At 37.0% G+C, this 465825-nt stretch overlaps 7 protein-coding genes across 7 annotated transcripts in view; 3 read left to right on the forward strand and 4 right to left on the reverse strand.

Annotated features, from left to right (window-relative positions):
• LOC140158992 (CDGSH iron-sulfur domain-containing protein 1-like) overlaps positions 1-2385 on the reverse strand; it is a 15868-nt gene extending 13483 nt beyond the window's left edge. Inside the window, exon 1 of the mRNA XM_072182293.1 lies at positions 2254-2385. Coding sequence (XP_072038394.1) covers positions 2254-2260 — 7 coding nt within the window. The 5' untranslated portion in view covers positions 2261-2385. The remainder of the gene's footprint in view (positions 1-2253) is intronic.
• Positions 2386-14020: 11635 nt separating this feature from the next.
• Positions 14021-51989, reverse strand: LOC140158993 (5-phosphohydroxy-L-lysine phospho-lyase-like). The gene is made up of 13 exons (XM_072182294.1): positions 51802-51989; positions 49384-49493; positions 34971-35089; positions 32557-32716; positions 31639-31713; positions 29797-29890; positions 24727-24840; positions 23656-23738; positions 22198-22292; positions 21430-21554; positions 20265-20419; positions 16514-16603; positions 14021-15009 (listed from the first exon to the last, which is right to left on the reverse strand). Exons 2-13 carry the CDS (start codon positions 49434-49436, stop codon positions 14589-14591), a joined length of 1584 nt encoding a protein of 527 aa, XP_072038395.1. The 5' UTR covers positions 49437-49493; positions 51802-51989; the 3' UTR covers positions 14021-14588.
• An 8221-nt stretch (positions 51990-60210) lies between these two features.
• LOC140158994 (extracellular matrix organizing protein FRAS1-like) lies at positions 60211-293396 on the forward strand. Its single transcript, XM_072182295.1, has 62 exons — positions 60211-61223; positions 87314-87345; positions 182693-182800; positions 192262-192351; positions 197276-197435; positions 198182-198399; positions 200359-200463; positions 204195-204252; positions 204915-205048; positions 206362-206451; positions 213061-213208; positions 213740-213877; positions 218751-218894; positions 219452-219595; positions 230437-230577; positions 237758-237898; positions 238948-239121; positions 240954-241094; positions 241499-241642; positions 242080-242235; positions 243016-243159; positions 243744-243887; positions 244466-244606; positions 245072-245212; positions 246079-246219; positions 246945-247624; positions 248396-248555; positions 249892-250070; positions 250349-250471; positions 251278-251533; positions 251770-252430; positions 253209-253371; positions 253748-253880; positions 254480-254667; positions 255503-255739; positions 256504-256684; positions 256817-257005; positions 257341-257460; positions 258062-258366; positions 258893-259375; positions 259626-259776; positions 260236-260462; positions 260747-260839; positions 261391-261562; positions 262319-262399; positions 262748-262917; positions 263389-263512; positions 264732-264943; positions 266413-266560; positions 267230-267435; positions 269764-269920; positions 270656-270856; positions 270982-271169; positions 271474-271557; positions 272616-273535; positions 274987-275114; positions 275856-276129; positions 277012-277178; positions 277786-277991; positions 278801-278947; positions 287320-287417; positions 287455-293396. The coding sequence occupies exons 1-62, from the start codon at positions 61133-61135 to the stop codon at positions 287834-287836; spliced, it is 11862 nt and encodes a 3953-aa protein (XP_072038396.1). The 5' UTR covers positions 60211-61132; the 3' UTR covers positions 287837-293396.
• Positions 293397-307234: 13838 nt separating this feature from the next.
• Positions 307235-326708, reverse strand: LOC140158995 (S-adenosylmethionine synthase-like). The gene is given in 9 exon segments (XM_072182296.1): positions 307235-307544; positions 311019-311152; positions 314928-315295; positions 315298-315328; positions 317122-317265; positions 317884-317996; positions 320875-320997; positions 322990-323067; positions 326530-326708. Coding segments are annotated over 9 exon segments (1194 nt in total). The 5' UTR covers positions 326630-326708; the 3' UTR covers positions 307235-307441.
• Positions 326709-327322: 614 nt separating this feature from the next.
• On the forward strand, positions 327323-357312 carry LOC140158997 (UBX domain-containing protein 8-like). The gene is made up of 8 exons (XM_072182297.1): positions 327323-327536; positions 335937-336074; positions 338527-338600; positions 339674-339799; positions 340634-340768; positions 341027-341068; positions 354655-354729; positions 356217-357312. The coding sequence occupies exons 1-8, from the start codon at positions 327443-327445 to the stop codon at positions 356406-356408; spliced, it is 876 nt and encodes a 291-aa protein (XP_072038398.1). The 5' UTR covers positions 327323-327442; the 3' UTR covers positions 356409-357312.
• An 18809-nt stretch (positions 357313-376121) lies between these two features.
• On the reverse strand, positions 376122-407848 carry LOC140158998 (MOB kinase activator 1B). Its single transcript, XM_072182298.1, has 5 exons — positions 407651-407848; positions 389477-389643; positions 386743-386836; positions 380621-380754; positions 376122-377965 (listed from the first exon to the last, which is right to left on the reverse strand). Exons 1-5 carry the CDS (start codon positions 407668-407670, stop codon positions 377724-377726), a joined length of 657 nt encoding a protein of 218 aa, XP_072038399.1. The 5' UTR covers positions 407671-407848; the 3' UTR covers positions 376122-377723.
• A 10676-nt stretch (positions 407849-418524) lies between these two features.
• LOC140158999 (DNA-binding transcriptional regulator BolA-like) lies at positions 418525-421896 on the forward strand. Its single transcript, XM_072182299.1, has 3 exons — positions 418525-418749; positions 419902-420087; positions 420748-421896. The coding sequence occupies exons 1-3, from the start codon at positions 418573-418575 to the stop codon at positions 420850-420852; spliced, it is 468 nt and encodes a 155-aa protein (XP_072038400.1). The 5' UTR covers positions 418525-418572; the 3' UTR covers positions 420853-421896.
• Positions 421897-465825: the final 43929 nt, after the last annotated feature.

Consider the following 465825-nt stretch of genomic DNA (forward strand, 5'->3'; position numbering starts at 1 on the left):
ATTTGGGGAGGGGGCAAAATTCTATTCAATTTTTTTTTATTGGGGCGGAAAGTCTCGGCAACTGTATTGGTTAGATCAAGCATTAAAATGCTTTCAACTTTTGTACTGGATCGTTCTGAAAGCATCAAGTTTTTCAATGAAAGTGCCTCTGGCCCTAGTAGAGTAAAAATGGATACTTCTATGGCCAGAGTTCTAGGGCTAGAAACAGTGCCCAAAGCGTCTGTGCCAAACTCACTTCCCCGAGTTCAGGGGTGGAATTTAAGTAAAGTGCCACAGGAGTCCAAGTGGATTCTCGCAAGAGAGTTTTGCGAGAGTCCATGGATTCCCGTAAATGGATTCTCGTTGTACAATCTTGCGGGAGTCCAAAAGGTATTATATGTAGGCCTACGTAAAATGCATTCAAACAAACAAACTAACAAATAAACTAACAAAGTTAAGTTTTTAATATATGTGTCATCATACTCTCACTTCCATATTATGTCATTGCATCTTTGGCGACTTTTCCTTTATATTTTGCAGGCTTTGAGTTTTAAGGCGTGTTGAACTTAAGCGTAAGTTCGCTGATCCGATCATGTCCAGCGAGAGTCCACATGTACTCTCGCAATAGGATTTTACGGGAGTCTCTGCGAGAGTCGACTCTCAGACTCCTTGAAATTCCACCCCTCAAGAGTTTCAACCCGCTAAAAAATGTTTGCCCTCCCCTTTTGGCCTGCTAAAATGTTCCCCCCGCCTTGCTCGAGAAGTCTAACCAAGAATTTGCTCACCGATAGCTTCACATTCTAGGCTAGAGATCATTGCATTCAAAATCTAGTCGGATTTGCTGAAGCATGACACCGTGTAAAGCAATGGAAGTACAGAAATAAACACAGCCGATCAAGACAGGCGATTGCATCAAAAAAAGCTGCTAAAATTACACTTCAGCAAAATAGGCAAATCTTGCTCAAAAAATACTCATCGAAATAATTTCCATCCAAATTTCAACAAACAGAATGAATAACCTCTGGTGCACAAAACTGCACCGCTGTCCGAATGAAAAACCATAGCAAAGCACTCTAGCACCGTGGCCTCGAATGAGGGCACGGTGGCTCAGTGGTTACGGCCTTGGACTCATAATCTGAGTGAGAGCTTGCTCGACGTGCGTGGGTTCGATTCCCCGTCCCTTGGGCAAGGCGCTTTGCCTCGCTTGCCTCACCCCACCCAGGTGCAATGGGAAGCTGTTAGGGGTAGTCACAGTCATTGTACTAATGAACCCTGCGCCACTTGTAGGCTGCACACATGGTTTCGACATATTCTAATGACGGTGGAATTTAAATGTAAAGCGCTTTGAGCCTCTTTACGGCATAAAGCGCTACATATATATCTACATTTATTTATTTAACTATCGTGTGCAAATTCGAAGCTAGAGTTCTCGAGTAACATGCGGGTGACATCTTCTTACATGATGTAGGTATGCTAGGTGAATTAAAATTTGCCATCAAACTGCATCATTTTACATATCAAATTAAAGCCCTTGAGTAAAGAAAGCCAAAACTGAAAACATTTTTGTCATATTACTTTCCGTAACAAAGTTACATCTTGTCAAAGATTGACTTTCATCAAAAAGATTCTGCTAGCAAAATTCCCAAAAGCGGCATTGAGGGTGTTTCTAGATCTTAGTCTCATGAGCGATAGCAGCTTTTTTTAATGGAACTGCTATCAAAATCCTCTAAAATTCCATGTGCGACTTGATTATCACCATAAAAAGCATATATTTGGGTCAAGTGAAGTATAGAAAACATATTTATGTAGGTTTCCTTCACCGACCTATCCTCGAAAAAAATTCAAATTTCTATGTAAATATGCATTGTGTTTGGGCCCCGGTCTCGGCGAATTTCGCTGACTAGCAAATGTGTTAACTAAGGTTTGCCTGGGATACCTAAATGATGTACCGGTATGCCTGCTGAATTTTGCACCTTTAATTATATAAAAAATATGTGTTGGTACATCCATTCATTCATTCATACATATTTATTCGGCATGTACTATGTAGTATAATAATACCATGATACCTACTTGCAAACAATTTAGTCTTGGTTGTTCAGTCTGTGTTTGATTGTTGATAGTTTGAGTTGGTATTTTGGTAAGCTTACTCAAGTCAAGTCTCAAGACTCAAGTCATGCATGATTGTACATGTTGTAAAATGCACTGCAACTAGCACTGTAAAAATAATCCCCACTAAACTAAATGCTGAACTGCTTTAATGATATACCTTACCTTCCATTTTGTAGTTGTCAGAGTTTATTTTACTCTCGAAATTCAAGAAATTGGCAAGAGTTCGGGACCTTCTCGATTCCGCGATCTCTACACCAAATTTGCGCAGCTAATCAGATTCGGCAAATGGCGTTCAAGACCATGACCATGTCAAGACCCAATCCGGAAATACTATATCCCGTGTATAGCACAAAACAGCTCAAACGGGATATAGAAGTTTACTTTCGGACAGAGTAGCCTGAAAATTGGTGGTGGGGGGGGGCAAAACGTGGGGGACACAAAAAGTTTTGAGTTGCTGAGTTGCACAAAGGGGGGGTCAAAAGTTTTGGTTACTAAAGGAGGGGGGTCAAAAGTTTTAAACAAGAAAATACCAAAAGAACAATAGCATACCAATAAAGCCCTTTTTTTTAGTTTTATAGTGTAAAATACATTTTTTTGCGCGCTACGAGTGCTCATTAGGCCGTATAAAATTAATGTTTTGGTTCTCGTCCAGATGATTTTCATGAATTGATGAGGGAGGGAGGTGTTTTTTTTTTTTTTTTTTTTTTTTTCAATGTAAAATTAGCATTGTCAGTAGTTTTCGGTCTTCTCCAACAGTGCTCGATTAAACGATGAGGCCCTTTTTTTTTTTCAAATGTGAGATTCTGAGGGATAAACCCCTAGAGTACCACAAAAAGACTTGGAAGTGATGCTTGTTCTCTAATAAACTTATTTATATGTATGAAGATTTCATAAATCATTCCAAAGTCTTAAAAATTGAAAAATCTAAAAATCAAAAAAATCTGACAAATCCCAGAAATTGAGGAGGGAGGGACGAGAACCAAAATATTAATTTTACACGGCCTTACCGGTTCCAAAGTCTTTTTGGAAGCCCAAAAACTTTACATGTAGGCTATTGTTTCTATAAGAAATGTTGCTAATGATAAATACCAGGTCAAACTGATATGCAACCAGCAATTTTATTCGTCTTTGCCCTGTTTATATTTTGCCCCCCGGCCCCCTACCAAGAAAGCTGGCTACGTCCCTGATAAACAAGTCTTTAAGCAGGCCCGTACGCAGGGGGGTGCAGCCGCACCCCCCAAATCTGGCAAAGTGTACAAAAAGTCCCAAAATTTCAGAATTTGCGAGAGTAGTGAGCAAAAAATGGGATTTTTACGCTTTTTGGACAAAAAGGTCCAAATTTGGTCCACTTTTCACAAAATCGCCCCCCCTTGGAAAAAGGTCCACTTTTTCAAAATCAGCACCCCCCCAAATGAAATCCTGCGTACGGGCCTGTCTTTAAGTATTACAAATCTTGAGTATATGCCATGCAGATGTTGCGATCTCTACACCAAATTTGCGCAGCTAATCAGATTCGGCAAATGGCGTTCAAGACCATGTCAAGACCCAATCCGGAAATACTATATCCCGTATAGCACAAAACAGCTCAAACGGGATATAGAAGTTTACTTTCGGACAGAGTAGCCTGAAAATTGGTGGGGGAACGTGGGGACACAAAAAAGTTTTGAGTTGCACAAAGGGGGGTCAAAAAGTTTTGGTTACTAAAGGAGGGGGGTCAAAAAGTTTTAAACAAGAAAATACCAAAAGAACAATAGCATACCAATAAAGCCCTTTTTTTATAGTTTTTTACCCCACTTATGGCCAAAAATAGTGTAAAATATATTTTTTTGCGCGCTACGAGTGCTCATTACCGGTTCCAAAGTCTTTTTGGAAGCCCAAAAACTTTACATGTAGGCCTATTGTTTCTATGAGAAATGTTGCTAATGATAATACCAGGTCAAACTGATATGCAACCAGCAATTTTATTCGTCTTTGCCCTGTTTATGTTTTGCCCCCCGGCCCCCCTACCAAGAAAGCTGGCTACGTCCCTGATAAACAAGTCTGTAAGTATTACAAATCTTGAGTATGTGCCATGCAGATGTTGCTCTAGTCAATTTCCAGGTGGGGGCATGTGCCCTGGGCGCCACTCTTATAGGGGGTGCCGAATTGACCAATTCAGCATGAAAGTCCAAATTTTGACTTCGCGTGCTTTCAGCACAAAATCATTTGAAAGACCGATATTCAATTTCATTATAACCAAAATTAATTAGTGGTAGGCCCTATTTGTGCAAATTAATAAAATTTTTTTTTTTTGGAGGTGGGGTCAAAAAAGTTTTAACTCCAAAAATTTCAAAGTGCCCAGAGTAGTTATGAACGGTCCCTAAAGGGGTAGTGCCAGGGGCATAGCCAGCTTTGCCACCCCTGCCACCCCGCTGGCTACCGTGCAATAATTATGTGTACCCCAGTGGTGAATTATAGGGGGGGCAATTTTTGGCAGGCCAAAGGGGGGCAACTTGCAGATTGAAAGGCGGGGGTCAAGGGAGTTGGCAGGTCGAAAGGGGGGGGGGTGTAGGTGTAGGTAAACATTACATTAGAGTGAAAACTAGTGGCAAATGATGGTCATAGACTACAAACCTAGGTGGGGCGTGTTGGTGTTGTGGAGGTATCTGACCCCTGCAAAATGTTCCAAAAATGTTCCCCTGGTCATGACGTTTGTTGTCACCGAGTTTGAGTCCCTTTCTCCTTACGGATGTCCAGAAAATGCAATTTTAAAATTTGACCCCAGATGACCTTTGACCTGACCCCTGCAAAATGTTCAAAAATGTTTCCGTGGTCATTAAGTTTTTTTGTCATCGAGTTTGAGTCCCGTACCTCTTACAGATGTCCAGAAAAGACATTTTAAAATTTGACCTCTATATGACCTTTGACCTGGCCCCTGCAAAATGTTCCCCTGGTCATGAGATTTGTTGTCACTGAATTTGAGCCCCAGACCCCTTACAGGTATCCAGAAAGTGAATTCTAAGATTTAACCCCAGATCACCTTTGACCGACCCCTGCAAAGTGTTCCAAAATGTTCCCCTGATCATTAAAGCAATATTATAACATTATCATACAAAATAGATTAGCATTTCTTTGACATAAAATGTTAGTTTTACTGTCAGATATATCCCCTTTATTTTTGAGCCGAACAACTACGTCAAAGCAAAGAAAATTGGAATTTACTACCAGCGTATGTCGCCAATACGCATTACCACTCCTTCGGTCATGTTATGGTACGACCCTTTGTTGTGTAGATCACCGTCCCGCACTGTGTGTTATGAACATCGTGTATGCGTTCGACTAATAATTCCATCGTAATAATAAGACGCCGGTTCCGCCCTTTATTCAAAATATCGGATTTTGACAAAACTACAGCACCTAGAGTCTTGATTTTTGCAGGGTATATTGGTTTAATAAAGTACAATATAATTGTGTAAAAAAATGAATTTTAAAAAATCAGTGAGGGCGTCCTCAACAGCAAATGTTATAATATGGCTTTAAGTTTGTTGTCACCAAGTTTGAGCCCCGTACTCCTTACAGATGTACAGGAAATGCATTTCTAAAATTTCACCTCTGCCTGACCTTTGACCTGACCCCTGCAAAACGTTCCCCTGGTCATGAGATTTGTCGTCATCCAGATAATACAATTGTAAGATTTTACCCCCTTAATGACCTTTGACCCCAATTCTGTATGCAAGTTATAGGCGTGTGGTATAGCCGATGCATATATGCAAATGACATCATTGTACTATATAATATGTGACAGAAGAAGCATTTTGAAGGTATTTGGTTAAATACCGGAAATGCCCTCTTAATGACCTTTGACCTCATTTCTGTTTAGATCCTATGGCCACTTGATATAGCCGATACATAGCCTATGTGCAAGCACAGACCATAGAACTTTCTAGGGTCTGTGGTGCAAGTGACATAATTGTAGGGTGTAACATGTAGGAGGAGAAGCAATCTGAAGTTATTGTCAGAGAAAGATCGGATAGCAAAACAGTACCTAGCTCGGGGGGTTGTAGGCCTAAAACCCCCAGCTAGGTAAGAAAGATCGGATAGCAAAACAGTACCTAGCTCGGGGGGGGGGGGGGGGTTGTAAATCCCCAGCTAGGTAATCAATATGATCAATGCATCTGCACATTATTATAATACTAGTATCCACAACAACCATGACAACCGCCAGTGAACTTCTGAATGGTGAAATCGGAGTTGTGACTGGGTTGCAGTTGCAGCAAGGGTGGTTTTATTACCCAATTGGGAATCAACTTCCAGCTGCAAGTCTGATTCTACTTTTGATCTCTGTTCTGACCATGCTCACTATATAGTATACTTCCATGATTATATGTGCAAGTGACAAAGCATTTTGAATTTGTTACAGAGTATGAGTTTTTTGTACCCAAATTTGTTAACGGTTATTCAATGAATATACAAATATATTGGGGTTCAAGAACTGTGCCCTGATAGATGAGTCTGTTGCCAGCCGAAGAACAACACAACTGATTCCAATACCTAGGTGGGTGTAAACCCACCTAGGTGGGTGTAAACCCACCTAGGTAAATAAAGACTCCCTAAAAAACTCGATTAGACTAACTTCCCGATTAGGACCATATCCGGTTTAGGGTTTCTGCCGCACCACTACAGTGCAATTGCTATGCTATTTAATAGGCCTAAATGCAAAGTCACGCTGATCATGGGAGTTCTTTTTCATTGGCTGAGGAGGATTTTCAACATGGGGGGGCTGAAAATTGAAAAAAAAAATTGGTGGGCCACCCTGGGGTTTTCCCCCTCGGAGTCAGAAAATGTTGCAAAATACTATAGGTCACAAACACCCATTTCCCTCTATTTTATCACAATGTTTAACTTCACCTAGGTTATAGGCCTCTGCCCCCCCCCCAACTCAACACAAAAGTGACAACCATGAGAGTTACCAAATCTTTCAAAGACCCCCTTTGCAATGATTTTTCATCAAATATACACCCCTTTTACATGTAAAATGGAGGACAAAATTTGCCAAAAAACAACTTTTTTGTGGTTTTCAATGACCAGAATTTCAAACACCCCTTTTCAATGACACTAAATATTGACATAAAATTACCGGATTTTCCTCAGTACCCCTTTTATCCAAATTTCACGAACAGTGCAAATTAAATACCCCCTATTTTGCTGATTTCACGGTCAAACCTCGCTACTGGTATTAAAATTACCCCTTTTCCGCGCTATTTGGTAACTCTCATGGTTGCCAACTTTTGTGTTGAGTTGGGGGGGGCCGGGGTACAGGCCTGGTAGGCCTACAGGCATGAAAAAGATGAAAATTCTGGGAAAAATGGAAAATGCGCGTAATATGCCAAAAATGCTCTGAAAGGTATCCCAGCCCCTGCACCAAAATTATTGAGGGGCTGAGCCCCCCCCCCCCCGATCCTAAGCCTAGATGTAAACCATCTTTACCATCAAATACTTCAGCTAGAAAATCCATTTTGTTGTTTATGCAGTGATTTCAAGTTGTCACCTAATATGCATTGTAAGGCCAAGTAACATAAATAACATGTATATCATCCAAATTTGGTGAGGGAGGCCAATATTATTTGTTATAAATGTGTTAATAAAAATTTACCAATCGTTTCTGTGTATCGTTGCAAAGGCTTTGTCAACACCCCGGGGTCAACACTATCATAAAAATGGGGAGGCCCCTAATATATTTGTTATTTCTCCAAAGCCCTACCCAAGTGTTTGCAATGTGTTTATAAATGATAACCAAGAACCTCTGTACATGGTTTTGCTTCACAAGCATTTCTGAAACAAAGAGAGCAAAAAGGAAAAATAACAAAAATATTTGAAAATTTCAAAAAATTGGTGATGGCGGGGACAATATACTAGTACATGTTATTTATTTTACTTGGCCTAATTGACAAGTGACCTTGGCCATAGGCTATCCATCCAGGGTAATGAGTGTCCAAAGGTCATGCCATCAAGGTAACAAATGCATGTGCTATCATACTTTTAGCTAGCTTGATAAAATAAAGTAAATGATAACTTCTCTTTTATCATGTCCACACATGCTAGATATTGTGTTGCAGCCAAAACTGGACATATCTCTTAGCAATCATTGTTTTCTGCAAGGTCCTCATCTTTGCATTCTTGCTCCATTAGCGGATTCCATAGGAGTTCCATGGTTTGTGGTTCTGTTCCCCATATGCAGATCACATTTTCGATATTTAGATAATCTCACTTTTTGAGAGTCACTTTACATCTTAATGATAACTTAAACTTAAGAATTTTGATGTATAATGCACGGCCAAGATGACTGATGATATGAGTGCAAGATCATGTGATGATCATGAGATGCAATACGAGATGAGATCAGAGAAGACAAGATGGCATTGTAAGAGCAGATGTGAGATAACATGAGCAGGGTTAGGATAGATGTCAACCTGACATTTAAACAATTTCTGACAACTTTTTTTACCCGTACCCAGAGCTGCCAACATTTGAATCTTGAAAAAAAGGGAGATTTCCTGTTGCAATCAGGGAGATTTGTCAAAATGTGTACATCTTTAATGGACGAAACCATTTCCTTTTCAGGGAGATGACCAAAAATTAAGGGTTCTGAAGGGTTAAAATTAGGGTGTCTCCTGCGAAAAGAGGGAGAGTTGGCAGCTCTGCATACCCTTTTGCAAATATTTTTTTAAATGTTGTGTTTGCAGGGTAGCTATTGGAAAAAGAAAACACAAAATCAGTTGATGTTCAGGCACAAATTCAGTTTCATTTCATGTTCAGGCATTCAATCCATTCATTTTAATGTATATCAACATTTAAAAATATCTTCAGACCTGTTACACAGTCAATCTAACAGTTATAAGACAAACTCAAACTAAACATAAGATAAAGGTATCTTTGAAAATGCAACAAAGGAGAGTACAAATAGATACATCATTTACTACTAAAATAGAAATTACTGATTTGTGACTCATGCTTTAACAAAAACAAAATATTGGACAATAAAAGGTTTTTCAGCTACTAAGTCACCACGTACATCAAGTTGTTACTTTTGGATTTATTGAAAATCTTGAGGCATATGCTTTTGCTTGCTAAAATCAAAATGTTTAAATTTGGTGTTGTACACTTTCATTTGTTCTTCGATCTGTATTTGTTTCAAGCCACATTTTATCTTTCAATGAATTTTTGTCGATGAAAAAAGTATTTGCCACTGAATATAATTATAGCATTATATAATAATGGCATTATTTTAGGCCATTTAATATTTTGCATACTATTCAATGGCTGGAAAAGACTGTTTTGCATCGTTATATAAAACAAATATTGCAAGCCTATGTTTGTGCAATGGTATAAATATATCACTCTCTCAAATTTGGACAATTCCATTTTGAGGAAAAGCCAAAATTTGGCAATGTGCTATATTTCTACCATTGCATACTCAGACATTCAATATTTATATGGCATACTGTAGAGTGATAATTTTTTGCACTTTGCCAATTCTGAACTACATCGTTTGTTTTTTAATTTTGTGATTTTGAGTTTTCTTACATAGACCTATACATTAAAAAGAACATATTCATGTGCTATTATTTTCGCGGTAGCTGTGTTGTGCGCGAAAAGCGCAAAAAATGAATGTACCACGAAAATTTCCACTTTTACAGTACACTTTTTACTACCAAATATTCGGTGGTGAATACTCTTTTCATAAACAATTAAGATCAATGTCCCAACCACAAAACATCCCATGAGATGACATGGTAGCTGAAATAATAATAATAAATTAAATCTTTGGTACAAGTCAATTTAAATTATAACAATTTAACATATTTTATATGATTTTTTTAAATTAGTTCACAGATGAAACAATAACAAAGTCATGAACCTGCAACAAGTGAGAACTGTCTGTTATATCAAAACAGTACAAGCAAACATATTTAATCAGAGAGTGTTTGTCAGGAAGGAATCAACTGATATCAATATAGGAGCCATCAATTATATCACTGGCTCATATTTTAAACCTCACTTTATTCATTTAACAAAATATTCATACATGTTAGCTATTCAATGCTAAAACCATTCATTCTCAATTTTCAATATCATGATATATTACTAATTATTACTGTATGTTACATTGCATTGGATTTGAATTACTGAAAATTTACAAAGAAAAACTATTTAATAAAACAATAGTGTGCCACACAACAAGGGTGAAATGCTTCAAGCATGCAAGGTGGAAACAAGAATGCACACTGGCATTGATAACATGCATGCTTTTTCTACTATAATAATGTTATTTAAGTTTCTTAAATTTATCAAACAAAGAGTTCATTGCACAAAGACATCTGAACGCATAGAACAGGGAGTGTGATTTATTTCTCTCTGCACAGCTCACCTCAAGTTCTTCAGGAGAGCAATTCATAGCTCTGTATGGCTGCAACAAGTAAGGCACAATAAGTAACATTTTCATGGCAACTCTTCTCAAACTACCTCCCAAACACTATCTGGAGAACAGCAATATGTTGCTCTCCTGCAATGGATTATTCCTGTTGAAATCATTACACCCCTATGGAAGACACAATCTTAATCTCCCACATAGGGGGTGTAGATTGTTGGCACTTATTGGGTGCCTAAGAGCGTGTTTCTACAGAGCCAAATACCGTTTTGGAAGCGGTATGGAAGCGTTAACCACTCCTGTGGAAACAGCCTCCAACGCCTTTTTTTCAACGCCTTTTCAACGCCAACGGAAACCTCGTTGGAGTAGGTTTTTGCCGATGACGAAGCGGGTAGATTTTCTGTGGAAACAGACCTAAGCGGTAACTTGCCGTTTATTGAGCAAAATCAGGCAAAATGGCTGTTAATCAACAAGACGACATGATAAAATCCTTAATAACAGCCTGGGCAACATTTAACAAGTCCAAACTATTTATGTAAAGCAACAATTTCTCTGTGATACGGAAAAACGGACAAATTCACACAATTCGGGGTTCGCTCATGGAAACTTGTAAATGCCACAAAATAGTGAAAAACTGTATATAAAGTGTCAAACTTTTCTGTTGATTTGCAAATTATAACAAAGAAAAGTGATTATTAAGCAGTAATCAACCATTAAACAATCCATTCTAGCATTAATTCTAGGCCTCACGATGCAAGATTCTGGCCATACAGTAAAAGGTATGACAAAATACACTTTTAAAACATGTTTGTTAGTACGATGCAAATATAACTAAAACCAATATTAGGCATGTTAGGGTAGAGGGACATCACATGACGTCATTCAGCTTAAACGGTATGAACACGCCAACGGCAAAAACCTGACTATGGAAACAGCAGGTTAAACGGTAAGTTAACAGTAAGATACCGTTATCCATTTAGCGATAACTTAGCGGAGCGCCTGTAGAAACACGCTCTAAGCAGTATAAGTACCAAATCCATTGTACTGGATTTGAGTTTAGGCACCATGGATTTATCGAAAGTCTTTGTGAATGAACCCTAAAAGTGCATAGCTATATTAAATATCAAACATGTTGAAGGTTTACATTAGAAAAATATGCGACCAAGATAGACTTGGTCAATAATCAATTTTACAAGAATTTTGCATTATCCTTGTTCACAAGTGTAAGCTTAAATACCTAATAATCAACACAGAGCTAGGTATCAGAGCGAAAAGCTAACCTAAAATCCACATACAAGAGTGATATTAGGTCTCCTTAATGCTATAATCAATATACAAATATTTTCTTCAAATATTTTTTGACCTACAGCCGTTCAAAACATCAGAGGGTCACTTTGTAACCCTTCTGCAATTCTCAACACTCAACAAACCTTATTTAAGTAAAACACAAGATTTCTTTTCAAAATTTATCTTCATTGAAGCACCAACTGAGGCGGACATTTTATAAATGAATTTAGAAGAGCAGTGAAGACATCTACATTATATGCAAAATTTGGCAAAAACGAAACATGTATTTTTTTATTTTAGGGCCGTTTTTCTATAACTGGTGTTCACATAGAGTTATGGAGAGTGTACACGTCGAGGGCACTATAACCTCCATTTTTAGTTATACAGAGGCCGATTTCTGTAAACTGATTATTCTTATTTTACAAACATATTCACAGTATGAACATGTAGAAATATAATCAAATAGTTGCCTTATCTGCTCTTCTCCAAAGAGATAAAAAGTCTTATACCACAATGATAATGAAACGTAGGTGTGTACCAGCGCATATCACTGTGAGTGAGCCCAGATGTCAATCTTTTGATGGCATACTATGCCTAAAAGGAATCTTGCATTTACTTTTGGCACTTTTTATCTACATAGTAGATATCAAGCGGCATTTAAGCTATAGATATCAAGTGATATTTAAGATATTCTACTCTGATCAGCTCTGAACCACTGATCGAAATGATCACAAGCACAAAGCCTATGGCATATCATAATTCGGAACAGGTGTATGAGCCTAGGCTGAACCAGTAACCAATGGATACTAACGTGCACTACGTCAGTGAATAGTTGGGACTCATAACATTGTGAATAGATATAGAAATGGCGTACACACAGCTGGGCGCAGCACCTACACAAACTGCGCATTGTGTGACTTAATTATTGATTTGCGCAGTAACAAAAAATGAATAATTCTTGCCTATTAAGAGCTGATCATAGTATACACTATACACGTATGTACGTTGTAGCAAATGTCCTAAGATTGATGATAATATACCCTAACATGCCATAACAAGATGTAATTTACATGTGTCTATTTACATCAACTGGTCTTCAAAAGGATACCAATTGAGTGCCATATGTGATAACAATAATATAGGCCTATATAAATTATTTATACAAAATAATGTGACCATCCACCACAAAATATCAGCAAGTTAACATTCTTGACATCAAACAATAGCAACATTTGTTACATCTCAGATGTTGCATTATTCGTTTTTTAAGAATAATTATTGAAATTCGAATCTAGATATTATTTATAATATCACAGCAACTTTTGCCATAATTAAAACAAGTCTGACTTATTTGTGAGCATAAGCAATGATAATAGTTGTTTATCATAATTTCAATGCAAATAAATTTCAATCTATATTTGTGGTAACTGGAACTGGGCAACTTCCAACATAAAGTTGAAACTGGGCATACTCATTTCTAAGTCATACTAGGTCAATATTTTTATGCAATATTTAGTAACTTAAAAAAAAAAGTACACCTTTTTTGATATTTTCAGAATACATTCTAGCTACAAGCTACCTGACCTCTGACCTATGACATGACATTTGATGCTTGATTCGAAAAGAACATTCCACAGATGCAAATTAGATATTTTATATCCACATGTTGAAAGCAAAATATAGCAATATATCATTAAAATTTATTATTTATAATTATTTTTAATTTCTTTCTTTGCACCTCCGAATAGGCTCACCTAGAAAGATGGCACATTATAAATGCTTTTTAATAATAATAATAATTGTAATAATACAATAAAATTGACTCAATTTGAAAAAGTTTGCTTGCACACACCAAAGGAGGTCTTTTTACTTCTATATATACAATGGCTACACCTCCCTATACATACTATGATATAATCTATATAAATAGATTGCGTGCTAAGTAGTTTTGAGGTCACACTACACTTTTATTATTATTATCATTATTATTATTACTATAATCATACAACCATTTATTGATTGAGCACCTTTAGACCAAATCGCTGTACATACACAAATAAAAACTTACACTATTTAGGGTCAGAACCATTGCGAGAATCAATCTTGATTATTGCAAAGCAATTACATTGATTTAGCAGCAATCAATTGATTCTAGCATAGGTCTGTAGACTTTGATCATTTACGAATTACGACAATCGCTCAGCCTCGCATAAAATCTTTTGACAATCTTTCTCACTCGCCTCGCTTCACGAGCTCACTCCATTTAATGTTTAATTCACAGTTTTTGCCTACTTGTCTCTCTCTTGTGAGCTCACACTGACATTACATAGTAATGCATACCCTGCTTACTACAAGATATTATTTTTATGCTCGCTTTATACTAAATTTTCACTTTATTCACATTATAAATATCTTTCTCTCTAACAATTCTGATATCATCTCATATCTGACAGCAGGCTTCCATGCCCTAATGTTATCGTGCACTCTTAAAAGAGCAGCATGATCAATTGCTCACAGGAAATGTTATATCAAGAACCCGGGTGGAATAAATGGGCTATTCCAGTTGAAATCCATGCACCCCTACGGAAGACATGACCTTAATCTCCCACACAAGGAGTGTTAACTTCAAATGGGGTTATCTGAACTGGTGACTCCGTTTGAAATCTACACCCCCTGTGTGGGAGATTAAGGTCATATCTTCCACAGGGGGAGTATGGATGTATGGAATATGGAGAGCCCAATGAGCACTCCTGTATCTCGGAAAAGTCAGTGCTTGTTAATGCACACACACACACACACACGTTTAATCCACACCCGCTCCGTCCTCCTCCGCTTCGTCCACAACCACCTTAATTTTTTGCTTCTTTATCTCCTCATCAAATCCTTCATCGCTGTGATTTGGTGACCTTCTTTTCCGTTTCTGCCGTACATCTGCTCCATTGCTGCTTCCACTACTTACATCAGGGAAGTCCATCAATTCCATGTTAGAGACAGCACCTGTGAGGCCATGGTATGGCAGACAATGGCCTGGCTTTACCAGGTTGCCCATGGTTGCCTCGTAATTGGTAGTATTGACTCTCAATACTTCAAGTTCTTTCAGGCAAAGGGCCAGTTTCTCTACCAAGAAACGAGCATCGTCCATAGAGAAACACATTGGAGGCTTGAATTTGAGGATGTTGCCATATGGACCTTCTGTGCTTATCAGTACCATCTTCTCTCGCATACTGTTGGAGAAATTAAAGAAAGATTAATAAATTCGATCTACCTTTCCTGAAACTTCCACTTTATTATACAGTTACATGTCATCGTTGGGCAGGAAAAACCAATGTGTCATTGGCCCCTGAACATGTTTAAAGCAAAACCTATGTAACCTATTGCCAGTTTTGTTTTGAACATGTTCAGGGGCCACTATCACATAAAAGGTTTTTCCTGCCCAACTATCTATATGTTTAAATCAAAAGCGTGGGTATGCCTCTGTATTCAACTTTATCTTATAGTATCTTTTGAGAAGAAACAATGATTTTATGTATGGAGTTCACTTATATGTTGTAGAAAGCATGAACATAGCAGCAATAATGCCAACATTTAATCATAAAGCAGTATCATTAAGCTGTTACTAACAGTAAGCTGTTAGACTGGAAAGAACAAAAGCAAGGTACACCAACTTGACATGGGGAACAAGTAAAATACAGACTAGACAGTACGTAGTGGGGGAACAAAATAGGCATTAGAAGAAAAAGTGTACTAGAACAAATGATGAAAATCACTGAGCACATAAGTAGACAAAAACCAAACAACCAATGTAGGCCTAAAACAGGCAAAGTTCGATGCTGGGTGCCAAAGTTTAATGGCCAAAATTGCCAATTCCAGAACCCACAGAGGTGTCAGGAAAACAGTACAAAAGTACACTGGAGTGATGAAAATCACTGTGTACATAGTAGACAAACAAAACAAAACAAAAAAAAAAAAGTAAGCTGTTAATAAATGAAGTTTGTTTGGCTTATAATAGGAGCTAGTTGACTGACGCGTGACTGACACACACTTATGTGAATTTTGGGGAACGTCTGTTGGGACTTAATAGATGCGTGCAGTAACAAAAACCAAATAATTTTTGCCTATTATAAGCCAAACAAACTTAAACAGTAAGCGTACAGAATTTTCATGCATGTCCCAATTTCATCCAAGTGAAATTTGCTGGACCTTCCCACAATACAATGGGCATGGGCAACTTTTGTTCATGATTTTGTTGGAAATATATCAATTTCCAATAACAAATTTCAGGATGGTAATGAGAAAAAGAGGATCTATTGAATGATAGTAAAATCTCATCAACAATGAGGAAAATCAGGTTGGGGGAGAGGGGAGGGACTGAGGCTGTTGATCACATTGAGAACCTTTATTGGTTATACATGTCTCTGCACCAACTTCCATACAAATAAATCAACGTCTGCATCACATGTAGTATTTCAAAAGGTGTGTGATTTTTATTATCATTGTTGTATTTCATATTGATAATTTATTTCTCAGTATGCTTCCTTTCTTTTACGAATGGACCTCGAGATTGTAATAATATTGTGATAATACCCCAACATTGACATATGAGGTTAATTTTACAGTGTATCTCTATCCAATTAGATGACAATAATAAAAAATCACACAAGGCAGCCTTTTGAGATATGCCAGTATGTGATGCAGACGACGAAATAAGACCTCATAATAATTATGTACCTTGTGACTAGGTAAGCAGCTTCTCCAGTTGCAGGTTCCTTGGTGCTTCTGTTTCTCACTATCTCAATACCAATAAACAAACCACGCCCCCTGTTTTACGAGAAAAGAAATGGTGTTAGGTGACGAAAATAAAAACCCTGTTCTAGGGGCGGACAGACTTTCCAAGTTGGTCAGACAGGATTTTATATAAATTTTGCACAATTTCTGAATATTTTTCAAAAAAATTCAGTCCAAAAAAGGACTACAGCTAAAAAAAATCCCCAAATTTCATTGCCTCAGAATGAATTTATTATCCACAAAGTGTGATGAAGTTAAACACTACCAGTTAGCACATAATCACATCACCAGCGCCGGTTTGGGTGCATCACTTTTAATGCACTCGTTGTTACTTCCATAGCCGAAAGTGTTTCTAGATGTTTTCATCTACAAATCACAGCTGCCATCAGAAACACTCAAGATTTGGTGCTCATTGGTTTCCTGTGGGGGGAAATGCTTTGGAAACATATTTAAGAATATCTAGATGGGGCACCTACGTAATGAATGCATGTGGCAAGCATCCTTGTAGTCTAACCTCTCTTTATCGGGCCATGATGGGACCAAGTAGTGGCCAGATAAGTGAAAAATTTGGATAAGTGAATTACATGCAATTCTGCATTGAATGCCTGAAGTGTTTACATAGAGACAGAAAAAGGTTACTCAAAATGGGGTAATAACCCTGAAAGATAGTATTTGAGTGCTTTATGTAACATCATTATAGCTTTCTAAATGCTTCAGAGAATGAAATCAAGCTCTCAAAGCATTAAAAACATGTTTTTCTATGAAGACCACATGTTTGGATAATAGAGAAAAAGGTTACTCAAAATGGGGGTAATATAACGCTGAAAGATAGTATTTGAGTGAGTGCTTTATGTAACATCGTTATAGCATTCTAAATGCTTCAGAGAATGAAATCAAGCTCTCAAAGCATTAAAACATGTTTTTCTATGAAGACCACATGTTTGGATAATAGAGAAAAAGGTTACTCAAAATGGGGGTAATATAACGCTGAAAGATAGTATTTGAGTGAGTGCTTTATGTAACATCATTATAGCATTCTAAATGCTTCAGAGAATGAAATCAAGCTCTCAAAGCATTAAAAACATAAGCTTAAAAAGTTACCTTTTCAGAGTCTGAGTTGAGCAAAGACGTAGCTTGCGACGCCATCACGGCGTCTTCATTCAGCGTAGTGATTACACTCCTCCGGTCACCTGACCACCCGCTGGGTGGTCAAGTGGCAGCAGATCGTCATAGATGGCAGGCAGGTCGTATCCGGCATCCCTGTTGAGTGTAGGTCTTTGGGTCTTGATCTCTAAGGCTTCTCTGATCTTTCGGTTCCAGAAGTGGTCCTCCCTACCGATAACTTCAACATTGTCCAAACTGATGTCGTGCTGGTGATTAGATTTGTGTTCACCAACCGCTGTCAGAGGAGCTGTGGTTCTAGTGTGTTCTTTAACCCTAGTGGCTAGGGCTCTTGCTGTCTCTCCAACATAGGTGTCCGTGCACTCGGGGCAGCTGATTTTATATATCACTCCACATTTATTGGCGTCCGGGGTTTTGTCCTTGGGATGCACAAGAAAGGATCTTATAGTGTTGACCGGCTTGTGGTAGGCATTGACCCCGTGGTCACGGAAGATGTGGGTCAGCTTTTCCGACAGACCCTTGACATATAGGAGGGGGACATTGATCTTTCTCGTTTGGACGGTAGTGTCTTTGAGATCTTTCTTCTTCTTAGGCTTAGGCGTTTTGAGCATCCAAGTCTCGTATCCATTACGCTTTAAGCGCCAGATTTGATATGGTTTCTTTCTTGCTCTTTGTCGTCCTCGGAGGTAACAAGTTTATCAACTCTGTCCAGTAGCGTTCTCACGACTGACCGTTTATGCTCAAGATGGTGGTTAGAGTCAAAGTTCAAGTACTGGTCAGTGTGTGTGGGCTTTCTGTAGATTGTGACTTTCGTGCTACCATCATCGTTGGCGTGTATACAGGTGTCCAGGAAAGGGAGTTTGCCCTCCTGTTCGGTTCCGTAGTGAACTTGATGTTTGGATCTAAGCTATTGATGTGAGTGGTGAAAACATCAATGTCGTATTCATGAATGAGCACGAATGTGTCGTCAACATAACGAAACCAAACAGAGGGAGGGTGGGGTGCCGTGGCGAGGGCCCTAGTCTCAAAAGTCTCCATATATGGTTCGCAACAATAGGGGAGACTGGCGAACCCATCGCCGCACCGTGGGTTTGTTTGTAAAACTGCCCTTGGTAGACAAAGTACGTGGTGTTGAGACAGAATGTAAGGAGTTCAAGGATGTGATTAATTTTTAACGGCGTGCGGTCTTTGAGAGTGGTATCGCTTTCCAACTTCTCCTTAACGGCTTCAATAGCATCAGGTACCGGGATGCTCGTGAAGAGGGCCGAAACATCATATGAAATAAGTTTTTGGCCAGGGGTACTTCTAAGTTTTGATCTTATCGACAAACTCACCGCTGTTGTGGATGTGGTGCTCCGTTTTCCCACCAGAGGACTTAGGATGTCAGCAATGACTTTTGCAGCATTGTAAGTCAGACTGCCCATGCTGGACACAATAGGGCGAAGAGGAGCATCCGGTTTGTGAATCTTTGGAGAACCGTAGATTTTTGGAACTTCTTCAGTAGTTGGATAAATCTTGTGCTTAATATCCAGAGGTATAGGGTCTTTGTTTTGCCATTTGCGAATAATTCCAACAAGCTCGCGTTTGTAAGTTGCTGTGGGATCCTTATCCAGCTTTTGGTACGTGTTGGTGTCATTAAGCAAAGCTTCCATCTTTTTCTCATAGTCATTGGTGTTGAGTACTACTGTGGCACGACCTTTGTCGGCCGGTAAGATGGTGATATCCGCATCTTTTTTCAGATCAAACAAAGCTTTTTGTTCTCCTTTTTTGATGTTACAAGGTGGTAATTTAGATTTTCGTATGCACTTTACCACTTCACCTCGTAAGCTTTGAGCTTTTGCCGGCGGAAGTTGTCGACACGCTACTTCCGTGTTGACAATGTAGTCTTTGATTGGAATTTCTCGCGGCGTAACCGCATAATTCAAACCTTTTTCCAGGACTGATCTTTCATTGTCGCTAAGTATTCTGTCAGATTTATTTATAACCCATCTGTTCTTATCGATCTCACTATCCTGATCTCGCTTTTTGAGCAATAACTCTTGCTTTGATGACACCAATTTCGCAAATTTATCGCGTTGTTTACCTTTCACACTCTCAAATTCTGTACTGCGCATGCGCGATAAGTGACGATCTGCTGCCACTTGACCACCCAGCGGGTGGTCAGGTGACCGGAGGAGTGTAATCACTACGCTGAATGAAGACGCCGTGATGGCGTCGCAAGCTACGTCTTTGCTCAACTCAGACTCTGAAAAGGTAACTTTTTAAGCTTATGTCAATATGACAGAGTCCAATATCAGTCTACATGCTGCCATTAAAAACATGTTTTTCTATGAAGACCACATGTTTGGATAATAGAGAAAAAGGTTACTCAAAATGGGGGTAATATAACGCTGAAAGATAGTATTTGAGTGCTTTATGTAACATCGTTATAGCATTCTAAATGCTTCAGAGAATGAAATCAAGCTCTCAAAGCATTAAAAACATGTTTTTCTATGAAGATCATATGTTCGGATAATAGAGAGATCTGTATAAAAGAGCAAATACGGGCCTGGCTGTGTGAAACGTTTCTTACCTCACATCACCAATAAGATGGTATCTATTCATCATAGTTTTGAGTTCTGTGATGAGGAAATCACCCACTTGAATAGCATTCTCACGCATCTTCTCTTTCTCTATCACATCAAGCACCTTCATAGCTATAGCACAGGATACTGGATTCCCACCATACTGAAATTTGAACAGAACAAGTCATGTTTAAATTAATTTATACTGATCATTGTGAATTACATTTACATAGACACATCCATGCTTGTATTCGAAGTGTTATCGACACATGATTTCTAATTTGACACTTAGACGTCAGACGTGAACTAGTCTTTTTATCTGCCTTTCATTATACTTCACAATGAAATCATCTGAATCTTGTCTACATGATAAATCCCACTGGAATTGAGATGTTAAGTAAATCTCCACAGGGGTATGGATTTTCACTGGAACAGCCACACAGCGTTATCATCCCTATATCTTTGTGTCAAAAATTGCTGTGATAGTACGCCGAATCCTCTCATTTTTCAAAAGCTACGCATGGCAATTTTGTTCGAGATAGGTCAAGCGACTCAGGCTAAGCATACCATTTACATGATATGAGATACCACAGAGCCTGCCGCAGAGTTTCTATTCTACAATTTGCGCATGATCAGTACCACATATGGTGTTGCCATTATAGAAAATTCGATTTGTTATCAGGTAAAACGCAGGTTTTGTTTCCAATACACTAACTCGAAAAGCAATACACTAATTAGCGGGGCCTTGCTGTTTGCTGTAGATAGATTTTACTGCATTTTATAAGTAAAGATTTTGAAATCAAAAGTAAAAATTGTGATATATTCAACTGTTTGAGAAATGAATTATATAAAGGAACCCGTGTAAGATCCAGGTGCTGTATCTATAATACAATGTACATTATCGACTTTCTTTATCTGTGTCAATAATAGAATATCGATTTCAATCAAATTGAATACATGTCTCCATTTTGAGTTTGTACTACACCACTGAGCGATCAAGCGATCAATTTCTAGCCAATCAGATAGGCCTCCTTTTCTTGCGTTCGGTGAAATACCCATCGCCCGTCGCTCACCAACGGAGTATTAAGTTTATATTTATAACACTGGGTGTCAACACTGTGAGCCACCTTTCAGGTGTTCACACTTGAGATGATAAAAGATCGCTATGCTTACAGTGTTGAAATACTCGTGACCTCCTTCAGAAAATTTGGCAGCAATTTCTTCTGTTGTAATAACAGCAGCTACTGGGTGTCCATTTCCCATCGGCTTCCCCATAGTCACTATATCTGGTATCACATCTACAATTTCAAAGTGGAAGAGATTTGAAAACTTATGCTAGAATGCGTCATTAATTTTCATAAAAATTGTAAAAAAAGAGTATGTGTGTTTCTAACAGCATTTGCATCCGCATTTGTATCCGCAACTATGGAGTTTTGCACATGTCAACTGTGGAGCCTGATCCAACTGTAGAGCTCCATGGTTGAGTTAGCTTCAAAAACAGTGTCTTTCAGCGATATAGGTGGGTAAAACACCCCTCATATTGTGATATCAAGACCTCTACAGCAAGTCGTCTATGTACTTGTTTGTGTAACACTCCACGGTTGGAATGTGTAAACTCCATGGTTAAAAACTCCACACTTGAGGTTTATACAAGATTGGGTTAGGAGGTGTGCTGGTGTGATTGTATGCAGGTGGGGGCGAGCGTGTCACTATCCTACGCAGGACAAACATATTTTATTCACATTACTGTGGACTGTTTAGTCCTCTTAACAGTGGATACTGTTAATCATGTTTTATGCAGTTTTCAATACGGTACCACTATCCTGAAACCGATGACATCCACATTTCCTGTGAACTTACTATTACACATAGATTTCTCATATGTGTGCATCTTCGATCACCAGTGTTTACCAATACACACCCACACAAAACAGTGTTTACCTTGGTGTTGAAATGCCCACCACTCTGTACCACAACGTCCAAATCCAACTTGCACTTCATCAGCAATACAAAGTGCTCCTGCCTCTCTTGCATATCTAGAGTGAAACCAAATATACATAAATCAGTTATTACAGCATTCCTCACTTCTATTACCCATGGAGGGCAAACAAATTTCAAAGATCTGTGTAGGAGGGCCAAGTAAAGCCTTAGATTTTGTTAACTTAATCAAACAGTGTATTGTTGTTGTGCATACGTGTGAATTTGGGTAAAAGATGATTTTGGCCTTGAGTTTTACCGTTCATTTCAGACATGCTCAAAGGCCAACCATCATTGGTCCATGAGGCCAAATCTGGTCCCAGGCTGCCAATTGAGCACCCCAAACTGGGTTACCCGTAGGAAAAGTTGGGGAGCTGATCCTGGCTGTGATGGGATCCTAGCATTACAACTGAACTAATGATTTACCCCATCCTATAGGGCGAATGGGCTATTCAATTGAAACCCATATACCCCTAAGGAAGACATGACCTTAATCACACCAACAGGGTGTAAATTGCAAATGGAATCACCAATTCAGGTAACTCCATTTGAAATTCATACTCCCTGTGTGGGATATTAAGGTCATGCCTTCCATAGAGTGTATAATGGGCTTCAAATGGAAAAGCCCAATTAGGCCAGTCAATTTTGGGTGACTACAAGTATGGACATATTTTTATTCTATCTTTAATTCGATGTCCGATTTTGTCTTCGGATTGCTTCAGACAATATAGACGAATCCAACGAGCCAAGTCATGGTCAGGATTTGGTCAGCCATCTTTGGTTTCCCGCTAGCACCAACCTGGGGTGTTGAGCACCCGATTGTGCAAATAAAAGCCGCCTAACACCTAGAGAAGATGCAAAGACGAGGAGGGTTAATAGAATAATAATATACAATAGAGGTAATCCTGTCGCATCTATTCATACATAGTCCTTTTGTTCATCCATTTGTACATCTATGAATAGATACGACGGGATTACCTGCTGAATTATCTCTATTGCATTATGCTATTAACCCTCCTCGACATTCTCTAGGTGTAAGGCGGCTTTTATTTGCACAACTGTTGGGACTGTATTGTGTTGTAAACTTCTTTTGTCTACCTGTGCTTTCGCGGAAGGTGTAAAACGGGTGATGGAATGCAGTTTAAAATTTCCGCCAAGGCCGAAGCATTTCACATTTTGGATGCATTGTAGCCGACGGGGACCCAACTAAAGGCTGCTAGTCAGGTGTAGGAATGCATGTATTTGGATTCCTCTATATGCTTGTTCCATAAATACAAAAATCTGAATTTTGATGAATTTTAAGGTGTGGGCCTGTAAGTCATGTATTTTAGTTACAGAAATAGAGCAGAGTGAAATGTATGATTTCCTCTGGTTTGTTGGAAAGATAAAGAAGAACTCTCTTTCTGAATTTGCAATACTTACTTGTAAGAACTCTTTAGGTAGTTTGGTGGATAGATTAACTGCCCACCACAACTCTGTAGCGACTCTGATATGAAGGCACAAATCTGAAACAAAAATACAACTTAAGTTATGCTTTCTTGGCAAAGAAAGATGAAGCAGTGATGAGTGTTGGCTAAAACTTGTCTTACAAGTACCATCGTGAATAATTTTAATATCTTGGTGTAGATTAGTCATCCAGTAAATAACATATTACATAATGTTTGCAACTTACATACAGCATTTGCATGCGGTAACTCCGAACTTCCACAGACATCTGATTGGTCACATGACAAGCACCGGGAAAGATTTTGTAAAGCTTTTTTTTGCAAAACAAAAAATGGGGACTCCGCTTTCAACTTCCACACGCCTGGGACGAAGCTTTGCAAAATCATCTCTGTCGCTTGTCACATGACCAAACAGATGCCTGATGAAGTTCGGAGTTACCGGAGGCAAATGTCGCAAATTTTATTTCCAGAATTTGCTTTACAGTATTTGTTCCAATAAGCGCCCATACCCCAATAAGCGCGCACCCAGGGTATTTTCCAATTGCTAAAAGGTACCACTAATGTCAGGGTTTGCTTTAAAGGGGTTTTACATGCACAAATGCATGTAACTTTGGCTCTGTGCATGTAGAATTTTGCCTGTGCATGCAAAATTTTGTGTTATTCAGCCCATTTTGAGGAAAAAACCAGAGTTGTGCATGTAAATTTTATTTTCTAAATCGAACCCTGATTAATGTTGAAGTGACTGATAAACGTTGATACAGTAAAAAGCTTGAGGATTTGAAATCCTGTGTAAACTTGCAATACATTTACTGTATCAGAAAAGCTACTAGAACATTTTGGGACCCTATTATAACGTAGGTAAATTTGTCTCTAATAAACAACCTTTGCAAAAAAATTAGTAATCCAGGTAAAAAATAAGCGCCCACCCAAAATGACTTTGTAAAGCGCCCTGGGCGCTTATTGGAATGAATACGGTAAATGTTTTAATATTAAGACACTTTTTTCTTTTGAAGATGATTTGCCTTTGAATCAACTTTGACTTGCTTACCTTCCTGTCTTTTGTATGTGCATCATCGATGGCTTTCTTGATTTCTGAAGCAAACATCTCTCCTGGATTCTGTGCGTTACAGTGTGTGCCTCTGTACATATCTGGTGGATCAACCTGAATACAGAATATGAATACAGGTATGAATTATTGCGGTACTTTACTCTGAATGAATCAAAATTAATTGTCAACAATTACTCTGCTTCTCAATCATTTCAGAACAAGGGTCAGCGTGAAAACAAAATGCCTTGTAGTAGGACTCTACATACTTGGTATTATTGGGGGTAGGAGAAGAAACCAAAAAATGTTACTAGAAACAAACAAAATTGTCAATGTTAACAGGGTAGATTTTTTCTGGTAGAGCAAGCCAGATGCTAGCATGCTGAACTGCAACTAAATATACTATTGTACATAAAAGTTACATAAAGTTACATAAGCAGATATACTGATACTGACATAAAAATAGAATGGAGGCTCTTACTCATGATAAAAATTAGTCAGAGCAGTTATGCAACAGAAAATTTATGTAACTATCACTTATTATGATTATTCAGTATTTACACTGTATTATTATTGATTTGCTAGAGTATGATTGAAACCATAGAATTGTACATACTATAAATGATACGATAAAGAGAAATTATATAACAACAAACCGCTTAACGCACATAATTACATCAGCACCAACTAAACAGATACTGTGAGGATTTTGATAATATTATTGTACTTACTTCCACATTTGCAAGTACAGTTACTTATAAAACTATGGAAAGTATTATTTGTTTTAAAACAAATACTTTTTATCACATTTTGTTGTAATAGATAAAAAGAAAAATATTAGATCCATAGCAAAATTGAGACTTCTTCAACACTTGGCAAGGTCTTTTTGGGAGAAGTGGGTGTGCGAAACGCACATCATGGGCGCAAAGCGCAAAGTCCTTGTGGCCAGGATCTACAGCCCGCTTAAGGGATCTAGAATGAGCGTTTATGGTGTTTCGACAGTATTTTTTGTGGGACATGAGAGCACCTCAGACGTATCGAATTGCATTCTGAATATGAAGCATGTCTTTCTGATATCAAATAATTTTCATTTTTGAAATTCACGATATAATACAAATTTTATGACAAATTATTAAAATTTGATATTTTTCAAATTTTGATATATAACAGTCCTCAAATAAATTTTATAAATCTAATGATATATTCTTAAAGTGTATGTAGCTGGGAGGAAAAGCCGACGATCAATTGAAAATTTTGACCTTTTATATTGACGATATGGATTTTTTCCCAAAAGACCTATTTTTGGTGTTTTGGGAAAAAAATCCATATCTTCAATACTGAAAAGGTCAAAATTGTCAATTGATCGTCGGCTTTTCATCCCACCTACATACACTTTAAGTATAAAGTTTACTTCAAGTACTGTTAAATATCAAAATATCAATTTTAATGATTTGCCATAAAATGTGTATTACATTGCGAATTTCAAAAAATCAAAATTATTTGATATCAGAAGGACATTCTTCGTATTCAGAATGCAATTCGATATGTCTGATGTGCTCTAATGTCCCACAATAAATACTGTTCAAACGTTCATACCCCTTCCCTTTAGGACCCTTTAAAAATTTTGCTTTTAGATGCTCTCTGGTGCAATGTGAGGCTAAATTCACAACCTACACGGCTGGCTGGCTGGCTGGCTAAGGCTGTGACACTTGGGTTTTAATCCAAGACTAGCATCATCTGCTCATCTGATCATCACAAGATCGATGACTGACTTCTTTTTTTTTTCTCAGTTTTTAACATTAAATTGACCTTAAGTCATGCTTAATAATTAGTCTTATGAAAGTGAGTCAAGATTTTCAAACAAAGGATCTCCTAATGAAGCATCTTTAAATTAATCAACAATACAATACAATAAAGCTATTCCATTTAAAATCCATACTCCCCTATGGAAGATTTTGGAAATATCTACCACAAGGGGAGTATGTTTTTCAAATGTAATTAGTCAGAGTTAATCATTTTGAAACCCATACTCCCACTGTATTATGGCTTTACCTTTATCTTCCACAATATCTTCCACAGTGGGAGTATGTTTTTCAAATGTAATTGGTCAGAGTTAAATCATTTTGAAAACCGTACTCTCCCTATATTATGGCTTTACTTCTATATTCCACAACTGGAGTGAGTATTTCAAATGGAAGTTACCCAATTGTCTAATTGATTCAAAACTTACACTCCCTCTGTAGAAGACATGAGCTAAATCTTCCACAGAGGTAGTAAGCAGCGATCGAATTTGATGGTATCGAGATCGCAAAATGCGATGCAATTTCCATCAACTGCTATGCACTTTTCCAAAATGCATAGCTAAAAGTGCTATACTGCTATGCAAACATGTGTTTTGCATAGCGCAAACTGCGATGCAAAAAAATTGACTGTATTCGAACCCTGGTAGTAAGGATTTTAAATGGAATAGCCCAATATGCTTTCATTAGGACAACCCTTCACAACAACATTCTAAGGTTTCTAACCCACATGATCACCATCATAAAGGCTTCAGGTTTCATAAGAGAGTCCTTTCATAAGGGACAGACAAAGATGTGTCATGTGATAATTGAATAACATGGGGAGTTGCCATGGTTATAAAACTGTAATTAATAATGATCAATGGATATTGACTGCAAAGATGATGCTGAACATCAGACACAAATTGCTACATCATAATACAGCAAAGTCAAACATGCAATTTGCTTGTGTTAAGTGTGACTTTGGCCATTCCATGTAGAAACCCACTTGAGTCCTCTCAGGGAAGACCTGAATCAAACCACTTGCTGATGATGATAAATCCAAGGTTTCTACTATATATGTCAGTGGCTTTGAAGATTGTTTGTCAAGTGATTTTGCTGCTCCTCATAATTTCCACCTATTTGGTAAATGATCAAGTACATTTATGTTGACCACATGTATGTTCAGAAATTGACCCAACTGACCAACTGGTAATGTATACATCAAGGTTTAGGATAAGAAAGTCCTCACTGCATAGTTTTTTAATGTATCTCTAAACAAAGTCTTTGTCAAAGACTACTTGCGATTGAGTCGCAAACCGCGATGGCCAACGAAAAGCGAACAAAGCGTGCATCGAGTGTTGCCACTATGGTTTCCGAAAGTGTGTGGTTCCCAGTAGTTTATCTCCCTATAAGTAATATAGGTACATGGTCTGTAGCACAGACTTTTCTAAACGTAATGATGATTTTATATAAAATTATGCATTTTCAAGCAAAAAATGATGCAACAAGCATAACAGATTCCTGTAAAAATTGATTTTACTTTACTGCCTCGAGGAAGGCGTATGGACATTAATTTAATCCTCAAAATGCAGTGCTTCAGTGAAACAGCTTTGGACCTTATATTGAAATGACAATTTATGGTGAATCATTCCAATCATTGGTTGTTAGTTTCATGACTTCGTATTGTGCAAATGTCATCGAGAATTGTGAGCGAATCTTTCAGTTGGAGCAACCATGGCCTTGTAGGTACAATGTTTCTTCTCGCTGACAATATTTCCCGGTTCAATTCATTTGATACAGCAACAAGTCATAGAGATAGATTAAGGTGATACCATAAGAGCTTTGTCTTTTTATATGAAAAGGGTATTCTTCCAAGTTCAATGTAGTAGTGTACAAAGGGATATAGTTTGCATCTTATTGTGCATAGATGTTTAATTATTTTTCAATTATTTTGAGGGAGTCAATTTACTTTCTAACATTTATATTAACACTTTGACTCTGAGCCAGAAAACCTTCCACATTTGAATAAAAAGTTGTTAGGACCATACTGGCACATTTCCTATCATTTCATGGAAATATTTCAATATTTAACATAACAGGTTCTCAAACAGAATCACCTTTAAGTGACAATAGGATTTTTGCACTCCAGGCACCAAGCCAGTGAAGCTAACCTAGCATGAATCCTGTAACATCCAAATACACCCACACTATTACTGTTCCGAAAACATTACCCAAATCAAAATATTAAAAGTCTGAAATATTATTCTTCACTTAAGATATACTATTAATATCAACAAACAAGTGCATTTAAAGAACTAAGAAATAAATGCAATGTTTCATCATAGTGGCTTGTAAACAAACACACCCCCACACAAAGACCCTGTTACACAGAGAGAATTGTGACATCAAATTCAGATTGCGACTAAGGATTAGCATATTAAAATTATTTATTGACGGGGTGTTGTGAAATTGTGAATTTGACTTATACACCATCACTTGCTCATGCTTCAAATAACCATTAAATGAACTTGACTTCTAATTGCATATTCGTTTACACTGCTAAAGTCGAGTTTAAAGTAGACTTTGAATTTGACAAACACGGCAACCCTGTTTATACACAAATGAAGTTGAGTTCCAATTCGTCTCAAGTCTCTATGTAAATGGGGTCAAAGACACCCACCCAGTGTTCGAATTTAGGTAAAATAAATGGTTGTCCCACGGACAACCAGATTACAATTTCTGGTTGTCCATCTAAGTTTTTGGTTGTCCCTAGGCCTACAAATGTGACTTTTGGCTAGATTGGACAACCGAATCAGTATTTTTGGTTGTCCGGCGACTTTTCTAGTTGTCCCGGGCAACCGGACAACCAAAATTTCGAACGCTGCACCCACCCACATATGATGTAACCACTGTCAGCATACCGGAGATGATCCTGGTTGTCATAAGATCTGTGTTTGGTGTGAAATGCATACACAAATGTCCTCTATAGGCAGGCCCGTAACCAAGGGGCAGACGCCCCAATCCCAGAATGCCCCAAAAGTCCCCTTTTTTGACCCAAAAAGTTGTATTTGCGAGCGTAGCAAGCAAAAACATTGGGGTTTTTTTATGCCTTTTGGGTCAAAAAAGGTCAAAATTTTGGAAAAAAATCCACTTTTTCAAAATCTGCCCCCCAGTCCAAAAATGTCAAAATTTTGAAAAAAAGTCAATTTTTTCAAAATTAGCCCCCCCCCCAAAAAAAAAATCCTGGTTACGTGCCTGTCTATAGGCGGGAAAAACAAACACACATACTTACCACATGCACCCATTCTTTCTTTCCTTCCATTCCTGGTTTGTTATGTTTGTATGGACTGATATCAATAAGCTCTGTAAGGTGGCCATGATATGCACTGTAAAAATAAAGTACAAATCAATGACAGATTCACTTTTTGATTTGAAACAGTTTTATTTCTAACATGTGCTATGTACCACCTCTTCTTCCTTCATAGCACAAATACATTGCAAATGCGACTCTAAAGCCTCCCTGCTCATTTTAAACAAGTTTCCAACCGAGACATTTGTTTTTGCCAATTTGTAGTTATAATCTTGACCAACTGATCACAACACAACAAAACGTTTGACCCTAACGCTACCAAGTATTTTTAAGTTCATGGGGAGAAAAAAGTGAACAAAACAATTATGCATCAGGCTCCAGGCTTAAACCCCTGACGACCCCGGTCCCAAGACCAGTGTTCAAGCAAATCGCGCCAACCGTGGAACTGCCATTTCTAAGATTTACTTGCCTAAATATATTTGTGTGATTGTGCAATCACATGATGTTCACTTATGAGCATGTTTTAAAAGACGTAGACTAGGTGTGTGTGCAAGAAAAACTACCTCTATGTTAACATCACTGACTGCGCTATACTACATTGTATTGTAGTATAGAGTATATTTGAGTAGATCACATAAAATCAAACTGATACAGTTATTGGACATACACAACTCAAGATTCACAATTGTTAAAAGGTACCTTAATTAGTACCTTAAAATAGAAGCTGAACACATCAATTATGTTTATTAATTTGCCTTAACAAACAGTTAAATGATGTGTTTGTAATGGTCCAATGTAATCAATTGGGTTGGGCAGATAATTGACTGATGGACAAAAGTGGCTCTTGCAAAAATACTACTCGAGAGTTTTAAGGGGTACTACACTCTGCCCAAAAATTATAAGCGCATTGGTGACAAGTAAGATATGTATATATAAGGGCAAGGACTACAACTACTGCACTGGAAATTTTATTTCAGCACAGACAACAGTTGTGGAGTTACAGTCAAAAATGAGGGAAAACCAATATTTGATCAATAAATCAATAACTATTTGCCTTGAGTTGCTGAATTTTCAGTGCAGTAGTTGTAGTCCTTGCCCCTATAACATACATATCTTACTCGTCACCAATACGCTACAATTTTTGAGAAAAATGCAAAAATAGGCACAAAATTGGCCAGGGATGTAGTACACGTCCCGTAAGTCCAGTATCTCTTCATTTTTCTTCACTACTTTCATTTAAAGAGATCATTCTCTTTTAAAAAGAACTGGTTCACAGAGGCAAACCCTGGTCAAGGAGAAAACTATTCTGAACAATGAGGACTTAGCCTTGTGTGTACAAAGAAGTCAATCACCCTCTCAACTGATTGACTACAATCATGGTATCTATTTAAAAATAAATATCAAAAATAAAGAAAGGATATTATCAAGTTTGTTAATAAAGAAAGGATATTATCAAGTTTGTTTTAAAGAAAGGATATTATCAAGTTTGTTATTGTGAGTTATGTTCCTCCAGGATGTTACCAAAGTGATGGTCCATTTGGAAGGAATTCACCCCTGTCTATCTAGCTACTGCAGCACCACTTTATATTTTTTTCAGGATAATTAATTTTGTGTATTTCAAGAGTCCAGATTTGCAAGTAATATACACACAAATTTTGCATTCTTTTGACAACTTGGCCAGCAAAACTAAATTTATGGAAGCGCAAAATAAAAAAATTACACAAAACTAATGGTCATTGCACGGGCAATTTATGAAGTAAGTACCCGCGAAATGACGTATTTATATATTATTATATTATATTATATTATGTTTAGCTTACTTACTGATTTAGGCATACTACATCCTTGTTTCCTGTGTATTTCCTTGCTAACCTAAGGGCCAAGTCATTGGCCTCGGACCTGTCAATAAATCATATAATACAAACATAAATCATACTCAACATACAATGACCCACTCTGACAAAACCAGTAACAAGTCGAGGAGTCAGTGACACAAAGACGTAACTCCATTTTTTGTAAGTCATTGGCCTCTGACCTGCCAATAAATCATATAATACAAACATAAATCATACTGCAAGCATAGACACTATGCAGCATACAATGACCCACTCTGACAAAACTAGTAACAAGTCAAGGGGTCAGTGACACAAAGATGTAACTTGCAAAAATCAGATTTTGATATCAAAATTTTCAGAAACATGAGCACTTTCCAATAAACACATGGAAGTAGCTCCATTTAGTGCCCCATTGAATGGCCAGTGAAACATAGACTTAACTACATAAGTCAATTTGGACCATTATCTTTAAACTCATTTTTCTCAGAATGACCAACATGGAGTTACATCTTCGTGTCACTCACCCATCGAAGTCATAATTTGACATTTCATGATTTTAATAAAAATATAAGCACTAGACAATAAGCTTTAATGATACCAAAATCACATTTCATGATTTTAATAAAAATGTAAGCATTAGACAATAAGCTTTAATGATACCAAAATCATAAAAATAACATTAATACTTTTCAAGATATGATTTCGTAAATGATACCTTGATATTTTTGCCTAACTATTCTGTGAAATGGGCCAATTAGTTTTCTGCTTTACACAAGATTGAATAGGGATTATCCTAGTTCAACAACTGTTAATTATTGATTAGTAGTCCTCTTTTTAATAACTAAATAAATACCCCTTTGAACATAACACTAAACATAAAGTTACACAACACGGGGAGTTTTCTTACCCTGAATTGACCATGAACACAACTGATAGTTTCTCTGGTAATGTCTTGGTTAATTTATCTGCATACATCACCAAATTATCATGTAAAAATCTCGAGTTTGTATTCAACACACACATCTGATCAGCTCCTGCCTTAGCCACTTCTGGATGTGAATGACCGACTATATTGAATGGATGAAAAAGAAAACAAGATTGAGCATGGATTTAATAAAAAAGAGGATAAACTCCGATAATTAAGATTGGAATATTGAATATTTTATACTTCTAGTTCAGGCCTATTTTCACAGACATATTGTGAGTCGTCCTATTATTAGTGGCAATAAGTACGACTGTGTGACTGATATTTTTGTTGTTTTTTGCAATTTAAATTTTTTTGTATATTATCTTTATCTGGTATGAAGTTTGAACAGTATTTTTGTAGGACATGAGAGCACATCAGACATATCGAATTGCATTCTGAATACGAAGAATGTCCTTCTGATATCAAATAATTTTGATTTTTTTTTTTAATTCTCGATAAAATACAAATTTTATGACAAATTATTCAAATTAAATATTTTGATATATAATATTCCTCGAAGTAAACTTTATAAATCTAATGATATGTACTTAAAGTATAATGTAGCTGGAATGAAAAGCCGGCGATCAATTGAAAATTTTGACCTTTTATATTGAAGATATTTTACCCCAAAAGACCTAATTTTTTTTGTGTGTTTTGGGAGAAAAATCCATATCTTCATTTGAAAGGTCAAAAATTTCAATTGATTGCCGGCTTTTCATCCCAGCTACATACACTGTCAGTACATATCATTCGATTTATAAAATTTACTTCGAGGACTGTTTTAAAATTGATATTTTTTCATAAATATCAATTTTTAATCGTTTGCCATAAAATGTGCATTATATCACGAATTCCCAAAAAAATCTTAATTGTTTGATACCAGAAGGACATTCTTCGTATTCAGAATACAATTTGATGTCTGATGTCCTCTCATTTCCCACCAAAAATACCGTCCAAATGCTCATAGTACCAGAGCCCTTAAAGAGGAAGCCCGCCAGAGCAGTTCTTCTGGGGTGAACCAAACCCGCCTGGTTATAAAATTAATCAGTGACAAGGTTATCTCTGAATTTGACAGTTGCTAATTGATTTTTTAATGCTATTTCATCAATTAGCAGGTTTGGTTCACCCCAGAAGAACTGCTCTTGCGGGGCATCCTCTTTAATCAAAAATCAGATTTCTACATTTCTACAAACAGGTCATTTTTTTTCAAACACTACTGTTTGCTTACTTTTTGTCAACTTTTCAAAGACCAAGACTAGACATGACCTGCACTTCAAACCTATAACCCTACGATTTAAAATACATTTTAGGGATCACAGAGAGTGCCTGGATGAAATAGATGTGACTGACTTTTGATTTCTGTGTGGGATGATATGGCTATGGGGTCAATAATAATCTGATGACATAAACACACTATTTTATAGCACATGAATTCAACACACATGACACACAAGTTGACACAACACACAAATTTGATTATATATTTTTTTTAATTGTCCAAGAAAGTGAGGCATTTCCAAAATGTTTTCTGTGTGCAGTCAAGTTAAGGATGGATGAACTGATTCAAAATGAATTTATAATTGATGTGATGAAAAAAAGGTTCCACTGTCTCGAGAAAAAAACCCAATAACGCTCCAACATGGCAAGTTGGGGGTAGAAAACGACTCAGCTGATGCGAGTTGAAAGCTACACACTGGTGAATCGGATAATTCTCTAATCAACATTTTATAATGTTCACAAAGTCAGAGTTTCAATTAGAAGATTGTTTCAGACAAATAGTGCCTTTTTGCTAGGCAAATCCAATCATGGATTTGCCTTGCAAAAAAAAAACACTAGTGACATTTTAAAACATTTTGTTGTCAAGCAAACCAAACAAACAAACAAATGAATGAAACATGACTACCCATGCATATTCTTTTCTGCCACCATGACCTGTTTCGATTTTGTTTTCCTGCACACTACTGTTGTTGTTTGTTGTTGTTATTTTCACTATATGGCTCTGAACACACACAATGTAGGGGGGAGGTTTGTGTGGGGAAACGGTCAAGGTGAATACTGAATTCAAACGAAGAACATAATTAAAGTTCCTAAAACATATTGCGTACAGTGGATTAAAATGGACTGGGCCCCCAAATTAACAAAAAGGTTCACTTTTTAGGGGGGAAATGTTAACATGTATAATGAAGGGATCACTTTTTAATGTTCAACTATTTAAAATTAGCATGAAAAAAGTTTTCCGCAGATTTTCCACACATTTTAAAATGATTTATTTGGGGTAAGTCTGCTTTTTGGAAGTTCTTGAGAAAACATTTGTGCATGTTCACATGTTTGTATTCCTGTGGATGTAATCTTACCATGGCAGACATTGTTGATACAGTCCAAGTATTTGGCACCCCTCTCATCATACATATACTGCCCTTTGGCTCTCACAATCTTCAATGGATTCTCCTTAAACCATAGTTTCTGAACGATTCTGTAAAATAAGACAAAAAATAAAGACATTCATTTTGTTAGTTCTTTACTGTGTAGGCATACATAATCATACATACCGGGGGTACCTATGCTAGAGACCATAGTTTTCTGTTTTACCACTAAATTACCAGTAAAGAAAACAAAAATTCAGCATTTTGGTAGAAAACCAGTTTAAGTCATGTAACTTCTTGGAGACTTTGTCAAACTAATTAATGTAATTTTAAGCTTTGCTTTGCCTTTAAGACACTCCAAATTCATGCTAACAATAAATTTGGTCTGTCTATGTTGAGGGTGCAAGTTTGCAAGTTGAAAACTGGTATTGCAATTGATAAAACAGAATTTGTCTTCTAGAAAACAGAACACTTTTGTTTTTAACCTATACTAGGTAAAGCCAGGAGGATGAAGGGTGTATGTCCAATCAGTGGTGTCAATCCAGGAGGGCGACAGGATATCTGGACAAGTCCCACAACTTCTTAGGGAGAGCACAATAGCAAAGCACATGCAGGGGAATAAAAGTGCAATAACGCAAGTTGTTCAGTATAAACACGCTCAATATCATTTTCAAAACTAGATGGACCGCGGTTTTCGGATGTCACGGTTTTCGACGCACAGCGTCGACCGTGATGCCTCCACCAAAGGGTGTGATGTGGCCTAAAAGAGGAGACTGAATTCCGCCCATCCATGCCTGAGATATAGCCTCCGGACGGAAGGACGGATGGACGGAAGCACGGAAGGACGGACATTGCAAAAACAGTATGCCTCGCGGTGGAGGCATAACAAATAGACCTATTAGAGACCAAGTAGGCCAATATCTACATGTATTGTTGACATATACCTTATTATATTGGATATATTTCACTCAGATTATACAGTGACAATATCTATATCATTGTGATCATATACAAATACATTTGATAGATTATACAACAAGGTCAAAATGCAAATTATGGGACACACCTCCAGCACACCCCCATACACTCTATCTATGCCAAAATAAACATGGCAGCGGTAACTGGTCCTTTTCACAGGGTCTCCGACAATAATGGAAGACCCCCATTTGGGAATCATGCTGCAGTTCTTAAGCCTCATCTTCAGTAAAACTCACACAATTGCAGCTCTTTATGTTGGAAAAATTTAGAATTTAAAATTTTGAATTTTGAAGCCCCACATACTATAAATCGCCCAATTTTAGTTCCCTATATCTACCGATGGTGTTGCACAGAAATGGGGTTCTGATTGGCCAATTGAATCACGTCATCATATCGGCACCTCATTCGTCGATCAAATTGTTTTTTAGCTCCCTGCATCATGATCTAAACAAAACAAAATATATACGTACAATGTACATACACATGTATGTATTGTATCACGTATGCATTCAAATGCCATCTGTCAGCTGGATACATATTAGTGTATTATTTAATTACATTATATTTGAAATCGATGTTACTTGCTTCAAACATTACCAGAAAGGTAATAAACAAATTGGTGTGTTCTTCCGAAAAACATTAATAACTAAATCCACAGTGCCTGATGATTTCTTGTGTATACCATAGGGATACATTTAAAGTTTGCCATAAAAACAGGCTTGAGAATATATATTTTAATGAAAAAACAGGAAAATTCTGAAGGAAAAAAAAGAAATAAAATTTGCCCAAAATGCTCAAAAACAGGAATGAGAAATTTCGCAGGAAAGTAATGTAGGCGGATGATCACATTACTGAAACGAACCTGTCTAAACAGTGAGTAGAAATTGGATATGTCTACATAAATTAATGCTAAAAAAACAGGCTAAAAAGAAATGAAAATGCAGACATTTTGGCAAAAAAAAAACACCAAAAAACAGGAATTCCTGTTTAAACAGGAAAATTCTCAATGCTTGTTAAAACTGATAATTGACTTTGGTCAATAACTATTCAAATAATTTCCTATTGTTAATGCCAACAGCTGTGATTGTTATGATTGCCCATATCAAACTTCCTCAATAGTTGAACTATATTTAGGGACCATTCAACACCAGTGTGGGATGGGAGAAATGAAAAAATACATTACACCCCCTTGTTTCTGCTCAAAATATTCAGATTCCCCCATCCTTTTTGTTTTTCCAATTTTCTCAATTTAAAATTTTAAAGTTTATTTGAATAATGAAGTATTATTCAAATAAACAATTCAGGTTCCCTCTTCAAGACCCCCCAAAAGTTGTTGGATTTCCCTCTCAAATACATGTACCTCCCTAGCGTAAATATTGAATGGTCTTATACAAAGGTGACTTTTGGACAGCAAAACTGGTTCCACTTGGATGAAAAATAAAATGGGCTACGTGCAAAAATTCTAATATCACTCATAATCATATAAATTTCACAACATCCAAACAGTATATTGTAGGCCTAACTTTAGATAACTTTAGACAATGATATCTAATCTATATCTGGACAGTTACCAAGTGCTATGCTATTCTCGCAATATCACCAAACTGCTTGTAGAGTAATATGACTCACAAAACATAGCCTATAGTCGTGTTCACATTTTGAGTTACACCCGGCGTAAACTTTCGCTAACATTGATCAAATTCCACAAATATTTTCCCTACTCCTACTGCGTGTCCACTACTAGCCTACTCCTAGCACTCCGCCAATTAGTTCCACCAAGCATTCACTTCTGGTCGGCGTAAACATTGGCTACCACTTCCGGTGTTTCTGTGACCTTTATCAACCGCGCGATATGTAATTTCTTAGTTCCGACTAACAAAAAGTCATACTTACACCGGGTGCCAGGAGTAGCAGCGTTCACATTGCAACTTACGCCTGGCGGAGGTTACACCCAGCTCACTACTCCTGACTTTTGTCAAGAGTAAATCGTCGAACGTACGCCTGGCTGGCGGAACTTACGCTGACCATCGTTCACACTGCACCTACTCCTGGCAGCGCCTACCGCTACGTCCGACAATGTGAACACGACTTATATAATAGATCACTAACATTTGGGTGATATGTTTAGATAACACCAACTTCAGGTTGACAGCAAGAGGGGTGCAGCCAAACACCCCCCTCCCCATTTGCAAAAGTATAAATAAATTCAAAATCCAGAATCTGCAAAAACATGTGTAAAGAACATCTTCATACTCATAGTCTTAACTGGATGGGTGTCCTAACCAAAATCCCTGCATACAATGTAGCCGTAATTGATACTGCTGTGAGCGAAATACGTACGTGTCGTACGTACCCACCCAGGTGTAATGGGAAGCTGTTAGGGGTAGTCACAGTCGTTGTACTGGTGGACCCTGCGCCACTTGTAGGCTGCAAACGTGGTTCCGACTTATTCTAATGACGGAATAAATGTAAAGCGCTTAGAGGCTGTTTACGGCATAAAGCACTATATAAATATCTACATTTATTTATATAAATATCTACATTTATTTTTTACGTCACTACCCACAGCAAGGGAGTATCCCATCATGCATTGCTGTCTATCTGCTTGCTCCATAGCAAATGTATACAAAATATAAGAGCGAGCCGCTTAAATATTGAGAGCTATGGATAGTTTCACTATACTTTAGGAGATCATATTTTATCAAACAAAAGTCTAAGCTCCCCTGATATAAGCGAGTACATGTAATTGAAAGTTGAAGTGAGTGATTTTGTTCACACTTTCTATGGCATGTGCAGTTCTGCTATAGTACCGCAGGGCATGATGGGATAAACCTATCTGATGCTGTGGTCACTACCGAACTTAAAGTGAACCAAATTATCAGCGTTCAAATTTTGGTTGTCCGGTTGCCGGGACAACTAAAAAGTCACCGGACAACCAAAAATATGATTCGGTTGTCCGCCGGACAACTCATAAATCTAGCCAAAAGTCACATTTGTAGGCCTACGGACAACCAAAAACTTAGACGGACAACCAGAAATTGTAATCTGGTTATCCGTGGGACAACCATTTATTTTTCCTAAATTCGAACACTGCAAATTATAGAGGCAGGAATTTGGTGTGAAGGTGGTAGAGCATAAGGGTGGGGACTATAATACACTTCAAATGCATTAACTGAGAATGTTTACCACCTCAGTGGCGTACAGTGGCCGCTCCTACCCCGGGGGGCTGAAGGAAATTCAATTTTGCCGCCCCTTCTTCAACAGCCCGAAAAGGTTGACCCAATTTTTTTTTTGGTCGTTTGAAAAAGTGAAGAGCAAAAAAAAAAAAAAATTATAAGCGCTTAGCGCCCTAATAGCAGCACATTTTCATGTATAGTACAATTTTTTCACAAATTTTTATACTTATCAAAAATTTTCCCGCCTTTTTTACTTTACTAATTTTTTTTGCCGCCCCTTCTTCCGCCGCCCCTTCGTTTTGGCCGCCCCCTGTTTTAACCCGGGGGGGGGGCTGGCACCCCCAAAGCCCCCCCAAAAAAAAAATACACGCATGCACCTGGTATCATTTTATAAAGTTTATTGACACTAAATTAGATACTAACTCTCTTCCTTCAGTGGGTCTTTGAACCTGCTCATTGTTTTTTTTTTTTAATTATAATTTTGAAATGGAGTCTTGGTCTTTGGTTCGAATTTTGTATTTTCTCCTGAATGCTTTTATGCTTTCTCTCCCCACCAGCTCCAAGTACAGTACAAAAAACTGAAAAAGAAAAAAAACACTTCTAACTAGGCCTATATATTTTAATCAACAATAAGACTAATCACTTTAACAAAAAGACTAATCAGGGTGATTAGTCTTAAATATGCCTTAGCATAATAATCACTATCTTTAGATAATTTCAATCAACAATAAGACTAATCAAGGTAATTAGTTTTATAAATGGCCAGGGCCTAGATTTCGTGCCAGTTTGTGACATCAGAGTCGCTTCACTTACTGCATGAATCAATGAAAGAAATTAATTCTTGTAACAAAATGTTAAGGGGGTACTACACCCCTGGCCAATTTTGTGCCTATTTTTGCATTTTTCTCAAAAATTATAGCGTATTGGTGAAAAGTAAGACATGTATATTATAGGGGCAAGGATTACAACTACTGCACTGAAAATTCAGCAACTCAAGACAAGTAGTTATTGATTTATTGATCAAATATTGGTTTTCCCTCATTTTTGACTGTAACTCCACAACTGTTGTCTATAGATCACTTGGCATGTGACGTCTTTGCCCGGCAGTATGCGCGCGCATTGTTCTTTGCCCTGCAGTGTGCGTACGCATCGTAGCCACATTTCATATACTACAAGAAAGCCATTGAACAGGGTAGCGGCTCGTTCAAGCATATCGATAGACGAGTCCCTCGCCTTTGTTGATAAACAGTGATGTCAAGTGGTCTATATGCTGAAATAAAATTTCCAGTGCAGTAGTTGTAGTCCTTGCCCCTATAATATACATATCTTACTTGTCACCAATGCGCTATAATTTTTGAGAAAAATGCAAAAATAGGCACAAAATTGGACAGGGGTGTAGTACCCCCTTAAGAGAATACATTATGAGAATCAATTCAGTGATTCTCGTAGACTGTCCCACAGTCTCGGTTCGGTCCGGCCTGGATAATGGAACGATACATAATTACATAATAGCCTACCAAAATATGCCATAGTCCTTCACCCCCCCATTCTAAATACACAGCCCTAAAACAATTCCTCTCTCTACACAAATTAGCTCAAATTGATGCCACTACACTGATCACACCTCCTATATATTGAACGCTAAAATTCAGTGACCGCTCCCCACGCCGAGACTGTTCCGAAGTGTTAGAGATTTCACTTCCAAAAATTCGTCAACGAAGCCCGGTGATTCTGATGTCAATTACGAAAGCCCCGCCCAGTTTCAATTCAAATATGGTAGCACAAAGCTATGCCGCGGGATGTGACGCAAGATCGGATGGGACACTTGTCATTGCTTGTCAACAACTGAGAGGTATTGAGCTCAAGTGGCACGCGTCTGATATAGACCCATGGTACGCGCAATAATAAAAGGCAACCACTCGACTCGGACTTGGGCCTATTGTCTATATTGCGTATATTATCGCGTGCGGTTTGCAAATGTTTGCACATTATTTAGCTAGGGAAGTCTTTTCAAATATCCCTGCGCTGCCAAGCTGCGTTGATTGGTCGGACGGATACAATATCTTTGTTTTAGTCGCTTACACAAACATTAATGTAGTGAAAACATGGACGTGGTATATAGAAAGATTGCGTGACTCCAAATCCGTAAAAGTGAACTCCCAGCATTTTGTGGGAACTGGAAGTCAAATTGCTTACAGACTGGGAGGGTCCATGTATTGGGTTCAGGGTTGTTAAGTTAGGCGGTCAAAACCTGTTTTGTCCACAAAGCGGTTAAAACCAGGTTAAAACCGGACAAAACCTGGTTTAAACCGGTCAAAAGTGGTCAATACTAAGAAGTACGATTCCACATATGGCATAAATGCTGTGATAGAAAATAAACTTCTTGCAATTACATAGTTTATTAATGACTTCAATGCTAATTGGGTTTTGATCAGTCAAATTAATCAATTAAGGAACATTTTGCTCCAGATCTCATAAATCTTGTAAACTAGCTGTTCTGCTGTCTGCACACACTCTAACAATCCCTGTTAACAATTTACAATACCATGTTCCATTTCATTTGTATTTTAGATTTAAAGCATATATGTTATATTGCTGACTTAATTAATATTAATTAGATTAATTATTTATGTTACCAAATCATACCACTGATCCCTGGGAAATGATCCTAATTCCTAATTATTGATTAACTCTTATCTAATAAAAAGAAGAAAAATTCAAAGTTTATTTTGTATGTTATCTAGGAAGTTGATATCCTAAAAACAATGGTAAACAAGAATAACAATTAATAGGCAAACGTTCTACCTTCTTGCTAGTAATTTGTAAGTAATATTGAAATGTAAAGTTTTACATTACAGGCCTACTGTATTATGTACATCATCATGTTGTACATATACACCTATAGTGTCACTTTAGCATATTCAGAATACTATTAACTCAAATTATGTATTATCAATAAATGTTCCTTTCTGTTACAAATGTAAATAGGCTTGGGTTGTATTAGGAAGTTATTTTGTCTTGAATTACCATGATTACTGCATTAAATGGTGACTTATATTATTCAATCATTCTTTATTCAAAAATAACACACAAAAATAAAGAAAATACATTTACCCCAGGACACGCTACCAAACTCCACATGGAGCGGCAGACAGGCTTGGGAGACAATACACATTACAGTTCAACATGTTCAATATACACCAAAATATTGCACTCTTAAAACATTAAAATACATCAAAATGGAAATCAGAGACCAGGAAGCAGGATGGTGACAGCAGAATGGGAGGCTGAATCAGACCTTCAGATACGGTGCAGAATCCCAATTAGGTTCATTGCGCTTCCAGATGGAGTAACTACAGATGACGGCCAGTTTGCTCAGATCTTTAGCAAGAGTCTTACTGCTATTGGATCTACCACCGATAAATCTGAATACCTCACTCAACCTCTCTGTGTTATCAGCCGTCACCAGTCCTCGGGACCCTATTTCGATACAGTTCAGATGACATTTGAAACCTTCTTGTTTGATGTCAGAATGAAGGTTTTCATAACGAGACATTTTTGTGTCATGGGCTTTCTGGATATTGGTTTCGAAAGGCACCGTAAGTTCAATGACATGGACAGACTTTTTGGTATTGTTGATAATGATGATATCTGGTCTTTGGGCGGTAGGGAGGATATTTGGTGGTAGTGTTCCTCCAGTGATGGTACATCCAGGCAAATCGGCATATATATCAATACTGTCCTTAGCATTTCCTACAAGTACTTTAAAAGAGTTCAACATATGAGTTAATATACTGTTGTGCCTCCATGTATAGCGACCTTGTTGCAAAACAGTCTGGCAATTGTTGAGTACATGGAGAAGAGTTTGAGTATTATTGCACAGTTTGCATTTGTCGTTGACTCGCTTACCCCAGTTCCGCAGGTTGGTGAATGTTGGTAGAAAGTCTATACATGATCTTACAGCTTAAACTTAAAACTTTTCTAGGCAAATTAAAAATAAGCGACCTCCAGGTAAGGTCCGACTTTTTCGCCTCAATTAGTTTTAACACATTGCCTTGGACGAGCAGGGGTTGGACATAGTCTCTCCATTGTTCGTATCTGTCGTTTTGAGAATCTGTTTGATGTTATGTTTAGTTTCATCCCACTTAGGTTTTGGTGAAGTGGCGACCTCAGAAGCATTCTGAAAAACAGTAACCCAGCGTTTGCTACCGTACTTGTTCATCTTTTTCTTCCACTCAGATTCGCGACTGACCTTACATTGGAGAGCATGGACAACCCCGCTGTCCCCTTTAACAAGGCTTCTGGCATAAGATAGAGTATGTGCTTCAAGGTACACATCTGACAGTCTCGGTGTTGATAGACCATCAGGGCTATGTATAAAAGCCGGTGTTGTACCAGTAATTGACAAACCTAGCCATGTCTTAATAGCGTTGGTATGGACATGGTCAAGACCCGTTAATTGGGTATCAGTTAGCTCATGGACAGTGAATAAATACCGTAAGGCCGGTAAAGCGTATTGGGTATAGACCCTCAGTTTGTATTCATCTCTTACCTGGCTCATATTGATATTGTCAATGTGTTCAAGAACTTTGTTCTTAATAATACCAAACGTGTCGGTACCTTTGTACCCATGAGTAATATGTTTGCCCAGAAATTTCTCGGGGGCCTCCTTGACTGTTTTAAGCACATTTTCACCAATATTGAATTGACACGTGTTTGGCTTCCCACTACAAATCGACATTGACTTACATTTAGATGGTTTTAAAGTAAGATTCATGGATTTGGTAATGTGGTCAATCTCATTCATTATCTTTTGATGTTTGCGTTTGTCGGCGGTAATAAGACAGAAGTCATCTGCAAAAGGTAACGTTACATACCGCTCACCTTCCATATTGTAACCACAAGTTCCTCATATTGTTTCAAAACCTGGATGATAGGGTTGAAAACCAAAAGGAAAATTATTGGTGAAAGGGGTCACCTTGGAAAACACCCGCTTAAACTGAAATGATGTACTGTTCCAGGTGGGGCCCCTGACGGAGCCTTCCAAATTATCATAGAGGTTTTCAATATACATACATACATGCTGGGGTATTTGGTTTCTCTGAAGGGTGTAATGAATGAGATTGTGTTCCACTGACCCGAATCGTCAGCTAGATCGAAATAGGTGACATGAATGGTCTTTTTATTGTGCTTAGCATGACTAATAAGTTCCCCCATAACCAGGGTGTGTTCGATGCAGCCGTTGATGCCTTTAATGAAGGCCTTCTGAGTAGCTGGATCCAGCAACTTGCTATCAATCAGATATTCAGAGATTCTGTCGGAGAGGATTTGGTGGAACACTTTACCAACGCATCGAAGTCAGAGATATCATGCGAAAGTTTTCTGGCATATCGGTCAACCCGGCCTTATGGATCAGTGACACGTTGCTTTTAGACCAGCTCTGCGGTGGCTCACCTGATTGAAGGAGCTTTGTAAAGAGCGTAGCGAGAAAGTGGTGGGTGGCGGGTAATTTCTTGAGGATACCATACATCAGCCCATGGGTTTTGGGTTTTGACCCGTTTTGACCACTTTTTAGTGGTCAAAACTGCCCGGTTTAAACCAGGTTTTAACCGGTTTTAACCACCCGGTTAAAACCGAGGCGGTTTTAACCTAACAACCCTGATTGGGTTGATTTTTAATGCTATGTAATCTACATTACCAGTCGTTCTCCATGGACCCGAGGGAGGGTCTATGATTCTCGTCGAATCTGAAGCCCTGATGGCCTTTAACAACATAATAGTATGCTGTTAGTACAATAGAACTTGACATGTATCCGAATAGGATTTTAGCATGTTGCATATAACTCTTTGGCCAGTGGAAACAGCACAACTTTTTAGTGTACATTTGTTTTAACCAAAGTTTTTGATTTAATCGCACATTTCATTTCGCTACACCAAGTTGCCCAATCACTTTGCTGATGTTGTTATTATTACCTCACTTTTTGGGGTTTCGGCTTTCACTTCCTGCAGCTCCATTCCATTTTGTTTTTAACTTATTTCATGCACATACATACATGTATGTACATGTACATGTAAACCGTCTCGCTTGGCCAGCCCTAATAAGGCTTTGGGAAGTATTCAAGTAGAACATTATGTACAATGCATGTTCAACATAAATACCTGGGTACCAACATTTTTCCTTGTGCAATATCACTGTGCTTAGTTTATAATTTCCATGTAGGCCTACATAATTAGTTCAGTATGTAGGCCTATACACTGTAAGGTGCCATTGATATATATAGCGCTTTTTATACACTTCATTACGTTTGCTTCCAATTGGCAATTTGCGGGGCTGTTATATTGTAAATTGTTGGTGCTCTAATATGTTGATGCTCTAATATGTTTATACTGATATAAACATGCTGACATATTAATGATTGCTGTGGACTGGAAGGTGTCCTTGTGAGCATGTTGTAGAGTTGATCATGGCTGATGCCTCCTGTGCCCCCACCTGTGCCTTTACATGCGAGGTTCCGAATTTGTCGGTGAATTATGACAGTGTAGCCACTCAGCATTTCATAACTACATGTAGTGCAATTTAATATAATTGATTCTTTCTTTTGATCTCATTTTTTATTTACTTCCCGGGGGGCCACTCAATACATAGGCCTATGTGTTGTCATCACTGAGCAGAAATCCACAGGAAAGGTTACTTTTTTCACGTATACAGGGTAGCTATTTCATGCTATTTTGGGGAAATGGTATACTTTTGGCGACAGCAAGTCAGCGTTTAGTGTATGAATTTTAAAGGACATGAAGGCTATTTTTTTTCAGCATTTTTACCATTTGTAATAAAAAAAAAAAAAGCAAAATAAACAAGAAAGTAAAAATTTAAAAAGATAATCTAGGGAAAAATAACATTTCTTAGTAGATCAGTGGAAAGGGTACCTTTTTATGGTACAGTGAAAAGGGTGTCAAAACACAACTTGTCAGTGAAAATGGTCCCCATTTCACAAGCTGCTCAGTGATTAGGGTTGGTATTTTCACCTGCTCCAGGTCAGTGTTTAGGGTGTGAAATTTGAGGGCCTGTTTGATGATGTCAACACATAAAAGCATATAAGTAGCCCCCCTCCCCCCTGGATTTACTTTTGTATTATATACATGATTAATTGAGTAATGTGGACTGTATCACATGTCATTTTAATGTAACATTGTCACCGAGATATAAGTGCACTAGTGCGTCACCTTTTCACCATAAGGTCACAGGTTCGAGGCCCGGCAGGACCGGAAGTGACTTGAAGATTGCGCAGGATAATTCAATAAGCGGTTTGTGACAATCTCTCATGCAAATATAACTAAAATATTGAATCAATTTCTGGCTCCTGAAAAGATTACCAAGCTTATAAATATGGGAAAATCCACAGAATAGCCACATAGGCAGTATTAAAAAAACTTTTAAGGCCTCAAAAAAAGAATTCTTTGATTGGCGTATAAACCCGAGTTTCCCGACCGACCCTAAAAGTAGGCCCGACCCTAGACTTTTTTGTTTTGCAAAAAAATTATTAAAAAATAAAGAAATAAAAAAATTTTAAATAAATTAAAAAAGAAAAGAAGAGAAAAAGTTCTAATACCTTTATCGAACGCAATTTATAACAGCTAAATAAGTAAAAAAAGAAAATCCCGACCTACCAACCAGTATTTTTTTTGTGTTACGCCAATAAACAATTTATTTTTTGAAGCCTAATATTACTTAGTACACATCTATATTACTGTCATTGCCATCAATGTCTGCATTGATTTTGCATACTTATACACGTACTTGTTGACTATTGATCAATGATAATGTCATTGTTATAACTCGATCAGATCATCCTTGCATGGTTTTAAACAATAATTTGTTACATTGACACATTTTTTCTCCCTGATTCAATTTTACACATTTTATTTTTAACTTGATCAAAAAACGTTATCTTCTGATGTAGGCCTGTATCTAATGTCTAATGACCTTTAGCATGTTGTGCTATCTGCCAACACAGCCTCCTCTGACAGCTTCTGACCTAGTTTCTGGCTCAACCTATAATCTTATTTCACAATTACATAATAGTGTCAGGTTGCCAAAACATTTCAGCTGAATCGCAGCTCAAGTTAAAGTTGCCCAATTTTTTCCCTTAACCATTAGTTTCTATGGGACAGGAAAGTCACAGGAGACCATGTTTAAATCGCCCAATTTTTTCCTAAACCATTGGTTTCTAAATTATGCTCCTTTAGGGTTTCTCTACCAGATGTCGATTTGTACCTAACTTCCCAGTGCACAAGATAGTCATATTGCATAACAACAAATCCTCTGAACTGCAGTAAACAATGGATACACTGAACTGTATCTATTGTTATGCAATATGCCTATTACCTTGTGGGTAGGAATTTAGGTACAAATCGACATCCGGTAGAGAAACCGTAAAGCTGTATATTGTCCAAAGTTGCCGGGGAAATCTTCAAATGTCGCGCAATTGGGCAACCAAGTCTTGGGTTCGGCAACCCTGAATAGTGTATGTATATACACAAAGCAATTGTACCGTGTAGATTGTAAGAGATAAGTGCAGCGATAGTACATGCAACATTTTGAATTGTCAATTTGTCATGTATAAAAATATATCGAACTTGCATTGCATTTTCCAGGAAATTAATAACTGGCAACATCTGTTGATTCAACTCACATGTCCATTTAGCAATACTTTCAGGCTCTATTACTATCCAGAGAGGTTGCTACCGACCTCGGCTGCTCTGTTCTTCTTGACTTGCACTCGCTAAGTTCATGAGGACCAGACTGTGGCTAACATCCATTCTTCCTTAAAGGAAATCTGTACCATAAACTAATCAATGGCTATATAGTTGCAGTAATAATAAAAACGACAAACTGTAAAAGTCCCAAGCTTATATACGTCCAAATAAAGGAGAAATTCTTAATTCCTTACGACAATCAGCGACATGTAATCCATGGTGGCGGCCATATTGATACCCGATGTATTTTATTACGCTGTAATGGTACCCCGATTTTGAAACCAGCGAAATCCGTGCCACGAGCCACGTCCCTCGTGAACTTTGGTGACACGAAGCGAATACCACCAAAGTTCAGATTCAACATTCGTTCAAAAGAAAACAATTTTTACCCATAAAACTACAGAAAAACAAAAAAAAATGTATTTTAAGTAATATTTATGATCAACAATGTCTTTTGAGAACGAAAACTAAAAACAGCACTAAAACCAAAATTCGCTGTGGGGTCGCGAATGCCATAGCAATACTACGCTCCGCAGGGTCTGTGTGAAAGGTTACACTATACCGCTTGTGGCAGAAAGGACTCATGAAACAGCTATCATGGCGGCTTCCATGAATCGCAGAAACGAAGGATTAAAAGTGCTTTTTCTTTGTTAGGAATATTCCGAAATTCATATAGACCGTCTGGTATGTTTAATTTAGGGGTATATAACTATATTAGCCATTGATTAGTTTATGGTACAGATTTCCTTTAACATTTATATCTCAGATAATGTCGTAAAACTGTAACTTCTGAAAAACTACACATCTACTAATTGATTTGTTCAGGTTTACTGGAGAACTTAAGAAAGCCTCTTGTTGAAACAATTAGAATATAAGGACAGTTTAGGACAGTCTGGAGTTCACACTGTACTCTTATCAAAACCGACTGTGAGCTACACCTACCTGGGTATGGCTCTTCTGTATATGGGACCAACAACTTAATGCCCCTGTCCCCCCCCCCCCTCCCCTAATGGAATTCTCTCATGGATTATTTATTCAATACACCATGGGAAGAGCAGCAGTCTGAATTTAATAGATGTTGTCAATCAGGGCTGTCAACTCTCACGAATTGGCTGTGAGTCTCACGCATTGGGTCACTTTCTCACGTCAAGGTAGTATAATCTCACGCCTAGGTAGTAAATCTCACGCAAAAAGCTGGAAAATGAGTAAAATCTCACGCATCGTCCAAATAATTTGTTGTCCCCCCGCTTCTCAGATTCTCGAGGACCGTGGTTCAAATAATCATGGGTCAAAATGAACATAATAGTCGGCAAATCCCGGTACGCCTCTGTCTCACGCCAAGCAATTCACAAAAGTTGACAGCCCTGTTGTCTATTAAACTCAGACTTTTTCCCCCCCAAGTTAATACCCCAGTAAATTTTCCACTGCCAGGAATTGAACCCAGAAGCGAAACTTTTTTAAATGAGCCAAGCTCTCCACTGACTACGTACTTACCCTATGTGTTTGTTGCGAAGTGTAAGAGTCTGTTCTTTCGGTAAAGATTCCATAGTGATATATGGCAGATAATATGCTGTAAAATGATATTATAAAGCTTCCTTTCAAGCCTGAAAAATACAAACAAGAGCAGATATTTATTATTCACAATTGAATTTACATTGAATTGAATGGATGTTGTGCTCCAAGAGTTTACATGGGATTGACATTGGAAACCAGACAATAATTTCCCAGTTCAGAGCGATTTCCTTTTTTAAATTAAGAGGTGACGTTGGTGCTCAGGGAGATCACCTGATAAAAAGGATTTCTGATATATGATGGTTTTAGGAGCAACACTACTAGCACATTCCTTAAGGATCTTTGGTGTTTAACCACCGGGTCCGGGTGTTTTTTGAACTATTTCTTTTTAAAGCTTTTCTACACCTGGGGTACCGTAGTTATAAATGTGAATAGGTACAGTATTTATTCTGGGTGGGTGCTACTACAGGTGCAAGTACCGGAACACTGCTGCAGTCCTTACTTGTGAACACAGATTGAAATTGTTAATTTAACATGTCAGCTCTTTAAGTAGCTGACGTAGCGATGCCCTTCACAAGTTCACAGTGACAGTAGGGCAGGCCTACCGTATTCATCGAAGTGACACCTGAAAAATTCTGGTGTTTATAAAACGCCAGAATGGCAGAAAGGTTTTGTAGATCGTGAGATTACCCGATCCCAAATATTCACCCACTTCAAATAAGTACTCAGCTTACGGATACTGCGGTTTGAGGTTCTACGGAAGTCTTTTGAAATGGTTCCAACAAAAAGCACTTCCTACAACTTGAGTAGTACGAATAATCAGTCCCAGAACAAAATATTTATTTACTGACATGATCCTGATGATCGTGTTCTCGAGCATCAACCCCAGCCCCAGTGCCGTACTACAATGGGTTTCAGAGGAGAATGGCAGTCCCTTGCACAGACTGACACGAGCGCCCAGTTAATGAGCGACATTTCACATACACTGCCAGCTTTGTTTTCCTTCAAGGCGCCGACCAAGGATTTGATTCACAATCGGCCAATCAGATTATCAGTCTGTTGATTGTCAGATGATTGAATTGATTCCGCCAATCAGCACCCCACTTCTGTGTTTATGCTCTGCACACGCTCTCAAAATGTAAACAAGTGCCGTTTTCATTGACAAAAACTGTAACGCTGTTACTTTGACAATTTTGACATCCTTCTCTGTTTACAAACAGAAAGGTAGACACATGACAAAAGACCTGTCAAAACTGTTCCGGTTGTCCAAATATTCAAATATCTCAAAAGGATGGTCCACAAGCAACATGAATCTATACTAAGGATTAAAAGACTGTGAAATGGTACCATGTGCTTCTTTCTCTCTCCCTTTTAATAGTGCTGACTTCATGTAAACGAAGATAACTCGCACTGGCTTTATGTGCACAGTAGTTGTACCTATATCACGATCCTGGAACCTAGGATTGATTGCAGATATCAGAACTGGGGATGGTCCCCCTTCTCTTTTCGAATAGCTCTGACACTTTAACGTGCACAGGGTTTGACTCTTCCTGTACATGGGACCAACGGCTTTATGTGACTTCCGAATCATGGACGTCGCACATACACTAGCTATATCTGCATGTGCTAAGCAGTGTATGGGGCGAGAAGAAATTCTAAAATTAAATTCTGTGATGAAACTGGACTTTATTGAAGGATTTCTGACCATATAGGAACTTTTTGGGAGGGAAGAGAATTTTCACCTAAGGCAAGCCCAAGGCTCGCACCCTCGCCGATCGTATCTCCCGGCTGACAGCGCAACACCTTAACCGCTCGGCCATCTCGCCCTCGCCTTCTATTGTCCAATATGAATTTGCCGTCAAGATTTTGAATGCAATAACAGTTCAGACCCAGAACACGATCATGTCAGTAAATGTCCACCAGTTAAAACTCTCTTCTGAGTATTTTGGAGGAACACCAACCAAGTACCAAGAATAAAATTTTATTCTGTGACTGATTATTCGGACCCCAGCCCAATCACGCCGATCACTTTACTACATGTAGTCCAAATAATCCCGGGGAATAATTAGTGCCGTACTATTACGCTGACTTTCCTATTCGGCGAGGATGACAATTTTGACCTCCTCGTCTGTTTTATACAAACAGAGAGGTAGACAAAGACCGTTCCGCTTGTCCATACACTCAAGTATCAAAAGATGGTCCACAATAGCGTGATTCACGTAACAATGAAGCTGTCAAGTAGAACCATGATGTGCTTCTTTTGCCCAATTTGCCATCAAGATTTCATATGGAAACAGTTCAGACCCAGAACACGGTCATGTCAGAAATGAATATAGGAATAATCAGTCCGGGAATCAGTCCCAGAACAAGACAATTTACCATGTTTACAGTGCAACCTACCTTTTTTCTAAACCAAGCAAAGAGCGTCTAACTTTTGCAGAGCTTTTCAGTGAAGCAGGACATCCTTTGGAAAGCAGATCAGCTGGTCATTTGCCGTTGTCAGACGGCTTTTAGAGATGGCTAAATGAACAGAAGTTTGTGTCAGTGCTTGTGTTGAGCAGCTCCGTCAAATTTGTTGATGTTACAAAATACGATGTTAAAATGGATACATTTTATGGAGATTGACTTCACGTCACATGTGAATCACGTGAACTGCTGAATTGTTAGGGGCGCACCATTTATATCTGCAAGGGGCTGGTAGTTTTTTGATTTAAAAAAATGTCTCGCAAAAAAAATGCTCCAACTCAGAACAGACCAAAAAAAATCTTCCACCTCATAACAGAAAAAAAAGAAGATTTGGTGTCAAGGGTATAGTCCCGGGGGTATAGTGAATAAAAATTAACCTCATCGGCCTTTGACCCATTCAGTGATCCCAGCGAAAGTGTAAAAAAAATTAAAATTGTTTATAAATTGCTTAAACTTAAAGTGAATAAGTCAGGGGTGGTGCAATAATTATGTGTACCCCGGGGTGAATTCTCAAAATGGTCTGCCAAAATCGCTTGCCCCCCTTGGCCGTGCCAAAAACCCTTTGCCCCCCCCCTTTCGACGTGCCAAAAACCTTTGCCCCCCCCTTTGTCGTGCCAAAAATCTTTGCCCCCCTTACACATGCAAGATTTTGGGGAACCTGAATTTAAAAACTTAAATTGGAAATTTTGCATATTTGAACGTGTTCGTAACGTTTTCCTACGCCTTTTTAGGGCGTAATATAGAAACAGTGCCCAAAATATCTGTGCCAAAATTGCTTGCCCCCCCCCTTTCGACCTGCCAAAATCGCTTGACCCCCCCTTTCGACCTGCCAAAAATGCTTGCCCCCCCTTTTGGCCTGCCAAAAATCTTTGCCCCCCTATAATTCACCCCCGGGGTACACATAATTATTGCACCACCCCTCATTCAAATTGTCATTTGGTATTTTTGAAATGAAAAATTTGGCAAAAAACAAAGAAAACAGCAGTATTAACGAAGTTGAAGCCCAGTACATGTAGCTAATTTAGATACTGTCAGTATCTGAATTACAGATTCATGTAAACTCCTTATTTTTGTCTTAAATACACGGCTTTCGTTTTCATCGTATTTTGGCTTCGAACTGGTAAGTGTTTTGCGCACATTTGTTTGTGAAAAGTTATATGTGAGCCAAAAACACTACTTTCACCCGGGACTTTCATTTAAGTCCACCCCAATAAGGGACCGTTCATTATTTAAAGGGGAGGGGCTGGGAGGATTTTAAAATCGGAGTTCTTAAAGTTACAACCCCCCCCCCCTTATATTAGCAGCATCTAAAATTACACAACCCCCTATTGCCACAAAATACGCACCCCCCCCGCACCACATAAATAAAATTCAAGGTAGGCCTAAACTTAATGACCTACATAGCAAATACCATGGGAATGCTTAGGCCTACCCTCCCAAGCACCACTGTTAAAAGTGTTATGAGTTGTCCTCAAAAAGAAGGCAGGCACTATAATAGACCCGGGTGTTCATTTGGGATTAGTCCCGGTCCCAGCCGATTTGTGCTCCTTCGTCACTAAACTTTGGGATATCATTTGGTACGCATGCTCGCAAAAAAACATCGAAAAACTTCAAAAAGTGTCGAATTTTGACCTGGGGTAGACGCCATCTTTTGGAAAAGAGGTGCCTTTTTAAGGGTTGGCCTCGACGTTTAGGGTTGTCATTTCAACCCATCTTCGACGTTAAGGGTCATTTATTTGCAGAGATGGTTCCGGAGATGGCTGGCACACCGACATCGCCTGGCTAATAATTACTTGGTACACCAGAGATACTAAAATCAATACCCGGGATCGATACACGTGAATGTGCTATGCACGATTTTGATATTCAGACGAAAATATTTGGATACCGGGGTAGAAAATAATGAATATCTCCCGTAAATGATTTCGTCTAAAGAAACCAGATGTGGTTCCTTGCACTTGAATATATGTGTTGAACAGATATGATAGTCGTTAGCTTGCGTCTGGAGAAGGAAGCTTGCGCCTTGAACTCAAAAACTGACAATAATTCTGATTTTATATGTGCCGAATTATATAGCGCAGTGTATAGGCCAATCGTGGGTAGTCTAAAAGCATATGACCTATGGCGTACCATGCTCGACTTACACACAGCGAGGTCAGTCACCAGGCAATTGTCAGTAGCCTTAGTCAGATGTCCTTCGGTCCATTATGCGTCTCAAAACTATTAAACAGGTCGGAACAAAATGGCCATGCGTGGCGGTGGATTCAACCTACCATGGCGATTTCTGCCATGACGATATCGGGACGATGGCACTGTGGCTGGCCTATCAGGTACACAACGGGCTCACAACGTAATTAATAAACCCAAACAAAGAAAAATAGAAAATGAATATAATTAGGCTATATGTATACGGCTCCAGTTTATTCTCTTTATTAGTAGGCCTACTCATATTAAGTGAGAAAATTGTCGGCACATTAAGGGGGTACTACACCCTTGCCCAATTTTGTGCATATTTTTGCATTTTTCTCACAAATTATAGCGCATTGGTGACAAGTAAGATATGTATTATAGGGGCAAGGACTACAACTACTGCACTGGAAATTTTATTTCAGCACAGACAACAGTTGTGGAGTTACAGTCAAAAATGAGGGAAAACCAATATTTCATCAATAAATCAATAACTACTTGTCTTGGGTTGCTGAATTTTAAGTGCAGTAGTTGTAGTCCTTGCCCCTATATTATACATAGGCCCTATCTTACTTGTCACCAATGCGCTATAATTTTTGAGAAAAATGCAAAAATAGGCACAAAATTTGCCAGAGGTGTAGTACCCCCTTAAGTCATTTAGGGGACCGTTTTAGGGGGTTAAATTTCTGATATCTTATAAGGGGTGAAATTTGCAACCCCTGAATACGCCAATTAGGGAGTGTTGCAGAAATACCTTGGTGGGGGCTGGAAAATATGTAGGGGTCATACAATTTTTGGAGTTTTGAATGGGGGGGGGGGTTAAAAAGTTTTGGATGTATGAACAGGGGGTGTTAAAAAATTTTGGTACGTAGGGGGGTGTAAAAAACTTAACAAAATAGCCTGAAAAAACCCAGATCAAAGTGACATGGCAGATAAGGGTATATGATCAGCTACTTTATGTTTTTTTACTAAATCATTCAAAAATCATTCAATCCTGTCAGAGATATAAACTGGGCTCAAAAAGAAACTTATAATTTTTCACAGGGTCATATCTTATAATCCTTTCCATAAAAATGAACCAAAATTACACACACAGGATTACTTTAATACTCTACTCTAAACACTGGTCAGTAACCAAGCAGTTGTACAACTGACACAACAGCAAAATACACTGACATGCCAGACATGGAGCAGATTCCTGGACCACATTTCACAGCCCAATAATTGGCACCCAAAGAAAAAATAAAGCAATAATTGTCCTGAGCATCTTCTTTTTTTAGCGCGTCGAAAAGCACTGCGGGTTTTGGGCCCATAATAGGGCAAAATTGCACAATTTTGCGCTTCGCGCGAATTGGCCCATCAAATAGCAAAATACACCTTTATTGTGGACTAAAACAGTCGAAAATTGAAGTCCCAGTAAAAGCAGAACAGAATATACTCGTCTCGACCATCCCGCAAAATGTTCAATTTACTTCCACTGTCACCATGGTCACTGATTCAAATCATAAATGGATCGTTTATTAACGTCTGCATAAACGTCTTTACAAAATAACAAAACATTTCCACAATTCCACTTTTTTATATTCCACAAGTTTTAGTATCATTAATATGTTTCCTCTATCCTTTGAGGTAGAACGGGGGTAAGGGTCAATTTTTTAGACCAATTGTTTTAAATTAGTATATACTATAACATACCCCATACCCCCCCTCTAGCGGCAGCCCTGTATGCCAGTGAACACCCACCCCCGGGGGCACAAGAATACAAAAAAGAAAGGTGTTGCAGCCGCAAATGTCACAGCAGTAATAGAATTTCTAAAAGAGCTTTATGCATGGCAGCAGAAGTGTTAAAATTTAGGTTGGTTGGGGACGAGCATATTTTTTTTTTTTTTTTTTTTTTTGCGGGCGCGAAAAAATTTCGCCTCAAACTATTTTAGCCCCAAATGAAGGTGTGTTTTGCCATGTTATGGGCCAGTGCGCGCAAGCGCCCAAAATTTTGCAATGTTACCAGTATTTGGGCCAAAAACTTTTTTTTCGTGCTAAAAAGGAACATGCACAGGGCGATTCTATTATGATTTTATGAAATGGAATATTAGTGATATTTATGGGTTACGGCTCTTAGAAATTCCTGTTTAATGAAGAATAGTACTTTTAATTGGTTGGAAATATAAATAGACATTATATATATAAGGGGTTTTTTTTGTTGCAAAAATGGGCAAAATGTGACTATTTTAAGGTATAAAAGTATTTCCGAAAATCACTGTCCAATTATGCCATGTGTCCCATTTTACCCAAGTCTACCCTACACTTGTTTGCCGATTTATTGCTTGGATGAAATTCGGTTTGGGGTACGTACATATATGTGCATGAGTAGGTAGGCCTATATTAATGCCTTAATATACGATTTCCGTCAAATTTTGATTTTGTTATTATTTATTCAAAATGTTGAAATAATATATTAACTGACGGGGAGGGTTGCTGTCCATTTTAGGTTGAAATAACAAGGTGATGTGAACAAAAACCCCACTGGTTATTTTGGCCATTTAACACGCAGTTCTATGGGATATAATTTTTGAATTATGATAATATGTCTAACTTTGCTCTGTTGACCTACAAAGACAACAAATTTGGCCGATTCCTTTTAGGTGCAAGTTGGGACATGTGTAAACATTACAAATATGCAAAAAAAATCAGGTTTGAAAAAATTAACCAATTTCATATTATAAGATCGTACATTATGGCTTTAAAGCTGAATATAAAGATAGATTGCTGTTGGATGATCATGATATGCAGTAAGCCTACCCAGGGCTACGGCCCAACTTCGGTTTGTATATTGTGGGATGTGCGGCTGTGACTTCGAAAAACTAAACGTCTTTTAAACCAAATTTGACGAAAAACGGACATTATACCATTTTTTGTTGAAAATTTCCCCAAATGTTGCCAAACCAAACGATGAAAAATTGGCACTTTTAGAGAAAATTTTGGGGAAAAAAACATGACCTCTTAACAATTTTCATGAAATTGAGGGCCGTCAATAAACCGAGTCTAAACTAAATGGCGACAAATGCACTCTCGAATCTGCCGCACATCCCCGTAGGCCCGGCCCTCAACTCAACACAAAAGGTGACAACCATGAGAGTTACCAAATCTGTCAAAATCCCCCTTTTGCAATGATTTTTCATCAAATTTACCCCCTTTTTCATGCAAAATCGAGGACAAAATATGGCCAAAAACAACCCCTTTTTTACGGTTTTCAATGACTAGAATTTCAAACACCCGCTTTCAATGATTATAATTTCAAACACCCCTTATCAATGACACTAAATATTTTCTCAATTACCCCCTTTATCCAAATTTCGCGGACAGTGCAAATTAAATACCCTTATTTTGCTAATTTCACTGTCAAATTTCACAGTGCAAATTAAATACCCCCTATTTTGCCAATTTCAAAGTCCTTGTTACTGGTAAAAAATAACCCCTTTTCCGCGCAATTTGGTAACTCTCATGGTTGTCAACTTTCGTGTTGAGTTGGGGGGCCGGGCCGTAGGCCTACCCGTCATTTCCACTAAGACACCCATCCCCCGACGTCCGACGACGACATTGCATTTCACAAACATGACAAATCGCCTCATTCTTTTTAGAAGACATTTCTTGTTCCACATCAAAATGATGATCGATTTGTGCCGGTATAATGTATCCATTCTAAATTCCACTCAACTCTGCGGAAGAGTAAGAGCGCCCTCATTGCATACATATATCAAGGGCGCACACCACCAAATGTGAAGAAAACCGAGATACTTTTTTAATAAGATCATTTATAACTCGGTGGAGCTATTCAGTATCGAAGTTACGTAATGTTACTATGTCAACGGGATCACGCGCTAGAGTAATGAACCACGATCGAAATGATCACCACATAAAGTATATGGCACTCGAAGGCATACCAAAGTAGCGTGATCCGGTAACCAAGAGAATTACGTAACCACTTCGATGCTGAATTACAACTGAAAAAAATAATCTATTTACTTGAACTATTAAGTTGGGTTAATTCATTTTTGGTTTTTTTTGGAAGCTCAAAGACCGCAATTTACATGTATTTCTTAGCTATTTTTAACATAGATTTTCCTTTCTTAGTTTAATATCAGATTTTAAATATTTTTTTGCCTTTTATGGTAATTTTGGGCCGCCTTATATCGTCCCCTGATGATAACAGGACAGAGAAGATGTGACATCCCAAAAATCACCCATCATGGCATAATTCATGCAGCTGCATAATTTATTCGAACTATAGGTTAATTTTATGTGCTTTCCAGTACGTTCATTTGGTGGTGCCTCTGGCTTCAGCCTGCTCAGGCCTGAGCCTGCTTATTGTATTGAATAGCGCCGCAGGATATTGCTATCACAGAAATAGAGAAATAGGGCAAACAAGGAAACAAAGTGTTGCAGAGGGCAGTATTACTGCGATATCTTGTTGTAGGCAGATGCCTTTTGCCATTTCTTTTCCCTTTCGTGTAATGTTGCGTATGACTAACATTTTCTTGATAAAAGATGATGCCTACATGTAACATGCTGAGAGGTCAAAAATGACAGGTGCCCAGTGGGGTCAAAGGTTATACAGGGGTCGCTCAACTGCTCTGATATTAGTTAAAACATCTTCCAGGGTCTATCAGCGAAAAGGTCAAAGGTTGAAATTTGGGCTCAAAAGGGCTCAAACACATGAAGTTTATCCGATTTTGATCAAAATGGCATCAAAATGTTTCTCTTCTTATAATGATTATGATGAAATTACAGTTTTTACTAGACTTATATAGCGCATAAGCAAAGGCTTCTATGCGCGTACAGCAGGCAAGATAAAAAAAAGCCTAAAAACAGGCATACGATAAAACACTGATAGTAATTACAAAAGAAAACTAGCTAAAAAGTACAATTTAAAGCAATTTACAATCTACAGTAAACACTAGAGAGAATATTAAAAACAACCACCGATCCCGCCACCGATAATATAATACAAAGTTATATCCTTATTCAATACAACTCAAATGTCAATATTAAAGCAAAACATGTTAGTCAATACCGGTAGTCATTTCCAACTTATAAGCAAGTTCTATCCGACTATTTCGTACATCATATTTGTACATTTTTTCGTTTTTCACACGGAATAAAGCAAAACTCCATAAAAAAGACAAGATTTTCTGAAAAATTAACTGATCATTTTTACTACATGCGTTACAATTAATGACTACACGAAAACATTTTCGCAGCCTGAAACAGTGCGCTGACTGCGCTCCTGGTAAGCGATCAAATTTTAGTAGTGTTTAATTTAAAATAATCTTCTAATCTTTTTCCCCTTCTTTCTTTTTCTATTTGACTCTTTTTGTTTCTTCTTTTAAGGCCTACAGCTTTTTTGGCTTTCCTCCTTCTAAGGCCACATAAAATTAAAAATTCGTTTCACGTCCACACCTTTTTGGAAAGTGAGGAGGGAGGGAGTTTTTTTTTCTTTTCTTTTTTTTTTCCTAAATTGACAAAATACAGCAGTTTTCACGTAAAATTGACATTGCTATCAGCAGCTTTCAGCATCTGCCAGGGAAACGATGAGGCCCTTTTTATTTTAAGATTATGAGGGGTTAGACCCCTTAGAGTTCCACAAAAACACTTGCAAGTGAATCATGCTGACTAATAAACTTGTTTATCAGCATTAGCATTATACTAAAGTATTAAAAACTTACAATTTAATATGAAAATTGAAAAATAAAACAAATATGGACTGATCCAAGAAAGTGAGGAGGGAGGTGGACGCGAAACGAATTAATTTTTTTATTTGGCCTAACATGTTCTTGGCTTTTATAGCATTCTTTCTCACAATTCCTTGTTTTTTCTTTTTTTTTTCGTTCATTAATTAATTAATTAATTAATCAATCCATTAACGCATTGTTGTTCCTTCAATTCTGTTGATCCTTACTTTTCAATATAACTACATATAAATCATGACTTGTACAACAACCAAGTATTATGCCACCAAGTTGCAAAAGTTTTTGTAAACTTTTAACCTCTGTCACAGTTTCATGTCATTCGTATCGAACGCAAACCCATAAATCTTTCTCAAGTCTGGTAGAGAGACTAACTCCGGCACCAGTGGCTGACAGTCCATTCATTGTGTAAGCAGTGTGTGTTGTGTGTCTGACCCGGGGTGAAACACACATCAACAGAACAGAATTTGGCAGAGTTCTTCGGGTTTGGACTTATATTTGAGATCTGATCTGAATAAAGAAGCTCCAAATAGACTCACTTGTGCCTCTGTGTTCTTATAATCACCCTGGAACCATCCTGAAGACGAAACTGTGGATGTCAATATAGTTTGGCTACCGTACAACGACATACACCGACTGCACTGTAGCTGTTCACCATTCGGCAACGCACCTGTGCTGTGACTGTGTACATTTTGCTTTGAGCTCGAGCTGTAATACATTTGCTTTTGTATTGATCCAAGGAGAGCGGAATATATTCGAGAGAAGTGTTTATAAGAGTTTCTGGAAATTATATATTTCTTTCCTCCTGAGGAATATACTTTTGATGACATTAAATTGTGTATTTTTCACTATGTAGTCTTCGAAAGTTTCTCCAGTTTTAGGAACGAACAACACTGCACAGTGATCAAATTGGTAAACAACATTTTTGTCGTATAGTTTTAGTGCTTCAGAATGGAACTAAAAACGCGGTGAAATTTACTGGAAAGTATACTGGATTCTGTTAATTATAATCTTCAACACCTTGGAAATTATATTATTGGATTTTATGGTTCTAGCAAATATTGACAGTGTCTAAAAGCTACAAGTTTATACCGGAAGTTTGGAAATCATACTGATTGGAAAAACATACACTGTGTATGTACGTGTGTCATAAAAATGGACTGTATTTTTGGTTAAATTTTGACATATTCTGTTCATTAAAGGAATACGAGTTTGCCAGTTCTACTTAAAGGAGAACTCGTGGAATTACTAGCGATCTTAAAGCACTACCAAAATGCAGGAATAAATATATTAAGAAGAGGATTGTGGAATATTCAACTCGCCAGACGTCGGCCATGATGGCTTGGATTTCTGTGTGCAGAACTTTAGGGCCACTTGGGCTCTGTTGTGCCGTTGGGGTGTTGTGCTTGGTTTCACTCGCACAAGGTGTGTATTCATTTATTGAATTCTAATATAGATGCAAATTATGTGGTAGATGGTTGTGGGTAACCAGACAAGGACATCAAATCCTAGGAAACTTATTAAAAAAATTAAAGAATGGATTAAAAATAAAGGTCACTCTAATAATATAAAATTACTGACCCACATTTATGAATTCAACAAAATGTGTGATTCTGAAAATTATAAAATAATTGATCATTTTACATTAAATTCCTATAGGCCTATTATAAAATGTAAGCAGCATAGTTTGGGCAACGAAAAAAAATATTATTTACACTTTTAAACAAATCTCAATTGACAAGTGCAAGTGCTGGACTACAAAAATATGTATGTAGGCCTATTCTTCAGTCAGGAATTTCCCATGACATTAAGATAATAATATACAATGTAGGGCCTAGAAAGTAGATGTACATAAACTTTATAGGCCCATGTAGTGGTATAAATAGTGTTTATTTTTTTTCTGCTTGTTGCTGTTTTGTTGTCATCATGATTTATGATTTGTGAGTTTCTTGTTTTTACAGCAATATATTTCAGTAAATATTGTAATGAATTGCTGGTTAGAACTTTCTAGAAGTATTAAGGTGGTAGTATACCCCATGATAAATTTGTGACTATTTTCACATTTTTCTCAAATAATAATAACACACTAACAAAAGTTATTATAGGGGCAAGGAATCCAGTTACTACACTGGAATTTCTGTGACTCAAAACAAGCGGTATGTTTTTTATGATATAAAAGAAGATGTATCGCTAGATTGTTCCTCATTTCTTTTATGGACCACTTGTCTTGAATCACTGAAATTTCAGTGAAGTAATTGGATTCCTTATCCCTATAATATAACTTTTGTTACAGTGTGTAGTTTGTGAGAAAAATGCAAAATTAGTCACAAAATTTATCAGGGGGTGTTTACCACCTTAAAATATCCCAATTTTGTAATATGTTAATTGTTTTGTCCATTGGCCAAAATTGTTCCATTAGCAGTTTGAAGGGTCATTGATCAGGGAAGTGTTCCTGTCTGGCCCCAACAGGCCTCATTGGACATTGAAGAGACCATTTCTTTAGTCTCTGTTGGCAAATGACATAATTTCTCTGTCAACAACAAGACTGCTTCAACTTCAAGTGAAAACTCAAAACCTCAAGAAAGGCTATGATTATAATTATTGCTCTGGTCTCAAATTGAATGCCATGCATGGAATTGGAACAGGGAACAGAAGTCTTTTAAGTCTTTCAAACAAGCATTCACAATGGCCGACCACACATCCTGTGGAGATATTGATCATTTCTTGAAAGTAAACTAATAAAGAATCAATACAAAATGATCTTAAAAAATGTATTGATTTATACAGCAGAAGTTATGTGAATACAAACCATGATGAAGGTATTACTAGATTGGAACAATCCACCTGGATGAATACTTACATGTATTTTTGAGAGCTAGCTATTAAAAGGAGCAACACTCGGGGAGGGGGGGGGAGCTAAAGTTTTGGTTTTAGTTTGGGTAGGGATGAATTTGAAAGTGGACCCATCAAATTGAAAAATTTGGACCCATCGATATACCAAAATTCAAAATTTTCTACCAAATTTAACACAAATTGTCTTTAAAAGTTTTTCAACTTTTTCCTCCAAATTCTGGGGAAATTTCAAAAAGTTTGGCTACGGTGAGGCAAAATTGGGCCATTTTCTGAACAAAATTGAGAAAATTGTGAAACATGATGGACCCATCCATATACCGTACGGTACGTACGTCCCTGTATGGTCATATTGTACCGAGTACCCCCACCCCTGCAACAACACTATCACAAATTCATGATCATGAAAATTATGTAAAATTTTTAGCACCACCTGGCCTGCACTCACCAAATTGATAATGAATTTCATGAAAACATTACCTTTAGAACCAGGACCTGAAGCGATGAGAGTATCTTTTAAATGTTCATTCATGTCTGTCTATCTGTCTACATTGTAGGTCTCTGTAGGATGTGTCTGTTTTAGCATTTTAAAGGTTTTGATATCAATGCTAAATACAATTTACGTAGGTTGTGGTTCACCAAGTTCCTGATATGCCATCATTGTTGTGGCGCAAACTCTTAGCCATGATCTACCAGGTTCTAGGCCTGGTGTTATTTTGGAGCCAAGTTATGGATCACTTAAAGTAGCATTACATGACAGCAGTGACCCGACAAAATACCCTGAAAACTTTTGTTTCATCAAAAAGTCAGGAAATTCAGACATTTTATTTTAGATTTCAAGGAACAACCACTGTTGACCCAACCAAACTTTATTTTAAACTTACAAAAAAAAGGACTTGAAAATATTTATATTTTTAAGTGCAGTTAATTTTGATAAATTGACCCATGGATCCAAGATAAAGCATGAAAGCCAATTTATTCTATGCAAGTAATTTATTGTGTGCATCAAGTCATTCATATCAGTCAAACTTGTACAAAAATGAATTGTAGGACACATGCAAAGTATTTGGTAAAAGTACATTTTTGTTATTTTTTTACAACAATTCTAAATAAAAAAATATTTGGCACTGCAAAATACATTGTGATCTAATTGCCTAAAACAAATTTATATCCCCATTTTTAACCATTTAGTTGTAGCATTCAAATTCAATGGATTTTTAAACTGAGAACTTGAAAGCACAATTATTTTATTTTAAATGTGCATGATTCATGCTTTTATTCCCCTGCATTTTAGTCAAATTCATTTGTGTGTAAAAATGGTCACCATGTTTTGAACTCGACTTCATAAGTCAACTTCTAATGATGACATGGAGCAACTTTTGTCAACTTCAAAGCCGAATTTTGCAGTTTAAACGCATGCGCAATTAGAAGTCGAGTTCATGATTATTTGAAGTATGGCGTGAAGTCAAATTCACAATTTGTTTTGAAGTTGACTACTGACCATGTAAACATCCTGTCAACAAATAATTTATGCAATCTGAAGTCGATATTACAATTGAAGTTGACTTCTCTCTGGTCTCAGTCACACAGACTAATGATGAACTGGTCATGAACATTGTACCATACATGTACACATCTAAGTTGAACCAGGATCGATCTGGTTGAACATTGGTACCATTATTTTGATAGAATCATTGAATTCAAATATTGTGGTTCACTTCTCATCATTATTCAAATTTGTTTTTAAAACCAAGGGTTCATAGAGTATGATGGCCTACATTTAACCCGACACGAAGTTCAACACTTTTGGCAAATAATTAATTTGTTCATTTATTACGGAATGTGACTTGAGGAGTAAATTTGCATTTTGTAAGATGATGAAAAAGATGAAGTTGTCAATTAGATTATGAGATACCACCATGGAATCGTGGACTCCCAACATTCCCAGCCCGGTGTACTTCATAATTATGAATTTTCTCGCTTTGGGTTGATTTTCCACCGAACACACGTTCTGGATGCAACTGTTGCCAATAGCAACTGGTAGGTTTGATCATATTGACCAAGAGGTTTTGATGTCATACTGTGTCAAAACCAAAACTCACCTGGTGAAATTATATGGCAAGGCCAAGACCAATATGGCTGAATGTGTTCTGTACAGTATACCTTAAATCATGATAATGTACTTGAATACAATCCTAGCACTGGCTTCTGAGCTTTAGGCTTACTCTCATACCTGTATGATGATTTTCCAACTGTTTTTTCGCTGTTCGAGAGGCGTCACGGTTTGAGAACGGGGCTAGTTCTATACAATCCAATCTTAAAAGGGCATTTCGTGATCCACAGCATCATCACCCACTTTTCTCAAAAGCAAGTTGAGATTTTTATACCACTGGGAACCTCTGGGTACATAATGTTTATTACAAAAAGTTTCTTGCAGATTAATTCGTTTAGCAAAGAAATCATGAAATTTTAATTTCGTTCTGGTATACCAGAACTAAATTACAACACATTGTCTATGGAGCACTCACAGGAGCAGTGTAATACACATAATCATGCATAACTCGAAAATGCAAAATCGGAATCAACTGAAATTTTGGGAATAAGCTTTTTGCGTGGATATCTACTGAAAAATGTCATAAAAAGAGGATGCTAGGATCACGAAATCTCCTTTAACAGACCCTACATGTAGAAATGTAGCACTTTCTATGGTCTGTGCATATTACATGTAATTTGTACTGTAGGTTCTTAGTTGGCCTGTACATTTTAGCACAGATCCTGATTTTATAGTGATATTGAACTGCCTTTGTCAGTATGTCAAGCAAAAATAGATGTCCCGTATCCTGTATTGGGAATGGCTAAAACCACAGTGCCAAAACAGTCCAGGACTCTGAAAAATCCGATTATTGACATTTTGGACCCTACTTGTACAGTACGGTACACAAGTCATATATAGGCCTACGTACAATGTACAAGTACATGTAGGCCCTTACATGTGCATGTACATGTACATCATGTAAAAGTAGGCCTATGTAGCACAAAATTTCTGGGTACTGAATTTGGTCTTTGGGTGACAAAAAAAAATCTATGATAAAAATGATGATGAAAATAGATACATTGTATTGGAAATGTGTAATAAAGACTGTTGATTTGATTTTACAAGATTTAAGGTCTGGTACTCTGGTGGTGAGAATGTCCAAATTGTTGACCATTCAAATAGGCCCACAAAAGTCAATTTTTAAGGGGAAAAGTCCACTTGATGTACATGTAGCGACAGGGAAATGTCACACCCTCACAAAAAATGCTGAGTCACCTATATATCATGAGCTTTTTGCCTGTAATGCACTAAAAAAGTTTCACAAAAAAATAAACCAAAAAAAACAAAAAATATAAGTATTTAAAAAGTGTGTACTGTACACCACTAACGTATTGTTCAGGCGTGATATTCCCGAATATTGTAACATTGGATGTAGTAGCCATAATTAATTTGCTGACTTTCAACTTGAGGTCATAATCTGAAAATTACAGAAAACACTGCCCTTGATAGTTTGCACCTGGTATAAAAATAGCCTCGTCCTTGTCTGTAAGTAAGATGGTATTAAAGGACTCCATGGTCTGGTAACAATTACACATTATTGTGCCCACTGGTCATTATCAAACCTGATGATTTGATTGTCTTATGTGATTATAGAGCTGCTCATCATAGGTCGTTAGAGACAATGCCAATTAGCAGCAGCTGGCGTAGTGGGAGTTCATCTTTTTACTGGTAGGGCACCAACCGAGGGCGCTTCTTGCTTGAAGGATGGTGTACAAGGTTAATTATATTACCCATGATGATAATTCGCAGTATTTTTGCTTCGGATACGAGCTAAAACATTTTATAAAGTGTAACCCCTGGTCTTCAAGTGTTGCAACCAAAATTTGACATTGACAACAAATTATATCCCAGTACCATACTTTGTGGGCATCAAAATGAAAGATTTGTTTTCTTTAAACATGTTAACAATTGGCATATTGCACCTCCTGTATAAAAAGTATGCTTCCCCCCCCCCCCACACACATAAAAAAGCCTCCCCACACCATCCTACAGTCAACATGCATTCAAGATCTGTAAGACTGTAACCCTGACTGTAACCTTACCTGTACAAGTCCAAAATGGGATATTTTAATGTATAAATGTGTAATTGTGTGTTATGGTTTGGGCTCCATATAGTAAGGATACTGTAGGCCTGTCTGTAATTAACACTTGCTTTAGTTTGTGTTTTTCGGCTTATATTAGGTAACAATTTTTGATTTTTGTTACTGCGTGCATCAATTTAAGTCCTAACTCACACTTACATTAAATTCATATAAGTTTGCGCCTGTCATGCATTACGCAACACGCAACTAGCATAATAAGTGCTGAGCCCATCTGCGTGCAGTGTGCATGCCATTCTATATCAAAATACACAGATATTATGAGTCTTTATTATTTTCACCTATAACTTTGTATAAGCCGAACAAACTTTAGTGGCAGCTTGCCCAAAGGAAACTCCTGGCAGTGATTCATCCAAGCCAAGATACTAATTATACATTTTGATTGAATACTAACCTGCAAGCTATGTGATGACCAGCCCATGGGCATTACTAAAAACATGTCAAAAATCTGACAGAAATCTATGAAAATATGCTAAAAGCTTTGGAGTTAAGCCGAAAGTAAGGTGCAGCCGATATGTGCAGAAAGTGTTGGGACTTTGAACGTAGTGAAACTAAAAGTGAATGCATGCTCTGTCTTGAGATGCTGAAATTATGGTTCGAAAGTTAGCAGCTCAACCAGCAAATTTTGCCCTGTTTCACCAGGTAAATCCAATGCTAATTGAAACCAGTGGTGGCGCCAGGAATTTTTTTTCTGGGAGGGGGGGGGGGCATTGAGGGGGCAAAGTGAATTTCAGGGGGCAAAATTACCACAAAAAGGTGAAATTTTTGTAATTTTGGGTTTTTACTGGGGGCAACAGGGGGGGGGGCAAGAGTTGTGACCCCCCATGGCCATGCCACTGATTGAAACATCAATTGATTTATTGAATCCTGCTTGTTTTTGTAAGTTTTGAATTGAAAAAATATTGTTATTGGTGTGGAAACCCTGGTTAAACCATAGACTTTAAATTCCAATCGGAGCTGTTGTCAGTTGATGGTGAATGATTTTAGAATAAAAATTTAGCAATTGAGCAATTTAACAATTTAGCAATTTAGCAATTAAACAATTTAGCAATTAAACAATCAATTCAATATGTAATTGAGCAATTAAGCAATTTAACAATTTGGGTTACGGTACCTTGACTTTCACTTTTAACTTCTCTTTAACTTTTAATCATTAAGGGCTAATATTGTTAATATTATCATGGACCAATAATGCTAATTTGCCTAAAAAATGCTAAATGTCTAATTTTGATTTAAATGGGTAACAAACTCCCAGCATTTGCCAATATCAGCAATGAAAATTGACCCGCCAGTGTGTAGGCTGTTAAAATTTCTTGCAAAGTTTCAACTTTGCGATAAAGTATGACAGATTGAAGCATCTTGGGTAATACTTAACACCAAGGGTGTCATTTTCTTCATAAATTTTGACCAGTTACCAGCCAGGATGGGCCAAGTACAGTAACAGTAAATAAATTACCCAGCTGTATGGTTAAAATTGATCAGCAAGTTAATGGAATTTTCAGGGAAATGTATCCAAGCTGCACCTGTTGTAGGCCTTTGCAGAAACAGAAACCCGAACTTGGCCTTATAAGGTCATTTTTGACAGAATTGTAAATAATTGTGCTTTCAATTGCTTTTCATGCAATACTTGTAATATTGCATATTATTTTTGTAAACAGGCCGGAAGTGTATCAGGAAGCACCTGGCTCTGACCTTTGCTCTGACCATTCTGAATTATTTTTATCAAAGGTGATACTCAGGATAATTTCAGATTTTATAAAATTGGTAAAACACTGATTAGATTTTTTGTTACCATGGTTATCAGTATCATTACCATTTTATAACTACTTTTGATGGTTTCACCACATATGGTTTAGCCTATTTACTCTGCATGCTTACATTTCATATCCCTGCTTTCATGTAGCAGGTTTGTGGTTCTGCAGACATGAGAGATTAAATGCATAGAGCTTTCTTAAAAGCTTATCTGACATCTCCGACATCTCCAGTATCTCTGTAAAAGTGTGGTACATAGCCCTCCTTAACCCTAACACCCTGTGAAGGGGGCAAAGGTGTTGCCGAACCCCACTACTTCGCTGAAGGGTTAGTGCTAATAAATGGGCACCACTACAGGTAGACTGTAGGGCTTGTAGTAGACCTACATTGTACTTGTACATGGTATGTAAGGTGTATGTACTAGCCTATCACTATGGACCACAATGGCCTCATCCAAATGGCATAGTTCAATAACCTCAATTAAACAATCATAGTGCAAAAAATTGACCTCAAGTTACAGAGTATGAGTTTTTGTACCCAAATTTTCAAAGGTCATGCAATGAATGTACAAATGTATTGGGGTTAAAGAACTGTGCCCTGATAGATGAGCATGTTGTGGCTCCTAGTGTATGTGTATGTAGCTCTCCTGCAATTGTCAAAATCAAGAGTCCATCTGTAGAACAATTATTGACTACATGTATTAGAAGCAGGTTGGTAATTATTGCTCAAGTTTAAAGCTGTTTGCATACAATAATGTATGAAAATATCAACTTTGTTTCTTTTGAACTTATAAAATGATTTGTTAAGAAAACATGAAGGTATACAATAGTTGATTGTACTCCCTGAACTTTTGATGCACTGCTATGGTTCATATAGGGGCTTAATGCAAATGTTGGTATTCAGCTTACACCATGAACTCAAACACTAGCAGACCCACTTCAGAAAACATTGTTTGATAACCTCTTGTTCTTGGTTTAAATGTTTCCATAGCCAAATATGTTTTCCCTTCACTGAAAGTTTATCATGTTTACAGAAGCAGCAGTAGCAAGGGTAGTAACTAGGAATTTCTGAAATCCTTTAGAATATTGTGCTTCTGTAGGTTTTCAATGCAGGTCTTTTTAAAGAACGGTGCATACACAGTAAAAGGAATATTAAATGGTAATGTATTCTAATGGATAACTGGACTTTCAAACGGTAGTTTACATAACCTTAATAGCAGTTAGCATAATTATTTCTGATAGAAATTCTAGTGATGGTGTTGGAATAATTCATGAGCTGTATAGACTGTGTTTCTTGTTTGGAAACTTTCCCAGGCATGCATTAAATAAGTAGTAAAATAGAATGAAAAGAAATAGAATTGCCTACTGAATAGGTAGTTGACCCTTCTGCAGCTCTGATACAACCAGACAACATAAATGCAAGTTTTGGTATAGTATTTACATTAAAATCTGTAGTAATTTAGATCAAAGCATTTTATACAGCCGAACTGTGTGGCAATCCCTCCAAAATGCTACATGTATACCCCGAGAAGTGCTCAAACCCAATGACCGCTCCCCTTCGGCCCAACAGTAGGGCTAGCGTTTTCAAAAGTGTTAAAATCAAGAAAAAGAGTCGCCATTCTTGCAGATTGTCCTGAATAGATCTATAGATTGCGGGTAAGGTGCAAAAGCAATTGCCATACAAAATGCCTGCTCATGAAAAATTATCTGGCTCGCTTGGCTCCAAATTTGACAGCAAATCAGATTGTACCTACTACATGCAATTATACATAAAGTACTACATGTACATGATTGTATTCATCTTCCATGAGTGGACAGCTCGCTACATGTAGATAACTTGATGTACGAAGCAACTTCAAAAAATGTAGGCCACACAACGCAAATACTACAAATATAAGGAAATAATAAGAAAAATACTGCAGACAATCAGACATGATAATAGACAGAAAAGGAAGGACCCAAAGAACCATGCGTGTCCGATAGGAAACTATTTAGCACAATGATGTCATTAAACAAGCCAAACACAATGCATTGCAGCTATTTCTACTTGAAATGTGGGATTTGTGGAAGTTTAGCTCAAGAAACCACATGTAGGAATGAAAATAATGGTAAAAGTCAAGAAGATCATTGGACAAGCAAGGTAATTTCAGCATAGAAAGAACAAAACAAAAATACATGTACACCTTAAATGTACACCAAAAATAGTCTTAAATTGCTTCCTAAAAATACACCTGTACATATTCCTGCAATAGTCTTTCCCAGACGAGCCCCCATAAATGCTGAATGCCCCACACAATCATTTGGCCACCTTGGCATGGTCAATCTTCAAGTACTAACAGCCCTTGTTGTGAAAGAGTATTTTCCTGAAGTGTACAAATGTACAACACTGTCAATTTTAATTAAGTTAAAACCAATTTTATATAATAAATCCCTATAAAAAGCTATATAAAAAAACTGACATGTATGAAACATTTCTCACAGTTTATCATACCAACTGTCAAGAAGTTGAAATTGTTGTTGATCTCATCAGGGTCTATATCAGACACATGGCTAGCGAGCTCAATAGATAATTGTCATTAATAATCACAAATGACATGCTCATCCTTCTATTTGCAACACAGTCAGACCTTAGGGTTTCCCACTAGGAAACTTGTTGGTAAACTGTGAAACAAAACAGCGCAATAAAACAACACAGTGGTTTTACATTTTTGCTCATCATGATCAGCTCTGTATCTTGTCATGCAACTGAGAGAATAAAATGGTAAGAGTCATCAAGAGTATCAGTTGGTATGGCGTCTGTTTGGTTTTCTATGTTTCTTGATAATGATATTCTAGTACATGTTTGTTTGTCTAAATCAAATCAAATCACTAACATCATATGATTTTGCAATTCTCACGATGTAAATAATTGAAATAAAAACAACAAAAAAGTTTGTTAACAGACTTTAAATCAATTCAAATCGAATGATTCAAATCACAAATTTTGCAATTCTCACAATGATATCAAATTGGATTGATTGAAATAAAAACAACAAAAAAGTTTGTTAACAGACTTTAAATCAATTCAAATCGAATGATTCAAATCACAAATTTTGCAATTCTCACAATGATATCAAATTGGATTGATTGAGCCCATATTTATTGATCGAGCTACAAAATGTACAAGTTTTAAAATATTTGACAAGAGGTAGTCAAGTCCAATGTATTTTAAAACTCATTCTCATAGCGAAAAAAAAAGTTGAGATTTTTATACCACTGAAAACCTGCTCTGGCTACATAATGTACAAAAAACTTCTTGCAGATTCATTTGTTTAGCCAAAATATCGCCAAATTTTGGGAATGCGCTTTTTTTCGGGGATATCTACTGAAAAGTGTCATAAAAAGAGGATGCCAGGATCATGAAATACTCCTTCAGAACAGTATGGGTGAATGGGGGAGGCTAGGGTGTTTGTATCTCTGAGAAGTATCAATAAATATAAGGCCAGGGGTCGCGCTAACTTACGTTTCTGCGCGTACAGCGCATATTTTTAAGTTTGGGCGCATATATTCATTTTTGCATACCAGTTCAGGGGTTTTCATGCGCGCAGAAAAATGAAAACATGTGAAAGAAAAATAAAAGCTTCGATCTCCAATATTTACGGCCCGTCCAGAAATTATGTAACATAAAATGCAATGTAACATAAATGTTGGATTGAAGTCGCCGTAGCATTGTAACATAATTTAAAAATAGAAATTAAATACACACCACCGGCATAATTACACAGATTGCGATATTGTCTAGAATCACTGCTGATAAATTATTGCAGTACTGAATGATGACACACGTACGTGAGTTGGTAATTTCTAATTCTAGGGATCGGAAAGAAATGCTTTGTGGGTGGTGTGTAGAGATATGCCATCAGTGAAATACGACACAATGATCGGCCGTAGAAGAAAAAAATGACAAAAATTAATGCCTTGAATTATGTTTTATAGTCATAATTACTCTAGTAATCCAATAAATATCATAATATTTGGCCTAAACTTGAACTCATTTGCAATGAAATGTCATTTTTTATTGAGTAAAGCATTGCTTCCATGTGGTGCCAATGGTGTTGAATTCTGCACTTTGCCGAAGTTGAACTGCATTTTGTGGAATTCTGCGAACTTTTATGGCATAAAGCAACACTTTTATAGTAAGTTAACTGCTCGGGAACTTTCTTAAAAAGCGAGATAGTTGGTTACAGGCGAGAATCGTGCCGTGAAAAGCGAGATCACATTTTTTGCTGGGCTAAACAACTATTATACCAATGGTACCGGTAACACATCATTATAAACAAAATCACAAAATCTGATACTGATACATATAAAAATGGTACATTCAATACTTGACAGATTAGAGAACCCCTCATTTTAGGATTTGAGCGCATATTTTTAACACTTTCAGGGGGTTCAGGGGTTCTGAGAACCCCTGGTTTTAAAACCTAGTGCTACCCCTGTATAAGGCCTACATTTATTTAGAGAAACTTGATCCTGAGATGAACATACAGGTCAGTCCTGCATCTCTAATGTGGGTGTGTGGGGTGTGTGTGTGGGAGAAGAATCTCCCTTATTTCCTTTGGTGTCAGCTCTACATGTACAGCTAGTAAGAAATTGATCACAGGCAGAAGCATTTTCTTCCTGGTGGTAATGTATGTTGATGTCTGCTTGTCCAGAGTATGTAGTTTAATACCCTTAGGTATATCATGTCTGTATATGGATTTGTCAATATTGAAGAGGTTCCATTGTAATATTACCATATAGATCAATTTCAGTTCAATATCTGAGGATTAGGAGTAATGTACACATGAAATGATATAGAACTTTTGGATACATGGATCATGCATATATTTTATGAAGTATTATTTCTGGGACTGCCCATTTTTTCTTGGTCTGATGATTTTGTATGAATGATTTGTGTCGGTGTTTTTGGAAAAAATGTCTATATCCGTTCCCTTTAATGAAACAAATGGGATGCGATCAAGCAAAACACATCTATTTTCCTGTTTGCTTTTCATGCAGAATAATACCATGTGAAAAATGCCAATGTTGTTATAAAACGTGTATGTAAATTGTGTTTGAATGAACATTAATCCCAGCATTTCTACTTTTTTGTGAATGGATTTAGCACTCAAATATTTTGACTGAAAATGCTGTTATATCCTTGAAAAAATGCGGTAAGATCCTTTGTATTTACAACAAAAGGAGGATTTTAGCTTCAAATAAACAAATGCAAATCCGTGATTGAAATGGAAATGTTTGGATTGATTTAACACATCATGATTTTTATGCCTGATAGGTCTTCATACATAGGCATTCAGCAAGAATCTGCTTTTGATGGAGGTGATTCAAGTCATGCATTTTCAAGATGGATACTTACATCACTTACACCTTATGTATACAACATTGTTTGCACAGTTGGCCACTTATTTTGTCCCGTAAATTGAAATGAAATCCAGTCTCCTATTTTATGAGAACCTGTACATTATCTCTGAGTATTAAAATCCATCAAATTCTTTAAAATCCATTCATGATCTTAACAACTTGGCTTGAAAAGTAAGAATATGCCTGCCCGCATTAAAATGTAGATAAGCATGTAGCAGCAATTGTGGGCCTGGTTAATGTACCCAATTTGGGCAAATTTGGCGCTTTTTGTGAAAAATTGGTATAGGCCCTACTAATTACTATGGAAGCACAGCGGCCGAGCGGAATAGGTCCCAACTCTTTATTGGAAGGTTGCGGGTTCGATCATGTTGTGTCCTTGAGTAAGGCACTTTATCTTAATTACCGTACTCTTCTCCATCCAGGTGTATAAAGCAGGCCTTGTTTTTTGAAAATTGCTGGCGAGTGACAAATCACTCTCCTCAAAACTTGCCAGGTGAGCTGTAGGCAAGTGATTTTAATCACTTGTATTAGTATTACACCAAATGTAGGTGAGTGATAAAATGCTCTCCTCAGCTTCATTTTAGGCGAGTGATGGTGAGTGATCGCTCTCACTTGCCTCAAAAGACAAGGCTTGATAAATTGGTACTGGCATTCTTAAATGTTGGGAAGGTAACAGACTCGCTGTGGAGGAGGTGTGGTGATACCCCACAACAACATTTCATGGTGGAGTCTGGCGAAAGAGAAATGGGCACTCTGTCCTGTACAAAATGCAAGTTTGACACCTTAACATTGCTAGGGGTTGTAAAAACAGCAAAAAGTAGGTATAGAGCAAGTTTCCATTGAATCGAAAGTATGTGTAGCACATTCAAAACTTTTTGAAGAACCGGGGGGAGGGGGCACTCCATATGAGCAATAAATCTGCATCAATGTGTACTTCTGAGTTTACACTTCGCAGATGTTACACACCTTACGCTTCAGTAAAAGTTACGCTGACAAATTGAGATAGTGTTGCTTTTAAATATTGTTTCACAGTGCACTTGTTTCTAAGCAATTAAGGCCAAATCGGTATCTCTGAAGTACTGTATGATTTACAGATTTAGTGCCTCTGTGGCTTCGCCCATTAACCTCAAACCTCAAGCTCAAATCAAATACCTATCTGCCTACAGGTATGTGTGTGTGATAAAAAAGCACATTTGTGATTATTAAAGTTCAGCACCATCTTTGACACTTTGTATTGTAATTTTAACCACTTGACCTGCGTTGCATTGTTAAAAAATATTTTTGAAAATAACATGAATTGTGCCCTATACATGATTAGATGATTAAAGTGGTGTGAAATCATATACAAAATTTATCTTAAGGGTATTGTGGACTGTATCATTGACTAAGTAAAGTGTGAAGTCCTTCTTCCAAGACGATTGAAGTTTGAAAAGGATTGACATTGCTTGAAGTGTTTTTATAAAGGGCTGACATTGAAGGTCTCAATTGTCTACTTTAGCATGTAGGGATCATTGACCTGCCATGAAAATCAACATCACATTTGCATAACTTGGAAGCATCTTTTCAGGCTTGCTAAACCCGGGGCCAAACCTGCGGTTTGGTAGCCCATTTGGGCAACTTTTGATGATTTGATGATTTCTGTCCCATAGAAACTAATGGTTAAAAAAGAAATTAGGCGACTTTTCAACATTGGCTCCCGCGACTTTCAGTAGTTTCCTGCCCCATAGAAATCAATGGTTAGGAGAAAAATTGGGTGACTTCGTTTATTTGACCCGCGATTTGGGTCAAAATATTTGGGCAATCCTGAGTCTTTTGCAATTTTGTAGTAGCAAATTTTATATTCATCAACATGATGAATTGGCTAGCTGCAATCCCGGGCTGCAATCAGGGTCATCACTTGAGCAGGTTGATTGGGTGTGACACCACCCACTCATAGATTTTGTTGGGAAATTCATGTATCTTGTCATAAAATTCATGTGCCCTTTGGTATTAAATGCAGTGCAAGGTAGAATTGATAAATGTAAGCTATGTTGCTTGTTTGCTCAAAACATTGTATTGCTTGGTTTAATTAGTTAATTTTGAAGAAACAAATGTGTCTCTATCCTAACCTCCTCCTCTCCGTTTGTTTGCCAGATTTGCGGCCGAAAAAAGTGGGGTAAGCAATTTCACAATTTTCGTAAGGAGTAAATTGCTGACTCAGTACACCGGTCGATCTTACCGTTTCCGATGTTGATTAAGATACTTCTTGCATCGATCCCGAGATGCGGAAAAAACCAATAGTCATTTTGTCCCACATAAATGAATAAATAACAAAACCCCCGATCCCCGAGTGGACTCACCCATTCGGTGACGTCACCACGATAATCACCCTTATCCTCCTTGGTTTCTAGATGAGATAGGCGTGTGGATTTTTCGTTACCAACGCTAAGTATCATTACGAACCAAAGGACGAGATATACAGTTTGTTTGTTACACTGAGGTAAAAACCAACCAGTATAGTCGCTAGGGAGATAGTTTTGACGACATTTTTCGGCTAGAAAAGTGACAAAAACGATCTAAAAACTTAGCTTGTATGTGTGTTTCCGTTCATATACGGGACACACGTTTTCAAAATAGCCGCCCTTAGGGCGCCATTTTATTTTTGTTCTCACGTAAAACAACTATAACAGACTAGTAAGTTACAATAGATGTTTGTACAGTACTGTGTATACATGTATGGTGAGTGATTATCGCTATGTTTATGGTGTGCTCTATCGTTATATCTTTCAGTATGCTGCGTCTGATGGCCTTGAGTTACTGCTAAGAGTTCGTGGGTTTCGAAGGACCAGCCTGACAAATCTTCCCCAAAAGGTTTTCAGTTTTTCATCCCTTTGTATATATATTTTTATATCATACCACTACATCAGCGTCAGCCACTGTGCGTGTGGGTCTGTTTATTGGGCTTGAGCTTGTGTTCGGGGGGGGGGGTAGTGCTGTACGCTCCCCGATTACTACAATGTCTAGGCCTTGTCAATCATGCCCTTCCCTTGTACCAGAGTGGGACCGCATCCACTCTGCTACTCCCACAGGGATTGCTCTAAATCAAATAAGTGTGCTTCCTTTTGCATAGGCTTATCGGACATCCACTTGAGGATTTAGAAAGTAGCGCTTCGTTTAGGTCTTCGACACAGACAGAAGACGAAGACTAAGAAACAGAGGCCTACAGGTAAGATTGATATGGTAGGTACTAGCGAGGCAGGCAAGGGCCACGCTAAGGTAACCTCTGGGGCTCGGTCCCGGGCAAGCAGGCGGACCCTCCGGGGACTGCTAGCGAGCCCGAAGGCCTAGCAGCCAGCGAAAGCACTGACTTTACGTCTAAGCTAGTAGCAGGCAGCAGGGCGGTACTTGCCCTAACAGGCGAGTACCAGTCTACCAGTGAGATCTCTAGCGAGCTTCTTGCAGGTGGACACCCGTCTATTGCTGGCTGAACGAGCGGGTCTAGCACCCGCGAAGTAGCCGGCGACGGACAGTATGCCAAGGGTACCCGGGCTTGCCTGGGTTGAATCCTAGCATACAGCGTGCAGCGGACTTGCCTCGGCCGGTCTGTAGCACGCAGCGTGCCAGTGGAACCCGGGCTTGCCTGGGTTGATCCACGACACGCAGCACGCTTCTTCGTTCCCCGCAAGGGTCGAATGAAAACGTGCATGGGTTTAGCAGAGACGATACCGGGGCTAACGCTTCAGGTGTAGTCTTAGCAGAACCAACTGGGGTTGTCACACGGCAGCGTTCCATGGTGGGACCGCCGAGTGATTCCCTGGGCCTTGGAATGGCTGCCGGCTGTCCTCCGGGACTGGCTAGCGGCTATACGGGTTGGGCTCGCAGTCTCTCACGGGACAGCGACCCAAGTGCAAACAGTGGCAGCTACCGAGACGAGCTACGGCTTGACTTCAGTGGTAGCCACTATGCACGCGCCCATAGCTGCCGTGAGTGGTCCGCCACACACAGCGACCTTGGGCGAGGCTCAAGAGGTTAGGGTAGGTAGTTTGAACAGCCTGGCTGATCAACAACCCACTTATGTCCTCGAGAGCCAGCAGAGCGTGGGTGATCCATTACAGTCAATGGGTCAATTACCTCTTATGATCGATCACTATCTATTCAGCGGAGCATGGCTCCATTGATTGATACTGCCTATTCAGGTAGCGAGGTGACTGATCGAGGGTATACACGCTCAGCTACCCGTGATACTAGGCAAGCTCCTTTTAGTTTTAGCCAAGGGACAGCCAGTATGGCGGAGTACCCATACACACGGCTGATCCTCTAGCGGGGAACGCTGTGAGGCATGGGTACAGTGGTGCGCAGCCGGGAGCCCTACCGGGCACCTCACGCTACAACCACGCAGGTACCGCAGTACTTGTCCTGGTTACCACAGTCTCTGTGGCAACAGGGGGGGGCGGTACTGGTACTACCGTTCCATGGGGTTTCCCTGGTGGCGGATCCTTTCAGGGTCAGCTACCAACAGGGTATGCCCGTGGTATCCGCCGCAGGGTGGTTTCTTCCACGGTCTTCCACCGTGGCAAGTGCCGCCTAGCGTTGGGCAAGCAGTACCACCAGTTGTTACCCAACCGGCGGCGAGTGGCTAACCCTGATACAGCTCAGGGTAGGCCGCACACTGCTATGGCTAGGGCGACAGCAGCGAGAGCGTCATGGATCCCGGGTGCTATAGCTAGCATCTCGGGGTCTAGCGGGAGTACTCCCTCTTCTGCTGGTGTTCAGTTGGCTAGCCACACGGTGGCGACACCTCCTGTCCACCTTCAGATGCCCGTCGTCAGACCTCTTCCTCAGCAGAGAGTGAGTCAGAGTCTGAAGGCGAGGGAAAGGAGTCGGAAGATGAAACCAGTAGCGACTCACAGTCTGTTGAGACTGTGCAGCTAGCTGCAGGTATCCTTCCCCCGCGTCCCCGTGAGGGACTCGCTAGCAATGGTCTGCCTGCGGACACCGCTGAGGTGATGAGCCGTGTGGCCCAAGGTTTGGGCCTGGCTTTCTCTCAGGAGGAGTCCGTTCAGGAGGACCAGGGCATCTTTTCAGTAGGATGCCCAGCTAGCGGCGTCCACACAAGGGTCGCCCGCACTTGCATTCCCCGGGCGGACCTCAAGGGTAGGTTTCAGTGGGGCTGTCAGGCTCGCTGGAGCTTCGACGCCCGCGTGCTTGCACGCTTCCACTGCGTGTTTCGCAGGAGGACTCTGAAACCTACCTCAGGGTCCCTGACATGGATCCAGAGCGTTGCCAGCGCCTGCCGCTGCGGCTAAGGCGCACGGGTCGTTCTCCCCCAGTGGGAGGAGGAAAAGCTCATCGATAGCGAGCACGCCGCTTATCAGAGTCTCTAAGCGTCGCTACCACGCTTGCCGAGCACCTCGGTAGGAAGGTAGCGAACGACCGCGGGGCAACGGCGGAACTCTTCCGCGAGGTTAATCTGTTAGCGGTGCTAACAGCTAACCTCAACGAGAGTTCTATGGGCCTAGCCCATAGGATGTCATCTCGCCGCCGGAGAATGCCTGTCTGTCCCTCCAGTCAACTTACGGCTCCGACTTTGCTGATGCAATGAAGAAGTCAGACTCGGTGGGACAGGGGCTACTCTTTGGACAGGCCTTTGCGCTACGGTTGAGGACCGGGCAAAGAAGGCCACCAATGAGAGCACTCTGAAGAAGTCGGAGGCTGCCCTGACCAAGGGAAGGGCAGTAAAAGCGAAGAAGAAGCACAAGAAGAAGAAGTCTTCTAAGCGTTCTTCAGCGCCAGCTCCGGCTTCAGCAGGACGCCTTTCACCACAGACTACACCCGAGCCCGAGGCTACTCCAGCACCTCCCAAAAGACTGGGAAGCGCAAAGAGTAGTGCTGGACCAGTATGGCAAGCCCCCTAAGAAGAGCCGTTCTTCTAAGGGTGGCAAACCAGATCGGTCCTGAGGGCACGGCGGTCGACAGTCCATGCCGGCAGGCCTTGGACTTCCACAGGGATTCCCCTGTGGGCGGCCGCTGTGCATTACGCCCAGAGATGGCATGCCATCTCACCGGGCGCCTGGGTATTGTCAGTGGTCAGTGGGGTTACAGGCTGGAATTTACCAGCCACCCCTCGTGCGCCTGCACAATTCAGAGGTCCACGGTAGTGCCGCCAGACGGCCCCCAGCGTCGGGCACTACTGTCAGAGGTCACTCAGCTTCTCACGAAGCAAGCGATTGTCCCGGTCTACCCCCTTTCACCAAGGGTTTTTGGAGCACGTTTTTCTGGCTCCAAAGAAGACCGGCGACTGAGGCCCATTCTGAACCTCAAGCCGTTGAACGAGTTCATCAGGCCCAAGAGGTTCAGAATGGAGTCTCTCGCTTCGGTGCTCGCCTGCCCCATCAAGGGTATGTGGGCGGCATCGCTAGATCTCGCGGACGCATATCTGCATGTTCCGATCGCACCTCAAGATCAGAGGTTTCTACGCTTCAAGGTACAGGGTCAAACTTACCAGTTTCGATGCCTGCCATTCGGCTTGTCCACCTCCCCCAGAGTGTTTACACTCCTGGTCAGGGCGGTGGCAGCGTACCTGAAGCGCAGGGGAGTCAACATGTGTTGCTACCTGGACGATTGGTTCATTTACGGACGCACCCCACTGGAGACACAGTGTCTCGTGGAGTTAGTAGTCCGTGCGGTGCGGGACCTGGGATTTCTGATCAACGTCAAGAAATCCAATTTGGTCCCGCACGCAGAACACCACTATTCTTAGGGGCCCAGATCAACCTCAAGGAGGGGATCGCGCCCTCACCCGAGAGGGTGACGAACATGGCGAGGTGTGCCCGACTCTTGGCCGAGTCAGGGGGAGCACCCGCTGTGGCATGGATGAAGGTTTTGGGCCTTATGGCCAGTATGGTAGACCTCGTGCCGTGCTGCCGCTTTCACATGAGGCCTATACAACTACACCTTCTAGCCTTTTACAGGCCCAGTCGTCACCAATATCCCTCGCGGTTCGATGTCGGAGATCGCGCGAGAGGAACTCTGGTGGTGGACCCATCAGCCCAATTTGACTCAAGGTGTCAGGTTCCCTGCACCAGCGGTGCGGCCACGTAGTGACGACCGGCGCCAAAACTGGGCTGGGGGCCACATCCACGAGACTCAGTCTCGGGCCTATGGTCGGCCACGGAGACGGAGTTCCATATCAACCTTCTCGAACTTTGGGCAGTGGAGAGAACTCTCCAGCATTTCGAGAAGGTGATCGTGGATCTCATATCGTTGTCCAAGCGGACAACACAACCGTGGTGGCCTACCTCAACAGACAAGGGGGCACAAGGTCACCACGGTTGTGCCTGCACGCACTGCGCCTGATAGGGTGGTGCAAGGCCAGGCAGATTACGTTGAGAGCGATGCACATAGCGGGAGTCACCAACATCCTCGCGGACGATCTGTCACGAGGAAAGGTGTCGGGACCTACAGAATGGTCCCTTGCTCCGCAGGTCGCCCAGACGATCTCCGAGGTGATGTACCACCCCTCGATAGATTTGTTCGCATCTCATCGCAATCATCAGCTGCCGGTGTACTGCTCGAGGGTCGCAGACCCACAGGCATTCGCCGTGGGCGCTCTGTCCGTGAGACTGGGGAGGAATGACTGCTTACGCTTTCCCCGATCTCGCTACTCGCAAGGGTGGTGACCAAGATCGGGAGGAGGATTGCAACGCATTCTGATAGCACCGTTCTGGCGAAACACCTGTGGTTTCGACCGATGGTGGATCTACTAGCGGCACAGCCGCGAGTACTCCCCGAGTTACCAAATCTACTCCGGATGCCGGGGAGAGGTACCAAGTCTACCACTAGAGCACCTGCAGTTAGCTGCATGGCCCGTATCAGGCAACGGGCGGCGGAGGGAGGCGTTTCATCAGAAGCTGCTTCTCTCATCGCCGGGGTAGACGAGTCTACCCTCCGTGCGTATAGTCAGCGTTTGGCTCCCTACTACGCATGGTGCGATGAGAGAAATACATCTCCCACTAGAGCCTCTGTGCCTCTAGTGGCAGATTTTCTGACAGAAAAGTTCAGGTCAGGACTTCAGCAGGCAACGATAGCCAACTATAAGTCAGCCATTCTCTCGATTCATCGAGGATTCAAGATTCGACTATCAATTCAGATGGGTCCCTAAGTCTTCTTCTCGACGGTATGTTCAACGAGCGCCGCCGAAAGGAAGGTGGTCCCTCCATGGGACCTCAACACAGTCTTGGAGTATATTAAGGTCCCCTTTGAGCCCCTGTCAAAAGCGACCCTTAAATACGCCACTCTTAAAGCGCGCCTTTCTTCTGGCGTTGGCTTCGGGACGGCGCTGCTCAGAGTTGCACGCAGTCTCGAAGTCAGCCTCCGTATTTACTAACAACGGGCGACGCTGTTTCTTCGCCTCGGATTTCCTTGCAAAAATGAGCGAAGTACATTCCGACACTCGCCCTCTTCCTCCCCAGTATTGGGCAGGGTTAAATCAATAGCCAAGACAGGTTGTGGTGCCCGGTGAGGGCGCTACAGCACTACCTTGGCCGAACACAAACCTTAAGAGGGGCTCATGACCGCTTATTTATCACCCCCGCAGAACCGCACGGTCCAGCCGCTAAACAGACTCTGGCACGGTGGCTGGTCCAGGTGTTGGTGGACTCGGGCTGACAAAGACGCCGCCCCAAGGCCCACTCAACCAGATCTATCTCATCTTCGTGGGTCTACCATAGGGGGGTCCCCATAGAAGAGATTTGTCAGGCTGTGTCTTGGAAGAACCCGTCGTCCTTTTCCACGGTTTACTACAAAAGCGTAAACCAACGACCAGGCGATAAGTTCTCCAGGGCCATTCTGCGGAGATAATATGGTGGTTGGGTATCAGGTGTTTTATGGACAATCAGAATTCCAACATGGTAAGAACCAGTGTTTCTATTCTTAACCACTGAACTTTCAGTTCAGGGTTTTAATCTGTTCACGTAGTCTTTCTGTTTCCGGCCGTGAGGGGGGAAATAGTTTGACCTCGCGATTACCATGCTACCCACTCTCCCGATCCTTATCAGATGCTGGCCAATCTTGTACCTCCATCCGTCGGTTACTTGCTAGATCGATCTTTCAGATGTTGATGCAAGAAGTATCTTAATCAACATCGAAGCGGTAAGATCGACCGGTGTACTGAGTCTAGTCCCAAACAAAAATGTTTGGTAGACTCATAACCGGTGCGATCTTACCTTTCCGATGTTGATTATCCGACCCCGCCGCCCCTACAAGTTTGGCGAGTAGGGGCTGCCCAAGTCGGATAAGGGGTGATTATCGTGTGACGTCACCGAATGGGTGAGTCCACTCGGGATCGGGGGTTTTGTTATTTATTCATTTATGTGGGACAAAATGACTATTGGTTTTTTCCGCATCTCGGGATCGATGCAAGAAGTATCTTAATCAACATCGGAAAGGTAAGATCGCACCGGTTATGAGTCTACCAAACATTTTTGTTTGGGACTAATACATATCCTCATTCTGACAATGTTGGAACGAGACTTTTGGTGCCCGTTCTGGTGCCTCTTTTGTAATTTAAAAGCTTTAATCTTCCAAAGCATACTTCCCAAGTTCTCCATTCTGCCGTCATTGATGGTGCTTACTTACTTGCCTTAGGTGCTGTTACTTGTAGTTTGAGTAATGACCCATGTATGAATTAAAAGCTTTCTGTTTCAAACTTTGCTCTTAAGGGTGTGAATTATCACATATTATGTTAAATTTCTGTAGCAGAAAATTGACCAGGATAGATGTAGAATTGCCTCGAGATTATTTTCATTTTGTGAGTGACCTTACCTTTGAGGGTCTTATAATTATTGTAGTCAATACTGTTAACAAAATAAAGTTTGTTTTAACAATACACGGTGATTGTTTAATTAAAACCAAAAACACTTCCTGCTAACTTAAGTAGTCTTTATTGCGGAATTGATGCCATTGTCTTTCTGTGAAATTTTTTCAGCCGATGGGTAATCCTAAAGGCTAATGTATGATGACAAGTGTCTTGGAACGTGATTGACTTTATTTCTTGATGTTATGTCAACACAAAGTTCCCCTTTGCATAAAATAAAATAAGTATAAAAATAATAACCCAACGGAAAAATATATGACATATCCACTGCGCATGCATGCATCACACATTCACACGTGATGCGATGATGCAATTACCATAAGTGATATATTTTTATGCATGGTTTTGTTGGCCGGGCCAGCGAAACACCAGTGGCTACCGGCTGCTGACCTAGTGCTTGGTACACGAGGGGTCTTTGGTTAGAATCCTCACTTCTTTGTTCATTTTCTCTCTTTATTCTTTCCTTCTTTCCCTTCCAATCGCCAAAAAGCACCTAGACTTAAGGTTAAATGGGTGGCAGCATCAGGAATTTTTTTTGTGGAGGGGGCATCAATTGCCGTTTTTTGCCCAATATAGTAGGATTTGATACTTTGTTTTGACTGGGAGGGGCACAATTCATGCTCCTGTGGTGCTGCCACTAAATTCAATGAACATACTGCCACTATAAATGTTGTTCTGATTAGATTGTAGTTCAAAAAGTTCGATGATATCATTTAGGCCTGTAAATTTATATGCCGAACATTTGGTAAACATAAACAAACAGCAGCCATTATTACACCAGACATGAACTTTATGAACAGCAAACATCAATAAATGGTAACAAGTTGATAAAAATGAGTCATTTGTACATGATACCTTGTATGACACCCGGTTACACTTTCAGAAAAATCAGTTCTAAAATAGACCTTAAAATTGTTATTGAGCTGTTCTGTATGTGGAACCTTAAGGTGGTTATGGAGGCATTATAAAAGTGCTCTAAGCATGTTTTAAACAGATTAATTGAGTAGAGCAAAGTACACTGATCAATATGCCTTTTGTTTGGAGTCAATCGGACATGCGGTTTTCAAAATATATCATTTTATATTTTCTTTGTATCTTATTGTTTTTATCAATAATCAATAAAGTTAATGAGCTAAAATGACCGGAGAAGCTCATTAGTCATTAACATATAATTTTTGCCAATATTTTGCTAAAAATCCATGCATAAATGTTCAGGGTACTTTTATTTTGCATACTTTGCCCTGAAACTTGGTCAAAGTGTTTCTAATATGTTCTAATGTATTATAGAGTGAAGCCGCCCTCTAATTTGCATATTTGCATAATTAATGAGCTAATTTGCATAAATGCTAATTAATTATGCAAATATGCAAATTAGGGGGCGGCTTCACTCTATAATACATTAGAACATATTAGAAACACTTTGACCAAGTTTCAGGGCAAAAGTATGCAAAATAAAAGTACCCTGAACATTTATGCATTGATTTTTAGCAAAATATTGGCAAAAATTACATATTAATGAGCTTTTCCAGTCCTTTTAGCTCATTAACTATATTGATTATTGACAAAAACAATAGGATACAAAGAAAATATAAATTGATGCATTATGGAAACCGTATGTCCGATTTGTCAAACAAAAGGCATATTGATCAGTGTACTTTACCCTACTCAATTAATCTGTTTAAAGCATGCTCAAAGCATTTTCTAATTTCTAGAAAATGCATCCAATACCACCTTAAATGGTTCTCAGAAAAGGGTTCTGGAAAGGCTCAAAAGTCAAAAGCACCATTTTAGACATGAAAAGGGTTCTGGAAAGTCCAGAGAGGAGCACAAGGAAAGAACCATTTTGGGGTTCTTTCAGTTTTCAAGAACCCTTTTCTATTGAGGTTTCTACGTACAGGACAACCAAGAACTATTTTTTTCTGTCACTTGATCACATCAACTATATTGTAATACATGTATACCAAATTACATGTATGTAGGCTTTAGCTCGATGTATACTCCACTTCAAAATTTGAGCTGAAATTTCTGCGCTTCGCGGAAAGTTGGATTTGGTTCAACTTTAGGGGGTGCGGGAAGTGGCGAAGTGGAGTGTACATCAAGCTTTACCATGTTTACACATAATGAAATAGATGGAATCTGTGATCAAAATTATCTTTGCAATGTTTTGCACTGATTTGAATATTTAGACAATTTAGACAATTTAGGCCATTTAGACAATTCTGTTGCACAGCCTTGTTCAAAGTGTTCAGGACAAGAAGAAGCTGGAAATGGACACATTTAACTTGATGTTATCTGTCATATAAGCTGCCTGAAGTGGAGGCAAATGTCAAAAATACACAGATGATTCCCCAACTAATATGTCACACGATCCCAGAGCATGGGCATTGTATGATTACATTATTTTGCATACAGACAGGTCTTAAGACTATTTCTTGAATAAACCTAACAATGCTTGATGGATTTCAAAGGGAATTGTCAATGATTTGTGACAATTTATAGGGAAATGCTCTATCATGCACATAGTATGATTCATATGAAGCGTAACAGATGGTGAAAGTGGGATTTGTCCAAACTTTTATTCATGTATGCAGGAGTAAGTTTCAGGGACTGCCTTTTGAGAGGAAGGAGAGCAATCGCTCCTCTACAGCTCCTCTTAAGTTGCATTTGCAAGAGCGATTTATAGCTACTCTTGATGATTTGCTAAATTCTTGATGGTTTAATGGCCATAGACAATCATAGATGGAAAAAGCTCTGCTAAAGCTTTTTTTGAAAAGACAAGAAGAACATTCTACAGCTCTTAACCTCATTTTCAAAAGACAGTCCCTAAAGTTTCCTCTACATGTATATTCAAACAAGTGAGTGAAACTATGAAACAATACACATTTGAGGCATGTATGCTTTCTATGATGAATTCAATGTTTCAGTGAAAATAAGAAATTGAAAGTTGTAACACTTTTCGAAAAATTCACGAAATTATCCAGTCGTCCATACAAAATGTAGGTTAGGGCTCATTATGTTTTGATTATTAAAAATGGATGGAGTGACAAAGATGAATTGTAAGATTTTTTATATTGTATAGTAGGCATGTTTGTACTCATTGTTACTGTTTGTTCTATTTCTTTCCTTCAATTGAATCTGACGTCTGCTGTCAACAACATTATATTCGGGTACTGACAGTTTTACAAATGAGTTTCAAGGGGATTTTGACAAGGGTAACCCATGTTGAACCTCCTCTTAAGTTGACTGTTTATGCACTTGACATTCTTAAAGATTACATAGTTTGTAACATACTTTGTGGAGTGTTGAAGTTTCCAAGATTCTAAGCTTTCATTTACTTACTAAGTACATTTGTGAAATGTCAATAATGGCCTGCAGTTCTGAGAAGATTGACACCTTTCTGACAGTTGAGAAATTTATGATATTATTAACATTTTCTCTTCTTTTTCTATCTTCCGCATCTGCAGGGGCTTGTTACTACAAAGGCATGCAATATTCGGTAAGTAGATCATACTTTTTGTCATACTTTTGCATAAATTGTGTACAGTTTTGGTTGGTACCCGAAAAGTATAAGAACAAGGAACCTGTTTGGACATAATGTGATTCACTGAACCTGCATGCATACCGTATTCTATCTAAATTAATACCTCCAGAGGCATAACATTGTCAAAAAAAGGGGGTGTTTATTAGAAGTGAAATTTCAATGAAAAAACTATAAGACTTTTGGAACCACACATTATCGGAAAATGATAAAAAATTAGATATGAAAGTGCCTTTTACCCTTACGATGTTTACATTCATGTACTATGGCAATTTCGGCATAACTTTTTCAATGAAAAATGATGTCTTTTAGATTCAGTGTGGTGTTCCTTATTGAAAAGTTGCTCCCACAATGCAATCTGATATAGCTGCAGTGAAATTGTGACAGAAATGATAACATTAAATATGTTAAATCAACTCATTTTGGACCCTGTTTCTCCTCCATCCTAGACAAATGGGGATAACTATTTGGCTAGTTAGCATTTGGCTAGTTAAATTCAAAATCAATAGAGGGCGTCCTATTTTGGCTAGTTAAATGTTGGTCACCCAGGCTAGTTAAAATTTTGTCCCTTAGGCTAGTTAAATATTTGTCCCTCAGGCTAGTTAAAATTTTGTCCCTCAGGCTAGTTAAATTTTTGTCCCTTAGGCTAGTTAAAATTTTGTTGCTCAGGCTAGTTAAATTTTTGTCCCTCAAGCTAGTTAAATTTTGGTCTCTCAAGCTAGTTAAATTTTGGTCTCTCAAGCTAGTTAAATTTTGGCCCCCAGGCTGTTAATTTTGTGTCCATCAATGCCAAAGATTCTCAGGCTAAAATGAGTAAATTATGTAGAGCTCCCAAGATTGAGGAGTTGCACTGCATTTTTATGCCTATACTTCCAATGTCATGGTGTAGACTTGTTTTCTTTGATAAGCGGTAGACTTGTTTCAAGTCTTTGGAAGCAAACCAGCCTCATTTTTAATGGCATAGTTCAATAGCCTCATACAACAGTAATTGCTTAAAATGCAAACTCAAGTTGTGGAGTATGAGTTTCTGTATACCAAAGGACGCTCAGTGCTCAAAGTCTCTAACACTAAAAATAAACCCAAAATGGTCTTAAACGCATAGTTTGATAACCTGCATGTAACAAACATAAGCACATAACTCACAATTTGACCTCAAGTTTTGAGGTAATGAGTTTTACACCTAAACACATTAAAAGGTCACTAAAAGAACTTACAAACATTATGAATAGAGACATGTGTTCTATAGATGAGCATGTTTGAAAATTTGCAAGGTCTTATCACCCTCACTAGAAGTAGTACCTCACAGGATTTGTGTTGTTTCAAATTGGGTTTTTTGTGGATTATTGGCAATGGAAAGTTTAAATCATGGACACAGAAAAGCTAATCCATATTTCAATTTCTTTTGTTTTAGTGGACATATAAAGAAAACGTAATATAATCTTACTCTGTTTCTTCTTCATCATCTCCCTCCTCCACCTCTTAGATACTTTTATTAGGCCTATTAAGTGATATTGTTATTGGCCTACCAAATTATATAATGCAAATTTGATGAAATTATGCATTTCAGTTTATTACTATAGTATTCGGAGGAGGGTCTCTGAAAAAGTTCCTACTCCATTTTTTTTTAAAACTCAGACAAGAAAAATGTTTTTATTTTTCTTAGCCCAAGCGTGTCTGTACTGTTTTCATAAGCTGCTTAGAGCATTTTTATTTAAAAGGTGTCCCATGAAAGTGTGCTAAAATTGTTTCCTCTCTACTCCTTCGGCTTGCCAAAAATTGCTTCCCCCATTATTATTATTATTAACGGCATTTATAAAGCACCTTTACTAAAGGACGAAGCGCTGTACAAAACAAATCAACCTTAAGAAGTACAAAAACAATCAAAACCTTTAAAATACACACATAGCATTATTTAGCATAAATAAAGAAATAGTTAAAAACATTATACATGTACAAAGCAATGATTTCCATCCTAAAATAAACGGGAAAATAAATACCAAAATGAAAACAGAAATAATGTACAGAAGGAAAACACTATTATGAAACATAACTGATAATGATATACGCTAAAAACCATTAAAAAATTAGGCAAATACACAAAAACACTTAAAAACCAGGAAAATCAGTTTGCCACCCCCTTTAAACTCTCCCGGGCTTTAATTATTGCACAGCCCCTAACATTTTGTGTAAAAGAAATATATATATCAGACTAATAATTTACACATCTGCAATTTCATGTCTAATTGACGTCCGCGGTCCATAATTGACTAACTCCAAAATTTTCTGTTCACCGTTACCATGGTTACAGATCCAACATTCAACACAATACCCCTCCACTTTATTAAAGTATCAGAAATCTCCTGTCTTGAGACATAATATGACAAGCTGAAATGATAAATATAAACACAGACATCCTTGGGACAAGGGTTTAGCAGCCAGGGCTGTTAAAACAATTAATACCACAAATATATAGATGAGGTGACATGTGTTTACATTTGATACGCCCTCTGTTGGTCTGTGATCAAAACTGTCAGGCACAAAACACTATAGTTTACATGGAAGAAGTTGGTTTTTATTCATTAACTTTGGTTTCAAAGCAAATAATACAAAAATGGTATCAATCTTGTTTATAAATGCATCAAGCTATATACATAATATCACACAAAACTTCAAGGTTTTTAAAAGTTGAGTTTTAAAGAGATTTATGTGGTCTGTCATAGACACTTCTGTGTTATTTTGCCTGCTTTGAAACAACAGAGGGCGGTCTGAATGTAAACATGTGACATCAGAGGGCGTATCAAATGTAAACACATGTCATCCTATGAGCTAGTCAAACCATGGAAGTACTAGAGTACTTCCATGGTCAAACCAGGGATGCATGCTCTGTTCTTTAACCCCAATATACTTGTACAGCATACAATGACCTTTGAGTCTGTTGGGTAAAAAATCCCATACTCTTCAACTTGAGGTCAACTTTGAGCTATATTTAATGAATGGGGATTAATGAATTTGCCACAGGAGATGAGATCATTTTGACAGACACTGTAACTCCTAGTAATGAATAACTCCCCAAGTCCTCCCTCCTTTTTAGTCCGCAAATCCCATCATCATGGTGACAAGACCATGCTGGCCTCACCATGCTCACCTCAGCTTTTGCATACTCAATTCTATATGGATGGTACAAAGCAATTTTATAAATGTTCATCTGATTTAACTAGCCTGAGAGACTAAAATTTAACTAGCCCGAGGGACAAAATTTTAACTAGCCCGAGGGACTAAATTTTAACTAGCCTAAGGGAAAAAATTTAACTAGCCTAAGCGAAAAATTTTAACTAGCCTAGGGGACAAAATTTTAACTAGCCTAAGGGAAATTTTTAACTAGCCTAGGGGACAAAATTTTAACTAGCCTAAGGGAAAAATTTTAACTAGCCTAGGGGACAAAATTTTAACTAGCCTAAGGGACAAAATTTTAACTAGCCTGGGCGACCAACATTTAACTAGCCAAAATAGGACGCCCTCTATTGATTTTGAATTTAACTAGCCAAATGCTAACTAGCCAAATAACAAATCCCTAGACAAATGCCTCATCAAACAGGCTTACCCATGACCATGGTGGTTATGTGCCTGTTCATGTGCACAACTGAAGTCCTGTAAGCTTTCTGACAATGCAGCATTTGATTTGATGACCTCTGTGTTAATCATCAGAGATTTATTCACATTTTAGTTTCATATTAATGTTACACATATAACCATGACATGTTCTGGCAAACTCCATATCATCATATTCATGTTTAAAAATAAACTCAAACTGCAAAATGCAAAAGGGGTTAGCTCAACAATGTGGGAACTTTAAACAGAACTAGAACTTTGATGGAATGTGTTTAATGTGTTAATAATGTACGTCCAGCTGAACTTGGTCGGCACAATTTGCTTGGAGTGGTGGTACAATGTAGGCGCATCCATTTGTAGTTGCAGTGTAAACAATGGCCAGCCCAAGTTCCACCAGGTGTAACTAAAAATGTGAACATGACTAGTGACGAGACTTGCATTTTAAGTAAATGCGTTCCACAAACACTACCACAAGCCAGCAACAGATATTATCGTTGTTGGCATAAAGCTTTAGATAGCAATCATAGCATCATTAGGGAGGTGAACAGACTGACTAGAAGATGCAAACATTGATATTGTGACTCCAAGAACTGAGACCATCAACGGAATCTCATCAGTAGGGATCAGGCCCGTACACAGGATTTTTTGGGGGGGGGTGCTGATTTTGAAAAAGTGGACTTTTTTCGAAGGGGGAGCAATTTTGTGAAAAGTGGACTTTCTTCCCGAAATGTGGACCTTTTTTGTCCAAAAAAGCGTAAAAACCTGATTTTTTTGCTCGCTACGCTCCCAAATTCTGAAATTTTGGGACTTTTTGTACACTTTTGCAAATTTGGGGAGGTGCGGTCGCAGGGATGAAAGGCTTCAATGCACTGATTGCATCCAAGGAGTAGCACAAATGCCTATTTATCATAAGATTTTAAGTAGGAAAATATCAGCATGTAGTCCTGTGTACTTGTAAAATAGGCCTACATGTAGTTTTAAGGAACTTACATGAAAAGCGCTTTCATAACAAAAGGCTGGTACATTCACTGAGAGTACTTGAGGTTCTCTGATCACTTCCATGCTTCAGCACCAGAAGATATCTTATTTACACTTCCCATAATGCATTTTTCCATTTTAAGTTTCTGTACTGATTCTCTATCTAGTGCAACATGGGTCGATTCACTCGGTCGGACATCCGGGAACTTTGTCCCCTTCGTCCCCTTTGCACAAGCGCGCGCATAGCAACCAGCTCGAGAAAGGGGAACTGCACATGCGCACACTGGTTTTACAAGGCTATTTCCCCTTTGTGACGTCAGCCGGACCATGAGAATAGTGACGAAATGCAGGCCTCCAAAAAACTTTCCAAAGTTTTCGGCGACCTTGGAGAACCACTGGACCTATTATGAAATTTCAGGATCATTCACAGTTAATTTAAAAAAAGAAAAAAACAAATCAGAAAAAAAATTACAGTTTGTTATCCTGTATATATGCAAACCATTAACTAATGTTTATTTCTTCATCTATCACATATATTATAGATGCATTGGTTTTCCATGCATTTATAATATGTGATAGATGAAGAGGTAAGTTTACAAAGTTAATGGTTTGCATATTAGGCCTAAGGATAACAAACTGTAATTTTTTCGTAATTTTTTCCATTTTTTTTTCAAATTATCTGTGAATAATCCTTCTAAAAAAATGTTAAAAAAAAAAAAAAAAATTGTTTTTTGAATTTTTTACCGACATCCAATAATCGGTTGAGCCCTAGATGTGATTATACCCGGTATCAATCATATACTATATATATATGTACTATGACTTACGACAAAAAAAAAATGACAACATTGTTGGAAATTTGTGAGTTTTGACAGTAGGCCTAATACTTTGAAATTTTAAGTTGTGTTTTTTTGTGAAAAAGGATGTAAATTTTTATAGAAAACTGTTCCAAAATAAGGCTCAGATTGCACGAGAGAGCATCTAAACCCTGAGAGCTTCCAGGGCCCTTAAGCGGGCCCTGCACCCCCGCATCTAGGACTTCGCGCCTGCGCCCTCGTGATGTCCGCTCCGCGCATTCGCACATAGGCCTATTTCAGTTATTTCACAGAAAATTTCCAGCACTTGTCATTAAGTTCCCAGACAGCAGAAAATTTTCTGGAGGCCTGACGAAATGTACCTCAGTAAACAGAGCACATCCAGATCTTGCAAAAAATGTTTATTTCTTCACTGTCGACCCAACTTTTGCCAGTCTTTGCTCAAAATGAAAACAAAGGTAACCTGTACAAAGTAATGGGTGTGTCATTTGATGAAATGAGGGATGTATCATGTTGCAAAGGATTCTGGGAAGGGTAAAATATCTTCTCTGCTTCAGCACTGAACTAGCTGAACATTCTGGTTTATTGATGATGAAGAGTTAACAACATACAAGAAAAAAGTTTTGCAGAGGTAGCACGTACGGCCCAGTGGTCGGCACATTGGTCGCGAAGTATTCATACTTGGTTGAAAACACACATCTCAAGGGGCGCTAGTACAAATAAACCAATGTAAGGAACAGCAGGTAAACACATGCACTAGGTCATTGCAGAGTTTAGATAGGGATTTAGGAAGTGAACGGCATAGAATAGCATAAATCCTTACGATTCAGATTGTATGTTCGCATGTGTGTGGATTTATTCATTCTTTGATCACAGAAATACTGTGTTTTGTTTCGTAAGAGATCAGTAGAATGTCCCTTTGTTCAGGTGTGCAATTTTGGCATATTTGACTTTGGTGAACTTGAATTTGGTGGTCAGGAAAGGTAACAAAAATATTTAGTGTACACAGTGTGAAGGAGAGGGTTAAGAAGAAAGGGTATTTTGGAACTAAAGTAAATGTGCATTTTACAGTTTGCTGACACTTTTATTTTACAATAGAAGTGATTTTCACTTTCCAAAACTAACATAGGTAACAATGCCTCTACTGATATGTAAGGTGTGCTATGTACTGGTAGATTTAATTTTAAAGCATATGCCATAGGCTTTCAACAACCTATGCTGTAACTTTGTTAAAGGAACTGTATGGTGTACACACATCAAAGAATCTATTTGTAAAGAGGATCTAACGTCATGAATAGGGTTGAGGGGGCCTACTTCTTAAGTCACATACATACGATCCCCTTCTGACTAGAAATACACCCTCTACAGTCAGGATTTGGCAAACCGGAAGTGCGCATCAACCATCGTCATTCTGAATATGTCTATCGATCATAATTAACTAAACCGTCAATCATAAGTAAAAATCTAGGTTTGTTCCAAAAAAGTTAATTCAGTCTGTGTCTACGTCTGAGGTTTGTCACAAATTGAAATGGAGGCCAACATCATACATGTTAATGTACATAATGGGCTCATTCAATTTGCAAATTGTATTTTCTCTTTGATTTAAAAGATGCTTTTCATCTAGAGTTGGATTATAAATTCAAATCCATCTAGGCTATAAACTCTCCCTAGTATCCATTCTAATAATTTCCCAGATTGAAAAGTTTCTACGGTCTTTTCAGATATGGTTGGTACCCCTGATAAATTAGAGGGCGTGTGTTGGGGGATGTGGGACAGTTTGCGATGATAAAATGTATATTTCATATCTGATCAGATTAACGCCTTATCTCACCCATAATTAAACCAGCGATTATAGTTTCAGCTTCATTAATTGTCAAGTTTAGGACCACCAAGTACTGTATATTTTTGTCACCCAAGATGTGTGGTTTCAGATCTGAATTTTGAAGCAAGTACTGACCTAATTTGGTAAAACTATCCATGGTAGTATCAAACCTAATTGTAAGTGAGTGTTGGGAGGATATTACGCTGGAAGGGAAGAAATTGAGGAAATCGTTGTAGGTAATTCAGGACTATTCTAGCAGAGCTGCAGAGATCTGAAGCCTGGACTGATGTAGCCCATGTATATTATGCAATATATTTGTATACGTCTAGTTTTACAATAATATTAGTATAGATTTTTAAAATATTCGTATTTAAATTAAATATTAGTATTAATTAGTTTAGGTTGCGATTTATTGATTTTTGCCCAATATAAGTAATATTTACCATATAAAATTAAAAAAAGTTAAATCTGTCTTTCTTCCTATCTAAAATGCCAAACAGGATCTCCTGTTCTGAAAATGATATATCGAGATTCAAAATAAATATTTCAACATTGTTCCAAAATTGATAACAAAGTACAATTTAAAAAAAGATGATGAAAAAGGATTTTCAAAAGGAACGCAGATTTGACTGAGTAATATACAAGACAATAGTCCATTTACGGATATCTATATAAAATTGAAAATATCTGAACTTAATTAATTTCAATAATGACATAATAATCAATTGAATATCATTCATATAATGTTATTTCTTGTGATTCACAGAAATTTCCTTTCAGAGGTTTAATGTTCAATGCATGAAATGGCATGTCCATGTCAAGATACTGAAAGATTTCAAAATATGAATATGTGTATGGTAATTTATTGGAACCATGTCAAATGTCAGAAATATAATTGGATGAATAAAGGTAAACTTTGATGAAACTGGCTATAATTGAAAGTTGTCTTAGCACCAGTTGTGAGAGGTCATTGGTATGTTTTAACTAGTTATCAACACATAAAGTATGGCGATAAAACATGATGAGAGGTGAAGGAAGGTCAAGCTTGACATGAGCACTTGGAATGATAACAGTGTGCTGGATGATCTTGAATTAGCTCATCCTTTATCACTTGGCATCCATCTTGTTGATAAAAGCAGCCAAAGCTGCCTCATGAAGAACAGAGTACATACCAGATGACAGTTCTATTGTTGGATCATTTGAAACTTCAGAACAGTGTGTCATCTAAAATGAACATTGGACAAATGTCCATTTATAAATCTTCAGTTGGGTTTTGTATCTCTCGGAAGAGGATCTACTGGAGAAAGAGTTTGCTCTACAAATGGGTATGGCCCTTCCTGTGAATTGAGAAGTTGGCAAATGAACTATACATGTAGAATTACTAGTACTCCATGTTGATGAAGCTGCAAGTTGTCCTATTCTCAGAGAGTCATTACCACACCTGCAGTAGGCCTATGTAGCTCTCACAGTCAGTTTTGTAAAGAGTAGGGTAAGGCCAATTACAATTGATCCTTAGTTTCCTGTTTCCCTCGCGCGTCCAAAATCAAGAATGGAAAAATATTTAATTATTTTATTTTTATTTAGGTATTTTCATCTTTTAATTGACTTTTTAATTACTTTTATTTGCTAATTATCTGTTTTTGATCATCTCAACTTTGATTATGAATATAAAACAAGAACATTGTAGGGTCCCTTACTAATATTAATGTAAAAAATCAATTATAAAGGTAAAATAATTAAATCCGTAGTCTTAGTCAAAATGACCAAATGGACTGTTGATAATAGTCACGACCACATTTTCAAAATAAAGAAAGTAATAGGTAATTAATAATTAATAGATAATTAATAATTAATAATTAAAAGTCACCTCTTCCTTTATTTTTAAACTTGAAACAGGAAACTAAGAATTAATTGTGAAGGGCCTAAAATACACTGACCGTCCCAATTTGTCTATGTATAAGTTCCTATTTGAGTACAGATCAGTGCACAAGAGCATTTTTGAAGAATTTTAGACGTACAATGGTTTAGAACCAGAAAGCCATATGGTTTTCATTGTGAGTTACAGCTTTCTGGTTCTCAACCCTCGAAGTAATATTTTGAGCTGCTACGATATGTGGCAGCTATAATTATAGAAGTGTTGCATGAATCTTTTGGTGTCAATTAATCATCTCAGGTCTGGTTTACACTGTTGTTTTAAATATTCATTCAAACAATTTTCTGTGATGTGAAACCGTATTGAGTGATGAAAATTATTGGCAAGCTGATTGAATTGAAACGTGAAATATGTTTAATCATGACATTATATCCATGCGTGAAATAGCAAGTCTGCATACATGTAGGCCGAATAATATTAGTAGTTTAACAAGCCAGTGAAGAATTATACTGAAGATGGTAGAAAATAATTGGGATGGTGTGATTGAAAGATAGCCGCCAGATGAACAAATAAATAGAAACTGGCTATCAACTCCACAAGCTCATTGTCGAAAGATAAAAAAAAACTCTACAAGCTCATGTAAATTAATGCATGTATCCATGTAATTAACAAACAAACATACGCAAGGAAGTGTTACTGTTAATTTTAGGCTGAATTCCATTCTTGGTCCATCTACAATTTTGACCTGGTCATCATTACATTGTTCCATTTCTTCAGTAGTCTTTGTCAAAGACTACTCACAATTTGGGGGGGCGGTCGCACTGTGATGCAGTGAGTTTGTGACACCCCTGGTTTCCAAGAGTGTGTGGTTCTAAGTAGTTTATCTCCCTATAGGTACACTTCTTCTTCATGCACATGTATTGATATTGTTTGGTTTCATCTACTAGTATACAGTTTATTTCACATATCCTTGGGTGGTGCACTACATGTACCTAAAATTTGTACTTGATTCAAAATGCAAAACCGTAAGAATTCAATGAATATTAATATTCTTGGATTGTACTGAAAATTTTATGATGGCAAAAAGAAAATTACCCCTATATTTCAAGAAAACATGTATGAAATATGCATCACCTTTTCAAGAGAAAACATGTGTGGGGTATATGAATAATATATTTCAGGAAAGCTTAATCCTGCATTTGAATTGTGGATAATGTTTATCAAATCATTAGAAAATATCATAGCAAGAATACACAATAGGTTCTACAGCAGTAGTAGAATTGACAAAAAATATAATTATAAAATCTCTTGACATGATGTATTGAAATTATCCTGGCATCAGGGGTTGACTTGCTTCATAATTTTAATGACCATTAGTTTGTATCATGGTCCTTCTTCACTCTACGTTTTTATGGGAATTGACACTCTGAAATTGTGAAATTTCATGATGATTTTTCTTCAATGCTATGTGGACTATTGCAAACTTGTTTTTAAGCTTATATGCTTACTGATGGCCATAGATTCTCACTTATTGATCAATAATCAATCCATGATAACACTTGAGAACACCCACTTGAGTTCTACCATGGGTGATCCAGTTCTACATCATTGGCCAAACTCAATTCAGTCACCTACCATTAATGGCTCTCAACCACTTACCAGTGATACATCATGTACAATTCATTATACCAGGAAGCAACTACTGTCTTTGCGTAGTGGTTCTAATGCATCGCTTACCCACCATGTTTACACATCTATAAAGAACCTTGGAATTTTTCGCAACCGAAGTAGACGCGCAGGTACCCACATGAGACGGAAAAATGTAACAACTGATCTAAACCTGCACAACCAAGAACTGAGTAGTTCTTCTTCTGTTACCATCACCCCACCTGCTCCGTCCCTTACGGACTCTCTTTCCTCATCTAGGACAGATATTGGTGCTTCCATCAATATCTGTCATTGGAATGCTCGCTCCATTCGTAATAAGACAATCACATGCTCTGATTATACGTTAGAGCATGATGTAGACGTCATGTTTCTTACTGAAACATGGCTAACAACCACTGACAATGTTGTAATTGCCGAATTAACACTACCGGGCTACAATTTCCTGACCATCCCCAGAGGTTCGTGTAATTTTGGCGGTGGTCTGGGAGTATTATATAAAGTGGCTCTGAAATTGCAGCTTTTGTCTTCAGATTTTTGTTCTTCTACATTTGAGCATGCCATTATCAGTGATAAGCAAAATAAAGTGATGTATGTGTTGATTTATAGGCCATACCCATCACCAACAAATGGCCTAAAGTTCTTAAAGGAGTTTGATGTCTTTTTGACACATATCAACTGTTATGGCACAAAAACTATAATGCTCGGTGATTTCAATATTCATGTGAACACCCCAGATAAATCTGATGCCAGACATTTCATGTCATCTTTTGATGAAGCAGGTTTTTGTCAACACATCATTGGCCCCACGCACATATCAGGAAACACTTTAGACTTAATTCTGTCCCATCCTGAGGACCGTCTAGTTATGAGTACTAGTGTTGGTGTTCGTCTGTCTGATCATAATGTGACCCATTGTACTCTAAATCTCCAAAAACCTGAAACAACCAATGAAACCCGGTCATTTCGCAATTTCAGGAAGATCGACCATGCTTCATTTCACAGTGATCTTGCCCAATCATTTAATTCAAATATGACTTCCAGTAATGATGTCAATGAACTGACTGTTCTTTATAATGATACTGTTACCAACTGTCTAAACAAACATGCCCCAATTACAAGTAGAAAGTGCAACGCAAGGAAACGACAGCCGTGGTACAATGAGGACATACATGTGGCTCGTCAGTAGGAGAAGAAAGCTTGAGAAGAAATGGCGGAAAACCAAGTCTGAGGTTTACCACCAACAGTATATTGAACAGAATAAACTGGTTAATTCCAAGATCAATGAGTCTAAACAAACATATTACAGAGAACAATTTGATAATGCTGACATTAAATCTACATTCCGCATTGTTAATTCATTATTGGACAATGACAAAAAGATCTTGCCTAACCATGACTCTGAAAAGAAATTGGCTTGTGACTTTGCTTCATTTTTCACAGACAAAGTTTCAAATATTCATTCAAAACTTAAAACAGAACAATGTAAAGTAGATTCAAGAAGTAAAAGTAGTGTAGATAGTACAGTTAAGAGTAATGTAAGTAGTACACCTAAGAATGACTCATATGACCAATCTGTTTCATGTAAACTCTCAAGGTTCAAAGCTCTGAGGGAGGAAGATGTTGTTGATTTGGTGAGTAACTCTAATGCCAAAAGTTGTTTGCTTGACCCTCTGCCAACATGGTACCTTAAGCAACACACTTCTGTTTTTATACCTGCCTTAACACATGTGATAAATATGTCTTTGTCTACAGGTATATTTCCAAATATTCTCAAACATGCCATCATCAATCCCATCATAAAGAAACAGTCTCTTGATCCTAATGATCTAAAAATTATCGTCCTGTTGCTAACATCCCATTCTTGTCAAAACTAATTGAAAACATGTTTTCAGGTGCATTAATGAACATATGGAAGAGCACAATCTAGGTGAGGAGCTTCAATCAGCTTACCGATCAGCACACAGTACCGAAACAGCACTCCTACAAGTTAAAACTGATATTATGTCATGTCTGTATAATCAGCAAGGTGTGTTCCTGGTCCTTTTGGACCTATCTTCCGCTTTTGATACGGTTGAGCATAGCGTACTCGTTAGAAGAATGGCAAATGAGATCGGCCTCTCTGGGACTGCACTAACGTGGTACAAGTCATATTTTGCTGAAAGATCTTCTAAAGTGTGCATTAACGGTACCTTCTCAGACTCACAAGACATGAATTATGGACTACCACAGGGCTCCATTGTTGGACCGGGCTCATTTAAGATCTATACCATACCTATTGGCCGTATCATCAGAAAACATCAAATGTCATTTCACATGTATGCTGACGACATTCAACTTTATACCAGTTTTAATCCTGCGGACACATCTTCCATTCAAATTGCTCTTTCACAGCTAGCTACTTGTATCTCCGAGATCAAACTGTGGATGACAATGAACATGCTCATGTTAAATGACACCAAAACTGAGTTTTTTGTTGCCGTGTCGAGAAATAATAAGCTCAAGATGCCTCCAGTTCACCTTGATCTTGGAACTGATATCATCCATCCTTCCGATACTGTACGGAATTTGGGCATTTTATTTGACACGCACATGCTTATGTCACCGCATATATCCGGACTTTGTAAATCTATTACTTTTCAGCTCCATAACATATCTCGTATTCGCGGTTCCTGGACACAGACTCATGTCATCACATTGTTAGATCTCTGGTACTTTCTCGCTTAGACTACGGCAATGCTCTTCTGTTAGGATCCAACAAAACAGATATTGCCAAACTTCAACGGTTGCAAAATTGGGCTGTCAAACTTATTCATCGCGCTGGCAAGCAAGACCATGCCACACCATATATGGAACAGTTACATTGGCTTCCGATTCATGAGCGTATTGTTTTTAAGATATTGCTCCTTGTTTTTAAGTGTGTGAATAACATTGCTCCTCCATATCTGGGTTCCAACTTACTTAATTACACACCTTCCCGCACTGGACTGCGCTTTCGTCTGCAGATACTACCCGGTTAGTTGAACATACCATTCACTCCAGGAAACTTCAATCCGCTGCTGACCGATCTTTTTACTTCGCTGCTCCAAAGCTATGGAACCAACTTCCAGCAGCCCTTCGTTCTGCAACATCTCCTCATATATTTAAGAAGAATTTGAAAACATACATGTTCCCATATTGACTTGTCTTTGTTCATTCTTTGCTCTATAGTGTTTTATTTTATTATGTATCATCACACCCGCTGTGGTCTTCATGAAATGGCGGGCTACAAAAGCCTTATTGTATGTATGTATGACTTTATAATTTGCTGACAATAAAACTTAAATTTGATTACTTGCTTGAATACACTTTGGGAAAATTAGAAAAATTAACTTGATCCAAACCTCTTTTTACAGCCAATTTAAGTTTTGATTGAACTGAAATGAAATCAACATATGAGATAAATTGCGTGGAAAACATGAATGAATTACATATGAAATTGGTAAAGACAGCCGCAGCACGCTCTGTTCATGTGGGCAGTTTTATGCTTACAACATTTATTTCAATCAAGAAAGTGATATTTTATTCTGTGGGATCAAAGTAAAGCTAAAAGTTTTTTCAAGTTTTATTAAAACTTCAAAAAAACACAAGACCGCAAGGCAAGACCGTATGACCCTAGTTAATTGTCTAACACAGCCCAAGTTTTGTGTCGGCTTCAAGCTTGACAAAAGCTATTAAGACATCACAATTTAGTTCAGTAAATTCAAACTCGCTAGTGATTGATTGATAAAATTATCAAATTGGTGGTGGTGTATTGAATTGTGAGGGGTCTGACCCGTTCAATAGAAAGCCAGGAAGTAAAGTTCAAACTGAAGTTCACCGATTTTTTTTTAAAGACAGAGAACATTTTGTTTGCACACTGTCAGTTATTATCAAATGTAAAGGAATTGTTCTTTGATTATTACAAGTAATTAAGCTTAATTTAATTTCTTGTTTGGGAAATTTACTGAGGCGTTGCTAAAATGGAGTATGGAGGTCGAGGGCAGTGTTGTTTTAAGGGCTTTTGTTGTTTTGTGGCAATGGCTATGTTTGAGCAAATTTTACATTATGTCAAGTGTAATGGGATTACAAGCTGATGGCTTAAGATAAAATTTTTTGATCCTTTCAACAAAAGTTTGCGTTATTGTTTGAGGGAGATAATATATATAGCAAATGTAGGGTATATACCTATTTTAGGGAAAAGGATTTTGATGCAGATTGCAGGCTAAAGTGTGATGTAAATGAAATATTGGGAACAGTTTATACAGGTATTATGGAGCCAAATACTGATATTGACCTGGATTAAGATTTATCCAACCAGTTGGTCAAAAGCTGGTTAATTAAGAAACCAGGCATACAAAACAATATTGTACAATTATTTTGATTTGTCAGATTTTAATATTCAACAGGTGAAATAGAATATCATTTGGAATGCTGATTGCAGAAAATCTTACAAAATAAACCAGATGACTATGCAATCACTGCAATAATGCAATGAATTAGGGCCTACTGCAATTTTCAAAACAAACTTTTGTAAAATTGGTTTTAATGCATATATGCCAGAAAAGCTTGTCCTGCTTTATAATTATGCAGATGAAACTTGCAGAAAATTTCTGAAACTTGGTCAGATCATGTGGGCACTGTGTATACATGTAGTTCTAAAAAGACAACATTATTTCTACATGACCTGCAAGTCAGCTGAGGAGCCTACATCAGGCATTGAGTTTTGAAAATACTAGGCGTGCAATTAATAGCACTCCTTGAAATGTTAAGGTGAGCAATCAGGTGTGCTATAAACCGCACTTGTGAAGAAGCTAAGGCTCTGGCAGATTTTACAAGGTGAGCTATAAATCACACTCGGATGAACAACTTAAGGTGAGCCATCCGCGAGCGTTGCACTCGCTCACCTTAAAATTCAAAGCCTGCTACATGTATGTTCTAACATTCCGTCATTGAAAACCTGTAGAAAACCTGTTTTTACAAAAAGCTTGGAGTCATTTGCTTTTACTAGATCTTCTAGCTCAAACTAGTATACATTGTATGTATCTCTCCACACTGAAAATATACTTTAGTCAATTGACAAATAAAAAATTGTCATACGGCATGTCTAAAACGACAAACTATAATTTGTCATGCAATTTGTCATTCATATGCACGACAAACTATAATTTGTCATGAACATGAACCGTATGACTAATTTTGATTTGTCATGCAAAAAGTGTCTAAAACGACAAATTTCTGAAATAATTTGTCATGCAAGAAAATTAATTTGTCATGCATGAAAATTAATTTGTCATGCTGAAAAAATAACTTGTCATGCTTGCTTGTTTAATTTGTCACTTAACAAATTAGTGACAGTGATTTGCCACCACGCCGCCATTATCAGCATAATGATAGGCCTACATGCAATAAGCATGCAGATGATTATTCATGAATCCGTTCGTGAAATTAGTCATCTGATCTATAGCTAGGACAGGAAAGAATTTGTTTTTTTGCCATGTTTCAACTGTAATAATTTGCACAGTGACTTTTGTGCACGGTAAGCTTAAGTGCAGTACGGTGTGCATGTGTGGTGCCGTACATCAATCATCGTGTCAATGTTTTCATGGTTTGGTCCAAAATTTCAGCCTTAGTTGTCACATTTACAGTGCACAAAAGTCACTGTGCAAAATATTACAATTGAAACATGGCAAAAAACAAATTCTTACCTGTCCAATAGATCAGATGACAAATTTCACGAACCTGGCTTCACGTATATCGTCTGTATGCTCATGTATGCTGGTAATGGCGACGCGGTGTCTTGCACGTAGGCTCGGAAACCTGTTGCTTCTAGCTAATTCGTCAATGGAACTTGTCAGCTATAAAATTTAATTAGTCGTGTTCAACAAAGTTTGTCGGCACGATTCGTCATACGTGTATTAACTTGTCAATTCTTCATCTCCTGACGAACTGGATTCGTCATGACCAATACATATTGTTCACGCAGATTTGTCAATCATTAAAATTTGTCAATCACTAATTTTGATTCGTCATGCGAATGAAATGATTTGTCTGGTAGTTTGTACAATTTGTCGAATAGATGTGATTATAGTCAAACGACAAATTACCTTGAATGACAAATTTATATCCCCTGTTTGACAAATTTTTCATCGAATTTGACTAATTGTAATTTTCAGTGCATAGATACATATAGTGAAGGAGGGTCGGTCTTTGATATTGAGAAGCATCATCTGTCACCCCTTGTTGTTGGTCATTGTCCACTTTGTGACAGGAAATCGTTCAAGTTCACTGCCCATCCTAAATGCCAATCACCAAGATCAAAGTGACCAGCTATTCCCCTGGTCAACATCAAACTTAAACTAAGTAAATTAAAATTTAGGGATCGGTAATGAGTCTATTATGAGGTTGCAATGGTTGGTAAAACATAAATTATTCAGTTTGGTTTCTGGAAGAGGTCAGAAAGTGTAGGCCTGTTTGGATGAAAAAGTTATTAACTTAATAACAATTGCAAGCTTCCTTGGCATCAATTACTTAATCATTTCTCTGATAATTTCATTACATTTCTATTAGTTGGGTAAATTGTTTGACACATATTTTAATTGAAGTGAACTCTGTAGCATGATTTGGACAAAGCATTTGGACAGAATCCACCATATGCCCTCTGTCAAGGTACACTGTCACTGACTTTGCCCCATACCTTTTGGACCTCTTCTCATCTTGTCCACGGTATTTGTTAGAGCTATCACCCCCGGAATGGTTCCACCATTGGGTAGAGCCTCAAACTGGCAATAGATAGGAAGAGAAGAATTACCGGTTCATGACTTTGTATAATGTTATAGTGGTTCAATTCCCAGCTATGTACATTGTATGTTGACAATTCAAGGGGTTCTAGGCAGCCTCCAAGTTAATGATCATACAAGAAGCGAACAGGATTATGAATTTGTAGTTAGCATTGATATCATTAAAGTGTGCATGCATCGCACATTATGTGATGATGCAATGACATGTAGGCATTGGCCGGGCCAGCGAAACCAGCTGTGGCTACAGGTCTGTGATCGTCAGCTTCGATTGCGAGGGGTCCAAGCGACTTCTTTGTTCCCCGCTTTGTTCATCTTCGCTCCTTTTTTGTTTATTCTCTCCCTCCTGGTAGAAAAAACCCTGGGTGTTAGGGTTAAAGAGTTGCAGCTTCTCCATAGTAAGTTCCCGAGTAAGTTAGAGAACACATACAGAATATAAAATGTTAGGGATTTCATCCAAATTCATTCCCAACACTATGGGCTCCAAGTTCGTATAATTTCAACCCAAATGTCTTTCTTTGTTTATTATGACTCTCTTATGAGATGATTCCATGTGCTACCTCTCCCTTATGAACTCCTAACCTACATCATGTAACATGAGGATCTAACATGATCTGTGGTTAATGTATAAGGGTTACAATCCCACCAGAGCCAATTTGAAACAGTCAAATTGATTGTTTTGTCCCGATTTGTTGCATTTAAAACCTGCTGTGGGAGATGGGGAGATCTGGGTCTTGAAAGCAGGAAAGCTTTACTGACCTATTTTGTTTGTGAGAAAATTTGAATAGAAAGCACAAAATGAGACCAATATAATGTGTGATACCAGTTTATAAATTAATTTGAACAAGATCATACATGTATGATAAAGGGGACTACATGTATAGGCTACAATTTATAGGCAGTAGCAGGCAATAAAATGGCATTTTAAAAATGCTTCTGAAAAATAAATCCATCAAAAAATGCTTCTGAAAAAGAATGCTTCTGAAAAAGAATGCTTTTGAAAAATAATGCTTTTGAAAAATAATGCTTTTGAAAAATAATGCTTTTGAAAAATAATGCTTTTGAAAAGTAATGCTTCTGAAAAATAATGCTTCAAAAAAATAATGCTTCTGAAAAATAATGCTTCTGAAAAATAATGCTTCTGAAAAATGATGCTTTTGAAAAATAATGCTTTTGAAAAATAATGCTTCTGAAAAATAATGCTTCTGAAAAATAATGCTTCTGAAAAATAATTCCATCAACATGGGAGAGAATGTATTGCAAGCCTGTAAAACATTACATATTCACGTGCATTATCCATTGATTATCACAGTCTTTCATCTTCAGTGGTTTTATTGAACTTCATTGAGGAGATTTCTTCCCTGTTGTTAGCTTTTTATTGGACCACCAACATTATATTGTTGATGCAAATATTCTATTGCAATTCATCTTTATGATTTTACTTACTTTATAGATTTATCTCTTCTGTGGATATTTTATGACCATTGAAGGAGTGAAGTGTTAAATGGAAATTTGTAGTGAACGCTTGAAATTTGAGTACTGAAAACCCAAAACTGAAAAGCACAATATCTCTACCCAAACTTTATTATCAAGAGTTATCATGGCCAAATCAATCCGCTAACAACTACATTATGTGGATAGTTTCTTTCAGTTGTGAAATTCCTTTTCATTTTGGTGCACTAACATTTATAAGAAAGTTTGCTACCTACATTTAATTTGAAATGACTATTTGACAGTCTCATGAAAAGGGGGAAAAGCAAAAATAACTGAAGTACAACTAAGAAAATTTAAAGTAAGATACATGACCTAAGAAATAACTACATGTAAGATAAGAAAGATACATGTAAAGGATTAGGGCTAAGTAAAAGTGTAGTGCTTCACACTGTAAGTGTTAGTATTATTATACTCTCAGCAAATTGCTTAATTATTTAAAAGATGTGGCATACTGTATGGAAGCATGAAATGACTGCCACAATCAATGCCTTGATGTCACTGAAGAATCCTCAGTTTATAACCAGCAAGTAATTTCAATTTTAACGCTCAAGTTATTTGATGGCTTAGGTCAAAGTGTGGCAATTAACCCTCCTGAAGTCATAACACTGTATAGGGTCTGTTACACAAGATTTACAAGTTTTTCAAACAAATCATAAATTTTTAACTTGTATTGACTATTGTAAGTTCAGTTGTGGTACATCTTCTTATGGTGTCTTCTTTGTGTTCAGCTGGTCTTGTTATTATAGCGAACAGATCCACAAATAATGTCATCATCTACCACTTGTTAGCTAATCTGTGATTTTATAGCGCCCCCACGCAAAGGCCAATCTAAACTTGTCGCGATCAATACGATAGCGTCGATAAGGTTTGTAGTTTTCGACACACACAGAGGGCCGGGACTTTGATCAAGTTAACACCATGAACACCTCTAGTGTCTCATATTCTCACTTGTATATTGAAATGGTTGCAATGGCTACCATAAAGCCAAGAGGTCTAGCCTATGTAGACCCAAAAGATTTGTTGTAGGCATTTGTGTAAAGATTAAATGTTCCTTTAAAAGGTAATTATCTTTAATTTGTTTATACATTGATTTGTACAATTTAGTATTTACTCTATCTTTGTCTGAATAAGAGGTTAATGATTAGAAGTTCCAATATTGGAGACAAGCTATAATGAGTTTTGAAGTTTTGTGAACAGTTCTTTGTGGTCTGTTGTGGGCCGATGAGCACCATCAATGTCTAGTCTAAAAGCTTTGAATGTAGGCATTGCTGGGTCAACAGGCAACAAAAGCCATTCAAACATGTTGGTCAAGTGTTATTATGAGGGCAGATCATACATTAGGCTGCGTTCACATAGAAGTATACTATTCGGGTATACGGTGCACGTTTTACAGCCTGCACGCGTATAGCTTAAATCGAGCAAGGCTATTTCATAGTACCGGGTCACATAAGGCTACGATCGCATAGAAGTATACTATTCGGGTATACGATGCACGTTTTGTAGGTGCACGCGTATAGCTTAAATCGAGCAAGGTAATTTCATAGTACCTGCGTATAGTATAGTATAGTGGGAATCGTGCGTGTTCAATTTTAGTGCAGCGTATACCGTCCTAATTTTAAAAACCTAATCCATATGTGGGTAAATTCATTTTTTTAATAGATGCACTATCTAATTCTGCACATTATGACACCTCATTGATGCAATGTGACCTCAAGAAGTAAAGTTACAAGCATTTGATAAGACGAAGAAAATGGGTAAACTGACATACTAAGCTATTAAGCTATACTGAAATACGCTCATTCGATCAGGCTGAGTTCACATAGTATACTCCTATATGAACTCAGCCTGATCGAATGAGCGTATTTCATATAGCTAATACCAGATACCGTATACTTCTATGTGAACTCAGCCTTACAGAGCACTGTAGACATAGTAGACCTACATATTAGCATGTTTAAAGGGTGGTTCTATGCCTAATCATGGGAGCCAAATTAGCTATAAAATGTAGCAAGCTTCTGCCCTCTTAAAAAATTCAAATGAGTTAATTTACAAAAAGGGGTCATCGGATGAGAAGACCCCTAAAAAAAGGGGGGGTGAGGTCTTTGAGACTGGGGATACAGTTACCAAAAAAGGGGTATTTCCATGAGAGTGGGGACCATTTTGGGTTAAAATATTAATTATTGTGGCATACAATAGGCCTACATGCACATCACAATAGAAAAGTTGTGACACACCCTTATAAATAATCATTGGTAATGGAAAAGATGTGATGCACCCTTTAAGCTCCTTTAGATCTTTAGGTCCTTTATGATGATGTGCCTGACTCATACTGATAAGTGCCTAGAAAGATTGAATCAGAAGTATAGGTCAGGCACAAATATTGGATTGGCTCGCAAGGCCTAATCCGATCCGTTTAGTTTGATCCTATTAATCCATGTAAACCATCAGATCATAACAGACTTTGTTTTTAGTATGCTGATGTACACACATTCTAAATGGGGTGGGGTACATGGCTTAGGGACTGATGGGTTTGCATAGGGTCACAGTAAAATCTGTGGTTGGGTATACCACCATACCACTGTGCACCAATGCTAGCATGTGCAGTACACCTGGTCAAGCCTGGGGACTACAACTTGCTCAGCATAGTTCATGTTCAGGGTGATTCTTGGCATGCTGCTACTACCAGTTCAATTGAATGCTGACTGATATGTTTTAGCGAGGTCAGGGTCAGCATGGCTAAATATGGACCAGAATTCAATGTTTACATTTGTGTGTCAATAGTAAAGAATGGTGATGAAATATGATCCGAAAATGTTCTTGGGAACATGTTTAATTAGATCATGTCTAATTTGACTTTTTGAACTCAATTTATACCATGTATTGTAATTTAAATGGTACTTAATGTGTTTATATGGGCAAATACAGATAAAAATTTCTTTAAAAAGGAATAGGCCAAGCAAAAGAAATACAGGCCTACATGTATGAATGGTTATTTCTATAACGCTTCATGGCATTACGGTTTCAGAAAAGGTACATAATGTTATTTCAAAGGTGACAAAACATTTTTGATAAGGCAGAAAATGTTTTACAATAACATTTTATATACAACATTGTTATTAATATCTTGTTGTAAATAGTTTATTCTAAAACGTTTTTGTATATCATAGAGTCGAAACCAGGAATAACAGTTTCACACAAAGTTAGGTGCCCAAGATAGGCTTTAAATAACTTGAAAACACCACAGATCCTAGAGAGGAAGTCCTTCCACAGTTTGCTAGAACTTGATCAGTTCCCTCAGAACTGTGAGTGCTAGGCTGAAATGCCAAGTTGAGAAGAGGCGGTAAATTACCGACATCGAGGTGCGTTACAAGTGCAGACATGGAGGCGCTTCAGCTGTCTTCCCGGGCTGTCTTATATGGATAGAGCTACAGTTTGTCCGATTGTCGTGGCCTGCATTTTAATGTCCTTGTGGTACATTAGCTTACATTTTAAGTTGAGATAGGATGCTAAAATGGACTGATCATAATATTTGCCTTGTGATATTATGAATGATGATATGACATCATTGACAGCTATTATTACATTAATATCTTTATGAACAGAATCATACCAACTTGGGTGTATACCATAAAGGCCAACATAGTGAAACTTTGCCTAAAATCTCTTTTGTGTAGGTAGAGCGCCCATATGTGTTCACTCACTGTAAAACCCACAAAATCTCTCAGGAGAATTTGATAATGGTTTTAATACTACCATTATACATAAAATTTGAAAACCACATTCATGATGCATTTCCAAATTGAATTATTCATGCCACTAAACTCCTAAATCACCCACTATAGACACTAGACAGCTACATAATATTAGGCCAAATTCCCATTACCATGGTCCTCATGTAAGTGTATACATGATGTAGGCCTAATTATTATTATTATAAGCAAGGCGTATGATTTAAGACACAGTGTCAAGAAACATACCTTCTAACATGTTCAACCTGTATATTTTAATGTTCTGATGTTAATATGACCTCAGTTCAACTCCCTCAAGTTCAATTTTCACCGAGTTGTACCAGGTCAAATGTATAAATCACATTGAAATCATACCATTGGGGAAGGCTTGAATGAATGTAGGTCTTTGTTTCACCTGTTTATCATTGCAATTGACCATAAATAAATGATAGTGGCTGACAGAAATGATATTGTACAATGTACACCTGTAATTTAAAACAGGTAGGCCCAACATGTTAGGGTCAAGTACCTGATAGATACAAGCATCATCCTGGGTCTTGCTCTGCCATGATTGGAAATTGCTGTGTACTCTGGTTTTGGTCCAAGGTTCAACTGTGATGTATATTCAAGTACCAAGACAAATTATGGGTTAATTAGCCGACAAAGCAATTAATTATTTGAGTTTTGATATATAGGACTGAGATTGTAGTTTGTGATGGGTTAGTCAATCATAGATGAAGAAATGTGCTTGTCCTATATGTTACTACTTACTAGTGTAGCATTTGATAGTGCAGAGCAGGCCCGTGCACGCAGGATTTTGTTTGGGGGGGTGCTGATTTTGAAAAAGTGGACCTTTTTCCCAAGGGGGGGCAATTTTGTGAAAAGTGGACTTTCTTTCCAAAATTTGGACATTTTTTGACGAAAAACCCGTAAATAACCTGACTTTTTTTGCTAGCTACGCTCGCAAATTCAAAAATTTTGGGACTTTTTGTACACTTTGGCAAATTTTGGGGGGTGCGACGCACCCCCTGCACCCCCCTGCATACGGGCCTGGTGCAGAGGCTCTGTTAGCATTTTGCACAGGGGTATTTAGCCTTCTTGCAGAGCAGTTGCCAAGGGGGTGTACCCCTATTTAAATGCCAATCTGGAAAACAGGTCAACTTTCTTCTGTAAAAAAATACTGAAAATCATCCCTTTTTGAAGGAAAAATTCACATAAGGTCCACTTTTTAGCTTTGACCCCCATAAAGCTGGGTGTGGCCCGCCTTCACACACCCATCTTCAGATTCAGAATGCCTAATACTACATGAACTTAGATATCATGCGCTCATACTTTATTCATGTTATTGTCATGTGTAATGTATTCGAGTGAATGTTCCTACTGTTTAAAGTTACTTTGCTATGTGTAATGTATCTCATGTGAAAACGTTCTGGAACAAATCACATGGACATTGACCCAGTCCTGTGGCATAATGGTTCATAAAAGGCCTTTATGTTTCAATTAACTTGAAATTAAAGTTGAACGCTAATTGAGGAAACCTGCAGTTTCTTAGGTGACAACTGACTCCCAAGTTTTTACCATTAGAGCAATTTTGAACAAAGTCTTGACTTGAGAGCATCGACAACATTTCCTGTTGTTCTTCAAAACACAATCTTTATGTGAAATAATGCCATCTGTTTTTCCTTTGTTTGTATTTTTGGATCCTCGTTATTTTGTTCTAAGCGTTAGTGTAACTGTTCTGACACAAATCTACATGCACATTTCGAGACAATTTTTTCTCTTATAGTTTATTTCTACGGTGAAAAGTTCAATACTTCCATCTCTTAGAAAGAGTGTGAAAATGTTGTCATCCATCAAGTTTGTTGAGAGGAGAGTCGCCATGGTTGAAACCCACAACCAAACTCATGGGCCTAATTGCTGAGGTCATGAACCTACCTAACGTAACATAGCCTAGGGCACTATGTTCTCAAATGGAAACATACAAAGTTATGTGTGGCTCTGAATGTTCTGATGAAGTGTAGTAATCTTTGAATTTGACAACTTGGACAGAATGGTGGCATAAAATTAACCATTCCATTGTAGTAGATCTAAAGTATTATAGAATACGGTAGATCCAACAATTCTTTTATGCCTATTTTATTTCCAATTTATTTTATTTCCGGTCGTACATTAAGTTTATCTAAAGCAGCGTGAAGAACTCGATGATTGGAATGGATCCACTAAAACATAGATCTAATTTTTAGAAAGAAATAGATAAGTGAAAATAAGTTTGGTTGGCTTCAAAACAAATAAGAGCCCTTTCTGAACTTTCTTTTCAATAACTTTATAAAGTTAATTGGAAATCTACAAGAATTATTAAAGGCTTCATATCATACAGTCTGTGTAACCTGTGTGTTTTAAAGCATCAACCATTTCCCAGATTATCTTGCATGTTTGGACAATTACATTTTGCGGAACTGGTGAGGATTCCTGAATGTGGATTAGAAAATGCCATCAGCGTATATAAAACAAAAAGCTTCACACATAAGGATTGAACATAAACTTTCACATTTTGAAGTCCTAAAATTAATTCCAAAACTGCAATGCTTCCTCTTTCCTGAGAGTAGGTGTCAAAATGTTGAAATAATATTTCCGGATAACTTGCCAGCAACTTAACCAGCTCAGAGAACTGGAAATGACAAGGGACTTTGAAAATTGAAAATGTGATTTGTTAGTAAATCTTGTAAATCTGAGTTGGGTTTATGTTATGCTTGTTTGGATTTTGAAATGTAAATTTTACTCAAGATTGGTTGAGTAGAGTTGCATTTTCACAAATGAATTTCCAACAGAAAAGGGGAAATATATCTCAGGACATTTTGGTGCAGAAGGGAGAAACATGTAAACTGGTTAAGCTCTTTGCCTTTGGTGCGAGAGGTCCCTTGCCCAAAATCTCCATGACCAAAATTGGGCTAGTATTGATATGTTGCCTCAAGATATTTGCGATATTAAGTTCACAAAGTTTCGGAAATAAAAATGACTCGCATTTGTGCCAAATCTCTCTCTATATACTAAGTACTACTGTCATTGTCATGGCCGCCGGGCGTGAAGCCTTCCCATCCATCACCGTAACAACACATGTCAGAATGCACAAACCACTATTATCTACATGACTAAAATAAATTGGATAGGTTGAGGTAGAGATTATTATTTGTTGCAAGATCCCATTTAGAAAAGTTACCAAATTTCTCATCATGGAAACTTTGGGGAGTAATTAGTGAAAATTGTTGGCATGTGCACTAAGTCATGTCTAGAGATTGCTATAACAGGGCAACAAAGTACATGTTATGCCTTGATGAACAACAAAAGTCACTCTCGATCAAGTTCAAATTTTGTGATACATTAGCCCTATATATGGTGTAGACTCTGGTGACTTCTAGCCCTATATTCTTTTGACTATACCCAAAGAAATGCTAAAACCACCCAGTGACTGCTGTGAGTGCACACTGGAATCTATGGTTTTAGCCATTCTTGCGATGTTTAAAAGGTCCTATAGTAGGGCTAGTGACTTCAGAGAGTTGCCATAAACCACCCAGTCATCATCACTGCAAGTAGTTCTTGCAGTATAGCATGTTTGAAAGGCGCTATGCTATAGTAGGGCTAGTGACTTCAGAGTGTATAGCCATGCATAGGTCAAAGCTTATGGTATTATTTATACATGTAGGCCTAAGCCTATTAAAACAACTTTGTCAATGATTTGGTTTGTATCAAGAAAGACATTGTATAAAATTGTAATTAACAACTCTAGTCCTAGAGATTCACAATTTTCTGCCAATTTGCATTTATTTTGAAATGTCTGAAGTTATTAATAATATATATATAATATCTACTCATAATCCAAGGACATTGGCCCTTTTCCATTGTGTACAGCATATCATCAATCTTTTGTTGTTTTATTTGAGATTTCCAGTGAAAAAGGTTATTGTGTTTGTGCTCTGATCTGTTGTTAGACTGCATACCACTTTTGTGCTTTGTATTTTGGTTTTGGGTAGGCGAAATTTACAGATCGTTGGTTGCAGATAGATGTTAGTTAGCTGTACATGTAGACCGACATGTAATAAATTTGAAACGTGCTGGCAAATATAATGATACTTGAATCCAAGAGCATATTCTGCCAAGTTTGAAAGTATCAGAACATTACTCTCTGATCAAAACAATGTTGTTGTCATGTCATGCCTTATAAAACATGGACTCTTGATGGAAATTCTGATGTATTTTGAACCATATTACGTGTGAATGTAATTTGGTGATCTCAGATTTTTCAACACTTCCACAAGAAGCTTACTTTGCATTACATTTGGCATATTTTCACATATTGTATGGCATTCATAATAGAACATTGAATAGAATAATCTTATTTCAGTATTACTGTTAGCTTTGGTTAAACATCACCTAAACTATAAAATACCCAAATGATATGTCAGTGTCACAGTATAGTATGAAGTTTAGCTGTCGGAAGCGGGCGTTCGCTTTGATTGTGTCAATTTTTTAGCTTCATCATTAATCACAATTTTTATTCAACTAAGGATGAATAGAGTGGTAGGATTTTTAGAGGCAGTAGTTAATCTTTTCATTGTGAACTGATAGGAAGAGGTTCATTCTGACAAATTTCAGCGACCTCCCTGTTTGACCTATAATTACTTAGCAGGTATACATTCCATTATTTTGCCAAAAATAACCATAATAGGTCTTTGAATCTTACTTGGCAGCATTATCAATTCAGTCTCCCTTTTTCGGTTTGAACAAGATATGAATATCGTAATAAATGAACTTGAATGTGAGTTTTGTTATCGATGCATTGGATTGATTTTTATGGACTTCATGGCACCATTTCTAGTAAAGTTTTAACAAAATGAGACTTGGACTAGGAATCCAAATTCATTTAGCTCTTTATAATCAGAGCTCTTGTAACATTGTGTAAGATAACACAAGTCCAGAAGAGATCACTAAAGTACGATAACATACAATTACTGAAGTCCTACATGTAAATAACTGCTCCTTAATGTCACCGGTGGCACAAATCCACTGATTGCAAAGTCCAGCGACCTCCATCCAGCAGATTCACTGACTTGTTGAGTATATCTCAGAGAGGGTAGGTCATGGTTATAACAGATTTATTGAGGACTGATGGACTCGAGGCTGAGCAAAACTCCTTTGAATAATGCTTGCTTATTGTTCAGGTGTGTAGTACAGGCTGCAGAAGGAAGCTGCAAAGTGTCCAAGTCCCCTTGAACATGTCTGCAGCAGCCCTCTCTTTGGCAACTTAGCCAACAGCTAGGAACTGGGTTTATTCACCACTTGCAAAGTTCTACATTGACTAGAGCATCGAACTGACAACAGACATGAAAAGAAGAATGATCTAACTTTAAGCAATTTATACCAGGTCCTCATTCTTATTCACATGTGCTGCCAGTTCGACCCTCAAATTTGATGACTGTGTAAGGAGGAATAGCCGGTGCTGTGGTGTTATAATGTTACAAGCAAAATGATGAAAGAGCAAAGCATTTTGATTCTGTTATAATATCCTAGGGGTAATATGTTTTTATACAAAGTAACCATTCAAGCTGACATCTCTGCCTTTCTTTTTTTATATAAAGACATTTTAGGAAAGGAAAGTTAATCTAAAGATCTCATCCATCTATGATTTTGTCCATGTGGTTCTGATGACGTGTTTGACTTCTTGTCGTACCAGAAGATCACCAAAATATGTCTTTAGCAAACCACAATGTCAATCTGCTGATGTTCTCCACACTCATTTGTGTGTATTCCTGCTAATTGATTCTTTTATAAATAGATGCCTTATCAGGACCATGCATCTTAACTGGATGATATTGGATATACTGAAAAGTTCCTGTTAGACCTTCTGTGTAGAGTCAAAGACATTAGACTTGGAAATGTTGTCAGTCACGTCAGAGTGAAGTGAAATGTGATGGACTGATTCTTGAAAAGAACAAACAACAAACCATTATAAAGACAGTCAATGGCAGGATTTAAAAAAACTCGATAGTGGCCACTCAATAAATATAAAAGTCAATTAAATCTTTCCTCCCAATTTTACTCATATCTTCTACATTCATCCATAAATTTTTAATATCTATGGTAACAGGATGCATCATGCCATTTGGACTCACAAATGCACCAGCTACATTCCAGTGACTTATGGAGCGCTATGCCATTTGGACTCACAAATGCATCAGCCACATTCCAGTGACTTATGGAGCGCTATGCCATTTGGACTCACAAATGCATCAGCCACATTCCAGTGACTTATGGAGCGCTATGCCATTTGGACTCACAAATGCACCAGCCACCTTCCAGCTACTTATGGAGCGCTATGCCAATTGGAATCACAAATGCGCAAGCCACCTTCCAGCAACTCGTGGAGCTCAATTTCAGTCCTTTTTTCATGATATTTCAATACTTTTTTTCATTATTGGTAACTTGGATACATTGATTTAATTCAGAAAGTGATTTATCTGGGATAATCGATATTATTGGATAGTCAATTTATTGATTATTATATCGATGGTCCTTAGTTACCCTGCTCTGGGTTTATTTTCTGTCTTCAAAGTTTAAATATTTGACTTTTTGAAAACTCAGCATATGCATGATATCTGCATAGCTGTGGAATTCCGAAACAAATGTTACCAAGTAAGCTTAAATCCAAATCAAAACAAAATTGAAAGGTATAAAAAAACACCTTTTGCAGTGTGACAAACAATGTTACAATGTTACTAACTTTTCTAAAATGAAAAGGGCAGACGACTGAACACACAGGAGGGAGTAACTTCCGAGTATTAAAGTGAATACATGGGCTGCAAGTCTGGATCTTTTAATCCTAATCACTAACTTGCTAAAGTTAAGGTTGCCAAGCGAACCTTGGAAAATAAGTGTAATTATGTTTCAGACACGGACATGGCATGATTCCTGAGATCAGGGAGATCAAGTTTGGCGACTTGGTGATTATTAGTGGGTGCTGTGGTTGGAGGGATTTGATTGGTTGAATTGTCTAAAGGATTGTTGTTATTCTTAGTAATAGTAGGCCTACCCTGAAGGTAATGAGATGAGTGAATTTGCTAAGATAACTTTCTAAGTTGTGTATGCCCAACATGTAATTGTCATGTCAGAAGTTTTGAGAAGGGCTTTGTATCTTTGTATCCTTGTAAATATGGATAATAATATTTTGCTATTCTGTAGCCCTGTCTATAGAGTGTAGACATTTTTTTATCATTAACCCCCTGAGCACTACCTGCCGATCTAACTTTGCCTCTGATTGGTCAATTACATGATATTTTCACAAATTTTTTTGTGTGGTGAAATTATTCTAACACTGATGTTGCTGATTGGGCCAATTGATAATGAAAACTTCTCTTTGGCCAATCAGCAGGTAGTTACATTTGTGACATTTGCTGCTTAGAAGATATTTCTTTTTGCTTAAAATGCTAGAGTAATGGAAATGAATAAACAAATAAAACACTTAACTTGCTGTATCAGTATGTGTACATGTCCTGCCTTGGAACTTCATTATGAAAGACAGTAAATGACAATTTTCTTTATACCGTGGCACCAGATCTTGGAAAGCGTGGAGGTTCATGGTGGTTGCTCAGTGTCATACTGCAATTCTAATAATTAGTACCAAAAGGTTCTTTTTTATCCAGGTGTTTTTATTTCAAGTATAAAACAATATTAAACACTGCATGTGGTTGTACAACTAAGGTCTGCTACAATAGAGCAGTTTGATCTAAAAGCATAGGAATCCTGCTGAAAAGACAAAAATTCTTGTCCATTAGCTCAGTTGGTTTTTGGGCACAAATTAAGCACACACCAAGGTGTTTAAGTTTCAGCTTTCTCCTCACATTTTCTCACAAGGGTATTAGTTGTGTCCACTTTGAAATTAAGACGCTTTTACTCTTTACCGATTTGCTTATGCCGCCATTGTATTATTAAGCGACAAAATTACTGCAACTGTTGTTCTATATTATGGTCACTGTTACCCCACCTGTAGCCTGGAGGTGTTTTTAAAATAAGATAAACATTACAGTCTATTGTATGAGGTAATTTTTGACCTAGTGTAGGTTTTCAGCTATGAAAATATTGGATTAAATTTGATTGAATTTGTGTAAATTCAGATATCAGTCCACAGACATGTGTATGTAATGGAAATTGACTGCTTATTTGAGGAATGGCACTGTGTATCAGGGAAACATTTGGGATAAATACAAATTCCCTTTAAAAGGGAAGGCCAGCCTCAATGCAGAAGAGGTCTTGTAAATAGTTTGGGTCACCGTGAAAGGCATTTTTAGGATCACGCTTACATCCATGTTACATGACAGTTCACCAAACCATCAATGGTGAGAACATGCACACTGAAACAGCAAAAAACATTAACTCCTATAACTCCTGTCAACTCTTTAATATTACTCCAAATTGTTCTGTATTTTTGTCTTTACTGCTTTTTACCCATGCTTATTATTAAAATAAAAAATACACTGCAGTTGTTAGTTAATTCGCTATGTAAACTCAACTTACATGCACATTTTATTTTAAAATGATTTTATATTATTTCGCAATGTATAGTTTACTATAAAGTAGATAGTGGCAAGCACATGATAAAGGACTGATCATTCACTACAATCTTCACTTTTAAACTGTATTTTTTGAATGTGTTGATTGTTAGTCCGAAACTCCTGCAAAGCTATGGACATGGCATCTTACCTACTCCATTCTGTAATAGTCTGCATTGTGTGTTTTCTGTTAAAGATAACAATAATATCATCAATAACATTTTGAGTCAATTTTATCCATAAAACGATACAGGATAGGATAGATAATTACTTTGACTTCAATGTGGTCTATATAATGAAGATTTTGATTCTACAACATTATTAGATCTGTTATCAACATATCAATTATGCACTCACAGGCAACCAAACATCATGCTATGCTCAGTAGTCCACTGATATGACCTTGTTCCAGTGATCATTCCCGCTAATTACTAATTGTTGACCATGTCATTTTTGGATATGCTGATTGCTGAACAAGTTTATGTTTATATGTGTAGGCTTAACCTATGATAACTTTTTAAGTCATAATTAATTCAAACATAACTTTGGCATTACTCAATCGTTTTAGTTCGTTGAAACGGCAAAACATACTTTCTTTTCCTTGCAAATCGAATTAGCAGACATCAAAAACATTTCCACCACAAGAAGTAAAAAAAATAATTCATACCAATAGAAGAAGACTATAATCTTAGCTAATCTTTAGTGTACACAAATCCCATCTCAGAATTAGATACCAGCCCTATGGGCTGGCGAAAACTGATAATCTGGAATTCAGTTTTGATCAGAATTGATTTGTAGACCGGCGGGTGAGTTTTGAATTTGAAGCCTTCACTAAAGGTTTGATCATGCTGAGCCATTTATTGTGGCTCCAATTACTAAGATTGCAGCATCATTGGAGTCATCTTGCAGTCATCTGCTCTGCAGCAGCAAATGCACTTGCAGATGTTGATTTACCATCTGACATCTTGACCAATGTTCTATTTGAAAACATTGGGTGGGGAGCACGAGCAGCCTCCATTCAAATGATGGGAAAAGGTGCTGTTTGGATGGGGTAGGGGCATTGACCAACTTTTCAGTAAAGGTGACACACTGTCAACTATGTATGTTTTCTTTACTACTAGTAGTAAAATAAGCTTCATGATCTAACAATAATGGTTGGTTTGTCTTATACTGGAACACATTGTAGTGCATTGACCTATTTGGCTTGTCACAGATGCCCTCAAGTGCCTTCACACACAAACCCTAGAAATCCTAGGGTCTGTGCTTCACATTTGCCCCCTTTCATTTAGTTATGGCACCCTTAGGCCTATTATGATAAACTTGTAAAAGGAACTGAAAGTAGCCTATATCTACCCCACATTGAGTATTTATAGAGCATTCATTTAGTTAATTTGCTAGTGTAATTAGGATGTCACACAGCTGGTATTGATTTGAAGACATTTTCTGTAGCATGTCACAATTTTTAAGGGCAAAGTGAAGTTGAATTTTTGTTTTGTACACCGATAAAATCAAAGGAAGTTGTAAGGCAGGCTCAAGGTGTGGGCTGAGAATTTCATCATTGTATTGAAGTGACACAGTGACAACTTCTGAACTCCGTGACCTTAATGTGTATGGCCTAGGGATGCTTAGGGACTGATCAATAACCAATAACTATGTCAGGTGGATGCTTAGGGACTGATCAATAATCAATAAGTATGTCAGGTGGATGCTTAGGGACTGATCAATAATCAATAATTATGTCAGGTGGGTTGAAATGGAGAATGCAACAATTTTTGAACAAACAATTTTATGTTTTCCCTTATTTACTCACAAATTCTGTGTTTCTGTTTTCATAACATTTCAACATTTACCATATTCCCCTTTTCTATCCCGATATATATTTTAGGTTTCACTTAAACCCCATTTCCTCTTGATATAAATATTGATTAGTCCCTTAACCACATAGCACTATTGCCTTTCTTAAAGTGCTCCTGATTGGTTAATTACATGATATAATCATCTGAGTAATCAATTGAAATAGAGCTTTTACATCTCCTAGCAATTTCAAGCTTAATCCCTTCAACCCAACTGACTATTCTTACCGCATCTCTGATTGGTTCAATACATGATATAAACCTCTTTGTAACCAATCAAAATACCTAGAGATCAGAAATTTGGCTGGCATTGCCCATGGGCATGATGGGGTTGAAAGTGTTGAAATTAGGCCTACTTAGTAAATCAAATATACATGGGATTTACATGTATGTTCAGTTTCAGTAGCGATTGTAGAAAGGCCTAAATTTATTTTGAAATTTTGGCTGGCTAATGGTGAGTTGACAAAAACAAAAATGTTACTTGAATTTCAGGAAAAGTAATGATCGCTCGCCTAACATGAATGGTACTAATTTAAGCACAATGTTGTTGCAGGTTATCTACACTACCTGTAGGCAAGATGAAATGAACTTTACATGATGGGATGTGGCAATTTGAGTAAAGAATGTAATTCAACATTTTGTCTGCAGTCAGTACTCATGAGAGATTCAGCCCCGGATTCAGCTCCTGGAGTTTTTTTTTAAACTGATGACATAAAATTTACGATAGACATCCTCTCATGAGGCATGTCTGTCACTGCATTTCATTTCCCATAATTCCTGTAAACCAGGGTTAGACAAAAAATGCAATTTTGAAGGCCAAAAATTGGTCCTTGATTTTTGAAAAATGTTCGCTAATATTTCTCTGGATTAAAAACAAGTAAATCTTTTTTTTCTTCTTCTTTTTGCGGATTCAGAGGTTAATTTATGTTGGTACATTTTTTTTCAGATATTTTTAAAGGTTTTTCCCCAAATAGTGTTGTTCTACTAAAGTTGAAAAATGTGTTTGGCACCATTCCCTCTACCCTACTGTAAACATGGTAATGGCAGACGTAGACAAAATAGGAAGTGGAATGGTATTTCTTTCCTCCAGTAATTCTTTAAATTTCTGATTTCCATAATTTTCAAAGGTAACCTACAGTGCACATTTCTGCCTGAAGTGTGAAGTTTTTGAAATAGTCTGAAAAAATTCATGCACGCTTGTAAAAAGATTAAAATATTCAGATGTGTTTATAGCCCATGTGTATTATGCATTTCATGAAAGTCTTTTAAATTAAGAAAAGAGTATGTATAGGCCTATTCTTCCAGCTTTAATCAAAGAAAACAACAAACTTTTTTTGACAAAGTCAAGGTGTCCAACACCACCTTAATTTGACACCCCTGGAATTTGGAAATCATGATATTTAACAGGTTTGCAATGAGAAAATGTTTTTCAAATACAGATGTAAAGGGTGTTGTAGGATTTATTTGAAAGGAAAAAGGGCTACGCCAAGGAAGTTCCATACACCTTGTGCCGGATTTGGAAAAGGAGTGTTAAATGTGGGAAATTGAATTGAAATTAAACTGACATTTGAGTTAGATTTGGGATTTGGTTTTATATTTATAGAAAAATGTCTCAGGTCCTGTTTCTTGTGTTAAGAAATGTGTGAAAATTATAACAAAAATGATATTAAATATGTTGAAAGTGTATCAAACTAACAAATAGCATTAGCAATCATTACACGAACGGACAGGTAGAAAAAAGAATTTTACATAATTTAATCATCCTAACTTTATTTTTATTCTATTTCTAATTTTCCAATTTCTTGTTTGTTCATATTTCATGCTTTTGTCTGCTGGCCATTGTTAATCTGGAATTGAAAAATGCAGGTAAGTCTAAATAGATTTGTATACTAACATCATTTCTTGTATATAAAAATATGAAGTCTCATTTGAGACAAATTATTTGGGTTGTGACAACATCAATTCCCTAGAAATCATAGTAAGTTGATGCTCGTTGCACAGTGTTTTGTTTTGTCAGACAACATCATTATTGTGTTGGGTTGTGTTCTACAATCACACATGCCTAACTTAGCTCAACTTTAACCCCATTAGGCTTAACACTGAAAGCTATAAGGCCTAAAATAAAACTGTAATAACATCAGTAAGTTAACATCAGTAAGTTGTGGTAGTGAGAAAAATGTGATCATAGATAATTTTGAGATCTGTTGGAATCCTATCACAACTTCAAAACACAATTTGTTCAATTAAGATTGTATAGGCAGAATACATGTACTTGAGAAAATTTTATCATTTATAAGGTTTCAGTTCAATCCATAGTTTTGACTCCTTCACAAAGAAATGGAACAGGGAGAATGCTGAATAGCCATATCCACCATGTTGGATTGTTACTCATTGACAATAAACTAGTGTAACTCCAGCATTTTTTGGCAAAATGACCAACTTGAATGATAATTGGCATTGACTCATACATTTAGCACATTACACTACAAATAGATTGCGACTAAATGTGTAGTTAAATTTGATGGATGTATTGCAAAACAATCTGAAGATACACCACTCTCCCCTTCATAAAAGGGGACACATAAACATGGCAGTTCTCCCACTCAAATTCAATGTTCCTCCTACTTAGACCAAAGCAGAATAAAACTAAAATGGTACAATATGATAAATGGTCTTAGTATCATTCAAGAATTACTCAGATATGCCTTACTTTTTGAATCAGTAGTAGCATAGTCAATAACAATTTATTGTTTATGTCGACCAAATGTTTCCAAGACCATTTCTATTTATTGAAAACATGTTGCGCATGCTGCCGACGAACTTCCACAACTTGCAATAGTAAATGCCATGTCGTTCACAGAGCGTGAAAGCACCGTAACTTGTTGGGAGGTGATGAAACGATCTCTTGGCCCAAAGGTGCATCATTCCTGCTATCTTCATGATTCCTGAGGAGCTTTGCATCTCTGCCTGCATTCCAACTTAGGATACTGAAAAGTATCAATTAGAAGGTGACAGCTTAAAGGGGTATCCCCAGGGAGGAAATGTCCTCATTGTGACCTTGTTGTAAGGTCACATCCTCTCTTTGACACCTTCTGAAAACAAAACATAAACTCAAGGCCTTTATTATTATCATGATTGTGGTCATTGGCATGAGAACATGAGCATGTCCTTTTGGGCTGCCACTGCTGAGAGGAAGTGTGATGTGGGCATGAACATGTTGAATGAGTGTGGCCATAGACTGTGTTTGAAGGTTGGTGTTAGCCGCAGTCTATGGCCCTCACGGACTCAGTGAGCGCGTAGCGCGAGGAACCGAGCATTCAATCAAGCGCGTCAGCGCTGACGCGACCTCTCTGGATAGTATACTAAATAGCAACAGTCAACAGAGCCCGAAAGTAGTGCTAGGTTGGTGTATGAACACAGGGAATGAGGGAGGCAGTGTTTGAAGGTTTGTTTGTTTAAATGGTCGCTCCATGTGGAGACACACTTGGGTCCTGGTGGGACCAGGCTCAAAATGCTCAAGCCAGGCTGGTGTAGGAGATTATAGTAGGTTGCTAAAAATGGTGATTACTACTTAGAGTTTTATAGTCCTCCCATCTCTAGCTCTAGGTACTCCTTACTAATGTATCCTTTTGGAATGTTGTGGTCAACAATTTATTGTTGAATTAAAGCTGCATGAAGATGTACACTTTGCCAGTTTGGATGGAGCCATGCCTGCGGCAAGCAGGAAGGCTGGGTCAGCAATGGCCACCCCACTTTTTGAGCCAATTTTTATGTATTCTGATCTTTAAAAGTATGATGCAAATTTTGAGTCATACCTGTGCTTTGGCCTCTCCAACACCTTGATGGCTGCCCCACAATTTTCCACCTTTGGGTCAAATCATGTGTGATTTAAAAAAATCAATAGATGTAGCCCTACTATAGGGCCTTTTAAGCACACTATATCCGAGAACCACTAAATCTGGGGAATAGCAGTCGCAGGGTTGAGCAGTTCTCTGGATATAGTCAGGTTTTATGATATAGCATACTATACTGGTAGGGCTAAATATTATGTGGTATAAATAATAGACACAACATGCTAAATACTGCATCAAGATTGGCAAGTCTCAAATTGGGGTAATTTAATAGTGATCTGATGGCAATATTTGAGAGAAAACAATCCCACACCATTTGGTACTGTGTTGTGTTTCAATCTGGAAACACTTGTTTCCTAAATGATACATAGGGAAATCTAGTTGCCACGGTTTCTCACCACAGGAAAAACAACCAAATTGTTGTAATTTTGTTTTTTGATGCAAATTGAATAGTTGTTGCAGGGCATCCAGATGCCTTCATCATAATTCAAAGTACAATGACAGGGTGAACACAATTTAGCAAAGAACGAGCAAAGACACTGGGAACTTCGCTGAAGTGGCCTAATACTACTGCCAGTGCTGGGCAACATTATGGTGGCACGTAATGGACCAGGCAAAAAGACATTGACACAGTCCAGCCATTGAAAGTGATACTTTAACTGGATCATATGAGTGGGCCATCAGCAATGGGCCACATCAAGCCACTTAAAGATAAAGTGAGCGCCAGCACTGGGCAACACATAAGTCCGGCCAGAACTGGGCCAGCTCTGGTGGCTGCAATCATCTATGCTGCAATAGGAAGTCCATAAGTGCCACATCATATTGGACCAATTGTGGCCAACTTTGTCCATTGCTAGCGCTCACTTCATCTGGCCCATCCCTGGTCCAGCACTGGGCCAGTATATGCCTCTTTGTTTGGTCCAGTACTGGTGATATGCTTATGTACTATCAGCACTAGCAATTGATGCTCAAGTCTCAAATCTGCTGTTGCTATATCATTTGTTTTTGCCTTTTATTGTGAGAAAATTTGCACATTTTAAGGAAACCAAGGGAAACATAATTTATAGCTTCATACTTTGACGCAATATCAAACATACAAGTAGCTAGCTAGATAGGCCATTGTACTATGTTTCTATTTTACACTAGTTAGTTGGCAACAGAGCATTGTGATGTCACTGACAATAATCATGTTGATATGATAAGCTTTTTGGTGTGTGAGCAATGAGAGCGTGGAATGAATGACTATGAAACCATTTTTAGGAGCAGCTTATAATAATGATGTATAAAAAAGTTGATGAATCTGAAGTTGCTAGTTAGTCTGCTTGACCTATTAATGCCCCAAAGTTTAAAAACCAAATGGCTTTATGAGCCTTTGCACTTTATCAAAAGTCCATTGCTGACATCAGGGACTTAAAAATAATGATGGAGATACTTGATTGCTATGTTTAAATAATATGTAATTCCATATTTGGACAATGACTTGACTAGGCTCCAAACATGAAAAAAAGGTTGTTAACGGGGTCATTAAGTTAATGTACCTGCCAGAGGAGGCCAGAGGCGGACCAGAGCCGTTGTAAGTCCTTTGCTACATTTTTTCAAACAAAAAAAGGAACTTAACATTATTTTGTTTTCTTCAGTACATTGTAATTGGTACATACGTGTTGATATTGATCTTTACCTGTTGTTTTATTTTGCAGTTTATGCCAGGCCCGTAGACACATTTTTTTGGGGGGCAGGGGTGCAGAATTTTCAAAATGTGGACCCCCCCCCCAAATATAGTGGACTTCACCATCCAAAAATTGTCCCTTTGAATAAATTTTCTTTCTAATTTCCTTGTAATTTTTACCCTGTGGAGCATTTTTGCCCTGAAAAGTGGACATTATTTTATTTAGAGGGACCATATTTTTTGTGCTGCACATCAATACCCTCTGCATACGGGCCTGTTATATGCCAACGTTTTGTTGGTTTTTTGATGAATCGCAATTAAAATTCTTGAAATCGCTCATTTTCTTCTTAAGGGATCTAAAATGAGCGTTTATTATGCTTCGACAGTATTTTTTGTGGACATGAGAGCACCTCAGACCTATCGAATTGCATTCTGAATACTGAAGCATGTCTTTCTGATATCAAATAATTTTCATTTTTGAAAATCACAATATAATACAAATTTTATGACAAATTATAAAAATTTGATATTTTCAAATGTTTGATATATGACAGTCCTCGAAGTAAATTATATAAATCTAATGATATATTCTTAAAGTGTATGTAGCAGGAGGAAAAGTCGACGGTCAATTGAAAATGTTGACCTTTCATATTGAAGATATGGATTTTTTTCCCAAAAGACCTAATTTTTTTGGTGTTTTGTGGAAAAAAATCCATATCTTCAATAAGAAAGGTCAAAATTTTCAATTGATCGTCGGCTTTTCATCCTACCTACATACACTTTAAGTATAAATCATCAGATTTATAAAGTTTACTTCAAGTACTGTTAAATATCAAAAATATCAATTTTAATGATTTGCCATAAAATGTGTATTAAATTGCAATTTCAAAAATCAAAATTATTTGATATCAGAATGACATTCTTCGTATTCAGAATGCAATTGATATGTCTGATGTGCTCTAATGTCCCAAAATAAATACTGTCCAAACGTTCATACCCCAGCCCTTAACGTATGAATTTGTGTGGGAGAAACAATTTTTAGTTGCTTAATAAGCATTAAAGGTTGATGCCACAAGTGGCCAATTTCACACTGTACAAAGGATTGGAAGTGGAATTAAGTAAGCTGAGTTACTGTAGGTCAAGTTCTTGTTGGTTTAAAGAAAACCGCAAATTAATGCCAAACAGCTCAGGCTGAAAGTTAACACAACTTTGTGTATTTGGAGACCAAATTTGGGTATGAATATCAGACGTATTTAACTGCATCAAAAGGACCGCCTTAAGAAAATGCTAAGAAGTTGAAACAGTTGCTTCAAGAAGCTGGAACCTTTGCCAGTAGATCAGTCAATGTCAACTGAATTACCAATAGTGAACTGTTAAAAAGTGAGAAATAATCTATTTATACATTTACACAAGAGTAACAATGTGTTAGCGTAAAGATAGGCCAAGTGTGGGGCAATAGTCGCCAATAGCTTCCCCCTCCAAAACAGTATTTCTACCAAAGTTGACATTGGCCAACTAGAAAAAGGCTACCCAACATCCCAACCATTTCTATAACTCGCAGCTCGCACTAAATAAAGCAGTTGAAGTTCTTGTCAGGTCTTGAAATTGTATGCTACTTCCAGTAAACATAGGTGTCAGTCCTGGGGTATGAGTAGGGGACATTTCCCCCACTTTTTGTTCTTTTCAGCCACTTTTTGACAATTTTGGCCAAATGTCCCCACTTTTCAAGAAAACTATTTTCCTAGTAAACAAGGAGTGGGCCATATGGATGATAAGTGGAACATGTCTGTAGTCTAGGGAATGGGTTGCAGTGCTCTTGAAATGGGAAGGATGGGGAAGTGTGTTGCCCATAGCCAGACCTACTTGGCATAGCTGTATCTCAGTAATGACCTGATTACACCCACTTCTCATGCACACACCCACTCTAAACATTTATAAAATTATAGGTATACATGTATAACAGTGCTCCTGATACATATGCTAGTGGTATTCATCATCATCAGTCGGCTGCAGGACTGGAGGGGATTTTGGTAAACCAGTTGTCATGGTAGTTACGAGCACTGGAGTTAGGCAAGAAATAAAGGAAGGGTTTGGCTAAAACCATCGCAGGACTGTAGCAAGGTTAAAATTGAGGGGTGGCTATTAAAATGTGGTATCATGACATCAAGTTGAAGTCAAGTCCATCTAAATTTGATGGTAGACAAGGTTGACATAAAATTTTTATTTTATACAGCTCCATTCTTCACTTAACGGTTTTGAATTTTTCTATAAAATTATCATCATCCATCACTGCAATCTAGGCTGCTGACACAAACTCTTGATAAAGCCAAGTCCAGTAGCTCCTGCATGCTGCTGGGAGAAAATAGGGAAGCGAAACTGCTGATAAGTCCGAAGTGTTTGTGTTAGGAGTTAAGATAAGGCCCTTTACAATTAATTCTTAGTTTCCTGTTTCCCTCGCGCGTCCAAAGTAGAGAATTGCAAAATATTTAATTATTTTATTTTTATTTTGGATTTTCTCTTTTAAAATAACTTTTAATGACTTCCATTTGCTACTTTCTGACTTTGCCTTATATCAACTATAATGATGCATAAACAAAGAACATAACTGTACCATTACTTATGTATAAAATCAAACATAGTTGTAAAATAATTAAATGCATGTTCCTAGTCCAAACGGGTTGATGTAGGTTGCGACCACTTGTTTTAAAATAAAGAAAATAATAGATAATTAATAATTAATAATTAAAAGTCGCCTCATCCCTAGTTTTCAACCATGAAACAGGAAACTAAGACTCAATTGTGAAGGGCCTAAAGAGAAACATGTTATTAATGTAAAATTAACCATTGACAATCATGGCCTGAACAAATTGTGACCATATCAAGTGTGTTTGAAATGTTTAACTCGAACCGAAACCATGGTTATTATGCTATCGGAAGGGAAAGAAAAATTGAAAAAGGATAGACGATGAATAAAAAGTCACTTGGTACCCCCGGGATTTGAACCTAGGACCCCTCACATGCCAAACAGAAGACCCTGATCAGTCCGTGGGAATGTGACTTAGGCTGATTGCATCATGGCAGCACGTATGCAGACTATAGTGTCCCCTAAAAGACTAAATTAGCCCAGGATATATATAATAAAATATATAATAGTAGCCTGGAAGATTTTGAGACAAAAGTATGATAACCAATTTCAGATTTTTTATTATTCACTAGGTGCAATTTTCATCACCTGGGTTTTTGTGACAGAAATTGGAAGATATTATGATTGTTGTGTTGAAGTGGCATGGCATACCTGCTATTCTATCCACAGTATTTATATGCTGATAAATGTAGCCTAAATGCCAAGGAAAATGGGATGAGTACTTCAGACTGACAAAGGCTGTCAGCATAACCTTTACTTTAAAGAGTTATTTTCCTGTGATACTGGAGAAGGAAATAGGGAGTATTTATCCTGAATCTGTTGATATGATGGGTAGGGATTCACTCAGGTGGGATGGGTTATCGTGGGTAGGTGAGATGCTGTGATAAGCAGGAGAAAACTTCCCAATAAAACCAAATAAATTGACTTTGTAATTCATATTGAAAGAGTTGATAAAAATTAATATCAGCCACAGCCCAATATTGAAGCAGATGCTTGCACATGGTATGTGTTGCCAAGAAACGGTGTATGGCTCCAAGCAACTGAAATATGGTGTATAGATCAGAAGATGTTATGAGTCCACATTGAGGCATTTAGCAAAATATTTAGACCTATAATTTCATATTTATACAACAAATTATAATATAATAACCTTTTAATTCTTCTCATGGTATCATATTAGACATATGGCCTACATGGAAATGTTGTGTTAAGGTAGGTCGGAAGGGGTGCATGACCTAGGTTTGTTTGCTGTCAAACATTGAGGCAAATAAAGCAGACACAAGAGGAATGGTATGGGTTCTATAGTATAAAGTAGATTCCAAGGCTTGATTTCCGTACTATGAGCCTAATTTTTCGCCAGAGGGAAAAAACGACCAAAGTGTTGAATTTGAATTTGATATATCATTGGCCTTTATAGCTCCCCTGCTTAACTCAAGAACTGCAAGACAAAAAATGTGACAATGAAATAATGGCTTCTGCCATCCCACATGCCTTAAACAGCCTAAGTGTGTTTTAATGTGACCATGAAAAAGGTAGTGAGAATAAATTAGCAGTACCTTTAATCTATGGTAGCTCCAAGAGGAAACGAAATCTGTCTTCATCATGTTCATCAACCCTATAAAATGATGTCCAGCTGTAAGATGTCCCTAATAAGGACATGGTCATCCTACCTGGTATTATCATTAGGATGATGGGATTATCATTAACAGCAGGTCTGGTCATTTTATAGCACACATGTACTATACTGAAGTGCATACATGTCATTAGGTTTACCATAATATTGTCCTTAGTTGACCTTGTCAGACCTGTAGGAAGTTGTCAATAATGTCATGGATTGGCATCCTGCTGTCATATGTAGTATGACATCAGAGCATGAAGGTAGTACCATAAAACAAATGGTAGTACCATGCTTACATGACTTAATGTAGTCTGCGCTACAGACCATGTACCTATATTATCCATAGGGAGATAAACTACTGGGAACCACACACTCTTGGAAACCACAGTGTGTACACGCTCCGCTCGCTATTCGTGGGGCATCACGGTTTGTGACTCGTGGCTTGTGTCACCCTAAATTGCGAGTAGTCTTTAACAAAGACTACTAAATGTGACTTATTTGTGAAGAAATGTGAAAGTTATTTGCCTGGATTTTCAATCTGCATGAATGGCCATGGCAAAATCATGTGGTGTGGTTCCACATTTTATTCAATTCTGAAGAGCCGTATGCCATATATGCCTACACAAACTTCCTTCAGCTTTACACTCAGAAAAACAAAACACCCAAAACACACAATTTTGCATTGGACTACTTTTCAACATTAAATTGACATCACCAAAGAGGTTCATTGACATTGTCGCTAATTACTCTGAAGTGATTCAATTACCTGCTGTCCTTATTTGTGCTGATTAAAGATAGTGTTAAACCATCCCTGTGTTGACAATCTATGATCAAAGTCATCATAAATTGGGCATAATGATCAATGATCACCTGTATCACTTTGTCTTTCCTAATGCGGTGGTCAGTTGCAATCCCTGCTGACCACCGCATTAAGCTAAGTCCCGGCATAGTGTACATCCCGTCCTCACCCCTTACCCTCAACTTTCAGAAAGATCATATCATAAACATGCATGACATAAAAGAACCTGGTAAATTTATTAGAGGTCATTTTAACAATGATAATTTGTGGAAAAATTGTTAGGTAAACTTAAAAATCACGCTGTAATGACGAACTATGAACTTGGGATCAGTAACTTTGGTTCACTTCCGGGTGTACGATGTAATTTTCACCAATATCAACACCCTTGCCGATCGTGTGTGGACTGGTAAGCTTACTTTCACAAGATAGCATGGAAATAAATGTTTGTTTCAGGGGGGGTTAGGGGGACGTTTTTTTAATTAAATTTTTCAAAAATACTGGAGGGGCGTTTATTGGAGGAGAGGCGTTTATTTAAGGATATTTGGTACAGAGTGTTCATCATGGTCATTTACACTCATTCACACATGAAGCATTTCCAAGCTACTCCCTCCTGACCAGGCCAGCAATCTCAGTGTTTATACAATATCCTTTCTTTGTCGGCCATGTTTATTTTCATGAACTATTACTTGTGCCATTCTATTTCCCTATCTCATTGCCAATTAATAACACCAAATGTAGGCCTAAACATGCTGAAGGGTATCATAACAAGTGTAGGGCCTATATTGGCCATGAATCTGGAAAGATATCAATCGTGAAATTGGGCCAACAGCTAGATGTATTTGCTGGGATGAGATTTATTTGCTTCTCAAATGTGGACCCCATCCGTTGGAGAAAATTATGTGTGCTATAATATATGAGGTGGACCTTACTGAGTAGCTAGGGTAGGGGCCTGCATGAACTAGACCTGGGCAGATATGTAAAAAAACAATGATATTGACAATCCCATCCATTTATTTTACAAAGATCTCTGTTATTTTCAGTTTGTATGTAAATGCCTTCCACTGTAAATAATTAATAGTACATTCAGAAAGCCACATGAATATTAAAACATCATTTTGTGGCATTTTGAATTTCATGAACTAAAGTTTGCCATAAAATTGACAGAAATTGTCACAAAAGAATAAGTTGTTTCACAGTGTACCAGTTTTGAATAGCGAATTGTCTATTGGGCTCTGTATTGGAATGAGCATCTTCCAATAGGTTCATCCAGTTGGAAGATTTGACTTTGCACATGACTGATACAAAGCATCATGGATGAATGAATAACCTAAACATGGCGCAGGGTTATGGAACGGTCAAGATTCTTTTGAAACTCACTAGTGATTTGTCATGTTGGGTGAGATATTTAGCGGTGACCCATGACCTGTGACTAGTGCAGTCAATGATAAATTCCTTTGATCTAATTGGGAGCAAGGAATCATAGATAGATACTAATTGGTTGCGGTTGATAATTGGTTGAAGCTGATAATTCAGTTAGGCTATTTATTTTGTATAATTGTTATGGATGCATGATAAGGAATAATGTAATATCTGTTATTTTTACTTTGGTTTTATTTCAAATATTGTAACATTGAAATTATGTAGATCTGGAGTGAAAAAAAACCCCTATTTGATATTAGTTCATGTCACGGATTAATAATTATTATTCCTTCCAAAATGATAAATGTACACCAGCTTTCAGAAAAACATTTTAAAGGTCCAACTTGATTTTAAGAAAGGTCACTTTTTCAAAATCTGCCCAGTCCACTTTTTCAAAATCAGCCCCCAAATAAATTCTGGTTACGGGCCTGTTAGGATGATTGAATCAGCGAACCAGAATCCCACTTCAGTGTTTACACTCATTACGGACAAGAGAGAGATGTTCTTCTCTGAAAGCTAGTGAATAGGCCTTATACTTTGTAGGCTGTCCTGATAATCATATTGGTCTTGGTAATTTAATTGATCTGATATAATGACGCATTAACATTGCATGGGGTTCTTTCTGTGGAGTCTTTTTGCTTTAGAATTAGATAGCATTTAGATTATTATATGCATATGTGTCATTATTCTGCAATTATGAGGAGACACTGAGACAGTTGGCCTGCACAATTATGGTTTTATCGATTAGATAATACAGTACCCCGGTAGGCAGTTGACACACCTTCTTTCTTTGCATGATTGCAAGTTAGGCCTGGAAGGGGTTTGGGAAACCTAGATGTAAAAATCATAGGTAGGGGCAAAATATCAGTTTCAGGGAGGTATTCTAAGTTCTTCTGCAACTTTTATATGGATTCAGTATGTTATGACAATGTATTATGGAATAAGGTGGCATAATATAATAAGTAGGAAGTTAAGATTTGTATAGATATGCGAGTGTTTACTCAAACCTTATCCTGATTAATATCTCAATGTATACTGAGGATTTCCTTAATATGTAAACATAGGTGTATGGTAGGCCTAGATCAAAGAAGCCTGGACTTTGCAGTGTCAATAGTTAATTAAGTGCTGTGTATGATCAGATAGGCAAATATGAAATATTCATCATCCAAACCACGGTCCATCTTGGTAGTGATTTAAACTACAGGTAACCCATATGGCCTATTATGTACTCCATGATCAGCAAACAAAGATCAAGAGAGTCTGTCACTTCAAGCGGACAGGAACTCCCTGTTTGGATTCCATGTCTGTGCATTTTTAAGAAGTGTTGTAGTCCTAAAGAAACTTTTGTATGTTTCTTTTGTATTATTTGATTCTGCACAAAACCCCATTGGGTGTAAATCTTGAAACTTCTGAAAATGCAATGAATTCAAATTAAGTTATGCATGTAAGTGTGTCTTGTTTGTTATGTGGCCTCACTGTTTGAGAAGTGTTGAGGAAAATTTTATATCAATGTTGTGCCAGCTGGCCTAAACCGTTTGAGCTCTCCCGCAGAAGATGTAGCCCAAATTATTCATTCTCTGAAAAAAGAAGTTATTTTGGTAAGGATTGACTCCAATAATAATTTGCGATTTTGCATGTGTGCTTTCTGAATGCTAGCGTGTTATGACAGTTATATTATTTTATTAACTATTCATCAATTAAAATGCAAAGGCACTTATGTTTTTGGGAGAATAGCATGTTTCAAGGAAAATTTACCCAAGGTAGGCCTTATGTGTGGAAACTAGTTAGCATTCTCATATCAGTGCTTTAGGTACCATTCAATATTTATGCCGGGAGATGGGAGTTTTGAGCAAGAATCCAGAAAATATTTGGGAGTCTTGAGGGGGGAATCTGAATTTTTAAATATATGAACCATGAGGGGGTGGAGTTTTAGGTGGAAAAAAATTGGGAAATCCAAGCTGGAATATGAAAATTCTAGCAGATGCAAGGGGAGAGCACGAAATGATTTGTTGATTTTGTTTCAAAACTCCCATTCACCCCCTGGCGTAAATATTAAATGTTCCCTCAACAGTAAAAGTGTGTAAAGGTGGGTATATACTGCAAAACAGAAAAATATATAAATACTGTTTAGGTTAGATAAATTCTTGTTCAAGTACAGGTCAGATTCAACATAAAAATTACAAACAAATTTCATCCATCAGCCATCCCACACCACCCAGTTGACAGTCTGTGATAATATTTTGTCAAATAATAACAAGTTCTTTTGTCAACACATGAAGAACAGGTTCAGGTAGAACTAATGTGGCATAAATTTGACAAAAATCAATGGATGGGTAGACAATGCAAACTGTGACGGGGTGAGGATGCGGTCAAGATTGAATTAACGCTAAATTGGGAGAGATATGAATTCATCGTTTGCTGTTTTGCTTTGTTAGATCTTTGATATTTGGTCATGCCGGAAATATTTTAAATGGGAGGCAAATATTGAATATAATGAGATTATGAGGAGTTGATTGCTAATATTTGTAGTAGTAGAGGGGGGATGCTGGGATTTTGATTGACAGGAAAATCATACAAAGGGTGCATGAATATGGTAAATAGTACATGTGTGTTGGAGGGGAGCATGATCTAGTGGTGTGTGCACTCAAATATTGAGACAAATAAAACTGACACACAAGAGGAAAGGAGGACCCAAGGCTTAATATAAGATGGGTGTGATTTCCACCCCATGTGCATGATTTTTCACAATTTGAGGTGGGCAATATGTAACTGGACAAATATGTTCAAAGGAAATAATAAAGAAATATGTGCTACTTGATTTATATAGTTCCAAAAAATTATTTTATAGAAGTTGGGTGTCAAGCTAGACATAGCATAGGGCAGATAGATGTTAGTGGTCTTGACTCAAAAAGTTTGAAAATGATGTTTATTGGCATATAAAACTCTTGAAATGATCACTAGATATCTCTAACCATTCAAATAGGCAGTTCTATTTTGTTTCATAGACATACTTTACTATCGACTGATGATATTAGTGTAATCCTTACACATCAAGTAAAAAATGATAGTCAGTCCGTTATATGCAATGTCATCAAGACTTAGGAAACAGGATTAGAAGAAAGGCATGATATACCGTTCACAACTTATCACCTAACGCTTAAAATAGTTTGCTTCAGTGTATGGTAGTCTGCAGAAATCATTTGTAAGGACCAAATACTAGGTCAAGTTTACAAACTACTATCTGGTTGTTTTGCTCTATGATGCAAAAGTATCAGGCATATAATCCTGAAATCCTTTCGGTAGATAGTTAGATAGCTTTTAAGTTCCAGAACAGAAACTCGCAGAAGATCTGTGGTTCCAGTGAGTAGAGCTGGGATCATAGGTTTTACTTTTAGCCTATGGGGTTTGTAGTCAGGCTTGGACAGTTGTATATGTTTCAGTTTATAGCTTTCAGGCACACCAATTGACAAGAAATAATTTCCTTCCTGGGGAATTTCCCAATCCAGGCACCGAAACGGTTTTCTAAATTTGCCGTAGTATTATATAAGGACTTTACATAACTCTTAGCATTCCTTACAGGTAGCAGTTTTAAGGAAACAAAAGTATTCCATGAAAATTGCAAACTCACTGACATGAACTTCAATATAGGACAAGTTGTGACCTGAAGGATGAAGCTTAAAGACTTTGTTGCCATGGAATTTCAAACATCAGACCCAGATTACTTAAGGTGGTATATATCAACACATGAACTTGTATTCCAATTGTATATTCATGTGGGAGGAATATGTATACTGTTAATTAATGTGTAAAATTATATTTTTGACATTATTCATGTCAGATTTGTGAAAATCTGAGATCTGAAAAATGCTGATTTGTCATGAGAGAAGCTTTTTAATGTTTTGCAAGGTTAAGGCCAGAGTAATGGAAGACTCATTCGTCCACGCCCGAATTTGAGATTTCTTGATATTTATCAACACTAAGATGTATTCTTTCACTTGAAACTGATTAAATACAACTGGTTAATATTTACACGTATTTTTGCTTGATTTATTTCACTCTTTTCAACTCTAAAAAGTCGCATGGCTCAAGACAGCTTAGTAAATTGGCGGGAAATAATGAGTCAGAAATGCGCTTGAATCTGCGAAATATTGTGATTACATCGCGATTCGCGTCAGCGTGACGCCGGCGCAACTCTGCTTGGCGTATGTCCAACGCAGTCAAAGGCGCATTCGGTATGTTGTTAACGCCGACAAATGCGGTATAAACAAAACAAAATTTGCAGTCAAAATGCCACTTAGATTTTTTAATTATTTTGAATTTTGGCGCATTAAAAGCAGACATTATAAATTCATTGGTGCAAAAAGATGCATATTTAGACCATGCACCATATACAGCTTTTACAAGCGTGAAAGTCTTGCCGTTTTAAAATATAAGGACATTTTGTGCATAATTTTGACATTTTTTTACTAAAACGTCGATTTCTCACAGTTCACTTTTGACAATATTGCACGATTTTTGTGACAAGATAACTCGAAAAATATGCAAGCAAAAGGTAAACTTTTTGCACTATCGTTTAGAGTACATCAAAGTCTAGGGAAGGTTTTCTCATTTTTTCAAAATATTTGTTTTAAACAAAAATATACACCATTATGTGCAATTTTTAGCTGAATAAAGTGACAAAATTGCCTTTTTCACATGTTTTTTTCAATATTTCAAAAAAAGAGACAAATAACAAAAAAATAAAAAAACCTTCCCTAAGTTCATGTCTCTTCTTCATAAAAAGCTAACTGAATTTTTTTATTCGAGCGGATTTTTTTTAAGTTGTCACAAAAAATTGGGGTAAAAAGTGATTTTTGTGATTTTTTCAAAACTCGAGATTTTTGAAAAATCTGACGTCACCATGGGATTCCTGGACTCATTTCCTTTCCAAAAATGTATACTTTTATATACTTTGGACATACAATTCAGAAATAATGATGCTCGAAAAGGTCCATGTTCGCTCCCATTACACTGCCCTTAATCCTAACCGAACGGGGTCTCACTATTAAAGCTCACTATATATAATAACTCTGCGTGCATCCATTCCATGTGACTTGATGATGCAATCAGCCCAAGTCATTTTATACTTAGGGAATCACCTGCCCGGGGCAGCATAACCTCCTTGGCTACAGGTCGGTGATCTTTTGCGTGGCATGGGAGGGGTCCGAGGTTCGAATCTCGGGAATTACCAATGACTTCTTTGTTCACCTTCTCTCCTTTTTCGTTTCTCCTTTCCCTTCTGAATAGCAAAAAAAACCAGGTTCTATAGGGTTAAAAGTTGTAGGCTGTTTGAAGCATCATGAATCAGTGAAAGTTGCAGGTGCAGGAAATATTTGAAATACAGATGTCGCATTGATATCACATTATTGAGAAATCCCAATTTATCAAAACAAATCTAATTTACAAATTCTAAGAGATATGGATGAAAATGCATTCTATTAATTTGTCAAAATTAAATCTCCTTTTAATAAACTGACACTAAGTCAACAAAACCCAGTATGAGTGGTTTCACCTGTGCATTTGAAAGTTTAATTGATGATATGCAGACAAAATGCGGGAAAACATTTTGACTTAAATGAGTCAACACTATAATCATGATTGATTCGTTGAAGGGAAAGCTACATTATTTTTTTTCCTTAGTGAAATAAGTTATTTTGTCATCATTTTACTAATTTTAAATACTTTGTGAGGAAATTAATTTAATTTGGGCATATTTAAAAAAAAAATTCTGTGTATGTTTCGGTTTGTGGCAAATGATGTTCAAATGTTAAGAGTGTAATAGTGCTCCTAGAAAGTAACATAAATATTTTTCAATTACGTGAAAAAAGTGAAGTGAACAATTGTTGGACAGTTTTTAGTTCTATAATATTTGCAACTTTGTGATAAGGGTTCTATCCAAAATTCAAAGGATAGAACCTTGAGCTGTCTAGTGCATTTTTGTTTGATGTGTAGGAATGGAATCCTTATTTGAAATCATTGAAACATAGAATGATTAATTACTGGACTTATGCCTTACAATGGGTTAGGATATCATGCAGACATGTACCTTAAATTGTAGAAAAGAGTTTCCTTTGTATGATTCTCTGCAATAGGAAAATATTGAAAGTGTTTTTGTGTGATAAAAGCATTGGAAGAGGCAAAAATATGATTTGTAAACATGAATTTCAATGTGTATGATGTAGTATAGAAAATACACTTTTTAACTGATTTGTTTTGTAGCTTTGATAATTGGTATGTTCTAAATGTTGTTCTTTTGTGTGTTTTTTTCATGTTCTACATGACCATGTCAACTACTAACTCCTTCTCATCCAACAGGTAAGTGTTTCTAGATAATTTCATGCCAGGTGTTACCATAGTGATATAATACACTTTATTTAAAATTCAATATGTTTTGAGAAAAAAACAAATGTATCTCATAGTATTTAGATGTGGTATGCAAAGATCTTGTCAAGACAAGATGTAACAAGTCATGCATGAGTGGAGACTCAAAAATGAAATGACTGGACTTGGATTTTCAAATTTTCCTCAGAGAGATTGTACACTGTCTTAAGTCATTTGACTGGACTCAAGATATTGATAGCAATTATGACTCAACCATAAAGTGACTCGGCTTCTTAAAACTCTGCAAGACAATGGAACCTACAGTGGTACATTATACCTTAAATTCAATCCAAGAACCATTTTCTTCTTACAGTCACTTACAATCATACTTTTGGTATAAATCCTTCACTTTAGTTCAAAGTGAAAAATATAGAATTTTAAAAGAACCAAATTAATTGGTTCTCACCATTTATAGGATATTACCACTGCTAGATAAAGATCAGTGCTAAAATTGCCTGATTTGCCATATTATATTGACCTGACACAACCTTAATATTTCTATATAAAAGTACCTTTCTTATATTAGGACTCTTTGCAGTTATGGATTAACATACCCTTTTCCTTGCACGGATATCTGACTTCAATTTGTACTTTGCGCTGCTGAGAGATCCAAACTTCCAAAACTACTGTTATTTAGCCACTGATTTATAATAGTGCAATACATGATAGACTTTATAGAAAGTCTCTGAAGAACACTACTACATTACTAAATGGAATTGTTAGAAATTTTGTGGAAAAAGGATGTGTGTTATATTTTTGTCTCTGGATTTATGTCATGGATTTTCCACTAGGAATTTCCCAGGAGGTCCCAGGTTCAAATCCTGGTTGAGGATGAATTGTTTTCGTAGAATATTTACGGTGAAATTTGCCCCTTCTCCGTCGACACCTGTAGGGCTAGAGGTATAGAGACCTCAGAGGCGTGAGTTTGTCTGATGCCACTTCTATCAATCTGTGCTTCACCATATCAGTGCCAGATTGACAAATTGTAAACGATTCAATGTATGACCAAAGCATGACCAAAGTGATGTACATTCAGTAGAACTTGGTGAGAGAATTTCAACATCTAGGAGCTCTAGGGTAAACATGATCTGAAGAGATTCCAGTCATTAATAGACAACACGTTGATATAATTGTTGTGAGAAAGTCATTTCAATTGTAATCCACATTTGTTTTGTATTTAAAAGTAGTATTGAAGCAATTTATCAACAGAAGCATGAAAAGGCTTTAGGTTATAATGATGTTGTTAGTTAAGAGATGTGTCATCATATAACATGTCACATTGATACAATTATAGTAGAACCCTTTCTTGATTGATACCGATTTTAGCATAGACTCTTTACGTTACTTGATATGATTTTATATGACAGCTTTTTGGGAGTAAAACTGCTGTTGATTTTTAAAAGCGATGCCAAGTTCTCAAATTTGCAGAATAGACCATATCAAATAAACTCAAATGGAATGGTATAACAATTGAAATGGCAGACAATAGACATTTTGGTAATAAGTTCTAAGTAACAGATGGGCAGATCTCTAGTTCGATTCCACAACCATTCATACATATCTCCTGTTTTATTATATTATCATGTGAATTGCCCTGTGGTACCTTACGGAGGACAGAAGTTTATTTAAATGAGGACGAGTGACGTAGTATTCGATAGGGTCTGTAATACAGTCAGTCTACTCTGAAGTACAAAGTACAGACGTGGACGCACACATTGTGCCGACTTTGTAGGCATGCATACCTCAGCAGAGACGCAGCACTGCGCAATGTTTACTCGCTGTATACACGAGCATTGTCATATCAAGAAAACCACATGATAACTCAGTTGAAGCTCTATGACAAATCACGTAAATTGTATTGTAGTTTACATATTTTGGATCATTGATAGGGCAATCAATGCCCACCAGTTCTCATAATCTCTTTCACTCCGTTTTTGGTTCTAATTGCCCTGAAAGCGAGCGTGAAATGAACAAAATATGTCGAATGTGATTTACGTGAAATGAACAAAAGATGTAAAATGTGACTTACATGAATTGGCTGTAACTGTGGCTAACAAATATCAATGTCATTAAATATGCACACTTTCATGTTCACATTTAAAGTTACACCCGGCATAAACTTACGCTAACATTAATAAAAATTCCACAAATATTTTCGATACTCCTACCGCGTGTCCACACCTAGCCTACTCCTAGCACTACGCCGTAGTTCCACCAAGCATTCACTTGTGGTCGGCGTAAACATCGACTACCACTTACGATGTTTCTGTGACCCTTTTACAACCATGCGATATGTAATGGCTTAGTTTCGACCAACAAAAGGTCAAACTTACACCGGGTGCCAGGAGTAGCACATAATTGCAACTTACGCCTGGCGGAGGTTACACCCAGCTCACTACTCCCGACTTTTGTCAGGAGTAAATTGCCGGACGTATGCCTGGCGGGACTTACGCTGACCATCGTTCACACTGCCACTACTCCTGGCAGCGCCTACCGCTACTCCTAGCAACTTGCGCCGACCAAGTTCCGCCGGGCGTATGTCCGACAATGTGAACACAACTATAGCTGTATAGAACTTGATTGGCACTGTGAAAGAAGTAAATCTTTTTTGCAACCTATGTCATGTTTTCCTACCTTCTGAAGTGAACCATGAATTGTATTTATTTATTTCTTATTTGGATCATCATTACATCTGATTGTGAATTGGTGCATTAAGTCGAGACTGAGAACAAACATACAGTCATGTTACAATAATTGAAATGTTGTTTGTAACCTGTTACTGTACACACCATTATTTTGGAGGGGTTTAATTTTCACGGAATTTCGCGAGTAAAGGTGCAGGTGCGAAAATAGCAACTCGTGAAAATACAGGCCCTCAAACAAAGGCAATGAAAGAAAACAATACAACAAAGCAAAGAAACAAATTCAGAGGAAAAAGAGTAAACGGTTCTTCACATTCAAACAGTTAGAAACAACCAAAACAGGTATACAGACTGAATGATGCATAATTTGTTGTCATTTCTCAGGGTAAACAACCCATTAGTAAAGAAATATCGTAATGGATAAATGTGTCAAAATCAGCACCTGGGAATGAATTATAAGAACAGACAAGCAGTTTCCTACTTGCAATCCTTTTGTTGTTGTCTATTATATCGATGACTAAAATCACAGATCATGTGAGCTTCACTTTATGCTTTTGAGTACAATCCAGTGTTTTAGTGATACTTTACTTAGTGACCTGATACAATCAGACCAAAGTCGGCAATAATGAAATTAAGATTTAGGCAGAAAATAATGAAAAACATAAGAAAATTGACATAACTTTTATATAACCAAGTATGCCAAGGGCTCAGGAATTTCAGGAAGCATAACAAGTTAGGGATGCCAATAACGTAATTGCAAAATTTTAGACTTTTAGACCTCTACACCGAAAAAAAAAAGACACAGTGTGTGTGTTAAATAAAGTAGGCAAGTATCAGACTTAAGTAGTTAAGGTAGACTTTTTTCGAGTTGAGGTCAAAGGTCACGATGACGTCACTTCCGGGTCAAAGGTCAAGCGAGGTCAAAGGTCATGGGTCAAAGGTCACGATGACGTCACTTCCATGTCAAAAGTCATCAGGGAGTCAAAGGTCGATTTACATATTCATGAGCTGGGCGTGGCTAATTTGAATATTCATGATGTGGGCGTGGCAAATTAGCATATATGAATATTCACGAGATGGGCGTGGCTAATTAGCATATATGAATAAAATTTTGAAAAAAGTTGAAAAAAAAAATGAAAAAAATTTCAAAATAAAATTTAAAAAAAAAATTTCAAATAAAATTTCAAAAAAAAATTTCAAAAAAATTTCAAAAAAAAATTTCAAAAGAAAATTTCAAAAAAAAATTTCAAAAAATTTCAAGAAAAATTTCAAAAAAAATTTCAAAAAAACATTTCAAAAAAATATAAAAACATTTTGAAAAAAAAATAGAAAAATAATTTTTTTTAGAGTGACCCTTGACCCTGAAGTGACCTTTGACCCGAAATGACCCGTTTTGTTCTAGAAACACCGAAATTTTAAAAATAAGGAAAAATTTGCCTAAAATAACGCGTCAGTATCGGCCATTATTCGGAAGGTAAGGGCGTCAAATTCGTATATATCTGGTAAGGGTCGAATTACGAGCTACCAGCGGTGGTCTAGGGTCGAAAGGTCAATGCGCTTAAAAATTTATTTTGTCTAGGAAATATCGTATTTTTTAGTTCTATAGCACGTGTCGAGGTAAAACTTAAAGCCCTGATCATGCTACACGGCGACCCTCGACCGGAAGTGACGCCGATTGCACGATAAAATGCTTCAAAATGAGTCAAAGAGCTGGGTAATGTAGTGCATTTTGACCATGAATATTTCTCTTCGTGACCCGTGTGGAGTATTCAGTATTCCGATTGTGAAGGGGAATCGCGATATGGAACCGGATAAAACCTGTTCTCCTATCCCCTCCCACCACCACATACAACAAAATGAATCAATGCGTCGATTGCGTAACAAATTGCGTCAGTTACGCAACAAAATGCGTCGATCGCGTAATGAAATGCGTCAAAGCGTAACAAAATGCGTCAAAGCGTAACAAAATGCGTCAATTGCGTATTGAAATGCGTCACAGCGTAATAAATTGCTTAAAAATGCGTTAATTGTGCAACTATGTGCGTAAATTGCGTAATGATTAGCGTAACGCAAAAGTTTAGTATATAAGTCAGTCATTTTAAACCTTTCGATCATTTCGAAACTTCCGAAGAGACATGAATACTTTTAAATCTTATCCTTGCTCCGTGTGCAGCAGGACATTCTCGCGCAAGTACGATCTTGAGAGACACAAGCGACACGTACACCTTGAAGAAGAGGATGATGATGAAGACGAGGAGGAGGATTCCGACTCGGAAATTGAGGATGAGGTTGTCTCGGACCGAGAGAGCGATGAACTGGAAGACAACGAGGCTTATCGGGAATGGTACGCGGGAGCTAAAGAAGCCACGGAAGATATGAGGAGGGAAAAATCGAAAAAATGCGTCGGCGACGGCATGGATCCGGAGATGGCGAGGAAAAGGCCCATTTGAAAGCGGTATGGGCCGTAAAAGCGCGACTTTTTCGAGCGGTACAGCACGTTTCTCTGAAGCCACACGCTTCTCAAAGGCGAGCGGAGTTTACACGGAGATTGCGGATGATCTCGAGGAGAAAATGAAGAATGGCGTTGAGGTGGATAAAGCCGTGAAGAGAACGATGGCTAAACATCGCTCTAAATTTGATGGGCTGTTCCATTATGATGAAGATGTTGAGGAATCCACCATGGGCGAAGGCGATGAAGATTAACCCATGCGAATATTTTTAAAGATAATAAAAAGTAGAGAAACAAAATATCGCCTCTTTTAGTCGTTATTACCCCAATTTTAAACCTCTAACATCCCTTTTCGCGTTCGCATTTTGTCTCGCCATGGATGTAATTTGGCGCAATTTGTTACGTAAAGACGCAATTAAGGGGTCAAGTGTCACTTCGAGTCAAAGGTCAACCGAAGTGCATTTTGAAATGTTCCACCATTTTGTATCGGAAGTCGCCATTTTGTACGGAAACAATGTCAGATTTAAATTACGTAAAGAGTCACTCTATTTTTGGCGCATTTTGAAATAATTTGTTACATAATTTAAGCAATTTGTTACGCTTTGACACATTTTAGGAAGCAATGATGCATTTTTACGCAATTTGTTACTACGCAATTTAAGCAATTTATTACGATTTGGCGTATTTTAGGGCGCAATGATGCATTGTTGGCGCAATTTATTACGCTTTGACGCATTTCGTTCTGCTGATCGACACATTTTGCGCAATTTGTTACGCTTTGACGCGCTTTTATTACATAATCGATGTACTTTGACCCTATTCAATACGCAATTGATGCAATTAGTTACGCTTTGGCGCATTTGATTACGCAATCGGCGCATTTTGACACATTGGTGTATTTTGCTGTATGTGGTGGTGGGAGGGGATAGGAGAACAGGTTCTATCTGGTTCTATCCGGTTTGATCCGGTTCCATATCGCGATTCCCCTTCACTTTCGGAATACGAATACTCCACACGGGTCTACGAAAGAGAAATATTTGATATTTATGGTCAAAATGCACTACATTACCCAGCTCTTGGACTCATTTTGAAGCATTTTATCGTGCAACTGATACGCGTTTCGTTACGCAAATGACGCATTTTGTTACGCCAATCGGCGTCACTTCGGGTCGAGGGTCGCTTCCGTGTAGCATGATCAGGGCTTTAAGTTTTACCTCGATCGTGCTATAGAACGAAAAAATACGATATTTCCTAGACAAAATAAATTTTTAAGCGCATTGACCTTTCGACCCTAGACCACCAAGGGTAGCTCGTAATTCGACCCTTACCGTATATACCGAATTTGACGCCTTACCTTCCGTACTGACCGATCGACGCGTTATTTTAGGCAAATTTTTCCCTTATTTTTAAAATTTCGGTGTTTCTAGAACAAAAACGGGTCTTTTTGGGTCAAAGGTCACTTCAGGGTCAAGGGTCACTCTAAAAAAATTATTTTTTCTATTTTTTTTTCAAAAATGTTTTTATATTTTTTTTTGAAATGTTTTTTTGAAATTTTTTTTTTGAAATTTTTTCTTGAAATTTTTTTTTGAAATTTTTTTTTTGAAATTTTTTTTTGAAATTTTTTTTTGGAAATTTTTGTTTGATTTTTTTTTTTTATTTGAAATTTTTTTTTTTAAATTTTATTTTGAAATTTTTTTCATTTTTTTTTTTTCAACTTTTTTCAAAATTTTATTCATATATGCTAATTAGCCACGCCCATCTCGTGAATATTCATATATGCTAATTTGCCACGCCCACATCATGAATATTCAAATTAGCCACGCCCAGCTCATGAATATGTAAATCGACCTTTGACTCCCTGATGACTTTTGACATGGAAGTGACGTCATCGTGACCTTTGACCCATGACCTTTGACCTCGCTTGACCTTTGACCTGGAAGTGACGTCATCGTGACCTTTGACCTCAACTCGAAAAAAGTCTACCTTAACTACTGACTTAAGTTAAATAATTTGTGATACTTCTGATGAGTTAAAACTAGAGCGGTTTATAATAAATTGCTTGGTCATTGGTTGGTCTGAATTATGCCTTAAAATACCATTTGAAAGTGCATCTAAACTTGAGCAATTTGTAACCCCTCAACCTGAACTAGCTACCTGCGATATCCGTGGCTTAACTTATAAGCACTGACTTAACAATATTTAAGTCCACCAAGTGAGTAATGATGATTGCTGACTTCCACAGACTGCTTAATAATAATTATAATTTCAATATTTTTGTCATGGCAATGTGTAATAGATTCTTATGTGATTTAAAATGTTGTTTTTATTGAGAATTTGCACTAAATGTACATGTAGTATTTACAAATAGAAACTATAATGCTTTATGTGACACAATCTGGTCCATGGAGGCCAAAGGGGGCAAATTGGAAATTGAGATAAAGGCAAAAATATGGTGTAAAAAATGATAAAATATATAAGAAAATACACATCACAAAGCTTCAGAACTAATCAATCATGCTGGGCCCTTCTTGTTTTCAATACTAAAATTCCCGCCACATCACAATAAGGCTATTGAACAGCACAGTGGCTGTATGCAGTTCGCTTAAGCATATCAACATACCAGTCCCTTGCTTAATAAACATTGAGGTCAACTCATTTATAGGGTACGGTAATAATTTAGTAACTCAATTCTCAAAAATGGCTCCTTAATTTGGACCCCATGGAGCAGATCGTGTCACATATAAAGAAGTTATTAAAACATTTGACTGATTTGTTGTGCTCCTAACCCAAGTTAATTGATATATGATACATCTGTCACACATCTTCATACAATTATGCATAGACCTTCCCCGACCGGGCAACACACACTCTAGGACTCCACTTGCATGTTTCTGACTAAAAACGCGCCTAAGATCCTTGCCTTTTAGAATGATTAATATAGAGCGCCCATCACGTCATCAAATGACATGCATATAATAAGCATGTTTTTATAGGAGTCTATTAAACATTGATAGGCTTTCCCTCACTTACTGCAAAGGGAAGTGGGCACTGAGTCACTGTTTAAATCTAGCAAGTTCAACATTATACGACCCCAAACATTTCACAGAAGAAAATGGGGAGATATTCCCAAGTTGTACAAACAAATGCAGTAAATTTAGCTCCCCAAAATCAGGTAAACTGGTAGGGTGTTTAATTTGTAAATATTGATGTCTTTTTATATTGATGTCTTTTTATTGTTGTCCATGTCGTTTTACCATGGACTGTAGAAATAACAGTCCATGGTTTTACCTCATCAAACCATTGATCAAATAAATCCTGGAAGTCAAACCCCATTAAAGCATGTCATAATAATGATATTGCATTTTGAACATGTCAAGCTAAAGACTTTATAAAAGTCTAATAAGTTTTGATCATTGATGTTGTGTGTTAATGCGACTGTAGACTTGACTGAAGTCTTGCAATATAATAGTAATGCTCATAGGATACATTGGCAGTTAGCATGGTTAGTGGCGTGTAGTAAATGTATGATGCCTGAAGCTTTTTAATGGATGGGTCATGTAGAAGCTGTCGTAGTGTGATGTCAAAATTGGTTGTTGCTAGTTCAATTCTTTCACACAACCTTGTTCGGAACCACAATCAAAATGATCACAACACAAAGTCAATGGGTTGCTAACGGGTAGTGCAAACCAATGTGAACCAGTGTGACTTATCGAATAGTAAATGTGTAGTAGATGTTAACTTTTGCATTGGATGGTCAAAAAAGGATGTGAAAAATAAAAATTTGTCAGCAGGTAAAATGTCACTTCTAGTTTTACCCTCTCCAAAATCTAAAAAAAAATCAGTAGAAACTTTGTTGTTATAAGCCTCACAATATTATTGGGACTTTCCCCCTTTGAATGCTCTAATGTAGAGTACAATTCTAACCTTATGACACAATACCACAAGTGTTGGTTCAATGAATCAGTAAGTTTGTTATTACAGATAGACCTATGATGTCAAGATCTTCATCAAAAGTACTGCCTATTGGGGTGGCATTAAACTTGGGGTTACAGACATTGACTTTGATCATGAAGGTTTTCTGTGTGCTCAGTTTAAGAAGCGTAGGTTTTTATGTTCCACGGCGTGTCCAGGATCTTTTCCTGCAGGGGGCTCAGAGGGCCTTTCAGAGTTATGCGGGGGGGGGCTTAATGGCTAAAATCACCAAAAATTGGCCGATTTTACATGATTTTTAACAAAGTGCGGGGGGCTTCAGCACCCAAAGCCCCCCCTTGGACACGCTGTGTTCTACCATTCATCAGGACTGAAGCAAGGCCAGTAGGGCAACCATCAAGATGTGGAGCAACCTAAACATAATTATACAGCAAAATTTGCATCACATTTTAAAGAAAAACTTAAGAATTGGCATATAAATTGGGGTAACTATGGTCGACCTGGTGGCACTGCTTCCTATGGTTGTGCCATTCATTCTGTCAAGTAGCAGTAATCCTGATCTAAACCATGTTTGATTGGCTAACACTTGTAATGTTCAAAGTGTGCTATAGCACAATAGAGTGGGTATGTCCTCAAATATTTCCTCAGCACCTGGGTAAACTCAGAGGACTATGACCCATAATTGCTCAACTGCATTGTGGAAATGAGAATTCTGGATTTAGATGGAACTTGGAAGTTGATTGAAACATGTCGCAGACAATCATACAATTTTTGGTTTCAAATTGATTATGAAGGGTAATGTTATGTTGAAATTTGGTGTTCTCAAACAATGCAATCTCTGGTTTTGATTTGTTTGATTAAAATTAAGCAAAACGATTATGTGCGGAATTATGCCATTTTACAAATATGAGCAAGCTGATAATAGACACACCTATGAACTTGGGTAGTAAATATTGATAGTTTTCTTTGGAAATTTGTTTTAGGGATTTGACTATGAAGTTCGCAATGTCAGCATGTCAGGGAAATCAAAGATCTTGAAACTGATTTTTGTATTTCAGCCAAACTTACCTGTTACACGATATGATTGGATTTGTTCATAGGCCTAATTTCTTGTTGAGTTACTCATGCTTAAGCCTAATGGCGCCACTGCGACCACTAAGCGTGCTGTGTACTTTTGAAATCCCCTAACTGATGTTTAAATTAATTTGTGTTTGCATGCACGTGCTATTTTCAATACACAAGAGTGGCTTTACTTTTCAACCAGAATTGATTTTATTCACAATTTTCCTCATGAGAAAGGGCCATTAGCATTATTACATTTTAAAACAATTTGTTGTATTGTTTAGTGATTTGATCTTGTTGTAGCCGTCATGCGTGCTTCATGGACTTTTATGTAAATTTATTGAGATATTTACAATTGATTTGATCAGACTTTACAGTAAACACTCACCTTGTGTAAAGGAAAATAATGGTTGTATATACATGTATGCTATCCCAGAGAGAAAAAAAGGGGGGTGGGGTAATGCATTTCAAGGTGGATATGCTTGTCATCAAAAACAAGACACCGTCCCATAACAAGACACTGTCTTTTTCAATATTAAATAGCGGAAGAGATGTATTTGTTTTTATTAGTAGGTGCCCAATATGCCAAAATGGGAAAAAAAGGGTTCTTTTTCTAATTTCAAAAAGCTTACATGGTATGATGTAGGATATGATAAATAGTAATTAAATAATTTTGATAATTGTATAATAATTCAATTTGATAATGATATCTTTTGTAATTACTACCAAAGTCTAGTCTATGGTGCAGGGCCGTAGCAAGGTTGAAAAATGTGGGGCGGCCATCATAAATGTGGAGCGGCCAAAATACAAAATGCCCAAATTGAAATAAAGATATAAAGAAGAACATAACACATTTCTCAAAAAGTGGGGCAGCCATGGCATTCAAGCCGCCCGCTTGCTATATGCTACGGCCTTGCTATGGTGTATTTCATTTTCCACAAGAGGAGTACTTGCATTGGGTGTGTTGGGATGAGTCAGTACAATGTACATAAACATTCTGCTTTCAATAATACCAGTGCCCCCCCCCCTCCTGTGTCATTTACGGAGGTAATATTATTGTGCAAACTTAAATTTGTATGGATATGAAATATATATGAAATTGTAATATCAACATCACCCTCTCATGAACTTGTTCTACCTCACTTGTTTGTCAATAAGGTAATTATTACTTTAGAATACACACAAGGGATGGGCCCACAGGAAACTTTACCTTGTGCAAAAAGACCAAAGATCAGAACCTTTCTATCATAATTTCCAACTTGGTTCTCAAGAAAGGTCAGTTTTATTTTGATTTTGACTGTCAGGGAAAGTTGTTCAGTCATGGTTGATTTGTGAGCTCAATTCCATATTGCCTGATGATTTGCATGGCTGATATTCAAGTTGATGAACCCAACCTGACCTGTGGAGTTATTTCCAAGTGATGCAAGGGCAGCTTTAAATGCAACATTTCAAAATGTTAAATGTTTACTGAGACATTTGGGAATAGGGCAATTTGTAATGTACATATTTCCATATTTCAGCATTCTGACACTGTTGTCAAAGAATGGCGATCCTGTGGATAAAAGTTCCTCTAGTTATGTCAGCCTTCTGCCAAATACTTTATGGTTGAGTTGCAACTGTTCCCTCGAATGGCATGTTAATATTGAATGTAGTTGGTAGCAGAGCTGTAGCCAAGGGGCTGCAATGCACCCCCTTTGACAATCTGAATAAAGAGGTCCATTTTTTGAAGTCAAAAGGTTAAAAATCAGCCCTTTTGTAAGGAAAAAGTCACGAAAGGTCTTCTATTTGGCCTCCCACCCTAAATCCTGCATGGCTATTGGCACAGTTGGAAGAATGTATGATCAAGTATCAAGAAGGAGGTTCTAGCAATGGCTTCATGTATAGTCTTTGAGTTGGGTCATCTGAGATAGATGTTTTGCTTTCCCTGGACCATTTGCTTATTTATTATACCACAGATTTTAGCAGCTAGATGCCCAAATACATGTCGGCCATAACCAAAATTGACTAGTACTGCCAGGATTGTTAACAATTTTTAGCCTGTACCACAGGTAAAATCATTGAAAAGTCACCAAATTATTCTCTTAACCATTGATTTCTACTCTACCAAATCACAGGTTTATTTGCCAGTCACTGTTTGCAAACGGCCGGATCCAGTGCGAAAGCACTCATGTGGATCTCTACAAAATTAGTAGTACTGATCATTAACAATTTCTACTTCAAAGATTGCACCTACTCCTTTGTGGTAGACGTTAATGGTACTTGATTAAAAAGTCATAATATATACTTCAAGTACTTATTTAGGGTCAAAATTACATCGCAAAGGTCAATTTGTTTAAGATAGGCTTATTACAACTTGACCTTTTAGTCAATAGGTTTATAATGAGTAGGACCAATACAGGTATGACATTTCTATTTGATACTGTGATGGTTATCGATAAGTGGACAGGTTATGTGTGAAATACGTGTTATATCGTAATCAAGGGTTTGATGAGGTAATCGGAATGCAATCAAGTTGGTCATTGATGCATGTCATCATTTTTTTAGTGATAATTTTTTTTAGTGATCATTACATGGATAAATAAAACAAAAGAAGTCTGTGGCAAGTTAAATTGCCACATGTCCTTAATCATATACGTTCTTAGTCTACGTTGCTATAGTAAAGAGCCTCTACACGATCCACAAGCAATGATCTACTGCTACTGCCTCTGCTGCGGCGCTGGCTTCTGCCTTTGGCTATGATGTTGGCGCATCGAATCAGCGCCACATGCCTCCAGCTGCTTTCGAAAACGCACTCGCTGTTTGAATATCGCGATCCAAGGGAAATTATCAAGTTCTCCAAGCTCTACATGAGGGCCCAAATTTCTGGGAGGCCACCAAGGCCATTGCCTGCCCCTTTTCAGTTTTGGCCTTGGTGCCTGCCAGATTCAACTTCAAAGCATTCTTTATCACTTCACTTGTTGGCCTGGGCAAAGACAAAGAAGGGCTTGTTTAATCCAGGATCTGTGGTTTAATAAAGAAGAAGGGCACCAGCCCTTCTTTGTCTATGCCCAGTGGTCTTAAAATGGGTGCCCCCCCCCCAAAAAAAAATTGAGGCCTGCATCTTCATGTACTAGCTGATATAGAGCCCGGACAAAATCCCAACCATTCAAGCATCAGAAGCCAGTTGTACTATACCAGCTGTAGGTTTCATGCTAGCGCTCAATGCTCATATTTTGAATGTCGAGTTCAAAGGGAACTCGGTTGCCAATTGCAACAGATATAGCCTACCTGGTTTCTCTTCTGTTTCTTTACTTTTGCATGTCCCTTTAAATAACATTTACATGCAGACTTTGCACTGGTCTTTGGTATGTTGCAATGAATAGAATCATGAACAGGGAGAACAAAAAATTCTTTTCATGCCTGAAAAGTGGTATTGCTATGGTCTAGAACACAAAAATGCATCTGTAAAAAAAGTTAATAAGCATTCTGCAAAAAGTGAACTTCATCAGCGTTTGAATAACACCATGTTTGCTTTCAATAATGATAATGATCATTGCCATGGTTGCAAGCACAGGAGATGTTCTGCTTGATCAGTGTAGCTTGTTGGTATGTCTGCAATATATCAAGGGTTTGGTGCAAGAAGACTCTATCTGCAATAGCTGCCAGGTGTTGTATTGTACAAGATAGAATGCAGAAATGGTCAAATGTCTATAGGGCAGCTATTGCAGGTAGGGCCTTCTTGCTGTCACCCCAAGATATACAGGTGAGGTTTGCTTGCATTGGTTGTCATGATACCGAAAAGTGCATCTGAAACACAGACGGCACCAATCAAACAATTCTGACATATCCCACTTGAAAATGTCATGTTTTTATCAATAGACATCTTTAATTTGTTGTTGACACGATTGTAGATAACGAAGATATAGGTGCAAGTATATGTCATGTTTTCAAGTAGTATTTGGCTATAGTCATGTTCACATTTTGAGTTACATCCGGTGTAAACTTACGCTAACATTGATAAAAATTCCACAAATTTCTTGCTTACTTCTACTGCGTGTCCACACCTAGCCTATTCTTAGCAGTACGCTGACCAGTTCCTGAGTTCCACCAAGCATTCACTTTTGGTCAGCGTAAACATCGGCTACCACTTCCGGTGTTTCTGTGACCTTTTTTCAAACAAGCGATATGTAACTCCTTAGTTCCGACCAAAAAAAAGTGTAACTTATACCATGTGCATGGTGTAGCAGCGTTCACATGCAACATACACCTGGCGGAGATTATGCCTAGCTCGCTCTCCTGACTTTTGTCAGGAGTAAATCATCAGACGTGCGCCTGGTGGAACTCACACTCACCATTATTCATACTGCCACTACTCTTGGCAGCACCTACTGCTACTCCTAGCAACTTGTGCCAACCAAGTTCCGCCAGGCTATGTTCGACAATGTGAACACAGCTTATATCTTAATTTAACGACATGGGATGTAAATTTTATGCGATTAGATAATAGATGTTCGTCTTAGTTTTACATGGTTAAATGTGACACTAATGATAGCAGGAAACACAATAATACAGGGTGTGTGCAACGTGAAGTGATTTTCTTATACCCTTCACTTAACATTGAATACATTACATCATGCTTATCACAGACCTATTTGATTTTTAAGGTAGTTAGGTATTCAATCAATTCCAGTCATATCTCACGGTGGCGAAGCGGAACAGGCTCAGACTCATAATCGGAAGGTTGCTTGTTCAAGCCCGGCGATGCCATCGTGTTGTGCCCTTGAGTAATGCACTTTATCTCGATTATACTCTTCTCCACCCAGGTGTATATAAATGGATACCGGCATTGTTAAATGCTGGGAAGGTAACAGACTCGCTGTGGAGGAGGTATGGCAACCCCCCCCCCCCAGCAGCATTTCATGATAGAGCCTGGCCTATTCGCTAACAAAAGAGAGATGCACACTCTGTCCTGTAAAATACTGGTTCAACTCATTTCAAGGCATTAAAGTTGATTTAATGGTATAATTTTGGGGAAAAAAATGGAATAAAATAAACATCACTATCCTTCTGAAAATAACTGATAAAACATGTTGTTATAACCTATCAAAGTCCTTCTAGATTTCATGTGTGGGAAATGACTAGCAGTATATTAGTCTAAATATTGTTATAAAATGACAAAACAGAAGTTTATAAACAAATCCATTATTTGCCCGGAACTTTAAAGTATTTTGCTGAATTGTTAATATGCGCAGTTATTAGCATTCTAAATGACAGACTGTGATCATTTTGAATCCAGGTGTTATACTTTCAAGGTTTTATTATTTCTTTTAAAAGGACGTTCAGTGATTTTATGAGAATTGTCAACCCAATATTAGAATGATTCTGTTTAGAGAATGTGATTAGTTCCCATGCATACGGCTCCACATAGTGTAACAGCCCATCCCTGAACATCCCTTTAATGATTTTGGTGGTTTGCATGGTTGACACATTTTCCACGCATTTGCACAGCTATGTTTTTGAAGATGGCCAACAATGGGCTTGTTATGATACACCACCAGTGGAGTGTAGTAGACCAAATTGCAACACTTGAAAGCATTTTTTCACACTTTTTAGGCTACATAACATGGTAAAGACTAGTGAGCATGCATAAATGATGCAGATTAGCAAATTATGTGAACCATCAGGTGACACTTTATTCCAGCAGGTTGATGGTGATTTGAACCGATTGAGATAGTTTGATCAACATTGTCATATTATGATGAATGGTGATTCATCATCATCATTCTTCGGCTGCGGAGCAGGCGAATACAAGTTTCCTCCAGCTACATAGATCCTGAGCCATTGCTGATAGTTGACCTTGACTCAGCATGCTGTCCATATCCCCCAGAATCGTCATACTATCTTATCCGATGAATGGTGATTTCCCTGGCCAGAATTGGATTGATCAGAAGACTTGAATCTAATTGAAAGCTTGCATTTATTTTGATATGCACACAGGATAAAAAATTATTGAAAATTAATTTTAAATTCAAAGCAAATGGCTTGTTGGATCTGCATGAGAAGTAGTGACCTAATTTCCTATTGGTCGACAAACAACAAACTTACTTTTCATTTTAGATGCAAAGATATTTTAAGTACACTGAGGCTGTCTGTCCAAGAATCTAATTAAAATATTTGCCAGGTTCAAGTCCAGAGCTGGACAAATGGTAAAAGCATTAGTTGCCTGTTAACATGGTTAATGTATTAAAATATAAAGCTAAACTTCTGAATCCTGGTTCATGGTATTCGGAGTATGTAAATTCTTCCCTGTAAGAACACTGATAGTTACATAAAAGGTGTTATTTTTAGCCACAGGTTTATTTATCAACTTCACTTGTACAATGTTAATTAAATGTGTCAAACAAGTGTAGTTCTTGTATCCTTTGGTTCACATTGAGGTCGGGAGGGGGGGGGGGACCTCATTCAGAGGCTCCGGAAGATGTTAAATATTGGGGGGGGGGCAATGGTGCCTGGCCAAAATTATTGGGGGCCAATGGTACATTTCCATAGGTTTCCAAATTATGGCAGGGACTGTCTTTTGGAATTTACAGGAGAGCATTAAATAGCTCTTCTGGAGCCTTCAAGGAGAGCTGCTTAGTGCATTTGCAATAGAATGTAAGGAGAGAATGGTCAACTAAGGAGAGTTTAAGGAGAGCAGTAGAGAGTGATTGCTCTTGCTCTCCTCAAAATACAGTCCCTGTTATGGACCCCTCCGGTTCCAGAGCCACTGTCATTGTTTTTTTTTGCTGTTACATTGCAGTACTCAAGTACTGTGTGATTAACTTTATGCATTTGATTTGATACTGCAGCTCCATGATGAGAATTGTCACACATTTGATGAATGGGCGTGCTGACAAACCCAGTGCAACATATATATCTTTCAGGATTGATTTACATATTTGACCCAGATTACAATGTTCCTGCTCTCTTTTGTTTTACCTGTGGGACAAAAGGGTTACTCACCTTTCCTATCATGTTAATGTATCAACTTCCGATGTCATCAAAATACGGATGACATTTGATGTGGTTGGGTGGCACAAAAGAAACACAATTGATTGGAAAAATGACATTGTGACACAAGACTTCTGGGTCTTCATGTCAAAGTAAAATATGTGGCATTGTCTGACATTTGATGTGGTTGGGTAGCTCAGGTGGCTAATGTAGTGAAAGAAAAATGAAACATGGATATAAAAACAGGAATAAAAGAAAACAATAACAGAACTATGTCACATGCTCAAACAGAATATCGGGCAAGGTTGAGTAGCATATTGCCATAGTCTATGTCAAAATGAAATATGGCAGATAAAAATTCCCTTTAAAAGGGAAAGCCAGCCTCAATGTAGAAGAGGTCTTGTAATTAGTTTTGGTCAATGTGAAAGGCATTTTTAGGATCACGCTTACATCTACATGACAGTCCACCAAACCATCAACGATGAGAACATGCACACTGAAACAGCAGAAAACATTAATTCCTAATCTCATGTCAACTCTTTTAATTCATTACATGTACTCCAAATTGTTCTGGTCTGTTTGTTTTGTTGTTGTTGTTGTTGTTGTTGTCGTTGGGTTTTTTGTCTTTTCAGCTTTTTACCCACGATATCTCAATTTCCAATTTTGTAATACCAGAACTTACGAACTCAATATCTTCGCTTAGGAATGTCCGATTTCACTGCTTTATATATACACTGCGGTTTGAGTTAACTTACATGTACATTTTATTTTAAAATAACTTAATTAATTCGCAATTTATAGTTTAAGCCTACTATATTATATAATAGATAGTGGCCAGCACATTTATAAAGGACTGGTTACTCACTACAATCTTCACTCTTCGCAATGTATAGTTTAAGCCTACTATATTATAATAGATAGTGGCCAGCACATTTATAAAGGACTGGTTACTCACTACAATCTTCACTCTTAAACTGTGTTTTTCTGAATGTGCTGATCATGTTGATTGCTAGTCGGAAACTCCTCATGAAGCTATGGACATGGCATCTTACATACTCCATTCTATAACAGTCTGCCTAGTGCCTTGTGTGTTTTCTCTTCAATCATTTTGTTGAATGTAATTTTATGAATCAAATAGTTATGTGTCATTTTATTTATAATAAAGAAGTTATTAAATTAATAAAGTAAGACAATTTATTTATCTATAAGTGCATGTCAAATGGGGTACATTGTTCAATACTATATGCATAAATTATGCCCATATTATAGCTAGGCCCTAAAAACTTTATTTTGCATCGGATTTTTCCCGTTGAAAAGACAAAACTGATGTTTATGATAGCAACCATTTCAGCAATAACATTTTGAGTCAATTTTATCCATAAAACGACACAGGATATGATAGATAACTACTTTCACATCAATATGGTCCATATGATCACAGATTGTTGAGAATCTGTGATATGATCCAGGGATATGATGAAGATTTTGATTCTATAGATCTGTTATCAACATGATATCACGCTGTTCAGTGGTCAAGGAGTAAGGACCCCGGTCAAGGACACTGATATGACATCATAGGTGATGTCAGATTTTCTTCTGCTGACCATATGATGCTATATATATTAACTATTATTGTTACATTTAGGCCTTTAAACTTTTAAAGTCATAATTAATTAGTTCAAACATAACTTTGGTAATACTCACTTTCGTTTTAGCTCGTTGAAACGGCAAAACATACTTACTTTTCCTAACAAATCAATTAAAATATTTAAAAAAATTTAACCACAAAAAGTAAAAAAAAAAAATCATTCCAATACCACTAAAATATAATCTCTTGAGTAAACTGACCCCAAACCTGAAACAGGTACCAGCCCCGAATGGGCTGGCGAAAAACAATTCTAAAACTTTTTGCAAACTATACTGTAAAAGTGTGGTAATTTTTCTGTGTGTCATTTTGTGCGATTTGCACATTTTTGGACTACGCTTGTTCTTAAATTTGTGATTTTTATTTTTGTACATAGATCTATTCATAAAAGAACATTTTTGCACGCTTTTATTTTCACTGTAGCTATGTTGAGCATGTAGTGAAAATGTTCACTGTTTACAGTACTGCAATATACCAGACACAAAGTGTCATCACCTGTTTTGGAATAACTACGGACGAACAGGGAATAACACATACTTTCTTTCATGAATAAAGGTTCATAAGTACAAATTGGTATGCTCCTTTGTTCTTTTTCAAAATGGAACAAGTCAGGACTCAGAGTGTTTCATGTACCAAAATACTGAACTGAATTGTAATTTGAGTGTCTCATGTCTGCCTTTATTTCCTATTAGAAATTTGATTCAAAATCACCACACCTGATCCTGGGCCAAACTTACAATATGATTCACATATTGACAAAGGCATGGCAATGGAGAAATTTTTTCATTCAAAAAACGAAGTTTTGACATGAGCGCACGCACATCTCTTTGTTTGACAGAATTAAAATTGCTTCATTTGATGAGATTCTTTGAATTATTTAACAAAGTAAATTTATAATGCGAACGCATAATTTGTCAGGATTTTTAAAAACCAATTTTCCTCCCAATTTTCCTCTTATCTTCTACATTCATCCATAAATTAAACATACACCTATGTAACAGGATGCATCATGCCATTTGGACTCACAAATGCGCCAGCCACCTTCAAGTGTCTTATGGAGCACTAATCACTATGCCATTTGGACTCACAAATGCACCAGCCACCTTCCGGCGAGTTATGGAGCACTATGCCATTTGGACTCATGAATGCACCAGCCACCTTTCGGCAAGTTATGGAGTACTATGCCAATTGGACTTACAAATGCGCCAGCCACCTTCCATCGACTTATGGAGCACTATGCCATTCGGACTCACAAATGCACCAACCACCTTCCAGCAACATTCAATTTCAGTACTATTATTATAAATCGCCATCATGGAGTGTCTGATTAATGCAAGTAGTTGCCATATATATGGTTTATCCAGAATTATATTATTAGTGTGAAAGCCAGGATTTTATTTTTGGACTTCAATGTTTGCTGGCACCCATCCAATGGGACCTGGACAACATCACTGTTCAGCTCACTGGACAAGTAGACTATGAAAATCAGATACATAGGAAGTTTTTATATAGAACAGGAAAAGGTCATCTGGGGACAGAGGATCTCTCAGTGGCCAATCAGTCAGAGGTCTTTCCCCAAGGCTTACAGCATACCCTATAGACGTTATGGTGCCCCTATCTAACCAACCAAAAACAAGCTTTCTGTCACATAATAAGCAAGATCTTCACTTGCTTCATATTTTCACAAAATTTTAAACTTGTACAGATTGGTAAAAATACACACTTTATGTCGCTTTGTCTTTCATTAATTTATTTGAAAATGGAAATTTTGAATATATTTACCTCTACACTTAAATATGAAAAATTACACGCTACGTATGTTATTTCGCGGTAATTTGTCAAATTTTACAGCAGCAAAAATTGTTTGATTTTCTGCATTTTTTTCTAACATCCCTCCTCTGATGGAACTTAAATTTGTGTTGTTGTAACAAGCAAGTTTAGCCCTACATGTTATGTTTGCTTCATTATAGGCTTTACCACCAGATTGGATGTCAACGTCTCATGGGAGACTATTTTTTTGGAAAAATGGGAAAAAATAAAGATGCAAGTACTCTTTGCAGCTTTGAAATTATCCTGTTGACATGACAAAGGCTTTCTTTGTTTATTTTGTGAATATAAAGTGGCAAGGTGTTGAGATTCTTCTAACCATATCCTTATGGTTTCCAATCCAAAACCCTTCCTGGATAGGCCCTAATGGTCAATACCTTCCTGCCATACTTTGTTCATCATCTTGAACAGGCAAGGGGCAGACCGCCAGTCTGAAAATTCTTTGCAGGCAAAATGGGGGTGGACAAATTGAAGAATGTTTTAAATTATCCCTGTTTGGATGGTCTTTCCTTCTCTAATTGGGACCAAATTCTCAGTGATAGGGGTTTTCACCCTTGAAATGCTGTAGCTGGTTAGGCACCTGCTATTTATTCACTTCAAGCATTCCAATTCCAATTGTATGGAATATTAGTATTTTCATCTGTTACCCATCTTTCAAGAAGCATCTGAAAACTGCACACCATATGATAATATTAACACTCACATTGATTTTTTATGCCTTTCATTGACTTTCTAATCATTTGCTCCCATTTAATGTTTCTCACTTGCCTTTGGTGCAGTTTTGGGTGCAGCTTATAAAAATGACAAACTTATTTCTGTCATTGAATTTTCTATGAAAGAGTAGAACCAGCTCATCTGCTCCTGAATCACTATGGACCACAACCACAAGAGTCTCATCCCATGGCATAGTCCAATAACCTCAATTACATAATCATAGTGCAAAATTTGACCTCAAGTTGCATCAGTATGAGTTTTTGTACCCAAATCTTCAAAGGTCATTCAATGAATGTACAAATGTATTGGGGTTTAAGAACCGTTCCCCTGATAGATGAGCATGTTGTGGATCCTAATGAATGTTGATTTCCATGTTCATCTTAGCTGAAAGTTCATCCATGTGAAAGAGTATCATTGTATCATCTATCTTAATTTATGGGCAAGATGCCTAATGATGTTATGGTATGTTGGGAGGCAGAAAAGTGGTACAGGAATGATGGATGTAACTCAGCTGTATTTCAAAACTACATTGTGAGTCTGTAATGATTTGAAATGATCACATTCAAAATTCCGCAGAAGTCATGCCCACTATTCTGAGACATAGTCCTATACATGAACTGCACATTTGCTGATAAACCATCAATGTCATAAACATTTAGATTTGTGATTTATACCGATTTGGTGAACATGTTCATACCTACAAAAATTGGCCTAGATATGATGTGGTGCAAATTAAGCTGGCGCTGGCTCTACCAACACTCAAAATGGGTAGAAATTTTGAAGGCAGCTATGAGTTGTTAGAACTGACTCCTTTTGTCACATACGAATCTTAGATTTTTACACCATTTTCTATTCATTTTAATAGGAGGGGATTTAGACTAAGTCCTCTGCCCCTACTTTAGGCTAAATCCTCTGCTCCTACCCCCTTCCACCCTTGTGAAATCGTGGGCTTGAATCTGTTGTACCACAGATATTGGAACTCTGTAGTTGTACACCCAGGGTTGATATGTTTCTCTTTGTCAGAGTCTGTCCTGATGAGGTCAGTTGTTGCACATTTATAGATTAAAAATTGATTTATCCAGACAGAGAGACATATTAATCATGCTAATTAGGATCAGACAGTTGTGTCTTGCTTTATGCTGACCTTTTCTGATCCTGCTGATGAAAGAAACAGCCTACACAGTATCCTTGATTCTTTGGGATGGGCAAAGTATTAATAGGGCCTACATGCAAGATCATGAAAATTGTACAGCTGATTTGAACTAGCAGATATTTGAGTGATGATTTCTATCGAAATAATGTTTTCTTTGTCCAATTTGTTGAAATAAGCTTATTGCAACAGGAAATGTGTCAAGTGAATGCCTTTTTGATGTGGAAATTTGTATCTTTTGACTTCAATTTCCTGTATTGACAGCCCGTCTCATAGATAACATCATGTCATGGCAGAAGATCTAGGCTTTGGGTTTTTATCTTGGGGGAAACTGATGCTGATTCTCTCAACTGCAGCTAAAAGCCATACATTTGTATGTCTAAATTCACCATTTCATGTTCAATTTGCCTTATGGAAGTGCCAAAATGAAAACCTTCAGAATATCCTGTAGATCAGTAGGATGAGTCAGGATATTGATTCCATGGAGATAGAGGAGAATTCCCAATCCTCTGTCAATCTTGAAAGTTTACCAAACTTTTAATATCTTATCCCCTTCCCACTAGTAATTTCTGTATCTAGGCTAGACGACTTTGTCCTATTGGTAGACCATGCTGATGACAGGAGACATCAAGTATTATACATCTGGATTTTCTGTAAATGTTTCTTTTAAATGTCACATTCTGATTCAGATGAAACTTAGACCTGAATGGAACCAAACTTGCTAACAGATTATATATAGGCTATATTTCAACTGTTATGGCTAATGTAATACTGTTACTATTGTGCAGTTGGTGACGTTAGTGCAAATTGGTTCAAATCCAGTATGCCTAAAGCATGGATGTGTCCTACACATACGTTCAAACTTAAGACTTAAAGATCTAGCAAATTTAATCTAAACATACATCCTCTCTATAAAGTCCAACTTAACATTGGAAGTTATTCGTTCTAAATATTACCTAAGTGGTCCATTTTGTCTAGCCCTTCTAGGTAGGTCCCTTTCACTATACTAGGGGGGAGTTCTCAATAGGCAATCTGTGGGCCAAATCCATCATATAACTGGTTCCAATTCCTTACGCCCAGGAGGGGGGGGGGGCATGCAAAGCAGCATTTGAGCACCCAGCATGTATTTGGCCTTCAAGCAGGTACCTTTGAAATAATATGTTGGGCCCTTCATGCCCCTTGAACATTTGTAATTGAGAATTCCTATAAAACCAATATCACCCTGGGCTACATTTCAAGTCATTTTGTCATCAAACCCATTCATGAAGACAATGCAACTCCTTATTCAACACCCAAGATTCCGAACTTTGTGGCAAAATGTGTCCAAATCTAATTTCTTATTCAATTTGAGCTTGTTTGGCAGTTAAAATTGACAACCAATTTGACTTTGTTGTCAGAATAATCTGAAAGGTTAATACTGCAGAGTATGTGGAAATTAAACTTTACTTGATTCTGAGCATTTGAAGAGAACAAGACCATTTCTATGTGTGGGGTTAATCTTTGATTTGATCCTAAAATGTTCTGGCACACCCAATGGGAGCCTTTGATACAGTTTAAAATGAACTTTTAAACAAGTTTTTGACCTAGGATTATCTATAGATACAACATGACATGATAAGTATAGGATGATGGATGAGGAGTCATTGCGAACATTGTGTTCTAGACCATGAATGACAAAGCCTTCATTAATATTCTGATTTGAAATGTTTACTACATGTTAACATGTAGGCTATCCATTTTAACTTGGCACAGATGCTATACATTTATTCATGTACATTATGTCTATGCAGCAAGGTACAGAAACCCTGAGATGAAAGTGAACATGTTGGAGATACTAGAATTTCTTTGAACCATTGTCACTAGCAATGTATAAACCTTAACCATCCCGCATACTACAATGCCAAGTCACAGGACATGTTTGCATCCCACGTGATGCGATGATGCAATCACCCTAAGTCATATATATGCACAGTTTCATTAGCCAGGGCAGCAAAACACCCATGGCTACCAGTCACCGACCAAGTGCTGAGCACACAAGGGGTATCGAGGTCGAATCCCAACCAAAATGAATACTTTGTTCATTTTCTCTCTAAATTCCTTCCTTCTTTCCAGACCATTTGGCAAAAGGCACTTCCAGAGTCAGGGTCAAAGCTACTGACCTGTACATGTAAACTGCACAAAAATGTATTGTTGCACTTAAAATAAGGTGCAATTTCTTGCAGATAGTAAACTCATTAAGAAGATCAAAGGGTTTTACAGATGGGCCAATTTGTTCCACACATTTTGTCACAATGGTACATAATTTCTTCAATTAATATCCAGTTGAATGGAGTGCCGGAAAGAGCATTTTGTCACGTTTAAAATCATACCTTTATACATGTAAGTGTCGGGATACTTTTGTGTAGATTATCTTTGAAACTTTATTTAAGTTGAAGCTCTTTGTTAGATGCAAGTTCATTAAATCTTTGAGATCAGTGCAGTACATGACTGATTTTTCCTGGTAGATATGGCACGCGAGACAAGACAAAAAATGGCGAGACTTAAAAAATGACGTCCAGTTTAAAAAATGACGCCGAGAATAAAAAAAATTAACGTCGAGAATAAAAAACAACGTCGAGAATGAAATGATAACGTCGAGAATGAAATAATAACGTGGAGTTTTAAAATACAACGTTGAGTTCAAAACGATGACGTTGAGATTGTAAAACCAACGCCGAGTTTGTAACGGGCCGAGTTTTTTCGCGTCCAGATTTTTTTTTTCGCGTCCAGATTTTTTTTCGCCGAGAAGCGTCCTCTATAGTCTTTCTGTATATATTATATCTCAATACTAGTAATTATTATAAACCATGCAATTTATTGATTATTTACTAATATTATTCATATTTGAAAGAAACAACAATGATAAAGATAGCACTTGAGCTATGATTATTGGCAGTATATTGTTCATGTTTCATTGTAGTGCTATGCGTGTCTGTTTTAGTCATCTATGGTTGAATCCAGCATGGTCTTGACTTGGTGGAGGTCAGTGCAGAACTGCCTAGCACATGAAAAAGCACATAGTATGGGGTGGGTTACCATGGTTATCAGGTCAAATTGCAAGGATAGGACAGGAAATGGGCAAGGTCAGTGATGTAATGTTAGGTATGGGTAGCAGGTAGGGTCAAAATGGGTTAACAAAGACACATTGGGTATGGAGGCAACATAAGACAAAACATGAAATTTATAGGCCTACCTGTTACAATAATTTGAGTTGTAATTCATGTTTGACCAATTGGCTCTGGGGAGTGTACAGGGTGTCCCAGAAAAATAAACAACTGGACCTTGAGAAATAGGCATCAGAATCCAAATATTTAAAAAACAGCGTATAGCCCATTATAATACGATGATTTTACTTGAATCGGTTGAATGATTGCGAATAAATTAGCGATTACATAACGCATGAATCAATCACTTCATTTCAAGTTTGAAAGAAAGTTAATTCAGAATCAGAATCAGCATTTTATAGACAATCACCCAAACAAAGCAGGTATAAGTCAAACTAGACATTAAATGAAAATACAGGATCGAACACAGAGAATACAACATATTATTATGAACATGAGAAATTAACTATCATTATTTAACATGTTTAAAGAACGTTTTTTAAGCAGAATGAATGAAATTAGCAAGAGCAGTGATGGCATCATTCTCATTATCGCTCATAATGAATATAAACTTATTATTATCATTAAGGTTGCCAATATCAAAAATTCAAACAAAGTACATGCCAATGGGCTTTATATTTTGGTAAAATTATTTTCGTTCTTTAAATAATCTGTTAATAAGTTTAATCTGTTCAATAAGTTTGTTGCAGAAATCAAAGTTTTCCCGGACAAAATGTTACTTTAAATATTGTCCTGAGTAATGAATGCAAAAGTTTTAAACAAAACATTGCACAGTATCAACAATTACACTGTAAATTGGCTAGAACACATTGAACACGTCCCCCTAAAAATCATAATAGAAGAAACAAAGTAATAATTCCCATGTGCATCTTCCTTTTTAGCACCTTTTTTGGGCCCAAATGGGTAAAATTACACAATTATGCAGCGCTTCATGCGCGATGACCCATCAAATAGCAAAACGCACGTTCATCTAGGGCTAAAATAGTCCAAAATATGGGGTCATTGGGTGAGAGCATACATATTGGCATTTGGTGAGATCAAAAGGCACAAAATATGGGGTCATTGGGTGACAGACGGACCGTTTGGATCTAAATTAGTCGGGGCATTGGGTAAGAATGACCTTTTTTAAAATAGGGTCTTTGGACGAGACCCTCCAAAATTGAATTTCTAGTTCTAAATGGCTTCAAATGGCTTTGTTATTTCAAAATAAGTAACAAAATCAGTGATAGGTGACTCGTTGCTGTTCAAATGGATATACATGTACAGGGTGTCCCAGAATGATTTGTACCGTGTTTGCAAAAATAACTAAAAATAGAAGACGGGCAGTGTATCTATTTTTGATACCAGCATTATAATGTTGGACATGTCTCCTACTTATTCTGTTAATTTCAGCACGCTACCTTTATTTGTTTTGGCGTGGCATGCAATAATGTAAAATCGATGAAAAACGACTCGCATACCTTTGAAAAATGGCACGATACGATTAAATGAAGAACGTGGGATGTTTGGCACAGCATTTCGACAACAACTACTGTTGGGGTTGCGCCTTAAAGCTTGCAGGACAGCTGCAATGTTCGCTCTAGTTCTTACAGTCTTACGAGCACCTGAAGCTTCACTCTGCCGATTCCTGACAGTTCCGTGTTCGTCAAACTTCTTTACGTTATACACTATCGTCTAATGAATCTTATTTGCGTCTCAACATAGCTGCCGGTTTGCCAGTAAGTTTTTAAAAGAAATCCACGCTGCTGTACAGTAAATTGAGGAGCTGTCTTTTCTCTTTTCTGTACCTGTCTTTTCTCTTTTCTGTACCACAACCAGTTCGATCTCTGCAAGCATTTCAAATGACATGGACCTCACACCACAATAACTATATTTAAAACTACCGCCAAAGAGAGAATGAATGGATTAGGCCACAAATCCTTAATTCCATATAATGATTGCTTCGTAACGTCATAAATAATAGATAGATATCCGCTATTTAGTGGAAATATGAATAGGGCACAACTAAAATACCTGCATAACTTTTTCCAAATAACTTTGTGCTGAACGGTTAGTAATGTTACAGATTTTCAAAATAGGTTGCGTTGTCAAAACTTAGAATTCGCCATTTTTACGCAATCTTCTACAACTTCTACTAGAAACGTCCAATTTTTAAAATCTAAAAAATCTGAGAAAGCTAAATATATGTAGAACTTAAAATGCAAAACAATATGACCATTCAACATGCCCTTCATACCTAAAAAATTCCATCTTTTCCGGTATAGATCATTCTGGGACACCCTGTATAAGGGTCTTTGGGTGACAGATCAAAAGGAAAATATAAGGAGTATTTGGGTGACAGAGCATGTGATAATAAAAAAATATGGAGTCTTTGGGTGACTGCGGTGCTGATAAAGGGAGTCTTAATGGCCCTACATACGTGTCACTTCCCTGCTGAAATTGCATTGATGCGGGCATTATCATGATTATGTAGGCCCTAATCGCTCATTTCTTCACAAACAGTCAACCGAATCAAATGTAATTTGCGTACATAATAATATTATAATAATATGATGCACAATACAATGAGCTAAACGCCGCTTTTTACATTTTTTCCGATGCCTATTTCTTGACTTATGTCCAAATTCATTCACCAGGGTATTTCTGGTACACCTTGTATATCATGTTATGCTGGTTATTTAAATTTCACACGACTTAAGAGTCATTCCATTGAACTGACTATGGCAAGTATACAGCTAGAAAGGTCGTAAGATAATTACACAAATGCTCTTCTACCATATTCTTCCTAGTCCTTCCACGGAATTAACCTCGGAATCAATGTCTGTCATCTGAATCTCACTCATAAGATTTGCCACACTCACCATATTCTTTTATTTCCGCCATTGCAGATACGGTATTGAAAAAGACTAGCTATTTGGACCATGTCAACATGGCCAATCAGAAATTATAGAGGGCGCTTCTCGACGAAAAAATCTGGACGCTTGAAAAAAATCTGGGCGCTTGAAGAAACTCGGCGTTACAAACTCGGCGTTGGTTTTACAATCTCAACGTCATCGTTTTGAACTCAACGTCGCATTTTAAAACTCGACGTTATCATTTCATTCTCGACGTAATTTTTTTCATTCTCGGCGTCATTTTTTAAACTGGACGTCATTTTTTAAGTCTCGCCGTTTTTTGTCTGGTGTGGCGTGCCATAGGTAGAAACTGACTCAAATTTGTTACATCTCAAAGAAAGTTGACAAGTGTGAGCCATGGATGACAGCTTGGAAGACCACCTCTTATGAAAATGGGGTATCCTGGGAGGTGGCAAACTTTGCTCCAATAACCAAGTGGATTAAAAATGTCACTTGCATCTGGACTTATTGGAAAATGTATCAATTTGCTAATGCTTACTGATGCATGGTGAAATTGGACAATGATTTTGACTGGGTGAGGGCTCTGCTCATGGTTCTGCCCACTGCACTAGTCTCTGCAACTGATATTTTCTGTTCTTGTCTCGACACAAAGTGTTCCAAGACTTTTTTTCTATGATAAAATATCTCCTGGCCTGATGCTGTATAAAACCGTTATTTAGCAGATCTATGTATATGCAAAAAATGCGGACCTGACGTAAAAGAAACTCACTGCATTGAAACTGACATTAACTTTACATTAGCAGGTTAAGAGTTTCGATAGGTTGCAAATCCTGTGGAAATTAAACCTATATACAAGTCGCCTCAACAAAGTACCATCAGCTATAACAACATGGCATGGGTCATCAAATTCTGTGTTATCATGTCATGTGTAACAGTATGTTCTACATCATGTTCTTCCCCTCCAGTCATCATGTGGGTCCATAATGGCTGAACGAACATTTAAGTCTAGACAATGCCAGGCCATGGACTCAACATCACTTGACATCACTTTAAACGTTTATCTGATATCACTATGGATGAAAGTATGCATGAAATCTGTATTCTAGAGTAGAACTAGATTTAGTTCCTCAAGAGGGTGTGCGCGCGAAGTACGCATGGCTGCGAAGCGGCCAGTGAGGCACGCCAGGACTGGTGGATTTTGTCAGAGAGGGGTTGTCATGGTCCCATATACTGATATACTAGGTACTGAACAAGTGATATTCTAGAGATGATGAAACTGACAAAGATTTTTTGATCACAGACTGGTAAATGTTTTCGCTGGCTTAACATCTTGACAGGACAGTCAGGTGAATGTTATCAAACTAGTTTGTGTCACAGTCAGAGATGCTCAGGCTGGTAGCCAGAATTTATTTTTGGGAAAGTTTAGGACTTTCAAAAGTGGACTTTTTCAGGGGAAAATGGGTGGAATATAAAATGTGGACTTAACCCCCGAAAGTACCCTTTTTGGGCCTGCTTTGGACATTGTCTTTTAAAAAGTGGACCCAATATGAATTTTTCTTCCAAAGTAGAACGATTTGGGCAAATTTTAACATGTGCTATTTTTCGATCATGACCATGCTATGGCCATGAGCAAAGTAAGCTTAGGAACTTTGCCTGTATATGCTCCACTTGCTCCCCTCTTGCCCCCTGTTCTTTTCAGAATCTTTCATGAAAAACAAAAAAATGCAATTTACTTCAGTTTTCTGGATGAATTGGTCTGTAAAATGGGATAGACAGTTGACTGCAAGTTTAATTTCTTCTGGGGGTACAGGGAAGTTTGTAGGATTTGTTCCAATCAGGAAACTGTTTCCTCCTGTCTTCAAGTTGGATTCTGTCAATATACTGGAACTTCAGTATTTCTGTATGCAATGCATTCCATTTATACCACTACTGGTAGGGGGATGAGGGGAGAGGTTGGTGGTAGATGGGGTGAAACCTCTCTTCCATCAGGTGTGATCTGTCCAGTTTTTGCCCAGATTCATTTAAAATAGATGAATCAAAGTTGGTTGATTGTAAACTTTGACAATTTTGCAAGAATCGCTCCTGTAAAATTACTTCGACAGAATCAAGATTGACTCTTGCACTATGTGAAGAGGGAAGTGCCCTTCCATATCTGCATCAGAAGTTCCTTTACAATGGCTGGGCATGGACAGAGGTTTGTAATAGCTCTTGGCTTTTGTACTTTTTTTTATAAAGTACAATGTGTATTATGTTTTGACCTACATCTTACCATGGTTTAGAATAATCTTTTCAAAACTGTTAAAATATCCATGGACCATAAAAACATGTTGTTAAATACAGATTAGGGTGTAATGTTGATCCTCCTTTAATAGCTGTGTTCACATTGTCGGACTTACGCCTGGTGGAACTTGGTGGGTGCAAGTTGCTAGGAATAGTGGTAGGTGCTGCTAGGAGTAGTGGTAGGTGCTGCTAGGAGTAGTGGCAGTGTGAACGATGGTCAGCGTAAGTTCTGCCAGGCAATATGTCAGATGATTTATTCCTGGCAAAGTCAGGAGTAGCAAGTTAGGTGCAATGTGAACGCTGCTATGCCTGGCACCCGGTGCAGTGTAAGTATGACCTTTTTTGGGAGAAATTACATATCGCGTGGATGAAAAAGGTCACAGAAACACCTGAAGTAGTAGTTTATGCCAACCAGAAGGAACGGTGGAACGGGGCAGTGGAACCGGTCAGCGTAGTGCTATGAGTAGGCTAGGTGTGGACATGCAGTTAGGAGTAGGGAAAGGATTTATGGAATTGTTATCAATGTAAGCGTAAGTTTATGCCGGGTGGAACTCAAAATGTGAACACAGCTTTTGATTTGAATCTAATACACTTTGAGCATAATCCCAGCTTACATAGAGGCAAATTCTTGATGGTATTAGCTGCAAATATCTTGTTCATGTACTGTAAAAGTGGTCAATTTCTCATGTGTATTTTTGTGTGCTTTGCCGGTTTTGAATTACTTTGCTTGTTTTTAAATTCTCAATTTGAGGTTTTTGTAAATAGACCATTAGACCTATCATAAAATAAACATATTCGCACAATTTTATTTTCGCAGGAGCTGTGTTTAGCATGAAAAGCACACAAATTCTGTGAAAATGTCCACTTTTACAGCATGCCAATAAAAAACAGAAAGATTTAAATTTTAGAAGCAAATTTTGATCCTTTTTAAGGCCAAATGTCAGCGATGTAGTTTTGATCCAGCTTTATTCCCACACTAAAGGCTATTCATGTTTGTCTGCATGGTACAGGTTTTAAAGGATTTGGTATGTCCCTTCTGGAAATAATATCTTTGGAAGTTTTGAGGTAAAACAGGTGAATTTTTGTAATGATAGGCTGTTGTTATTTCTCACCTCATTCTGTATCTAAAGCAGAATATTGCAATGCCCAAGTCTTGGCTAGGTAGTTGAAGTTTTCTTACACTAGGATCTACAACATGCTCATCTTTTAGGGCAGAGTTCTTCAACTCCAATACATTTGTACATTCATTGAATGACCTTTGAAAATTTGAGTACAAAAACTCATACTCTGAAACTTGAGGTCAAATTTTGCACCATCATTGTTTAATTCAGGTTATTGAACTATGCCATTAGGATGAGGTTATTGTGATCCATAGTGTTACTTGGCATCATTTTCTCAGGTCATGTGATAGAAACTAGCCTTATCAAACTTAAACTTGATTGATGTTTCTCTAATGCTCTGATACATAACATTTTGTTGATTAGTTGTGACATGCAAGTGTCTGTTATTAAAGAAGGAAATTGTAAGGTTGAAGTTGTGCAAGTTTGTAGGCCCTACATGTAGGCCTATAGGCCTAGTAATACCCCGGGCCTAATACTATCTATTTTCAGTCCCCTGCCAAAAATTGGTGAAAGGGGCTATAGAAATGCTAGGCGTCCATCGGTCCGTTCGTCATTCTTCCATCTCGTTTTGAAATATAATTTATAATGGAAAGAAGTCCAGATCAGGAATGAAGTTGGAGCATGATTTGTCTTTGATATATTTCAAATTAGTGATGTCACATTAGTCTCTGTAAAAGACTTGTGGGCGTGGTTGGCCTACCATTTGTCATCAGGTTTTAAGGGTTTGGGTAGAAACTACATGTAGCCTTGCCAAATAGAATCTGATGTTTCTGTGATATTTGAAGACATTTCTTTAATCAGATTAGATTAGTTATGGCATATTAGGTCAAACTTGGATGCAGACATGTATTCACCTAGAGGTCATTGCCATTGGATTTAGCCTGTTGCCATGGTGATGGCTTGTGTTCTCATGGTGGCCAGTCCTCTTTCTTTCTCAGCAGTGTTTTCTTCTTTCTCTAAATGCTAAAGGTACCCCATTTTAGTTGGACTAGCTTCCCACCATGATAACATTTGGTATCATTCTACATGTCCTACCCTTGAATTTGACAAACCCACTTGACCAAATGTTTATTTGACAAAGTCTAAACAAATGGTACTGATGTTTAGGTTAATTTTGTGGTATTGAGTTGAGCTCATGAAATTCAATGCAACTATTGTGTCAATGGATGGGATGGCACAGCCTATAGATCAAGTCACATGGAAGCTGATGAACACTTGCATAGGCAACTGATAAAAGAAGCCTTTTAAATTAACAGTGGGTAATTCCTCATTTTAGTAGGAGCATCTCTAAAATTATTGTCTGAATAACTAGAAAATGAATTATGACCTCACACTGAAAAAGAAGTGATGGATTAAACACTTTTCAAACACTTCAATATGGTTTTTTTTTCAATTCTTTACACATAAAAGTATGGGAGATGTTGCATCAGATTAAAATATTATCACTATAACACATTTATCAAGGTATTTTGTGTTATGTTTACTCCCTCACATCTTAAAATCGATCATGTGAACATGTTGAAGTGTTTATAATTTTAAGATAGGCCCAAATTATGAAAGCATCCTCATCCATCCAAATCTGATCCATGAAAACAGGTTAATTCCGCATGAAAAAAAAAAAACCCAAATGTTTATGTTTGATTGTGTACTTGTTTGTTTGATGAATGAAAGCTGATGAAATCAATCCTTCCTCTTAAGTTTCAATGGGAATTCTCCAACTCGTGGCAAAGACTTGCAGAGTTTGGCTTTGTATGATACAGGCATAGTCTAGGCAGGATATGGTGGGCTAGGGAAGGGCTAAGCTTATGCATCCTCTTCCAAGAATAATTGTTACAAAAATTCTTGCAACTGGCTTGGCACGCTAATACTAAATAGTAATAATAAATTTCAAATAATTATATCATTTTCATTCTGTTCCTCTGAGAGAGGATATCTTAATTAAATTAGCCACATTAATACAGAAAAGGTGGAGCAAAAGTTCAAATATAGCAATAAAACTTCATTAATTTTAGAACAGGAAATCGTTGAATGAAATGAATAAAAGGGTCTCCCAGTTATTTGCAGGTCATTTGATATTGTTCCAAAAAAATGGTGAAAATTGTCAACAAGAATGGAAGTGTCAAGTAATGCTTTGATTGTGATTAAGTATATCATGCTGGAATGAAAAAGTAAAATTATATTTGCTGAATAGCACACAAGTCAAACTTTATACAAATACTTTGACTTATATTTTTAAATTATTCTGTGCCACAGGGTTCAAGTGAAAAATGGTATTGTTGGAGCTTGTGCAAGCAGAAAATGGTAGATCATTCATGCTTGCCAGGCTTCAATGGTAAATTCATTGTAAAAAGAATTCACACTTTTTTTTGAGAAAAATGAATAAGAAAAGATTGTGATATTTCATAGCAAATAACTGTTTTTAATGAAGGTGAAGGAGAGGAAGAGAGAAAAGAACATAAATGCATGTCTGGTAATTTCTATCAAACAAGGACAAAAGTGTATTCCCACACCTGTTCTGCAGACTGCATTTAGCCGACCAGATTCAAGATTGTTTTTTTTAGGAATTCGGAAATTGCAGTACAGATTTTAGTTGAGCCGACCCATTCCATGTCAACTCCAGGGATGTGCACGCAGCACCTCTTCAATTTTTTCTTTTTTGTGTGGTGGTAGATATTGATATTGATGAGAAAGTAAAATTCGAAAATTTGAGCTTCATACTCTATTTACGTTTTCCGTGGCATCAATTTGAAATTTAGGGGTCAGCGTAAAAAATGTATGTTGAAGATATCCATAGCCTTGAAAGACAACGTTGGAGGTCCATAAATGTATAATGAACCATGTATAAACTTTGAAAAGTATTGCATTCTGGGGTACTGATTTGTTGAATTCAAATCTGGCATCCCAAAGCCAATATCTTGAAACTCCTTTACTCCAAAGATATATTTCAAATGCAACCTGAAGTTGATGGTGGATCAACTGCCTGACATTGGTTTTCAAAACTCAAAAGTAAAAATAATGTTTCTGTCCATTTTTTGGGGCCCTTTGGTAGGACAGCTAAAAATATTCTAATAGGCTCAATATTGGTTAAGAATAATGTCCTACCAAAAGGCTCTGACTAGCAAAAAAATGGACAATAAAATTATTTTTACTTTTGGAGTTTTGACCCCCAAAGTTGGTCCCGATGGACGGTTGCATTTTGAGGGCCCTATATCTTTTAAAGTAAAGGAGTATGTTTTCTGATGCCAGATTTGAATTTTGCACAAATAAGTACCCCAGGATACATACTTTTCAAAGTTGTAAATGGTTCCCTTTATACATTCATTGACCTCCAAACATCGCTCATAGAGTATGTACACATTTTTTTACGCTGACCCTCTAAATTTCAAATTGATGCCACGGAAAACTAAATGGAGCATGAAGCTCAAATTTTCGGATTTTACTTTCTCATCAATATCTACCACCACACAGAAAAAGAAAAAATTGAAGAGGTGCTGCGTGCACATCCCTGAGTTGACATGGAATGGGCCAGCCCTATTTTCCGAATGGATAGTATCATACACCCGGATCATACAGGTCTACACTGCTAAGTAAGATTAACCCTAACTGTACCAAACATAAAAAACCTCAATTCAGAAAGCGTATGTACAAGCAGGTATCCCATGTGATGCGATTGCGTCGTCATGCAAACAGTGATATGACGGCGGAAATGTGAACAGTGATATGGTGATGGAAAGGCAAGCTACACCCCCATGGCAAGGTAGGCCCGTGTACCTCTGTGGCACCCGAGGGTCAGTGGTTCAAAACCGTACCCGGGAAAAAAAGTTTTCTCTTCTTCTTTCTTTCTTCCTTTCCCTTCTCTCCTTCCCTCTCTCCAAAAAGCAACTGGGGCGTTAGGGGTAATAACACCTTGATTTCCTTCCTATATATTTGTCAGGAATTCTTAGATGTTAAATTAGGGGTGTGAAGGAATCCCTGGTTAGAGGTTATAATTAGCAAAAAAATAACATTGTGAATTGATATAGAATAGTGTGCATGCAGTTGGGCACAGCAATGTGTGACTGACTTGGACTTACGTGAATCAAGCATAAGTTGGGAATTTATTGATGTGCGCAGTAACAAAAACCGAATAGTTTTCGCCATTAAGCTGAACAAACTATAAATGTAGGGTACATTTCTCTTGTCGCTGTTGAACTTGAGTAGTTTACCATGTCAAGTTAAGTTAGTTCCACACCATTAAATATCAAATTGATAAAAATGTGTCACATTGAAGCATAAATTACCTGGTATTCTCATCCTTTATTTACCGTTTTGTCAACTTCACCTGCTGTTATTTGCCATTTGGCAATGAAGATATCCGCACTATGTTGTTTGATCCAGATCAAGTCGGATTAGATCAGATAAACTGTAAATCTGTAATGCTATGTTGGATTTCGCAGTGGCAGATTCGTTTATGTGGTTGCGTCACCAGCGTACAGTCAAATCACCCTTTTAGTGTGTGTATAGGGATTAGTTTAGCGCATGCGAATTGAATCTGCAAATGCGAAATCCAACATGGGGTTACTCTCAAGAGATGGGACAAGATTATACATATTTGTGATGTGTCATGTCAAAAATAAACACTTTTGGTCAAGTTATCAATTTTGAGGTTTTTACATATCTTCAATATATAAATATTTTGCTCCACAACGCTATTTTCCCCAATGAAATTGGACATTCCTAAGGGAAGATATTGAGTTCGTAAGTTATGGTATTATAAAATTGGAAATTGAGATATTGGCTTTTAAAAATATTTTTGACAATGTTGAGAGTAGGAATTACCTTGAAAAATGTCTCAAAAATACAAGATGTCAGTTGTATTCCAGTCTGAAATTATCAGACAATATTTTAAACATTAATAACATCACAAATTCGCAACAAACCCAAATTGTGAAAAAAGTTACCCCGGGCAGATTTTTGGCTATTGCTCCATTTACTCCCAAAAGTGTCTGCTTTTGATATACCACATCATATTTTGTCCTAGTTTCGCAGTGCAACAACTTGAATCTGGAGCAATCTGGACTTAAAATCATACTATGCATACTTCCTAATCCCAATGTATTGATGAATAGAAATCAATTACAGTGGTCACTGAAGAGTGGTAATCCTAATTGGAAGTTTTGTATTGAACATGTGTAGCCTAAGTTTTAGACCGAGTCTCTGGAACAATGCTCTGTGGTTCATTATTAGGGAAGTAACCAGGTAATTGAGGGCCACATCCGCTGTGGTATTTGTAGAGCTTTTGTTTTGAGGATGTGTGTCTGTATAAATGGATCTGTATCAGGTTTAATGAGTTGATCCAGTAACCTTTAATGGAAATTATGTAAATTGTAAAAGTACATGTAATTGTACATGTAAAACACTTTCTTTCAGCAATGTCAATGATATTACCATCAAAACTAAATTATAGGCATTCTATGTGTAATCAAATTACTAATTGCCCAAACCAAGTACATGGAATCGGACTTTGTGTACAAACAAAATACACTATTCTTTAGTCGTGTTCACATTTTGAGTTACACCTGGTGTAAACTTACGCTAACATTGATAAAAAATTCCCTAAACATTTTTCCAACTCCTACCACGTGTTCACACTTAGCCTACCTCTACCATTACGCCGACCAGTTCCACCAAGCATTCACTTCCGGTCGACCAAGCAATGTGTAATTTTTTAGTTCCAACCAAACAAATGTCAAACTTACACCGGGTGCCAGACGTAGCAGTCTTCATATTGCAACTTACACCTTGCGGAGATTCCACCCAGCTCGCTACTCCTGACTTTTGTCTGATAAAACTTACACTGACCATCGGTCACACTGTCACTACTCCTAGCAACTTGCGCCGACCAAGTTTCGCCGAGCGTATGTCCGACAATGTGAACACAGCTTCTATGGTGTTCTTATTGTGTCCTGTTGATTGCTGTGAGGTCATGTTAAATGAATTGAAAACCGTTTTGGTATTGAATTACAGGTGTAAAATCTAAAAATGATGAGTTGTTTCTCTAATTATGTAAATTAGTTTATTTCTGTGCCACTGAAATTGACCAAACAGAGAAGATGAGACTATATAAAGGTTGCGATTTCTAAACGTACGTACCGTACACCCGTATATCTATTCAAAATCACTCTGATATGACAGGATTTTGAATGGATACGGGCGCCCCATACGTATGTTTGGAAATCGCAACCTCTCAATTTTAGGCATACAATAGACAGGATGGAAATGCCAAAGAGCCATGTACAGACTTGTACCTGAATGACCGTCCCAGGCATTTGTAGCATCACAGGCGCTTAATATGCCAGTTACCCTCAAAAACATTACAAATACAGTGTATCTGAAATCCTATAATACAGTGTATCTGAAATCCTATAAATCCTGAAACGTGAACCAATCAAGACTTGTGACACAAAACGGGAGGAAATTTGCAAAGATGGGTGCTTGCTAGTTATTTACAACATAATGAATGGGTGTGGTTTGACTACCCCAATTCCTTCAATTAATCAAAGAAAATGTTATTATCACCAATGATAGGACTCCTATAAACTATTAGGACGGTACCTATTACCACAAGCACCTAAGGCATTTCAGGGATGACACCCTTGATTAGAGTTAATCTTAGTAGTAGTGAACTTGCTATTTACATAGACAATATCCATAGCAAGATTTGTTCCTCTTCTGTAAGGCCCAAATTTCCGTAAATTTCTGAGGGACTTCAGGAAGGGGCAGGATTAGTATGGCACATAATCCTGAAAATGAGGATAGATTATTATAGCTGTAGGCCTATCTTGAGCCATCAATGCATGAACCATGAATACATGTAGGCAGATTGCAAGCAACAGTAATATAAAACATCCGCAATGGCTAGGTTCGAATAGCAGTAAAGTGAGTGAGTTCGATGCTTCGGGATTCAATTTAATAGAATGGTAGCTTCTGCTAATGAATTTTAACCTAATTTCTACAATTATATTTCCTGGAAAATGGTTATTTTTGATGCTGGGATGAAATAAAAATATTCATGTTTCTATGCTTACAGTTTTGTCACACACAGGGGTGTGAGAGAACAGATTTTAATCTGTTTCTAGATACTTTTTTTTTCAACTTCCAGATTATTTTCTACACTTGTTGTGTACAAAAGTATGTATGGTTTAAATAATTTCAAGATTTTTTTAGCTGTTCCAGACCCTCCGTTTGCCAAAAACAGATATTTTTTCAAAGACGCACTCTCAGGCTTGGTCACATAGATCAGCACAAATACTTTGCTTTCACTTGTATCCCTATTTTAAACATTTTAAGCAGGTTTAAACCACTGGACAATATTTAAAATCAAATATCAATTCTATTGCAAGCTATTTTAATTTTGATCTTTTAAAAGGATGGATTAAAGTGATACACTATAATTCTTGGGTTTTAACCAAACATTAAAAAGGCTCAAATCTACATGTATTATTATGCAATTGGTGATTTCATTGTTATGATGGAGATTGTAAAAAATGTTATTGTAAGGAGCTTTGTTAAAGAATGTACTAAAATATTACTAAATAGCATCTGAGTAATCGTGGTATAAATTTACAATTTGATAGCCTGTCTTAAAAAGTGTCTTTATATTTGTAAAAATTGTATTTTTATAGAAGGAAAATTATGGGTAGTGTTTGACAAGGGATTAATACATTTTTTACCAATTATAAAATGTTATTAAGCATTGATACTGTTAAAATCCTCTTCATAAGTCCATAGATAGTGATATGCTCATTCACTATATGTGATTAATCTTAAGTGCTTTGGATAATGTTTGAGAAATGATGATTTATATCAAATTATTGACAATCGATAGTGATCATATTTAGATGAAGATGTGGTTGTTTGTGCAGTTGCAATATATAGCCAAAGTCCATTCATGATTGGTCGAGGGAACTTATCCACACAGTGCATCCACATCTTGGCTAAACATTGTTCTGTGTTCTGTGTGCTTGTGCATTTGTGATATAATGCATTTCCTCGAATAGTTGCCCCTGTGGTGTTGAATTTTCCAAGGGGGGGGGGGCGTTTATTAGAGGTCATTTTTAGAATGATAATTCCCGTTAAAATCATTAGATAAGCTTAAAACTCACGCTAAAATGACAAACTATGAACTTAGGAACGATGACTTTCAGTTCACTTCCGGGTTTACGATCAGATTTTCGCCAATTACCGACACCACTAGCGACCATGGTAAGCTTACAAGATAGCATTGAAATGTCAGCATTTTTTAAACATCTTGGTTGAAAAAAGTGGTGGTGGGGGAATTTAATTGAAGAGGCGACTATTCGAGGAAATATGGTATGTGTTGTATTTGCATACAACATCTCAGCAACAGGTGATCAAGTTTTGCTCATGGGTATCATCTGAGCAGCTATCCCAATGAGACAGTCAGGAACATTTTGGCCTGTTTATTTGTCAATATTTCTTATTTTCCCCTTAGTCGCAAGTCCGTAGTTATGTCATAACAAACAGGAAAGTGGACAGACAGACACCCTGGCTCGCTGACTCAGTAGATGGTGTTCTTTTGCCTTCAGCTTCATTCACAGCTTTCAACCCAGAACTGTCAGATTCAGAAATCCCTTTAAGGTGACTGTACTGTGCAGCATTCAGTGTGACCATACTTTGACAATTTAGTGGTGAGGAGGGGTTATGCAATGTTCTAGGGGCAATCTAAGCATATTAACTGGGCTTCCTCCACCAATATCTATGTAGTTATTGGCTTTGCTTAGACTCATCCTCAACCCCCATCAACACAGATTTGATCTGTGTGTGTGGGGAGGGAGATTGGGGCATTGGAAAAGGTCCTGACTTGTGACTTGTACTGTATATGCACTCTCTGCTGTAAGTTGCTTAATAATTTAATATGTGCCATTGAGTCAAACAAAACAAATGTTGTTACATTTTTTTAAATAAAATAATATTACCAATGAACTCCAAACAAACAAGTAAATAAACAAACAAACAAGCAAGTATAGACTTTTTTTTGCTATGAAACCAGTAATGTCACTTCTCACTAACTAAAGACCTGTGGAATATCCAAAATAGTTTTGAAAGCTGCAGGTGGAAAAAGTTAAGAGTCTTCTGAATATAGATGATGCACTATTTTTAGACAAACTACTGGTGTGACTTGTTAAGAGCATATTGAAATTGTCATTTTCATGGTCAATGTGAGGGTAAATTGTCAATTCATAAAAGGAGTGAGGATGTAGCTGTAGATATTTATAAACATTCTGGAGGGATTCAACTTGAGATATTGGTCAAGTTTGGATGTTGGATTCAACTGCAGACTCAAGAGTGTGTTGTTACAGCTTGTTACTCGGTGATGACACTAGGAATATTTTTTTTTTTTTTTTGTTAAAGGGAGAGGCGCAAATAAAAAAATGTGCCGAAAATTGGGCATTTTATGTTAATTTTATCAATTTTTTATTTTAACAAGGGGGAAAGTAAGGAGAGGAGAGTGATCCTGCCACTGCATGCGCTCAGATGAGTAAATTTGAAACTCATTTTGGCAATGATATCTTTATGGCATACTCAAACTAATCATGTTATTGATCTGTTCCAACTCCAGCGACACCTCATACATATTTTCTTCAGTAGGATTAGGCCAGTGTTCACAGGAGTGGCATGAAAGCTAGCACTGCTGTCAGTCCGGTTATATTGATTTTTCCAAGTAAAATACTACCTATTTCAATGCATCCAAAGGCCCATGGAAATTAATGAGGTGTCACCAGAGCTGGAATAGATACTAACTGGAACTCAAATTGACCTCAGACTAATATCAAGTTGTTTTATGTTATAGTTCAAGTTCATTTTACTGGATACAGGCCTTTATATAATCAGGAAACTATAAGTGTTGAATCCTCTGCTAATTAAGTTGGCTTACAACCAAGATCTTGTAATCAAAAATGCTTTCCTGAAATAGATGGGATGAGTGAGTGTATGTTCGTTAGCAGGTATTGAATGTGTCGTTGAGGTCAGTGCCAGGGATGACGACAAAGAGTCAAACTAAGTCGGTTTTGAGCAGGGAAGTTGCGGTTATTAGCATGCTTAAGTTTGCAGCGCATGCCACAAAGTCGCTAGAGTTTAAAATCAGATTAGCAACTTCTGTGGAAATTTCTTTTGCAATTTGTTGAACCAGAAATCCATGTATAAGGAAAATTGATATTGTACATGTGTGTAGTAGAAAAAGAACCTTGGAGAATTTGGAAAATAAAAGGCAAAATTGTTTCCATTGTAGCACAAGCTTCTTTTTTTGGCCATAGAATAAAGAGACATTTTCTATCCTTGACTCCAATTATTATTATGAATGATTTCAGGAATCAGATTTGATCATAGACCCTGGACGTGATATTAAGTTGGCATAAATATGTTCAGTTTCTGAAGACAGGGTGACACTTTTACTTAAAGTAGTTTGGTTAGCTCTGCAGCAAGAACCCAAAAATTTAATTCAAATCCACCATTGGTGCACTTCAACAGCACAGCCCCCAGTAACTCGATCAGAGATTTTTCATGGGTTTGTTGGGACAAAATGTGATGATTAGCAGCGTTTGAAATTTTGGTTGTCCGGTTGCCCGGGACAACTAAAAAAGTCGCCGGACAACCAAAAATACTGATTTGGTTGTCCGCCGGACAACCATAAATCTAGCCAAAAGTCACATTTGGAGGCCTACGGACAACCAAAAAATTAGACGGACAACCAGAAATTGTAATCTGGTTGTCCGTGGGACAACCATTTATTTTTCCTAAATTCGAACACTGATGATTAGCTATTTAAAATATCTCAGCAGACTTATATTGAATATCTAAATCTGGTTTTTTTTTCTTCTTTTTTTGACCCTGAAATGAATTGAAAAAGGTTATAAATCTCCCTCAATTCATACCAGGCAATTCAATTCATACAGGACTGTATTGTGTATTGATTAATAACTAAGCAGGTCTCTATTTTGCCACATCTGAAAAAAATAATACAATAAAAAAAATCAAAGAATTTTGTGAAAAGCAAGATTATGACACCTCTGCCAATGTAAGCTCAGAAGTACACAATCCTTCCACACCTTACCCCAGGACACCTTACATAAAAGGGGAATGTTTTGGACAGCTTTTGAGGAGTAACCTTAGGGGCCTTTTTATGAAGTAATTTGTAATGCACCCAGAAACATTTTGAATAGTAAAAGTACCATTGCATGTAGGATTATGTCACCTTTACAGTTTTGAATTGTAGTTTGTGAAGGAGAATTATTTGTAAACAACCTTGACTTTTTGTTACAACAAATCCAGACTTGTGTTGTCCTTTTGTGGAAGTACAGATGCTATCACATATTTTTGTGAGAAATTTCGAGAAGTATGAATGAGTTTGATAATTTAGTTGGTGCCAGCAAATTTGACAAAAAACGAACTTGGACTTTTCCTAAACTTTTGACAATTTGACTGTATTGTGTAACCATTAAACCATCAATGATTACAATGACCTTGACCAGTAAGGGACAGACTACTTATGTATTTATTAAATACACAGCCCTTTTCAGAGCCATCACATCATGGGCTATGCATTCTGTGTAGGCTTATTGTTGCTCCTAATTTGTATTCGTCTTGAAAATGTCAAGATGCTCAATTGTACTTTAAAACAGAAAATTGCACAATTTTATGTTTGTTTCATTGAGAATAAAAATATTTAACATTTCATATGCCATTATAATCAATCCGATAACATGTTGTATCCGTGAAATGTAATATTATCAACTAAACTATTATTTTCGTTGCTTTTATCTTTTCAGAATAACACAGTATGGGAAACAGATGCGTGTACAACATGTTCTTGTCTAGGAGATATGGTAGTCTGCCAACATAAACAATGCCAAAATCCAAATTGTAATTTTGATAGGGTAAGTAACTCAGTATTTTTCAACTTTTGTTAAAAGGCTTTGTCCAACTTTGCTAATACATGGTCCTTCAAGAAGAGACTCGGCTGATGTTCAAGAAGAGACTCAAGGTTCAAGAAGAGACTCGGCTGAGGTTCAATAAGAGACTTAAGGTTCAAGAAGAGATTCAGCCGAGGTTAAAAATTAGGTTGTGAAGCCAGTGGTAGCCTTGCAACCATGGCTTTGCCCAAGCCTTGGTCTACATGGTCTAGCAACCTCAAAGCTTGGATTTTGCTGAGTTGCCCAGGTTTTGCCCTCCCCTTAGCTGAAGTCCTTCCCTGTACTACTAGTACAGTCCAACTCACTTATCCGGACTTCTTTTATACATATCTCTCTATTATCCGGACATGTGATCTTGATAGAAAAACTCATTTACAATGTGCTGAGAACTTGATTTCATGCTCTGTTGCATTTAGAAGTCCATGTGTGGTATAAAGCACTCGAATACCATCTTTTGGTGTTATTACCCCATTTTGACTAATTATTTTGCTGTCTCAATGTTAGTGCTTTCAACAGTTAACATAAAATTGCATATAATTCACTTAACCAGATTTTTCACTGATCCAACAAAAATGCTTGGTCCCATCATGGCTGGATTGGCCTGTATAGGAGTAAAAGTTTAAGGTAAACATGAGCATAGAGCCACTGTGGTCCATTTCTGTGTCACGTATGAACACAGGTCATACACACATAAATTGGTAAGAATAAACAAAAATGCATAGTTCTAATTATTGCAAATGTCACCCATTACTCATTCAGTACATCTGGGTAAACTCTATGTATGTGTGTTGCATTTTCTTCATTAATTTGTAAACAAACTGTGACATATATGTATGACTGAGCAAATTAAACTGGATTGAAAATGTTACCTGAATTACCTAATGGGGATTAAATGAAATCAGATTATGATTCTGAATGTTACTTTTAATAAATCATCTTTCAAGTGAAAGAATTCAAACAAATTTAAGGCAGAAATATTCTCTTTTGAGTATATGTACAGAGATAGCCCAAAATGTTAACCAATTTTCCTGGCCTATGAGAATCAGATGTTGCTACTGTGTAGTGCCGTCGTCGGGACCGTTTTTTAATGTCGACATGTCGATATAATTCGTATACCGACGTCGACAGTGTGTCGACATGAAAAAAATTCTAATTTTTTTTAATTTTCAAAAAATATTTTTGGCCAGAAAAGCAAGTTATAGGCCCAAAATGACTTGTTATTCAAGGTTGGAAACCAGAGAAATACTGCTACTCAAAAAAAAATTTTTTTAAATGCCAATTTTTTTACAAAGTTGGATACATTTGTATATTTTAATTACTTTTGCTTCTATTGAACAGCTAGCAATGCATACTAATTCAATGTGTCCCTGACTGTTCAATAGAAGCAAAGGTAATGAAAATAAACAAATTATCCAACTTTGTAAAAAAACATTTTTTTTTTTTTTTTAGTAGCAGTATTTCTCTGGTTTCCAACCTTGAATAACAAGTAATTTTGGGCCTATAACTTACTTTTCTGGCCAAAAATATTTTTTTGAAAATTTAAAAAAAAAAAAAAAAAAAATTTAGTTTTTTTTTGATGTCGACATGTCGGGATACGTGCGGCGACGTCGACATTATGTCGACATAAGGCATGTCGACGACGGCACTACTACTGTGTAGAACTTTGAAAAGAAAAGTTTAAAAATAGTATGTGTTTGTGTGTATGCGACTTATGCTCTTATATGTAACCCAATCGTGCAAAATTAATAGTCTGTTGGTAAGATTGTCTTTTACTAAGGCATGGCCAAACAAGGTTTGCATACCTTCAGGAGTATTTCGTTATTTTCAGCAATTGATAACCGTGCACATTAATCTAATCCTGTGCAGTGTATAGACCACTTGACATCACTGTTTATCAACAACGGCGAGGGACTCTTCCACTGTTCAATGGCTTTCTTTTACTATATGAAATCTGGCGGGCGATTTAAAATGCACATGCCCTTAGCAAACTATGATGCGTACACACACTGCAGGGCAAAGAACAATGGAAATTGCCAAAATTTGTACGCATACTGCCGGGCAATGCCGTCACATGCCAAGTGGTCTATACACATGCGTAGAAGAGCAATTTATCCACATTGCGTGGCAATGCAATAAATGGACTGATTGCACTCTCAACAGCTCTCAACTCGAGAAGAGACAAACCACAGACCCAAGTTCTTTCTGGGGTCGGGTCTGTGGACAGACTATCCACAATGGACAAAATTTCTTGCAGCAACAAGGTTCAGCAACACCCATTTGAAGATGTAAAAGAATATAACCCAAGTTCAGTGTTTGCTCAAAATTAACACCAATTTACTGTGTTATGAAAGAAAAACATTGTCATGCCTTTGGGTTGTCAGCAAGTCAAGTTGATGGGAAAGTGTTGTTCTAGCTGCATGCTTGTTGAAGGCAGAGTTATGTTTCTGTGTCCTCTACCTGTGCTATTTGTCTGTCCATACTAAATAATGCATTTTAAAATCAAACTGAGCGACAAAAATTTGAGGGGATATCAAAAACTTTCCCTTCGTATATTGCATTTCATTTTGTGGGAAATTTTGTTAAATTTGAGCATCTTATTATTGTTTCCATTACTTTTCCTCAACTGTTACAATAAAAATCAAGTAGTTTTGATAGATTTCTTCATGCGAAGCCCAAAGGTTCGCTTACCCTCTCTCATTTTGCTGTTATTATAAAATTTCCTGAATTTCCTGACAATTGTAAATATTTATTCCTTTGGGTGAAGCTTACCCTGTTTCCATCTAGAAACACCTTGATTTGGTCCAACCCTTACTGCAATGACATGACATTTTGGTAATTTTGACATTTTAGGCTGTAAATTGGACATAAATTGGACATAATTGCCTCCTGATATAAACTGAACATCAACACTTGATTATGCCAAATTTGGCAACACCCACTTGGGATCAAGATGGTGACAAATGAGCGATTTTAAATTTAAGTTTATAACTATTTTAACTACTAAGTATTATTCCCTAAAATCATCAGCAGGTTGATAAGGTTTGAGGAGGAAATTTGGAAGGTATCGATTGTAACATGGTAACTCACCAAGGTTAGAGAACTTGAGACTAAACAATGTTATTAAAAAGGAATTTGGCAAAGTAGTTATTTCATATATTAAACATGTATCATGCAAACCCAAATTGAAAGCCTGTTCATATTTGCCATTGTAGTGTGACATCACAATCGATTGATTCCAGGTCAACTGGTTCACGCAATCTGTGTTCAGAACCACAATCAAAATGATCACAACACAAAGTCATTATGTTTTTAGTCAGGTGTGCAAATCAAGGGTGAACCAAGTAACTAAGATATGAAGTATTCACTAAAGACAACAAATATAGGACTGTGACATCATCCAATTTGAGAAAAGATGTCTTATTATTATACATACATAAAAGACTTGTATGTTTTAAGGCATGAAATTATCAGAAATTTATAATACATTCTGTGCATTTTGATAAGTAAATTATATTATAAATACAGTCACTAAATCATAATATTCTTGAAGAAAAACAGCAGGTTCTATAAAATGTAAGCTACTTATAAGCTCAGTAACAAGTTAATTTGCTACAACTCTGATTAATTTACAATTTCACTGGGTGTGTAACAGTCCTAATTTTTCACCAAAAAGTAGAACGCTATGGTAACCAATTAGCCAATTTATAAAATGCTGAGTAAGGTTAACCACTCAGCGCATCATGGATTGGTTGGACGAGGGAGGTCTAACATCCTAGCGATTCTCTCTGCTGGACACGAGAAGTTAAAAGTTCACGTCATATGTAGGTTATGATGATGAAGAAGAACTGTTATCAAAGTCTGGCTTAAGTTAGCAAGAACTTTCTGAATATACCTTTATTTTTTTCAAAACCGATTTTTTGGCATATTTGTAATACTTACACATATTCCAACTTAAATCTATGAGCAAACTGTGGAGCGTAACCAAACTCGCTGCGTAGGAGACTAACTCTGAGGCCGCACTCGCCGTCCTAATCCAAATAGTGCGAGATATTTCGAGTGATAGAGGTGAAGTTTATGATGTTGTTTCTTTGCAAATTCCCAATGTTTTTTGCATCCAAATGTATTGGGAACTTTCATAATGATTGCATATTATCATTTTGGAAGAAAATAAGAAAAATTTAAAAAGATCGTACATTAAGGCTTTAAGAAAAAGATGCTTCTAAGCTTTAAAAACTTTTATGAAAAGTGTTCCTTGATGTTGGTGTAGAAGGCTGGTTTACATATTTTTAAAAAACCATGTCTGATGGACTTAGACACAGGAACACCTGACTGCTAAGATTTAGGATTAAGGGCGTACTACACCCATATATTGGTTTGATTGGTCTAAATAAATATTTTTTTTTTTTTTTTAGGCGATATATGCACGGATCATGTGAAATATAAAAAAAATGAAAAAAAGAAGAAAAAAAGTCCTTTTAAACAATTGTAGTAAGTCATTTTAGCCCTATATATATTTTGTTTACTGTATCCTAGTTACTCAGATGCGTGTTTCATAACAAACCATGATTTATTCTATTCAGCATGTTCAAGTAGGGTACATGAATAGAATACATTAAATCCTTTGTTATACTCTCTATAGAAAATCTAGTGGTGCATGCAAAATATATAAACACTTACACAATGGATGTATAGTCATTAGTCAATAATATTATAATGTGTTGTTAGGAGAAGAAAAGGCTATTAGGTCACCGTATGTCAGGTTATAGGTCAATTGGTTCAGGTCAAATTTAAGCATCAATTTTGAATACACATGTGAGAGTTTGTGATATCATAATGAGGAATAATTTTGATATTCTGTCTTTAACTGGATATATATCGAGAAGTGCAAGGTGGATATACTAATATACCTTGGGATGTAAATGGTGAGTACAATTTAGAATGCCTAGTTGCGATGGATTTCACAAATAAATATAAAATAGTTACCAAAATCACAAACGTTAAGCTTACGGAAAACTACCCAATATGGTGGTATAGGTGACAAGAAATACAATTTTTTTCAACATTGCTGTAGTATGGTTGTGGTAACCTGTTACCTGTGGCTTAATTAAGTTTCAGTGAAATAATGTCGCAAGTTAAAAAATACAAAATATAGCTCAACATTGAAAATAGAAGCATTTTAACCAGTTCCTTTTTTGATAGTTGTGGAGCATCAAGTTCATGAAGTCATAAAAGAAATCAGGAACCACTTATTCCCATTTTACATATCAACTTTATTTCCCTAACGTGTTAGCAACACATATCCAAAATTTTAACGAACCGTTGATAGTAAGCTTTCCAAAATGAAGTGAATTTAAATCATCAGTGATGTACCACCTTTTGGCTTCTACTTTTAAAAGCATGTAAGCTACGTTGATACCGATGCCACCAATAAAACGAGAAGATTTGCCCTTCATTTTGCATACCACTTTGTCCATTTTTTTTGTGTAATTTCTTCACAAAATGCAAAAAAATGCAAAAAAAAATCAATGGGTGTAGTACCCCCTTAAGTGAAATCAAATCTATGACATGTATAATTTGTTTTTCCCAATGCCAAGTCGGATATATCATGTGAATATGTTTTGGCAGACAATTTTGTGAGAAAAATTGATCTCGCTTTTCAGGTGTTTGTTTATATAATATTCAGATATTAAGTCTATTAAATATCTAGATATGAGGGTAATAGTGCCAATATTTCGACTGCATTCAAAGATGAACTGGGAAAGGTTGGATTAAATTCAAAATACTGTCTTCATTATTTTGATATGTTGCATAAAATGTTGCCTATTCTTGACATAATATTTCCAGTAATTTCCAGATATTAGATATAAATATTTAATGAAAGACAAATTTGAGATAAATGTGATGATCTAATGTTTAAAAATAGTGCTAGGATATTTCATCATGGCTTTTGATTAGCAAGATGTTGGTCTCTGCTCCAACATTTTGAGAAAGTTGAGTAAAATATTGTTTCAGAGACATAGCATCATATAGGGGCACCGGGCATTAGTGCATCAGCATCAATCTGTCTTGAAAAGTAGGGGGAAGCATTTGGCCCAAATTGTCAAAAAGTGGCTGAAAGAGAAGTGAGGGGGGAATACATCCTCATGTCACCCAGAAGAAGTATGGCAAGCCTACATCTGGTACTAGTAATTAAACAAAACATGTCTTGGGAAAAGCATGGACACCAGGAAGCTCATTACAGCCAGGAAAATTTTGGTATTTTGATGGAAATTGTGCTTACCCAAACAATGAAAGGCATCATAAATTTGGGAAATGTTGCTATTTGTGTAGGCATTTGGCTGATCTTCTCAAGAAATTAATTTTGTTTCTACAGTAATGCATGCATCTTGTCTGGTAGTGATACTGGTAGAATTTGAAACCATTGATGGACATGTTCCCCCATATTTCAAATACCCGCTAGGCTGTTCAAACTCCATGCAAGATTTGCATCATCATTATTAAATTATTTCCATTTAGTATCTTGTGAAGGGGGTAATTGTGGGACCAGATTCACAGGAATCTGCCTGGGAATCATCTTTCAAATTATCACTCCCTCCTCCAGTAGACAGGTCTTGTGTTAAAATAGCTGTTATTTCCATTCTCACTGTGAGGTGCCAATTGAAGACTTACATGTAAAGAGTGAAGAGTCCCGTTCTTTTTTATTTAGTAAGAAGGGTCCACCTTAGAGTCACCCTTGCACTCCCCATACTCTTGCAACAGGTGTAAGGCTTTAGAGCATCCATGTCTAATACCCAATTAGATCCTTTAAGCCACCTGATGAGACATTGTTTGAATGCACATTGAACAGCATTATGCCTATCACTGGTATCGAAACTCAACGTCATGGTGGGAACAACATCCCACCAAGAACATTAATGATATAAAACAACATTCAATTGACTATGTTGTTAATGCTATTTGACATAGACAATATAACGACCTACTTCTGTTCTTTCCAAACAATTTGACATCGATTTTCAACCCAATTTTGCCTCTTTTCAAATGTTTTGTCATATTTTTTTATTCAATCTCAAACTGTTTTAGGTTTTATTGTCATTGTTAGTTTGTTTATTGTTGTTGTTATTATTGGTTAATTTCTAATTTGTTCCAGCTTACATTGTAGTAAAGTGCTGGTTATAACCACTTAGCACTTGCTCAGTTCCTTCACAAGTTGAGGTACAAAGTGCCATTGGCATCAATCTGGGGGGGGGCAGGGTGCGTGTCAGTTCCAGTGGTGTAGCCAAGGGGGTGCAGCTGCCCCCTCTGTGAGAAGTCTTGCCCACCCCTCCTCCCTTTTGGATGCTGGGGGCAAGGGAATGTGTCAGTTCCAGTGGTGTAGCCAAGGGGGTGCAGCTGCCCCCTCTGTGAGAAGTCTTCTCCCTCTTTTCCCCCCTCCACTTTGTGATGCTGGCTGCCCTGATATTTAAGGTTGTTTGTTAGGTCTTTTTGTACTTTTTGCCCATTTTTGACCATTTTCGTCAAATATTGCCCCTTGAAAGCTGTCTTGCTCCCCTTTACCCCTCCCCTCCGAAGAAGTCCTTACTACGCCACTGGACAGTTTTGTGTTCAATGTGTGTTTGTTTATAAAATGCACTCAAGCTGAGGTTTTGACACAAGTCAGTCTTTTGTCATTTCCCTTTCCTTTTCCAAATGGCTAATGACTAAATGTAAATTTGAGTTGCTATGTGCATTTTGTACTAAAAGTGTATTAAATCTCAGGTTTGAAGGTATGAAAACAAATGAAAGTTGTGACAAGCATAAATAATATTTAGTTCTTCATGATAATGCAGATGTGGGAAAATAAAACTTGTCAAATCACAAAATTTGGAAGCCCCAAATTATGAGAGTTTGAGAGACGTTTCCATCAATAGGGCTGTATAATAGTGAGTGTTTGTTGCAAACAGAAAATAGTTAACTTTGATTTTACATTGATACATGATCTATGGGATTACAAGTAGGAACTGTTGAACCTGTTGTGGTTTTCATGTCTGTATAAACACAACAAAGTCAACTTCACACTATTAAAACCACTTCCACATTGGAGGCGGGAAGTTGCAGATAAATTCAGAGGTTCAAATCATGTGAAAAGTGAGAAAGGTTTTTAACACAAGTCAAAACCTTTCTCATATTTAATTTACCACATAGTTTGACTTTATTTCTCCATGTGAAAAGTGTTTTAGGGCCACTGTTTCAAGCCATGGAAAAGCACTTCAGGTCTTCCCCAAATCAGTTTTCCCCTGGCTGAATCACCAAAGATCCTGATCCCAAGGATCCTGATCGTCTCAGTTTCCCTCTGAGGTTCAGCCTTCCACATGGATAAAGGAGAGGGCCAATATCACCCAAATTTCCTATGAATGTAGTGAGTTCAGCCACTGGGTTACAGCTACTGGTTCAGCTAGTGAATAAGCCTGATAGTGAACCCAGAAGAAACTAAAGAGATTCATCCCATGCTAACATGCTCAGAGCTTGCATGTCATATAAATATTGGTCAGAGTTTGCATATCATGTAAATATTGGTCATAAGCTATTTTTGGAGTCGCATGACATAATAATGAGGATGGTTGGTTAGAATAGTGTACAGCATAGGAATTACATTTTGTTACTTTCAGGTTTAATCACTTGGGGAAGTTTTTAGGCTTGGGCTACTAAGTCGCCAATAGTCGTTAGTCCCGACTATTACTGGTAGTCGCGACTACGACTATTGAAAACCCAAAGTCGACTGACACAACTATATTTTTATGTTAAAAATTGTGTTAAAAGTGCCAGATATCCGCACCAAAACCAACCAAATACTAACATATAAACTGCGAAAATGTGATAAAAACGTTAATCATTGTCTTACCAATAGTAACATTAACCAAGAAATACTCATAAAATCCATAAATCATCATTGAATTGGTGTTGTTAACTTGTTATCGTAAATTTGCACCAATCTTTCACCTGATTTTTCAGTCCACAGATAGTCGCGACTATAGTTGTAGTCGTGACTATTTGCTGTCGACTAGGAAAAAAGTGATAGTCGCCCAACTCTAAGAGGTTTTACACCTGTCTGAATAGGGCGACTAAACCCAACTGTTTGGGTTTTCAGAAAGGAATTAGTGCTGGTGGTTGGATAACAGGAAGATAAACAACAAAAACAATGGAACAATATGATACATAAATAGAAATTGGTGACAGACAGAAATGAGAATAGTAGTAATAGTATTATTCTTACAGTGTTAGACATGTTTTCAAGTTCCAGAGGTGATTGAGGTTGAGAAAGACCTTGAATTGAACCTACTAGCCTCACTTTCAAATCTTTTATGTACTATGTCATATTGTGTAAATTATTTTTGTATTATAATCATTGTAGATTATCGCTTTTGTTTTTCGTTTTTGTTTTGCAGGGGGAAAAATTAAGAATAGCACCAAATAAATGTTGTCCAGACTGTGCAACCAGTGTGGGATCATGTGAATATGAAGGAGAAATTGTAGGGGTAAGTTGGTTTGTATATATGAATACAATTCTGGTCCTAGAATTGATCCTTGGGGGACAGTTTCACTCCTTACAACTGGGTCAGTTGAATCAAGGGCCTTAATTCACAAAACTTTGCTATCCACATTCATCTAAATCCGGCATTGTAGGTCTCATTGCCCCATCAAAAAGTTGCAAAGAGTTCACAAACATAATGCAATTTTATGTTGTTTATCATATAAAGTTATAGTATGGTGGTCCTTGAATTGACCCTTGAGGCACACCACATCTTACTTTTCTCTCCTTTGAATTGTAATGTAGAGGTATATACAGGTTAGTACCCAGATATGTTAAACTTCAACTTGATTACCTTTAGGAGAGATGACAAGAAGCATGGATTATTTTTCACATGCCAATAGATACGTAAATTAAAAGTTGTTCTAACAAGTTTCACAACCACTGTTTGTTATTATTAAATTATAGTCATATTGCACTTGTATTTGAACATCTGCAAAAACCCAATTACTAGGTGACAGTCTCTATTTGTAGCTCTCATCATCAGAATAATAAGGTTTAATTTCCAAAGTTAACAGTATCATATCATGCCGTAGGCCGCATAAGGCCACTGACACCTAGATCTACACAGGGGAGGGATGTAACTTTCAGTCAACATGACTGACCATACCGCCGGAACCTTCCCCTAAAGCAAAATAAACTAGATCATGGCCATTGACACCTAGAATAGCAGACGACTTTTGTGTCATTATTAAAACTCTTCTTCGATTTGGAGCAGACAGACTTTACAGTTGTCACCAAATTTTGGCCAATGTTTTACTGCAATTTACTTTTCCTCAGGCTTTTGTTTGTCTAATTATAGACCCTATGTCTATGGTCTAATTCAAATTGCCTTGACTACTTCCCTTTCAACCTGAAGCAAACTAGTGAAATAATAATATAGCATGGCCATGTGCCTTCGGCTTCAAATTTGTGAAGTAGTATGGCAATTTGCATAAAGAAAATCCACTTTACAACATATATACCATTTGATGTGAGAAGAATGCATCTTTGTGTATAAAGGGGGGGTCAAAAACCATGAAATTTCCACTAAATTGACATGAAAATCATCAGACCTGTATGCAGGGGGTGCACCACCCCCCCCCAAAAAAAATTGGAAAAGTATACAAAAATACAGGTTTTTTATGCTTTTTTGAACAAAAACGTTCGAATTTTGGGAAAAAAGTCAGCACCCCCAAATGAAATCTTGTGTACGGGCCTGAAAATCATATATTGTCAGATGCTTTTTTGTGTTTATAAAGGGCAGCTGGAGGGGGGAGATCTGACTGGGGGAATTTTCCCCCTGCCCTATGTCCCCATGGCGCTGCTGTTGATGCAAATGGGACAATTTGATCTTTCAAATGGTTCATTCATTTGGTATTAAATATAAGATACATGCTCTTTTATAGTAATGAAGCATCCCATAGCTTTAACTTGAGCTTAGTCATGTGCAAGTTGAGTCGCTTAACTTATAAATCAAATTGCAAGTGTATAGCATTTGCAGAGTACCAGTACCACAGGCAATATACAACTGTAATCTATGTAATTCTAGCTAACACCCAACTTGCATTTCCTAAATTGGTTAAGTGAACCAGAATATTGCAGTTTCAATGAAGCTTCCTAGAGATTTTCTTAGTTCAGTGTACATTGTTTCTTGTGACTGTATAGAAAATACAATATAAGCCTGCCTTGACCCATTTAGTTAATTTACTCAATTTTGACCCAAATTAGACCAAATTTGGTATGGTCAATTGAGCCATTGTTACAGGTGTGTAATGTCCACCATTCATGACAAAGATTCATACCTCGGGATGAGAAAGAAAATAACAGAATATTCAGCTAAAAAGGCCAACTTTGGGACTATTGGCTTTGTGTAGAACCTGCGGATATAGAAACAGTATCATTTTCATGGTTCCAGAGCAAGGATGTCAGAGGAAATTAAAAGTAAACTTGAACAAATCGTGTAGGTGTTCAGTAACCTCTAGGCTAAATTAGTCTCATAACAATGGCAAAGTTTGTAACAACAGTAGCCAGTTGCTGCAAATCTTGGCGTTGATTTTAGGTATTGGGGAATGAATTTGATACCCAAAACACACAGTATCAGTTGACAACTTGTGGATTCCTATACAAATCACTGAACTATGCCGTAGACAAGAGATTGGCTTGCTTTAAAGAAGCATGGAGCCAAGAGGTATATTGTTGTGTGAATGGGTAAACTTGTAAGGTGTCTTGTAAGAGGTGGTAGTATGACACCAGCGTTCGAAATTTTGGTTGTCCGGTTGCCCGGGACAACTAAAAAAGTCACCGGACAACCAAAAATACTGATTCGGTTGTCCGCCGGACAACCATAAATCTAGCCAAAAGTCACATTTGTAGGCCTACGGACAACCAAAAACTTAGACAGACAACCAGAAATTGTAATCTGGTTGTCCGTGGGACAACCATTTATTTTTCCTAAATTCGAACACTGTATGACACAAATCAAGGCAAAGATCGCATCCTTACAACACTGTACAAGGCTTATAGGTTGTACTTGACAAAAATGGTACCATAGTCCTCAAGGCTTCGTATGGTTCATTGTTATCCATGTCACTTATTTCAAGTTCTTTTGTGTTGAAGAATACTTATTTCAAGTTCTTTTGTGTTGAAGCAGGCCCTATACAAAAATTATATTATTGCATACCAGCATTGTGAGTATTTGGCTTCCAATGTTCAAACTTTTAGGAGCTTTATTCCAATTCCAAAGAGAATCACTCCACACCAACTCAAAGGAGTTGATTATAATTTATGAAATAAACATGTTGTCATAATGTATAGAATGCGTGGCAAAAATGTTGAATGCCATTTTGAAAGCAATTTGGCTGTGACTTTGGATTTAAATGACCATTAACCTTTGTGAGGAAAGACATGATATGTAGAGAAAGTAAAATGATAAGGTTCATGTTATTATAAATATTGATCTGAGATTTGCAATTCCCATTGAGGAGAAGTGACATATATTTTGCTTCTGCCCACTGCAACCATTTGAAATACTTCATGGATGAAACACATAACAAAATCAATCATGACATGCCTTGCAAGAACCTGTAACTTCCTGGGAATATAATCCAAATTATGCAATATTTCTTGCAATTTTGTAGGCTTTTGTTTATTTAGTAAGGAAAAAATTCCCTCCAAATGCTAAAATTTCTTCCAAGTAGTGTGTTTCTGGATAAACCACTACTTCCAGACCTATTGCAAGCTGTACAGAAGAGTTACAGGACCTTGTCCAGACTACAGAAGAGTTCCCAGGGACAGCCACATGGTGGAGATTAGATAAGATCCTAAAGCTTGAAGAATATTACATTTTAAAAAGTGCTTAAAGACTAGGAAGATGGGTTTTGTTAGGCGAGCTGTTATCTGGATCCAGGACATGGTTGAGTGTTGATCTTGATCAGTAGTGTAAGAAGGTTCCAGGTTGCAGATTCACGTTTTGTGCAATCTTTGAAGTTTTTTCTCTTACTTCAAATAGTCAGCAAGCTGAATAAATTGGGGTTAACAATGGCCATTTTTTGTTCAATGAAGTGGAGGATTTCACATTTAGCTTAGCAAGATAGATGTGTATCCATGCGCGTACGCAGGAATATTTCAAGGGGGTGTGATGATAAAAATACTAAAATAAAGAAATGGCACAGAAGCGTGTCATCCCGTCAAGCGCCTTCTTGCCGACGCAGGGGAGTCTGAGGGGGGATGTGCCCCTCAGAATTAGAAACTTTTGGAAAATGAAGACCTAATTGAAGCGATTTGGTGGACAATTTTGACACTATTAGTGTGTAAAATTTTAAATTGAAAAAGCCGAAAATTTGTGAAATGACGGTCCATGAAGCCTTTCGTGAACAAGTTTTTCTTCAGTTGTAGGCCTATAAATTGTGTTAAACACAAATTGGTAAATATCTAAAGCACTGAGAATCAAAAATGGCTGCTTGTTTATCCACTGTGCAGGGGGTGTCTGAGGGGGATGTGCCCCCTCTGAATTAAAAACCTTTGCAAAATGAAGACCTAATTGAAGCGATTTGGTGGATCATTTTGGGACTATTAGCATGATTAGTGTGTAAAATTTTAGTTTGAAAAAGCCGAAAATTGGTGAAATAACGGTACATGAAGCCTTTCGTGAACATGAGTTTTGCCTCCTGCAGAAGTTCGAAAATTTTGCAAAATGAAGGTCCGATTGAAGCCATTTGGTGCATAATTTTTACACTATTTAAATCATTGCTTCAAACAGAAAAAAGGGCCCGAACTCAATTTGCACAATTAAAACCTTTACGTATGTTGCTGCCGGGGTAGGGTCCGGGGGTAGAGTGTGGGGTGTGATGTGGAGAGGTGTTGGTTTTAACATCATAAGGCCCTATATCCATGTCAATTAACAATTAAAACCTTTACGTACGTAAGTTACCAGGGTAAAGGTGTAATGATGTGGGGGGGGTGTTAACACTGATGTATTGACACATTTACGCACAGCTACGTCGCTTTCCGGTCAATACCGGGTATAGGCCTAGGGGTGAGATAAATTTGTGTGGGCGGGTAGTTATGTAATAATATGTCCTATATGCCTTGCTCATCTCCTCCTCTTCCCATTCCCCCCTCTCTCTCTCTCTCTCCCTCTCTCTATCTCTCTCTCTCTCTCTGTCTCTCTCTCTTTCTTTGCCTTTTCTCCCCCCATTTTAATTTTTTTTTGACAGATCCAAGGGGGGTGTTTCCCACCCGTAACCCCCCCCCCCCTGCGTACGCCAATGTGTGTATCAATTTTGTTAATTACCAATCACTCATTTGCTGGCCATTAAAGTAAAGTGCAACCATAATAAAGTTTTCTATTTTAACTTTATTTCAATGTTGTTGTTTTTTGTACTTTACAGCATAACACAGCATGGAATTCATCACCTTGTACACATTGCTATTGTAATAATGCCATCATCACTTGTAGAAATGAAACCTGTCCAATTATTAGATGTCAATCCGGGGAATACCAGCAACAACTGGAAGGGGAATGCTGTCCATCTTGTATACGTGGTGGACGTGAGTATACCATGTGAACTCCTTAGTTAGAAAATAAAAGTACTGTTTTGAGACCCAGTTGTGGTGTCTGAATTGTCTGATATAACTGGAGATTATTTTTGTGTGGAAAAACTCAGCAGCACACACACCTGTACTCTTATTGTCTCAAATAACATGGGCAAGAACCAATGAAATTAAAGGAAAAACGACAGCTGTTTAAGAAGTGATGTTAAAGCTATCATGGTGGAGTTCTGTTTTTATCTCCAATTTCTAGAACATTTAATACTATGTGGTCCACATCAGTTTAACTAACATCACCAACATGATGAATTAAGCAGCTCTTTTCAACATTTTACTTTTAATAATGTATGTGAATAGAAATAATACAAGATGTATAGTGTGATCAGCTGCTAATCGACAGGCCTTATAACATTGCGAATTAGGCCTATATTTTATTTGGAGAATTGTCTTGTGACATCTTACAAATTATTAATTGAAGTCATATACTTTGTATATTTTCTTGAACACAAAAAAAAATAGACCAGAGAGGTTAACATCTGTCTACTTTTCGGTGTAGTGGTAAAAGCCTAACAATTCCCACCGATTACAAGCTGATCAAACTATATGTTAGTTGGATCAACCAACGATAAAATGCCCTTGTTTGTCATTCTGATTTGATCAATGTTTTATATGTCTACCCTATTATCATGATATAGTGAGTCAAAATGTCGACTAACATTTGCTACATTTCTCGTTTCCACTGACAGGGTCATGTATATATCATGGCACAACATACAAAGATGGTGAAGAATGGTCACCAGTCAAATGTACCAAATGTCTCTGCGAGGACGGCACAACACAGTGTTATGTGGCGGACTGTCCTGCATTATTCTGTGGACAACATGAAGAAGTAGCGGTACTCCCTGGTCAATGCTGTCCTCACTGCGTAGGCAGGTCCTGTGAGGTGGATGGTAATTTGTATCCTGTAAGTGTTAGAACCAACTAATTGGGTATATGAACAGAATATATACATTGGTTTGCTTTAAGTTTGGTAGTGACGTCAGTGCTTTTTCGCAGTTGCACCACAAGCATGCTGACAAACGCGTGCGTGTACTCTCTATGTGATTAACTTTGTGTGCGATTCAATACTGCAGCTTGTGAAATACGCACGTATGTCACTACCGAACTTGAGGTATTATTGTCCATTTGACTTCCTTGAGAGAGTGATCTCAGAGTTACTTTGCATGTGTACAGACGTACCTTTTTGGTTGTGCGTGTAAGCACGCCAGTTCTTCGAGACAATGTGCATGATTTAATATTGTGCGCATTGGAGCACATACTGACGTCACTCTCTCCCCAGGGAGCCAAATGCACTATTACAGGTACAGACAGACAGGTAGACAGATCAGCAGAAATAGAATGGAGACAGAGCTGCAATTATGACAGCAAAGCTCAAATAATGAGCTATTTTCCAGCAGAAGGGTATGCGGTTATGGAAGGTATACTGCAGTACCCCAACTACCCGATATGTTTTTGTAACACATTGGAAATAATATACCTAGCAAAACTACAGTATGCCTTCCATACCTTCATACCCTCCTGTTGGAAAATAGGTCATTATTTGAGCTTTGCTGTCATAATTATTTTCCAACTGGACTTGTGACTTTTGTTGATGCCTTCCACCTTCCAAGGGAATATGGAATTCATTTCGAATAGCCCAATTCTGCAGTTGTGTCAATACATGAATATTTAAACATGAGAAGGCAACATAAGGCTGGAAAGTATCACTGGAAAGTGTCACATGTTCCCAACATTAGTTTTAAAACAAACAAAATTGAAGAGTAGTAGGAGAAATGGTAGCTGTATATATGTCTAATTTCCTTGAAACCTTATCCACACGGAGTATCTAGCATCTTGAAATGAAAAAGGAGATTAAATGGAGTTTACAATTATTGTGACACTTTCAAACAAAAATGGCCAGTCATGCCAGAAAAAGAAGTGATACAGCTCATCTTGTAACATTTCCCATTAATGATGACATCATACGCGTGATTAATGTGACATGATTTGACATTGATACAGACAAGGGGAGGGTAGGGACCAGGGAGAGTGTTCCAATGTTTTAGTAATGTCATAATCTTGATAGATTCCCAATGCTAAAGGGACTGTATCATACTCGTAGCCAAGTCATACATTCATCATCACTAGAGAGGATATGTTACACAGATAAACAGCTGATATGCCAAGTGAATGTTGCATGATAATATGGGATGGTTATACATATCTGTTTTCATGTAAAGGGTATCCTGGTGTTGATTCAGAAGCTTGTATTCAAGCAGTTATTTTCAAGGTTATGCATATTTTTGCAATAGCCTCACATGAATGTAAATATTACACTAAAAATACTAACATATATGTACATTGAGAACTCAATAGTCCTTCTTGGAAAATCCTAAAAGCCTTTGCAGTTAACACCCAGAATGCACCATGCCAATGCACACATTGTTGCTGCCAGTTACATGCAATTTGCATCAATTGCAAAGGATTCTGGGATGTGTAAAAAATGTCAATATGTGGATTCTTGGTGTCGCTATCTGAAGTCAGGTTGACCAAAATTCCTTCCCACAATACAATTATGTGGGGTGCTAGCTTTGTGTCCATTAGCATCCACGCACATTATCAGCAGAGTATACAGTATGTGTTCCTGTGCGGTGCACGCTACGGGTTGATTCAGGATATGCAGTGACAGAAATTTTGGTCAAACTGACTTAAACCAGTAGAGGAACTCGGGATGCACTTTATTGCAAATCTCTCTACTGAAAGCTCGTGTATTTTGCATAAGTTTACATTGTAGCATTCATTCATAATCTTTGTTGAGTAAATATAATGACACTCGACAGATATGCTCTTATTTCTATACTCTTTTCATCCTTATTTTTACTAGAATGGTCACCAGTGGCAGCAAGATCCCTGTACTTATTGTAAATGCTATAGTGGCATAGTGGAATGCACGCAAGAACGATGTCTAGATAATTTAGTTTGCCAACAGGTGAGTGTCATGTGACCAGTGTCATCCAGTTTTGTCCTTGTTTTATCCATCAACCACAGACTACTAGAGACTGTTCGCAACAAGTAAAGTCCCAGCATCATCCTATAATAAGGGCCGATCGTTCCTTGAACTTGAAGTGCGAGAAAAGAACTGCTACACACATGCCGCATATTTTTATGGTCTTTCACACACATAAATAAAAAGACACACAATGCTCTAACGCATATATGCGAAGTGCACAACGTTGGCATGATTGTTAGACACACACGAGCGAATGATCTGCTCTCATGAATATGTGAGAATTCACAGCATACAAAGCATGGTGACTTTGGCTGTTCGCAAATAGTCTGTAATAGTCTGTACCACTAACTTTTAAGTCCAAGACTAACCCTTAACCCTCACTGTAATACTAACTTTATTAATTTACCTAATCTGGCCCATACCACAAACCCTAAACCCCCAAATCAGAGCATAACCTGTACCATTCACTCTGAAATCTTCCCTTAATAAAAGTAACCATACAATTTGCAGAAGAAAAGAATTGACACAAGGAATTACCATATGGCCAATTAATGGGAAGCCAAGATATGGAACATGATTGCTTCCTTTCAACCCATATGATTCAGTATTACAGCTTCCAAAGTTATGCAATGATGTCATTTGTGGATTTTGAGAGGAAACATCCGAAATAAAAATATGTGATGAAAGTATTTGACATCTGGATAAGCAGGGCTGGAAAAAACTCTTGAAGATCAGCACACACGAAGATAGCAATATTCCCCACACTTTTATATGTATAATTCTTTATTTGGAAATGCAAAATTCCTCTTCAAATGCCAAAACAACTTAACAGGTTCCTGGACTCCCCATGATTTTTTATCCCCCAAAATATGAGTCACTAGCTACTGGTTTGGGTCTGCTTTCATAATCATTATACCATTGTTATCAAAAGTACAAATATTCAAGTGGTCAAATTTGTCACAAGTTTGTTTCGTAAAGAGCACACCTGTCCCCTGCAGTAGACATCAGAGTAATTGGTGTTAATGGACACTTGTAAGACAAAAGTTTTCATTAAATGACTTAAGGATGACTCAAGACTTACAGAAGCTTAAGGATGGCTTATCTTGATGGCTAGCCAGAACTGACCATCAGTGCCCCTGTTTACAATGACATGTAACTCATACATTGAGTAGGCATTTAGTATTAGGTAGGATTTCTTGAAGATTTTGCTTGCCATCGTTGATTCCCAAGCTCCTTACAAGTCGTCAAATTCAATGCAAGGATATATTGCTTTTGATTCCTAAGATGGAGTGACAAGTGAAATGCATTCAGCTGTAAAGTAAATAAGACATGCTTTACGTACATTTCCATGTTTATCCACTTCAACCAAAGACTTTAAGGACTCTCTAGATCCCTATGTGTAACATACTGGATGAAAACACTATGTTGGATTGTCACCTATGTGCCCATGCGCTTAAATGGAATGAAATTTGACATGTCTGAGTCACAAAGATTTGTACATAATAGTCTTGACACAATGCATCTATATTTAACATTAATTTTTATACAGAAATTGAACAGAGGAATTTCCCCTCTGTATGTGGGTGCTCAAACTTGGGAAGATCTCCCAAATGATTTACACTTCAGCGTACCCAGCTTACATAAATCCAAACCCACTACCTTGAAATCACTCTTGTAATCAATAGTCATCTCGGAAAAGAATTAAGATCTTTTATTAACCTTAAAAGAAGCTCATAAGATACAGAGATTGTATCACATATCATGACTTGCAGTTCTCAATCCTTTGAGAACAGGGTTCTTCAGTGTATTGACTAGCCCTCATTTATGCCCTGTAGAAGAATGTTCTGATACCACAGAGAAAAGGGTATTTTTAGGCGAAGACTAATTGGAATGGAGTCACTTGTTTCCAATGACCTGGTGGAAAATCCTAGACTTGCTGCCAGGCATTTAAACTTCTGTTACTCTGTGGAGGAAAACGATAGGCAAACATGACATGGAAAAGTTCTTGAGATTTAGTGTAATTTTATGTGTACGCTTACTGACTTATAAAATCTTTATATTGGATGGATTATATCACACTTTTGCATAGTCACTACAATAACCAAAAAAATAAGTAGATTTTACAGTATTATTGCACTGAAAACTAATTCGTCAGACCTTTGGCAATATTTAGCCTACTTGTAAGCAGGTCTCCTCTGTGTTGGATGATGAGAGTTGCATTAAAGGTGGGTAACCTGATTGACAGCCTCATCGCCCACCTTACCCCATCAAAATGCAGATTTTGGTATCAGGTGAAAGCTCATATATTTCTAAGGAATTAGTCACATTTACAAAAAACATTTACATATTCTTGTTGCATGAACGCTTCAAAGGGATAACATTTTATGTTAAAGAATTTGATTTTCCACATATATCAGGTCACCTTCCTTTAAATGCTGCCAAATAGTACACTGTTTATGTGTAATTTACAGTAAGCTTACCAGCAAATTGGTTGTAGTAGCATAGCCTGCAAGATTGCTTATAACCAAGCTTACCATTGATCCCATAACCTTTCCCTTACAATCAAAGCAAATTACTACAAGTCTAGAAGAAATTGCATGTTTACCTGTTTTTACAGTCAAGATGGTTATCAAGATTAACACAGTTTATATATTACTGTAAAACTAGCAATTTACATGTGCCAGGATCGTAATCAGAAAGCTTTACTATTTTATTCCGCAGTGATTGATTTATAGGAGGGTATCGCTTAATCAAAATTGTACTAAATAAATCACTTCCCTATTTTGACTGTTTTGAATGCATTTTATACTGAATCAGTTATATAGCGAAAATGATTACGTTTAAATTCATTTTATGGGGTGTTTTCAGTGTTTACTCATCAATATGGCTTTGTAACTAATCAATTGGTTTCTTCCTTCCTATGGTGTTATGATTCAATCAATTCAATCAAGTTTTGTTTATTTGTACCTGCTGTACTGTCATGCACAGGCCTATGAATTTGCATTATTTGTTGTTGTTTTTTATAACATGTATTATTATATTACCTGGTTTTGATTTGAGCTTGATACTTGCAGTATGACATCAATAATATTTAGTAGCCTCTGAGCACTATTGGGCTTTGCCTGGCTTAAACCACTTGTTATAAGTATGAATAAATAAATAACAGAATAAAATTTTGATGAAAAATCTCTTTAATTCTTCAAAAATATTGTACTGACTCTTTCCAGAAATTTAAAGAATTATTGAAAGTTTGTCAAATTTTACACACAAAGAAAAGGAGAGCATCTAAATGAATTAGGGTAACTTTATGCAAAGAAAGAAAGAACAAAAATATTGGGTAAAAGAAGGAATTCTTATGATGTTTACTGTAAAGAAAATGTTTGCAAAAATAGCCTTAGCTTCTGCTTTTGATATTGGATTTTAAAAAGACTGGGATGAACAGGTACAAATCACCTCTAAGACCATCCCATCGATCCTAAAGGGAGGGGAAAACTTATATAAGCCTACAATTTTTATATAGAACTTTCATGCTAATACTTACAAATTCTGCTGTTGGATCTTGCTTCTACCAGGGATGATGGCTAGCAGAGCTGCCGTATGTCTTTGTAAATGTGATTTTCTTGATGAGTCTACATCGCTTGCCAACATTTTCCTTTTAATGTGACCATGATTGTTTCATTGATATTTATTATTTTATTTTATTTTTGCAGAATGAAAGGCCAATAGCAAGAGAAGGCAATTGCTGTCCTGAATGTATATCAGTTCAAGGTAAAAACCAAAGACATCTCATTCTTGCATATGACACAGCAGGTTGAACAAACACCCTGCAAAATGATAACTTCACAAATATCACCAAACATGTTAGAAGCATGTTTCATGGCTTCCTAAGATCATTACTGGCCATGAAGTGGACTACATGCATCAATATCTACAATATTTTACTAACCTCTACACCGTAAAGATTCACCTAATGGTGCACCTGGGCTCCTTTGTCTTAGGGTAAATTCATGTACAAATAGAGAGCTCCTTCTGAAAATCCCAACAAGAATTAAGGGTCCATGCCTTATTTGCTGGTAGGAATTTTATGGAAGGGCACTTTTAGTTTGTGTCTAAAATTCCAGTTATGTCAAGGGAGCCCCATATCACCATTAGGCGAACCTTAACAGTATTATACTTCAAATGAAAAAAATCTCAGCTCTACATGCGGACAAATAAGAAAGTTTATTTATACTAAAAAGATCGCATCAACATGTTACTTGTGGATTGCATTGTATGATTCATTGACACATCATATTTCATAGTTCATGGTAAAATAATCATTTTGCTAAATAATCATTTTGCTGATTAATTCAAGGAAGGGTTTAGTCAAAAGAATCCATTTATGTACCCTATTGTTTTATTCACTTGAATTCCGCTTTTTTCCTACCCAGCGCCCTGCATTGACCAAGGTAGAACGAGATTTCACGGCGACGTCTGGAACGCCTCTGCCTGTGAATTTTGTATGTGTCTTGAAGGCAGTGTGCAGTGCTATACAGCTGAGTGCGACAGACTAACCTGCAGAGAGGTAATTATTACAAATGATCAGAATAAACAAACATACACACAAACAAATATGTGAACAAACAAATTGTAATACAGATCAAAATTTGATGTGCCAAATGTTAACAGGCTGTTAAGCGTAAAGCATAGACCAGCCTGTTAATGTGTAAAGCAGAAATCATTCTGGAATTAAGCTCAATCAATACAAACCTTAAATACGGAAATAAATGTGCACTTTGAAATACATCAAGCTAACAGGATGCCACATCTTTTTCAATTTGACTGAATGTAATAAAGGAGACACATAAAACTCAGGAAACAAGAGGAAATGCGTAGAATATGACCAGGATGGCTGGGATAAGCCACCTGTAACACCCCTCAACCTGGTCTTATGCTGGTTTCATACTTTATGCCGCTTGCTGCGTGCGGCGTGACGCTTCATCATGCCGCTTGAACTTGACTCTGAAAGCCATTCTTGCCGCTCAGCACCGCTCCAAAATCGTATTTTGTTCTCATATGTCAGAGCGACACCGCTCCGAGTTGATTTGAATTCAACTCCCAGCGGTGCTGCCACCGCGGCAAAGCGGTGGATTGATCGATATATCGGCTTGCCGCTGGTCACCGCTAGCGATTCTGGTGCAACTGCGCAGTTAAGTAAAATCATCTTCAGAGTGGCAAAGCGGCAAGCGGCAGGAAAGTATGAAACCAGCATAAGAGAAATATTCCATTTATATCAAACCTGATGGCTCATATGTAATGGGTGAGAGCACATTTGACAGGAAAGAAGTCCTGGTGACCCTGACATCATTTTTCCAAAATAAATTGCCAATTTATTTCTCGCATATACGGCCCTAGCTACTATGGGCTATTTGCGGGGGAGATAAGTTTTAGTGACCACTTATACATTCAAATTTCAACCAGCCTAATCATGAAGCTCTTGTGGCCAAGTGGTTAGAGGCACATGTCTTGTAAACCTGAGGTCCTGGGTGCGATTCCCGGGCAGGTCACTTTTTCTGCTTGTCTCCTTTATTATTTGCGACGGCAAACCTGGTGAAAATTTTTGTTTATTTATATAATTCCTGTCAATGAAATGGAAAGTCAACAATTTCGTGAATGATGACATAAGCGCTAAAATAAATGATGACTTTTCTCTTTCAAATTTTGAGAAGATATGACAAAATGAAAGATTTGTTAACATGCTGAATTATTAGAACATTAGTATCGAGTTCTATAGGTCAACTCCAGGCACATTGGACTCTTGCATTGGTGAATGAATGTTTTATTCTGTCATTTATGCCATAGTTTACTATTGATTTCATTTCTCAACTCTTTTTCTAGGGTGAAACATTGATACATAAAGAAGGTCGATGTTGTCCGGAATGTAGTCAACCATCTGGTTACTGTATACAAAACAGAATCACGTACACGGTAAGTCATAACTTACACAAACGATTAAAATATCATAAAATATCTCTAATGTAATCAGTCTCAGGAAATCAAGCATGGATCTCCCTATTGGTTTGATTAGAAACAGACGCTACAGACAGAGAAAATCATGGACTGAATTTGTATCATTGTAGGTTGACTTTATAGATATGTGAACATAACCCTATTAACCCTATGAAAACGACCTGCCGATTGGCCAAAAAGAAGTTACCATTATCAATTGGACCAATCAGCAACATTGTTAGAATAATTTCACCATACAAAAAAATTGGGGTGAATCATTTGCAAAACTCCATTCTGATTGGTGATTAAATATATTAATATAATATATTAAGATATCATGTAATTAACCAATCAGAGGCAATGTTAGATCGGCAGGTAGTGCTCAGGGGGTTAATATCATTAGATCGTTTCAGAAGGAAATGACATTTTCAGAAAGATTTATCCGTCATCTTTCATCTATCCTGTCTGAATAGATAAGGGAAGTCGTAATTTCTTACGGCAGAAGCACAATTCAACTCATTTTTCTTGCACAAATTTTGTAGATAAAGTTCTGTAGTTTTTTTTACTAGTCTATCCCGCAGTAAAGTTTTAGCATTTAACACATGATGTGATCTGATGCATGCATGCAGCTAAGAAATTTCAAGATTTTGACTAAAAGAATGCATATTAAAAAAATTTTGAAGACGTTTTTTAAATAATTTGACTTAAAAGAGTTACCTTTGCAAATTCTTCCGAAATTGAACATTTTGTAGGAGAAGATTGGACCACATTGTGCAGTTTGGATTACCAGAGAAGATATCTTAGACTTCCCATAATGCATTTCTCCCATTTTTAATTTCCTGTACTGATTTGCTATCTAGTGCAACATGGGTTGATAGTGACAAAATGTGCCTCAATGAACAGAGCACATCCAGATCTGGCAAAATATGTTTATTTCTTGACTATCGACCCATGTTTGACCACTCGATTCTCAAAATGAAAACAAAGGGAACCTGTACAAAGTAATAGGAGTGTCACTTGATGAAATGAGGTGATGCATCATGTTGCAAAGGATTATGGGAAGGGTAAGATACATTCTCTGGGGTGTCACCTGCAATCACAATTTGTTTTTACTAATGAAGTCATGTGTTAAATGTAATTACTTCAGTAGCTAGATCTGCATTGTTTTCAATTCAAGTAGATAGTTGATACTTCTCAATCTTAAACTATTTTTTCCTATGAAATGTCATGTAATACAGAAATCAATGTACAGTAAACCATTTTAGTTCATTTTCTGTTGTAATTTGATAACTGTAGTATAACCCCATGAGAACTACCTGCCGATTGGCCAAAAAGAAGTTTTCATTATCAATTGGCCCAATCAGCAACATTGTTAGAATAATTTCCCCACACAAAAAAATTAGGGTGAATTATTTGCAAAGCTCCATTCTGATTGGTGATTAAAGTGAAAATATCTTGTAATTGACCAATCAGAGGCAATGTTAAATCGGCAAGTAGTGCTCAGGGGGATAAATATCATTCATAGTAGTTTTTGTATTAACTACAGTGGAACCTTGTTAACAGAGAATTGTCAGAGCCTCGGATTTTAGTTAGTGTTACCAAGAATATTATAATAATGTATAAAGGTTTATGCCTGCGACCTTAGAACATTTTATGTTAGCAAGTTTTTTTATGTTTACAGATTATTTTGTTAACAAGTTTCTACTGTAGAGATAGCTTAGTAGTTCTAGCAATACATTCAGAGTAGAGGTAAATGTATGGTACCACTTGAGCTAAAACCAATTCAGTTGAATGCTATTCCAAACTGCTGAATTTGCAGCAGTTTCTTCGCAAATTTGAGTTGGTATCAAGTAAATAAATGAAATGCTTTTGATATTTAAAATCAATCATGTACAACTCTGATTAATCCAATTTTTGAACGATAAATATGTGATCCATTGACATTCTAGGAACGATACTCGTTCTTGTTTGAGGATATTCCAAATTTAGTGTCTACCTGGACTGGAAAGGTATTGTCACTGTCAAATTAGTCGCTTCTGACAGCTTCTGGGTCGACTCATATCATGAGATTCAGTACCCAATAACGCAGTATACACAATGCACTCGACCCTAGTGTTAGGGTCACACACTCTGGGAATGAGGTTATGGTGGGCTTAGGTAGCCTGATATATACTATATTGCATGGCTTATTAAAAATACTGAATTAATTGTTAAAATATTGTAGCATTTCTAACCTTAAATTTGACTTTTATGACTGTGCATGTTTTTCCTCACTTCCTGACCCCCGTTACGTTGACAGTTGCCATGCATCTTGTTTCCGAGTCACGATTGCCAGGTTTATAGCGTGAGTTCCCCCCATTCAATTGAACCAAAAATCCCCACTCCTACGTGTGGGTAATTGAGCTATAGGTGGCTTTGTGGTGTTGGGTTTGTAGTAGTAGTGTTGGTGATAGAGTATATAGTATATATGTTGGTATGAATGCATTACAGATTTCCACATTTTGAATTACAAGACAGAAAACCTTCTGTGGTACAAAATAGTATTTTGATTGGTATATTAAGTAAATGGGCCTGATCTGGTTACCAAGTCTTACTGTTTTTGCACAGAAAAGAAATTGTATATAGGCAGAAAAATGGCGAACAAAATCGTTTTGCGGTTGAAATCAGTCTTATGTTCAGAATTTGGAAGTTTGTAGTGTATAAGGTAGACTAACATTTAGCTGTATTTATATTAGAATCTGCAATTTGGATTTGGTTTGTCATCCATCATCTTTAGTTTATTTGAATGATTATTGTTTTTGTGGTTTTTTTTGCATATCATATGTTACCAATTTTGAATTACATTTCAGATCTTCCGTAAGCAAAATAAAAACTTCCCATTATATTAAAAAAATGTTTTCCATGTGCCGGCTAAATATAGAAAGCAATTACTTGATCTGATTGGGAGTAAAACATGTGACCTCCAAATAGATGTAACTACTACTATATAACAAGGCATTGAAGCTTTGTTGCATTGATATGTTACAACTTTGCTTTAAACTTGTTACAATCGGACACTAGGATCCATGACATGCCCATCTATCAGGGCTCAGTTATTGAACCCCAATACATTTGTATATTTATTGAATGACCTCTGAAAATTTGGGTACAAAAACTCATACCCTGCAACTTGAGGTCAAATTTTGCACTATGATTATGTAATTGAGGTTATTGGACTACGCCATTGGGGTGAGGCTATTGTGGTCCATAGTGAAGGCACATGTTATTCATGAGTTCACTTCCAACTTGTGAAATTGAGAATCCTAAACATTAGATGTTTGTAACATGCACTTCCTGCAAGAACATTAAAATATCGCAGAGTTCCGCATGGTACTACCATATCATATTCTCTCCATGCTGGGTATGTTTAATTATCGCATTGAATTTACTGTCATATTGCAATCCTGTGTAAATATACCGTGGTTCATGCAATCATTTCATCAGGTTCATTTAAGTATTTGTTACCTCATATTTCCCCTATAAATGGCTCATAAAAGTATAATTATTGCTGCAGCGGCTGACTATATCTATATGGGGCAGCTCTTAATAATTGTCTAATTACTTCATATATTCAGTCAAATTAACCTAACAAACAAACATACAAACAAACAACCAAGCAAGTAAACAAACAGTTTAGAATGTGTTACAATTAGAGTGTTAAACAGTGTTTGTATGATCTCCTTTGATAATAAACCTATATTGTAAAAAGATAATTGCTATTTCTTTTGGCATTTTTAAAACACAGATTATATAGCAAGTTATTACTTCTTTTGCACAACACAACATTTGCGCACAAACTAACAATTCTTTACAAATTTTGAAGATGTAATTTTCTTGTTTCGCACAACACAACACTTGTGTACAAACTAAAATTCTCCACACAAGTTTTGAAGATTGAATTTCTTATCTTGCATATTGACTTCAACACTATGTATTTTATTTCAATTTTCTGTTAAAATTGCACAAGTGAGTTCACTTCCCACATGATACTCTTTATCCACCCTGTACATTATGGTTTTATAATCTGATTGTTGGCAATGAATGGCTTGAAATTGACCAATAAGGTTGACTGTCTCTTTTAAGAAGCAAAAATGTAATCTATTTGATTGGTCAAAACTTGTGCATTCATTGCTGATGACAGAACATTAAATCAGTACCTTTTAGCTGTTTTCCTAATAGCACCATTTTTGTAATCTATAAAATGACTACAGACCCATTCCATGTCAACTCCAGGGATGTGCAAAGGGAACCATTTACAACTTTGAAAAGTAGCACCTCTTCAATTTTTAACTCCTCTTTTTCTGTGTGGTGGTAGATATTGATGAAAGTAAAATTCCGAAAATGTGAGCTTCATACTCCATTTTGTACACATTTTGATTTCGCATGTGGACATCAATTTGAAATGCAAACCTTAGATGTGGGCCATCAGCGTAAAAATGTTGTCCAAGGACATATTTTCAACATACCTGAAGTTGATGTTGGAGGTCAAAATGCCTGATATTGGTTTTCAGGGGGTCACAACTGTACAAAAATATGTATTCAATTGGGGTTTATTTGGTAGAATTCAAATCTGTCAGCTAGAAATATTCTAATAGGCTCCTTTATTTAAAAGATATAGAGTCAAAATGTCCTCCATCCAGGACCACTTTGGCAAAAAACTGTAAAGTAAAAATAATTTTACTGTCCATTTTTTGACTTCAAAGTTGAGTCCTTTGGACGGTTGACATTTTGAGGGCTCTTATTTTTAAAGTAAAGGAGTTAGAATATTTTCTGATGCTGATTTGAATTCTACACAAATAAACCCCAGATTGTACATTTTTACATTTGACCCCCCTAAAACCAATGTCATACATTTATGGACCTCCAACATCAACTTCAGGTATGTTGAAGATATTTACGCTTGACAACATTTCAAATTAATGCTTTGGGACTCGATGGCTTCAAACACATCAGTAATGTTTGCATTCTCCATGAGTTGCTCAAATTTTCGATTTACTTTCTATCAATATCTACCACCACACAGAAAAAGAAAAAATTGAAGAGGTTTCTGCGTGCACATCCCTGGAGTTGACATGGAATGGGCCTACACACATTTGGTTTGCTTAATTTGCACATGAAATATCGGATTTGCACACAATCACTGGAAATATATATGTCACTCACTTACACTTGGGTATATAACCGCATCATTGCACACATCCTATTTACGGGGTATTTTGAAGCCATTTGGTGTATTATAATTAAGGATATCACCAATATTGAAATGGTTATGTGAAGTATATCGAGATTTTTGGTTTGTGTATTTGTGTTATCCTGTTTAGAATTTTGAAGAAAATCTCAATTATTTGATGAGAATTATCACAAATAAAATGTTGAGGATCCACAACATGCTCATCTAATCAGGGCACAGTTCTTTAACCCCAATATATTTGTGTATTCATTGAATGACCTCTGAAAATTTGGGTACAAAAACTCATATCCTGCAACCAGGGACAGACTTAGGTTTCAGTTTTCTACTGGCCCTCTGGGCCAGTGAAATGGCAGATCTAGTGGCCCTGCAATAAATTTACTGGCCCAGCTTTTTCAATATATTCTACTGCAAAAAAAAAACCCTAATTTTTTTCTTGGTGTTTTAGGGAAAAATCTATATCAATTTTAATCATATGCCATAAAAATGTGTATTATATCACGAAATTGGCGCCCCTACCCCCACCCCCCACCCACCCAAGGATATCTTAGACGCGGCAGTGGCGTAGCACAGGGGCTAAGGATACATAGTGCTCCCCCATTCTTGAAACAATTGCGTGCGGAGCGCGTGCAAATTTGGACAATAAGGTCTATACACTAATTATATTAATTTTGGTTACTAGATGTTGAATATCGGTCTTAAAATGTTCTTTGAATTGATTTTGTCCTGAAATGCATCCGAAGCGCGCGAAAATTTTGACTGTCATCGCTTGGGGCAGATGCAATGCTGAATTGGTCAATTTGGCGCCTCCTAATTAAGGGTGGCGCCCGGGGTAGTTACGCCACTGGTCCTGCCTTTTTTAGTTCCAAATATGCGGTATTTGTGGTATCGCTATCATCATCAGATAAAGCACGAAAGAGCTTAGAAGTAGTAGGCTACGTAGGCCTACTATCGGCGTAAAAAGCGGTATATTTCCAACTTGCTAGCAATGCAATAATAAGAATATAAATATAGGCCTATGAAAAATCATTGAATAAAGATATAAATTACAGGTGACAGGCGGAGCAGAAACTGTGTAAATAATGTCCATGACTGATTACATCTTGTCTCATAATGTGTTGGCTCAAAAATCTAGTGGCCCGCCGGGCCAGTGTTGTTGGAAGTTTACTGGCCCGAAGCAAAATCCACTGGCCCCGGGCCACCGGGCCACTGCTTAAATCCGTCCCTGCCTGCAACTTGAGTCAAATTTTGCACTATGATTGTTTAATTGAGGTTATTGAACTATGTCATTTGGATGAGGCCATTGTGGTCCATAGTGATTGCTTCTTTAATCATTTTGAATGTTGAATCTTTATCTGTAGGATGGGGAAGATTGGGAGCCAGACCAATGTACAACATGTTCCTGCAAATCAGGGGACATAGACTGTTATAGGGTCAATTGTCCACCTTGTTCTGTAGGGACAGTTCCTGTAGCTATAGGAGGACAGTGTTGTCCAGACTGTATTGCAGGTAGGGATACATGCAACCAACAATGGGTCAATATATTTATTTATATATCTATCTATATATATATGTACCGATACCAAAAATATTGACATGTTTGTGCAATATTTATTTTTGTGCTTATTGCATTCCCAGCAGCTAAAACGGATATAAGAACACATGATTATGTTCCCTTTGTGTACTGGTAGATGTAAGGTACCTGAAAAAACATGAAATTTAATAAATTATTTGTGTGGAAATTTCCATGCACTTTTACAGTTTTAGGTATATTATTAGGTATATGGCTTAGATATTTTCTTATTGGGAAGCAAGTGATCTATGAACATAAAGAAGGGAAGAAAGAAACATGATTAAAGACAATGTGACTTTCAAACAATAGAATGCGCAATATATTGTTGAACATATTACCCTGTGATCCACTTTTGAGACAAAGTTTGCTAGGGCAACATTTGTAAATCTAGTATATCCCAGTTTAAATACACTGTGCTCTTAAGTGTTCAATGAATAATGATGATCTGTTTGTTGTTAAATTTTCAGTGCAATGTCCTCCTGAATGTAAGTCATGTGATGGTCAGGGATGCACATCTTGTCGACAGGGTAAACTACTAGAGCAGAGTCGATGTGTGGAATACTGCAGTGAAGGATTCTTCCAGGAGTCGGATACTCATTGCCAAGGTAATGGATCTATGTCTGTTAAATTGAGAAAACAAGTTTTAAAGGCAAATTCACAGATTTTGTGTGGTTGTCAACTGAATGTTAAATGACAATATGATTCATATGACATCCAAAATCATATTTCGGAACTCTAAACTCCATACAACAAAAATTTACACAAACATTTTTGAACTCAAAATTTCTGAATGTCCTTATTAGGCATACTAAAGGTCTGTTCATACTACGCCGCAATTGCTTTGCGATGCGTTGTGTTGCCGCACTGCATCATACTGCAAAATACTGCATTGTGTTATCGCAATAAAGTTAAATACCTTTTAACTTGAAATGCGACGAGTTGCAGTAAAAAGTAATCAATATATCGGCAATGCACCACAAAGCAATTGCGGCGTAGTATGAACGGACCTTGATAGATATGGCTATAGCAAGGTTGGAAATGGAGGCACCCACAATATTTGCGGTGGCTAAAATAAATGTGTCAAAATGAGATCTTGGTTTTTAAAAAAAAGTTAAGTTAATTTAAAAAAATTGACAATGGCAGCTCTGACCACCTCACTTCCTATCACAAGCAAGGTTTAAGTATTTGGTGGATGCAGTAAATTTTACACTCCATGGGAGCCAAAAGAAAATGAAAACTGCTCTAATTTTAATTGGTTTCAAATAATTCATGATGTAAAAATAAGTCAAATAATGAATGGTTTACACGCTCGAAGTTGCTAAGTGGGAAACACCACAAAATAGGTTTTAATCAATAGAGTTCAATTGGGTTTTAGCTTTCAGTAATGAAGCATTCTAGACAATAAAAACCATTCCTTGTTTGGTTTATATTTTAAATTGAGACCAGTTTTGTTGAAATAATATTTTATTATTCTTATAAAGCGCATTACATTAAAATCAGACCCTTTTCCAGGTTTTGGTCATGCAGAGCCTAAAATTTACCACCACATGCACTTCCACTATGCATGGAAAACTTAATTTTGTATCTATCACTATGCTTGTTTAAGTTAACCACAGTTTGTACAAAAAATCTGTGAAATACTGACCTTTTTTGCACAGGCTATAGACTCACTAGATACTATTTTGAAAGGCTAGCACAATGGTATTTTCATCCGAGATGAAAAGATTATACCGTTAAATATGCAATATCACACAAAAAAGAGAGCAAAAGTTCATCATAGTACAGTGATTTTGATAAGTTGCTAGGGTCCACCAGATTGACATCGAACTAGCGGATCCATGTCCAAGTCAATACAATTAGTAGTAAGTACTTCATGGCTTTAAATTTGCGTGAGTCAAAAACCCTTATGAATTGCGTTCATTAAAATGGAACTTCTGTGCAACAATGCTCGTGCTGCTGCAGGTTTATGTCAGAGAAAATATCTTGCAACTCCCACAATGCATTGCTTCCATTACAATGTTCTGTACTGATTTACGACCCAGTTCAAAATTGGTAGATGGCGACGAAAGGTACCTCAATGAAGAGAGCACATCCAGATCTTGCAAATCATGTTTATTTCATGACTATCAACCCATGTTTAGCTAGTCTGTACTCAACTTGATAACAAATTGAACCTGTACAAAGTAATAGGAGTGTCATTTTAATAATGAAATGAGCAATGTATTATATTACAAAGGATTCTGGGAAGGGTAAGATCCTCTCTGGGTTTATGTATATGGATTCCGTTTGGTGAACAGATTTTAAAGGTCTTTATTCTTTAAACAACAAGATTAAAATGTGTTTTATTTAATTTTCTCCCAAATTTGTAAATGTGTAACTGACATTAATTTTTAGTAGCATTTTCTGTTTAGGTCCAATATGTGTTATTTTGTGCGAAAAGTTTGAAATAAGATTATGCAGTTTTTCTTTATAGCCTTTAGTGCATTTAATTTTGTTTTTTTTGGCTAAAGGATGTGGTAAAAGATAAATGGTCATAAAAGTTGTTTATGGCCTTTGATGTCAAAAAATAGGATATATTCTTTTTGTTGTCTTTATGTTATATCCCTGATTTTAATGTAATAAGATTAAGGAAGGTCATACCTATAATAAATGTCAGCCTCATAGCAGATGTAAATCATTGTATAATAAGTTATATGAACATTAATGTGATACATTCATACAACATACAAAAGAATATTATTTGCTTTCCCACCCTGCTTTCTGTTGATACTAAGTAGGTGATTTAAAATGTCCAACATATTTAATAAAAAGTACATACAGATTTAACGACTCTTCTTGAAAAACAACCCACATTGTGAGCATACTTATTTGAAATCTGTTGTAAAACTTTTGTTATGGCAATAATTTGATTACCTCGGATATTATTTCTTTTTTAAAGTTGTGCAAATTTTGAGGGATTTCACAAGGATGCTGCTATGGTCTAGTGCATTGAAATCCACCCATGGAAGATACTGCTACTGCAATTTCAGTTTAATTATAGGGTCAAGTCAATTGGAAGATTTTGTGCATTTATATTAAAATCCATTTGGATGTAGGGAACATTTTGAAATCAGTTAGAGTTTACATATTTTGACCCTTATTTTGGAACTTTCGTTTGTTTGGAATTCCAAATTTTTTTCCATTGATATTGGATAAAAATGTTTGGATATCAGACCTGAAACATTTCTTCTTTTTAGTGGATTTCAGCTTTTGATGTTGATTAAATTTACATGTTTTTTTTTTATTTTAAGCCCAATTTGAGCCATTTTACCCCAATGTTATGCTGTTTTTCAGATTTTTTTGAGCATTTTCAGCTTTTTTCACTAAAGGTTAGTTTCAGGTCTGGGATATGGAAAGGCTAAAACTGGGTCAGAATTTCAAAATCTTTCTCAAGAGAGGTGTGATTTTAGAATGGAATAGCCCAACTATTCTGTCCTTGATACTGCTCTTAGGCAGACAATTTCTTGCTTTTACCCAAATTTGCAAGAATTACAAATGAAATGTATTTGAATCAATACAAACATAACTAGTATTGGTTTAATAAGTTGGTGTCATTTTTATTGAAAAAGCTGGTGTCAATTTGGAAAGAGATTCAAAATGCCTTTCAATTATGATAATTGATTGACTTTGTGTCTCAAAATTAGATATTCAACCATGAATTCAACATACTAAACAGTTAATTGGTAGTAATAGGTTTGGTCATTTTGAATGTACATAACTCAAAATCTTTTTCAAAATTCTTGCCAGGGTATATTATATTTGTTACTGTGCTAATCAGTTGACTTCTGCATATAATCCGATAATAGCATGTAAATAATGCAACCAAGTGTACAACAGTTATCCTTCGGGGCTGCCATAGTCATCTAATTAATCAGTTGTAAAAAACTTTTTGTCGTGGCATTAAATTGACCCAGGATATTTCTTTTGAAAATAAAGGTGTTACTAGCCAAAGGTCAACCTTCTTTGTGTGCAGAAATTTGTTCACAGATTTTCACCAGTGATACGATTATTGGCGCAGTCTTTTTAGGAGACTTATCACCCTTGTTGAGTTGGGTCCTTTTTCTTTTTAAAGAGTGTGTGAAAGTCATGTCTATGCTGGTGTTATTAGTGAGTGGATGGTTGACTGGAAGTCAAGTGGAAAGTCAAAAAAATACTTTGAATAAATATTCAAGTTGTAATATTATAGAATGAAGTTCATCATGCAAAATAATAAGCAGTCGTAACCTTCGGATTAGATAGTAAAGAAAACTTTAAAGGTGTCAAAATTGGTCAAGCTTAGAGTTTATGAAAAGTTAAAAGCATACCGCTCTTTTCAATATATATATATGATATATGTATATATATATTAATGATTTTGGGCAGCTTATTTCAGGAATATGCTGACTAATTAAAATACCAGGGCTGAAGATATAGATCTAGAGAAAATTGCTACTGTTGTTATTTTAAATTCTCGGACAAATGTGTACATTCCTTTCCGCGCGTGCGTAGTGACTGCGTACTTCACAGAAGCTCTGACCTTCGTGATCAGCTGCTTCACATGGTTTAGTAACAACATTGAGTGGCATGATTGGTTTAATTTTGTTCAAGTTGTACGTACGTCCCAACATACAGTTCTGGGATGCACTCGGTGCTTTCAAATGTATGTTGTGTCCGAGAATTAAATGTGGGAACAGTAGTGTTGGTAAGCTGTGTTACAAAAATACATAATTTGTGGGGAAAGTGGATACATGTTACCTAACCATTGGGTTTTCTTTGTTTATTTATTTGTGAATGTAGGTCCCCTATGTATAGAAATGTTTTGTGAAGAGTGATGAGCAAAATGATTTTTGTTTCTCTTTTTGTTTTTGTTCAAACTGAACTTATATATGTTGTTCATGTGCATATCCAGTGTTGTTGTTGTATAAGCCCCCATCTGGATAATGCCACTCAAAAAATGAGGGTGGGCTTACACACAGGGAGTGGCTAGTTGAAAATTGAATTTAAAAAATCTGCCCAATTTGTATATAAAATCATCATCGTCAGTGTTAAAATATGTCTTAGTGAAGCCATAAATATCAAAATAAACATTGATTTGATTTTACAACTTGGCCAAAATTACTACTAGGCATTTACCCAAGTGCACCCTAGTTTCTAGAATATTTTGAATAATGGGGGCAGCCTTATACCCACATCGTAATGGGAGTACTGATTAGATTGTGTTGAAAGTTGACATATAAGAGAGCATAGGCTGCAAGATTTATACTGATAGGTTGGAGTCAATCTTTTACCGAGTTTTGAAAATTTCTAGCTCATGACTGAGATTTTTCATGTAATTCTTTGCAGTAGTGAGCTTATTCAAAGAAAGGTTGTTAGAAAGGTGAAAAATAAAAAAAAAAAATAAACAATTTCTATGATTATGATCAATCTTATTAAATTTTTGTATTGTTTTTTTTTTTGTAGCTTGCCATTACACTCCATGCGTAGCATGTACAGCTAGTACAGAACACCACTGCACTTCATGTCGACCTGGTGAGTTGCGCAAATGGGGGCGCTGTGTCAGAGAATGCGGTCTTGGATTTTTTCAATTTAATGGAGTATGTGAAGGTAAGGATGTATGTGAATGTTTGCACAAATTTTTGTGTATGCATAATCTAAAAGTTTAGTAGTTTTTAGTAAATCTCACAAGTTTATTTTGAGAAATAGTTCATTCATCCAGAAAATGTTTTTCTGTTCATTATACCTTTTTGTAAAGTTCAATCTCACCCTATTTTAACTTAAAAAACAGTTAGAAATAGGGTTCAGCCACATATTTAAAACCACAATAACAGGTGCCCAACATCATGGAGCTTATTTTGAAAATCATCCAGAATTGAATAGATTTTGATATACCAGTATGTGATCAAATATAGAATTCTTTGGCTAAGAAACCTGTTCCGTAAGGGAAGAGGCTTACTCATCATACACTGGAACATGGATACATTCAAACATTACAAATTAGATAAGACATATATTACATATGATAAGACTTTTTTTTCATGATATCTTACAAATATGATCACATTTTCAACAAATAAACAATGGACAACTTTGTATCCATGTTTAATTGAATGAATAATAGAAGATGTTCTCTGAAGACCTGTTTTATGTTTTCCCCCTCACAGAATGTCACGAGAGCTGTCTAGAATGCACTGGCCCAAGGAAATCCGACTGTGTCTCCTGCTCAAACTCAACCAATGTCATCCTACGTAGTCGCTGTGTGATGGAATGTGGTCAGGGATACTATCTCAGAGAGAATATCTGTTACCGTAAGTTTAGGCCTGTCATGAAAATGTCCATATTCTTGTATATATCAGTTTTACTGGTTGTACTTGTGCCCAACTCTTCTTACAGACCTCAGGTGGACACATGGAAGCCAGCCGTGATCTATTACAAATATATCGAAGCAGTGTTCCTCCTAAAGTCATTTGATGCTCAACTGGTCTTAGCAACGTCAGAAATTTGCCCAAAAGAATTTAAGGAAGAGAAAATATTAGAATAATTTTGATTTCTGTGGCTGATTGGGTCAATTTTAGGGTAAAATTACCACATCTGTCCAAGCTGAAAATCCTTAGAAGGAGCTCTTCTTCCAAGCATGTATCTTTAAAACAATGACTTTGACAGTATTCTATTACTCTACTTGCTGAAAGTGCAATTTTATTTTATTTTTGCAACATATTTTATATTTTAATACAAAGGAAATGTCTAGCATGCCATTTGTCGTGTAAGATATAGACAGATGTGTCAGGAAACGCCATCAGCCTGTACACAACACAATTTATATATAGATATATATATAGATTATAGGTGCATGGATGTGTGTCATTGTTATAAATGATATAAAATATAATTATTGTTATTAATCATAGTTAAATTACATTGATTTCTGTGATGTCGGGTGACTTTGTGATTGAACAAATTATGGTAAACGTTAATCCGAGCATGTGACATGATTAACCTGTCATCTGTCGTGGAATAACAATAGTTATACAAACATATCGTCGTCTGCAACACATATCTCAAAAGGCTGCCTTGTGGGATTTCTTTTTATTATTGTCATCCAATTGTGATCAAATACACTGTAAAATTAACTTGATATATTAATTTTGAATTAATATCACACTATTACAATCCATGTTCATTTATAAAAGAAAGGACCATGCTGTAATATAAACTAACAATATAAAAATACAATCAAGGATAATAAAAATCACACGGCAGCCTTTTAAGATACAACAGTATATGATGCGGACAAAAATATATGTCGAGTGTTTTCATGTATTTAGCCTAATTGATTAAACACATCCTACATGGTATGTGGCATTCCCATGAATTTGCATCATATTCTATGTCAGAATATGGGAGAAATTTTAATGAGAAGATGTACTTTTGCTTGTACTTTTGAAATTAAAAGTGAAATAATCTAGGGAACACAGGACGCCATAAATAAGTAGGTTGCAGACATTGTCATTGTGGCTGCAGCGTTGTATTGCGCTATTCCAGTTGAACGCCACACTATCCCTGTGGAAGATTTTGGAAATATCTTCCACAGAGGGAGTATGTTTTTCAAATGTAACTGGTCAGGGTTAATCATTTTGAAATCCATACTCCCCTTATTATGGCTTTACCTATATCTTCCACAACTGGAGTGAATGTTTCAAATGGAAGTTACCTTATTGTTTATTGTATTCAAATTTTATACTCCCTCTGTGGAAGACTTTAGCTAAATCTTCCGCAGAGGTAGTGTGGATTTTAAATGGAATAGCCCAATTTGAAGCTTAAGACTTCATATACATTCCCTGGGAAAATTGGAACAGACCAAGATTATGCTTTAGCAGCTACTAATAATGATTTTTTAATTAACATTGGTACACATATCAGCTGAAGAAAGACATTATAGCAACTTGAAAGGCATGCATTTCAAAAAGTATATTGCTGTGAAAACATTACGACAGTTATTGCATCGCGAAATAGCAAACCATAATACAAAACTTGATCAAGAGCATTGCCTTGATCCCAGACATTTGGTTCAAAAATATTTCCTGAGAAAGCAAGACATGAATAAACAGAGACAATGAAGTGATTACAATGGGATTGAAGTCACAGACATTTCAAGGTATTAATGACAAATGTTGGTATTGAACTATTTCCAATTCAAAACATCCTCGTCCAATAGTTTGCCGATTTGGTCAGAGTTGTTTATTTCACATCAAAAGTGAGACATGGAAAAAATGGGAGACAAGGTTATGATTTCTGTAAGATTTTAGTCACGGTCATTTCAAGATGTCCATCGTTCACCACCACTCATCTGCTCTCTTCTTTATTTAACACGGAGCAAACAGGAACTGTGGTCTGCTGACAATGTAACAAGTTCTTGCCGGAAATGTCTGAGATTTTGACAAATCTTGTGAGTCACAAAAAATGTGAAAATCCTTGGTTTTGTCTATATTTAGGCTAAGAAAGTTGCTCCATCAAAATAAAATGTCTGGTGTACCTTGCTCATGTTCTGTGCTTGGATACAGGTAATCTGTACCCTGCTGGGTGCAGGTGACTAGCAAAAATTGTGTTTTCTCAAAGAAGTTGACAAAAAATACATTTGGAATGAATATAAATACGTATCTGAGACTTGATTACAAGCATACATAGGATTTGGTCACTTGTGTTTAATTTCTTCAAATAGGACGAGCATTGCACAATGGTGAAGAGTACTCTTCTCCAAGGGTTCTCAAGTTCAGCTCCACATAGGGATGTTTGCTAGGGTGTTGGTGATTATAATTGATTTGACAGTGCCTGTAGATTGAAGTCAGATTTTAGCTCTACCAAGCTTGACCAAATGAACTGTGAGAATGAGCCATCCACTGGAAAGGATACCATGCTGATGGTCAAACATTCAGAGAGTCACATGTGTATAATCATAGTCTATTCTTGAAGGAGTATGGCTTTCTGAATGTCCAGATGGCTTTCAAATGGACTAACCTGTGAGACAATACTACACTACCAGCTTCCTATTGTTGCCACCCCAGAGGTACACTGCTGCTAAGCTACTTTGTGGTTACTCTGAGTACCAATCCAGTACTAGTGTTTGTGCAGTACATGTGATTCCGATTATGTGTACTAGAGTACCCTCACAGGTACTTTTGTACCAGTGAAGTAGCTGAGCACCAGTGTACCTGTGAGGGTGACATCAATAAGAATCTGCTAGTGTAATCATAATCCATGGTTTATAAGTGTACAGTCATGCTTTGAAAATCAAAACTCATTCCCGAAAATGTGTTTTATGATACATGTGTTACAAATCACTTCTCATAATTCATTGTAAATGTGTAGCCATTCAACATGCTATGCATTATTAGTACAGCATTTCATAGCTCTCCTTGTCAAGTTGATTTCCTGGCCAGTCTAGACTGAGGTTTCCAAAGGAAAATAGAAGAGGCAAATTACAGAGTTAGGTGGTCGTGCATATCAATATTTGACCATTGCACAGAAATAGACTAATCATCAGGATACACCTGTAATTTGCATACTAAAATATCTCAATTTCCTCATGATGAAATTGAGTTATAGATTTGACAAAGATTTCTTGTTGATGATGAAGGTCATTTCTGGTTCTTCTTTTACGTCAATGTGAGTCGTTTCTGACGTTTCAAGTCCAGATACTTTGATTTTCTGATTTGATTTTTTTGTTGAAATTTTTGCATTGATTTCGTATTGATGAAATTGAGTTTTAGTTTTAAAAATGATTTCTTGTTGATGATGAAGGTCATTAAGTTCTTCTTTGACGTCAATATGAGTCGTTTCAAGTCCAGATACTTTGATTTTCTGATTGTGACATGAGTGATTTTTTGTAATTTTTGCATTGTTATCCTTGTAAGTTATAGTTTTAAAATGAATTTCTTGTTGATGATGAAGGTCATTTCTGGTTCTTCTTTTACGTCAATGTAAGCCTTTTCGAGTCCAGATACTTTGATATTCTGATTGTGACATGAGTGATTTTTGTAATTTTTGCATCAATTTCCTAGTAGTTTTGGAAAGGATTTCTTGTTGATGATGAAGGTCATTTCTGGTTCTTCTTTTACATCAATGTGAGTCGTTTCAAGTCCAGATACTTTGATTTTCTGATTGTGAAATGAGTGTTTTTGTTGTTGTAATTTTTGCATTTTTGATTTCCTAACAATAAAATTAAGATATAGTTTTAAAAATGATTTCTTGTTGATGATGTATGGTCGTTTTGGGTTTCTTCTGTAATGTCATTATAAGCCATTCAAATCCAGATAATTTGATTTCCTGTTAGTGAATTGAGTGAATTTTTAAGTTGTTGAATCGTCAAGTTTGTCTCTTGCTTGCATCTTCTCTTCAATCTATATTTATTGTTGTGTAGTTGTGTAGAGGTCAGAGTAAAGTATAGGTACATATTTCAAAATAGATTGAAGGATTTTTGGGAGTGTTGACCTGAGCTTTTGTCTCAAGGTTTGTCTTGAAGTTGTCTGGGTCATGTATCACACATTTTCGATATCTCTTTCTTAGCATCTTCTGTCTCAAACGTGATGTTTATTTATTACTCATTGAAATACACAAGGAAAAGGTTAAGAAATTATAAAACTATTTGGGTCACTTTATTGAGTTGATCTAAAAAATCAGAACCCCAGGGCATACCCAGCAAATGGTTTAGCTCACCCAGGTATGTTCAAGGGGCCTTGTGTGCCGGATTCAAAGTACTGCTCTCCAATAAGTGGAAGAAGTTAATTTGCATTATTAATGGTCAGTTAATGAAATAGGTGTTACCAGAGTTGGTAAGAGGTCAGAAATCAAGCATAAGTCTTGATAGAGTGCCAAAGTGATCATTTAGGATTTAAGGCTTATGCGAAAGATTAAGTAAGCATTAGGCTCATCTGATAGGATTAAAGCATCATATCTAGGTTAAGATGTGTGCTGTACTAGTGCAAAGTTTGGTGCTCATTAAAATGGTGCTCATTAAAATTAATCTCTTGATGGGGATAACACGCGGTAGTCCACATTTGGTGGGTAACTCTTGTCTTTGGCTTAGAACAGTGAGTTTTGCAGGTATAGTTTTGGATTAAGCAAGAGTTAGTCTCAAAGTCGTCTTGCAGAACTAGGGCACAGTGCACTTCTTCAGGGTTCAATCTGCGACATGGATAATGCATTTGCAGTCTAAAAAGTAAATGGATATTGTATTTGAAACATAACAATAAATATGACAGGTTTATTTTGGTAATCAATTCCGTTCAGTCACTTAATTGTCTAGTACTAATTGAATGTGATTGATATTACCCTTTGTGTGAACAGTGTTGCCAAAACTTTTCAGCGTCAAGGCGCGGCGCATTGAGTCGCCATGCCACGGTAAAGGATTCTCAAGTAGCCCAATTTCTTAAGCTTCCAAAAAAGCCACTGGATATTTGGGCAGATTTACCCAAATTTAGAACGCAAAACACCCAATTGGGTGGAAAAGCACTTGACTTTAAAACTTCCGGTACTTACTGGGAAGTTACTGACTGATTAATAAATGGTCACAAAACCCATTGTACTTGAAAGTTGGAGCTTCAGAGACTCAAAATCTTTATAAATCGGCTAAATTGAAAGGAAAATACATCAAATTACTGCCGCGGCCTGAGACTGGCAAAAGTAGCCCAATTTTAGGCAAGTAGCGGCATACTTTTTTGAGTAGCGGCAAGTGATCGCCAAGTAGCCCAATTGTGCGCCTAAGGCGCAACGTTGGCATTACTGTGTGTGAGTTTAGCATACCTTTTGTTTCTGTCGATACACCTCGTTTCAGACAGGATTAGGGATATTTCCTTTCAACAGGATTAATTCCGGGGGTTGCCTGGATGGATGGGTGCGATGCCATCTGGAAAGCGCTGACTTTTTAAAATGCCCTATCATTGTGTTAAGTGTGATTTCCGTTGTCCAATTTTTCTGATTTTTATAACTGACAAATGGGTGTGGAATGATATGGTTAGACAATTTTGCATTTGTATGTAGGTGATAAACATAACTACCGTCTGGAGTTTTCTAGGCCCTGTTCCAGGTATGTGTTTTACAAAGGTGGTACAGGCTTATTGACAACTCCAAGTTAGGCTTTCAGAATTTAAAATCCCCTGAGCACTACCTGCCGATCTAACATGGCCTCTGATTGGTCAATTACATGATATCTTCATTTTAATCACCAATCAGAATGGAGCTTTGCAAATAATTCACCCAATTTTTTTGTGTGATGAAATTATTCTAACAATGTTGCTGATTGGTCCAATTGATAATGAAAACTTCTTTTTGACCAATCGGCAAGTAGTTCTCATGTGGTTAAGGGCACATCTGTGGTTGTATTATCATCCATCAGAATTCAGAAGCATGTTAATCAACACTTTTGTTTCAACTAATGTGCTATTCCAGTTGAAAACCATATGCCCCCTGTGAAAGACATGGCCTTAATCTTCCACACAAGGAGTATGAATTTTAAATCAACTCCCTGTGTGGGAGATTAAGGTCATGTCTTCCTTAGGGAGTGCCCAACTTTTTCTTGAAATCAATACCGGCAATAATAACGATTTCGCTTGATTAGATTTCTATTTGATGGTGTGGAATCTACATTAAGTTGACTTAAGTTGACCTGGCTCTGGATTTGTAACCACATCTTATTCACATCATCATTTATATTTGCATTATTCTAAATCATATAACCAAAACTAAAATGACAGAAACTGATAGCTTCAGAGAAATAAAAAAGGAAGAGAGGAATGAAAGGTCATAAGCACATTACTTATATCCATAAAGCAGTTTGGGAAGAGCATTTTAAATCATACTCTATGAGAATGAGTAAGGAAGTGCATTCAGCAAGAATATAAATATAATCCTCAAGTTGGCTTTGGTGGTTAAAAATATAGGTCAAAATCACTCAATTTTAACATCAAGAAATATGCAAATTGAAATGATAATCTATCCTGTGCAAATTATTTCAAAATTGTGCCAAATATGTCATGAATTTTCATGAGATGTTATGTCAAGGAAGTGGCAAATGTTTCGGAAGTGACGCTGTGTTCACGTAATCTGTACTGCTGCTGGGAATACAACTGATTGGTGGAGCTATGTGTGTTTGTACCATGTTTATGACAACATCCATAATGAGAGATTTCCCACAAAATTGTAGGATGCGTCTTGAGAACCACCAATTCATACTAATTGCTATGCATCTTTGTACTCATTCATTTTATTAACCCCATGAGCGCTACCTGCCGATCTAACGTTGCCTCTGATTGGTCAATTACATGATATTTTCACTTCAATCACCAATCAGAATGGAGCTTTGCAAATAATTCACCCTAATTATTTTGTGTGGCAAAATTATTCTAACAATGTTGCCGATTGGGCCAATTGATAATGAAAACTTCTTTTTGGCCAATGGGGTTAACACTACAAAAGTGCTCATGAAAAAGTGAAATAGTATTTTTTGGAGGGGTGTATGATTTTTAAGGCTGGGTTGTTGACTTCACAATATAGTCCATGAGAGAGAAGGCTATCACATTAGGCCACACATTTGATGATGTAATATTGGGTGATACTGATTACTTGCACATAAAGAGTAAAATAATGTCTCATTGCACATGTTGAGGAAGCAATTAGTTTTGAATCCAGGAATTTAATGAATCAGATTTGTCAGTCATCTCTTCATTTGTTCATATTATTATTTGTCTTTGACACATGCCTCACATGCATTCACAAACACATTACTGTAAGTGCAATTCAATTATGAGGAATTGTGGAATAGGCTTTTACACGAGCAGATAAATGAGGGCTGCTTGTTTACAAGGAGTAGTCTTCAGTGAATGGCTCTTTTCAGAGCCACCAAAACTTTTACATTAGCAGATAGGCAAGATCTGCTTGTTCTCTGTAGACAAGTGACAGTCTTCAGTGTACGGCTCTGTTCAGAGCCATCAGACAGAAGCAAGGGGCAGCCTACATGTCTCATTCTTAGGTACTTTGTCCTTTAGAAGATCAGAGCTACTCCTGACAAAAGCTTGACAGTTCCAAACTTTTCCAACGGCGAACACGCTAAAAACTTACTAACAATTTTGAGGTTCAGTTATGAGATGCAGTCATACACTATGTGGGTGACATCACAAGATTGTACTGCATGGACTTTGGACTTGCATCCTCAACTTATACTGACAGAATATGACTAGCAGCTCATCTGCTTATTGCATCCACTCCGCATCATAACTAAAACTTGTAAATGATATACATTGCCCCTTGTAATGATATTGAGGAAGCAAATTAGACTAGGAGCTTGAGATAATCTGTTGTACATGATACCCTGACACATCAGACAGGTCTCTAAACCTACCATAGACAATATGGTGTCATGTAATCGTCTAGACAATCCATGTACCATTCCTATTGTTAATGTCTATTTTGATAGCATCAAAAAACAATCTGTCAATGAAAAGATGCAGATTCATGTCCTAGTATTATTCTTTTGGTTGGCTGGCCTGTGCCTGATACATTTTCAGAGTTATTCAACCTATGTATTTGAAGAAATCTTGTCTAGATGGAGAAGTAGAAAAATCCTTTTGATGTCATGATAGTATCTGCAGCTGGAGAGGGAGTGTTTCCGTGGACCAAAGCGTTCAACTCACCGCCGCCCGTCCCAAGTCGGGGGCAGTTGCAGTAGACTGAAAGAACTGACAACAGGATGTAGTATAACCTGGGCTTGATAATCCTAACACCCATCAAGACTGTGCACGTCCTAAAAAAACATTGATGCAGTTCAAGCCAGGTAGCAAACACACCCAGCCATAGTTTTCAATCCTTAAGAAATGTGCTTCAACAGATTGAGCATTGTAATAATGTAAGAAATTGGTTTGATCACATTGGTTCTGATTTTTGTCTCTCATTTTCAATCCATTTACTTGAACTGTTTTGTTTTTCACTTGCAGTGAAGTTTTATTTCGTTAATATGTCTTATTAAAGTCAGCTGCAGAGAGAAACTCGGAATGTTGCGTCTGATGTCTTGCCAATTGGACGAAATATGCAGGACTGGGCAGGTCAGCAGACAATCATGGCACGCCTCTGATGATGTCAGATGCAACATTCTGAGTTCATATCTGCCGGTGATTGTAGGGATGCACAGGTACGAGATGCAGAATTATACCAAGTGTTGAACTGAATGTTATAAATCTGTCTCCCGATCTGGCTCTGTGATTGTAATACTTCCATTTGGTCACCTGAAATCTGTGTGATGACTTCAATGTGTTTCGGGATTATCTAATTATTGGACTGCTCTCTTGGTACAGGCTGTACCCACTTGAGTCTTATTTACAGCATTTTGTTGCTTGACTGAAAGAAAACTTAAAATTTGATGAGAATTGCATGGCATGCTAAAATTTTTGGAAAGAATTAGGAAGCTCCTTTGAAGTCAAAAATCTTTTTTAATGAGCTCAAAAGTCACTACAATGTTGACATTGCCAAGATGACATCACAGGGACGCTGTCATTAATTATGATGGAGGAAATTGCATTGACTTTGACACTGATTTACAACACCATATCAAAACACTGGCTACCTTAAATCCTTGGACAGGATTGACCAGCTAAGGTCATGTAGAAATCCATTCAGGCAATCTGCAGTTTCCTCAAAGTTAATTTACATTATAGGAAGCAGATCTATTTCAATACGATTATGCTGATCAAAAAAGTTCTGCGCGTTATGTGTAGCTAGGTTTTATAGTAAGGTACGCCACCCATGAGTTACGCTTTATTCAGTGAGTATGCACCGTTCTCAAAATAATCAGACAGTGTATGACAGGAGTGACGTATGTAACTGAAAGGTAAAAAAATGGCTAAATTGGTACCGTTGGATTACAATTTGAATACACCCCCCACACACCCCTACCCACCCACAGACAAACAAACACATTTTTAGTTTGTATAGATGAGTTGACTTCTGACGTCAATGCCTGGCAGTATGCGCACGTATCATCACAATTTCCATTGTTTTTTGCCTGGCAGTATGCGCGCGCATCATATTTTGTTCAGGGCTCATGTTTTTAAAACTCCCGCCACATCATAATAAGGCTATTGAGCAGTGTAGTGGTCGCATGGGGTTCACTCAAGCATATTGATATACCAGTCTCTTGCCTTTGTTGATAAACATTGAGGTCAACTTATCTATATTGACATTACATGAATTTGAAGGCATACCATTACTTATCCAAGATAGAAGCCATTCTGTTTTGTAAGCCTTTGTCAGATTATCAACTGTCTTGACACGTTGTGATGGTGTTATTTTTGACATAATTTACTTTTTATTTGCAGACAAATTAAGACTAGGATTGACAAATATTTATGGATTGCTAGAGGGGTCCTGTAACAATATGTCACCTTTAGGTTAAACAATATTGATTTAGTGAGTGTTGTAAGTGGTTGTATCCTACACTGGTAGTCATTGTTGCAATCAAATTATTTGGGGTAAAACTTGATACTTTATAGAATAAATTGTACAATGATACTTGTTAGAATAATAATGTAATTTGATTATTCTGTTATTATTGTCACATTAGTTTAGAATTGTAAACATGTACGTACTTCATATACTGTTTGGGTAGGTGTAAGTTGCTTCTTTATAAACTTCCTTGCATACATTTATTTCACATTATTGCAGGAGAAATAGCATTTACAACGTGAGCATATTCAGAGGACTTAGTCTAGAGACTAGTGGTTAAATATGGGTGAATGCTTTAGTCCATTCTGTATAGACCTGCATACATCTATACCATTTTTCACCCTGATGTGGCAGTGATGTGAATGCGTTGAAGCAGATATTTCGCTCACAAATCTATGTTGTGTTTTTAAGAGTGTTTTTGTATGCCAGTGCTTTGAGCGAACATTAGCGATTTGAGGCTGCACCAATGAAATGCGCACCAATATCACTGCCATATCAGGGTGAAAAATGGTATAGTATACCATGTAAAGTTTCATCGAGATTGCTGTTGTTTATTCTTTTAAAATGCGTATGTGTATGACACTTCAAGGTACTGATATGATTGTTTTCTTAAAGTATAATTCAACACAATATTTGTCTGTCTTTTTTTATGAAACAACAGAATGTGACCAGTCCTGTGAAACCTGTCACCATGACAACCCACGATGTGTGACTTGTCCTGCCAGACATTTACTACAAGATGGCCGCTGTGTTCAAAGATGTGGAGCTGGGTTCTACCAGGTTAGCAGTACACAATGTGAAGGTATGTATTGATATCATGCATGCGCAAGAAAGTCATATCTGCAATGACTCTGTTGAATAATTACTTTGTTCTATGATGAGTATATGCTTAGACCAATATGCTTGGGCCAATTATATTGATTAACAAAAACACATACAAACAATATTCATTGATTAAACTTCAAAGTTATAAATTGGTTCACCTTAAGTTCGGTACTGCGGCGAGCAAAATATGCACGTATGTCACTACGGAACTTGAGGTGGATCAGATTATAGCGATAATTTCCACCACACATGTTTTTGAAACTACCCACAAATTATGCAAATGGTGCTACAAATGCTTGCTTCATTGTGGTTCAAAATGGTGGTCAAATTTCCTGTATAACTTCCCTTTACCTTTACACACTAACACACATACACAACCCCTAAAAAGCACTATTTACACAAGGGGCCAATATGGAACCCTACTAATATTTTGACTATGACTCAGACCGTCGTCTGCAACCTTAAATAAAAATGTGCTGTCCTGGTCCGTATTACCCCGAAGTAGATGCCGCAGAGGAGAGATTAGGCAGCAATATCAGGCTACCATATGGTGTTACCTGAGGTGGTCTCAAAGGATACCGGCATTAAACATGTACACTGTGTGCTCATCTCCTTCCTCCTGTTGTCGTCTGCTCAAATTGTCGTCGTCTGCTACGGAGGTATTTTCTTTCTTGATTTATATGAATCATTGTGTATGTTCGACTATAAAAGTCTGAAAGTGGACAATTTGGTGGATGGTGGATTACCATGTGCCCATTTCTGAGGACTCAGTCTAGAAAATAGTCTGTTTGGGTAGCAAGATTTGGTCAAAATAGGTATTTTCTGTCATTTATGTTGAAGTTTCTCAACCTTAGCTGTCCAGTATGTACTTTGGGAGATTACGTGATTCATGTTGTATGTTGTTCTGAAGATCATGTCCTTTCGTCTGGTGGATTACTACGTGCCTCCATTTGATACATTATAGGCTTAAACAAATTTCAAATTTGGTAAAAATCAACATTTTGTGTGGTATATGTAAACATTAAATAAAGAGTTTCTGTCTGCTGTAAAAGACGAAAAGATATAATTTAATCGTCCGGGCATCATCACTGGTGCCCTTAAGATCTCCCGAGGTCATGAGGCAATTGGTAGAAGTTGAAACAAAGTCCAGCTAGGTTGTACAATCAGGTATGCCACACATGAGCCATACTTTCTCAAAGTGTATTGCTCTGAAAAGACTCAAGAGAATGTTGGGCAGGCGTGAAGTACCATACACATAATACAAGTTCTCCCAAAGTTCTAATGATGCCTTAAGATTTGTTAGTGTTTAATACTGGCTGTTAAATCACTCTCAAAGGTGTTTTTTCTTTGCTTGGTTAGTGATTAGTTGGATTTCTTTTTTGCTAAAATAATTTCAGGTTTGTGGTACGTATTGCTGTTTTGTTTTCAAATAATATCTCAGACTTTCTCACTTCTTACACACATAGCACGATTTTGATGCAAACCATGCCAAGTTCCACTTTCCCGTATTTTGATTAAGTAGTCATTAATACATAGACACTTTAACTAGCACCAAATGTCGTCTGCTGAAATTGAAAGAGACTGCCCTCATTTGGAAGTTGTTAATATCACAATATTTCCTTTCTACTGTTTTTACACTGTCCGTTCATGTTGCGGAGGATATTTACATGGTTAAAAATGGGTTCTGTGGATGTTCTTTAATTGACCGTGACTGACTCAAAAATGTTATTAGTTGAACTAGCGATAATTTATGTTGATGACAACTCAAAAATTCTTAGTCAGTGGTAGAGTGGTTTAACTTGCAATCGCAGGGTAGACTTCAATGTCCATGTTGACACTGATCACCCTTGTTGAGGTGGGCACTAGCTTCACATATGTAGCGCATTGTAAGTGTAGTGTGTTATATGCCACGGAGTATGTCCAACTGAATTTGTCAACAAGTTTCATTCATTCTAGAACAAGGGTAATTTTATGCTATATCAGATGCAGTTTAACATGGTATAGTGGATTTACTGTCAGCATGTGGTTCATGGTTAAGTGATTGTTGTAACAAGTATACACCCACTATTTTAAGACTTTGTTGTGTCTAAAAGAATCAGCCAAATGTGTGTGCTTTCTTCTGAAATAAGTCTTTTTCCTGGAATACAGTCTTATGTTGAAGTTAGATGTCTGGTTTGCTTCTTTTTGACTAACGCTTAGCCTTAGAGTAGTCATCTTGAATATCCTTACTATTCTTATCAGCTCAGTAGGATGCGTCCTAAGAATTGGAGCAATTCCATTTAAGTTGTCCCATCTCCCCCCCCCCATCTTATCCATCTGAACGGTAACAGAGCACAACTTCATCATTAACTACTACCAAAAAGTATCACTGAATTATACATACCCTTGAAATTATACATACTTCTGCAACCACACTTCCATTGATATCAATTTTTTTTTAATTTTCATTAATTCAACCCACGCAAGACTTGGTTTTGCCGCAACAAGTTGCATACACCCATGGACATTACACAACTGAGTTTGCACAGCCCGTTAGATCTTTATCTGAACTCAAATTTTTCCTTAGGAAATTGGCAATCTCTTTCTGTCTTTTTTCTTGGCAAGTTAGGACGATTGGGTCATGCTCTTCTTTGATTCAGTGAGCGAATCTTGCTCAAATGTCAAAAGTTTGATGTGTATTGGTCGCAGGGAGTTATGTAGAGTTGTCAAGTTGTACTGGTAAGATATTGAAATGTGTGGTGTGAAATACATGCATTTGATGCACATGTGCAGAATTTGACAAGACAAGAATGACCATTTTTGGTTTTAGACATTTTGCAAATATATGCGGAATCACAGTTGTCAACACTTGGTCTGTTTGTTCCTAGCATGATGAATGGGTGTGAATTTTTTTATTTATGAAAGAAAGGCAAATCATATGAAAGGTGGACATGCAGTGTATATGGGATAGCAACAGCAGCAAGCAAACCTGTGGAAGCACCTGTGCACATATTCCCACACATTTCATTTAAATTTTTCACTCAGCATTTTACACATTCATGAGAGATTTTTGTTTCTAAGGATATCAGATAAGGAATTACATGTTGTGAATTTCCCCTGCAGGAAATACATATCACTTTCTGTAGAGCAATTGCAAAGACCTGTTATCAACATTAATGTTCATTTTGTAACGAACATCATAGGATTCAAGATGGTTTGTATTACTGTAAATACGCATCATCATTTAAACTTATCACAACATTTGGAGATATCCTGTTTTTACAGTTTGTTTTATCTTTTGTCACTTTAGCTCTCAAATGTTGCCAATATTCCTGTATGGTCTGGAGTCATACCTTTTCACCTTTACTCTGAACTATTATACTCGTACCTTTGGCTAATCTGCCCCTCTTTACTCTAACCCTAATCTTAACTATTTGACCCTACATCCCATCCTTATCCTCAAAACCTAGTCCAAAATCATATGATGGACTGAGCCAAATGACAAGGGGGTGAAATTACACAGAACAAAGGGGCAATAGGTAAACAAAGTAAAATTTATATATTACAATACATATTTGTTATGAGAGTTCATGACGATGCATGAAGTGATAAGGAAAATAACCGGTTTGTATTTTTAGCAAATGAACCTAAAACAATAACAAAAATCTTTTAGAAATCAACATTATTGTGCATTTTGCTCTGCTCACTTATAGAGTCAAAATCAAGAGTTAAAATCAATCCACTTTCACAAAAAATCCAGCTGATTTTACATGCATACAGCCAAAACATGGTGTTTTCCCTGTTGCCTGAGTACCAATAAAAAAGATCCAAGCATTTATGATAGTCTTATATTCAGCATATAATGCACAACCAAATATGAAATGGCTACTAAAGTTAATTGGGAAAATACCACTTTACATTAGCGCAGCATTTCTCAGTAGCCAGAAGGGTGTTTGTCGTATTAAGGGTGATGACATTTCTTTTCCCTTTCAATTAATTGAGTGGATAAACCTGACCCTTACTCAGAGCATTATAGTGATTTTGTTATGCACTTATTGTGTCAAATTTGTTCATTACATGATTTCCAACATGATTTCATTTCAAAAGGACACATTTCCTGATTTAAAAACATTTTCTGCCGCGTTGAATAAGAGTCAGTCACCGGAGGACAACGCCATAGTTTAGGCCCTATTGGCCTATTTTACAAATGGCACATTGATTTATTCTTGAAGTGTATAGATTTTACCTGGTGCAGTTATAAATAACCCGGCATAATATGAAGTCGGGAAATAGAAGGATATCTGCGATTAGATGTGACTGTCTTGTGTAACTTTCCTTGTCTACATTGGGAGAGTGTAATAAAGGGATTTTTGAATTGAAAACTACTAGGGTGTGGACAATGAGGTCAATTTTAGGAGCACGTCTTGAAGATTTATAGTATATCAAATTTCTTTGGATGGTCACACATTTTAACATACTGATTTCAAATTGATATTGATTTAAAAATAATATGGGTAACTCTGATGTTTTTTGGGTGCACGAAATTTGGGAAGTCAAAGAAAGTAGCGGACAAGTAAGTTCAATACTATACCATTTTCAATTTTTGTGGCAGTGATGTCAGTGCACATTCGCTGGGCACAGCTTCAAATCACAAGAGTTAGCTTAAAGTGCTAGCATACACACGCATTTAAAGGTGCCGGTGAAAAAGCTGCATCAACGCACTGACGTCATTGCCACGCAAAGGTGAAAAATGGTATAATGAACGTGTTAGTGTGTAAATGAGTATCATGTTGATTCTGAGAATGTTTGCTGATATTATTTAATGGTCTTATTTGTTATTGAATCAATTAAGCCAGGTTTTGTAAGAAAGTCTTATAAAATCAAAATAGTTTGACAAAATACTGATTTTCAGTTGGAATGATTCCAATAGATACAGAAAGCATCAACAGTTTGGAATTTCACTTGGTGTGAAATGTAGAAAGTTGATTTAAGAAAGAAAAGTAGAGCAGACAATCCTGTGAAGGATATGATGCAAAAGATTCTTAATCCTCTAGGTGTGCTGATCTAGCCAAGCATAACAACCTTATCATGACTGCCATGTCAGATTTGCACAATTAAGAGATACATATGGTTGACAACTTGAATTCAGACTTTCATTAACCTAATAATTTGAGTCTGAAAGATCTCATCAGCTTGCTATACAAGATTTTTTTTAAACTCCACTAAGAAGGTTTAAAACAACAATTGCACATTGTTTTGAACATTGACAAGTAAAAGGTTCTAAGATTGAATATTTGTGACAGAAAATTGAATGTACTTAAGTCATAATCATGACCACATGATCATGTGTGTGTCGTCTGTATAATTGTGTTATTTTAGGTTCTGTACAATTTGTGACTCAATGCGAAAAGGAACCACAGATATTAATTGAAATTTTCAACAAAGCTGTCTATTTAATTGAACTCAAAAAGTGCAGTCACTCAACATGTTTGGAAGTGATGGGTCCCGAGTTCCAAACTGATCAAATCAGGTTCATCCTTCGTTCCTTCCACCTCATGAATTAAACTGGATTTAATGCCATCCAAGAAAGGTGATTTTCAATTTCCTTAATTCAAAAGCGAAAATTGTTATAAATTTGAGTGAGTAATCCTTGTCAGTTGTTATGCTTGCTGCGGGCAATCACAGTCCAATGCAGTTGTCTAGTCGGTGTCTAACACCCCTTGAGGGAGAGATAGTAGACCATAGCGTTGTCATGGTTACATTGTCTAGTCATACTGATTGACAGGCGGTGGTTTGGCAACAGGAAGTGGATTAGTGGGGTTGTCTAGGTTTGATTTCACTTCTTGTCATTGTTTCAGTTTAAGAGCTTAATGAGTAACATTTATATAACATTTTTACTGTGGGTTTGCAGACAGGTTATAATAAATAGTTCTAAATTTTCAGTGTCCTTTTACACAAAAAAACATACATAAGCAAAAAACAAATTGGGTCATAAAATATTAAAGTATTTCTTTACTTAGATGTTTTTTAAAAGCATTCTTATAGTGCAAGTCAATGTTATTACTACTCAAGAAGTGTATAACACAAGTGTTTCGGAGGAAGAAGGGACATCGAAGCAAACACACACCTCTACTCTTACAGACAGGAAAACAAGGACCTCAACAAGGCCGTAACTTTATCCTATCTAACCGATTGACACACACATCCATTTCTAATCGCCATTTCGTGGACCTAACACATAACACACATGTTTTGTACTATCAAACTATGACCCTACTTATACTCCTCACCCCGTGGACCTTCGACATACAATGTATTTATGTTATTTGCGATCTTCTGAATATAGTCATTTCACCGGGGACGTCTTCAGTTATTGTGTGTCCATGTTTATTCTGCATTTTTGTTTCCTGTGTGAGCACACACACATATATCCTGCTCCGTTTTGTCGTAAGAATGCAATAAAGTTGTGCCGCATATTATGCGTTGTTATGCCAAAATGGGCATCTATATGCATGTTGCACTTTGTAATAATAAACATGCATGTTACATTACAAAATACCACTGTTACATCAAACTTGACATGCTTGAAGTTGAGTTGAAATTCAAAGTCAGACTTGGGCATGTTTACCAGGCCATATGGGAGGTGGGTGGCAGGCAGGAAGGCAGATAAAAGTAGGTTGTATGGTTTATATTTAGAAATTTGGTTAATCTGGATTAAACCTCTATATCTGTCTCCTCCTACGTGATCGGAATAATGGCAAATTATGTAAACATCTTGAAAAAGTCATTGAAATCTGTAAACCACCTATGGAAGACACAACCTTAATCTTCCATACAAGGAGTGTGAATTTCAAATGAGGCAATCGGACTGTCTGACTCCATTTGAAATCTACACCCCTGTGTGGGAGGTTAAGGTCATGTCTATAGGGGGTGTATGGATTTCAAACTGGAATACCTCATTGCAGATAATCTGTGTGAGTCAGAACTTTACCTTTTTATGTATACCAATTAATTTCTTTTACAGCTTGAAGAAAATACAAGTTTACATACTAGAACTTGAAAACAATGTTTTATTTCCTTTAAATGAGTACTTAATTAGCAGTGCCAATTGATTGAAATTCATATTTTAATGATTTCTAACCAATAGTTGTCTCTTTCTTGCCATATTCTTTCTGCAGCTTGTCATGAGTCATGTCTGTATTGCAGAGGTCCCAGCATAACAGAATGTACATCTTGTGAAGCTCCTACTTTACTTCAAGATGGCCGCTGTATGTCCAATTGTTCCTCAGGTTACTACGATAACAGTGGTGTATGCCGGTGTAAGTTAAACATTACCCTCTATTTATGAAAAATACCATCTTTTACTTTCATTGCGTCTTCAAGCTTCGTATACTGCCCATCGACTTGCATGTCTGTTAGACTTCTTGGTCCGTGTTTTAAGATGAGTAAAAAAAATTAGATGCGATAACAGGCTGATACGGGTTCCACTTGGCAAAATAAAATGTCTGAGAACTACCACATGCATTTGTTTTATTTCTGAGAATTTTTAAATTTTGATAGTTTTATTTTGACTGTGTTTAGTCTGGGGGAAACAGGTGGAATGGAAGGAAAAAACGCATTCACACTTTTTTGTCTTATTTGTTGCTTCTGTATTTTTTGAATTGTACCAAAACATTTATTTGATATAGAAAGATTGATACTTTCCTAAATTTGAAATCCTTCATCTTTGCTACCAATGTTGGGTATTTTTGAAAGGACATTGCCAAAATTGTATACTTTAACATTGGTCAGGGGAAGGGAAAGGTTACAGTATTGATTACTAGTGAGAGTGTTTCCAACAATTTTACTAATATTGTATTTGCTTAAGTTGGCCAGATTGCATGTTTGATAATTCTCACTCAAATAACCAAGAACTACATACAAAATGTGTTTTCAAATGTACTGCTGAATGTTAATTCAGTGCGTTCAAATTTGAATTGAATTGAAATTAATTTTGGGTGCTTTTCATTTGAATTGAATTGGAATGAAAATTATTTGGCTTGGGCATGAATTGATTTGATTTGAAATTGAAATAAATATGAGCAATGAAGAATTGAATTGGATTCAAATTGAAATCATTTCATGATTAACCCTATGAGAACTACCTGCCGATTGGCCAAAATGAATATTGTGTCCAATTTTGAACCAATCATGGAGGGTATTAATTACATCTTCTGCAAATGCAAGTTTGACCATAAATTGCTTAAAGCGTAGTCATAATTGGTAATTGAAATGAGCATTTCAAGTTATCGACCAATCAAAAATGATTTTAGATGACCAGTAGTGTCCAGGGGATTAAATAACCGTTGTACATCTCTTATCTCTTCAGCTTGTCACCGAAACTGTCGTACATGCAAAGGTCCATCAGAAGGAGAGTGCACATCATGTAGAACTGTTGCTCATCTTGTGCAAGGCAAACCACCATTTGGTGATGAGATCCATGGAACCTGCGTCACAACATGCTTAGATGGTTACTTTCCTAATTCATTCGGAGTATGTATGGGTAAGTACGGATCAAGATTTTTGTTGACGGTGGCATATACTTACACAAAATGGTATTGACTTGAGTTATGGACTACTATAATAGAATTTTGGTCATACATAATGGACCTTATTCTCAAAAAATTCTCCAAAAAGTTGTTGAAAACTCATTTTCATCATCAGATCGATATGTGATGTCTTCAGAAGTACCTAATCAATAATTTTGTAAAAAGTAATTTTAATCAAAGTGGATATTCAATCCAATTTAGTCACATTTGGTAATTTACAGTGCAGATGAGAAGTCAAATGTATGAATTTAAAAGGTTATCATTTTTGCATCAAAAGATCGTGAGGAAGAACTGGACTATAGTTTTTGGCAAGGTCCTTTAGAAGTGTCCATTTGCTCTTCCTGATTATCACATAAAATGAACTAGGTCCCGCCTGGGTCACGCGATGCTACGCAGCTTGATCAGCGAATGAGGTGCCGATGTGATGGTGACATGATTCAATTAGCCAATCAGAACCCATCTGTGTTTACAAACAGCACCAAATCGGCAGACCACTGAAAAACCTTGTTAAAAACTATAGATCCCATTTTAAATCTGAACACAGATCCACAAATTTTAAGTTAGGACTTCAAAATGTGAGTGGTTCGGCTTATTATTATCTTAAAAATAAAAAGAATATTAATATTTTGTAAAGCTTACTATAAATATACTTTGAAATCAGACAATTGCAAGCGAGCTGATATCGCTACAAATCAGTCCTTTGCAATGTGTATCTATAATGTTTGTCTGATAAGCGATAGCACTTGTAGCTGTCTGCAGAAGCAAATGTGCTAAGTGAAAATGAAATATGGATTTGTGAGTTAAGGGGTGAATCATATGTTATATAGTGACAATTATTTCCTGCACGGAGCCAGATTTAGGGACCACAATTTTATTTGGGTATTTAATGGTTCATAACATGTATCAGGTTACAGGCAAATTTGGATGAATTTATTTGTTTACTAGAAATAATTCTAGATGGGATAGTTGGATGTGGTCAATAAAATTTGATCTATAAATACACTGCCTGCTTTCTTCTTTTTATGGGTTCTCAAATTTGATTGAGCTTCAGGCAAAGTTATCAATGTCTTCAATCGGAGTGAATTTATGCCAGCCATCATTTCACACCATACAATATATTTACATAAAGTCCAAGGTAGAGGGTTTGAATTTCAGTCCAAAACAAAAAATCAGAACACAGATAGTGTGAAGCTGTCAACCAGTTGGCCTTTCAACGATCTATTTTGACTTCGCACTACGATGATGATTATGCAACAGATACAAATGAATATGCAACAGATAAAATAAATATACAACAAGATGCAAATGATATGCAAATGATCTGTGTTTCTATTATTAACACTGGCTTCTTTTGTTATTTTCTCGTAAATACTTTGATGGATTTCAATGGGACTTGGACACAATGGCCCTTAGGTACATTGACATGTGTGATGTCAAATGCCATCTAGGAGTCACTTAATGAGGTCATTTTGCAATTATATTTATTTATTTATTTTTTCCTTTTTTATTTTTTTTACGAACCATGCAAGCCTAAAAGTTTGTTTGGGTTATATTAGGCCAAAAAAATGAGACTCATAACAATGTGTATTGATATAGAATGGCATGCACGTAGTTGGTGCAAGACTGGTGCTTCTGTAAAGTAGCATAAGTGGTGACTTTATTGATGAGCACAGTAACAAAAATCAAATAATTTTCGCCTGTCATAAGCCGAACAAACTTTAGCAGAGACACATTTTACGCACTATGTAATTTACTAATCTACTTGTTTTTGATTACTTGTTAACAGCTTGCAACCCAACTTGCCTGGAATGTTCAGGTACTGGTATAGATGAGTGCACATCATGCAGGTCACCTCTAGTACTCAGAAGAGGTTATTGTGTCAGGCAATGTGGGGAAGCACAGTATGAATCCAATCTCATTTGTTCAGGTAAGAATTATTAGTATAATCTTTTTGTCATAAGATTTATTTTTCATCAACATTGCCTCTTTGGAAAAACTAATTACTGGCATACAGTTTGATATTGTACATATAAGTATTAAACACTCTTCATGGGTACGACTGCAAATGACAAGTTCTAAATTTTCTTTTAAAGTTCAAAAATTTCAGATTTGTCAATTTTTGTGACCATATTTAGAATCAGCATGAAAAATGCATTCAAATGAGTACAAACAAGCCTAGTATTGGTTCAGTGGTTCTTGAGATAGCTCTTGGTATTTTGAGAAAATATCTTAAGACTTTTCATGTTGAAGCCTACATAGGGCTAGCACGAAATGTATAATTGCTACAAAGTAGTCTCAATCTCATCAATATTTTGCTTTCTTTGATTCCAGATTGTCATCCAAGTTGTTCCATGTGTAGCGGACCCGGAGAGAGTGACTGTACATCTTGTGTGGGAGGATATTTTCCACAGGAAGGAAGATGTCCATCAAGCTGTCCATTTGCTCAATTCAACAATGGACTTGGTACTTGCGAATGTAAGTTTTATTTTATAGATTGTCTAGGATTTAAAACAATTACAAGGAAGGAACCAAGTTTTGTCCCAACTTCCATTTTTGTAGCCTGCCCCTTTTAAGGGTTATAAAATTGTCCTTGACAATGTCGAACTTGGTTCTTGTGAATGAAAGTTATATTTCACAAATATTCTAGGATATAAAACAATTATAAGATAGGAATACTGTTTTGTCACAACTTATTTTTGAGGGTTTTAAATTTGTTTTTGATCTGTAACTTCAGTTTGATATTTCAAGTGAGCAGTTATAATTAAGCTCCATAATGAGCTTTAATAAGATTGATCATAATATTGATGAATGAATAAGCCTTATAGCAATTCCTTACATGAAATTAAATTGATGCCATATTGTTTGATGCATTTTATTTCTAATTTTAACCAATTGTGCTTTTTTCCTTGTAGCTTGCGATTCCCAGTGTGGCGCTTGTTTCCCTGATAGAGCTGGTCGTGGTAGTCTATGTACGCAGTGTCTTGATGGTGCTGTCTATCCACTAGGCGACACCTGTGTACCTGACTGTGGTATTGGATATTATCTAGATATCTTTTCTGCTTGTGGCGGTAAGGTTAACTTTGATTAATGTTACTGTTGGGTTTGTGGGTTCTTTTAAAGTAATCACACAGAACAAACATGTGCTACTGTCATAATATTATTTGGTGGAATGAAATCATTAGTGATGGGCGCATTGATCTCACTATCAACTTAAGGGCACATCACACTATATTGGTGGTTGACTATCACATGCATCACAGTTACTCTTCTGAATGTTTTCATTCTGTAAGTCAATGGAGTCAGTGTGCAATTCAAATATTACAATGATATGTATAGTTCTTCTGCTTCTTTATCTTCTTCATTCTTTTTTGTTTTTATTCCTTTTTTATTATCTTCTTTGTTCTTCTTCTTCATGGCTCTTCCTCTTGCTTCTTGGTTCTGAAAAATTACAATACATCGTTGATGGGCACCTATGTGCTTGTGGCCCCTGAACATGTTTAAAACAAAACTTCCAACAGGTAACATAGGTTTTGTTTTAAACATGTTCAGGGGCCAATAACACATAGTAGGTTTTTCCTACCCAACGACGACATGCTGGTGTTTGAATGTGCTATCTCTTCAGGTCACATTACTATTAAACTGTTAACTGCTTATTCAGCTGACACTGATATATATTGAAATAATGCGCTTCAATAGGATTCACAACAGATCTTTTCAGCATCCCCATATCAATTCCTTGGATTGGATGGTTTAAAACTTTGCTACTTAATTTGCATAATTTACAAGTGTTAAAAGATACAAAATTGTGATATTTGAAGTTTCTTGTTTTTCGTATTTTGCTTTTACAGAGTGTCATTCATCATGCCGCACCTGTGATGGACCAGGCGTGTATGAATGTTCATCATGCTATGCAGGTCATGTACTAACACACAATGGTATGTGTGGTGACAGATGCTATGAAGGTTTCTTTGAAGAGAATGGAGTTTGCAAAGGTAATGTAGTTGCACCGTTGCTTTTTATGTATGTTGCAAAGTGTAAATTATTGTTGTTGCTTATCATATTAGCAGTTTTTGATTTTATGATTAGAGGTTAATGACTGTGCATCTTGAGGGTATTGTTAAAACTTTGGAACTGAGGTGTATTCTGAGGTACAAGCAAAATGTTTAAAATTTTCACAAAATCTGAAAAATAACTGATGCAAAGTCATTAACCTCATTCATAACGTGTCACTTTTAACTTTTCATCTTCCTCACATTTTCTTCTTTTATGTTTGAATACAAAATACAATTTTAACTTTGTCTTTCATTTTCACTGTAAAAAACGAATAGCCAATAGAGGCATACCACCAGTGACCAATCACACTAGCATGCAATCTTGCAACGTCCAAATTGTTTGATCGCATAACATGTCACATTGTCACATAGATTAGATTAGATATTCAGATTGGGTTAGGTGGCAACTTGTAGTATCTCCTTTTGAGGTTTTAGATTCAGATTAGCTTATGAACCGCAAGTTGTACTTCAATTATGAGAATAATTCCTTGCTCTAACCTGTTTTTGTGTGTTATTTATTACAGCCTGCCAGGAAGGTTGCCTACAGTGCACCAACCCACATGATTGTCTAGTTTGTCGTAGTCCAAATGATGTGGTGCAGTTTGGAGAGTGTTCTCCCACTTGTGCAGAACAGTACTTCTTAGACCCAGCAACTCGAATGTGTAGAGGTAAACAATTTGTTTGCAGTAATTAAACTATAGTCCAACTTCTTTTATTCTGCCATAATGGGAGTAAGCATTGGCTGGTTGAGTGACACATACAAAAAAGTGAACAGGGCATCCTATGATCTGTTGCGTTCAGAAATTTCAGTCATCGCGATAAATCGTAAGCAAACCGTAACTGAGTTTGATTGGCAGTTGATGTCAGATGGGAAATAGTTTCTTTATTTCTGACTCCGATTATAAATGCTTCAGAACATGAAATTAAGGTGTGAAAGTATGAAAAAAAATTTCTATGAACATCACATAATGGATAAAAGAGAGATCCATATAAAGAGGTCGGGATAAGAGAGGTTGGACTGAATACCTTTTTACCTCTCCTTGTCAATACTGTTAAACGTCCACAACCAAAAAAGAAGAAGAAGAAAAAAACCATAACTCTCCTAAACCAAAAACAAGTCGATACCTTACAACCTGGGTACCACCCAAGCCACCTGTAGTAGGTTGTTAAATGCAAATAAAACAGATAAGTCAGTCTTAATATATTTTACATAGTATCGTACATTTTGTTTCACTTTGCCGTATAGAATGTGATTGGAGTTGCAATTCTTGCAGTGGACCTACTGAGAATGATTGTCTACAGTGTATGAATAGACTGAGACTAAGAGATGGAGCTTGTGTGTCCAACTGTGATCAGGGATACTATGAGTTAAATGGCATGTGTAAAGGTAGGTGTAAACAACATTGCAGTAGAGTCAGGAGGAGTGGAATTTTGTGCTTGGTTTTAACATGCATATGGCAGCCAAAGTGACACTTCATTTCGCCTGAATAGGGTCAAATGTATGGTACATGAATTGTACAAAGATGTTATCTAAATTGTATGGATTTTGCCCAAAAATATGTCCGTATCCATCAAAATGAGGTAGGAATATATTGCCAGAAACTGCCATATCAATGTATAAATGTGGCATTCTGTGATCATCTGCACATAATAGAAAACATAACCGTCACATGGCCGAGTTTACATCACTGGAAAAGGTCTATAGTCTGTTTCCTGTGAAAAGTACACATTGGGCTTTTAGCCACACCTTGGGTGTTTATCTTATTTCAAATGTGGCAACTGATTTTAAGTTTTCCTTAACAATTTCAATACTCATTTAAAAAATAAATAATTTTTTTTTATAATCCTGCAGAATGTGGTGCTGAATGTGCAACCTGCTCCTCTCAGGGGGTATGCAGGTCATGTAACCCTCCACGACTGTTGCTAGGTGATGAGTGTGTGATGAACTGCCCACCAGGATATGTGAGCGACTATTCAACCCATGTGTGCAGAGGTAAGTTGATGTTTTGCCTATGACTTTGACCAATACGATGATGTGGTAATGATATGGGGATGCTGATAGTGATGATGATGATGATGATAATGGTGATATTAATGGTGTTGTTAAGGTTATTATTAACTATTTTAAACTGTTGTGATTTGGTAGTTCACAGCATCTTACGAATGGTAGTGAGCTTTGGCAAAAACTGCATTGCTCATTTCATAGCGAGCGTGTAGAAGAATTAAAATATCACAGATATACTTTTGTAGGTGATGCGGTTCTTGAGTTACATTGTAAAGAGGGCTGAAACAACAACACTTTTGTAAAACGTACATAACTCATTATTAACAATAAATTAAGCAAGTTTGCAAAGTATACGATTTGTAGAATGAACTTTTGCTAAACATCAAGGTGTTATTTTTCAATAATATATTGACCTAGATAATGAAAATCGATTTTTTAGGTTGCTTCGACCAACAATATCTCGTCTACCCTTAAGACCTGTTAATTGATGATGATGGTGATGATATTAATGATGTTTTAAGACCTGTTAAATGATGATGATGGTGGTGATATTAATGATGTTGTAAAACCTTGTTAAATGATGTCCTTTGGCCACGGTAGGGTGTGTAAACAGCCAGGTATTACCCTTATCAGAGCATGCTGTGAGATCTTTGTCATCACCAGCATCTACCCCAGAATTCAAATGAAGAAAGCAGATAATTGAATATGATCGAGCCACCACCTGGGATCGAGGTGGGGGCATCAGAATTGAAGACATTAACCACTGGACCATGCCGCTCTCTCACACAAAGACATATTTGTATATTATTTGTAACATTACTTAATTTCAATCCATTTGTTTTTATATTTTTTAGAATGTCCTCCAAGTTGTATAGAATGTGACACTCCAGACCAGTGTAGTAGCTGCATTGGAGGAACCTTCCTATTACGAGGCCAGTGTGTGACACAGTGTGGCAACCACTATTTCTCAGATATCATCAAAAATGTGTGTGAATGTGAGTATACATTCAGACAAAGATTATTTACTTTTATATGTGTAAATTCTGTTTTTGACTTAAATGGTGGACTACAGTATACTGAGTGGGCCTCTAGGCACTTTCTTGCCACTGTTAGTGCATAAGCGGTGTTCTGATCGGCCAATTTACTCACGTCATGGCAGCATCTTGTTTTCTTAATAAGGTGCATAGTATATATTACCCCGGGATATATTAATGAAGGATAATACCGCATAGTCCTGGGATGACCAGTTCCTTTTACTTGATACACAGGGTGTGCGTGACACAGTACAATGTTCAAAAGTAATTATTATTTTAATTTTGCAGTACTTCATATATTATTGTAGTTGCAATGTTCAATGTGAAGGTTGTAAAAAGCAATTCAAAAGGGGCATATTCTGAAGTCACTGATGCTTGCTGCATCTAGGCTTGGCCCAGTGAGTGGAGTAGCTCATTCAGTATGCATTAAAAAGTGACAGATTATCCAAGCATCATAAATGATGAATAAATTAATTTGTTTTACTCCAGTTAAGGGGAGACTGAACATGAGAAATAGCCAAATAGTGCAAATATCATCATTTTGAGTTATTTTCGGATTAAAATACTTTAGAAATAAAGCTATTATTTGCTTTTATATTTGAGCTCAATCAGCCATTTGGTTCTCGAGCAATAACAAATCAAAGCGAGATACAAACTTACAACATATCGTGTATTTTTTTTTACAGTGAATGTGTATCCACCCGAGATCTATGTGAACGGTTCCATCACAAGTGACATCGGAGGAACCACCATCATTGACACGTCATTCCTCACTGCATATGATCCCGACACAGATACAGAAAATCTCTATTTCATCGTTCTAAACCCACCTACAAATGGCGAACTCATCAAAATTGTACGGGGACAGGACGTCATCATGCAAGCTAGGGATAGCTTCACCTTCGAACAACTGGACGATGATAGTATCCGCTTTATCCACAACCCAAAAAGTGAACTTTTAGGATTCATGACTCTGAAGGTCAACGATCGACAGTATGATTCGGAGGTTCACGACATAGGAATACTTGTGGTGTCACCCGAGGCACCGTATGTGACACGGAATGAGCCCCTTGTGGTCGAAGAAGGGGATTATGGGACAATCGCATCAGGCATTAATCTTCAAATTCAAGATAAGGATAATCCGGAAACTGTTACCATTACCAGTATAGAAGGACCAAATCATGGTAGACTGTTGAAATTCCCAGAGAGGACAAGATCTATTGAATTCACTCTGGATGATCTAAGGACTGGTAATATACGATATGCTCACGATGGTAGTGAAACGCAACACGATGCCGTCTTGTTTCAAGTGACGGATGGACATAATGTTATCAATGTGCTCTTCACTATTCATATCATACCACAGGTAGGTGGTAATTTCTTTGTAAAATCAATCTTTGCTGATGTGAATATTGCAAAGCTACTTTTATATTTTCATTAAGGAGGGTAATCCCATCAATGAAACACTAATCTCCCTGGGCCCATACAAGAGCTGTGCATGTATTTGTAAATAGAATTATTGAATTGGCCTTCAAAATTTACATCTACATGTAACTGACAATTTTTTTTGTTCAAACTGCAATCTCGTTAATCCATTTGAGGACCTTCTTAAATTTTTAAATATCTGCTACATACATTTATTGGGTTTTACAAAAATTGTTTACAGTTCAACCTGTTTTATCAGGTCATATTGGGATCAAGCATTGGCCGGATATGTGAAATGTCTGGATAAGTGAATTATATGTAATTTTGCATATGATGTCCAAAGTGTTAAATTTGACATCAAAATATTACTAAATATGGGGTAAAACACAAAGAGTTGGTATTTGAGTACTGTATGCAACATAGATATGACAACCTTCAAAATACTTCAGAGTTGATGGGTGTCAAGTATTAAAAAAATGTTTTCTTATGACGACCAAAGAGCCAGATAACAGAAAGATTTGTATAAAAGAGGGCTGGGTAAAGGAGCTTGTACTGTACTGAGATTGCTATTATTAGTACTATGAAGAATTTGGTACCCTAATCTATAGTGTTTTGATAATCTAGACTTCTGTATGCCAAGAAGATGTATGCTATCCTTAGACATTGTGGTTCATGTAATTTCAAATCATCTATTCCATGCATTTACCAACAGGACAATCAGGGTCCCATTTTGGTGAACAACATCATGGCTCGTGTAAGAGAAGGTGATATGGTGCCCATAACTAACAACCTACTGAAGGCAAAGGATGCTGACACGGCTGACTCGGATTTGATTTATACCCTCACTCCACCACTAAGTAACCCTAGAAATGGTAAGTTGGTAACAATTACTACGTGGGTTTGAGGACATACTGTATAGCAGGATATTTTTGCATGTTTTTTATTTTCACATTTTTCACATTTAATTTCAGAACCGTAAATTTAAAAAAGCCTGTGAAAATATATTGTGAACCTGTAGGCTTTAATATGTAACTGTTTGTAATTGCGAATTTAAGATACCACAAAACTGAACCAAACAGTTCAAATTGTGAAAAATTAATACCGCAAAAGGATCACACTTTACAGTATGTCTACCGGAATTAAATGAATAAAACAATGCCACACATTAAAAGGTCTTTGTAAGTTACCAACATTTATAAGGCAAGGATACTTTTATTCATAATTTGTGTCCCAATTTTGATCATGAATGAGGTAGAGTAGATTAAAATAGATCAGATATTGCCAAATGTTTATTGTACAATTCATAACCTCATTAATAAACGCGATGCGTGCGATCCAATCATATTTTATTATTTGCGAAAACGCAAACGCAAACCGAGGTCATTAATATCTCACAATTGACCGCAAAATGCGTAATTGTTCCAATGTCGCACACAATTGACTTCTGCGTCGCCGTGTTAATGCGTCCAACAAACTGCTTGTGGCGCTGGCTGCAGATTTGGATTGCGCGCTGCCATATTTGCACAGATTCTGATACGTACTTTTGTTATTGTTCGTCTTGTTTTAGCCTGATCGATTTTGGGAAAGGGAAGAAAAAAAAATTGTTTATTTTTACAAACTTTTGAGGAAAATTTTGTGTTATTTTGTAAAGTTAAAAGATCAAGGTGACGAAAGATGAATGAGGTTAATAACTTTGCATCGGTAATATAGGGCATTGTGAAAAATCTAAACATTTTGCTTTGGACCTCGGAATATTCCTCGGTTCCAAAGGCAAAATGTTTAGATTTTTCACAATGCCCTCCAAATTACCGATGCGCAGTTATTAACCTCTAATTGATAAAGTGGCAAGCCCTGTATATTTTGGTTGAAAAGTTGACATCGCTGAAGTTTTCCATGTGCCACTGAAACACAATATAAACCATACTTATCCTACAGTGAGGACTATAATGTCATTATCAGTGGATGAAGAATATTATGCTACTGCCTTCAGTGGTGATCATGTGCATTCCTTAATTATGCTATTGGCTGTTGAAACTCTCCACAACCAAGTCCATTAAAGATTTTCAGCTAGAGATAGTCAAGTGGTGGTACAAACTTGTAAAGCAAGACAACCACCTATGGAAGAAATACTTTGTGATCTTTGCGGTAGATTGATTATGACTTTGGAATGTGGATTTGATCACATGTTTCTAATTACTCTTGTTCTAGGTGATGTGTTAATGGTGGTTGCAATTCCCGAAGGAGGGCTACCAGAAGGATGGGAGGACCTTGACAATGGTCTGATGAGCAAGCGTCTCATGAGATTCAAGCAACAAGATATTGATGAAGGCAGGGTCTACTACAAACATTTTGGCATGGAGAGCACTTCAGATTATTTTATGTTTGAGGTGAGAAATGCATATAGAGTTACCTTCTACAGGGGCAACTCCACAAGAAATGGGTTGTAGTATTATTATCATAATACTGAAAGTATACTGAAATTTGTGATAAGTTAATTTTAACATGATCTGAAAATTGGCTGTAGATATAACAGTATTATGCAGAAAGTGGACTGCGGTTATGATTATATTATTCATGCTAAAATCATGTGAATAAGTATTTTGATACTGTCATGGTCATTAGAAAGTAACATCTTGGAACGCCCATTTTGGTATTTTCTTTTCAGATTGCTGATACTGCTAACCCACCTAATGTTCTGAGTGATCAAGCCTTTAATTTTGAAGTGTTTCCTAGCAATGATGAACCACCAAGACCAGTACAAGGCATCTCTCAACCCATCACTATGACTGTAAGTATCAGACAGCGCTGTGAGTGCGTGGGGTGGGGGGGAGGGGTGGTGTTCATATATTTTACCTTCAACCATGGGCTGTATACATTATTATTGAATAATTATGACAACAGGGACTGTGGATGGTCTTGGTCTGAGACCCTGCTCGGTAGATTCCTAACATTGTAAAAATACACATACCGTAAACATTCACCTAATGGCGCACCTGGGCTCCTTTGCCTTGGGGTAAATTTCATGTACAAATAGAGAGCGCCTTCCTCTAAAAATCCCAACAAGAATTGAGGGTATGTGCTCTTATTTGCTGGTAGAATTTTTTATGGGAGGGCACTTTTAGTTTGTGTCTAAAATTCAAGTTATGTCAAGTGAGCCCATAGTGCCATTAGACAAACGTTTATGGTATTAAAGAGCAAGTTCTCAGTGGACAAGACATGTCCTTGGTCTATTGTGACATGTTAAACGTGTGCATAAAGGTTCACAGTTCAAATGTGTGCATGTCCTCGACTGTGCAGTGTAAACTTCAGGAGGCAATTATGTCCACAGATGTAGGTGAATACATATATGTATGTTTGTGGGGAGGAGAGACGGGGGGGATTTTATAAGTATACAGGTGTGGGTGTTTCTATAATCACATCAATTCATAAGAGATGTGACACTATGCACAACATAACTGTGGACAAACCTCTCACTCAGTGATGCATTAATGTCTTAATGTATTTCTTGCCTTGACAAGAATTTTTAATAGCAATTATTTTTTAAAGAATTTACAATCATTAATGACACCCTTACAATCTTGTTACCCTCGCCAGGTTCTTGAAGGACAGATATCGCCCATCACTCGCTCACACCTTGCCTTCACTGATCCTGATAGTCCAGATCCAGAGCTTGTCTACAACATCACCCAGCCATTGTTGTCAGGTCAAGGTACCATAGAACATCTGGAGAGGCCATATAATCCACTGCTTCTCTTCACACAAGCAGACTTGAATGCTGAGAAGGTGGTGTACAGGCCTCCTCCAACAGAGATTGGTAGCAGTGCTCAGCAGTACCAGTTTTATTTTACTGGTAGGTACCACTGTATAAACATCTTTGTGCCATTTATGACAAATTGAAGATGTGAATACTTGTATTGGCTATATCTCAAATAAAAAATTAGCGACAATCGACTGGTTTAGCTTGATCATATCACATAATATTTGCTCTATTTGTTAATGATCCTTGAAGCATCGAAGCATTCAAACCTACATGAAAAATACACTAAATAAGAGCGAAAACATTCTCTCTTTTCATTCTTAATCCAGTATCTGACAGCGTACCAGGAGGCAACATGATCGGACCTCTACCATTCGTCATCAGCATCGTTCCTATCAACAACGCAGCCCCTACCTTCAGCAATCCTAATCCTCAGCTCCAGGGCGAAAGAGGCAAGCTTATCAACATCCGGCCATACCTTACAGACGTAGTCGACCTGGACACTCCTCTTCAAGACCTGACCTACTCCATCTTAAGCGAGCCCAGTAGTGGATACATCGTCAAGAACGGTTATCTGTATTTAGTAAGAGGGGATGAATTCACGCACCAAGAATTACTGAGAGATTCTTTCCATTATATTCACGATGGCTCATTATCTGAGCAAGATAGCTTCAAAGTTTCTGTTAGTGATGGGTCCCATACCAACAGCATCACCCTCAGCATCTCTACAATCTTCCCCGATACCAGCAGCCCTACCGTTGATACCACTGCATCGTTATCTCTCTTCATCCCGGAGGCTAGCATAGCAACCATCAGTAGGGAGCACCTCTCTTTTATGGATGATGATTCTATCGATAGTGAGATTATCATCAAGCTTCATTCGGTACCAAAGCGAGGTGTGATTCAGAAACAAGTAACAGGGGACCAGTATGTAGATCTCGCTGTTGGGGATACGTTTACTCAGCAAGATATTGAGTCTTACAATATCAGGTGAGTACAGTTTGTGTCTTATTAACAAGGATATTAAAATTAGAATTCCAAAGCTAAACATAATTCATGGTAGTGTGGTTGGATTCATGCAGAAAGTGTGGTTTCTGGAGCATTTAAAAAAATTCCTTTCAAATACCCTCCCACTATAGGTTTTCAATACGAGTCTCTTAAAGAGAATGGTACATGCGCAGTAGACATGCAAAGGAAACTGTTAGCAATGTTTTTATAAAGAACACTTTAATATAGTAAATGACCAGTCTCACCCCCTTTGTCTGGTAACTGGTCTAGGGGTGAATGTGTATATGTGACCCATCACATCAAAACCACTTCACAGTAGAAATGAATGGAGATTTAAACACTAGGATAAACTGCTGTTTTTTAGCTTCAAAATGACACCTTACTTGTTGAAATCAGATATAGTAAAAAACGTTTTTATGAGGCAAAAGAAGCTCAAATTTCCTTTTTCCTTTATATTTTCTCATCTTCTTTCATTGTTATCTGCTATTAAAGCCAACTGCGAAGTGGTCAGTTTTGATGGGTCACATATCATAGAACAAAAGCAGAAAATAGTGATGTTTGCCAGATGTGAATACAAATATGCACATACACATCAAAATAAAGGCAACAAGTCTTGATAATTAATTGGTGGAGAGATATATGTAAACATGATTGTAAACATCCCACTTTGTTAGAATATACATGTACAGTATTTAAAAGCTAAACAAGTTATTTTCTTTCACATACTTATAATCTTAATGTAATTTTTTGTCCATGCCAGGTATATTGCTGATGAGGAGATAGGCAGTCAACCACTAGGAGATCTCATCTATTTCAATGTGACAGATGCTAATGGGAATACACTAGATAAACAAGTGTTCAGTATCACTATAACACCAGTAAACAACCAGCCACCACAGGTCACTGTGTTGTATAATATATTGGTAAGTTATTACAATTATTATTTATTTATTTCAACTTTCTTTATACAGGGTAGCTCCTTCAGTGTAAGAGTACTGTTATTCTTGGAGGCCCTGTGACATACAGGGTGTAATTTAATTAAATATTACACAATATTATAAGAAAACATACAAAACCATTATAAAGAAATTACAAGAATCAAGAAAAAATATTGTTTCTACCATAGGTAAATTATAATGATACCAGTATTTCAAATCCGCAGTGTGCAGTGTAGAAGCTCTACATTTTTACAGCCCTCTACATGTAGCTATGTTACTAAGCTAACTCTTATCGACATAAAGAATAGGTATATGATGTAGTATTAATCTTTATGTGACATATTTTGATACTTTTTGATAGGCTGTTGAAGGTACCAGAGAACCCATCTCATCATTCCATATCCGAGCCTCAGATATCGACACCAGAATTACTCAGCTTACTGTAGTCATTGATGCACCACCTAGCTTTGGACATCTGGAAAACATCAAATCACGTAAGTAATTAAAGTCATATCATAATTTTTTTTAGCTGTAGTCTGTGTATGTGTGTGTAGCGCAGTGGTATAAAAAACGTGATCTATTGTGTATGTAGATTGAATCACATCAGTATTGAATTGATTGCAACTGCTGGTGACCATCGACTCAACAGACACTGGCAGCCACATGCATATACCAAATTTGCAATACCCAGCAATTTGTCTTCATTCAGGCTCTATAGTGTGTAACTTTTAATTAAAGGTCCTTGACCCAATCGATAGCTCATCCCCCATTTTTCTTCATCAACAAACAGATTTGGTATATTGTTCTCATTACCACCGTAAAATTTGACACTCGAGATATGTTTCGTTTAGATGGTGTGAACAAAAGCATGCGATGGTGTGAACAAAAGCATGGATCGGGTAACCATGCCGGAAGTGTAACATATTTTTTTAATGGTAGGCCTCAATGTAAGTTTAAAACAAAACATGAAAAGAAATTGGACCATGCCCCTTTAATCAAGACCCACTGGAATCTTAACTAACATTAACAAGCATGTATGTACTCATGATATATTTCAATATTTCTGTATTTCCCTCCATCTACATTTATATAGCACAAGGTTCTGAGTTACAGCAAGGAATCCCCATCACATCTTTCCGAGTTCAGGATCTGATAGACAATGTGATCTACTATGTACAAGATATCCATAAGAATATTGAACCAGTCCAAGATGGCTTCTTATTTCATGTCAATGATGGTGACAATGATTCACCACAGTATCAGTTCAATGTCACAATACAGGTAATGATCATGGAACTCCTAGTACCCTCGTCAGACTTGAGAGAATGCCTTATATTATTCTTGCAAAGTCATTAAGTATGAGTCATTCAGGAAAGGAAATAAAACAGCAAATCACACTGTTCATAGTGTAGTTTCAGTTGTAAATAAAGTTAAATTTATTTTCAGTGAAAAGCTGGTCATTCATCAGGTGTTTCCTTTTACAAAATAATTATTATAGGGAGGTAAATTTGTCACAAATTTCACCAAACTTACTGACAGTGTCTTAGCTAGCCACTTGCCTGGCCGTTATTTTAGATGGGGAGTTTGCTCCTGGGACGGGCAAAATTAATGCCTTTGACAGATGATATATTATAAATTGTATGTGTTGAGAAGCTAATTGACCTTTATATTAGACCAGATTTGTAGAACAAGGCCATATCAGCACATGTTCTCTTTGAACCCAATAGACTATAGACGTCTGGTAAATGTTTTAAAGGTCAAATTAGGACAGGCAATTTTATTCAAATGATGGGCAACCCTCAATTTCTTGCTAAGACCCTGCTTACTGATTGAACTATTTTCATGGAATACTGAAACCATACCGCGGAAACATGGCATGTTGCCTCAGGGGATCGACGCTAAGTCAGGGACCGCGTGAGCAAACTGAAAAATAGCGCAAACAGCGCGAGCGTACACAAAAGAAACTTCTCGCGTAAGATCAGCAATGTTGCCAGGTCTGAACGCTGTACCGGCGTCAGCTGAATTCGAGTACGCTTAGAGGGCACAGACATGGAAAATTCCAATCTGTGTATTAATAATCTAAGACTGAAACATACTCACTTATGCTCTTTCACAGCTAGCCAATGATGAGGAGCCTGAACTAATCACCACTCAGCTCTTCTTACCTGAAGGGGAAGGAGTAGTCATCTCAAATGTCTCCCTCTATGTCAGCGATCTTGATACACCAAATGAAGACCTCATGATCACCATCACACAGTACCCTAGCTATGGGAATCTGAGAAGGAGAGATCATCTGGAGTCAGTTATGCACACGGGGCGGATCCTGAGACCACAAGACCAGTTTACATATGATGTAAGGTTACTGATATGTGATACGAACAAATGTAAATGCAAAAGAGGCATAAAAGTTTCAGAAGATAGAGTAATGGAAATAAGATTGATAAGGAAGTTACCAATGTAAAAGTGTTCTTTATGTATAGGAAATAAGTGAACGAATAACAAATATGTGACATGGTCAAGGGGAATGAGTCACATGTCGACCCTGGTCGAAAATTAGTTTATATTTCTAAAGAGGATATTTAGAGCTTTCAGAAACTGAAAACCCCATGCTGATTTGACTTATTTTGCTAAGTTACGTCAATTTATCAATCGCTGAAAACAATATAAAACAAAAGAATTTTGACACCTTCTTTGCCAATATCTCAAAATCAATATTAGCGACATTCGACTCATTTCCCTTGATCGTGTCACATATAGTCATTTCATCCACTTCAAAAATACGATGTTAAATACATCTTAGCACTAATTTCACCCCAAGCGCACTCAACCACTTATAAAATATTCTGTAACCATTTCGAATCATTTTGCTTTCAATGACTTGTATTCAACCATTTTGCCCAAGAAAGCAATACTACACTGATGAGACTTGAACCACTCACCTTAAAACCTCAGGTGCATGGCATCAACTACAAACATACCTGCCCTCATTATTTTAAGGCAACGGAAAATGTGTTTAAAATATTTTGAGTTTATAGTGATAATATTGTAATCATATAATAATGCTTATGTGTGTTGATTTTAAACTACTAACAAACACATGTTGTTGGTTTCTTTCAGGACATCCTAGAAGAGCTTATAGTATACATCCATGATGGCTCTGATGTGGAGCATGATTCATTCACAGTCTCTGTCACAGATGGAGTATTCACAGCTGTCAATTCACTGAACATAATTATTGGTTTAATGAATGATGAGACACCAAGAATGACAGTCAATAGAGGATTACGTGTGCAAATGGGTAAGTTGCAGACTTCTAGTCTTGCTAAACAATAAATAATTGCTCATTTTCTAAACAGAATAAAAGTTGACACATTTTGTGTATCAAAATAATTGATAAGTGATTTTGTAAACCTTTTCTGTACATTTTCAGGTACCTCAACACCAATTACGCAAGAGGACCTTCTTGCTACGGATGTTGATTCAGATAACAAGCAGCTTATCTACACAGTGACTTCTGACCCCAATGTCGGCCATCTTACGTATCGTAAAAATGGTGTAGGATTTGATATCACGAGTGAGGGTCCAAAGAGTACATTCACACAGACGGATGTCAATAATGGTAAGTTGTAGTTTATTGTGATTTTTGATCCAATGTCAGCCATCAAACAGGATTTTAAAATAGTTCAAGATTAGGATTTTGTATCACAAGCAGTGAACCAGAGAGAGTGCCTTGAGCTGTTCCGGTTGGCATTCATACACCCCTATGGAAGACTTTACTTGAATCTCCCACGCAGGGAGTGTGAATTTCAAATGGGATTACCTGAATGGGTGATTCCATTTTAAACCTACACCCCATTGTACTTAAATAATATTTCACAAATAACCCGATTTGATTTTTTTTTCTCCAAAAATTTGCTTAACGACATGTCTTTTTTTTGTTTTGTTTTTATACAGAATTTGTCAAATATGTGCACGGTCAGCAAGATTCAGCCGGAACAGTAGTGTTCAAATTTACGTTATCAGATCCTGAAGGAAACCAACTTATTGATCAGTCTTTCCTCATCACTGTAATCGGTAAGTCTTGTTTAACCCATGAGAACTACCTGCAGATTGGCCAATAAGAGGTTTTCATTATCAATTGGACCAATCAGCAACATTGTTAGAATAATTTCACCACACCAAAAAATTGGGGTGAATTGACCAATCAGAGGCAATGTTAGATAGGCAGGTAGTGCTCAGGGAAGATTTCAAATGCTCTCTTCATCAATCATTGTGCGATTTAAAACACTCTATATCCTAATCATATGAACATGATTCTCACCAGGAAAAACATAAATGATCTAAAGTCCTGTGTTTATGAAAAGCTCACCATATGATGACAAAGCACTCGTAATTTGTTGGCAAAACTGAATCCTGCTCTGAAGTCGTGCGTGGTAGAATTGTACCTGTACCAGATGTTTATCGGAACCTTTTGAAATGAAATATCATAATCAGTTCACTATTAACAATAAGTATTGTTTTCTCTTTAGATAAAATTATAAATTGATTTTTAAACATGTAGATCTCTTCTGTATTAAACAGATAGAAGTAATTTGTAAACACTCTGAGCGCTATGCATAATTTGAAGGAAGCTTAAATTCCATACTTATGCCGATATTTGTGTATCATCTTACAGAGGATCGAGTTCCACCAAGGGTTGTAGAAAACAACGCCCTCACCTTAGACGAAGGTGCCGCCAAGATCCTCACCACAGAGTTCCTATCAGCTACAGACGTTGACAGCCAACCTGGAGACCTGCAGTACTTTGTTAGCAATCCACCAGAGCAAGGTCGACTGGAGCGTGCTGGTGCACCTGGTGTACCAGTGAATCAGTTCACTCAGGCTGATTTGGCTGCCAGGGCTATTAGTTATGTACATACAAGTGAATCAGAAGGAACAATGGATAGGTTTACATTCTCGGTTAATGACGGTACAAATCAGGTAAGGTCAAAGGTCAAATTATTTGAGCTGATCTTAGTTGAATTGTCAAAGTTGTGTATTCATTTTTGCGACATGAATTTGATATATTTTTAAGCACTCATTACCTGTTGAAAACTTGCCGTGTATTTTTCTTTTTGGAGGCAATATAGCTGTTTAAAATTGATGTGGTTTGCATTTTTATTTTAGTCTGAATTTAACAAGACAGTGTAGTTGCCACTATGTTAGTTGGAGTTACAACATTTTTGTTCTGTGTCCAATGTACCATCAATAACTGGCCTGATTTTTTTTTAAATTTCCACCTGGGAAGATAAGCTAAATTGCCCACAATTTCTCCATTTTGGAAGATTTTCCCCAGCTTAATGAAGCAGTGGATAATATATGTTGTGGCTATCTTATGAAATTAATTAATGTGTCATTTTTTTGCTGTTACTACCAAAATATTTCAACCTAAAATTTGATAGTTTTCCCTCCATAAAAGAGTAAGGCAAACAAAACAAATTATCAATACTATATTTATAATTTGCAGGTTACTCAAACATTCTACATCAACATAAGCCCAGTTGATGATTCCCTACCACTGGTAACAAACCTCGGTATGCGTGTCCAAGAAGGGATCCGTAAAACCATCACAGAATTTGAGCTGAAAGCTATCGACGAAGATACACCAGAAGACCAAGTCATGTTCACGATCCTCAGAGAGCCTCGTCACGGTACCATTGACTTCACGGCTGACGGAAGACGCCATGCGCCCACCGTGGCCTTCACCATGGCCGACTTGTATGAGAATCGCATCAGTTATAATCATGATGGTAGCAACACACTGGAAGATACATTTACATTCACCGTGTCTGATGGTACTAATCCTGTGTTTCTAGTGGAGGAGAATACAGATTTGGTGACGACGAGTACACCGCAAGAGTTCTTTATCAACGTGTTGCCAGTTGATGACGGGACGCCGAGAATTGTTTCTAACCTGGGTCTTTATTATCTGGAATATGTGGAGGATAGGGTGAGTGTAGTACTAAGTAATCAATAGGATCTTTGCCTAAATTTGGTCAGTGCCATCAGTGCTAGCACTCACAGTGTATTTTCAAAAGAAGTTGCATTGGGTGAGATAATCTGAATGTATTGTTTCCGTCACATTTTATTAATAGGCTTATAAAAATCACTACTGTAGAAAGCAAAATATCTGTGAAAATCAAGAAAGACCTGAACAAAAACTAATATAGTGAATGAATGACAAATATTTTCCCCTACAGGCAATGAGACCCATTACAGACCGCAGCCTACAGACAGTAGACCAGGACACACCAGATAATTTGTTGGTTTACACAATCACTTCTCCAGCCAACCATGGTCATCTAGAAGCAACTGCCACACCTGGAGTGCCACTTACTCAATTCACTCAAGGTAAATAGACTACCATAGTCTGACATGGTGTCAATCCTGGAAGGGGCATGGGGCGTCCCCCCCCCTCATCTTTTGGTTTGGCAAAATAGCCTGTTTTTGTTCATTTCAGCCACTTTTTGACAATTCAGGCCAAATATTGCCCCCCCCTAATTTCAAGATGAATTGACTCTAATCACCTTGGTAGGTAAGATCACTAAGATCCTGAATTTGTATTTTATGTGAAAATGCAGGTAAATGTGAAAATGCGGCAGATTTGCAGATATCTACTTTTCACTCATTTTTTTTATGATGAAATCTTGGAAACTATTTGTTGCCACTAACCCTAATATCTTAATCCTAACTCTAATTCTAACCTTAAAACCAAACAATAACCCTAATCCAAACCTTAAACCCAACCTTAATCCTAATCTATTGTTTAGGCAACAATCATTCTAAATTCTTTCCCATATCTCTTCACAGAGGATATCAACAATGGCGTCATCAAGTATGTCCTAAACCAGGGTGCTGAGATGCAGGAGAGTGATCGCTTTGTGTTTGATGTCGCTGACAGCAAACCTAATGTGGTGTCTGGTAATGTGTTCCGCATCAGCTGGCCGTTGGTGCACTTTGACAGTGTCCATTATAACGTCAGTGAAACGGTTGGATATGTCAGTGTAAATGTCAAGAGGACCGGAAATCTAAACCAGGTAAGTAGTTTGTGGATTCAAATCTAAGATTCAGGTTAAATTGGCAAATCTTTTGAATAAAATTGTTTGTCTTAAACATAACGTTACAACACAAACCTGATTTCAGCAACCTGTAAGTCCATTGAGTCCATATGTATTGGCAATTTTTTGCCATAGCCTGATTTTTTTTAATGTGGTCTGTAGTGAACTGTTGCAGTGTATCAAGAAGTTGGTTTCTGAGTGTTTTGTAACGACTAAGTATTTTGCCATTCTAAATTCAATTTATATTATGTATTCATTTTCAGAATGTATTTGTGATGTGCCATACTAGGGCTGCTACTGCTACATCAAGTGGGCTGAGACCAGGACAACATGATTTTGTGGAACATGCTGGACAGGTATGCACAATGTACTTGTTAACAAGTTTGTGGTATCAACATGGATTTATGCCCATATCATACAAGGAGTCACAGTGACAGACAATCACTATACCAGCATTTCATCCCTGGCTAAAGTTTGTTCGGATTATATAAGGCAGAAAAAATAAGACTCATAATATTGTGTATTGATATAGACTGGCATGCACGCTGTTGGGTGCAGAACTTACGCTGGTTGTGCATTGCGTAATGCATCACAAGTGAATTATGTGAATTTACACAAGCATGAGTTTTGACTTTATTGATGTGCGCAGTAACAAAAGTTAATAATTTCCGCCTTCTACAAGCCGATTAAACTTTAACAATGTTGTTAGAAAGTGGTCTTGGAAGTCAGCTGGTTGTGATTTGATGCTAGGCCATCGAAGTGACTTCTGTTTGATATATTGGCAATCACTTTTGCGATCAAGCAACAGATGTAGACACAAAAAAATGTCATAAAATATCATACTATGCTCGTTGTGACAGTTTAGTATGATGCAGGCCTTAAATAATGATCCCTTTTTTTATTGCAGGTTCAATTTGAAGAGAGAGAAGACTCCAAAACTTGTACAGTAATCATCAATAACGATGGCATCTTTGAAGGTCCCATAGGAGAAGATTTCCTGCTGGAGCTTAGTATGCCTACATTTGCTTTACTTGGAGATCCTTCATTGACTGTGGTCACCATACTGGATGCTGAGGATGGTAAGTGGAATATTTGCTGTGAAGGTAATGGGTCTGTGTCAGGGTGTTAACTTTTTGGACAGGCAGTTTTGCTCCTGGTACAGGCAAAATTAATGCTTGTGACATGCTAAATTCTTAAAAGAATAATGCTTGAATAAGTTATGTGAACCAATACAAGACCAGCAATCTAAATCAAGGCTGTAACAATAGTTGTTTGAACTGGCTGAACTCCCAGAAGGGACAGAGGTCTGGTTTTTTTTTGGTGTCAAATTTTAGACAGGCAGAAAGTTGACTGAAGCTATGGTGAAAGTAAGTAACATGTTAGTTACACAAAGATACAAATTTTCACCATGTATAGGCCGACTGTGTTGGTCTTGTGAGAAGTGGGACAAGGAGTACTGTGGTGGAACTTGGAAAGGATATCCATTATCCAGGGGTCCATTTTACAAAAACTTACAATAAATCTTACGATTAACTTAATAGGTGCTTATGTGTTGGAAGTCAATTGTAAGATCGATTGTAAGGCTTAATGAAATGGGCTCGTCTGTGGAGGTGATGGCATCAAATAAGGGAATGTGGGTGGGTGCAATTGGGATCATAGAAGATCATAGATGTGACATTTCTTCTGTGTAAATTATGTACAATATGAAGTGGGTTTTGGGTCTGATTATTTTATGAACAGTTTCAATTTTTTTGATACCTTAATGTATATGAATATGTCACTGTTTTAAATGTTTCATAACCTTGATCTTCCTGTTGTTTATTTTTTATTTTCAGAACCAAGTGTTGAGTTTGAGAATGATCTGTTCCATGTGAATGAAAGTTCTGGGTTTATTTTTGTTCCTGTCATCAGAACAGGTGAGCTTAAGTGTTGATTTTTGTTCTTAAAAAGTGATTTGAGTAAACATATTTCAGCATTCTTGGTGATGAACCACAGCTGGCATTAACTCCCCAAGCGGGTGTCGACTGCAGACAACAAGTTTCATATTTAATTTTTTTTTAATTTCATAATTGTAAATTTACATGACCATATTTGGAATCAGCATGAAAAATGCATTCAAATGAGTACAAACAAGCCTAGTATTGCTTCAGTGGTTCTTGAGATAGCTCTTGGTAATTTGAGAAAATATCTCAAAACTTGTGACTTTTTATGTTGAAGCCTATGGCTAGCATGCAGAGCATTAATTTTGTTATTTCTTCCCATAGGTGACACTAGTGGCAGTGTGTCAGCTGTATGCTTTACCATCCCTGGTACAGCTCGTGGCAGTAGCCTGAGGGGATTAGAGTCTGGTTCTGACTTCAAGACTCGCGGAATGGATATGGAGAACACAGTAGTCTTCCCACCTGGGGTATTAAAAGCATCATGTGATATCAAGGTATGTCACATGACCAATGGTTTGTGTAGGATGACACAATGTAATTAACAAGAATGCTTGATAAGTTTAGAAACTGTTTTGTCCAGAAATAAATGTGAATCACAACATGATTAAGCTTATGATTTTACACAAGTGTGTAAATGTGTATACGTATATAAGAGCTTAAAACACAAGATTTATGACATTGGGTTTCATAATGCAGAGTTTTTCAACCAGTGCATCACAACCCATTTGAGGACAAAGTTGTGTGTTGCAAGGTTTGAATGAAAAACGTTGACAATGGGTGTATTTTGATTCTTTGGGAAATCAAGCGTATTATTAAACTTATATTTGTACATTCAATCAACAAATGAGAAGGTATTTAAGACTAAAACATTCTGTTCATGGAATATATAGAGTCATTAATATGCAGTGACAATATCTAAAAATGAGAAAGTTTTCATTGACTATTTAAAATTTTTGTTCTGACAGATTATTGATGATGCCATCTTTGAGCAGGAGGAAGAGTTTGAAATCTCACTAGCCATGCCATCTATGATGACTAAAATAGGGCAGATCTCAAAGGCTACTGTGGTTATTGATGGGCCTAATGATGGTAAGTGTGTGGGATTTGTCAGGTTTACATCATATGAAATAGTTCATGCTTATGTGAAAAGTAGTGAGGGCAGTTGATGTGTGATACAGACTTTCAAATTGTTACTTTTTATTTTTCATATCATTATGCATTTAACCCGGTTGATCTTGTTTTCTTCCTGAAATTGCTCAATGGGGTAACTTGTGACAAATAAATTGGATGAAACAATAATATCTGTATATTAAAACTGCAAACATGAACGAAAAATATTTAAAAAAATCAACATTCTTGTGGTACAGACATCAGACTGGCACAAAACTATGAAGCTCATCAACAGATCAGTGATCATTTCCTCAAAGAATTTAACTCTAGAATAACAAATGTTATTTCGTATCATTTATTGAAAAGAAAGAACAAGGTATACCAAGTTGATGTGGGGAAACAACTAAAACACAGTAACATGCAGAGAGGGACAAGAAACAACAAATGTAGGCATATGAGTAGCTTAAGTTTGGTGGCCAAATATTACCAATTCCAAATCCCTCAGAAGTGTAAAACCTGCAAAGACAACACTGACCAACAAGAATTAAGTAATTGAAAAGTGCACTCAAATAAATGATGAAAATCACTTGACACATAAGCAGACAAACTAAATCAAACAACAAATATAGGCACAGAAGTAGGTAAAGTTTGATGGCTAAAATGACCAATTTTAGAGCCCACAGATCAGAAATGTAAAACTTGCAAAGATAACAGGGACAAACAAGAATCACATAAAAAAGTGCACTCGAATAGGTGATAAATATCACTTTGCACATAATAAAGCAGATAACTTAAATTAAACAGACATGAAACAACAAGACGTAACATGTCAAGCAGATAAACTGTCTTCCTCAGGAACAAACAACAAAATCAAATAAACATCATAATCAAAGTTCAATGTCAAATATTCAAGTTAAAACTGGAATTAGCACACAAAATAGCAGCTCAGAGCTAAATAAGTGACATGTCTTCAAAAAGTACAATCTAGCCCACCAGTTGGTATACTTTGTTCTTTCTTTTCATTTATTTGCATATTCAAGGTATCCTCTTGTATCGTTTATTGATCCTTGATGTGTTTTGTGTCCTCGTCCGTTGGAATCACCATTACCTACTGTTTCATATCTTTTACTTAAATTTGTGCTACAGTACTTGACATTAACACTATAGTGCATAATTTCATCTCAAATTTATTTGACAGAATCCTTAATTCACCTTGCCAAGCCCAGCTACACGTTCAATGAGAATGCGGGTACTGTTGATATAGAGGTCATCCGAACAGGAAGTGATTTGGCCCATACATCTATGGTGTGGTGTGCTCCTAAACCTCTACAGCCGCCATCAGCCTATCCGGGTGTGGACTTTGTACCCAGTGCGAGTCAGTTGACATTTGCTCCTCAACAGACGGTGGAGGTAAGCAAGTCAGCAATTTTGTTTTGTTTGTCTATTTTTTTATATACTTTAAATATGATATTACAAAGGTTAACTTTGATTGACAATTTCTACTGCATGTGATGATTATTTGTAATGTGGGGGTAAATATTTGTGTCTGTTTGTTTTCATGTACTTCAGATATAATATTTCAAAGGTTATCTTGTTAGGCAACCAAAAAAACCAACATAATATTTCTATGTGCCCGACTGACCCAGATTTTGTGTTTTAGGGAATTCTTTGTTAGCTGCATGCAATCAAAAACAGGTATTTTTTCAACGTAGTGGATTGATTTTTTTTCACTGAAATTTTTTGAAAAAAAAAAAGAAGAAAATTGATGTGTGCAAAAAGTTTAAAAGGCTTGGGTTTTCAAACTGTCTGTGATTTTTTAGGGTAATTTAACCTCTTTCTTAAAAAAACTCTGGACGGATTAACCCTACTTGGCAAGTCTGTCCACCCATAGAACAGGATTTTTTTTTGGCTTATGAACTAGGCCTAGGACGGATTAACCCTACTTGGCAAGTCTGTCCACCCATAGAACAGGATTTTTTTGGCTTATGAACTAGGCCTAAGACGGATTAACCCTACTTGGCAAGACTGTCCACCCATAGAACAGGATTTTTTGGCTTATGAACTAGGCCTAGGACGGATTAACCCTACTTGGCAAGACTGTCCACCCATAGAACAGGATTTTTTTGGCTTATGAACTAGGCCTAGGATGGATTAACCCTACTTGGCAAGACTGTCCACCCATAGAACAGGATTTTTTTTTTGGCTTATGAACTAGGCCTAGGACGGATTAACCCTACTTGGCAAGTCTGTCCACCCATAGAACAGGATTTTTTTTTGGCTTATGAACTAGGCCTAAGACGGATTAACCCTACTTGGCAAGACTGTCCACCCATAGAACAGGATTTTTTTGGCTTATGAACTAGGCCTATTTGTTATTGTATGTGATGATCATTTGTAACAATTATTTTAATTATGTCTTATCAAAGTGTTAATGTTTAAAGTTTAAAGTAAATTTGATCAATATATATGGCACCATATGATTTGTATATCAATAACAAAATATGTTGCGAAACTGTGATAGTAGCGCCACAAATGGCACAATTTACTTTGATAACTATGGTGCTGAGAATTACTTTCATTTTAAATGGCAATTTTTTTTATTAATGGGTAAAACTCTTATGGCTAAAAACAAAAACAAGAGATAGGAACTTGTTAATTTGATTACTTCACCATTTAAATCTCTTATAAATAATAAATTTATGACAATTTTAATTTGTCAAAAACAAAATTTCTAACAAAATTAATATAAGTAATTATGCAGTATTGTTTAGCAAGATGTCACAAATTTAATTACAACAAAAGTAACTAAATATATAATATAGAATATATACCTTTAATCATAAAATAAATTGTCTTTTTTTTGGTAATATCTGTAACAGATGTGTAGAATTACTATCATAGATGACACAGCTAGTCCACAAGTAGAAGGCAATGAGACATTCGCTGTGTACCTTAGCTCAGCTATGGGATCAAGTCTAGCGGCACCCAGTGAAGCATTGATAACCATCAACGACACTGATGATGATGGTAAGTACTCCTAGTTTACATATCATTTGATAATATATCATCTTTTAACACGATTCTTTGTGTACTTAACTTTATTCTTCTAATATGTGATCAGCATATGCTGAGCAGCTCGAAAATAATGTTTTTATGCCAGTCTCCTGACACCAATAATGGAATCATAGATGCATGTTCATTTGCTTTTCTAAACTCAATGTAAAAATGTAATCAATATGATGTTATCTTAAAAAAAACTTGATAGTTAGCATATGTGCTTACTATCAAGCACTTTTAAGATATGCAAACATGAAGAGCCCCATCCACAAAAGTGTAAAGGGTTTTGAGCAAATCATTGATACACATAGCTATGTACGAACAAGTAAACCTGCAAATGTGTGTCTCATCCCCATTAGCTCAGATGGTAAAGCGTCAGACTTTGGTACAATTTCATGTTTTCAAAAGCACTCGATAGTAAGCACATATGCTAACTATCAAGTTTTTACGGTATGTAATCAAATTTAATTACTGAAAATTCTGTTGCTCTTACACATTCTAACAATTTCAAAGTTTTTGATAGCTTTTACTGAGGAGGTGATGGGTTTCTCTCCAATCAGATACCTTCAATTATCATTGTATAGAATATGGTTGCAAATGTAACAATGTGTAATATACCCAATTCTCCTTTTATTACAGTACCCACAATGCAGTTTGCATACACTGAAGCCAAAGTTGAAGAGAAGGCTGGTCTGGTACATATCCCCATCATTCGCAGCGGAGACTTGTCCTTTGAATCGTCTGTCATATGCTACACAAGACAACGTAGTGCTCAAGTCATGATGGACTTTGATGAGAGAAGAAACATTGATGTTTCAAGGGTGGTGTTCCTTCCTGGAGATAAGGTGAGGTTTGATGCAAGAAGCAAGTTGAAGAGAGAGAGAGGGCGTGGAAGGAGGGAGGGGAAGGAGAAGACAAGGAGATCATATGATAAGTATGGGGTAATGGAGTAGGGAGAAAGTTGGGTTAGGTCACATTGGATATGACAAGGAACTGTGATGATTACAAATAGATTTGGCTGAAGACATGGTAAATGTTGGTGTATGCACCAAATGGAATGGAAAGAAAGAGTAAAAGATGGAAGAAATGAATCTGTAAAATAATAAAGAAGTGGGAAGTCAAAGATAATCCCACTTTGGTACTGCCTAGTGACAAAGTAAGGGGTGTCAAGTTAATCATATGTGAGTGATGGAAGTCCTGGGAGATACTGAAAGGATGCTACAGCCAAACAAAATTGTTTTGCTTGCCCAAGATCGCATTACTGTCTGTTCAATTAGCTTAGATTCTTGAATTTTTAAGATATTTGAAAAAATAGAAAATTGTGGTCAAAGATATCAAAAAAAAGTGTTAGCACAGCCTTAGACCTAACGTGATTTATACTTTTCAAATTCTAAAGTTCAGTTTAGAACCCCATTTCTTTTCAATTTTGGTCTTTTCCGCGATATTTTTTATAAAAAGCCGTAGAACATCGGGTACCATAAACTTTTTTGAATTAATCCATTTAGAGCAATGGGGACGAATGTCATAATGCGCTGATTCGACCATCCGTATCAGGAAGTATTGTCCATCAAAATAGCTATATTTGCCAGTATGCCTAATTTGTGTTGAAACCCTACTGTTGAAACATTACGTTATTATTTATGAACTAAGCTGTTCTAAAATATGCCCAGCTTATATATATAAATACATTTCTTGTGTATTTATTTATTTGTTTGTTTGTTTGTTTGTGTTTGTTTGTTTGTTTATTTATTTATTTATTTATTTAACGAATTGGTCTGAGAAGATGTAGGCCTATAGGCCTACTATAAAATTGCACATTTTTTATCAATTTGTTATTTCGTTTTGTTTGTATGAGAAGGACATTTGGAAACAAAAGAATTTTTGTACCAGAAAATATTATTTAAAACAATCAGGTTACAGAAAACAATTCTTGTAAAGTCACTGCATCTGAAAATGTCAAGCGAAAGCTGATATTCTTGGGAAGGAATGATGGTATTAAACAAAACTCAAGTTACATTGTAAACCAGTTGAAATAAGAACGAAATCCATAATTTTAATGACATTGTTTAGGAAAAAATAATGCTCAGAATAATGTTATGCATAAAACGTAATCGCGCAATATAGTTTCGTGTAACAAAAACCGGTGGACCATCATCACCTATAGAACCTATCCAATAACCGGAACGATATAACATTATTGGAATGGCAGGACAGATTGGTGGACAGATTGTTTTGCCAAATTGGATAGGGTCTATGCCCTAAGTTGAGAATGGACCGTCCCACTCGATTTGTAAAAAGGTCGCGAACCCTTATGGTGGACCCAAGTAACTGCCTAAAATGAGGCAAAATTGAAAAGAATTGGGGTTTTAAATTGAACTTTGGAATTTGAAAAGTATAAACCACGTTAGGTCTAAAGCTGTGCTAACAGTTTTCTTTGATGACTTTGGCCACAATCATTTATTTTTTCAAATATCTTAAAAATTCAAGAATCTAAGCTAATTGAACAGACAGTAGTTGGAGAAAGCTTGTAGTCGCCTGCTCCGCAGCCGACTGATGATGATGATGATGGAAGGAGAAGAATGGTAGGCAGGGATGTAGCTACTCAGATTTAGAGCCCACCACTCAGGCCCAAATTGCACCATTTTATTGAATTAGTCAAGAATTTGGTCTATTTTGGCAGAAAATTGCCAAATATGCAAGATTTTCATCAAATGCCACTCAGCACTAAAATTATCCTAGCTACAACCCTGATGGTAGGTGATGAAGGCAGGGAAAGAAAAGAAGAAAAAAATTTATGAAGAAATTATAATACTTTCTTTTTTACTGGTGTACAGGACTGGAATTTGCTTTCAATTGATGTAAAAGTATCCAAAATTAATTTACAGTTTAAAAAGACCGTCAAAAGCCACTTCTTATCTTGATTTGAATCTGTTTTATCATAATTATGCAGTTTTATCATATGCAGTTGTTTCACCAAAATCTCGAGAGGTTTTTAAAGATATTACATGATGTGATAAATAAGAGTCACGCAAGTGCAACTTAAATAGTAAACTCCAATATTAAACTACCACTGTCACTGTTGGTACTCCATAGCTACAAACATTACAGGATGTGTATTATAGTAATTGCAAACTGATGCCTTACTGTTATTTTATGATGGATTCATTCTACAGGTGAAAAACTGTACCGTTGGCATAGTTGAAGACAACACGTATGAAGTGGATGAAATATTCCATGTGAAATTAGGTGATCCACATGGCAATGAAATCTGTCCAGCGAAAGTAGGCAAGAATAAGACGGCAACGGTAACCATAGTAGACAAAGAAGATGGTAAGTACAGGGTGTACATCCTAAAACTGGGTACCATTTAATCAGTGCCGCCGACAAGGTGGTTAAGAGGGTGCGTTACCCCCAGGCCGGGGGTCCTAGGGGCCCATGAAAATAAAGAAAACATACCAGGGGCCCATAAGAGCAAAGAAAAGAGACCTCGGGCTGTATTAAAGGGGGCCCTGACGTTCATTTTACCCCTGGGCCCGTAATAGCTCTCAGCGGCACTGCATTTAATCTGTTGACACAAGTAAAGGTAGGGTAATTCAGAAGACTTGTTTAACGGATATATGCAAGCTGATTGCATTATGATATGCCAAAAGACACATTCAGAAGGTGTAATTTGAGTCATTTATGAAAGTGTATGAGCAGAGATGTAAGAAAAAAAAAATTCTGGAAATGTAAAAAAAAGAAAATAATATTTTTTTACATTTTCGTGAGGGTGAACCCCTGCCAGGGGACCCCTGTTGCACGCCTTTCCTTCAGCTTTCGGCTGCTCGCCTTCGGCTCGCATGATTTTCAGGAAGTGGATCACTACCTCACTTACATCTCTGTATGAGCTATTGTGATCTTTAGTTGACTTACCGTATGTATGCTTATTGGTCAATTCGTGAAGAAGTGGGACAAATTTATTTTGTACAGAATATCTGTGTGTGTTTTGAAATGGACGAAATAGGTGATCAAAACATGTAGTATTAAATGGAAATTAACTTCTGACTACTTTTCTTTCACATTTAGCACCCACATTGAATTTTGAGCGTATGGCATACAGTGTACGGGAACCTAGTGGTCCTATAGAGCCAGTCATAGTCACAATCACAGTGGTGAGAACCGGTGATCAAAATCGTACCTCCAAAGTACGCGTCAGTACCAGGGATGGATCAGCCAAGTCGGGAGCAGATTATGAGCCGTACTCAAAAATGCTGAAATTTTTGCCTGGTAAGTTAAATCAATTTGTTTCATCTTTTAATACAAATTTATAAGTAAATAATTTGAATGTAGTTACTGATTTTAACAGCCATCTTATAAAATGTGTCCTTAATCATTCTTTCATATTTGTCTAGGTGTACAACGTATGGATTTGCAGGTGGAGATATTATACAACAAAGATTTGGAGTGGCATGAGACATTCACTGTGGTGCTTGGACCTGATGAGCCTTATAATGCTTTGCTTGGGGAGAGTACCATTGCCACAGTAACTATCATAGACGAGGAAGCGTCTGGAAGTGTGGTGTTACCTGCGCCCCCAATGGTAAGTAATGGATTCATGACAACAGTATATATGAGAAAGTAATGATTGTATCCCCAAAACGAAAATGTTAATTGAAGAATACTATTTGACCTCAACCTTAGTTCTACCAAAGTTGGTGATAGTATATGACTGTTTCTAGCTGAATGTGTTGACTTAATAGTATCCAGAGGCAGTTATTAGGTATTAGGTATAAAGCTTATGGAAAATTTGTAGTAATACTTTACTGTTGGAGCTGCTGTATGAAGTTTCAATATTTCTAATTGTCGCTATTTCATATCTAAATAACTGCATGGTATCATTACAGGTTATATCATTGATGGATTATGATGATATACAGGGTGGTCTTGACAATGATCCATCACCAGGGTATCCACTAGTCTGTGTTACAGTAAGTACCAATAAATACTAGAATTGGAGCTGATTATCAACTAAAATGTAATATGTTCATCTCAAGGCTAGAAAGTACAATGTTTACAGGTTGATTATTAATCTTCAAGCCAATTTTGTTGTTATATGATTTGTAACTTGCATAATAAATTGATTAAAACTAAATCAATTGACCTTTTTAGTAAATTCTACAAGCTGTTGTTAGTACACCTCAGATGTCGTCATTTGATATCACGCCGATCTGCATCGATGCGCACATCGTTGAGAGAACATCATTACTGCGCATTGCACATCTAAGGTGTACTCGTAAAGGCTTATGGGATTTGCCGAAAAGGTCAATGTGATTATTTGTATTGGGCTATTCCATTTGATAACCACACTCCTTTTGAAGATCTGGAATTTTAACCAAATTCAACAGTTTTTGTCATTCCAGATCCAGCAGTGTTCATCCAAAAACAGTGGAACAGTGTGAAAGATTTGGAAATTCCAAACCAATTTCTTAAATAAAACCCAATTCTGTAAAATCCAACAACTGGATTCATACTTTTCACTGTTTTCAGCTGGATTTTAGCATAAACTGTAGAAAACAATGAATACAATGAATAACGGAATTTACCATAGAGTTCCACTGGAATTGAGTATTGAGGTAGATCTTCCATAGGGGAGTGCAGATTCTAAATGGAATGGCCCATTTCATCATGAAAATAACTACTAATCATAAATATCTTTCTCAATTTTCTGCAAATGCTACTTACATACATGCAGATTGTGAAAGGTAATATTTGTATAAATTTATAACATAGTTGAAGCAGAAAATTTTTAATTTCTTTTTTAATATTGCATGGTTCATTTCATGTTTTTGTCCATTTTGGTGAAAAGGTTATATTTTTCATGTTCACCTGCATGGATTATCATTGGGTGCATGCACTGCATACCACCATATGTTGGTCAAACTGTTAGTGACAAATATATAATCATTAAATATTGAATGTTAAAGAAGTTCTTAACATTGTATTGATAAAACAATTGAATATATTTCTTGTTTCATTCGTTTTGCAGCCCTGTGATCCTCGCTATCCCAAGTACACGTTGACACGTGCCATGTGCGCTGATTCCGGTATCAACATGACAAACATCAAATACAACTGGGAAGTTGCCATGCCAACTGACAACGAAGGATCACGTGCACCATTTGAACGAGTTGTTGACACCACACCATACACCAGCAGTAACCGCTTTGTCCTGGACAGCGTATATTTTAGCAGGCGATTCCACGTCAGATGTATTGCGCAACCTCACGACAGGAGCAACCGACCCGGCGTGCCATTACGTAGCAACATCGTAACCATTGGTACAGATAACGGCATATGTCATACTCCAGTTACATCCGGTTCAATGCGTGGATTGCAAGCGCAGTCTTTCATCACCAACATGAAGTACCTTGACCCAACGGACTTACACCATCCCAACACCATACACATACAAGTGCAGATCCCCCACGAAGACGGCATGTTGCCACTTATATCCACCATGCCTATACACAACATCAGGCTTCTCCTTACCGAACCAGTTTACCGTCACCAGCATATCTGTTCGAACATGATTTCAAACTCGACCCTAGGAGGACTAGCGGACTACAGCTTCTTAGAGCCAATCGTATACGAGGATGTTATCATAGGTCCTGGGTTTGACTTCCCTTATCAGTTTGATCCGTCTGTTAGAGAAGATAGAAGTCTTGATCTTTACAAACATCTGAATCTCAAGAGCTGCACGTGGGAATTTGATGCATACTATCACATGACTGAACTGATTGATCTGTGCGGTGGTGAGGTGACGGCAGACTTTGAGGTTCGCAATGCAGGACAGAGTTACCTGACTGTAACAGTGCCTCTGTATGTGTCGTATATTTATGCAACAGCACCTACAGGATGGGCTGCACTTGATCATAGAACAGAAATGGAATTCTCATTCTTTTACAGGTAAGGGAGTTGCATACACAAAAGTGAACAAATAAACAAATTGTTGTTGGCCCCTAAACATGTTTAAATCAAAACTGCCAACAGATTATATAGGAGGCTTTGCTTTAAACATGTTCAAGGGCCAAAGTGAAAAAAAAGGCAAATCGTCTTTGGGCAGGGGAAACCTACTTTCTGCTTGTGGCCCCTGAACATGTTTAAAACAAAACTGCCAACAGATTACATGGTGGCTTTGCTTTAAGCATTCAAGGGCCAATGACACAGGAGCTTTTTCCTGCCCAATGACGAAATAAGGAATTAAATGGAGAGTATATTGCACAATATCAACAAGCAACACAATTGGGCTATTCCAGCTGATATCCATACACCCCAGTATGGACGACTTGACCTTAATCTGCCACACAGGAAGTGTGAATTTCAAATGGGGTTACTTGAATGGGTGACTCTATTTGAATTACCCCCTGTGTGGAAAATTAAGGTTGTGTTTTCAGGGGTGTATGGATTTCAACTGAAATTGCCCATTTTATTTTTTGGCAATGAATGATTGACAGGTAATAGTATATCACCCACCCATTACAGACAAATTTACACAAGTTATCAGGTTACAGATAACCTGTTTTAATGAACATTATCTTCACACATGAGATAAGACATAAAAATGTAATAATTTTAATTGTTATTAAATCACTGGGCTATTCTAGTTGAAATCCATACACCCTTTATGGAAGACATGACCTTACTATACTATACTATACTATGCAAGCATTTATATAGCGCTCTTACAAAGAAAACCATGTATCACAGCGCTTTACAAGAGAAAATAAAGAAGAAAAAACATACAAGAACAAACAACAAATCAAATATCAAATTGAAGACAATAAGTGGCCTATAAACCACTAAAAACACAAGTGCTCAGGAGCACAAAAAGAGAGTGGCAGCAGCTCAGTCAGCGCCCAGATAAGGCCAGTGTAATGGGAGAGAACATGGACCTTTTCGAGCATCATTATTTCTGAATTGTGTGTCAAAAGTATATAAAACTATACATTTTGGAAAGGAAATGAGTCAAGGAATCCCATGGTGACGTCAGATTTGTTCAAAAATCACGAGTTTTGGAAAAAATCACAAAAATTCACTTGAAATGTATGGATTTCAACTGGAATTGCCCAGTAATTCTGTGCTTCCAATCCTCATCAAGAAGGTATACGATGAAAGTGGAAATTTTACAATACATCTCTTTTTACTAATTTTGCCTTCTAAGCAGAAAGAACAACACACAAATATATTCCTTTTGGGTATAGGTCAATGTATGGAAGCTAAGTATCACAAATTTAAAAATAAGTGAACAGTTCAAAATTGACAAATAATACAATAATATCAGTTTTGACAGTATTATATTAGATATATTGATGCGTTGCAATGATGACACTTGGATATTCCCCTCTTTTTGTTTTCAGTACAATTTTATGGCGTACAGGGTTAGAAACAGACAGCGTATTAAGTGGCAGACTACAGGTGCTGAGAGTCAGGATAGATGAGAAAGGCAGTCTGGTCATAGATTTCAAGACAACTACAAAATTCAGAGGTAAGTTAAACATTAAAGAAAAAATTTGGTAGGAATCAAGACAAGTAGGTAGTGGCAGTGGCGTAGCTAGGGGGGCAAGGGCACGTGCCATGGGTGCCATCTTAGGAGGGTGCTTAATCGACCAATTCAGCACCACCTATATCGATTATGCAGCCACTCCAAGTGGTGAAAGTCAAATCTTGCACACGCTTCTCACACATTTCAACACAGATTTCAACATAGATAGTCATTTGAAATACCAAAATTCAACTTGATTATAAACAAATATAATAATAACTGGTATTTCTGTGAATTTTCTCAGGCATATCATTGCCCTGGTGCACCACAACCCCTACATGTAGCTACGCCACTGGGTAGTGGTGATTGTACATTTTATATAGCAACAAATTGTAACAATTATCTATTCCCTTTGCCACTGGAATACACTATTAACAACTAGGTCTTCTCTGCACTTCTGATCATTAACAGCTTCCTATTACACTTTGGTGCTGTAAGGCAAGCTAGGTAAAATAATTTGCGTAATGAGTTACAAAGTTATGTCAAGCGTTAAACCCACATTCTCCTAGTTATGGTTGCATGTATAGGTTTCTCCTCAACTATATACTAACCTATTTGAAAATAATACTCAAATTAGAGCACATATTGGACTGTACTTGACCAAACATATGATATTGTAAACTGGTTATATGTTAACATGCTTTAACTGGTTACCATTTTTTTGCTTTTTCTCAAATTTTCTAGGTTTGTTTGTGCCAGACCACCATACTTTACCAGACTACCAGTCTCGGGTCCTCCCTCCATCTGTCCTGGGAGTCGATTTTGATCTCGAGCTTTTGTGGAGTGAGAATACCTTTGACAGTCCACAACAGTTGTGGAGGGCTACAAGTTCCTATAACTTGAAAGATTATTCTGGTGATTATGTAATAGAACTACTACCATGTACAGCCACTCCAACTCAGTCATACAATAGAGAACCAAATTCACCAGTAGTGTGTACAGCTCATCCTCCAGAAAAGTGAGTTATGAAGTGTCCATTTGTTATATTATTGCACATATTCTGTAATCATCCTTTATCTGATGCAAATCTCTAAAGTCTGTTGTGATATAATGTAGATTTTTTGAAATTGATTCACAAAAAATAAAAATGTGTAGATACTGTAATTATCTTAAGATCAATATGAACAAAAGTTATGAAAATCAGTAGAGTGTACCCTGAAGATTTTTAATATATTATATTGCGCATATAGTGCTATGCAAAATGTTCAGGGTGCGATAGAAAGAACCATCAGTACCTATTGGGGCACTGCTAGCATTACAGAACCAAACTATGCATTGAGTAATATTAGTAGGTAAAATTCAGCACCTGCAGATGCACACATATTTTGAAGCTATCATAAGCAGACTGCACAGTATAAATTTCTTGCTTGATATTTTTGTCCGGTAGATGTCCAAACTATAATCATATATTTTATAAGATATCTGCAAAATACATACATACACAATATACATACGTAAGGCTTTTATAAAGGTTTTTATAAAGTGCCATTTCATAGAGACTGCAGGCCACTCATAACTCATACAGAAAAGAGTCCCATAAACAACAAATGCAAATTCAATGAAAACTGAAAGACAAGCAAACCAGGTTATTTTTGTTTATAGTTGGGTTTTCACTGTGTCCTAGTGAAAGCTGGAAAGTTTTGTACTTTATCTGGCAGCACACCCATGAATATATCCATTATAAAAGCCTGTCCATAATTTGGATGCAAATGTGGGAACAAAGCTTTCTTGTTGGAACAAAGCCTACTTGTAAATGTGGGAAGAATGCCTACTTATAAGTTAACAGAGTAACCAAACCCAAACAATTAATGTAATATTTGATCTCCTTTTTCGTTTTCAGGTTTGTGGTTCCATTGGCTTTCCAACAGACCAACAGACCAGTGCCAGTGGTGTACTCCTTGAATACAGAATTCCATCTTATGAATAATGAGAAAGTGTTTACTATGAATCCTAATGAAGCTACCATGGCACTGCAAGAGATGGATTACAAGGGTGCTTTCTCTAAAGGTTAGTTCATGCAGTCATTGGCAGAAGTTGATTTCTTGTGGCTTTAGTCTCTCTTCATCTCTGAAGATAAAGGTTTCTGTGTTAAACATCTGAAGCTCGTTGGACAATGCTGTGGATTTGAATTCCCCATAAGCACGTCATAGTATAAGCAAGCTGCAAATGCATATACTGCATGGGTGGAACCTGCACAGACAATCAAATTTACAATGTTTCAATTCTATCATTGAACATGTTTATAAGCGATTTGTACTAGAGGATGTCAATGTGGTAGGTTACTGCATGATCAGGAGTTTGACTAATTATGATCTGCTCAGACTTGATTCCTTGGTGTGTGGGTTCATGGCAATGAGCTTAGGTGCTGTAATTCAATATAGTGATTGATCATGTAATGTTAGTATGTGTATATTTGGTTATTTGGATCACAGTTGATGCCTCTCCAGAAGTTCAATCAAATCCCTCATGCAAGAAATACTCAACTTTCTAGACTGCCATACTATATCTTTATATGAAAGTTTAGAAACCCAAAAGCAAGTGATGTTAAGGTTGTGGTAAATGTGACCATGATAGTTTTTTATTACTCAAAATTGTGCTTATATTTTCCACACAGGACAAACCATCTTTGGGCGAGTGTTATGGAATCCAGACCAAGACTTGGATGAAGCATACAAACTACAGATAGAGAAACTCTACATCTGCACAGGAGCGGATGGCTTTGTTCCCTATTATGACCCGACTGGCACGCTATACAATGAGGGACCACAGTTAGGCTGTATGCAACACAGCAAAAATATGAAACACAGATTTTTAGTACTGGTAAGTGATAACAATTAGTAAGTTTTAGCGGGTTCGCCGTCAGGCAGTTACTCAAAAATGTCTGTTATACGAAAAAGACATACGCTGTTCAATATATCAAAATATTTTGAAATATGAAAGACAAATGTGATGCAGCACATCAAAATGGTGGATTTTGCTGCTGAAGTCAATTTTGAGTTCAGTATTTCTGCTTTGAAATCATTTTGCAAACTTTAAAATGACACCTCATTTACTCAAATTGATCAAGGCATTCATATTTGTGAAAAAGCATCCCAAATTCTTAAATTATTTTCCTTATTGTTCTTTTTCTTTTCAAATCTGTATCTTGAAAATCATTTGCTGCAAAATCCCTATTTTTGATGTACTGCATCACAAAATGTTTCACTTCTCTGGGTTTGTTGATTATTATTACCGTATTCATTCCAATAAGCGCCCAGTGCGCTTAACAAAGTCATTTTGAGTGGTAACTTATTTTTTACCTAACTTTTTACGTAAACATTGTTTATTAGAGACAAATTTATGTACGTTATAAATGCAGAAAATGTAACTAAATATTGCAAGTTTACACAGGACTTCTAATCTCCCAGCTATTTCACTGCATCAATGTCTATCTGTCACTTCAACATTAATGGTACCCTTTAGCAAATTGACAATACCTTGGGTGGGCACTTATTGGGGCATGGGTGCTTATTGGAATGAATACGGTACTTGCATTATTTACTTCACTTGTTTTTCCCTAAGAAGTAGTAAAAGTTTTATAAAATAGTTGTGTTGAATTCTAAGACATTGTTACTTTCTTGCTTCCACAGGATCGTGAAGACCCAACCGCCATTAGCCCAGCATTTAATTCTGTACCATTTGGAGCTGAATTTGCTGCCAACTCTGATAATTACAACATCATCAATAACATGCCTGGTGTGGATGGATTCACTATGAATGTTGATCCATTGTATAAGGTAAGCTTAAGGGCTGGGGTATGAACGTTTGGACAGTATTTATTGTGGGACATTAGAGCACATCAGACATATCGAATTGCATTCTGAATACGAAGAATGTCCTTCTGATATCAAATAATTTTGATTTTTTGAAATTAGCAATGTAATACACATTTTATGGCAAATCATTAAAAATTGATATTTTTGATATTTAACAGTACTTGAAGTAAACTTTATAAATCTGATGATTTATACTGGAAGTGTATGTAGGTGGGATGAAAAGCCGACGATCAAAATAGGTCTTTTTGGGAAAAAAATCCATATCTTCAATATAAAAGGTCAAAATTTTCAATTGATCGTCGGCTTTTCCTCCCAGCTACATACACTTTAAGAATATATTGTTACGAGTCGTACTTGACTCAAGGCCAAAATCACCTTTTACCCGAACTCACACGAATGCACAACACAAATACACTGTTTGTTTAAGCTAACAAAATCTAAGTCTTTAATTGAAAACGGAGTATGATTGGTACATATAATAACAATATCGCATATACAATAAAATCACACAATGACAGTTTTACTATATCAGTACTTAACCAGCTGTCTCCTTGTTGGTGATCCTAGAGTTCTTGCAATGTTCTGGACGACTGATGTAATATATCCTTATTCACTTGTCCTGCGAAAATCAGCGAAGTCCATCGTACACTTGCATTTATAAATCCTTGCACATAAAATCCTCACACGAAAATGATGCTGCTTTCTTCTATTGCTTATCTTCTTGCGCTGCTCTCTCCGCAATATATCTCTTTGCGCTGCTTTCTCCAAAAATGGTGTTTCTTTCACCAATCACTCTTTTTCCAGGGAACAGGTTTCGTTAACACAGCTCCGCTGTTCTTTGACAGATGCGTGGCCTTCACAAACCCAGCAAACTCCAGCAATTTGACAGAAGAACTTTTAATCCTTTTATGCGGAAGCACACTGTTATGTGCTCGCTGTCTTCTTCGTTGCTGTATTAAAATTAGCTCAATTATTGGCTATATAAACTGGTTAAAATGTACTTCTTTTTGAAGCACAAAGACCATCACACACATGTGGAATATCTCAATCTCCCATGGCATTCTGTAAAGTCCCAACAAAAACCTCCAGCTTTTTATAGCAGTACTCATGCAAAAACCCATCATCTATTAATAAACCATTACTTCAATCACATTTTCACAACATTGCTGCAATCTTGGGATTTCCCAAGATTAATTATACACATTCACATTACATCACTTCCTGGGGGTTTTCCTGATGGTGCAACAATGAACTGGGGCTTTCCAAGTTCCAAACATAGATCTGACTTTGTTTACAATAATTTGGGGGAATTCCAAAACGACTTTCCACATCATTATCTTGCACGTACAAGGGGTTTTCCCATCTCATGACATACTTTTAGCTTGTAAACAAAGTTAAATAATTAAATTAAATTAAATTACTCAGGGCACATCACACCTCCCCTTAAAAGAAGAAAGTTCAATGTAATGAAAACTTTCTTAAATGTTTTCTTCTTTTACATCAACTTCAACATATTATCAACTTTGAGTATTTAACTCATCATACACAGTGACTACTTGTCACTCACAACTTCCCTTTTAAAGGAAATTTTTGTTTGTCAAGTTTTATGCAATTCTGGACAGGGCATCAGCCATTACATTGTCTTTTCCCTTAATATGTTTGATGTCCAGATTGTACTCTTGCAAGGTCAAACTCCACCTCACCAGTCTTTGGTTTTGTTCTTCATCCTGTTGATGAAGGTGAGGGATTGTGATCTGTGAAAACAAGCACAGGGTATACTGTGGTACCCAAATACACATCAAAATGTAGCAATGCTAATAGCAGTGCTAGACACTCCTTCTCAATTGTGGAGTAATTTCTCTGGTGCTTGTTGAATTTCCTTGAAAAGTAACAAATGGGGTGATCTATTTGATCTTCACCCTCTTGCATCACAACACCTCCACAGCCTATGTCACTGGCATCAACAGTCAACTTGAACTGCTTCTGAAAATCAGGTGCAGTAAGCACTGGTGAACTCATGAGTATAGATTTGACTTTGTGAAAAGCATTTTCACACTGTTCTGACCAAATGAATTTTGCATCTTTCTTTAACAAATCAGTCAAAGGACTTGCTATCTCTGAAAAGTTTGGACAGAACTTTCTATAATAGCCAACCATTCCTAGAAATCTCATGAGTGCCTTCTTGTTTACAGGTGTGGGGTATTGCTCAATTGCTTCAACTTTGGCTTTGATAGGTTTCACCTGACCTTGACCTACAACATATCCTAAGTATGTGACTGTGGCATGGCAAAACTCACTTTTTACCAGATTGACTGTCAATTGTACTTCAGACAGCTTCTCAAACAATTGATGGAGTTGTTCCATGTGTTGTTCCCAAGTTTGACTGTAAACAATCAAATCATCTACATACGCTTCACATCCCTCTATGTCTGACACAATTTGGTTCACCATTCTCTGAAATGTTGCTGGGGGGTTTTTCAAACCGAATGGCATAACTTTGTACTGGTAAAGACCAAATGGTGTACAAAAAGCAGAAATCTCTTTGGCACGGTCTGTGAGTGGAACCTGCCAGTACCCTTTCAAAAGATCAAATTTGCTAACAAATTTTGCATTCCCAATTTTGTCTATGCAATCATCAATTCTTGGAATTGGGTGCGAGTCTGTCTTTGAATGAACATTTGCAGCTGTCATGTCTGCGACCAGTCGGTATGAACCATCAGGCTTGGGAACAAGAATACATGGTGAACTCCACTCACTACTACTTGGTTCTATGATATCATTGTCTAGCATATAATTGATCTCATTTTTGAGATGTTCCATTTTCAATGGATTGACTCTGTAAGGATGCTGCTTGATTGGTTTTGTATCACCAACATCTACATCATGAAATGCAGCATTTGTTCTACTTGGCGTATCAGGAAATATATTGTCAAATTTGTGAATCAAATTTGCAATTTGACTTTGTTGATCTTGAGAAAGATGAGCTAACTTTGAGTCCAAATTAGTGAGCATATCAGAATTGTTCAATTTTACATTATACTCTTTGTGCTCCAGCTCTTTATCCTGGTCAAATGTGACATCAGAATTGTCATCTTTACTCTTGTCTACATTGGCGATTTTGTCTACATCGGCATGTTTGTCTACATTATCAGCATGTTTTACTGTACACACAGGTTTTGGAATGCCACTGTCACTTCTTTCAACATACTCTTTGAGCATATTTATGTGGCATAACTGCCTGCTCTTGCGTCTACCAGGAGTCTTGATAATATAATCTACTTCACCTACTTTTGACTCTACTTCACATGGGCCATGATATCTGGCTTGTAATGGGTGTCCTGGAATTGGAAACAGTACTAGAACTTTGTCACCTGGTTTGAACACTCTCTCTTTGGCATGTTTATCATACCATTGTTTCATTTTGGCCTGACCCTGTTTCAAGTTTTCTTTGGCAATATCAGTTACTCTGTTAAGCCTATGCTTAAAATTGGAGACATAATCCAACAAATTGATATCTGATTTCTCATTGAGCCACTTTTCTTTCAACAACTTTAAGGGCCCGCGCACTGTGTGTCCAAACACTAACTCAAAAGGACTAAATCCCAAAGTTTCCTGAACAGCTTCCCTAGCAGCAAACAACAACAAGTGTACTCCCTCATCCCAGTCCCTCTGAAATTCCAAACAGTATGTCCTGATCATGTTTTTCAATGTTTGGTGGAACCTTTCTAGTGCACCTTGTGATTCTGGATGGTAAGCACTTGAGGTATACTGTTCTATACCTAATTGATACATGACCTGCTGAAATACTCCAGAAGTAAAGTTTGATCCTTGGTCTGACTGTATGGACTTGGGGAGCCCCACAAATGTGAAGAACTTGGTTAAAGCTTTCACTATAGTCACTGCTTTAATATTTCTCAAGGGTATGGCTTCAGGAAAGCGTGTTGACGCGCACATAATTGTCAGAAGGTATTGATTACCTGACTTAGTCTTTGGTAGGGGCCTACACAATCAATAATAACCCTACTAAATGGTTCATCAAAGGCTGGAATTGGCTTCAATGGAGCAGGAGGTATTTTCTGATTTGGCTTCCCTACTACTTGGCATATGTGACATGTTTTGCAATATTCAGAAACATCTTTTCTGAGAGTGGGCCACCAGAAATGTCTCAGAATTCTTTCATGAGTTTTCTTAACACCCAAATGCCCTGCCATTGGACTGTCATGTGCTATGTTAATTACTTCAGTGTGGTATACTTTTGGTACCACAATTTGGTGCACTACCTTCCACTCTTCATCGGCAGGTGCATCAAGGGGGCGCCATTTTCTCATTAGCACACCATCTTGTTTGTAAAAACAGACAGAATTTTGTTCTGCTTCTTCTAGGGTCAATGCCCTTTGATTGATCTCTTTGAGTTCTGGGTCATTTTGTTGCTCCAGAATCAGCTTGTCATGACTTAATGGGTCTTTCATGGTTTCCCCAATTTGTTCATGCTCAGAGGCTGTGTCATTTTTAGGGTATTTTTATCCCCAGGAGAAGGGAGTTTATCTTCTTTCTCATTCCACTTTGACACAAATGTGTCTTCCAAATTGTAGCCTAAGTCATCAATTTGGTTGTCCTCAATTGTTTCTAATGAGGCTCTTTTACTCATTGCCCGTGTCACTGCACATGCAGGAAATATCTCCTCTTCCTCACTATTATCATCCTGTATACAGGGCTTATCTGTGACTATTGGGTCAGGAAAAACCTTCCCCCCTGCCAAGTCATTTCCTAGCAACATAGACACTCCTTTGACTGGTAATTCATGTCTAACTCCTATGGTTACAGGACCAGAAACTAAGTCAGATTTCAAGTTAATTTTGTGGAGAGGTACACTAATTATTTCCATCCCAATACCCTGGATCAAAGCATTACCAGCTGAACTATCCTCATTAAAGGGCAAAGTTCCTTCCAGAATCATAGACCGTGCACAACACGTATCTCGCACAATCTTAATGGGCTTTGGACTACCATTATCACCAAGTGATACTACTCCCTCTAACACAAATGGTTCAAATTCTTCACACACCTTGTCTGTCTCACCTCCCTTTTGTGGGAATTCTTGTTTCTTGATTTGACTGACTTGTTTCTTTGACTCAAGTGACACTGCACATCCCACAGTATTACTAGCAGTTTGCTGCTGTTTTTGTGCATCTTGTCTGCCTTTTAAGAAATAACACTGGGTCATCGTATGCCCTGGTCTCTTACAATGACTACAAGTTACTTTGGCTTTAAATTCAGTTCCAAATTTTGCTCTGTTACCTGAACTCCTGGGGTCCTCTACCACCAGCACTATGCTGTGAATTAGACTGAGGTTTCACTTCTTGTGTACCACCCTGATTTGCTCTAGGTTGATTATGGCTGAACCTGTTTGAATAACTTCTGTTATGACTAAATTTACTCCCATTCAATTTGTGAGTTAAGCCATAGTCGTCCGCCATTGTCGCCGCTTAGTTTAGCGTCTTAATTTTGCTAGCTTTCATCCAAATGGGTTTTAATGTCAACGTGGACACATTTCTTGAACTCTTCTATAAGAACTAATTGCTTAAGTTGGCGAAATCATCTTTGACTTCTTTTGACCCAAGCCATCTGTCAAACATTTGTTCTTTTACTCTAGCAAATTCTACATGGGTTTGATCTGCTTGCTTTCTTGAATCTCTGAACTTTTGTCTGTATGCTTCAGGCACCAGCTCATAGGCCTTAAGAACTGCCTGTTTGACTTCTTCATAATTATTACACTTCTCTATTGGTAGAGCTGAGTAAGTCTCCCTGGCCTTCCCCACAAAACTACTTTGTAAAAGTAGGGTCCAATGCTCTGGAGGCCATTTCAAATTTGTAGCTACCTTTTCAAAATGTTGAAAGTACTCGTCAACTTCTTTCTCTTTGAATTTAGGCACAAGCTTTACATACTTTGTAACATCAAACCCTGACTTTGAGGAGAAACTTGATGAGTATTTGTCACCTAGCTTTGCCAACTTCTCTTGTTCAAACTTGTACTTTTCTTCAATTTCTTTTTGTTTCACATTTTCTTCCATTTCCAACTTTTGTTTTTCAAGTTCCAATTTTGCTACCTTTTCCTTTTCTTCTGTTTCTAATTTGTGGTGCTCAAGCGCCATCTTTTCTTAAGGCGTGCTTTTTCTTCCATTTCTAATTCTTTATTTTGCATATCTAGCTTTTGCATGTCCAACTGCAATTGCATTTTCATTTTTTCCATTTCCACCTGAACTTCTAGTTCTTTCAACTTAACTGCATCCCCGATTTCAGTTTTGACCTCTTTTCTCTTCTCCAAAATGGATTCCTCAAAATACTCTTCATCAACCAAAACTTCAATCAAGGCATTTTTGATTATTTGTTTTCTGTTGGCTTGCTTTACATCCAATTCATAGTATTTTGCAAATGCTAATAAATCAGGTTTCTTCAACTTATCAAACTTCTCCCAATCTATAGTTTCAAGAAACTCTTCTGCTTTGAACTCCATACTGTACTTTCACTTTTAAGACTCAGTAAATTAATGTCAACTTTTTTACAGTGTATTTTCCCGGACGAGAGCCCCCAATTTTTGTTACGAGTCGTACTTGACTCAAGGCCAAAATCACCTTTTACCCGAACTCACACGAATGCACAACACAAATACACTGTTTGTTTAAGCTAACAAAATCTAAGTCTTTAATTGAAAACGGAGTATGATTGGTACATATAATAACAATATCGCATATACAATAAAATCACACAATGACAGTTTTACTATATCAGTACTTAACCAGCTGTCTTGTTGTTGGTGATCCTAGAGTTCTTGCAATGTTCTGGACGACTGATGTAATATATCCTTATTCACTTGTTCTGCGAAAATCAGCGAAGTCCATCGTACACTTGCATTTATAAATCCTTGCACATAAAATCCTCACACGAAAATGATGCTGCTTTCTTCTATTGCTTATCTTCTTGCGCTGCTCTCTCCGCAATATATCTCTTTGCGCTGCTTTCTCCAAAAATGGTGTTTCTTTCACCAATCACTCTTTTCCAGGAACAGGTTTCGTTAACACAGCTCCGCTGTTCTTTGACAGATGCGTGGCCTTCACAAACCCAGCAAACTCCAGCAATTTGACAGAAGAACTTTTAATCCTTTGATGAGGAAGAGCACTTTTGTGTGCTCGCTGTCTTCTTCGTTGTTGTATTAAAATTAGCTCAATTATTGGCTATATAAACTGGTTAAAATGTACTTCTTTTTTGAAGCACAAAGACCATCACACACATGTGGAATATCTCAATCTCCCATGGCATTCTGTAAAGTCCCAACAAAAACCTCCAGCTTTTTATAGCAGTACTCATGCAAAAAACCCATCATCTATTAATAAACCATTACTTCAATCACATTTTCACAACATTGCTGCAATCTTGGGATTTCCCAAGATTAATTATACACATTCACATTACATCACTTCCTGGGGGTTTTCCTGATGGTGCAACAATGAACTGGGGCTTTCCAAGTTCCAAACATAGATCTGACTTTGTTTACAATAATTTGGGGAATTCCAAAACGACTTTCCACATCATTATCTTGCACGTACAAGGGGTTTTCCCATCTCATGACATACTTTTAGCTTGTAAACAAAGTTAAATAATTAAATTAAATTAAATTACTCAGGGCACATCACAATATCATTAGATTTATAAAATTTATTTCGAGGACTGTTATATATCAAAAATTTGAAAAATATCAAATTTTAATAATTTGTCATAAAATTTGTATTATATCGTGAATTGCAAAAAATGAAAATTATTTGATATCAGAAAGACATGCTTCAGATTCAGAATGCAATTCGATCGCCTGAGGTGCTCTCATGTCCCACAAAAAATACTGTCGAAACGCCATAAACGCTCATTCTAGATCCCTTAACATTTTGTTGTAAAAAAATGAGATGCTTTAGTGCTCCCCATTCTCTCCCAAATGTGATTATTTGTGGGGACAATATTATTCTTTGGGGATATTATAGTTATTCTAGTCAGACCCCTTCTGAAATTTATGTATGTGGTGAGTGCCCATTCAATTCCTGTATAGTGTTTTCTTATAATTTGCCCCTTCATGCCATTGATGGCGTGGATTGACCTCTCTATGCTGTTGATGGTATGGATTGGTCCCTTCATGCTGTGGATAGGATAGGCGTCACAATCGCCCACGCTTTCATATTTCTGCGTTGCTAATTCCAGCCTGATTGGAGTTAGCCGAGCCACTGGCTACACAATCGTGTGTGAAATAACATTCATTACATTTTTGTCAATTTGTTTCTTTTCTACAGGTCAACTCAGGTCATCAGTGGTTCATGCAAGTCATCTACACCATCGGTCCAGCTGATGCGACGCCAAGGTATCGCAGATCACTCATGGCCGATGTACCGCTTTGGAGCTCATAGCATTAATTCACGAGAAGGAAGTAATAACGGCACAAATATGAGGGCGCTGATGCTAAACAAAACACAACTAGGCCGTGATGATGGTCTAACTATAATAGCATCGGCTGTTGTCAGCGTTCTGTTTGCAATTATAATTCTAGCTGTATTTATTATTGTTATAGGAAAGCGAAGACGTAGAAGACAGGACCAATTACAATCAGAAAAATACAATAATGACTTACAAAGTCCGAATAATAAAGACAGTGAAATAGAAGTTAATTTACATAAGACTGTCAAAGTTAGCACTGTAAATATTAATAAACCAGATAATGTGAATTCAAGTAAGGGTAAAAATGTCAAAGTTAAACAGGTCAATTTAGAGGTCAAAGTGCATAGTAATACACAAGGTGGAACAGAGGTTTGACCTTCATGTAAAAAGCAATACAAATTTTAACCTATTTTTTAAAAATTGAAAAAAAACGTTATTTAATCGGTGCTTTTGTCATATGTCAATGTTTTACTGAGTTATTTATATTGGATTTCATGAAACTTTGCAGATGAATAGCAGATATTAGGTTATTCTTTCTGCTTGTAACTTATTCAACATCTGTATTTATGTTAAAATTCAACCACATGAAAAATGCTGTCGTCTGCAAAGTTTCATGATGGCTGTTAGAGGAATACCATATCTGACTTTACCTAATGAGTCCCAGTGCTTAGACTAATGAATCATTGACTATAAACTTAATAAGTAGACTTTGAGTAGCAATACTAGGTCGTTGAGTAGCCTATGTATCTATGAAGCCATTCTACATATGAAAGTATTATAGGCCTACTATTGTTTATCTCACACTACAGAAAGGTGCACAACTTATTACGTTCTTGCCAAATTGTGTCATTTCACACATTTATTAAGTCATTCAATGTTAGTCTTGCCACTTTTACTGGACCAGTTCATATTCCGGGCATGACTTTTTTCAGTAAATCCCACCATTCTTTGCGGTTAGACCCGAGATGTCATGATTTGATGTTACGCCGATGTGCAAATCATTTAGCGAACATCGTTACTGTGCACTTACCCAGTAACGATGTGCCCGTTGGCATGAAGACAGCACAGGTCTACCCGCAAAGGCTTATGGGATTTACCAGAAAAGGTCAATTGTCTGAAGAAAAAACAAAATGGCACCCTGACACTGAAGCATTGTGGGTAATATTCTAATTCATTACAACCCATTTTCTACACCATTAAAACATGGGCTCTACCTCAGTTTCACCTGTTATTACCATAGTATGATCTTCTTTATTTGTTTCACTCGTTATGTTTTGTAAAGCTTGCAAAAAAAAATGAATATTTATTATGAATGTAAAGTAGTTGTATCTGTATTTTGTTTTTAACTCAGTCTTGAGCTATGTGTACAAATATTTTGCTATTATTTTGTTACAAACTTCTACTATCTAGTCTTTAATATGCTAGCAGTTTTTTCTCTGTAATATTTATGTACTGTACTATGCTAAGGGTTTTAATACTTTTTACCATGTAAATAATTGTATTCCTACAAGTAGGTTTCAACAAGCACACACATTGCCATGTAAAATTAATATGACTGCTATTGCTGCTCCTACAATTGTCTTATTCAATAAAATGATAAGCTAATTGCTAATAATTCAGATATTGTGGGTTCCATGTTTGTACTCAGGCAAATGAGGACACACCAGATGCACATGAACAGCAGATGTCCATGGCTCCCTTACAGTGTGACTATCCCATATACAACATAGAAACACATAAACAATGTCCACAATTGGTGGTGTATGGTCAGGTCACACTTGGATACTGAAAAATTACAGGGTCTTCAGTGAGACAAATTCAAATTCAAACATGTTTGCGCATTTGGATAGTTAAAACTCCCAAGTGGTACATCGCTGTCTAGATTTGGCAGTGGTGCACATGCGTCGGTGTTTGCCTGCAAATGAGGACATGCAAGATTTTTCACTCTAAACTGCAGACTTACCTGCAACCGAGGACAGTCCTCAGTCTCAAACTGCTGCAATAGACTTCAAATGCATGCTAAATGCATTTGAGCGATACTTGTGTATAAAATCCATCAGCAGTTGATGGCTAAAATTCTGTTTTGTATCATACACCAAAAAAATCTGCCATTTTAGTCCACGGTTAGGTGATGAAAACATGATACACGCGTCCGCAGTTAGACTGCAATACACACTGTCCTCGTTTGGTAGCAAACACACACAAGGGTGTGTATGTGCAGGGGTAAAGGAGCAAAATTGTCAAGTCATCATGCTGACCCTGTCCTGAAAACATGTACTATGCCTGACTCCAAAGACTCTCAATGGGTTTTAATTTGATTCCCAACTTCTGAATATGGTATTATATATAATTTTTACTATGCTTTCAAAACTTTCATAACTAATTTTCCCTGTGAACTGACATTAAAAACTAAGAAATATTTTCTGGGTTAATATATTAATATATGCTTGCGGAACTTTAGATTTGTCTGAAAATTATGACCATTGTCGATTGACATATAGATACTGCCAGCCTGCATTTGTATTGCTATGTTATGATATTAATATTGAGAATTTTATTTTTGTGACAATAAATTAATAGTTGGCTTTATAAAAAAAAGTAGATGCATTTTTAAATGATTTTAGATTAATTATTTTTTAATTGCATTAATAAATTAAGTGGTAGATTGAAAAATATCATGAGCATGCTGTACAGTTGTATGAGTGAGGAAGAAATTCATTTTTAAATCTTCAGCTACAGATTTTGACAAATTATGAAAAATTAAATTCAACTTTATATTAATTATTCAAATTTGAATTCCACTTATATTAATATATAGTAAGACTATTTTTACAGTATACTAAGAAATATGAGTATCAATATTCCATATGGTAATAAATACATATTTTCAGGTAATAATTATATACTTATTTTCAGCTTAATATTAATTAATTTTGAGCAGGTGTTATTTTATTACCCAATTGAGGCACCAACTTGCTTAGGTTGTGCAAAAATATATAGATGAGGTTCAAGTATCATTCATTGAGAAGCTTGGTAAGGTCGCTTGGGTCGCATGATTATTTATTTTTGAAGAAAACTTTTACCTGCTTCACTAGCAAAGGTGAAAATAAACAGGCTATGGACTTGTTTCAGGCCTGTTTCTTGCTTATTGTAGCCTGTTTGGATTAAAAATCACAAATACCAGGCTACACGTTTTGTCCACAGCCATACTGGCTTGCGAGTATGGAACCTTTGATTTATTTGTGCACAGCCTTCTTTTTTGATTTTTGATGACATGATCCTGTAGAAATTACACATATTACTTTAATCAGTCTCATCCTAGAATGGACAGTTCATCAGTGTACATTGCTACAGTATAGTTATGATACTTAGCCATTTAGTATGATGATGCTAGTGTTCCCCCAGAGCTTTCTTGAGTGTATGTATGTATTATTATTATTGCTATATTGTATTTACATTTTATGTATAAGAGTTTGTATGCTGTAGTTTGTGTACTTAGTGTAGCGCATTCAAGAGCATTAGCATCATTGTATCTTCACATCAGGGATAAAGTACGCTTTGGTTCACCTCTAGTTTTGTAGTGACGTTGGTGCATTTTTGGGTTGCGTCGCAAGCGTGCCAACATATCGCCCTTGTATGCATATGTCTATGCCCTGTACTCATGATTCTCTAATGTGACAACTGAAGTACATGCCTACATTACTACTGAACTTGAGGCGAACCAAAGCTTAGTCATTTTGTGTTTTAACATGGCCAAATTGAAAAAAATATTTGTTGGTCATATTTTACAATACAGTAATTTAATACCAAAAGAATTAAATAGAAAAGAAGCAGATAAAAATATGACCCACAAATATATTTTGTTCTGGTCAGAATACATAACATGCTGCAAAAAACTGTATTACATTTTTTAACCCACTTGACTTGGCCACCCATTGTACTCTCAGTCAGTCAGTCTGTCTTACTTGTTTGAAAAAAAAGTGGCCATTTTTTTATTATTTTTATATAGATGTATATTATTATTTTTGTGTGTAAATACCACATTGAAAGAAGTAACAATAACTGATATCATAAGTATTAAACTAAAGTTGACCTTGTGAATTTGACTAAACCCAATATGAGGTAAGTTTACTAATACATTGCATACACAAAATGGAAAGAGGTATCGTCATCTTGCAATAATTTATGATGTGATCAAAGCAAAGTGAGCCATATGCACAGAAAAAGAGATGGAGATTCCGGACTCCTTATACTGGGTATTTGGGTCCTTGCTCATGGAATTATCGCATTAACCAAACAAACAAATAAACAAACAAAGTCCCCAATAAGTTTGAAACAGTTGAAAGATGATATCTGTTTGCAAAGCATGCATTGAAATTTGTACTTTAAAAACAGGCTCTCAACAAAAAGGTAAATTTGCTGTGAATAAAATGGGTTGTTCTGTGACCCACGCAGGTCATATTAGGTAGACAGCAACAGGCTATATTATGTAAATTTATGGAGTGGCCTGACTGACCAGACCAGCATTAATAAGTGAATTTGCTTCACCATCTCGCACAAGTCTATTTAGATGATTTAGGATTATATGATAAGTTCTAGTTTGCAACATATGTTTGTTTCTGCGCTTTGAAGCATGCACACATTTCCCCTATCGGTATGCAATATGACGTCACTCATGATATGGGGGGAATTTTCCATGGTAATACAATAAAACTAAGTGGCCGGTATGAATGGGTGTGAAATCAATCTAGGGACCTGTTTCTCTGTCACCTAAGAACTGTCTTCCAACATGGCTGCCATTTCAACTGTCTTCCAACATGGCTGCCATTTCAATTGTCTTCCAACATGGCTGCCATTTCAATTGTATTACCGTTCTGGTTGATTTATTGTCTAGGGTCTATATATTCTTGGTTTTTAACATGACATAGGCAAACTATTAAACACACGATTCTCATGGCTGCATATGCTTCAAGGTGTTAACTGTTTTATGGTGCTACCAGCTGTTTGTACATGGCGGGAAGAATTGTCATAGAAACAAAATCTTGCATAAAAAATACAGACTTGAATATATTTCAGGTTATCAAATTATTTATGTTATTTTATTGAAGTTTGACAGGTTTGTATGTATTTCTAAAATCTTTTGAGATTTGCTTTTCTGCAATTGGTAATATTCGTTTTAAAGTTTTATGCACTTGGTGTGGTCATAATGAAGAAATATTAAATTCTTGACTTACAAACCTGGCTCTCTCACAGTATTTCAAGAGTCACTGCCTAAGTTGTCAGTGTACTGTAGAGGTAAAGTATTGAACTTTAGCTTCTAGTGTTGAGGTGGTTCAATTTGAATAATTTTATTGGATCTCATCTCATAAAAGTTATTCAAATTGGGAAGTTTTCTAAGCATCTTTATGAAAAATAACTGAAATTAATATTGTGTTTTAGTTTACACTATGTAATTTTAGACTAGACTTAAGTTCAGGAATGTAAAACAACTAGCTTTTTAATATATAATAATTATATATTGTTAACAATAAAAGTGTTGTAGTAACTATGGTTACCTATGGATTTAGTGCTTCCAAATTTCCTTACATGCTTTTGGCTGAATTTAAAGCACTGCCAACCAACTAAGTTGATATTTGTATAAATGTTTTATGTGTGAATACTTGTTAAAAACATCACTGAACCAGCATCAAATGAAGTGTATAATTTATTGGCAACATTAATTAGGTAGTCATATTTTTTTGCCTGGGTATTATTTTCTATTTAAGTGATATTTTTTTCTAAACAATACCTTCTAGATATACATTTTTTAAATTATCATAGGTGTTATCAACAGAAGTATGCTGTTTAAGTGTTTATGTTGGCATATATGTTTTTTGTATGCTTGTTGCATTGGATGAGAATAATGCAAATGAATAAATACGGGCAGGAAAAGGGACACATTTTGTGTTGTTGTTGTCTTTTTTTTTGTCATGACTACTGACTACTGAGGTATTTTGTTATTTTCTTAAATCTTACCAATAATTGACATCTTACACAACTTAAGTTGACATTTTTAATTTGTCTAAACCCAGCAAGTTTACCTTAATCTCCCATACAGGGGGTGTGAATTGCAAATGGGGATACCTGAATGGGTGACTCCATTTGAAATTTACACTCCCTGTCTGGGAGATTAAGGTTGTGTTTGTCATAGGGTGTGTATGGATTTCAACTGAAATAACCCATTATACCCCTTCAGGTGTTCCCTTAATAGCTACAAATTAATAATGTATCATTGAAATACAAGCTTGGCTCCCCGGCTTTGCTACCAAAATCATTGGGCTATTCCAGTTGCAATCCTTACACCTCCTATAGAAGACATGATCTTAATCTCCCACACAGGGAGTGTTGATTTCAAATGGGAGTCGCCCATTCAGGTAATCCTAATTTGAAATTCACACTCCCTGTGTGATACTAGTCTCAGGATAGATTAAGGTCATGTCTTCCATAGGGGGTGTAATGATTTCAACCAGAATAGTCCAATGAACCCCAAGGTGATTATCACATAAATGACACCAATCCTGGCCTTGTCAGCCTTTGAACAGACATACATTGATGATTCATTGTGCAAAGTGGCAAACTCAATAGGGCTGTGTAATAATCATGTGCAATGGAGGGGAATTCTCGTAATTGTCTGCCAAAAGTTCCTTGGCCCTCCATATCCATGTGCCAGAAAATCTTTGTACCCTCTTTACACATGTCAGCTCATCATGGCCATTGTTTTTGTGTTATCAATTATCTAAATGATAACCAGTCGATAACTTTATTTCATTCATCCACGATTAAGTTTATTTTTATCTTATCGGTCCTGAATACACATGAATTATTTAACAAGTAGCAACGAACTGATAAGATACTGTTATTTGCTTGGAAACCACATTGTCAGCTACATGTACCAGCTTATTACTGTCAAAACAATAGCTATCAAATACACATGTTTCAACATATGACCTTCGATACAAACAAGTTTCACCTAGTATATACGTGATCGTCCAATGTGATACTAATTTGTTAAGACAAGACAAGCTGTTTCAGATAAATCCGTTTCCTGCTATACCAGGAAAAATAGAGATATTTATGAGGCAATAAACAATAGTGATGAATCAAGTAAATTTTATTAACAATTTAATACAAATTTGAGTTCCAATCACACAATCAGCTGCACAGTTCACTATGTTGTCAATAATAAAAACCTTAGTTAGAAAGTTGTCAGTGCAACAATCAAATATCTTGTTTGTCATGATTACACCTCCCAGTTTTCCCTTTGCATTTTACATTACTATTCAGTATTATCGCACAAAGATGGAATGCATGTTTGACTCCGCACAGTCAACTGCATTTGTTTACCTCTATTGTAGTCTTCCGCAACATGTCTATAGTTTGATCAACTCGTAATAGGCGGAAAATGTTAGGCTTTTACCACTACGCCGGAAAGTAGACCTACGCTAAGAGTCAAGCAGCGAGTGGCATGCATGATAGAGCCGGCAACTTGTGAAACCGCCGTATGGCATTTTCCATATACTCGGATAGTTATCGAACCCCAACCGTTTTAGCTTGTATTTATATTGTTTATTAACATAGGCCTATTTGTTTGTGATATTTCAACCGTTTTAAAATTTCAAAATAATCCCATTCAATTACACAGTTGACGATGAAAATTTACTGAATTTAGAGAATGCACAGCGACCACCACCTGCTAAGAGTGGTAGCCTATTAGTTGACCTGTCATGAATTGTGTGTGTTTGACTTGAATTAATGCGAGATGTCACAAGAACATTAAAATAAAATAATTTGATATCAATCCACTATGCTTCAACCAATAATTTTAATTAAGCAATTCACTCAGACCTTTAGTCACCAACTTCTATTGTTATGCATAGTCGCGCTAACAGCCAATCGATACATGTTGAAATCAGCACAATTCAGAAATGTCAGTTAAAAACATAGTGCTTGGATACACATTAAACAAAATCCGGGTCTTAACATTAGGCATGAAATGTGTAAGATTTTTTATTTTTATAGGCCTTAATGGGAACAAGTGAACACAGGTCACATGGGAACAAGTGAACACGGAACAAGGGCACACACCACAAGGGAACAGCCTATGGATACAGGGCCTATAGCACATCGTGTGGGTCTATACAAATTTATTATAGTTTGGTCACAATTTCCGTTTTGATTTCACCTTTTGTGTCAGTTCCTGCACCTTCTAATACAGGTTTGACGATCACATGACAAATCGAATCTGTGGCGTCAATATTGATATCAATATCAATTTAAGGCTGTTCCAGTTAAATTACATACCCATTGACATTTTGGCTGTTCCATTTAATTTACATACTCCCTCTGAAATAATGTCCCCAAAATAGCTGTTCCATTTAATTTACATACTCTCTCTGAAAATGGCCGTTCCATTTAATTTACATACCCTCTGGAATAGCTTTCCCTAATCAAATTGCATTGTAATTTCAATTTATCAAATTGCATAGCTTCACTGTGAATAAGAGAGAGACAGGTTTGACGATCATGTGACAAATCGAATCTGACGTCAATATTGATATTGATATCAATTATGCTGTTCCAGTTAAATTACATACCCATTGGCCATTGTCTGTTCCATTTAATTTACATACTCCCTCTGAAATAATGGCCCCAAAATAGCGGTTCCATTTAATTTACATACTCCCTCTGAAGTGGCTGTTCCATTTAATTTACATACTCTGGAATAGATTTCCCCTAACTTGTGAACTTCAATCTATCAAATTCAGGTTTGACGATCATGTGACAAATCGAATCTATGACGGGCCATATTGATATCGATATCAATTATGCTGTTCCAGTTAAATTACATACCCATTGGCCATTGCCTGTTCCATTTAATTAACATACTCCCTCTGAAATAATGGCCCCAAATAGCTGTTCTATTTAATTTACATACTCCCTCTGAAATGGCTGTTCCATTTAATTTACATACTCCCTCTGGAATAGATTTCCTCTAATTAAATTGCATATCAGGGCTGTCAACTCTCACGCATTGGCCGTGAATCCCACGCATTGGGTCACTTTCTCACGGTCTCACGCCAAGGTAGTAAAATTTACTCCTAGGTAGTAAATCTCACGCAAAACGCTGGAAAATAAGTAAAATCTCACGCGTCATCAAAATAATTTGTTGCTCCTACCCCCCCCCCTTTGCCTAAACGGCAGTTTTGACATTAAAGCCATATTATAACATTTGCTGAGGAGAACGCCCTCAAAAAAAAAATTTTATTCTGTTTTTACACAATTGTAATGTGCTTTTAGTCAATAAAGATACTCTGCAAAAATCAAGACTTTAGGTGCTGTAGTTTTGTCAAAATCCGAGATTTAGAATAAAACGATGGAACCGGCGTTTTATTATTACGATGGAAATATTAGTCGAACACGTATGCACAGTGTATACACAGCGTGCGGGATACACATACACACACAGCCCGAGGATCGTACCGTATTACAACCGCGGGAGTAACATGCATGGGCGCTATTAGTAAATTCAAATTTTCTATGCTTTGCCTCGCGTGTTCGGCTCAAAATTAAAAGGGGACATATCTGACAGTAAAAGCTAACATTTTATGGAAAATAAATGCTAATCTATTTTTACAGAAATGTTATAATACGGTATGGCTTTAACCTCAAAGTGCGTTGAGAATAGGCATGGTCCTTCAACTCCAATATCAATTTTCATTGTCTAGATTAGGGGATTAACCCCAACCCTACCCGTGGTATTTTTGCTATCTGAAGGGAAAGAAGAAAAGGAGAGGAGGTGAGAAGGCGCCTGTATAAGCTTTCTTCAGTAGATAGCATGGTGCCTATATAAGCTATCTTCAGTAGATAGCAAGGTGCCTGTATAAGCTATCTTCAGTAGATAGCAAGGTGCCTGTATAAGCTATCTTCAGTAGATGAGGGTGCCTGTATAAGCTGTCTTCAGTATCTTTCAGCAAGGTGCCTGTAGTTATCCTCAGTAGATAGAAAGGTGCCTGTATAAGCTATCTTCATGTAGATAGTATAGGGTATGTATAAGCTGTCTTCGGTAGATAGCAAGGTGCATCTATACGCTATCTTCAGTAGATAGCAAGGTGCCTGTATAAGCTATCTTCAGTAGATAGCTAGGTGCCTGTATAAGCTATCTTCAGTAGATAGCAAGCTGCCTGCATAATCTATCTTCAGAAGATAGCTAGGCAGTGATGCCAACGCCGCGCCTTAGGCGCACAATTGGGCTACTTGGCGATCACTTGCCGCTACTCAAAAAAGCATGCCGCTACTTGTCTAAAATTGGGCTACTTTTGCCAGTCTAAGGCCGCGGCACTAATTTGATGTATTTTCCTTTCACTTTAGCCGATTTATAAAGGTTTTGAGTCTTTGAAGCTCAAAATTAAAATTACAATGGGTTTTGTGACCATTTATTGATCGGTCAGTAACTTCCCAGTAAGTACCGGAAGTTTCAAAGTCAAGTGCTTTTCCGCCCAATTGGGTGTTTTGAGGTCTAAATTCGGGTAAATCCGCCCAATTATCCGGTATTGGGCGCTTTTTTGGAAGTTAAAAAAATTGGGCTACTTGAGAATCCTTTATCGCGGCCTGGTGAGTCAATGCGCCGCGCCTTGACGCTGAAAAGTTTTGGCAACACTGTAGCTAGGTACCTGTATAAGCTATCTTCAGTAGATAGCAAGGTGCCTGTATAAGCTGTCTTCAGTAGATAGCAAGGTGACTGCATAAGCTATCTTCAGTGGATAGCAAGTTGCCTGTATAAGCTGTCTTCAGTGGATAGCAAGGTGCCTGATAAGCTATCTTCAGTAGATAGCAAGGTGCCTGTATAGGCTATCTTCAGTAGATAGCAAGGTGCCTGTAGGCCTATAAGCTATCTTCAGTGGATAGCAAGGTGCCTGTATAAGTTATCTTCAGTAGATAGCAAGGTGCCTGTATAAGCTGTCTTCAGTAGATAGCAAGGTGCCTGTATAAGCTATCTTCAGTAGATAGCAAGGTGCCTGTATAAGCTATTTTCAGTAGATAGCAAGGTGCCTGCAGAGTGAGTATAAGCTGTCTTCAGTGGATAGCAAGGTGCCTGTATAAGCTATTTTCAGTAGCAAGGTGCCTGTATAAGCTGTCTTCAGTAGACAACAAGGTGCCTGTATAAGCTGTCTTCAGTAGACAGCAAGGTGCCTGTATAAGCTGTCTTCAGTAGACAGCAAGGTGCCTGTATAAGCTGTCTTCAGTAGACAACAAGGTGCCTGTATAAGCTGTCTTCGGTTGATATCAAGGTGCCCGGTATAAGCAATCTTCGGTAGATAATACGGGGTATGTATAAACTATCTTCAGTAGATAGTAAGGTGTCTGATATGATGGACAGCACATTCCCAGGAAATGTTAGTGTTTGGAGGGAAATTGTGTATAAAAACATGCTATAAATTGTGGGAAATTTAGCTTGCTTGCCGGGAAATTAACATTTTTTCGAGCCGTAAGCTATCTTCAGAGCTAGCAAGGTGCATGTAGGCCTAAGCTATCTTCAGTAGATAGGCGCCTATCCCCTAAAAAAAAATTCTGTCCCCCAGTAAAAACCCAAAATTACGAAAATGTCCACTTTTGGCTGTAATTTTAGAAAAATTTGTTGATTTTGCCTCCCTAAAATTCACCTTGCCCCCTGAAAATCCTGGTGATGCCACTAGTTTTCATAGGGTTTTGACGTATAAAATATCGTACGTGAAAGCGCTTGAACACGGGCGAGTGCCCTAACCCCAAAATTTTTTAATAGATATGGAATCTGGTCAGCGGTACGATACTACGGCATTACATACGTTTTTGGCGTATAAAATGTCGTACGTGGGAGTGATTTAACACGGGAAAGTACCAAAACCCTCAAAATCAGGACCATTTGTGCACTTTTGACATTTTGACCGACGACGTTGAGGGCACTACAGCACATGTTTTCTTGAATGAAATAGGCCTACTATAATGTCTACAGTAGATAGCAAGGTGCCTGTATAAGCTATCTTCAGAAGATAGCAAGGTGTCCGTATAAGCAATCTTAAGTAAATAGCAACGTGCCTTGAAGACAGCTTATAGGCCTACAGGCATCTTGCTATCTACTGAAAATAGCTTATCATACAGGCACCTTGCTATCTACTGAAGATAGCTTATATACAGGCACCTTGCTATCCACTGAAGACAGCTTATACTCACTCTGCAGGCACCTTGCTATCTACTGAAAATAGCTTATAGGCCTACAGGCACCTTGCTATCTACTGAAGATAGCTTATACAGGCACCTTGCTATCTACTGAAGACAGCTTATACAGGCACCTAGTACCTTGCTATCTACTGAAGATAGCTTATACAGGCACCTTGCTATCCACTGAAGACAGCTTATACAGGCACCTTGCTATCCACTGAAGATAGCTTATACAGGCACCTTGCTATCTACTGAAGACAGCTTATACAGGCACCTTGCTATCTACTGAAGATAGCTTATACAGGCACCTAGCTATCTTCTGAAGATATATTATGCAGGCACCTTGCTATCTACTGAAGATAGCTTATACAGGCACCTAGCTATCTACTGTAGATAGCTTATACAGGCACCTTGCTATCTACTGAAGATAACTTATACAGGCACCTTGCTATCTACTAAAGACAGCTTATACAGGCACCTTGCTATCTACTGAAGATAACTTATACAGGCACCTTGCTATCCACTGAAGACAGCGTATAGAGGCACCTTGCTATCTACCGAAGACAGCTTATACATACCCCATACTATCTACTGAAGATAGCTTATACAGGCACCTTTCTATCTACTGAGGATAACTTATACAGGCACCTTGCTATCTACTGAAAGCTACTGAAGACAGCTTATACAGGCACCTTGCTATCTACTGAAGATAGCTATCTACTGAAGATAGCTTTAGCTTCTAGGCGCCATGCTATCTACTGAAGAATGCTTATACAGGCGCCTTCTCACCTCCTCTCCTTTCCCTTCAGATAGCAAAAATACCACGGGTAGGGTTGGGGTTAATCCCCTAATCTAGACAATGAAAATTGATATTGGAGTTGAAGGACCATGCCTATTCTCAACAAAATTGGTAGTCGGAATTGAAAAATGGTGCAATCAAAACCGAAATTCTGACAAAACTATGACATGTAGCTTTATATGATGTGCTTTAGAAAGTTGGAAAATCTTTTGTTAGCGAATTATGTTACTTTGAAAAGCAAAAACATTGACCCCAAAAAAGCTCGCTGGGCAAGTTTGAAAATCGAAAATCTTACACTTATAGAAGCCTATATTCAGTACCAACCATTATTATATACAACAGGGTGTCCCTAAAAGAACTGCATTGTTGGGAACTGAACTTCTTGGGTATTTTAACGCATAGAGCAAACATTTTTATAACTAAATAACCGATGTGGTTGAGGAATATATTAGCTATCACATACTTTTTGAATTTTGAAAATTGACGGCTCCTTTTTTTGAAATAAAAGAATCTTTTGAAACTACCTCAGTTTCAGCATGGTTTCAGCCCATCCACGGAGCACAGCCGGCCAGAGGGTAACATGAGTAGGTTTGTTTCACCTTGAAGGCAAGGATAGTCTTGCAAATATGGGCTAACTTTCCCCTAGGCCATCCAATATGCCAGATACAGTAGGACTACAACTGGTATCTATGGTCAGTTTATACTCGTATTTTCCACATCTGTTATTTTAATATGCTCCTTTAAGGGATCTAGAATGAGCGTTTATTGCGTTTCGACAGTATTTTTTGTGGGACATGAGAGCACCACAGACCTATCGAATTGCATTCTGAATACGAAGCATGTCTTTCTGATATCAAATAATTTTCATTTTTGAAAATTACAATATATATACTAAATTTTATGACAAATTATAAAATTTGATATTTTTCAAATTTTTGATATATAACAGTCCTCAAGTAAATTATATAAATCTAATGATATATTCTTAAAATATATGTAGCTGGGAGGAAAAGCCGACGGTCAATTGAAAATTTTGACCTTTCATATTGAAGATATGGATTTTTTTCCCAAAAAGACCTAATTTTTTTTGGTGTTTTGGGAAAAATAATCCATATCTCCAATACGAAAGTTCAAAATGTTCGATTGATCGTCGTCTTTTCATCCCACCTACATAAACTTCAAGTATAAATCATCAGATTTGTAAAGTTTACTTGAGTACTGTTAAATATCAAAAATATCAATTTTAATGATTTGTCATAAAATGTATTATTATATTGCGAATTTCAAAAAATCAAAATTATTTGATATCAGAAGGACATTCTTCATATTCAGAATGCAATTCGATATGTCTGATGTGCTCTAATGTCCCAAAATAAATACTGTCCAAACGTTCATACCCCAGCCCTTAAGGGGCACCCTGTAGTTTTCTTGACATTTGCTTTTCATTGGCCGAGAAAATTAATTTTACATTGAAAAGGTGTAACTCAACATTTTGCTCATTTCGACACCAAATTTGATAGTTTGTATTGCCTCATTAAATGACTGAATAGCCAGCGGTTGACTAACATTGTTGTCGGTTACCGTAATCTCCTGTAGAGGGGGGGGGGGTTGAAATGAGGGCAAGGGGCTGCAGATTTGGGGTGTATTTTCAGCCATTTAGTTTAGATTCTGGTGTATTTTCAGTCATTTTGGTTTGATGGCCCTCAATTTCATCATGAAAATTTGGTAAAGAAAGGGTGTTTTTTCAAAGTTTTCTCGAAAATGTGCCATTTCATATTTTTTAGCAAAATTTGCAAAAACTTTCCCAAAATTGATGTAATGTTGGTTGTTTTTCATCGAATTTTCTTTTGGGCGCTATTTTTAGCGTCCCGGCCACACACCCCCACTTAAACCAAAGCTGTAATGTTGTTATAAGAATAATAATAACTATGGTCCTCATGCAGAGGGTGCATGTGCACCCTGGGTGGGATCCATACATGCAAAATCAGCCTGTTTTGTTGGAGACTATTCTTGCTGCTGTGTACCATGTGGTTGTCATTGCACACTCCAGGGTCTAAGGTTTCTGGGTACACACTTGTGGGTGTTCAGATTTCTGACTTTCTATTGTTGGCAGGTATGCATTTTCGTGCATGTATGAAAAGTGAAATTCCTATACCTATACCACAATGCACCGATAGCATGGGAATGGTGCCAATGTGATAACCACAGAATTATGGGCATTTTTTTCCAATAACATCAATTTGTAAGTCAAATTTCATGATGGTAATGAGAAAAATATGATTATATGATACCAAAAACTTGACAGCGAAAAACAGGGGGAGGCTGTCGATCGGGTTACAGACCTTTAAACTAAATCAAAGTACAATAATGATGCAATAACACAATCAAAGATATTCAGTATTTCCCAGATTCCATTTATTATTGTTACCCTGGTCCTGCAACTTTGTAAGAAACAAACATAATTTATATTAATTATTACATGGTTGAATTCTGACAATTGATAATCATAGAAGGCACTTTACAATCAAGGAATTTCAGATAAAATGAGAATCCTACATAATTTAATTTGGTTTTTAAAATTAAAATTTTGTCTTTTTTGTTGAACAACACAGGACAACATGAAGCTATATGGATGTGACAACTCTGAATATGCCTTTATTTGGTACTTCTAAGGTGTCCGGTCTTTCCAGAAATCAGACAAAATGTACTTATTTGGTTAATAAAATAGTGAAATCGCAAAAACCTGAATGTATAAAAATGCAAAATGATTCTTTCTCCACCTAATTGTTGATGTAAAATGCTTTCTGTGAGAAATACAGTAGTCCGACAAAGTCAGTGATGATGGTTCCAACTGACATGATAACAAATACAGTTAACTATTTACAAGTAGGTGTAGCTTGCAACACAACACATATCCAGGATTTAAATCTGTGTATAGTACATGTATTTGCAATAAGACGTCTACAAGCATAGTGTTTTTGATGAAAGCTTAATTAATACGATAAAAGCGTAAATATACCAATACAATAGATTGGTCTTACAATAATACTTGTTTGTATATGCTTGGATTTGTAATTTATTTGCTCAAACTCCATAATAATGGCACCTGAAATAATTTGGCTTTCATCAGAAGCACTATATGCTTGTAGACGAGGTTTTATGGTACATGTAGTTTGCAACACGACATATCTAGGATATTGATTTAATTCATTGGCATTTTGATGCTTAGGGAATAGGCTCTGAACAGGCAGTTCTGCAAATACACCACTCAACTTGCAACTTACACAGGTAGCTGGGTGATACAACTTGCTGTGTGTGAAATGCACTCTTCCATTTGAAATCAATACAACCCCTATGGAAGACATGACCCTTAATCTCCCACACAGGGGTGTAACTTCCAACGGAGTCGCCCAATCAGGCAACCCTATATGAAATTCACACTCACTGCATTGTAGTTCATGATTACATCTTTTATAGGGGTTGTATGGATTACAAATCAAATAGCGCAAATTCACTTCCGGAAGTGACAAGCGAGTCGTGGATTGACAACCAAAACCACCTTTGTTGATCATTTTTGAATCCTTATTTTGTTACTAATGGACTGAAAACGAAATTGTCAAAACTCCATTTTTGTTGATAGAGATCCCATCGCAAACTTGCTGTGTATTAAAATATTTTTATTCAACCGTGAATATACATTGCATGGAACTCTTAATAAGTAGACAATATACGATAACTTAACATAATAACAGTTGACCGAAACCAAAACATGGGCACTTCATTGTTAAGCTTCTATTGTTGGTATTACTTAATTCCCAGATCAAGCCACCGTTCAATTGTGTGTGCGTACTTAGCAAAAGCTCCTATCTTAGCGATTGTCTGTTTAGCAACAACATAACATAAGATTGGCTTTTTCCCCAAGCTGTGCATAGTTTACACATCAAATGCTTGTTGGACGCACTTGTTACTTTTCAAATGTACATGTGTCCGAGAATTAAATAAAGTAACTATAGTACTTTGTTTATTACAACTTTCTTTCTGAACCCTTGCGACAAAAATCAGGGCACATAGTTCAGTTTGAAGTCAACTGTTCAAGCCATTTACAAGCATTTGGTGTTATCCTCAACATTGCTGGAATGAAGATGAAACAGTTGAATCTGTAATATTATCAAAATACACTGAAATAAAACTGGTTGGGTTGTGGCATGTGTTACTGGAAAGACGCTTCTTGACTTGACGTAATTAAAAGTGACATTTCCAAAGCAGCCAGTTTAAAACTGGTAACATAATCAGTGCCCCTACTTGTACTACAGGAAAGGTAAAATCAAAGAAATCCGTACATTTTTTTTACAGAAAGGTAAAATCAAAAGAAATCCGTAAAATTACATATACCACATAGGCAAATTTCAGTTCTATAAAACTTTTTACTTTAATTCGATTTAAAGAAAGTTCATCAATTAACTTAATAAAAATAAAAAGCTTGAGATATACGTTATTACGAAAAAAGTAATATCTCTTGCACTAATTTTGAAAGGGGAAAAAAAAATTTAGCTGGGGACATACGTGTAAACATTTACCAAGTCTCAAAACTCAGGTCCCGAGAAATAAGCTACTAGTACCAAATGAATCTGTATAAAAAAGAATTAGTTGCAAATTTCTCGGGGCTCATTCTTTTTCGAGGCAATGTATATGCATACACGAAAAAAGTAATATCTCCAACTCGTAGTCGAAACAGCTGGGGACATACGTGTATATGTGCACAGTGCGTCTAATAAAAATAGGGTAAACAAGAAATAAGCAGCACAAGTAGTTTCAATGCAAAAATTCAGCATTACAATTAATTAAAACATTGAATTCAAAGACTGAAAATAATAAAAATGAGCTGCTGAAAAATTGTGTCAAATATGTCTGCAGATTTCTTGGCTACCGCTTTTTTTCAAGACATAATATATAAATAATACACGAAAAAAGTAATATCTCCAACTGATATGAATGAATTAATACGCATTTTTGTAAACATTATATACAGTCTTGTTAGTTATGCCCAAATCATCCAAGAAAAAGAGGCTTGGATAGGTATCTTCTTAAGCTTTCATTTTAAATAAACACCATTTTTGTGCTTAATTAAATAATATAAACTCAACGTAAATCTATGTGCACAAGTACTCCCGCACTATTGTGTGTTTTTGGAATTTCGTATAATATATTTACACAATATCACAAATCTAATATTATAATTTCACCACTTACAATAATTATAAGAGAAATGAAAAAATACTAAGTGTTAAAGTAGCAAAGTAATTGGTGTGTGACCATATAATAGGTTATTTTGAATACATTCAATATTTCACCTTGGCAACTGGCGCCAACATTTAAATCATAGTGTCAAAGTGCTTCAAAGATGAAGCGCAAATTTGTTACTTTTACGTTTTCAACATTAATATTTCAAAACGATACTTTTTACCAGAAGAGGTTGGTATCTATTCCAGCTCCAGTGATACCTCGTGCATATTGTTCTGGGTTTACATAGGATATGTTGTGTTGGAAATATCAAGCACTACTGTAGCGCTATATTGATTTTCCAAAGTGAAACGCAAATACCCATTACAATACACTTCAAAGGAAATGTGAGGTGCTACCGGAGCTGGAAGAGAATTTGTATCATTATAGTATTCAATAAAATAGGAGTGGTTCTTTTCAATTTGTCAATTCCAACTCCTAGAATTTTGTGAACGAAGATATCTGGGTGATTCAAGCCTATCTCATGTGAAAAAAACATCCTCACTATGCTCTCTTTAAGCTGTTTTATAAAAACAAAAAAGTTCATGGAGAGGATGTTTTTAAATACCACACAATTTTCCCAGTTGGTGTACTGGAAAGGTTATGACTAGGCCATAAGATAATGGACACAATGAATGATAATTATCAGATGTCATTCCACTTTTGGTTCATCTTGCCAAATATTAATGTGATTTGCACAAAAAGCAAATATAACTCAACACATTTCAAAGGTGAAATAGTACTACGCAAGATTTTTTACATTATCATAACTTCTGTACTTGTGCATTTTCTTCTTATTAAATCAAATCCTGATTAATGTTCTCCTTTTTAAAGAGCGCCCTCTGATTTCCACCCAGCAAGATGAACCAATCAGAATATGAATCCAAAAGCTAATACCTGCTTGGTCAATTTACGCCTTGAAAAAACATTTATACCCGTCATTAAAAATAAAGTTCAATAAAACGTACAACCAATTACAACAAACACACGGAGGCACAAGACGTCGCAAAGTATTAACTGATAAAGGCATCACTCACTGTATCCATAATTTTCTGGAAAAAAGAGCTTCTGGTTTCACAGCAGGCCTATACATTAGAAGGGTTTAAGGGGTACTACACCCATGTGGTAAATTTGTGACTATTTTTGAATTTAAAAAAAAAAATAATAAAACACAGGTAATAAAAGTTATGTATAATATTGGGGCAAGGAATCCAATTACTACACTGAAATTTCAGTGACTCAAGCCAAGCGGTTCAGTATATATGATAAGAAATGAGGTACATCATAGCGGTACCTTATTTCTTATCATAAATAACGAACCGCTTGTCTTGGGTCACTGAAATTCCAGTGTAGTAACTGGATTCCTTGCCCCTATAATATACATAACTTTTGTTACCACTGTGTTATTAGTTTTTGAGAAAAATGAAAAGTAGGCACAAATTTATCGAGGGGTGTAGTACCCCTTAAAGGTATAAAGAATGAACTAATCTGTCACACAACACATCACTAGCGAAGATATTCTACTACCACAAAAGCCCCTAGCCTAGTCATAGTCTTGATCCCAAGATGATTTGATAGTGTCTAAATGCATTGAATATTGCAGCACATTAGTGATGCACATCACATGATTGAGAGCCACCATCTATTGAGTGGCAAAAATAGTCTTATTATAGTTCAAGCTTCTTGGGGGTTTCCCAGCTGAAGCCGGGGCGTCCAAAGTGACCGTATGCGGCCGTCTTGTGGTAGATTGGTTTGCGAAGATCCAGCTCCCTGTACGCAAATGAAATGAATTGAGAATTTTGATGGTTAATTAAGTCGTCATGAAAGTAATTAAAAATATCAACGCTATCATTATAGTATATTAAAACAATCCTCAAACAAAACTTCCATGGTGGCTTTGTACTAGAATTCAAGACCGAACTAAAAGACTAGTTTGCATATGATGTCCTGTCAAATACACAGAAAATGAAGTACTGCGCAGGTCAGCCAATCACAGCGTGCTTTTTCCCTGAAGTCAGATGCAAACCAAGTCTTTAATTTGGTCTTTGATTATACCATGAATAAGTAATAACATAACTGACAAGAAGTGAGCTCAAAGTATTGATATGGTTACTATTTTTGACAGCCTAAACTTTTTTCCTTCTTTTTTTAATCTAGACATTTTGGAAAATATTTTGACAATTTGACAAATGAACAAAATTTTGAAAATAAATACTATACAATTTACACAGGTACACTGACATGCTTATCTTTATGTGACCATGTGTCTTTTGCCTGGACAAATAGATGCAATGCATCATTTGCCTGGACAACAAATAGACACAAGGACTACGGGCCCCTAGATAATTTATAAGATTATATAACCAAGGTACTGTTTCTCTGCTCTCCTTTATTTCTTATCTCAGTTACTATTACCACGATTACTTTATCTCTGTAATCATTCCTGATTATTTGCGATTATGGGTTAAAGAAATTAAGTCAATAGAATGAATTATGCAACTTCTAGATCTGCAATTCTTGTGATGCGAGATGGGTACAGTAGTATTGTTTTTACAGTCGTGAGTGAAACGTGTTACTTGGCCAAAATCTTCATAGCATAGCCAACAACATTCAAAGAATGGAACATCTGGCACACACACTTCAGTTCATAGGTCCATCCCAGTCAGTAGTAATTTGATTCGGATGCCAAAATATCAAATAGGAATAGCATGCACATTTTTTGTTGCCGTTTATTCGCTGTTGGCTTTGCTTTGATGTACAGTGGAAACTCGTTAATACAAGCTCTGATAATACAAAAACCTGATAAGACTAGTTTGATTTTCAGGTCCCTGGCACTGAATCCCTTATGTAATATGTGATGGATAAGACAAAATCCTGATACGTTAAACTAAATTTTGTGGCCCCACAAATTTTGTATTAAAGAGTTTCTACTGTAATTGGACGCTGTTTAAAATTGCCTGGGGTTGGCCATCCTTTCAAATTCTTCAGTCAATGACTATATAGTCATGTGACGGCTCCATGACTGAGAGTGTGTTTTGAAAGTATAAAATGTAGCAGTTTGCATCACACGTGCAACTCACCATCCTGTGACAGCTACTTAATACTAGCTCCTGGACTACCAACTTGCACACAATATCAAACATATCCCCAAAGTTAAACTCCTTAATACGAAATTTGTGGAGCCACAGAATTTAGTTTGTCTTATCAGGATTTTGTCTTATCCATCACATATTACAAAGGGATTCAGTGCCAGGGACCTGAAAATCAAGCTGGTCTTATCAGGTTTTTTGTATTATCAGAGCTTGTATTAACGAGTTTCCACCGTACAAGTTCTTCCAATTGGCAGTGTGAAGTAATCACATGTCTTTTAAGTACCGTAAGCACCCCGGTATAGGCCCACCTTCGGCTATAAGCCCACCCCCTATTTTTCAAAACATTCTGGGAACAAGGGTGCACTCAGGTATAAGCCCAGTACTAAATTTTAGCCAAGTTCTTAAATCAAATCAATGCTTTGCTCTCATATTTAAGAACAAATATTAAAAAAATATCCGTTGATAATTAACATTCCACTCCACACTTATAATTTTAAGAAATTGACAGATGACAGAAATTACTGGTACATTGGGCTGGGCATATACAAATACACCGAAAATGAAGTACTGTGCAGGTCAAATGGGGGATAATTGTTCTCACTCAAGCCCTTCCCCGGTTATAAGCCCACCCCCATTTTGGAAGTGAAATCTGCCATCTAGGGGGTGGGCTTATACCAGAGTGGTTACGGTAATTATATTGCCTGTTAATATGCAGTCTACAATTTACTGAAAATTTTGAATGGTTTAAAATGTCAAATTGTACAAGTGAAAATTAATTCCTGGTCTTCTACTCAAGTTCATTATTTTATCTCATATTACAAATGGTTTTATTTGATACATTTTTTTAAAAATCAGGATGAAAGCAATTAAATCCAGTCAACTGTTTTGAACATCACCTTGTGATTGTCACTTCCTGTGCAATGTCACCAGAGATTTACCATCAGGGTTGCCAAAAGATTTCAGCCCGAATCGTGGGTCAAATAATTGAAAAGTCGCCCAATTTTTCTCTCAAGTTACCATTGGTTTCTATGGGGTATGAAACTATTGTAAGTCGCAGGAGCCAATGTTGAAAAGTCACTCACATTTTTTTTCTTTTTTTATTGGTTTCTATGGGACAGAAAATTGTCAAAAGTCACGGGGAAAAATCTTCAAAAGTCGCCCAATTGGGCTACCAAATTGCGGGTTTAGCAAACCTGTTTACCATACTTTGCAAAGTAATCATTACATCATAAATATACCAAGATGTGTGAACACACAGTCACAGATACAAAGTTAGTACTTCACCAACACCAAAGGATAGTTTGAAAGCCATATTGTAACATTTGCTGAGGACACCCTCAATATTTTTTTTAATTCGTTTTTTTTTACACAATTGTAATGTACTTTAGTAAACAAAGATACTGTTTAGTTTAGTCAAAATCAGAGATTTTGAATAAACCTATAAATAGATTAGTATTTCTTTTCCATAAAATTTTGAGCCCAACTGAGGTAAAGCAAAGAAAATTGGAATTTTCTACATCACCAGCGCCAAGGTGTGTTACTCTGGCGGTCGTAATACGGTACGATCCTTCGAGTGTATGATCGTCCCATACGCCTTTGTAACGTACTGTGTTATGAAAATAGCTTACATGTTCAACTAATATTTCCATCGTAATCTATTTTTATGGAAATGTTACAATATGGCTTTAACCTGGTGTGTTGTTCTGTAGAACTTTAGGCCAAGACACCACCACCACCATAAAAGTAAATGGCTTCAATCTAGAGTGCATCTCTGTAGAAATTATACTAAGACGTGTAAAACACACCTATTGCAAGTTAGTGCTTCACCAACACCAAAGTAAATTGCTTTAACCTCGAATGTAGCTCAGTAGAACTTTACTATAACTTTACTAGAACTATACTACGACGCATGAACACATCTAGTACTTTAAGTTAGTGCTTCCCCAACACCAAAGGAAACAGTTTAAACCCCGTCTGTAGCGCTGTATAACTTGGCAACCATCTTTCATAGGCTAGCTACTGATTTTTCGGAATCCACCAATGAAAGCACTACCAACATGAGGAACCATGGCAGAGATGCCACACTGGCGTTGGTCAACTGAAGCGATAGAACTCCACCACCACCTCAAAAGTATGTTTTCTCATTACTCACCTTACGATGGCACCCGGTCTAAGATCAAAGTTTTTGTTTATAACTGCAAGAAGTTCCCTTTCTGTCAGCTTTGAGGACCCATAGTGGAATGCTGTTATTGACAGCGGTTCTGCTACACCAATAGCATACGCAACCTAACATGCAAGTTTCAATATTAAACAAAACACAGGGGAGGAAAAAAAATGGGAAGAACAAAAATATGAAGTCTCCTTTAGTATACTTACTTTACAATGACCCCTGGGTGTAGATCAAAGTTGGCGTTAATGATTTGCAGTAACTCCTGCTCACTCTTCTGGGATGTGCCGTAGTGAAATACTGAGAGGGATATAGGATGTGCGATGCCGATGGCATAGGACACCTGCCGCACCATTCAGAAGGGGGAGAAAAGCAACATTTGATTGAGGCATATTGAAAATATACAATATAGAACAATTTGAATTTGGCAAATAGAATACCCTGCTTGGGTGGAAATTAGGGGAGGATTGGATGGAAATTGGCCTCGACACACCCTGAATGAGCATAAGCCTAGCCTATTTCAGATATTTTTTTATTATTGAGAAGTGCCCGCAAAACTTCCCTCACTGAAACTTCTCCAGTAATTTCATTCTAGTAAACGTTTTTAATGGCTGTGCTTGACATATTTCAGAATTGATGTATGCATAGCAACTTGGGATATTCCTACTTACAGGCGAGTCAAAACAAATTGCACAATGGGAATTGTTTTTGCTCGAAACTACTCTGTATTCAGTTTCAATTCTAATATTAATTTCAAAATGCTTTCTGCATTGGTGCAGTACTACAGTGACTTGATTTGGTTTAACTCCAGCAAGTCATTCTCTGGTCATTTTCAACTTGCACCTATCAACATGAGAGCCGAGTATCTATTAACTCAGAATATCACCCCAATGCTCTTCAGAACATGTCATTACATTTAAATTGTACACAGGGTTGTAACTACTTTCAATGCTGGAGTGCACCAAACTCAAAAGAACACTTGCATCTTACCGAATTTATCATAAAAAAGTGTCCAGTATTAGTAAATGTTTCTAGAATTGTTAAATATTTGGTATTTTCACAGGTTTTCAAGCAGGGATGCAAGTGGATAATTGCTAAATTTCTTGTATCACTCCCTCCCTAAAATATTTATGCTCTTTTTATGACAAAATAGCATCACCCAAATAAATAAATTTAAAATCAAATTAGGGAAATGTTTTTTAAAAAAGGATTTTTTTTTTACATTTCCATTTTTTTTTTAAATGGCCAAGGATTAATTTCCGAAATTTCTGGAAAACGTGCATCCCTGTACACAATAGATTAGATGCAATGAAAGGATTAGGGAAGGCATGTCAAGGAAGGAAGCAAGGTATTCTATTTGTTTTATATCAAGAAAATAATTTTAAAACATGTTAATTTGTTCATAACAATTAGTTGTAGGTCAACATGTTAAAATCAAAACACACTGAACATGGGCCAATCAATCATTTACAACATTTGGTAATCACAGAATTTGATTCAAATTATATGCCAATAATTTAGCGACTATAACAATGCATACACATTTCAAAATGTACAAAACAAGGGTAACCAAGACCCCTCTGAACAAAATTTGATGGCCCGAAATTTGTATACATGCTGACCTATTACAATAACTCAAAATTCACTGAAAAGCCAAAATTCAGTCATGAAACAAAGAGTTAATTGAATACTGATTAGCAGAATATGGTACAAAATGAATTGTCTTAAACTCAACTTGTTGCATATAAATAATGATGCTCAGCAATGAATAGCAATGGGCAGTGGGAGGGAATCAAAAGCAAAATGGAACAGCGTGGCACATTCTGGCATGGGTATCAAACAGTCATGCATTACAACTGGTGATGGCGATGAGCAAAAGCTACTGCAATGATGGCACTATTCATGCCAAAGTACTAAAATGACACTGTAAAACATAAATCATCATGCACGATATGATCAAACAATATGAAACTACTGTCACTTCCAAATGATTGAGATTTGTTTACAAGCACATACTACTACAGACTAAGCACAAACAGTCCAAGTCCCAGCATCAACAGAATTCACAGCATACAAAGCACAGGGACTGTTTGTGGTTAGTCTGTGGTTGTGTTTACAATGCTTACAGATTGTATTAAACCATTTTTATTGCAACATGAAAATTGCAATAAAAATGAAATCTCAATATCGGCATCTCATTTTGCTTGATCGCAATACTTGTCTTAATACAAAGGATTGTAGTTGGAATGTGTTAGTTTTAACAAACAAATTGCGGGTTTTAAAACAAAACAAACAAGTCAAAACAAGGTCTTTAGATGTAGCACTCTCTTGGGGGAATATTGGGAAATAAAAATTTTGTTTGCCTTAAAGTTTACCATGAAGTTTGTTCGAGTCAATTAGCCGTAGGCTGTCAAGATTTTACACCTGGTTTGTGGTGGACAGTCACAAATGTCTTCCTTTCCTTCTAGTCGGGGAAGATCAGGGAAGATATTTGGGGCTATATTTATGGCAAACAAATCTTATACTTCATTCCTAAGTTGTTTTAAATAATGATGGGGATGATTGCTATGTACATGATTCAACATCCATCGCTTCACACATTTTGAATATCACGTTGGTGGACAAGATAACAAACCAATCAGAGAGCAAACTCAAATCAGTTCTTCTGTGCTCACTTTTGTTAATTGCTTGATGGTGGCCACTTTACTCTTGTGTAGCTAAAGTGAATCCATTTCAAGTACAAGGGTCTGTAATACTGCCACCAGGTGCTTTTCCTTCACACAAATAGCACCTGATGATCAAAGTTCAAAATGTGATCGATGGATGCCGATTCATGGAGCTATGTTTGCAGTCTATATTCTATATTTACTGGGGATACGATTTGGAACAAAACTGCACATGTATATCTAGTTTGCTATTTTTATGACGCAAATAATGTGGTGCTATATATATTTAACTCTTTATGCCGTGCCTCAAGCACCTAATTGGGCTGCTCGGCAATCACTTGCCACTACTCTGAATACATGCCGCTACTTGTCCAAAATTGGGCAGCTTATGCAAGTGTCAGGCCTCGACAGTAATTTTGATGTACTTTCCATTCAATCTAACCAAATTATAAAAGGAATTATAAGGAGTCTCTGAAGCTCCCAATAGCACTAATAATAGGTCTTGATCCGGTTTATAAGTCAAGTGCTTTTTTGCCCAATTGGGCGACTTACGTTTTAAATTTGAGTAAAACCACTCAAAAATCCAATATTGGGCAGTTATTTGGAGTTAGTAGAGAGCTTGCGAAATGGCGTTACTTTAACTTTAACGTCTAGAGGATTAAAGAGGATTATGTATTCAAAACCACGGTGGTTTTGAATACATAATCCTCTATAATCCTCTAGGCGTTAAAGTTAAAGTTAAAGTAACGCCATTTCGCAAGCTCTCTATTAAAAAATGAGTTACTTGAGAGTCATTCACCACGGCCTGGCAACTTGTGGCAAGCCAATTTGCAGCGCTTGGCACTGAAAAGCAATTTGCACTCACTACAAATAAACTTTAACAGGAAGTTTCATCGCATCTTCTTGACATCCAAGATATTTTTTTTGGATTGCCAAATTGGTAAGCTAAACCGGACACATGAATTGCTAGATGCAGTCAAAAACAGCAAACAGAATGGGGCACATTGGCCTTGACCAATGCACACATTTGCCTAAAAGTGACAGATGTCGCTAATTATACTCTTTATAGCGGAGGGTGGAATAAGCAGTTGCATGTATGCATATGCTAGCACCATCTATCATAGGACACTTGCACGTATGTTTGATAAATCGGACACACATGTGTATCCTTGGATTGGTGATGCAAGTATGTATAGGGCGCTGCATATCACAAAACGATTTGTTATACCTGTACTAGAACACGCCTGCAGAGTCCAGCTTTGACCAATGACTTGGCTACCCAGCGGGCAGCATAGGCAGCAGACCTGTCCACTTTGCTAAAGTCTTTGCCAGAGAAGGCGCCACCACCATGGGCTCCCCATCCGCCATAGGTATCTACGATAATCTTTCTTCCTGTGAGACCAGCATCACCTTTGGGGCCACCCATGAGGAAGCTACCAGATGGATTCAAATGGTAGACGGTGTTGGCATCCATGTATCGTGCTGGGATGACGGCATCAATCACTTTTTCTTTCAGCATTTTTTTCAACTTTTCCTGGGTCACATCTTCGCTGTGTTGTGTTGAGATGACGACTGTGTGTACACGGATTGGTATGAGGCGCCTTGATCGAGTCTGTACTGAGCGGTAACCTGTTTGGAGACAGTAGGAATGAACAGTCAATGTACTGGTCATTTTATCTGCTGCAGAAGTAAAACAAGTCAATTTGTAATATCTCTAAAAAAGACATTTTCAGCAGCTGATTGAAAAGCTTAGGAAATTAGTTCAGGAACATATGTCAGACACATCTTTCAGGTAAAACACCACAACTTATCACATTTAAGCATGTGGTATGGTTTAATTGTTGACACCAATCTTCTACTGCATTACTCTTACTAAACACAGCGTATATTGAATGTTGTGTCACTCGTTCTGTACTTATTTTTTGAATATCATTGCTGTTTAATTATATCCACAAAGTTTCATTGAACATTAAAAAAAATATTTAAAGTTATTTAACCCCAGATGGCCCCTGAAATGACCTTCAAATTTTGTCACACATATTGACATTTACTCTCACAAAATTTCGTTATTCATAAGCCAAATCTAGTTCAGTTCAAATTTAACTTGTTAAGTGGCCCCTTGTCATTACCCAATGTCATTGCCCAGGTTGTAAATTGACAGTTTGAATGAGCTTCTGTTACTCAATACAAACCCTTGATAAGCTTATCTCAAGGTGTAAAGTCCAATGGTTTATGATGCAACAAAAAAGATATATCCATTTAGCAAATAACAACAAGTAATGTCAAGTCATTTTGGAAGATAAGAAATTGTTGCCTGTCATTTCGTGGATAATTTTGACATGCAAATTTAAAAATGTAACGCATGCCCAAAAAAATTACAGATTGTTCCTTTGTCAAAGGTCTCAACATAAATCTATCTCCAGTGATACATTAAATTACGCATGATGTGTCACTGGAGTTGAAACAGATACTAATTACAGTGTCTCAAAATATATTGCTTTGCATTTACACAATTACAGAATATAAAGGCTCAAGAATTCCAGATTTTAGATCCTGACCATTCAACAACAACCATGGAAATATCTACGGTTTTCCGTGGTCAACTTGATGGAACAAGTACCAGTAATGGGCATTTTTTCGCAGAACACAAGTTTTTGTGTTTTTCCTGCCCAATACAACTGCTGCAAAAATCACAATGGTGTCAATCAGTGTTTACTCTCTCTGGAATTTGGGTGCACCAAATGAAGCATTTTCCCCCAAATTGGCCCAATTTTGGCTCAGTAATTCCTCAAATTGAATAATTGTAACACAGCATTGCAAATTTGTGTGCGCCAAATATTTTCACTGGGCCAAAATTGCGCCATACAGCCTCTGAGTAAACACTGGTGTCAATATGTTATTTTATGCATAGATCTGTGTTACGTACAAAAAAAATTGCAAATTTAGGAACAGGTGAAGTAGATCGAAATCAGCAAAGCATGAAAAATTACACGAGCAAAAATTACCACTTTTACGGTACCTTGCCACTGATCATGGGATATTTCGTCATTATAAAATTTATGCAGCTCCAGTGCACAGGGGTTGACCTAGTTGTGTATTGAATTTTTGTTTGTTGGTCATTGTCTGTGATACCTACGTGTGATTTACACAGGGATTGACCTTGGTTTGCCCGTCTATTGTATGATGTTTTTGTTTGTTGGTCAACATAGCATTAACACTAGGATCTACAACATGCTCATCCATCAGGGCACAATTCTTTAACCCTAATACATCTGTACATTCATTGAACAACCTTTGAAAATTTGGGTACAGAACCTCGTACTCCGCAACGTGATGTCAAATTTTTCACTATGATTGTTTGAGGTTATTGAACTATGCCATTGGGATGAGGCCATTGTGGTCACTCCATAGTGATTACCAACCTGTGATTTGCAATCTGGTCTGAGGTATGTGACTTCTCCACTCTTGCGCAGTTCACTAAGCTTCTGGGTGATACCATGAGCCAATGTCATTGTCAGTGGCATGCATTCTTCTGTTTCATCTGTAGCATAGCCAAACATAAGACCCTGCAAAAGCAAATATAAGATATTATTTGACTGTATTGAAACCGGGGAATTAAAGCCACATTTGCAAAAATCACGGTCACATTTGGCGAGAATCCGAGCATCCCTTCTCGTCAACAAAATTCCAAGAGTCTAAATGGATTCTCGTAAATATTTCAATTTATTCAATTTATCATAGAATCCATGGATTCTTGCAAAATATCACTGAGAGAATCCAAAAGGATTCTCGCATTTGGTTGCGAATTTCTGACATTGAAAAATGTAACAGTGATACCATTTACAAGGCTATAATGAACTATGCATCATGCACTGGACACTAGGAAACATGACACCAGTGTTGATATACAATAGATCGAATGAAAACAATATTGATGATGATGATGATGATAATAATTATTACTAATAATACCTTCAAGTTATAGGCCTATATGAGTATACGTTACACCTAAGCTTACTACAAGATCACAAAGTTTCAACTGGTTTGTACATTTGGATCCTCATGATTGAAAATAACATCTCCAGTCCGCCAACACGCCATCGTTTAGTGATACCCAACAGCTGTAACTGACTTGCATCCCTACATTGCATCATCATTATATCATAATAAATCCTCTTGCCTACCTGGTCTCCGGCACCAATGTCATCTTCTGCTCGGTTCACATGCACACCCTGTGCAATCTCGGGTGCTTGCTGCTCAATGGCTACCAGTACGTTGCAAGTCTTGTAGTCAAAGCCTGGGGGCAAGTTGAAAAGGTGAACAGTCATGAGGGTTAGTAACACACATATTACACATATTAAATGCTGTCCGTCTGTGACATACATGACATTTATCCACATCAAGCCAAACAGTAACACTAATTAGAATACAGGCCTATTTATTTCAATATTTTTCCAACCTTTGCTCATTTTCTAGGCCAAAAATAAAAATGGTTTGTTGTGATGAGGCGACTCTTTCATTACGGTATTCAATACTTGCCTGCATTTCATTACAGGTATTGTTGATGTTACACCAGGTCAAAAACAGACATTTTGCAAAAGATTTCAAGAGAAAATATTTTCAGATCTGCTTTTACTTTTTTTTTAAATGGGATTATTTTTGATAGCAATTTTTGTAAGCACCAATAACATATGGGAATCCATAAATTTTCATTATTGACTACACCCTCTAACCCTACTGAACTACGAACAACTGCTGAAATCATCAGCAGAGTAAGGAATATCAATAATAATCAATAAATGGACTGTCCAATGTCGACAGGGTAAACATTGGTAATGCCCACACTTAATTTAAACACATATTCCCCCCATCTAACACAAAATTGTTGCAACAAAGCTTCAAATTTGGTTGCCTTCTACAAATCAAAACACACATTTGGCATATATAAATTTCCACTTTTTAAAATCTATATTGTCATAGCTTCCTTTAACTTATAGTCACTGTACTTTAACCTGTGTAGGCCTACATCCACACTACCCTTGACCGTAGCAATACTATGAATGGCATACTGCAGGGAAAATTGTTGAGTGTTTTCATTGATTTCACTTGGAACACCTCCAAAATCTACCAACAGCGGCAAGGCAGCTGGTGTTTCAAGCATGTGACTTAAATTGGCTGGTGTTCATAATTGGTCAAAAGTTTGGCAAACATTTACAGTTAGTTGCAACCAGTTGTAACTTGCTACTACCACACACAGATTATTCCTGAACATCATCCAAGGACAGGCTTCAGATATACACATCATTATCACCATTGAATATACTGAGATTATGTAATGCAGATAGAAAACTAATAAAATTATCATTTTATCATTTTAAGGGGGTAGGCCTACTACACCCTTGTAGTAAATTTGTGTCTATTTTTGCATTTTCCTCAAAAACTAATAACACACTGGTTACAAACATATTACTGGGCAAGGAATCCAATTACTACACTGAAATTTTAGTGACTCAAGACAAGCGGTTCAGTATATACGATAGGAAATGAGGTACATTCAAGCGGTACCTCTTTTATCGAGGGGTGTAGTACCCCCTTAAAGCTTAAATTACCTACATTGTAAGTTGCCTCATACTAGATAAATGCCCTTTTTGTATATTTATTTCAGTTCAAAGGGTACGAAAAGTGGGTCGAGGAAGTGGGGTTGATAACAGATCATGGTTTTCAAGATAACTTTATTGAGGACTCTTCAATCTAGAACAGGGTAGGTCATGGTTTTAACAATGTTTGGTTTTTATTAACAACTCTATTGAGGCCTCATCACAGCTACTTCTGGCTGTGACTTAATGCAAAACTTCTAATCAAAGTCTGGTGATATTTTGGAGTAAAATTGACTTGTTCAGTACATAGGTTTACTTTTCAGAACACACTGCAAGGAAAATGATTGGGAGTCCTCCTTGTATCAATTATACAAAATTGTAACTTGGCAACTCGTATATATCTCGACCTTTCAACATCTCATAATCAGCCGATTATTAGTGCAAACACGTGCATCGGTACTGTGCATGAGCAAACGTGACAGTGATTTCTATTTTCAGATTGTTAAATTGAACAAACCCAGAACGACAGGTCTGCAGATAATATCCCTGGTTTAAACCGGTAAGATCTATTACCCATTGTCAGCTTTATTTCAATCCATTTGTCAACATGTTTTTCTCTTTCACAAATATCTCTTTTGGTACCTGGAGCCTAAGTTCCAATCAGCAATCAAATTACTTGCAAAGATCCACACATTTTGTTTTTGATCTACTAACAAACATGCCTGTAAAAATAGGGAATTTCAGAAGCTCATTCCTGTGAAATTTTGGTACTGTATCCCGAGGGAAATAGTACTTCTCTAAATAATAAAGAAATATTTAAGAAATGGTAAGATAAGAAAACTTCGTTTGCTCTCCCAGGAAACCTGCAAACAGAGTGTTAACAAACTCAAAAGAACCAGTTAGAACTGGCGAGGAGGAACTGCTGCCATCAAGTAATTTCAATCTCAACAAGTTTATACATCTCTTTTTCTCGTTTGATATTACCTGGGGCAGATATTGCACCATGTGACAACAAATGGCCTTGGTGACTATTATTTGGCCCCACCCACTTCTAAATTCCCAGTCATTATATTGTTGGCAAAAGACCAGAGTGATGTCACTTTACCTGCATGTAACAGCAGTGCAGAAAGTTGAGGGCAATCAACCTTTTTCATTACATTTATTTTTTATTTATAAAAGTAAGGAATAAAAACACCATTTGGATTCATTTAGATTTAAGATCGATCCAACACCTATGTACATCCGTACATGTACCGTATTTCGTCAATTTTCCCAAAGGGGGGGGGCGTTTATTCAAGGTCAATTTTAGAACGATAATTCCCATAAAAATTATTAGGAAAACTTAAACCTCGCGCTAAAATGACGAACTATGAACTAGAAACACTGACTTCTGGTTCACTTCCGGGTTTCCAATCCCGATTTCCGCCAATTATTGACGCAATTTACGACTATATATGTGGACAACTTGGTAAGCTAGCATGGAAATATCGGCATTTTTGAAACATCTTGGTTGACAAAAGTGATGTGGGGGCGTTTATTTGAGGGGGGGGCAACTATTTGATGAAATATGGCACTTACCTTTGGAGCTGTCGTCATAGCCAATTTCTTTGATGGCATCCCTTACAACGGTCTGATAATCCACCACAGCGGAGGAGGTTATCTCACCAAACACCATTATCATACCAGTTTTGGCAGCAGTTTCTGAAATGAATTATTAAAAAAAACTAAATGAAAGGGGGTTTACGCACTTTAATCATTTGATCAAATGACCTCTAGAAAATTTACCCCCAGGCTTAAATCCCAAGGTCGGCGACATTTATCCATATGTCAAGTGTGTCTACATTGTACATCAGAATGAGATGCATGCACGTGCCGTGAAATTTTCTTTAGGCATAATGTATGTCACTGCACTGGTGAGCGCTTATATTTTGCTAGCTTATGACCACACACCGGGTGCACATGTCGAAAAATGGTCTATTCCTTAATTTCCATCAACATCCACTGCTTCCACTTTTAAGAATAGACATTTAATAATCGAAGTCTTATTTTTTCAAGCATATCAAATGTCACTACCTTATAAAAGACAAAAAAAATCCTTTCTTCCTGTCAGTGACTTGCATGTTTTTATCACACTAATTTTAAGTTGGTGTATACTCCGAAGTCAGGACTTTTTACGATTCAAAATAAAATGATTTTTATTTTACTGAAATATCATGTCTAAATCAAATATGGCTGGGACATAACTCTAATACACCCCAAAAATACAACAAAGAATATTATTGCTAAGTCATGGTCAAAAATTCCACAAATTTGCTAAGTCACAGTACATATACACTCAACAAGAGTTGGATGCTAGCCTGACATCCAATTATTCAACCATTACCACAATTTTGAGAAATGTGTATATCTTCCTTGGCTTCATAAATTGAAATTTCAACCATCCAAAAAAGCAGCGCTGCTATTCCACAACATGACCTTGGAATTGCTCAGCTTTGTTTACAATTATTGTAATTTGTGCAAACCTAATTTTTCATGGGAAATCTGTACCATTTTTGGTGCTATCCAAAAACTAAAGAGTCAAAGATGATATCCACTTCATGCTTCAGTCCCTAATTTAGCATAAATATACATCTTCCCAATTTTAAGTTTACACTGGTACATATAGTAGCCAACTATTATTGAAAATTATCCTCTGTAAAAATATTCACATAACCAAGCAGTCCAGCACAGCATGGGAGATGTGACCAATCATCATCTGCCATACTGTGCGCCAGCTCGTGCCCTGATTAGCGGAATGGACGGAGTGCCACGCTAGACATATGGTTTTCACATTATTTTTGCCCATTCATAATTTCCCCATCCTATAGCCACAACCATCAAAATAAAATTGCAGCTTAGAAACACATGTGCTAAATCAATAATGAAATGTGAAAACCAATAGCACCAGTGGCAATTGCAACCATCAGCAATCATTAATTCATAATAGGCTACATCAGTACATGTTTGGTACATCATTTTTGTCCATTCTCTCAGCTTTTAACATCAGGTGGTAGTGCAACCTACGTCATATGTTTCGTAGGATCAAAAATGTTGCTAAAATTACACTTTGATGAACAGCAAAATTTTAGACTGCCCAAAATAGGCAAATCTTGCTCAAAAGATACAGTCGACTCATCGAAATAACTTTCATCCAAATTTCAACATTTACCGAAAAACCATAGCAAAGCACTCTAGCTTCGAATGCATAACTATTGTGTGCAAATTCGAAGCTTGAGTTCTCAAGTAACAGGAGAGGGGCTAGTAGTAGTTAAATTAACAATCTTATCTTCCCTATTTGTATGTCAAATAGGCTACAGTAATTTCTATCATCAGTCAATTAAAAAAAAAAAAAATTATCTGATATTTTTTATTTGTTTTTAAAAATGTGAAAGAAAAGCATCGATATGATTTTTAAAGAACTTGGTTAAACTACAACTGGGCTTATACTCGAGTGCACCCGTGTTCTCAGAACGGTTTGAAAAATAGGGGGTGGGCTTACCGCGGAAGGTGGGGTTATACCCGAGTGGTTACAGTAATAATGAATTTCTTTTCCATAAATTTTTTCTAGCAATATTATGTGCAAGTTCAGTTCCTATGTTTTTCACAAAATGTTAGTTTTTAACGATCACGTAAAGACTTCAAATTCAAACTTACCACAGGCTACTTTTGCATTGGGATCCTGTTTTAAGTGAGCATCCAAGATGGCATCACTTACTTGATCACAGATTTTATCTGAAACAAATAACAAAAAAAAAGATAATTAATAATCAGTGTCCGTTTTAAGGAAAAAAATCTGGTCATCCGCCGGATGACCATGCCATGAAATCTGGTCATCCGCCAAAATTTTTGGTCATCCGTATATTATCCCCCAAATTCCGAATTGAAACTTGCTTCGCCATTTTTTTCTGTATTCACGTGCGAAGCGACGTTGAAACAACGTTTTTGCTGTCAAACTGTCACGACCTCAAAGGCACAGTTCCAAACAAGCATAATTGCGTGGAAGCGATGTTCAGTGTAGTGTATCATTTACAGATTCCTTCTAACAGGCCAAAGGTCAACGAAATAATAACACAATCACAAAGACACAGTACGAGTACGGAGTAAAAGAAATCTGCACAGTGCACACTAATTATAATCGAGCCCAAACTAGGTATGTGGGGATGCGGCGGTGTGAAAGCGAAATACGAAGACTTCCGGGATGGATGTTATCATGTTCCATACACGACCGTGCGTAAGCTTAATGATTTTAAATTGACTTCATCGAACAATTACTATTTCAATTAGTTGGCGATTTTAGCTTTAAAATCATGGAAAACTGATTGGGAAAACTGAGATATAATTACGTTTCAAATTAATTTTGATGAGGAATCGTAGGACATCGTTTCAGACACTGTAATGGTGAAAAATATGTGGACGTCAGTGAATTTCTGGTAATCCGACGGCAATTTTGGCCGTCAGGACGCCCGGATTACCACTTAAAACGAACACTGTTAATAATTAAAAGTTACCTCATGCCTTTTTAAAAATCTTAAACAGTAAATTGTGAAGAGCCTTATGCTGCCATTTCAATTGTTTATTGCATACAAATTCTAGAGTGCATACAGTACACACAAAATCGGAGAGGCCCCCAAATGGCAGCATAAGCCCCCCTAATATCTGAATATTTTTGTTATTTCTCCAAAGCCCTACCCCTAGCTTGAAGCTTGTTGCAAAATAAAGAAAATAATTGATAATTAAAAGTTACCCTGTGCCTTAAAATCTTAAACAGTAAACTAAGAATTGCGCTATGCTGCCATTTCAATTGTGTTCATGTGTATTGCATACGGTCACGTGTCATATGGTGGGGCACATTTGCGTTACAAACACTGATTTTGATCATTTGTCTTCATTTTCACCTAAATTGATACATGTCTAAAACTATACATCTCACACCAACAAAACTATACATTTTTGGAAAGCTAATGTTCCAAGGAATCCAACAATGCAAAATTGATGTTGGTATACAGGGCGTGTAAGAAAATATATAGGGTGATATCATGAAAAAAAATAATTTTACTAGAAAATTGATAATTTATTGCATTTGCTAAAAATATGGAATACCTCTAATGTAATCTAATTTTGTGGCAGGCAACACTATGAGCTTTAATAAAATGTGTACTTTTACTATGTTATGATTGGCCAAAGTGGTGATACAGGGTGTGAAAATGTACGTAACTTTACGCACCAAATGTTGATTACATTTTTGAAAATATTTTCTTTAGAGTGTATCCTACATTCATTTTAACTGCATATTTGGATTCCCTGGGTAAAATGCTTTCCAAAAATGTATACTTTTCCTATCTTAGGGTGTATAATTCTCAAGTAACAACAATTTAAAGCCAAAACGCATGTTGTGACTGAAAATCTTGGCATTTGTGTGTAGTGAATAGGGAAAAATTGTGGGTCTTGTGACTTGCAGTTCTCAGTGAGTACTTGAAAACATGAAATAGATCAAACTAATAGTTGAATATGAATAATGAATGAACAAGCTTTGATTTGAGATATGATTTGCATGTATAGCACAGAATTTGGCAATGATAAAATTTAAAATTCAAAAAGATATCATGTTTCCACAACATTTCTCATAGAGATTTGCACATACTCCTCTACCGCTTATCCTCTACCGCTTATCCTCCAGGTTTATCCTCGTTAACATTTTAATATTTTTCACTAATTAAACAAATGATAATTTCAAATTGTGAAACATATTTGAAAAGTAGAATAATCAAGCTGTATAATGAGCCCAAACTTTATGCAATTGGACAAAGAATAGCTCTGTACCAACAAGTTAAATCTGGAAGAGGAGAGAAAAATGTAACGCCTCCCACTATTTTGGGGTCCCACCATATGACACATGACCATACAATCTATTCTAGAGTGTAGTGCACACAAAATCCCTAAATAAAATCAGAGAGAGCTATTAAATATCTGAATATTTTTGTTATTTCTCCAAAGCCCTACCCCTAGCTTGAAGAAAATGTTTGCAATTATAAATAATTATAAATGATAAACCAAGAACTTCTTAAAAATAACATGTCTTTTTAATTTTATCACAACAATTTTAACTAAGTAAGTAAATAGGAAAAATAACAAAAATAAAAATATTTGAAAATCTCCAAAAAACAGTGAGGGCGGGGACGATGTATACATGTTATTTATTTTATTTGGCCTAATTAATGTCATGATACTGTCATATGACTAACATTACTATTTTACAAATGATTAACATTTAAGGGGGTACTACACCCCTGCCCAATGTTTTGCCTATTTTTGCATTTTTCTCAAAAATTATAGCGCATTGGAGACAAGTAAGATATGTATATTATAGGGGCAAGGACTACAACTACTGCACTGGAAATTTTATTTCAGCACAGACAACAGTTGTGGCGTTACAGTCAAAAATGAGGGGAAACCAATATTTGATCAATAAATCAATAACTACTTGCTTTGAGTTGCTGAATTTTCAGCACAGTAGTTGTAGTCCTTGCCCCTATAATATGCATATCCTACTTGTCACCAATGTGCTATAATTTTTTAGAAAAATGCAAAAATAGGCCAAAAATTGGGCAGGGGTGTAGCTGTAGTACCCCCTTAAGATTACAATAAAGTAACATGACTAAATAAAAAAAAATTTACTGTACATTATTTTTTAATTTAACTCTGGGTCTACTGTGTACTGTGTGTAGTGTACACTACCCAGGCCTATTCATACAACACCACTTTCACTCGGCTCAGTCAGCAGACCGGTTTGACAACATAAACATTGATTGATGCAATTGCATCATCAAAACAAACGCCAGCCGCGCACGTGGGATACAAACAACTCCACTGTCATACATAGTGCGTGCACGAAGGTCGTGCCTGAGCTAGTGGCTAGCGAGCTTGTTGCATTCCCGGGATTGCATTAAGTTTTATAAATTGTACACAAAAAGTCCAATCGAATTACAACTGAAATATCACTCACTGGAAACATGTAAATAATAAAATAAACAAAACAAAACTGAATTACTCGCACTGTCGCACAAGAACATGAGAAGAATCAAGATACACGCACGCAAGCACGGTACGTACGAGCACACACACCCCGGTGCAGAGCAGTGGCTCAACAGCTTGCGATGCATGGATTTAAGTTTTAAAAAGCAGAAATTCTCCTACCTGGATGGCCTTCTCCGACAGATTCCGAAGTAAAGAGGAAAGTGTCTTCATCGCCGTTTATTGCGTTGAGATGATTGTCTTCAGCCATTGGTCCAGGCATATTTTTTCAAGTTTTAATACAAGAGACGTAAAAGTGTGTCCTTCCTCTGCGGATTATAATTGTCAAAGAGATCGAGCAACGACGCAGCTCGTGCATATAAAGAAATTATTTTCCATCATAGATTGTCACGTGACTTGTATTAGGCATGTGATTGGCTAGTCTGATAAAATTGAACAAAATGTTTTTTAATAAACTACAATAAAGCATTTTAAATTAAATGATTTACATATTTGAGTTAAATATAAATAAATAATAATAAAACGTAAAGATTTATATGCATTTTAGTATTTATATTTAAAATCTATATTAATTCAATATGTTAGATTTGTATTATTGTGATAGAGCCTGCAGACTATCCTACTTTTTAAAGGTAAATCAAAATTTACAGAAACAGTTTAAAAAAATTAATTAAATTATAATTAAACTAAACGAGAAATTTTGCAGTAATATATGAATTTCTATATTTTCTTAATCATTTTCAGATTATTTAAATTTTAAATAAGGTTATATTATCTTACTATTACTTTATCTTTTACCCATTTATGAATATTTGAGTCCATTCTCACAACACGGAAGTCTATGTCAGATAATCTCAACCCCTTGAACGGTCAATTATTAGCAGGTGCCTTGATAAACTGAATGAAAACAGTGTCATTGAATTTAGGCCTCTATGGATGCAGGTATGCGGTTGTTAAGGACACATCATGAATGCTGATATTCCGAGATAGATTGCATGATTCGGTGGAGATGATTCTAGTAAAAGTCATGTAATTAGTTATTTATTTACTTATTTGTACACTTTTTGATACAATTATGGCTACCCATCAAGGTCTGCCAAAGGACAGTGGCTGGTATCTGTTGTTCACGTTTATAGGAACTTTTGTTGTGCTCATTTCCTTCGATTTAGGTAAGCTTACAAAATAGTCCTGACAAAGATTACCACATAGGGGATAGACTCAAGTCATACTAGTACAATTATTATACATGTACATGACATACCTACATGTATGTTCTTCTTCTTCTTCTTCTCGGATACTGCTTAACGTCCCCCAAGCATGCCAAGTGGTTGTTTATTTGTTTAAACGGTCACTCCGTGTGGAGACACGGTTGGGTCCTGAATCTGATGGGACCATAAAATGTGCACGTCATAACAATAAAATAAGTTTAATAAGAACAGATGTCACAGACCCAGTATAGTATCGCGTATCGTCAGCACACGCATGACACGTCCGGAATACTACTCCCTAAAAGTGGGAAATATATACCAGTCATGAAAGATGTAATGAAAGATTGTGATGGTCCCTATAGTTTTATCCCACAATGACAATATCATGAATATGCCCGCCAGTGGCACCGATATCTCTCTCTCTCTCTCTCTGTAAGGTAGCGCTGTGTAGTGCTGCTGTGGCGCCGATATATGTTGATTAAAAACCTTGTCCTTGTCGAGCCTTGTCGTTAGCTTCAATAAACAGAAATTAAATTTTTCAATCGAATCACAACTTTTGAAGATATCTTTTAAGAAATGTACCCATTTTTCACTCTGTCCATGGACACGTACCATGCATAAGGTGGTTTTGAATACATAATCCTCTATAATCCTCTAGACGTTAAAGTTAAAGTAACGTCATTTCGTAAGCTCTCTAATATCAAACATTCCTCAATCAATGATAAATTTATAAAATATCTTTATTTAGGTACTGGTATGGGCTTTACCAGTGGGCTTATGGCTATGGAATGGATCTATGTCATTAATTTGTGGGTGTGGGATGACTTCTTTTGCCATACGGTACTTGCAATTACTTATCGTAAATTGGGGTGGCTTTAGACAAATTTGCTGTATTGTGACTGTCGTAAATATTTTTATAATGATCAGTAGAATTCTGAGTTTCATGTTGGGATTGGCAAGTACCAATAGAGGACAGTTCATGCTTATATGGTTAACTCAAGTTTATTTTATTTTCTGATAATTTTTAGAGGGCAAAGTTTGTCCAAAGTTACCCCTGGGTTTGGGGTGAACCCAGAGGTGACTTTGGACACAGGTATTCAATTGTGTGTCCAAAGTCACCCCAAACTGAAAAGTAGGACAATGGAGAGGGTGGAAGTAGGTGTGAGGTGGGTAGGAGCACAGAGGTCGCTGTTGGGGTAGGGTATGGTCACTGGTGTATTTTAAACAAAGTGTCAAATTTATGGCATTCGTTTATTATGTCCAAAGTCACCCCGGAAAGGAAGCCAAACCCTGGGGTGACATTGGACACAGCCTGCTTTTAACATCTAAAGAGTGGGTAGATATCATGAGTATTGAGTACCCAGGTAGGTTCTTGATTCATCAGGTGTTCACTGTCTATTGTCCAACCAACGGACTTTTTTCCATTGTTATGTTCCGGTGGAGTACTGCAAGTTTGAACACCACAAAAATCCTGTATTTTATGGGCCCAGCTAATAAGTTATGAAAAACATACAAGATAACACATTATACTGGGAAACTTCAGTTATTTGTAATGTCCATACATTACCACATATATAAAAATATTCTCTGAAATATTAAAAGGTTCAGCCAACATGAAATAATAGTTTTTCCTATGGGTGTCCAAAGTCACCCCGGTATTCTAGGTTATTTATGCCTTTTTGTTTTGTTATGTTTCTTACTTTCTAAAGGGGTACTACACCCCTGGCCAATTTTGAGCCTATTTTTCTCACAAATTATTGCACATTGGTGCAGGCCCGTAAGCAGGGGGGGGTGCGGGGGGTGCGACCGCACCTCCCCAAATTTGCCAAAGTATACAAAAAGTCCCAAAATTAAAGAATTTGCGAGCAAAAAAACAGTTTATTAGTAAAAAAAGGTCCAAATTTTGGGGAAAAGTCCACTTTCCACAAAATTGCCCCCCCCTTTGGAAAAAAAGTCCACTTTTTCAAAATCAGCACCCCCAAAAAAAATCCTGCGTCACGGGCCTGCATTGGTGACAAGTAAGATATAGGGGCAAGGACTACAACTACTGCACTGAAAATTCAGCAACTCAAGGCATGTAGTTCTTGATTTATTGATCAAATATTGGTTTTCCATCATTTTGACTGTAACTCCACAACTGTTGTCTGTGCTGAAATAAAATTTCCAGTGCAGTAGTTGTAGTCCTTGCCCTTATAATATCTTACTTGTCACCAATGCACTATAATTTTTGAGAAAAATGCAAAAATAGGCACAAAATTGGCCAGGGGTGTAGTACCCCCTTAATTTGATTGTTTCTTGCTTTTCTTTTTTATTTACAAGATAAGTCATTATTCCTATTGGGATAAAAGGTAGCCCTGAAAAGAGTTGTTTGGTTTGTCTTTGGTTCTTCTGAAGTGAGTTTACTGTGTTGCTCTGCCCTCTACCTGGTTGCCACCTTGGCAAATACAGGTTTCAGCCCAGGTTCTTATTCTTGCATCAATTATGTTGCGTGCCATCCATGTGTGCCGGATAACTTGTGAATGCAGCATTTTTACATTTGAAAAGATCTTGAAGGCTAGCTGATGGTCCTCGCTCATAGATATTGCATGACGCATCCCAACCACTTCGTTTGCTATCCTTCCGTGGACAGTGTGAAAAACAGGTACATACATTTATTAAAAAGAGCATATCTTCAAAAGTTGTAAGCTGATTGAAATTATTGTTTTGGTTTGTTAAAGCTAACAATTGGAAGGTTTCTTTACATATCAAAATATATTTGATCAACTTTTCAGAAATAGGAGAAAAAGAGGGCACAATGAGGGTTCTGGTTTTTTTTGGGGGGGGGAGGTGATGCCTATGTATCTAAACCAACAATGCAACAATCAACATGAAGTTCATTAGCTCAGTTAGTTTCCAGATCCTGTAGCCTTTTTCTCTCCGTACAAAATCTAAAAATCCAGGTACAATTACCGAATTTGTGCAACTAGCTAGACTTGAGTCCAGTCCTTGTTTACAGAGTTTAAGGTTAGGGTTTAGGTTAGGGTAGGGCAGTCTTGTAATAAGACTAGTAGAGTTGTACCCTATTCGGCAATCGCTCCAAAATCCTGGCTCCGCTACTTCATTGCACTCTGCGGCACTCAATAAATGACAAAAACATCCTAATAACATTCCCTTACCAGTAATTTATTTTTATACCTTTTTCCATATCAGTTCACCAATAGTGATTAATTTCAATTTATCAATAGAAGAGTGAGAGTATCTTATTCCGTCAAATATTCCATACCAATATATTCAGTAAATAAATATCTAGCTGGAAGAGAAGAGTTACCGTACAAATCAAATATAAGTAACTAACATTTCACTAATGCCACCAGTATTTGAATAAAGTCAGTAAACATGTTTTTCAGTGTCACTGTTGTGTGTGCAGAATACCTGGGGCAGGATTATATTATCGGGCCATCTCATTACGGCAGTAGAGTATACAGCCCTTTTTAAACGGGCGCGCGCGCCCTGTTCCCGGGTATCAAAATAAAGAAAAGAGAAACGCCTGTATTCATGCAATTTTGACGAAATTAATCTCATATTTCACCATTTCAGCAAATTTCGGCACGCTTTGCACGAATTTGTTCCTGTTTAAACCATATTTGAGCATTTAAGGGGGTACTATACCCCTGGCCAATTTTGTGCCTATTTTTGCATTTTTCTCAAAAATCATAGCGCATTGGTGACAAGTAAGATATGTATATTATAGGGGCAAGGACTACAACTACGGTACTGCACTGAAAATTCAGCAACTCAAGGTTAGTAGTTATTGATTTATTGATCAAATATTTGTTTTCCCTCATTTTTCCCTGACTGTAACTCCACAGCTGTTGTCTGTGCTGAAATAAAATTTCCAGTGCAGTAGTTGTAGTCCTTGCAGGGCTGAGGCCTGGGCTGGGGCACCAACGACAACTTCATTAGAGGGCACGGCAAGTGACTGCCTTGGGTAAAGGACATATTTTGAGGGCATTACGGCAGTGGGGATGGGCACCCACAGCAAAATGCCATGGGTGCCGTGGGTTAATTCGAGGGCTGAGTAGGCCACATTTAAGGTTTGGGTGTTAAGGTCTGATAGGTCTCTGCACTCATCTTCACTATCTATGCTGCACTAGTGTGCATTTTTGGCACAACGTGTTGCATGCAGAAAGCAAACAAATGACAAAAACAAACAAAACATAATAATGGCATGATAGCAAGAATTTTAAATGATTAAAATTTGTTTCTTTTTGAACTGCTGGAGTATACCAAGGGGTATGGCGGAACTAAACTACAATGTGCAGTTCCAAAGACCAGGCCAGTATGCTGGATTTTTTGGGAGTGCAGATATTGAGGGTGGGATTGTGAAGTGGACCTTCTTCCCAAAATTTGGACATTTTTTGACCTAATTTTTTTATCAATTTGTGACATCTGTAAATTATGTAAAATTTGGCATTTCAAAAAATCGCAAAAAAAAATATGAGGGCGACATGTTTAAAAACTAATCAGTTATTCCCATGATACAGTACTACAGGGATATAGTACCAAACAGGGCGGATCCAGGAATTTTCAATAGAGGCGCCGAGCCACTGCCGCTGACTCGGCGCCCACACAAAGTCAGGCGCCGCTCTGCAAAATACACAGAGTCAGGCGCCGATCTGCAAAAAATAGAGGCGGGCCCCTCTAAATCCGCCCTGCCAAACTTGTGCTAAAATGCATACTTTTTGAGTTCTAATTTTTTTATCAAATTGACTCGCCACCCCATTTTTGAGCAATATCGGGAACAATTAGTACCTGTAATATTGCGCAATCATGTGACCTATATTCAATGTGTGTGCAATAGAGTTCAAACAATGACAGATTTTGCATTTCTGACTTCAGAAATGAATTCTGCACAAAATTGCGGTTTAGAAAACATATTTAAAACAATATTTTTTGAAACTTTATATTTTTCCATTTTTTTATCAAATTGACTCTCCACCCAATTTTTGAGCAAAATCGGGAACAATTAGTACCTGTAATATTGCGCAATCATGTGACCTATATTCAATATGTGTGCACCAATCAGATGTCAGACTTGCACTACAACATGATGTGAGCCTTGCAGAGCCTTTATAAGTGTGCCAATAGAGTTCAAATATATATGTTGTGATGATGTTGTCACTTATGGATCTCATATTTTTATTTCCGTCATAAGCATATGCCTCTACTGTAATGCGCATATCAGGAAAACAATGACAGATTTTGCATTTCTGACTTCAGAAATGAATTCTGCACAAAATTTCAGTCTAGAAAACATATTTAAAACAATATTTTTTGAAACTTTATATTTTTCCATTTTTGGCAGTCAAACCTGCTTCAAATCTGAAACCGTGTCATATGGGGTCATAGTATTGATCAATAAAATGCATTTTCCTTTGAAGATCACTGGCCTGGATAACAGAAAAGAAGAGAGAGCTGCATAAAAGAAGCCCAAATAAAGTAGATTGAACTATACTTTATAGCCTACATGTACATGTACACAAATAGTATTTAACAGTAATGCCCAAATATCCATAATTCAGTGCCTTTGCAGTATCCTTTATAGGGATATTCCAAGACCAGTCTATTTGGAATGGCACAGAACCAAAATTGCCCTACATGTTCTGAGTTTTGCATTGTCTGCAAAGCTTACCAACTAAGGTAACAAGTTAACTTCTGAAATGAACAAGCTTTAAACTGTTTTTATGTTACAAATAAAAAAAATTTCAATCCGGATTGAGAAAATTCAACCTATAGGGAGGTTTCATGTACGCCACGGGTCACTAGCCCTGGAGGGACAACAACGATATTGGAGCACGTAAAAATGAAATATCACCAACAGAGTGCTAATATTCCTTTCAAAGCATGGGTTTCAATAACGGCGCCAAAGATTCAGAGGATGATAATAGTTTTGTTTGTCCTCCACCACACTTGACTGACTCTCAATGCAGGTCATTTTTATCAACCTTTTAACCTTTTGTGCAAGCGCCCTATGGGACCTGATATACAAAAAGTTCGTAAATTTTCCGAATCAACTGGAATTTTCAGCATGGGTTTATTTTGTAGACTTTCTCTGTAAAACTAGGAACAAAAAATGATATGCTATGATCACTACGGATCTCTGAATAATGCTAAAGATGTTAATGTCTCATTGAGACTTGTAACAACAAAACGCAAATAAACTCGACTCAACAATTTAAATATTAGGACTTGAGACTTGACTTGAGTTTTAGATCAAAATGACTTGGGACTTGTATTTTGCTACTCAAGTCTTAAGACCAGACTTCAATGACTCAACTTGACTCGAGACTCTGATGACTCACTAAACGGTTTGACTCAACTTGTATTTTGACTCAAATTCAGATTAAGGTGCATTTGAGATATTAATAACATCAATTTCCGGAATATTACATGTATAGCCATTCCCTGAAATTGAGAGTGTTTTCTTGGGGTGCAAAATTGCACCTCACTTTGCATGTCCTCGAAGCTTGAAATACATTTTTGATTGGGGAGTTATCATTAAAAAATTAATCTAAGTTATTGATTTTGGGGGCTACTTTTGATTTAACAACCATTTTATCAATTACTGTGATCTTCTGTCCCTAAATCACAGCAAAGAAAAATCCCCCAAAATCTCATTTTGTTGCCATGTTTTAGTAAACGCAGCATGTCATGACAAGTACAGCAGTGTGAACAGTGTTTAACCATACTTTCAATACTATCAACTTGATTTCATAAGAGGGAATTCCCATATATCATGAAATAGTTTTAATATGTAAACAGACGTAAGACATTAATGATCGAATTAAATTGAAATATGATATATTTTTGCAGGGCTGCCTAATCGCTATTTGGTGCTAGAAGGGGCAGCAGATTAGGTGAAAAAGAAGTATCGCAATTTTGTACCTCATTAGACTCTCATTTTCAAGTGGGATGCAAGAGGCTTATTTTGAGGTGCAAATTTGATGCGATAGGGCTTAATTCCAGGTCTGTTTACATCATGTGTTGAAAATCACTGCATTCAAAACTGCATGTGGAAATATGCATGATTTTACACAAATGCACACTTGCACAGATCCACCCACCAATTTTACCCTACCTGATGGAAGTAATAAACATTATTGTTAAAAATTATGTGAGGTAACTTCACACTCATTGTCATTATATTTTCAGTACCTCTCTGCTAACAATAGTGCTCAATCCACATGTTGGCTATTAGTCCCCAAGTTCTCAAAACCACCAGGTATACTTGCAATTGGCCCATACCTCAGAAACTCCCTTTCCTTGTCTATCAGGGAAGCTTCTTCATTGGATTGTTTTAAATGCTGATAAAGAGGTGGGGGCACTAGGGGGGCATTGTAGTGGCAAGGGGGTATCAGATGCATCCATGGACTCACAAAAAGCATTCTAAACAAGTATTTCTGAGACTGAAATTTGCACCCCTAAACAAGTATAAGTCACACGATTTGCTACCCTAAACAAGTAGTTGTCTTTTCCCCAACCCTAAACAAGTAAATCCCTCTCCCCCAATATTTTGTCGGGGATGGTCCATACACTCATCCCCAATGTTGACGCCTGTATGTGGGTTTCTGACCAAAATAACCTCATATTTGACCATTTTAGCCCCCAAAGGGCCAAAATTTGTGCGCTTCGTACGAATTTATTCCACTCTTGAACAATATTTCATCAGTTTTGCTTCAATATGGCAAAATTTGTACCATCAATTTATTTTGTCGCCAAAGTTGCTGGATTCACATTACTTCAAGAAAAATTTTCCAACCCCATCCCCCCAATGTCAACAAGAGATATACATTTGTAGGGGACAGGCATTGGCGCCAATCCGGCTTAAAATGTGGGGGGGACACCCGGCCAAAATTGTTAAAAAGTGGCTGAAAAGAACAAAAAATGGGTCATTTTGCCAAAAGTGGGAGGGACACATCCACCCTGCCCCCGGTTGACACCCATGGGGACAGGTAAGAGAGGTTATCCGTGTTCTATAAGCTGCGTATCTTATCAGCGAAAGAAGTACCTGCATGTGCAACCATGACTGTTTCAAAATAGCCCGCCAAAGTCATGCAAGTAACTCCGAGGTTGTGCATTGAATTGTTTTGAATGAGGAATACTACAGGAATCAGCACGTTTTGTTAGAAGTCACACATGAGTAAAGTGGATAACCTCTATGCTGTAAATTGGCATTATCGTATATTATTTTGTTTATTGAAAATTATAATTTGATTTTATTGTAATAATTGAATGTTGATCTAAAACTGTTTTAAAAACACAAGTTATTGATTGTATGATGAAACTCACTGCTCACACCTCATTTTGTTTCTCCCAATATAGATCTACAGTTGTTACTGCGATGGGGAATGTTTGGTCTACTGGGACTAGCCACTTTCACATTTGTGTTGAACTCTCTGGGACCAAAAGTATCAGCATGGTGGTATAGCATCTTTCCTAAAACCGAAGCAGAAGAAAAAGGTACAAATAGGCTGCCTTGAAAATGCACTACTATAGGCCTAAAAAATAAATTGTTTGATTGGCGTAACATAAAAAAAATTAGGGTACGTACTACGTAGGTAGGTTTTTTTTGTTTTTGGGTTTTTTATTTTTTATTTTTAAAGCTGTAAATTGCTTTTGATAAAGGCCTTGGAACTTTTTTTTTAAATTAAATTAAATTTTCTTTGCCCCCCCCCCCCCAAAAAAGTCGAGGTTGGGCCTACTTTAAACAATTTTTTAAAGGCCTAAGGCATAGGTTTGGTAATATGAAAATTGAAAATGTGCAATTTGTTAAGAGAAAATCAAAGTGGAGCTTTTAAAGCTAGCACACATACAAGGTGTCCTCTTCCATGGCTCGAAAAAGTGGGGAATTTGGGAAGCTCCTTCCCAGGAAATGTTGGTTTTTGGAGGGAATCTCTAGTATTGGAGGGAAATTGTGCCTTTAATTTGTATATACATTTGTAAAAACATGCTATAAATTGTGGGAAATTTAGCTTGGTTCCAGGGAAATTAAAATGTTTTTTTTCAAGCCCTGTCCCCTTCCCCGACCCCAAAAAAGTTTGAACCAATAATATGGTATCATCGAAAACATGCTTTATTTTGAATGAATATCTACTGTTTATGAACAAACTGTAAAATCATTTTGCTATGGTTTGCAAAGGATTGAAGTTCATTTGATGAATAGTTTGTGTGATAGAACTACAAACATGAACTTTATATACATATATATACTCGGTCGATTTCAAATCCCGTCGGTTTGCTGCACACACATACTAGGCCTACATCACACAATATTGAAAACATGATTGTGGGAGTTATTTTTGCTGAACCATGAAATGGTATCAGCCTATAACTGTGTATGTTACTAGGTTACTAGCTTACTAGGTCCCTAACTAACCATTTGGTCTGAAATGGACATATCTCTAAATGTTACGAAGGTATGACACCATGAGTGGTGTCATATGAAAGAGAAAAACATAAAGAATATAATAAAAATATTTCCAAACATCAGAGGTCATCCAGGGGTCACAGGGGTCAAAAAGGTCATTTTAACCACAAATGTCTGATTGGGCTTAAATTTAAATGCAATGATCCTTATGACATTCTAAACATGTTTAAAACATTTTAAAATTTATTTAAGGTCATTAAGGGGTCCTAAAGGGGTCAAAGGTCAAGTTGTTCAAAATGCTCCAATTGAGCTGACATTTATGCAATGATCCTTATGACATGCTAAACATTTTAAAAACATTTTAAGATTCATTTAAGGTCATTAAGGGGCAATAAAGGGGTCAAAGGTCAAGTTTTCAAAATGCTTCAATTGAGCTGAAATTTAAGGGCTGGGGTATGAACGTTTGGACAGTATTTATTGTGGGACATTAGAGCACATCAGACATATCGAATTGCATTCTGAATATGAAGAATGTCATTCTGATATCAAATAATTTTGATTTTTGAAATTAGCAATTTAATACACATTTTATGGCAAATCATTAAAATTGATATTTTTGATATTTAACAGTACTTGAAGTAAACTTTATAAATCTGATGATTTATACTTAAAGTGTATGTAGGTGGGATGAAAAGCCGACGATCAATTTAAAATTTTGACCTTTCGTATTGAAGATATGGATTTTTGTTCCCAAAACACAAAAAAAAATTAGGTCTTTTTGGGAAAAAATCCATATCTTCAATATGAAAGGTCAAAATTTTCAATTGACCGTCGGCTTTTCCTCCTGCTACATACACTTTAAGAATATGTCATTAGATTTATATAATTTACTTCGAGGACTGTTATATATCAAAATTTGAAAAATATCAAATTTTATAATTTGTCATAAAATTTGTATTATATTGTGATTTTCAAAAATGAAAATTATTTGATATCAGAAAGACATGCTTCAGTATTCAGAATGCAATTGATAGGTCTGAGGTGCTCATGCCCCACAAAAAATACTGTCGAAACGCAATAAACGCTCATTTTAGATCCCTTAAATGCAATGATCCTTATGACATTCTTAACATGTTTTAAATATTTTAAAATTCATTTAATGTCAGAGGTCAAAATTCAAGTTTTCAAAATACCAGCTTTCCACGACCAAGGTATATTAAAACGGCAATGAATCGGCCAGTCATACCTTCGTAGCATTTCGAGATTATGTCCATTACAGACTCCGGGTGACAGTGGTATAGGCCTACCACAATATACTGCCGAAGCCACATGGTTCAGCTATGGTGCGGTTATCGCTCTAGTTTCATTACAGCATTAGAGATTAAAATGTTGGTTGGGTGTTTATTAAAATAAAGTGGAAATTTGACAAATTTATTTAAAAAAAACTGCAATAATGTTTAAAGTCCTATCTTCAAAACTATTTCTTTCATTGTTTCCCTTTTTCCCCTTCTATTTACTGTTTTAATGTTTTTATTTTATACAAAGGTTTACCTGAAGAAGAATTGGCATCACAAAGACAGAGTCATAGAGAGAGAATACAAGAAGATTATAAGGAAAAGGTATCTAATATTCTCAGGGTTCGGTTTTTGCCTGGTTTAAACCGGCAAAAATGGCAGAAACTGGCAAAAACTCGGATATAGTCATTCAAATATTAAAAAGTAACACAGAAAGCTCATAAAGAGTAACACAAAACTTTTAATGAACCATTCAACATATTTTATGTCTCAAATCCTTAAAATGAAAAAGTTTTGAATTTGATATAATTATGCCACATTTAGGTTTTAATGCATTTGAGCAATGAAAACGCATGCCTTTAATTTCTTAATAATTCATGTTACTTATAACAACAAAGTCTGTCCTTGTTACACTCAGGAAATTATTTTTGCAATTTAATAATTTGTTTTATTAGTTGCCGGCAAAACTGGCAAAAACTGTTTTTGCCAAGTGGTTAAAACCATGGTTAAAACCGTGGTTTTTCCACCTGCGAACCCTGAATATTCAATTATAATCTGGAGGGAAATTTAAATGTATTTGACTTAATTAGGGCCCCTCCTCTTATAAACAATGAACAGCAAAAAATGCAAAAAGGAAAGGACATTAAACCGAAAAAGGGTTCGTTCCATAACCAGACTCCAATGTTCACCTTTATACACATGCAAAATAAACAAGAGGTCAAAAGTATGTGAAATGCAGCCAAAATGAGTTACTTAAAGGTATTCATGACTATGGATTGAGCTCAACATTTTTTTTAAAAGGCAATATGTATCTACAATAGTTTCACAGTATTTCTATTTGCTTTGAAACTTGGCCAACGTGTCCCTATTTTGCTCTGGAGTCTTTGAATAAAATTTTACAAAGCTTAACTTTTGCAAATATGTAAATTAGTATTGTGTGTGAAGGCTCCTGGTGACATTAGGAACATGTGGACAAAGTTTCAGAACAAAATAAATATACCGAGAACCTTTAAATGCATTGTTTTTAAATTAAATTGAATATTGCGCTTGTACTAATACCTGAAACTAAGACAACAATAGTCTGGAAACTTCTTTCAAGTATCAATGTGGTTGACAACTTCATTTTCGGTGTTTATTTTCATATATAATGGCTTGAGTATTGTTTTGTACATTTACAGGCAAGCAAATACCAGGAAGAAATCTTAAACCCCAGGGAAGAGGCTAAACAAGAACAATCAGAGAAAGAGTTTTACCACTTTACAGGGCCAGCATGGAAAGGGAAAGCAGAACGACTTGGAGATCCAGTAAGTGGGCATGAGGAGGATTCTTCAACGTTATCTCTGATTTTTGCTGCTAATTCATTTTGAGGGACTGTCCCTCATTTGGGGTTTACCAAAGTGAAAAAGAGGGACAGTCCTGCTTTCTGAAAATTTCAGTGATGGCAAATTTAAATGTAAGAACAGCAGAAAATGATGCAAATTTCACTTTAAAATTTTGCTATAGCATTCTCTTTAGTCTATCGTGCTAAATTTAGACCTGTAAAATCTTCTTTGAATTCTGAAAGTATTGCACACCTCAAGTCTTTGAATTTGTCGGTACCTGGTGTGTGTACATGTACAAGGTCTTAGTCTCAATGTCCCTCTTTCTGACTTCAGTAGGTTGACAGATCTGCTAATTCCTATACCATTTATCACCTAGATGAGGCAGTGACATTAGTGCTCATTATGTTGGGCACAGCTTCAATCTTAAGTGTTTGCTCAATTTGATGACATACAAAATGCACCTGGTTAAAGAGGACACACAAATGCGTACACAAATTAGCTGCCTCAACATGTTGGCATCACTGCCTCATCAAGATGAAAGATGGTATAGATAAAATCCAGAAGAAAAATTATCTTCCTGCATATTCTATTTTTATTTTATGTTTCTCATCTAGAATTTTCTAATTTTCACATTAACTTATTTGACCATTAATATTTTGGATTTGAAGTCTACATGCCTGTGTGTTTGTATTAGTTTCAAACTGGAATTGGCATAGATATAAAATGTGTGAAGTATTTTCTTTCCTTAGTCACAGTTTTTTGTTGTTGTCAAATTAAACTTTTCATTATCAATATTTTGTGTTGTTTTGTTTACAGGATGAAGACCCCAATGTCAGACAAAGGAAACGAGCACAAGGATCTAGCAAAGATGCGGTATCAGCCAGGAAACTGCCAGAATCGGTTACAACACCACCACCACAACCAGAACCAGAACCAGAAAAACCTAAAAGAGTAGGTGCTGTGTTATTTTAAAGGAGAGAGAGAGAGGGGAGGGACAGGGGGATTGAGGGACAGAGAGAGAGAGAGAGCGGGAGGGAGATAGAGAAGAATTGGAAAATATTTAAGCCCTGCTTTCAGTCATAGTACAAAAATTGTAATAATGAAGGTATAAATATTATTGTAAGAGAAATGGAGCCGTAATTGAAAGGAATAAGGCATCAAATACTGAAATTGAACAATAAATTATGTTTACTTGTTTGTTTGTTGTAGATTATTACCTTACCTGATGAGCCAGATGAACATACATCACAGGTAAGAATCTATCCAACAGTTATGACTAGAAATTAAGTCAATTTGGGCAATTTCCCCTCACAAATGGCCAAATGTTATAGAAATATATGTGTCTTCACAAACTCATACCTTCTTTTTTTTTTTTTGGGGGGGGGCAAAATGATTTTCTGGGTGAAATTTAAACCAATTTTGGGTAGATTTGCCCCAAGAAGTGTAAATTTTCATAATTTTGCGTTTACTGGGGGGCAAGATTTCTGACTGGGGGGAATTTTCCCCAATCCCCCGTGGTGCTGCCACTGCTTCTTACATACACACACACACATTTTATTGCATTTGTATGTCATCCGTTGGGAGACCTATGTCAGCAAGTATCCATATCATGACTTATGACAATGATCTTTTACTTCACTATGTAAACACCTTTTGTCCTGGTGTGCATTATGGAAGTGTGTGAACCCTGGGTGTAAATTGCTAACGACTTATTGTAGCAGAGTAACACCACATGAGAAACTGTATGTTCTTGGTATGGATACAAATCCACAACGCGAATCGACAGTTTAAAGTGTATTCTCCGACTGAAACCATTGCTTAATACTAACATTAGTAACAACAGGCCTATAAAACTGGATTTTTACATCTGCGAATGTTACTATTGATTTAAAATGTTTGTTGCACAAATTGAATAAACGTTAATTAGTAGTCTGTTTACATGTATGTAGTTCCAAACTTCAGTAGCATTATAACATTTAATTATTGGACTAGACCTACAGATTGATACAAGTAAATATTCTATATTTAATTGTTTACACAATAATATCAATATGTATGAGTATACACTTTTGTACTTTACAGAGAAACAACAGAATGCACCTTTTTTCAATTGTTTGATGTAGGTAGTCAACATGGTGCTAGGTCCTCACAATTTATTAATATGCATGGTTGTGCAGTGTATGTTGCATTTCATGTGACCAGCTGTTTCATAATAATTATCACCATTAATATGCATGTGTTTTAAGGGGGTACTACACCCATTGATTTTTTTTTTTTTTTTTTTTTTTTTTGTGAAGAAATTACAAAAAAAAAATGGACAAAGTGGTATGCAAAATGTAGGGGCAAATCTTCTCGTTTTATTGATGGCATCGGTATCAACGTAGCTTACATGCTTTTAAATATAGAAGCCAAAAGGTGGTACATCACTGATGATTTAAATTCGCTTCATTTTGGAAAGCTTACTATCAACGGATTTCATTAAAATTTTGGATATGTGTTGCTAACACATTAGGGAAATAAAGTTGATATGTAAAATGGGAATAAGTGGTTCCTGATTTCTTTTATGACTTCATGAACTTGGTGCTCCACAACTATCAAAAAAGGAACTGGTTAAAATGCTTCTATTTTCAATGTTGAGCTATATTTTGTATTTTTAACTTGCGACATTATTTCACTGAAACTTAATTAAGCCATAGGTAACAGGTTACCACACAACCATACTGCAGCAATGTTGAAAAAAAATTGCATTTCTTGTCACCTATACCACCATATTGGGTAGTTTTCCGTAAGCTTAACTTTTGTGATTTTGGTAACTATTTTATATTTATTTGTGAAATCCATCTCAACTAGGCATTCTAAATTGTACTCACCATTTACATCCCAAGGTATATTAGTATATCCACCTTGCACTTCTCGATATATATCCAGTTGAAGACAGAATATCAAAATTATGCCTCATTATGATATCACAGACTCTCACATGTGTATTCAAAATTGATGCTTAAATTTGACCTGAACCAATTGACCTATAACCTGACATACGGTGACCTAATAGCCTTTTCTTCTCCTAACAACACATTATAGTATTAAATTGACTAATGACTATGCATCCATTGTGTAAGTGTTTATTTAATTTATTCAGTGTTATATTTTGTTATATTATAGATTTTCTATAGAGAGTATAACAAAGGATTTAATGTATTCTATTCATGTACTCTGCTTGAAAATGTTCAATAGAATAAATTATGGTTTGTTATGAAACACACATCTAAGTTACTAGGATACAGTAAACAAAAAATATATAGGGCTAAAATGACTTACTAAAATGGTTTAAAAACACTTTGTATGTAGATATATTTTATAAGTTCATGACATGAGGTGATGAACATATTTATATACTTTATAAATTTGCATGAAAAAAAAGAAGAGGGGTACTGATGAAAATCAGGGTATTATTCCCCCTTAAAGTGACATATTGTCATCAATTATTATTTAATAATTGATAATGATAACTGTCTCTGATTTTGAAACTGACCAATGTATTTCAAAATTACTAAAATGAATTGTTGTAGCGTTAGCACAAACGAAGAGAGCAAGGGACATATTTTCTTCACAAAACAAATATGTGTATGCATATGCAAATAAGAAACTTGCCTTTCTATCAAACAAAGTGCACAAAAATACACATCAAATAAAGCAACAATCAAGTTATTGAGCAAACAACATATAAAACACAAAATAACAAAAAATGCTAATTATATAGAAATTAGTTTCCAGCATCTTCTTCACTTTCTGAATACCCTGTGTCTCCCTTAAGGTTATTAATTATTTTAAACTGTTGTGATTTGGTAGTTCACAGCATCTTACGAATGGTAGTGAGCTTTGGCAAAACTGCATTGCTCACTTCATAGCGGCGTGTAGAAGAATTAAAATATCACAGATATACTTTTATAGGTGCTGCGGTTCTTGAGTTACGTTGTAAAGAGGGCTGAAACAACAACACTTTTGTAAAACATACATAACTCATTAACAAAAATAAATTAAGCAAGTTTGCAAAGTATACCATTTGTAGAATGAACTTTTGCAAACCATCAAGGTGTTAATTTTCAATAATATATTGATCTAGATAATGAAAATCGATTTTTAGGTTGCTTCGACCAACAATACCTCGTCTACCCTTAAATGATATACCGCATTTACTTTATTAATTGCCCTGAGGGCGGTGCATTATTAAAAAGGGAGGTGTTTATTAGAAAAATTTGTAAGTGCATTTTTATGCAAGAACATGCTTTATTTAGTTAAATTTATGAACATTGTACTATAATGTGGCAATGGAAATGGAATAGGATTTGTCCATGCAATTTCAGGATCATGACATGGTGGTTTAAGCTTATTTACCATGCTTGCACGGTTCTGCCGTATGTGAGGAGAGCCTCGATCTGGCAGCATGCATGAATGGGAATTGAACCAGTCATAAAACATTCTGTAAAGTTATGTAATTCTTATGTGATGCCAGTTCGAGGCTCTCCTTGCATCATGGTGGAACTGTGCGATAGGTGAATGGCATGGAAATTTCTGCATTTCGGCAGGCATTTTGGTCACTTTTTCTGTGAATAATAGAAGGGTTGTTAAATAGAATAAATATGGTGAAAAGTTTTCCAAAACGTGGGACCTGCAATTGTGAATGACTAGTCACCAGCCCTCTTTTTGGAGAGTGGGATGTGAAGAAAGGTATGATCATGATCATCAACAGAGAAAGTAGTTGGTTCACTTGTTAATGGTTTGAAATTCAAGATGTTGGTCCTTTACCGTATTAAAAGGCACTTGCAAACATATACACAAATTTTGAATTTAACACAGAATTCAATTGGTAGCCAGTGAAGTGAGAGCTATCATAATCTTGTGGCAGAAAAAAATTTGGCTGTGCTTCATGTTCAAAGCTATTGTAAGCCCCATTTCTATGAATATTTCGCAACATTGTTGGGAAAATCCCCATGTTGCACAACAGTGTTGGGTAAATCCCCATTGTATATCATGCGCTTATTGCATGATGCATGTATTTGTGTGAAGTAAGTTCTAGAGTGGTCCGGGCTATGATATCTCGTGACGGAAACAAGTGCCTGTGGATGATTCCACAGTAACTTGCATGACACTTTTTTGCATCCTCTTTTAGTCACCTGTGGTTTTTATTCCCTGGACTTTGCAAAAGCAAAAGTTGATATTTTGATTGTGTATTCCCAGAAAAGATGAGAATCTTCTCTGATATTCCTTAGGTGTGTATGTGTATGTTTGTTCCAGTTTGGTTATTTTTTTTATTTTTTCCCATTGTCTGGGCTCCATATGGGGTACAGAGATGTAACTTAGTTGGGGGTAGCAGGGCCAGAGGTTCTCAACCTGATCAGAATTTCAGAACAATATATGACCATTATGTTGGTGATTTGCATAATAATAATTATTATATTATCATCATCATCATCATCATCATCATCATCATCATCATCATCATCTCATCATCATCATCATCATCATCATGTCATTGTCATTTAATTTTATTTATTTATTTAGTTAGTTTTAGTTTTAACCTTTAGATAAAGCGCAACAGCCAGGGACCCTGTAGTTACAGACTGCTGTCCGCTGTATTTTTTGTGTTGACAAACACAACATTCATGACCTGATGGTACTGTTAAGAGCTAAATGTGCTCTTCTTTGAGCATGACACTGAGGAGAAAATCGGTAACTCACATTACACAAAAAGTGGCAAAAGTGGGCATGATTTCAATTCAAAAACTTCTTCAAAGATACGAAAAGCTTACAAATTGAGATAATCAAATATATAAGAAAAACAAAAGTCCTGAAAAGCATCACAGAATGAAAAAATGTCAACCCTCATCAATAATAAAATCTTAATGAGGATGTGTAAATTTAGCACACAAATTTGGCTTTTTTAAAAAGAAATTTGAGAGTAAACATACATCAGTTAAACTGGAAGATGGCTCAATTCAAAGATCACATTGACCTTTTCATCAAATAAGCCATTGCCTAGATTTAAGTAATGAATTTTAGGATTGGTTTTGGTCACATGGTTTCCAAGTGTCCTAGTTATTTCCGATGCTTTTGTCTGTACCCTTTGTTACAAACCAAAAACTTGTAGAAAGCAGTTTGGGTTTTCATTGAAGATTCTTATATAATAATGTGACCCCAGAATTTCTTGGTTTTAAGTGATCTGATAAAAATAGACAAAAGAAGTCTTAAATTTCACAGTGTAATATTCATCGACCAGGTACATCTACATTTGAAAGTGTGGTTTAGATATCCAAATAATCCTAAAGGGATTATTTCTCTGTGAAAGAATGAGACAAATGGAATATTTCCTCCCTAGAAAACAAAAGCATTCTAACACAGACACTCTAGTGATGATATGGAGGAATCACTTGCATTGGCAAAGTGAAAGTATATGATTTCTGATAATCGTATACATAAAACTATACATGTAGTTCAACTTTTATTCAAGTTGGTTGAACAAAAGAAATGAGCAAGGGGGAGAGAGAGTGCATGTGGGGGGGGGTAGAGGGGAGAAAGAGAGGGGGACAAAGGATTGAAAGAGGGAAGAGGGGATTGGAGAGTAGAATGGAGGAGAGTATATGGGGATATGTGAGTGGAGGGGTGAGGAGAGAAGGAAGAGACTGGGGAAGTGATTAGGGGAAAATGAGGGAGGTAATAAGGAGGGGAGAGAGGGAGCCTTGGGGAGAGGAAGAGGTTGTGCTTTTCAGGAACAAGAAAGTAATTTATTATAATCAAATCACCTCCATCATCGCTTATTTTGCATACAAACAAACCAAAAGTTTTATGATGCTTATGGTTCAGACTTAATTGAAAACACCCCACCACCCGTGCAGATGTGATTGACATATTCTTTTGTATACTTCCAAAATTAACACCAAGGTATTATGATCGTAGGCAATTCTATAGATTTCACAACAACATGGGTAAATGCCCATGCTACATTATGTGCCTGTTGCATGATATGTCCTATTTCCGTTAATGATGCAATAATATCCCCTAATTTATTGCGCAAGTCACCAGAGAAACTGTCATGTGAGGAAAGTGATCAGCATATCTCTGCATGTACAATCATAGACCCTGCTATTTCCAGGGTCTATGGTACAATCAGCATCACGCGATGTCGCATATTTTTGGTGGGCGTATGCAAGTTGTTACTTTTTTGAAATTGGGCTTTGGCATTTATATTGATTGAATTTAGTCTTGAATGTCTGGTTTCACTGCATGTGTTTTGATAGAGGAGGTTCCATTCAGGAGTTGTCTTAGGGGATAGAGTGAGTGATGGGAACAGTCCTTATTTGTTGAATGAGATGACATTGCATTTTGAAAAGTTCTGATTGCTAGTCTTTGGCTAGTTGGAAGTATAGGATCCATATCTTCTTAAGTTCCTGTTAATGCATTTTGAAATAAATTGAACAAATATTCTACAAATGTAAAAATCTGTAGCCAAGTTAGTTGTACATATCTCTTTTAGCTGCATAGTTGTTTACATAACTGAAAATATGTCTCAAATAAGGAGGTGCAAGATAATTTAATGGGAATATAATGGTGTTTCTGGAATTAGGAAATGCTCTGAGCATGCTTTAAACAGATTAATTGAGTAGATCAAAGTATACTGATCAATATACCTTTTTTTTAAACAAATGGGACTTATGTTTTTCATAATATCTTATTGTTTGTATCAATCAATGTAGTTAAGGTAATACACTATTTTAAAGTGTTGCGATTTGGTAGTTCACAACATCTTGCGAATGGTAATGAGCTTTGGCAAAAATTACATTGCTCATTTCCTTGCGAGTGTAGAAGAATTCAAATATCACATAAATAATTTTGTAGGTCCTGTGGTTCTTGAGTTATGTTGTAAAGAGGGCTGAAACAACAACACTTTTGTAAAATGTACATAACTCATTAACAACAATAAATTAAGCAAGTTTTCAAATTATATAGTTTGTAGAATAAACTTTTGCAAAACATCAATGTGTTATTTGCCAATAATTTATTGATCTAGAGACTGAAAATCGATTTTTATGGTTGCTTCGACCAACAACACCTCGTCTACCCTTAATGAGCTAAAATGACTGAAAAGGTTCATTAGTATGTAATTTTTGCCAATATTTTAAAAATTATAAACATCCATACATAATTTGTTCAGGGTACTTTTATTTTGCATACTTTTGCCTTGAAACTAGGTCAACATGTTTCTAACATGGCTTAATATATTTTATAGTCTAGCTGCCCTCTAATTATACAAGAAATAATAATAACTAGGATTGAGATAGATCTATAATTGCTTGGACAATTTGGGTCACCAGCTTTAATGCAGGAATCACCTTCACCGTTGCTCTTTTCCAGCATGTAGGAAAAGTACAAGATGTAAACAAATTATTTATTAAATAAGTTACCATGGGTGTAATTACTGGCGATGCTACTTTCAGTGGTCGAGATGTGATGTTATTAATAGAGTTGGTGGCCTACATCCTATCTGCTGTGCCCTAGCAGGACATTGGTCAATGTTAAACATTAAATATTAAATATTAAATGCCAGGATCACAGAGGGTATACATACCTGAGAAAATGTATAATAAATAAAGAAATGGAGCACAGACAAACTGGTACTGTTCTGATTTTTACTCTAGTTTATAATGCCAGTTTGCCTGAGCTCCATTTCTTTATTTATTAAGTTGATATAATCCATAATCGTTTGTTACATTCACACATTCAGAATGTGAATATTTTGAATATTGTCAAGCTTGTCCACATCTAATTTATACTTAATATTGCATTTAACTGAAAAATGCATTTTAAAATTGTAAAACAAAATTCATGAAAATATAAAAGCAAGAGATTTATTTGCTTTACAAAATCAATGCATCTATAGCTGTGTGTCCTGTTCTAAATTTAAACTCCCCAGGTGAACATATCATGGGTTGTGAACACACCATGTTTTGTGATGTTGCAATAATACCCTCCCCCTACATAGAACAGGATAGAGCAATCTATTGCGAAGTGAAATTAACTAGAAAAATGGCCACCAGTTAAAGCCTTAATGTACGATTTCCTTCAAATTTTAAATTTGTTATTATATACTCAAAATGCTGAAATAATGCTAGTAATAATTATCGGGAAGGGTTTCTGTCCATTTTGAGCTGAAATAACAAGTTAAGTGAAAGAAACCCAGCTGGTTATTTTGGCCGCAGTTCTATGGGTGGACATATAATGTCATAATTCTTGAATCAGACATTATGTCGAACTTTGCTCTGTTGACCTAGAAACACAACAAATCTGGCTGATTAGGTGCAAGTTGGGACATGTGTAAAAAAAAAAAGGAAAAAAAAAAATTAGGTTTGAAAAGAATTAACCAATTTCATATTATAAGATCGTACATTATGACTTTAATATATAATATATATAATATATGACCCATTGCAGCAACAGCAGGCCCGTCACCATGGGGGGGGGGGTGGGGGTAGGGTGCGACACCCCCCTGGCCAGCAAAAGGTAAATCCGCCATCAGCAAACATTTATTTCCCGACACCCCTCCTGAGGAAATGGTCTAGCGACGGTCCTGAGCAAAAGGTACATTCCCACATAGAGCAATTGATTGCGCAGTTAATTTATGACCCATTACAGCAGAAGGTACATCCCCACATAGAGCAATCGATTGCGCAGTTAATATGCAGCTCGTTGCAGCAGCAAAATGTACTTTAATTCAGCCAGACAATTTCTATAGATATTGGAAATTAACTCTCTCCCGCAGGTGTCAACTGCAGATACGAGTTTTTCAAAACATTTAGAATTATTAATGTTCATGACCATATTTGGAAACATCATGGAAAAAAAAATGCATTAAAATTAGTACAAACAAGCCTGGTAATCTTTTAGTGGTTCTTAAGAGAGCTCTTTACATTTTGAGAAAACATCTCAAAACATGGTACTTTTTATATTGAATCGTTCTATGTGTACTAGTATTAATCATTAAAATGCCAAATAATGTCAAATATGATTACATGCTGTCTACTGATGATAGCACAATATTATGTTACATGCAATTCGAAATTGATCGCTATTCATACACTTTCGCGGTAAAATTGTTTTGAATCCTTTTGTTAATTAGCTTTGTTTTGATCATTATTTTTCCTCTCCTGATCCTTTGTATTATTGTTGGCCTATTAGTAAAACTTCACCCTATTAATTGGCCAACATCCTTCCCACTCCCCTATTGCAATGTTTATTTGCACAACATCGTCATCATTTCTACATTACAGTCTCCCAAAATTAAAAAATGGGGAGGGGGGAGGGGAGTGTGTGAGTTAAATATGTATTTACAACTATTAAACAGTAAAATACTTAGCTTTAGCGATTGCATGCATGTGCTATTGTGGCAAACAAATTCCAACAGGATTGTAATTCTGAGATATTGGAAATTAACATAATTTGCAAAATATGAAGGAAATAGATTTTATACATATCTTCACTCTGGAAACCACAGTTGGTAACAAGTGAAACAAGTAGTCACAAGTATCATTTCTTGTGGTAGGAACAAAATTGGCTTTATGTCCTTTTAATACAAAACTAAATTTTGTAACCCATTTCTGTGAAATACTTCACAACAGTGGTAGGATGAAAGGGAAATCCCCATATCACATGACTCATGTATATTGCATGATATGCCATGAACATGTCTAGCTTCATGATTGGCTGAGTGCCACACATCTAGCTTCATCATTGGATATGAGTGCCACACGTCTTGCTTCATCATTGGATGAGGCCCAATCATTCCATCACATGTGCATTAATTATACAACCTTGTTTCTGAGAATGTTGCGCAATATTATTCTGTCCCCAGGTACTAAATTTCTGTGATTGTTGTGCAATAAATATCCCCGCCCAGGTTAATGCAATCTTATTTGGCACCAAACCTAAACAAATGTTTGATGCGATAGAAGTGAAATATTTCTAGACTGCTGTCATTAACTTGGTTAATGTATTACAGATTTGATTATGTGGGCATGTCCAGGCCCGTATGCAGGATTTTTTTTTTTGGGGGGTGCTGATTTTGAAAAAGTGGACTTTCTTCCAAGGGGGGTGCGATTTTGTGAAAAGTGGACTATCTTCCCAAAATTTGGACATTTTTTGTCCAAAAAGCGTAAAATTCTGAAATTTTGGGACTTTTTGTATACTTTTGCAAATTTAGGGGGGTGCGACCACACCCTCCTGTGTATGGGCCTGGGGATATATAAGATAATTTTTCCATCAAACAAACAACAAGGGACAAGAAAATATACATAAAAAAGCCAGATGTTAAAGGTGCAACTAAAACAAAAAAAAGACAGAACCAATGGTACAGATGATACAAGATACAAGAACTCCGGGCCCATAAGGTGCGGAGGGTGTGATGCATCCCTGACCCCTCCCCCTCCTCAACAAAAAGGTCCACTTTTTTATGGTTAAAATGTATTCAAGAAGGATAATCAACAATTAAACTGTCCAAAATAGCACCAACATATCTTATTTTAGAGATTGACGTCCAAATCCATGTAAGGATTTTTAGGGGAGCTCCACATTTTGGAAATTCTGCACCTCTCCACCCCCCCCCCCCCCGCCACACCACACAAAATCCAGAGAATTGTCAAACATTTATTTTTATGTTTCAATGTTTATTCATTTTTATTCATTTCAAAAGACAAAAACAAATAAAGTCAATCAAGAACAAATCACAAAAAGGCAGCAAAGAAATTGGTTACATAAAGTTATGCAGTCGCTGTTGCTGTGTACTTATAAAGCAGGAAATCTTCTTTGATTCTTTATAATAATTATGGTTTGCTGGATGATCAATAAAATTAGAAATTGCCATAATAAATAATGAAAATGCAGAGGTATTTTTAATTAATTTTTATTTTAATTAAAATTAATGACTGATAACTGATACTTTCAAAAAATTGAGAAAATTTGGAAAAAAAGTACCCATCCATATAACATTGTATTTTTTGGACACCTATATTCTTGTACATAATTTACAAACAAAAAAGTAAGTTGTTATGTAGTTAAAGGAGGATTTCGTGATCCTAGCATCCTTTTTTTATGACATTTTTCAGTAGATATCCACGAAAAAAGCTTATTTCCAACATTTCAGTTGATTCCGATTTTGCGTTTGTGAGTTATGCATGATCAGATTTGGCGATATTTTTGCTAAGCGAATTAATCTGCAAGAAATATTTGGTACATAAACATTATGTAGCCAGAGGTATCCAGTGGTGTAAAATCTCAACTTTTTTGGGAAAAGTGGGGGATGAGGCTGTGGATCACGAAATGCCCTTTAAATCAGAAGCAATTTAAAAACAATACTTATTTAAAAGGGCATTTCGTGATCCACAGCCTCTGTATCCCCACACTTTTCTGAAAAAAAGTTGAGATTTTTATGCCACTGGAAATCTCTGGCTACATGCTTATGTGCCAAAAATTTCTTGCAGATTAATTAGTTCTGGTATACCAAAACAAAATTACAACAGTGGCCTATGGAGCAGTGCAATATACATCATGCATAACTCGCAAACGCAAAATCGAAATCAACTGAAATTTTGCGAATACGCTTTTTTCGTGGATATCTACTGAAAAATGTCGTAAAAAGAGGATGCTAGGATCACAAAATCCTCCTTTAGGCGGTGAGCTACATAGTAATGGCAATAATTCTATTCTCAAAATGTCCTACTTTGCACTGTTTGGATTAGATTGTGCGACATATAGGACAACAATGAACATTCATCCATATATAACTCTGTGCATCTCAGCCATCTCTGATGACTCAGGAAATTTGACATTGAACTGCCATGGCATCAAATTGATTGACTTTTGTTGTACCATATGGGTGACTTAGCACCATATTGTAACATTTCCATATAAAATAGATTAGTATTTATTCTCCATAAAATGTTAACTTTTACTGTCAGATATGTCCCCATTTAATTTTGAGCCAAACAACAAGGTACAGCAAAGAAAATGGGAATTTACTACCAGGGCCAATGTGGCCAATACAGGTCACTCCATCGGTTGTGTACGGCATGATCCTTTGATGTCTGTATGACCGTCCTACTGTTGTTTTTTATATATATTTATATATATATTTATATATAGGAAGCAAAGAAGCGAAGAATAATTAAAATGTCGTAATTGAATATTTTATTACACGAATTTTCGGGCCTCGCCCTTCGTCAGGTGACAAAAATAGTGTTGTGAGGCCTACACAAGAGAAACATTTAAAACATGATTAAAACGCGAAAGCAGGTGAATGGTGGGAGCGACACATGAGCGACAAGCGGTAAAGCGTATACAAATACAGCGCGTTAAACATGTTTAAGTTGGAAAACAAACTTCGCAAGAAGACGGAAAAAATAATTATAAAATGCATAAACGCTGCAAAGTAGTACAAAAAAAAAATTATAGGCGTCGCAAGCACAAGCGTAAGCCTAGGTAAAAAGCGTAAAGCGTATACAAAAAAGAGCGTTAAACATGTTTAATTTTAAAAATGCACGCAAAACGGAGAATACAAAAAATATATAAAAACGGGGCGCACGCGAGCGTAACAACCGAGGCCTAAAGGTTGAAACGCGTGGAGTGAAAAGGGGAAACCGCGCGAAAAAGTATAAGAAAAAGGGAGCGCTGAAGAAAATTATGATTAAAATTTAAAACTGTTGAAACTAGCATTGAGTCCATTGGGTTGAAGGGTGCCGAGTCTGAAGATTAATTTGTATACGCTTTACCCGCTTGTCGCTCATGTGTCGCTTGCGTGTCGCTCCCACCATTCACCTGCGCTCGCGTTTTAATCATGTTTTAAATGTTTCTCTTGTGTAGGCCTCACAACACTATTTTTGTCACCTGACGAAGGGCGAGGCCCGAAAATTCGTGTAATAAAATATTCAATTACGACATTTTAATTATTCTTCGCTTCTTTGCTTCCTTCATCAAATGTCGACGCAGTTAATTTTCTATATTTATATATACATGTATTGAATTTATTAAATTCAACAACTTGCAGCCATATGCTGAATTATTTATCAATTATGATGAAATATTTAAAAATATTAGTATCACACAACTGCACAGTATTGCACTCAAAAAATTAGAAATGGCCATGATAAATAAAGAAAACAAAATTAATATATGCATAACACATAATTACACAGAAGCTGAGAAAAATGTCATGGCCAATGGGGGGTGGAATTAATTTTCTTTTAAAATTAAAAAAGGCAGCAGGCTATTTTTGTATCTGTGTGTTCTGAATTTGAATGAGCCCAAAATGAGCGTAAAAAAACAATAGTGTTCATAAACAATATTGTTTAAGGTTGAAGGTTGTAGTTTTTAGCCCCCGATAGAGAGTCTATAGAGAATGGGGAAGAATTAAATTATGTTGTAAATATTAAAAAAAGTAAAAGAATGAAATTGGTGGTAACAGGCACCCAGCCCAGCAGGACTTGAAAAATATAAAGGTAACAAGCCCAGTAGGGCTGAGGATGCTGGTTTCCATAGCAAAAACTTGCAACTAAATCGAGTTCAAATAAAGCTTAACAGCATTTGACTGCATTCAATACTAGAGGGCACAATACTAATCTACAACTATACACATAGAACATGTAGAATAAGCTCTTGTGTATAATATTGTTGGTGAATTTTTGTAGAATGAGACTGGGCTAGCCTGTTTCAAGTTACGAATCATACACAGTTTATTTTGACTTGTTTTACTCCTTAATAACAATGGATATTTTCCTGATGTTTGATTTCAGTGTATCACAGTAGCCATGAGAGGTGTAACAGGAAAAGTCAAAAAGAGAAGATTTTTATATACAAACCAAGTGCAGGTGAGACAAAAAATGCATGTTGAGGTCCAGGACAGATTAAAGCACAGTTGTTGCATGCTTCTAAATCACCCGGGGGGTTGTTATAAGTGCCAATTTATCATTATTTTTTAGCAAAATTTGCAAAACTGTTTCAAAAATTGGTTTAAAAGCAGGTCTGTTTTTTGTTCAATTTGGTTTAAAGTTGGGGTAGTTTTTCCCATCCAAACCAAAGTTGAGACCCCCTGGAAAATCACATGGATGGGATCATAACGATCATAACTTTAATTGAGAGAAACTTTTTTTTACTTCATCAAACAACAGTTTTAATCTTTGTGTAATTAAAAACGACAATGCCTATACATGCTACTGAACAGTTCATCCATCTGTATGTGGAATATCAATTACTCTGCAATACTGCCCTCTATGACTGGAATAAATTTGTTTTGTCCACTAGCTAGAGGGCTCACAGCTACAACAGCCAGGGCAGGACAACATGCATGGGGGATCAGTCATGAGTTTATCTTGTATCTGCTTGACTTTTTTTCCCTGATGGAAATTACCAGGGGTTTGATTTCGGCATGGGCCTGGTAAATTTTAATTTGGCGGGTGTGCTTTTATGTGTTTTGCATTTTACAGATGATACGCCTGTGCTACACATGCAAACCTGTGTAACACTTAAAGACACAATTTGTAGTCCGGGCTTTTGCCTACAAATACCACTATTTTGCTTTGGTGACACCAATATTGGGGATTTACCACAGCATTAAGCACGGGTCAGTTATGAGTCTTACCTCTTTTATGATGCAATGTTATCAGTTTCGCCGTCGAGCAATGATTGAAGGAGGAAATAGGAAAAGTGATCCGGCCCAGGAATTGAACCCAGGACCTCTAGTCACTGTTTTTCATGCTAACCTCTTTTCTTAAGACATCCTCACGAGTTCACTGTTCTTATTCCATTATTAGAGAGGTTAGTGTACCATCATAAAGTTCCAGAAAGTTATTTTGCTTTTTCATCCTTAGGCCTATATGAAAGCATGTGCAATCATGGCAGAGCAATTGAGTGTTGCCTTATCAAATACTTAGAGAATAAACGATAGGAATTTTTGTTTTTACTATCCTCTACCGTTCTTACTATCCTCTACAGGCAGGTCCAATATAAGAGTAGTGGATTCTCATTCTTAGTTAAATATTATTTTAATAAATGCAAACTATTTTTTTTACGCAAAACTAAGTTACCGTCATAAAAACTCCCCTTATTATAAAATGAATACAACTTCATGTATTCTATTGCGCATACTGCTAACACGTGCGCATATTCCGCACTAGTCTACGCACACAACACGATACATATGCGCACCTCTACAAGCGTGTTACGCGTTATCAACACTCATGATGACGTGGGGTCGTCTACGGCCTGATAGACGGCACCCAAAATCATGCGATTGTCCGATGTGTCTACGAACTAGACCACTCCCACTGACTAAGAATTGTTCTTATTAACCACACAGGTGCTAATAGACTGGATGACAAAACAGGGATATCACCCTCAGATATATACATTATGTACCACATACCCTAAGAAGGACTTATACCAGCATGCATTGCAATCTTTAGAAGAAATGGGTATTGTCAGAGACACTTTAGTTGTAGTGGAAGAAAGAGAGGAAAGATTACCGGATGAAGATATGCTTGGATTATGATTGCACACTGCAATGCACAGACTGAGAAGGTTATGGCAGAGTTCTGACTGTAAAACTTGGCTGGTTATTATCGTTGGTATGTTATGGATCCTGAAAACAAAAGGTTGGGTATTGCAAGTATGTCACATTTGCGGTCTGCCAACAGGTGGTTATAGCAACTCTCTACTTACCTGTCGCCAGCACCACTGATAGTATCCCATACTACGCGATCAGCATCACATACACTGTGTGTTATCAGGACATACCCAACCTAGTTGTGTTCCAATTACGCTATAGCAATGTGATGGCAGCTGACATGCTTACACTGCTCAGGCAACTGCCATCTCCCGTATTCTGTACTCCCTGGTTATATCTGGACATTTGCTGCAGCTGGAGGATTCTCAAAATGTAGGTCGGAGTCCAAGAACTCAAAAAACCCCACAAATAACTGACAATAATATGTATTCCACAATAATCATCTCAATACTTGGTAGTAGGTAGATGTAAGGTAGGGGTGCTAGTAAGGGGAACAGAGGGGTGTTTATTAGGTCAGAAACTGTACTTTCTTAGTATTTACAGGTGAATTACTAAGGTATTGATCAACATGCATATTTTAAGGGTTGATTTTTATGATTTATTCATAATTGGGAAAAGTGGCGTTGATATAATTATGACTTTTTTGGTTATTTCTATTTTGTGATCAATATTTCACCAAGTTAACCAGTATATTTTCATATAATATGTATTTTTTCATATAATATGTGACACGATCTGGTCCATGGGAGCTAAAGGCGGCAAATTTGAAACTGAGATAAAGGCAAAAATATGGAGTAAAAAACCATAAAATAAATAAGAAAATACACATCACAAAACCTCATAACTTTAGAACCAAGTATGCTAGACCTTTGGTGTTTCAGTATATGATAGCCTACAAGGTAATAATTATAGTAACTCAATTTTCAGAATTGCCTCCTTTGGCCCCCACTGAACAGATCGTGTCACATATATATAATATGTAACCATCGGTTACATCGAGGTGAAACAAATGGTTGCAAAATAAATCACAATTTTATGTTGTAATAAGCTCTGCAAATGATGCATCAAGCACTTTTTCCTGCAACTGAAATAACTCTTGTATTATTAATAAATTCATAAATATATTATTTCAAAGAATATAATTGAATATATTATATTAGATAAATATATAAAATATTTCATTAAAAGTATCTTGAAAGGATATTATTGCCAGCAATGTAGTTATGGTTCATGCTTTATTTCTGTTACTATCTAACTGAATCAGATCAGATTCTTGCTTACAAATGGAATAAATCTAATTCACTTCATGATGAATGCATACATTTTATTACATTCATGTTGAAAAAAAACACCCGCAGTGATTTATAGTGTGCTTCGCACAGGCACAACGCCTAAACGTTGATCCACAAGCCTCAGCACACTTTACAGGTTGTCGCTGACCATTAGTTAAAACAACAAATCAGGGATTTCAACTCAATTTTCCACGAGAGCATACTAGGCACCGCCAGGGTTCGAACCCGCACCATAGTCGAACGCCCTTAACATTGAACTAACTTGACTGCTAACTTGAAAGAGATCAAACTTTTTAAACAGAAATATACATACACTTTCTTGCCCAAAATCTTGTAAGTGCCTTTTGTATTGGGTTATTCCAGTTGAAATCCATACACCCTGTATGGAACATATGACTTAATCCTTCACACAGGGAGTGTGAATTTCAAAATGTGTTACCTGAATGAGTGATGCCATTTGAAATTCACACTCCCTCTGTAGAAGATTAAGGTCACGTCTTCCACAGGGTGTTATGAATTTCAACGGGTATAACCCATTTACAACTCAGTTTATAATTGTGTTATTAAATTGTACTAAGTTGAGCATCTAAAGCATTGTATGATAAAATGTGATATGCTCAAGAGAAATGAGTCTAATGTTGACATTTAACAATTACAAAAAAATATTTTTGTTCATTATTGTCATAGAGTCCAAACTCCAATTACATTATGAGTGATTCTCTAACTTTAAAACGAAGTAAAAAAGATTCATCACCTGTTTTCAACAACCTTACCTCTCTACAGGACAGGAGCCAACCGTTGTTAATCCATGATGAATCCACACTTTCAGAAAGCGTATATACGAATGAAAGTTAACGGAAGCATGCATACATGTTATGCATGAACATGTATGGGTATACACGGTTACAAGTTGAATTCAGTATTTTAGAGGTAGCGGCCAAATGTTGCCATTTTATTCTGTAGTTTTATTGCGGATATCAACAGAGAATCGCCAGTCTTTTTATTAGGCTGAATGGCAATGATTAACTGACATTCCTTATGAAATAATTTTATGAATTGGACAATCTTTCACTTGTTTTTGAAAGGAATTCAATCATGTTTCACCGCTGTTCATCACTGTTTAACAACTTGCGTCTGGCGTCCGCGTCATCTGCATGGTTTACTTTGCCAAGCAAGGTCAACCATACAGATGACGTGGATGCATCATTGTTACACTGTTATGAATAGCGGTGAAACATAATTGAATCCTAACTCAAAATCAATATAAGCGACATTAGACTCATTCAGATTGACCATGTAAATAAGTTATTTGTAATTATAATAGATTATAATATAAAAATATGGAGATATTTTATTCAATAGCCATAGATGAACAAAGAAGCAGATGCAAAGCAAATTTGCAACAAAAAAAACAAACACCTTTATACTGTGATCAGCTCGTAATAGGTGGGACTCATAATATTGTGGATTGATACAGATTGGTGTACACACAGCTGGGCGCAGCACCTACACAAACTGCGCTTTGCGTATTGCGTGACTGACACACGCTTTTGTGAATTTATGTGTGTGTAAGTTAGGACTTTATTGAATCGCACATTAACAAAAACTGAATAATTCTCACCTATTGCGGGTTGATCATAGTATATTACTCCGATTGTACAACATCACAGGTGGTATAATACAAGATTGCCACAGATGCAGAGTTAGCATAGCAAGTTTGTCTCGCACACTTCATGGAGTGATTGGCCCTTGAACAATATTGCACATTTGATGTACAGGATGTATCATACGTATCAATATGACAATATGTTAGTATATACAATAAGCATGACCAAGACTGCCACATCAAAATGCAGTATAACATCCACCTAATTGGTAGATTTATGTAATAATAGGTCATAAAACTATAAATTTTACAACAAATCTGATGGGTATCAATAATTTTTTGATACAGCCTGTATGCATGTATATCTGCTTATATCTGCTGCTTTGCTCATCCACAACAATAGCTACTTTTAGTAAAAACATCCATTTGAATGACCACAGCTGCCAACAGCGTGAGGATTGTTCACATACACTGTGTGATGAACGCCAGCGTGTGCTAACATGGAAGAGAAACAACTCACTCGTGATTGGTTAGTATTTTCATTAATTATGCAAGGTCATGCGTTCAAGTTGTATTTTGATGTTATGATCGTGGTCAGATCATGTACAGCTGTTGGCAGCTGTGTTCATTCATATGAAATTTTTACTATAGTGTGTCTTTGTTGAAAAATATGAATATAGAAGAGTTAATAAAGTTATATCAGAATGAAAAGTTGCTTTGTATGAAACCATTGATTTCTTTAGGTATTAGTTTAGGCTAAAAAAATAATGCTATGTCTCAAAGCCCATGGCAGTTTCAAAAACAAGTGTGGAATGAGGCTTTTTTTAAAGATTTTTATGTTTTTTAAAGATTTTTTTGAAACTTTTTGATGTCATTTTCGAGTGTCCAAAAGTACACTGCATAAAATTGTGTTTAATTTACACAAATATCAATTGTTTTATACCTAAATAAATGCAAGTACCGAATCAAGTAACTTTTCTTCCAAATTTTTCACACAATTTCATGATTTTACGGCAAAAACTAAATAAAAAAAGGAAATAAAAATGAATTTGCTGCTTCAGCTGACATGGACGGGCTTAGAAAAAACGAATGCACACAGCGGCTTTGAGACATAACATTTTTTTTAGCCTTATCCTGGTTCAAGTTATTTATTTAGAGATGGTGGCAATATAGATAGCTGAAGGAGCACAAGCATTTTATCCCTACATTGTGCAGGAGGAAAAGCTAAATATTGGCTGAGGAATAATAGCATGTTCTTGTCAAAGAGATTAGACCCTGTCCGTATGCACAAAACAAGTTATACCAGGTCAAACGTTATCTGATCTAACTATGGTGGTTCGACTAAGGGAGGGATCCTTTTACTTTTTATTTCCTCCTCCACTCCTAACAAAGTCCAAAAGTTAAACTGCAGCCATCTAATGTTAAACTACAATGTATTTACTATTAACAGGTTCTACAATAATAATAGAGGATAAGGTATGTTTTTGTCTCGCCTGAATGTTCAGGGAGAGACTTAGTAATCACTATGGTGTGTGTGTGTCCGTGTGTGGGGGTGTGTGTGCGTGTGTGTGTTCGGAAAAAGCTTGTGAACGCGTTATCTTGAGAACCGTAAGTGCTATGATGATGAAACTTTATAGGGGGTAGCATGACCAGAGGGTGTCGACCTGATTAGATTTTGAGCGCAAAATATGGTAATTAAGTACCTAATTTGCATAATTTATGCGTAATAAGCAAAATACCTTGTGAACAGATTATCTGGAGATCCGTATGGGGTACAGTGACGTAACTTGGTGGGGAGTAAGCGTGGCCAGATGTTCTCGACCTGATTAGACTTTCAGCGCAAAATATGCTAAATAAATACCTAAATTACATAATTTATGCGTATATGATGCGTATCAAGCAAAAAAAACCTTGTGAACAGCTTATCTGGAGATCCGTATGGGGTACAGTGACGTAACTTGGTGGGGAGTAAGCGTGGCCAGATGTTCTCGACCTGATTAGATTTTCAGCGCAAAATATGCTAATTAAGTACCTAATTTGCATAATTTATGCGTATTTGATGCGTATCAAGCAAAAAACCCTTGTGAACAGCTTATCTGGAGATCCATATGGGGTACAGTGACGTAACTTGGTGAGGAGTAAGCGGGCCAGAGGTTCTCGACCTGATTAGATTTTGAGCGTAAAATATGGTAATTAAGTACCTAATTTGCATAATATATGCGTAATAAGCAAAATACCTTGTGAACAGATTATCTGGAGATCCGTTATGGGGTACAGTGACGTAACTTGGTGGGGAGTTATGGCCAGAGGTACTCGACCTGATTAGATTTTCATGAGGTCAAAGGTCACATACAAGGTCAAAGGTCAACTGAGGTCACCAAATCTTTTAATAATTAATTTTCAACTGTGCATCACATATCCCAATAACAGCTTGATCGGTCATGTAATTAAGGAAATATGACGACTTTAAGATAGTCGCTTTCTTTGTAAAGTATAGCAAAGTAGCACTTTCAATGAGTGATAACTCGTAAAGGAAGCATCTTTCTGTTTTGATTTATTTGATGAAATAGTTCTTTGGTATTGCCAAATATGATTTTTCAGCGCAACATACTTTTTCCAATTTCGTGAGGTCAAAGGTCACATACAAGGTCAAAGGTCAACTGAGGTCACCAAATCTTTTAATAATTAATTTTCAACTGTGCATCACATATCCCAATAACAGCTTGATCGGTCATGTAATTAAGGAAATATGACAACTTTAAGATAGTCGCTTTCCATGTAAAGTATAGCAAAGTAGCACTTTCAATGAGTGATAACTCGTAAAGGAAGCATCTTTCTGTTTTGATTTATTACTTTGATGAAATAGTTCTTTGGTTTTGCCAAATTTTTGGAAGGTCATTACGGGGTCATCCGAGGTCACTCAGGGGTCATCTGAGGTCAAGTTATTAAAAACTGTCGTATGGGCATGAAACTTGGTGGGTACAGTCATCATTTAAAGCCAAATTTTGGAAGGTCATTTTGGGGTCACCAGGGTCATCTGAGGTCAAATTAGTAAAAACTGTCGTATGGACATGGAACTTGGTGGGTACAGTCAACATTTAAAGCCAAATTTTTGGAAGGTCATTTCGAGGCCACCAGGGGTCATCTGAGGTCAAATTAGTAAAAACTGTCGTATGGGCATGAAACTTAGCACGAGGGGTACAGTCAACATTTAGAGCCAAAATTTTAGAAGGTCATTTCAGGGCCACCAGGGTTCATCTGAGGTCATATTAGTAAAAACTGTTGCATGGGCATGAAACTTGGTGGGTACAGTTACCATCGGCCAGATAATCGTGCCCAGCCGATAACCGCCAAATTCATTTACCTCTCTACCAACAGTTATCGCAAAAGCAGGCGGTCACAAAAGCAGGCGAGACTCGTGGTTCGAGAACCGCCTTGTATTATGTTTATACCAAAAGATTATTCCTTCTAAGTGGGTCTAATCTCCATAGTTAGACAAGGTCTAAAGTTAGACAAGGTCAAACTTGTTTTGTGCATACGAACCAAATAGTCCAATAAATTCCCATAACAATCATGCAAATCATGTTAAATTTGCTTATAGCGTTAATCATTATAGGCTATGGAGGCATTTCAACAGCACCCTTATTTGGTGGGAAAAGGTCGTTGAACTTTTACACAGACGTCAAGTTTAAGATTGCTTGGACTTGGTTAAAAACACAAGCAATGTATTCCTCTAAAGCAAATATAAAAATATTTAGAAGACTACCAGTGGAAGCTAGTTGTCGAACACATATGCGTACTAAACTCGGCCACTGACATGAAGTTGCCCCAACAAGGTTTGTCCCCCCCCCCCCATAACTGGGCACTGGCTCCCTTGTGGTTACACCACTCTAGCCAACAGCTCACAATTCTTAAAAGATAAAAACCTGTCCAATTTATCTTATGTTTTATCCCAATTCTTTCCCCATGTGTAAACACTTATACTTTCAATAACAATCCATAGGTAGTTACTGATCATCTGTATCCCATCTATTTGACAGTTGCTTGACCAGGCCAGGATTTGATTATAATTTAAAAGGAAAGCAAATTTCCTATTACAATTAGTCTGGCCGGCCACTGCAAATTAATGTGCAGGTTATATCTTGCATGTTTGTAAATAAGTTTGGATCATCAAAACAACAGGATGGTTAGATTGACATTTTATGAATAAACTGTCACATTTTATTTGTTCGTTCATTTGCCAGGCCAATTTTAATTTTGTTTTTCAAAAAGGGGAAAATTGGATACAAGACCAAATGAGGCTCTATGAAGAAATTAAAGTTCCAATTAAAGTTGATATTAGGTCAGAAAACATGCAGGTGAAGAAAAACAAAATCGAAGGCAGACACGGAAGTGGACGTCCACCAACATCTTGGACTAATGATGTGAAGCTGATTTCTAACCAAGGAATGCAAGGTGCAACGCACTTGGCATCAGATCGAGTAAGATGGCGTACTCTTGTGAAGCAGCGCTACAGAGTGTCACCTGACACAGAGAGAAATTAGGCCTAAATACTAATGAAGTAATCTGCATTCTATCATGAAGAACACTGAATTAAAAAAAAAACTGCATCAATTTCAAAGGTTAGTTTGTTGCACTTTTTTAAAGTGAGTCTTGGGCATTATTGACTTGTTTATGTGTGTTTATATTTGCAAGAGTTTTTATTTGAGACAAGAAATAATGTTACACAAGTAAAAGTTTTTTCTTTATATTTCATTTTATTGCTACCCTCTCCATCACAAATATAAATATAATGGTAAGAATTGTTTGAATATCCCCCGACTTGCTTCCAACCTCATTCCAGAAGCTTAGTTCAATGACATATCTAAATGCAAAGGCAAATAACATTAACAATGAATTTGATCTTGTCTTTGGGGATTAGAATACTGTATGCTTCATAAGCTTGGATATTTTATTTTTATGGGAGTTTCTGTTCATAAATACTCATGTCCCTTAGTAAGACACTCACATATATTTTCTAAACATAGCACAAAATTGAATTAGTGAATGGAGAAACCATTCCATTTTTCGAAGTTCTTCCATAATTATTTTTCAAAACAATTACATTTTATATCATAATATTGTGACATACTGATGAATGACTTTCATGTCAAACAGCAAGCATTTTGGTTTACATGTCTTAGCCTCACATGTCCTACAATTCACACATCGGGCTATTCTAGTTGAAATCCACACACCCCCTGGAAGACATAACCAAATCTCTCACACAGGGGGTGTAGATTATAAATGGAGTCCCCATTCAAGTAAAATTGAAATTCATACTCCCTGTGCAAAAGATTAAAGACATGTCTTCAATAGGGAGTGTATGGATTACAACTGGATGAACCAATTATAGGCAAATCATAGCATTTATGATACCTGTACAATACCAAATTATTTTAATTGTCTTCATATATAGAAATGGTTGGATAATCAACCACATGATATAATAATGAAACACTAAAATGTCTGATTTTCTTATATAATATTAATATATGACATTATTTTGAGCATTTATGTAAATTTATTGTTTCGTTAAGTTAATATTACTATACTAGTGATATTTCACCACTTATGAAGCACTTAGTCACACAACTGACATCTGAATGAATGTATCTGGGTCATTACAATCACTTGTTTAAATTTGACTTTCACTACAGGTCTTTCAATTCATTTTGTATCCATCATGGAACGCTCAGCACACTACACTACACTGCAGCGTAGCTGGAACCTTTCCTGACCAATCGCACTTCTGGATAACATTAACGAGTACATTGCGTCTTGCATGTATGTGATGGCTATGTTCCATGATGGCCATGTTCCATGATGGCCACAAATTAGGCTATTCCAGATAAAATCCATACACCCCCTATGCAAGACATGACCTTAATCTTCCACACAGGGAGTGTCAATTTCAAATGAGATTACCTGAATGGGTGGCTCCATTTGAAATCTACACCCCGGTAGATGTCTTCCATAGGAGCATCTGGATTCCAACTGAAATAGTCCATTATTTGAAAGACCTATAATAGTTGACGAATGATGCAATGAGTACAAAAAAATCACTTGCCTATATGTACCATACAAGGTGAAATATTTTTTGAATTCTTTCAAAACACAAAATTACACATTTGATTTCAACCCAGACTGACCCATACACAACAATAGACCCACATCAAATCAATTAAGAAATACTCTTAGCAAACATTTTCCAATCATAGTTACCATATTATGATGATAATAGCAAAAGAAACTGTATAAATCAATTTATTCTTGTGTAGTTTTTCAAATTTGAAATCTGCAACTACAATTCATTTCACCCCAAGTTTGGTAGTTGTTGTAACATCAGTACTATAACGTGGTTGTGCTACACGCATGCTGACAAACCGCTCTTATATGCAATTTTGCATTTGTATAAGCTATGCGGTATTATGTTAACACACTATTTGATACTATGACCAGTGAAATACATACCAAATTTGATGCGAAACAAAGTGCAATTTATTAATTAAATGAACCATAAAAGTTCATTTTTTATTTCTTCCGTGGTCCAGGTATGTGCTCGGCGATCGCGTAAAAGTGGCAAGGTCTCCTCCCCTTCTACATGCTGACTACCAATGGGTCAACTGTCTTGTTGTCAAGACCACTGTTCAGCCAATCAGCGTGCCTGTTTAACATTTGTGTGTTAATGCTTGTGTACGCCTGGCGCACACCCCAGACCATGGAAGAAATAACAAATTAACTTTAGTTGCTGTGAAATCAAAGTGAACTTATCAGAAAATATACAGTACAAAATTAACATAATTTAAACAAAGCTTGGCATTTTTTTCATAAATTTTATTTACAAAATAAAAAAATCTGAATCTAGTAACAATGTTACAACTTTCCAGATTATGAATATATTAAGATTTTTCACTACACAATTGACTTAAAAGTGACTACATCTGCTACCCATTCACAAATTTACACCTTGACAGAACCTTAGAACTGTCGTATGATTTGTGTTTTAACCTCGTATATAAAAGGAAAAGGTGTCTTGATGTCAGGGGATTAATATACATACCAGTATACAAAATTATGTGTACCACTTTAACACATATAATTTGGCAATACAATTACATCAATTAGCAAAATGTCCAATTGATAACACACATGGTTTTTGAAAAGTTACGTAGTTCCAAGTCAGGAAAGGTGTGGGAGAGCTCTTCATAAATACAATGATTTTTTTTTAAAGTTTTAATTTTTTTTGATTGATCTATAATAATTTGTTTATGATTTATACCTCGATGTTGGGGTGAAGTTACATTTCATCTCTTGTCATTTTGCCATCAATTAAAATATAGAAATACTTACATAATCACAGCCCATCAAATATTAAACAAGTTCCGCATCCAACAACATTTGAACAGAAACTCTTTCTGTAAGTTTGCCTACCAATTTGAACAAACAGGTCAGCATATAAAACCAATCAAATTTGACATGAATGAGGGCTAAGCTATCTCTCACAAATGTCAAACTCGTAAGTGCACTTTTTATGTAATCTGCACTAAAAATAAGTAAAATGTGTATATCCATATCAAAACGCACTTGTCGGCAGCTACATTGACTCCTTTTGTTAGTAACAGCCAAGTAAATTTTAATCAAATAAAACATAACTAGGTATGTATCAGCCATATATTAACAATGAGAGAGCATTCCTAAAGCACATGACTCTGAGATTATTCGAATTGATCGCCACTTGAGATGAGTTTGGTATTTATGCCTAGTTATATGTAAAAAGATACAAATAGACACATGTACAGTCAGTCTACTCTGAAATACAAAGTACCGATGGGGATGCACACATTGTGCAGACTTTGAAGGCACGCATACCTGCAGCAGAGACGCAGCACTACGTACTGTATACGCGCATGTTGTCACTTTGTACTTCAGAGTGGACAAACTGTATCAGCCGACAAGGGCATCCTTTTGATACGGATGTACACAAAGAAGGTTTGAATATCACCATCACAAACATATTTAAATCATTTTGATGCTTGTCACTATCTATTTCTATGCTATATTCCTGGTTGAGAAGCCTTATGGCATATTCTGAGTAAAAAGACTACATACGAGGGGGTATCAAAAAGTTTTAGAAATCGCCCAGAATTGAAAGAGCTATATCAATGAAATTTTGTCAGTGCAATCACTGGTACTTATGTACACTATGATGCAAAAATGGTCTCATAAGAATGTTTACTTTTTTACAGGCGCTAGATGTCAGTACCTGCCTATGTAACCCATAACTAGCAAAATTGAGAAAATTGACGATGTAGCATGATTAAGTTCCATTTTAAGGGTTACAGTGCCCAAAAAATTTGTGATGAAATAAAAATTCATTTTCCAAAAAGCAACAGTGACAATATCGCAATCACCACCGAAGATAACTTTCATTTCATCATCGATTTTCTAGGCACTGCAACCCTTCAAATGCAGGATCTTAATAACCCTGCTTGCCTCAATTTTCTCAATCTTGCAGTTTATGCGCAGTAACTGGGGCAGCAGGTTATTAGCATCTAGCGTCGCCCGTAAAAAAAGTAAACATACTTATGAGACCATTTTTGCACCATAGTGTACATAAGGACCAGTGATTGCACTGACAAAATTTCATTGATATAGCTCTTTCACTTCTGGGCGATTTCTAAAACTTTTTGATACCCCCTCGTACATCAATGATATAGAAACAGGTGCAAGATTGTCAGCAGTTTTTAATATTTTACTTTATTTAGTCATTTCGCTTGTGTTTCTAGAAATAAATGTTATCTAGCCCACTGAAACAAGGCAGCATTCATATACAGTGGAGGGATAATGGATCTAATCTAACAAAAAACATCTTTTCAATGATGTTATCAACAAAGAAACTTAAATAGTAGTAAATCCAATGTTTTGAGTGGGGCATAATTTGTTTTTATGAAATTGATAAATAAATATTTACATCAAATTACACTAACACAAAAGTGTGATCAACTTCTCTCAATTCAGGAACTGAATAGTTAATTTTTGCTTTAAACCAGCCAATATTTTATAATTTTTGCATATCTTGTAAACATACTATAGATTCTTGTACATGATCCAAAATGACATAATTCTGACCATCTTGTAGTGATCTGCTCTGTTGCACTTAATTTAGTAAGTGTGAAAGTCACCGACAATATGGCCATTCCAGTTAAATCCATACACCACCTATGGAAGACACAACCTTAAAACCCACACAGGGAGTGTAGATTTCGAATGGAGTTGCCCATTCAGGTAATCCCATTTTGAAATTCACACTCCCTGGGAAATTAAGGTCATGTCTTCCATTGGGGGTGTATGGATTTTAACTGGAGCAGCCTATTGTGTGTCAAGACAAAGAAGGGCACCAAGGCAAACAAGTAATGAAGAATACTTTAAAGTTGACCAAAGACTGGGGAACCAAGGCCCAAACTGAAAAAGGGCAGGCAATGGCCTTAGTGGCTTCCTTAAAATTCAAGGCAAATTATTTCCATGGCTCTTTACAGATGAACAGATTGTCCATACAGCCTCAGAATTGAGAATCAAGAATCCAAGTTATGAGATCTGAAGCACAGGTGCACAACATCACCTTGGCGAGTCAGTGTCGTCAATACGCATTTCATAAGGTACAGCTTGAAAACTCGCTAAAAGCACTGGTGTACATACATTACATATATGTTCAAAGATGCTGCATACGTGTAGATGTACATGCAAAACAGCTGCCTCAATGCGTGATGTCACCAAATCGCCAAGACGAGAAATAGTGTGGATCTAGCCTTCAATTTAAATAATCAAAGTCCCCATGTATATTACATGCTATGCCCTATGGTAATACCTTACTAAAGCACCCTGAATTTCTGTTTTTGCTTTCAAGACATTCATGTAATTCTATCTTTGAAATGGCTGGCCTATTGCAGCTTGCCAACTGATTCAATCTAACCCAATGGCCAATAGATGAGTTGACTTCTGATGTCAATGCCTGGCAGTATGCGCACGCATCATCACAATTTCCATTGTTTTTTGCCTGGCAGTATGCGCGCGCATCATATTTTGTTCAGGGCTTGTGTTTTTAAAACTCCTGCCACATCACAAGGCTATTGAACAGTGTAGTGGTTGCATGGGGTTCAGTCAAGCATATCGATATACCAGTCCCTTGCCTTTGATGATAAACATTGAGGTCAACCCATCTATAGAGCATTCAGCGATAGAGCCTTCCATGTTTGCCTTTGATTGTCTGTGCATACTTTTCTCAGCTGACAGCCTGTTGTACTTTCAAATATATCAGCGTAATGTCGCATGTTTGGAGTTTTAAGACGTTCCAACTTCTGAGTTGATGTTCTTTTCTTGAAGACACCTGTATTGGCATGTCCTTTGCGAATGGGGACAGAAATGAATACAGAATACAGCACATTATGTCCCCATTCAAAAAGGACATACCACTGACTATACAAGTGTCTTCAAACAAAGAACAGTAACTCAAAATTGGAATGTCTTGCAACTTTACGTTCATTATGTGGAAACAGGTCACATGCATATTATACTAAATAAATAAAGTAGCTAATATAGAGGAAAGGATATGGAAATATGAATAATTACGTCAATCTAAATCCAATAATGATTGGTTCTAGATGGAAAATTAACATTTTAAAAATAAAAATATGAACAAATTTAGATCAGAACTTACAATATGAAAACAAAAGAGAAATATTACATTAGAATACATCAGAATTAACACAAATATATTTTAAACCTGAATAATATTTTGGTGTGCAACATAATAGTCGAATACCTAAAAACAAATAGTGGCGAATAGTATGATGAAAAGCAAAATACATTTCTGCTGATAATGCTGAAAGCCAATAAATTGACCTTTTCGGTAAATCCCATAATCCAAAGTTGCGGGTAGACCTGAGATGCCGTCATTTGACGTCAGGCTAATGTGCACATCATTTAACGAACATTGCTATTGTGCATTTTAAAGCTGTAAAGTGTGCACTGCGCAGCAACGATTTGCACATCGATGTGACATCACAGGTCTACCCGCAAAGGTTTATGGGATTTACCGAAAAGGTCAATAAAGATCCATATACCGGTAGTTATTTCATTTTCATTTAGCGCACCCTGAATCATAGGACAGTGTAAATGTGGCCTGAATGCCACTATCCTATCCTACACCTCAATAAACAATATTTTTGCAACTTTAAGCAAGATACCGCAGTCTAAAATGCATTGATTAACCAGTCCAAATCAGCTACATGTACTATACCCCAAGACTCATCATACAGAGATGCTACTTGGTATTGTCAACACTCGCAATACAGACTGTACTTCAACACCTGTTCACATGCCAGTGGCAGGAATATCATACAGGTAAAATACCCACTCATCTGACTCAGTGAGAGTAATCCACATGTTTGACAAATACTTCTGTCTCAGTTAGGCGGATACCTTGCAGCAATATCCGACTGGACTGGCTTTTTAACAACAGCAACCAACAGTTATTGAACAGCCCTGGATTCCCCTGAACTTAATGAGAATTTAATGAAAATGTAAGATATCGGGTAAGCAATGAAATTTAATCTACTTATTTTTTTTCTTTATGAATATTATTCTTGACAATAAAATTAACTTTTCATATGTTTTTTGCGCTACCATAACACACACATACTTCATGAACATACATTTACATCACACATTTTAATATAATAACATTCAATGGAAATTGATGAATATGATTTCATTTGATTTATCAATATGATGTCAATGGGCTATTCCATTTAAATTCCACACTACCCCTGTGGAAGATTTAGCTAAACTCTTCCACAGAGGGAGTATGTGTTTCAAATAGAATAGACAATTGGGTAACTTCCATTTAAAATACTCCAGTTGTGGAAGATATAAGTAAAGCCATAATACAGGGGGAGTATGGGTTTCAAAATGATTAACTCTGACAAATTACATTTGAAAAATATACTCCCTCTGTGGAAGATATTTCCAAAATCTTCCACAGGGGTAGTATGGATTTCAACTGGAATAGCCCATTATTTATTACCGTACATGGTTTGATGATAATACAATGCTGGTGTCATATATTTATAGTGATTCAAGTTGGAAGAATAAATTGACATGAGAAAGAAGACTTGTACAATAAATATTTGCAGTAAACCTTACAGGAAGAAAGTGAGAATAATAAATATTTAGTTTAATTTTGTAAGGTGTATAATGTTGTGTGATCGGCAAGATAACTTTAAGTGTTCCACCCAACCAATTTAGTATTCTTTATCGTAACTTCAAAATGCTCATTCAAACTGAACTTCAGATTACTGAAATACAATATTGATGATAAATAAAATACAAAACATATTAAACCCTTTTATTAAACACCTTACGGTCGATACTCTTCGTAAGTAATAGGGATTTACTACAGGGACCCTTTGTAAAGTCACATCTAGTAAAAAGGTATTTGTAACTTAAGAATGGTTACCGAGTTAAGGAGAGTTTAAGTTAAAAGTTTAGTGAAATGGACCCCTGGTGTGGGTAATGTTTTTTTTCTTTTTTTTCTGAATACTATACACTTTATCACTTTGATTTATATCTATATTCGAGACATTTTTTACCAAACATCAGATATTTTTTCGTATATACATCTAGGCTTCAAAGGATGATCTTAAGAACACTTGAACAACTACTAGGCATATTGATACTCATTTGTTGAATGCTGGGATAAAATATGACACTTTGGGTAACTGTCAAAAAATTTTTAATTAAATTTTTGAAATTCTCACACCTGCACTGATATTTGCTAATCTATGATTGCAAAATTACAGTCTCTCATAGAATACTGCCTTTTCCTGTACTCATATTTTTATGTCATGCCTCGACCCAAATATACAATTTATGTTCATCTTCAAACTGATATTGGAAAATTCAGCATTTTCATCTTTAAATTGATATTTGATAAGACATCATATAAGTTGATATTATTGACATAATTTGATCAAAGACAATATGTTTCTTTTTCTACAGTACAAATGTTTAATGTACACACTTTGTACACCACAGGTGGACATGATACAATAGCATTATTTTATATACTCAGACGATATATAGACAATGTTCTGCCAAAACCTTGTACAAAACCTTGTATGTGATTTTTCACTACCTCATGAAAAACGACCCATTCCCTTTATCCACTGATTATATGGACACAAATGTGATGCGATCAAGCAAAATCAGTCGGAACTCGGAAATATTAATTTTGAGATATAGCCAAACAAAGGAAATATTTCCTTATGTTTTCTGTTGTTTTGTAAATTGCTCTTATCTTTGGAATTGATTGTTCAATTTCAATGGGGGTTTTCTGCAAAATGCAGCTTTGTAAAAGCATTTTACTATCATATAAGAAACTGAAAATTTAATATTTCTGAGTTCCGAATGATTTTGCTTGATCGCATCACATATTAGAAATAACAAGATGATGCAGTTTTCTGTTCAAAGGAAGTAAAAAAAATCACATATATTTTGATAGAACAATAACACTATTCAACTTACGAAGAGGAGTTGAATGTATCATTGCTCATTTTGTTGTCAACACACAAGATAGTGGCTTTTAGGTGGAATAGCTGCCTCACATGACATATCTTCTAATAAAAGGTAGCTATGAATGGGTGCAAAAGGTTTGGTAGCCTTTAATTCTTGTTAAGAGAGTGCCTACTGCATTTTTTGGCCTCAAATGACCATAGTGTGGTGAATATTCACAATTACCTTTGACCAAACTATATGACATAATGTATACAATAAAGTAGCCTATGAGTATCTACACCTATACAGGCCCTGTATGAGTCCATATAATAGCCATACCAAGAACATTGTAAGTGACTGCGTAATACAAAGGCACAAAATATGATGTTCTGGCATCCTCCCAGTCTGACAAATTTATGATGATAACTTACAATTGGTTTGATACACATCCACACAATTTCTTTCATCTCACAAAACCATACTAATTTCACATAATTATAATATCACACACATAGAAGCAATAGGGTGGGTTAAATTACAGCTGAAAACAATGAAATATTGATCAGAATTCAAAAAGAACCTCATCAAATAAGATGTACAGTTACTTTGAGATAAAAATGTATCCCCTGGACCAGGGTGGGCCAATTTCACAAAGACTACAGCGCATCGCATGTGCCCAAACCTGTTGTAAGCCCCAGAAACCATTGCGACTTTGTGTTGCTTGCAATATGAGACTTTGGGCACTTTTGATGCATAAGATGTGTTTGTGAATTTAGCCCAAGATGTAATAGAGCAAATTAACTTTCAAAAATATTTGATACAATAACAATAAGTACATAGTTTTTCTTTCTACCTTAACTTTCATAACATAAACTTTGAAATGCATATGAATACAGAGCTCTAGATACCCGGTGCAAATTGCAATCAAGTATGCTAAAATGAAATAAAAACCGATTCAAAGTATTGAAAAAAAAAACGATTCAAAGTATTACCATGGTAGCTCAAGGACAAGTAGAGAGTTAAGAAACCCAATATTTATCAGTTAAAACTGACACAGCCACTTAGACATAAAGCAAACAACAAAACATAATTCAACTTTTTTTGCATGATAAAACTTGTCTCCTCTGAAACTCAAAATTAAACAAGATTCCTGGTTTCAGAAAATAACCGTGCAAATTGGTATTATATGGTTTAAAAACCCAAATAAATGGGGCTTTTTGGCAAATAGCCACAACCAGACGACACTAAAATGCAACTTATGCAAGTAATCCCACAAACTCATTAAAACCAACATCCTCAAGGCATCCACATTTCTTTTTAACCTCTTTCATGTTTTAATGAGGTAGCCCTATCAAGAGGTATACTACATGTGCATCATTTCCGTGATCATTTATTAACAAGCCTGTGCAGCCAGAATTTAAAATTCAAAAGAGAAAGCGATGCTTAAATTACAGCTTGTACTTGTTTCCCCATAGTATCACTTAACAGTAATACCACTAATTCCAATTGTTTACATTTAAGATATCTCATCAGGTGAGTGCAAGCAAGTCAAGCGTCATAAATTCATAATAGCTGCTTCATGGAACTTGCATAGTCCTGGTTGTGCATTTCTGACTGTCCATTTTTTGCAATTATCTACCTAAAAGACAAGTGGATGGATCACTAGCGATTGCCATAATCAAGTATTGACTAAACCATTTTTCGCCCTGATATGGCAGTGACGTCAACACATTGCGGCAGCTGTTTTGCCGTCTATAAGCGTGTCCATGTAAATGCCAGCGTTTAGACCAAAACTGATTTGATAATCAGGCCAAGAGGTTGCTGGAAATATTATACAGAGCAGCCATTTGTTTTGCAGATACTATTAATTGCATCCAAAAGACAATCAATTATGCGAATGCACAAGAAGCCAATTAAACTCACTAACCAAGATGCCACATCTGTCTGGGATGTGGCTCTTTATGTAGCCTTTGGATCTGAACACCCATCTTACGAATCATAGATGCAGGAGACATAGGGCAGCCATTGTATGTGACTTTGTTGCTCTGTTGCAGCCAATCTATTCATTCCATAGGGACCAACTGCAAAGACTTAGTGTAATCCATCCATTATTAAACACTGAGTTAGTAATTAGTACAGGCTCTCACTAGCATTGTTATGCAAGTACTATGATATAATGAGGCTTTCGGTTTCACTATCAAAACATTTCGCAAATAGGAAACCTAAACTATGCAAAGCTTGGTACACCAGTGTTGTTGACAAGTCATGGTATCGCTCTACATTAGTTACCTCTGCTTGGGTTACATTCACTCACTAGTACTTCGGTATTATCATCAAGCCTCAGTCCAATATCACTATGTACATTGAAATGCAGGTTTCATAAATGTTTCTCATTGTATCATGTGGTACCATTTACAACTAATTCAGACCCAATGGGTATTGCCCATTAACATACACTGATTGACAATTAGTAGAGATTGTACAATGTACTATGTGTGATCGTAGTCATATACAGTAATATCAAATTTTCTGATACAACAGCAATATTTTATTTGAGCTGCAATCACAAATGATTTGCTTTCTTTCCTTTTACAAAACAATTTGAACTTTGGTGGCTATATCTGTTTTAAAGTCTTTTTAAGAAACATTCATGCTTTTGCAACTAAAAGTTAACCCCATGGGCACTACCTGCCAAATTATCTGCTTCTAAGAACTATTTTGATTGGTTACAAAGAGAGCTATATCATGTATTGTGCCAATCAGAGATGTCATGTGGTAAGAATATTTAGTATGGCTGCAAGATTTAAAAGCTCCCATTTTGATTGGTTACTCAGATGCTTATATCATGGTAATTAACCAATCAGGGGCTCTGTATGAAACACAGTAGGCCCAAGGAGTCAATAGCATTCACATTTGCTTTCAAAGCTACACTTTGAACCTAAAATTATTGACAATAACTCATGCATTGTTTTCAAAGTTTAATACAGTAATTAAGGTAAAATTCAAATTAAGGTAATTAAGATAAAGGAATAATATTTGTAACATTATTCAAGATTCAATATTAGCATTATTAACTTTATATTCAAATATTTGAATAATGTTACATGTACATACATTGTATGTAAAACTTTTCTACAGAGTCTTTTTGTTTCACAATAAATTGTTAATTTAATACTTCTGAAAGTATGATTTAATTTAAAATACCAATACCAAGTACCCAATGCGAGTCTGCATGCAATCTACATCAGGTATATTGATGTATGCGTTTTGCAGCTACCACATGTATTAGACTTGCACCAAGTCTCGTATGGAGTGCTACAGTTAATTTATTTATTTCGTGGTCAAGGTACACGCTGGTGATCGATAAAAGTAGCGAGGTCTCCTCCCCTTATACGGGCCGACCACCAATGGATAAACCGTCTTGTTGTCAAGACTATTGAACACCCAATCAGCACAGCTCCGACCACAGAAGAAATAAAAAATTAATTGTAGTAGGCCTATCAGTAATTTTTTGCAACTTACATCCATTGATGCAACATTGGATTATTCCACTTGAAATCCATACCCCTTATGTAAGACATGACATTCACAGGGAGTGTGAATTTCAAATGGAGTTACCTGAATGGGTGACTCCATTTGATATCTACTGGAATAGCGCATTTCACCATTGGAATTGCAGACAACAGCTGTACAACACGACAGCTTACTGCACATCCAACTCTCTGATAACACACATAAAAATTCTCTGTACAAATACTTATACACTGTAGTCATGTTCCCAAGGTATATATTTATACAGCACAACAAGCAAGTTGTTTTTTACAAGTGTTACCTATTTTTGTTTTGGACACACTATAATGAAGCTTAAGATGAGGTCTCAGATTACACCTACAGTAGATAGTAATGATACCGGTAATATATAGATTGATGGATAAATATGCACTTGGCAGATACTTGTGAGCTTCAACACGTGTACCACAAGTTTGGGTTAATCTCTTAAATCCACTGCGACATAATTTGTTCCGATTCCAGTGATGCAATTAGCAACTCTAATCCTCAACTTTTTGTCCAAAATATGCTGATGTATCACCTATAGCAGACTTCTTCATGGTGAACTAACACCAATGACTCCTGATGTGGTCTGTTGGCATTTTGAATGGTCATCTCAAAATGAGGTTCTACCCCAAGTGCGTGTTATATGTGCGTACACCTTACATATGCATACTGAATTACCACATACGCTTTGCAAAAGCCTTCTTGGGCAATGCTAAAAAAGCTTTTAGCATGTATGCGTTGCAGGCAGAACCTCGTTTTGGGACCAAGATGGCAGACCAGTGCAAAGGGCCACCTGTATTAGAATGTAAGGTTTAAGACAGGTGTTGGGTCTAATGACTCTATACCCTTTGAACCAGTTGCCAAACAGAAACACATACAAACTATTAATTCAAGGCTTGTATAACCTTTCAACCCGATTCCGCAAATGTCGGCTGGGATACCCGCTGCACAAAATGCTCTGACAGTCCAACACTACATGACGATTAGCTGAATCGAATCAGGTGAAGGAAAGCTCTAGATAGCACAGGTAAAGCTTGGAAGTTACTCCTTCAACTGTGATGATTAGTTCACAGATGTAAACAAAAAACTGTTGAAAACAAAGATATCTCCACTGCCGCATATATTCCAGGCACGGCCTGTTGCAATAATTTGTGCATTCACAATCATTCATTCTCCCTACTCCTCAGCTACATGTCATAATAATATTAAAATCATATGAATACATTAAACCGACTAGCGCCAATCATATGGTCCTTATTTGCCAGTGTGCGTTAATCTGTCTATGAGTTCCTGCAATGGTGCCAGTTCTTTCCTGTCTATTAGATTGAATTCTTGCACAAAGAAGATGAAATGTTTGAACGATGTGTTGAGATGCGCTTCCTCCTGGAGTTTGACAATTTCCGAGAAGTGCTGGTGATATATGTGTGCGTAGACCCTGAATAAACGCTTGAGTATTGTTTTCGCCATTGTGGAGAAGTTCTTTGGGAATGGCACACCTGAACAAGAGTGGGAGAGATGGAGAACAAAAATAAGTTATAGTCAATTTTTAAGTTAAATTTTCAGCATTATAAATATAATGGTATACAGCTACATAAAGACTAATAATAACACTTTAGGTCGGTTTCAATGTGTAAATGTTTTCAAAAGGGAATGATTCAAATGAAAAACTGCATGAAAATAAAAATCAAGGCTCCCACTATGGCACGTCAGTGAGGCGATTTTCTATTTTTGGACGCACTGTTCAGCAAGCTGCATCAATGCTCTCCCACTAAAAAGTCTCAATATCACATATTTGCATGCTACATTACATCAGAGACCTAAGCTATCTTACACTTCCCACAATGCATTTCTTTCATTTCAATTTTCTATACTGATTTACTATCCAGTGCAACATGGGTCGATATGGATAGTGACAAAAAATACCTTAATGAACAGAGCACATCCAGATCTTGCAAATTATGTTTATTTCATGACTATCGATCCATGTTTAGCCAGTTTATTCTCAACATGAAAACAAAGGGAATCTGTACAAAGTAATAGGAGTGTCATTTGATGCAATGAGGTTATGCATCATGTTGCAAAGGATTCTGGGAAGGGTAAGATATCTTCTCTGAGATCACATATAGCTGTGTGTTGTAACTCTTGGTTGGTTACAAGTAGCTCCAGGTTCACATAAAATCCACCCCAACCAGGATATACTTTTTTTACAAAAGTAGAGCCATGTTCCAACCCTGCTATTTTTCCCCAACTTTGAGTTTGTTCTATATGATATAATCACTTTAATAGTGATTATATAATAGTGATATATTTCGCCTCGTTACATACAACACATGCCTTGTACAAACTCAGAATTCCTTCCTGTTTTGTTCTTTAATAACTTACAGATAAATTACAGATTTCACGATAAAACCTCAAAACAGGAAGAAAAGGCAATTATTAAAATTAACCAAGATAAATATAGAGAAATATTTCGTAGTCTGCATCACATACTGACACATCTGAAAAGGCTGCCAGGTGTGACTTTTTTATTTTATAAGCATGCTGAAATATTAAATATTAATATGAAATAAAACAATGATAATAAAAATCCCACAAGGCAGCCTTCTGAGATACAACAGTATGTGATGCAGACGACAATTTCTCTAATCTACATTTGTGGTAAGTACATGTAATCCCTTACAATTTACAAGATGTAATATATGCCCCGATATTGTAACATTTTATTTTAATGTATGTTTCCTACACTCTTAGATATCAAAAACCGATCAAAGCAAAACACACTTCACATACTGCTTTCGGACATATTCATTTTTCTTATAGGATCTGATGATGCATTTATATTTGCTTTATTTCCAACATTTTTAATGACCTTTTGAAAAATAGCAAAAATAGGGACAACTGTCCCAGATAGGTCGTCTGAAGATATAGTGAACACCATGCATATTACATATTCATGTGAAACCTTTTTTTCACCACCAATCATTGAGGGTTTCCATATCTATTGGTCGAGCTATGAGTTTTGAAATATTGGATGAGACGTAGTTGAGTCCAATATTTTAAAACTCAAAGCGAGACCAATAAATATTGGACATAAAGCATCAAATTTTATCATTATTATGTTTTGGATCCAATATTTTCACACACACTTGGATTCATCAAAACATAATATGGTTGCAATAGGATTTGAACTGTTCATATGAGGCCAAATTGTTGACCGACACAGGGACATCCAGACTGACACAGTCACTGACGGCCACACAACTTGTGATGCATTAAGGTCTTTTCCTTCAGATGACCTACAAATCAGAGTTAGATTAATTCCGCAGTCCATGAGATACACGCACAGTCTGTGAGCTGTTTGTAAAAGCAAGTTCTGTAACGCCTGTTCCAATACCTTGTGTCTTTGTATCATATATTGCCTATGTGACGTCATTCAATCTTAAACAAATCTTACACATCTTGATTTGAGCATTTGGGGGGTTAAAGTGACCTAGACTTTTTATTCAAATTTTGACCTCCAAATAGTCGTCAATAGTCATGACTATTTGATGCCGACTAGTTGAGTTCTAAAAATGCTGAAGTTGTACAACCCAAAACCACTCCCTTTAAAAATATCTACTAACGGCCTATTCCAACTGAAATCCATATACCCCCTATGGAAAACACAATTTTAATCTTCCACACAGGGAGAATAGATTTCAAATGGAGTCACCAATTCAGGCAGTCCCATTTGAAATTCACACTCCCTGTGCGGGAGATTAAGGTCATGTCTTCCATAGGGGTGTATGGATTTCCAACTGGAATAGCCCAATGGCTCTTCTGTAGCTCTCTTGTGAAAATAAAGGTCTTATTTTCAAAATATGTGACCATCCACCACGAAGTGGTAGTGAAGTCGGCTCTAGACCATTTTCTGTTTATTGCAGATTTTGTAACGATGTACTTTCAGCTTTAGTATGACACCTCAACCAGCTTCATCTGACATCTGGAAGTGAAGTTATGGTTCATCAAAGGTCAAATTTCTTATATATTTTACATAGAAATCCATCTATTGTTTTTGATTGTATCTCAAAATAGTAAATGCCGACTTTACGACCAGTTTGTGATGGATGGGCACATATGTGAAAAACCAGGGACAGTTGTGCAAAACTTACCTATTTTTGAAGGAAACACTGTTTCATCATCTAATTGATCCTGTACCCACGTCATTAAATAATCTATGTATTTAGGTGCTGAACATTTGATAGGCTTTTTCACAGTCTGTCCATCTGCCCAATGATACTCGTATCTAAAAGCAAAACAGAATAGAAAGTTGAATGCAAACACACATGTGTGAAAGTCTAAACGTTATTTTTGTAGAATGAATGCATGCTGGTTATGTCTGCAACTCACATAAATATTTTTAAAACAGAATGATGTGTTATGTTTTGCATGTAACTGTAAGTGGAGATAACAAAAAGTGTTTCTCACATATGGGAAGGTTGCCTTTTGCTATATTCCCATAATTTCATTATTGTTTTGAACCTTACATTTAACATGCATTCCCATTTCTTCAAACTCAATGCTCAAAAGGCACCATTTATAAAAGAAGTGGTTATAGTAAGATTAGCAATCCATCTCATAACAACTTGGTAAATTATGTTTTACAAGTCCATTCATTTAATCACATTTTAAATGTTTCGTCTTCCGATTGAATGATTTCATCAGTAATGTGCCGATCAAGTGCTCAGCTGCGTCCCTACTCTGGTAAAACTCCCAACTCTCATTCCCAAAGTGTACTGTTCATTGCAAGATCATATTATACATGACTTAGTGAACATCACACTCTGGGGATGAGAGTAGGAGTATATAGCCAGTGGAGGTGCAGTGTTTAGATCAGCGCATTATTGATGAAATATTCTGATCAGAAATTGAAATGTCTAAAACGCTGACTAAATTTACTTGTGAAACATCATTTACCAAGATATTTTTAAAGAAACACTAGGATAAACTAGGATCTACAACATGCTCATCTATCAGGGCACAATTCATTGACCACAATACATTTGTACATTCATTGAATGGCCTTTGAAAATTTGGGTACAAAAACTCATACTCTGCAACTTGAGGTCAAATTTTGCACTCTGCTTGTTTAATTGAGGTTATTGAACTATGCCATTGGGATGAGGCCATTGTGGTCCATAGTAATATAGCAGTCCTGGTGAACTTATTCACAGAATCTATTTCAGATACTAACTTTCAACAATAATTCAGCAACTAGAAACTATGAATGAATATATCTGCAAAATTCATTACAAGTATCTGATGTAAAAGCAATTGCAGAATTGACCTACACCTTCAAAAAGTGCAACTTTTATGCCGTCTTCATATTCTAGGATCAAGAAGGGTACATGACCTTTGAACTAAACAATTCTAAACAGCATGCTTCATCAAATATTACTATTTTTCTGCATTTTAAAACTGTTTCCCTGACTTTCCCTTTTATACTACTCAGGGAATTTGTACTGAATAGGTACATGAATCCATGTAATTGTTCCCAGTAGGCCTACATGCATGTAATCAAGCATGATACATTAAATGCACATGCCGAACGAGAACATCTTTCACTATCAAAGGTTAATGCATGAATGCAAGCAGGGTGACAAATACAAAATGCCCCTTTTAACATGGAAGGTTTTACATTAGACACAAACACTTTCCAGGATCTGTGGTCTCAATGAGGGGAACAAACTTTCATTCTTTCCTCTTTTGTTCCCAAAACAGGATATTAGCAATCTTGCTGTTAAATTTCCCAGCAATTTCAAATTAACTATTTTTTCCTATGGCTAAAAAAATGAAAATAATTAGGGACCTGTTGCACCATATTCTAATTTCAATTTTAAATACATATCCAAACCACCTCACACCCTAAAAGCAAATAGCTTATGGACACCCTCTTAAAACATCTGCAGAACTCCCTTGTTGCTAAGGTTATAGTTTTACAACACTGTAGATTCTTGTAAACAAGCAGTAATTCCCCTCCTACATGTCAAATTAAATTGCAATTCAGCAAGCAAATTGAATCAAAGGGTCCTATTCTTCTGTGTAATACCATACCAACTTCTTGCTGAAACAGAAGTCAAAAGTATCAAGGTCATATTATCTCATGCATAGACAGTGAATTTTGAGAATTGTTATTAAAGATCATTTACAGGAGCAGTCAGGCATGTCAAGCGCACAATAACATATTGTTAACGGAATGTCAAAAGTTAACTTGAAAGTGCATCTCTACTATGACTGGCTGTGTTGATATTGTTATGAATAAACAATATCACTGATATGAGGTGATATGTAATGTCATACCACTACATGTGGCTGGCAGTGGTCTCATTCTTTTATTGAAGTCACATGCTTTTAAAGCTCGGTTCGAATTAGACCCTCAAGCATATGGATAGGCCCTATACCAATCCCTTTGCTTTTAATTAAATGGTGCCACCTCATCTACATGTTCAAGGAGCCTATAGTATAGGCCTACTGTATAAGTGGTAATTTTCATGAGGATTTTATTTTCGCGTACTTCGCTATTACAGCTCCAATATGCAATAACGTATTACAAGCAAGGGTAGCGCTAGGTCCAAAAGAAAATGCAAAAATGGGGGGTCCCTAAAGAAATATCGGGGGTCCCAACTATTCATAATTGTCTAGCCAATTCAATCTATTTGTGTAAGGCCAAGTAAAAAATAAAACATGTTTCACGTCCGGGTTTTCGAAAATAAGGAGGAGGAGGGGGCTTTTTATTTTCTATTTTTTATCGCAAAATTGGTGTAAATACTCATACTTAGAGCTGTTTTAGCGTATACAATAATGCCTGGAAAAAGGAGGAGGCCCTTTTTTATTTGTTGTTCTGAGAGTTACACCCCCTCTAATGATCACAAAACCTTCCTAAAGTGTTTCTTGTATCTTAACAAGGCTATAGAATGCATCCCAACTTCCTAGACATTTTTTGAAAAGTTATAACTGAATTTCAAAAAATAAAAATATATTTGAGGAAACCTCCTACAAGGAAGCGGGAGGGGACGTGAAACATGTTTATTTTTTTATTTGGCCTAATACCATACTATTTTTTTTTTTTTGGGTGGGGGGCAGGGGTTTATTAAATATTATTGTATTTTTTTGTTTTTCTTTCATTCTTTTCTCTTTCTTTACTTTCTTTTCTTTTCTTTTCTTCCTTTTTTTCTTCTTTTCTTTCTTTTTTTTTTTTTTTTTTTTTTTTTTTTTTTTTCTTTTTTTTTTTTTCTTTTTTTTTTTTTCTTTCTTTTTTTTTCTTTCTTTTTTTTTTTTTTTTTTTTTTTTTTTTTCTTTCTTTTCTTCTTTCTTTCTTTTTTTTCTTTTTTCTTTCTTTTTTTTTTTTTTTTCCTTTTTTTTTTATTTCAATCAAATTAGTATAATTACCTAATATTTACCGCCCGCCACTGGCGGCCCAATAATACTTTTTATACTGCCCTCTATTTTCTGTAGTTACCAGTAAACATACAATGGCTGTAAGAGATCTCACCGTATTTTTCGCTGAGCGATATCACAGCTGTTTTGCTGTCAAAATTTTCACTCATAAAGCAGTATTACTGTGCATAATATTAATTATTGTAGTACAATAAGGCCATAATTTGGTATTTCAGGGGTTCAGTTGCTTCGAAAATGATGTGCATAATGCAAGTTGAGGAAACTTTTGAGCCTAGTTTTATTAAACCTGGATATAGAAAACAACATGTGGGAATTTTTGTTGCGTCTGACGGACGCAATAACTCACTGCTTTTGCAATATTCATGCGTGAGATTCGGGTTTTGGTGGGTCCGGGACGCAAAAACGCAGCCTAGCGCGACCCTTGATTACAAGTATAGGGAAGGACTGGGCAATCGCGAAAATAACATTAGCGAATATGTGTCTCTCACTGCAAATCGCGAAAATAACTGCACACGAAAATTACCACTTATACAGTACTTAAAAAATGTACTGTCATTTGCGCAACCTATGTGATACACATCACTATTGAGGGAATACTAGTACAACTACGAGATCAAAGCAACAAACAAGTTCATTTAGACAAAGGGCAATTAAGTCTAATCCATCATTATGACAGGTGAATGTGCCACAGATGTCTTAATTGATCACCTGTCCTCATTAGTGATCCTATCTCTTACTAGCAACAATCAAACAATGCCAACAAGTGCCTAGTAATAACACACATGTAAGCTGCTTCCATACATGTAATGAGCATGTTTTCAGTGGCAATGAATTTTCCCTAATTTAAACTGCACACCAATGGAAACCATCAAACTCTGTTTATTAAATAGTAGTGCTCAAACTATTTTGTGGTCAGCCTACTATTGGTATGAGTCATAATCTCCAATTTTGCAAAGGTACATATACACAAGTCTGTATACATGTATTTTCATAACCAGCCTGAAGATGGGTAGGTTCAACAGTGTTAGAAAGAGTCCAGACTTTGCCACGTTTGTGTGTCACCCATGGAAGGCAAAATAGTGAACCTGAACCTCCGGATTACTTTGCCATGGGCCCGGTTTGATTTAAAGTGTACAGTGCTTATGTGTTGTACTGATAGATGGAGATGTGCCCTCCCTGGTGCCCTCCCACACTTTTTGGGTAAAAGACCAATTTTTCATTTTTTATTGTTTTTAGCCACTTTTTGATCATTCAAGTCAAATGCCACCACCCCCCCCACCCCACACACACACACTTTTCCAGACTGATTGACATCACTGTGCACACTGTCATTTGATGTCGGGTTTTGGTCGATAAATGCTGGATGTACACTATTTATGTCTCCTTATGCTTGACAAATCAATAATGGTGGCCTATAAACATAGCATTATGCAAAGGGCTATTCCTTGCACTACTTTTGGGCTCTGTTACTTTAGTAAACTATCCAGAGAGGTTGCGTTGCACGCTCGGCTGATCGTTTCCTTGGTTACTCGCTCTACATGCTCGCTAAATCCACAAGGGCCCCAGACCGCGGCTTTAGTCTAATATATTCGGTAGGACCCGACAGCCAGTTTAAATATTCTAATGAACATGTCGGTATCTTCCAAAATGGATCAAATGTAATATTCTGTTATTTTAGTATTTAAAATCATCCACACTATCTAATACGAAACTGCATACTATGAGTATATTTGTACTCCATTTATATTCGCAGAAGCAAAAGAGGCACACCTATTAAGCAAAGCTTGAGCCTTGTACATGTGTCATCCCCACCCAAGATTTGAAAGTAAATCACTTCTACAGATATTTCTTAATTGCTCTTGAATCACTTAGCATCCTCTCTACTATAACGTGACAAAATTTGACACGAGACGTGCTAAAATCATCATCATCCTCACTCTCTGCAAACAGGGAGACCGATAACGAGCACACCTCGTTACACCTCGTTAGCAAACCAATACACACCCTCAGTGCAATTAATTTTGAATTGTCTCTTAAGATGATTTTAACAGAGCCTTGCCATGACACATATAATGCTAGTAATTTGACTGGGAGTTAGTATTTTATATTTGCACGGTTTTAAATTGATGTACAGCTGTACTTGACATATACATATGCTGCAATACAACTGTGATGCATCGTAAAAAACCAGACACACCCAGATATAATGGGGTTGGCTTTCAAATCAAATAATTTTAATACTATTTTCGGATGTTGTTAGTGTCCTCTATTCCAAAATGTTACACGTCTTTGTAGTTGGGATTAACGTGTACAACCCAGTCCTAACTACTTCCCATGACAGACAGTGTATTCAAAATCCTCAATAATAAGCGATAATAATTGTGAGTGTATCACTGGCAGTGTTAAGTAATAATCTCTGCGGCCTACTTTCATCAGCTTTTGAAAATCTGTGCATCAGCAATAGAAGAAAGTGCTTCTTAATCACTCCAGCTGTCAACAATTAGGCTGTTACAGTTGAAATCCATACACCCCCTTTGGAAGGCATAACCTGAATCTTCCACACCGGGTGTGTCAATTTCAAATGTAGTCAACCATTCAGGCAACCCATTATTTGAAATATATACAATCCCTGTGCAGAAGAGTAAGGTCATGTCTTCCATGGGGTGTATGGATATCAACTGGAATAGCCCTTATTTCACTGTCTGCAACAAAAAGTGATCTGAATGTGATGAAAATGAGATTTTCTGTCAACCTTCGACTGTGTGTGCAAACACCCACATTCAGCCAGCCCTTATAGATCATGTTGTTCATTTGTTGCTGAATAAAATATGCTTACCTTGGGCCTGCAGACATAATAGGGCATACTTCAGGTGTGCAGAATTCTGTGATGGTACCATACAACATATTTATTTGATTGAAGAAATCAACAGCTGAGAAAGAAGTAAACAAAAACAAAATATACTCAGTGTTTTAGATAATGCAAACAGTTGATACACACAAATAGACATAGGGTGCTGTTATCTAAAGAATATACACTGCTTCACTTACCGCCCCACATATTTGGCATTTTTAAAAAAGGGTGTGTTTTTTTTGGGGGGAGGGAGCTATCATATCCAAGCTTTCATTACTATGATATTGCATTTAGGTAAAGATTAGGGTTATAGTCAATTATAAGAATATACACTGCTTCACTTACCGACCCACATATTTGGCATTTTTAAAAAGGTGTTTTTTTTTTGGGGGAGCTATCATATCTAAGCTTTCATTACTATGATATTGCATTTAGGTAAAGATTAGGGTTATAGTCAATTATAAGAATATACACTGCTTCACTTACCGACCCACATATTTGGCATTTTTTAAAAAGGTGGTTTTTTTTTGGGGGGGGAGCTATCATATCTAAGCTTTCATTACTATGATATTGCATTTAGGTAAAGATTAGGGTTATAGTCAATCATAACGATCAGGAAAGAAGTATTTTGAAACTGGAATTAGTATTATATTACATTTTAGGATAATGTGGAGGAGGAATCCATTTATCTCTTATAAGTATCAAAATCAGATAATTATCTACTATCAGGAATGCACAATTTGAAATTTATTCTTTTGTATTTCTATACATTTAGTTTGACCAGCAGATGACCTGATAACACTATGGGTAAGTAATCCAAGTGTGACTTAAAAGTTTCAGAAACCTTGTCTTTTGTTTTCCTTATGTCTGGCACACTACATGGGTGCTATTATTATCGTATGTTGCTATGCTACACTCCTTCAAGGTGTAATGGTAAACCAAAATTTAAAACAATTAGTTTAGGTGAATAATTGACCATTAAATAAGAAACAGAAATCATTTTATCCCTAAAATGTTCACTTTGTTGACTGGTTACTACACTTGAAGTAATTTACTGTTAAAACTTCATTGCATTGGAAATAACGTTTATATGTATCAACTGAATCAAGTATTTAGTTATAGGTGCAGGTATAGCCAAGGTAACCACACTGGGCAAAGGTGTGATATAAAATTGGATGAAGAGCCAATACAGGGTCTATGATTGAGCACAATACACCAATTTATTGGTCGAGCTATGAATTTTTAATGGACACAGCACTCAAAATAAATGGGAGCCAAGGGCAATTTGCCCCAAAAATGCCAAAATAGCCCTCAAGAATTTAATTACAGGGCAATTTTTAATAGAAAGTGGCCCATGAAAGGATTCTATTTTGAGGCTTGTGGCTCCAAGTAAATGGGGATTTAGGTATTTAGAACACAAAACCCTTAAAGTAGCCCATAAAAGTTAAATTACATTTTTAAAAGTAGCCCCCAATATTTGAAATCTAATTGGGCAAGAAGAAGTCCAGTACAATATTCAAAAAACACACAGTGAGACCAATACATTTGTGTATTTGTGTCAAACAAAATCCATACAAATTTAGTATCATCATTTCAGAATAGCCTTTCTGAGTATGCAAATGAGGCTACATTACAAGTGGTTAAATAATTGGACAGGTAGGTATATGCATAAAGGTATCTGATGTAAGATTCTGAAAGCATAATAATGCTAAATATTGTCCTTCAAATGCCTCTGAAGTCTGATGAATTAATCTATTCAGTAGGCTGGTTTCAGTGTGTCTTTAAGTGCTCTCACTTCCTTTTCATAATGCATTTAAAGAATGATTACTTTAAAATGCTTGCTTGTCACAAAAAAGATTTTTAAGTCACAAAAAAGGAAATGCATTTAAAGCTGTCTATTGTGGCAACAATGGTTTTTCAGCGAATACTATCCATCTCCTGTTTACTACTATTCAAAGCTTGGGAAAGCACACACTTCAACCAATTCTACAGCTTTTGACAATTTGTTAAAATACAAAATTTAATGTTTTTCCTGTGAAATACTGACAAAAATCACTTTAAAAGAATGCTATCTGACATACCCACAGAATTAGAGAAGGAGAACCAAGACTCGATCACCATCTTGATACAGGCATAGCATGGAGCAAAAACTGGGGGTAATCGGTTTCCCTCAGAATGCGCACGAGGCAGTCGTTGTCATGTAAGCGCAACATGGATGATGGGCATATTTTCTTGGTACTTGCGTGCAGGTCGTATCTTGATGCGACCTGCACGCAAGTACCAAGATGAATCAGATGAGATGCAAAGTTGTTTTTGTTCGTCTTCGCGCACCATCGGCAAGGACCGAATACCCCCCAATTTTCTACCCATAACTGATGGCGCGATTGTATGTGGCGGTATAAGGAGTCCCGGTTCTCTTTCTCTAATTCTATAGACATACCTCTTTAAATACAATATATGAAATTTGTTTTCTTTGCTCAATTCAACACAAACCTGAATTAGTAAAATATCTTAATTTCAGTTGAACATGATCCTTTTATAACACAGAATGAGACAAGATGACCCAACAATGTAGTTGGACAACTAAGGAAAGAATGGGGCAAGTTTTTATAAGCCTCCTGTCACCCGGATACCTCACAAACTTGCAAGACACATCCACGATAAATATCAGATGAAACCGACCGTAGGATAAAACATTTCCATACATTAGATGACTTACTATTTACAGCTACCCATTCATTGAGATCTTCTCCATCTGGTAATGACACGGCTTGTCTCAAGTTACCACTACCTAATGTTGCTTCTGCATGTTTCATCAGCTCATATTGGTGTGTCCCTTCAGGAATGTTCTTCTTTGGTCTAAAGGTCTTCGCTGACCTTCCACCACTACAAGATAATAAAAAGAAATATAATATACTATTATTTTAAGATGTTCATTTACATTAGTGAACAAGGAATTGCCACTACAAGATAATCAAAAGAATTATAATCATATTATTTTAAGATGTTCATAAATATTAATGATCAATGAATTGCATTTTCAACTCACATTTGCCACACATAATGCCTCTGTGGCAGATGATCTTTCTTTACCCAAAGAATTACAGTAAAATTATACACATGATTTGTTGGGAGTGGCTTTCTTTTCCTTGATCTTCATCTGCAATGTTTCTTTATATAGGCCAGCTTTTTGGTCCTTTCAGGACCCAAGTGTACTTCCACACAGAGCGACCCTTTAAATTACAAACTTATATGGTCTCACTCACCCAAAGACCAGGATAAAGGTCCCATATTTTGCCATAGATGAGTTGTCACAAAAATTTCCATGTTGAAGACACTTTGACAAATCAATCTTCATTTGTTGGATACTCAAGGGGGGAGGGGAGGGGGGAGGGGGCCGACCAAATGGTTCAAGTTCCTGTGCCCCTTCTCCCAAGCCTTTCCTGTAGGCCTGTTGGTTATTTCCCCATGAAAAACATTGTTATCTTCAGTATAAATTAAATACCCAGTAGTTTAAAGAGTGCTGCCACAACTCTGTTGCGCCTTCAGCACTCCATCGCAGCTTCATCCATCCCCTCTCGGTAAGGATTGTGAGTTGTCTTTGATCCCTGCTTTGACAAAGACTACTATTGGGGACAGAATTTAGAATTCTCTGTGCAAAAAAGACAATATTTTGCTACAGGATGTGGAGGACATCAACAAGGTCAATGTCACTTACAAGCACCCTTTACATATATTTAAATATTGCTCATGTATTTAAGACACTTAAATGAGCCAGGTCTAGGTCAAATCTAATAATATCGCTAGAGCCAAAGTGCCTGTTAAGCTGTGATTTTATAGATTTTCAAATAAGAGATCACAATCATAAGATTGAAATCAATCAACTGTCAAATCATGCAAACTATCTTCAATATATATACCATACCTTGCATAAATCAAAGACCCTAAATGAATGGAAAGATGACTTGAAATTTTGTTGATGAAAAATATTGGAGTGTTTGAAGCTTGAATTATATTACTTGTCTTTAATTAAAGGGACAATTTTATTTTGTCCCCTCGCGGAAATCAAATGGTGCGCCTTTAAATTACCGTGATTCGTCCGAGTATAGTCCCACGCTCGAGTATAATCCCACCCCCATTTTTCGAAAAATTTCAGAAATTGTTTTTAAAAAAAAATTTTTTTTTTTTTTTTAATTTTTTTTTTTCGTTTTGGAATATCCCTGGACCTAGACCTAGAAAATTAAAAAAAAAATTATAAAAAAAAAAATTTAAAAAAAAAAAAAATTTCAAGATATTTTGTATTTTTAATATGAAAATTGATAATTTGTCTTCATGTCATACACTATTAATGATTTCAAAATGCATTGAATTTGAATGCATTTTGAAATCATTAATAGAGTATGACATGAAAAACAAAGTATCAATTTTCATATTAAAAATACAAAATATCTTGAATTTTTTTTTTTTTTTTTTTTTTTAGGTCAACCATGAATGATCCTAGCATCTAGGTCTAGGTCCAGGGACACTCCAAAACCGGAAAAAATAAACTTTTTTTGATATTCGAGTATAATCCCACCCCCAATTGTGAAAAATTTTCACATAAAAAACGGGTGGAACTATACTCGGACCAATACGGTAATATGATCAAATTTTCTATAAATACTTGCTTGTATTGTAAAATTTAAATAAACTTTCAAAAGATTCATTTTGGCAATATTACATAAAGCCAAATATACTGTATATTTACATAATGATAAATAAACACAACTAATAATATTCCTATAGACTATAGTCATCATTATGTGGGTGCAATATTTATAGAACTTGACCTTACCTTTACATAGTTATCTGTATATTACTTAAAATATACCTAATCCAACCTATAAATAACATCCCAAGTCAATTACTATGCAATCATTTAACGATAAAATAGTTTACAACGCAAATAACAACATCTGTAGAAAACAAAGGGGAGGATGTTTGCTCAAAATTGTGAGGAAATTAAAATCTATTAACGCTGAGTACAAAACCAGTTAAAAACCTTTATTTGTTTAGCTGTACAAAAATGCAAATAAATTGAAAGAGCTATAAAAATTGGCTAACAAAGGATGCAAGCATGTGACCTTTGAATTGTGCTAAAGTAAAGTCCAGTATTTTTTTACCATGGGGTGACCAGCTGTATATGATATGGATTTGATAATTAGGATAATTATATTTATGATAAACACAATAGGCAGAACGAAATTTAACTACAATTAGTCAGGATAATAATGATCCATCATTGATCAGCACCCATTCCATCATCTTGTATTGTGTCCAAGATATACAATATGCTTGTATTTACAAAATTTTACAGTCCATGTCTGATTTCATATAAGGCCGAGTAAAAAAAACAACATGTTTCTCGTCCGCGCCCTCCTCATTTTTGAAGATTTTTCAAATTTCTTTTTATTTTGAAAACTTTCAGTTATAACTTAGAAAAAGATGTTTCAGAAGTTGAAACTTATTTTACGGCTTTGTAAATGCATAATACATCATTTAAGAAGAGTTTTGTGATCACTAGAGGGGTCTACCTCTCAAAACAATAAAATAAAAAGGGCCTCCTCCTTTTTCTCAGATATCAATCTGTATGTCGAATACCCGAAACATGGTGCCAAATACAGGTATTTAGCGTTGTTTTCCAATAAAAAATAAAAAGCCCCTCATTCTCCTATTTTTAAAAATCCGGACGAGAAACATGTTTTTATTTTTACTTGGCCTAAATCATATTTTTATATGCGAGTGTAGGTCTAGTTTAGTGTATTTTTTGTTACATTGTATGTTACATCTAGATCAAAATAATGGTTTCCAGGCTTTGCTCCGTAAAAAAGTTTTAAAAATAGAATAATTAGTATTGTTTACTGTTGATGCTGTTCTTCTTCTTGTTAGGCCAAATAAAAAAATAAACATGTTTCACGTCCCCTCCCGCTTCCTTTTTTGAGGTTTCTTCAAATATATTTTTATTTTTTGAAATTCAGTTATAACTTTTTGTAAAAATATGTCTAGGAAGTTGGGATGCTTTCTATAGCCTTGTTAAGATACAAGAAACATTTTAGGAATGTTTTGTGATCATGAGAGGGGTGTAACTCTCAGAATAACAAATAAAAAAGGGCCTCCTCCTTTTTCCAGGCATTATTGTATACGCTAAAACAGCTCTAATTATGGGTATTTACACCAATTTTGCGATAAAAAATAGAAAATAAAAAGCCCCTCTTCCTCCTTTTTTTTTTTTAAACCTGACGTGAAACATGTTTTATTTTTTACTTTGCCTTATAATATTACAATCATCATGACCAATGCATGGTAAAATTATTCCTTGAATCCCCACAAGTAGCCAAGACACAAAAAATTATTTAAAAGTTGCATAAATTGCATTCTTTTCTTTTCATGTCACAAGCAAACAAAATAATTTGGGGAGATATTTTAAAAATCAAGACCTATTGGCATGGGATCATAATTAGATAAATTAAAATGTGCTTATATATTGCTCTCAAATAAATGCTTGCCCATGTTTTAGTACAGGTAAATGGGAGAGTGTACATGGAATTGTATGCATGTCTATACCGAATATGTAGCCCCTTTCAACACACACATTGGAAATCAAATCCCTGTATAAATGCATATTTATTTCACCCACGGCCACCTGTAGAAAATTAATGGAAAACAGGATATTTTTTTGGAAATTAACCCCATAATCCTGAAAATACAATTTATATCTGGAATACCAAGATCCCTTAAAGGATCTGGAATGAGCGTTTTGAGTGTTACGACAGTATTTTTTTGGGACATGAGAGCACATCAGACATATCAATTGCATTCTGAATACGAAGAATGTCTTTCTGATATCAAATAATTTTCATTTTTGAAATTCACGATATAATACAAATTTTATGACAAATTTAATATAAAAACATATTTTTCACATTTTTTTATAACAATCTTTGAAGTAAATTTTATAAATCTAATAATATATTTTTTAAGTGAATGTAGCTGGGAGGAAAAGCCGACGATCAATTGAAAATTTTGACCTTTCATATTGAAGATATGGATTTTTTTCCCAAAAAGACCTAATTTTTTTTGGTGTTTTGGGAAAAAAATCCATATCTTCAATACGAAAGGTCAAAATTTTCAATTGATAGTCGGCTTTTCATCCCACCTACATACACTTTAAGTATAAACCATCAGATTTATAAAGTTTACTTCGAGTACTGTTAAATATCAAAAATATAAAATTTTAATCATTTGCCATAAAATGTGTATTACATTGCGAATTTCAAAAAATCAAAATTATTTGATATCAGAAGGATATTCTTCGTATTCATAATGCAATTCGATATGTCTGATGTGCTCTAATGTTCCACAATAAATACTGTCCAAACGTTCATACCCCATCCCTTAACTTCAAACAAGCTTTAATATAGTGGAGATAAAAAGGTCAGTTTCTCTTTACTTTCTGTAAAATATTCATATAGGAAGTCATAGTAACCATACGAAAATTACCATGTGATATTTTCTTCTCGGAAATAAGTCAACCTGGCCTAGCTGCTTTCTCTGTGTGTGTTTTTCATGGTCTGCTGCCATTGCAAGCAGTGAAACTGTGAGTCTGACTGAGTCATGCTGGGTGGACGACTAAAAATACAAGCAACCGGCTTACTCCCTACACTCTGACCTACACGTGACATTCAAGGTGTTCTCAAACGTGACAAACGTTGCCTTTCTTCTATTCCGGTGGCATGGAATGTTGTTATGGCCTACATTTTTTAATGTACTGAAGCTTGATTGATGTCAAGTCAACCTACTGAATATTTAGGTTTGATCTATCAACATGAAGCTTATTAAACTGGTCAGCTTTCACAGAAAACAAAAGACCCCACAGCAATGAACTGAGCCTGAAAACACCTAGAGCTTTGTTTCTACTTGTTCAAAATTGTAGGCCTATGATTTGCAGGTATAAACACTGGCATTTGAAATCTATGCTGATGTGCAAAGTTGTACAATCACCCACAAGCTGTGCTTGGATGTAGACTGAAGACCCTGAAGATCTAAGACCCCATTTACCATACGAATTGCTAGCACCTGGAAAACTAAGACCTAAGACCTGGAATATTAAGACCCACGACCTGAAAAACTAAGAACTAAAACCTGGAAAACTACTCCCAAGACCTGAAAAACTAAGACCTAACACCTGGAAAACTAAGACTAAGACCTGGAAAATTAAGATCTAAAACCTGGACAAATAAAACCTGGACTCTATGACCTACGTGTAAGACCTGTAAAACTAAGATCTAAGACCTGACAAATTAAGATCTAAGACCTGGAAAACTAAGAACTAAGACCTGGAAAACTACAATCTACGACCTGGAAAATTAAGACCTAAGACCTGGAAAATTAAGACCTAAGACCTGGAAAACTATAACCTAAGACCTGGAAAATTAAGATCTAAGACCTGGAAAACTAAGACCTAATACCTGGAAAACTAAGATCTCTAGAAACCTAATGACCTGGAAAAAAACTAAGACCTAAAAGACCTAAGACCTGGAAAAGTAAGACCTGGAAAACTTAAGACCCAAAAAGGTGAGACTAAAAACATAAGACATGGATTAATTAACATTAAAATTTCCCCTTTGAATTTATAATAGTGTCACTTATAGTAAGGATGACGTCCTAATAATGCAGGGATGGGGACAAGGTTTATGGATCGAGATGCGCATTATTCGGGACTGTTTCACATTTGTGACGTGTCATGTCAAAAGGAGACACTTTTGGGCAGGATCGTAAATGGAGAAATAGCCAAAAATCTGCCTGGGGCCGATTTTTTCACAATTTGGGTTTGTTGTGAATTTGTGATGTTATAAATGTTTAAAATATTGTCTGATAGTTTCAGACCAGAATATACCGGGCATCTTGTATATTTTGAGACATTTTTCAAGGTAATTCCTACTCTCAACATTGTCAATAATATTTTTAAAGGCCGATATCTCAATTTCCAATTTTATAATACCATAACTTACGAACTCAATATCTTCGCTTAGGAATATCCGATTTCATTGGGGAAAACGGCGTTGTGGAGCAAAATATCTCTATATTTAAGATATGTAAAAGCCTCAAAATTGATAACCTGCCCAAAAGTGTCTCCTTTTGACATGACACGTCACATTTGTATTCCTTGTTTGGAATTTCCAAAATAAGGGTCTATAATCTTTTGTACAGTAAAACAAACAACAAAGACTTATTTCTGGATTTTTCAGATTGACATGGATGTGAGAAAAAACAATTTTTTTATACATGTGCATGCAATTCTTTCCAACATATGGCAAGCATCTTTTCTTGAGAAGGCTCAATTTGGATAATCCTATTTCAGTTTTAACATCAACTGATGGCTGATGCTCATCAGAAAATCAAAAGTCATTTTTTCAACTGGAACATAATTTGATGGCTTGGTACCCATAGCAGGGGTCAAAATTCACAAGAGCGAAGGACGATTCACCCCCAATTTTCCCAAAATAGCCCCCATGAAAAAACAATTGTCAATGGCAAAATATACACAAGGGCTATTTTTCATGGAATTTGTTAAAAATAGCCCTCCTAATCAAAAAAGTATTTTGAGGCCTGAACCATAGACCATCTAAAAACAAGAAATCACATGCTCGTCATCAGTGAGTCATTGTCATTGATCATGTAACTTTTTGAAAATGTAATTAATTATCAGTATATGTTTGCACTACATGTCTGCTGGTAAAAATGATATTAATCACATATTTAAATTTCATTTAGAATATTACCCAGTATGAACAGTCTTTATGACAGCATTTCTCTTTTGGCAAAACCAATTCAATCAGTTAACTTCCGACTCAGTTTCTCTATTCAAAGATGCCACTACGAACTACTCAAAAAGTCTGAAAAACCTGAAATAGCGCGTAAATTTAGAATAAAAAGTCCCAAAATGGGCTAAAAATAAATAAAAGTGCGGAAATTTTGACTTTATAAAAGTAAGAATTCAGACAAGTAGGAAAAGTGGCATCTCTGTCTATTTCAGGCAAAACCTGTAAAATACATATCTGTGCAATTTGCACACTGGTTAATATTTTTCTACTCGGGACTATAAAAAAATTTGCTGATCTGGAATTATTTGGTAACATATAATTTTATGCATTTATATACAGTCACATTTATATTTTGTTTGAGCACCAAGAAAAGTTTACAAAAACATTTGTAACTGACAGACACATTGAGATATTTTTTGAATATTTATATTATTTTCTTTCAAGCTCCACTAGATCCTAGGGGGAATCTTTGGTCCAAAAGAATTTCAGAAAATAACAATTCTTTTTAAAAAGTATAATGATAGCATACATCATGAGTGGGTAATCTACCAGTATTTTATGACAGAAATGAGATATTTTCATGATATGATATGGGTATGTGTGAACCCAATTAGTAACAAGAGCTGCTAATTAGCCACCACAGCTCTCATTAGGTGAACACTGAACATCATCATTATGTGGTTGTCTGCTAGCTAACACCAGCTGGTATTCAGAATTGGTGACAAAGGGTGGCATGATGTTAGCCCCCCAAAAAAAACCCAACAGTGACAGAAACTAATCATAGGTAGGCCTATATACATGTATATTCTCTGTTTATTTTATTTTTCATGGAGGCCTTCCAAGTAATACATTCGTGAGCAGGTTGGTGCTCAGCACAGATCATGGAAAGAGGATTGAGCTGTGTGCTCAGTACTAAATATACATACTATATAGAGGAAAAGAGTGGACTGGAAGAGAATAGAAACTAGTTACCATGGTTACCAAAGGTAAAGTTAAGGGCTCAAGTCTTTGTTAATATTTAAAGAGGATTAAAAAAATTTTAAACAAAATTTCTACTTTTCACAGCTTTACAATTCCTAGAAACCACACTCACCACAGCAACAGGAAGTCACCCTGATGACCATAATGAATTCTTTGAAGTATGCTGGTGAACTTGAAATTGAATCTTTTTGAAAGGAATTTTTAAGCATAACATAAACAATAGTTGTTACCACATAGATCTAGGAGTAGGATTTCAGCACCTGTAAGTTGGTGGGTTGCTTCTTCCCTATTTTCATATTGCTCAATTTGGAGCTGCTGGTCGAAATAATGTAAGGGAGAACTGTTACAACTCATTTCACTTACATGTAGACCTACTTACACTTGTTATGCTGATGATTTATAGAATGCCATACTACATACATGATATCATTTAATTTGAAACCACACCCTAGTACATACACCTACATTTAACCAAAACTGGGACCAAAACATATTCAGTCTGTTCCAATTCCATTCAAAATGTTGATTAGATATTGAACATTTAAATGAGGCTGAAAAGTACAATTTGTTAATTCATCGACTGGAATAGCAGATGACATTTCGAATAAAAATAGTAAGAAATTAGTCTTTATCCAGCACATGTGTTTTCAACATGATGTGTCTATGAAAAGCAAACATAATGACATTTTAATTAACTTATATGTGCATTACAATCACACCTAATACATTGAACATACAGGCTTTTGTTTCTCAGAAGCTTGTAGTACATGTGCATTGTGAATATTAACAGTGAATCATAATGACTATTATTTTTCATATCCAGACATTTCAGCATTAAACACACAGGTGGTATATTTTGCACAGACCAATATATTTTTAATTTCACTGCAAATATTACATATCTGTAGTTACAATGAACTAGGTTTCTAACAACTTTGTTTATTGATGAATTTCAAAATTATGGCATTGGGCGATTAATAAAATCAATTTCTTTGTTATTATTCATTCGTTTAGTGGATTCAGTATGATATTTTAAAATTCATAAACACATAAAAAATTTATGAAATGAAACTAAAAGAATTTCTGCAAATTTGTACCAGTTGCTAAAACTTTTATTTTGGCTTTTTGGGTTATGGGGAAAGGGTTGTTGCAATGTTGTTGTTTACACCCAATAAAACATTTTTTTTTTTTAATTCAGTACCCGTAGGTCTAATTATAAAGTTTCCAGAGCACTGGCATCCTGTGCAGCCTAAATATGTGTATTTTCACTTCATGATAACATACATGTAGATATGGGGCTCTTGTTGACATCCCAGTCTCAAAATAATGTTGACCATAAAATAAATTTAGTCGGTACAAATTTGCCGGGCAAATTTGCTGAACGCCTTAATTTATCATAGATCCTCAGGTGTGAGGTGCTCCAGTCTGTCCATCTAGTAAACACTACATAATCATGTTCATCCCAATTATATTCTACATAACAATAACATAACATTTCTTGCTTTTAATTAAAATCCGCTATAACTTAGGCCTATATAACAACAGGAACCTAACATTTTAATGTTATGAAAGATCAAATCAGATTCCCATCTCTTGTGGTCCCCCAATTTCATACATTGGTGTGAGCACTATATTAGCTAGAGTGCCAAATATACCGCATTTCATCCTCTACTATGCAGGCAGATGACACCAAAATTTCCTACCTCTGACTAGAGCTCTATAAGTAGTTCTACCTACATGTACTCTGCATTACTTGTTTTATTCCACACATTAGTGTCAATATAATCACATTATGGACGCGTTCCAGCATTACATTTTATATTCAGTCTGTTGGCAAAGGTTAGCTTTGCTATTTATAGAGATCTGAGTCATTGTATCAAAGTGGGCCATTTCTAATGGTCGGGAGTTTTCCATTCTATAGGTAGTCATGTAAAACATCTAGTAAACAAAAACATCTTTAAAAAGAGCAACATACATGTAGTTTTAAATACTACAGTTGTCCATGTGCCTGCAACCTGAAGCCTGCTTTGTGTCCTGGTGAAGGGTGCATCACTGATCACTCATGCAGGTACATGTCCATATGTGACTCCTCGCCACAACTGAGCCCGGATGTCGCCAATCATCATTTTTGAGATATTCAACCAAAATATTCTGCTTGAAATTAGCTTTAAAATGATGTATATCATGTCTATAGTACTTGACATTTAAGTAGTGAAAAATCAATAAAACAGTCAATAAATCCTTTCTTTCCTATTGTTTATTGTTAAGTTCGATGGAGCATATCTCAATAGTGGCACTGGCGACATCCGGGCTCAGTTGTGGTGAGGAGTCACATATGTCAAGGATTGTATAAAGCCACAAAGCCAGTTTACCCTTTTTGACAGTTTTTAAGATTATAGACCACTTGACATCAATGTTTATCAACAAAGGCAAGGGACTGGTCTATCAATATGCTTGAACGAACCGCTACACTGTACAATGACATTTTTGTATTATATGAAATGTGGTGGGCGATTTAAAATGCACATGCTCTGAGACAACTAAGATGCGTACACACACTGCACGGCAAAGAACAATGGAAATTGCCATTATAATTTGCACGCATACTGCCGGGCAATGACATCACATGTCAAATGGTCTATAAAAACAAATTTCAGATTTTTTAGCAAAGCCCTATCAAAGTAGTTAGTTTCAATAATTCCATAGCTGACCCCCTCCCACATGTTTGTGGCGATGCCTAAAATTGAAGTGGCATTTTAACATGTATTTATCCATCTGTGCATTCATTGGTTTTTGCATCAGAACTCAGTATATGGTAAGTATGTAGCATTTACAGGGGTAGCGCTAGAACTAAACACTCCAGTGTCCGCGGGGACCCCCGAACTTGCAGAAAATTAAAAAGTAGGGGGTCCGGAGTAGAGTTTGGTGAGTCTGAGTTGCACAAATGCAGGTTAAATAGTATGTCTGCAATAGAGCTAGATTGAAAAACTGGGGGTCTGCAGGGACCCCTGAAGTTGCAGAAAATGTAAAAACAGGGGGTCCGAACTCTATTTTGGTGGGTCCGGGACCCCAAAAAGCAACTTAGCGCTACCCTAGTGTAGCAAAATATAGGACAATTTCCAGACCATCCCTACATACATGAAAACCCATAAAATTTATTAAAGTCACATGTCCAGCCCTGTTTTTCATTACAATGTCCATCAATATTGTGCAAGTTCATTGACATGACAGTTAATAAAGTAATCAAAGCTATATGCAAATTTACATTTTCTGTAGTGTATATCTCTCAAGTCAAGCAGTACTAATCATACTTGGTAATATCAGCTTTCATTTTGTCACAGCTTTAATATAATATCTGTACGTTTTGAACACCTTTCATGCAATAGAGGGTTTTTTTTCAATGTGTTTTCGTATCATTTTCAGTAGATTTTTGTTGGATTATGTACATATAGTACTAGTTTCCATCATAACCACTGCTTATTTGCTCACACAGTTTCATCATGTGACTTCTTCTTATCCAACATGCCACAAATGCTCTTACAGCTCTAAAGCTGCATACAACACTCAAATAACAGCATCTTATTTTTACCTACAGGAGGATTTTGTGATCCTAGACTCCCCTTTTTATAACATTTTTCATTAGATATCAACAATAAATGCTTATTTCCAAAATTTTAGTTGATTCACATTTTGCGTAAGTTATATTGCAGTATTACATTGCTACATAGGCCACTGTTGTTTTCATTCTGGTACACCAGAATTTTTTATACATAAACATTATGTAGTCAGGTTTCCAGTGGTATCAAAATCTCAGGATTTTTGAGAAAAGTGGGGGATGAGGCTGTGGATCACGAAATGCCCTTAATTATCCTTTGTTGTCCCAATTTTAGACTATAGGTAACAAGCATAAATTTGCAATTCATTTTCAAAGAATTTTATTCAAACCACCATTACTCTAACTTTACACCATATTTTGTGGCAAATTGATAATGGTACTTTACAAAAGCAAGGCTAAATGAATGAAATGAGAATAATTTTTGTGACTTGCCCCTGGTTTGAAAGGGCAGGTTGTATTGTAAAGGAACAGGAAATAAGTCTCTTGCCTTCAAGGATTCTGTGAATGAAAATTGCTTATAAATAAGGTCATTAAATGCATGCAATAAAGAATACAAATATCTAAATTGCTGCCTCATGGTGGATTTATCAAGTTCAATCAAAGAATCAAGAAATTTTACATATTTGTCCTCGAGTCATTTGCAGATGTTCAGAAGATTTAACAGAACTCATCTCAAGACCCAAACAGTTAGCTTATTAGAGTTGGGCGACTAAATCACCAATACTCGTTAGTCGTGACTATTACTTGTAGTCGCGACTACGACTATTGAAAACCAAAAGTCGACTGACACAACTACCGTATTGGTCCGAGTATAGTCCCACCCGTTTTTTATGTGAAAATTTTTCACAATTGGGGGTGGGATTATACTCAATTTCAAAAAAAAAAAAAAAATTTCAAATTCAATGCATTTCAAATCATTAATAGAGTATGACATGAATACAAATTATCAATTTTCATATTAAAAATACAAAATATCTTGAAATTTTTTTTTTTTTTTTTTTTTTAGGTCAACCATGAATGATCCTAGCATCTAGGTCTAGGTCCAGGGACACCAAAACCGAAAAAAAAAAACTTAAAAAAAAAAAAAAAAATTTATTATACTCGAGCATGGGACTATACTCGGACTAATCACGGTATATTTAAATGTTACAAAATCACAGTAAAAGCGCCAGATTTCTGCACCAAAACCAACCAAATACTTGCATATAAACTGTGAAAATGTGATAAAAACGTTAGTCATTGTCTTACCAATAGTAACACTATCAAATAAGTAATCATAAAGTCCATAAAATCATCATTAAATTGGTCTTGTTGACTTGTTAATTGTAAATTTGCTCCAAACATTCACCCCATTTTTGGGTCCAATTCTGACCACAGATAGTCGTGACTATAGTCGTAGTCGTGACTATTTGCTGCCGATTAGTCGACTAGGAAAAAAGTGATAGTCGCCCAACTCTACTTCTAGTTCTTATACCCTGTTCTCAACAGTGTACATGTGGATCTACATTGTAGAGCAGTCAGAGGGGCAGCCAATTTGAACAAATTTGGAATACATGTGCTGGCCGCTGGGTATGTACAAAATGGCGAAGCTTTGCACAAGTGAGAAACTTTTGGGCCTACTCAATTACTCAAGTAAAAATTAATGTATTCTCTTCCCTTTTTCTCACTTTTCTCTCCTTTCACCTTCTCTTTTTTTGGGGGGGGGGGGGAGATTCCTATATCCACACCAGAGTGACAATAAAAGAGACATTACACTAAATTACATGACATTTAGAAGAGTTTGTAATTCAAAAGTCAGCCATTGTAGAAATTACGTAGCTGCGGTGCTGTACTGATTAGATGCAGGGAATCGGACTGAATACCCTATTGATAAAAGGTAGGCTGCTGCCTACAAAATGTACTATTCTTCTTTGTCCACCTTTGAAGATGGTATACAAATGGCCATCACCATAAATTGTACATTACAATTTTCTTTTTGGAAGGTTTTTATTTCAAACTCTAATGGTGACCCGCAGGTCAAATTGCTAGAATTTTACATTACACACACCTGAACAGATACAATGCAATTTGCAGACAGCAGCTTAATCAGTGCCAATATTGCAAAATACAACTATACAAACATCCAACCCCCACCCGTACCTGCACTGTCCAGTAGGCAATGAGGATAAAGTGCCTTGCCCAAGGACACGACACGTTGGCACAAGCAGGGTTTGAACTCGCAACCTATGGATTATGAGTCGGGTGCCTTATCCACTCAGCCACACATGCTCCAGAACCCCCCGCCTAATGGTCTAACAGTAACTCGCCTAATGGTCTAACCGTAACTCGCCCAATGGTCTAACCGTAACTCGCCCAATGGTCTAACCGTAACTCGCCCAATGGTCTACCCATAACTCGCCCTTAACTTACCACCACATAACTCGCCAACTAACCATTCCCAAATTTGTGTTCATGTACATACTACATGTACATTTTGTAGGGGTGTAAATTATAGCAGTTTTTCTTTGGTCCCAACCATTTATTTATACAGTCCATGTTCCAACCTTGAATAACATGCACCACGCAATCGAATAGCAGACCGGCACTGCACAGTACCGGCTTTGGCTGGTTACCAGTTGTACTCGTCTATGAAATCGGCAATCGGAGCCTACAAAACGTGGCACATATGTGACATGATCAAGGGGAATGAGTCGGATGTTGCTAATATTGTTTTTGAGATTTTGGCCAATTTCAGTACTCAGATTCTTTTGTTTTATATTGTTTTCAGCCATTGATAAATTGTTCATAACTCAGTAACCAGATGTCCTATTTTAGTGGGGCTTGCATCAAAATGTAACATTTGTTAACTGCCAGAAAATGATGCAAAAAACTTGAAAATTGCTGACATGTGACTCATTCCCCTTGATCATGTCACATATCATGACATCGGGAATTGACGCAAATTTTACTGTACAATCAGTAATACATATACCGGTACCTAGAAAGAATAAAATTCAAATTGAGAAAATATTCTGGGTATGACTTGAAATCATAGAGTATGACATGAAAACAAATTATAACTTTGCATAGTTTTTTTTATATTAAAACACTTGGATTATTTTTCTCGTTTCTTTTTTTTTTAATGTCAACCTCAACCATTAATATTGTTCAATACTAGCATTTAGCTCTTAGGTCCAGGGACACTCCAAAAGCGAAAAAAAAATAACATTATGAATCTGAACATTTTATGAATTTCTAATGTCATAACAATAACATAAATCCAAAACATGTTTTTCCATCATTTTTGCTACCCCATGATCGCACATCTGGGCCACCAAGCATTAGCGTGTTTATACCCGGCTCTCGATCAATTATGCGAGCTTTAAGATAGCAAGGCCAAGGGTACCCTGAGTAAAGATAACCACTTGTGCTGAACGTCAAATTGGTCACTTATCGCTCACTGTTCAAAATGTGACATCTACACCAATTACAGTCCCCGAAACTGTCTATTTTTTAGCCGACCTCAATTCCGAAACATTTAGTGATAGTTAAAATGCGATCCCCAACCCTTTGGTTACCTTTGGACGAATTTGTAGAAATCTCTGCGGAGTCTCCGTGTCTGAAATTCCCCGGTACAAACATCGAAAATGTCGCATTTCTCAGTCCCGGTGATCCGCATCGCTGTTTTCATACATGAATATGCATATCTCTGACCCCTGTAAGGTCAAAAACGTGGCATTGATTTCAACCAATCCACCGATTGTGGCCTTTTCATGAATATTTAATAAGCAGCTTGATACCAGTCAATGAATTTTGAAAAAAGCAGGTGTGCTACAAATCGCACTCCTGGAAATAGTCAGGCGAGCTACATGTGTGCTGTTAATTGCACTCGGTAAGGATTTTAGGTGTGCTATCATTTGCACTCGGTAAGAAGTTTAGGTGGGCTATTTTAATTATTGCACTTGATATTCAGATTTAAGAAGCATTTTATGCAAATTTCCCAGCACTGCCCCACGCACCCACTGCATGACATCACGTGCACAGAACTGACGAATCGTGGTGCGAGGGATCGGTGAAATTTTTGTAAATTTTGGTAAGAAACACCTCGTGCATATTGTCTGTCTCCGTTGAAAAACTGGATCCTCCGCAGTAAAATCCACCATGACCACTTGAAATAAGCTTCCAGCAAAGTCAGAAAAAAATATACCATGTCCAACAAAAAATTATAACTAGGCCGGCAAAAAACGCAATTTTTTGAAGTAAAAAACGAGATCCTAAATTTTGAAAAGCGAGATTTCCCCCGAAAAATGGCACACAAAGCTTTTAAAAACGCCCGAAAATACGAAAATGCAAAAAAAAATCCAAAATGTTGCCTGCCCTCTGTTGTTCAAATTAGGTCAGTTTAAATATATTACAAGACTCACTGAACTGCCGGGCGTGAGTCAAAGAAAAAGTGACCAAAATTTGACCTTGAATTATGTTTTATAGCCAAAATATTACAGTAATTCGATAAATATAATGATATTTGGCCTAAACTTGAACTCATTTGAAATGAAATGTCAGTTTTATTGAGTAAAGTATGACTTTTCCACTCGTCCATTAAAGCTTGCAATGCTGCTGAATTCTGCACTTTGGCGAAAATGGACGAACTTGTATGGCATAAAGCAACATTTTTACAGTAAGTGCACTGCTTGGAAACAAGGTGCGCTATAAATCGCACTCAGTAAAGTGATTTAAGGTGAGCTCTATGCGCGCGAGTGCGATTTAAAATGCATTGACTGTGATACTGACGTCATATCTGAGGTGACAGGAGGCAGCAGATACCATTTTGGTCAACTGAACTCGTGCATTCTTTTGGTTGACATAAATCGAACAAAATTTTCAATAACGGGTAATAGTAGGATTTCAATTTTTTATTAATGAAGTTACTTGTAGTTTTGAGGAATGACAAAGTTGTTTTTGGAAACTTAGATGTTTGTTTCAACCCGGTTTCAACTGATGATGTAGGATCGCAAGGTGAGTGAATTCGTGAAGAGATTTGCTTGTTTGAGTGATAGTAGGATATGGGATGTAGGCTAGTCCTCTGTGTTTGACCGGCTCCGACGTCTCAATTCACACGGAATTATTCGTACCTGCTAACCAGATAGCGTATTGCTTATATGGAACCAGACATAGGCCAAGGGGTTCATTCATATATTTTCAGGACTAGACAGTTGATTATGCCCAAGAGGGGTCGCAAGCGGTCCAGGGCAATGGGCATAAACAATTTAGTCATGAAAATATATGAATGAACCCCGTTCATACATGTACATACCAGAACATGTTGTGATTATTCTTATTTCATCAAATAATAACACAACTTACAACTAACCTACAAGTAACATTATTAAAATAAAAAACATAATTTTCCTTCATTTTCCCTACCCGACGACGATCTCGCAGCAGGGACACCGGTTATGCCCAGCTCTCGACCAACCATGTGCGGCTTGTGCGCTGTTACAATGGGTGTATATGTATGAACAACACTCAACATGCATGCTGGAATACTGACAATCACAATGACTGGCTCAGTGAGTTGTAGTATTAGTAACTACAAATTTCGAACGTTATAGAGGACTTGTTCTCAAGTTGCAGCAGGTGCCATATAATGTTAATTGTTTTCATTATAAATGTCACAAAATTATTGACAATAATTAACAACCTGTTTGACCTCTCCATATATTCATATTTTGTGATGAAAAATGATTATGTGTAATTTGCCATCATTTTTGGAGCAACGATTTTGCCGTACCGACGGCTATAGCCAAAATAACAAATTCTCGATCATTAGAGGATGTACCTTCTGCGTCAGCGTACTTTTCATAGAATAACACGATCGCACAACCTGCATGACCGAACCTTGACCTTGCCTAGAGCAACGAACGTGTGATTGGTCAATTCTCAAAAGCTGTGCATGCGCCGTAAGCGCCGGTATTTGCGTAGACCGGCGTAGTACGCTCGACGCAAATAACTGTGCGTACTCAAGTTGGCTCTCATGATCGAGAATTAATTATTTTGGCTATACACATGTATGTGAATGCACATTAAAAACATAACATACACAGCACCTGTTGGAACTCCAGGTCGGAGCCGGGAGTTACATTACAATTATTGGAACTGCCAGGTAGTGGCCATATCATCATCATCATCATGCATCATTCATGATTCATGAAGGTAGGCGTGATTTTCTTCTTGCAACTTCAAGTCCAAATCATTTAAATATAATAAGAACTGAGGCATATGTTTTTGTACTTTCTGACAGGATAGCTGAGCTGTTCAAAATGGTTATTATTGATGGTGCTCATGTGCTGGTGCATGGGTGACAAAAAATAACCAGGCCTAAAATAAAAATTGACACCCATCATGCATCGATCTAACTCAAGTTTTCAACAAGAAATCTGGATTGTATACTTACAAAATGCTTGTAAAACTCATCCTTTTGACACCTGCAACCGCCAGCTTTCACAAGGATTGCTATGAAACGAATTATTCCAAAGATAAAGTCGTATTCAGTCAAGAAAACAACCTGACTATGCGGTCAATTCCGGCATGAATCAGAAAATTTTGATCTCCTCGCTCCGGTGATTCTGCGGAGAAATGTCGTAAATTTCAACTGCTGAATGACCGCAAAGGAATTTCATATCGAGCAGCTATTCTTTAGAGTTCTTTCTTGTAAGAACCTCGGCAATCAATTATCAAAGCTGCTTTATGTAAAATTGTTTGCCGTCATAGTAATTGAAGGCTAGAAACACTACATTTTCCTATAGCACTTTTAATTTTTCAAAAATTAAAAGATTACCGTTTACAATTTCAAAAAAGCAATGAATTACAATGGTTTCAGTTTCATTAAAATGTTGTATTTTCAATTATTGTATAAAAGCTTCAAATAAATGTAATTTTTCATGTTTTAATAGATGTCAAAGTTTTGACCACAACCCGGAAGTAAAGTTGCTAGAATGTTTGCACTGTTATGCCTATGCAATCCCTAGTAATGCATCTGGAAAATCCCGATTTGTGCTGTGGAGTTTATTTTTCATCCATACGGTCCACACCCGCTCCCTTTTTAGGTATAGTGAAATTTTATTTTTATTTTCTTTATTTCAGAGATAACTTTTTTGTAAAAACGTTTCATAAGTTGCTTCTGTCCTCTGTCTAATGAGCATTTAAGCTATTTCAAAGCAGGTTTTGGTTTTATCTGGAACGAATATAGGCCTACCATAAAACCAACCCACCAGAACCATCAAATAAAAAGAGTACCTCTTCCTCCTCTTCATAGAAACAAGTGATACAACGAATACCGATCTAATGGCAAATCCCAAAAATAAATAAAAAGGCCCTGCCCCTCCTTCTCTTTTTGAACAAATCCGGATTAACTCACTGGTATTTTTTTTACTTACCTGGTAGCCTTATAATTAGGCCTACTTGTGCTTGATATTTTTATTTTTTGTGGTAATAAACCCAGCATTTAAGCCTTTAGCCTAATGCTGTTGAAAGAGTTGATGAAGTATCTTGATAAAGTCACTTATTTGCTTTACGCAAGGACATCATGCCAAGAAATGCGAATAACTTTTAAGTTTGGCTTGAGCATTTTGCTTGAGCCTGGTCCCATCATGATCCAAGTGTGTGTCCTCCACCAGGACCGACTGGTTAAAGAGACAAACAAACAAACAAACAAACAAACAAACAAACAAACAAACAAACAAACAAACAAACATACAAACAAACAAACAAACAAACAAACAAACAAACAAACAAACAAGCAAGCAAGCAAGCAAGCAAGCAAACAAACAAACAAACAAACAAACAAACAAACAAAGGATAGCGTTTTTTTATCATTATTATGTTAAGTGGAAGAGAACATGGACAGTGGCGGCGCCCCGGGGCGGCGCCACGGGGGAGGGGGGACTGAGGGGACAAATGCCCCAGTCAGAACTCTTGCCCCCAGTAAAATTTCACCTTTTTGCGGTAATTTTGCGCAAAATTTGTTGCTTTTGCTCCCGGCGTAACTACGGGGGGGGTCCCCAGGCCGGCCGGTGACCAATTCAACATCGATTCTGTGCCCCTCCAACTTGGTAATCTAGTGGTAGGCCATAGTGACATTATACATTACATGCCTATGAGTGTGATAGTACAAAATATATCATGAGGTCAAATTTTGACTTTTCTATTTCACGAGGCGCAGCCGAGTGAAATAGGTCAGTCAAAATTTGACCAAATGATATATTTTTACTATTACACGAATATTGGCATGTAATATTTGTTTTATATCATGATATCACATGGTTTCTTTTCATGCCATGTGATAGTAAAAACTATCACACGGCTAAAGTCACTGTAATCATGATATAATAGTTTATGGCGAATTACGTGATTGGTGTATTTTATTTGACACGACTTGCTCTTCGTGTATGATGATGGGGGCTTCAGGAAATGGTGCAGGGCCACACCACTCCACGCCATACATAAATTCTCCCAGTCACATTTCCCCAATATGAAATTTAAAAAAAAAGTAAAATTAAATTTGGCGGAGGCGGGGTTCGAACTCACGGCGCACCGCTTTGGACACACTATGAACCCAGCGCCTTAGACCACTCGGCCACTTGTCTAGTTGGTATTAATTTGAAACTTATTTGAAAATATAATCGCAACTTCAACATAGGCCAACCACGTGACAAGCAAAGGCAGAAAACGTACCATATTTTGGAATTTTATTTGCCTAAAAACATTAATGTGTATTAATAGCGCTCAATTGTTGTTAACTGCGTGTTCTATACAAAAAAATCCAACAATAAACATGATAAATGGGCGTCTATATGGACAATACATTATATCGATTTTGACACGTGCTCGTGTCTCAGTACATTTCCATGGTCAGTAAAATACTATAGAGGAACCTACCATTTTTCTTGTATACACGTTGGATGTTTTGATCAAGTATGTAAATAATCGACATTAGACCCCAAATGTTTTTTCAGGAAATAAAAGATTAGATTACCATAAAAACGAAACAGTAATCTTTGGCGGGGTCTAATGTAATATTCACATAGAATTTTCAACGTTTTTCCTACCCTTATTCTTGCTCAATTTAAAAATTTTTTGGCGTATATAAAATTGAAATAAAATTCTCTGCCTCTTAAACGACATCAAATGTGCCACAATTGGGTATCACGAATCGTTATATATGATGTGCAGTTAATATTCATATTTTCTTTTATACAGAGGATACTTCAGTTTTGACAGGAAAAATATTTTCTTCAAAACCCTCTCACTCGGTTATTTTAAAAATGCAAGGGGCTATTCCGTGAATTCAACGAGTTTGCACTATTAAAAACGAAACAACATGCAAGTTTTACAAACTGACCAGTGTCCTTATTGAAACTTTTAGGGGCCTTACCAAATATAGGGTGTCTTTTGTGTGTGTGTAACTTGATTTAGAGGATAGGAGCAAACTCTAGACTTGCCAGATTACAATTCGTCGCTGTTTTGTGTTTTGACATACTAAAGTTTTTCCCATTTTTGAAGACCCACTAATATCCACTGGAGAGCACCAAAGTAAAATACGTTTATTATTATTAAAGAATATAATCAATAATATATCTGTCTTTGTTCTCAACATAATACAAACTGTTTATTCATTCACTAATTAGTAGTAATTAATCTGCAAACTCATACGACAGTATGTCAAAATATGCACAATTTGAAAACCTATATATTAATAATGATACGACATTGTGATACGACAGTATGTCGAAACAATAGGCAACTACGGTTACACGGTGGCCTATGGCGACGTATCATGATGATACGACTCGACTGTATGTCAAAATACAGAATGACGTGGGTTTTTTTTTGGGGGGGTTACATAAAAACCATGTCGTAAATCACACTAATTAGTGCCATATCTCATTAACTAATTACATTTATAGGTCTCAAAACTTTGTGAATATATAGAGTTTCATTCACAGATTTTGAAAGTTTATATAACTCATTTTGCCCAAAAATCGTCATACGACAGTAGGCCTATGTCAAAACCTGAGACAGCGACGAATTTTATCATCCCTAAAAATATAATGGCATGTCTTTTATAACTTGGACAGATCTTTCGAGTTACGTAATGGCCCGATAGTGACATTCATGATCTGCCAAACCAGATTTTATATATGTAATCTTTCAACACGGACTTATTTTTGCAAGTAGGCCTAACTAATATTGTTTATCACTACATGTGAACGTTATATTTTTCCACCAAATAAAATCATACGAAGTACAATTTCTGTGTTCAAGTGCTTTACAAAAAAGTGTTCTTACAGTATATAGCTTAACTTCCACTTCAAGCAGTGTTTATTACCCAACATTTCGTATAAACATACACTGTAAATCCAAGTGTTTAGGGTTAGTAACACTTTTTAAACACTGCAATGTGTTTAATTTTTCACTTACACAGTAAAGGTATAGGACACTTAAACACCTAAACACCAAACAAAGTAAACACATAAACATAAAGAGTAAACATGTGAGAGTATTTAAATTCTAACCATTCAACATGTTTACTTTCAAAATTGTTTAGAAAGTAGGCCTAAACACATCAAATGTTTACAAAGTAAACACATGTGCATTTACTTTCCAAACAATGATGAAAGTAAACATGTTGAATGTTTAGAATCTAAATGCTCTCATATGTTTACTCTATGTGTTTATGTGTTTTCTTTGCATTTGGTGTTAGGTGTCCTATACCTTTACTGTGTAAATGAAAAATTAAATACCTTGCAGTGTTTAAAAAGTGTTACAGAAACCCTAAACACTTGGATTTACCGTGAGTGAACGTAATTAAACCAAACTTAAAATTCACGTTATTGCTTTAGTTTGTATAGGCCTACCTCATTAAGTTAATCCCCCCCAATTGAATCGTCACAGTTTCCAACATTTCAAAGATAATCCCTTGACGCTGCTTAACCCTTTTAATAGACTGCGCTGCATAGAGGCCTTGCACGAAATTATCGATTGGCTCCAAACAAAGGATTTGAACCGGTGTCCTTCACCGTAATTATGGCGGAGTGCAGTCCATTCAATCAAATGTTGTCATCAACCTATTTGATCGTAGTGCAGGGTTATGTGTGTGAGACGAACTGTCACGGTAGATTGCAATCATGCTTTTGTTGAATGCATTTGAGTAGTCCGCCATATTTACGGGATGATACGTCACATGCAAGGCCCTTTTTTTTTCTGATAAACAATTCATACGTTTCCGTGCATGAAACCATTTAAAATCTATGACGAAACACATCACATCTCCAGTGACTGCCCTGCCCAGAGAAAAAACAGTTTTCTCATGGATATCTGAGCTGTTGAATCAGAACAGGAATGATGAGTTTTCCATGGTCAGGTCAGAGACATTAATTTAGGGAATGATAAATTAAACTGGTCTACTACAGTAGACTACCCTTTTAAAGGTTTTTTTTTTTTATTAAAAGACAGTTCTTGTTTTCACCTAAATTTAGTAATATTTCTGAGCTGTTGAATCTGGCAACCGCTCGCTTCAAGATCGTAAACACGAGGTCATTTCATCCATGTCACTTGCTGCTGCTGTGTGTGTGCGTGCAAACTTCAAACTTTTGGGATGTCAACTTAAATTTTCACTGTTTTGCAGCTTCCTCAATGTTTTAAGCTGTGATTACATGGTGAGAAATTTAATTTTGTATTCCTGTTTTTTGTGTGGAATATTTAAGCATTCAAATTCCCATACAGTATTCCCCAATTTTATGATGATCTCAAATTTCAATGCACTGACTGTATAATTATAAATCATTTATTAAATGTTTTCCAGGAATCCAGATTTCCTTTTACAAAATTAAGCGTACTGCTATCCGTCCAGCGCATATCATTTTGCACAAGGTCCAATGCACATGCTTGATGTTGGCATGTTGCGCGCGTATACGCGATGGTTAACGTTGAAAAGGAATCTTGGAAAAATTAAATTTTTAATGTGTATTTTTCATGTGATTTTTATATTATATGTTGTATATCATTCATGTATATTTCTTAATAATGATGTAGGTATCCCAGGCAAACCTTAGTTAACACATTTACTAGTCAGCGAAATTCGCCGAGACCGGGGCCCAAACACAATGCATATTTACATAGAAATTTGAATTTTTTTTTAGAATAGGTCGGTGAAGGAAACCTACATAAATATGTTTTCTATACTTCACTTGACCCAAATATATGATTTTTATGGTGATAATCAAGTCAGCACATGGAATTTTAGAGGATTTTGATAGCAGTTCCATTAAAAAAAAGCTGCTATCGCCATGAGACTAAGATCTAGAAACACCCCTAAATGCCGCTTTTGGGGAATTTTGCTAGCAGAATCTTTTTGATGAAAGTCAATCTTTGACAAGATGTAACTTTGTTACGGAAAGTGCTATGACAAAAATGTTTTCAGTTTTGGCTTTCTTTACTCAAGGGCTTTAATTTGATATGTAAAATGATGCAGTTTGATGGCAAATTTGAATTCACCCAGCATACCTAAATTATGTACTTTTTAAGATATAGTTTGATGTATATTCTTGTATCTGCATTTTAATGTTTTTTATTGTAAAGCGCTTTGACAATTTTAATATAGCGCTCTATAGTGTCGTTTAATAATAATAATAAATTCAATTGGTCGGGGCCACGTCACATCCATTCATGCATTGGAGTGAAAACAACTTATCGCATATTTTTATTTGCAGAGAGTCGAACCTGGCACAATACTAGTGTATATAGCTTGTGATACACTCCAGAGTTCAGTGAATGCGAATGTTGTTTTCACTCCAGTGCTATTGTCAGCCGGTTCATACCTGGATGTCCGACCGACAGAATAGAAGTAAATTATACAGATCGGGGCCCGAAAGTGAACACAAAGCAAGCTCCGTGTATGTCGCTAACACTCCAGGTGCTTGCGTCAATCTGAGGGACTGCCTTTCTTCTCTGAAACCCAGTTTAGATGTATAGTTCAATATAAACACATTTGGTATAGTTTTCAGCAGAAAACTTCAGCGGTCTGTCCAATTTGGCGCAGTTAATGGCGTATACAGAAGTGTGGTTCTGATTGGCTAATTGAATCATGTCATCATCACATCGTCAGAGTTAAAAAAGGTTGTTGACCTATGAACATGTTTCATTATAGCGCCCTCCTGAAAGGTCTGACACATAACAAACTATACATTTTGGAATCCTCATGACCATACAAGTATTTTGATATATTACTTGACATAATTGGAGCATTCTGAAAATTTGACCCCCATGTGACCTTGATTGACTCCTCCCCGGAATGCCCGGAAGTTTCAGGAGGTGAGCCCAAGCTAAATTTATTCAGAATCAATCAAAGATCCCAAAATGACTCTCAAACTTTTGTTCTATGATTCTACAGGCTGGTCCTGTACTAAGAGGCCTATTACACAGATGTTTGGACAGGGATCTCATCTAACAAAGAGAGTTTAACCCAGCTTGTTCTGGGCTATACTAATTTTTCAGAGCTTCCGCACCCTCCAACAGATGATATATTTTTTGTACCATCAAGGAAATCGAGTAATGCAGCAGAAGGATGTGCTATGCCCTCCATCAACAAAGGAGTAGACTCATTGCCCATGGATCTCTGCAATGACTTTGCCTATTCTATGCCTTTTGTCTTCTGCATACTGCTCAACTTACCGTACTTTGCCTAACCAGACAGTCCATATCAAAATTGTTACTACACCTTTACATTTCATCAAATCTCTTTTTGATGTCTGTCATTTTGAACATCATACTTGAAAGATGTATGCTATGTAGAAACTTTATTTAGCAATTTCATAATTTGCATATTATTAGCATATTTGCAAGAAAAAACATGAAAATCAATAAATACCTATATTTTTCACAATTTCAATATTTTATTAGAAATTAAGCATGTAGGCCATTTGTTATGACTTGATGATTGAAACTGTTAGACAGATTTTGATATTTTTGCTTATTTTTCCTTTTTTGTCCCAAAATGTGTAAAAATCACAATTTTTTGGATGACATATATTTTCTTTGAATATTTATCAAATTTCTTAATTTAGGTATAATACAGTGCAGAAAAAGATGTCAAAAAAATCTGTTAAAACAGATTTCCAATAAATTGTTCCATTTTCATTTTTGGGTTAAATACTCAATGTTCATGCGCGGGATATTTGAAACATAAAATGAAAACATGTCCATTGCACTTTTTCCTCGAGATGTACTATAATATCAAGGTTACGGATATATTATAATCCCTTTTCTTCACTGATCCATCGGATACCTATTGTTATGAATGATCAATGAAAAGGTTCAGAACTGGGCTAATAATGGTCTTGTCAAGTATCTATAGTTATTTTCATGACTGTGTCAACTAAAAAATCATGCAAGGTCGAATGTAGGAAAAGTATGATCAGTTGAGCTGTATAAAGGCACTTTTGTGTAGTCTAGTTTAAGGGGGTACTACACCCCTCGATAAATTTGCGACTATTTTTGCATTTTTATCAAAAACTATTAACACAGTGGTAACAAAAGTTATGTATATTGTAACGGCGATCCAAGGACCCCCGTATTTTTTAAGCTTTTCTATTTCAGTATTTTTATTTGGTTTGTTTCCACCTTCGCGATTAATTTTCCCTGCCAAATTTCAGCTCACCTTTTAATTAAATATCTCATTCAAAGTCCCCTATCCTTTATTTTTCCATTTTAGTAGTATTTTGCCTTCAGAACTCAAGTTAAAACTATATAAATTCTTCCGATGTCCCGCTATGAAGGTCGCCATTTTTGTTATGCACACATGAGGATACTGCCAGCTGAAACGAAACTCCCAGTAGACCTAAAATATTGAAAAGCTTCCTGCATTATTCCATGATTACCGTCGGCAGCGTTCAGCATATTTTGATTAGTTTATCTTTTATTTCACCCTTTATTTTAGATTTGCTTTTGCGTGGTTGCTTTGTAGGCGTCATGGGACTCAAAAATATATGTACTGCGTAGCTATCGCCACAAATCGCGAGACCCAAATTTGCTTGCGCGATTCAGGAAAGAATACGCGGACGGACGGTAATGTTTGGAACATGCAGGAAAAGATTCTAAAACAATTCACTTCTTGCTTTGGGACCAAAGAGGACGGTCATATTCTTCAGACTTTATCACATATGGAAGTGCACGACTTGACTCAGTTGATTTTGGACCAATGATTTAGGTATGACTATATGATCGGTTAATTTTAAATTGACCAAGCCGCTTGGTGGGAATTCCCACCAAGGAGGCTATTTTGCTATTTTTATGGCAAAATGACTTATTTTTATTTTAACCGGTGATCGGATCGTCATCTCGTATTTTCAAATTGATTTGCTAATTTGTAAGCACTTTCATTTGTTTTAATTAACTCAACTTTCGGCTTGATCGTCGCCGGCGATTTGCTGTTTATGATGATCACAATTTTTTTAAGCTTCCATAAAATACGAGATGAAATGCCATCACCGGTATTATTATTTTGTATGTCCCTTCCTATGCTTAGATTTTGCATCCATGATATATCGTTAATGTAAAATAGGTCTTTTAATGAATATGCATGCAATTAACATTGCCGTATTTTTGTGTTAGAAACTCCGTCAGATGACCTTCAGCCAAGTTTGTATTGCATGCATGCTTAAGGTGAAAGCACCTATATTTAATCACTTTAAGGTGATGATTCCCAAAAATTCTTAGTTTCAAAATTATATTATAAAATGTGCACTTTGGATTCATTCCCATTTTGTAGGACTATGGATTCGCGTTTGGACTTTTATATTTTGGATTCCAACTTTGGATAAATTTAGATTCATTCCCAATTGGTAAATAGATTTCTGATTATCGGCATTAAAAAGTAGGCCTGGATTTTCGGCAAGAAATCACTTTTAATTTGCTGTAAAATTTAGTTCCAAATTTCTGTGAGTACAGAAATTTCTTTGTATATTTTAAACCCTTGGGATTTATGTAAAGGAGTAATTCTTGTATTTTATTGCCACTCTTCTCAGTCACAATTCAAGACTTTCTTAAACAAGAAATTCCCTTAAAAAGGAGCCTGGGTTGAAATCCTGATTAAATATTTATAGGCTCAACTTCTCCATTTATATTTCATGTCACACTCTCATCAATATTTGTATTTACCATTTTTAAATATATACGCCTTATAATATAACAAATCTCACGACAATCAAACTTCAATTTGTATTTCAGTTGTCATTTTATTTTACCATTTCAAAGTCTCAGTCTGAATTATTGTTTATTAATATATGAAATGAATGATGATGATTTTGAGGTCGAAGTTTTCCAATCATTTCATTTACCGTTTCATACGTAAATGGTTGATTTTATATGAGAGATTGCGACTTGACATCCAATCATCATCACGCATGGATGATCTTCCCTGTTCCCAATTTATAGGCCTTTCTTTCATGACGTCCTTATCATATTATTTGATCATTAGAAATATGTCCTTTTATTTGCTCTTCAGTTTAGATATTAAATAGTCCTTCACAGTCTTTATTCTCCATCTTCATATTATGATATGTGCAGCGCCCTCGTGAGGCTCGCGTCATCCTTGCAATATTATTGGGGCAAGGAATCCAATTACTACACTGGAATTTCAGTGACCCAAGACAAGCGGTTCATTATTTATGATAAGAAAAGAGGTACTGCTAGAATGTACCTCGCTTCCTATCATATATACTGAACCGCTTGTCTTGAGTCACTGAAATTTCAGTGTAGTAATTGGATTCCTTGCCCCAATAATATACATAACTTTTTGTTACCAGTGTGTTACCATTTTGCAAAAATGCCAAAATTGTCACAAATTTACCACAGGTGTGTAGTACCCCCTTATTAAAGTGGGTAATGGTGAATCCAATGGACAAGGACACAAAACACATCAAGGATCAATAAATGATACAAGAGGATACCTTGAATATATGAACAACTGAAAAGAAAGAGAGCAAGGTATACCAACATGATGTGGGGAATCAAAATACAATTTTGTATTTTGTTTCCCCACATCAAGTTGGTACAAATGTATACCTCACTCTCTTTTTAGTCTAGTTTAGTTTCATTTTGGATGGTGGTGGTGGTGGTTGTATGTATGTGTGGTTGTGTTTCTTCTTAAACTATGGTGGTGCCGTTCATTGTGTGGAATCTGTATAGTTATTTTTTGTTTCAACTCGACAAAGCTTTATGTGAAACGTAATGCAAAATAAAGTGTAAAACTTTTCTTTCACCCACTTCCAGACAATATCGCAATCCACAAACACTGTATTGAGTGAGTGATCAATAGTAATGCTGGCTTTAAGATTGACGAGTAGTCTTCTCCACAGAACAGCAACTGTACCTGTCGCCCAACAGTTACTGCACAAGACCTGTAAGAGGTCATTTGCTGACAATATGGCAAACAGTGGAACAGTGGAGAAACCTGTGGAGAAAGCTTTGATTGCTAAGCTAACAGAGACATTTAGGGTGAGTGTTTGGGTGTTGGTTTCGGGGTGTTTTAGGGTGAGTGTTTGGGTGTTGGTGGCGGGGTGTTTGGGTGTTGGTGGCGGGGGGCATAATTAGGCAATGAAATGGATGGAAGTGTGAGTCATAATAGGTTTGTCCATGCAATTTACCGATCGTCCCTGACAAGACTGACTGACTGATGCCAGTTTTAAGCTTACTCACATGATATAGCATGGAATTTTTATCAATTTTTCACAGAAAAATTGAATACCTGAGTGGAAGAAGGGCCCAACTCCAATTTTTTACAAAAATGAGTTAGACCCAGCATTTTATTGCCAACAGACTGATCTTCCTTGTGTGAAGGATGAGCCAAAATCCACTCTCCAAATAGTCTTCCACGTACACTTAATCATGGTTTTCATGGAAGAAAGGCCCAACTCCATGGAGTTGGGCCCTTCTTCCACAAATATAGTGTTAAAGAGGAATTTTATTCATCCATGAAATCTGCTTTCCACTACAATAAATTTTCTTGCCAACCTATCACATGAGTTCTACTTGTGCAATTAATGGTGATTATCTAATTTCTGTAGCTATTTATAACACAGAACTGGTACTTGTGGTATATTAGTGGAAGAAGGGCCCAACTCCAGCTCGTATTAAGACCTATACCGTTGCCATGGAAACATCATATTTAATTTTGAATGTATGTACTATTGTATGTTCATGTATTAAAGGTCCCCTGAAGATAAAAACGTTCTGCCTATAAAACTTTTCCAAATATTAAGTTTTTTCTTAATATCTCAAAAACAGTTTTGATGGAGTTGGGCCCTTCTTCCACTCAGGTATTCAATTGGAGGGGGGGCATTTATTAGAGGGGGAGCGTTTATTACAAACAATACGGTAGGCATTTTGAAATGAATTGCCTGATATGATAGTTTACAGATACAGAGAAACAGTGGATGTTTCATTATTACAATAGGCCTACCTCTCTACTGTATTATTCTAGTACAGGTGCCAACTGTTAAACTCAGTTGCAATCATGTACCTTCATTTCCAATTGACTTCTAAGATGCAGTGCTATTGATATTGAGTAAGTGGTGTGACACAAATACTTTACTGTTGATTTTGTTTTCAAACTTTATTTAAAATATTTTCCTTGCACTTGTTTTGCAGCCTACCTATCTTGAGGTCATCAATGAGAGTCACATGCACAACGTTCCAGAAGGTTCTGAGAGTCATTTCAAAGTTGTAGTGGTATCCGATAAGTTTGATGAGCAGAATCTCATCACCAGACACCGCATGGTTCATGAAACCCTCAAAAATGAGTTGTGTAGTGCAATACATGCATTGTCAATACAGGTAAGCTATGGACAGATATGTTTGGTTGTTAGTAGAGCTGGTTATTGCAAGATATTTGCAGACACCATTGGATTTACCTGTCAGAGTAGCGGAGCAAAATGCTCTCCATTTTGGACAACCTGCTACACAAATTTCAGTATGTATAGAATAGATATTTTGGTTCCCACACATACCATACATATGTATGTGGGGCTTCCAAATGGTTGTCTGACTGTTTGGCTGGCTGTTTGTTTGGCTGGCAGGTGATCCACTGTGTAGCTCACTCAAACGCAATAACGGATCAACTTCAAACTTGGTATGGTGATAGGATATGGTGGCCTGATGTGCTGTTTAGTTTAGTGTCTCAAGAGTTGCAAAAAAAAATCAAGACAGAAAAGCAACTAAAATGCAAATAACAGTGCTGCTGCAAAGTCGTCATTCTCATTTTTTTTTTCATGAAAAAGCTTCACTGCATCAAACCCAGTGGTTTTTCCCCTGAAACCCATGGGTCCACCCCCTCCTATTAAGGCTTGTGCTATGCGCACACAGAAAATATTCCAAACAGAAAGAGTTCAAGTTCCCAGAAAGGAAATTATTTTTCACTGCCCTGCATGTCACCTGAGAATCACTCAATATATAATACAGTGGTCATAAAGTTCTTGAATTTGTGTTGCTTTTCAGGCTAGAACACCAGTGCAATGGGAAAATGACCCGTCCTTATCCAAGTCACCACCGTGTGCGGGAGGGATGGCTTATGAAGCAAAGAAGAATCAAGACTCAACATGACGAAGAGAGCCTTAAGTTCCTGAAAGCTTGAAGGTAAAATGCAGTCATGGATTACCAAACCAATTGAAACACATAGGTGTGTGTATGTCAGATTTCGGCCTGTTAATTTGCTATGCATCTGTGTATCATTGTGTGTTGACAGTAACGATAAGATTTTGTAACAACCAAGATGATGTTCAGCAGAAAGCAGATACGGAAAGGAGGATAGGCTGAGTTCCCTGGCAATTATCTATACTTTTCCCCATTTAAATGGGAAATTTGAGTGCAACAGAACAAATTATATATATAAATCAATAAAAAAAAGAGAAAATTGTCAAATGTCTATATATATGAAGTCAGCTATTGTAGTTTGGGCCTTTTTGCCTCAAACCTTCAAAATGTAAATATTTGTCAGCATTGGTTCAAGTTTGTACCAACCAAAGAGAAATTGGATTCTGGCTAATGAATTTAACAAATATTATTGGATTCTGATCAGTTATATTTTAATGAGATGCAAAATTGATTCCAGCAAACCTTCAATTTTGCGTACATATCTTTGCCAGAATCAAATTGCTTCTGGTTTGAATAGAGCCATGTAAAGTCAGCTAATGTCAACGTTAATTATGACTCTTGCCTTCATGACATAGTAATGTTATGTCATGCAACTCCTGAATATAAATACCGTATTTCCTTGAATAGTCGCCCCTTCAAATAAACCCCCCACCACTTTTTTCAACCAAGATGTTTCAAAAATGCTGATAGTTCCATGCTATCTTGTGTAGTAAGCTTACCAAGTTGCTCACATGGTCGATAATAGCAGCAATAATTGGCGAAAATCTGCATCGGAAACCCGGAAGTGAACCAAAAGTTAGTGTTTCTAGTTCATAGTTCGTCATCTTATCGTGAGTTTTAAGCTTACCTAATGGTTTTAACAGGAATTGTCATGCTAAAAACGACCTCTAATAAACGCCCTTGTTTGGAAAATACAATGCCCCCGGGGCGTTTATTCAAGGAAATACTGTAATGGTATTGTATGTTGTGAATTAAAATTTCATGTGACATTTATTGAGGTTGTTTGTTAAATCTTTTTAACATATTGAGGTAATTTGTTATATTTTAAACCAAACCTGTGGGGGAAAAATTGATTAAAGCTGAATTTATACTCGATCGCCAAGCGATTGCGATGCACCGCTTTTGGAAAGTGATGGGCAATCGCCAAATATTCTGAATGCCACAAAATACATTTTTAGAACATCCATTGCTGTCAATAATTATTGGTTTGAATTAATTCATCACCGAAAGTTAATAATAGAGAAAAGTAAATTAATTATTATTAAAAATAATAGATCCAGTTGGTTGGAAATGATTTTTTGATGCATTAACGTGTCAAGCGATATTGCTCAGAAGTTGAGATTTCTTCAACAGGCAAAAGCGACATCGTTTTTGCCTCCGCGATTTGTATCGATTGATCGGCTTGACGTTCTGAAAACGGTTCAAGTAAACACTGAGCATGCGTGAGAATTGCTTTTGTGCAAAAGTGATCAAGTATAAATTCAGTTTAAGAAAATTTTTATAGAAATAAATGTTATCAAAGTAAAGAAATAATATTTCACTTCTATTTTAATCTCTTCTGTAAGATACATTAATATTGTAACACGGTTCGAGGTCACGACTGGAAAGAATAAGAGGAATTTGTAAAGATCAAGAGGCTGGACAACACCATTATATTTTTTAAGAGCCATTTTCTTTTTGGAAGTAAAATCAATCAAATGATTGTTTTGGAAAACTCCTCTTCATCTTCATCTTCATCTTCATTGTGTTACACGGCTACAGAACATTTTGGTTCCATGACGCCGTGGGGTGCAGATAAGCAAATTAATTGCTTAATAAAAGGGACGCTTTAAATTTCTCCAAGGTTGGTTGCGTTGTGGAAGCAAGGGGTAGTCTATTCCAATCACGAATAGTTCTAGGAAGGAAGGAGTTCTGATATCTGACAGTTCTTGTTTCAATAACTTTGTATGCATCTGCGGTAAAGTGCCTACTGGAATGATTGGTATCCCTCTGTTGAAGTTTGGTGAATGTGTTGGGAGACTCTCCGTTGTAGACGAAGTAAAATTGACACAGTCTGGCAGTTTTTCTTCTCTCAACCAAACTTTCCCACTCCAGCTCTTGAATCATTTTGGTTACACTGGACTTGCGACGAAAGTCGCCAACAACAAATCTAGAGTCTTTGGACTCTATCTAACATCTGAATATATTTGGACTGGTATGGGTCGGTGACTGCCGCCACATATTCAAGGTGAGGTCGAACCAACGCCTTGTATGCTTTACCTTTAGTTTCTTTGCTGCACTGGTAAATATTTCTTTGAAGAAGCCCAAGAATTTTGTTGGCTTTGCTAACGGTGCACCGGTAATTTGAGTTCCAGGTGAGGTCTTCAACTATTGTGACGCCAAGATATTTGTGTTCTTGAACTTGAGCAAGGGTTTCACCAAGCATGGTATAATCATGGTGAGATTTGGTCCTCTTTAACCCAACAGACATGGTGTTCCCTCTTGCTCCCTCTGCCGTGCCTCAAGCAGGGCCTCAAGACTCCAAGTGTTCGATGAAGGCCAGTAAAAAAAAAGGTCGTTGAACTTTTGGTAGCATGTCTGACCTCTGGCCTCACAGTACTCTTCAAGAAACACGAAGAGAGAGCTTGGACTAAAATTGATCAAATTTACTTCTTTTTGATTGGAGTTATTCACCAAAATATGATGAGACGAGTTGAAAAGGTTTCGTTGCACTTATCGCCTCAATTTTAAATGCAAGTCTAGCCAATAAAGTGTCAAAGTAGATAATTTATTCTTCTGCTTATTATTGAAATGTAATAGGCCGTGTGTTTTGAACTCGCCACCCTTAGCGTTACATCACAAATATTATGAATTTTTGCACCAATCAAGTTTCAAATTAGAATATCTCCACAACTATCAACCCTAAACTAGCAAAAGTATACATTTTTGGAAAGCTGAAGGCAAAAGCAATTTAAATATACACATTTCAACTCATTGTACAGGGTGACCTTGAAGCTATACAGGGTGGAATAAAATAATTCCAAATAAAAACTGGGTCACTTAATGCATTGCTTATTACTAACTTGCAGTTATAAACTGAAAGTAAACAACATTGATTTGGTTAGAGATTAGGGGGAGCCTACTGACTTAGGAAGAAAAAAAATCACAGCAGTTTGGTAATCTCGGAATACAGGGTGTCCCAAAATATGTTCAATTTTTTTTACAATTCAACATATTTTGAACTGAAACATTTTACCCCTAAAAAAAAAAGAAAAAGTAAGTCCATATTTAGATTCCTCATCAAATTTCCTCTCAGAAAATGTATATTTTGACTATGATAGGGTAAGTAATTAAAAATTTACAGCAACTTTTAGATTTTGAAGACATCCGCATCATTTACTACAGTGTTTAATATGAAAATGGGTAGTTTTGTACGTAAAAGTTTGTATTTTATAGACTAAACCAATCATAAAGTGTTCAAAATGATTAAAAACAATTAGCAGAATTAATAATCTTTCAAAAGAGCTCTTAACCATGTCTGTAGCTCATATGAATGCAAAGATATGATCAGTTGATTCAATGCGCACACACAAAATCTTTATTTCCCATAGACTTTGCACATACCGCCACCGCCTCAACCGCCACCGCCTCAACAACCACCTCGGCCATTCTGAACTCAAACAACTATAACTCCACTATCTTAGCTGATAAACAATTCTCCTTTGGAGGTCTGTTAGGGCACTCAATTAGCTACAAAATGACACCAAACACACTACAATACCTTTTGTTTAAGCAGAGATATAACAATTTGAACGAGTCTCGATTTGGAAAAGCGTAACAAAACCACCATTTTTGGGTGGCGAGTTCAAAACGTGTGGCCAATAACATGTGTATTACAGAAGGTGTATCCAAAAGTGAAAGTAATAACTTTGTAGAGTTGGATGCCAAGATTCCTCAGTGGTTTGGTATTTCATCATCGGTAGTGAGCTGAAGGAGATTACTTTCATCTTGGATACAAAATAAGTATGCAAAGGACAAAGCTGCCATTTTTGTGGCTCAACTGTTGGTTCTTTTCTTGTGAAAATATTTGTAAACAACAGTACAAGACAGGCAATTTCAACCGTAGACAGCATTTTGTAGTGACTTATCATAGTTTGACGAGACTTTGGAGTAGAGCTCAATTTAGTTAATCGAAATAAAATAATAAATATAAAATGTCGTAAAAGACTGTCTCGATTCGAGACATAAATATTGATACAAAAATTATTGTATCGGAATTAATTCTGGAATGCATTTCCAGAGACATTGAATATAAAAGTTAATGCAAAAGTGCCATAAAAATTATAGTCAAAATTGACTATTAAAATTCAATTAAATATTGAATTAATTCTGGCAAGTTTATCTCGCCCAAACCTTCCATAAACTTTAAATTTATACAGTAAAACCTCATTATAACGAAATCGGATACAAGAAAAACCCTGTTATAAAGAAGTATTTTTGCCAGAACCAAGATACAAAATTCTTTTGTTATTTATTGTTTTTACAACCCTGATATAACGAAATTTGGATATAAAGAACTAATTTCTCTGTCCCTGACAACTTCGTTATAATGAGTTTCCACTGTAGCTCCTTCAAATACAACAGGGATAAAACTTTCAATAGATTTCCATAACCATTTCAATTTAAATCAGGACCTAAAAATTGCCAGGGGATTTTTAAAGCTAAAAACCTTAGCGCATTAATGTTTGTAAACATTCATGTACACATGCACAGTACATGCTCCCCTATTAATGTACCTGTCAACACAGTACGCGTATGTACAGTATGTATACGCGATGTCACACACTCACATAGGGTCATGTTTGATTGACAGGTCACATTCAAATTAACATTCATGTTAAAATGAAACAGGACGAAAAAGGATGAAATCTACATGAAAAATATCTTGTTGTTCTACAATCTGTTGGAATTTCTGTTGCTAAAGTTCTAAAGATGGATGTGGCTGATGTCCCAGACAAGTGAACTGAATTTTAGCCGTCTTTTTGGGCTGAAAAACGTCAAGGAACCATACATCGAGAAGCAGTCGCCATGACCACACAAGATCGTCATACTCATTCACTCAGTCACTCGTCTGAAACCCACGGAAAATACAGAAATTGCCGGACACACAAGCCATGAAATTTAAAGGTGCCCGGATGAGTAAACCAATGACACTTTGTTTGTCTATTAGATCATTTGATGTGAAGATGCGAAGCCTCAAAGAGGAATCACAGCCCTGAAAAGGGCTCTAAAATCAAATCATTAAGATGCACTCTGTCGGCGAATTGTAGGAATAGACTGGACTATGCAGCAGAAGTACAAGGTGAGGATGTAGGCCTAAAACTTTGCCAAATCATTTGCAATTCGGCTTTCCATGCACAGATTTCATACTGGCCAACAATTAAACTGTAACGCAACAAATAGGCCTTCTATTTACACTTTCAAAATTTATATACAAGATAAAACGGCCGATTGAAAATTCATTCTGTACTTCTGATGCACGCCACAGCCACCCATACTGTGGATACCCAGTCCTGCGGTAATTGCTGATTATCTCTTATGCCGATCACCGCCGGACCAAATATCCACCCAAAATGTCATGGAATACCCATCCGTGCTGAAAACTCAATAGAGTTTGTCTTTGGTGAAGCGTAAGTCATGGTGATTTATTTAGAGATGGAAGGTTCGGAGAAATATGATAAATTCTACTTTATTAGCGGACAACCCTGCCAGCAGTACTTGCCGTACCAAGCTAATTTGACAAAATGTTAACAGACGATGAGCACAAGCTCTTTTATAGCGAGCAATTTCTCGCAAGATCACAGGAAAAACGGGACTTCAGTGAGCAGAAACATGACTTTTCTTGCTTGTGAGCAATTTATCGTGAAATCTCGGGCAAAAACGAGACTTCAGCGAGCAGAAACATGACTTTTCTTGCTCGCGAGCAATTTATCGTGAAATCTCAGGCAAAAACGAGACTTCAGCGAGCAGAAAACTCAGCTCGCCAACTCGCGTGCAATTTATCGCCAAATCCTGTGATATGCGTGAATAGAATGTTTTTCCTTGCTCTATCGCGATTGGTCCAAAGTTCGTCCAAATATGGTCACTACGCTGTGTCGACAATCAAAATCGCCCTGTCACGATCAGTGATGGAAAAATATATAAAATATACCCAGAGTTGGGGATTTTCTGTCACATATGATAAGAATAGAAAATGGACAAACTGGCAATTGTCAACAAAACACACATGGGCAATGGGAGTTCCCTCGATGTTGCATGTAAACATTGTCTAAACTGTTGTGACATGCATAATTTTGATGAAGCCTTTTGTGTATTGGCCAAAATGTGAAATAAATACATGAAACTACAATCGGAAGTGAATAAAAATGTGGGAAAGACTGAGAAGTAGTGAGATCTAACTCATTTAATTTGGTAAGCTTAAATTTGTATTTTCAATGTGCCAGTTTCGAGGACTTGATTTCTGAATAGCCAAAATCGAAAAGTATTGCTATAAAATTGTCATATGAAAGGTGGGTACATGTAACTTTGTATATATAAAAACCATAAGCATCTCACGCTCGCAAATTACGTCATCTATAAGGGAGGCACCAAAATCCATTTTCGTTACACTACCCCCACCTTTCCGAAAAATTTTGTCCTCGAAATTAAGTGCCAACATGTGACTTACAGTTTTTGAAAGGGTATAAAAATATAACTATGCATGTATTAATTTATTTCCTTTTTTTGAATTTTTGAGTTTCACAGGTTTTAGGGACTGACCGTGACTGTCTTCAAGATCTTGGGGTATTCCCATTTGTTGGTGAGACCACTTTTTAAAATTTTTGTTTTTGACATTTGAACAATTGAAACTTTTGAAACAACAACAAGCAAAATAATTTGGAATATCCAAAATTTGACACTCCGGGTGTCCTTAAAAACACCACAGACCACAAAATGCACCAACAATGGGTCCACCCTACAATTTATGTACAATATAATAATTTATTAAATTTCAGGTGCTGAGAGTGGTAAACTGAGTAGCTTTTAATTTCATTTCTACTTTTAATATATTTATAACTATCAGTTCCTTTATTTTTCAGCTCTCCAATTCCTTACTACTTTGCTTTTTGATTTCCAGATGTTTAATAAGGTTAAAGTAATTTACTTTATTTATATAGGTATCCATTTATCATGCACGCTACATGGATAGCTAATATTTCTCAAATTTTGTATTATTCTCCAATAAGTTATACATCATTTTATTTACATGTTTGTTTGTTTTTTTTGTTTGTTTTTTAAAGATGGAGATTAGCCAAAAAGATTTCCGAAAAGATAATTAGGGACACCTGCCCTATAGTAAAAAACTTTTCCATCCAAGTAAATTTTTATAAATTTTGGTACACTCTCAGCTCTAACAGATTTAAGGGGGATTCAATAATGTTAAATAAGAAATTTTTGTAAAATTGATTAGACCTGGGAATTGACAATTATTATTTTAATCCATTCTTCTTTCTTCTTTTAGTACTCTGTCATCCGGGGAGGCAACACCGCTGGGGGGACGTGTAGTTGTTCCTCTCCGGTGTTTTGGTCCGTATCCCAACGTCCATCTCCAGGCAACTTCCAACAACGTGTTGTCTGTCCGTACCTGGTGCCAGACGGGAACTCTACCCACTCAAATATCGTCTCCTAAACTAGACTCTCCTCGCATCTGCGCATCTGGTACTGGGCGGGGTCTTCCTTGCCAAAGAGCGGAATGTGGCGAGTGTTTTCGCCATTTCACTCTTGGCCTCAGTGCTGTTAAACGCGCTGAAACGCCTTGGATCAGGACCTGAAGATGTAGTCACCGTCACCGCTGGTATTGCTTGGGGTGGGGTTGTTACAGGTGCTCTCTGGATGACAGGTTGAAGGCCGGTGTTGAAGGTAGGTACGACTGGTGTGGGTATCGTTGGGTTGTCAAAGGTGACCTTCACCGCTGCCTCCTCACCGTCTGTTGCCTTCTGCACTATTCTCCGCATCCTCTTGGCCACTGGGTCAGTGCCATCTGTCTTGGTTGGTGACTCAAACAACCCAGTGCCAGGGGATGCTGTGAGACTAAGGGTGAGTGATGTTGATGTCGCACTCGGATTAGCAGCTGTGGTCTGGACTATGGTCGCAGCACTGGCACCATGTTTCTCTCTGCAGCACTGGCACCATGTTTCTCTCTGCAGCACTGGCACCATGTTTCTCTCTGCAGTGCCTGTTGAAGGCAATGGTGGAATTATCAGTGAATTTACAATGTTGACAAGCATACCTTGGAAAGGAACATATTTCCAAATGTCGTTTGAAGTTTGACGACCTTTCGTTGCTGTACTTACAGCCAATGTGGCTGCACTTGAAAGGCTCTGGCTTATAGGCTTAACTGCCTTTTTATGGTGCTGGCTGGCCAAGTGTTCTCTCAGCTTCTTGAGTGAGTTGCAGCAGAATTCGCAGTGCGCACATCGTAACTCGATGATACTCGACATGTTGACCAACTTCTGTAATTTGGAAAGTGGTACAAAAAAAATACAGAAGAGGTCTTTAATCTCTTCTGTAAGATACATTAATATCTCTCACAATAACTGCTAATTTTACGAAATGATGAAAATGTTGATTGAGAACCTGAGCTTTGTTGAAGATAATGCATCCTATTTGTACAGGTTGGGTCAAAATAATTGGTACCCATCAGTTTTTGGTGATTATGGACAAGACTAACATCAAAAGGCGAGTTTGTTGGACGATGTCACCTGTCCGCGTGCCTGCCGGAGGCATCTCCCGAAGAGTGGGGGGGATTGGTGCGCGAAGGATTGGTTGAATACCGTTTGCGTTGGCGTTTGACGTGCTTGGTGTTTCTGTAAAGCCTACCGGGGCCGGAGCTGGTACAATCTCAGCAGCAGGTGTGATGGGCCACGGTTCTGTCTGATATCCCTCATAATACGATGCACTAGTTTGCTGCGATACGCTGGTGAAATTCTCTTCAGGAAACACCGCCGCTATGTCAGGTAGTTGCTCTAAATTATTAACCAGATTATATGTCAAATTTACCATATGTGCGTGTTGTTCTTTCTTGTGTCTTCTAACTCGTTGCTCTCTGGTATGAGTGAAATGTGGGCAATATGAGCATCGGTAATTCACCTTATGACTCTTTGTATGTGCCCTTAAAGCCTTCCTGTCGGTAGTCTCAAACTGGTTGCACTTGAAACATTTCAAGTATTCTATAGCACCATTCACCACCGTCTTCTAGTTTTTTTCCATTGGTTGACCAGTTGCAATCTCTTGGACCACTTCACTGAAATCTTTCCTTCTTTAGACCTCTTGGCATTTTTTATGAGCCTCGTTTTGCATGTGTCTTATAAAGTTCAGTTTCAACATGTGGTGCTGTCCCTATTTGTAATTATTTAAAATTTCAGTGCATGAAGAATGGATGTGTTGGAAATTGTTTAAAATTGTACCGATAACCAAAAATTAAAGTAAACCAAATCAAGCTTTGATTTCACAAATTTGATGTTCAAACAGTCATAGCCATTATACTCCCTCAAGCAGATCATGCATTAGGTCAGGGGCCAGGTTAAATATAACATGGAAGTAACTTAAATCATTGGAGAAGCTACAGTGAGAAATACCGATCTGAGATAGATCATTAACATAAAAAAACAGTGGCATGATCGACGGGAATTAGTCTTTTAAATTTTTTTTTTTTTTAGATCATTAAGTTAAACAGCACAAGCATGTTTTTCCTCATCTCGCAATAGAGCTTTATCCTCCTCCTTTAGCTCTTGACATTGGTCCCTATGCTCCATGCCCCACCTACAGGGATAATTTGCAGTAAATCCCCATGCAAATCCCAGCATGCTATGCATTCCAAGGTTGTCTCCAACAATTTGAAATAATTTGGGTTGCACATATCCTGTAAACTCCGGAGTTATGACGAAAACTGTCATTGTCATAAATTTTTTGCAATTCTTCAACAAGTACCTCTTGAATACTGTCCATACCATGTTCAGACAGCAGGTGTGGTTTCACCAAAACTACTAACAATATGTTAGTCATTAGTCAAGCAGCTTTGCAAGTGTCCAGGCAAACATAACAATGACATATAAAATGCACATAATTTATGCACACCTCTACGAGAACTCAAAGGATTGGCCGGCTCCCAATCGTCAAACAGGAATTACAATGGATTCATTCTGTAACCTCTCACTAAGCATTTCCTTGAAAATTCTACCGTCTTGGTACGATTTCAATATTCCAGCTTCGGCATCTGCGTTTCTTTAATGGTTTTTGGCATGATTATTGTTGAACTAGATTTAAAAAAAATTGATATTTCAAATAGTACCTGAAAACAGTAATTGCGAATACTGCTGTAAAACATTTTGCTGTTCTTTGTGAACAAGATATTGGCCCATCACCATTACTCGGGAGGAGTAGTATACTACATTGACTAGCTTTTTGTGTTCATGGATATAATCCTGGTCTCCGGGGCCTCCAATAGAGTAAGAACCATCTTCATTTTCTTGCTTTTTAGTTGAATATATCAAGCATTGTGCAGCTGGGATGGGGTAAAAGTGAGACCCCTAAGAAGTAGACATTGTGGCCAGCATTAGCTTTCTCCTTCTTGAATGAAATCCTTCCTGCTGACCTGTTACCAGCTTGTGGGCCACAGCTTTCACGTCTCCTCTTACATTGAATTCTTTCAGTGTTTATTCAGAGATCTTTTGCTCTGTAGAAGCCCAATTCTTCTTGTTTTGTAGAAAAAAAACCAGGGACTCTGGATAGCTGATGCTTTTTCATTGTAGATTTATAAATAAATACAGGCTGCATTTTTTTGTGCTTTTGCCGTTCTTCTTTGGTGGTGTGAACAGCCTTCCTTGAACCGCTTCACTGGCTGAAATTTGACCACGATTTTCCTTCTTCGACCCTTCTTATTTAAGTGTTTTCTTTATCTTACCCCCTCGCTTTGTATAAACTCATCAACTTCATTCAGGACTGCGTTTGCGACTTCGCGTACCCTTATCTCAGAGGGCATCAAGCAGAATTTCTTGTTTCATTAGGTAATCCATAATGATTGCTGCGTTCTTGACTGCTGTTTCATCTATTTCAAACTCCCAGTTCTCAAACTGTACTTCCTCATTTTTGTCTCGCCTGATAAGGCAGGAGACTATATAATCACTTTTCCGTATGTATGTATGTGTGTAGGGGTGTATGTGTGTGTGTATGTGACAAATTTGGTTAAAGTTTTGGTTAAAGTTTGCCTTCCGCCTATTTTCTCGGAGACTAGGAGTCGCACGTTCCTCAAACTTGGTGGGTGGGTGCATCTTGACCCAAGACAGAACCGGTTTGTATTGGTTAGTGGGTCAAGGTCACTAAGGTCATGTAGGGGTCATCTGAGGTCAAATGAGTAAAAACTGTCATATGGGCATGAAACTCGGTTGGTACAGTCAACATTTAAAGCCAAATTTTTGGAAGGTCATTTCAAGGTCACCAGGGGTCATCTGAGGTCAAATTAGTAAAAACTGTTGTATGGGCATGAAACTTGGTGGGTACAGTCAACATTTAAAGCCAAATTTTTGGAAGGTCATTTCGAGGTCACCAGGGGTCATCTGAGGTCAAATTAGTAAAAACTGTTGTACGGGCATGCAACTTGGTGGGTACAGTCAACATTTAAAGCCAAATTTTTGGAAGGTCATTTCAAGGTCACCAGGGGTCATCTGAGGTCAAATTAGTAAAAACTGTTGTATGTGCATGAAACTTGGTGGGTACAGTCAACATTTAAAGCCAAATTTTTGGAAGGTCATTTCGAGGTCACCAGGGGTCATCTGAGGTCAAATTAGTAAAAACTGTTGTACGGGCATGAAACTTGGTGGGTACAGTCAACATTTAAAGCCAAATTTTTGGAAGGTCATTTCAAGGTCACCAGGGGTCATCTGAGGTCAAATTTAGTAAAAACTGTTGTACGGGCATGAAACTTGGTGGGTACAGTCAACCTTTTAAAGCCAAATTTTTGGAAGGTCATTTCAAGGTCACCAGGGGTCATCTGAGGTCAAATTTAGTACAAACTGTTGTACGGGCATGAATCTTGGTGGGTACAGTCAACATTTAAAGCCAAATTTTTGGAAGGTCATTTCGAGGTCACCAGGGGTCATCTGAGGTCAAATTAGTAAAAAATTTCAGATAGGCATGAAATTTGTTGGGTACAGTCAACATTTAGAGCCAAATTTTTGGAAGGTCATTTCAGGGTCACCAGGGGTCATCTGAGGTCAAATTAGTAAAAACTGTTGCATGGGCATGAAACTTGGTGGGTACAGTCACCATCAGCCAGATAATCGTGCCCAGCCGATAACCGTGCCCAGCCGATAACCGCCAAATTCATTTACCTCTACCAAAAGTAATTGCAAAAGCAGGTTCAACTTCATTTAGGAATATGTTTGCGACTTCTCGTACCCTTATTTCTGGTGGCATCAAGCAGAATTCCTGTTTCATTAGGTAATCCATAATGATTGACGTGTTCTTGACTGCTGTTTCATCTATTTCAAACTCCCAGTTCTCAATCTCTACTTCCTCATTTTCTTCCGCGACTTGAAACGCTTGTTCAAGAGCAAACAAAATGCCTGACAAGTGGGCCAATTGCCTTTGTAATTACCCCTCTTCTCTGCTCATCATTTTCAAATTCTTTCCTCATATCCATGTACTTATCATGCTCTGTTACAAAAACTTTCACTGCATCATCGCTTAAACTATAATCGGATGGTGGTAGATTCTTTGACTCATCATCGTCTTCCCTGCTATGGACCGCTACGAGTATTCTATTTCATAAATAATTCGAAACGAAGGCACATCTTCTCTCATTGGCACTACCAAATCTTCAAACTTGTAGTTCGCCTGTAACAATGATATTATGGTATGTTTCATTTTTCTATTTCAATATTAATTCTGACCTTAACTACCCACCGTTTGGAAAAAAATTCTCGTAAACCAGAGGTTCAGGGTTCAATTCGCGGGCGGGATCACTTTTCCTATTTCCTCCATTGCTTGACGGCAAAACTGATAAAATTTCATCATAGTTTGATAGTACATTGACTAGCTTTTTGTGCACATGGATATAATCCTGGTCTCCCGGGCCTCCAATAGAGTAAGAACCATCTTCATTTTCTTGCCTTTTAGTTGAGTATATGAAGCATTTTGCAGCTGGGATGGGGTGAAAGCAAGACCCCGTAGAAGTAGACATTGTGGCCAGCATTAGCTTTCTCCTTCTTGTATCCCCATACCATTCCCCACCAAATCACCCAGAATTGGGGGAGATGTTTGTTAGTTTTCTGAAATCTCATCTCACTCGTCTTCATGGGTAAACGTGTTACAAGTTGGCATAACCAATACAGAGAGAGATGGTAGGTTTTTGTGTAGAGGATCAATAAGGATTACCTGAGCACATGATCCGATGGTAAGGTTCTCAAAGGCATCTACAAAATAGTGTTGTACCCTTCTTCACCATTTCCAACTTTCACAGTAGCATTGGTGAGGCACCTACGGTGAGCATCAGTAGCCTTTGCTCCACAAAAACCAATGAGTTCATCTGCATCCTGATGGTAGGTGACCTCCCATTTAAGTGCTGTCTCATCTTCTGCCAAGTAAACAGGGACTCTGGATAGCTGATGCTTTTCCATTGTAGCTTTATAGATTGTGGCCAAATTGGTCATGTGAGTGCTGCTTCCATGAGGTATTACTGGAACACTGTTCTTTTTTCTCCAGTTAAGCACAGTATCAAGATGGGGACCATCCAGTGCAGAAGATAGCCCTTACCAAAGTGTCAGGCCTGAATTAAACCTGAATTTCAGCTAGAAATCAGGCCTGAAATAATGACTGAATTCAGGCCTGATTCTAACCTGAAAAAGGGCCGAAATATTTAAATGAGATAAGCCAGAAATGTTAATTTCAGGCCTGAAATTTTAGCCAGAAAAATTTAACCAGAAATAATAAGCCAGAATTTTAGCTAGAATTATTAAACAGAAATATTAGCCAGAAATATTAACCAGAAATGAAATCAGGCCTGATTCTAACCTGAAAAAGGGCCGAAATATTTAAATGAGATTAGCCAGAAATGTTACGGCTGAAATTTTAGCCAGAAAGATCGATTTATACAGAAAAAATTAGCCAGAGTTTTTAAACAGAATATTAACCAGAAATATTAATATTTAAATTAAGTAAGCTTGAAATGTTAAATTTAGACCTTAAATATTAACCAGAATTCAAACCAGAAAAAGTCAAAAATATAGAAAATTAGCTTGTACGTATTCATCCGAAATCAAACCTTTATAATTTTGTGTTAATCTAAATTATATTCATGGAATTGCATGCTGTATCTAGTAAGTCAGTCACAGTGTGACTTCACTCGTCTCAACTAGCTTCATATAGATGGGAAATTCCCTCAATGGCCATGATCTGGATGACTTCACTCGTCTCAACTCTAGCTTCATATAGATGGGAAATTCCCTCAATGGCGATGATCTGGATGTGTTATCAGAACTTGCTGGATAACATCAGTTTATTAGAACTCCAATCCTGAAAAAAAGTTTGCTATTCCTACTGTACATTTGACCCTCTTTACAAATTAATGCTCTCCTTTCTGCAATTGGTTCAAAATACTGCCGCTCGCCTCATCACTCTCACAAAGAAACGTTCGCACATCAATTCTAATTGACTTGCACTGGCTGCCTGTTGAACAACGCATTGTATTTAAGATCCTCACTTTTGTTTTCAAATCACAAAACGGACTTGCACCATCATACATCGCCGATCTTCTGCACACTTATATACCTGGGCGCACTGGACTTCGTTCAGCCAATCTTCATCTTCTTCAGGAACCACGATCTAGCAACTCTTTTGGCGACCGTTCTTTTGTCATTTGTGCTCCTAAATTTTGGAACAATCTTCCAACTCACATTAAAAACTGTACTACTTTGGACTCTTTTAAATCTTTGTTAAAAACACATCTGTTTAATATCGCTTTTGCTGATGACTTGTAGTGTAGAATGTTTTTCTTATTATGGTTTGTTGTATATTATCTGTATTTGCTCTGTTCATCATATTCCCCTTTGTGGTCATATTCCTGTTATTGCGCAGTGAGCGGCTCTGACGGATACTTGCGCATTATAAATTTCCATATTATTATTATTATTATTTCTCTAATGTTGGTCACAATCATGTCTTCAGTTTTGCCTGTTTATCCAACAATGGAGACGGAAAAGGGAAGAGGGATGTAGCATCCAACAATATATTCAGGGGTTAGTGCAAGATTAACCTTTGTGCAAAAGTTGCAACATGAATATTTGACAATTACACTTTCTTGCACTAACCATCCTTTGCAACACACAGGTCACCTTTATGTGCTTCAGTTTAATTGAGAACCTTAGGGCAAGATATAAGCCAAATTTTGACACATTAAAGTTATACTGGTGATTTGAAGTTGTTTTGGATCAGAGAATAATATGGATTAACATATACCACATTTTAAAACTGAACATGCCTGTTACTTGAACTTGTGTATTTCATTCTTGCCCTCAGATTTTCAATTCCAAGTATATTTCACTTTGGAAAACTCAAATGGGCAATACATACCTTTCTTCCACTTTAAACATCTCTTGCTAAAATACATTGAATTCAATATTATACAAGTCTTTTTCTGAAATTTGTTCAGGCAAGACAAAAACTACAAGAAGTTGGCAAACTTCAAAACATCACTATTATTATCATTACATGTTTAGAGAATAAAGATATTGCTTTTTGGCATCTGTTGTGTTGGAGAACGAGCCTGTATAGGGCGAGTTAAATTGTTCCAGGCAGAATAATGATGTTGCCCATTTTATATCAGCCGATATAGACATGACTGAAGCTATAAAACAAATCTTTATTCTCATTCTTAAACACTTACGTCACTCCCATGCACAAAATTGGCAAATCCAGTTAGCATTCATTGGTTCAAAAATACAAGCAGATCGACACATGCGCTAATTGCCGCTTACTGCTACATGAGATCCCACACATATTTCCCATGTTGTCCTACGGCATGTACGCTACCTGCGTCTATACCAGTAAATCAAAAACAGTAAATATTCATCCATTCCAAAGCACAATGTTTAGATATTTCACAATACCCTCAAAACAACTGATGCGCAGTCATTAACCTCTAATTAAATCAGGGACTTTGCAGCTTCAAGAGCGCACACCTGAGACAATCCACAAATAATCATTGCAACCAGGATCAGCTCCCCGAATTTTGTATGGGTTACAGGGGAATTTCAAGCCATCTCAATTTGTCCACAAGAGCGTACTAGGCACCTTCAGGGTTCAAACCCACAACCTATCGCACCATAGTCGAACACCTTATCAATTGAGCTAACTTGACTGCTAAATCCATAGCACCCTACACTATTTTTTGGATCGATCAAAAATGTATGTTTTCCCATAGTTACAGTAAAGCTAAAGTGACTTGCCCTTATTAAGTACTAATGTTACGCTGGTGAAATTAAGGAAACACAGAAATTGGGTCACAATTTGTGAGTAATTGACCATTTTATGCGTTTATAGTATAAATTACCGCAATTAAACATAAATAAAACACAAATTTAGAATATTATGAACCAAAACATACCATTTTCAGGTTTTTGAGCTGGTCGCAAAGGGCAAGTCAATTTTTTTTCAGCCTATAATCTTGACTTGGAGAATAAAGTTATTGTTTTTTTTTTACACCAAAAATAATGTTGTGTTATATGAGACGATAGATGCACAACAGCAATTAAAAACAATACCTTTATTCTCATTCTTAAACAAATAAAAATATTAATCATAATAGGCCTATACCAAATTGTAATGAAATTAAATCTCATTACATTTTTCAAGGAATTATCTATAACTGTAAAAAAAGTACCTTGTATTGGACAAACCACCACGTTTCGAATTCCTTGTAACAAGGAGGAATTATCTTTTGTCTCTCCACTTCAAAACAAGTAGCAATTAAAGACAAGCTCTTGACATTCCACATCAAAATGAGTGCTCATACAAGTACTAATTCCAGATCTTCTGTCCACTATTTGTATGGAGCATTGTCTTGTTTATTTGTGATAGGTGGCAAAATACTTCACATTGGGTGGAATAAGTACTTGTTTTGTATTGCAAGGATAACAAAGCTAATCCACCATTGTAAGGGACTGCCTTTTGAGGAAAGTGATTTTTCTGTTGTAAATACCCTAAACAGCTCTCCTTGAAGGCTCCAAAAGAGCTATTTAATACTCTCCTGCAAATTCCAAAAGACAGTCCCTGCATTGTTCAGGGGAGCTTTAAAACGAAGTAGTTTATCCAATACAAGGTACGTACTTCCTTAATGCATCTCCGATTGGTTCAAATAGTGCGTGGGAGTATCGCGTCGACTCGCACATGCTGAAACGTATTATATCGTGTCATATCACACGGCTAAGAACCAATTAGATTGCGGGAACTTTCTCCAAGTGTTTAAAGGTCTAACATCATTGGCCAGGCCAACTGGCCAGGTTTGTGCAGTAACCATGGTAACTAAATACCAGCAATTACTAAATGTTTAAACTAGGATTTGGGCAGGTAAGTCTTTACATACCACAATGTTCTCAGGGTTCCTGCACCTTCAAGCCTTGAAAATTCAAGGACTTAAGGTTCATAAGCATGATTTTCAAGGACTTACAACAACACAAAAATCATGATGCGGCTCTCCAGCAATAAGTAATATAATGTGCATATATTAACCTATTTCATACACAAGAAGAAAAAAAAGCAGTGATTTTTGCTAATTTTAAAACAAAATTGTCACTAAAAATGTTGGAAAATACAAGCAAATATAAATGCATCAACCCGCCAGGAAAATGAATCAATCCTACGCGATGCGAACGCACTGCGCGTAGTACGCAGACTGCGCGCCTGTGCAATTATACAATATTAATGCACTAAGCGTATTTTTCTAATGGCTTTTCTGATTGGCTATGTGGTTCTAAGAGTGTATGAACAATGTTTAAGAAATGTTTTTTATACTTATCGCTAATTTGGACTGTGAAATCTAAAAGTCTAAAATCAAGAACTACAGTCATCAAAATGTTCACTGATTTCTGATTCATCTTATTGCACGCAATAGGTTGCACACATTTTATGAATAAGACAATACCGGGCCCCTCAAATCATAATTAACCAGTACAAAAGTGGCAATGCATTTGGAATAGGGAATAGTTTATATGGATATGTGTGTCATCTTTTCTTTTTGTCCCTATTTTGGGATAATTGGCCATTATCGAATATCAATTCTGGAATAAACTTTTGATAATTCACCAAGTTCAAAATCGGTGAAAATAAACTGGCATATTTTCCCTTCAACATTAATCACAAACATTTGAGCCAACAATTTTTCAATTTGAAGTTGAATTCTTTAAGGCTCACATTGACAACATACCTTTAACAGCGGTGACCTGCATCATCGCTTTTCCCCTTCATTCGATATCCCAGGCCCACAGCCCCTGCCAATTCATCTTGTGTGAATACAATACTGATGAGTTCGTTAACCAGCACTAAAGGTGGCTTCCTTTTTTCGGTGGCTTCCTTTTTTCAGTGGTAGATTGAGCTTTCCTTTCAGCCAATGCCAACTTCATTTGGTCAACCATGACGCTCCTGAACAGGTTTGGTTGTTTAGGATCCGAAATTAGCTGAATCTGCATGAAAAAAGTTTTATCACAAAGTTTTAACACAAGACAGTTTTATCTGAAGGATAAAACATACATTTTATGCCCAGTACTTTTACATCCAATCAGGAGGAATGTGCCTGATGTTGCTAATACTAGCAGATTTTGAATTACTGTGATTTCAGAAATTACGAATAGATCTTCATCTTATTTGAGGCATGGTCAATTTTGAACTATTGTTTATTTTATCAAAAACAGAATTTGTACAGTAAATTTGGCAGTTTTCCCCCCGATCCCCCCTTTTCATTTTGTTATAAGTTTATACCGACAGGCTCCTATTTCCCTACCCTGGTAGGCACATACCAGTCACTTCCAAAGTTGAATGCCCCTCCTGGGATAAACTTAGCTCCTTTGCAGAATGATCATCCATGAAAATAAAGTTTGAAAAAGCGTGTGAAATGAATCTTAAAATGGAAAAAAAAATAGGCTGAAATTAAAAGAAAGTGCGAAATTTGGACCACAAAAAGCAGGAAATCCTGCAAAAGCAGGAAAATTCTCATACCTGTCCTTTGCCATTTGTTTTCATGCCGCTGACTCCTTCAAAGCTCAACTCACCATACGACTACCTGAAGCACTGGGTGGTGTGCCAACAGCTGCAGCTGATGGATTGGGCTGACCTCCACTCTTGCTTGGATTGGGCTGACCTCCACTCTTGCTTGGATTGGGACCTGAACCTCCAGACTTGCTCACTTGCTCAACAGCTGAGGCATCCTGAAATAGATTTTTTTAAGTACTGTAAAAGTGGACACTCCAATATATTCTGTTTTGTGTATGAAGGAAATTTAGAATCGCAAATTTAAAAACAAGGGAAACAATTCAAAATTGGCACCTTTACATAGGGCCGGTGTCGGCACCGTTTTTTTATGTCGACATATTTCGTATCTTGACGTCGACAGTGTGTCGACATACATTTGAGTTCCGAAAAAATGCCAGGACTTTTTTTTCATGATTTTAGGAATATTAAAAAAATTTTAACCTAAAAATATGTAGAAACAGCCGTCGGCAATTTCCAAGATGGCCGTCTTCATAGCCAGCATGTAGCGCTAAAATGTACAATTTACACCGGAAAACAAGGCGAAATACTGCCAAAAGTATGACCCCTGAAGGCAAATACAGTGGAAACTCGTTATACGAGATCGCTTAATGCGAGAAACCGCTTACTACGAACAGAAACTCGTGGTCCCGATTTTCCCCTATTTAACTGTACAAAATAAACTGTCTAATATGAGGTAAATAACACGAAATCCGCATAATACGAGCACTTGCTGTCAGTCAAAGCTTTTGTTTTCTATTGTTTTTATGATGGATAAAACGAGCTAATTTACCAAGGTAAATTTATGATGCAAATCATGTGAGAACTGAGAAGTTGACAAAATACTCGCTCAAGACATCACTTTAGCGGCAAATGAGGATTCCCTTTCCTATTTTTAAATGTTAAAATCAAGTCATCACGAAATTTGCCATATAAGGCCAATTATTGCTGACGACATATCAGACTAGCGAATCGCAAACGCGGAAGGCCGCCCTTGGATCGAAAGTGGGAAACCCTTCAAGGCATGTTTACTAGCTGCTGGAAGTAGGGGAAATCCCGATATCGCAGTATAATTGTTTTATTAGTTTACGATAATCAGCTTGAGAAAATCATCTGAATTTCATCAGAAAGCTGTGAGAAAAATGCCTCTTACCGAAAATCAAAAACAATTATTAGCCTATCATACCGATTGAGGGAATTTCGAACTGTGACATTGCTCGGAGGCTGCAAATCTAGTATAAAATAATGAAGATGGCTATGCAGACTCAACCAGTGAAGTTTTGCTTGTAGGCCTACAGCCCACTGAGCCGACTTTAGGCTTAAACACATGCAGTCTTCCGACACATATTTTGTACCTGACTTTTAAAACGAACTCCGCTTAATACGAGCTAAACATGCCGACCACGGTGATCTCGTATTAACGAGTTTCCACTGTAACATGAAAAATTGGTGAAATAGTAGGTAAAAGATAGAGAAAAATAGTTTTCTCTGAAGTCCGTCATCTAAAAATGAATTTAAAAGACTTATCATGCACGCTATAAGATGATGTTAACATGTTTAAGGAAAAATGTAGTCTACCTTCTTCCCACTTGCGCTTAGAAAATATCTGACTGCTTCTTCACCCCTTCATCTCCTCAAAGATAATGCCAAACTCTGTGTCACACAGTTTCTGGAAGAAGGGCATAGCATTACAGGGTGTATTTTCTGCTTTGCTATTCTTCTTTGGTGGTGTGAACAGCCTTCCTTGAACCGCTTCACTGGCCGAAATTTGACCACGATTTCCCTTCTTCGACCCTTCATATTTTAGCGTTTTCTTTATTTTAACTCCCTCACTTTGTATAAACTCATCAACATCATTCAGGACTCTGTTCCAAAAACTTACATCATCGCATCATCGCTTAAATTATAAACGGCTGGTGGTAGATTCTTTGACTCCTTGTCGTCATGTCCATGGACCATATCATTAATGTCTCTTCAATATCTTTATCAAGTGTACTTTAGACTGGGAGTTGAAGCCCTTTTGGCAGACCATGCAGACTGCGGCCGAGAATATGGCGGTGACAGGACCTGTCTTCGTGCATGTCGTGAGGCACTGTCTTCCGACGCTGCTGGCGGTGAAGACTATACTTGTGTCGGTACGGTATATCGCAGAGTCTTGAACCTCCCAGGGTTAGCAATATTTCATACAAGTACTTAATTAAGGGTTTGTACCTTTTACCTTTCTTTTCAACATGCAGGTTGTTTGACACTGTTTCCAGTTGTTCATAAAGAGTTTTTCTTGTCTTGATGAAATCCTTCCTGCTGACCTGTTACCAGCTTATGGGCCACAGCTTTCATGTCTCCTATAACACTGAATTCTATCAGCTGCTTATTCAGAGATCTTTTGCTCTGTAGAAGCCTGATTCTTTTTGTTTTGTAGAAAAAAAACCAGGGACTCTGGATAGCTGATGCTTTTTCATTATCGATTTATAAATAAATACAGGCTGCATTTTTTTTTGCTTTTGCCGTTCTTCTTTGATGGTGTGAACAGCCTTCCTTGAACCACTTCACTGGCCGAAATTTGACCACAATTTCCTTTCTTCGACCATTCATATTCCATCGTTTTCTTTATCTTAACCCCCTCGCTTTGTATAAACTCATCAACCTCATTCAGGACTGCGTTTGCGACTTCGCGTACCCTTATCTCAGGGGGCATCAAGCAGAATTTCTGATCCATTAGGTAATCCATAATGATTGCCGCTTGCTTGGCTGCTGTTTTATCTATTACAAACTATTTCATAAATACTTCAGAACGAACGCACATCTTCTCTCATTGGCAGTACTACCAAATCTTCAAACTTACAGTTTTTCCTGTAACAATGATATTATGGTATGTTCCCAATGGGGCTCAGGCTTGACAAACATAAATAGAGCCGTCCTCACTGTAGAGGAGCATAACATGAAAAATAGTGTTTTCATTCACAGAATCTTACAAAAAGCTAGTCGATACGTAATCCAAACATTTCCATAAGTAACAAAGGTTGATATGACTAGTTATTCGCATCTGGATGCTCTGACTTCTTCAGGACTTTGTGTGATCTATGCCAGCTTGAGTAGCTAATTGATGTACCCCCTTCAATTGGCCCTTCATGTCCATGCTGTCATCTCGGCTCCTTTATTACAGCTGCGAGGAATTTTCTTCCGCGACTTGAAACGCTTGTTCAGGAGCAATCAAAATGCCTGACAAGCGGGCCAATTGCCCAATTGCCTTTGTAATTACCCCTCTTCTCTGCTCATCATTTTCAAATTCTTTCCTCATGTCCATGTACTTAATTATCATGCTCTGTTCCAAAAACTTTCACCGCATCATCACTTAAACTATAAATGGTTAGAGAAAAATAGTTTTCTCTGAAGTCCATCATCAAAAAATGAATTTAAAAGACTTATCATGCACGCTATAAGATGCAATTACCCCCCCTTTTCTGCTCATCATTTTCAAATTCTTTCCTCATATCCATGTACTTATCATGCTCTGTTCCAAAAACTTTCACCGCATCATCGCTTAAACTATAAACGGCTGGTGGTCGATTCTTCGACTCCTCGTTTTCCCTGCTATGGACCGCTATGAGTATTTCATAAATACTTCGGAATGAAGGCACATCTTCTCTCATTGGCACTACCAAATCTTCAGACTTGTAGTTCGCCTGTAACAATAATGATATTACGGTATGTTCCATTTTTCTATTTCAACATTAACTCTGACATTAACTACCCACCGTTTTGAAAAAAATTCTTGTAAACCAGAGGTTCTGGGTTCAATTCGCGGGCTGGATCACTTTTCCTATTTCCTCCTTTAATCATTGCTTGACGGTAAAACTGATAAAATTTCATCATAGTTTGATAGTAAATTGACTTGCTTTTTGTGTACATGGATATAATCCTGGTCTCCCGGGCCTCCAATAGAGTAAGAATCATCTTCATTTTCATGCTTTTTAGTTGAGTATATTAAGCATTGTGCAGCTGGGATGGGGTAAGAGTGAGACCCCGTAGAAGTAGACATTGTGGCCAGCATTAGCTTTCTCCTTCTTGAATCCCCATCAGAACCATTCCTCACCAAATCACCCAGAATTGGGGAGAGATGATTGACTTGTAGTTTTCTGTAATCTCATCCCACTCGTCTTCATGGGTAAACATGTTACAAGTTGGCATAACCAGTACAGGGAGACATGGTAGGTTTTTGTGTAGAGGATTTATAAGGATTACCCGAGCACATTATCCAATGGTAAGGTTCTCAAAGGCATCTACAATGGTGGTGTACCCTTCTTCACCATTTCCAACTTTCACAGTAGGGTTGGTCAGGCACCTATGGTGAGCATCATTAGTAGCCTTTGCTCCACAAAAACCAATGAGTTTTGCATGCATCCTGATGGTAGGTGACCTCACATTTAACTGCTGTCTCATCTTCAGCTTAGGAAACAGGGACTCTACTGATGCTTTTCCATTGTTGCTTTGTAGATGGTGGCCAAATTGGTCATGTTAGTGCTGCTTCCATCAGGCATTACTTTAACACTGTGCTTTTTTCTCCAGTTAAGCACAGTATTAAGATGGGGACCATCCAGTGCAGAAGATAGTATATCACAGAGTCTTGAACCTCCCAGGGTTAGCAATATTTCATACAAGTACTTAATTAAGGGTGTGTACCTTTTACCTTTCTTCTCAACATGCAGATTGTTTGACACTGTTTCCAGTAGTTCACAAAGAGCGTTTTTGTCTTGAAGAAGTCCTTCCTGCTGACCTGTTACCAGCTTATGGGCCACAGCTTTCATGTCTCCTCTTACACTGAATTCCTTCAGCTACTCATTTAGAGATCTCTTTCTCTGTAGAAGCCTGATGCTTCCTGTTCTGGAGAAGAAAAGCTGAGACTTAAGTTCCTGTTTCTTTTGTCTTCTGCCGTAACAATTTGACTTGAGTTCAGATACTTGTCGTATCTTATACAAATGTCTCTCTTAATATCAGACTGAAGAATTATGCCTTGCTTGAAGCCTACTCATTGTATCTAATACAAATGTCTCTCTTATCAGACTGTGAAGAATAATGCCTTGCTTGAAGCCTGTGCCAAAATGAGCCAAGGTTTGGGATTTTTTGGCACATTTGACATATCTACATGTATGTGCTATGTGCAGAAGATAGTATCTTGCAGAGTCTTTGACCTCCCAGGGTTAGCACCATTTCATACAAGTACTTGACTGAGGGTTTGTACCTTTTACCTTTCTTCTCAACATGCAGCTTGTTTGACACTGTTTCCAGTTGTTCACAAAGAGCTTTCTTGTCTTGATGAAGTCCTTCCTGCTGACCTGTTACCAGCATGTGGGCCACAGCTTCTATGTCTCCTCTTACACTGAATTCCTTCAGCTGCTCATTAAGAGATCTTTTGCTCTGTAGAAGCCTGATGCTTCTTGTTTTGGAGGAAAAAAAACAGGGACTCTGGATAGCTGATGCTTTTTCATTGTAGATTTATAAATAAATACAGGGTGCATTTTTTTATGCTTTGCCGTTCATCTTTGGTGGTGTGAACGGCCTTCCTTGAACCGCTTCACTGGCCGAAATTTGACCACGATTTCCCTTCTTCGACCCTTCATATTCCAGCGTTTTCTTTATCTTAACCCCTCGCTTTGTATAAACTCATCAACTTCAGTCAGGACTGCATTTGCGACTTCGCGTACCCTTATCTCAGAGGGAAGCATCAAGCAGAATTTCTGTTTCATTAGGTAATCCATAATGATTGCTGTGTTCTTGACTGCTGTTTCATCTATTTCGAACTCCCAGTTCTCAATCTCTACTTCCTAATTTTCTAATCTCTAACCCCCTCGCTTTGTATAAACTCATCAACTTCATTCAGGACTGCATTTGCGACTTCGCGTACCCTTATCTCAGGGGGCATCAAGCAGAATTTCTGCTTCATTAGGTAATCCATAATGATTGCTGCGTTCTTGACTGATGTTTAACCTATTTCAAACTCCCAGTTCTCAATCTCTACTTCCTCATTTTCTTCAGCGACTTAAAACGCTTGTTCAAGAGCAAACAAAAGGCCTGACAAGCGGGCCAATTGCCCAATTAATTGCCTTTGCAATTTCCCCTCTTCTCTTCTCATCATTTGCAAATTCTTTCCTCATATCCATGTACATATCATGCTCTGTTCCAAAAACTTTCACCGCATCATCACTTAAACTATAAACGGCTAGAGAAAAATAGTTTTCTCTGAAGTCCGTCATCAAAAAATGAATTAAAAAGACTTATCATGCACGCTATAAGATGATGTTAACATGTTTAAGGAAAAATGTAGTCTACCTTCTTCCCACTTGCGCTTAGAAAATATCTGACTGCTTCTTCCCCCTTCGTCTCCTCAACGATAATGCCAAACCCTGCATCACACATTTTCTAGAAGAAGGGCACAGCGTTACAGGGTGTATTTTCTGCTTTGCCATTCTTCTTTGGTGGTGTGAACAGCCTTCCTTGAACCGCTTCACTGGCTGAATTTTGACCACAATTTCCCTTCTTCGACCCTTCATATTTTAGCTTTTTCTTTATCTTAACTCCCTCACTTTGTATAAACTCATCAACATCATTCAGGACTCTGTTCCAAAAACTTACATCGCATCATCGCTTAAATAAAAACGGCTGGTGGTAGATTCTTTGACTCCTCGTCGTCCTGTCCATGGACCACATCATTAATGTCTCTTCAATATCTTTATCAAGTGTACTTTAGACTGGGAGTTGAAGCCCTGTTGGCAGACCATGCAGACTGCAGCCGAGAATCTGGCGGTGCCGGTGACAGGACCTGTCTTCGTGCATGTCGTGAGGCACTGTCTTCCGATGCTGCTGGCGGTGAAGACTATACTTGTTTCAGTACGGTATATCGCAGAGTCTTGAACCTCCCAGGGTTAGCAATATTTTATACAAGTACGTAATTAAGGGTTTGTACCTTTTACCCTTCTCAAAATTCAGATTGTTTGACACTGTTTCCAGTTGTTCATAAAGAGTTTTTCTTGTCTTGATGAAATCCTTCCTGCTGACCTGTTACCAGCTTATGGGCCACAGCTTTCATGTCTCCTCTTACACTGAATTCCTTCAGCTGCTTATTTAGAGATCTCTTTCTCTGTAGAAGCCTGATGCTTCTTGTTTTGTAAAAAAAACCAGGGACTCTGGATAGCTGATGCTTTTCCATTGTAGATTTATAAATGGTGGCCAAATTGGTCATGTGCTGCTTCCAATAGTAATTACTGGAACACTGTTCTGTTTTCTCCAGTTTAGCACAGTATCAAGATGGGGACCATCCAGTGCAGAAGATCTCACAGAGTCTTCGGCCTCCCAGGGTTAGCACCATTTCATACAAGTACTTGACTGAAGGTTTGTACCTTTTACCTTTCTTCTCAACATGCAGGTTGTTTGACACTGTTTCCAGTTGTTCATAAAGAGTTTTTCTTGTCTTGAAGAAATCCTTCCTGCTGACCTGTTACCAGCTTATGGGCCACAGCTTTCATGTCTCCTCTTACACTGAATTCCTTCAGCTACTCATTTAAAGATCTCTTTCACTGTAGAAGCCTGATGCTTCTTGTTTTGCAACAGGGACTCTGGATAGCTGATGCTTTTCCATTGTAGATTTATAAATGGTGGGCAAATTGGTCATGTGAGTGCTGCTTCCAAAAGTTATTACTTTAACACTGTTCTTTTTTCTCCAGTTAAGCACAGTATCAAGATGGGGACCATCCAGTGAAGAAGATAGTATCTCTTGACCTCCCAGGGTTAGCACCATTTCATGCAAGTACTTGACTGGAGGTCAGTACCTTTTACCTTTCTTCTCAACATGCAGGTTGTTTGACATTGTTTCCAGTAGTTCACAAAAACTTTCTTGTTTTGAAGAAGTCCTTCCTGCTGACCTGTTACCAGCTTATGGGCCACAGCTTTTATGTCTCCTCCAACACTGAATTCCTTCAGCTACTCATTTAGAGATCTCTTTCTCTGTAGAAGCCTGATGCTTCTTGTTTTGGAGAAGAAAAGTTGAGACTTAAGTTTCTGTTTATACTGCCAAAATTTGACTTGCTCTTTCGAGTTCAGATACTTGTATCTAACACAAATGTCTCTCTTACCAGACTGAAGAATTATGCCTTGATTTGAAGCCTGTGTCGAAATGAGCCCAAGGGTTGAGATTTGTTGGCACATTTATGCCCAAAGTCAATGATGCTACATGTAGTACTGGAGATATCATCAGCCAGCCTAGCCGTGTTCAGACGGTTTATTCCCCAGAATGGCCCCAAACTCGTAATAATTGGGGCATATGTCCAACACATTGGTCCCCGCCCCCTACCTGCTGAGGGTGTCATGTGCTATTCGTACTGCTTTTTAAGCGTTTTCATCTTTCCTCTGATCTGTAGAACACTGCGACTGGGAAACCCAATCGTGTACAATTCTGCTTGTATTTGTTCGTATACCATCTTCTTTTTAGTACCCCCCCCCCCCTGCACAGCCCGCTGCACTCCCGGATCCTTCCAAATCTCAATGAGGGCTTTCTCTTCCTCTGACCAATTTTCTCCTTTTTCCCTTCCTTTGAAGCCATGTTTTGATTGATAAAAGTGAGTCATTTGAGCCTCGCTTGCTATTTTGGGATGCAGCGACCGGAGTGATAAGGCGATAAACTCGCCAAATATGTCAAAATCATCACGTTGTACAGATCCTAAGGCATTAATGGCATCATTGACCTACTCCTCTAAAGAAGCTGCAGATAAAAGAGATTAGAATTTATATATTATTATTAACTGTACATGGAAATTATAAAGTAGAAAACAATTCTAGAAATAGTTTTATTTACCCGCAATCATGGTGAATTAAAGCATTTTATCCATTGCTGTACACACAGAAATCATCAAAAACAATTACAAACAACAAATAAAAGATCACAATTATTATGTAACAGTGTAACAGTAACATACATATTTGTATATGTACAATGTAGCACAATTAACTCACAAGCGGGTCCTTAGGAAATTTCATATATATTTCAATGTCTTTCTGCAGACGAATCCTTGGCGATGTGCCTGCAGATGTTGGAGCGTCGGTCAGTTCATCCTGCAAGACCGTCAGTTCCGCCAAGGTCATCTTCACCTTCTTCTTACGCGCGAAGCGGCGTATCATCCACATGGTTTCCTCCCAGTCTCCATCAACAAGTTTCAAGTTGTAAGCCTCATTCAGAATAGGTTGCCCTCCTGTGGAGCACAGAAGCTCAGCGTTCACGGTTGATGCTGCTACAAAAGATATGTACCCAGTAGCCACATGGGAGGCACATTTGCTTTCACAGCCCTACCACATCCACTCTTATTTCTTCAGTCGCTTTAACTCTATGTCCTTTGGACGTAAGTACAGTACTTTGCAGACCTGGCACCTAACACTTTCCTGGGATGGAGGAATAATGGCAGTGTTAACTTTGTATTTTTGCCTGGCAAACCTGCAGCTTCTGCTGCGTGGGCAGCTAGCACAGCCATTGGGAGCGCCTTTCTTTTTGTTGGTGTGTTATTTTGAGATAACTCAATTGCGCTTGTAGAAGTTGTAGAGCCCAAGCACTCTGTTGGCGAGTAAGTACACTTTCACCTGTTTGAAACCTAATAGGCCTATAGGCCCTATGCCAGCAAATATTCAAAAATGTTTTTGAATGTTATTAACAGTTTGATTACCTTCATAGTCATTTAGCTCGATATCTAAACATTTTCTGTTAAACACTTCGTGTTTGCTGGGAACATGATAAAGCTATTTAAGGCATATTAATATTTTGACCTACCCAAAAGAAGCATGTGAGTGCTATTAACTGCACTTACAATCCCTGGAAATTGGGCAATATTGTGAAAACCTTCCTGTACTCTCTGATATGTTCAGGATTTGTTGGGAACTTTATATACCGGTCTCTGCACCGGACAACGTTGTCAGTGACCCTGTGGAGTATTCTGCTTACAGAACCATTACTTACACCAACATTTAGACCAGTGAATATCTGGTACACAGCACCGATGCTATGACTGTGTCCTGTGTCGGGCTCCAAACCCGGACCAAAGGTGTCGAGTAATGTAGTTATCCCTCTTCTTGTAAACTGATATATACGGTACATTTGCCTATCCTTAATGTGTCGAGGGGATTTGACCGGTCTCTAAAAACCCTCTCCCGAGCCAAAGCCCGACACAACCGGGCATCTTGCAGTAAAATGTAGACTGCCATGTTTACATGACAGGATGGAAATGGCGCCAATTAATTAACTCGTGCAAATAAAAAAAGCTAAACAGTACTTAAGCTAAACAGCACCCTAGGGGTGATCATAAAGTTACGATTCGTTTATACTAGAGTGGCAAGTTTTCTGTGTCACGGAAAAACGGACAAATTCACTGAATTTAAGAAAAAAACGGAAAACACAGGTTAAAATAATGAAAATGAAGTCCGTCTTCATAGAAATCAGGCTTAAAACAACTAAAAAGATAATGCAAGTATATAACTTCTTTTTACCCCGAATGTGAATACGGAATTGAAATTACATCACGGAAAATCACGGAATTTTAATAGTTTTTAAAACCACGCACGCAAAATTGCGGAATTTGGTGTTTTAAATCACGGAAAACTTGCCACTCTAGTTTATACCATAACGCGCCAACTTACGTGATGTTTACATGTCGCAGTCTGTTTGTGAAACAAGTTTACGTACAGTTTGTTTTATTGTAACTTACGTACGGTTCACAGAGTTTACGTACGGTTGATACCACTTACGACAAGTCGTAATGCTTAGTGAAATAAGCCACAGGTACCCTGATGTATTATGGTATTCACATGCTTCATGTCAACTGTCATACCAAAGGCTACTGTGGTGCATGGTGAATGGAAATTGTTTGTCACTTTTCTTCCAGTTCAGCCCTTGGTAGAATATGGCATACAAGTCTGTAGATAAGATAGATAGATAGATAGATAACATTAACAATCTTTATTCGGGGTATTTCATTCAGTTTACAAAAAACTGGTCTCCCATGAGACCCTGATATAATTAATAATTAAATGATATAAGATTTTAGAAAGTTTTATATATCAAGAGGTAAATTACATAATACAAAAGAAAAGCAAAATTGACAAATGTTTACATATATATTGGTAATATTTGCAAAGCAAGATGATAAATTGTATTTATAAAACACGAATCTTGACAAACAGGTAGTGAAATTTAGTACAGAGGTGGAAAGGTATGATATATATGCTTATCTTTGATTTTAACATATTCACATTCATTGATGTAAGATTACTGCGAATATCAGAAGGCAGTCTGTTCCACACTGAGGCACCTCTGTAAGAAAAAGTTCGTTTACCTGAATTATTATTCCAAGATGGCAGGACAAGTGTATTACAAGATTGACTTCTGGTACATTTTGAATGAATTGAAGAAGTAAAAATAAATTGGCATGAGAGGTAAGAAGGAGCATCATGATGAAGACATTTAAAAACAGTTTAAAAACATTTATTTTATCCCATCTTTCATTTAATCTGTCCCAGGAAAGAGTGTTCATCATATCAGAAATGGGTGTTCTAATGTCCGCAGACAAAAGAACACAAGCAAGTTTGTTTTGAAGAATTTGGAGAGAATTACAATTGACCAAACAGGACTGCAATAATCAAAATGTGGGGAAACCAATGCATTGGCAAGTAAATTTAATGTGACTGGAGGAAGATAGAACTTAACTCTGCGAATGACACCAATACGTTTAGAAATAACAGAAGAAATATAATTAATATGCTCATTCCAAGTGTACACTGCTTTAGGGTTCTGCAGTAAGTGATACTTGTGTCTGCTTTATTACTGTTTGCCTTCAAATCTCCTAGCCATGAAACCACCCCCTCATTGTCCTTCTTTGATGAGCAGTGGATGTTTACCAACTTGATATTTGGCGTGTTCGGCGATTCTTCAAAAAACATGCACAATGCACATGGTGCATTGCCAGGTTGGTGATAACTTCCTTCCTGGTTTGAAGCATAGCTCAAGGATTATTAAATCAGGATGTGACACTTCGTAATTTGCATGTGTCCAATTCATATGTTAATAGCATATTGTTATTAAAATGATGGTCTGACCTGGCCAGAGGGCGTTAATATAATAGACGTTTGATCAAGGGACAGAGTAGTTGCCGTTTGTATCGGCTACCGAACGAATGCACATTCCGACCAGACTAGCTTTAGCAGAGTAGGCCATGACGCGTAAGCCTATGTGCCGAACGTACATTTTAAAGTATTTGCATAACTCTTTTGCATGAAACTGTAGTTGTCATCTAAAACAAACAAACAAAAACAATATTATTTTAAGTTTTAATTTAAAAAAAATTACCCTATTTTACTACGGTAAATTAAGATGGCGGTAAATTACCATGTAAATTAACCGGTAATTTACCGACTCACAACACTGACATGAATACAAGTTTTAGTATTATTTGAAAATATTATTTCCTCTATCGTTTGATGTACAATGGTACAGGTGGGGGGGGGGGGCAAAATAGTTTTGTACTTAATATGAGAGTGGGGTCATAACAGTTTTAGGTCCATTAACTTGTGAGACCGGGGGTCAACAAAGTTTTGGGTTCACGAAGAGGGGATAGGGGGGTTAAAAAATTTGTAACACGAAAAATATATTGTCCCCCACCAAAGTATTTCTGAACACTCCCTAAACTTAGTTGATTTTCAGCAAATGTTATTTTTCAGTGAGTTTTGCTTTTATTCTGTGTTAAATTATGGCAAACGGAAACAATCAAAATATGATGTAGCAAGGAAACAAATACTATAATCGCTCCTGGGTGTCACCCATGCATACTTTTTGCATACCGGCGGTAGGGGCCTATTGCCAATCACAAAGTTTGAAATTGTAATTGTTTAATGTAGGCTACTCCCTAACAGAATACGTTTATAGGCACGCTGGCGAAGTGACGTATTTAAATCGGATTAACTACCATAACAATAGATGAATACAATTTTGACTATATCGCCAAGCACTCACGTTCATGCAGTAGGACCTACCGATGCATTGAACCATAGATGTCAAAGAAATGCTAATCACTCATGCACCTGTAAGATTAGTCTCTTTGAAAAGAACGGTATTGTATTCAATCTATTATATGATTGAAGACAGGTACAGACGGCTGGACGTGAGCCTATGATTTTTTTTCTGGGGTCTTGTGGTGTACGCTGGTTATCATCGATGTTGAAGTGCCTATAATAGTTCAATGTAAGAAAATGAGCCAATAGACGTGATGAATAAAGATCGGATTTTTGGATTATTAGTGGCGGTATACAATTAAATGCCAAAATTACGGTGCTTTTCTACTTTTCAACAATAATTCATACTGGCAGGCTACACCAATAAGTGTATTAGTGCAGATTGATATTTTTCGGGATACTTTTCCACAGGGAGGAAGCACATGGCAAAAACTCTTGCCGCGGGTGCCATTTTGGAAGGTCACGTGATTTTTTGACTTCAAATACTCACTGTATTTCATTTCTTATGCTTGTCGTATATTTCCTTTGTATTATCGATAGTTAGTCTCAATTTCGACATTACTATATCAACAAGACATTCCATTATCAAATTAAAAGACTTTCTTGCAGAAACAAATCACTGTGGCCTGATGGGATCATAGTAGTTGACCCACTTCCGCCCGGTCTAACCTTGCTTGGGGGCGCTTTTACTATCTTCAACAGGTTCGATTAAGCTAAACTTACGACACCTTTATGTGGTGACCTCAATCACATGGGCTGAGTAAGAGTTGATGTGAATTATTCATAACCGATCGATACCTTGCCTCACTTTGTTGAGAGCAAGCCAACAAAATTTCCATAGGTTTGCGTGGCTAAATAAAAGCCGTGAATTTAGTGTCACCCCCCCTGCATAGCTGCTGAAGTGGCACATTCGATGGCAACTCCATCAATCACTCTACCTGGAAAATGAGCCCCATCATACTCGACAACAAACTAATTTCCTATACAAATCTCAGAACTATACAAATCTCAGTATCATCAACAATGTCACTGTGGCCATGTGGCTGTTATATTCTCATGATTTCCAGTATCTATATTAATTGGTTGGTTCTTAGGCTAGATCCTAGGGGGACTGGGGAACTAAAAAGTTTTGGTTGCATCATTTTGCCCAGGTATTAATAGTCACCAGGTACTCTAAGATGTATGGTATTGCTTCACGTCAACTCCCATACCAGGCTACCACTTTTATATGTCCATCTTCCTTGGTTTATGCTTTCACTACACCTTCTTGGACTTCAGTGGACTCTCTCTGTGGTACATGGCGAATGGAAATTGTTTGTCACTTTTCTTACATACAAGTCTTTACACTGCTTTAGGGTTCTGCAGTAAATGATTACTCTGTCTGCTTCATGACCATTTGCCTTCAAATCTTCTTTAAGCCATGAAAACACCCCCTCATAGTCCTTCTTTGAGCAGTGGATGTTTACCAACTTGATGTTTGGCCTGTTTGGCGATTCCTCAAAAACATGCACATGGTGCATTGCCAGGTTGGTGTAACTTCCTTCCTGGTTTGAAGCGTAGCTGTTGAAGTGGCACATTCGATGGCAACATAGCCCTGATGTCAGCAAGTTGCGAATAGTGTTGCCGAAACACTTTTTTAAAATCTCCTATAGACTGAATTGCAGAGAACATAATGAAGCTAAAGCTAAATATGTTGGGCCTTTTTGGGAAAAAATGTATATCTTCAATACAAAAGGTCAAAATTTTCATATGATGGACAGCTTTTCCTTCCAGCTACATACACTTTAAGTTCATATTATTAGATTTACATGTAGTCATTCATTCATGTTACTCGTTACTACGTTTAGTCTCATTAAGTCTCTCGGTATAGTATCTATAGTAGGCCTAATTGTGGCAGTATAATTTGTGCTGCAAAATCATATTAATCTTGGCTAGGTTGAGTCGGGCTACTCATGTATTGGTAACAATATTAAATCAAATATGACGTGCACTTACACATCAAAACCCTAAGACGCGGACCCTTGCCCCTGGCCCTGCAGATACTGTTCTGCTGTCGCCAGCAGAAGCACTGGTAGTGGCAGCTGAATCATCGTCAAATGGGTTTAAGATCTGGACAAAGTGCAAAGGGCACAATCCCTCCACTCCCACCGCCAAAGCAGAGAGTGGCGGTGGGGCCTCCCCTCCTGTTGCCTTAGATGATCTATTGTATTCCGATACTTCCTTCTTTGCTGCAAGTTTGATCCTTTTTTACTTCTCTTTCAATTCTGGCAGACTTCTCCGGTTTCCATACTTCAACTCAAATTGGGCCATGATACTGGCCCAAGCTTCCTTCTTTGCGTTTATGTAATTTCTTTTATTATCGACCACTTCAATGTGGGTCTGAAGTAAGCCAACGAGATGAGTAGTTTCATTTATGTCCCAGTTCTCTGCCCTAGGTTTCTCTGATTTAGGCTTAAGCTGGACTAGTTAGACCTAGGTTTAAGTTAGCACCGCTTTAAGTTAAACCACCTACCGGAATTCCAACCATAAAGTTTACTTCGAGGGCTTTTAAATATAAAAAATATCAATTTTCAAAAGCTTTGCCATAAAATTTAAATTATATTGCGCATTAAAAAAAAATCAAAATTATTTGATATCAGAAGGACATTCCTCGTATTCAGAATGCAATTTGGTGTGTCTCTGATGTGCTTTCAGGTCCCACAAAAAATACTGAGAAGATGATGGCATCCGTTAAATAAAGGGGTAAATCGGATCATTGCAGCTGGAATCGTCCAACCCGAGAACCGCGAAATCTGGTATTATATAGTAATAAACACATAAGCACTATTAAGCAGAAGGAGGAGGATTTATTTAAAAGTCGATCACCCTCAAAATTGCTATAAAATAATTAATTAACATGAATTAACAATCATGTTTGTAGACACTGTCGTGAATATTGAATAAACAAGATTATGCATTATAAGGCATTCTATGATACAAAACAAGAAACAACATATGATTATGATAACATTGAATAATAATTTTCAGGATATATCATGCAAAAAAACAGCTACTGTATGAATGCTGTAAGAAAATTAAAACTATTTAGTAAATTCAACAATCAACTGTCAACACAAACAAAATAGTAACTCCAAATGGAAATAAAATGGGTAAAATATTGTGGCTAAATAACACATCACATTATCGATTAAAATACCTGCGGTTTCTTCAGATGATGCTGGCAACTGAGACAAACTAATCACTGAACAGGCACTTAAAATGCCAGGGTTATCTGTAAATCTCTTGTCAAGTGCAGCTAAGATTTTATCAAGGAATTTGGATCGTGCAGAGGTGAAAGCAACTTCATTTCCTTTGAGGGTTTCAAGAAGTGGTGATTGAAGAGCCTTACGGAGATTGGGACCATCGCTGTTTTAAAGAAATGATTAATGAAATGCACGTGTATGAATGGTAATAATCATTCATTTTATTAATCACACATATTCTTACCACTTTTCTGAACATGTCATGAATGATGATGTGAGATCACCAGAACTTAGAAAACCGTAAAACATCTCACAGAATTTAAATAAACATGTTCAATTGTGAATTCATTCCATTGTGGCTTATTAATTAGTTACCTGTTTCTGAGTTTCTCCAAATTCTGAACACCCATCTTTATCTCTTTGCTCACATCTGACACAACAGCCTGTCTTGCTTGGAACCTTTCACTGATGATCACAAGTATTGTCAGCACATCCAACATGAAGTGGAGCATAAGCCAGGCATCCTTTGCTTGCATCACTTTCAGGAGGTTCTTTCCTTTGTTACCTTGGACAGAGTTGGGGCTCCCTTTCCGAGGATCTTGTAACTAATCGTGAAAAGAAATAGGACGAAAAAAGGACACAAACATTATGTATTTAATTCATTTATCACTTAATAACAATATAACAATAACATGAATCATAAAGGTGGTACTACACCCCTGGCTAATTTTGTGCCTATTTTTGCATTTTTCTCAAAAATTATAGCATATTGGTGACAAGTAAGATAATGTATATTATAGGGGCAAGGACTACAACTACTGCACTGGAAATTTTATTTCAGCACAGACAACAGTTGTGGAGTTACAGTCAAAAATTAGGGGAAACCAATATTTGATCAATAAATCAAGAACTACTTGCCTTGAGTTGCTGAATTTCCAGTGAGGAAAAATGCAAAAATAGGCAAACATTTGGCCAGGGGTGTATTACCACCTTAAGAGAGTTCACAAGAGAAGGGGAAAGGAGAGAGAGAGAGAGAGAGGGGGGGGAGGTAAACCAGGCGAGGAAAGAGAAAGAATCAATTTAAGAAAGAGAGAGATCAGATGGCCAAAAAAAAGGACAGATTTAATTATTAATATTTATTTCATGAATATTAATTATTAAATGTTAATACTTAATATTACAAATTATTACATACCTGGGTAAGATGTGCTTCAATGGCTTAGTAGCCTTGTAGGAACGCTGCAATTGCTCTCTTGAGATGAGCTATCCACCTGGTGCCACCAACACGAACGGGAAGAATGACTTTCTGCTTCAGAGACTTGAAAAAAGTCTTAAAAAGAGATCTGTTAACATTGCTCTTCTTGTAGAATGTGTATAAAGTCATCAAAAATGAGTAGATCTTGCTGTAAAGGGGGATGCCATCAGACACTGCATCCTTGTAGGCCAACTCCAATTTATGGCCATTGCAATGAACCCCAACTAATCATGGACGCTGTACTCCCGGGGCTATACTTTCTCTCTGACTTTCTGTATCATCCCTGTTTTAGCACCTAACATCACGCTTGCGCCATCCGTTCCAAAACCTACAAGTTTGGTGGTGTAATCTGGGGAAAGGTTTTGCAACCCATCAATTACTACGTTTGTTATTGACTCTGCGTCCCCTCGTGGTACAGTTTGCACTAACGAAAAGTCTACAGTGATTTTTCCATTCTCCTCCATCTCCTTTTGTACCTTCCTCCGCACCCTGTCTAACCATACCCTCTCTCTGTTTCTCAATTCTTCTCTGAATGACTCTAGTCGCCTCTCCTCTTCCTCCTTCAAAACTGTCCCCTGGCCATTTCCTGATCAATTGGCCATTCTTCCCTTTCCTTCTCTATTTGTGCCTTGAAGTCACTCATTGCTGAGCTCATCGCTTCCAGCTCTCCTTTCATCTTCTCCCTTTCCTCCCGCAGTGCCGCCACCATATTGATGCTATTTAGTTCTCTTATTTGATTCATCTCTCTTCATCAGATTCTGCCCCTCTTTCTTTCTTTCGATTCATCTCTTTTCAACTTCCTGTCTTCCTCATGCTCGGTTCTGAGCTGAACGCGCAATGATGATTGGCCATCTTTTTAATTGGTCAGCACATGCACTCACAAGAAATAAATCACAGTTAGCGCTAATTTCAAAAACACATATATTTAGTTAAACAAGCAAGTTTAGTGATTTCCAAAAAAAATCCTGCTTCAATATTAAAATTGACCAGTTGTCAGCTAGCTCCATTTGCAGATAACAATGACAGAAGATAAGACTAGAAACCACAGTTGTGTTTACCCAAACACGAATATCTATGCCCGTGACCACACCTAATTAACCCCCTTCCCCTATTCACAAACGAAAACTTGGTGAGCACCATGTGAAAGCCCTTGTTTTAAGCTTTCATTTGATACACATGTAATGCTCATAACACTAGACTGGTCCACAGTCTCTATAATACCCTACCAAGCCTTCACTCTCTTTAAGACCCCATCAGACCATCACTCTCTCTAAAACACCACCAGACTGAACCACACTCTCTCAAATACCCCACCAGACCCTCACTTATACTTCACCAGACCATCACTCTCTCTAAAACACCACCAGACTGGACCACACTCTCTCTAATACCCACCAGACCCTCGCTCTCTCTTATACTCCACCAGACACTCACTCTCTCTAAAACACCACCAGACTGACATACACTCTCTCTACCCTACCAAGCCTTCACTCTCTCTTATACCCCATAAGACCACCAATCTCTCTAAAATACCACCAGACTGGACCGCACTCTCTAATACCCACCAAACCCTCGCTCTCTCTTACACTCCACCAGACACTCACTCTCTCTAAAACACCACCAGACTGACACACACTCTCTCTAATACCCTACCAAGCCTTCACTCTCTCTTATACCCATTAATCTCTAAAATACCACCAGGCTGGACCACACTCTCTCTAATACCTCACCCCTTAACCAACCACACCCCTTTTCCCATCATGACAACCTTTTGAGGTGGTCCAAGGAACCAAAATCAAATTGCCCACACATTCCCTTTTAAGGGAGTTTTTGTCAAGTGATCAGTTTCCTTGACGTACGATTCAGACCTTTATCACTGCAAACACAGGGAGCTAACAAAATACTACCTATTGCGCTACACTGTGTTAATAGGTCGTACCTATTTTGCTATTAAATCCTTTAGACTTTGACCTCTGGGGATGCGGCTGTTATAGAATATGTTAAGGGTCATGGGTCATCATTGTACCAAGTATGAACCCTGAGGGCGCTGTAGTTCTTGAGCTAGAGCTGTTTGAAATTTTACACATATTGCTCACTATAGCCCATGACCTTTGACCTCTAGGGTCGATGTTACTGCAGGAAATATCTAAGGGTCATATGTCATCATTGTACCAAGCAAGAACCCTGAGGGCGCAATAGTTCTTGAGCTAAAGTGGTTTTAAAAATTTACACATATTGCCCCCTGTAGCCTGTGACCTTTGACCTCTGGGGTCGTGGCTACCATATGTTACTTCTAGGGGTCATGGGCCATCATTATACTAAGTATGAACCCTGAGGGCGCTATAGTTCTTGGACTAGAGATGCTTCAAATTTTACACATATTTCCCCCTACAGCCCATGACCTTTGACCTCTGTGGTCGGGGCTACGCTAGGAAATTTCTAGGGGTCATGGACCATCATTATACCAAGTATGGGCCCCGAGGATACTTTAGTTCTTGAGCTAGAGGAGTGCAAAGGAAGCGTGAGAAGAAGAAGGAGAAGACGGAGAAGGAGAAGCCTAAGACTAGAAACCACAGTTGTGTTTGACCAAACACGAATATCTATGCCCGTGACCACACCTAATAACCCCCTTCCCCCTATTCACAAACGAAAACTTGGTGAGCACAATGTGAAAGCCCTTGTTTTAAGCTTTCATTTGATATACATGTAATGCTCATAACACTGAACTGGCCCACACTCTCTCTAATACCCTACCAAGCCTTCACTCTCTCTTATACCCCCATCAGACCATCACTCTCTCTAAAACACCACCAGACTGGACCACACTCTCTCTTATACCCCATCAGACCCGCACTCTCTTTATACTCCTCCAGACCATCACTCTCTCTGAAACACCACAAGACTGGACCACACTCTCTCTAATACCCCACCAGACCCTCACTCTCTCTAATACCCCACCAGACCCTCACTCTCTTATACTCCATCAGACACTCACTCGCTCTAAAACATCACTAGACTGACCCATACTCTCTCTAATACCCCACCAAGCCTTCACACATTCCCTTTTCAGGGAGTTTTTGTCAAGTGATGAGTTTCCTTGACGTACGATTCAGACCTTTATCATTGCAAACACAGGTAGCTACAAAATACTACCTATTAAGCTACACTGTGTAAACATGTCGCACCTAGTTTGTTTTTAAAGACTTTAGACTTTGACCTCTGGGATGCGGCTAACATAGAATACATCTAGGGTCATGGGTCATCATTGTACCAAGTATGAACCCTGAAGGCGCTGTAGTTCCTGAGCTAGAGCTGTTTGAAATTTTACACATATTGCCCCCTGTAGCCCATGACCTTTGACATCTGGGGTCGATGTTACTGCAGAAAATATTGGAGGGTCATGGGCCATCGTTGTACCAAGTATGAACCCTGAGGGCGCTATAGTTCTTGAACTAAAGCTGTTTAAAAAGTTTACACGTATTGCTCCCTGTAGCCTATGACCTTTGACCTCTGGGGTCGTGGCTACCATAGGTTACATTTAGGGGTCATGGGTCATCATTATACTAAGTATGAACCCTGAGAGCGCTATAGTTCTTGGGCTAGAGGTGTTTGAAATTTTACACATATTGCCCCCTGTAGCCCATGACCTTTGACCTCTGGGGTCGAGGGTACCCTAGGAAATTTTTAGGGGTCATGGGCCATCATTATACCAAGTATGGGCCCCGAGGCTACTTTAGTTCTTGAGCTAGAGTAGTGCAAAGAAGTGGTCTTAAGGAGAAGGAGGAGAAGAAGGCGAAGACGAAGGAGAAGACTAAACACAACAAATACAATATCTATGCCCCGTTGCACGGGCATAGATAAAAATATAAAGAAAATAAAAAGAAATTTGAGCTTGTTATGCCTTATATAAAACAGTTTTTCTGTCTCTGCTTTCAACAATAATTAAGGTTTTATTTTAAACCTAAAAAATAGCATTTATCCTGGTTTTTAAATCTCAATTTCCATTTCTGAAGATGACTGGTAGGAGTTGATGTGATGGGTCACATATCATAAATTTTTGGAATGTGGATACTGGTAAACATAATGAGATGGCTTTGTTTCAATTTTTAGGTGTTTTTACTGTGAAAAATAAGCTAATTTACATAGTGTCATTTTGGGCATTTTTTTGCTATCTACTGCTGATAGCAATGACAAAATTACACAGCTTGATGCATTGTCACATTTTTCCACTTCAAATGCTTCACATAGCCACTGAGTGAGACTCTCACCTTCACAAAATACAATGTGTGTACTTCCATGTCCCAAGCACAACGTCTCCTTACTTCCATGACAGGTATCCCTACCCTTGTTCACATGGTGTGGTTCATGGGACGGATCCAGAAGGTTCACACAGAGCCAGGCGGCGTAGGAAGCGCAACATGTGACGTACGAGGCTGGCGAAGATACAGGGCTGAGAGCCCCATTCAAAATACACAGTTAGCAATTACAAATGGAAAATTAACATACTTGCAGTGGGGTACTTTGTCGTACCCCGACAGTTTTAAAGTAATAGTCGGGCAGCAAACTACCCAGTTTTTAAGGCCCGTGGCCTTTTGATGAAGACAATGTGCCACCTATCCTAGCATGTTGTTTGGGTCCCAAGTAACATATTTATACATGTTTACAAAAATCCAGATGCAGCAGAAGGCGGCCATCTTGTTTTTCAAAATGGCGCCCATTTTGGCAAAATATTTCCAATATTTGTCAAACTGCACCTTCCCACTGTGATTTTATTGGCACAGTAGTGATTGTTTTAGGCTTGTTATAGTAGTTTTGTCATGTTGGCATGTTGGCATGCAGTAGCACCAATATTAATGATTTACAAATTCAAAATGGCCACCGAAATCAATTTATTTCCTTCAAACATACAATAAGCCTACATCAATCTGGTAACATATGAGATTGAACACGTGACATGAATATTAAAATAATAACACACACAAATCCCATACTTAATGCACACCCCACCCCCACACCCTTATCCCCTCCCCGTATATTTTGTATATTATTTTAAAGTGCCACAGAAAATGTATCAAAACGTTTTCTTGGCTCATACGGGTATCCTTTATACAAGAACAGTTGGTGGTGCTAGTTTGGGCTACAGGCTGTATTACTACATCCATAAGCACATGGCAGCAGGGGGTACGTGGTTCTTCAAAAAAATTTGAACCATTTAAGGACAATTTTGCCCAAATGTGCCCAGTTGGTTGCACTGGTCTCCACTGAAAACCCACCCATCGATATACCAAAATTGCTGAAAAATTTAGCTACCCCAAAACCGTGGCACCTTCCTGTACACCTTCAAACAGGAAGACCCCCCCCAAGGACATGGCATTGGCCAGACATTGAGAGGTATTGAGGGGTATTGAGAACAGGGTAAAAGGTACCGAGTGGTCCCAGAAATGGTTTATGGGTCCCGGGGGATGGAATTTTTAATGGTTTCTAGGGATGGAGTTAGGGATACCAGGGATGGGGTGTAAAAGAGTACTAGTAAATGGTACCGATGGTCCCAGGGACAACAGTTTATGGATCCAGGTGAAGGTGCTAGGTTCCAGGGGTGACATTAGGGGTGTCAGCAATGGGGTTTGGGGTACCAAGGACAGGGTTAGGGGTTCGGGGGATGAGGTTAGGGGTTCCAGGAATGGGGAGAGTCCCATGGTCGGTGTTAGGGCACCTAAAACAATGCCTACTGTACCAATAAATTCACAATGGGAAGGGTCAATTTGAAACATATTGGATAGGGTGAGGGGTACTGGGATGGAGTAAAGGGTCCCAGGGTTTGAATAATGGGTACCGGGGACAGCGTTAGGTGCACTGAGGAAGGGCTAGGGGCACTGAGGACAGGGTAACGGGTTATGGGTCTCGGTGAAGGGGCTAGGGCTTTCAGAGATGACCGGTCGTGGGTCCAGGAATGGGGTTAGAGGTCGCATGATCGTGACGCGTGTTTGAGGTGCAAGGGATAGGATATGGGCTAACAGGTTCCGAAGATGGTATTAGGGTCCCAGGGATGTTTCATGGCCGGGACGGAGTTTGGTGTTCCATGAATGAGTTAAAGGTCACATAGTTTGTGTTAGAGGTCCCCGGCCGGGAATAGGGGTAATGGGATGGAGGCCAAGGGGTAGGGATATGAGTACCAGAAACAGGGTAAGGGGTTTAAGGCATTGAATATGGGGAACCAGATGTGGGGTTACAGGAGCCAAAGATGGGATTAGGGTCCCAGGGATGGGTCATGGGTCTCGGAGACGGAGATTACGGGTTCCAGGAATAGAGTTAAAAGTCCCATAGTTGGTGTTAGAGGTTCCAGGGAATAGGGTAAGGGGTAATGGTGATAGAATTAGGGGTCCCAGGGTTTAGGTAGCCCATTAAATGGGTATCAAGAACAGAGTAAGGGGTGCCGGGCATTGTTTAAGGGTAAACAGGTTGTGGGGTTGCATGTACCAAAGGTGGGAATTGGATCACAGGGACAGGTTATGGGCAGACCTGCCAACCTAGCACAGTAAGAAAGAGAGACATTGAGGCCAAAACTTTGTACATGTACACAAACCAGGTACCGACAAATTCAAAGACTTGAGGTGTGCAATACTTTCAGAATTCAGGGAAGGTTTTGCAGGTCTAAATTTATCACAATAGACTAAAGAGAATGCTATAGCAAAATTTTAAAGTGAAATTTAAGCGTCATTTTCTGCTGTTCTTACATTTAAATTTGCCATCACTGAAATTTTCAGAAAGCAGGACTGTCCCTCTTTTTCACTTTGGAAAACCCCAAATGAGGGACAGTCCCTCAAAATGAGGGACAGTTGGCAGGTCTGTATGGGTCTTGCGAGAGTTCCAGGTTTCAGGAACGGAGTTTAAAAGTCCCAAAGTTGGTGTTAGAGGTCCCAGGGAATAAGGTAAGGGGTAATGGAGATGGAGTTAGGGGTCCCGCATTGCGTAATGGGTACCAGGAAAGGGGTTAAGGGTACCGGGCATTAGGTAAGGGGTACCGGATGTGGGGTTACCGGTACCAAAGATGGGATTAGACTAGAGGTTCTAGGAATGGAGTAAAAGATCCCATAGTTGGTGTTAGGTGTCCCGGGAATAGGGTTAGGGGTACTGGGGATGGAGTTCCGGGTTTCCAGGTTTGGCGTTAGGAGTCCCAGGGATGGCGTTAGGGGTACCGAGGACTGTGTAAGGGTACTGGAGTAAGAGACTTAGGGTACTAAGGATATGGTTAGGGTGCCAAGGGTGTGGTTATGGGCTGGTCAGAGTACATCAAATTTAGCCAGAACATATCAGGTTATGGGCCACTGGGCAGTGGATTATGGGTTCCGGTGTTGTGTTAAGGGGTCCCTTGGATGGGTCTAGGGGCCCCAGGGATGGGTAGTGCTACTGGCCAGGAATGGGGTTAGGGGTACCAAGAATACAGGGTTATGTGAACCGAGGAGGGTATAAGGGTAGGACATTCGGATACATGTTATTGGGTATAGATATCAGAGTACGATGTACTTTAGTACGTTTAGCAGGGTAGGCCTACAGGGTTATGAGTTAGGTACTAAGTTAGGGGTGATCGGGGTAAAGATTAGGATAACGGGTTCGGGTATGAGTATGGGCTGGCCCCGGTACATCAAACTTAGCGGGAACATAATTATTATTATCATATCCAGATGAGGAGGCATGAAGACATTTAAGGTGGAAGATTTTAAATTCAGGAACTATTTTGAAATAAAATGTTATCATAGAGAGTGAATTATAGGTAAGCATTGGAATGTGGGTGTGGGTGTGTGGGGTGGTGTGGTGTGTATTTGCAGTGTAGTATGGAGTTTGTGTATCTGTTGGTATATTAATTAACATGTTACTTGCTTAAACTTATATTTTATAATGCTCATTGTATGTATAGAGGAAATAAGTTGAATTTGGCGGCCATTTTGAATTTTTAGGCGCCATTTTGAATATCAAAATCGTCAATATTAGTGCATACGTGTCATAAATAATATCCTAGGCCTAAAACAATTGCTATTGTATCAATAAATTCACAATGTGAAGGGTCAGTTTGAA

This window comes from Amphiura filiformis, chromosome 8 (assembly GCF_039555335.1).
Source record: "Amphiura filiformis chromosome 8, Afil_fr2py, whole genome shotgun sequence".
NCBI classification, from domain to species: Eukaryota; Metazoa; Echinodermata; class Ophiuroidea; order Amphilepidida; family Amphiuridae; genus Amphiura; species Amphiura filiformis.

Coding starts and splice junctions, on each gene's coding strand:
- LOC140158993 (XM_072182294.1), bottom strand. CDS start 49,436: ATGGAATCTTTACCGAAAGAACAGACTCTTACACTTCGCAACAAACAC. Junction 31,714..32,556: donor GTGTTCATGGTCAATTCAGG/GTAAGAAAACTC, acceptor ATTTATTGACAG/GTCCGAGGCCAATGACTTGG. Junction 20,420..21,429: donor GTCACGAGTATTTCAACACT/GTAAGCATAGCG, acceptor TTCAAATTTCAG/TATGGTGGGAATCCAGTATC.
- LOC140158999 (XM_072182299.1), top strand. CDS start 418,573: ATGCTGGCTTTAAGATTGACGAGTAGTCTTCTCCACAGAACAGCAACT. Junction 418,750..419,901: donor AGCTAACAGAGACATTTAGG/GTGAGTGTTTGG, acceptor CTTGTTTTGCAG/CCTACCTATCTTGAGGTCAT. Junction 420,088..420,747: donor TACATGCATTGTCAATACAG/GTAAGCTATGGA, acceptor GTTGCTTTTCAG/GCTAGAACACCAGTGCAATG.
- LOC140158997 (XM_072182297.1), top strand. CDS start 327,443: ATGGCTACCCATCAAGGTCTGCCAAAGGACAGTGGCTGGTATCTGTTG. Junction 340,769..341,026: donor AACCAGAAAAACCTAAAAGA/GTAGGTGCTGTG, acceptor TGTTTGTTGTAG/ATTATTACCTTACCTGATGA. Junction 354,730..356,216: donor TATATACAAACCAAGTGCAG/GTGAGACAAAAA, acceptor TTAACCACACAG/GTGCTAATAGACTGGATGAC.
- LOC140158998 (XM_072182298.1), bottom strand. CDS start 407,670: ATGAGTTTTACAAGCATTTT. Junction 380,755..386,742: donor ATTATGTCTGCAGGCCCAAG/GTAAGCATATTT, acceptor TTTTGCTTTTAG/ATACGAGTATCATTGGGCAG. Junction 377,966..380,620: donor AGTGTTTCCTTCAAAAATAG/GTAAGTTTTGCA, acceptor ACTCTTGTTCAG/GTGTGCCATTCCCAAAGAAC.
- LOC140158994 (XM_072182295.1), top strand. CDS start 61,133: ATGATGGCTTGGATTTCTGTGTGCAGAACTTTAGGGCCACTTGGGCTC. Junction 206,452..213,060: donor AAAACAGAATCACGTACACG/GTAAGTCATAAC, acceptor CTTTATCTGTAG/GATGGGGAAGATTGGGAGCC. Junction 250,071..250,348: donor CAGATTATTTTATGTTTGAG/GTGAGAAATGCA, acceptor TTTTCTTTTCAG/ATTGCTGATACTGCTAACCC.